General features: G+C 41.7%; 6 protein-coding genes and 3 long non-coding RNA genes across 22 annotated transcripts in view; 5 read left to right on the forward strand and 4 right to left on the reverse strand.

Moving 5' to 3' along the window:
* Positions 1 to 64,299: 64,299 nt before the first annotated feature.
* SUCLG1 (succinate-CoA ligase GDP/ADP-forming subunit alpha) lies at positions 64,300 to 105,059 on the reverse strand. 3 transcript variants are annotated; one of them, XM_047853650.1, is made up of 10 exons: positions 101,481 to 101,513; positions 100,072 to 100,225; positions 94,584 to 94,687; positions 87,156 to 87,272; positions 83,867 to 84,079; positions 83,662 to 83,719; positions 74,651 to 74,734; positions 72,661 to 72,812; positions 66,120 to 66,308; positions 64,300 to 64,546 (listed from the first exon to the last, which is right to left on the reverse strand). In XM_047853650.1, exons 1-10 carry the CDS (start codon positions 101,496 to 101,498, stop codon positions 64,520 to 64,522), a joined length of 1,116 nt encoding a protein of 371 aa, XP_047709606.1. In that variant the 5' UTR covers positions 101,499 to 101,513; the 3' UTR covers positions 64,300 to 64,519. The 3 variants fall into 3 exon arrangements, with proteins under 3 accessions (XP_047709606.1, XP_047709607.1, XP_047709608.1); XM_047853651.1 differs by lacking the exons at positions 100,072 to 100,225; positions 101,481 to 101,513 and adding an exon at positions 104,904 to 105,059; XM_047853652.1 differs by lacking the exons at positions 100,072 to 100,225; positions 101,481 to 101,513 and adding an exon at positions 104,559 to 104,716.
* Positions 105,060 to 105,316: 257 nt separating this feature from the next.
* On the forward strand, positions 105,317 to 112,796 carry LOC125162528 (uncharacterized). The gene is made up of 2 exons (XR_007151072.1): positions 105,317 to 105,556; positions 111,320 to 112,796. It is a non-coding gene; the product is annotated as an uncharacterized LOC125162528 (long non-coding RNA).
* Positions 112,797 to 132,809: 20,013 nt separating this feature from the next.
* On the forward strand, positions 132,810 to 364,637 carry DNAH6 (dynein axonemal heavy chain 6). The gene is made up of 77 exons (XM_047854641.1): positions 132,810 to 132,890; positions 135,090 to 135,322; positions 144,526 to 144,702; positions 148,160 to 148,416; positions 167,236 to 167,503; positions 170,345 to 170,479; positions 170,565 to 170,685; positions 172,040 to 172,157; positions 173,684 to 173,852; positions 176,057 to 176,173; positions 177,902 to 178,102; positions 180,659 to 180,779; positions 183,912 to 184,063; positions 184,877 to 185,029; positions 188,913 to 189,164; positions 192,479 to 192,607; positions 196,947 to 197,060; positions 198,994 to 199,137; positions 205,547 to 205,759; positions 206,586 to 206,678; positions 208,118 to 208,237; positions 210,655 to 210,835; positions 213,092 to 213,188; positions 215,549 to 215,768; positions 217,222 to 217,386; positions 217,472 to 217,585; positions 219,171 to 219,296; positions 219,380 to 219,535; positions 219,820 to 219,981; positions 224,470 to 224,607; positions 225,785 to 225,952; positions 228,914 to 229,062; positions 230,409 to 230,516; positions 234,125 to 234,680; positions 235,729 to 235,851; positions 240,431 to 240,613; positions 241,184 to 241,327; positions 245,662 to 245,883; positions 246,706 to 246,853; positions 248,663 to 248,820; positions 250,450 to 250,581; positions 254,941 to 255,112; positions 256,227 to 256,373; positions 257,184 to 257,257; positions 258,931 to 259,085; positions 268,135 to 268,366; positions 284,699 to 284,851; positions 286,115 to 286,255; positions 287,587 to 287,829; positions 290,519 to 290,686; positions 291,378 to 291,613; positions 292,733 to 292,994; positions 294,103 to 294,226; positions 294,954 to 295,150; positions 296,117 to 296,320; positions 297,054 to 297,179; positions 299,096 to 299,260; positions 301,473 to 301,540; positions 303,721 to 303,901; positions 308,329 to 308,508; positions 310,260 to 310,493; positions 316,381 to 316,516; positions 320,671 to 320,840; positions 328,379 to 328,569; positions 330,574 to 330,734; positions 333,782 to 333,870; positions 334,620 to 334,766; positions 336,209 to 336,347; positions 341,421 to 341,540; positions 342,084 to 342,205; positions 349,357 to 349,486; positions 351,951 to 352,078; positions 355,232 to 355,417; positions 355,947 to 356,019; positions 356,970 to 357,121; positions 359,683 to 359,905; positions 364,367 to 364,637. Exons 2-77 carry the CDS (start codon positions 135,098 to 135,100, stop codon positions 364,468 to 364,470), a joined length of 12,462 nt encoding a protein of 4,153 aa, XP_047710597.1. The 5' UTR covers positions 132,810 to 132,890; positions 135,090 to 135,097; the 3' UTR covers positions 364,471 to 364,637.
* Positions 364,638 to 366,603: 1,966 nt separating this feature from the next.
* Positions 366,604 to 420,936, reverse strand: TRABD2A (TraB domain containing 2A). 5 transcript variants are annotated; one of them, XM_047853876.1, is made up of 8 exons: positions 420,685 to 420,936; positions 410,820 to 411,380; positions 383,226 to 383,372; positions 380,527 to 380,701; positions 375,529 to 375,584; positions 374,828 to 374,861; positions 368,962 to 369,219; positions 366,604 to 367,044 (listed from the first exon to the last, which is right to left on the reverse strand). In XM_047853876.1, the coding sequence occupies exons 1-8, from the start codon at positions 420,790 to 420,792 to the stop codon at positions 366,944 to 366,946; spliced, it is 1,440 nt and encodes a 479-aa protein (XP_047709832.1). In that variant the 5' UTR covers positions 420,793 to 420,936; the 3' UTR covers positions 366,604 to 366,943. The 5 variants fall into 5 exon arrangements, with proteins under 5 accessions (XP_047709832.1, XP_047709829.1, XP_047709830.1 ...); XM_047853873.1 differs by lacking the exon at positions 374,828 to 374,861 and having other exon boundaries at positions 375,494 to 375,584; positions 410,820 to 411,377; XM_047853874.1 differs by lacking the exon at positions 374,828 to 374,861 and having other exon boundaries at positions 375,494 to 375,584; positions 380,527 to 380,665.
* A 16,016-nt stretch (positions 420,937 to 436,952) lies between these two features.
* LOC125162628 (formin-like protein 20) lies at positions 436,953 to 448,920 on the reverse strand. Of its 8 annotated transcripts, none has more exons than XM_047853879.1 (6): positions 448,336 to 448,920; positions 446,996 to 447,101; positions 446,528 to 446,618; positions 441,919 to 442,044; positions 438,821 to 438,868; positions 437,226 to 437,395 (listed from the first exon to the last, which is right to left on the reverse strand). In XM_047853879.1, the coding sequence occupies exons 1-4, from the start codon at positions 448,670 to 448,672 to the stop codon at positions 441,970 to 441,972; spliced, it is 609 nt and encodes a 202-aa protein (XP_047709835.1). In that variant the 5' UTR covers positions 448,673 to 448,920; the 3' UTR covers positions 437,226 to 437,395; positions 438,821 to 438,868; positions 441,919 to 441,969. The 8 variants fall into 8 exon arrangements, 6 of the variants coding, with proteins under 6 accessions (XP_047709836.1, XP_047709835.1, XP_047709837.1 ...); XM_047853883.1 differs by lacking the exon at positions 437,226 to 437,395 and adding an exon at positions 443,332 to 443,405 and having other exon boundaries at positions 437,423 to 438,868; XM_047853882.1 differs by lacking the exon at positions 437,226 to 437,395 and adding an exon at positions 443,332 to 443,405 and having other exon boundaries at positions 437,423 to 438,868; positions 441,919 to 442,048.
* Positions 448,622 to 449,572, forward strand: TMSB10 (thymosin beta 10). Its single transcript, XM_047853886.1, has 3 exons — positions 448,622 to 448,643; positions 448,920 to 449,034; positions 449,291 to 449,572. The coding sequence occupies exons 2-3, from the start codon at positions 448,935 to 448,937 to the stop codon at positions 449,323 to 449,325; spliced, it is 135 nt and encodes a 44-aa protein (XP_047709842.1). The 5' UTR covers positions 448,622 to 448,643; positions 448,920 to 448,934; the 3' UTR covers positions 449,326 to 449,572.
* Positions 449,573 to 450,034: 462 nt separating this feature from the next.
* LOC125162631 (uncharacterized) lies at positions 450,035 to 460,517 on the forward strand. Its single transcript, XR_007151111.1, has 5 exons — positions 450,035 to 450,196; positions 450,484 to 450,612; positions 457,453 to 457,558; positions 459,212 to 459,290; positions 460,435 to 460,517. It is a non-coding gene; the product is annotated as an uncharacterized LOC125162631 (long non-coding RNA).
* An 18,430-nt stretch (positions 460,518 to 478,947) lies between these two features.
* On the reverse strand, positions 478,948 to 496,465 carry LOC125162630 (uncharacterized). The gene is made up of 4 exons (XR_007151110.1): positions 495,903 to 496,465; positions 487,562 to 487,701; positions 487,035 to 487,073; positions 478,948 to 479,515 (listed from the first exon to the last, which is right to left on the reverse strand). It is a non-coding gene; the product is annotated as an uncharacterized LOC125162630 (long non-coding RNA).
* A 3,037-nt stretch (positions 496,466 to 499,502) lies between these two features.
* The window catches only part of KCMF1 (potassium channel modulatory factor 1), an 82,045-nt gene continuing 4,831 nt past the window's right edge, over positions 499,503 to 576,716 (forward strand). Inside the window, exons 1-6 of the mRNA XM_047853878.1 lie at positions 499,503 to 499,864; positions 548,851 to 549,018; positions 554,006 to 554,145; positions 571,123 to 571,224; positions 574,398 to 574,572; positions 576,664 to 576,716. The exon at positions 576,664 to 576,716 is cut by the window's right edge and continues 230 nt beyond it. Coding sequence (XP_047709834.1) covers positions 499,849 to 499,864; positions 548,851 to 549,018; positions 554,006 to 554,145; positions 571,123 to 571,224; positions 574,398 to 574,572; positions 576,664 to 576,716 — 654 coding nt within the window. The 5' untranslated portion in view covers positions 499,503 to 499,848. The remainder of the gene's footprint in view (positions 499,865 to 548,850; positions 549,019 to 554,005; positions 554,146 to 571,122; positions 571,225 to 574,397; positions 574,573 to 576,663) is intronic.

Consider the following 576,716-nt stretch of genomic DNA (forward strand, 5'->3'; position numbering starts at 1 on the left):
CTCCAGAGGGTCTCTTGTCTCTCCACACCTTACCTGATTTAATCCAGCAAGTCCAACAGGCCCCTCATTCACTGACAAGGAGAGGGAGGTACAGAAAATTTCAGAGCCTCCTCTGAGGTAACAAAACCTTTCCGTGGTGGAGTGTGGAGCTGAATACCAAATTTCCATCTACACCTGTGTGATCTCCTCCACACATCACAGCATTCCTAGCTCAAAGCAAGGACTGAGATCTTTGATGAAAGCGGCTATGAGATTTTTATGTTCTCTGCTTTCTACCTGAAGCACCTCCCTGAAGGCAGCCCCCTGCCGTCTCTCCCGGAGACAGAGCTGGGCCAGCCTTCAGAGATCCCACTTTCAGCCTGGCCTCACCTACCACATGGCATGTTACTCTGCCAGTTCCCCTCTTCTGGCCTCAGTTTCCACATAGGTCAAACAAGGGGCAGAATGGACAATTTCTGTAGTCCTCCTTAGCTGCCTTTTGTCTTTGATGGTTGAACCCTTCCTTTCCTTCATGCTCACCTTGACATGGTATTTAGGTCTTGTCTTCATCAGCTCAGACTATCACAACAAAATCCCAAGAGTGGGTGGCTTAAACAACAGACATTTATTTCTCACAGTTCTGGAGGCTGGCAAGTCTGAGATCAGGGTGCTGGTGTGGTCAGGTTCTCCCAGGCTTGCAGATGACTGCCTGTTTGCTGTGTCCTCACATGGAGGAAAAAGGGAGCTCCAGTGTCTCCCCTTCTTATAAGAACCCTAATCTCATCATGTGCTGTACCTTAATGACCTAATCTAAACCTAATTCCCTCCCCACCTGCTAATACCATCACATTAGGGATTAGGGCTTCAACATATTAATTGGGGGTGGGGGTGGGTATAAATATCCAGTCTGGAAGAGGTCTTCAGGCATTAAGCCTTGGCATGTCTGAAGGAGTGGAGAGGAGAGGTAGATTTACCAGATGGTTTCAGCAAAAATACCTCACACACTTGATAAATATTTATCAGCCAAAAAGGTATAAACTTATTCTACTTATATGTCTGATATTTTCACAGTTTGGTTCCTGGAAATTCAAAGCTGACTTCTCAGGGCTGGATTCAGACATCTGGCAGCCGGAGTTCAGAAGAACTGTGTGCTCTCCAGGTGCTCTGGTTGGCCTGGAGGATGGGGATTATGGTGTATTATATGATAAACTAGAGGAAATTTTACTTTATATCATAAACATATTTGTAGTCAGTCTCCGAGACGCAAAGTCAGAGAAGAAAGAAGAATAAAAATAAAGAGGGTTGTGCTGTTAGCAGTTTTTCCTCCCTTCACCTAAAAAAGCAGCTGTCTGGAGGAGGGTGTTTGGCAGGATTTGCTAAACTTGCTCGCTCAAGACCTAACCTCCATCCCTTACCCCTCAAAATACTGAGAAGGAAGGGGGTGCTCAGAACCTGTCCTCTCCACCTTTCTCAATCCCTCCCTGTCAGGTTAACTACCCTGGAACTTCAACAGAGGGGAAATGGAGAGACTAAGCAGAGGGTGTTAGGGAGAGGCTTTGGAGAGGATAAGACTACGAAGCCCTGGTTGATGACCTGGCGTTTAAGAACATCTGGAGCAAAGAATTTAACCTGAGTTTTCTCATCCATCAAATAAGGACAAAAATACCTATCTCACAGAATTATGGTGTTTTCCTTCTTCCTTTTCTTCCACCCCCAAGCAGTGCCTGGCATGGGGAAATGATTTGATACCTGTTTACTGAATAAACTTCACATTTTGCCTAGAACCAGCTCACAGTCTACAGGTAAAATCTCAAGTTATTCTCCCCTACAAGGTCTTTCTCTCAAGCTGAAAGACGAGTCTAGAGTACACAGGTTGGAAGGCTGCGTAGGTCTCTGGCCCCCGTCTCATCCTTTTGCCTTTTGTAGTCCTGGGACCTCCCAGGGGACCCCGTGTTTTCCCAAAACAGAAAAGAGATGAATAGACCCACAGGCAACAATGAGGGCAGACGATGCTCTACCGAGAGATGGGCCTTCCCTCCCACGTGCGAGTCCACAGTCCTGTTACAGATTTGGAGGAGACGTTCCCCATGTACTGTAACTGTGCCACACCTCAGAAGTCTCATCTACACGGGAAACCTGGGATCTCAAGTGTCAGGTTTTACCTAAGGGGAAAAAATGAGAGAGAGAGAAAAATCCTGGCCTCCCCCGTCCTGCCCTAAAGTCACAGGAATCAGCAACTTCTGCCTCTTTCCATTTGATTATAATTGATTTTAAGTCACCACTTAGCAGACACAGTGGAACAACACACACAAACCTTGAACTATCCTTAGCCCTTAATCTGCAGCTGGAAATGAATTTTATTTCATTTTCTCACACTGCAGCCTGAAGCTGGAAACAAGGTCTCCACTTTAAGGAGAGTGCAGGAAAGTGAGGGTGATTCTTCAGAAAGCCCTGTAGTGGGACAACCAGGCAGGGGCAGGGCTCAATTCAACACTAGAATTGGCAGAAGAGCTAATGCTGCTTCTTTGGCAGGACACATCATGAAGCTTCCCATCATCCTCCATTGCTATGTGGTTGCTGGTAATGGAAAAGCAATAGTTCTGATAATCCCCTTTCAACTCAACTGCTTTCCTGGTCACTAAAGCCATAGGGAATTCCCTCCTTTACCTGGAGAACTCCTATTGCCCCTTCATCCTTTCAAAACCTTCCCTCACTCTGTGGTTCTACTACACTCCAGAACCCATATGGAGCACTGGCCAATAAAAGTATAAATGCCAGCCAAGGGGTCATTTTAAATTGTCTAGATGCTGGATTTAAAAAAAAGAGTCAGGTGAACCTAATTACAATAATACATTTTATTTAACCCAATATATCCAAAAGAGTATCAATTCAACATATTATCAATATTTCTAAAATATTGAGATATTTTACATTCTCTTTTTTTTCATTCTAGCTCTTTGGAATAGTGGAATCTTAATTCACACCAGCCACATCTCAAGTGCTCAGTGGCCACATGTGGCTAATTGATGCTGAACTGAACAGTGTAGCCTAACCCTAACTCTTAGCACATTGCAGTGTAATTGTGTGTTTGTGTTCATCTGCCCTGGTAGGGTGTCAGTCTTTAAAAATGGGATTGTCAACCGTGACCAGTTCATAGCACCTGCATAAGAACTCCTTGCAGAATGACTGACTGGATTAATAAATAAATGTCACTGTTGGCCACTAGTAAAAATACACATGTAGAAGGAGAGGAGGAAAGGTGATATGGTTGGAGTTAGGTATTTTGAGTTACAAGCTTCTATGAGACCGTTGGGTTATGATGCTCAGAAATAAGTCACAGAGAGACTGGAGCTCAGGAAGAAGACAGGATGAAAAGTAAATGTGAGGCAGGCATAGTTTGGAGAGGTCTTCTACCCATTTCACATGAAAATGCTGCGGGCCGTTTCTAAGGAAAAATCACAACAGGCATTATAAGGAAATAATTGCAGCATGCATATGCACTGACTACTTCCCTCCTATATTAGTTACTTAGAGCAGGTCCCAGACATCATAGCGATGTGGGTAGGAATAATATGCAAAGTTCTTCCATAAAGTAGACCTCTCCCCTCTGCTGAGTTTCTCTCTCTCTCTCTCTCTCTCCCTCTCCCTCCACACTCCTCCAAATGATCAATACCCTCAAACAGAAGTCTCTGGCAAACTCCCTCATACTAGAACTTGAATGTGCATGTACATCACCTGGGGATCTTGTTAAAATGTGGATTCTGAGTAGGTCTGGGGTGGGGCTTGAGATTCTACTTTTCTAACATGATCCCAGTGATGCTAATGCTACTGCCCCACAGATCACACTTTGAGTAGCAAGGCATTAGGAGTTAGAGACTCGTAACTTGCATTTTGATTTCCACAAGAGAATCCCAGAAAGAAAACACTTAGCCTACAGGAGTACAAGAAGTGATAGAATGTGAGGGATCGGCTGGAGGAAAACACCTCCCCAGAAACCTGTAAACAATACCCCGGAAGTAGCTCTGTTTATAGGTAAGGCCATCGAATTAGTAGGTGGTAGTTGTGATACTGTACAAATCATGCTGGAATCAAGGTTGAATTGGAATCCCATCCATTATACTTACTAGCTATGTGATCTTATGATTTTCACTTCACTTCTATGAGCCTAAGTTTCCTTATCTGTAAAATAGGTATAATATCCCATTACTCCCAGGGGTTCTCCAAATTCAAATGAAATAGCATATGTGACATTATCTGGTAGAGTTCCTGACCAATGCTAGAGGCTCAACAAATGCTTATTAGGTCTCAAAATATTTCTCAGTTACCTCTGCAAAGATAGCACTGGAATAAACCTGGTGGGATGACAAAAAATTTTCTTAAATGAGATACGTCTGCTTTTAGGTTGATTAAGCCTCAGTGGTTAGAGTATTTATCTCGAACTAAATGCATCCCCTTGTATAAAAGCAATGCAAATACATTCCGAGAAAATGCCTTCAGGGAAAGAGTATAATTTCATCTTTACCTATTTTTATATTTCTTTACAGTTGCCATGAGAGCATTTTAATAACCTCCATGGAGTTGAAAGTGAGGCAGGTAATTGCCATAAGTAATTTAAGGGCTATTAAAGCTAACAAACCTCTCCTGTGAAATACCTTGTTAAGCAGTGATCAGCAGAAAACATGTAAAAATCGTGTGCAGTGTAAATTCAAGCTCTTTTTCCAGTTACGCTGAAGTGAAAATGTAATTACATTACACATAAGAGGGGTGTGGATATTAAACCTCCTCCTGTCCCAGCCTTGGGTTGGCTCAAGCTGAAGATACCCTGGTATTTTAATGAGATCCACGTTCCTCCTTCAGAAGAGAGAGCCCCATCGCTGGCATGATTCCCCACTATCTGAACTCGCAGCTAATTTTCCATGCATGCTTCTTAAGGTTATAAATCTGAGCAGTTCTTCATGCAAAGCCCCCAAGGATCTCAGTTCCAGCCTTGGATCAGTCAATCACTAACCACGTGACCTTGAGCAATTCTTTTTACCTCTCTAGGCATGAACTACTATAAAATAAAAAGATTTTATTGTGTGCCCTTAAGATATTCCCCAGCTCTAAAATTCCATGATCCTAAACAATTTCTATATTCAGAAGCCCCTTATCTGACTATTTTAACTATCAAAAATACAACCATGAATCAAAAGTAGGGCAGAAAGAAAGAAAGAACCCATGAAAAGCATAAGTCGATGTTACAAAGCCCATACACTTTATGCCTCCCAGAACCTGGTAGGCCCATGCTCACAATCAATTTATTCTTCCTTCCTACACCAGCCTAGTAACTTGATTGCTCTATTTGCTGGGCTCACAACACATTAGAAGGGGAAAATTAGATGAAACAGGAAAGAACGCTGACAATGATAAGAAGTGAAAGCCCAAAGGGGAGAACAGAAAACTTCAAGAAGTCAGGACTTTATCTGTTTCATTGCTGTATACCCAGTGTCCAGTACATAGTATATGCACAATGAATAGTAAATGAATGAATATTTGGATGGATGAATGAATGATTGAATGAATGAAAGTACTACCTACAAAAAGCAGATACAATTCTTTTAAGTACAGTGGTCAGGGAACACTTAGTACAGGTTCAAATGACCAAACACACCTAAAGAGCCTCTCAAAGACTTGTACACACTGCAGTTAATATCCATGTGGGTGGCCAAGACAGCAAAGGAAATTTAAACTAAGCTCAGTAAGCTCTCATTGAGATAGCAAATGATTACATCTGGTTCAACATGGGAGACTGAACACAGGTGTTATCTCTGCTTCCCTCCCAATACCCAATACCTTAAAATGACAGTGAAGTGATATCTGTGTATGTGATTTCCACAAGGAAAAAGAGAAAGGAAAAGATCCACAGTGGACAAGAGATGTCAGCCAATAATTCTAGGCCAGAAAGTATCAAATGAAATGATTAGAGCTGATAAAGCAGAACAGCAAGGGACCACAGAAGGAAGCCAGTGAGAAGTCAGCCAGGTCAGGCCTCAGATCCCTGAAAAGACTCAAATCAGAGGCACTGGAACAAGGCAGGAAACTGGAGGATTCTTATCTGGGGAAACAGAATGTACCCAGAGAAAAGATCTCTAAATACTGACGCTCAGTATTTACAGATGCTACACTCTCATGTAGGGTTTTCCTAGGAGCAACTGGATCCCCATCCAGCCACATCATAGTTGGCAAGCCTTGCTTCTCCCCCACAAAAGCGACTCATCTGCTCCAATAAAAACAGACCAAATATATTGGAAGTATTATTGGAAGCCTCCAATAAGGAAAACCAAGACCAGGGGTGCCTGGGTGGCTTGGTCAATTGAGCGTCTGACTTCAGCTCAGGTCATGATCTCATGGTTCATGAGTTCAAACCCCACATTGGGCTTGCTGCTGTCAGTGCACAGCCCCCTTTGGATCCTCTGCTCCTCTCTTTCTGCCCCTCCCCCATGTGCCCTCTCTCAAAAATAAACATTAAAAAAGAAAAAGAAAAGCCAAAAGAAACTAACAAAAGGAACTCAGAGGAAATCAAGACAGTGAAGGGAGAAGAAACCTTTGAACATATGTAACCGATATCCTTAGAGAGATAGGAGGAAATATTCTTCATGGAAAAAAAGGACAGAATGCTGTATGTTTTAAGAAATAGAAAACAAATTAGAAGCATTAAAATTTGACAAGATGATAGCTGAAATAAAAGATTCAACAGAAAAAGTTCAATAAAATTTTGGGATGTAAAGTCAAGAGACTTTCTCAGAAAGCTGAACCAAAAGACCGATAAATAATAGGATAATAGAGAGAAATTTGAGTATCAATCATCCCAGGAAGTCTAACCACTGTGTAATAGAGTTCCAGAAAAATAAGACATAGTAAAATAAAAAGAAATTATCAAAATGTTGATGCACAAAATATTCTCATAACTGGGAGAAATAAATATTCAGACTAGAAGAGCCTATGGAATGTATAGCACAATGCATAAAGAAACCACCATGTCAAGTTGCACTGATGTAAAATTTCAGGCCACTGGGGATAAAGAGAAGATACTAAAATCTTCATAAATAAGTAGTTCACATAAATGACTGTAAATATGTCATCTGACTTAACAACACAAAGTGAAACGTCAATGGAGCAACAGCATCAACTCGGAATAAATATTCGCATCCCAGAATTCTACATCCAGTAAACCACCAATTAAGTGTGAAGAGATAATAATACATAAAAACACTTTCAGGGTCTCAGAAGATGTGTCTCATGTGTGCTTTCTCAAGAAATGACTGAAGGATGTGCTCTATTGAAATTAGGGCATATACCAAGCATGAGAAAGAGGTGGGATTTGGGAGACAAGAAACACATCTCAGGAGAGAAGCAACTAGAAGGGCCGGGAGCACATCTGTACAGCGTGTGTGGAGCACAGCTTAGTCAGACAGGAGCAGGAGGACAGAGGACTCCCAGAGGAACATCTCCAAGAACAAAGAAAAGCTGATGCTTTGGGCTGGACAGGAAATGATAGTCATTGGAGCTGGAAAGTCTGAAAATAAATGGTGATAAGAACATAGACAAATAAGTAGGTGGAGAAAATAATTGTTAATTCCAGGAAGCAAAACATTTTGAATAAGAAAGGAAATGTCATCACAAAACACTAGACAGAAAATCAGGCAAACATTGAACATTGCTTTAACTAAAACTTTGATGTAATTATCAAATTATTTTAAAAATATGAGGGAAAGCAAGGATATTGGATCATATAAGGATGCAAAGCCCTCATCTTCATAATAAAAAACCAGTAAAAAGTGTAAAATGATAAAATTTGATAAGTCAAGGACTAGCATGAGTTTAGGGAGGAGTAGAGCAGGGGATTTCTGGGTTGGTTGGTTTGCTGTTTTTCCTTTTTTGTCTGTTTGTTTGTTTATTTATTTTTGAGAGAGAGTGAGTGAGCTGGGAGGGGCAGAGAGAGAGAATTCCAAGCAGGCTCTGCAGGGCTTGAACCCACAAACCATGAGATCATGACCTGACCTGAAAACAAGAGTCGGACGCTTAATCAACTGAGCCACCTAGGTGCCCCTGTTGATTTTCCTTTAAAAACCTTCTAACTCCATGTGATTTTGGTAAAAAAGAAAAAAGAAATTATCTTGATAAAAATTTTAAGTGACTTTAAGAATAAAATCAGATTGTCATAAATAGCCTGATCCAAGCCAGTGGTTTTGCTTGAAGTTTTCACCTAAAGAGTAGAATGACCATAGTGTGAGGATGGAAAACTGACCAGACCTACAAACCCAAGATGACCTGAGCCACCACCAAAGTCCAAGGGGTCATGTCCAATGGGGCAAGGTGAGACACAGTGAAGATACTCTGGGGTGTGTGCTTCTTGACATAAGGTGGAGGCACAAGTCTTTAATTAAGAGACTCAAAACTATCAAGAATATTGAAGCATGGCTCTATCTTGGGTAAAATGGCAGTGGAGAGTACGGGTTGGGCCTCCAGTTCTGCTACACAATAATCAGCCTGTACTTCAGCCTCCATAGTCTCAAATAGATAACTGAGCAGCAGATGCCTACAAAAAACCCTCAATAACATCTGCTGTCCAGGCACATGATGGTGTGAGACTGTGTAGTGACAGCTCAGTGATCATGAAGGCCCTCAGGCTTAAATCTGTCCACATTTCAGTAAGCAAATGGAAGCCCAAATTCAGGTTCCCATTTCCACAGAGGTAGGGACTATCCATGCACACCCAGGTGCATGGTTTCATTGGCCCCAGGCCTGGGCAGGGTTGGCTCTGCAAAAGACAAACAACACCGGGGACAGAGAAGATGGGGCTGGCACAGGAAGTGACCTACAGAACAAAAATATCTAATACAAACCAGAAAGATTCCCTTCAAAATGGCTAAGTTTTATGTTAAACTTTAGTGCTTAATGCTTCAATTACATGAAATATTCACTTATGTAGAACAGCTCATTCCCCAGTAATATGAGATTAATGAGGCATCACTGTACATAAAAACTACCGAACTGGCTCAGATCAATGGTCTGTCCTGTCCAGCAGTCTGCCTTTTAAAGGGCACAAAAGAATATGAAATCCAGAGATAGAAGCATCTGGATGAGGGGCCTATTTTCAACACTCTGAATTATGTGACTTTGGGCAAGCTATTATTTATCTCAATTTACTCATATATAAAATAGTTCTCTGAAGACCTTCTTCTTAGTGGTGGTATAAAGGTTCAATGAGATGACATCCTTAACTGTGCCTTACAGACTGTAATGCTGTCTAAATATGCTCATTAATTTAGCTGAAGATATCTGAAAGCTTAATAGCTACTGTCTACCATAGTTTTCTTCCATATCCTGAAGATTGTTAACTTCTTTTAAGAAATCTAATTATTGACTTTTCTATGAATATATTTTTTTAAATCATGAATCTGCCTAGAATCTTGGTCTGATTTTTGGATGAACTATTTGTATATGCAACTTCAAAAATTTGGTAGAGAAGTTCATAGAATCTTTTTTTTAACCTAGGAAACCATAAAACCTAACATGTTTCTAAACCTTCTCACCCATACCTGAGACCCTCAGACCCTCAGACACCACTCCCCCCCCCCCCCGCCCTGCCCCACCAATGCCCACCATCCCCTGCTCAGTTATACTCTTAGCAAAAACTTCCTGGACTGGGATGTTGTGGGTAAGTCAGAGACTGGAAGGAAGAACTGGGCTAAGTTAAATCGTTAAGCTTTGATAGGCATTCAGTGACACAATTTCTGGAAGCCTGAATAAAGCGGGTGTCTACAGGAGGTCGTCTGTCCCTAAGGACTAAGCTACTGGGTTTAACAGTGGCTTGAGCAGGCTTTGCTACTAGGGTTCACCAGAGGAGGAGGTATATGGAGGTATGGCATAAAAAAAAGAGAGCACTCCATAAAATTTTGACTAACAGTTCAACTTAAATTTTTGGTTTTTTCTACCTCTGTTAGGAGACTCTGGTTGAGTGGAAAGAGCAGTAAGAAGGAAATCAGATGAAGAGCCAGTCCTATATCTTGACTCAGCTACCAGCCATGAGACTAAACAAGAAATTTTTCCTCCATAGGTCTGTTTGTATAAATAAGGGATATGGAGTAGATCAAGGTTTTTAAATATGCTTTGCGGATTCTGGGTTCTCCAGGTACACATTGGGTCACATCCCAAGAGGTGGAGGAGAGAGTGGTAAGGGCCTGGAGGCAAAATGTGTCTGTATCTTTCCCCAGGATCCCACGTAAAAAGAACAGCTTTACCACCACCTCTTTTATCCATTTTATAGTAGGGTTTTTTAAGGCAGTGCTCCCTGACTAAAAAAACATTTGAGAACCACTGGATTGGATGTCCCTTCCAATCCTATGATTCTCTGATAAAATAACACCACATGGCACTGGATACATGAAATAGATCACACTATGAGATGCATTCTGGTCCTAGAGGTACTTCTTGAGACACGTATCCAAAACAGCACACCCAGGGTAGCATTGTTGGCTGAAGCCATTCCATTCATTTCCAAGAAAATAAGTCCTTGCTCAATACCCACTTATTGTTACATAAACGATCACAATGTGTTCATGGAAGTAACAAGACACAGTCTGCCCTTGCAGGACTTACACTATTGAAGAGGTAAGACTGAAATACACATAGAACAATTACAGCTCAACCCCCAAAATGTGCATAATTAAGTGAGACACTATATGGTACAAACTCTGATTGCATCTGTATGCAGCAGTAGGGGAAAGCATAGGAGGAGATGGGTCCAAGAAGTGACAAAAGGCATCATGAAGGAGGCAAAAGTCTGGAGCTAAGCCTTCAAGACAACAGCTAAATCCAAGACCTTTAAAGGTTTCAAACTGCATAAGTTCAGAAATAAAATCAATGTTAACTAATTGTGCTGACCTGAAAAACACTTAGTTTGTGGAAGAACAGTTTCATTATCCCCTTAACTCCCTATCTACTTGAAACTTTATTGCAGAAAGCTTTGAGAAGGGATCTATGGTATAGAGACCTGAGCTCTGTTAGCCTAATAATTCAGTAATTTGTGAAAGTTATGCTATAAAAGATGTAGATATTAGCAAAAAGGAGGTGTGTCTTGTACATTGTTATACCACAGAATCAAAGGACGTGATTTGGGGGCAAGGTGGTACTACGAATCACACAGAACCTTCATCTACCCCCAAAACAATGATCAAGTCTTAACCTCACTCAAAAAATATAAATAGAACAAGGCTTACACTACTGAGAAGGTGAGATTAAAACACACAGAAACCTTACAACCCAATACAAAAACAGCTGCTGCTCTAGGTCTATTGAGCTTGGGCAAGATAACGGTCCCTGAGGATGCTGGGAGACTAAAGCCATGCTCCTGCAGTAAAACAGGCACTGGGGTTGACATCTGCCCCGTCACCTAGAAGGAAGGCAAGAGGAAGCATAGGAAGCTGCCTGTGATCTTAGGAATCCAACCTACAACACCTCTGGAGAAGGAGAGCTCTAAGTCATCAGTATAACTCTGGTTCTGACCTGTGGGTCCTCTGAGGGGAGTAAAGGAAAGTGTACGTGCAAGCACAATGAGAATAAGATGAGACACATAAACACTGCCCCCCATCCTCAGCTCACAGATACTAAAATTCCAAAACAAGTCAGTAAAACTAATGTCAGAAAAGATAGTCACATCAAAAAGACAGGACATAACAGATGTTGGTGAGGACGTGGAGAAAAGGGAACACTTGTGCACTGTGGGTGAGAATGCAAACTGGTGCAGCCACTGTGGAAAACAGTATGGAGGTTCCTCAAAAAATTAAAAATAGAACTACCACATGATCCAGCTGTTCCATTTCTAAATATATATTCAAAGGCAGTAAAAATAGGATCTTGAAGAGATATCTGCACTCATTGCAGCATTATTCACAATAGCCAAGATATGAAAACAACCTAAATGTCTATCAATGGATAAATGGATAAAAATGTTACACACACACACACACACATATATATATAATAGAATATATATATTTAATAGAATATTATTTGTCCATGAGAAAGAATGAAATCCTGCCACTTAAGACAACACAGATGGACATCGAGGGCATCATGCTAGGTGAAATAAATCAGACAGAGAAAGACAAATACTATATTCACTTATATGTAGAATAAAAAAGCCAAACCCATAGAAACGGAGAGTAGAGTGATTAGTACCAGGGCCTAGGGGGTGGGGGAAAAGGGGAAAGGTAAATCAAAGGGTATTCTCAGTTTTAAGATGAAGAAGTTCTGGGGATCTAATATACCTCATTATAGTTAATAATACTGTATTACGTACTTGAAAGTTGCTATGAAAGTAGATCTTAAATGCTCTCACCACACAAAAAAAGGTAATTATATGATGTGATGGAGGTATTAGCTAATGCTATGGTTGTAATCATTTTGCAGTATGTAAGTGTATCGAATCAACATGTTGTACACCATAATACACAGTGTTATATGTCAAGGTATATCTCTATAAAACTGGGGGGGGGGAAGCCAACAAACTGAACAAATGAGAGATTTCCATTTTACAGGATTATTTTTACTTTTATTTATTTATGTTGAGAGAGAGAGAGAGAGTGAGAGAACATGAGTGGGGGAGGGGCAAAGAGAAAGAGGGAGAGAGAGAGAATCCCAAGCAGGCTCTGCACTGTCAGCACAGAACCCAAATATGTGGGGCTCAAACTCACAAAAGGTGAAATCAAGGCCTGAACCAAAATCAAGAGTTGGACACCTTACCAACTGAGCCACCCAGGTGCTTCTCCCTTTTACAGGATTCTAAATAATAATCCAATCCTCTGTAAAAAAAAAAAAAAAAAATTACTTTAAAATAGTATGGTCTAGCTCATGGATTGGAAAAACAAAATTGTTAAGGTGTCCATATTACCCAAAGCAATCCACAGATTTAATGCAATTCTACCAAAATACGAACAACATTTTTCACAGAATTGGAAGAAACAAGCCTAAAATTTGTATGGAACCACACACACACACACACACACACACACACACACAAACCTGAATAACCAAATAAATATTAAAAGGAACAAAACTAGAGATATTATAATCCAAGATTTCAAGATATATTAAAAAGTTGTAGTCATCAAAACAGTATGGTACTGGCATAAAAACAGACACATTGTTCAATAGAACAGAATAGAGAGCCCAGAAACAAATTTATGATGATATGGTCAATTAATCTTTGACAAAGGAGACAAGAATATGCAGTGAGAAAAAGACAATCTCTACAACAAATGGTGCTGGAAAGACTGGATAGCTACATGTAAAAGAAGGAAACTGGACCACTTTCTTCCACATACACAAAAATAAACTCAAAATGGATTAAGGACCTACATGTGAGACCTGAAACCATAAAAATCCTAGAAGAGAGCATAGGCAGTAATCTCTGACATAGGCCACAGCAACATTTTTCTAGATATGTCTCCTGCAGCAAGGGAAACAAAAGCAAAAATAAATTATTGGGACTACATCAAAATAAAAAGCTTCTGTACAGCAAAGGAAACAATCAACAAAACTTAAATACAACCTACTGAATGGGAGAAGATATTTGCAAATGACATATGTGATAAAGAGTTAGTACCCAAAATATATAAAGAACTTATAAAACTCAAAATCAAAAAAACAAATAATCCAATTGAAAAATGGGAAGAAGGCATGAACAGACATTTCTCCAAAGAAGACATACAAATGGCCAACTGACAAATGAAAAAATGCTCAACATCACTCATCATCAAGGAAATGCAAATCAAAACCACAATTAAATATCATGTCACACCTATGAGAATGGCTAAAATCAACAACACAAGAAACAAGTTTTGATGAGGATGTGGTAAAAAAGGAATGCTTGTGCACTATTGGTGGGAATGCAAACAGGTGCAGCCACTGTGGAAAACAGTATGGTGGTTCCTCAAAAGTTAAAAATAGAATCACCATATGATCTAGCAACTCCACTGCTAGGTATTTACCCAAAGAAAACACTAATTCAAAAAAGACATACACCCCTATGCTTATTGAGACATTATTTACAGTAGTCAAATTATGGAAGCAGACCAAGTATCCAGCAATGGATGAATGGATAAAGAAGATGTGAGATATACAAACATACACACAATGGAATATTCCTCAGCCATAAAAAAGAATGAAATCTTGCCATTTGCAACAACATGGATGGAGCTAGAGGGTATAATGCTAAGTAAAATAAGTCAGAGAAAAACAAATACTGTATGATTTCACTCATGTGGAATTTAAGAAACAAAATAAATTTTAAAAGGAGAGAAGAGACAAACAAAAAAAACAGACTCTTAATAATAGAGAGCAAACTGATGGTTATAAGGGAGGGAAGTAGGTGGGGAAATGGGTGAAATGGATAAAAGAGATCAAAAAGTTCACTTACCATGTTGAGCACTGAGTAATGTGTGGAATTGTTAAATCACTATATCATATACTTGAAATTAATATAACACTGTAGGTAAAGTATACTGAAATTAAAATGTTTTTAAATAATAATAAAAAAAAATAGTATGGTCTAAATTCTCAATGAGATATAGTATGGCTAATATCAATATACCCCCCAAAAAATTATGCAGCAAAAACAGGCAATTATGAATCAAGAACAGATGAAGATTTTTTTTAAAAATTGGATTCAAAATACTGAAAATTAAACTCTAATCACAAAAGTAAAATAATCTCAATAAGAAAGAATAATTCAGTGAATGAGAAGCAAATATTAAGAAACTGATTGAGAACACACTGGTGCATAAAATAGATGTTTAAAATGTGAATTGAAAGTTGATATCCATAGAATAGACCATGAACCACCAACACATTCCCAAAAAGTGTCCCAGGAACAGGGAAGAGCAGGGTGGGAAGAAAGATTTTTTAGAGTTAATGATGGCTGCCACTTGAAGAGACCCCTCTACCCCTTTAAAACTCTCCTGATATGACCAGAGATGGGTTTTTAAAGGCTTAACTCCCCAAAATAATGGGAAGAGCAACCAAATGGAAAGAATACATACATTCGTACATACATACATACACATAAAAGCTGAGAAGCAGAGCAGCATGTGTAACTAACTTAGCAGGCCAAAATGCTAAAACCAAGGGAAAGTAAGAAGCAAATTCATTTATACAGGACTCCAAAACGCTCAGGACCTGGTAGCACCCAGTGGATGTGAAAGAGGAGGTAAAGGTGGTGCTGAGAGCAGGAAGCCTGGTTGAATGTTCAGTTAATGTGTAGTCAGTGGCTCCGGTGTAAGAGGAGCTGAAGGTTGGCACTCTGAGAGGGCTAGCTATTGGGATAAGGTGGGCTCCCATGTCCTCAGAGCAACCTAGTGGAGGGAAGGGTTAGCGAAGGAGGGGCCCAGTTTCAGTAGCTCCACTATTATGCCTTCCATCTACTGGGTACCATACAAGATATTGTTTGAAGAAGGGTATCCTCATTGAGGAGGGGTGGAAATGTTCCCTAAATCATCATCTTACACCATCACAGACTGAGGGTATTAGCCTAATAATTTGGCTAAAATATCTTACTGAGTAATTGAGCAAATATGGGAGGGTTCTGGCCTTAATTAAAAACATCAGAAAAGAGTTAAAGTAAGATCATGAGCCTGGGAATGTCGCCCAAAAGATGAAATTTCCCCATTTTGTTCTAGAGTCAAAAACAAGTTAATTTTAGAGACAAATCTACCTAGGGTTATTCTTATAGTGCCCCCTGCTGCAGCTCATTCTGTCACCTAATGACCCTGTTCTGGGGCTTTTGACACAAAAGGGGGTATTTGAAAATGCCTAGAAGGAAGGACAGGATTTAAAGTTTAATTGTAAGCCTGACCTGGGTTTGTTGCCTGTTATTCACATGATTAACAGCCTGGAATCAGACAGCCAGAGTTTGAGCCTCAGAGCTGCCATGTGCTAAGAACCTCCGAGGATTTCCTTGACTATTAAAAAAAAAATGAGAATAATAATACTTACATCAAAGTGTTGAAGTTAGGATTTAATAAGATAGTGAGTAATAAAAAGTTTTTAAAATTCCTTTTAGGTTTATTTATTTATTTAGAGAGAGACAGAGATAGCATGAGCAGGAGATGAGCAGAGAAAGAGGGAGAAGAGAGAAGATCCCAAGCAGGCTCTGCACAGAGCTCTATGAGGGGCTTGAACTCATGAAACCATGAGATCATGACCTGAGACTAAACCAAGAGTCAGATGCTTAACTGACTGAGACACCCAGGCATCCCATGAGTAATAAAAAGGTTTAACTGGTATCTGGGATGTAGCAAAAGCTAGTTGTCTTTATTGCTCAAAGGGCCACAAACTTTAGAAGGAAAATAAGCTATTAGTTAAAGAGCATCAGTGTTTAGTGTTCCTACAGGAATGGCAAGGAAACACTTGGACATATAAGATATAGTTGATTTTTGTCTGTGCTTTAAATGAAATCATCCCAATATCTGCTGTTTTGTCATAAGAAAATCAACAGACCTGTATCTTATGGCTAACTCAACATGATCCAGAAAAAAAAAAAAGAAAGAAAGAAAAGAAGAAAAACCAACATGACTCAACTAGATGTAGGAGGTTGATATTCTGGGAAGGATTGAGTCCCATTTTTTTCTGCTGAGATCAGCTCTTAGGGTCAATGTGGTCCCCTCACTAATCAATAAAATCAGTATTGAACGGCTCCCTGGACTCAGAGTCCACCTTGGGGGCTTTGCTTGCCTTTCCCTGCTGTCATCACAAAGCCCCCAGGGTATCTAAATGTCACCACTCCTGACTCTGTGCTTTTTCTTCCCAAGTGGCCCCCAATATTCTATCCCTTCCTGGTATTACATAAACACTTCCCATGAAGACTAGAGTCAGACCTAACATTAACTAGTGAGTATATTAAGACTGAAAAAGATGAGACTGCTCCACTTCCTCAATAACCAGTAAATAGTGGTTTTCAAAGTGTGGTCCCTGGAACAGTAGCCTGAGCTTCATCTAGGAGCTTGTTGAAAAAGAAAATTCTTGGCCCCACCCAAGACCTACTGAATCAGAATCTCTAGTTATGGAACCCAGCAGTTTGTGGTTTAACAAGTCCTCTAGGTGATTTTGATGCACGCTTACGTTTGACAGCCTCTTAAGTAAAACAAAGATTTTTCATGGCAACTAAGAAGACTTATGTTAGGCAAAGAGAAGCTTTATGTCAGAGAACTAATAGCAATTTGACAGTATTAAAAGCTGAATTGTGAGGAAAACACAAAGCAAGAGCTATTACAGTCAGAAAAGCCTTGTATAATTACTTTCCAACGTTTATCTTCTCCACTCAGCTATAAGCTGCAGCTGCCTTGTTCTTAGTGCAAGGATGTAACAGTCAGTATAAGCTCTGTTATGCTACAGTACCAAAACAACCCTAAATTTCAATGGCTTTAAACAACAAAGTCTTATCTCTCACTAACATTACACATCTATCAAAGATTGCTGGAGCCCTGCCCCATGTCTGACACCAGAATGACAGAGAAGTTACCATGGGAACATTGCCGGTTGTTGTAGTAGAGGGAAAGGGATCATGGCTTTTGAAGGTTCTGTGAGCATTGACAATTGTCACTTCTACTCCCATTTTAGGCCACAGCAAGTCATACAGCCAACCTGAGTTTAGTGGGCAGGGTAGTACAGCCTTCCCATTTACCTGGGAGAGAGAACTAAATATTTGTAAAGCAGGTAACAACTACACAGGAGGCCCTCCAAGGTAGGTGGTGTCATTTTACAGATAAGAAAAGAGACATACACATTGATGGATGAATGGATAAAGAAGATGTGACATATATATACATATATATATATATATATATATATATATATATACACATACACAATGGAGTATTACTTGGCAATCAAAAAGAATGAAATCTTGCCATTTGCAACTACGTGGATGGAACTAGAGGGTATTATGCTAAGCAAAATTAGTCAGAGAAAGACAAATAAATGACTTCACTCATGTGAGGAATTTAAGACACAAAACAGATAAACATAAGGGAAGGGAAGCAAAAATAATATAAAAACGGAGGGGGACAAAACAGAAGAGACTCATAAATATGGAGAACAAACAGAGGGTTACTGGAGGAATTGTGGGAGGGGGGTCGTCTAAATGGGTAAGGAATCTACTCTTGAAATCATTGTTGCACTATATACTAACTAACTTGGATGTAAATTTAAAAAATTAAATAAAAAGAAAAAAGAAAAGTATCCTTTAAAAAAAAAAAAAAAGAGACATACAGAGCTTACATAATATGCCCAAAGTCCCTCAACAGGTCAATATCAGTACTGGATTCCCATTTGTCTGATTCCAAAGTTCATGCTGGAAAACATTGTGCACCCTGTTGGAGATGGAGGCAATGGGAAGGGGAAGTGGTTTTGCAGAAGATGAAGTCAGCTTTAAGTGGTGGTGGGGCTTTGAAGTAGAAAACTCCCAGAGCAACTCAGAATGTGGAACTAGAACAGAGGAGAGACCAGAGAGCTGGACATGCATGAGGATTAGTAACTTAACACAAAGAATAAAGACTCAGGGAAATACTCCTGTGCTTTTTCTCTCAAGGCAGAAGGAAGAGTGGAAAGAAAAAAAAAAACAGTCCTCAGAATATTTGCAGTTTGCAGAAGAGAGAAAAGCTACTAAGAAAGCAATTATGAAAGAAAAAGGAAAACCCAAAAGGAAAGGCCTTCAGGAAGAACACAAGGTCAAGACTATCTGTTACAAAAGGAAGTTGGTTGTTGATAATAAAAAAAAAAAGTTTTTTTGATCCTTTTATATTTGGATAGGAAGAAATCTAGGGTGTCCTCTAAGGAGTAGATTTAATAAAGTAGCAAAATGGCAAACTCCAAATATCAAGGGCAGGAAAGGAAAAGAAAACTGTATATGTGAACCACAAAATTGAAATCTTTAGTATGGTGTAATGAGGGAAAATATATGGGTGGATTAATGTCAGACTGAGGTCTCATATTTTACAAAGGGGAGTGTACAAATGTCTGAGTGAGGGAGGATAGGAGAGACGGAGAATCAGAGTTGGAAGCACACAGAAAGACAAGGATTCAGTAGAGACGAAATGGATGTGGTCCACAGGGCAGGCACAAGGATGCTTCAATAGACACAAGGTCTTTGCTTCCTCTGAGACAGACGAAGTGTGAGAGACAAAAGGGAGGGAACTTGCAGAGGCAGATAAAGTCAAGGGCTCTGAGGGTGCACAATTGATAACTATATCTGTCACAGGCCAACCCAAGATCACAAAACATTGCATCTTTCTGTGTCCAAATGCTCTATTTGCCTGGTGCACAGCAGAGTAAGTATCTCCAGGGATTTTTCCCTCTGTGCACCAGTTTTCTTTTCTTTTTCCCAATTGGAAGATTATACCTTATTTGTACAATTGTGTCTCTCCAGACACAGCTACTGGTCACCCAATATCCATTTTTGTCTTCCTTATTAAATGGTCCAAGTTTTTTCCAAGAGGCAATAACACACATAAGTTCTTGCTTTCCCAACCTCCTTTATATTCCTAGCCAAAGAGACATCAGTGGCAGTAGATTTATTCATTAGTTGGCAAATGGGATGTCCCCTGGGAACTGATGTTGGGATTGGCAACTTTCAGGCAGTGAAAGGTATGATTTCCATATAAAGATGGTCATATCAGGGGGTAATCCTGACTGACTGAGTTAACCTAAACTTGCACCCTTCTATGGACAGCTCTGAGCACAATCTTCCTGGTCACTTGCCTGATCCGGAGGCGACCATTTTGTGACCAGTAGGAAAAGGCCAAGAAAAACAAACATCATCTCCTCTAACCTAATTATTATTTGTGGAATCACAAGGGGATTCATCTACAGGGGATGTAGATGAAACACTGCTCTCAAAGAAGAACCTTCATTCTGGAAACATCTTAAAAGATAATGAATGAATGTTTCTTCAACACCTTGCTTTTCAGTTCTATTATATCCTAACCCCTGCTCTGTTGGTAGATTCTCTGATGTCTGAAAAAATTCTGTACATAAAGAAGAATATTCATTACTATTTCATAATGCCTAATTTGTTAATTGTATTATTTCATTAAAGGCGTATTGTTCTACAGGTGGTAGCTGCACTTGTGGTAAGCATAACATAACATATAGACTTGTGGAATCACTATGTTGCACACTTGAAATGAATGTAACATTATGTGTCAATTATACTTCAGTAAAAAAAAGGTAACATTCTTTTTAAATGCGTATTTATTTTGAGAGACAGAGAGATAGAGAGCAAGTGGGGAAAGGGCCTAGAGAGGGAGACAAGAGAATCCCAAGCAGGCTCCAGGCTGTCAGCACAGAGCCTAATGGGGGGCTCAAACTCATAAACTGTGAGACCACGACTGGAGCTGAAACCAAGAGTCAGACACTTAACTGACTCAGCCACCCAGGCGCCCTAAAGTTAACATTCATTTTAAGGAGTAAACAGCCACTATTCTAAGTTTTCACATGGTATCTTTATAACTAATGTCTGGATTTGGAATCTAACACATTAAATGTCCCCAAACTTATTAATTGGTTATGAACTTATTTAATAAAATATTCTAAATAGTTTGGTTTAAATTATGATTATAATATTTCATATTTTTCTGAAAAATTAAATTACAAAAAAATAAAGTAACGCTTTAAATAACTTTTATTATGCTTTTACTTTAAACCATAACAAATGTGCTCAAATCATGATGGATTTTAATTTCATCATATAGTCTTATGCTGCTTCCTCCCTCAGATTTTTGTTTTTATGTTTTGTCAAAGTTTCTCAGAGCCGAAGTAATTTTACCAGTCACAGGAGAAAAAGAATCCCATCTCAGATCAGCTAAAACGGCAGGTTCTGGAATTTTGCCACTGATCTTGGGTGGCTAAGGGTCCCGACCGTGTTGACTGCTGTCATTTCAACTCAAGCCTTAGGGTATTAGGCAGAGTCCCTTTTTATAATAAAGGTTTACTTGATACATCATGAGATTTTTAAGTGTCTGCCTTTCATATAGGTTTCAAACTTTTGAAATGTATTGCTTTCCCAGAAATGATGTGTTATTTAATGTTTGGATGGATGACATTTCTTAACATTTAGGTACTAAACTTCTGTCTGTGGGTATTAATTGGAAACATGTAATCAATAAAAATTAAATATATTCTATTGTATTTACCTTTTTCATCATAGCTATGTTTTATATACTTGTATTAACCTGTAATTTTGAGTATCTTAATGACCTCATAGCCTTAATGACTGTAATTATCATTCTCTCTCTGATGCTCATATTGTCTCAACTTGGCCAATAGGAAACCGTTTAAGTTGGTTCCTTTATTCTTTTAGCACTGCCTTGAATATTTTTAAGAAAGTGAAAATCATCCCTGTTGACCATAAGCTATGATAAACAATTTCTGACATAATTAAAGCCATAATGTGGTTGGAAGGAAAAGATCTCTGAGTAATTTTTGCTTCCTTACCAATGAGATCACCAACATGGCTTCATTCCTCCTACCTTCTAAACAAAGATTACTGAGAACTGCTCCTAGATTCTTGAAACCATCCAATCTAGAGATGGTCCCTGCTTCCCCAATCTCTCATAAAAATCATTCAGCATAAGCACAAATCTTATAATAAACCTTTCCCAAATCCCTTCTACCCAGACACAAATGGTTCTCCTGGAGTGTGTTCTTCCTTGCTTAGCAAGCTAAATAAGTTTAAATATGTTCCTGATATGCTTTGACTAGTGGGTTGACACCTTAAAAGCATCCTTACTTTCTAGCAACAGCAAGATGTTCTAGACCCATCTGAATTTTCCTGCGAAGACATGGAAATCATCTACTTTTAAAGAAAATCTAGGGGAACCTGGGTGGCTCAGTTGGTTGAGCATCCGACTTTGGCTCAGGCCATGATCTTGCAGGCTGTGAGTTCAAGCCCTGCATCGGGCTCTGTGCTGACATCTCAGAGTCAGCTCAGAGCCTGGAACCTGCTTCGTATCCTGTATCTCCCTCTCTCTGTCTGCCCCTCTCCCACTTGTTCTCTCTCTCTCTCTCTCTCTTTCTCTCTCTCAAAAATAAATAAAAACATTTAAAAAAAAGAAAATGTAGTTCTTTTAGTGGATAAAAACAAAACAGATGAAAATCTGACCCTAGACACATGAGAGTAGCAATAGCAAAATGGCTACTGTTGAAGTTATTATTGCCATGGGCTACTTTTTTAGCTAGACTATCTATTTCCTTATAAAGTTATGGGTTCACATCGATCTTTCCAAATCTGGCATGTTTTCTTACTGTATCCAACTTTGTTTTAGTTCATAGTCTTATTAATTACTAAGACTTTTTCCAATATGGATGTTTGGAGGTTTGGGTCTGGCTGATCATCCACTATCCTCTACTCAAATTCTCATCAGTTGAGAAAAACAGGGACAAAATACAGTATTTACTTTTTTTTTTTTTTTAAAAAGCTATATTATAGAACATATTCTATGGGCAAAAGGGAGCTTTCCTCTCCTCTTCCATTCCTTGAATTGAATCTAATCACATATGTTAAGTAAATGTGAGACTCCATGCTAGATGGGAGGTCCTATTCTGGTGCTCCTAGCATATAGGAAAAGAAAGTGGTGGAAGAGGGGAGAGAAGAGTAAGTGAGCAGGGAAGAAGGAAAAGAGGGGAAATAGTAGAGAAGAAGGAGAGAAAAAACAAGAGACCTATTTCCTGGTATACAAAGAGGAATCTACAATATCTAGGCAATTGTGCTGCCATCGGAATTCAATCAGATGCTGTCCATTAGTGCCAAGCATATGAAAAGGCTCATCATAAATGGCAGCCGGCATGCATGCTTATTGTAGAAAGGTATTGATCATGCCTTTAAACATACTTATACTTTACTCTTTAGGGTCAATGTCCAGAACCGGGGGTTCAGAGCAAAAAAATAAAATTATATAACTTACATTTTTAATATGCATTATCAAACAGCCCTTTAGAAAAACTGTCAATATTTTAAAACTTTTCCAATCTGATAGATGAAAACAACTCACTATTTTTATTGCCACTCTTTTATGAATTTAATCTTTAATTTTATCAAAGTTCCTTATGGAAACAATTTAGAGAGTCAAGTAGTTCTGTGAATTTGTTTCATTTTACAAAAAGAGACCCTTGACTGACCTCTCCCTCCCAACCCCCACCCCACCCCCACCATTTCCTGCTCCTTATAGGCAATAACTTTCAGGGCAAAATACTCCATTGAATATTTTGATTATTTTCCTCCATTTTACTAAGTAATATAATCACATTAGGAATTTTGGAGGCTTCCTTCTCATCACTGTCCATTGATTTCCTATATTGGCTCTCTTTCACACCATTGCCTCTCTATCTACACACACACACACACACACACACACACATACACACATACACACACACACATACTTCCCTACCTGCCCACTAGAGATCTTCATAGTTTTCATTCTATCAACATTCTGTGTTGACATCATTATAACTTTGCAAACATACTTGATGGTTATAGGCTCAGATGAAATTAGTCTGCCTCCCTCCTCTTTACATTGAGCCCCCACACACACACCCTGGGGCCATCTCTACCTCCCCTCACTGTGTACCCTCCACTCCCCTCAGTCATCCTTTCCTCAAAAACATTCAGTTGTGTTCAGTAATCTCTAGGATAAATAGTGCTGCCTTCACAATCCCATCCCATCCCACATACCACACTCCTCCCAAACACTAAAGGAAAAGCTTACTGTATCCACACAAGTCTCCTTATGATCTAGTCCCCAGAAACTCTTAAGGGAGTGTGTAAATAAGTTTTTTGTCTGAAATTCTCTCTACCATCAACTCCTTCCACAACTGTTTACATCTTAATCTGTCTTCCAAAGCTCAAACACACCTCTTTCAACATGTTTTTCCAAATGCATATTTATCCTTTCCTGAGAGGCTATCTCCTTTAGTAGTTATGCGACTTGTACTGACACTTAGTCATGACCTTCTTTGTTGTTTCTGTAAATTCTCAAGGTTAAAGAGTGTATTATTCATCTTTTTCTAGTAACTGGAAGTTATACTTGGATATGTCCAATGCATGGGCTTCATTGTGGGAGGGTCAAGCCAGGCCATATAAGTTATATTTACTAAATTTTTTCAGTGTTAATAAAACTCCCATGGGGGGAAAAACACTTTATTCCTGTCCATGATTAGGGTTCAAAGGTGTACATATATTTATGATTGTCTATAGTGTGAACTGTGTGGCACTTGGAGACAGAGCCCGTTGTGGGTTGAACTGTATCCCTCCCCACAAAAAACTTGCATGTTAAAGTTCTAAACCCCAGAACCTTATTTGGAAATTACAGAGATAATCAAGTTAAAGTTAGGTCATTAGGATGGGCCCTAACTCAGTATGACTGCTGTCACCACCTCACGCTGGTCAGAGTGGCTAAAATGAACAAATCAGGAGACTATAGACGCTGGTGAGGATGTGGAGAAATGGGAACCCTTTTGTACTGTTGGTGGGAATGCAAACTGGTGCGGCCACTCTGGAAAACAGAGTGGCTTCCTCAAAAGTTTCCCCAAACAAAGAGCTTCCTCAAAAAAATAAAAATAGAACTACCCTATGACCCAGCAATAGCACTTCTAAAAATTTACCCAAGGGATACAGGAGTGCTGATGCATAGGGGCTCATGTATCCCAATGTTTATAGCAGTACTTTCAACAATAGCCAAATTATGGAAAGAGCCTAAATGTTCATCAACTGACAAATGGATAAAGAAGATGTGGTTTATACATACAATGGAATACTACTTGGCAATGAGAAAGAATGAAATCTGGCCATTTGCAGCAACGTGGATGGAACTAGAAGGTATTATGCTAAGTAAAATAAGTCAGTCAGAGAGAGACAGATATCATATATTTTTACTCATATGTGGATCTTGAGAAACTTAACAGAAGACCATAGGAGAGAGGAATGGGGGGGGGGGGAGTTACAGAGAGGGAGGGAGGCAAACCATAAGAGACTCTTAGATACTGAGAACAAACTGAGGGTTGATTGGGGGTGGGAGAAAGGGGAAAGTGGGTGGTGGGAATTGAAGAGGGCACTTGTTCGGAGGGGCACTGGGTGTTGTACGGAAACCAATTTGTCAATAAATTATATTTAAAAAAGAAAAAAAGAAAGAAACCCCCCCAAAATATGACTGCTATCCTTATGAAAAGGGGAAATTTGGACACAGACACACATACAGGGAAGAGAGTGTGAAGAGACACAGAGAGAAGACAGCCATCTGCAAGCCAAGGAGAGAGGCCAGAGCAGAGTCATCCCTCACAGCCCTCAGAGGGAACCAACTCTGCCAACATATAGATTTCCAGACTTGTAACCTCTAGAACTGCATGAAAATAAATTTCTGTTCTGTAAGCCACCCAGATTGTGGTTTTTAGAGCAGCCCAAGCAAACTAACATAGACCCAATACCTAAATACTTTACCTATTTGGAGAATCAAACCCTCTTCACTCTGTTACAGATATTTTTTTTCAAATCTCCTTCACTTTATTAATAGACCAAGCAAGAAAATAAAGCAGAAACCAACAACCACCAGGGTAATTGCTGACTGGCATGCTCCAGTGACTTCAACAGTGGCCATTAGGGTAGGTCATGCCTCCTGGACAGGGAGATGCCAACACAATCTGACAATGAGTCTATATTATTTCCCTGGAGCAGCAGCATCTTGCTGAGAGATTATGGATCCAATATGAAGAACTTGGCCCCTCATGGCAGCACTGGTAGAAGTGACATTATTATTACATGAAAGCAGAAAGTATCAGGGAAAATTATTAGAGAAGTGGGGATAGAAACAAGGGCATGTCCAGAGATTATGTAGAACCTCATCAAAGGCTTCCACTGCACAGCAGACTTTAATAGCAGTTTCAGTAGAATTATATAAAAGATTGTGCTTATTGCAGAAGTGAAAATCCATACTGATTCTGCAGTTGTGCATAATCGACAATGCTAAAAGATTTATGGAAAGAAGAGGTACCTCCCTAGGTTGGGCAATAGGGGGAAGAGTTTGGTCCCTTGAGCAAAATATAAGAAGACAAAGGGAAATGCTACAACCTCATCTCAGATGTCTCTGAGAGTCTTGAACCAGACCCATCTAAGAAGAGACGAGATCATAATTTTCAGGTGGGTGACTTGGAGAACCTCATGAGATTTAATCACATGGGTGGTTAACCTGAAGATAATCATGAGATTCTGGGTCTTTTATCAAAAATGAAGAGGCCAGAGTTAGTACTGGTTGAGTGACAGTACTATGACCAAGAGAAAAGAAAACCCACAATTTAAAATGGATTGTGTTTTGGTCAAAGAGAAAGATGATGCTACTGTTTGTTCTGGATTGTCAGTTTCAGTTAAATGTGAAAGAACCTTTGTCACTGAAACACATTATTGTCTCCACTCCCCGCCATACCTGGCCACATAAAGCAAAGGTGTGCATCATGAGGCTGCAAGGCTCGTGGGTCCTAAGGATAGTCTCCAATCAGGATAAAAAGTGTTTCTATCCTGCTGAGATAGAAGTCATTTCTATCCTGCTGAGATAGATGTCATTTCCTAAAATCATAGACAGCTCAGGGCAGGCTTGGCTTTACTATAATTAGTCATCAGAGGGTTTTGCCGCCCTGTGTGCTAGAGAAGCAAGATGAAAGCATCTTATTTGCAGGCTTCTAGGCAGAGAAAGGCTAACACTAGGTCACTAATGTGTTGAACGAGAACAGGGTTTCCAGGAAACCTAATGCAATCTAAATCACTTTTAAGATTTTGGATTTTAGTCTTGGGAAATTCTGGTCTAGGTGAAATGGAAACCTTAATAGGAAGAAAGTCAACAGAAATTACCTGTTGAGATCCATTATTATAAAAAAGAAATTTGTAACAAAATACATCACAAAAATATTTGAGTTGTGGGTTGTATTATGACAGAATACATAGCACAGGCAAGCCTGAGTACCTACTATTTGAAGATCCTATAGGAAAGTGTGTCTTTGACATATTATGGTTGTGTTTTGTTTTTTTTAAGTAGGTTCCATGCCCATGATGGAGCCCAACATGGGGCTTGAACTCACAACCCTGAGATCAAGACCTGAGCTGAGATGAAGAGTCAGATGCTTAATTGAGCCACCCAGGTGCCCCAAGACTTTGGGTTTTTAACTGGCAGAATAGGGTAAGAAAAATATGATTGACTCCAGCTTCAAGCAGTTTCAGATCATTTGGGAGGGGATTGATAAGACTTCTACTGATTTTCACTAGAAGGCAGAGTGAGTCTGACATCATTTATGCCTTGAGGCAAAAAAAAAAAATGTGTGGGAAGATGTAGATGCAAATATTCCTTGATGAGCAGAGGTGCTCAGAGCTTAAGTAAGCTCATACAAAGAATTCCTGCTCAGATATGAGGGGTATCTCACTTTGCAGAAGATCTAAAAGACTGGTGGGAGAAAACAAGCTTAAAAGGAAAATATTTTGGTCAGAGAGGTGTTTTCAGAATGGGATGATATGATGGGAAATTTCCACTGCATTACATACATCAGAAGTTCACAGAATATGGGAGAAATCTTAAGCCCTTAAATTGAAGGATACCTAAGTCTGGTCCCTAAGTCAATAAGGCACTTAAATTCAATGTCATTGGGGGAAGAGAAACAGAGATGATGTTACTATTTCCTGGGCTGGTCTATTGTGAAAGCAAAAAGGAAATGAGTGAAAGTTTTGGGGACAAAAATCAGTATAGGCAGATGACTCTAACTGCTGGGGTTTTTTTTTCAATTAATTTTTCCCATTTGCCAGATATTATCTGGGGCCTCTTTGCCACTACTCCATTGCCATTTTTATCCTTCCTCTAAAGTTTTCCTACCCCTTTACTAGGGGGCTTTAAAGCTTTTGATTGGTAACAGCATCCGTTTAACAAGGGGGATTTCTGTTTTTATAATTTGGCAAGCCAACTTATACTCAACTATGGAGCAAGTTCATTTACTGATTTTTGATTGTCAATGGACACAGATGAATTTATGCTGTTCTTGGACCTTGTGAGCTAAGTTAGTTACAGAGGTAGCTGTGGGAGCAGTACTGGAACAGCATGAAAGTCTACCAAAGAGCTGATCCATGTTTCATAGTCAGCCGTTATCTACCTTCACTTTGCTCATGGTGGGTGGTAAGTTTTGTCAGAAAGTGGGGCAGGACAAAATCCTGGGTGATCCAATCAGCCTTCATAAGGCTCAATAATTTCTGATGCAGCATTACACACAAAAGTTGATAGTATCAGAGCATGTTTAAGATACTAATTATTCTTGGGGCACCTGGGTAGCTCAGTCGGTTAAGCAACTGACTTTGGCTCAGGTCATGATCTCATCGCTTGTGAGTTTGAGCCCCTCATCAGGCTCTCCGCTGACAGTACATAGCCTGCTTGGGATTCAATCTCTCTCCCTCTCTCTCTGCCTTTCCCCCACTCATATTTTCTCTCTCTTTCAAAATAAATAAATAAACTTTAAGAAAAGACTAATTATTCTCGAAATTTCTGAGTTTCTTTCTGGATGTGGATAAATACTAAATTTCTGAGTAAATCTTCTGGGGTCCAGGAGTTCTGCACAGATCCTGTTGTGACTAGATAGGAGTAATGTCTCTTAAAGAAGTCAATCTATCCGAAGTGGAGGGAAAGAATTTGGCCTAAGTTGTAGGTGCTGTTGGAGACATGGAACTTTTGAAGGAGTGGCTGTCTGGTCCAAAAAAGGGAGAAATGTAAGACATCTTTTTGTTGGGGAGGGGAGGAGTGTGGGGGTGAAGGAAAGCTAGTGCTAAAAGCAGATGATAATAACTAGAAGTTCATACCATTGGATCACCTTAATATACTGATACTGTGTTTAGGTACTCTTACCTGAAGTATGAGTCAAGCCTCGAGACTCTAACACAAAGAATCTGGCCACAGGTTGTTGCAAAGTGGGATCACAGACAAAAATTAGACAGACATAGGAAGCTTCTCATCGAAAACCTCAGTAGAAACTTCAGAATGTCTCTTACTTTGTTATCTGGGGCCATTTAATGATGAATGATCTGTCTTTCTGCTCCTGGATGGTGCAGCCATACAGGTCGCAACCACAACTATAAAAGAAAATGGAGCTTGGCATTGCATTTGATTTTGTTTTGCCAGAGAGAGGGTATAGTGTTACATGTAAGCATCTGCAGTGAGAGATTCCTGCTGATATGAAAACCCCATTTGATTCAGAGAATACCACATAACACACAAAGCATTGTGGCTATAGAGTACAGATAACAAAGGCAGAAAATTCCATTCCAATACATTTGAGGAGTCCAAATGCAAATGTGGATCAGTCTGGAGGGGCTTTCTGGAAGAAGATCTCCAGTTGATAGTCACTAAATGCATGAGATACCCTCGAGGGAGGGATTTAGTTTAGGATTATGAGGTCTTTATAATTCAAGTGAGAAGAAAGTGAAATTGGGCCATTAATATAATTTAATTATATACTCAAAAGTTAGTAACATCTGAGGAAGCTTTGGTTTCGTATATTGAGGTGGTAGCAGAATTAGAACTCCAAGGGAGGGCTCCTGACTCCAAGTGTGATATTCTTATTCCTGAGACATGATTTCACTCCAGCTACAGAAGTTGTCAGGCCTTCGTCCTCAGACAAGAATCAGTGATTGACTCTCTGAGTTCTAAAGAACTGATTGTACACTCTAACCAAGCAAGATAGCCCAGATTATGGCAACTTGAAGGCCATACAAATAGTTTATTCTAGCTTATTAGAAAATTCCCCCAGAATAAATTCTTTATTCATCATCAGAAATTCATCCTGAGAGGGGGAAAACATATGGACATAAAGAATGTGGAAGTCTCATTATGTGGAATTTAAGAAACAAAAAAGATGAACATAGGAGAAGAGAAGTAAAACTAAGATAAAAACAGAGAGGGAGACAAACCATAACAGACTCTTAAATATAGAGAACAAACTGAGGGTTGCTGGTGGGGTGTTGGGTGGGGGGATGGACTAAATGGGTGATGGGCATTAAGGAGGTCACTTGTTGGGATGAGCATGGAGTGTTATATGTAAGTGATGAATCACTAAATTCTATTCCTGAAATCATTAGTACACTATATGTTAACTAACTTGGATTAAAAAAAAAAAAAGAATATGGAAGCACATCTATCTTGATATACATTCAAGTAGGAATTGTAAGTGCATGTGTGTCTACATCTATATCTGTAGATACAAATGCGCACAAATACACGTGAAGGTTCATTTGGTAATATTATCACAGGAGAGATTTTTAAATTAATGTTTTACTTTAATGAAGTCATCTGGCATTCAATTAAATTTTTTAAAAAATGAATTTTTAAATGTTGGAGTTTTTATTAATCTGAATTTTCACTTGGGTTTTATTATAATGAACTTGGAGCTGTCTTAGTTTTTCTGTGGAGACTACAAAATGGCATAATGAATCAGACGACCATAAGTCTATGACTATAATGACATCTGACAACACTGATGTTGTGCCACACAACAGTGCATGCTATATGCCTCGCCTAAGCATAATCCTAATGATTCGATACAAAGCTGAATGTTCATGTTGTTTGGAAATCTTAATCTGTGTAGTTTTCTATTCCATCAAGTGTGCTGTTCTATTGTTTTATTACAAATGACTTTTAAAACCCAATTCAAAGGCTTTCCATTTGGTTTGAGTGTCATAATTTGATTTTGAGCTTGAGAATTGTGAATATTTTAATATTGGCTTCTTGAATGATTTTATTGGCATCTTACAATTCTGTTAAAAGAAACTAACAGGAACTTTGATTTTTTTAAATTACACTGTCCAGGTGAATTTTCAAATTTAGTAGTTACAAAAAAGAAGAGGGAAGACATACATGATTGAAATAATTGTGAATTGCTAAGTAGAATTTTGTAAAACAGATAAATCCTCACATGTTATGTGCTTTAAATCAATTCATTGTATGTTATTTTCTTCAAAAAGACATTTTAAATCATAGGTCAATCGGCCAGAAAAATATAAGTAAACATAAGAAATAATATCCCAATATTTAAAATATATCAAATTATTAAAATTTGTAAGCATTTCAAATTATATAATAGAGATCTGCTTCATATCTTTATATCTGAAACCAAAACAATCATGTAATCTCCATGAAGTCTTGTCTATTCCTATCACTCGTGTGTATTCAGTGTTTAACCCAGAGTCTGAAACACAGTATGTGTTTAATAATTGTCTGTCAACTTTATGGATTAGCCATTTTTGAATGATGGATTTATTAGAAAGCCATAAGTAAGTTTAAGCTTTGAAAAATAAGGACAAAAATAGCTTTTATATGTATTTAATTTTGAGCTGAGTTGAAATGCAAATAAAGACCAAATTTTGAATTAACCTGAGATGTTACCTATTAACTGCAGTGACATCAAGGCTTTTGCTGTATTATCTACAAATCGAGGTTGTAGTGTCCAAAAGCATAACCTAATACTTTTTATAACTTTTAAGGAATAAAATTTTTATTTGACCATTCTTTCAAATACTAATCTTTCTTGATGTCTTTGCTCTACTACAAATTATATCCAGTCAAAAATAACTTTGCTTTGTTCCCAAAAGAAAAGAACAGCTTTATATAGTAAAACAAATTAAAAATAATATCATCAATATTGATCAAATCTTTGTATTATTTTTTATTAGAATTAGTGATGAAAATGCACTTCTATTAAATATCTTCTAGTAAATCATATTGATTTATTAGTATTCCACGCATGGCACATGAAATTGTTAATGAGGACTATTTTTTCATTTTGGCAGGCAGCATGAAATAATTTGCCATCTTTGATTAGGAAATTAGTACAAGAAAAATCCTGTGTGTGATGGATGTGGGAAGAGTTGCCAACCAACCCATGCCACCACTCATTTCACCTGGTTTACAGAGCTTTTTATACATCAGAAAATTCACACCAAGAGAAAGCTTTTAAATCTAGACAAAGAGGGAAACCTTCCAGCCAAAAAAAGATAGTTGCTTCTATATCCCATAGCCTATGCAAAACATCGCATCTAAATATTTCAAACATCACATCTAAAATCACACTACAGGATTTACCCCCAAATCTGCTCCTGCCCTGTTAGTAAATGACACCAACATTGCCAAGTTGCTCGGGCTCCCAAACTAAGGGTAATCCTTGACTCCTCTCTTTCCCTTAACCCCACACCTAACCTAACCACAGATCCCATGTGTTCTGCCCTCTAAGTAGATCCAGGATCAATCATTTCCTTTTTCTTCTCTAACTAGTCTAGGCTTATCTCATTTCTCACCTGCCATCACTCAACTGCCCTACGGCACAGCCTCTTGACTCCAGTCTACGCTGATATCTAAGATTCAACATCTCAACCAATTTGAAACTTATTCCTCCACCAGCTTTGGCTTGACTCCATGTCTGTAAGAAAGGAGACATCACCGTTGGCGCCTTGATTAATTCCCACCTTGTTTTTCTGTTTCCCCTCCCACACTCTCTGTGTTGGTCCTGTCACCCCCAGAGCTACTAGCAGTACCAGGGAGAACATGCAAAGAAGCCTTCAAGTGGCTCTTCAAAGGCCAAAAGATTTATCAAAGCAATAATCCATTTCTAGATATAAACACAGAAACAACTGACCTATTTTTCATTCTTTCCCACTGGTCCCTGACTCTTATAAAAATATTGGCCATGGAGATAGATAAAAGAGACAACAGTTCCTGTTTTTAAAAGACTCCTGTATATTTATGGATGGGTAAAAAGCTAAACCTATAAACACAGAAAACTGGCATGATATGGAGTGAGAGGGAATTCAGGACACTGGGAGTTTTCCTGAGATTCAGAGGGAAGGGATTCAGAGCCCTGGTGAAAAGAAACTATAAATGAAGAAGAGAGAAATTACTTTCCCTGACATCAAAGGAAGTGTGGAAAAAGAGAGTTGGGCAGAGTGTTCTGTGGAGGGTCTTGTGCAGAGCAGGGGATTTCTAAACAATATTAATGTCGCCCATCTGTGCCTCAGTTTCCCCCTCTCTCTCATGGAACCTACATGGTAACTACTTCATACAGTAGTTGTGATGATTAAAGGAGTCAATGTGTAAAGAGGCTAAGAACTGTAACTGTGCAAAGTAACCTCTCAGTACATATTTATTACCCAGTTTTGTAGTTTTCCACAACTGCAAAATAATTCTTTCTGTCCTAACAATTAATAGTTAGATGACGCCTTACCGTACACAAATTATGCTAATGAAAATTATCCACCACCCCCCCCCCCCGTTTTTCTCCACAATTCATGCAGACACCAAGCAACACTGTTTTCATATTGTGCAGATGAGGAACATGAGCTGTCAATTTGTCCAGTTCCATAGGACTAGTAAATAGTAGAGTCATGGCCCAAACCTAAGTGTTCTGAACCCAAACTCCATTGTCTTGACACTAAATTCCCATTCTAAACACAGGAGAACTTCTGAACAGATCCTTATACTGCCCCCAAATTTTGACTAAGCTAAGACCACAGATTTTAAAACAACAACTCAGCTTCAATAAATTTGACATTGGATGAATGTGAAATGGCCTAACAGACCTAGAGAAGGAAAGTCAACGCTAAGTTCCTATAGGGTGGAGGGATGAGGAAACTAATGAGACACAGCCAATTTGGCTCCAAGGTGCCCTGGAGAAGTTTAGGAATTACAGGAACCAATCCAGAAGGCATAATGAAGTCAGGAGCTAAAAACAAGTAGATTGAAAGTTTTTGTTAGACTGAACCATATGCAACTGCCTATTGTTATGGGTTGAACTACATTCCCAGAAAATCTGTATGTTGAAGCCCTAACCCAAGTATGTCAGGACATGACCTTATTTGGTAATAGGCTTACTGCAGGTATAATTAATTAAAATGAGGTCATTAGGGTGAGTCTTAATCCAGTATGATTGGTGTCCTTATAAAAAGGGGAAATTCAGACACAGAGACACAGATTCAGGAGAACACCATATGAAGATAAAGCAGAGTTTGGGGTGGTGCAGCTAAAAGCCAAGGAAGGCCAACAATCACCCACAAACTGCTGGAAGCTGGGAGAGTGGCCTGCACAGATTGTCCCTCAAGGCCCTCAAACAGCCCTGCTGACACTTTGATCTTAGACTTCTAGCCTCCAGAACTGTGAAACAATAGCTTTCTATTACTTAAGCCACCCAAATTTGCAGTACTTTGAGACAGCAACCCCAAACAAATACACCTATAGTTGATACATTTTGACCAACCAAAAAAGGCAGGAATTTCATTTGATTCAACCTAAATACAAGAAGTAGACTGTTGAGTTCTCCCTCTCCGCAAGCCCAGCAGAGCCAGATTTTAGTCTCTTGAGAAAAAGATGAGGTTCTTCCAATCTCTTGTATGTCATGCGGATCAAAGATTAACAGGTGCTATTTTAGCAAACAAGGGGCCGTTCAGTGAGCAGGTATCAATATGTTGATAATGGCTGAGAGGCAGGCAGAGGCTGGAGGAGACAGAGGCAAAGTGAAGCTTATAAGATGACACAGCTTAGGGCCAGTAACACTAACCCAGGCCATTGAGTAAAGACAACCGTAGGGCAAGATGATGTCTGTCTCAGGGTCATAATTTTGAACACCACTGTCTTAGTCTCACATGCCTGGACTGTGCTGTAGTGACTTAAGTGGTAAACTTAACAGTCAGCTTCTAGGGGCGCCTGAGTGGCTCAGTCAGTTGAGTGTCCAGCTCTTGATCTCGGCTCAGGTCATGATCTCACAGTTCATGGGATCAAACCCTGCATTAGGCCCCGTGCTGACAGTGCAGAGCCTGCTTGGGATTCTCCCTCTTCTCCGCCCTTTCCCCTCCCCCTCTCACACTCTCGCAAAAATAAAATAAATAAACTTAAAAAAGAAACAAAGAATCAGATTCTATGAAATAACAAGCCACGGTCTATGAGAAAATATTTTCAAATCACATAACTAATAAAGGACTTATATCCAAGAACATATAAAGAACCCTCAAAGCACAATAATAAGAAAACAAAGAGCTCAGTTTTTTAAGACCGGCAAAAGATTTGAATAGCCATCTCACCAAAGATACATGAATTGCAAATAAACACAGGAACAGATATTTGGCATCATTAGTCATTAGGAAATGCAAGTCAAAACCAAAATAAGATATGACTACTTACCTATCACGATGGCTAAAATTTGAAAGACTGATCATACCAATTTTAGGGAGAATGTGGAGCAACGATAACTTTCATACACCACTGACGGGAATGTAAAATGGTACAACCACTTCACAAAACATTTTGGCAGTTTCTAAAATAGGTACATGTGGGGCCCCTGGGTGGCACAGTCAGTTAAGCATCCAACTTTGACTCAGGTCATGATCTCACAGTTTGTGAATTCGAGTCCCACATCGGGCTCTCTGCTGTCAGCACAGAGCCTGCTTCAGATCATCTGTCCCCCCTCTCTCTGCCCCTCTCTGGCTTGCACACAGTCACACTTTCTCTCTCAAAAATAAATAAACATCAAATAATAATAATAAAATAGTTACATGTGCACGTACCAAACATTCTGGCCATTCCACTCCTAGGTATTTACTCCAGATGAATGAAAGCATATGTCCACACAAAGACTTGTTCATGAACGTTCATTGCAGCTGTATGTATGGTAGCTAAAACCTGGAAGTAACCCAAATGTTTATCAGCAGCTGAGTAGAGACAATTAGTTATGTATCTATTCAATGGAATACTACTTAGCAATAAAAATGAATTATTAATGTGTGCAATAAGATTAATGAATCTCAAAATAATTACGCTGAGTGAAAGAATTCAGACAAGAAAAGGAACATAATGTTTGAATCAACTTGTGTGAGACTCTAGAAAAAGCAAACCAATCTATAGTAACAGAAAGCAGATCAGAAGCCGCCTAGGGACAGGGAGAGATGGGGGAGAGATTACAAAGGAACAGGAAGAGACTTGGGGGGGGGGGGGGGGCTGGGTGATGAATATGTTCATTATCTCAATCGTGGTAATGGTTTCAGGAATATATGTTATGTCAAAACTTACCAAATATTGCATTTTAAATATGTGCAGTTTATTATGTATATAATGCCACAATAAAGCTGTTAAAAAAAAAACTAAAAAATCAGATACTATTTAATCAAGATTTTTATATTTTCCCTTTTCTTCTTTTAAAAATATTTTAATGTGGGGGAGCCTGGGTGGCTCATTCGTTTAAGCCTCCAACTCTTGAATTTGGCTTAAGTCATGATCTCAAGGTGAGAGACTAAAGAAAAATTATCAGGTGTACCCACAACCGCGAGGAAAAGACCCCCCCACCCCCTTCTCCACCGGTCCTGGAACCAGCCAGGGCGTGCCCGGTTGTGGTTTGACCTAAAGGCGGGAACCAATCAAGTCCTGCTGAGTGTTCAAATTTAGATGTCAACCAATAACAGCTCTGTAACCTCGAAAAATCCCTAACTTCCCCATAACCTGTTTGTGCCTGTCTATAAAAGTGCTGTAAAAACCTCCCTCGGGGCCTCTTAGCGTCACTGGCAACGAGTGCGCGGAGGTCCGGGTTCGAACCTGCAATAAACGACCCTTGCCGCTTGGCTTTGACTCTGGACTCTGGTGGTTTGTTTTCGGGGGTCTCTCGAATTGGGGCATATCAAAGGTTCGAGAGTTTGAGCCCTGCCCCACCTCACCCCCTGAAAAGAACAGCTTTAAATCCAAATGACAGCCCTGCCTTAGTTTAAAGCTAAAGTTCTCTTTTCTGCTTATTATGGATCTTTGATAAGAAATACAATTGCTGAGAAGTCTGTTTTGCTTGCTGTTTGCTACGAGCATTGTGAGGCCTTTCCTGAATGTAACCCGCTGTGTAGTAGAATGGGTTGTAAACCTTCCTAAATGTGGTCCGATATGTGATGGAATGAGTGATTGTACATAAACTAACCGGCATTTCTCGCTTCTGTAAACCTGCTTGCTTAACACATTCCTCACCTACCCCCTTCCCCCTTCCCCCTTTTTTCCTCCCGCCACAAGTAACGGACAAAGCCTTTCCGCCAAAGGACAAACAAAGGACGCCCAATCAGAGAACAACAAATGTCCTTACTTTAAAATCAACTAGTCAGGCCCCTCATAATTTGAAACCTCCCCTGTGCTATTTGTCACTGTCTATAAAAACGCTGTACCAACCCTGATCGTGGCCTCTTGCGTCACCGACGACGAGTGCGCAGAGGACCAGGTTCGAACCTGCAATAAACGACCCTTGCCGCTTGCCTTTGACTTACGACTCTGGTGGACTTTTGTGGGAGGTTTCGGAACTTCGGGCATTACACCCCCTACCCCTCCCACCCCCACCCCAGGCCCACATAGACAGCATGGAGCCTGCTTGGGATTCTCTCTCTCCCTGTCTCTGCTCCTCCCTCACTCATGCTCCCTCTCTCTCAAAATAAATAAAATAAACATTTAAACAATAAAAACAAAAATATTTTAGTGTGGTTTAAAACCAAAGACTCACATAGAAAAATGTATTAAACCACAGCAAAGCTGTAATGAGAAGGACTCAAAGTTGTTAACACCAGAGGTTATACTTATTGCAAGTAAGCATTGTATTCGGTTTTGAGATTCTTGAAGGCTGAGGAGGAGAGGAGGGCAGGAATTGTAATGGTTTGCAAAGTTCTTATTATCTCAGGAATGGAGGCATACCAGTACTCAAAATAGATTCATTCTTGAATTCCAAAAGGAATTTATCACCTGGGGCCTTATGAGGACCATTGAAGGATTTAATGAGCTATTTCTTTAACAGCAATTCCATAACAATGGCTCAAACCTTCTTATGTGGCTATTTCCTCAATTCAGACAAAGGGCATACTATTAAAATCTAACCATTCCTCAGGGGAGCTAAGCCCATCTGGTCAGGAAGGTAGCATTCTGATTTTCTGTATAGAACAGCATAGTTATAGCTGCATCCTTACTTACACAGATAAACTATACTGAGTCCCCAGGCCTCACCTGCTGGTAGATACACACCTGGAGCTCAAGCAAAGTTTACCTTGTTACCTGCCAGTGTACGGGACCTCGGTGCTCTGACAAATCTGCCATTCTCCCAGGATTTCTGCCAGATGCAGCATCTGCTCCACAGACCCCACGGTGCAGACCTCTCCTGACACCACACTGCCCATTGCAAATGACACAGGGCTCTGCACCACTCTGACTCACTAGGCCCCTTACACCACTGACCTCCAGCCTCGAGGAGGTCTGAGATTTTGCAACCAACACAGGAGGCAGGGGACAGAGTGAAGTGAATATACCCTGAAGCAGAATTGAACTGGCTCCTTCCTCCCTCCGGATGGGTTTTCTCCTCAGAGGCCACTCAGTCCACCTTTAAATACACTTTGGTTGGGTCGTAGGATTTTCTCCATGAATGGCTGGCCACCTCCAAATCCATGTAGTCACTCTGTGGTTCTCAAACTTTCCTGCATGCTAGAATCACCTGGGCATCTTCAAAAAATCAGTGTCCAGGACACTCCCAGACCAGAACAACTTGGGTGGATCCTGGGCATCGGTATTTATAACAGACTCCAGGTGACTCCAGTGTACAGCCAAGTTCGAAGACCTGTGGTCTAGACAGAAACTGAAGCCCATGCTACAAAAGAATCAACAATTCTCTTTTGTCTCGCAAGACAAATGGAATTGAGAGTTAACTTACCTTGGATGGCTGTCTTCTCATCTCTGGTTTTGTGGCTTTTACCATAAATTCAAAGGAAGCTGAGAAACGTTTAGTAGAAAGAGAAATGCAAATTAAAAAGTTAAAACCAGGGGCTGTGAAAAGTCCCAGTACAATCAGGAAAACAAATTTTATGCTCAAGTAAAACACATACCAGGAATCACATACTCCCACCTTTGCTTTCCGCTGTTTGTTTGTTTTGTGCTGAAATGATAAGTTTCGTAAAGAAAGCATATTTCAGACTCAGCCTTCCCAGGAAACCTTCTACATTTTCTATTTAAATGATGGCACTTAGGATGATGTATGAATTTCAAAGAGGCAACGTCCAAGCTCATCTCAGGTTTACTTGGGCATTATTATTCATGAAGCCCTTTCTGAGCTCTATGTGAGGATATCTGAAAGCTGTTTCCAAAGACCAGGGACCCCTACTGTAATAAACAAGTCATTTACATGGGGGAAATGAAAAACCTGCCATGTCTGCCAAATGAAGGCAGACATGCCTGAGCAGAGAAGGATTGATGAAGCGAGATTACAGAAAGCTGAAAGCTGGGTTAAAATACATCAAAACTGCCAAGTGATCGAGTATATACCAACAACCAACAGAAATGGATGTTGGTGCCTAGTTCATGTTGAACAGATTTTTTTTGAGAGAAGTACATGTGAAAGTTCTGACATCTAAGGTTTGGCCATATTACGGCCCGGGATATCAGACACCGCCCACATCCCGATGAAGGCTAAGTGCATTTCTTATTGCCTCCTCTCCGGGATTCAGAGCAGCACAAGTATTAATGCTGCTTAAATATATACAGATTTCCTGTCCTCTGCAGTCATTGGTGGCCCAGTTTTCTCTCTCAGCATCTGGGAGAACAGCAATGGCCTGATAGATGCACAGACAGTGGCCATCAACAGGCAGTGGCAAAGGCCACTCCGGAGGAGGTGTGACTTGTTTCACCCACCTGTTCTGTGTCCCTCTCATAGGGGACTATCCCAGATTATGAAATATTTGGCTCCAAGTTCATTTGTTATATTTAACAATCATTTACAGAGCACTCATCGTGTGCCAGACACTATGCCAAGCACTTCTCAAAATGAGCCCTTCATTTCTAGCAACAACCCTTCCCGTAAGATAGGTACTGCCATGATCTCAGTGTTACAGAGGAGAGATCAGAACCACTGAGAGGCTGAGTGCTCTAGGTCACACAAGGAGTAAACAGTGGAGGCAGGATGTGAACACAAAGCCAACTTCCGGTCTGGTCAGGTCTAATACCTGTTGTACTCTGCCTTTCTGGCTACTAAGTGACCTAATCATGTCTTGCTCTAATACTGTTGTATGACGGCTTAAAAACAGGTATGTGCTGTTTTTAAAGTCTTGTAAGTCTTTAAAATAATCATGAGGGGAAAAAATGGGGGAGGGAGGTATTAATTCCTTTTAGACCCTTAGCTGAAGGTTTAAAGCAGTGGTTCTCAAACTTTGGCATGTATCAGACAGAATCCCCTGGAGAGCTTGTTAAAACACAGAGTGTTGCACCCCTAGAGCTTCTAAGTCAGCCGGTCTGAGTGGGGGCCAAGAATGTCTATCTCTAACAAGTTTCTGGATGATGCTGATACTGATGCTCTGGGGACCACACTTTGACAACCAGCATTCTAAAGCACTACTTTTTAAAATTAATTTTTGAGAGAGAGAGAGCACAAGGAGGAGAGGGGCAGAGAAAGAGGAAGACACAGAATCCAAAGCAGGCTCCAGGCTCTGAACTGTCAGCAGAAAGCCAGAGGCAGGGCTCGAACTCCTGAACCTTAAGATCATGACCTGAGCCAAAGTTGGACACTCAACCAACTGAACCACCCAGGCGCCCCTCTAAAGCACTATTTTTAACTGCTGAGAGACAATAGCCTAATCAACTTTTGGCTATTAAAGGACTTCATCCTAAGTCATTTTTATATCATTAACAAGATAGGCAATCTCTCCTGAAAAGTAAAAGGAAAACCAAAGTGTACTCAGAAGAGTATGTACAGATTAAGAGTGAATATACGTGGCTTTCTTAGCTTTTCTGTTTCTGAGAAGGAAAAAAAAAAAGATTAAAATTAGTGAGTAAACCAGAGGAAGTTTCAAGATCCCCCCAAGATGTCAAAATCTCTCCAGGAGCCTGGGTTACTGGAGATAGGCAGAGACTGACTATGGCACCTGGCAGCCATGTACCATTGGCTCCAATGAAAGGGGGTGGACCTGTCCCTTGGCATTTAAACCTTTTTCCACATGTCCCCATATGTCACCTTATTCAAGTAACTAGTATGTTATTAGTACTAATTGTCATACCTTTATTTTAATAAAAAGGTTTAAATAAAAAGTAAAATATAAATGATCAGAAGGTATGGTACACTTAGTCTCTCACCAATCAAACAATATTTTCTGGGGTTTTGTTATATACTCAACACTGTGTGGTGGTGATACCAAAATATCACCAACCATCTATAAAACACAGCCTCTGCCCATATAAAGTCACAATGTGGCTGGGAAGGCAAGTCATTCTCACTGAAACAGAAAAAAAAGCATACAAACATCAGAAGTGATGGTGACATGATTTACAATTTATAAAGCACATTCTTTTTCTTTATAGTAACATTATATTATTGTTGTATTTGTTTATTCAACAAATACAAATCAGGCCAGTACTGTGCTGGACCCTGGGAATAGAAATAAAGACATGCTTCTTGCCATTAAGAGTTCACAGTCTAGAAAAGACAAGACATTTACACAAGCATTTACCAAACAGATGTGATCAGAACCATAACTAGTGACAGAGACATGCACTGGGTGCTGTTAAAACAGAGAAGATGCAACTAATCTTCCTGGACTCAAAAGTCCTTAAAAGCTTCATGGAGAAGGTGATCCTGAACTGAGGCATGAAAGGTAAGCACACAAGTTTGTCGCTAGAGAGGACACAGCATCCCACTGAGGAGCGATATATGCAGAGGCATGGAGTCCTCATGAGGAGGCTGGATTCCAGGCCATGCAGCCAGAGCAGGTGGCCCATTTGAGGGAGTTGCAGGAGAAGCAGTTACTGGTGAGCATGATAGCCCTTGTCTGCCACGGGAAGGAAATTAGACTTTGATCCAAAACAAAATGGAAGCCATTGGAGAGTTATAAGCAGATGTTGTATTGCAGAGAGTACTCTAGGAGGGAGTAGAGCATGGGGCTGAAAAGGAAAGAATGTTGCAATAATTGACCCATAAGATGATGGGAAGGAGAGGGAGGGGGGCAGGAGGCAAATTTTAGAGTTAATTAAGAATACAGATGGGGCACTTGAGGCATCTTTAAATTTTTTTTTTCAACGTTTATTTATTTTTGGGACAGAGAGAGACAGAGCATGAACGGGGGAGGGGCAGAGAGAGAGGGAGACACAGAATCGGAAACAGGCTCCAGGCACTGAGCTGTCAGCCCAGAGCCCGACGCGGGGCTCGAACTCCCGGACCGCGAGATCGTGACCTAGCTGAAGTCGGATGCTTAACCGACTGCACCACCCAGGCGCCCCGAGGCATCTTTAAACATACCTCATGAAGGAGATGGAGAAATGCAGGATAAAAACATGGAGGGGGGATAAAACTCTGATACAAGTAAAGGAAAAAATAATAAGGAAAACACTTAATTCAAAAGAAAACAGAGGGGGGTAGAATGTGACAAATAAAAAGCAAAAATTAAGATTCACAAAATGAATCCAAATATACCAATAATTATGATAAATATAACTGGATTAAATTCTGAAGTTAAAACAAAAATTTTCAGAAGGGATAAAAAAATCCACCTAAATGTTGTTTACAAAGAAATGCTTAAAAGCACCAGTGCTCAGAAAAATGGAAAACACAGAAATAGAAAATTGTAGTAGGGAAATCAAAACCAAAGAAAGTGAATATAGCAATATTAATATCCGACAAAACAAACATTAGGACAAATAGCATTGTGAGAGATTAAAAAAAAAAGGTCCTTAAAGATTCAACTCATTGGAAAGATACAACCATTCTAAATTCGTGTATCCTTGACAAGAGCCTCAAAATTTGTACAGCAAAATTTAAATACAAGGAAAACCCAGCAAATCCACTATTGAAGTAGCTAAAAACACTCTTAGTAACTGAAACATAAAGCAAACAAAACAATCAGCAAAATTATTAATATCAAAACTAACAGTATTAGTAAAAGAGTGCACCCATCAATTGTTTTTTTTAAAAAAGTCAATCCAATAAAAAAAAAATAAGCAAAAATATACAGACAGGCCATTTACAGAGAGATAGAAAGCATAAATGGCTAATAAACCTAAAAAAAATGTTCAACCTCACTAAAAGTCAAGTGCAAATTAAAATTATAAGATACCTGTCAACACTATTTCTGATGTTGGTGAGTCTGTGCTGCCAGAAGAGGTCCAATGGTGGCAGTTTAATTTGCATCAATTAATTTGCATCAGCTCAAGAAGCTGAACCCACAAACATCCCTTCATCCAGCAGTTTCACGCTAAGAGAGTGTATTAGTCTGCTCCAGCTGCTATAACAAATACCACAGATTGGGTGGTGTCAACAACGGAAAGAAAAGAAAAATTATTTTCTTTTGAATATAAAAGGCACATTTGATTTTTATCCTGGTTGAAGTCAGAGATACGAGTAGGATAAGAACAATATCCTGGCTTACAGATAGCCGCCCTCTTGTGGACTTATCAGTACACCCATCCCCAGTGTTCTCTGTGGGTCCTAGGCCCCTCTTCTTTTTTTTTTTTAATTTTTTTTTAACATTTATTTATTTTTGACACAGAGAGAGACAGAGCATGAACGGGGGAGGGGCAGAGAGAGGGAGACACAGAATCTGAAACAGGCTCCAGGCTCTGAGCTGTCAGCCCAGAGCCCGACGCGGGGCTCGAACTCACTGACCGTGAGATCATGACCTGAGCCAAAGTCGGCCGCTTAACCAACTGAGCCACCCAGGCGCCCCATAGGCCCCTCTTCTTATAAGGGCACCAGTCAAATTGGAATACTTTCCACCCTAACAGCCTCCTTTTAACTTAATCTTTTCTTTGATGACCCTGTCTCTAATTGCAGTCACACTTTGAGATACTGGGTGTCAGGACTTCAACACATGAACTTGGGCAGGCACAATTCAGTCCAGTTTCCTTAGGAGAGACCCCCTCTCATGAGCACAAAGAAACATGCGTAAGCAACTTTATTGCATTTGTTGTAATAACATATAAAAAGACAAAAATATCAGAAATAAACTGAATGCCCATCATTGGGGCAATGATAATAAATTGAGGGATTTGGGAATAACCTACTCCTTTTAAAATGAACTATAGTTACATATATCAACATGGATAAAAATCATAAATACATATTTTTGAATGAAAAAAGCAAGTTGCAAAAAATAACTCATGCAAAAGTACCATCTATGTAAATTTTTTGAATATGCAGAACAATGTATATTATTCAAGGCAAGTTAAATATGTAATCATATGTAAATATGTAAAAGAGATGCATGGCAATAATAAATTCAGGATGATGCTTCTGTGGGGGGAGGGGCATGAAGAATGCATTTGAGAAAAGTACACAAGGGTTTCAATTATGTTGATTATAATTCTTTTTTTAAATTTTTTTAACATTTATTCCTTTTTTTTTTTTTTTTCAACGTTTATTTATTTTTGGGACAGAGAGAGACAGAGCATGAACGGGGGAGGGGCAGAGAGAGAGGGAGACACAGAATCGGAAACAGGCTCCAGGCTCTGAGCCATCAGCCCAGAGCCTGACGCGGGGCTCGAACTCATGGACCGCGAGATCGTGACCTGGCTGAAGTCGGACGCTTAACCGACCGCGCCACCCAGGCGCCCCAACATTTATTCCTTTTTTGAGAGACAGATAGAGCACAAGCGGGGGAGGGGCAGAGAGAGAGGGAGACACAGAATCTGAAGCAGGCTCCAGGCTCTGAACCCGACACAGAGCTTGACAGGGGGCTCAAACTCACAAACTCTGAGTTCATGACCTGAGCCCAAGTTGGCCACTTAATTGACTGAGCCACCCAGGCTCCCCATTCATGTTATACTTCTTAATCTGGGAATCAAGTATCTTGGTATTCAGTGTATTGCCATGTACATCTTTTGAATGTCTGAAATACTTATCATAAATTAAAGCCAAAATTAAACTATTTATAAGAATTATGACTATGTTTTCATTCTCTTGTACAAAGTTATCTATGCCTTTTTGAACTTTCTTTCACTTAAGAAAAGATACATATTTTTAAGGAATTTTTAAAAGGGGCTAACTGTGGAGGAGAACTCTAAGAACCCAGAGAAGAAATATTAATATAACAATGCACAAAAAGTAAAATAGAAGACTCCTCCAAAATGAAATTTTACGTTACCAAGACAGAGAATGATGAAGGAGGAGAAAAACAATTGGAAATGAGAAGAGTCAAATGTTTTAAGATGGCTAAAATTCTGGGATGCCAATAATCAATATGTATAAATCAACCTGCAAGAGCCTAACTCAGAAAAACTGTCACAACACTGAGCGCTGCAATCAACTTGGATATTGTTCTCATCCTATTCACATCTCTGACTTCACCCAGGATAAAAAATCAAATGTGCCTTTTATATTCAAAAGAAAATAATTTTCTTTGCATTTTTAGCTTTTTCCATCACCATCAGCAAGTCATTGCCACAGACTTTTGAGAGTCTAGTTATATTTCTTAAAATGGAATTTAGACACAGGCATCCATGAACAGTTCTCTAAAGAGTTTGAACAGTGGACTCATTAGTTATAGCAGAGAAAAGTGAGGTTATGACCTATCAAATATAAGTAAATAAAATGTATTAGTACTTTATTGTTATCAAAGTTTTAGTAACATGTTAATATTTTATTCACGACAATTCAGATTCACTATACTGGTGTAAGTTATTATGAGTACAACTGGTAAACATATAATCCATGTTTCTCTACAGATTTCTTTGTTCATGGTCAAAGCAGGGCTACTCAGTACTGGCTGGTAATGTGTAACTGGCTCTGTCCCTCAGTTTTCTATGACAGAAATCTCAAGGTCCCATTCCACTACAATAATGCCCCACTATTTCAGGCACTCCCTCAGTCTGGCTCTTTGAGGTCTAAGCAAAGCAATGTGCTGTGGTACATCCTCATCTCCAGGTGACACCCACCCAGTGGCACCCAAACCATCTGCTGTGTCAAGGTCCCTATAAAAGGGAAAGGCCAGTGACCTCTCTGCTACCTCACAGCAGCACTGGGCAGTGGTTAATTGGACCACATGCAGGTATTCAAGACAAACATGTCTGATCAGAGTTCTTCTGTATTGTTCATACTAGAGTTAGAAGAGCTACAAGCTGAGAGGAGTGGAAACCAGGAACTTATGTCTGTCTGTCATTGATTTAGACCTCGGCACATGGTAGGTACTCTCACTGAAGGAAAGAAAGAATAAATAAACTGAGGCACTGTCATGGTGTACCTTCTCAGCCCAACTCCCTCTTCCCTCAGCATGAGCTTCCCCTACAAGATCTCCATTTTTTCACTTCACAGGTGATGCGCACCCTGAAATTATCCAGACATTCTCCCACATAGCTGAATGAAGGTAAGCATAGTTAGGTTTAAAGTGGGACCCTGTTACCTGATAAATTATACCCCGCAATACAACCAGACTGTACACCACTACAACTGTAGTGAGTTCTACAGTGCTCAAAATATTTCCACAGAGACTGGAAAGCCATCTGTTAGAAACAGAGGCACAGCTTCTCCTGCCCTAGAAGGGAGGCTGGGCTCCATGACTTCTAAGGACATTTCAAACTTTAATGTTTTCTTTTCCTAGTGACAGCAGACTAGCCAGTGTCACATTCCTGGGTCTTCTAGACCCCAGTTCTGCTGAGAATCAGGGCTTCTGAAGGCAATACAATATAAGTCTGCTCTTCAGAATCCAACCATATTCCTCCATTCTAAGACATGCCTTTTTTGCACACATTAATACCTCTGAAATAGTGATGTGTCTTACCATCAGCGGCTTACTGTTTAATTGCCAGGGCTTTGCTTTCTTCCTTAGAGGCATATAAAGTAATATCGTGCCTTAAAATTGATGGCATCTTTGCTTCAATTAAATATGTTAGGTCTTCAGCAGCCTCCTCAAAAGCTCTCAAATGGAGAGTCAATCCATTCTTTTTTCTTGTGATTTTCAAATATATATGCTACATCTTCAGCTATATACCCACAGGCTTTGTAGGCAAGCCCTTCTCCCGTTTGACCAGGTCAAGGACTAACATTTTGGTTACTCAACCACTGTAGAAGAGAGACAAGTGGCAAGGAGATATTTCACAGGATTTAGGGATGTCTTTTTGCAGAGCTGCATTAAGCAACTTGTCTGACCCGTCCAGACCCATTGGTTACTAAATGAAGCCACTCTGTGAGAAAAGTCCCACAACCATACACTTCTTTGGAAATCACTGGTAGCCTTCTGTCCCTATTGGGTGCTCTAATTTCTCAGCTTGGAATTTTAAGAATCCAAGGAGCCAAATCCAGTCTACATCTACCCTGCAATTTCTTCTTCATCAGAGAGAAATTAAAATCTGGAGGAACTCACATAGTGTGAATCACTGACCAAACCAAAAATTTCAGACCCTGGAAGTTGCTAAAATGTGTAAGATCAGGGACTTCCTAAATGGAATCTCTGAGCTTCATGATATTTTGATTGCAAAATGGAGGGTGAATCTCATAAAAAGAAATGTTTGAGAAACAAAAGCCAAATCTCTCTGTCCTTGACCATTTCTAATATTCCCTGTGCTGCTGTGGTTAGCACACCCTAGGGTGATCCCAGAGGAGTGACCTTTGTATAAATCCCTCCCCTTGAGTGTGGGCAGGGCCTGTGATTTGCTTCTAACCAATAGAATATGACAAAGGTGATGTCAATCCCATGATGGTATTACATTATTTAAGGCTCCTGGCAGAGTGAAGAGAGACTTTCTCTGTTGGCCTTGAGGAAACAAACAGCCATGTGTGAATTGCCCATGGGAGAACCATGTGGCAGAGGACTGCTGGGCTACCTCTAAAAACAGATAGCCGCCTCCAGCTAATAACCAGAAAACAACTGGGGTCCACAGTTATACTGCAAAGAAATGAATTCTACCAACAACCTGGTAAGCTCAGAAGGACATCTTTTCTCAGATGAGCCTCTAGATAAGAATGGAGCCCAATCAACATTTTGACTGCAGTCTAGTGAGACCCTGAGCAGAGGACTCAGTCAGGCAGTGCCTCCCAGATTCCTCACCCATGTGAACTATGAGATAATAAATGTGTTGTTCTAAGTGACTAAGTTTGTGATAACTTGTTATACCAACACAGACTCCCTTCTGCTCTTCTGCCTCCCCCTTTTCTTCCTATCATTGTGTCTGCAAACATTCATTCACACTTTATATGTACATATAAAGAGAGAAAGGGAGAGAGAGGGAGAGTGACGGAGAGAGAAAAGGAATCTACTCTGTTTAAGGTTCTGGACCAGACTCCTAGGATACAACAAGGATCAAAACAAATTCTTCACCTTCTTAAAGTGTACATTCTAGCAAAGGACCACAGACAATAAGCATATGAATAACTATTCTTTGACAGTGGTAACTAGTTTGAGAAATAAAACTAACAGGAGGATGTTATTTAATCCCCCATTACTTTAGATTTGTTTTTAATTTCTATTCCCCTTTCACCTTTCTTTTTCAATATGGATATCTCCCCCTTGGGTAAAATAACAAAATGCATGCTATCAAGTGGATGAGCCAAAGGACATTAATTTACCAACAGAAAGATGAACTAATAGATGAAAGATAAATTACTGTGAAAATGAAATGTTCCAATGAGGCTGACAAATAACCATGAGCTGGTCCTGGGACTCTTACTGTATAAGAAGGTTTTAATCACAGATGCTTCCTCCACCCCTTTTTGCTTTTTCTTTTCTACATAAAGATTTGTCTCAGCATATTTCACCACACTCAGACAGTGTTAATGGTCCCCATCAAGGCTCACTAACCCTCCTCCTCTTCCCTCCCTTCTCCCCTCCCCTCCCCCCTCCTTCCTTCCCCTCCTCTCCTCTCCTTTCCTCTCCTCTCCTCCTCAACTAGTTGTAGGCAGTGTGGAGGAATCTGGGAACCATATTATAGAGAAAACAGGTAGAGGAATTTGAGTTTTTAGCTTGGACAAGGCTTTTCTTGTGCAAGTGACTAACAGCAAACCCAACCAATGTGCTAACAAGAAACTAAATCAATGGGATCAAGTTACAAATAGACAGATTCCAGACAACTATAAAAAATTTTTTTGATAATTGGAGTTTGTTCAAAATGGAATGAGTTGCCTAAGAAACTTGTCCCTGGAGGCATTCAGGCAGAGCCTATCTGCCTTTTTCCTATGGTTGTTATGGGCCATTTCCACAGTGGCTAGAAAAACTGATGATGAATTGATTTATTACCCCTCTGTATCAGGGTTCCGTTACAAGAGGACAGAATTCACTCTGGCTACTTTAAGCAGAAAGGAATTTATTATCTGTTATTAGGTGGCTGGCAGAAATACCTGGAGAGCAGGCTTGTGGCTAAGATTTTAGGAGCAACTTTCAGAACCATACAGTGGAACTCACCTCCTGAGGGAGCCTCTGCCATTTTAGAAAGAAAGCTGAGGAATCAGAAAGCTGCCACCGTATCTGCTGCCTCCAGGATCACACTGCCTCTGCCATGATTAGCACTACCAGAATGGAGACATCTGCCTTCCAGAATGGAGACTGCCTGCCCAGTCTCATGGGGCTATCTATGTCTGCTAGGCAGAAGCTAGGACATTTGCAGAGCCCAAGATATAAGGAAGTCTGGAAATAGAGGCTTTGGGAACAGAGGAAACTCAGTAGGATTTGGGGGCTCTGGGTTCTCTGACTCATCCAAATCCTCCCAAAGGTGGCCATTTCCAATTTTAAGTTCCTACTTCTTCCCACAGTTGTTCCAACGTTCACATGCAATCTGATGAGGCTAAGAGCTCAACCCGTGTTGTAATTAAGCACTCCCGTGCCCAACCACCAGATTCAGTAGCTGACTTTGATTGTATCAACTGTACAGAAGTAAGAGATAGGAGATTCTTTTAGGGCAGGAGCAACTCACTAGTTTCTGCCCTATTCTTCACTAGTTTTTACAAAGAAACCCTGGCACAATTGAGCTGAGCTTCCAGGGATGATGACCCTCAGAACAAAGCAGAACTTGCTCACCAGGGAACTGCTGCTTCTACCTCGATCAGGAAGCCACCTACTGGCATGACGACCGCTACACCTCCCTCGCAAATGAAATACCATGCTTCTCAATACCCACAAAGCTGAAACCAGACAGTAGGGGCTCTGCTACAGCTGCTGCAGAAAAATGCTAAAGACCTCCACAACTATATTTGCCTCATGATGGTTGCTTTTTCCTTCAAATCTTTCAAGGCTATGTCTGCTTGGACATAGTCATTCTACCATGACTGGGTCATCTGTAGAACCCAAATGGAAGGAACTGTAGTAAATACAGTATTTAGCTTTCCAACCCCTATCGTGCAGTAAGACATGATCCCTGGGCGTCATCCTCAAAAAACCTTCAGCCCGGCAATTGTTTTTTTTTTTTAATGTTTATTTATTTTTAGGGAGAGACAGAGAGAAAAAGAGAGACAGAGAGAGTGTGTGTGTGTGAGCAAGGAAGGGGCAGAGAGAGAGGGAGACAGAGGATCTGAAGCAGGCTCCTCGCAGACAGCACAGAGCCTGTTGCAGGGCTGGAACTCACAAACTGTGAGATCATGACCTCTGCCAAAGTCAGACAATTAACCAACTGAGCCCCACAGCTGGCATTTTTAAAAGTTGGTCAGGTGAAGGGCACCTGGGTGGCTTAGTCAGTTAAGCATCCGACTTTGGCTCAGGTCATGATTTCATGGTTCATGAGTTTGAGTGCCACATGGGGCCCTGTGCTGACAGCTGGGAGCCTGGAGTCTGCTTTGGATTCTGTGTCTCCCTCTCTCTTCCCCCCCACCCCGCCCCCACAATCATGCCCTCTCTCTCTCAAAAATAAATAAGCATTAAAAAATTTTTTTTTAATTTTTTAAAATAAAAGCTGGTCAAGTGATAATTAAAATTAAATTATTCGATTAATTAAATTAATGTTTAAATGTTCAGCTGGAGTAAAAACACTTGCCTCAGCAGATCCCTACTCTGCCCCATTCTTGGCCAGGGACTCAAGAATGAATGAAGTCTTCACAAAGAATCCTAACATCTGTGGGATCAAAACAATCAGGAGAAATTTTTTTTAGTGAATAATATCCAACATGCATCACATTTGGCTTCTATAAGGAAAATTAAGGCATTAAGGCAGGTGTTCTGATTAGAAGATTTGGCTAATTTTATGAAACAGACTGGTTGGATTTACATTATGCCAATCTCTAGGAAGTCCAAATGGCTCATCCAAACAGTCTTTACACCCATTACAAAACAATTGCTGGGACACAATGTGCCTCACTTGCCATGTTAGTGCTATGAGGAATACAAAATAGACAATGGCATCTCTGCCTTGAGAGCTCTGTAAGCCTTTGCCAGTGACACAATTAACAGAAAAATTATGATTAAGTTACTTGTTGTTAAGTAGTCAAAAGCATTTAGGATGCTCAGACACGGGGGTTAGAAAACTATGGTCCAGGGGTCAAATACAGTCCAATTTTATTTATGTAAATATAGTTGTATCGGAACATAGCCACACCCATTTACTTATATGCTGTCTTTGGCTACCTGGGTGCTCTAACAGCAAAAGTCAGTAGTTGCAACACAGACTATAGAACCTGTAAAGCCTACACTGTTTACTAACTGGCCCTTTTAAGAAAACTTTATTGACCCCTGTTCTTGTACAATGACCCTATTGAATGGGCCTCCACCCATGCACACCCCACCTCAGTTTCCCATTTGATGGTACGAGGTAGGGGTGAGATGGAAGCTGACCCAGGAGTATCTCACCCACAGGTGTAGGTAGCCAATCAAATACTCCCTCTCTTGAGAATTGGAACTCAGCATCACAGACTCTAGTCAAATAGTGATAAGTTCTTGAATTAAAGAGTAAATGTTGAGTTAAGACCAGGCTCAGCACCAGAGCAAACAAATAAATAGATGATAGATAGATAGATAGATAGATAGATAGATGATAGATAAATAGGAGTTGAAGTTCTATGGCAGAAGAAATGCCATGAGTAAATGGCATGAGTAAACAGAAGAAGCAGGAGAATGGAACATCTTGTTTTCTAGAGAACTATATGAGATATCGGATGGGAAATACTTTGTAAATCTACTGAAATAAAATGATGGCCCAAAGTATACATCAAGCCCTAGTACTTGCTCCTAGCCTGGTTCCAGGAAGCAACTCTTAAGTTGATGGAGAGGATGAAGAAAGGCCGAGTGAGCAGAGTGGATTGCTGTTTATCTCCCCTCTCATCTGACAAATACATTTCAGTGATGCCTCAGTTGCCTCAAAGTGATCTGTCATTAGGAAACCTAAGACAGCATGATCTTAGGATAATAAACCAACGGTTCTCCAAATGTGATTCCCATACCAAGAACATCTGCATCTGGGAACTTGAGATTTCTCTCTTGAATGCCCTGATACCTCAAATAATCAAGTTTCAAATCCTCTTAGCCCTACTGCAGACATCATAAATCCTGCCTGCCCCACTGACAACAGAAAAAGGATAGGGAATCAAATGAGAATCTCCAGGTCCCAAAGTCCTGTTTTCTTCTGAAGTTTTCCAGGCCACACGGACTCTTTGGGGTTATTTCTTCCATACATCTGTGAGAGAAGAAGTGGACTATAGCCTTGGAGCAAAGCTTCTCTGCTTGTTTGTCACAAAAAAAACTTAGACTGGTTCCAAGTGCATGGCATTGCTACAGTCAAGACTGTATGAAACTCTCTTCAGCAAATGCCACAGCCATGTTTACTCCTCCAGGCCAGTGGTTTGCAGCCCTGGCTGCATAAAAGAATCATTTGGAGGCTTTCTTTCTCCCCAAACTTTATGGAGGTTAAATTGACAAGCAAAATTGGATATATGTAAAGCATATAATGTAATGGCTTCATACATGTATACATTCTGGAATAATTACCACAATCAAGTTAATTCACACATCCATCACCTCACATAGTTACCTCTGTGCTTGAGATCCACTCTTCTAGCAAATTTGTAGCATACAATACAGTATTATTAACCGTAGTCACCATGCTGCACATTAGATCCCCAGAACTCACTTAACTTATAACTGAAAGTTATAAGTTCCCCGTGACCAATATCTCTGCCTCTCCCCCACCTCCCAGCATTGGCTACCACCATTCTACTCTGTTTCTGTGAGGACGACTTTGTTCTTAGCTTCCACAACTAAGAGGTGCCAAGCAGTATTTGTCTTTCTCTCTCACCTGGAAGCTTTTAAAACATCTCCATGTTGGACCCACTGCAAAGACCCCGCCGTAACTGTTCTGGTGTGGGGCCCAGGCATTGGTGCTCTTTCAAATCCTCCCCAGCAAGTTGAGGATCACCAATCCAGTGTTTCAGATGCTCTTTAGACCTGCCGACAGAAGGAATGTGATTTCTCGCCTCCTACTTCTAAAGCCTGTCACCAAGAAGGACGGGCAAGCAGAAAGCAGGCGCAGCATGGGCTCAGAGATTCTCTCCCCAGCTCAGCTACTCCAGCAGAAAACAAACCAATCAGAGCAATGTAGGCTTTAGGTGCCTCAGAGCAAACAGTCAGCAGGATAGCTCACTGTATGTATTCTTCACTAGCACCAGGGAGAACATAAGAGGGTTTTTTTTTCCTAATTGTTATTATGCTTTGAAGCACTTATCTATGGCCTGACACAAAGAATAAAAACGCATGGTCGTCTAAGAACAGGAATGTGCAGTGAAAGAAATAATAATAATAAAGACAAAGGAAATAAACAAATACAAACTAAGCCATAAAGCAATGCGATCCTCACTCGGCAATGTGGAAGCATCTGTTCATTTATTCATTAAATATTCACTGTGCACTGGGGTGCCTGGGCGGCTCAGTCAGTTGAACACCCTACTTCGGCTCAGGTCATGATCTCACGGTTTGTGAGTTCGAGCCCCGCGTCGGGCTCTGTGCTCTCAGTTCAGAACCTGGAGCCTACTTCGGATTCTGTGTCTCCCTTCTCTCTCTGCTCCTCCCCCACTCATGCTCTGTCTCTCAAAAAATGAATAAACGTTAAAAAATTTTAAATATTCACTGTGCACTCACTATATGCCAGGCAGAGTCTGAGATGATAAATGTGGGTGAACAGAATGAGTCATCTCTACTTTCAGCCTTAGAGTCTGCAGGGAGATAGGTATAAAGCAGAGAAGCAGACAAGTAACTGTGAGCTGAGCATGTGTGATGATTTCAAGGGTGGAAACCAGCAGGTGCTACTCTGAAAGAGAATGAACAAGGGCATGGGGGGGCGGGGCTAAAATGTAGGGTCTGAGAAGACAGAGTTGCAGAATGGCTGGGAAGGACTTGTCACGCTAATTGTGGGGGGGGGGGCAGGGGGCACAAAGAGAATAAGATGTCATGTGTCCTACAGGTGGGAAAGAGGTTGGTGACTTACAAAAACCAAAGCAAGGTGAGTGTGGCAGCTGGGAGTGAGGTAGGGGTGGGGATGAGAGAGTGGAAGCTAGAACAGTCTGGGAAATACTCTCACCAGTGAGGTCTTTTAAACTGAGGCTTGAAATACATGTTGACCAAAACAGGTCTTATGGAAATCAAAGAGGGACTCTAAGGAGAAATTCCCAGGACAGGTCTGAGTTTTGGGAGGCCTGAAGCTTATGAAGCTACAAGGAAAAGAATACGAGATGGGGAATACAAAGTTGCCCAGGACCCCTTGCAGAGCCTTGGAAGGGCCGGGGAAAGAGGCTCGAGGCTTGTTTGGTTGGCTCCATGGGAAGTCTGCCCACAATCTCCATTCCAACCCTATACCTCCCACTGCCTGGAGTTGGGGAGCCTCTCCTGGAGGTGCCTCATTAAAACTTACACCCCCTTCTAAACACACTCATTCCCATTCAGGCCAGCATGCCAAAGAAAGCAGTAATGTGGGCAATCAGGATTCTTTCAGTCATCTAACAGATATTTATGTATTTGTTAGGTTGCATCCAAAGTGTATCACTTTTTGTTGAAAACTATCAAGCACTTAATAGGCTTTGAGCATGACCCGAAGAGACATATGTATTTCACATCCGCTTTGTACCAAGTACTATACCAGACTCCAGGGATACAGCTGTGAATTAGATAGATACGCCTGGCCTTATGGATTGCCATCTTGCATTCACCTTAGCAATTTTCAAGTAAGAGAAGGTTTTCGGTCTCCTTTGTAAGTCTCGGCTAGTGACCTGGTCACAGTTAATGACCTCCCAGAAAGTCTTTTACAAAATGGACAATCTCCAAGAGTCTTCTAGAGAGACTGCCTCATGAGAGCAGTGGGTGGGAGTGATCGCCAGCATTCTGCTGCTGATGCATCTTTGCAGGTTCCACACAGAACTGCCCCTCTGTGGAAGGCATTGTAGGTGTACTTAGAAACTCGTTAGTTTCATTTTGTAGATAGAGATAAAGCCTGGTGAGGGAAGAAGGGGCAGAATGTCTACACATGAGTTTCAGGAGTGTGGTAGCTGTCTTTTCCACCAGAGAAGTCTGAGAGCAAGATTTGGCTATGGTGGCGAAGGCTGGATTCCCATGGGCTGCCCTGAAGTAACTGAGGGAATGAAGAACTTCAAGGGAAGGGAGGAAATGTTAGGTCAGCCCTTGTTTAATTAAAAAAAAAAAAATGCTTTTAGAGGGAGACACCTCCCCAGCAACTATTATTGTCTACTTTGCAAAAATAGCGTGGAGGCTATTCTGAGTTCAGGTTGAAGTTTCAACAGATTGACTTTGAATGTCCCTGCAGTGGAGGTGGGGCAAAGTTTATACCTGAGGCACAGAATTTGGAATCTTCAGAATCTGCTGTTTTCCCCCATCCTCTCTTCCCAGAGTATAGCAGCATCTCAAATAATATCTGGTCAATGACCTCCAAATAGTGCTTGTGTCCGAATAATACACCAAAGTTTCAGTCAGAGTATTCCTAATCATTGTCCGAATTGTCCTAACAACATTCAACACACCCCAAATTCCTGTTGCTTCTTTCCAGTGTGAATTTATTTTATGGTGTACAATTACCTGGTATAAGGAAAAAGCCTTTAATAAAATGTCTAGTGTGGTCTGTTTTTGAGATTACTCTGACAGGTTTTGGTATATGACCCTTGGTGACCGGGGGCCCCGTACCCTTATGTGTCACCTCCTATCTATTAGATACAACAGAAATATAAGGTAATTTGGAGTATATTAGGGGCATAAAGAATCTAGGAAACCACACCTTAGAGACATCATCAAAATGAAGAATGCAAAAGGAAGCAATTTTGCTGGGGTTTGGCTTTTTATTTCTGAACTTTGTGCATAAAACAATCCCTTTGAGCCCTTTGGAGTAGGGTCTAAAAAGTACCATTTTTTTTTTCTTGAATATTTATTGAACACCACGTAGGTGTAGGGCATGACTCTATGAGACACATGGAGACATAAAATGCAAGCTCTGCCCTCCCTCCAGAAATATACAGTCTGCTTGGGAGGCATAAGATAGATAGAGAAAAGACAAATAACAGACCCAGCTGAACATCGTGAGGAGCACAGACAGTTTGGGCTACAGAAAGTCAAATACCATGCATAGTCCCTAAGACCTTTGGAGCAAGTGGGAGATTGAAGAACATTGAAGGAAAAGGAGGAGAAAGCATTTAGGTTAAAGTAAAGGACTTGTAAGAAGATGGATTTGGAGCAGGTAGGGTGGTCAGAGTTCTGCAAACACTAACTCACGGGCTAAATTTGGACTGCCATTTTTTCGTAAGGCATGCAAGCTTAGAAAGGGCTATATGTTTTTTGATGGTGGAAAAACAAAGATATATTTTGTGACACATGAAATTTCTATGAAGTTCAAATTTCAGAGTCAACAAATAAGGTGGTTGGTGCTCCTTCATGCAGTATCATCTCTGACTTTCTTAACTGCAACAGCAGAGTTGGGGAGTCACGACAGAAACTGTTGTTGGCAAAGCCTAAAATATTTACTGTGTGGTTCATTATAGAAAAACATTGCCTCCCCCTGGCTTATCTGAGGAGAGATCACTTGAACAGATCCAGGCACAGGGGGACCATTGGGACACAGGTCATGGTGAGTCTCACTAGGCTATGGACTTCCAACTCCACTGTCTTAACAATAAGGATTCATTGAAGGTTGTTAAGCAAGAACAGAGAAGCAGGTGTGAAGATAAAGACAGAAGAGAGATTTGAGTCAGGGAACAATTATGAGCACTTAGTTGAAGTATGATGTGATCAAGACTTGACTGGTTGCCTTTACTATTCTCCTGAAGACAGTTCACATGCTCTCCTTGTTCTTCAAGGCTCCAACAAATCTCCTCCACCCTTTCACTTTCAGCTGATGATCTTGTCTATATTCCATTAAGGTTTTTGTTTTTAACTTTTTTTAATGTTTATTCTTTCTTTCTTTCTTTCTTTCTTTCTTTCTTTCTTCTTTAATGTTATTTATTCTTGAGAGAGAGAGAGAGGGAGGGAGAGAGAGAACAGGGGAGTGGCAGAGAGAGAGGGAGACACAGAATCTGAAACAGGCTGCGGGCTCCGAGCTGTCAGCAAAGAGCTGTACACAGGGCCCGAACTCATGAACCGTGAGATCATGACCTGAGCCAAAGTCGGACACTTAACCAACTAAGCCACCCAGGTGCCCCACATTGAGAGTTTTCTAAAAAGAAGAAGAAACAAACCAACTCTGGTGTCCTCCCACAAGGCACCCAATAAACCCTGAATTTTGTCTCCCTCCAGCCACATGGAAAAAAATATGCCTGATCCCATCCCTGGAGAGCCTCCCTGGAGCTTTCAGAATAAAATGCAAATTCAGACTTTAGCATTCTCTGTGTATTCCCAAATCCAAGTCCCGTTGTGGAAGGAGCAGGAGGCTTGAATGACCAGGCAAACAGCTTTGGGAGGTCTCAGGGACTGCATGCTTGTCCCACTGCCCCCAAAAGATATCTGCATCCTAATTCCAGAAAAAAAGGTCTTTGCTTCATGTAATTAATGAAGGCTTTTGAGATGAAGAGATTATCCTGGATTACCAGGGGAGCCCTAAATCCAGTGAGAACTGTCTTTATAGGAGACACATGGGGAGATGCAAGAGAAGAGGAGAAGGTAACATAGAAATGGAGGCAGAGACTGGAGTGAGATAGCTACAAGCCAAGGAACCCCAAGGAATACCAACAGCTCCCAGACACTGCTGATTGTCCCCCAGAGCCTCTAGAGGGAGTACAGACCTGCTGACATCTTGATTTTGGACTCTGGGATCCAGAACCATGAGAGAATAGATTCCTCTTGTTTAATCGCCCAGTTGATGGTAATTTGTTGTGGCAGTCCTAGGAACTAGCAGAGGGCTATTTATTTTTCTTACTCCTGATGACTTTTTTTTTTAATGTTTATTTTTTATTGTTGACAGAGAGAGAGAGCATGAGCCAGGGAGATGCAGAGAGGGGGAAGGGAAACAGAGGATCCGAAGCAGGCTCTGAGCTGATAGCAAAGAACCTGATGAGGGAGTCAAACTCATGAACCGTGAGTTTATGATCTGAGCCGAAGTTGGTCACTCTACTGAGCCACCCAGGTGCCCCATCTCTGATGACTGTTTTGTTCCCACTAAAAAAATTCAAAATCTTAATACTAATTTAAATCACAAATTGCTTCAGAATTCCAGATTTCCAATTCCAAGTAATAACCAATAATATCCATCCAGCAGTCAGGCTTCTCACCATTTTCCGGGTCACCATCTCCACACCCACTCCCCACCTCCGCCCAGTGGCCAGGAAGTCAGGCACTAGGGACAGGGCACAGTGGCTTCTTTCCTCCCCCTCACCCTTTTCCACACTTGCCAGCCTTTATTTCTCACCCTTCTGGGCTCAGAGTAGGACAGCAGGAAAGTTCTGCGCTGACCAACACTATCATTAACTGGCTCTGCCCTGTTTAGTCTTGGATGGTGTTTGTAGATGACTCTTTCTCCCCCCGTGGTTCTTCCTTGGGTTCATTATCTCCCCATTCCCACCCCATCCCTAGAAACCTGTCACCTGCATCTCTCACACTCTTCTCTGGATCACTGCTTATTCCTTCTCCGGCTGTTAGGGATCACCAAAGACCAACCAGATCACATTGTAGAAGCCTCCGTACCTGCAGTGTCAAAATTAAAGTTCTTGCATATCGAGATGTCATTAATTCAGCCCCTGAAAATGCTTTCCTTCCCATATCAGAATACTAATGAGCAAAAAAAGGTTTTAAAAGATAGAACTTTATTTGAATAAAAGCCATCAGCGCTGACCTTCACTTCGTCAGCTCAACTTTCCCTTGGATCACAGCATACCTTACCCAGCTTTTGATCTTGAGCAATTTCGAATCTCGATTCCAGATCTGACAGGGCTGACACCGGACACCCAGTCCCACAGAACTTCGATGGCATTCTTGATAAAGTGAAATTGATAAGGAATTGCTGTTCCTTTTCCAGCGGCTTATCCTAAAGCTGCCCAGTCCACCTTGAATCATCCACCCCAATTGTCAGTGGTCGGCTCATTAGCAAGAAGAGTCTAGCTCTGTGACCCTGGAACCAAAAACCAGGTTCTCACTCCTGCTCGGTTCTCCAGCTTTACTCCATCTGATGGCCACGGAGCACTGTCCAGCCCTACCCCCTGCCATGGTGAGCCTAACCCACTTCTGGAATATATAAAACTTAAGGGGCACCTGGGTGGCTCAGTTGGTTAAGCATCCGACTCTTGACTTCTGCTTAGGTCACGATCTCTCAGTTCGTGAGTTCGAGCCCCACAGCAGGCTCTGCACTGACAGTGCACAGGGCCTGCTTGGGATTCTGTCTCCCTCTCTCTGCCCCTCCCGTGCTTGCTCTCTATCTCTCTCAGAATAAATAAAAATGAACTTTGGGGAAAAAAGGAAAAAAAAAAAGAATATATAAAACTCAAGGAAGGTGGGCCATAGTCATATTCACACTACTTAAATAACTATTTCTGTATGTTCAAATTCCCTGAACATGCTGTCTATTCTAAGCACCTCCTGTTCTCCCCTAACTGTTTTGTGATGGCCGGCTCTGGTGCCCTCCTCATGCCCTTCTAGTGAGGCACAGGCCAGGAGTCAGGAGGGGCACCAGTTTCAAATTTCAAATGTCAGTCTTGCCACCAACTTGGTTGTGATGTTAGGCCTAACCTCCAAATCAGTTCTCCCACCTGCAAAATGAGGCTAGGTCAATATTTGTCAGATCTTTTCTGTTATGGTGACTCTGTGTCATCCAGGCATCAAGGGACAATGACAAACTGTCTGCAACTCATGTAAAGAGAATTCTTCCCTGGCCAGTGCCACTCGCCTATGAGCCTCAGGTACAAGTCCTGGCCTGCCTGCTGTTCTCTGGGCCAAATGCCCCATGCCAGGTGTCTTCCAGAGAACAGCCCGGGACCAAGGAATTCACAACTGCACAGTTGCTCCAGATTCTGGGAGACTACAGAGCATGAGTCCTGGACTCTCTGAAAACATTGCATTGACCCAGCTTCCTGACCTCTCCCCTCCTGGGTTTCAGGCCCTTCACCTCCTGGGCCCCAAGATGCCCTTCTGCAGCAACCTCACTTCTTAGAACATCCTAAAGCCAGCCTCACTTGTCTCATGGGACACTCACAAAACCTAAGGTCCTTTTATCTTTCAACAGCTCAGAGAGCACGCAATTAACTATTTCTTTCCCCTGGGGAATACTATTCAGTATAGAGTAAAATGCAAAACTCCACTAAAGATTTCCCTGGGGACATCAGGTGTTGCCCCAAATGTGCCCATGCTGGTCTGCCACAGTACCTGATATCTAGTTCCACCCGTTTCTTCCCCAAAGGGACTTGCTGCTGCCCTGGCGAGGGTATTGTCAAGTGTGAAGTCAGGGTGGGTAAAATTGTGATTTTTCCATGTGCCCCTCCGGATCCTTTCTCCACCCTTCTCTGCCCTGTCGAGCCCTGCTCTGTGCACCGCACCCCCCGCCCCGCCCCGGAGGCTGTACTATGCATGGCATCACCTGGACTTGCCCACCTCTGCCTTCCAGGTGGGTCCAGCCAGTCCTCGCACTGGCAGATAAGAGGACAGGAGGGGTGTGAGACCAGGGCATCCATTCCCCTCACCTCTACCATGTCAGATCTTGACTCGGGCAGTGGTTGGGATCCTCTCCTCAGGGCCACAGCACCTGCCAGGACCCTCTCACACAGCTCCTGGTCTCACCTTGGGAAAACAGCTTCCTCTCCTTGCTTGTTCAGGCATAAAGGTGGTAATGGCTTCTCACTCTTCCGGATCCCGGGTGCTTCACTTTAGAGTGTGCCATCTGTCAGCTGCCTACCAGGGACAACCCAGGGTGCGGAGCGCTAAAAGCCAAAGAGATATCAAAGCCAAAATCCACTGAGGGGAACCAAAGTTCAAATACGTGAGAGAACAGGTTCTAATGCCCAGTCCAGGAACAAACCCAGGAACCAAGGTAGGAAATGAAGGGCCAGAAGGTCACAACCCAGAGAAGACAGGACCAAATCAACCAGCCAGGTCAGAAACAAGTAAAAGGGCTTCCATGGGGCTTCCCAATGCTCATCTTTCTAGCCAGCAGGTATGAGCTGCTCGAATAGGATAGAATGACTTCAAGGAGGAAGGGCGCAATGAACTCTGTAATTTCCACGTAAAGTTCCCTTTCCAAGAGCTTAATATTAAAAGACAAATGCCTCAGGGAAGAATTTAAGTTTAGGGCTCTAACATGGCACCCAGGGGATGCGGGATATATATTTCCGGGCAGACTCCATAGCATTCATTGGATTCAACGAGGAATCCGAGGTCATAAACGGTCATCATTTCCAGTTAACTTTATCATCCATTTACCTCTCAGCTTTCTCTTGGAAAAAACAAAAACAAAAAAACAAAAAAAGAAGTCCCATCTGCTTTCTGTTATATCAGTACTGATTTCCACTATTTTCCAAATTCCCCACAAGGCCTTGCTCCCTCACCTCCCTACTTCCAGCCTAGGCCTTGCAATTCAAATATATGACATTTAAGATGAATGCCACTTTGAAAAAAGAGGCAAAGCCTGGTAAATCCTCATACTCCACAGAAAATGTTTCTGTTCCTCCCAAAAGTACAGTTTGGGATCATAAAGCCCTCCTTGGCGTCCCCTTCTATGTCATAGTTGGCATTTGCTCTCCACAGTTTCCAAAGGAAATCTGGCAATTCTCACAAAGATGTGTGAAATGAAGGACTGTTTCATGGGATGATCATAGAGATGCTACTCTGAACTCTGAATAGGAGGATTCAGCATCAAAAAGACCTCCAGTTCATAGCCATGCCCTCTAGAAGGCAGGCTGTACCGTTCTTGGTGTAGCTGGGAGGTTCGAGCTCCGTCTCGGTGTCTGACCTCCAGATGGCATAGCAATGCTCAGAGATTGGACGGCCCAGGCCTTTTCTTCCCTCTCCCTAGATGCTCTAATCATGCCTGTGGCTTCTGTGACTCGTGCACAAAGACAAACCAGGGTGCCCAGACTTCCATTTGCCGTGGCTTCCTTGGCATTGTCACAGGGAGGAAAGCTCAAGTTCAACACTCCGTCTTGAGTTTCCTCCTTTTCTATCAAGCCAGGGCCCAAGCTGTCTCGCTGCTCAAGCTGGAAACTGATGTGCTGTCTCACCTCTCATCCTTACCCCCTAAGTCCGATGACTTACCGGGTACAGTCCAGTTCATTCCTGACAGATCTCTCCAACCTGAACAGCCACCCTCCTCTCCCTCTCCTGCCACCATTCTCGTCCAAGAAACCATCATCCCTCAGCGGCATTAATGCAATAAACTGCTGACTGCTCTCCTGCATGTATGACAGGGAAAAATAGGATAAAATAGAGGGAAAGATTAGGACCTGAGGTCCCTGGCAGGGGAGGAAACACGTATTTTGGAACAATGCTGGGAGGATTTGACCACAGCAAACCCCCTCAGGTGTAAGTTTCCTCTTAAGAATGTTAACAGATACCACCTACTCCCCCTCAGGTTCCCCTCAGGAATTTGACAATCGAGATACCTAAGTAAAATAAGCAAACCACAAAACTTATGTTATATGAGGGACAGTATGAGTATGACCATAGTCTGACTCCTCACACGATGGAATGGAGTCAATCGGGAATAGACAACCCAGCACCTAGAGTTGTCCAGCCAATGAGGGCAGAACCTGAGAAGGAACAAGGGAGAAGGGGAGGGGGTGCCAACCAGAACCTTATAAAACAAGGACCCTTGCCTATAGTCTGCGGGCATTCACTTTCGAATGCCCTCTCTCTGTAAAGAGAGCTTCCATACTGTTCTTACTTTCTAATCTTAAACTCTGAAAACCTTTGCCCGCTGTTCATTTTATTTTGTGTCCACCTCTTCATTCTTCGAAGCGGCAAGACAATGAACCCTGGGTATTGAGATTTAAAAAAAAAATCCTGCTCTTTGTGCCCTCAGCAGCCTGGGCACGGTCATGGGAGTGCCAGAAGCACCTCTGTCTCCCCAGCCCCACAAAATCTTCTCCAGCTCCTCCCAGGGCTCACTGCCCCCAAAGACCAGTGTCCCTTCGCCTCCTCAAGGTGAGCTGTTCCCCTCTCCCTGCCTTTGCCTGGGCGCTAGGCCTGCTGCGTGGCTGGTACCTTCTCAGCCTCCAGGTCCCAACTCTTAGCCCCTCCGCAGGAAGGCCTCCCCACAGTCTTTCTTCAGGGGCTCCTCCCTAATTTTATTTTTGCAGCTCTTGTTTTCCTTCAGGGCAGTTACACAATTTGAGAATATCCACTGGAATTGCTCCTTGTTAACAAGCTCCCCTTTAAACAAAAGTATAGGATGGCTACCCACTGTCCTGGTTCCTTGCAGCAGATGTCTTAATTTGCAAGCAAAGGGAAGTAGGCTCTGGATGGGGAAGGGGAGAGCCCTCTGCAGAACCACAGGAAAACACAGCATTATTGAAGACCTTCCACCTCTCAAGCGAAACAAAGATGGGCTTCTGCCTGTAATCCTGATGATGATGATGACAATGGCACTGACAACAAGTAAGTTGCCTTTATATATGCTCTAGTTCTCAAAACTATCCTGAAAGATAGTAGTACTATATATATACATGAGAAAACTAGGATTCAAAAGAGAACTAAAGTTACTCTGGGTCTAAGATAATTAGACAAATGCCGCACTGAAATTTTTACAGCCTCGTTCTCTCAAAAGTTGGTTACAGTGTTCTCCACAGAGTCCGTTAAAACACACACAATATCCCCCCCCCCCCCACACCTCCCCTTCTCTCACCCTCCCCACCCACCTCATCGGGACAATAAAAAGCTTCAAAACCACATTCAAATCAAATGGTAGCTTTATTGGCTGTCTGCTATACGATGCGATGGAAATCTCTCAATCTAGGACGTTCTGAACCTTGCTCTGGCTTTCTGCTGCACAGACAGACCAGCAATAGGCGCACAGGTTGACAATCAGGGGACAACAGACGCAAAGAGCCACGGGTTCATATTTCCATAATGATTCATTCCATAGGTTTAGGCAACTTCTTGGTTTTCCTTTCATAGCATCTTCCTCTTTTCAAACTCCTTCAGAAACAGAGAGACACAGAAGAGAGAAGGGATAAAAAGATTTAAGATTCAAATCACATTCATGGTCAAAGTGATTCTGAAACCTCTTATCTTTAGAATCCTTTGAACAACCAAAAATTACAGAAGTGAAATGTAGCAGGATGAAGGTGCTTGAACACAATGTAACAGCTTTCAAATTAGGCTGTGTCAGCTTGAATTTCACTAAACTAGATGCAGAGGCTCAACTTTATGTCTCCCAAACACAGAGGCTGAGCAGCTTTGAACTGTACTTATTTTTCTACTGCAGTATTATTATTAAGAGTTGACAAACTCAACTACTTATGCAAACCTTTAATGCCATACATGAACCACACTGGCCTTTTTAATAAGGCAATGGAAACAGGTTTGCTTCGTTTCTCTGAGAAAGAGACTAAATGCAGATTCAGTTAAGGTTTGAACAGAATGTCAAGTGCACCTCAGAAATATCTGAAAAGGAAACAATACAGAAAATCATATTCCTCTAGACTGTAATAATTCGAATAAAACCAATGTGTAGTTGCCTGCTGCCACCTACTGGAGAAAAATGGTAATGCAAATCTCAAAAGTGAATGTAAGCATTTGCTTTTCCCCCTTTTAAATAAACTTCATCTTCACACATTCACTAACCACCCAGGACTGTAGCACAGTGTCTTATTTCAAAAGACAGGATAACACAAAGATTCAACAAAACAAGGAGTCCATTTAATTACCCCTAAGACAAGGGCAGAAAACACTGAGCCAAAACATGGTTCCCTCCTGGGAATACAATTGCTGCCTGTTCTCAACACGTTTAAAATGTTTGGTTTTTGCTTTGCTTTTTTGTCCAGGCTATAACCGTCATAAAAATAAAGAGAAAGAGAGCCTTAAATGATCACTTAAAGAGGCTAAAACTCATTGCAAAGAGATTATGGAAGATAACAAATCATTTAGAACATCTGAAACCAAGATGCTATTTAAAACGATAAAGCAAAGCATATGGTTAAGAGGTACGCCTCCAACCTGCAAACAATGGCATCCCAACACAGCCAGGGCCAGATGCTCAAGATCTGGAAACCCCCACCTCTTCTTTTGATCTCCCTTCCCTGCTCCCCATCAACTCCCTCCTCATCCAGTTTTCATTTCTTGTCACTCAGCCTTCAACCCCTCTCCCTAGAAACAGAAACCTATGAGATCAGGGTAGCCATATCCCAAAGGCCCTCAATGAAAAAAAAGAAATGCAAGGCAATGCCCTGTACTACCCCCAAATGGAATTCATGGCACTTATGGAATCGGAAATACTTTCTTGTAGATCATAGTTTGCCCCTCACAAAAGAACAAATTGCAATGTTTAAAGAAGTTAAATGTCTTAAAATCAGAATCTCTTTCCTGGTCATGCCTAATTAGGACACTGGGGCCTTAACGGAGCCGTTGGTGCCTGTTGAGTTGTACACCAGAAAGAAAGCAACATATAAGACCCAGGGGAAAGGGCCACAGTTTCTGGGCACCCAGTGAGTGTGGCCGCGTGCTAGAAGGCCTGTAACTTCAGAGACCTCAGGTCACTGTCATGGCTCACCTTGTAGATGGTGGTTCCCAGCTGCGCAGGAGACATGCTGACCACAACTCCCGCACTCTGAAGGGCAGAGATCTTCTCTTTGGCTCCACCTTTTCCTCCAGCAATAATCGCCCCTGCATGACCCATTCTCCTGCCAGGAGGAGCAGTTAAACCAGCAATGAAGGACACCACAGGCTTGGCCTTGGGACCCTGGAAAGTGATATTTTAAACACTGTAATGAAGAAGTTGACCAAAACTGGACTTCAAATTCCTGAGTCTGAAAGTAAATGGCAAATGGCTTGGGCAGGGCCCGGCCATCCTCACTAAGAGAAGCAGCACAAACATTAAGCTGTAATTGCAGCCCCTGCATTCTCCTCTGAGAGGACATGACTTTTCACACAATCTCAGGAAGAGAATCCTGAGTAAATGTTTGGTCTGTTTAGGTATTAAACTTCAACTTGGCTGTCCACAAACTATTTTACAAATACATATAAGATTCTTTCATTTGAAAAATAAAAGTACACTAAAAAAAAAATAGAAGTTATGCAATTTGTGATAATGAATTAAGACACTAGATCAGGTTGTTTTATTTCAACCTGATTTTGTATCTTAATTCATTATTAGTTTACCCATAATAAGTTTGCTAGAAAAAAAAAAAAAGATGAGGTGGAAGGTAGATTGGAAAAGATGCAGGACAAGAAGTCACCAGACTCAATTTCCTATTGACTAAAGCTGGTTGACTGTGGACAAGACACATCAGCTCTGTAAACCTCTGATTCCTCATCTATGAAATGAAACAGCTAAACCAGAATGCTGGCCAAGGGCCCTTTGTCCTCTGCAGTTCTACGAAGTCTAAGGAAGATCAGGACTAGTTTTATTTAATAAAAATCCATTCTACTATGCAACCTCTAGATATGTAAAGAACACCATACTAGATTCTGAGGTTAAAAATAAAAATCTACACAGGAATTCTCTAGACTTATACAGTTAAAGAAATAACATAAAATATTATCAATTAGTTAAGAGATACCAAAAAAAAATTTTTTAATATATGGTAAAATTTCACAGTGAATGAAAATATCCTGTTCATAATAGGAGTCCAGATGCAATAAGGTAGCCAGACAGGTCTATAAAAGGCTGAACCTGAACTCAGTGGAATCTGAGTGCCTTCCTTCAGGCACGATCACCTTCCCCTAGGCCAGGAGTTTGCAAATCATTTGGTCTTACAACCACTTACACTCACAAAAATTGACAATCCCAAAAAACTTTTGTTTATGTAAATTATATCCGATATTTCCTGTATTTCAAATTAAAACTAAGAAATTACATCATTTAAAAATAAAAACTTACAGACTTCAAGCTGTATTACAAAGCTGTAATCGTCAAAACAGTATGGTACTGGCACAAAAACAGACACTCAGATCAATGGAACAGAATAGAGAACCTAGAAATGAACCCACAAACATATGGCCAACTGATCTTTGACAAAGCAGGAAAGAATATCCAATGGAATAAAGACAGCCTCTTCAGCAAATGATGCGGGGAAAACTGGACAGCGACATGCAGAAAAATGAACCTGGAACACTTTCTTACACCATACACAAAAATAAACTCAAAATGGATGAAAGACCTCAATGTAAGACAGGAAGCCATCAAAATCCATGAGGAGAAAGCAGGCAACAACCTCTTTGATCTTGGCCGCAGCAACTTCTTACTCAACACGTCTCCAGAGGCAAGGGAAACAAAAGCAAAATGAACTATTGGGACCTCATCAAAATAAAAAGCTTGTGTGCAGTGAAGGAAACAATCAGCAAAACTAAAAGGCAACCAACGGAATGGGAGAAGATATTTGCAAACGACATATCAGATAAAGGGTTAGTATCCAAAATCTATAAAGAACTTATCAAACTCAACACCCAAAAAACAAATTATCCAGTGAAGAAATGGGCAAAAGACATGAATAGACACTTCTCCAGAGAAGACATCCAGATGGCCAACCGACACATGAAAAAATGCTCAACATCACTCATCATCAGGGAAATACAAAACAAAACCACAATGAGATACCACCTCACACCTGTCAATGTAGAATGGCTAACATTAACAACTCAGGCAACAACAGATGTTGGCGAGGATGCGGAGAAAGAGGATCTCTTTTGCACTGCTGGTGGGAATGCAAACTGGTGCAGCCACTCTGGAAAACAGTATGGAGGTTCCCCCAAAATTAAAAATAGAACTACCCTACAACCCAGCAATTGTACTACTAGGTATTTATCCAAGGGATACAAGTATGCTGTTTTGAAGGGGCACCTGCACCCGATGTTTATAGCAGCACTATCAACAATAGCCAAAATATGGAAAGAGCCCAAATGTCCATTGATGGATGAATGGATAAAGAAGATGTGGTATATATATATATACAATGGAGTATTACTCGGCAATCAACAGAATGAAATCTTGCCATTTGCAAGTACGTGGATGAAACTAGAGGGTATTATGCTAAGTGAAATTAGTCAGAGAAAGACAAGTATCATATGACTTCATTCAAAAGAGTACTTTAAGACACAGATCAGATGAACACAAGGGAAGGGAAGGGAAGCAAAAATAATACAAAAACAGGGAGGTGGACAAAAAAAAACTCTTAAATTTTTTTTTTCAACGTTTTTTATTTATTTTTGGGACAGAGAAGACAGAGCATGAACGGGGGAGGGGCAGAGAGAGAGGGAGACACAGAATCGGAAACAGGCTCCAGGCTCTGAGCCATCAGCCCAGAGCCCGACGCGGGGCTCGAACTCACGGACCGCGAGATCGTGACCTGGCTGAAGTCGGACGCTTAACCGACTGCGCCACCCAGGCGCCCCAAGAAACTCTTAAATATGGAGAACAAACAGAGGGTTCCTGGAAGGGTTGTGGGAGGGGGGATGGGCTAAACGGGTAAGGGGCATTAAGGAATCTACTCCTGAAATCACTGTTGCACTATATGCTAACTAATTGGATGTAAATTAAAAAAATAAAATAAAATAAATAAAAATAAAAAATAAAATAAAATAAAATAAAAATAAAAACTTGAAAACAATCTTAAAAAACATTCTCCTCAGAAGTGTGGCATTATTTTACATTTTTGCAATTCCTGAATGTCAAATTTAACAAAAGGCAAATGGATTCTGATATCTGCTTTCACATTCAATTTATCATAATATGTTATTTTGGCTGAAGTAAAAGAAAATCTGAGCTCACATACATACATGGTTGGAAAAGGGGAAGAATTTTAATAGCCTGTCAGATAATTGTGGATATTCTTCTTTGATATTACACAAACCTCTTCAAGTGGTAATTTCTTAAAGGTTAGTTGCAATGTTGGAATCCGAAACCATAGCAATGAACTTTCTGTCCTTTGTTACTTTAAAATCCATTGATCTGTCTTACAGTTTGAATGGATCTTTTACCTATAATGACTTTGTAAGATTCATTGGTCAGATGAAAAGCATAGGTTCACTGAGTTATGTACATTTTCCGGATGCTGATCTATTTCATCATTCAGTATCAACAAACCATATTCATCATTATCAATCTCATTAGAAAAGTCTTTAGTAGGAGGAAGTCATCCAGTTCACGGGCAGAAGCGACTTTTCCAAACTATGAATATTCACTTGAAAGCTCAAATTTTATCACTGTCAACAAATACTACAAATTGTTTTCCTTGACATGGCAGGTTCACTTTGTTCATTTTTGAGAAAAGTTCTGCCAAACACCCCAGTCCACATACCTGCGTGTCTGCCAGGCGTTCTGGAGCGTAAAACTGGTGTTCCATGAAGAAAGCAGCTAGTTCAGCTCACAACTCAACTGGAAAGCTGCTTTACCTCCCACTTCATCACAAAATACTGCCTTATGGGTCAGGATTTAACAAACTTAATAATCTCCACTGCTTCATCAAGGACATTCTTAAATGAAGTCAGTTGTGTTTTGTTTTTTAACTGTGAGTACGAGGCAGTGAACGATTACTAGAAAGGTTGCTTCTTGTGCTAAGGTGCCAGCACGCCAGTGCCTGTGTGGTCTGACCCTGCTTACTCCGGCCTCGTCTCCCACCGCTCCTCCTGCTCTTCACCGTGCAGCAATTCCGGGCTGCTCGGCCTCTGTTCCGCTGCTGAGAATGCTCTCCCCGCTCCTTGGACACCTGGCAAACTTCTACTTAACTTCTGAGACCTGGCTCAAGTCTTCTCTTCTCCCATGAGCCTTTCCGACTCTTCCTCCCACAGTCTCTACAAATGCCCTCATGGTTGATCATCTTCCATTCAGGGACCCTGCTGTGCCCTTAACAAGTCTCCACTGTTACACTAAGTACAGTGGCTGTGACTGACTTCCCATGTGTTCCCTTCCCAAACTATATATTCCCTGAATGCAGGAACTATGTTCTCACTTAGCTCTGTATGCCCAGCATCTACTATAGTACAGAATTAAAAAGAAAAGAGTCTACAGGTCAATTATTCATTCACATGTGGGCTCTGCAATTATATGAGCATCTCATATTTGAGTGGCACTGATTTCTCTTTAATTTTTTTTTAAGGTTTATTCATTTTTCAAAGACAAAGAGAGACAGCGTCAGCAGCAGGGGAGGGGCAGAGAGAGAGGGAGACACAGAATCTGAAGCAGGCTCCAGGGTCCGAGCTGTCAGCACAGAGCCTGACGCGGGGCTCGAACTCACGAACCATGAGATCATGACCCGAGCTGAAGTCGGACGCTTAAGTGACTGAATCACCCAGGCACCGCTGAGTGGCACTAATTTCTACTTGATCCCTCTGTCCCCATACTCACAGAGTGAGAATACTGCACTAGAAAGAAACAAGATTTTGATGAACCTAGAATGTCAGATAAGTTTATAGTCTGTCCTATAAACAAAGAAGAGTCACTTGAAATTTTTTAAGAAGAGAAAAATACAATTAAAAAGACTATGAGGAAGTGTAGTCTGCAAATAGGATACAGAAATAATGAGAAATGTGAAAGCCCCAAAACAGAAAGACCAGTCAGGATGAGGTCAGTGTAGTCTGATCAGAGGCCCGGGGCTGCTGACCCTTGCCCTTAATCCCTGCAATCCAATTCCTGATCCCTCCATGGGATCATGGACACGTCAGGCAGACCTGGGGGGTGAATCCCACCCTTAGCTCATTTGTTGCACACCTACCACTGGCAAGTTATTAACCTTCCTGTGTCAGTTTCCTTACTCATAAAAGGACAAAAACATCTTACTCAAAGGGTCAAGATTAAACAACACCACTTTTACCAGTAACTACTCTCATTGCAATGATGATGATAATACTAAAAACAGTAATGGTGGCAGCAGATAATATGGTTCACTCTGTGCCAGGTACTGTGCTAAGTGTTTTATGTCACCTGTTCAACCTAGAGTACTGAACACAGTAGGTTCTTAATAAAAATTAGCCCCATAAGGACTAGCCAGGAATAAGAAAACATACATGAAATGAAGTAAAATGTATATGCTTAGCTTTTCACACTAAATTCTAAGCTATTCAAGAGATTCAGAGCTGGGTCTAAATACATTCCAAAATTCACTTGAACATGGTAATAATGTCATATTAACCTCTTTCCTAAAGAGAAGTCAGTTTTTCCTTAAATTTCAACTTTACAACTTATTTGAATTTGAGACACTCTAGTAACATTTTACCCCAAACTCCTAACAATCTATTTATTCTCTCCTTATCCACCACTTACTGGTGCCTCATGGGCCAGGGGACTGGGCTGGGCACCAACATGCCGCTCCCTGTTGTCCCTGACATAGACCAGAGTGAGAATCGGATATTAAGCATGCCTTGCGGAGGGAACATGCGAAGGCAAGCGGGAATGAAAACAACTGGCATGTCAGATGGGACATGGAGCTGGAGAAGAGGGTTAGGGAGGTGTGTAGGGACTGGAATAACATGCTAAGTCCACACTTCATCCGATACGGAATGGGAAACTGTAATGGTTCAATAAAACCAGGGGGCATGAGGCTTCGGTGTCTGAGTTTCCGAAGGGCAGATAATTGGGTGGCCATGAGCAGGATGGCCCAGGAGAGAAGGGGAGGGAGTGCTGGCTGAGGAACAGGAGTAGAGATTATCAGGAAGAAACCACAGACACGGTGCAGATGAGGTAAGACGGCAGCTGAAACCAGAGCAAAGGGAGCAATAACAGACGATGCTCTGAATCTCAGTGTATTACTGAGGCCAGATCTTGGTAATAACTGAGTGGAAACAGGTGATGAGATGGAAGTAAAAGATGCTTTTGAGGCTTCTGCCTTGGAAACTGCATGAAGTATGATGTTTATACACACTAGTCATTCGCACTTAAGGAACAGGCACAGAAAGTAAATCCAGGGGAAAATTAAGACGAGAAGAACCAGGAGAAAAACCAAGAGGATAGAGACGAAGGATGAATGGAGGCCGTTAGCAACCTCTGCAAAAGCAAAGTCGGGAAAGTAAGATTCAACAGCAGTGCAGCAGCGACTAGCTCAGGAAGTGTCTACTACGTGCAGGGAGCTATATTTTTCCAAACCCAAACCCAAGCTTACTGAATTATGTTGTTTCAAAAATTCTGCAGCATTTTCTTCTGCGTTACCGCCAATTTCACCAATCAATATGATGCCTTCTGTGGCTGGATCATTCAGAAAGATTTCAAGGCAGTCAATAAAATCTGTGCCATTAAAAGGATCACCTCCAATGCCTGAAAAAGTTGAAGAATATCAACACCAGCAGAAAATTTAAGGACAAACCACAAAAATTAGGCTTAGAAATGTTGTTTCAACTCATTTCTTACTTTGCTTACCCCTCTCACCACTGTTTTAAAATGTATCATCACTCTTGCATTGAACATTAAAAACAATCACAAAGTGCTACATTTATTTGTTTCTAATATTACATGAATGCTAAATGGTGGTTGCCTTTTGATACTCACAAAGACTATCTTCTTTTTGTTTTAGCTCCTTTATCAAGCTTCTTCCCTCCCACAAAATTATTCCCAAATAACTCTTTCAAGCATTTTAAGAAAATGTGTGTTTGTGCTGCAAGCTACAGAAGACAAAAGAATGTCTCTTCTCTGATTAAACCTTTTACAAATTTCTTTGCACAAAGTAACTATTAGATGAGGCACACTGCAGAGAAACTGCATACAAGTTTCAAGACCCAAGTCCCAGTGAGGGATAGAGTTGGGGGTGCACTGACCCCTCTTCCCTTAGATACAGGGTAATGACTACAGCACAAGCATTTAAAGACAACTACTTGAATAGGATTAAAGTAAATGTTCCCAAAGATTGGCTGACACTTTACAAAATTTTTACATTGTAAACTTACTGAAAGCAGGATTGATTTCCTACTTTTCAATGCACCTCTGAAGAGAAGTTGCATTTGAGTGCCAAATGTGTGTCAAGGACTGTGCCTCAGCACACGTTAGAACTGCCATTTCCTAATTCTTCTAACCTCTCTGTGAAATGGGCATTATTATTATTAGCATTTTACAAATTAAAAACAGACACTGGAGAACATGACTTTGGCAACTCTGTTTCAAACCTGTTCTTATTCTCCATCACTTTGTGGCTAAGATTGTGCTTTGTACACAGAGCAGCTCAATTAAGGTTTCCAATAGTGATTTTATGGCTCTCAATCCTAATAATGCTCCAGGGCTATATTGTATAATTTATTATAAAAAGGTATTCTTGAAAGGCTTTTATTTTTTAAATTTTATTTATTTTGACAGAGAGAGAGGCAGAGAGAGAGGGAGAGAATCCCCAAGCAGGCTCCTGCGCTGTCAGCACAGGGCCCTACGTGGGGCTTGATCTCATGAATCATGAGATCACAACCTGAGTTGAAATCAAGAGTCAGAGGCTTAGCTGACTGAGCCACCCAGACGGCCTTTGAAAGGCTTTTAAAAGTTATTCTAAAAATTTGAAGAAATATTTATAAAAATGAGAAAACTGCCTGGCTTTGGCAACAAATACTAAAATTATTTTAAAATGTAAAACCTTGTTACTTTTAAAAGAGGTAGGCAGTATAATGAGATAAAAAAGAGGTTCTGGGAGCTCAGTCATCCTCAACATAGATTTTCTCACCAATAAAGCTCCAATAGTACAACTTTTCAGCTCAGAGGTGCCTCAGAAGGTTGCCTTAAGAATAAGACAACAAACAGCAAAGAATTCCCTAACTGTGAAGCATAAATAACAGTTTACAATGGCAACAAAATGATAATTACAGTAACAAAAGTCCTAATGAAGAACCATTTCTTCACAGCAAGTCAAGTTAGTGGTGTTTTTAGGCACCAAGCCTCTTCCGGAGCTAAATGTCTCACGGTGCTTGTTCCTCAACATGAAAGTCAAACCTTGGACCATGAATCTTGAAAATATATGGTGGTGCTTCACACTTCGGCAAATTAAATTTAAGATCACACCATCTTTTTAATGAAATGGTTATCAAAACTTCTTACAAAAAAATCAAAATAATAATTAGTACTCTACTCTTTCAGTGAAGACACTGTGTTACAGTAAAATGATTTTATCAAAAATCTCTCACCAACGCACAAAGACTGCCCCAGTCCAACTTGTGTTGTTTGGTGAACCGCTTCATAAGTCAGGGTCCCAGATCTGGATACAATACCTTAAAGGAAGAGAATTTAAAAACATTAGGTTATGTTCATATGACAGACTATCATATTACAAATACAAGTATATAAAAAAACCCATTCCACAATTTGCCATCCAAATCAACAATACCTTCAAATGATGAAATAAGAAGAAAAGGTTTAAATTGAAGCAAGGAAGTTTTAAAAGTTAGACCAAGGGGAGAGTACACCATTAGTTAGGATTATTTCACGTCAACAAAGCAGTGTAGGAAAGACCTACATTACCTGCTCTAATAATCTGTATGAAAGGGGTAGTATCAACATGAACTTGCTAAGTACAATCCTGCTTAGAGTGGCAGAAAATAACCGGTTAGATTTATACTTACCCAAACTATTAAGCCACTAAGACATTCAGCCTGCAAACCAGCATTAGTCACACTTAGGAATGCTATATATCTTTCTCACAATTATTTTTCTACTAATTTGCAAGAAATATATAGACTTTAAAAAATCAATATAGAAAACTTTTTAATGTTTATTTATTGAGAGAGAGAGAGAGAGAGAGAGAGAGAGCGAGCGTGGGCAGGGGAGGGGCAGAGACAGGGAGACACAAAATCCAAAGCAGACTCCAGGCTCCAAGCTGTCAGCACAGAGCCTGATGTGGGGCTTGAACTCACAAACCATGAGATCATGACCCAAGCCAAAGTCGGACGCTTAACTGACTGAGCCACCCAGGTCCCCCTCAAATCAATATAAAGATAACTAGGGAATAAGGCCAAGATCCCTCTGAGTTCAAGTCTATCTTACCTAATTCCCTTCATACCATGGGCCTATGAGAAAGTGCCTAAGTTCTCATGTGGACAAGGTATGTACATGTGGGGACGAGGGTGGGGGTACCTAGATGTCCTCTCTACTGTAGTTCACCATACATGGCTGAGCTACAGGGAAGATAATTTCTTTCATGCCACAATCTGTATATAATAGGTGAATCCCTATATATAACAGGTTGAGAATAACTGAGTAACTTCAGTTGTCAGAATATATTATATAAAAAATTTTTTAAATAAAACACAAAACTTTGTATGGGCTAAAAACAGAGGAAGGATTACGGGGTGGTGAATACTTCCAGCATGTCCATGATTTGCTTTCTTTAAACTTCTGCCTTGGAGCACTTCTTAAGAACTCAGAGACTCTTCTAACAATATGATCCTCCTATCAGGGCAAGTAGAATTCTTGTCAGACTGAGACAAAAACCATAACCACAAGCTACTTCAACTTTAGTACAGCATATTTACATTCTTAAGCAAAGTTCTGTGTTATCATCGCTATATACTCATAGTAACACCAGGATGTTATCATTTTTCTAAGGGGCTTTCAACTGATTATAGAAATGATATGTAAATTACATAAATGCAAAATGCATACACAGACAGTAACAAAAGTCATGTTTTTAGGGTAGATTACTCCTATGATCCTTACAGTATATATAGTAAAAGAGGCTATCACTGAAAAATACCTATCACAAGGATACTTCTGCTTCTGAGTAGAAGTACTTTCCTCTGTTCTTCCTGTTAAGTAAAATCCCTGGGCATTATATAGAAAACAAATACAAGAAATCTCTAAGAGACGAAAAAGGCAAGGTGACTAGGGACTTTGAGACTCAAGAAATGATACACCGGTGAGCTCCCTGGGTTTTCTTTTGCCTCATGCATCCTAGATATGGAGTTAAGCAGACAATATTCCAGAAACACATAAGGGTATAGAAAAAAGCATCTTCCCCCAAAGCTTGCTCTCTCTAGCAAAACAGTCAAGGACAGCCTAAGAAAACAGAAAACTCTGAGGCAATAACTATACCATACCAACCAAACACTACAGGAAAAAACTGTGCCTCCACCCTCACTCATATGAGCAAAGGGCCAAAAGGGAATCCTAGACTTCCACATTTAGGAGGCTGCACTGAGGCACCCCAACATACCTTCCAGGTTGGTGAAAGAGAAAGCCAAGTAGGCAGTCAGAACATTCATGTGTGCCAGCTGATAATGAGCCCCACCTCCACCATGTCGGTGGAAACCATGTGGGGAGCCTGCATGTCTATCTTCATCCAGCAGTACTGAGGCTCTTCTCTGGTCTCAGAGAAGGCACTGTGGAGAGTCAGGGCTTTCACCATCACCCAACAATAACAAGGCCATCCCCAGTGAATGTCAGTAGAGACCAAGTAGGGGAGCAGAACCGTCATCCCCAGTAAGGAAGAGCCCACCCACTCCAGTATCAATGGAAGCAAGTAGGGAACTTGGACTTCTACATCTACCTGGTAGTAATGAGATGCCTCCCCCAACAATCTCTGCTGAAGCAGTGTCAATACGGGGTTCAAAGAAGACCCAGAGTCTCATAACATAATACACAAATTATCCACGGTTCAATCAAAAATCATTCAGAATATTAAGAACTAAGGAGATTTCAAACTGAATGAAAAGAGAATCAACAGATGCTAACACCAAGATGAAGAATTATCTAACAAGGATTTAAAGAAGGCATGCTAAAAATGCTTTAAACAATTACGAACATGCTTGAAACCAAATGAGAAAAAAGAAAGCCCTTATCAAAAAAAAAAAAAAATTTGAAGTCTCAGCAAAAAAATAGAAGATATAAAGAGAACCCAAATGTAAATTTCAGAAGTGAAAAATAAAACAACCAAAGCTAAAAGCTCAGTGGATGAGTTCAACGGCATAAAGGAGGGGAGAGAGGAAAGAATCCATGAAATGGAAATTACCCAATTTGAATGACAGAGCGAAAACAGACCAGGGAAAAAAGCAGACAGATCCTCAGGGACCTATGGTACTACATGTGAATTTACAATTATAGGCCCTTTACCCCAAAGGCTGAAGGAAGGCAGCCCTTTAGACCAGGCGGGGAGTTATAAAGGACCTCAGTAACTGCTCCCAGAAAGCACCTGCCCCATGAGGGATAAGGGGAGCAAAACAGGATAAATAATAGCCAATGGAAGAAATGCGACTATTAGGTGACGGTGTTTCAGAGTGATGGTGGGGTGAAGACGTCTTTGGTGCAAAAAGTTTCTGGAGTCCCCGTGTTTCTGGGAGGTGAAGTGGGAGGGAGTGACCCCTTGCACCCCTCAGTCCCCCTACTATGACGCCTCCAAGCCTACAGAGAAACAATGACCGCGTGCATCGCAGTGCATTGCCTCACAGCAGAACGCCACACATTAGGAGCCAGAACGGCTCTGCGGGTTTTGGTTTTTTGCACTGAATGTAGTGCACTGAACGCACTCATCTTCGTGAGCTTGTGTTACCCCAGGATACTGTTAAAGGGCTACTTCAACAAACAAATCAAAGCACACTTGGTGGAGGGTTCAAAACATCACTACAGGTAGGGAGATAAAACAACCAGAGTCACTAACAACAGAGAGCAAGTAACACACTCCAAAAAACACCTCCTCAAGGGCCAGGCCCTAGATAGCTTATGACACCTCTTTAATATAGTGGTGCTCACAGATGCAGGACACATAACAAGCTTTTAAAACACACAGGAGACAGAAAACTAGTCAAAATGATGAAACGGAAGAATTCTCCTCAGAAGAAATTCCAGGAAGGGGCGCCTGGGTGGCGCAGTTGGTTAAGCGTCCGACTTCAGCCAGGTCACGATCTCGCGGTCCGTGAGTTCGAGCCCCGCGTCAGGCTCTGGGCTGATGGCTCGGAGCCTGGAGCCTGTTTCCGATTCTGTGTCTCCCTCTCTCTCTGCCCCTCCCCCGTTCATGCTCTGCCTCTCTCTGTCCCAAAAATAAATAAACGTTGAAAAAAAAAAAAAAAAAAAAAAAAAAAAGAAATTCCAGGAAGAAATGACAGCTAAAGAACTGATCAAAACAGATATAAACAATAAAACTGAACAAGAATTTAGAGTAATAGTCATAAGATTAATCGCTAGGCTTGAAAAAAGTATAGACGATAGCAGAGAATCTATCGCTGCAGAGATCAAGGAACTAAAAAACAGTCATGATGAATTAAAAAATGCTGTAAATGAGGTGCAAAATAAAGTAGAGGCAGTGACAGCGAGGACTGAAGAGGCAGAGGGGAGAATAGGTGAAATAGAAGATACAATTATGGAAAAAGAAAGCTGAAAAAAAGAAAGATAAAAAAAGTCTGGACCACGAGGGGAGAATTAGAGAACTACGTGATTCAATGAAATGTAATAATATCCGCATCATAGGAGTTCCAGAAGAAGAAGACAGAGAGAAAGGGGCAGAAGGTGTACTTGAACAAATCATAGCTGAGAACTTCCCCAATCTGGGAAAGGAAACAGACACTGAAATCCAGGAGGCACAGAGCACTCTCTTCAGACACAACTTGAATTGATCTTCTGCATGACATATCATAGTGAAACTGGCAAAATACAAAGACAAAGAGAGAATTCTGAAAGCAGCTAGGGACAAAAAGGCCTTAACCTACAAGGGTAGACACATAGGGGTAGTAGCAGACCTATCTACTGAAACTTGGCAGGGCAGAAAGGAGTGGCAGGAAATTTTCAATGTGTTGCATAGGAAAAATATGCAGCCAAGAATCCATTATCCAGCAAGCCTGTCATTCAGAATAGAAGGAGAGATAAAGGTTTTCCGAGACAAACAAAAACTGAAGGAATTCATCACCATTAAACCAGCCCTACAAGAGATCCTAAGGGGGACTCTGTGAGTGGAATGTTGCAAAGACTACAAAGGACCAGAGATATCTCTACAAGCATGAGACCTACAGATAACACAATGACTCAAAACCCGTATCTTTCAATAATAACACTGAATGTAAATGGACTAAATGCTCGAATCAAAAGCCATGGGGTATCAGAATGGGTAAAAAAACAAGACTCACCTACTTGCTGTCTACAAAAGACCCATTTTAGACCTGAGGACACCTTCAGATTGAAAGTGAGGGGATAGAGAACCATCTATCATGCTACTGGAAGTCAAAAGAAAGCTGGAGTAGCTATTACTTATATCAGACAAACTAGATTTTAAATGAAAGACTGTAACAAGAGATGAAGAAGGCCATTATATCATAATTGCAGGGTCTAAACATCAAGAAGAGCTAACAATTATAAACGTTTATGCACCCAGTTTGACAGCACCCAAACATACAAAACAATCACAAACGTAAGCAATCTTATCGGTAAGAATGTGGTAAATGCAGGGCACTTTAATATTCCACTTACAACAATGGACAGATCATCTAGACAGAGGGTCAATAAAGAAACAATGGCCCTGAATGATACACTGGACCAGATGGACTTGACAGATATATTCAGAACTTTTCATCCTAAAGCAGTAGAATACACATTCTTCTCGAGTGCACATGGAACATTCTCCAAGATAGATCACATACTGGGTTACAAAACAGCCCTCGATAAATATAAAGAATTGAGATCACACCATGTACATTTTCAGATCACAATGCTATGAAACTTGAAATCAACCACAGGAAAAAGTTTGGAAAACCTCCAAATGCATGCAGGTTAAAGAACATCCTACTAAAGAATAAATGGGTCAACCAGGCAATTAAACAATAAATTAAAAAATACATGGAAACAAATGAAAATGAAAACACAAAAGTTCAAACCCTTTGGGATGCAGCAAAGACAGTCCTAAGGAAAATACATTGCAATCCAGGCCTATCTCAAGAAACAAGAAAAACCCAAATATAAAATCTAACAGTACACCTAAAGGAACTAGAAGCAGAACAACAAAGAAACCCCAAGGCCAGCAGAAGAAGAGAAATAACAAAGATTAAAGCAGAAATAAACAATTAGAATACAAAAAAACTCAGTAGAACAGACCAATGAAACTAAGAACTGATTTTCTGAAAAAATAAAATTGATAAACCCCTAGCCAGACTTCTTGAAAAGAGAGAGGACCCAAATGATAAAATCACCGATGAAAATGGATTTATCACAAACAATCCCTCAGAAATACAAGCAATTATCAGGGGTGCCTGGGTGGTTCAGTTGGTTAAGTGTCTGACTTCAGCTCAGGTCATGATCTTGCCGTTTGTGAGTTCAAGCCCTGCATCGAGCTCTGTGCTGATAGTCCAGAGCCTGGAGCCTACTTCAGAGTTTGTGTCTTCCTCTCTCCCTGCCCCTCCCCTGCTCATGCTCTGTCTCTCTCTCTCTCTCTCAAAAATAAACATTAAAAAAATAAAAATAAAAATAATTCAAGCAATTATCAGAGAATACTATGAAAAATTATATGCCAACAAACTGGACAACCTGGAAGAAATGGACAAATTTCTGGACACCCACACACTACCAAAACTCAAACGGGAAGAAATAGAAAATTTGAACAGACCCATAACTAGTGAAGAAATTGAATCAGTTATCAAAAATCTCCCAACAAATAAGAGTCCTGGGCCAGATGGCTTCCCAGGGGAATTCCACCATTTAAATTTTTTTTTTTCTTAACATTTATTCATTCTTTAAATTTTTTTTTTTTTTTCAACGTTTATTTATTTTTGGGACAGAGACAGAGCATGAACGGGGGAGGGGCAGAGAGAGAGGGAGACACAGAATCGGAAACAGGCTCCAGGCTCTGAGCCATCAGCCCAGAGCCCGACGCGGGGCTCGAACTCACGGACCGCGAGATCGTGACCTGGCTGAAGTCGGACACTTAACCGACTGCGCCACCCAGGCGCCCCATCATTTATTCATTCTTGAGGGGCAGAGCATAAGTGGGGGTGGGGAAGAGAGAGAGAGAGAGAGAGAGAGAGACAGAGACAGAGAGAGAGAGAGAGAGGAAGACACAGAATCTGAAGCAGGCTCCAGGCTCTGAGCTGTGGGGCTCGAACCACAAACCATGGGGCTCGAACCACAAACTGTGAGATCATGACCCAAGCCGAAGTTGGATGCTCAACCGACTGAGCCACCCAGGCACCCCAATTCTACCAGACATTTAAGGCAGAGTTAATACCTATGCTTCTCAAGCTGTTCCAAAAAATAGAAACGAAAGGAAAACTTCTGGACTCATTCTATGAAGCCAGCATTATTACCTTGATTCCCAAACCAGAGACCCCACAAAAAAAGGAAAATTACAGACCAATATCCCTGATGAACATGGATGCAAAAATTCTCAACAAGGTACCAGCAAATCAAATTCAACAGCATATAAAAAGAATTATTCACCATGATCAAGTGGGATTCATTCCTGGGTTGCAGGGCTGGTTCAATATTTGCAAATCAATCAATGTGATACATCACATTAGTAAAAGAAGGGATAAGAACCATATGATCTTGTCAATAGATGCAGAAAAGCATTTGACAAAATACAGCATCCTTTCTTAATAAAAACCCTCAAGAAAGTCAGGATAGAAGGAACATACCTAAACATCATAAAAGCCATATATGAAAAGCCCACAGCTAATATCATCCTCAATGGGGAAAAACTGAGAGCTTTCCCGCTGAGATCAGGAACACAACAGGGATGTCCACTCTCACAACTGTTGTTTTAACATAGTGTTGGAAGTTCTAGCATCAGCAATCAGACAACAAAATGATAAATAAAAGGCATCAAAATTGGCAAAGAAGTCAAACTTTCACTTTTTGCAGATGACATGATACTCTACATGGAAAACCCAAAAGACTCCACCAGAAGGCATTCATTCTTCTGCATATTGCTGTCCAGTTCTCCCAGCACCGTTTGCTAACGAGACTCTCTTTTTTCCACTGGATACTTTTCCCTGCTTTGTGAAAGATTAGTTGGCCATACATTTGTGGGTCCAATTCTGGGTTTTCTATTCTATCCCATTGGTCTATGTGTCTGTTTTTGTGCCAGTACCATACTGTCTTGATGATTACAGCTTTGTAGTGGAGGCTAAAATCTGGGATTGTGATGCCTCCTGCTTTGGTTTTCTTTTTCAAGATTTCTTTGGCTATTTGGGGTCTTTTGTAGTTCCATACAAATTTTAGGATTGTTTGTTCTAGCTTTGAGGAGAATGCCGGTGAAATTTTGATTGGGATTGCACTGAATGTGTAGATTGCTTTGGGTAGTATTGACATTTTAACAACATTTATTCTTCCAATCCATGAGCATGGAATGTTTTTCTATTTCTTTATATCTTCTTCAATTTCCTTCCTAAGCTTTCTATAGTTTTTAGCATACACATCTTTTACATCTTTGGTTAGGTTTATTCTTAGGTATTTTATGGTTCTTGGTGCAATTGTAAATGGGATCAATTTCTTGATTTCTCTTTCTGTTGCTTCATTATTGGTGTATAGAAATGCAACCGATTTCTGTACATTGATTTTGTACCCTGCAACTTTGCTGAATTCATGTATCAGTTCTAGCTGCTCACCCATTTACAAGAGCACCAGTGATGACATGAATCAGGTCCCCACTAAACCTCAGATAGACTATGGAACTCCCTAGAACCTCCTTAATACAAGAATTTGGTTAAGTACCCTACTGGCAGAAGGGCTGACAGGTCTAAGGGATTTTAGTAACAAAGAAAAATCATGACCTTTAACCCAGTCCTATAAACTACTTCACTGACATTCACACAAATATCACTTTATCCTTAGTCATCATGATTCGACCTAGAAACAGCCCAAATGTGCACCAACAGGACAATTTACAAACTGTAGTGTAATCACACAATAGACTACCACTTAGTAGTAAAATGAAATGAGGTCGTGATACATACAAGCACATGAAAGAATCCATAGCATGCTGCCCAGGAAAAGAATCTCTAAAAACTCCAAAAAATATCTTCATTGATTCTGCAGAATTATTATTGACTCTTAAACTCATTCAACTCAGGATAGAGAACTGATTCACTACAAAATCCCTGGTAAATTCCACGACAGTTAAATTAATTAAAATTAATTTGATTTGCCCAGGCACAAATTCTCTTTGTGAATTCTGAGCTTAGCACAAAGAACTTTTTTTTCTTCAATCTGTAAGAAACATACTCACCAACTCTTCCTTTCTTGTGAATATGGCCAGGCATGATGCCAATTTTGCATTCTCCAGGCTGAAGGAAAGGAAATCACAGTTTCAGAAAAGTGAAAACAACAACCTGTAACTAGTAAGTCATACACACAAACACACTTGGACTGACTCAAAGCTAGTTAGCCTTGTGAAAGCCTAAATCCAGGCTTATTTTTGTTTTTACACTTACATTGATGACTCCAGGGCAGTTAGGCCCGATCAGCCTGGTCTTTCCCTGACGCAGCAGTTTGTGCTTGACCCGCACCATGTCCTGCTGTGGGATACCTTCAGTAATGCACACAACCAAGGGCATTTCCGCCTCAACAGCTTCATTGATGGCAGCAGCAGCAAAAGGAGGAGGAACATAAATGACAGAAGCTGTCGCTCCTGTCTGTTCTTTGGCCTGAAACATTAACCACGAAGCACTTTATTATGGGGCAAATTGTAAACACTGTAAAATGAAGTCAATACCATGATTTTAATAATGTCTTGGGATCAGGAAAAGACACCACCAGGCGACACTGGATGTCTTCATTCTTCCCACTAACAAGATCACTATGCTGTCAGAAAAGAGCAGAACCAAGCAGGGCCTCCCCTCTGCCCCATTAGAATGCTGCTCTGAATTGAAAGGTTCTGGGATGACCCATTCTCTCAGGTGACGGCATGTCAGCAAACTTGAAGGTATGCCTCACTTGCGTTTGTGTACCCTCATTCCTGCGGCCATGTTTACTTTTGTTGCTCTACAAGACACCTTATCACCTACTCAGTACCAAACACCCTATACCTCCCCAGGAGCAAAAGAACTAGTAAGCCACTGAGACTCAGAACTCACATCTCCAATGCCTGTTCAAAACATATCATACTTGATAAATGTTATCAAAAGACATTGAAAATGATGTGTTTTTCTACACTCACAATTTTTACTTTAAATGCACATTAATTATAAAATAAACTAAAATACAAATGCATAAATGGCCATAGAATGAGAATGTGGGTCAAATAAGCATTAGGGTCTATTCTACATCACCCCTCACAATACAGAGCACTTAAAGACCATCAGTTTGACCATGGTTCTCTCTATAGTCTTCACATATACGAATACAAATGTCTCCTTCTACCCAACTCTAGGTGTGGCCACATCTCTTCCACTGTAATGGAAGCTCCTTGAAGACAGAGATTGTCGGTGATCTCTGATTCTCCAAGAGAACCTGTTCTGTGAGAAGCCCTGCAAGAGGTCTCAAGACAGGTCTTGTTAAGGCCTCACCACAAGCCTGTATGCTTAGTATTTCCATCTACAAATTAAGATGCTGTGGCAAAGAGACAGTAAATAACTTACACAACAAGGTGGCATAACTAGGAAGTGAGTGGCAGAGCCAAGATTCAGATCTAAGTATCTCTGATTCCAAAGTGTCTGTTCTTTTCAGTTATAGCAGGCTGCCTTCCTAGAAATGTTAAAATATAACTTAATCAAGATATAAAGCAAAACCTTTGGGAAGCCTGTGTCATGGGATTTTACAAATGGAGAAGAATACTAGGCTATAGAACACACAGGTATAGCTCTTAGAAGGGGCAGAAGTAAAAGACAGTATCTTTCAGAATCATCCCTGAAGGATTCCCTATATCCCCAGACACTGAGGAGCTTTCTCTATGGCATCCCTAATAAAAAGTATCTTGACAATGACAGAAGAACAAAGTCAAAGGATGCTGACAGATGATCAACAAATGATGCCAGGGGTTAAAAATAATTTTTTTTTTTTTTTTAAAAACTCGGTTCAAGGTGATCAGAGAAGGGGGTACAAAAAACAAAACAAAACAAAACAAAACAAAAAACTAGGTTGGAACAAAAAGAAGTCAGATCATAGGGATGTACGTATTTTTTGGAAAATATACCCTGCAGTTTTCTACCTCTTAAAGGCCACAAATACCATCAGAAGCTGGACTGTGACAACAGGGTCTGTGCTAACAAGCGATACTGGATGACAGGTATCCATCCTGTTCATTCAGAAAGCTTTTTCTCAGTGCCAAACAGGTAAGAAATACAGTATCTGTCAAAGAACTTACAAAATGTTACAAATGTCATATTTATTTGTATCACAATGAATAATAAATGGGTTGCTTAGCAACAAAAACTTCCTTTAAAAGAAAGCAAAAAAAGGCCCATGAAAAAGTCAAATCTACCTACAGGAATTATGAAAACAGCTCTTCTCTCTATTTTGAGGTCGTGAAGTCAGCCATAAGAGAATTTAAAGCAAAAAGACTTTAAAATTCTTCTATAGAACATATGATTTTAACTATTTTTTTTTTACTCTTTAAAGTACAGTACACTTAAAACATACATATACACATATAGTACAACCTATTTTCAAGTTTAAAGTAAAATGAAAATTCTGAATTTGAATTATGTTTTTTTCTACATTTTAGGATTAAGAATATAAATTCACTTCAATTCGAAGTTGGTATTCTAAAAAGAGGCTAAGTATAAATCTGTACTTTTAAAAAATGTGATACTTGAAAACATGTCTTAAAACTCTTTTAAGAATATGGGGAGGGATGCATCTTTTATCACCAGTACATCGGTCCTAAGTACTAAGTTTATTTCCTAGATTTTTTTATTAAATAGGTGAGAATTTATACCATCGTTTCTTTTATAATACTCTTACTTTCCTATATATTGATGCAAGTGCAGAAAGAAAATGAAAGAATACACACTGACCTGAAATGAGTTCTCGAGAAAGGTAAAATCTGGGATGTGGAAAACACTATAAATTTAACTTTACATGCTTTTATATCATCTGAAGTTTTACAATAAGCAAATATTAATTTTGTAACACGGAATTAAAGTTTACTTCAACATACTTTAAAAATGACTAAGAAAGCAGCAATTTGGGGAAGAGACTAGGGCTCTGTGATTTGTCAGTCTGACTTTAAAGCTCAGTTTTTTCACAGGCACACCAAACTGCTTACCCTGAGCCATGCTAAGTCTACCACTTCTCAGCCACGAACTATGGGCAGGACCCTTAACCTCTCTGCATGTATCCTTGTCTTCAGAATGGGGATGGTGACAGCACCTGCACCTCACCGGGTGGTGGCGAGGCCTGAATGAAGCAATGTATATAAAGCACGTAGCACGGTGCCTGGCAAAGAGCCCTTTCTCGGTAAGTGTTAGGGGGTGAAAGCTGACATGTGTGCTGCTAACATCCTGGAGGAAGAGTAAGGAAAGGATTATAAGCCAAACAGAAGCCAACCTACAGCACTTCTCCCCTTACCAGCTCATATGAATGCCTATAAAGAAAATGACACTGGCTGTCGGGAAGACATCCTGAGTCTGGGTGACTAAATTGAACCTACTGGTTTCTACGTTACTGGATTTTAAAATAGCAAGTGACTCTCCTGAAAGGGACACAATTAAGATCTCTATCCAAAGTGTGCTTGCTCTTCTCCTGCTTTTCTTTATTAGCAAACTCGGTACCATTAATTACCTCCTTCACAGTATTAAAGACTGGTAAGCCCAGATGTGTCTTGCCTCCTTTCCCTGGAGTGGTTCCTCCAACTAGTTGGGTGCCATATTCCAGTGCCTGCTGGCTATGAAAGGTGCCCTGAGGGGAAAAAAAGCGCAAGACTCATGAGAAAAGACAGGCTGGGAAGCCTAAAGGCAATCTTCAGCAACTTAGAAAAGAAAAACAAATAGGTTAACTATTTCCCAGAATGTGATAGTAACATATATCCAGCATTCTCAACAACTTGCTAAACCCAGCTCTGAACCCTGAAACAATCCAGGGCTCTGCAAAGCCAAAACAGGTGTTGTTTGGAGTCTTTAAAAAAATGTTTTTTTAATGTTTATGCATTTTTGAGAGACAGAGTACAAGTGGGGGTGGAGCAGAAAGAGGGAGACACAGAATCTGAAGCAGGCTCCAGGCTCTGACCTGTCAGCACAGAGCCCGATGTGGGGCTCGAACTCACAAACTGTGAGATCATAACCTGAGCTTAACCGATTGAGCCACCCAGGTGCCCGTTGTTTTTTTTTAAAGGGGATCTCCCTTTATTCAATTTTCAAATTCGGCTAATGGTCAGAAACACCTGTGTGTTTACTTAAACTAACACCTCTTTTTCACTGTTCCCCAGCTCCTGACGTCCTCAGATCCCTCATTTATGCAATTTAAAATCCATGGTCAATCATTATAAACACACAACAACCTTGGCTCTCTCTCACTTCAACTTACACATCTAACAAAATCACAATCTTGGTTAAATCCAGTTCCCTACCTACTCTAAAATCATACATGTGCAGTCAACCAGTAGCTGGAGAAAAAAACAGAACCATGCTAACTGATCTCACTTCAAAATACTGATCACTAACCTTAAGGCAAGCTTTTAATGCTGCCCAGCCAACATCCCATAGTTCCCTATCCATTCACTCTCCCTCTTCAACCTCAGCACTACAGACATTTGGGTCCCGTGGATTCGTTATTATAGAAAGTTGCTCTGTGCTTTGCACAATGTTTGGCAGCATCCCTGGCCTCTACTCAGTAGATTCCAGTACCACACCCTCCTCTCCACCCCACTCAGCTGTTGTGACAACCAAAAATGTCTCCATAAATTGAAAGACTATTTTTCACGAGGCTTCTAGGGCTCTACCTCCCCTGGTTGTCCTCTTCTTTCTCTCTCTCCTTAGACCTCTCTTTTGCATCTAAATTTGGCCCCTGAGGATCTCATCCCTTATAATGGCAATAATCCATTTGGCGACTCCTCCCATACACACAGACACACACACAGACAGACACACACACACACACACACACACACACACACACACACACACCCCTCCATACCCAACCCAAACCTTTTCTTTGAGCTCCAAACTCACACTGTCAACTGCCCACCTGACATTTCCACTTGGAGAACTAACTGGCAGGCATCTGAATGTGCTCAAAACCAAATTCCTGCCCACCCCCCACACTCCCCTCCCACTCCCCCCCATCTGGGTGAATGACAATTCCACTCCTAACAGATGCCAGATCAAAAGTACTGAAGTCATCCTTGATTCTCTTTTTCTTCTATCTCACATCAGACACAGTATTGCCCTAACTTCAAAATATACCTGACAGTGTCTCATCCCTTCTACTGCTACCACCATGGTCTAAGTCACCATCAACTCTTGAAAGAATATTGCTCTCGTCTCCCTTTCATCTGTTGTCAACACAGCAGCCAGAATAATCCTGTTAAAACATAAGCAAGATCCTAACACTCCTCTGATCCAAACTCTCCAGTGGTTTTCCACTTCATTCACAGTCAAAACCAAACTCCTTATACGGGCCCGTAAGTCAATACTCAACCTGCATCCTCACATCGGAACTCCTTCACTGCCTGGCCTCATTTACTATTCTCCCACTGCTCATTTCACTCCAGTCACGTTGGCCTTGTGGCTACCACACACAACAGGCACACTCCTGCCTCACGGCCTTGCTGTCCCCTTTGCCTTGAATGCACTTCCCTTGATCCCCATCCACTTGCTTTGCTCTCACATCTCCCTTAGATCTTGACTCAGGTCAGGCTTCCCCTGACCACCTGACGTAAAATCCCCCCTTCCCCAACCTGAACACCACCACAACCCCACACACATACACACACTTCTACCTCTGGCTTATTTTTTCCAGAAAGCATTTATACTCTCTAACGAACCACATAATTTACTCATTGGTTTTGTTGCCATGTTTTTCTCCCTCCCACCACTAAATATAAATTCTAAGAAGGCAGTGATTTTTTACTACTTTGTTCACTGAGAAATGGCACCTAAACCAACACAAAACATACAGTAAGCACTCAATAAGCAATTGCTGAAATTGAATGGATCTATATGGTCATTCTACAGAGACCTAAAAATGCTGACCCAACTACTCAAATTCTATTACAGGCATAATAATTGGGACTTCACAAGGGACTTCAGAAATTTCCTGATTCAACTTCTTCACTTTTCAAAATAGATAACTTAGACCCAAGCATGTTAACTAACTTGTCTAAAGTCAATGATGGAGTTTTGAAAAGAACCACAAGCCAATGCTCTCTCTTTAAGCAGTGCTATTCAAAGTGTAGTTTGTAGACTCTAGCTGGTCTTCAGTGAGATAAGCACAAAAAGAAAAAGAATAAAAAAATTACAAAAAACAAAGGAAAGAAAAATGAAAAAACAAGAAAAAAATAAGTTAAAAAACAAAAATAAAAATGACAGTGTTTGCCAACTTTTATAGCAATATGATATTGTTGTAACTTTTCTTTTGCTAAAAATATTGGTCTGCATTAGATTGAAAACTAAAAGCAAACAAACACCCAAATTGGTCTTTCACTCTAGACAGCTTAAGAAGCACTGTCCTAGATTACTACTCTGTTAAACAAATTCAAATGGACTTATTTTTTAGTCCTAAGTAGGGCTAAAAGCTGTTAGTAAGCTTATTTTCCTTAGTTTCCCCATTATCACCATCCAGGTAAGAATAGAAATAGTTTTAGGAGTTCAAATCCAGTACCAGAAATTCCACCTACTGGAAATGTGCATTGTTGAAATCCACTCTGAAATACAAATACTCCTCATTCATACGTGGAACAATGTATACGCCAAAAAAAGAACGAGACAAAACATAGATTTCCTATGAAGATAAACTCAAAATTTCAGACTTCATTGTTATCTCTATAATAACAATCTTAACTAATATGAGACAAGTAAGGTTCCCAATTACTTAAAAAAAAAAAAAAGTAAATGAGAAACAATGCAATTGCAAGTAACTGAAAGACACTGAAGCCACCTTGGCTTTCAATATTTAGGCAAACCATCACTTAATTCAGGAAGCACAGATAGTTTCAAATATTGCTTATACCATGGACAACTGCTCTTTTAAAAAAAGGTCATAGGATAAGATGTCATAGGATCAAAAAGAGTTTAGTAAACAAACAAAAACATCATATATAATAAACTAATGCAGAGAATTTGGATTAATCAAACATTTGATTATATGCTAACACAATTAATATATAACCAAAAGAGGACTGAAAATGATTTTAATTGGCTGAGGAGTGATAAAATGTACTTCAAATCTTAGGTGAGCATCAGCTTTTTTTTTTTTTTTAATGTTTTTATTTATTTTTTAGACAGAGAGACAGAGCATGAGGAGGGGAGGGGCAGAGAGAAGGGGAGACACAGAAGCTGAAGCAGGCTCCAGGCTCTGAGCTGTCAGCAAAGAGCCCGACACGGGGCTCGAACTCACGAACCGTGAGATCATGACCTGATCCGAAGCTGGATGCTTAACCAACTGAGCCACCCAGGCGCCCCAAGCATGAGCTTTCTTTAGAATACATATACGTGGAAGTTAATACTCATAAAATGTATGGTTATCAGAATAAATAAACCAATTTTACCTAGGAACAAAATTTAAAGGTTTCAGGTGTTCCTTTTTTTTTTTTTTTTTTGATGTGGATTTTTTTTTTAAGATAGTAGAGGAATAGAAGAAAGGTCCAGTTATTTCAAGAAAATAACTCATTTTTGTGCCAATAATTTCAGAAAAAAAGTAAAAAAGCAAAAGGACATTTTGTACCAAAAACCTTCTAACCAAGTTCATTTTTAAAAAAAACCCAGACCTATGGAATTTTAAAGCAATTTGTAAGTACTTTATTTACTTTTATTTTTTTTATAATTTATTTTTTAAATTTACATCCAAGTTTGTTAGCATACAGTGCAACAATGATTTCAGGAGTAGATTCCTTAATACCCCTTACCCATTTAGCCCATCCCCCCTCCCACAATCCCTCCAACAACCCTCTGTTTGTTCTCTAAGGGTCTCTTATATTTTGTCCTCCTCCCTGTTTTTGTATTATTTTTGCTTCCCTTCCCTTATGTTCATCTGTTTTGTATCCTTAATTCTTTAAATGGGTGAAGTCATATATTTGTCTTTCTCTGACTGACTAATTTTACTTAGCATGATACCCTCTAGTTCCATCCATGTAGTTGCAAATGGCAAGATTTCATTCTTTTTGATTGCCAAGTAATATTCCATTGTATATATATACCACATTTTCTTTATCCATTCATCCATTGATGGACATTTGGGCTCTTTCCATACTTTGGCTATTGTCAATAGCAGTGCTATAAACTTCGGAGCCCTTCTGAAACAGCACACCTATATCCCTTGGGTAAATACCTACCAGTGCAATTGCTGGGTCATAGGGTAGTTCTATTTTTAATTCTTTGAGGAACCTCTATACTGTTTTCCAGAGTGGCTGCACCAGTTTGCATCCCCACCACCAGTGCAAAAGAGATCCTCTTTCTCCACATCCTTGCCAACATCTGTTGTTGCCTGAGTTGTTATGTTAGCCATTCTGACAGGTGTGAGGTGGTATCTCATTGTGGTTTTGATTTGTATTTCCCTGATGATGAGCATTTTTTCATGTGTCGGTTGGCCATTTGGATGTCTTCTTTGGAGAAGTGTCTATTCAAGTCTTTTGCCCATTTCTTCACTGGATTATTTGTTTTTTGGGTGTTGAGTTTGGTAAATTCTTTATAGATTTTGGATACTAACCCTTTATCTGATATGTCGTTTGCCAGTATCTTTTCCCATTCCTTTTAGTTTTGCTAATTGTTTCCTTTGCTCTGTGGAAGCTTTTTATTTTGATGAGGTCCCAATAGTTCATTTTTGCTTTTGTTTCCCTTGCCTCCAGAACCATGTTGAGTAATAAGTTGTTACAGCTGAGGTCAAAGAGGTTTTTACCTGTATTCTCCTTGAAGATTTTGATGGCTTCCTGTCTTACGTTTAGGTCTTTCACTCTTTTTGAGTATTTTTGTGTACGGTGTAAGAAAGTGGTCCAGGTTCATTTTTCCGCATGTCGCTGTCCAGTTGTCCCAGCACCTTTTACTGAAGAGACTGTCTTTATTCTGCTGGATATTCTTCCCAGCTTTGTCAAAGATTAGTTGGCCATATGTTTGTGGGTCCATTTCTGGGTTCTCTATTCTGTTCCATTGATCTGAGTGTCTGTTCTTGTGCCAATACCATACTGTCTTGAGGATTACAGCTTTGTAGTATAGCTTGAAGTCTGGGATTGTGATGCCTCCTCCTTTGGTTTTCTTTTTCATGATTGCTTTGGCTATTTGGGGTCTTTTCTGGTTCCATGCGAATTTTAGGATTGTTTGTTCTAGCTCTGTGAAGAATGCTGGTGTTTGTTAGGGATTGCATTGAATATGTAGATTGCTTTGGATAGTGTTGACATTTTAACAATATTTGTTCTTCCTGTCCAGGAGCATGGAATCTTTTTCCATTTTTTTGTGTATTCTTCAATTTCTTTCATAAGCTTTCTATAGTTTTCAGTGTGTTTTAAACTTTTGTTTTTAAACAAAAGTTACAGATACTTGAATATTTAGGTATAATCCTATAGATCAAGGGTTGGAACACTATGGCTTGAAGGTATGGTCTGCCACTAGTTTTAAAACTGTTTTACTGGGGGGCACCTGGGGGGCGCAGTCGGTTAAGCGTCTGACTTCAGCCAGGTCACGATCTCGCGGCCCGTGAGTTCGAGACCTGCGTCAGGCTCTGGGCTGATGGCTCGGAGCCTGGAGCCTGTTTCCGATTCTGTGTCTCCCTCTCTCTCTGCCCCTCCCCCGTTCATGCTCTGTCTCTCTCTGTCCCAAAAATAAATAAACGTTGAAAAAAAAAATTTAAAAAAAAAACTGTTTTACTGGTATACAACCATGCCCATTCATTGACATATTATCTATAGCTGCTTTTGCTGTTATTACAATGTCATTGAGTAGTTGTGAGAGAGACTGTGTGGCCCACTAAGTCTAATGTTTATAATCTGGTCCTTTCCAGAATAAACTTGACAACTCCTACCCTAGATTACCAAAATGCCACAGAATAGACAATTCTTTTAATTACAGAAAAATCATTAACTTTTAAATCACACACAAAAAGTCATTAACTGCTTTTATCTTGCCATATCTTCTTTTAAGAATGAAAGGGATACTACGGGTTAAGACTCATGGCTATCTTCTAATTGATTTGGTAGTATTCCTTTATTTTAAAAACATCTGCATCTATTATGATGGAACTATAAATTTGTATAAATGTTTTAAAGGGTAATTTATCAATAGCTATTAAAATTTTAAATACACAGAATCTTAACACTCAATTTTTCTTTTATGAATCTACTTTATAGACATATAAACGTAGAATATGCATTATAGCATAGAATGATAGGAAGGCAGGAAAGGAGATTCTTATGTTGCATCTTATTGTGGAATCACATTGCACATAGATTTAAAACTTTTGCAAATTCTAGGATGTGAGCAGGGGTAGGGAGAAACAATGAATATAAGTGAATGAGAACAAATTAAAACACTTCAGGCAATTTTGCCTGCTAGCCCCCTTGAAGACCATTTGCCCAGAGAGAATCCAAAATGAGAAAAGTAGGTGTGCTGATTCTTCCGCGTATCTCAGTTCCCAGGAGCCTCTCTGGGCATAAGCATTTCCCCACACTGATCTGTGTTTAACTGTGCATGTTTTTTGCAAAAGGCCTAAACACATGCCATCTACTTTACCTAGTAGTCAATTGAAGAAACAGTAATCTATTCCAGTGCTGGGGGAAAACCAGTGGTGTTAAACTGGCTGAAAGAGAGTATGTGGGTTTCTAACATCATGTGTTCCTGGGGAGGGACTGTCAAGGTAAGTTTAAACAGTTTTCATCTTATAGGCTGACTATAGTACCCAGCCCCACCACCCCCCACCACCAACACCAAGATATAATTCCATTGCTGTACTGTATGCTTTTCTGCAACAATCATATATTATAACTTTTGTGATATTAAAACATAGAAAAGAGTTTAAAATGTTTTTGTATATGTAGTATGCATCTTTATAAAACATCTTGACACGTACCTGCTTACCGGTGAAACCCTGGCAAATAACCTTCGTATTTTTATCAACGTAGAGATGTTTCCGGGAAGCTATATAGGAACAATGCCTAATTCCATTCTGTTGCCCTGAAAAGTAAAGAAAATATGACACATTATAATTTCTCCAAACTATTGGACCATGAATTGAACTTAGTGACACACACACACACACACACACACAAAACAAAAAAACACAACCACCTCAAACCCTCTAATACAGCGGCTATCTTGTGATCATGGAAACTTTAAGTGACACACAAAGACTACAGAAATAGAGAAACAAACAAAAAAGGACACTGTTCTCTTCTCCAGTATCCCCTCTACCAAGAACCACAATCTTGTATCCTTTTCTAAATGTATAAAGAAAAGCTTAAGCTTAGAATTTTCATTCCCCAAAGACAAATGGCTCAAATTAAATCCAGGGACCAGGTATCATTTGTACTAATAATGTTTGCTAAACAGCCACATGCTTTGCCCATTTTACTCAACCTTTTTTTTTTTTTTAAGTTTCCTTATTTTTTTAGTAATCTCTACACCCAGTGTGAGGCTCGAACTCACAACCCCGAGATCAAGAGTCACATGCTCCTCCGACTAAGCCAGGCAGACGCCCCTTCCTTACCCAATCTGTTAAAGCCCAACATCTATAAATAACAGGTAAGTGAAGAGGCACAATTTGTTAGGAGAGCTTGTAAGAACTACTCTGCAAGTCATTCCCCAAAATAACATTAAATATTAACATTAAATGTTAACATTCAATCTTAAGTCAGAGATAAAACTTGTCTAATACACAACCCAAGGTTACTCAATTTGATATCTTCTGATGTAAGACACCAGACCTTACATATAGAAGAAACAGAGAAAATGAAATAAATAAGCAGATGAGAGAAGAACATGTAAAAAAATATCTATTTTCAGCAAACTACCTCAATGAAAACTGATAAATCTCTTTAGTTACTAATACCAGCTCCCGTATTTCACAAGTCAGTAGAAAGCAAAGCACTGATGAAATAAAAGTGTGGGCTACTCTCTGACTACTTTAAAACCTTCATTATAGCCCCAACTTGCTGTCTCTGTGGCCCATCCCTGGCCCTTTTGAAGTGTCAGGCCATCCTCTTACCATTGAATTAACCCATAGAAGCTAACTCTAGAAAAGAACATCTTATGACATATTTGTCCAGAGTCTACTCCATGCTTTCTGTTTTGAATCGCTGCCTCTTGCCCTCCTAAATCCTCTGACCTTAGGTTCCATAACTGATCTGTATCTGGCCCTTTGGGTATCTCTTGAGCAGTCTTCAACTCCTGTGCATACCTCAGTTTCTAACAACTTTGAATTTTGGAATCCCTTGTACCTCTAGGGAAGAGACAGGCCAAGATTCACCCTTCTCAACTGGGAGAGGAGTGTTCTATGTGCACATAGATCTGCTGGGTAACAGAGAGCTGCATTTTTGAACTGGAGTATGCTGAACGAGGGACCATTAGGGGGCACTGAGGGTCAAGTCCTGCCACAGTGGGCACAGCCAAGCACCTGAACCTAGGACAGCAGACCCTACAAAGGGAATTTGCAGCCTCAGGGCTCACCCTAGCCAGTGCTGTCACTTAAGACCCATTCTTGCCAATGGCTCCATTCTCACAGCTGGAGACACACAACCACTATACTTGTGGAAGTATTCCCACTGCTATTCCTGACAGAATCTGCCTCACCAGTCCTTTCTATTCCTGGAATCTTCAATACATGGTCCACCATCAGGAATTTTCAGACAGGGTAACAGATTCGATTACAAGATCAAATTATAAGATCAGGGTATCTGGAGTGCATACTTGCTAAAAGGCAATACTTGCTTTTTGAAGGTAAAGCTGGGCTCTCCACAAGAATTCTTATACTCACTCTTAAGAAAGGAGAAATCAGACAGTTCACCTCTCCATCCACAGGAGCAGGAGTGGCCCTATCACCATGAGAAAAGACAGGTCTGCCTACATCCATAAAGCATGGGCTCAAGAGCAGAACAACTAAGATCACTATCTTCTTCTTCTTCTACTCCAGACCTCCTAGATTTATGGAGCTTAAGACTTCACAACCCAAGATCTCTGGTGCCCACAAAAACTGCATCAGAAAGTGTGATGAAGAGCAGCTGACCTTACAGTTTCCTAGCCCTTTGGTATTGCTCAGCCCTTGACATTCTAAACCTCTGGTGAAGTCAATCTTGGGAGATCTGCCATGCATATGTGTGGGCATGTGTGTGCACGTGTGCATGGGATCTCTCATCTACTGTATGAGCCCACGCTCATATAGATGTAACTGCAGCTAAGCTATAATAGGCTATCATGACCTTTGAGCCAAATCTAAAATATATGTTTGAACACAAGAAATTCCCGATATTTTGCCCTAACAAGAAACCTACATGATGCCAGACAAGGTGTCACCGGTACTGAAATGAGGATGCTAGAATAATCAAGCACATACCCTAGTTCCTGGAGTTGTCATCATTCATTTATTCAGTCAACATTGTGGATCACCTATGCCAAGCCACAATACCAAGTATCAAGGATAAAGTGTTGAATAAGAATCTCAGCCCTCAAGAGACCCACAATTCACCTGAACTGACATAAAGCAGGCCAGAAGTACAGTTGAAAAGTACTGTGGTAGGAATAGGCCTTGGACATCTGAGGTAGATAAACTCTCCTGTCCCAACTCAGTCTGTGTATATTGGGGGGTAGGGGAGGGTTTGGGGCCGGGAGGTCAGAGAGGATAGGGTTAAGGGATGGATTCCTCACTGGGGCTACCTCCAAAATGAGCCCCAGACTACCAGCAGTTCACACCTAAAATCCCTGCTACTTTATTGACTTCCAACCTCCTAAAGAAGTAGAGGGTTGTATGGTTCCCGGCAATGGCTGTAATCTCTCTGCAACTAAAAACTCTCTTCACATCTGCCCTAATTCTAGCCCATGCAACCCCTTGGCCTCAGATCATCTAACCAGACACATGCACCTGCATAGTAAAGATCAACATGTCACAGGAGATCCCAGATAAGGAACCACTGACTACTATATGCCTCTTTTTCCAAAATACTGCTCCAGGACATGTAGGTCAACTGAATGAGAGATGCTAGCAATCAAAAGTCTCTGAAACTCAAAGGAAAACCTGAGGCGCCCCAGCAAGCCATGATAGTGGTACTCCATAATCACCAAAAATGCTCTTTTAATCCCAGAAACTCACCCCACCCCAGAGGAGCCTGCCCTATCTCTGGCCTTTTACACCAAGCACATTCTCCCAGATACCATGGCTGTGAGGAGGACCTAAGTACAGAGGCTGACTGTACTTCATAGTTCTCCTCACCTTCATCTGTGCCTCCTCTACAGCTTCAGGATGGAAATAATGCAAAATATGCTTATATTCCAAGCAAAACTCACCGAATTCTTACTTCTATCATTCTTTTCCTCATCCTTTCCTACTTTATAATATTATGGCCCAGAATCGCAGGCTGGAGGCTCCCCAAGAAAGCAGCCTCTCCTCATCCCCACTCCTGCACCTCTTCCCCTTCCTTCCCACAATCCCACCGATCTCTTTCATTTGGCCTGGCAGAGAGCAAGCGACTAGCTGCTGTAAACATTAAATCTGTCAGACCAGCTCTATGCATGTTCTTTCCCTACTTGATTACCTCTCCACTCAAACCATCAATCAAACGCCCAAAGTAATGAAAAATAGTCTACTCTACTTCTGCTGAAGAAAGCAAAGTGGTTTACAGCACAGATCTTCAATTGTCCGTCCACCACTAAAAGATGCTCAGTCACATTTTGGTTTTAAATGTGAACCTGACCTCTATAAAACTACCAAGTAACTAGAGAAAGTGATTTCGTAAGGTTAAATCAAGAACACAAGGTATACACGAGTGGTCCCACCATCTTGCAAATACCTTTCACCTTTCAATTAAGAGAGTCAATGGTACTCAACTCCCTAAGAATTTCACTTGCATTAATTCATGTAAGTTCACATTTAAATAAAACATTGGACAGTGAGGAATCCTTAAGTCTTCACATGACATTCATGACTTGTGAATATAATGGGGCGTGTTTAGGGGATCTGAGATTAAGAAGAATGGAACCTGCAAACACTTTTATGTGGTATATAATACTTATGCCACACACTATGTACGGATGGGTGCACACAATCTGCTACTTTGTTTACTGCCTTATTTCTCAGAAAAATTATTTAAGTTTAAATTTAGTTCAAGATTATTTCAAGTACCATCTAAATACTTTGGAACTTCTAAATGTAAATGCCATGACTATAAGGCCCGTGTCTTGTATACCATAGTGTCTCCCATATGGTAAAGTGCCTTACAGAGTCGTGGTACAACATATGTTCACTGAATTTCAGGACAAGAGACAGGGTCTATAAAAAACACACCTCTATCAAGCTAAATGTCACAAGTTCCATCTCATTTTTCCTACTTAAGGGGAAAGAAGGGGAGAAAAACCTACATCCATTTTTGTACATGCAAAGATCACAGGTTTCCCTAAAATTCTTCTAAATATTGCACAGAAGTCCAGCCCTAAATGCTGCTAGCAGTCCTCAAAGCTTTTATCTTAATCTGGTACAAATTCCATACTAACCTTTTTTTTTATTAAAGCAAATAGAATCCAGATGCAGTAACGTGATGTAAATAGACTATTTCACAACAGGAAAAAAGAAAGAGCTTAAAGCAAAACATACCATAAGTAGAGATAAGGCAGTGACAGACCAGGAAGTGTTTTCATAACACATTAACAGACAAGGAATTAACTTTAGCAACATGAAGCACCAACAAGGTAGAGACCAAAGCCTAACAGAAAAATGGATAATGGCCATGAACAAGAAACACAACTAAAGACAGACAAATGGTATACCAACAGATGATGAGCTACCTAACTTAACTAATGTTAAGAAAATGAGCATTTTAGGGGCACCTGGGTTGCTCAGTCAGTTGAGGGTCTGGATCTTGATTTCAGCTCAGGTCATGATCTCATGGTTCATGAGATCAAGCCCCAGGCCGGGCTCTGCACTGACACCACAAAGTCTTCTTGGGATTCCCTCTGTCCCTCCCATGCTTACATGTGCACACCTACGCACAGTCTCTCTCTCAGTCTCTGTCTCTCTCTCTCTCAAAATAAATAAATACACATTACCGAAAGAAAGAAAGAAAGAAAGAAAGACAGAAAGAAAGAAAGAAAGAAAATGAGTGATTTAAATTACATATTAGGGCAGCAGGAAGGCCTGAGGTTTGCCACCAGGAAGAATTTCCCAATGGTGAAGGCTGCAGCTGCCACACCTTGGGCCATCTCCAGGGAACGTGGTGGTGATGCCTTCTCTCCAGGTTCTTAGAAATCGGGCAGCCTAACCTTGGGACTGCATCCCAGGAGTGTCTGAAAAGGGCTCTAAGGAAACAGAAAGGCCTAGGCTTGAGTTCATGCTCTGCTGATCACCAGCCACTGACCTGGGACAGATCTTTTGATCTCCCTTAACCTCAGTCTTCCCAACTGTAAATGGAATAACAGCTGCCCACAAGGATTCTGTGATGTTGTTATCAGATGATGCTTGTAAACTGGGTAGCAAAGTGGCCCGTATGCTCCCCAAACTGGGTTAACATCCTACATGAACACAAAGGTAAGTCATATAATTCATATTTTAAAATAAGTCCAATGAGAAATGTTTCATATATGTCCTCATGCATATCCTATATATGTTTATCTGTAAATATACTAATCCATGTCTACAAATATTATGTAGTATATACACATACACTTGTAACTTTTTACCCTATGAAACATTTTTAAAGGTGCAGCCTGTGAGAAAAATGGGGACAGTAATATTATGTGCCTCATAGGCAATATGAGAATTAAATGAGTTCATAATATAAAGAGCACGTAGAATGATGCCTAGGGTACAGCAAGTGCTATTTCACTCTTCACTATCTATATCATTATGATTATCAATGCAGAATGAGAAGACCACACTGCTCTGAGGTGTTCTTTGTGCCAAGCTATCTGCCAGGTACTAGGGATTCAGAAGCCAACAAGATGGGCTCGGGTCCTACCCACAAGAAGAGTCCTACCCTGTAAGACAGCTAAATATTAAACAAAGAAACACAAAACTACACGAGTTGCACTGTAACAAAAGCTATGGAGGAAAGGGGCTGAGTAATGAGAGGGATGTGCCTTCAACAAGGGTGATAAATTTGTATCATCCAGTTAGTCACATGCTGAGTCCTCTTCCCCAAAGAGAGCAACCACATCATTTATGAAATGGCTGTGGGATGCATGATGAACCTATGGCCAGAGAGCGCCTGCCCAGATGGGACTCAAACCATAGCCTTTTTTGACCACTCCCATGCTCCCAACCAATAATCAGAGACTCTGTTCATGAAAATACTCCTCTTCCAAATTACCTCACAAACTGGGTTCCTTGTTACTCATTTATTCATGCATGCACTTATGAATTTAATAAATGGATATTTACCAATGGCATATTATATATATGTATAAAATATATATACTATCGTGGTCCCTGCCTATAGAACTTTATAGCAGAGTAACTTGGCAGCTGCTAACTCCCAAACCCCAAACAATCCACTACTCAAATGCGAAATTATATATTCATTTAATATTTACTTACAAATGAAGCTTAGCTGGCCTAAAGTGCCATATTTCATCAAATCTAAAATACTACTGAAGTACTATTAAGAACTAATAAGAGAGAAAAAAATGCTGCCAATTTATTGTAGATATGCTCAATTATAAGACACATCTCGATTTTAGAAATATTATAATGTAATAAAAGGGGGGGGGGGCTATAGCAACAACACTCCTGTCCTTTGGTAAAACGAGACTGTTTTCCTATACTTACGGAAATTATTTTGAACATCCCCAATTATGCTTCTGTGGAAAAATGAATTTGAGGTCAGAAAATCACATTACTTCCTCATGGCTACGCTGGTACATTTAGATGAAGACCATTTCATATTTCTCAAATAGAGATTTGCTTCTCAGATGCAATGGCAACAGATACTAATATCAGAAACATCACTGCTGAGGGTCCCCTTTCCCCAACTACACTTCTGAATATTTGCCTGATTCCAAAATCAGCTTACACAACTTGGCAAACACATGAAAAAGGCAGGTGGCATCTTTGAGCAGGGTAGTCACCTCAACAAAACAACAAGGCTGCCAAAAATGAAAAAAGAATGAAAATTAAAAAGAAAAAGAGGGGTGCCTGAGTGGCTCAGTTGGTTGAACATCCGACTCATGGTTTCAGCTCAGGTCATGATCCCAGGGTTATGGGATCGAGCCCTGCATCAGGCACTGGCATTGGGCATGGAGACTGCTTAAGATTCTTTCTCTCTGCCCCTCTCCCCAGCTTGAGCTCTCTCTCTTGAAAGAAAGAAAGAAAGAAAGAAAGAAAGAAAGAAAGAAAGAAAGAAAGAAAGAGACAAGAAGAAAAGAAAAAAAGAACACCACAGACCACAGCTTCAGAAGGGAACTATAGTGTCACAAAGCATGTACTAGTAAAAAGAATACTACAGAGTCAGAAAACCTGAGTTCTAATATGCATTCTGATATTGGCCAGGAAACTTTCTGAGTTTATTTCCTCATTTGCCAAATAAAGACATGACACCAGTTGGATTGTAAAGTTCACTTTCTGGCATTAAAATACCATAATTCAGGGGCTAAAAATACTGCCTCCTGTTCCCTATTTATTCTACAAGACCCAACCTACAGGAATCCCTGGCTTGTGTTTAAAATGACCTTGCAGGAGCCCCTGGGTGGCTCAGTTGGTTAAGCGTCCGACTTTGGCTCAGGTCATTATCTCTCGGTCCTTGAGTTTGAGCCCAGCGTCGGGCTCTGTGCTGGCCGCTCAGAGCCTGGAGCCTGTTTCGGATTCTGTGTCTCCCTCTCTCTCTGACCCTCCCCCATTCAAGCTCTGTCTCTGTCTCAAAAATAAATAAACGTTAATAAAAATAAAAATAAAATGACCTTGCATAGCTTTGTGTTTCTTGAAACACTTTACTAACTCCACTTCAAATGTGCTTATAAAATCGTTAAACTGGTTCATGGAAGAAATCTTCCTTATTTTTCATTTTATTTTCTTTCCTCACTTCAACTGGATTCTTTCCCTTTTTTTATAAACTATAAAACTGGTTTGTTCTTGCTTTGTTCTTCGGGTTGTTTGGGTTCAAAAATTTCTAAACATTCCAACAGGGCTCTGGAAGACACCTACAAAGTGTTTGAGTTGGGTTTTTTTTTGTTGTTTTTTTCCTAAAGCAAATCAATATTGCAACACTTGTGACCTTCAGCACAAATGTACCCTTCAGTTGCTACTGAAACTTAAGAGGACAAAGGAAACAAAATTCTCTAGCATCTCTAGTTCTATTACTAACCTCAGAGCATAAATAAGTTGTGACCACGCTAAAAAAAAAAAGTTTGCTAGGTGGAACTGTTGTGGCTGCTGTTTTACTAGTGAAAGTGGAAATGGGTTTAAAAATGTGGCCTGAGTAGATTTGGAGGATTTAGAGGGATTTCTGCACTAAACACCATAGTCTGTAACCCCTCTAATATAGGAGATAAATTAGTTTAGATCTCAGACTCTCAGATTCTTAATAACAGATTGATCACATGACTAGGATAAATGAAGACCATTTGAGCAACAGAAAACTACACTTGATGGTTTTTTAAGGCCCTGTGTAGGAAAAAAGAACTCCCAGTTCTGTGAGCAAAGGGTTACTAAATATTGGTAAGCGTGGATTAAAGATCCTGATTCTTTAGACACTTCTCCTAAGACTCTCCTCCTACTAAGACAGCAGACCTACCTGAGGCTAGGATTTTTCAGAAACTCAGAGGAGCAGGACCCCAGGTGAGAATGACATGGCTATAATTAATCCCTTTTTCTCTTCTGCTTACAATACATTCAACTGTCCTTTAAATTATACACAAGAATCTCCAGAAAACTTTCCCAAATAAACCCAACTTTTTCCTACTTGCCAAAGTTATCTAGCCAGATGTTTGTCCTACCAGATGTGGTCTGGTTAAGGAAGTGTAGCTATTAAGTGCATACTCATCCTCCCACACTTTTGGAATGTAATCTTCTCAAGAAATGAATTAAGTCTTGTCCAATACTCAGTACAAGCCGAATTACGAGGGAAGTGTAAGAAAGGAAGAATAAAACTATCGCTGAGTGTGTATTACATCCCGGGTACCTTATATAAATTGTTTCAATAATTCTGCACAGTGAGCCCAGATTATCCTGTACTTCATCATTTCCAGGATGCACATTTTTTCACTTTTCAAGATGTCTTAAATCTGGATGCATCTGACAACTCATTATGGCATGGCACAATTTTAATTGGCAATCATTTTCTACTGTTAGTAGTAGACAAAATAATGGTGCCCCATACAAGTGATGATGTCTCACATTCATTAAAATATTATTTTCATGGGATTGGAAACAGAAATTGAGAAGCAGATTCAGAAAAGTGCCTAGGGTTACTACACAGACTGTAAGGGACTAACCAGACTTCAAATGTGATATGGTTAATTTCAAAGTCTCTTCCTATACAGTCAACCTAACACAGAGACTTTGAACACAGCAAGAATTTTCAATAGTCAGCATTACTCAAAGACTAGCAACCTTGGGTATTAAATGTTCAGGAACCGAGGAGTCCACACCGCCTGGTGGAGACACTGCAAATAGTTGGTTAAGGTTCCAGCCAAACCTAAACTTCTAGGAGTCTTCTGGGCTATGCTGACTCTGGGGTACAGAACCCAGCTTTCTGCTAAGTCTACAATCTACAGGGAAAAAACAAAAACAAAACCAAAAACAAGCGGCAGCCTTACTCCCTCTCCCCAGTTTGCTACTGAGACATTCTTCCCCCATCTCTCCATCTAGACGCTCAACTCTCCCAGCTGAGTTCATCCTGGACCACCTCACCTCTCACTCCCAAATAGGGGCAGTCTAGATGCCGCCCCCATCCGGCCATTCATCATCGCGGGCGCTAGAGCATGCCCCCAGGTCTGCAGGGCTCCCAGACCCGAATCCGGGTTCGGCCACCCTACTTAGGCCAGCAGCCCAAGTCACGCCCCCCACCCCACAAAGCTCCAGCAAAGCTCCTTCCGCCCCAGGAGGTCCCCGACGTGGGGCCGCACTCTCGCGGCTCCCAGGCCCCCGCTGAGGTCCGGCCCCGGAGGGCCCAGCCACGGCCTGGGCCGGGACGTTGGGCCCGGCGAGGCCAGGAACTCTCGGAGACCTGGAGGAGAGAGTCTCGGCTGGACTCACGGAGGAAGGAGCGCGACAGGAGGCGGGCGGCTGCCAGGCAGCTGCTGCCAGAGGCCATGGTCGCAGTGACAGCGGCAGCGGCAAGAGCTGCGGTCATCCACCAATGACACTCCCAGGCCCCCGGGGACCTGGTAAGGGCCGAGGCTCGAAGAGGAAATGGGTGGCCATGGCAGTCGCCTAAATGAATATTCCGCCGCAGAGACTTCGCCAAACATTGGACACAGTAGGTAGAGGGGAAAAGAGGTCTCTTAACGGAGAAGAGGACATTAACTCGGCTGCTCCCCGGAAATGTGGGGAATGTAATTCAACATTAATTACAACGGCAGCTTAGGAAAAACCTCACGCGAGGCGGGTCGGCGCATAGCATTGTGGGAAATGTAGTTTGGTGGCCTCGACTTTGTGGTTTAGGTGGAGGCTTGCGGGAGGGGAAGCGAGCGGGAAAGGGGATACTCAGACCCAGGAGATGGGGTGGCAAGAGGAATGAAGTGCGAAGAGCAGTGCAGAACTTTCCGTATCCTTAAACCAATCTGGACCTTCATTTATCTCGGTTGGCATACGGAGAGGCCAATATTATTCCTCACCACATACCCTTGTGAACACCTGGAAGAATTACCGATGGTAACAATGTGAGTTCATGCTATTGTCCAGTGAAGGTAAGGAAATGACGAGAAAGACCAAAAACTACCTTACTGACACTTAATTTCTTGGAATATGGATCTTTTGGTCAAACAAGCTACCATACAGCCTTTGACTAGCACTAAGTGAATCCCCTTCCCTGGGGATCCTGGAACATTGAAGTTATAGATCAAATGTGACTGCTCCTTTTTAAACAAACCGGTCATTCCTGTAAGTGGTTTAGAAGGAAACTCAGAGTCCAGGAGTCAAAGAGTAAACAGATAAAGTAATCTCTCTCCCTGCTTCCAAACATGATCTGAGGTTCCTTGTCATTCTCATCAATAGAATTATGATAATTTACTGACGTAGTAATTACAATTTACACTGAGCTATGTGATGTATGAGTAGGATTACCCAACAGAGATTTCCCAATATTTCTTCTATGATCCATATATTGTCAGTCCTGGGTTGGACTTGTCTACTCACAAATCCCTCCCTTATCTAATGTATTATGTTCTTGCGATCATGTATTTAAATAGTATCAGTGGTGGGGTGCCTGGGTGGCTCACCCCACCCAGATTGAGCCAAGGACTCTTGATTTTGACTTAGGTCATGATCCCAGGGTCATGAGTTCAAGTCCCACTCTGGCTCCGCACTGAGCGTGGAGTCTACTTAAGATTCTCTCTCTCCCTCTACCCCTATCCACCTGCCCATCAAATGAAATAAAATAAACAGTGGTTTCCAAATAGGTCCAGTATGAAGACTCATTTTCAAGAGCAAAGTTCTTCCTAAACATTTACATGATGATAGTTATGTTTTTAGTTTTATTTAATTGGTAAAATGCATGATGACAAGAAATAGAATTCTGGTATGATTGTAATGAATTTTTATTCCCACAAGACACGGATTTTAGCTTGTTTTGTACACTGATGTATCCTCAGCATCTAGAACAATGGCTGGCACAAAAAGAGAACTCATTACTTGTTGAGCATTATTTCTTGAATTGACAGATAAGAAATAGCATATACATTTATTTATTGAATCCACACACAAAGTTTGATGGTGTTTCAATCATTCAGAATAACTACACCTCTGCCCTAATTCTATAGCTCATTGATAGGAGACAGTTGCAGTAGGCGCTAACTATACTACCTATTTTTATATGCAGATTGGTTTTGGAGTCAGACAGATCTGGATTCAAATTCCCATACTGTTGTGGGCTGTGTGACCTCTGGTTTTTCTCACTGAGATGGGTATGAAAATCCCTGTCTCATAATAGTGTTGTGAGCAGTTAATGCTCTTTGTACCTTATAAACATTCAGTAAATGGTAGTTATTATCATTAAAGATAAGAACTTTCATCTTCACGTGGCAGGATGATGTTTTGAAGTTCCACCAGATGTGGAATAGGACATTTCCATGTGTGTCCAAACTTTGGCTAAAGCCCCAAAGATGAGGGCAAAAGGCCATAAGTAACTCCACATTCTAAGGAGGGAAGCCTAAGAGATACGTCCCTCAAGATTGTAATAAGAGTAGGACAGAATTGTTTTTGGATTCTCCCACTCACACCCTAGCAACTCAAATAAGCAAAAGACTGGAATTCATTGAATGAGGGAATTCTGAGTCATGAGTTGTCCCCTGAGGTTCCCCTTTCCTCTCACCCCACCAGACAAGTTCGTGGCAAAGGGCTCCTTACTAAAAGGACTGGCATTAAATCAAGGCTAAATCCTTGCATAACTGCAGAAGTTCATGAACCTACCCCAGTGTCCTAAAGTAGATCTAGTCAAAGAACATTCAGGAAAACTTGAGTTTGGATGTCAGACCTAAACATAAAGCCTAATATCTGCTTCCTGTCTGGAGAACTTCAGGCAGGAGGCTGTCTAGAACAACCCTCACTTGGAGGCAGGGCATTGTTTGGTATGGCAAGATGTGTAATAATCCCATGGGTGAAATTGATGCCAGGAAAGAAAGCTGAGCTTCCCCCTAAGGATCTCCTGCTGGGACAAGGAACCATAGCATAAAAAACCATGGAAGATTCCCCCCCTCCCCAGGGGCAGGAGGGGGACAGTGTAGGGGAGAGGTTTACAGGAGGTCAGCCAAAGAGCATATAACTCATCAGGATACTGTGCAGATGGGGTTCCCTAGGCAGGGTGGGAGGAGAGGAGCTACGGAGAAACCCACAGCATTCCAGAGCATAAAGACCAGAGAGAACCTCAGATCACCCCATTTAAGAGATTTTATCCAAACCTCACCCCACCCCTGCAGGAGCCAAAAGCAAGGAAAGAGGAGAAGGAGTAAAAGAAGGAGGAGTAAACAGACCTTGACTCCTTCCCAGCTGCAGGTTGTGGAGCCATAGATCACACCAGACATTGGAGGGGGTAAGGAGCTTTGAATTAGGTATAAGATTTACATTTTTGAATTGGATTTAATGGGACTTAGAATTATTAATTTTTTTTTAATTAAGGCAATTTTCCCCACGAATAAAAATCCAAAAGTTACAAAAAAATTATATAGTGAGAAATCTTTCTTCTGTTTCCCCACTACCCAGTTCTCCCAGGTTAAATCAATATTATCCAATTTCTTGTGTAGACTTCCAGATCTACTTTGCACATATACAAGCATACATATGTATCCATTCTCGTACCCCCCACATCACCCTTCTGTGTTGCCACTAATGTGGGAAGAAAAAGGGCCAAAACAGGACTGGTGGGGGAGTCAGGAGACCAGCAGTCAAGGTGACTACTATCCATGCTGGCAGTCCCACGGCCATGTCTTTTTCTGCTTAATTTATTCTGAAGAACCAAGAATCTTGCAACCAAGAACTTGACAGGTCTGAGCTAAGTAATGAGGTTCAAACTATTGGAACAAAGTCTCTCATTTGCATTATTTTTAAGGAAATAAATCAGCTGTTGACACTGATCTGTATACCCCAATCAGACCAGAAAAGAGAATCTGACCAAGACTCTGGTGGATTCTCTAACTGATAAAGGAAATACGGGTTTGTTTGTTTTTCTTTAATATATAGAAGAGGAGTTCTAGTTCTGTATTTTACCTTGATTTTAATATGAGCCCCCATTCTTCCAGGATTTCAAATCCATCTTCTTTCACCAGAGTTTTGTCTAAATTTCTGGTGGAATGTTGGGGCGAGTTGGATGAGGCAGAAGAAGCATTTGGTCCTTTGTCCATACAGGCAGCCCCTCATGTGCATCCTTCCATCTCATTCTCAGCTAGTGCTGTATCATCCCTTCCTCCTACTTGCAATGCTCCTCTTGGTCTGGCTCTACCAGCTATTTCTGGGCTCTTCTTAGGTGCGTGAGAGCCACTCGACCCCTCTGGTGCTGTGCTGGACCATAGCTAACATCCCTGCTTGCCTAGATGCACCGTTTAGCAGAATCTTGTAACCATTCTGCTTGCTTTCTCTCTCATCTGTCTCTGTCTCTCTCTGTTTCTCTGTCTCTTTCTTTTTTTTAAATTTTTTTTTTAACGTTTATTTATTTTTGAGACAGAGACAGAGCATGAATGGGGGAGGGTCAGAGAGAGAGGGAGACACAGAATCCGAAACAGGCTCCAGGCTCTGAGCTGTCAGCACAGAGCCCGACGCGGGCCGCGAACCCATGGACCATGAGATCATGACCTGAGCCGAAGTCGGACGCTTAACCGACCGAGCCACCCAGGCGCCCCTCTCTGTCTCTTTGGCTAGGGGCCAAATTGTCTCCCCACCCTCCAAATTCATATGTTGAAGTCCTAGCCCCCCTGATGGCTATATTTAGAGTAAAGAAGTAATTAGGGTTAAATTAGGTAAATTAGGGTTAAACACCAATATTATTAGCGTTCTTATAAAAAAAAATACAAGAAGGGTGCCTGGGTGGCTCAGTCAATTGAGCGTCCAGCTTTGGCTCAGGTTATAATCTCACAGTTCATGGGTTCGAGTCTCACATCAGGCTCTGTGCTGACAGCTCAGAGCCTGGAGCCTGCTTCGGTGTTTCCCTTTCTCTGCTCCTGTCCCACTAATGCTCTATCTCTCTCTCAAAAATAAATAAACATTTTAAAAAATCATTAAAAAAAAAAAAAAGAAATACAAGAGAGCTCTCTCTTTCCACCATGTGAGGACACAGCCAGAAGGCAGCCATCGTCAAAGTAGCAAGAGAACTTTCACCAGGAGCCAAATTGGCCAACACCTTGATTTTGGACTTTCAGTCCCCAGAACTGTGAGAAATTTCTGTTGTTTAAGCCACCCAGTCTGTAGTATTTCTTTATGGCAACCTGAACACACAAATACACCCTGCTTCGTGTATCCCTTAACTCATTTTGGTGATTCTTTTGACTACTCGCCTCCCTCCACCTTCAAGCAGGGGGACTTGCGGGGGGGGGGGGGGGGGCGGGGATCAATGCCTAAGCTCTCCTGGCTCCCTGCTCGTTTCCTAGCCTGGGATCCTTTTCTGGTCTTGGAAACATTAACTCACATTTTTGGTCCAAATCTAAGTTGTTTCTGCCATTCTCAGGGACTTTGAGATACACATTCCTTTCCTGGGGGCAATTGAGAGTGCCAGAAATAAATTGGTAAGGGGAAGGAGTAGAAATATTTAGGAGAAGAGGGCCAAAGAAGGAGCTACTGGAAGGAAAAGCATCAGTTAATGTTACAGATTACCTCCCTGCTGCAATCTGGGTGCCCCAAAGCTTTGTGTGTATTCACCTAGGCAGTCTGACTGCCATGTGGAAATGGAACAAAAAGAACCTTGTCTAGTGCCTTAGCTCAAGGTGCTGTAACAAAGTACCACAGACAGGGTAGCTTATAAACAACAGAAATTTATTTCTCGCAGCTCTGGAGGCTGGACATCCAAGATCAGGGTGCCAGCATGGTCAGGTTCTGGTGAGGGTCCTCTTCTGGGCTGGCCCTTCTATAGCCTCACATGGCAGAAAGAGGACAAGACAGTGCTCTGAGTTCCCTTTTATAAGCACACTGATCCCATTCATGGAGTTCCACCCTCATGACCTGATCATCTCCCAAAGGCCCCACCCTCTCATACCATCACATTGGGAAGTAGCTCTCAACATAGAAAGGGGGGTTGGGGGGGGAGCACAAATATTCAGTCCATTGCATCTTGGACTAGTTCTGCCAACTTCTTTATGGGCAGAAAACAAAACAAAACAAAACTGCCAGCCTTCCAAATGGAGAAAATCTTCTTCATCTTCACTGGCACAAGCATACTCGAAGAGAAACATATTGGAGCTGAGAAAGGCTGGGGCCTCTGGGGCTGATGAGCCAGCCTAATCCCTCAGGCTCCACTATAGGTGTGAGTAATTCCTTCATAAAACAAGTGTAGAGTATAGGAGCTTGCATCCTTCGCCCTACTTTATGGAAGATGGCACAACACAAATCAGAAACACTTGACCTCAGACACAGCTCCAGCTTTTGGAAAACTACAAGACATGAGTCACAAAGACTGGGGATTATTTTCATCTCAAGTGCAGCTTCAAAGAGAGGCAGAATCACACAGCACAATTCTAAGAGCCAACTAACACCACTGGCCGATTTGAGCGGAGGCAGACTCTTTCCCTCTCCCCTTATAGGGGAGAGCCAGCTTAGCTGTCTTGAGGACAAAGAACTTTCTGAAATGCACTTGCGGGGTCCTCCTGAAAGCTTATTACAGTTCTTTGAATGATCTATCGACTCAGCACCTGCAAAGGGGAGGTCTCATCTGTGTTAGATCCTCACAAGAATGTCAAGAGCTTCAATCTCTCCTTTAGAGGAAGTGGTTTCCAAACCTAATTTATTTTCCCCATACTTGATCCCTGTTGCAGATTTGGTGCCCTGAAAACCCTGTGCAAGAGTGTGCTGGGGACCACCTCCTACAGAAGGGAAGGGAAGAGAGCAAAGTTGAAAGGAAGGAGAGGTCCAGCTGTGGTGCGGGTCCAATAACAGAGTCTTGGCCAATGCCCTTCAGAATCGCCCTGAATCGGGCAAGATGGACAGGCTTCTATAACCCCACATGGATTGTCACCAAGGTGTGAGTAGGATCGTGGCTGAGGCAGCTGTTTGCATTCAGAAAATTCCTGAAAGGGTTGGGAGAGCTGAGAGACAGCTGAAGAAGACTCTCAACCAATAGCACTCCCAGGTAGGAGGGCGACATGTCCTTCATTGAAGGAGATACGTCCTGCATCTGGGTAGTGCATCACAATACCCACTGGATGCCCCTTTCTGGGAGAAAGTCTGATAAGAAAGCAAGAATCAGTCCTCAGCAAAACCATAAAGAAGACAGCTTGGTTTGAGTGTCCCTCTTAAGATTCCCCTTCTTGTGAAGACTGACTCCTTTCCTTTTCCCTAGAAAGCCAGTGCTTTCATGCTGCCCTGTGCTGGATCCCGCCATTTTCTCACCACCTCTAAGAACTTCTGCAGACATTGTCCTGTTTCTCAGGGATTAAATACACTAGGACTTTGCTTCTGTCTCTCAAATTACAGGTTTCTTGTGCATTTTAACAGAGATCACCTATATCTTCACACAAATTAGTGATTCATGTTGAGAATTTCTGGAATTATAGTCAGGAAAGCTGTTTTTCCACCCACCTCTGATCCTTCTGAGATAACTTTCCTTCTTCATCAAATACATCTTCTAGTTCTGTGTGTGTGTGTGTGTGTGTGTGTGTGTGCTTTTTAATTTTTTGTAGCAGATGAAAATCCAGGATACCAGGACAGAACCAGATTCCATGAGATTCTGGAATGTAGCTGAAAACATTGTGACATGGTTTCCCACCCTACGGTCTAGTAGAGGGGCAAAGAAGAGTCCCAGGAATTAGTACTAAAAAGAGAGAAAAGCCCTGGGGCCCCTGGAAAAGAAAGGAGAGGGATCTTAGGACGCTGGTTGTGGCCTGAAAAAGGACTCCAAGGTGGAAGAGAGGGACCCATGTTCCTAGAAGACAAAGCACTCCACAAAAAACAACTCCAACAGCTACCAAGTGATGGCATCTCTAACTCAGGCTCCCATCCCTCATCTGTGTTCAGCATTTTCATTGCCTGGGGCTATGAAAGCCCCTTTTTCATCGGGGTTTCACATATTTGTGCAGTAAGTGGCTAGTGTTGGGCTTTGAAGTCCAATATGACCTGACAGAATTTGAAAAGATCTGCGTGGACTCAAAACGATGCACACCTTTCAATCCATGGTCTAACATGCCTTCCAAACTGTTATTTCATTCTCTAGAAAGATGAACCTTTATTTAACTTTCTTTCACAGTTAATACAAAAATAGTATACTTATTTATTATAAATTTTGCAGATAATTTCTACTTTGTGATCGATTCTTTTTGATATCATCCAAGTTCTCCAAGGTTAACACATTATTTTTATAACCAGAAAAAGAAATAATTAGCACTTTTGGTTTTTTTTATGAATGAAATGATGTGATTAGGACCCAGACTCTTAACTTACAGACTTCTGTCTGGTAGAGATGTAAATAGTTTCTATTCAGCAGAAAACTCAACCCTAAACTGTATGGTATCATTGCCCCGTTGGATATTTCCCAGTTCTATATGTCTCTTGGAAATCTCTGTGCCTCACATTCCTCCCTTGTAGGTAGGGATAATAGTACTTATCTCATAGGTTTGTTGTGTGCATTAAATGAGACACTCCATATAAAACACTTGGAGAAGAGTCTATAATAGTAAACAATAAGTGCTGTCTGTTATTATTACAAACTCATTTAACTGAAAAATCTAGGGCATATCCTTCAGGTATGGCTCAAGTAAGTCACGAGATCTTGCATCCTCACAACTCCACCCAAATCCACTAAGAGAATGCTTCTGTCTTGGCTCCTCTACCAAGAACATTGGGACTGACTATTTGGAAAGACTCGTGTGCACTTGTCAATGCAGGTGCCAGTGGGGCGGGCAGCAGCAGGCAGCAGGTGCTCCAGGCAGAGGCAAAGACACAAGAGACTCCATTCCCTGGAATCTGGGTCCTGCTATCATGGATTAAGACCCTAAAGTCCTACACAGCCCCAGTAGCCCTGCTTATTTCTACTTCATCATTTTTTTTAACATTTGTTTATTTTTGAGAAAGAAAGAGAGTGCGAGCAGGGGAGGGGCAGAGAGAGAGGGAGACACAGAATCCAAAGCAGGGTCTAGGCTCTGAGCTGTCAGCACAGAGCCTGATGTAGGGCTCAAACTCACAGACCGTGAGATCAGGACCTGAGCCAAAGTTGGACGCCCAACAGACTGAGCCACCCAGGCGCCCCTCTACTTCATGATTTTAGGCTGACTTTCACATGCTTAATAGCAGTTAACATGGTATCTTTCCTTAAAAATGATTCTCTATGCATTAATTTTTTTTTTTAAAGGGGGACATCTGGGTGGCTCCGTTGGTTGAGCAACCAACTTCAGCTCAGGTCGTGATCTCGCAGTTTGTGAGTTCAAGTCCTGAGTCAGGCTCTCTGCTGACAGCTCGGAGCCTGGAGCCTGCTTCGGATTCTGTGTCTCCGCCTCTCTCTGCCCCTCCTCTGCTCATGCTCTGTCTCTGTCTCTCTCTCTCTGTCTCTGTCTCTCTCAATAATAAATAAACGTTAAAAAAAAAAAAGATTCTCTATGAACTTAGTCCAAAGACAGGCAAGATGAAATTGTAAATAGGAAGGAAACAAGATTTAAAATGAAAACAAGTGAAAATACCCTCTACATGTTCACCCAATTCTGGTGAAGGGGACCCAGCTTACAAACATATAGAACGCAATATACATGGGCTTCATCATCAGACAGTCCAGAGCCCAAATCTCTGCCCTGGCACTCACAGCAGTATCACCTTGGAAAAATCACCTAATCTTTCTGAATCTCAGATTCCTCATTTATATGTCATGAAGCTCAAGGAGCAACTCATATGCTCTGCTTTGTTCCCCATATGCAGGAAACAGCAAGATCAGACATCCAGGTCTACCTCCCATTCTGTTCCTCTGAATGTTTTTTTTTTTTTAATGTTTATTTTTTAAGAGATGGAGAGACAAAGTGTGAGTGGGGAAGGGGTAGAGAGAGAGAGGGAGACACAGAATCTGAAGCAGGCTCCAGGCTCTGAGCTGTCAGCACAGAGCCTGATGCAGGGCTCGAACCCACAAACTGTGAGATCATGACCCCAGCTGAAGTCAGACAGTTAGCTGACTGAGTTACCCAGGCACCCCTCCTCTGAATGTTTATGACAGTCTTAAGGGAGCACAGAATGATCCAGATGGCTCTGTTACTCTGACAGAAATAGGTGACAGCAGTCCAGGCTGTGGAAGTCCATGTTCTCAGGCAGCACTGATTGCTAAGCCCCCCTCTCCTACTGAGCAGTGCCACAGTGACCCTGGAGTACTGGTTCAGTACTAGTCCATGTATCAACCACCTTGCAGATCCATCATCCTCTGTTTCTGGTGACCCACACTTCCCAAACAATTGTCCCTCCTTGTAAACCTGCCTGTAAAAGTGGTCACATCCTGTGATCCCAGGTTGGTCCACCCTACCCATCTAAGGTAAGCTGTTTTCAAAGGTTCCCAGGTGATTTCCTGCCTCTGTCGTGACACAGATGGCAATTTGTCTTGCTAAAGAAGAGGAGAACCACCCCCCCACAACGTACACCCACATATACATTCACAAATTTAATTTCTGGAGAGTATCCCTCTTGTATGGCTTCCACAAACCATACATTTTTTTATATTTATATATAAAATACGGATCAGAACACCTACTTCCCAGGGTTATTATAAAGAATAGAAGAAACAATACATACCAAAAGTGCATTGCACACTTCCTGACACATAAAAGCTCCTTGGTGAGTGTTAGTTCACCTTCCCTCTGATCCAATTAGTTACCTTTATGGTGTATTGACAGCCAAAACAAACAAACAAACAAACAAACAAAAACAGAAAAAGCTGACATTTAAGTAATACCTCTGAGGGAAATAGATGACCAAAGTTTTGGATCTTCCTGAAAGTGAAATGAAACCAGATAGGCAGGCACTTAATGTATCAAGCTATTGAATACAATGAACTCATTTTTTAAAAAAGATAGACAAAGAGGGGTGCCTGGCCGGCTCAGTCGTCGGAGAATGTGACTCTTGATTTCAGGGTTGTGAGTTCAAGCCCCATGTTGGGTGTAGAGATTACTTAAAAATAAAATCTTTAAAAAATAATAAAAAGAGAGAGTACAATCTGTTGCCCCCGAGGAAGCTGAAAACAGGTTGTCTTCCTAAAGCCTTAAATCCACCTGGGGGATTTGCCCAGCTCAATTGTCCTCACTCATGATGGGCAGCAACCCCAGATTCACAACTCTGTTTTTTCCAACAACTACTGTCTTGAGGCAGCTCCTTGGGGCAGACTTGAATGTCTCTCATCAGGGTCTAGCAGATGTGGCTCTGGATGGTACTCTAAGCTCTGCAGTCAGTTTGTTCTCATTGTCGGAGGGGATCCCAGTGTTCCAAGAGTGTGGCTTCGGTGTAGGGCTTGGGAGACCTTCCATGCCTCCCTTTCTAACTATCCCTGCAAACGGGACTCAGGTCCCCAGGAGGAAGCAGTTAAAAACGCGGGTGTCAGACAAGGGGGAGGTGGCGAACAAAGCAGTGAGGTCAACAGGTTTTATTTAACTCCATTTTATTCTGAAAGTTAGACCTGGGGAAACAAAACCTCTCTGTCACAAAAGCAATATAGGAACAAGAGTAAAGAGAAAGGACGTGCCCTGCGTCATATATTTAGTGATCAAGGATCAGCACACGCATCTCTTAACCTTGACTCCACCCCCGCCGAGTCAAAGCAACAGCTGGAGCCAATAGCTCCAGCAACAGCTGGAGCCCTGGGGCATTCGCTCAGGGATGCTTCTTCAGGATCTAAGCTCTCAGAATCTCCTAAATGAGGCATCTCAGGAATTTGTATTTTTAAAGAGCTCCCCCGATGATCCTCATGTAGCCCCTGGCATTTGGCAACTCTCTGCTTTCTACCAGTAGTGCTTAGGAGTCCGTACCTGAAGCCTTGATTACACTCCTATGCCTGTTGCATACTACAAGTCAGCAGTGCCAGCAGGTGCTGAGGACAACAGAATGTTGCAAAGAGAGACTGTGTTTCAAAGTATTTACCAATTGGGAAACAATTAGAAATTGGCTCAGTCATGTTGGGTTGGTCAATCTCTCTTTGCTGCCTATCCCCCTGCCCCCGCTGTCCCTTCCCCCAACCATATACAGTCATCTAGCATGATCACGAGAGAAAATGAAGGAGGACAGCAAATTTTTTAGTCTTTTTTTTTTAACTTTTATTTTGAAAGAATTATAGGTTTACAGGAAATGCAATGATAGTTCAGGAGGTGGAGGATACATTGCTACCACTGAATGGTGGTGAAAGTTCCGGCTTCCCACTTAGCCAATTCTGACCCCATCCAGGAAAAGAGGGGGAAGGGGTGCCTCATTACTGCTGGGTGGGGATGGAAGTCTAGCATCCCACATGGCTTTCACTGATACCCTTTTGGGGGAGGAGGAGCTTTATTATTACTGAGTCGGGATGAAAGTACCAGCCCTCCACCAGATCTTCTTGCAGGGGAAGGGGGGGCACCTTGAGATAGTATGGAAGTTTAGGTCACCCACTTGGCCTTCGTTGACGGGTGGGGATGGGCCATCTTTTTTTCCGTGGTGTTTGGCTAGGGTAGAGTGCTGTCTTCATCTGTTCAGAATACTATAGAAGTATACCATAGACTGGGTAGCTTATAAACAAGAGAAATTTATTTCTCACGGTTCTGGAGGCTGGGAAGTCCAAGATCAAGGGGCTGGCAGATTCACTGTCTGATGAGGGCTTACTTCCTGGTCATAGACAGATCTGTGTCTATGTTCAAAAATCTTCACTCACCATAGGATAAATGTTTGTGAGATACTATGTGCTAAAAAAAAAAAAAAAGAAGTGAAAACTGATTTTGCACAGTATCAACTTGGTGAGATAAAGTAGAAAATATTTTCTCTTAACTGCTAGCACTTATCCCTGAGGTCTCTGACTTCACCCCCAAACTCGCTTTTCTGCCTCATTTCCCATTACAGACATTAGCTTATCCTACACACATCTTTACACTACTGCACCTCTCAAACATATCCTAATATTTTCACAATTCTGTGAATTGTAGCCCAATGCCTTGAGAGGTCATCATTGGGAAATAAGCCATAAATGGAACCAAGGTAAATTTGAAATTTAAGGAAAATGTAAGAAGCCATTGAAGTCCCCCCCCACCCCCCGCCCCAGGACCCCAGGAACTTCAATTCCTGAGGCTGCCCTTTTCCAGCTATACTTACCCCTCAGCCTGCAGACTGCCTGTCTGTTACTTACCACACCTCCAGCTTCCTGCTGTTTAATCTGCCGTCACCTAGGTGCAGTTGGGGGAGAGGAGGGAGGGGAAGTGCACACTGTGATTGCCCAAGGCCTTAATCTGCCTTACCACTCTGAGCTGGAAAAAGTATGGAAAGGGCTTCCAAAGGGAGGTACCTAGAGCTTGAAAAGTAGCTAAATTATCTTGTCTGCTGGTTAATAGCTAACTGGCTTGCCTCCTTTATTGCCCATGCAGACTTGGCTATCTTCCAGGTTTGCATGGCTGTTTGCCTTTCCCATGCAAGAAAGGAGTTTTCTTTCATGGCAAATGCAATATAAGAACAAAACATTGAGCAAAGAACAAAGATGCCAAAGGAAACCGGTTCTACAAAACTATCTGGACTCAGTGGTCGAGAAGGAATTTAATGATTAGAAACAATCGATCACTCATTCATTCAACAAATATTTGTTCAGGATCACCTATGTGTCTGGACCGATGCTCAGCAGTGAGTTCAATGGTGAGCAAGGAGGCTTTCTGAAACCCGGAAAGGTGTAGACTCCAGCTGGAGGTGCCAAAGGAGCCAATAACAGCCAGGCCTCAGGTTGAACATTTTTCTTAGCTTCAGACAGGTATTTATTTCTCTTTATTCGCCATGGACAGAAGTGGCAGATAGGGTCTGGGGCTCAGGAGACCTGAGATTTTGGTCCTGGTACTGATTAAGACTCTTAACGGTACAATTTTCTTTAAAAAAATTTTTTAATGTTTATTTTTGAGAGAGAGACAGTGCAAGAGGGGAGGGGCAGAGAGAGAGACAGACACAGAATATGAAGCAGATTCCAGGCTCTCAGCTGTCAGCACAGAGCCGGACGTGGGGATTGAACTCACTAACCACGAGATCAGGACCTGAGCTGAAGTTGGATACTTAACTGACTGAGCCACGCAGGTGCCCCAGAATTTTCTTTATGCATTAAGTCTCACCATCTGGCAAATGGTAACATGCATTTCTGCCCCTCCTATACTGTTCAGCACTATTTTGAGGATCAAATGTGGACAATAGTAGAAGGTGTTGGGGTACCTGGGTGGTTCAGTCAGTTAAGCATCCAATTCTTGATTTCAGCTCAGGTCATGATCTCACAGTGGTAAGATAGAGCCCGCATGAATCTCTGAGCTGGGTGTGGAGCTTGCTTAAGATTCTCTCTCTCTCTCTCTCTCTCTCTCTCTCTCTCTCTCTCCCCCTCTCTCCCTCTCCCCCTCTCCCCCTCCCCCACTTGCACACATGCACACACTCTCTCTCAAAAAATAAAAAATAATAAGTATATGTTTATTTTTTTAAAAAAGAAGATGCTGAATAAATGGATATTATCACATTATCTAAACACCTCAAATTCAGGCACACCAGTTATAAGTGGCACTGCCTCAGCTATATAATGAATGAATGACAAAACCCATCTTATCCCTGCCAGCTTGAGAAACTGCAGTGTTATTCATGCCTCACAGCCACATGGAGTCTGGTTTGTATTGTATCCCTGGATGACAAAAAGCAATTCTTGCAGAGTCAATGAGCCATTGCCTCTGATCCTTGGATGATGCAGACAGAACTCAAATTTATTTCCTGCATTAAAGCTATAGATAACACAGGAAAGATTTGTTGCTAAATCTCAGGCATTAGCAGACACTCAGCAAATGATGCTAATGACGCTGCCTGTGAATTAGGGGCCTGAAGCCTGCCCTTGATGAAATCCTGCTAGACTTTCACAAATGCAATTTAGGTCCATTGAAAGAAGCAGCCAGGGAGCAAGGACAGCCCCCTTTCCCAGGTCAGCAAGGAGAACTGAGGTCAGCCCTGACAGCCTGACACTGAGGTCTTTAGACCTGGTACCAAGTCCTTGTCTATGACGAAAACTAGAGGAAAACATCTCTGGGGGCAAACACCCTACTCTAGGACATCATGACCCTGTGTGATATGTATACGCGTCAAAGCTGTCTTTTTTAAAGCGGTCCTGTCTCTTGTCTTTGTTAACTGTTACACTCTAAAGACTCCAGCCCACTTTTATACTCAGTTGGGGAATATAAATTGGGTATTTTGTTCTTAGACATGAAAAGAAAATTATCCCAAGAAAATAATTCACATGATTATCATTCGTTATTTAAATATTTCTTGAAACCCTGTCTGCCTTCCCCAACTAGTCAGAGGACAGGAGCTACATTTTATAGTTCTTTTGGGTATCTGCCCTCCTACATCTCCCCCTCCCCAGAACCCCCACTCCTACCCCTGTGTTGTGTACATAATAGGCAGTTAATAAATGCTTGTTAATAACTAACTGAATGTGCTATTCTTCCAGACAAAAACTTGAATGTTTATAAGCAACTTTATAATCGCCAAGAAGTGGAGACAACTCAAATGCCAATCAACTGATGAATAGATAAATAAAATGTGGCATAAATCTATACAGTGGAATATTATTCAGCAATAAAAACAAATGAAGTACTGATACGTGCTACATCATGAATGAGTCTTGAAAACATTGTGTAAAGGGAAATAAACCAGTCACTAAAGACCCTATGTTGTATGATCCCTTTTATATGAGATGTCCAGAATATGCCTATCTACAGATATGGAACTAGATTGGTAGTTACCTAGGGCTGGAGGGAATGGGAAGAATAGAAGATGACAGCTAAAGGGCATAGGGTTTCTTTTTGAGGTGTTTGAAAATGTTCTAGAATTGGGGTTCAATGAGTTAAGCATCTGATTCTTGATTGCGGCTCAGGTCATGAGCTCGAGGTTTGTGAGTTCGAGCCCCATGTCAGGCTCTGTGCTGACAGCACGGAGCCTGCTTGGGATTCTCCGTCTCCCTCTCTCTCTGCCCTCTCCTGACCATGCTCTTCCTCTCTCTCTCTCTCTCTCTCTCTCTCAAAAATAAGTAAATAAACATTTAGAAAAAGAAAGTATTCTAGAATTCACCAGTGATTGTTACACAATCCTGTAACTATACTAAAAACCACTGAATTGTACACTTTAAATTGATTGTATATGAATGACGGGTCAATAAAGATGTTACTTTATTTTTTATTTTTTTTTTCAACGTTTATTTATTTTTGGGACAGAGAGAGACAGAGCATGAACGGGGGAGGGGCAGAGAGAGAGGGAGACACAGAATCGGAAACAGGCTCCAGGCTCCGAGCCATCAGCCCAGAGCCTGATGCGGGGCTCGAACTCACGGACCGCGAGATCGTGACCTGGCTGAAGTCGGACGCTTAACCGACTGCGCCACCCAGGCGCCCCTAAAGATGTTACTTTAAAAGAAGACAGGGCAGACATACTTACAAAGATGTGCACAGAAAAATAAGAACTGGTCTGGATGCCCAAAGAGAGGAATACTAGCCGGTAACAAATGACCACAAACTTAGTGGCTTAAAAACAACCCAGATTTATTCTCTTACTGTTCTGGAAGTCAGCAGTCTGAAATCAAGGTGTTGGCAGTGCTGTGTCCCTCGTGGAGGCTGGGAAAGAGAACCCTTTAATTTTCTAGCATCCCCAGGCCACCCCCATTCCTTGGCTCATGACCCTTTCTCTCATCTTCAAAGTGTACCACACCCACCTCTGTTTCCTTACTTCCTTAGCACTTCTCTCTCTAACTCTGACTCTCCTGCCTCCCTCTTGTAAGGACCCCTGTGATTACATTGGGGGTGATCTAGGATACGTTCCTCCATCTCAAGATCCTTAATCACATCTGCAAAGCACATTTAGGCATGTCATGAACCACCAAACTGTTTTTCAAAGTGACTGTACCTTTTGGGTTTCCCACCAGCAAGGTGTGAGAGTTGTAGTTCCAGCCATGTTTTCAGCATCATACTCTGCTCCATTGCTTCCTGTGGTGAGCATACTTTCCCACATGGCATGGTTTGGCCTTTTCTTCCCTGACAGTAGAACTCTAATTTGGGGGGGGGGGGGGACAATATGTCTAGCCTTAGGTAACGGATTATGATAGTTCCAAGCCATTTATGACAATCCTTTCCCTACCTTCTCAGCCTCTCTTTCAGCTATATGTAACCTCTGGACCCTGTTCTGGCCAATGAGACATAAAGATTTTATCTAATATAGAACCTTCTGGGAGAGCTTTTGCTTTTCTACTATAAGGATACATATCTGTCCCTTGACTCTTATTACTTCCTTATTTCTGTCTTGAATGCGAACATGATGGCTGGGACTGTAACTCTATTGCCGTCATAATGAAAAGGCCAAGAGAATCATAGAAACACACAATATCAGTGACCCCCAATGACCCTGTTTAATTAAGCAACTCTTGAGGTGGTGTTCTTTTACCTGCTATTAAACACAACCCTAACTGATACAGCCTCTTCTCACTAATGTGTGGAAGACAAATGCTGTTAGTTAATACACAGAATTTTCCTTTCTTTCCCTTCATCTTTGTTTTGTGGCCAAATATTTGTCTTTCAGATATATTCCTTTAGAATTTATTTTGGGGAGGACCAAATCTCCAATTTGGAAAGGGAGGACCCCATTGTGAGAGATAATGAAAAGTTAGTGTATTCTGGGTCTGCCAAAACCATCCCATGTTCAATGAAATTTCATGTATCTCTACCTTCATGAGTGTGCAATCCTTATTTTAATTATTTTTTTAATGTTTACTTATTTTTGACAGAGACAGAGCTCGAGAGGGGAAGGGCCAGAGAGAGAGGGAGGCATAGAATCCTAAGCAAGCTCCAGGCTGTCAGCACAGAGCCCAATGCAGGGCTCGAACTCATGAACCACAAGATCTGACCTGAGCCAAAGTCGGATGCTTAACCAACTAAGCCACCCAGGTGCCCCTGTGATCCTTATTTTAAACAGGGAAACCAAGATGACTTGGAAACTTTCTGTATGTAGAGTATGGATTAAAAAAGCAGAGATGTGAAAAAAGGCAGTGCCATTCACGAGGCCCACCAGGACAAGTTGGTTGCAAGTGACAGAAAATCTCTTCAAACTTAGGCTTTTTAAAAGCAGTGTTGGACTTTTTATTGACTCATACAACCAAACTTTGGAAAAGCAAAAATAGCCTTAGAAATAATGGATCTTGGCATGAAAAGTCACTGGGTCTCTAGACTTGGAGTCTGTTTTCCATTTCTATGTGGCCAACTGTGGCCTTCCCTTTCCAGAGGGGAATATGGCCTCCAGGAACTCCAGGCTCATATTCTAATAGCACCATGGCTAGAGAAGAAGAGAAGATTCTCTCACTCAGGTCCACTCTTTGAAATCCAAGAGAAAGACTCTGATCATCTCAACTCATATGCTTACCTCTCAATTTGTTTTTCCTATTTGAATGTTTTGGTTTCTGTCTTTTGTGTGAGAGATCTTCCATGAATTGTCTAGCAATCCTGAGCCCTTATTTTTGAAAGGAAGGGTCTAAAAACATGATGGGAGGGGGGGCCTGGGTGGCTCAGTCAGTTAAGCATCTGACTTCTGATTTCAGCTCAGGTCATGATCTCACGGTTTGTGAGTTTGAGCCCTGCATTGGGCTCTGCACTGACAGTGTGAAGTCAGCTTGGGATTCTCTCTCCCTCTGTGTACCTCCCCTGCTTGCTCTCTTTCTCTCAAAATAAATAAACATTTTTTAAAAGTTTGAAATGTCACCTCATTAACCTAACAAAGGAAACCTTTATGGCCCTTATCACTTAGGAAGTTCTAAAGGTTTTAGGAGCTCTGTTCCAGAAACAGTGGATGAAGACCAACTATATTATTTCTGATTATAAATCATAATATCACAACTGTATAGAGACAATATATGTACACAGATTGAAACTATCCATATGGACTACACACCATATGTAATTTTTAGCAAAATTGGATAACACTGTGCATTATATTCTCAAACATTTTTACTTAAGTATTGAGTACATTTGCCCATGTCATGTCAATACATACAGCTCTCCTTTATTGCTTCAGTTGATTATACTGATTAAATGTATACTGTAGTTTGGATATTATATTTTATTTAAATGTAGCTTTTATAAAAATCTGTGTGCCCTTGATCAAATATTTTTTATAGTAGATTTCTAAAAGGAAAATTGTCCCCAAAGGGTATGTATGACTTTAAAAAGTCAACAACTTCTAGGAGCACCTGGGTGGCTCAGTCGGTTAAGCATCTGACTTCGGCTCAGGTCATGATCTTGTGGCCCATGAGTTCGAGCCCCACGTCAGGCTCTGTGCTGACAGCTCAGAGCCTGGAACCTGTTTCAGATTCTGTGTCTCCTTCTCTCTCTGACACTCCTCCATTCATGCTCTGTCTCTCTCTATCTCAAAAATAAATAAACGTTAAAAAAAATTTTTTTTTAAATCAACAACTTCTGTAAATTTTTCTCCAAAACGTTGTGCCAATTTGAACTCCTTGGTCAAGAATCTTGGCCAGGCCTGGGTAATTTAAATTCCTGGAGTTAAGAGTTATAGAGTTAAAGAGTGAGGCACCTGGCTGGCTCAGTTGGTGGAGAGTGGGACTCTTGATTTTTGGGTTGTGATTCAAGCCCCACGTTGGGTATAGAGTTTACTTAAAATCTTAAAAAAAAAAAAAAGGTTAAAGGGTTATCCTTATAGATGCCAGAATATCCAATGACTATGCAAGTGAGACAAGTGGCCTAAGAGGAAGCTGGGATGGATGGCTTTGGTAGACACAACGGCTTCAGGCCTGAAGATAGATAAAGGGGTAGCTTAGTCAGCTCAGGCTGCTGTAGCAAAATAACTTAGTCTTAAACAATAGACAGTTATTTTTCATAGTTCTGGGGGGCAGGAAATTCCAAGATCAAAGTGCTGGCCAATTGTGTTTCTAGTGAGAACTCACTTTCTGGCTTGCAGAGGTCAACATTCTGTCTTTATAGTGGGGTTTGGGGGGGGGTGGGGGTGGGGCATGGGGGGAGATGGAGAGAGAGAGAGAGAAACCAAGCTCTCTGGTGATTCCTGAAACCCACACTTTTATGATCTCATCTTAACCACCTCCTGAAGGCCCCACTTCCAAATACCATCACGTTGGGGGTTAGAGCTTCAACATATGAATTTTATGGGGACACAAACATTCAGTCTATAACAGGGGTGAGGTGCCAAGATTAAATATTCAGAAATAAATAAATAGATAAGTAAATGAATAAATATTCAAAGGAGAACTGATTTGGGACTGAGCCAGGACTGCTGCTTATTCGGGTTTGTTGTTGTTGTTGTTGTTGTTGTTGTTGTTTTTTAAGGACAATAGTCAAGCACTCCCTGCCAGGGCATATGGGCATCTGTCCTGAGGTTAGGCATGGGGAACTAAGGCCACACTGAAAAGGACAGGGAATGGGTGTCATTAAGCTGAGCTTGGAGACAAAGTCAGGAGGACAGTGAACAGGCTGAGATCAGAGGCAGCAGGAAAGGTTTGGTGGGTTCCCTGGTGTTGTGGGATTTTTTACCTTAATACCCAGAGCTTGTTGTCCCCCCGCTCTGACGAATGAAGAGGTGGACACAAAATAAAATAAACAGCAGGCAACAGTTTTTCAGAGTATAAGATTAGAAAGTAAGAACAGTATGGAAGCTCTCTTTAGAGAGAGAGAGGGCATTCGGAAGTGAATGCCCGCAGACTGTAGGCAAGGGTCCTTGTTTTATAAGGTTCTGGTTGGCGCCCCCTTCTGTTCCCCCTTGTTACTTCTCAGGTTCTGCCCTCATTGGCTGGACAACTCTAGGTGCTAGGTTGTCTGTTCCTGATTGGCTTGATAAATGATGTGGTCTAGGGGAAGGGGGTGAGAGGGGCAGGAATCTGACTCCAGTGAAAGCACAGGCCCCAACCCCCTCAGCCTAGGACTCCCATGGTGGTCTCTCTGAGCTCAGGACATCATCAGTGGTCACATGTGAATGACCTGAGGCCCTGGGACCATCAGCATTGATTTGTCTGCTGGATACAGAGTCTCTATTATTCACCATTTAACAAAGATCCTGATTAATAACCTGATTTTCAGGAAGAAAAGAGAGTCATGAATAGAATTTCTAGGTAAAGGAAGGTCATTTTCCTTCTATGTTCATTATGTGCTGCCACATCTAGGATCTCACTGACAGTTCTGAGAGCCATTTTTAGTGTAGAATTACTAGGAGTTCTACAAAAATATCACATATAGATTAAGGGAACTAGAAGGTTGGGAGGGAGGGATTCAAAGAAGGAAGATTAAAGGGAGAACTTTTCTCAAACATTTTAAGAGATCAAATGTTTAAGAGATTATGGGGGCAGTTTGCAAAACCATCAAGAAAGTAGATTTTGTCATCTACTAAAAACGAATTTTCTGACAGTTAGAGCTTTCCAACCATGGCATAGAAGTCATACATTTCCCGTCCCTGGAACTTATGAAAAATGAGAAGCCTACTTTTTGGACACCATTCCTGCCTTGAGTATCCAGTGCATCTATTGGATACCCATTCTGTTCTCTATAATAGCACTGCTCAGGTTTAATATGCAATGAACCACCTGGGAATTATTAAAATGCAGACTGACTCAGGAGGTCTGGGGAAGGACCTGAGATTCTGCATATCTAACCAGCTCCAATGCAGCAATGCTGATACTGCTGGTCTGTGGATCACACCTTGAATTGCAAGGCCTTGTTGGAGGCTCTCAGACTTAGCTGTACATTGGAATCACCTGGGGAAGGGGCACCTGGAAAAAGAGTAGTGATGCCGGAGTCTCTCGCTCAGAGAGTTTAGTTAGCATGGAATGTTGCCTGGACATCAGAATTTTTCAAAGCTCACCTAATGGTCTTGATACACAGCTAAGTTTAAGGACCACTGCTCTTGGCCTTTCAAAATCACTCAACACTGGCTCAGAGATTACTTCTGCAAAGATCTTTGATTGAAATTATCTGGGGTCACTCATGCGTAGTTAACCCAGGATCAACATTTGGGAGGAAAACTGTGTAATAATTATTAATTCCAATAACTTGTGGGACATTAGACCACAGAATGCCTCAAGTCCCTTCTGAATCTAAAGTAAGAAACTATTGCCCAGATTCAAACTCCGTGATTCAAAACCTCCTGTGGCAGTACATTCATTTGGCCACAAGGTGGTGATAAAGTAACAAAATATATCATAACCAACCTCTCAGAAAGCTGGGCTGACTGTGGCCTATGCTTGCCAGCATGTAGTTTCCAACTCTGAGGGGCCTTAGGTCACAGACTCCTTTGAGAATCGAACAGCTATCGACAAATGTTCACCCACAGACATGAATGAATACAGTTTTAAGCAGTTCACAGACCCTGAAATTAAACTTCAGCTGAGGTTAAAGATGAGTTACACCCCTTCCCTCCCCCCTGCTTCACTTCACCTCTCTGAATAAATTTACATGGAGTTTCTACCACTCCCACCTCCATCCATGTCAGCAACTGACTAACCTCCTGCTTCAGAGAGAAAATAGAAGAAATCAGACCCAAATCCATCAATTCACCGAACCCATTCCCACTTTCCTTCCGTCTGCTTGGAATGGGATGCCTTTTCTTTTTACCAAAGGCTAAATCCTCCACGAGGATTCCTCGCCCTGGCCTCTGCCATGTTCATGGATCCTTCACCCTCTGCTCATATTTTCTTGTGCTAATTAAAAAATAACTCCTTTTTCTCAATACAAAAGCAGTATGTAGTTTTTATTTTTAAATATACAGAAAAGCACAGGGCATAACAGAAAATACCCATAAATCTCATAAACCTGTATGTTTTTATTCCATATAGTTGCTGAGTTTTTATACATCCTGTGCTTATAAAAATGTGATCATGTTATACAAACTGTTTTATGAGCTGACGATTTAATGTAATTTAACATCTTTCCATCTTCATACATTTTCACTGGCAGATACAGTTCTTAACCAAACATGCTAATTTGATTCATCTGTAGGGATTTTTAAGCGTATGTTTGTGTGGGGTTTTTTTGATCACTTAACAAATGTCTCTTTATATTTTTATTATTTTTTAAAAATATAATTTATTGTCAAACTGGTTTTCATACAACACCCAATGCTGATCCCAACAAGTGCCCTCCTTAATGCCCATCACCCATTTCCCCCTCTCCCCCTGCCTCAGTTTATTCTCTGTATTTAAGAGTCCCTTGTGGTTTGCCTCCCTCCCTCTCTGTTTGTAACTATTTTTTTCCCCTTCCCTTTCCCTATGGTCTTCTGTTAAGTTTCTCAAGATCCACATATGAGTGAAAACATATATCTGTCCTTCTCTGTCTGACTTATTTCACTCAGCATAATACCTTCCAGTTCCATTCACGTTGCTGCAAATGGCATGATTTCATTCTTTCTCATTGCCAAGTAGTATTCCATTATATATATAAACCACATCTTCTTTATCCATTCATCCGTTGATGGACATTTAGGTTCTTTCCATAATTTGACTATTGTTGAAAGTGCTTTAAGCATATATTTGGATGCCAATTACAAAGATTCTTATTTACCAAGCCTGGTGTGAAGCCTTTAAATCTGTATATTTAGAAAGCCTTGCTTGTGCTTTTGAAGTGTAACACTAGGAATATAATTTTTAATTCAATTTTATTGAGTTATAATTTACATACAATGCACACATTCTAAGATTTACAGTTCAGTGAGTTTTGACAAGCTTATACACCTCTGCAACCACCAAAATAACCAAGATATAAAACATTTCCATCACACCAAAAATTTTCCTTGTTCCCCTTACCAATCTTCCAGACCCCAGTCCTAGCTCCAAGCAACAATGGATCTACTTCCTGTCACTATAGATTAGATTTGTCTTTCCTAGAGATTTAATGTGATTATAATTAGACGATAGGCATTCTTTTGTGTCTGGCTTATTTTGCTCCATATGTTTTTCAGATTCAACCAGTGTTGCGTGCACCAACAGTTTGTTCCTTTCTATTGGTGGGTGGTATTTCAAAGTATGGATGTGCCAAAATTTGCCTACCTACTCAGCTGTTGGTGGACATTTGAGTTGTTTTTTCCAGGCTTTGGCTGTTATAAATAAAGCTACTAGGAACGCTCATGTATAAGCCTTTCATTTCTTTTGGTAAATATCTAGGAATTGAATGCCTGGGGCATGTGGTGACTGTATTCCCGGTTACTTGGCAATGTACTGGCTGTATGCCCTTGGAGAGCAACTTGATTTCTCTGAACCTTAGTTGTAAAATGGGATTATCAACCTGGAATTTTAAGCCCAGGATTCTCTATCACAGGCTATTAGGGAATATTTGGAACAATAAAAACAAGTTGGCAAGCTGGCTTTTTAAAAGCTCAGAAAATTAGGATGATCATCTGTTTTTATGAGTAGACATAACTGTAATTTAGCAGCAAAAGCATTACTGAATAGCTAGAGGTTTGATATTAGGATAAAACTAAGCAGGGAGGGACATGTTAAGGATGATAACATGAGCAAACTAGCTGAATGTGAAATTAGAATTGTGGCCACAGACCCAATGATGATCCTTGGAAAGACACATGGCCTCTGGCTCTCAAACTCTCCCCACCCCTTGTCATGCTGTCCACCTCCTTATAAGAAGGCCTGTCTCTTCCCACGCCAGCAGTTTCTCACTGTGAACTCAAGGCTGTGTTTGCTGTGTACAGCAATGTTCTTCCATACAGACATGTTTGTGTCTAAACTTGCACAGGACCACCAACCAGGTCTTCAAGTGAATAAAACAACTTATCCAGAACTTCTTTTTTTGTTTTAATTTTTTTAAATGTTTATTTATTTTTGAGAGAGAGACAGAGACAGAGACAGAGACAGAGCGCAAGCAGGGGAGGAGCAGAGAGAAGGAGACACAGAATCCGAAGCAGGCTCCAGGCTCCAAGCTGTCGGCACAGAGCCCAGTGTGGGCCTGAACTCAAGGACCATGAGATCACGACCTGAGCTGAAGTCGGATGCCCAACCTACTGAGCCACCCAGGCGCCCCTTTATCCAGAACTTCTATGCTGCGTTCCGCACTCCCCAAAGGTCTCTCAGAAACCAGATACTATATCTGGGATATATCCCTATCTCTCTTGAATCTCTAGGCTGACTTACCAACCAGTCTCATGCCCAGCTCACTAACAAGACTCTCCTTGCTTCTTTGGTACCATCACTTGTTGTCATCTGGTCTTTAGACTTTCAGCCTGGACCTTTCGGAGCTACCTGGCCCCTAACTTACTGCTTATTTGGAAAATCTTCAAAACAGACTTGTTACTGTATATAAAGCACCACCATTTGTCTGAAATTTTTTATATGTGTTTGACCTAAAAATTCTAAATCTAAAAGATAGATTGTTTGGTTTATATAAGAAGTCTGTCTCAAGTTCAGATCTATAGAGAAATTAGTTTTATACTGGGAGATTTTATGAGGTTGTGGAAAACATCCTGACTTTAAAGCCAAAGGCATGTTGCTCCTTGGTAGACTTGGTGAGCAGCGGTTTGAAAGCAAGGGAGATCAAGAGCACTCTGTCCAGATCCAGGGTCCCATCTCAGCACCTGCCTGCTACCCGTGTTCTACTTTTGTTTATTTAAATTACCACGGTCCTCAGTGATGCAGATTGTCTTCTACTTCTGGTTTCATCTCATTGTTGTTTCAACACTGGAGGGTTCCCTTATTTCTGTAATCTCAGCCGTGCAGTTAAAATAATGTGCCTTGGAGTTTTATCCAAATACATAGGTGTTTCGGGAATTTTTCAGAATGTAGTCCTCCGTACACATCCAGCAGCAGAATTCCCTGATTCAGCATTCTTGCTCTAGAATCTTAAAGAAATTTAACTATTTAGGTTGATAGATCTGGATTTGTCTCTCAGCTCTGCCAATTATTACCTCTAGAGTGATTTGGGTAAAACATGTAATCTTTTTAAACCTCAATTTCCCTCTTGGTGGAGTAGGTACAATAATACCTTTAAAATAATATAAAGCTATTCCAATGATTAGTGTAATGGTGATAAGTACTTCACAAAGGGCCCAGCACATAGATCTTAACTGAATGTTCAATAAATTTTAAGCATTTTTATTTTTAGTGTTAAAGATGTGACTTTTTGTATCCTGGGTCGTAAACCTTTCATAGCCTAGTTCTTTAGCTATGAAATGAAAATTTCACGTTTGTTGGAATTATTTGAGAGAACAAATGCAAAGCACCCAATATAGTACCTGGCACATAGAGAGCACCCAATAAAGAGTAACAATTATTATTATTTATACTAACTATGAAAAAATCAACGGGATAAACATAACACTCTTGTCTGCACTACTTTAGTAAATATTTAGTTGATAATGAAGATGATATCTTACCACATTAAAAAATAAGCTTGGAGAGATTTGATAAGTAGCTTCTAATATAGCAATACCTTTATTAAACTCTGTCAATGCCTTCTACCCCTCACTCCCCTTGGCTCTTGGAATGCTCAGTTGCATAAGGCAACATTAGAATACAATCACCTTCATCTGCTTAAAACAACAACAACAACAAAAACCATTCTGGGACTGAAAGCAATGGCCTTTGTCCCCACTATGTAAATTTTGAAGGGAACAGATTAAAATATTCACTGCACATCTGAAGTGAAATTTATTTTATAGATGTGTCTAACACTGGATATTATTCTAATTTTATGTTTCAATGTTTAGGGTTGGCTTTAAATTTCTTTTATTACTAATCTATATAAATTATTATATTTTATTGGCTCTGATTAGCTTTGTGTGTATCTTTTATCTCTGGGGAATTCATATTTATGTCCACATTTGAGGTTTTTTTGAATTCTTTCTAAACTGAAGTTACTCCCTTGTGGTTTCCAGCACCTAATTAGGGATTAGGAGACCGGTATTCTAGTTTTGTCTCTGCCATGACTAGCTGCCTAACCTGGAGTAAATCACTTGCTCTCTCTCTGTGTCTCAGTTCTCTTTTTAATCAATGGGGGGAGCTGGATTAAGTGATCTGTAATCTCCATTCCAGCTCTATGGATATGTGATTCTCTGTCTTGTAGGTGATGTCCTACCTAGCACTTAAAATACCTACCTGAATATGTTAAGACTGAGAAAATGCAGGTCGCACGATATGTCAAGCACTTCATATATAGGCTTGGTATTCAAGGAAAGAAACAAATATCAAGGTAAGAAAGAGGGACCAAAAGGTACAAAAAAGACAACAGGTTCCAGCAGCGATTACGTCATTTTGGAGGGGAGGTTGAAAAGCAACTCTGCCAACTGGATTAACATTTCCTCAAGGCAGATGAAAGGGCTGCTTCTCCTGATCACTAACTGGGATAAGGCATCTTCGGTAAGCAACCTGGATTGGGTTTCAGTGGGGTCGCCTCCACAAAGCATTAGCAGCAATTGTTTGGGGACTTAATTAGGTTGGGTCCAAATGCCAGAACAAGATCCATCCAGAGTTTGCTTTGGTAGATAGAGCACCGGACCAAGTAATACGGACTCGTGCTAGGCCTGACACTAGGTTACGTTCCAGGTGGAAAAGAACAGTTGAGATGGTGGAGTTTGAGGGAAAGAAGTGCTCACATTCCTTGCCTCTTAGAACACTCCCGGGAGGAGGTTGGTGGGTCGGACAGAGTTGGTGGATGGTCGCTACCAAGCTCCCTTTGAGAGCGGGACTTGAACTGTCTATACAACACACCTCCCTCTTTGGAGATTCTTGATTCTTTTAACTAGAGAAAATTAGATTAAAGGACTGTCAAGTCAGTCTCGAGTGCCTCATGAAGGGAAACAGACAAGAGATTCCGGCAAGAGGGAGGGAGCAAACACAGCTAGCCACCTGCTTTGGCTGCCCTGCCTACCCGCCTAGACAGCTGTCAGTTCCGGGTGCGGAGGCGGGACCGCGCTCTCTCCACCGTCGTGTGCGCACTCTCCACCAATCAGCGGCTTAGAAATGTTCCGAAGACATTGATTGGCTCAACTGTTTGGCGCGCTCAGGGACTTAGAGCTGCAGTTGGCTGAGGCGTTGCCGTGGCGACAGTCGCGCACAGGCGCCTTGCACACCGGTATGGCTGCTAAGCAACAGCAAACATTCCGAGGTACTGTCAACTTTCTGCTACCAGACCTGGGTTTGCTGTCTCTGGAGACCCTCGGCGGCGGCGGCTGTGGCTGCTCTAGACTGACTTGGTGAGTCCAGAGGAATCCCGCTGTGGGGCTGGGCTCCGACTTCTAAGCCAGAGACAGCTTGGCTTTCTGAGCACACAAGGAAAGGCTGAGAGAGGCAGAGAAAGTCCGTGGAAAGGCATTTAGTGGTCATTTGCTACCTACCTATCATTTTAGAGGAGTAGAACGTGAGGAATAGAGATATCAGGAGACTTGTCCGAGATCTCACACGGAGTGGTCAAATCCAAATCTGCGCTACTCAATGTGGTAGCCACTAGCCACATTTGGCGAGTCGGAGCTGAGGTCTGCTCTAAATGTGAAGTACACACTGGATTTCGAAGACGTGGTAACAATCAATGAAATAAGACATTGATAAGTTTTATATAGATTACATGTTGAAATGAGAATATTTTGGATACGTTAAAGAAAGCACATTATTAAAATTAATTTCACCCGTTCCTTTTTTGGGTAGTTTGTTTTTTTTAATATGGCTACTTGAAAATTTTAAATTGTGTAGGAGGATTTGATTGGCCAGCACAGATCTAGATTGAAACATAAACCTGCTGACACCTGTTTCAAGACCTTATATGCTATTGATGGTGTTTGAGGGGTGATGGTGGGGTATGGAGCCGATGGCCAAGAAAGAATTCTTGAAGATGTCTCTGGTCCAAAAAGGTGATTTTATTAAAGCATGGGGACAGGACCCATGGGCAAAAGGAGCTGCACTGGGGTTGTGAAGAGTGACTGATTGTATATCTTCAGGCTGAGAGGGGGTTAGGGACAGTGTAAGTCTCTAAGGAATTTTGGAAGCAAGGTTTCCAGGACCTTGAGGGGCTAGCTGTTGTTAGGAAAAAGTCATTTATTACTGTTTAATAAAACCTCAGTCATGAGACCCTTCAGATTTATATCAGGGGCCATATGCTTGGAGTATATTTGCCAACATATACTTGGGGGTTAAAGATAAAGGAGGTTTGCAAAGGATTTTTTATGTGTTTAAGGAAATTCACAGGTTCCTAGTGGGTCAGGATAATGTTAAGCCAAGATTCCCTTTTGCCCCTACCAAAGTGTCATCTTTGAGGCAGCTGAGCTCCTAGTGAAAGGTCACTCTGCCTGTTTTAAGGACTCGTCAATGGGCAGTAAGGGAAATTAATTTATCATTTGCCTTAGTTTCCCACATCACCGTGGCAAGCACTTAAACCCCCTTACATCTTGATGGAGGTGATATTAGGGCTCCAGGAAATGGGATCTAAGGTTTCTGGAGATGGGGCTATGGATAAGATTGCCTTTTTCTTGCAGTTTACTAAGTTATCTGTAAACTGGAGGAGACTCATGTCCTGCATGACTGTGATCTCTATCAGTCAACCATTTGTTTTCTTTCCTTCCCTTTGTTCTCGGGCAGCAAGGAGTGTCCAGGGAATCACATGTATCCCACCTGGGGGAGCAGGGTGCTATTAGCTTGTACTTTGCTCTCAGCTTGTCTTATGCTCCCTCATCACTATGGTATTATTTTGAAGGAAAATATCTGCACCCATCTGGTAGGGTGGGCATGAGTGGTTGTGAGGATGCAAGACCATTACCAAGGGCTCCTAGTTCTAGTGTTCTAGGACCTTTCTACTCAAAGTGTATGGATCAGAATGTGCAGTTTAACCATTTCCTCAGGAGATTCTCATGCATATAAAAGCCCCAGGAGCACTGTTTTAGGATTTAGTCCACAGCTCTTCCCCCCACCCCCACCCCACCCTGTCCCCCCTACCCCCCACCTTTGGTTTTTTTTATTTTGCTTTTTGAGTACCTAGGCTCTATTTCTCGGATTGCCTGCATTAGAGCTACCTGCATTTTGAACAAGCTCCCCAGGAGATATTTTGCATATTCAAGCATGAAAAACATCAATCTCCATACTAATTGCATTTCTTTTCATCCTTCAAAATCTAGACCAGTACAGTCCCCAAATCAGAGACATCTGCAGCAGCAGCATCGCCCAGGAACTTGTTAGAAATGCAAATTCCTGGATCCCACCCCAGCTACAGGGCTTCTGGAAGGCCAGGCATTTTCATTTCTCTGATTCAAGTCCTCAGTTGGGAGGAATGGGTAACTTCGTGGGTTTTCTTTGGGGAGTGAGCAAATTCAGCTCCCCCTGGTTCTTAAGTCACTTCTACTGGACCCACTTCCCCAGTTATTTTGCTCTACTTTTCATTTTTCTTTTCCTGACCCGATTCTTTCCAGGAGTGAGGATGGCATTCCACACCTCAGCGAAAGATGCCAAACTGAAAAATACTGAAAAGCAGGTGGAAAACCCTATCCTTGAAAGACTGAACAATATACAAACAAAGGGAAGACTGAGTTTTATAGTACCCACAGAAAATGAATCTGACACACAATTCCTGACGTTTAGGCACAGTACAAAAGCTCAAGAGAGAACAAGAAAACGACAGCAGCCCATAAAACTAGAGCCTCTGGTAAGTTCGAAAACCAGCGTTTTAGCCACTTTGGCTCCAGAGGACGTTGCAAAATTGCTATGAGGGGATGGAAGTCATTTCTAGACTCTTAATTAACAAGAAAGGAATTAAAGCCTAAAAGTTAAGACTTGTTTGAAGTCATAAACCCTGTAAACATCTATTCAAAAAAAATTAAGTTCCAGGTAACTGTTCAAGGTGAGGGGATACAGTGGTGAACAAAGTTTTGTAGCAGATAAATCCTCTCTAGGATAATGTGCAATACAGATACTTAACTATATAAGTTGCAAGGCTCTTTTAGACATTAGGGTACCATTTAATATTGGTACCTTCAGGAAGAGTAATATACATAGTTATATACATATAGTTATATCATTTTATTACTTGTAAAATAAATGCCTCATATCCTGAAAATTTTTGTGCATGTCTGAAAATACTTAATTTTAAGAATCCATTTATGTCCTTGAATAATTCTAAATCCATGCAAAGGAGCAATGAAAGTACACAGAACAAAAAGTGAAAGTTATCACTCCCACCCTCTGACATTAACTACTTACTGTTGTTAATGGCTGCCCTTCAGGCTGTTTATATGTTTATTTAAATGTGTGTGTTTGTGTGTGTATAAACATATATCTTTAATATAAGATTATACCATACATACTGATCTTCAGAGTGCTTATTTCACTTAAACATACAGAAAATTTTCTATTCCATGCATAATGAGTTATCTTTTCTAAAAGCAGCACTGTATTTTGTTGCACAGATGTGCCATAATATAGTATTCAGTAACTGGTGGATTTAGTATCAAACTTTTTACATTTATTTCTCTATAATATATTTAGTTTCACTTGGCAAAAGTGTATCATTAACCCTTGGTGATTAAAGTTATTCTATTTGTCTTCAGGGCAATTAATTCTTGTACATTAAATGTTTATTATGTACCTATTATGCACCAGGCATTGGGCTATACGCTGGGAATATAGCAATGAACAAAGCAGATAAGATGCCTGTTGACATTCTAGTAACCTTAAATAAATAGACTGAGCAATTTCATGTAATGATAGCTGTTATTAAGAAAATAATACAGGTGGAAACAAAGGGCAGGCTACTTTAGATTGTGTGACTACAAAGGTCTCCTTAAGGAGATGTCATCTGAACAAGTCTATAGCCTGGATCACCTACCAGACATGTGAATGAACAAGCCATTAGATGACTCCAGTCCCCAGACTTTGAGCTGCCTCAGCTGATGCTCTGATGGAGCAAAGGCAAGCTGTATCCAGTGAGTTCTGCCTAAATTGTAGATTTTTGAGCAAAATAAATGGAGGTGTTTCTTAAGTCACTAAGTTTAAAGCTGTTTGTAATGTACTAACATGACTAGAACAATATAACTAATACATGAATATGGTAATTCATACAGTACTAAAAGTAATAAGGAATAAAGTGAAAAATACCTGAATTTCCATCATGCAGGGAGAAAGTAGCTTTGCCTTCAAGTGACTGATTTCATGTGTATGGGTATCTGTAGTTTAGTTTGTTTATATAGAGTTCATACTATGGTTTGTTCTCTTTGTGATTGCTACCCCTTCTCTCCTCCCCCACTTTCCTCCCCTGCCTTTCTCCCTTCCCCCTTGTTTTCCTCTTCTCCTCCCTCTCCCCCTTGCCCCCTTCCTCCTCTCTCTGCCTTCCTCTCTCCTGCCCCCCCCTTCCCTGTTTTACTCTTCTTTCATATCTTTTCCTTACTTGTAATTCTCCAGTCTCCAACCCCATTGTCTATATCTAAGGTTTTCAACAGTCTAGTGTATATCCCTCTTGCCTTTCTTCATGCTCAGTTTTATACAAATGGATGAACACACACAATGTACATATTTAGGCTTTTGGATATTTGTTTTACAACATAAACATCAATGTTGCTACATGTTGCTTTTTGTACCTAAATAGACATTATAGGACTTCCTCAAAGTCAGATGATATTTTTAGAACACATTCTTTTTAATGGTTGCCTATCCTATTAAAGTGTCCAATTGCATGAATATTCCATAATTGATTAAATCATCCTCTTTGGGACATTTATTTGACAAATATTTATACTGGTACAGCAAAATCATTTTATTATCCATCTGTACCGGTGCCTATATTCTTGTGGGATAAAGCTCCATGATTAGTACTGTTGGGTTGAATGGAAAAAATATACGTACTTTTGATTCACACACATTTTACTTGAGGACCAGTTTCTCAAACCAGCACACATGTGCTGCCTAAATTAAATTTCACTTTTACCCTTTCCGAGGTTTTCCGGTAATATCTTCCAGCCTTTTGCTGACTGAATGGGGTGGCTGAAGCTGCACCCTCACACCGGCTGCTGCTAATCCTCTCCGTGGGATTGGTGTTGAGGGTCCTGTTCTTCTTATCTGAATTGCAGCATTCACTTCGAATTGGACTTCATTTTCTCTCCACTGACCACTGCTTTATACTCATATGTTGACAGGCAGCATCTCCCCACATTTTCTTCTTTATTTTTGTAATTTCACATTTAAAACTTTCATTCACATAAACTTTTAAATCTGGTGTGAGGAGGGGCACCTGGGTGGCTCAGTCGGTTAAGCGTCCGACTTCAGCTCGGGTCATGATCTCACAGTCCATGGGTTCGAGCCCCACCTCAAGCTTTCTGCTGATAGCTCAGAGCCTGGAGCCTGTTTCAGATTCTGTGTCTCCCTCTCTCTGACCCTCCCCCATTCATGCTCTGTCTCTCTCTGTCTCAAAAATAAACAAACATTAAAAAAAAAGTAAATCTGGTGTGAGGAAAGGGACTAACATTTTCTTCGAAACGTTTTGCTAGCACCATGTTTTTCCCACCAAATTAAAACACCACCTTTATAGTGTATAAACTTCTCACTATATCACGTATAAAATAGTGAGATCTGTTTACAGATCTTGATTCTTTTCTCTACTGATCTAGCCACATTGTTTTGATTACAATGAGCATGTTTTGGTAAGTGGAAGGCAACTGTTTCCTCGCCATTCTTATTTTTTATATATTCTCTGTTTTAGATGGTTATCCTTCCATATAAACTTTAAAATTCATCCTTCTTAGATAAGTAATTCATTTAAAAGTGTACAGAAGTGGGGCGCCTGGGTGGCTCAGTCAGTTAGGCTTCCGACTTCAGCTTAGGTCATGATCTCACAGTCCGTGGGTTCGAGCCCTGCCGCAAGCTTTCTGCTGACAGCTCAGTGCCTGGAGCCTGCCTTGGATTCTGTGTCTCCCTCTCTCTCTGCCCCTCCCCTGCTCATGCTCTGTCTCTCTCTGTCTCAAAAATAAAAACATTTAAGAAATTTTTTTTAAAAAGTGTACGGAAGTTACACAGTTAAAGTCTGTTTTCTACCACTGTCCCTCATCCATTCAGCTTCCTACTCTAGAGGCAATTAATGGTAAGAGTGTGTATGCTTTCAGAGATGTGTTACGCTGTCTAAGCCTAAAGCTAGCATAATAAACAAACTTTGCTGCCCCTTACTTGCTTCATTTAATACATAACTTGGAGATCATTTCATATCTGTCCCAAAGTTCTTTTATATCAATTTGCTTTATAGCTCATAATGTACCATATGAATGTACCATAGTGTATTTAGTAAGCCCCAAATTTATAGATTAGGTTTTTAAAATAGTATTTTTGTGACAACAGTGTTACAGTGAATAATCTTGTGCATATGCCATCTCCTACACTTGAGATTCCATCTGTAGGCAGACGTCCTAGAAATGGAGTCGCCAACTCAAAACATATGTACGTTTGTAATTTTGGTTAGTAAATGTTGCTTCAGTAATACAAGAAAAATGCTGTCTCAGAGTAGCTTTAATTTAAGTTTCTTCTTGAAAAAGGTTGAATGTCTTTTCATATGTTTAGGAATTATTTTTCTCTCTGTGAATATATGGATCTTCGTGTCTTATTTTCTAATTGGGCAGTTGGTGTTTTTCTCATTGATTTGCCTGAGTTCTTCCTATATTAGGAAATAAGCCCCTTATCTGTGATAAGCATTATAAAAATTTTCAAGTTTTGTTTTAATTCCTAATTTTTATGTAATTGAGTTTCTGTCTTCTGAGTTTTATGTGATACTTAGGCCCTACACTTAGCAAGATTGTAAAAATAAAATTATTTAGTGATGTCTTAGATACTTCTCTTTAAAAATTACTTTAAGATTATTCTTATTTTACATTTAAATCTTTGATCTATTCACAGTTTTTCCCAGTGTAATGAATGAGAGGATCCAACTTTGTCCCTACTAGCTTTACAGTTATTTCATTATTATGTATTGAATAATATTACTTTCCTTAAAGTATCACCTTTGTTATAAACTCAGTTCCCCTTTATATTTTGGGATCTGTTGCTGGATTTTCTATTCTGATCCATTGATCTTTTCATGTGTCCAAAATACAAAGTTTTAATTATTGTAGTTTTATAACATTTTATTTATTTTTTTAAAATGTTTATTTTTGAGAGAGAGAGAAAGAAAGAACATAAGCTGGGGAGGGGCAGAGAGAGAGGGAGACACAGAATCTGAAGCAGGCTCCAGGCTCTGAGCTGTCAGCACAAAGCCTGACTTGGGGCTTGAACCCATGGACTATGAGATCATGTCCTAAGCTGAAGTCGGATGCTTAACCAACTGAGCCACCCAGGTGCCCCTTTAGTTTTATAACATTTTAATATCTGGTAGGGCTGGTCACTCATTTTTTCTCCCCAGGGCTTTTGTGGCTATTCTTTCTAATTATTTTTATGTATTAAATTTAGAATCAGATTTCTAATCTCCAATATATCCTGTCAGGATCATATTAAATTTATAGATTAACTTGATGATTAACTTGATTAACTAGATTAACTTGATATTTTTTAATAATTAATTTTCCAAATCAAGAACAAAATCGAACTTCATTTGTTTGCTTTTTCTTTCACGACTATCATGAGTGTTTTGAAGTTTTCCTCATCTGACTTTTACTTGTTTCTTATTAAGTTTATTAACAGGTTTTATTTCTGGATGTTAATTTTGTGCCAGTTTTTCTGTTTATTCTCTCAAGTGTTTCAGGTAAACAATAAAATCATCTGGCAATAATGACACTTTTGCCACCTTCTTTCCAATTTTTGTATTTATACTGTGTCTTTGAACTACTGTATTGGATAATATGTGTAAAATATTAGAAACAATAGTGTGGACAGTAGACATTTTTGTCTTTCACCTGAGATTAGTAGGAATGTTTCTAAGTGTTCCCTCTTTAAGCATGATATTAGCCATTGAGATTTTTTTTTAATGTTTTATTTTTGAGAGAGAGACAGAGATAGAGCTTGAGTAGGAGAGGAGCAGAGAGAGAGGGAAACACAGAATCTGAAGCAAGCTCCAGGCTTTGAATTGTAGCACAGAGCCTGATGTGAGACTCGAACTCACCAGTGGTGAGATCATGACCTGAGCTGAAGTCAGATGCTTAACCAACTGAGCCACCCAAGCACCCCTAGCCATTGAGATTTTTAAAGAAGTTATCTATCCTTTCTTGATTAATGTTTTTATCAAAAATAGATTTTTATCAAAAAATCATAAATAGGGGCATCTTCCTGTCTCAGTCAGAAGAGCACGTGACTCTTGATCTCAGGGTTGTGAGTTTAAGCCATGTTTTGGGTGTAGCGATTACATAAACAGACTTTACAAAGTCATAAATAGATTTTTATCAAAAATAGTTGAATTTTATCAAATGCCTTTTTGACGTATATGGAGATGAGCATGGCATTTTCCCCATAATTAACATTTGGCATTTCCTCATACTTCTGCAGTTTTTGTTTTAATTCTACATGAGACTTTATAGTTTGCTATAATAAGGTCCTTTTCTTGTTAAATTCTTAAGTATTTCAGTTTTAGGTTTTTTTTTATTGTGATCCAATTTCTGTTTTAGTACAGAAAAAACAAATGTGTTTACTTTGTAACAGAAACCTCACCAATATTGTTTTCAATCCTTACTGTTACTTTAGTAGCTAGGCTTTCATTTTTATTTATTTATTTATCTATTTATTTATTTTAACGTTTATTTATTTTTGAGACAGAGCATGAATGGGGGAGGGTCAGAGAGAGAGAGGGAGACACAAAATCTGAAACAGGCTCCAGGCTCTGAGCTGTCAACACAGAGCCCGATGTGGGGTTCGAACTCACTGACCGTAGATCATGACCTGAGCCAAAGTCAGACGCTTAATCAACTGAGCCACCCAGGTGCCCTTAGGCTTTCATTTTTTTTTTTTTTAATTTGTTTTTTCAACGTTTATTTATTTTTGGGACAGAGAGAGACAGAGCATGAACGGGGGAGGGGCAGAGAGAGAGGGAGACACAGAATCAGAAACAGGCTCCAGGCTCTGAGCCATCATCAGCCCAGAGCCCGACGCGGGGCTCGAACTCCCGGACCGCGAGATCGTGACCTGGCTGAAGTCGGACGCTTAACCGACTGCGCCACCCAGGCACCCCATTTTTAATGTATATAATATCACTGATAGTTAGATAATTTTGCTCTTTTTTCCTAGTGTTTACACCAATTACTTTATTTTTTAGATTAGGGGTCACTGTGGCCCATGGGTCAAATACAGTCCTGTAACCTGTTTTTGTAAATAATGCCATATCCATTTATTTTCATATCATCTAAGGCTGCCTTGGTGCTTCAATAATAGAGTAGTTGTGACAGAGACCATATGGCTCACAAAGCCTAAAATATTTACTGTGTGGTCCCTTACAGAGAAAGTTTACTGACCCCTGTTCTAGATGCTTCAATTTGAGAATTGAAAACTAAAGGTGATAGTGAAAATAGTGACCTTGTTCTTGATTTTCATAATGGCTTTAACTGTTTACTATTTAGGATGATTGAGGTTTGCTTCTGAGTTTGCTAAATAGTTAAGTTTTTCTCTGTTTCTATTTTATTATTATGAAAGTTTCAAATATATAAAATGCTACAAAGAGGGATATAATAAACAAGTGTGTGTATCCCAAATTAATGTTGTTTGCTTAGTTTGATTCAATATCTATTTTTCTTTATTTTGTCTTTTCATTTATTTATTTATTTTGAGAGAGACAGAGATAGAGCAAGTGGGAGAGGGGCAGAGAGAGAGAGAGAGAGAGAATCCCAACAGGTTCCACAGTACCAGTGAAACCGTGACATCAAGACCTGAGCTGAAACCGAGTTGGCTTGATTGAGCCACCTAGGTGGCCCTGATTCAATATCTATTTTTAAAGGAATGTTATAAATACATTTCAAATACCTTTTGTATCCCATTTTAGTCTCAATGCCCTCTTTCCTTTCTTGGAGATTATCACTACTAGGGTTTGTGTGAATCTATCTAACTTTTTGTATTTTTGCCACTTTATTTGAAAAAATCAACGTCTCCCAACATTTTACTATAAAAAGTTCCAAATGCACAGAAAAGTTGAAAGAATAGTAAAACAAATATTTATACACCATCCACCTAGATTCAAAGTTATTAGTGTTTTGCCATATTTGCTTTCTTTCTCTCTGTGTATGCTTGTTACTTTGTTATTTAAAAGTAAATTGTAAGGGACTTCTTTAAGCTGAAGTCAAAGGGTACTAGTTAGTAACAGGAAAATATGACAGTATAAAACTCACTGGTAAAGGTGAATACATAGTAAAATTCAGAATAATGTAAAGGTGGTGGATTAATCTCTTATTTATAAAGCTAGTTGAAGACTAAAAGACAAGAGTAGTAAAAATTACTATAATTGCAATACTTTGTTATGAATGCACAAGATAAAAAGATACAAACTGTGATATTAAGTGTTGATGGGGTTCCCTTTTCTCCACATTCTCGCCAACATTTGTTTATTATCTTTTTGATCATAGCCATTCTGACAAGTGTGAGGTGATATTTCATTGTGGTTTTGATTTGCACTTCTCTAATGATTAGTGATGTTGAACATCTTTTCATATACTTTCTGGCCATCTCCATGTCTTTGGGGAAAAAATGTCTATACAGATCCTCTTTCCACTTTTTAATTGGATTGTTTTGATTTTGCTATTGAGTGGTATGAGTTCTTTATAGATTTTGGTACTTAACCCCCTATCACCATATAATTTGCACATATTTTCTCCCACTTGGTAGATTGCCTTTTCATTTTGTTTATGGTTTCATTTGCTGTGCAGAAGCTTTTCTCCCCTTCTTACCTTGTGATTCTGGTCTGTGTTGATTTTCCACATTGATATAGCTGAGATCCTCCTGCCCCCATCTCTATAGTCTTTTCCTTTCTACAGTGAGTGGCTCAAGAGGGATTTTTAACCAAAACCAAATGTTATTTACACATACCTGAAAATTTAACAGCCGTTTCCTATGCTTACTCTCAAGCTTTTCTTTCTCGCTCCAGTTGTAAGAGATTAGCTATCATGCTAAAGTCATTTTGCTTAGAGCGGCACCTGGGTTGCTCAGTGGGTTGCGCATCCAACTCTTGGTTTCAGCTCAGGCCATAATCTCACAGTTTTGTGGGCTCGAGCCCCATATCGGTTATGTGCTGGCAGCAAGGAGCCTGATTGGGGTATTCTCTTTCTTCCTCTCTTTCTGCCTATCCCCCGCTCACACTCTCTCTCTCATAGTAAATAAATAAACTTTAAAAATAAATCAATATATAAATAACGCTTAGAAGCCTAAAGCCATTATGGTGAATTCCTTGCTTTAGTGTATTATGTTGAATGCTAGATTTTATTGCCTTAATCTGAAATTAGATTAGCCTAATATAATGCCACAATTTCTTTTATTTTTTGCCACAATTTCTTTTAGATCTCCAACCAATTATGGCTATGGGAATTGATTAATGACTTTGGGGTACAGTGCGAGAATTGTACAATCCTTCCCACAATGACTGTTTTAGTGGATGGTGGGATTTGTAATGCACAATTACTGAGTATGCGATCTCATGCCTCTGAGCCTTTCTGTCACAACCTTACCCATAGAAGTATTCATTGGTAATTAAAGGACAGAATTAATAGAAACCAAATAGAAAAGTCTTAGTCTTGTAATAGACCATGGTCAGACCATGGTGAAAGCCACCACAATGATTGTGACTTGGTTAGAAAGTTACTCCAGGAAGATCAATTTCCAACAGGAATAGAGTCCAAAGTTCATGTTGTAAGAATAAGACAAGTTCTCGTTAACACTGAAAAAATTAACATGTCTCTTTATTCCCCAAAGCCAGTGCTAAAAGTCTACCAAGATCATAAGAGGCCAGAATACATATATGAACAGAACCGATTTCAGTTAATCTCTTCTGGAATCATAAAGCTTCCAGGAAGCACTGAAGAAAGAAGTTCTACCAAATTATCTGTTCAGTTTCTTGAGCCTCAGTATACTGTGAGGAAGAAAAAACAGGTATACTGTTAAAGTACTTAATTAATCCTTTCAATTTAGTTTTAGTTTCCTATAACATTGCTAACATGCTTTTAACTCATAAGAACAGTTGCAAAATTTTTCTCTATCAGGTTGCACAATGGATTTGGGAAATACAGTACTTCTCAGTTCTTACTCAAGGAAAATTTGGACAGTAGAGGAAAATCATAAAGGAAAACTTCCAGCATCTATATGGTGTTCCCTAATCTTCTCTTACATATTAAAAGAAGACATAATAGTGTTTTGAATTTTATTTTACCTTTTATGAAATTTTCATCATCATTACCCAAAATGACAATCTTTTGAAGACCTTGGTGAAAGGCAATAAAACAGAAACTGAACCAGCTAGAAAGACAATTTTTGTAATTGGTGAGCTGTAGAGTGGGAAGGTACCTTGCAAGGAGTCCTTGAATAGTAGCTCTGGGAGAAACCACCAGAGCATGGCTTTCTATAAATACCTGCAGATAATTAAACAAAGGAATAGAAGTGGGAAAAAATGTGGACACACTCACAGTAAAAATGCCAACAGACCCGAGAATTCTCTGAGCTTTTTATTGAGAGGATCCTTCTAGACTTGTTGAACATTTCAGTGTCAGTTATGTTTCAGGCTTTGTGCTAGAGTGGTAGAAAGGAAGAGATGAAGACAGGCTTCATCCTCGAGGATTTCAGAATCTTTGGGTGGGTACGTGGACAAGTGAATGCTCCAGCTCAGGGGGTTGTGATAAAAACTCTGGTTGGTCATTTAAGCTACAAAATCCTGGAGAACTGAACAGGAGGGAAAGCTTGCACCTGGTGGTGAGAGGGATGGTCAGTGGAGGAAAAGCTACCATACGGAATGGCACTAATAAGCTTGGAGGAGTGAATGGAAAGTTAGTAAGGCAGAGGAGGTGGGAGAGTGGTGGGCTTGAGAAGCCGGCTGGAAGAGGCTCACTGTGGGTGTGGGTGAGATCACCCTGAAAAAACATCACATGATTAGTTATATAAAATTATAAACCCTCAACTAATTTGGTTTCTGTGAAGTAGGAAAGGAGAACAGGCTATCTTAAGTAGAGCCAAGAAAGAACTGATTGCTCATAAGTTAGCTTATTTGGTACTAAGTGGGCATCATGACCTTGAATTTAAAGAAGAAGAATGAAATTGTGCACATCTGGGACGAAGGGAGGAGGATGAAAGGGAATGTTAAATTGTGTGTTATGCGTGGTTGTAGTGGTAACTAAGTGAAGAATTCAAATAAGAGCCAGGGGTTGAAGGGAAAATATGGAAGAAAGGGAATATTCCATATAAAAGGAGAAGGTATTATTCTGATAAGAGGGTCGTTTTGGTGGTGGTGGGGGGTGGGTATTGATTTCTCAGAAGGAGCTTAGAATGGAAATGCACCAGTGAGGATTCCCTGAGAGATAAAAGAAGGCAGTTGGAGGCGCTGCTTCTAGTAATTAAGGAAGATTGCCTTATCAAATTGGACTAAACATCCATCATAGAGAGCACTACAAGTGTTCTACACTTTATGAATAAATGCTTCTTTTGTTCCCTTTCCCCCACAAAATCTGAACTTATGTGGCTACTTAAATTGAATCACATTTTCGCATTGAGCTACATAATTGGAAATAAGTATGCAGCTGAAAATACATAGGCCTATTGTTGAAGAAATCTTGTACTTAGAAGGCAGTGAAACTTCTTGAAGGAAATAATAAAGAAAATACATGCATTTTCTGTAAAATATTGATACTCCACTCATAAAAATATTAAAGTTGACTATAGCCCTTGTTGAAACATTGGGACAAGGCAATGTGTATTTTCTCTTTGGGCCTTTTTTTGTTGTTGTTAGAGAGAGCGAGAGTGAGAGAGCACATGCATGTGGGAGGGAGAGAGCGAGAGGGAGAGAGCGAGAGGGAGAGAGAATCCCAGGCTCCATGCTCAGAGCAGAGCCCACCATGGGGCTCAATCCCTCAACCCTGGGATCATGACCAGAGCTGAAATCAAGGGTTAAAGCTCAAGGACTGAGCCAGGCAGGTGCCCCTGGCCTATTCTTTTACATAAGAAAACAGTGTGGTTGCTGCTGTCTCTGGCCAATAAGTGAAAGAAGCACATTTTATCTTTTGAATTCAAAGATGTATTTCCTTCAGTTCTAAACTTTCCAGGATTTTCATCTCAAACTCCTATTCAACAGGGTATATTTAATCAAGAGATGGAAAATGATGACACCTGTGAATGCAAACGTTCTGAAGACGTTGTTCCGTAGAGCTTGTGGTAAATCAATCTCTCGGAGAAATGGCAGCCTCTGTTAGTTATGCTAACAGGCAATAAAGATATCATTTATATATTTGCATCGGCTATTCAACAAAGCAGGTCTGCGATGGGGATTCTTGTGTCTTAGTGCCAGTTGCCCCTCCACTGTCAGAGAGACAAGGTGATGACAGTTATCACCCTCCCCCACAGGAGGAGAGGGTGTGTGTGATGCTGCCCCAAGGTTTGTTGAGGAGGAACAAAGGAGTGTGAGTGGCACTGAGAGCACAGACAGGGGAGCTGGGGGTTTAGAGCAAAGCTCAAGTGTGTGAACATGGTGGGGACTTAGCCTTGATGCTCCAGTGGTGGTCCACAGTATCCGCAGGTTAGAAATGCAGGATCACAGGCTCCACCCCAGACTTGACAGAAGCTGCAATTTAACAGGACACCTAGATAATTCACACTCACATTTAAATGTGAGAAACACTGGTCTACAGAACTGGCAATTATGAATTTGTAACATGTATACTTCTCCAAGGGTATTATTACATAGTGATCCCCCAATGCTCAGTGTAACCACCCCTTACATTTACTCAAAAGTATTTTATTATGAGCTATGATGACAGCTGTCTAAGAATTCACACACTGAAAAGCATTAAGGTTGTCAGAACTAGGTGAGGAGGTTAAGGGGAGAGGCCACAGTCAAGATAGACACTAAGCAACTGAGCAGGAAAAGTGGACTCCCAAGAACACCAGAGAAGTAGTGGCATTTTGATGTAATAAACACTTGACTTGAAAGAAGGCAGCAGTGAGAACTGATGTTGGGGGGTTTGGGAAAGGGGATGGACACCTGGATAAGGAGTACTTGGAAGGAATATATCACTCCTTACAATAATTTGAAGTTTTTCAGTTCAAAAATGATTGGGGCGCCTGGGTGGCTTAGCCGGAGTGCCACATCGGCTGAAAGCTGAACATGAAGCCTGCTTAGGATTCTCTCTCTCTCTCCCTCCTTCTGCCCCTCTCCTAAGTGCATGTTCTGTCTCTCAAAATAAAAAAAAAAATTTTTTTTTAATACTTGCCTTTGAGCACTAGACATCTCAGGAACTTCAGTAATTAGTGCTTGAGGTTAATATTTTATCATGTTTTTTTAGTCATGTCTTTTGGTTTTGTTTTGCAAAAACTCATCATTTTAAAAATTGGCTTTGTTTTGATCCAGCAGCCCTCTGCTGAAATGTTCTCTCCCTCTCCTCCTAAACTGTCACGTACCAGTATTGGAAGAAGAGGTCTCTATGGGACCAGTTCCTCAGCGTACCCTAAGTACTTTTTCCATGATCGGGAAGAAGTCGTTAAAGCCAACGTTCGTAATCCTTTGCAAATCATTAAAATAATACGTGAAAATGAACACCTCGGATTTCTTTATATGATCTCTGCAGTGCCAAGGTCTTCCACTGAATATGATACATATAATCTCAAGTGAGTTCTCTTTTATGAAGCAATGTATTCAACAGTAAAAGCTTCAAATAAGATCGCAAATGTTATCCATAATTGATTGGGTATTAATGGTAAATATAAAATATAATTTTGGTTATCATCCAATGACAAATGAATTGTAATCACAATAATTTTATTTTTTCCCTTTAGCTTTCTTTTACTTATAGACAATATTTTATAGAGTAGCACACTTTTGTGCCTCTTCTATGTGTGTATTATGTAATGCCATATATTTTTAATCAGTATTACAAAGATAATTTTGATATCTTGTGATTACTGAGAAAAGAAGAAGGCAATGCGTAAAAAGTAGGTGCATGATTTGTGTTACATGTTCTTTCAACTTTGCTTAGTAGAGTGGGAATAAGGATTTTTTTTTAAATAAAAGGAGCTTTGGGGCGCCTGGGTGGCGCAGTCGGTTGAGCGTCCGACTTCAGCCAGGTCACGATCTCGCGGTCCGTGAGTTCGAGCCCCGTGTCAGGCTCTGGGCTGATGGCTCGGAGCCTGGAGCCTGTTTCCGATTCTGTGTCTCCCTCTCTCTGTGCCCCTACCCCGTTCATGCTCTGTCTCTCTCTGTCCCAAAAATAAATAAAAAAAACATTAAAAAAAATTAAATAAAAGGAGCTTTATAACTTAAGGTATTTATATAGATGAATAACACACATACATTCACATAGACTATTATTTCTAAGCACACATTTGTTGTTAAAATAATTAGACAAATTGTACAAATGTGGGTCTGTGAATTGCTTTAAAGTTCAGCACAACAGGTAGCAGAACTTAAAGGTGATACTGGCTTTCCTCCATCATCGTTTGGTTGAGTTGACAATTGTTGTTGAGACGGTCTTTCCTGGAAGCTGATAGTAGTTTAGCTTTACCACCAAATTCTTGGAGCTACCTTCCCATTCTCTGCTGTGTAGGAAGATGAAAAAAACTCCTAGGAATTATCTTCTTCTCCCTTACTCAGCCCTGTAGTTTTGACTGAGTCGGGTAACACTGAAGACAGCACTCCTTCTAGGATTGAGAGGGAGAGAAGAATAACATTTTTAAATGATAGATTTATTATAAATCCTGAAAGAGCTTAATTAGAATGAGATATAATTTATGGAAAGAACAGATATGCCTATAAAAATCCAATCATTCAACAAAATGTATTCAGCACCCAACTCTATAGCATGAACTGTTCTAGGTGCTAGAGAGATGTTAGTGAGCCACCCAGATCAAAATTGCTGTCCTCGTGGAGCTTGCATCTTAGTAGAGGGAGACAGTAACAAACACAACATCTGAGTAAATTACAGAGAATGCTGGACGGTGATAAGTTTTACAGAAAAAGTAGAGCAGAGCGAAGGAGATTAGGAGTTCTGGGGAAGAAGTTGTGAATTAGCTGGGATGGTCAGGGTAGGCCTCATTGACCAGCGGCTATTTGAATAAGGACTGGAAGGAGAAGGAGTCAATGATGTACTGACAGAGAGAAGAAAGAAGCATTCCAGACTGCAGGAAAGTGAATACAAATGCCCCAAGTCAGGAGCATACCTGGCATGTTCAAGAAGCAAAGACTGTAGGAGAGTGAATGAGAGCTAGAAAACAGACCATGAAGGGCCTTGACAGTCATCCTATGAACATTAAGTTTTACTTTGAGAAAAGTGGAGAACCATGGATAGACTTCAAGCAGAGAAGTGTCATGATCTGAGTTACATTTTGAAAAGGACTGCTCTGATTGCTGTATAGAGAATATTTCTTCTTGCTTCTCAAAAGCAAGAGTTGAAAAGGAAGACCAATTAGAAGGCTGTAATGATTCAGGTGAGAGATGAACCAGGGGGAGGTGATGAGAAGTGGGTCAAATTCTGGAAATAAGTTGAAGGTCAAGCCAACAGGATGTTTTTATGGACTGTATGCAAGGTGGAAAACCAGAGAGGAGTCCTGGATGACTTTAATGATCCAGTTGACTGGGCTCAAGAGGAAGGTTAGAGTTGCTTGTATCTGAGACACAGAAAACGGAATGGAACAGTTTTATTGGGGAAAAAAAAAGAGTTTGGGTTTGGACCTACTAATTTGGGGATGCCAAAGATATGAAAGAAGTGAGGTGATAGATGAAAGGAGAATTGGGGTCTAGTGAGGTTTTTTTTTCTTTTTTAAGATGGGAGAATTAATATAGAATAGAATTTAAAGACCTTTGATGTAAAAGAAAATAATCCCTTTAATAGTATTGTCATTCCCACCACTGCCTTACTACTTCTTTTTAAAAATTTTTAAAAATGTGTATTTATTTTTGAAAACGAGAGACAGAGCACAAGTGGCAGAGGGACAGAAAGAGAGGGAGACACAGAATCTGAAGCAGACTCCAGGCTCTGAGCTCTCAGCACAGAGCCAACATGGGCCTCGAACCCACGAACTGTGAGATCATGACCTGAGCCAAAGTTGGACACTTAACTGACTGAGCCACCCAGGCGCCCCAAGCCTCTAACTCTTGATTTCAGCTCAGGTCATGATCTCACAGTTGGTGACTTCGAGCCCTGTGCAGAGCCTGCTTGGGATTTTCTGTCTTCCTCTCTCTCTGCCCCTCCCCCACTCATGCTCACTCTCTCTCAGAATGAACAAATAAATATTTTTTTAAAAAATCATGTAATTTCCCAGATATCAAGAAGTGCCATTTGTGATATTCATTCCCCACTATGAGAGGAGTCAAAGTTTGCCAAATGTAAAATGATTTTCTATTAAAGATGAATACGGAAACTGTGCTTTTGTCCAATTCAGGAGATAAATTGTATATCTAGACTAATGAGCACTTGTACTTGGGGAATTGAGTTGATATTTTATACTTTTTTGAACTGATAGTAGTGATGCTTGATGATAATATGCAAGTGCTCATTTAAGAAGATAGAGTTTGGGGGGGCGGTAGTGCCTGGGAGGCTCAGTTGGTTAAGTGTCCAGCTTTGGCTCAGGTCATGATCTCATGGTTCGTGGGTTCGAGGCCCATGTGGGGCTCTGTGCTGAGAGCTCAGAGTCTGGAGCCTGCTTCAGATCCTGTGTCTCCCTCTCTCTCTGCCCCTCCCCTGCTCATCCTCTGTCTCCCTCTCTCTCAAAAAATAAATAAGCATTAAAAAAAAGAAGAAGATAGAGTTGGAATCCTGGTTTATTTTATTATATTTTGGGGTTGATGTTAATTTTTCCTCCCTACCCTGAACTCCAGATATTATAAACCTAATGAAAAGATAATCATTTGGGTAGCACAAACTTGGTAGCAGCTAAATTGAAAGTTAAAACTAGTTATAAATACTGGGTCAGTGACATGAGGACATGTTATATACTAAACTCCTTTTAATAGTAATGTGATAAAATATGTCTTTGCATAGTTTTCAAGTGTAGTAAAATACGTCAGATGTGAAGTTCTACAATGATTATCTCTCTACCATGATCCCTCTCGGTGAGAAAATAGTTGTTTATCAAGTTTATTCTAAAATATCAACTTAGTGCTATATGTTAGGTATAATGATTTTGTCAGGAATAAGCTTCAAGGAGATGTCTAAATATGTTGGAATATCAATCTGAATAAGTACACAACTATATGCTGCAGATTATTTTGCCCAGCAAGGGGGCATAGTGGTGACTCTGGTCAGCTCTGGGGCAAGTAAAGAGGAAACTAGGTAAAGAATCAGGAACTAGGGAGATCATGAAGAGCATAGAGAACAGAGAATAGAACTGATCAAGACAAAATAATCCTGTTTTGTTGGGACTGAAGACCTTGAACAAGAGTGATTGTAACTGAAGGGTAGCTATGAGATATGGGGGAGGATTGTTGGCTAGAGAGTTGGATTATATATCCACTTTGTGTGAGAGCACATGAAAGTGAATCATCATATTTTATGTCATAAAAGATCATTAGTGTTCACTTTGTTCTAGGCAAATTATTTATGTATGTCATATCATTTAATCCTCACAAAATACTATACGATAGATACAATTATTATCTCTATTTTACAATGAGTCACAAAATGGTTAAGTAACTGCCCTAGGTCTTACAGTAAGATAGCATAATACTCTCATGGTCCATCCATGTTATTGCAAATGGCAGGATTTTGTTCTTTTTTATGTCTGAGTAGTATTCCACCGTGTATGTGTGTGTGTGTGTGTGTGTGTGTGTGTGTGTGTGTGTGTGTACACAATTGCTGGGTATACACACACACATACACACACACACACCATCTTCTTTATATTTAATGGACACTTGAGGTTGGTTTCATATCTTGGCTATTGCAAATAATGCTGCAGTGAACATAGGGACACATACATCTTTTTGAATTAGTGTTTTTGTTTTCTTTGTATAGATACCAAGTAGTGGAATTGCTGGATCATATGGTAAAATCTATTTTTAATTTTTTGAGGAAACTCCATATTGTTTTCCATGGTCATTGTACCAATTTACATCCCCATCAACAGTCTACAAGGATTCCCTTTTCTCCACATCCTCACCAACATTTGTTATTTCTTGTCTTTTTGATAATGATTCTGACAGATGTAAGGTGATTGATACCTCATTGTGGTTTGGTTTGCATTCCCCTGATGATTAGTGATGTTGGGTATATTTTTATGTACCTGTTGTCCATCTGTATGTCTTCTTTGGAAAAATATCTATGCACATCCTCTGCCCATTTTTTATTTGGATTGTTTGGGGTTTTTATTATTGAGTTGTATGAATTCCTTATATTTTTTGAATATTAATCTCTTACCAGATACATGATGTGCAAATATAGTCTCCTATTCAGTAGGTTCCCTTTTTATTTTGAAGATTTCCTTCACTGTATTGAAGCTTTTTAATTTGATGTAGTCCCGCTTGTTTATTTTAGCTTTTGTTTCCTGTGTTTTTGGTGTCAAATCCAAAAAAATCATCACCAAGACCAATCTCAAGGAGTTTACCACCAATGTTTTCTTCTAGGAGTTTTGTGGTTTCAGGTCTCATGTTCAAGTCTTTAATCTATTTTGATTTAGCTTTTGTGTATGACGTTAGATGGCAGTCCAATTTCATTCTTTTGAATGTGGCTGTCCAGTCTTCCCAGCACCATTTACTGAACATGCTGTCCTTTCCCCATTGTATATTCTTGGCTCTTTTGTCATAAAATAATTGACCATATATTCAGGCTTTTATCTCTAGGTTTCTTATTCTGTTCCGTTAATCTATATGTGTGTTTTTATGCCAATACCATATTGGTTTGATTAGTTTAGCTTCCTAATATTGTTTGAAATCAGGGAACATGATGTCTCCAGCTTTGTTCTGTCTCAGAGTGCTTGGACTATTTGGGTTCTCTTGAGGTTTGTCCTATTTCTGTGAAAAATGTGTTTGGAATTTTAATAGGGATTGTACTGAATCTGTACAATACTTTGAGTGGTATGGACATTTTAATAATATTAAATTTCCCAATCTATGAGCATGGACTCTCTTTCTATTTATTTGTGTCCTCTTTGATAGTGTATTCTTAAAACTAGAATTTTACTAGAGCTATAAGATAAACACAGTGGTCAAAAGGAAAAAGATTAGACTACACTGTATATTAACTAACTTGAATTTAAAACATAAATTTAAATTTAAAACAAGGAAAAAGATTAGAAATTAGGCAACATAATTAAAAACATCTCACACTTGGATTTGTGAATCACAGTAATGTTCCAGTCCTTTGCCTAAATATCTCATTTGTATGGAAATGTTATCAAATGAATCAGTAGTTACAAGCAAGCTATATCAACACCTTACCAAAAGATATCCACCATACCCAGAAAAGGATTTGAAGTTTTTAAGGCATATTGAAGTACAAAATATGAAACCAAATTCTGTTTTTAGATTAATATCTCATCAATAAGCTTAAGAAGCTAGGCATGCAAGAACACACACAATATCTAATGTCAGAATAACTCACTGTGGCAGAATTGCAATTTTACCAACCTGCGTAGAAATTTTTTCATTCTATTTGTTACCAGAAAAACAAAGGAAATCTATCAATAATGCCACTAGTAGATCAACAGATTAGATAAGAGAGATTAACACACTCCAGGACATGATTAAAATTTTACTGCAGAAAAGGAGTTTTATTGAATATTGATGCATCTATAGATATTAGTAGCTTCTAGATAATAATGCACTATTTAGAATCACTGAAGTGAAATATTGGAAGAACTTTGTCATGGGGGGGCAGAATCCTACTGGCAATGAAATATTTAAGGCAAATAAAACATTATGGAAATACTTCTTAAAAACATACATTATATTTAGAGCTTATTCTGAGAATCCTGCATTCAAGTAATACATTGTTTTATTTGCAAAGGAACTCCCATATGTAAATGTTTCCCTGCTGTTATGAATTCCAAACTAAATATTATCAAAACTGTGACTATAATAAAGTCCAAGACATAACAAAAAATGTGTGAGCAGAATACCACTCTTTGCTTTTTAAAAAATTAATTTAATTTATTGGGGTACCTGGGTGGCTCAGTCAGTTAAGCACCGGACCTCAACTCAGGTCACAATCTCATGGTTTGTGGGTTTGAGCCCCGTGTCAGGCTCTGTACTAACAGGTCAGAGTCCGCAGCCTGCTTCAGATTCTGTGTCTCCCTCTCTCTCTCTCTGCCCCTCCCCCACTTGCACTCTGTCCCTCTCTCTCTCAAAAATAAACATTAAAAAAATTAATTAATTAACTTATTTTTAAATTTATATCCAAGCTAGTTAGGATATAGTGCAGCAATGATTTCAGGAATAGATTCCTTAATGCTCCTTACCCATTTAGCCCATCCCCCCTCCCACAACCCCTCCAGCAACCCTGTTTGTTCTCCATTTTTAAGAGTCTCTTATGTTTTCTCCACCTCCTTGTTTTTATATTATTTTTGCTTCCCTTCTCTTATGTTCACCTCTTTTGTATCTTAAAGTCCTCATATGAGTGAAGTCATATATTCGTCCTTCTCTGACTAATTTTGCTTAGCATAATACCCTCTAGTTCCATCTATGTAGTTGCCAATGGCAAGATTTCATTCTTTTTGATTGCCGAGTAATACTCCGTTGTATGTATATACCACATCTTCTTTACCCATTCATCCATCAATGGATATTTGGGCTCTTTCCATACTTTGGCTATTGTTGATAGCTCTGCTATAAACATTGGGGTACATGTGCCCCTTCAAAACAGCATACCTGTATCCCTTGGATAAATACCTAGTAGTGCAATTTCTGGGTTGTAGGGTAGTTCTATTTTTAATTTTGGGGGAACCTCCATTCCAGAGTGGCTGCACCAGCTTGCATTCCCCCAGCAGTGCAAAAGGGATCCTCTTTCTTCACATACTCGCCAACATCTGTTGTTGCCTGAGTTGTTAATGTTAGCCATTCTACATTGACAGGTGTGTGGTGGTATCTCATTGTGGTTTTGATTTGTATTTCCCTGATGATGAGTGATGTTGAGCATTTTTTCATGTGTCTGTTAGCCATCTGGATGTCTTCTTTGGAGAAGTGTCTTTTTTTTTTTTAAATTGATATCCAAGTTAGTTATCATATAGTGCAACAATGATTTCAGGAGTAGATTCCTTAATGCCCCTTACCCATTAGCCCACCCCCCCCCCACCACCCCTCCAGTGGTTACTGTTTGTTCTGTTTGTTCTCTATATTTAAGAGTCTCTTATGTTTTCCCCCCTCCCTGTTTTTATATTGTTTTGCTTCCCTTCCCTTGTGTTCATCTGTTCTGTGTCTTAAAGTCCTCATAGGAGTGAAGACATGCTATTTGTCTTTCTCTGACTAATTTCGCTTAGCATGATACCCTCTAGTTCCATCCATGTAGTTGCAAATGGCAAGATTTCATTCTTTTTGATTGCTGAGTGATACTCCATTGTATATATATACCACATCTTCTTTATCCACTCATCCATCGATGGACATTTGGGCTCTTTCCATACTTTGGCTACTGTTGATAGTGCTGCTATAAACATTGGGGTACATGTGCTCCTTCAAAATAGCATACCTATATCCCTTGGATAAATATCAAGTAGTGCAATTTCTGGGTCATAGGGTAGTTCTATTTTTAATTTTTTGAGGAAGCTCCATACTGTTTTCTGGAGTGGCTGCACTAGTTTTGCATTCCTACCAGCAGTGCAAAAGAGATCGTCTTTCTCCGCATCCTTGCCAACACTTGTTGTTGCCTGAGTTGTTTTTTTTTTTTTAATTTTTTTTTAACATTTATTTATTTTTGAGACAGAGAGAGACACAGCATGAACGGGGGAGGGGCAGAGAGAGAGGGAGACACAGAATTGGAAACAGGCTCCAGGCTCTGAGCCATCAGCCCAGAGCCCGACGCGGGGCTCGAACTCACGGACCGCGAGATCATGACCTGGCTGAAGTCGGACGCTTAACTGACTGCGCCACCCAGGCGCCCCATGAGTTGTTAATGTTAGCCATTATGATAAGTGTGAGGTGGTATCTCATAGCAGTTTTGATTTGTATTTCCCTGATGATGAGTGAAGCTGAGCATTTTTTCATGTGTCGGTTGGCCATCTGGATGTCTTCTTTGGAGAAGCATATATTCATGTCTTTTGCTCATTTCTTCACTGGATTATTGTTTTTTGGGTGTTCAGTTTGATAAGTTCTTTATAGATTTTGGATACTAACCCTTTATCTTATAGGTTGTTTGCAAATATCTTCTCCCATTCTGTTGGTTGCCTTTTAGTTTTGCTAATTGTTTCCTTTGCTCTGCAGAAGGTTTTTATTTTGTTGAGGTCCCAATAGTCCATTTTTGCTTTTGTTTCCCTTGCCTCCAGAGACGTGTTGACTAAGAAGTTGCTGCGGCTGTGGTCAAAGAGGTTTTGCCTCCTTTCTCCTTGAGGATTTTGATGGCTTCCTGTCTTGTTTAAGTCTTTCACTCTTTTTGAGTTTTTTTGTGTGTGTATGATGTAAGAAAGTGTTCCAGGTTCATTTTTCTGCATGTTGCAGTCCAGTTTTCCCAGCACCACTCGAAGATATTCTTTCCCGCTTTGTCAAAGATTAGCTGGCCAAATGTTTGTGGGTCCATTTCTGGGTTCTCTATTCTGTTCCATTGATCTGAGTGTCTGTTTTTGTGCCAGTACCATACTGTCTGGATAACAGCTTTGTGATATGTCTTGAAGTCTGGGATTGTGATGCCTCCAGCTTCGGTTTTCTTTTTCAAGATTCCTTTGGCCATTCAGGGTCTTTTCTGGTTCCATTCAAATTTTAGGATTGTTTGTTCTAGCTCTGTGAAGAATGTGGTGTTATTTTGATAGGGATTGCATTGAATATGTAAATTGCTTTGGGTTGTATCAACATTTTAAATGTTTTTTTTTTTTAACGTTTATTTATTTTTGAGACAGAGAGAGACAGAGCATGAACGGGGGAGGGTCAGAGAGAGAGGGAGACACAGAATTGGAAGCAGGCTCCAGGCTCTGAGCTGTCAGCACAGAGCCTGACACGGGGCTCGAACTCACGGACTGCGAGATCATGACCTGAGCTGAAGTCGGACGCTTAACCGCTTAACCGACTGAGCCACCCAGGCGCCCCGGGTTGTATCAACATTTTAATGATGTTTGTTCTAAGGATCTAAGGTTTAATGATGTTTGTTCCAGGATCATGGAATGTTTTTCTACTTTTTTGTGTCTTCTTCAATTTTTTTCATAAGCTTTCTATAGTTTCAGTGTATAGATTTTTCACCTCGTTGATTAGGTTTATTCGTAGGTATTTTATGATTTTTGGTGCAACTGTAAATGGGATCAATCTTTGATTTTTCTTTCTGTTGCTTCATTATTGGTGTATAGGAATGCAATTGATGTCTGTGTATTGATTTTATATCCTGCAACTTTGCTGAATTCATGGATCAGTTCTAGCAGTTTTTTGGTGGAATCTTTTGGGTTTTCCATATACAGTATCATATCATCTGTGAAGAGTGAAAGATTGACTTCCTCCTGGCCAATTTGGATGCCTTTTATTCCTTTGTGTTGTCTGATTGCTGAGGCTAATTCCAATACTATGTTGAATAACAGTGGCGAGAGTGGACATCCCTGTCGTGTTCCTGATCTTAGGGGGAAATCTCTCAGTTTAGAATACCACTCTTTGAATTCAGCTTTGGGAAAATGATATTGGAAATAGGTCTCTGGTGATTTTTAGTGATTGTAATGGATTTAAACATAAAGAAAAATTCAGTCAGAGTAACATCTGTCTGTGTTTCAGAGAAAGCTTACCATTGTTTCTGAAATACTTGAAATGTTTGGATTTTAAATCAGTTTGCATTTCACAAGAAATTTCAACACTGCATTTATCAAAGGGGAAAAATGGAAAGCTATTAAAAGTGAAGAATGGTGGTACCTTTGGTTCACAATTTCAAGAGAACAAATTATCCAAATTCTGGTTAATGGAAAAGGGAGTTTCCATCCATAAGAGACAAAGCAATAAATCATCTGCTATTTGTTGTCTACTATTTCTATAAACAAAGTTTCTCGGTAGTGGTGGTTGTCAAGAATTTGAACAGACCATTCATCATGTCTTGATTAGAAATGCAGGTGGCTACTTCCAAACAGTTATGGTCACTGCTGTGGCTTATGAGTTAGGCTTTATTTGGAAGTTTTATCAAATTCAGTATTGAATATTTCCCTAAGATACCTTGTGTGTTGTTTTTCTTGTTACAATAGAAAGAAATCAGAATTAATGCCTTCACCAGGGTGCCTTTCAAAATATCACCATTGTATGGATTTGTTAGAACACGAAGTTTAGGAAGCATTGTTCTAGAGGACTGTAGGACAATTTTCTCTGCATGAGAATCTGATCTTGGTTAACTCTGAAACTCTGTTTCCCTGTATCCTGATAAGAGTAGAAGTCAGTTACTTTTAGGCAACATTGCTTATGATAAAAATGACCCCTGATTTGTGAATGATATCTGAACTGGGGGAGACAAAATGAATTCTAAATAACTGATGGGGAGCCATAGCTTTGGACTTACCATGGTGCAGCAACTCTTTTTCTGGGCATGCCTCTATCAGGAAGCCTGAAATCTATGCTTATAGAGTTATTGTAAGACATAATGGCTCATGTGGTAATAAGGCTTTTAAGCCAGGGTGGTTTCCATACCCACCCAGTGTGGATCTCATCTCCTTGCCTCTGAGTTGTCATCTAGGGAGAGGGTAGCTCCTGGGTGGCTGATAGATTCCTACAAGTAGTCCCATGGAAGAGTGAAGTCTGATGTTGCCCTGATGGCGAAAAGTAGTTCCTGCCCTATGCTCTTCCTAAGTAGAAGGGTTCCAAATATAGTTTATGAAAGTTTTATTAACCTGAACATTTAGTTGAAGCTAATAAGATTGCCTGGTGGAGCAATATGTAAGTCTTTCTTTTTCATGCTTATATATAAGGAGCCATTGTTGGTGTTTGACAAATGTGGACTTTTCTCCCATTTCTATAGAACCTCTCATCCCACTTCTATGTGTCCATATTTTGCTATTTTTTTGTTTTGGTCATTGAAACATATATACACTTGATCACCTTGATAAGGATACTTCTATAAAGTCATAGCGGTAACCAGACTTTTACAAAGGTGAATACTGTTACACAATACTACAAACACCAACTCTTAGCATGTGCCAAACACTGTTCCAAGTTCTTCATATGTATTAATTAATTTAATCTTCATAGCAACTCTGTAAGGTAGCCAGTATTAATAGATTCATTTTACAAATGATGAAACTGAGGCAGAGTTGGCCAAGTTTGACCAGCTAGTGTAGTGAACTGTGGGGCTGGAATTCAAACCCAAGTAGTTGGGCTTTAGAACCCAGCCTCTCATACACTGTGCCTAATAAACTCATTCTAATAATGACAACTTTTCCTGTCACTTGTGTCACACATGCTGTGCTAGGCTGAACTGTGTGCTTTCTGTACATTAATATTATTTTGTCCTCAAAAGAACCTCCTTAGAAGGGCATTCTCTATAGTTGAAAGGTGAGGAAATTGAGGTACAGATATATGAAGGACTTTGCTGTTTGATATTGTTTCGTGATTTGCAGATAGAAGTTCAGAATTATATCTGATGTTCCCATCTTTCAATTCTATGATTTCATCCTCTGTGCAATGTCGATTTTCAAACCATTTAGTGAGTGGGTAAATTTAGTGAGTGGATAAATCAGAATGTATGGCAGAGCCCTTCCCAAATACCAAGCATTTTTAGGGTCTATAAAGCCAAGAAAGAAGACACAAAATTTCTTCTACCTAAATGTTGCCTAATGTATATTTCTAGGACCATTATATATAAGTGGTATTATTAATAGGTAGATGGTAAAAAACAATTATTCTGTGATCATATGCAATTAAGATACATTAAATTAAATCACTGGTTCTCAACCTGGGAGATTTTGCCCCCCAGGAGATTTTGGGGGATGTCTGCAGGAATCTTTGGTTGCCATAACTAGAGAGGATGGTGCTGCTGGTGTCAAGTGGGAAGAGTAAGAGTAGCTGCTAAACAGCTGGCAGTGCACAGGACAGGCTCACACAACAGACAGTTACCTGGCCCAACATGTCAGTAGTGCTTAGATTGAGAAACCTCAGGTTAAGTGATGCTAATTACACATTTCTGTCCTGTACGGCCAATCAACTCTTTCTTGAGGGACACATGCTGGGATTGGGACTCTGTGAAACAGAGTTATGTGGCTTGGGCTGTTAGGACCATATAATCATCCATACCAGGCTCAGGCCATATTACTTTCCCAATGATCCAGTTCTTAGATGGTTCCTAAGCCTATTATGTTAAAAGTATTTTTTTAGGGGCACCTGGGTGTCTCAGTCAGTTGAGCATCTGACTTTGGCTCAGGTCGTGATCTCATGGTTCATGAGTTCAAGCCCCACATCAGGCTTGCTTCTTTCAGTGCAGAGCCTGCTTTGGATCCTCTGTCCTGTTTGCACTCTCTCAAAAATAAACATTTTTTAAAAAGTATTTTTTAAGTTTATTTATTAATTTTGAGAGAGAGAGCAAGTGTGTGCACCCAAACAGGGGAGGGGCAGGGAAAGGGGAGAGAGATCCCAAGCAGGCTCCCCGCTGTCAGCAGAAACCCAACATGGGGCTCAATCTCAGGATCCCTGAGATTGTGACTTGAGCCAAAATCAAGAGTTGGAGACTTAACCCCCTGAGCCACCCGAGTGCCCTGTTAAAAGTATTTTTAAAGGAAGCTTTTTAAATTTCAAACTAAAGCTATTCTGTCCTTTTAGTGAGATTACCTGGTTAGTGACCTAGAACAGAAAACACAGATAGATGTTTGGTATTTTCTCAAATTTCAGCATTGTGGTTTCTGTGTGAAGTCATAATTACAAAAAACTTTATAGTGAGGTTATATGTCCTCTGTAATAACAGATCATTTTGAAACCACATTATCAGAAACCTTGCCAAGTTGCCTAACACAATGACCATTTTCTTGGGCTAGTCCATAAAGAAATTTAAATCTAATGAGTCAAATCTCAGCCAGCACATGGAAACATTAAAGGCACCTCATATTTGCACTTGGAATAATAAAAAATACTCAGCTTCATATTTTCTCCCTACCCTCTCTTCAAACACACACACACACACACACACACACACACACACACACACACACACACAAACATGCCCTGGTAGTATTCTGGGGCTGTGACAATTTAATGGGTGATGATTTTATTTCACACAAAAATTTGAGGAAACTAGGGGTGCCTGGGTGGCTCAACTGGTTAAGCGTCTGACTTCGACTCAGGTCATGATCTTGCGGTTCATAGTTCAAAACCTGCATCAGGCTAATCTGCTGTCAGTGCATAGCCTGCTTTGATCCTCTGTCACCCTCTTTCTCTGCCCCTCCCCTGCTTGTGCTCTCTCTCTCTCAAAAATAAATAAACATTAAAATTTTTTTTTGAAGAACCTAGAAGAGTGGTTCTCAGACTTGGCTACTAATGAGAATCAGCCAGGCCCTACTCCAAGACATTATTTAATTGATTTGTGGTGAGCCTGAACAACAGTATTTCTTTAAAACTCACCAGATCATTCCAGTATTTAACTCAATGCTGCACTCCCATGGACTTTGAGCAGCGGTTCTCAAGCAAGCCCTAGAGGACTTATTAAAACAGATGCTTAAACCTCTGGAGTTTCTGATTCACTGGGTTGGGAACGTAGCCTGGGAAATTACAATTCCCATGGGATGCTTGTTGCTGCTGTTCCAGGGACCTTGCGCTGAGAACTACTGGCTCCAGAATACTCTCTTATTACAGAAATTTGGATGTTTCTTCTTAGTTATGCTTTTGTTTAATTTTCTAGGTAAAAAAGAGTTCCTTATCAGATATTATACCCTTTCTGGTTAGTCAAACCAGAAGCAAAGTAAGTCATTTCTCTTCTCCTCTTTAGGTTAGGTCTAAACCCATACAGATTCATGATCTTGACCATCATCAAACAAATTGAGGTTTATAATTACAGAACACAGGAAGTAGCTAATTTCTTTCCAGGCAGTTGCCTATTTACCTTCACCCAATTAATATGCTCAGATTATAACAATTAAAACTGTATAATTATGAAAATAATAAGAGAACTTAGATTTGCATAGGGCCATATGAGCTTATCTAATATACTCCACTACCTTAAAGCAGGTAATTACTTGTTTGCTTGTTGAAATCAGAAACTTGAAGGAGATAGGAAGAGAGAACAGGGTGAACTAAGACATTTGTATGCATTCAAACATGGCCTAAGGTAGATATGATAAGTCAGCCTGACTAAAAAGGGCAATTTGTGGGACAGAGTAGGAACTAACATGAAACAAGAGGAGAGTGCCAAACACCTGGCAAAGTAATTTGGATTTGATGATATAAACAGTAGGAGGCTATTTAAAGTTCTTGAGCAGGAAACAAACCATGTTTCTGCGTTATCAGTCTTACTAGACTGGTTTCAAGATGATCAGAAGCATTTTCAATCTGTGTAACAACAGATAGAGCTGCTGTTTTAAATAACAAATCACACTGAGATATCATCGTTTTGGAAAATCAAGGAATTCTAGGAAAAGAAATTAACATTTTTAGAACCCCTGTAGGCACAATTTGAGTTATAACTTAAATAAACAATAATAAGACAATTTATGACCTACCACAGGGCTGTGTAATTCTCATATGCCATATGATTCTCTCAAATACAACATAACCTTTTGGAGTTAACAGAAGCCTTGGAGTCTAAGTTTAATTTCAGATGGATAGATATAGGTTCTACAGTAAAATAGTTTGACAGAGGACTCCCTGATTCTACATTGAACAGCAAGAAAACACTCCAGATATTTTTTCCCCATTAAAATATAGTAAAATGTAATTTTACCCAAGGTATTCATCTCATCCTAATTAGTTAACTATCCAAGCGCCTGTTTAGTTGATTGAATCATAAAGCCGTTTTGTTTATCAGCAACTTAGGAATTTTATAGCACAGCACTTGAACAAATGAAGTTCTCGTTTTAAACCCTGAAGTAAATTTTTGTATTATTTCCTCAACGAAAGGAAATTTCTTTGATGAAAGAAATATCCGAAGCAACTATCCAAGAAGCAGCGGAAGTTAAGGGTGAATCCTGGATGCCAAGAAAGGCTGAGTAGGCAATTATGAGCATAGATGTGGTGTGGTGGGTCAGCTCCTGAGATAGATGAGCAGTCTGAGGCATAGTGTGTGAAGTACAAAGGCTCAAGGAGTAGATTTGGGTGGTACCCCCCTCAGTAATGAGCTGGAAAGTCTTTTTGTTTGTTCAGAGGCATTTTACTTAGACAACTAAAACAATGAAATGTTCCGAAGCAGTGTACAAGAGAAATCAAACCAATTTATCATGAATTCCCTCTTCTTTACAACTAAACCAAATAAACAAAAAAAGCCTTTCTGCTTTAAGAGAAAAATCAAAAATAGGCCAATGTATTTTTCTTCTCCATAATAACATGAACAGCTACAAGAAATCTAATTGTGATAGGAGAAATTGTATATTGGCTTATACATATTCATTAAAAAGACAAACAGGCCATCATACCACAAGAGCCTAATTCCACCTGCCTTCATCTGATACCTGTGTGTTTTCACATACAGGTAACACCAAGTTATGAACTGGAAAGTCTACGGAGAATAGGATTACAGAGAACTGTGGATAGTCCCTCTTAGTTTTACAGAGCTTTCCTTGACCTTGCTGCCCCATCCATCTACCAAGAGAATCGGGCTTGAAGGAAGTCCCTGCTCATCTTTAATTGAATAATTTTGTTAAAGTTATGAGAAACAAGACCGGTTTTTGGAAACTTTCAAAAGGAATGGATGGGAGAGATATGGCCCACCAATACACACCATTATAAAGGAAGTTTGAGAGAAAGAAGGCAATGTGGGATTTCAAGTTAAATGGGCAGCAGGTGGAGAAAAAGCTTTCTACAAGCTAAAGGGAAACTTTCTGCAAGTTAAAGAGAAGTTTTGCATGTTTTTAGATGCAGAGGAAAAATTGCTAAAAGCCAGGAGGGTTAGAAAAAAGTGAGGTGAAACCTCTTCATCTCTGGAGTAAAATTTGAGATCCACTCAGGATATGGAGTGTAGGCACACAGGTATGATGATTTTCAAGTGAAGGTGTGAGACAGTACTCACTTTATGACCACCTCATTTTTGTTGGTTGCTTTCAAATAAAGTTCAGTGGTTCACAGACATTACTGTGTATCAGAATCATCCAGGGAGCTTGGTAAACTAGAATCTTGAGTCTCATACATAAGGATTCTGATTCTGTGTTGGACCCAGAAATGTGGATCCTTAATAAGCAGCCCAGATGATTTTGATGCTGGTGATCCAGTCTTTGAAAAAGACTAGTGTGTTCATTTGTTCTATGCAGGGTAGAAATGTGTAGAGGATGAAAAGGTTTAGGGGATTGAGAATGAAGATCTTAAATAGTAAACTGCAAATAAAAAAGATTTCTAAGTGGCACCGAGCACCAATAAGTTAGAATTCAACATCATGGACCACACCTGCCACCTTCTAGAAGGGTCTTTAGAAACAGACCAATGAGAGCAAGCTTTCCAGACATACACAAAGACCATAGTGAGCTGCTTGATCTTGTCTTTAGGTTGGTTTGATGGCTGATATTATTGAAACATCTGAAGTTAATTACAGTTTCAGAGACAAGTTAAAATTTCACATTTTGGAGAGAATAACCCCAAGAATGTCCTAATTATATCTTCAGCTTTCGACAAATAAAAAAGGGAAAAAAATATGTTTTTCATACACCTCACCAGCAACATGTAATACCTGGCATTTTCCCAGACAGTTCTGGTGTGAAGTTTTAATTAGAACACAGGCAAACAGATAGTGGAATTAGGTAAAAGCTGAACAGGTTGACATTTCTGTTGTGGCACTGAAGTAGGAGAGTGACCTTCAGACTCCTCTCCATCAGCTCCCCACCATCAGCTCCCAGACCGCCCTTGTGTGCTCCGTGATCAGGTCTTGGCTTGGAGTTTTGGTGTTTTGTTTTTTGTTTGTTTGTTTCCCCATTCTGGTCCTGTATGCCCTAATTTTAAAAAGATTTTTCTAGCTCAGTTTAATTAAACATAAATAGAAATTATTCCAATGGCTTTTGGTTTTTTGATTAACAGACCCACAACATAAGAGAATTTTATTCCAATTTCTTTAAGAGTTATAAATATGTACATCAATTTGTACACAGACAACAATTTCAGGGATTTCACAGACGAACTGAAGGCTATGCTAAAGAGCCATGAACTCCAGGTTCAGAATGCAGAGCTAAGGATCAGGGGAGAACATAGACAAGAGAAACAGTTGATTTTCACTGGAGTGTTCCTATCTAGTCTTTGTCAGTACATATAATTTTTGCATAGTTTTAACACAAAAAAATTTGCAGTTTTATTTTGCAGCTATTCCTTATCTTAATATTCTAGAGTACTGTAGAATATTTATAAATTTTATCTTCCTAAATTTTAAAACATATTCTAATAACTTGCTATATCACAATATGTTTCACAATTGTTGTATTATTGGATATTTAAGTTGCATCCAGTATTTCAATGTTATGGCTAAAATTACCAAAAAAACAAAAACAAAAAACTTTGTGCCTACAGGCAAGTTCTTGTTTTAAGAAACTTTAGAGAATCAGCCTTTTCTATTCTCATTACTTTGCTTCCTTTTGTCCTTACTCCTGTCTTTATCTCACTTGCTTTTCTTCCTTATTTGATCTGTTTCCTGTTAAGCATAAGGGTGAAGAATGCCCTTGATGACAGTTGAAACGGGAATATCTTGAAATAAATAGGTTCTCAGTAATAACTATTTTATTCTGTGATGAACTGGGCATATTTTTTCAATTTAATCTGGGTCTTGATTTGAATCTTATTTAATTCATCTTTTCTTACTTTGATCTTTCTCACAATTCTTTCAATACTGAGTAGTGTAAAACTCTTTTATATTATTATTGAATAGTTTCTAAACAGCTAATAATAAAAACTTATTTTCAGGTAACTTTCATACAGAGCTATTATGTTTTAAATATCTGTTATTGAGTTGTTTTTGTAAAGATCATGTAACTGAAATTATCAAGCATATTACCAAGGTTGTAAAATCTTTAAGACCTAAAATAAGTACAACTATTTTTTAAACAGGAGCTCCTCTTTCTTTTCTTAAGTAATTTATTCAATCTAAAAATAGTTTGTTAGAATTTTTAACAATTTGAAATAATATGTCTTTTCAGAAATGTTTTATCTCTTTAGAAAAAAAATCAATGCAATTGCTTGACTTTGTATTGAATACTTTATTTACTTGCCTCAATTTTATTTGTTCATAGAGTTGTAAGTTATGAGAACATCAATAAAAATGACTACTATACTATTAGCAAAAAAGCCGTAACACACATTTATAATGAGGACATTGAGTATATCGAAATTGATCGATGGGAACAGGAGTATCTATATCACAGAGAACTCACTAAAATTCCCATATTTGCACTTTTCCGGAAATGGAAGGCTTTTAATGTGTGGAAGAAGAATGTCCGTTCCAAGAAAATCAGTGTTTGTCGACAATCTCTACAAAAAAATTTGTTCATTGTTAATCCTGTACGTATTTTTAATTATATTTTAAAGGAATTACAGAAAAACAAAATGTGAATCTATTACAGGTATTGGTATAGACTGTCCTTGAAATAGAATATTTCATCTTTTTAAGAGAATTTTCATACTGTCTTGTCATTTAAGAGTCTGGCAGTCTAGCAGTGTTTTTACATTTTAACTGGGGTTGCAGAATGCAAAAGTATAAGAAAAGAGTTGCACAGGTCCCCTTCAGTTAGAAGCAGCCTCGGAGGTTTGGATTCATGGCCCCCTTTGTTGCTGATCAGGAAAATGATATATCCTCTTGAGCAGAGTAGGCTGGCAACCCTTATTATCTCCTTTTATCTTTGAGTCACTCTGGACTTTATGGTCCAAAATAATTGGGGGACCTGTTTTCATGGGCCAGTGCTTCCCAAGGTATCATACCTATACTTTCCTCTACCATGGATTCAGACCCTAGGGAAATTTTTAATCTTTACTTTGCAGAATGGGGTAATCATGAGAAAAGAACTGTTAAGGAGTATATGGCCATATTTAAAATCTCTACCCATTCACTGAATTTCAACTTGCATTAGAAGTTTTCTACTTGTGGAGTGCCCGTCCAGGTCATGATCGCAGAGTTCGTGGATTTGAACCCCATGTCAGGCTCTATGCTGACAGTGCGTAGCCTGTCCTCTGTCTCCCTCTCTGCCCGTCCCCCACTCATGCTCTGTCTCTGTCTCTCTCTCTCAAAAATAAATAACATTAAAAAAATTAAAAAATAAAGTTTTCTATTTGGCCCTTGGGAATAAACTGGAATCACCGTTACGGTCAGGGTCCTCAGCTGTCTATTTCTATGACACTGAGTCACCACCCTCTCAAATCAGAAGCCTCAAGTTTGCTTTTTTACTGCTCATTTCCTTCACTTTCATATGTTGATCTGAAAGATCATTATCAAGATGTCAGTTACACCAAGGAACATTAAAAAGTCTAGGGCTCACATAGGTATTAGTGCAAAACAAATGTATGAGATGTGCTATTTCAGGTCATCCATCTCATCAAGCATTCTGGGTTGCAGAAAATATTCTAGTCCTTCTTGATAGTAAGCTCAACTCCTAGACCTCTAATTTCATTAAGGATCCATCAATCATTTGAACCTATTTTATTATCTTTTTACCACCTTTTATCTTTTGCCATGTCCTGGGCACTATACATTTCATAAGTTTGTTACTAAGTATATAAAATAGTTCTTCCTGTATTCCTCTCTAAGATCACCTCGATTGATCCTTAAGGCTTGTTCTCTTATGTGCTGACAGTTGTCCTATCTACCATTCATACCAATAGTGCTTTGACCTTGATAATATCTTCTCTTAAATGTAGCCCTGGCAGACTAGAAAGTTCTCATCCATTTAAGCTTAGATTGACCTAAATAACAGACCCATTGTGTTGGTTTAAATGCCTATTAGATACTATAATTATGCAATGCTTATCACTACTCTTACATTTACAATTAGTTAATTAGGAGGACTGATTTGCCTAGACTAGGTTGAAAGAATCAATGTGGAGAATATATTGAAAATATCTGAAATATTTCTTTTCATGATATTTTTTAGTAACAAACCTTATTGGCACCTGTGCCTACATTTCCTCTTAACAACTTTATTGAAATATAATTAACGTAGTGTACAATTCACCCATTTAAGGTATACCGTTTGGTGGTTTTATTACATTCACAGAATTGATTAACCATCACCACAGTCAATTTTAGAACATTTTCATCACTCCAAAAAGAAACCTTGTTTGGGTACCTGGGTGGCTCAGTCGGTTAAGCATCCAGCTCTTGGTTTCAGCTCAGGTCATGATCTCACAGTTTGTGAGTTCGAGCCTTGCATCAGGCTCCACATCGATGGTGCAGAGCCTGCTTGGGATTCCCTCTCTCTCTCTCTCTCTGTCCCTCTCTCTCCCTCTCTCTCTGCCCCTTGACTGCTGTCTCTCTCTCTCTCTCACTCTCTCAAAATAAATGAATAATTTTTTTTAAAAAAACCCTATTATCCATTAGTGGTCATTCTATATTTCTCCCCATCTCCCCCCAATACCCTCCCTGGCTCTAGGCAACCACTAAACCACTTTTTGTCTCTGTTGGATTGCCTATTCTGTACATTTCATGTAAATGGAACCATGTAATATGTGGTTCCTTGTGGCTGGCTTTTTTCACTTAGCTTAATGTTTTCAGCATTCATCTATGTTATAGCATAGCATTTCTTTTTATTGGCAAATAATACGCTGTTGTATGGATATATATATTTTATTTATCCATCCATCTACTTCCATTCATTGTTCCAGTCCACAAATAAATAGGTTCTTAATAGTGACTGAGTTTTCTTTTTCAGCAACTTGTTAAATTTAAAGTTAAAAATTTTAACTTAAAGAAATTTTTAATTCAAAGTTGTCTTGGGATTTTATGTCAAGCCTCTTAGATCAGCAAATGGGCCTCTCCATTACCATGGTGACTGGGCATTGTAGTCCTTAAGATAACACAATGAATCTTTTAGTAGCCATTCATCATACATAGTGAAATTTAAGATATTTCCCAGTCCTCTATTACTTACCCTCAATTTCTTAGCTAAAAGACACATATTCAAGATAAAAAGATAGACATTCAAACAAATTAAGTCTGATAGTTCAAAGAATGCTTTTAGAAAAATTTCAGATGTGTTCCTGTTTAATGTATGCACTTTGGAGTTGTAGCTAGAGTTAACATATAGACCTATGTATTTTCCTTAATAACCATTCTTGCTTTCCAAATATTTTTATTCTTTTAAAAAACAGGTTTTTTTTAACTAAACAATGATAATTTTTATTTTCATTCAGCATTTGCGACCGGCTCTTCTTAAAATAAATGAATTATGCTATAACTTGAGTTTTATCAGACTTTGTTATATTGAAAAATGTCATACTTATACCCTGCAAGAATTTAAGGCCACACAAATCATATGGTTAGAAGAGGTAAGGAATTTTTGTCTATGGTTTTGAGATTTTTTTTTCTATTGTTGCTACTTTGCTATTGCTAATTATATTCATCAATGTCTAGGTGACAACGCGCCTAGAAGAATTTCGAAATGAGGCAAAAGTTGTGGTCAGGAAGGCTTGTCGAATTGCTCTGCATGCCGCAGGATTTATTCCTGATGACTGTCAACATAAACCTGTTGAGGGTATGAAGGGGAAAAAAAACTTTGATAGATCAGAAGTCATGGCTTTCTAAAAAATTAACTCTTTTTTATTCTACTTTTCTTAAGTTCAAATAATGATCCTATTCGTCAGGATACTAGTCACAGAACCTTTATTTCATAAGCACTTTATGGTGGAATCAGGGACTCTTTGCTTAAAGTTATGTCAAGCCTACCAGAACAAACAATAAGTTTGTCAAAATTAAGCAACTGGATGGATCTCAGGTTGGCTCCAATTGACATGAACTGTAAAGAATAACTAAAATTCAGATGGAAAAGGAGGATAAAGCTGTTCCTGGGAAAGAGGTAGCATGGTACACAGATCAAACCCTATTACGGGGAATGTTAATGAACTGTCTGCAGTCTTTCACTGAGTCAAAATCCTTTGATGTGGAATTCTTTTGGATAACTGGGCTATTTTCTAGAGTTTGAAACATCTCATTAACAAAGCATTTTGTTATTTTTGAATTTTACCTATCTTTTTAAAAATTTTTATTTCAATATAGTTAACATACAGTGGTATATCAGTTTCAGGTGTACAATATAGTGATTCAGCAATTCTGTACATTACTCAGTGTTCATCATGATAAATGTACTCTTAATCTCCTTCACCTATTTCCCCCATCCCTCCACTCCACCCCTTCTGGTAACCACCTGTTCTCTATATTTAAGAATCTGTTTTTTGGTCTCTTTTATTCCCTTTCATTTGTTTTATTTCTTAAATTCTACAAATGAGTGAAATCATTTCATATTTGTCTTTCTCTGACTGATTTATTTCACTCAGCATCATCATCAGGGAAATGCAGATCAAAAACAAAATGAGATTATCACCTCACACCTGTCAGAATGGCTGAAATAAAAAACTCAAGAAACAAGAATTATTGGTGAAGATGTGGAGAAAGAGGAACCCTTGTGCACTGTTTGGTGGGAATGCAAACTGATGCATTTTGCCACAGTGGCAAACAGTATGGAGTTTCCTCAAAAAATTAAAAATAGAATTACCCTACAATCCAGTAATTGCACTACTGGGTATTTACCCAAAGAATGTGAAAACACTAATTCAAATGAATATATGCACCCCTATGTTTATTGCCACATTATTTATAATAGCCAAATTATGAAAGCAGCCCAAGTGTCCATCGATAGATGAATGGATAATGAAGATGTGGTGTGTATATACGTATATATATGTGTACATTTGATATGTATATATACACACACACACACAATGGAATGTTATTCAGCTATATAAAAAATTTTACTTATTTTTTAATCCATATTGAAAGAAATGGAATTTTTACACAAGAATTCCTGTTGTTGTGTCTTCTGTTGTTCTTAGATTATTGTAAAATGCCAGATGGTGAAGGTCTCACTGAGTTGCCTGCTTATTCAGACTCTGAGAAAATGACATACACAGAGCAGGCCAGCAAAAGGCATCACTGCATGAGGCTAACATGGTAAATTCTTCTTCTTTTTTTTCTTTCAAGAAATATTAGAGCATCCACCCTTCTCAAATTTCATTAAAAATTAAAGCCTTCATCACAGGATTCACTAATAGTGATGAGGGATTCAGGGGATATGGTAACCTGAATGCATGCCCAGAAGCTCACCCATCTGACTTTCACTCAGCAAAGCAACCACAGGAATGGCAAGCTGGTGGAGGGTGGAAGACATGCCCAAGGCCAAGTGCTTCTCTTTGATCTCTAAAGCTTTGTTTCCTTCGAGCCCAGCTTGGAGCATGAAGTAGGCTGTGGTAAGGAGAAGTCAGGTACATAGAGATTTGTGGGTGTCCTCCAGGGGACCCGGAGAGCCCACTACATCTGTTTGGTCACTAGAGACTACAGGGAGTTCTTTGCATTGCCACACAAAATGCCACCCTCTCCCTGTGGTGGGTTTTGCATCTGGGAGACCAGGGTGGAAAGTCTTCCTTCTAGGGCCTCGGCCAGATCATGACATTGTTCCAGAGTTTGGATTTCACATCATTGTAAAACCTCATCATTACAAATAACTTGCAAACAAGGCAAGTGGCTCAGTCAGTTAAATGTCCGACTTTGGCTCAGGTCATGATCTCACTGTCTGTGAGTTTGAGCCCCGTGTCGAGCTCTGTGCTTACAGCCCAGAGCCTGGAGCCTACTTCACATTCTGTGTCTCTCTCTCTCTGCCCCTCCCCTGCTTAGGCTCTCTCTCTCTCTCTCTCTCTCTCTCTCTCTCTCTCAAAAATAAATAAATAAAAATTTAAAAACATTTACAAATAACTTGCAAACAAAATCCCCAAACATTATCTGAAAAATTTTGTGTGGCATTATAAAACAGATTGTTATTCAGTGCCCACTAACTTAGTCCAAGTTTGACAGCTGTCTGTTTAATAAACCTTAACTGTGTACTAGTTTATATATGAAATAACATGATAGGACAGTCTGTGTCACAACAGAAGTAAATGAAGCAGTCCCTGAGGCCACCATCATAATACAGGTAACAGAGGCCACTTGGGGCTTCACTTCAGTAGAATGAACATTTATTTTAAATGCCTAAGTAAGAAAATAAAAATCTGCATCTCTGGGTTAGCAGTTGCTGTCAAACAACATTTATTCAATAGCAAAAGTTTCACAATTTTACCATTAGAATGTCACAGATGTTGTATATTTTCTGATTTCTTGTTTAAAGCATCTTTCAAAAATCTTACGGCCCTTTTGGCTAGCTGAGGTAGGTGTGTTTTCCATACCAACTGTATTGCTCATTAAATATCCTTTTGAATAGTTAGAACACTCAGCTAAATTGATGCTATATATTTGAATATATTTGTGTTTTAAAATGAAGAATGTCCAAGAAGAACTCTTCTGGACAATAAGTCTCTGTTATTATAATATAAATGGAAATTCAAAGAGAAATTATGATTTTTTAAGTGTGAATATTTGGTTTACTGTCACTTTCAAAAATAATAGTGAATATAGAAAACTGAAGCTGTATTTTTTTTCTTTTCAAGCTTTATCCGTCTAAATGACTATCTAATTGAGAACACAATGCACATCCTAACAGTAAATTCTGTTAACTCTCTTTTGAATTATCTCACTGACAAGCTAAAACGAACACCTTCAGCAGATGTCATTCAGAAATGGATTACTGAAGAGAAGCCTGACGTCACTGATAAAAAGGTATATTCAGACAAAATTAAGAAAATTCACAGGTCAGCATTTATTGAGGAGTGCTTACTATGCATATTAGGCTATTTCCTGTGTACTGGAAGTAGCAGGAATGCTTAGGAGATTTCACAGGATAATAAGAGCTTACCATATGCACTTGAAATGGCAAAATGAAAATCACCGTATGAACAAGTAAGAGAAAGCATCCATTGTGCCAGATGTCTGTCTCATAGAAATTTGCTATAGGCTATTCAGGTGTACATTGGACAAATATTTCTTAAGTACCTACTATGTACTAATCCCTATGCTGGGTGTTGGGTATATAGTGATGAAAAGCATAGAGAGGATGCTTGCCCCCTTTAATAAAGCTTACAGGTTGGGGGTCATTGTGGGCATGAGCTGGCAGACAGAAGCAGGGAAGGTGGTATAAGTGAAAGAGGTAAGCAATGGTTTAGAGGTGAGAAGAAGCAAATCATGGAAGCAAGTCTTTGCGCTTTGAGTAGATAGCCTCTATCTTAGGATGTTGATCTTAGAGACACAGATTAATTTGAGATGTTTGAGATGAAGTGCTACAACTCTTCTGGTGGCTGAGAGAGAAATCATATCATCTAATATCCACGTTTCTCAATAAGCTTTCCCCCAGCTCCATCCCAGATAGTAGCTCCATGCTAGATACCTAAAACATAACAAAACATGCATACCTAGTTTCATCAGTCTTCATACCTGCACTTGTCAACTCCCCCCAACCCCCCACCCCAGGAAACCCAGTTATGAAATTTCAAGGCTGGATGTTCTTTGCCATAGTTTCCCTTTTCTCCAAACACTGAATTTTAGTTGCATATTCTTTTTTTATTACTTTCTCTCCTCCCCTAATCTCAATTCCTCCTTTTTCTAAATATCTTTATATTTTGAAAGTAACATTTATTTTTCTAATTATAAAAATAATATATGCTAAGTGAAAAAAATGGGAAGAACACAGAAATATACAAAGGAAAGCATCCTCTGCTTTCCAAAGATAACTATTTCCAGTGGGAAGAAGGGTATCCTACTTTACTTGCTGCCTTATCACATGCTTTTTCTACCTAGCAATATATTGTGAAAAATCTCCTGAGTCAGTATGTACTTTTCCATATAATATTCTCACACAAAAATGTACCTACTGTACATCTTCTAAATAATTTTCTATTGTTGATCACTTTCTCAGTATTCCAAATAATACTGCAGAGAACATCCTTGTCCATACATTTTTCACACATCTGATTTTTCCCCTTAGAAGAAACTCCTAGATGTGGAATTGTTGGGTCACAAATATGCTTACTTGTTAAGCCTTTTGATACTGATGGATTAACTTGCCAGAAGGTTTTGTGTTAATTTATAACCTTCCCAGCAATGTTTGATAATGAGCCACAGGCACACTAGATATTATCATTCATTTTCATTTTGGTCAATATGATGGATGTAAAGTAGTATATCACTGCTTTTAATTGTTATATTTCTTTAATTGTCACCCCAGTGCAGGGATAAGAGCATAGGTCTGGCACTTAATAACCAGTATGTCCTGGATGAAATGTCTTACCTTCTTCAGATCCTATTTTTCTCATGGGGGTAATAATGATACCTGCTTCATATGGTTGGTGTGGGTACATGAATACTTAGCACTGTCTGGCACACAGTGAATGCTCAATAAATATTGTTACTGAGTTAACTATCAGGAGTACGAGAACAAGGAGGAGAGTGATTGATCACTTGTATATTCCTTTTAAAAAATGTCAGTTCATGCCCTTTGCCATTTTTCTATTTAAGTACATTTCTATTTTAATATATATTTATGTATCAATGGTTATATTGTTAGTATACATTTCTATTGAGTATATCAAGTATATTTCTATTTAAATATTATCAACTTTCTATATTCTGTGTTCACTACTGACATATTTTTCCAGCTTGTTGTTTGCCTTTCCATTTTGTTGATAGTGTTTTTATAAGGAGAAGAGTTTTACACTGTTGAATCGTCTTTCAATGTTTGCCTTAATTTTTTAATTTCTATGGTAATATTCACTGAAAGACATGCCAACATTATGAAATCAATTAATTGTATAAGCTTCAGTTTACATGCCTCTTGTAATACAGAGGTTTTTGTTTTTGTTTTTGTTTTTGTTTTAATCTTCCACCTTGGTTCTTACATCTTTTTAACACTGCAAATGTGCTCATTTCAGGGGGCCTCTGTGGTGGAAAAGCAGGAAGAAGATGAGTCTCTCATCCCTATGTTTCTCACAGAACTGATTTTGACAGTCCAATCATTACTCTTCGAGCCTTCTTTGGAAGACTTCCTGGTGTGTGTTTCTTCAGATAGCATCCATGCATACATAACTTTTTGGAAAATGAAGCAACTGTTTCACTGTCAAATGATTGGCAGGATTGCTGTTGTCACTTTTCCAAAATGATTAGAAGAAAATGAGAAAGTATTGTTCTATGCACAGCGTTACATCTGCATAAAAAAGATCTAAAAGTTTAGCACGTTTTCTTTGAGACAGATTGGGGGCTTGGTAGGGTGTACCATCAAGAGAACATATTCTATACAAAATTTAGCATTGACTATGGTAAGGACAACTTTTGAAATCTTTTTAGGTGTGCCACATCTGTGAAAAGTTTATTTTAGTTATCTATTGCTGTGTAACAAATTACCACAAACGTGACAGCTTAAAACAACAGCCTTGTGTTTTCTCAACTTTCCATGGGTCGGAAGTCTGGGCTCATCCTCTGCTTCAAAGTCTCTCCAGGCTGCCACGCAGGTATTGGCTATGATGAGGTCTCCTTAGAGGCTTGGCTAGAAAAGGCTCTACTTCTAAATTCCCTCAAGTTGTTCGAACAGCTCACCTCTATGCAGGTAGAGGACTGAAGTTCCTGTGTTCTTGAGGGATGTCAGCAGGGGACTACTTTTAGATCCTAGAAATCACCTGCAATTCCTTACCATGTGGCCAACTCTATAAGCAGTTTACCATATGGATGTTTACTTCTTCAACATCAGTTGGAAAATCTCCTTTGGGAAGGGCCCAATCCCTCTTTTAAGGATTTTCACCTGGTTCAGTCAGGTATACCCGGGATATACCTTTTCGATTAACTCAGAGTCAACGGATTTGGGACCTTAATTATATCTGCAAAATTCTTTTAACTTTCTCTTTTTTAAGTGTATTTATTTATTTTGAGAGACAAAGCAAGCAAGCATGTGCGGGGAAGGGGCAGAGTGGGGGAGGAGAGAGAGAGAATCCCAAGCAGGCTCCACACCACCAGCACAGACCTCAATGCGGGGCCTGAACCCATTAACCCTGAGATCGGGACCTGAGCTGAAGTTTGACACTTAACTGACTGAGCCACCCAGGTGCTCCTCCTTTAAGTTTCTATATAATGTAGCCCAGTTGTGGAGAGTGGCATCCCATTGTATCCACAGGCCCTCCATCCCTAAATACTCAAGAGGAAGGGATCATACAGTGCATGTGCACCAGAGGGAGGGAATCTTGGGTGCCATCACGGAATTCGGCCTTCCGCATTTGTCTATACGTATAGATTAGTAGACCTATCAGGATCTGTGTTTCCTGGTATACTGTACCACAATGGCACTAGTAACCAGGATCTCTAGATTCCAGTCTTGACTTAACAGTTAATGGCTATTTGACCTTAGGGAATCCTCTTAACTCTCTAGGGTTCGTTTTATGTATCTGTAAGATGAGAAGGCAGATGAGTTTTAAGGTTGCTTCTAATTCCAGCAGTCCATGATTCTGTGATTTATCAGATAGGTTATTTTAGGATATTTACATGGACAAGCAGACTGCTGAGCTCCCTATGGTTGTGACCTCACTCAGAAGCTCCTGTGGAGACACTGGGTTCTTAGGTCCCTTCTTGGCCAGAAGACTCGTGTCCTTCACATGATTTGTATGTACTCAGAATCAACACAGTATTTGGCATGGTTGAATGAGTTATTTATTTTAGCATTTCAGAAAATTCAAAATTATTCATAAATATAACCATATATGCTTACATTTATGTTTATGTTTTTCTAACAGGCTGGTATTTCAGATGCAATTAATCAATTTCAAAACACTGTGCTATCAGTTCCTAATCTTGTACCTGATACATATTTTGACGCTTTTACCAGACCTTACATTAACAACAAACTTGAAGAAAAAACTTGTGGATTTGGTCCAAGCCTATCAGCAGTATTTGATGATGATAAGAATTTTCACACAATTATCCTTCAAATAAAGGTACATTTACTTTTACTAAAACTAATTTATTATAGTCTCAATTTTTAAGAAATTGAGAAATATAGTTCCTTTCTTATCTTTAAACTGAATGCTACTTAACTTCTAAATAGTAAAGTATTTCTTTTTAAAGCCCTGGTATATCAGAGCACTGACTATAGGAAAGGATTTAGAAGTACAAATTATCTGAGGTGGCTTCACTCCCAGGGGAGAAAATAAGGTTAAGAAGGAAGAAGAGGCGTTATCTAAACATTGGGTGGCATAGGGGAAATGAAACAACTGGTGAAAATTTAAGGTCCTACAAGACAAAAGAGAACCAAAAAAATCAAAGTATACCCAATTTTTCCCCACCACCAAAAAAATTTAAAAATCTGTACATTGCTACACTGACAGAATAGAATACCCTTGAATTATAAATCCTATAAATCACTTCAAATCCACAACCTGAAGAAATGAAGATATATTAAATTCATGTAAAACTACTACAAGAAGAAAACAGAAAGAGAAGATTAAAAGATCTCATGAATGCTCCTTCCTTTCCTTCCCAAAAAACCATGAAACAAAAGCTATGCTACCAACTAAAGTAGATATCCTCAAACAAGCATTTGAATTATGTGTACAATCACATTGAATAAAAAATTCAAAATCAGAAATGGGAAATAAAAAGACAAAATCATCTCAGAAATGAAGCCTAAATTACATGGTGACCAAGGGAGGACAAACTCAAATGAAAATTTAATAATTAGAAGAATAAGAAAAATGAGAATGGAGGAAAGACAGAAAAACAAGGGAATGAAAATAAGCTAGAGATACAAGTAAAAGGGTCAGAGAGAAAATAATTGGAATAGAACAGGCAAAGAAGAAATAATATACATTTAATTGGAGTCTCCAAAGAGGACAAGAAAACATAGGGTAGAGCAAACATTTATAACTGTAGTCCAAGGAAAGAAAACCTGAATCTGTACTGAAAGGGCCTGTAGAGTACCTTGGAAAATTGACCCAGAGCAATCAGTTCTGTCATATATCCTCTTAAAACTATTAGCTTTTAAAGCTCAACACACAAAGGTCAAAGAACTTACAAAGTAAGAGAATTAGACCAGCATCAGACTTCTCAGAAACAGTGTATAAAGCAAGACAATAATAAAACAGCATTTCTTAATGAAACTCAAGGGAAGAAAGTGTGAATCAATAATTTTTATCTATTCAAGATAGTTTTTCAAGTATCAAGGCCATAGAAGGGTCTCCCTGGGACAATTTGGCCATTAAAATAAATACTGATTACAAAAGTATCATAAACCCTTGTGGGCACCTGGGTGTCTCAGTAAGTTAAGTGTCTGACTCACAATTTTGGCTCAGGTCATGATCCCACAGTTCGTAGGTCTGAGCCCTGTGTTGGGATCTGTGCAGACAGTGCAGAGCTTGCTATGGATTCTCTCTCCCTCTGTCTTTGCTCTCTCTCTCTCCCAAAATAAAATAAGTATACTTTAAAAAAAATAAAAGTATCATAAATCCTTGAATAAAATGGAAACACATTAGTCCATATTGTGAATGAAGAAATGAATTGAATGAGAGGGGAAAGCTTTTCCTTAGAGCAGAATGTCAACTAATAAATGTAGAAAGAAAACATAAAGAAAAATCATGATGGCTATCATAGAAACAGTAAGGAATCTCCAATTCATACTAAAATGAGTATGTAAAAGTTCAGTGAGAAACAGTATTTTGTCTCAAAACAGTATTTTGTCTGTATATAAGGTATTTATTGATTTCAGGGAGAAAATAGTAAGTTTGCAGTGATGAAGCCTGACAGACGCCACCTTAACTAACATGTTAACATCTCGGGGACAAATTGATGTTATGTGCCTTCTTCTGTAATGCACTGAGAACATATATCATTTCTGTGGTATTATTACCAAGAATGTATAACTGAAATTATGCATTATAAGATAACACACACACACACACACACACACACACACACACACGAGATACTCTTCAAAATGTAAAGGTCATTTATAAAATGTAAAACCCTTAAAAGACAAGGGTTGAGGGGTGCCTGGGTGGCTCAGTCGGTTAAGCGGCCGACGTCGGCTCAGGTCATGATCTCGCAGTCCATGAGTTCAAGCCCCGTGTCGGGCTCTGTGCTGACAGCTCAGAGCCTGGAGCCTGTTTCGGATTCTGTGTCTCCCTCTCTCTGACCCTCCCCCATTCATGCTCTGTCTCTCTCTGTCTCAAAAATAAATAAACGTTAAAAAATTTTTTTTAAAAAAGACAAGGGTTGAGGAGTTGTTTCAGATTTACAAAATTATAAGTATGCTTCATTTTAATCATAAAGAACAGTTTTCAAAAGTCAGAGTTTAAGATGTGTTTTTTCTTTTACCTCATAAGAGAATCCATTAACTGCTCTTTGACATCAAGGATGGTATCTTCCCTCACTTATGTATCCCTAGGTCAAAGCATATTGTTGGACACAGAGAAGGCATTTGTGTTTATTTTAGTTATATTGAGTTGAATTCTGCTCAGGAAAAAAAATAATTTTATTTGTTTATTTATAACATTTAGGAAACCATACAAGCAGCATTTGAATCTGCCCGATTATATGCAGCTACGTTTGAAAAGTTCCATATATTCTTCAAGGAAAATGAAAGTCTTGATTTACAAGCTCTTAAACTTCAAGAACCTGGTAAGTTTTCCATCTGTCCTTACTAATTATTTTTGAGAGGGATATCAAGGTTTATAGTAGTCTAGTTTCTGTTTATTGGTGTATAGTGACAGAAATGATGACCAAAAAAGTTGGCCTGATAAAAGACAAGTTTATTCATTTCTGGCTTATTTTCTGTAGAATTACTTTTTACCACATCCTCATAGTTGGTATGATTTGATAAATTTACTAAGATTATCTTAAATTTACTAAGATAGATTTAATTTATCCTGGAGAATGTGGCATGTGCACTTGAGAAGAATGTATATTCTGCTGTTGGATGGAATGTTCTATGTATGTCCATTAAGTCCATTTGTTCTAAAATGTGATTCAATTCCATTTCTTTGTTGGTTTTCTGTCTCCATGACCTATTCATTGATGATAGTTAGGTATTAAAGTCCTCTACTATTATTGTATTCTTGTTGATTTCTCTCTTAAGAGCTGATAGTGTTTGCTTAATACATTTCAGTGCTTGGATGTTGGGAGCATATATGTTTATGATTGTTATATCTTCTTGATCTATTGGCCCCTTTATCATTACATAATGGTCTTTGTCTCTTATGATTTTTTACTTCAAGTCTATTTTGTCTGATATCAGTATGGCTGCATCCACTGTCTTTTGGTTACTGCTTGCTTAGAGTATCATCTTCCACCTCTTCACTTTGAGTCTATGTTTTTCACAGCTGAGATGAGTCTTCTGAAAGCAGCATATAATAGGGTCTTATTTTTCAATCCAGCCACCCACTCTGTGCCTTTTTATTGATGAGTTCAATCCATTTACATTTAGGGTGATCATTGATATATGAGGACTTACTACTGCCATTTTATTTTTGTTTTTTTGTTGTTTTGTATCTCTTTCTCTCTCTCTTTTTTTCTTTGTATTTTCTGTTTACCTTTTTAGTTTGGTGGTTTTCTATGATGAATTGGTCTGTTTCTCCCGTGTGTGTGTGTGTGTGTGTGTGTGTGTGTGTGTGTGTGTCTTTGCTTTAGATTTTTGTTTTGTGGCTACTGTGAGGTATTGTATAAAATGTCTCATATAAAATAGTCCTTTTTCTGTTAGTAGTAATTTATCTTCATTTGCCTATACAGGTTCTTTTATTTTCCTCCTCCCCTTCTATATTTATGTTGCAACAATTATCTCTTTATGTTCTGTGAGTTTGTTGCCAAATTATAGTAGCTATAGTTATTTTTAATGCTTTTTTCCTCTAACCTTTATACTATAATTGTTTAACACCCTATTCTAAAATAGAGTTACAGTTTTCTGATTCTATTTATCACCTTACTCAAAGTTTCATGTATTTTTTCATTTCAGGTAGACAAAAGCTCCTTTCAACATTTCTTGTAAGGGAGGTCTAGTAGTGATGAATTCCATTCACTTTTATTTGTCTTAGATCTTTATTTCTTCTTTATATCTGAAGGGTAACTTTGCTAGATAGAGTATTCTTGGCTGGCAATTTTTGTCTTTCAAATACTTGAATACATAATTCTATTCTCTCCCAGCCTGTAGAGTTTCTGCTGAGAACTCTGTTCATAGTCTAATGAATCTAGTAGTTCCTTTGTAGGTTACTTTCTTTTTTTCCCTGGCTGCCTTTAAGATTCTTTATCATTGACTTTTGAAAGTTTTGTAATAATATGTCTTGGAGATGGTCTTTTTGTATTGAGATAGTAAGGTGACCTATTAGCTTCATGAATTTGTATGTCTAGTTCCTACTCCAGGTTTGGGAAGTTCGCAGCCATTATTTCTTTAAATAACCTCTCTACCTCCTCTTTTCTTCTGGTGTACCCATTATTCTGGTGTTGACTCTCCAAATAGAGTCTAACAACACTCATAGGGTTTCTTCATTTTTTAAACGTCTTAGGATTTTAGGAGTTATCTCTCCTTTTCCACCTGAATCAGTTCTAGTCTACTCTGTTTCTAATGCTTGGATCACTATTCTGAACGATAATTACATGATACCATGAAAAAAGACTCTGTGTTCAAATAAGTTTGGAAAATACTAGACCAAGCAACATCATACAGGTTTCCTTACCAGAGGACTTCTCAGATTACTTGATATCTCATTTTGTCAGTTCTCAAAAATACACACATCTAAACCTTCTGAAATGAGTAGGATAGATAATTGTTGACCCTTTTTGTGTTATAAGGAAGCTAAAGCTCAGAAAGATTAAGTGACTTACACAAAGCCAAATATGGGTTAAAGACTTGAGTTTAGGTTTTCTAACACTGCATGTTCTTTATGCTATGTCAAACTTCCCCTTATATTCAGGAGAGGAGTTGACATGAGTAAAGACAAGAATCAACACCCTTTTCTTTTTGGAAAAGGGTTATATAGAGAGAACAGGGAATAGTAAGGAAATCATTCTGACTCAGGTGGAAGAAGCACTTGGATATAAAGTTAGCTAATTTTTTACAGGCTCAGAGCATACAGGATTTTTAAAGACAAGCAAAGTAGTTTAGTATTGCATATGTATTAGAAGGAGCTGTTTTTGACCAACAGTATGATACAATTGTATTCAAAGGTAATCAGGCCTCCAGTGGTTCTAGATAGATTGGAGAAGGGAGAAAATGAAAATGGGAAGATTATCAAACTGCAGCTGTGGCGTATGGCAGATTCACATCAACAAACGCCTCAACCATGAAGTACGAACAGGGTTGGCAGACAGGTGTTGGGAAGAGGAATGGAGATAACTTCAGCTATGCTCAATCTCTTGTATTTTAAACTTTTGTTGTAAATGTCCTCAAAATAGTTTACATGGAGGTGCCATGTGGAAGAACCCTTCCAGTAAGCCCAACTTCAAACCAACTTGACTCAAAAATCCAGTCCATTCCAGACTAGACCCTCTAATGCAGTTACAAATTATTTTTATCTTCCATCTCTTAATAGGAGCCATAAAACATATTTACATTATTGACTATTAGTTTTTTTAGTATAAGATAAGATATAAAGCATTATGAATTAACATTTTGAAGTTATACATGGAATTCTGCATTAGGAAAATAGCATTATAAATATGTATGTAAATTTATTAATGCAATTATTTTTACCATATTCATAATAACCCTTTAAAATTTGATATGATATATTTTATGCCTTATATTATAATTTCATGTAGATGTTAAGTTTTTTGGAGAACAACTGGAAAAATACCACAGACAGCACAAGGACGCAATAGCTCTAAGACCCACCAGAAATGTAGGATTGCTGCTCATTGATACAAAGCTGCTAAAAGAAAAACTAATCCCATCACCTTTGCGATGCTTGGAGGTAATTATGAACTAGGAAACACTTTAATTGTAGTCTGTATAATTATTTTAAAATTTTTCCACCACAAATAGCCTATCTTTATTTTGTAGTATTGCAAATGTTTAAAATTAACATAACCTACTGAGCATCCTTAATATCTAAGAAAAGTCTCTTATTCTCTCTGTCCCAAGCATAGTAGGCTTTCAGATGAGGGAAGGAAGGGCACTTACAGGCCTCAGAGTAGCCTCTTATTCCCCATTCTGTTTTTCTTTGTTGGAGCATTTCAACACTTCCTGCAGAAGAGATATTACTATAACAGCTCAGTGTCCCCATGGGAATGCTGGTTGAGGTCAAGTTTAGGACATCATTTCCTGCTCTGAAACTGTCCCTAAAGATCTGATTATATTTTGGTGAATTGTAGAGGTGAGGAAATTTGTATTGATCCTGAAATAATTTTGATGTCTTCCTTTGGAGCCAGGGTATACCTATAATACTCTCAAATACCTCCAGTGAGACAATGGTAAACCATACCCCACAGGGTAAATCTAGTCCACCATCTGTTTTGTACATACAACCATGACAGTTTGCTTTTGTATTATCTATGGTTGCTTTCTCACTACAAGGGCAGAGTTGAGTAATTGTAACAGAGATGGTATGTCGTACAAATCTAAAATATTTACTATCTGATCCTTACAGAAAGCCTCTGCTGACCCCTAGTGTAAATGACAGAAGACAGAGCCAATATCTGCTAATTTAATTAGAATTTATTTAAAATATTTATTAAAGTGGCAATATTTAAATAGTTATGATTTACATTTTCTTTTTCTTTCCTAGGTGCTAAATTATATGCTTCCTCATCAAAGCAAGAAAAAAGTGGATGCCATTATCTCTGAGGCACAAGATGCAGAGTATAAACTTGAATTTGTTCCAACTACCACCATAGAATATGTTAACAGCTTAGTATTTCTTGATGAAATTCAGGAAAGGGTAGGTTGATTTTTATATGACTCAACATTCCAGACCTTGTGGTAGGTAAGGAAAACAAATAAAAATTGAGGGACTGAAGGTCAACAAACAGCTATCAAAATATTAGAACACTTTCAGACAATATAATTGAATACCCTACATCACAGCAATAATGGCAGCTAACACTGATCAAACTCTCACCACTAGTCAAGAATTGCACTAATGTTTTAAATATATATTACATTTTTAATCCTCACAAAAACTTAAGAAGTGTAGATAATTTTTATTCTCATTCCATAGATGAGGAAACAGACACTAAAAATGGTTATATTGTCCAAGATCACAAAGCTTGTTACATGGTAGAGCTGGGTCTACCCAGCTCTGGGTCTCTGACTGCAAAGTCAGTGCTCTCAATCATGGTTTATTGCAAGTCTTCTTTGTGATCAATGATCATGGAATTGTAATCTATATATTGGTCATAATGGAAGTCTTGACCCTTAACCCATATCTGCATGATAGTCAAGAACCTCACCATTAGGAATAAAACCCAATTCAAACTAGCTTACATAGGGAGGTAGAAGTTGGGAGAGAAGAGTAGATATGGGACTCAAGTGGTGCCGGTGAGAGGGTCGTATCTCTCTCTCTCTCTCTCTCTCTCTCTCTCTCTCTCTCTCTCACACACACACACACACACATACACACACACACACACACACACACACACACACACACTCTTTTGTTGATCAGCTCACTGGCTCTTTCTCTCTCTTTCTCTCTCTCTCTCACACACACACTTAGACCTTTGTCTCCCTTATTTCTTTCTCTCTAGAAATTTGGTTTCCTCCTCACAGGATCTTCCCTGTGACAGGCAACCTAGCATTTAATTTCAGTTGTCATTTTTCATAAGCTTTCATTCATATCAATTGACATTTGAAATAGAGGTAAATTATTTTCTTAAATATCTGGAAATTGAAGATATGTTACAAATAAAAAATGTGCACTGAGTAAGATAAGTCATTAACCACTAGATAGTCTGTTACATATTCTTAACAGTAAAGGCTGTTTCATGGTCCCATAAAAGTAACCATTTTTGACATTTTTGAATTTATTTTTATATTGAAGTAGAGTTGACGCACAATGTTATATTAGTTTCAGGTGTATAACCCAGTGATTCACTAATTTAAATGTAACAATTTTGTGTCTCATTTAAAGAAGCTCATCTTCACAAAAGGGCAGGTATTGTGGCTTTTCCTCAGATGTACATATATATTATCTCAGGAGTCTAGAGATGCCAATTTGTAGTCAATTTGTAGTCATTAAGGTGCTTTGGATAAATAACTAAACCTCAATGAGCTAGCTTAGGCCAAGGGGGCCCTATTTAAGGATTCAGTAGTATGGAACCCTACCCCTTCATCAAAAAGGTAAGTAGGCTTAGGAATTTACCAGAACCAGTAATGAGAAGACTGTAGGAAATCCAGGTAGTTCTTTCTCTCCAGCCTTTCTTTCTGCATCTCTCTAAAGATCTGATCTGCTTCTCTTTCTCTACAGACTTGCTGCTTCTGCTTCTTCATCCCACAGCAGCAAACATGGCTGACAGCAGCTCCCAAGTTACATACTGCAAGTCTAGCCAGCCACCAAGAGAGAGAGAGAATCTCTCTCTCTCTCCCCCCAATATTAATTTTCAATGTCTATTAAATGCATTCAGCTTCCCACCTCCATCCTGTTATATAAGCTATGACAGGAAGTTAGGATCACATTGCAGAGGGTAAATTGCTCTCACTCTGTTGTTCCTGAACAGGAGACTTGATGCGCCATGCAGAAAACCCAGACTGTGTCCTCCCCACCAAGTTGTGTGTGCATTTCTGGGTGTTGTGTTGGGGAGGCAGTTTCCCTTAGGGAGACGTTCTCCATACATGAACAGCTTTTTTTTGGAATTCAGAAAGTGTAGTGAACACCCACTTACAGAGGACAGGGGTTACAACAATGAGTAAATCTGCCTTCAAGGAGCTCAGAGTCTATAATGAAAGCAGATAATTATTATATAATATGTATAGGTACAGGATACTGTTGTAGGACTGGGAGGAGTTGTGGTCATTCTTGGCTATGAATCACAGAAGGCTTTGTGGAAGATGGCATATTCAAGCTATGTCCTAGAATACATCTACTCAAGTAGGATTCCAAGGAGACGGAAACTGTGTGCAAAGACCTGAGGCAGCATGACAAGAGCAGGATGTGGCAATTGGTACACGATGGAAAAAGGGTGCTTGGTAGAGAAAGCTGATAAATTGTAGCTAAAGCTATATTTTTCAAGGATAGGAGAGAAGGAATGGATTCTAGTAAATTTACTTAGTAGAATTGAAAGGACTAAGTGGGCAACTGAACGTGGGGACAGCAAGAGAAGTCTATGACCACTCTTGGATATCTTTCTGCAGGGAACAGGTATCATTAACCAGTATGAGTGTGGTAGGCCACATAATCACTGTCTGACCAGGCCAATTTTGAGAGTGAATGAGGCACTATTAATCATTCTGCCAGGATATTAAGTGTAAACCAAGACGCTCTCAGAGAAACATGGGCATATGTTTATGCCAAGTATAGGAAACATAGGAAGATGAACAGATCTTGGTGTACAGAAACTTAGTTCTATTTATTACTTGTTTAAGATGTTATTAAGACGTTCAACTTTGGGTTGTAAGTAACAAAAACTCACATAGTTAGCTTGGAAAGATGAGAACATTTATTCTAAGTTTGCAGGGTTATCTTCTGGAATCCAAAGGCATGTATAGAGCCTAGCCTTAAAAGAGGATAGGAACTTAGAACTAGAGAAGCATAAATAAACCAGAAAGGCCTTTCTCTTTCCATCTCTCATCTCTGCTTCTCTCTAGAATGCTGGTTCTGGAGGGATGAGCCCAGATCAGCAGCATTAGTATCAGCAGGAAACTCAGAAATGTATATTCTCAGGCTCCACCCTAGATCTTCTGAATCAGAAGCTCAGGGGAAGGGCTCAGCAATCTGTTGAGCAAGGTGATTGTGAATCTCAAGCTAACGGTTGGGAACCATTTCTCTAAAAGCCTCTCTGCAGTTCTCATGTCAACGACATGCTTTGTTTCTACATGGAAACAAATGGCCTCTGCCAACACCTACTGTCTAATTCTTCCCATGTTCAGAGAGAGGGCAGACTCAGCCCAGTTCATGAAGTCCCAGTTTTGTGCTGCTTGGTTCAGCTTGTGGCCAGGAGGTTGGGTCAAGTTGTCCAAACATGGCTGCTCCCTGTATAACCATGTGGCAGAGTGGAAAAGAGAAGGCTTCCCCCAAAACCGGAGAGTCCCTTCCCACAAAATTAGGAAAGGCACTGTCCACTGAAGGTGGGACATCAAAGCGAAGATGTTTAATAGTCAGTTGAAGGTAGCAAAAGTATTTATTAAAGGATAGTGGGGAACACGCGGTCAGAACCATGACCTGTGCACGCCTCAGGAGCTGCTCTGGACAATCCCTGCTCAGCACACATGTCTGGAAGCTCAAATGCTACAACTAAGCACCCTGATGGTACATGCTGTCTCTGAAAACTAAATATTGGCACTGTTTACTGTTTAATGCTTGGCAAGAAAAGAGAGAGAGAGAGAGAGAGAGAGAGAGAGAGAGAAAATAAACATTTATAAGAGTAATACTAACTGTGCTCAGCTCTGAACAACCTACCTCCTGGGCCTGACTACCTGTATTGTAGCAATCACTGTATTTATCACTCAGCAGGGTTCAGCCAGTTTGATCGTAATGTTAAGCATATGCCTCAGGTGCTGGCTATGATGTTCATAGTGCACAGTGGCTATCTCCTATTAGATAAAACTGAAAGGGAATATAGGACTCTGATATATTTAATAAGCAACTAGTGTTTCTGTTTATTTAGATCGAGAGCCTTGAAGATGAAGGGAATGTAGTGATTCAAATGTACAAGCTCATTGAACAGTATCAGGTTCCCACACCTCCTGAAGACTTTGCTGTTTTTGCTACTATGAAGCCATCCATTGTTGCAGTTCGGAATGCCATTGATAAATCTGTGGGTGACAGAGAAACAAGCATTAAGCAGTTTTCTCTGCATTTGGGTAGAGATCTTGAAGACCTAACCAATGAAGTGAATGAAGTAAAGCTACACGCACAGGTAAACTAAAGCAGGATTTAAAAAAAAATAATCTGTGAGGGGTGCCTGGGTGGCTCAGTCGGTTAAGCGTCTGACTTCGGCTCGGGTCATGATCTTGCAGTCCGTGAATTTGAGCCCCACATCGGGCTCTGTGCTGACAGCTCAGAACCTGGAGCCTGCTTCGGATTCTGTCTTCCTCTCTGTCCTTACTCCACTCACATACACTATCTTTCTCTTAACAAATAAATAAGCATTAAAAAAAATTTTTTTAAATAAGTAAAAATAAAAAAATAATCTGTGTAAAATTTGACTATTATATTTTAATTAAACTATTTAAGGATCATATTTCATTTCAATCCAATTTAACTTTTATTTTTTTGTGGTTTCATTTTAACCAAGTAACAATGTCTTTGAGCTGCTATTTAAAATTGAATGTGTTTCTGAACCTCTAAGTGCTGAATTAATTCCAGAACATTGCAAGTAAAGTGTATATATTTTCTTTTTCCTGACTTGTATTTATTATTTTGAAATGAGTGCTTTTATAACTTTTTAACATATTTTGTAGCTATTGTCACAATTTTAAAATTTGCTTTGCTACATATTAGAAAATTCCCATTTAGGAGGAAGCATAGTATATTGATAAATTATAATGAAGAATATTTGGTTAACTTGCAACAATTTTACTACCCAAAAGATACAAGGGGAATTTTTAAGAGATTTCTGGGTGATTCTTACCAGAAGCACGCATGAAAATATAATTTTGTAATGATCTACTATTTTGTTATTAACATACACTAAATCTTATCACAGAAGTATAAACCAGATAAAGTTATAATCAAATAAGAAAAACTGGGAAAATCTCAATGTCCATCAACAGAGGAGGAAGAAAATGTGTTAGGGTACATTTGCTCAAAGAAATACAATGCAGACATTAAAGATTACGATATACACTTATACATATTGACATGGAAACATAAAAGTAGCTAACATTTATTGTGCGCTTACTATGTGTCAGGTATTATTCTAAGGACTTGCTATCATTTTTATTTTTATCTGGAAACAGTCTTGTATTTTTCACTAGAAAAAAAAAAACTGTAATGACTTTACAACTTCATGAATTATCAGAAAATGGAACACACCCAAGTATCCATTACTCATGTCAAGAACCATAATGTTACTGCTACCTTTAGGATGCCCTCTAACCACTAGCCCTTTCTTTCTTTCCAAAGGCAGCCACTACCCTCAACTCTAATGCTATAAATCAAGTTTGCCTGTTTATGAACTTCAATTAAATAGAATCATACAGTATGCCCTTTATTTGATTTTGTTACAGTCCTAAGATTCATCTGTGATGCTGTGACTAGATGTAGTTTATCTACCTTTGTTGCTAAATAGTATTTCAGGGGCGCCTGGGTGGCTCAGTCGGTTAAGCGTCCAACTTCGGCTCAGGTCATGATCTCACGGTTTGTGGGTTCAAGCCCCGCGTCAGGCTCCATGCTGATGGCTCGGGGCCTGGAGCCTGCTTCGGATTCTGTGTCTCCCTCTCTCTCTGCTCCTCCCCACTCGTGCTCTGTGTCTCTCTCAAAAATAAATAAACATTAAAAAAATTAAAAAAAAATAGTATTTCGTTCTATGCCACAATTCAATTATTCCATGGTTGATGGAAATTGGGGTTGTTCACAGTTTTTGACAATAATGAATAATGCCTCTTGGAACATTCTTATATATGTTTCCATGTTTTACTCATTTAATGCTCAGAGCACTTATAAAGTTTTATCATTTACCTTTTATAGAGAAGAAAACAGGGACAGGTTAAGTAACTTACCCAGGGTCACACAAATAACAGAGGGAGAAACCAGGATTCAAGCTTAGACATTCTACTTCCAATGGTTGCTAGTCTGCTGTTAACTATATAAATGCATGTGGATTGCTAGAGAGAGCAAGTGCCAGCAAGTGCTTCTGTGTGATCATGCATGATGCACACACACACAAGTGACAGCAGAGGTTCTCTCAGCAAGTGCTTCTTTCATAGAGGGTTTGGAATGAATTCATTATCACCCTTGAGCAAAGAACTACAACTTTATTATTTTCATGAATGACACCATCTTGCTGTCAAGACCTCTACTCCTGCTGACGGAGGGAGTTGGAGAAAAAAACCTAAGTGTGACAGTTGATGATAACTCAGTTTATTTCAGTTTGAAATGTCCATTTCATTCTAGCTTGGTCTCTTTTTGATAGATTTTAATTCAATTCACAATGCCTCTCAGACATTTCTTCACCCCTGCTATCAGCATCTCCCACCTCTTGCTCCAGAAGTGGGAGTCTGAATTTCCTCCTGGTGGATGGAGGGAAGGGGCATCCAGTTCTCTTCCTACTTTTGGACCACAGGACTTCCAGTGCAGTTTGGCTGGGCTGGGCCCGGTTGTCCCAGGCAGCTGTTAGCTAAGGGTCTTTCTTGGTTCTTTAGGTACCATGTTGACCACTGCTGCTGTAGTCCATCATTTCTACCATAGTCTACAGTCTCAAGTGATCTATCACCTTCTTATCCTGACCTCAGACTGCTTCTGGTCCACCAGTCCTTGTAGCAGTTCCCATCACTAGATTCAAGCACATGAGAACTTCATTATTCACTATGTGCCAGACCAAGCTAGGAGACACCAGAGTGTCAACACAAGGCCCGTCTGCCTGGACACTTCCCTTAGCTGTTTCTAGAACATGTTGCCCTTTTGAGTGCAGTATCATACTGAATCAGAAATTAGCCTCCCAAACTATGGCTATAATAGTTCTCAGATTCTCCCAATTTCTCAGATTCTCCCAAACCTAGTTAGGTGCTTCTTCTTTGCATCTGAACCTTTTCATTCCCATTCACTGGACAGAGTTTCAACCCCAACAGGTCAGGCAGAAAACTTACGTCTGACCACTTATTCTTTATCTTCTCTCTTCCTACCTCTCAGAAATCAAAGGCTTTCTATTTCTGTTATTGTAAAAAGAAAATTTCCCTTAGATCATGTCCTCTTCCTTCTTTCCCCTATTGCGTGCATCTCTCCTTACCTGAAGTCTTGTTGAAGTGTAGGAAATGAAAGTAGAAGAGGGAAAATATACTAGGTCCTATTGAAAAACAATGGTGTCCCCATAACACTTCTTTATACATTTTTATACTTTTCACGATGTACATATATTGTTTTTAAATGCAAGAAAGACAGCCACTTTAACATTTTCTAAAAATCAGAGTGAAAAGAATTAGAAAAAATATTTTTGGAAGTGTTTATGAATTCACTTAATGATCCATATGAAAAAGTAGGAATGACTAATCAAAAATTATCTTAATTTTACAGGATCCACAGATCTTAGATATTACTGCTGACCAAGACAAAATAAAGCTCATGTTGCACGATCTGCAGTTGGTTCTAGATGATCTTCAAAAACGTGCATTTCAATATAAATCCTATCAGAAGAATTTTAAGGTAAGAACAGCTCTACACATCTGTTTTTAAAACATATGCATAGAAATGGCATTCATGCACAAACACCCTCAGCAATATAGTTCTAAACATTCAATGTTGGGATGCCTATGTGCTAGGCACTGTGCTGGAATGGTCTGAAATGCAAATATGAAGTGTTCTCTGAATTTGAAGTGTTTAAAGATTAGTACACATGAGAGATAAAATATCTTTCTTAATATAAAATAATGATGAATTATAGATAAACTCTCAGACCAGGGACTACAGTTTCTATGTTAAAATATGTATGTTCTGGGCACCAGGTGGCTCAGTCAGTTAGGTATCAGACTTCAGCTCAGGTCGTGATCTCATGGTGCATGGGTTCGAGCCCCACATCAGGCTCTGTGCTGACAGCTCAGAGCCTGGAGCCTGCTTCGGATTCTGTGTGTGTGTGTGTGTGTGTCTCTCTCTGCCCCTCCCCTGCTCATGTTCTGTCTCTATCTCTCAAGAATAAATAAACATTAAAAAAATTTTTTTTAATAAAAATAAAAAAATAATATATGTAGGGGCACCTGGGTAGCTCGGTCATTTGAGCGTCTGACTTCAGCTCAGGTCATGATCTCACAGTCTGTGAGTTAGAGCCCCATGTTGGGCTCTGTGCTGTCAGTTCAGAGCCTGGAGCTTGCTTTGGATTCTGTGTCTCCCTCTCTCTCTGCCTCTTCCCCACTCACGCTCTGTCTCTATCAAAACATGAGTAAACGTTTAAAAAAATTTTTTTAAAATATATGTATGTAGATTTTTTTTAAATAAAATTTTTTTTAACGTTTATTTATTTTTGAGACAGAGAAGACAGAGCATGAATGGGGGAGGGTCAGAGAGAGGGAGACACAGAATCTGAAACAGGCTCCAGACTCTGAGCTGTCAGCACAGAGCCCGACGCGGGGCTCGAACTCACGGACCGTGAGATCATGACCTGAGCCGAAGTCGGCCGCCTAACCGACTGAGCCACCCAAGCGCCCCACGTATGTAGATTTTTAATTGTGGTCAGTTAAAACCCTTCTAGTATTTCTTAAGTAATAATCGAGCTTCTTTTACATTCCTGGGTGTGTTATGATTCCATGAATATTTCCTGAATTGCCCTGGTTTGATGTGCCAGTTTAGTGAAACAAGAGACTTTGGCTAAGCCAGGGGATAGGATCCTAAAAAAAAGGGTAGGTTTCAAAGGCTAAATGATATGCCTCAAAAAATGAAGAGAAATGACTAAAAGCTATAAGTGCCAAAGAGACCAAAAAGAAGGGAATGGAAAAGAAAAGATTCCTAGAGTCAAAACCAGGGAACCACCAGCAGTGAGAGAGGTGTTGTTAGTCTCCCCAATAGTCTTGGAGGAATGACTGGACCTCACATGGGAATGTACCTATTTTCCAGAGCCCCAAATGGATGGCCAGCAAGTTTCTGAGGAGCTCTCCACTCCAGAGCCCAGGGCTTGGTGGGGGCAATCTGCAGAATAATGACTGTGGCACTAGACAATGTGACTGGTGCAGTACTTGAGATTTGTACGTTGGAAAACTAGGATTCAAAATTGTTAAGTTAACTAATCTACAAGATAGGACAGTATGCAGTAGGAACTGAGGTACCAAGGAAACACTGCTTCATAAAAAGTTATAACTAACAGGTGGCCACTTCTTGGCTCAGAAGGGATAGCATTGCTTGAGACAGAGCCTGAAATAAAAGTGTGTCCCCCACTTTCCACACTCTGTATCTATACTTGATTAATTCTTCTTTCATGATCAATTCAGGTCTCACCTTCCTTCTGCAGCTCTCAATCATTTGGGAGATAGGAGTGAAGACCTAACTGGCCTAAGAAATTATTTCTAATTCTTATTTAAAACAAGGCTAGATCCCTAATGTCAGGGTGATGTTGGATCCATAAAATGAGTTTGGAAGTATTCCCACCTCTTCAGTTTTCTTTGAAAAGTCTGAGAAGCTAAAGTAGACATCCAGATGGCCAACAGGCATATGAAAAGATGCTCAACGTCGCTCCTCATCAGGGAAATACAAATTAAAACCACACTCAGATATCACCTCATGCCAGTCAGAGTGGTCACAATGAACAAATTAGGAGACTATAGATGCTGGAGAGGATGTGGAGAAACGGGAACCCTCTTGCACTGTTGGTGGGAATGCAAATTGGTGCAGCCACTCTGGAAAACAGTGTGGAGGTTCCTCAGAAAATTAAAAATAGACCTACCCTATGACCCAGCAGTAGCACTGCTAGGAATTTACCCAAGGGATACAGGAGTACTGATGCATAGGGGCACTTGTACCCCAATGTTTATAGCAGCACTCTCAACAATAGCCAAATTATGGAAAGAGCCTAAATGTCCATCTACTGATGAATGGATAAAGAAATTGTGGTTTATATACACAATGGAGTACTACGTGGCAATGAGAAAGAATGAAATATGGCCCTTTGTAGCAATGTGGATGGAACTGGAGAGTGTGATGCTAAGTGAAATAAGCCATACAGAGAAAGACAGATACCATATGTTTTCACTCTTATGTGGATCCTGAGAAACGTAACAGAAACCCATGGAGGAGGGGAAGGAAAAAAAAAAGAGGTTAGAGTGGGAGAGAGCCAAAGCATAAGAGACTCTTAAAAACTGAGAACAGACTGAGGGTTGATGGGGGTGGGAGGGACAGGAGGGTGGGTGATGGGTATTGAGGAGGGCACCTTTTGGGATGAGCACTGGGTGTTGTATGGAAACCAATTTGACAATAAATTTCATATATTGAAAAAAAAAGAAAAAAGAAAAGTCTGAGAAAGACTGGCATTAATTCTTTAAATGTTTGGTAGGATTCACCAGTAAAGCCATCTGCTCCTGGAGCCATCTGCTTTTGGACTTCTCTGTGTTGGGAGGTGTTTGATTATTGGTTCAATCTCCTTATTTGTTTTTGGTCTATTTAGATTTTCTATTTTTTTCTGAATCAGTCTTGGTAGATTATATGTTTCTAGGAATTTGTCCATTTCTTTTAACTGAATTAGTTTGCTGCCATAAAATTGTTCATAGTAGTCCCTTATCATCCTTTGTATTTCTGTGGTATCAGGTATGGTATTTCCTATGATTTTATTTGAGTATAATATCTTTTTTTCTTAGTTTAGTTGGATGCTTGTCAATTTTGTTTATCTTTTTTGAAAAACCAATTCTTAATTTCTTTGATCTTTTCTATTTTTCTAGTCTCTATTTCATTTATTTCTACTCTGATCTTTATTTCCTTCCTTCTACTAATTTTGGGCTTAGTTTGTTCTTCTTTTTCAAGTTCCTTGTTGTGTAAAGTTGTTTAAGATCTTTCCATTTTTTTCAATATACACATGTATCACTATAAACTTACCTCTCAAAACTGCTTTTCCAGTATCCCAGAGGTTTAGACATCCTGTGTTTCCATTTTCATTTGTTTCAAGATTTTTTTTTTTAATTTCTCTTTGGTTTCCCCTTTGACCTACTGGTTGGTCTGGAGTATGTTGTTTATTTTCCAAATGCTTGTAAATTTGCCAGCGTTCCTCTTGTTGATTTCTAGTTTCACACTATTGTGTTTGAGAAAGATACTTGGTATGATTCTAATCTTAAATTTGCTAAGACTTGTTTTGTGGCCTATCATATACTCTGTCCTGGGGAATGTTCCATGTACACTTGAAAAGAATGTGTATTCTGTTGCTGTTGGATGGAATATTCAAAGCCTTAGCTTATCACAGGGCTCAGTTTCTGTGCAAACAACCCCCCCTGGGGGTTTGCCCACTTCTAAGCCAAGTCAGTTTTAATACACTTCTCATGAAAACAGCTTCTTCAGATTTTCTTGCAGTCTTTCTTTATGGGGTTCATATACAGCCCACAGGGTCAGAAGGAAGTAAGAAACCAGACTGTTCTTTCCATCTTAAAGCTCCCCAGCCCCTCCACCAGCTACTTCACAGACATCTCTGTCTTCTGTCATCTAGGGATACATGCCCCAAAGAAAATCAGTACCTCTGAAGACTCATTTGTTTTCCTAAAAAGGCCAGGCATGTATGATCCAACTTGAAAAAGAATGCCCATGGTACTCATAATATTTATGTTTTTGCAGAATATTTAAGTTTTAAGGAAATATAAAACGTCATATTTTTTCACTCAATTGGAAATTTGAACATACATGGGGTGTGTGATTTGTTTTGTTTTTTTCATTTGTTTCTATCTCTCTTTTTCTTTCCCCATTTAGGACCCACCCACATTCTGCTAAGTGTCACTATATCAAGAATTACTAATAGGAGGGTAACATAAGATCTTTATACCTGAAAACTAAATAGTGCATTTTGCCTATTATATTTTTAAAGATAGAAGTATCCAAGTTTGAAGCTTTGGAAGAAGTTAGTGCTGAGTTGAAGCTCAAACAATTGCTCTGGGATTCTTTATCTGAATGGGATCAACTCCAACAAGAATGGTTAAAGGTAAAACACACACACACCACACACACACACACACACACCAAAAAAACCCTCTCAATCCTGAAATCATTTTTTATTAATTAAATTTAAAATCCTAATAATATGAATTATGATTTTTAACAATCTAGAGTAGTCTTAATTAAGTAAAATATACAATGTTATAATTTTATGAGAATCATGATCAGCTCTCCAGTGAAATGTGCAAAGGTCTTTCTGTCACTGTATACCACAGAGCAGAATGCATTCTTGTAAGGTAGGCTTCCTGAGTCCTCCATTTAAGAAGGCTAAATGAAGGAAGCATCAAAAGACCTCACTGCATGAAGCTTAACTGCTTTGTGGCTTCTGAATACAGTGTTGTCATGATACACTCTACCAAAGTGTTCTTGAGGATTGTAAAATTTTATTTGTGATCTACACACTTTAGATTTGTTAGTTTAGGTTTCTGTTCTTCTTTTGACAACAAAGGAAACCATTTTGTTCACTGTGATGGAATAGAATCAGAGTAATGAGTTCCGAGCTCAACAGTAAATTACTTTAATTAGGGGGGCAAGGACCAACAGCCACCATAGAATTTGGTTTCTAGGGTCTACCAAAAATTCAAATCTTGATAAGGGTCAGCCCTCTAGAAGGGAGAATAGATGACCATCTATTCTTTTACATGTGATATAGACATGTTAGAAATACCATCAACTTTACAAATATTGTTTTTACACTTGCTCGTTCAGCCTACTTGTGCTGATACCTATAATTAGAAGTCACATGTCTGGGTTAAACACCAGTGACACAGAAAATGTTTGCCAGACAGCGTTCTAAGTGCTGGGTATACCAGTAGAGAATAAAAAGGACAGAGTCCAAACCTTCACAGAACTTATCTTTTGGTGAGGAAAACAAAAAACAAACAGATATATGCTACAATATCAAAGATTTTAAGTGCTCCTGTATAACTCCTTTATCACTTATCTCGGAGGTAGAAAATGTTCCTGAGGAGTAAAGAAAAACCTTGAGAGTTTTCTCATTACCACCATACTTTAGAACAGAAACTTCAAAAATGGGATGATTTCATCAGAGGAAACACACAAAAAAACCCATTAGGGGACAGAAAGGAAGTATTGAACCTAGAAAGAAAAAAAGAAAAGGAAGGTTTATAAATACATATAACATACTAGTTTCAAATGTATAATCTGTGTATATTGTGAAATGATCACTACAGTAAGTGTAGTTACCATCTATTGCCATATATAATTTTGGCAATTTTTTCCATATGATGAGAACTTTTAAGATCTCTTAGCAACTTTCAAATATGTAATATAGTATTGTTAACTATAGTCACCATGCTCCACATTAAATCTCCGTGACTTATCTGTTTTATAACTAGAAGTTTATATCTTCTTACTCCTTCACCCATTTCACCTACACCCACCTCTACCTCTGGCAACCACCAATCTGTTCTCTATATATGTTTCTTTTCATTTCATTTTGTTTTGTTTCAGATTGCACATGTATGTTAGATCATACAGTATTTGTCTCTCTGTTTATATAACTGAGAAGTATATTTATAGATACATGTATATATGGGGGTACATCTTTTAATCATATATATTAAAAGTGTACATAATCAAATAATAGAAGACTACTGGGTGAGAAATTTCTAGTTAGTAGCTAGTTGTCTTTTTACAAGAGTTAGCTCTCGGGAATAAATTACAGGGATTGTAATACTGCATTTGATGATGTGGGAGACAAGAACATGAAAGGAATAAATAAGCGAGGCCTGATACACTATTGGCAATCTTAATAAGTAAAACCATTTCCAAAAGTATAGAGTTAACTTGGATTAACAATTTACCTACTGGAAAATCTGAGTAAAGTAAAAAATTTTACTGTTTCAAAGTTGCCCTTATCATATGTCTTAACTTTTTTTTTCTTCTAATTTTTATAGTCCAAATTTGACAGCCTGGATCCAGAAGTCCTAAATAGTCAAGTTTCTAAATATGCCAAATTTGTGACTCAATTGGAAAAAGGCTTGCCACCCAACAGTGTAGTTCCGCAGCTAAAATGTAAGGTGGAAAAAATGAAAGAAAAGGTAAGTTTGGTAGAAATTATTTCAAAAACTCCAGGTCAGTCCATTCATTACTACCTGATGCTAATGAGACCAAAGTCCGGAATTCTCCCCTGTTTAAATTAGCTTAGCAGAGAGAAAAGAAAGAACAGACCAATTCAATTTTTTCAGAGACAGACCGCATCCTTATCTTCAATTGGCCAAATCATGAATTGAATACCTTGGTTCTGGGAGGGCATTCAGAGTAAGAGCTTCCCCCCCCCCCCGCCCCCCCCCCCATCCCTTGTGTTAGGGATCTTAGTGCAGGAGGGGATGGGAAGATGCTGACCCACTCAGCCCTTAGACAGCCAGATGAGGCTAGTGCAGTCTGTCCATTTGTACCACCGGGCCAAACACACATGCCATTTTCTAGACATGCCACGATGTGAGGGTTGAGAAGCCCAGCAGTGGGTTTGTGAAGCTGGCTCTTTGAAGCCTAATGCTGCTAAACAAGTACTTGAAATGGGAAAGAAAGGGAGTATGATTTTATCCTTTTAAGCAGTTTTAGATTTTTAAAAAAAAGATGAGAGAAAGGACTAAAAGAAGACATGGTAGGAAAAGTAAGAAAAACTTCAGGCACAACAAGAAGCAGTTTTTCCCCAAGAAGAGCGTGTTTGCAGTTTTTCCCTCTTTCACTTTACAGTATGTAGTAAAAACGCTTTTCCAAAGTTACTTACGTCAGCCTCTTTGTTCTCCATTGCCCTTCGTGTGGTTATATCGTACAATTGTAAACAAATCTATTTGTCACAGTCTTTGTTCCATTTTGCATTCCTTCAAAGGTCTAGTGGATTTTTTTTTAACTTGTATATAATAAAAGTCACTTTTTGTGGTATATAGTTCTGTGGGTTTTTACAAGTGGGTAAAATCATGTACCCAACACAACAGGACTCTACAGAATCATTCCATTACCCCCCAATTTCCCATCTGATGTTCTTTGTCATCAGCCCCTCCTTCCATCCCAGCCTTAGGCAACCACAGACCTGTTTTCTGTCCCTAAAGTTCTTCATTTTATAAATGGAATTTTAAAAGGAATAATACAATATACAGCCTTTTGGGTCTGTCAGTGTTCACTTAGAAAAATGCATTTAAAATGCATCTAGGTACTTATCTTCTGAATATGTAACACACTCTTATAATTCAAAACTAAAAGGAGAAATAACCCTTTAAAATGGGCAAAGGATTTGAATAGACAGGTCCCTGAAGAAGATATATGAAAAGATGCTGAATATCATTAGCCATCAGGGAAATGCAAATCAAAGGTACAATGAGATACCAGTCCATACCCACTAGAATAGCTATCATCGAAAGGATAGATTATATAATAAGTGTTGGTGAGGATCTGGAGCAATTCGAACCCTTACATGTTGCTGGTGGAATTAGAAACTGGTACCGCTTCTTTGGAAAACAGTTTGGCAGTTTCTCAAAAGTAATTCCATTTCTAAGCATGTATCTAAGAGAATTGAAAACATATATTTACACAAACATGTGCACGTGAATGTTCTCAGAGGCATTATTCATCACAGCTAAAAGTGAGAATAACGCAAATGTCTTCAACTAATGATTCAATCCACAAAATGTAATATATCCATACAATGGAATGTTATTCAGTAATAAAAAGGAATGAAGTACTGATACCTGCTACAGTATAGATGACCCTGAAAACATTATACTAAGTGAAAAAAGCCAGTCACAAAAAGACTACATAGCATATGGTGTCATAGATAGGAAATGTTCAGAATAGAGAAATCCATAGATAAGAGAAAGTAGATTCGTGGTTACTGGGCACTGTGGAGAAGCAGAAGTGGGTGGTGAGAGTTAATGGGTATGGGGTTTCCTTTTGGGGTGATAAGATAGTGATAGGTAGTTAATAGTGGTAGTTCTGAAATTAGTGGTGATAGCTGTACAATCTCTGTGAATTAGAATATCTAAAAAAAGGATTCTTTCATGTTGTTACGTGAATCAACAGTTTATTTTTATTGCTGAGTAGTATTATTGCCATTGGTTTATCTATTCACCCATTGAAAGACATGTGGGTTATGACCAGTTTTAAAGTGATTATTAATAAGCTACTATACACAGTGATGTATAGCTTTTTGAGTGGACATGAGGTTTTGCTTCAGTGGGGTAGATAACTAGGAGTGAGATTACTAGGTGGCATGGTAAGTATGTGCATGTATATGTTTATAAGAAATTCCCCCAGTTGTATTTCAAAGGTAATGATTTGCCTTCCCACAAGCAGCGTGTGAGAATTCTAGCTGTTCCTCAGCCTCCCAGCACTTGTTCTCATTGGGGAGGGCTTTGTGTGGTGTGGCTTGGTTTTCATTTTAGTCACTCCGGTAAAGGTATAGAATAGCTCACAGTGGTCACCCTGCATTTTGCTAGTGACTAATAATGTGGAGCATCTTTTTTTTAATGCTTCTCCTCCATCCTTTTATCTTCCTTGCTGAAATATCCGTTTGGCTCTTTGCCCAATTTTTAATTTAGTTGCTTGTTTTGTTATTACTGTGTTTTAAGAGCTCTTTACCTAATCTGGATCAAAGTCCTTTTTCAAATATGTAACTTGAAAATATTTTTTCCCACTCAGCAGCTTGTCTCTTTAGTCCCTTGCCAGTGACTTTCACTTGATCTTAGCCAAAAGGCCGAGAAGCGATGCCAGTGACTTTCAGAGCACAGACTGTGTTAACCTGAATAAAATTCAATTTATATGTTTTGCTTTTACGGATTATCTTTTTAGTATAGTACCTAAAAATGTTTTGCCAAACTTAAGGGTCACACAGATTTTCTCCTGTATTTTCCTCTAGAAGTTTTGTAGTTTTACGCTTTTTTTTACATTAAATTTTATGATTTATTTTGAGTTATATTGCATAAAATATGACATATATGTCAAGGTTTACATTCTTTATATAGCGATATCCATTTGATCCAGGACCATTATTTGAAAAGACCATCCTTTCTCCATTGAACCATCCTTGCACCTTTGCGAAAAGTCAGCTGGCAATATTTTTTAGTCTGTTTCTGGGTTCCATTCTGTTTTGTTGTTCTGAGTCTATTCTTTCTCTGGTACTACACTGTCTTGATGACTATACTTAGTAAGTCTTGAAATCAGGTAGGCATAAGTCCTCCAAATTTGTTCTTTTTTTATAACTGTTTTGTCTATTCTAATTCCTTTACCTTTCCATATAAATCTTAGAATTAGGTTGTTGATATGTATAAAAAATTGTTGGCAAGTTTTGAAGGATTGTGTTGAATCTATAGATCAATTTGAAGAGAACTGACTTCTTAACCAGAGTGAATTTTCCAATCTATTACCAGCGTATCTCTTCATTTAGTTAAGTCTTCTTTTATTTTTTTCATTGAAGTTTTGTAGTTTCAATACATAGATTCTGCATGTATTTTATTAGATTTATAACTAAGTATTAATGTTATCCTGAATAATATTGTTTTTAATTTCAAATTTCAATTGTTCATTGCTGCTATATAGGAATACTATTGACCTTTGTATACTGATCTTATATCCTGTGAACTTACTAAATTCACTTTTTAATTTTAGGAGATTTTTGCACATTAAAATGAATTGGGAAGTGTGTCTTCCTCTTCTGTTTTCTGGAGGAGATGGTGTAGAATTAACATTATTTATTCTTTAAATTTTTAGCACAATTCACCAGGGAAGCCATTGCAGCATTAAATTTTCTTTATTGGGAGGATTTGAACTAGAAATTGAATTCCTTGATACATATTGAATTATTTGGGTTATCTTTTTTTTCTTGCGGAGTTTTATAGTGTATTTTTGTATATATAGACATAGAGTTGATCATGGTATTTCTTTATTATCCTTTAAAAGTATGTGGGATCAGAAGTGATGTCTTTTTCATTGTTGATGTTGGTCATTTGTATCTTCTATATAGATTTGTCTGTTCTCTGTCTGCTTATCTATCTGTCTGCCAACTAATCCATCCATTCATTTAGTTGTTTTTGTGTCAATATGAACTTGTGGATATATATTTTATTAGATTATAATAAATATAATAATATAATAAATATATAATGCAATACTACATTATTTATTGTTTGCTTAAATCATTACCACTTTGGCCATCAAGATTCTCTCAGTTGACTTCTGTGTCCCTTTGCTGTACCCCATCATTTTCATTTTTTTTTGTACTTTTACCTTTACATGTACTGTAAGCATGATATATTGCTGCTAATTTATTTTATATCATAATCTTTCAGGACAATAAAAATAGGAAACAAAATGAAATTTATTTTGCCTCTATTCCACTTCCAGTGTTCTTCATTTCTTTGTATGGATCTAAGATTCTGATTCATAGCATATTCATTCTGTCTGAAGAACTTCCTTTAATATTTCTTATTGAGTAGGTATGCTGACAATGAATTCCCTAAATTTCCATTTTGAAAAAGTCTTTATCCTTTATTTTGAATGATAATTTAACTGGATATATAATTCTAAGTCAACAGGTTTTGTTTTTTCTTTCAGCAATTTAAAAGTGTCCTTTCATTGCTTTCTTGCTTGCATGGTCTGACAAGAAATCTGCTCTAGTTCTTGTCCCCGTTCTTCTGTAGATAATAAGTATTTTTTGGTTGGACTGCCTTCAAGATGATCTCGTTTTCTTAGTTTTTGTCATTATATAATGTGATATGCCCAGGTATGTGTTGTTGTCATTGTTTACAGTTTGCATTTATCCTGCTTAGCATTCTCTGAGTTTCTTGGATCTGTGGTTTGGCGTCTGTCTTTAATTTTGGAAAAAAAAATGCGGCCATTATTTTTTCTTTGGGATTTCTATTGCATATTTTAGACCACTTGATTGCTGTCCTTTAACTCTTGGATGTTCTGTTCCGTCCTGTGGTTTTGGTTTTTGTTTTTGGTTGCTTGGGTTTCTTTTGTTTTCACTATTTTTTCTCATGTGTCAGTTTGGGGAATTTCTACTCACTTATCTTCCAATTCACTGATTCCTTGGCTGTGTCAAGCTCAACAAAGGCATTCTTTGTCTCTCTTGCTGCCTTTTTCAATTCTAACATTTATTTAATTTGTAATTATAGCTTCACCCTTCCTATTGATATTTCCCATCTGATCTTGTGTGTTGCCTACTTTTTCCACTAGAGCCATTAACATATTAATTACAGTTATTTTGAATTCTCTATTAATTTCAACATTGTGTGTATCCTATCTTTCTATTTCCTTTGTCTCTTAAATGTATGTTTATCTTCACTTTTTATACACTTCTTACATTTTTTATTGAAAGGCAAACATCTTATATGGTACAGTAGATACTAGAGTAAATAATTTTTATGTCTTTCCTTCTACTTGGCTTTTTGTATGGCATGCTATCTTAAATATAGTAAGGAGTTGGGCTGGATTTGAGGTTTGATGTTGCTATGGTTACCCTTAGTCTATTACAGCCTTCGAATTATTCTTTTGATAACTTGTGTTTATGGTTTGCCAAAGATTATTTTTTCAACTTTTGTTTCTCTGTGACCTTGGGTCCTCCCTTTTTATTGTCCCCAGAGAAAATCTGTATTTTACAGCTAACCAGTCTGTATTGTACTGTTATTTTTATTCAATATTTGTTAGCCTGATGGGAGAGATGAGGAGGGGCATTCCCTCATGTGCTGATTAAGCCTCTATCTTAGCAAGGCACTAAGTCCCTTGTGCTTAGACTTCTGACCTTCACAGGTGTTCCTGCCCCTCCTCTAGCTGTAGTAATGAGCCTAGAATGTATTTCTTTCTATTCCCCATGAGTAGAGCTTTTATTTTTCCAGTTCTGTTTCTCCAGTTATATACAGAAATCTACAATGGGTTATTACCAGTGTTTAAAATGACAGTGTTTGTTGCTCACTTCCCTGACATTAAGTCTTTTGTTCCATAAAGAAACTAGGAGAAATGGGTTGGTTAGAGTTATAATAGTAGCTGTTATTTTCCTTCCCCAGCCAGTACCATCAGGTAGGCTTTCTTAGGATTCTCCCCACTCTTCCCTGTGAACACCTCTATATTTGTAGCCCCCAGGGACTTCACACTCTCATGCTACCCTACGCTCACTCTTTAGCAATTTATTTGTGAAATTTAGCTGAATCTTCTTACTAGCTTAAATGGCAACCCAAGGCATCTGTCCTTGGTAAGCAAATTCTCAGGTCCTGTTTTTTTGCTGTAGAGAAACCAATCTCTCCCCAAATTTGAGTTTGTTGGTTGCCCTGCAACCTTAATTTTTTGGTGGGCTTGATAGAAGTCATTAATTTTTCATTTGTCCAGATATTTCTTTTTGTAAGAGTGTAAGTAGTGTTCATTCCAATTCTCTACATTCCTGAATTGAAACCAGAAGCCTTGAGCTATGTTTTTAAGATAAAAAGCAAGGTGCCTTTGAGAGTGTTTGCTTTCCAGCTTCCAGTTATCATTGACTTGAGGAATCCAACTTTGAAGCCAAGACATTGGACAGCTATTGAACAAACAGTTGACGCCACCCTAGTGGACCTTGACATTCCATTAACCTTGGAGAAGCTCTCTGAGTTGCATGTTTTCGATTTTGGCCAAGAAATCCAGGACATTTCTGGACAGGCTTCTGGAGAAGCTGCCTTAGAAATAATTCTTAAAAAGGTAAACCTGAAAAATATGTATTCTCAAGATCAGGGAATATAAAGGTTTTCATATTCAGCATGAAGATCACCAACTTTTGATTCATCTAGATGGATTTTTCAACTCTGCAGCTTTCACCCTCTCATTATCAGCCATCTTTCTGTTCTTTCCCTACATTTATTATCATTATCATTATCATCAGCACTTTTATCAATATCCTCTTTCCACTTAGCTTCAAGCCCAATAGGAACTTGTTAACAACGAAGTTTGAAATTGGCATGCTTATTTAAAAAACCACATACCAAGGAAGATCTTTTATAGCAAAATACATTATCTTTCAAACTACTAAAAAAAACAAAACAAAACTGTGAAATGCTACAAAAGACATTGAAGAAACTTCCCTACTTAGGCTACTTACCTCCTTATCCTAAAAATACACACATACCTACAAATCACCTGTGTAAAAAAATATTTTCCTTATAGTTTTTTGATATTTCCCTTATATTAAAGCATAAAGTGGTAAGGATACACATTAAGGTATCACAAGTTATTCTTAGGTATTAATGTTTGTCAATAAAATTTAGCTTATCAGTATGCTTTAACCAAGAAGAAAATATTGAGTTTTAAAGGCAGTCAGGAGGAGAATGGGATAATTATGGATTTTTCACTTATTTCTTTTTTTTATTAAATATATTTATTGTTATATTGGTTTCCATACAACACCCAGTGCTCATCCCAACAGGTGCCCTCCTCAATGCCCATCTTCATTTATTTCATTCTACATACATTTATTGAGTGCTTAAACACAAATGAATTTAGGTATTCTAAGATTTGAATTATTTCTAAGGTGGAAGATTCTTGGAAAACAACTGAATTTATCGTTCTCCCTCACCGTGACTCCAAAGATGTGTTTATCCTGGGTGGCACAGATGACATACAGGTGGGTAACTGAGTTATTGAAAACCTGTGGTAAAGATTTTTTAAGTCAGACCTACCCCTGAATCTTCTGTAGGAGGTTATGATGGAGAAATGAAATATGAGAGTTACTAAATAAGAAAAAATCTATTTGGAAAGGCAAAATATGAATATGAATAAATGACATGAATGCTTGTACATGAAGTATCTAGCAAAGCAATAAATATGGCGCATATATATGTCGTGTGTGTGTGTGTGTGTGTGTGTGTGTGTGTGTGTGTGAATTATGATCCTGCAGTTAACTGTTGAGGAATTTAGAAAAGCCAGGGATAATTTATGGCTGAAGTGATCAGAGAACCCTTCCTAGACCAGCCAAGACATGCTGGACTTGAAGGAGTAAATGGGATTTGACAGACACAGATGAGAATGAAGGGCATTTCAAACCATTTAAATGAGGCAAAAAACAAAACAAAACAAAACAAAACATGAACAAGCATTTCAGATTCATAGCACACTAGGAAACTAGGTTCACTTGAGTTTTTTTGAGATGGGAAATAGATGGCCATACTCTATGAATAACAAAAGAAAATAAATCTAATCCATGTTTTTGGAATATTCTTCGTGACTTAAAATCCAAGGGCACCTTTGTTTAACCAAAGGATCTGTGTCTTATGGCCTAAATATAAAAAGCAAAGCCCTGGCCCATTAGGGTGTACCCAGGTCAGAACTAGGGATGCAATGGCTTTGCTGGGTGTAGGTTGGAAGAGTAAGGCCAGATGTCACTCTGGGCAGTGGATGGCAGAGCAGACCCAAGATGAAAATCAGGCAGGATGAGGCCAAGTGGTGCTAGGTGGTGGCACTTCTGTTCTCAAGAAATTCACAACTTAAATAAAGCAATTAAAATCCTTTAGATTCACAGACACATTTTTTGAATGCACATGTCTTGTGAGGGTTGCTGTAGTGTGAGGTGGGGGGAAGTAGGGGAAGAAGGTAGAGGGAACACTGTTCGTAGTCATTCTGAGCTTCTTGTGAATGAGTTCAGTTTCCCTCTTCCTCAAGATAATTGAGAGAAAGTGATGTTTCATTGGTAGAGGAGACAGCTAATTTTGCAAGTTTTGAGTACTTTGAGAAATAAAAGCCTGCATGACCAAATGGTATAAAGAAGATACCAGATACCTAAAAGTAGGGGAAGTGAGGAAAAGAGTATTGAGCCAAACAGAAACATGTGCCATTAATAATTACAGAAACAGCTAAGATTTGGCAATAAAAAGTTCTCTTCTCGGTGACCTTTGAGAGAATATCATGATAAAGTGGATAAGGAAGGGAAGTGGGTGGGTAGGAAACAGTAGGTGGTACTAAGCTATTTATTCAAAAAGCTTCTAAGTGGACTCTTGGGATTAAATATCTGTATTATCATTGAGAGCACAAACACATGATGTTGCATGTTTTCGTCTTTCTTTAAAGGTCCTTCTTGATGACAGCACCATCAACATTGCAACCATTGCCTCATCACGTTACGTTGGTCCACTGAAAACTCGAGTGGATGACTGGCAGAAACAACTTGCTTTATTTAATCAAACACTGGTAAGTGAGGACAATTTCAATTCATGCACTCAGAAAATTGGAGAGCCACAGAACCTTAGAAGTCATTTCAATCATTTAAATATTATGTAGTTTAGATACAAGATTTAATTGTCAATATTTTATTATGTTCAGAATGTAAGGAAAATGCCAATATACTAAGCTCTTCTTTATATGATTATGCCATCTCCTTGTATTAGTTATTTTTGCCATGAAACAGAATACCACAAACTTGGTGGTATGAAACAGTGTACATTTATTAGCCCACAGTTTCTGTGGGTCAGGAGTTCAGATGTGGCTTAAACCGGGTCTCCTACTTAGGGTCTCAAAGGTTCAATCAATATGTGGGCCAGGACTCAATTCACATCAGAAGTTCAGCTCAGGGAGGGTTCCCTTCCAAGCTCACTCAGGTTGTTAGCAGAAATCATTTCTTTGCAACTCTGGGACTAAGGGCTTCAGTTTCTTGCTGGCTATTAGCTGAAAGTCATCCTCAGCTCCTATATGTTCCCCACATTTTTTGTTTATTTGTAAGTCTATAGCTTCAGTGAAACAAAAACTGACAGTGTGGTATGAAGTTTACATTTAACGTTTTCACAGCAACCTACCACATGCCTGAAAAGACCTTACAATGGAGTTCTAGATGCCGGTCTAGATGGTGTCAAGTACTGATGGAAATCATGATTCAAGATAGCATTTTGGGTATTAGTTAAATCTTAAGATTAAAAAAATTGTGTGTGTGTGTGTGTGTGTGTGTTTTAAAGTGACTACTGCCCCAGTCAAAAGACCCGGGCTTTTGAAATCATTCAGCTCTTAAAATGACTCAATAAGCATGTGTTGTCACATGTGAGAACACAGCATGACTGAATCCTGCCACCAATGGTTTCAGAATTCAAAGTTCAAAAAAACAGAGAGGCTCCAGGAGTTTTTCACTCTAAGAACATGAGCCCTTGTGTTTCCCTACTCTCATTCCCCATGTACCACCCTCTTCCCCTCCCTAAGTACTTCAGCTAGTGGCTTAGATGGACAAGCTGATAATTATAACCTAAATGATTGGAAAGAAAGGGTCTTCGTGTCAATTTGAAGACTTAGCACCTCTAAGACAGAGCAATCTGCCTATGCATATACTCCAATAAAAGATTTTTCCCTCCTCAACCAGTTTCCATCCCAAAATGGCAGGGGGCTTTGGTCACTTATTAACTGGCTTAGACCTTTTCTGGCAACAGAATTAAGCTCAGGCAGGGAGCACCTTGGTTTATAAGCTGCAGGCATTCACAGCTTTTAAACAGCTTCTCACAGTGCTGCAGCAACTTCACATTTACTGGAAAAACATGCACTGTTGCTTGAAGTCTCCTTGGTACCCTTCCTTGTGGTACACCCTTCCCTTTTATTTTATTCTACTTCAGATTATCCCACAGTGAAACAAAAAACCTACTTATACTGATCTTTGTTCCCATCCAATCTCTCTCTTAGACTAAAGATTTTTAGCTTGATTTAATTATGTTTAAGCTTCTATATATTCTAATATGAAAAGTTATCTATGAAATAATACACTAAATAGGAAACGATAATTTGTTCCAATTTTGATTCATAGAGATCTTTTTCAGGAATCCACCCTCTTGGATGAACACTTTACAATCTGACCCCTGTTTGGCCTCTACTGATGGCTGAGCCAAGCCAGAATTAACTGTGTAGAAAGTATGAGACCTGCGATAAATCAGGGAGTGGTTGTGACACTAGGCTTGAGGCATAACCCCCAAATCTGGAGTGACAAGTGAGAAACTCTTTCACAGATGTTGGGCCTATGCATGCAATGGCAGGAGGCATAGGAGACCGTGAGATCTACAGCCCCAACACTGCAGTTCTGGTTTCTTTGATTAACCATGCTTCTCCAAGGGGAGAAGCAATGGGTGATTTTCTTCTTCCTCCAGTCCTCTGGGTTTGCCACATGCTCTGTCACAAGCAGATTTTACTCTTTTGATTGAAGAAAATAAATCCTGTTTCTTTTTTAAAAAGGAAGAGAGGGAAGAATATAGAGACAATTGAGGCAAAAATAAAAAACACCTTTTTTTGGAGAGCTTTGTCTATATTTGGAAATAGTCACTTAATAACACTTCCCAACCCTTCATATTTCTTTTAGCATCTTGCTCCCCCTGAGACTGTCTGCTCTGAGCATTTTAATCCTCTTTCTCTGGGTCCCTTCTGATTACCATACAGTAGATTCCTTATAACTCTACTCAGTAGAAGAGGGGTAGAAATTAGGCTGCAGTGAGTCCTGGACCTTTTAAGGAGGTTCCATCTCAAAGAAACTGTGTGAAGCTCCCCCAGTGAAAGATATAGTGAGTCCCCATGTAATTATTTTTAATGTAACTGTGTTTTTAATTCAGGATTAAAAATTGATAATGCTCTTATTTTTCTCCTAGGAAGAGTGGCTGAACTGTCAGCGAAACTGGCTCTACCTAGAAAGTATTTTTAATGCTCCAGATATTCAGAGGCAATTGCCTGCCGAGGCTAAGATGTTCCTTCAAGTGGATAAGTCATGGAAGGAAATCATGAGGAAGGTGAACCGGTTGCCTAATGCTCTTCGAGCCGCTACTCAACCAGGTATAAAACACAATTTCAAAAACACACAAAAAGACTTTACAGCCATCTAAACTGTTTAACGCCTATAAGGTTCTAACAATATGTGGTATGCTCAATCCTTGATTCTTGTCAGTATTAGTGACCAGGAATATTTGATACTCTTATTGAACGATGTGAATTGAACACTGTTGTTGTTGTTGTTTTTGTTGTTGTTGTTGTTATCATTGTTATTATTACCTCTCAGCTTAGTTCATAGTTTTGGCACCCACGAATCTGATTTTTTTTTGCTGCTTTTATAATTTGGGGATGCTGCCACAGAGTATCAATGATGCTTACATGTCACAATTTGACTACAAGACATATATTCACATTCCGTTGACCCATTCTGCTAAAACTCTCATAGACTTATGACTGGAAAACTTTCCACATCTTATTTTTCATTAATTCATTAAAAATATTTAAAAATTGGGGCACCTGGATGGCTCAGTCAGTTGAGTGTCCAGCTCTTGATTTCGGCTCATTTCTGATCCCAGGGTCATGGGACCAAGTCCGCATCAGGCTCCATGCTGAGAATGGAGCCTGCTTAAGATTCCCTCTCTTCCTCTGCCCCTCTGCCCCACTTGTTCTCTCTGCCTCTAAAATATTTAAATATTACCATGAATTATAATTCTAAATCTCGAGATTGAAATGTTATTTAATAAGGTCTATTTTTAGGAATATGGAATCAAAGCATTAGTGCGTGCACACACATGGTTATTGAACTTTATCAAAGCCTCAGCAAGCTTGCTAGTTGTTCTCCAAATGGCAGCATATGACCTTTCCTGGTGAATACCTCCAGACAGCTTCCCTGTCAAGCAGAGGCAGTCTGCTTGGCTATGCTCTTTGCCCGAAGACTCTTACATAAAACAGAAACAGAAAGGAAAAACTATATGGTGTGATAGAATTGAAAACTTTTAAACTTTGGGTCTCTAAAGATCACCCACGCTCCTTGGCTTTTAGTCACCTTCTTTTTTTTTTTTATTTATTTTTATTTTTTATGAAATTTATTGACAAATTGGTTTCCATACAACACCCAGTGCTCATCCCAAAAGGTGCCCTCCTCAATACCCATCACCCACCCTCTCCTCCCTCCCACCCCCCATCAACCCTCAGTTTGTTCTCAGTTTTTAACAGTCTCTTATGCTTTGGCTCTCTCCCATTCTAACCTCTTTTTTTTTTTTTCTAGTCAGCAACTCTCTCCAACCTCTGCTTCTGTCTTCACTTCTCCTCTGTCTCTGACCCTTCTGCCTCCCTCCTATAAGGACCCCTGTCATTACATTGGGCCCACTAGATGATCCAAGATAATCTCCCTTCCCGTGATCACTGGTCACACCTACCAACTTCCTTTTTCCATATAGACTAATGTATTCTCAGGTTGTGGGGATTAGGACATGGCTATAACTGAGAGACCTTTATTCTTCCTACCACATGCATATTCAAACCTTTTGCTGCAAAATAGTCAAGTGTTTGATAATAGAATGTTGCCCCAGTCTCTACTGGACTTGTTCTATAACAAGTTAAATTAAAATTAAAAAAATTAAATTAAAAAAATTAAAAATTAAATTTAAAAATTAAAAAAAAATTTTAATTAAATTGAAAAAATACATGATTCCAAAATATCTCTGGTCCTAGGGATTTCAGATGAAAAAGTGTGGACCTATATTTGTCATTTCACATGATGATAAAGCTGTGAAGAAAAATTCAGCAGCATAAAGAGGGGGGCTAGAGAATAGCTGGGGGCTGCCGTGTGTGTGTGTGTGTGTGTGTGTGTGTGTGTGTGACATGGAAGACTTTTTTTGATAAAGTGGCTTTTAGGCAGAAAGCAGGAGGTATGAGGGAATGAGACACCTTTGTGACTATGGGAGAGTTGTTAAAGGCAGAGAGAAGAACAAAGGCCAAGTCCCTAAGGTGAGCATGCACTCAGCAGGCACAATGGTTCGTGCACTCCTAGCCCCACCCCCAAGTGGCAGGGGGGTGCCAGCTAAAAAAATGTTTCAGGTTGAATACTTGTTCGTCTGTGGTAAATATTAAGACTAATATTAAATAATGTTATTAAAAGTAATAGCATTCTTAGCCAACCCCCCAAATTTAAATTTTTTTGACCATTTTTATCAAATAAAACCAAAGCTTTAAAGAATGTTAATATCATATTTTACTTCCAATTAAAATTATATTTTCTATTTTTTTAACACAGTTTTACCAGTACCTTTTTCCTTCCCCTCTCCCCCTAATAAACAGGACTTCTGGAGACTTTTCAAAATAATAATGCATTACTTGACCAAATTCAAAAGTGTCTAGAGGCATATTTAGAATCAAAAAGAGTTATCTTTCCAAGGTAAGTTTATAAAGCAACTTATGATAGTTTTAGTAGTGAAGACTATTCATTAATTTAAAAGGACATACTTAAAAACAAATCATAACATCAAAACCAGGTGATGTTCCCATAACATCAGGAAACCAGAGCAAGAAACAAGAAAGATGTGTGATAATGGTGATCCAGCTGGCATGTTGATTGGGGAGTATAAATCTTAAGGATACAGTTTTTGGTAAAGGAGGTAAAGGTGCTGGAGGGATTCTTGGTCTCAGCATTGTTCCATTGTTGGATGCGCATGTATGTGCCTGCCTGTGTGTGCATGTCCACAGATGTGCACGCAAAAAGTCAGAGAACCCTGTGCTGCCTGAGCAGGTTTCTTTGGATTAATCAGTGCCCTAAGAGTGTCACTGGAAAAGCTTTCCAAGAGGTCATTTCACAAACTCCAAATTAAATTGTTTACTCATCTCTTTATTACAAAAGCATACCAAATGTTAAAGAGCTAAAGATACAAAGAAGAAAATGCTGGATCCCTGCCCCAATGGGGCTCATGGTCAACAGGTGAATAGTCCTATAAATAAACTATTATAATATACTTATATAACACCAGAATAAACTACTCGATGGTAGCCAACTTCAGTTATTAGGGCACACTGTACTGTAACACAGAGGACATTGACAAAATGGTTTATCTTTCATGATATTTTCCTGTTAGTTGTTAAGGAAATAGCCATTAAGGTCTGTCCTAGGACAAGTACTATGGCAGCCAAGGCTAGGTGCTTCTCTGGGTTACTTGGTTGAGAGGGTTTGTTGTTGGGTACCAGGACAGAGTATGTGTGTACGTGTGAAATCCAAGATCCAGAAGATCAGTGGTTCCCAACTTGAATCTCCCAAAGCCAGAGGAAGTCCATACACTACATTTGATATCTAAACAAACAAACAAACAAACAAAAACCACAGAAACAAATTTACCTGTGATAATATTGAACACCAAAAAGCATCAGGTTTTATTTGTTCTTTTGCTTATAACTGCATGAACTAGGTCTGCAACATGTATATTATGTCAGAAGGCTCTGTGTGGTGTTGATTTCACCCTGTGGGCCTTAATAAAGACTTACTATGAGCTGCATCCCAAGTAAGGTCCTAGGGACACAAGATGAATACAATACTGTTCCTACTCTCACATGGCTCATGGCCCAATGTTTATAGTTATCATTAGTTGAAAGAAAAGGCATGGGCACAAATTAATTATTACTGTATGGTAAAGAAGGAGAACTGATAAAAGCCCAACCAAAAGCATCTTTATTTCAAACTAATAACTGCCTTTGCATTCCCTGCTGGTGGCTAGTTTCTTCCTGCCCCTGGACAAAGTCTTGAGCAGACCTCATGAATTTTCTAGTCATTCTCAGATAATAATGCAACCAAGCAAACAAAACTTCTTGTTACGAATAAATGATCTTTAATAATAAAACTGTACTTATTTTAAAGTGAAAGCTTCCCCATTCCCTACCCAAAACTGTTGCAGGTCTAAGGCTTTAGTGATGATGAGAATATGTGGTGATCAACCCTCCCACTCCCTATTAGATTTCTGAAGTCTCCAGGTTTGGGACACAGAGGAGAAGAGAGTCAAAGCAGCAGAGAATTCTGAGTGGGCTGGTGAATATCTGGTCTCCTCTTTCCCACATGGTGCCTTCCATGGGCTCTTTTCCATTCCCTCCAATCCCAAGGGATCTCTTATAGGCAGCCTCCTCCACTCCAGAAGTAAAATGTCTTCTCTGGCCAGGCCCTCATTCCTCTCCCTCATCCCTGGGCGTCCAAGTATGCCCCTTCTCCTCCTACAGTCTATTCGTGCCTCTAAATGGTCCTGGTGGGCAAGATTTAAGAAAATCCCATGCAGAATCACACTGGCATGGCCCACATGTGGATGTTCACAGAACTAAATAAAACTCCTATAACCACCCATCCATTTGCCCATCCATCCATCCATCCATCCATCCATCCATCCATTCATCCAACACATTAGGTATTGAAAGCAGGTAGGTGTAAGGCACTAGGCTATATTCTAGGGAAAATGAATAATATATTTTCACTGTAGAACAAATCAGTGTCATAGCAAGAACTAACATTTTTTTATAATTTCATGAAAAATATCTATCTTGTATGTATCAGGCACTGATTCTAGATGTCTGAGATGCATCCACACTAGTCTTCATAACAATTGTATTTAGAGACATGTGGTCTCCCAGAAACCCAGGACCAGTAGGTTTGAGGTTCAGGAAATCAGTAACTGGAGAAGAGATATGGCTAAGGGATTTATCTTTCATGTGTATGTAAGGCTTTCCTTTGACTTCCAAGTTATATTTTAAGTATTTTCTTTAATCCAGATTTTACTTCTTGTCAAATGATGAACTTCTGGAGATTCTGGCCCAGACACGAAATCCCCAAGCTGTGCAGCCACACTTAAGGAAATGCTTTGACTCCATTTCAAAGCTCGAATTTGCTCTCATGCCTCCTACTGAAGGAAAAATTCCTGGTATGGAAGGAGAGCCAGAAAAGATTTACACTAATGATATTTTAGCAATGCTATCACCAGAAGGAGAACGGGTGAGGTGATTTTGTTTATAATTCTTTATAGGGGAATTTTGTTACCCTTCTGGGATTGAGGGTAAAAGTTTACTCTTCAGTCCCTCTAAGCATTCATCAAGTGCCACTGTGTACTCGTACTGTGCAGGCTCAGCAGTTTCAAAGATAACCAAGATGAAATTCTTGCCCGCAAAGAGCTCTAGCGGAGATAGTGTCAAACAAATGATTGAAAAGCACCACAGTAAGTGCAGTAACAGAGGCATGTGCTTTGTTCTTGGGAACAAAGTGGAGATGACTGGAGCCCTGTCTTACTCACCTCTCCAGAAGAGGCAAGAGAGTGTACTGGTTAAGAGTACCTGTTCTACTGCCAGGCCACCTGGACTCAAGTCCCATCCTTTAACCTCACCTATAAAATGAGGAATAGCAATAGTGCCTGATTAATGAGATGCTGAGGATTTTTAATAGTATTATATGTAAATTACTTAGAACTGTACCCAGTGAGTGCTATGAAAGTGTTAGTTGTCATGTCTCTAGGACACCACACAGTGCCTGGCATACAGTAAACACTGAGTAAGTGAATGCATTAACAAACTGTGGAGAAACACATGACTTTACAGAGAAGAATAAATCTCTTTCTCTCCCTCTCTCCCTCTCCCTCTCCTTCTCTGCCTCTCTCTCTCTCTCTCTCTCTCTCTCTCTCTCTCTCTCTCACACACACACACACACACACACACACACACACACACACAGAGGCAGCCAAGGAAGATGGAGAGGAGACATGGGAGGGAGGGCATTCCGTACACAGGAAATGTGCAGTGAAATGCCAAGGTTATCAGTCCAGTTAGAGCAAGAGATGTATCTGTGGGAGTGGCAAGAGCCTATAAACATTTTACTTGTCCTGATTTGACCCTCTTACAAAACAATTTGCTCATCACTAGTGCAGAAGAGGAGAAAGGGGAGGACCAAGGCTAAGATCTAGGGAAAACATGAAATTTAAAGGGAAGGTAGAAGAAGAACCAAGAGACCCAGATAAGCAGGGCAATCAGGTCATTGGAAGTCCAAGAAATAAATATGAGAAGGACTGAAAAGCATCAATTGGACTTGAAAGTTGAAAGAACATTTGTAACCTTAATCACCTTAACAGGTTTAGAGGAATAGTTGGGGCCAAAAATCAAATGGCAGTAAGTAGGAAAAGAAAGTGGAGGAATCCATATAGTCACGTATACTCCTTTTTTCCAAGGATTTGGCTCCAAAGGGAAGCAGGTAAAAAAAAAAAAAAAAAAAAAAAAAAAGAAAGAAAAAAGAAAAAAAAAAGGAGGTGGGTAAAGAGAGATGTAGAGTGGGATATCAATAGAAGGTTCTAGTATTTGCGGTCAGGCTTCAGTGTTTCCGGGTTCTGATATAGAAGTACAGAGGCTGTATAGCTGACAAGTCCCACACTGAACATGTTATCATTGCTCTGATTGTCTTCTAGGTTAGCTTGGGAAAAGGCCTCAAAGCCCGAGGCAACGTGGAGGATTGGCTTGGTAAAGTGGAAGAAGCCATGTTCACATCTCTGCGTCGCCTTTGCAAAGCCGCCATCGCTGACTACCAGGGGAAATCAAGGACAGACTGGGTGATTGCTGGCCACCCTTCTCAAGTAACTTACACCCCTTAAATTTTCCATCTCTGAATCCATTTTTGATGACATGCAACACACATTTAAGAAAGATGTTTCCATGTAGGTGATTCTGACCATTTCTCAAATCATGTGGTGCCGTGATTTGACTGAGTGCTTGGAAAGAGAAGGTGGTAATCATATAGAGGCCCTGGAAGCTTTTGAAGAAGTAAACTTTGAGGTAGGATTTTTTAACAGGGTGACATTGAACATATTGCTGTGCAGGATGGTCTCAGTCGTTTTGTTTTTGTTTTTTTGTTTTTACATGGGTACTGCAAATTCACATATTTCAGAAATTTTAATGCTCTGACATGACTTACAGAGCTTTGGGGGTTCTTACTAAAACCATTTATGTTCAGGTTTTCTTAAGGATACTACCTTAATATTTGTGTAGTATTTATACGAATACTTATAAAATTGGATGAAAGAATTTAAGAGGAAAATCTCAGAATTATGATGGTTTGCAAGATTTAAGGAGACTTTGTGTTTACTAGGCCTTGGATAACTCTCACAGAAACTTTTATTCAATCCAGGAAAACTCAAGGATTTGTGATATTTCCATTCTTAGGCTCAAGATGTGCTTTTCTACTATTCTAGAGAATCCTTAGGCAGCCATCAATAAAACAATAAATAACTGAATCCAAATCCCATTCTACAAGAATTTTTAAGCTATAGTTTGGAAATGCCATTTTACAGCTATGCCTAATCTTTAATTCCAAATTTAGTTCTACTTCCAAACAAGGTGGCTTTTTGTTTAATTACCTTTGAAACAGAAAAGGGAAAAAACAACTTTCTTGAGATGAGAGAACACTATCTCTTGAGGACCTCATAGAATGTCATGCCACACAGCCCCAGAGAAGAGAAAAGACTCTGTATGGAAAGTTCCCTTGACCTCTGTGTAGAGATGGTCCCTGATCAAGGTCAACATGTGAGAAAATTCATCAGAGCAGTACAAGGCCTTCAGAGGCACTACTCTCCTTAGAAAAGATTGAACCATTTATGTGAGAATTAGGAGCACAGTCTGTCCAAAGATGCTCTCATTTAATCAATCATTGGCTTATTTAAAATACTCAGATTTTCTTGGGGCACCTGTGTGGCTCAGCTGGTTAAGCGTCCAACTTTGGCTCAGGTCATGATCTCATGGTTTGTGAGTTTGAGCCCTGCAACGGGCTCTGTGCTGACAGCTCAGAGCCTAGAGCCTGCTTCCAATTCTGTGTCTTCCTCTTTTTCTGCCCTTCCCTGGCTTGCACTCTCTCTCTTTTTCTCTCTCAAAAATAAATAAACAGTAAAAAACATTTTAAATGCTCAGGTTTTCTGCTTACAAAGAAAAAATTACCCCTGAAAATGAGGAGTACTGCCTTAATCATGTTTAATTTTTAGGGAAAACAGTCTTCTCTAGAGACATTATCACATGGTGGTTAAGAGCATAGGCTTTCTGTGAGGCAGATGTCTACTCAAGTCTCATTTTTGCCACCTCATAACTGTGTGGCTGCCATCAAGTTACTTACCCTCTTTGACACTTAGTTTCCTCTAATATAAAATGAGGGTAAAGATAGTATGTACTTCATAGAAGTCATCTAGGAATCTAGGAATTAAGCAAGTTAAACTGTTGTCCTGTTTGGTCATGGAATTATAGATTCTTAAAATTAGTTTTGGCAAATGTCTACTCCAAATTCAATAGTAAAAATATAGAAAAATAGTTTAAAAATAGATATGTAAGCTGATTTTTGAAAATCCATTATGACCATTTTTCTTTTGATTTGTAGAGATTAAATGCCCTGGCAGCAACAGTTCGAGGCAGTCTTCCAAAATTACACAGAAACATCATAACTGCCTTAATTACTATTGATGTACATGCAAGAGACATAGTCACCGAACTTGTTCAAGCCAAGGTAACTTTTATTTAAGTGACAGCATATATTTCTTCCTGAAATTAGTGCATCTAATATATGTATCATTGTTACCACTTACATAGGTAGAGGAAGTGGATTCCTTTGACTGGCAGAGACAACTGCGCTACTATTGGGACATAGATCAGGATAATTGCGTGGCTCGGATGGCGCTCTCTCAGTACACCTATGGCTACGAGTATTTGGGTGCATGCCCAAGACTAGTCATTACTCCTCTCACAGTAAGTTACTGATGACTTAGGTTAACCATGACACAAATGCTTTCTTAAAATAGTCTTGAAACATTTCATCCAACCTTAACTCTTGAAAGGATTCGCCGTGAATACATCTCTGTGAAGCAGAGATCTGCATCATTAATCATGTACCTGGATCTTTGAGTATATCTCAATTGCTGTAAAACCTTTCATGGAAAATAGTGACCCTCCTCCTGTAGAAGGGAAGGGACTTATAAATTTGTGACTTGAGTCAGTTCCCTTCAATAATGACAAAGTATGCATTTCTTCAGGATCGCTGTTACCTTTGCCTCATGGGGGCTTTGCAGCTTGACCTGGGAGGTGCACCAGCTGGTCCTGCTGGCACTGGGAAAACAGAGACAACCAAAGACCTAGCTAAAGCTCTTGCCATCCAGTGTGTGGTCTTCAACTGCTCCGATGGTTTGGACTACAAGGTACAGTCTCAGCACCTTAACACTGACATTAAGTGCTTTATGGGTTTTCTCACTTGCAACATGGCATGACAAAAAAAGGAGAACGGGGGTGATGGCAAGCAAGGGGAAGCTGATAGGGCAAAGGATGGTCAAAGTGGGATAAATAGAGCAAAGGAGAAGAGTCAACACAAGGTGGGCTGAGTGGTCCAGGTGAACCAAGGCCACAAGAGGATCTATCAAATGGTGGTAAAATAAAAAATCTGCTTATGGGGGCATCTGGGTGACTCAGTTGGTTAAGCATCAACTTCAGCTCAGGTCACAATTTCATGGTTCGTGAGTTCAAGTCCTGCATCACGCTCTATGCTGACAGTACAGGGCCTGCTTGGGATTCTCTCTGTCTCTACCTCTCCCTGAGTTGTGCTTTCCCTCTCTCTCAAAATAAATAACAAAATAAACTTTAAAAAAAATCTGTCATGTTACTAAGTGAAAAGAAGTGAGATGAGGTATAAGATATAATAGCAGGGAAATCTAGGAACAAGGAATATGCTTACAGGAAGAGAAGAGCAATGCAGAGAGTTATGTACTAAAAATAAAATATGTAGGAGCACCTGAATGGCTCAGTCGGTAAAGCATGTGACTCTGGATCTCCTGGCCCCGAGTTCAAGCCCCACGTCGGGCATAGAACCTACTCTAATACACAAAATAAGTCCTAAAAATGAAATATGTAGGAGGTGAAAATTCATGGTAAGATCTTTCAGTATAGTATTTCTCAAAGTTTTGGGTCACAGGACCCCTATGCCTTATTCTCCTTCCAGGTTTTCACAACACAAAGTAGTATTTTACCACTTTATGAAGTCCCACAGTCAGGAAATCTGTTTAGCTTTCTTTAATTCAGCAAATCCTAAATATATTTGACCAAAGTGCCTTTTAGTCACTAATACACAGAGCTATTAGTTTCCTTTTTCTGAAAGTTACACAAATACCTGTATGTTGTCCAAATTTAGAATATAATCATTTGAATTATCCAAATAAATTGTACTTCATTCATTTAAAAAAATTTTTTAGGGGCGCCTGAGTGGCTCAGTGGTTAAGCGTCCTACTTCGGCTCAGGTCATGATCTCGCGGTCCGTGAGTTCGAGCCCCGCGTCAGGCTCTGTGCTGATTGCTCAGAGCCTGGAGCCTGTTTCAGATTCTGTGTCTTCCTCTCTCTCTCTGACCCTCCCCCGTTCATGCTCTGTTTCAAAAATAAATAAACGTTAAAAAAATTTAAAAAAAATTTTTTTAATGTTTATTTTATTTATTTATTTATTTATTTATTTTTTCAGAGAGAGAGAGAGAGAGAGAGAGAGAGAGTGAGTCGGGGAGGGGCAGAGAGTGGGAGACACAGAATCTGAAGCAGGCTCCAGGCTCTGACCTGTCAGTGCAGAGCCCAACATGGGGTTTGAACTCACAAACCACAACATCATGACCTGAGGTGAAGTCGGATGCTCAACTGACTGAGCCACCCAGGTGCCCCATAATTCATTCATTTTTACAGAGTAAATCATACTTTTTTTTCAGAAGCATCTTCAGAAAGTAGTGTTTCATAGGATATGTTCTTTAAAAACCCTGCTCCTTTTTTAAAATTTAGGAGAGGAGCGCCTGGGTGGCGCAGTCGGTTAAGCGTCCGACTTCAGCCAGGTCACGATCTTGCGGTCCGTGAGTTCGAGCCCCGCGTCGGGCTCTGGGCTGATGGCTCAGAGCCTGGAGCCTGTTTCCGATTCTGTGTCTCCCTCTCTCTCTGCCCCTCCCCCGTTCATGCTCTGTCTCTCTCTGTCCCAAAAATAAATAAACGTTGAAAAAAAAAATTTAAAAAAAAATTTAGGAGAAAAAAGACGTTGCTGGAAATGTCTTTTTATTCATAAACAACAACAACAACAACAACAACAACAACAACAACGGAAGTCCAATACAGGCAGAAAGTTGTTTCACAGTAGCAGAACAAGAGAGCAACAGGGGACTAAACCTTGGGAGAGGTAATCAGGAAAGGTGACCCCTCTGCCTTCAGAGCAGGGTGACAGAGGGGGCCTCTGGGTACACCAGGAAAGAATATGGGAAACTGCCATCAGTAATCTGTGGAAGAATTTATGCTCCCCAACATCTCCAAGTTATGGGGATCTGTTCCCACTATGTTAAGTGACCTCATTATCTCAGCAGAGATGCATCAGAGATAGTGATGATTTTTTTTTTATTTTGGGCATAATAATTTTGATTGTTTTAGATCTTCTCAATTCAAAATTTGGATTTATACATCCAAGTCCATTTTTCAGTGATTTTTCAGTCATCAGTTAGGCTCAGTCATTCCTGGGAGATGTGCACTCCCAAAGGCATGAGTGTGTGCTATGAGACACTTAAAGCCACAGGATATAAATACATGATTCATTTATCTTAGACTCTAGAGCAGGAGTCAGCAAACTTTCTGGAAAAGACCAAGTGGTAAATACTATGGGCTTGCAACTCGTCAGTTTTTTCTGCCATTGTGGCATGAAAGCAGCCACAGACCATATGCAAATATAATATATCATGAATGAATGTGGCTGTGTTCCTGTAAAACTCCATTCACAAACCAGGTGTCAGGCTAGATACGGCTGTAGTCTGTAGTTTGATGATCCCTGAAGTACGAATTACATCCAATGATAAGAAATTTAAGGGGCGCCTGGGTGGCGCAGTCGGTTAAGCGTCCGACTTCAGCCAGGTCACGATCTCGCGGTCCGTGAGTTCGAGCCCCGCATCAGGCTCTGGGCTGATGGCTCAGAGCCTGGAGCCTGTTTCTGATTCTGTGTCTCCCTCTCTCTCTGCCCCTTCCCCGTTCATGCTCTGTCTCTCTCTGTCCCAAAAATAAATAAACGTTGAAAAAAAAAAAAAAATTTAAATGATAAGAAATTTAAGTATTTATTCTTTTTTTTTTTAAGTTTTATTGATTACGTAATCTCTATACCCCACGTGGGGCTTGAACCATGACCCCAAGATCAAGAATCACATGCTCCTCTGACTGAGCCTGCCAGGCGCCCTTTAAGTATTTATTTATTCTTTTTTATACTCCACCTTGTTCCATAAGGATTTATTAAACTAACATTTTAAAATTAAATATCTACATGTGGAAAAATTGAAACTGAACAGAAGAATCCAAAGTTAAAAATAACAGATTTTGTCCCTAGTCACATCACCCACTTCCACCCTCCAGAGACCAGTTTTCTGATTATATTTGTTTTTACTTCTGGTGATTGCTATTATCTGTAAGAACATGTGTTTATTACTATATTTATATATATCAACTTTGGACATTATCTGCTAACTTATGAAGTCAAGAGTTTATTAGATATGACTTTCCAACTTTCTGTTCCAACTTCACTTTCTGATTTTCATTGGTTTGTATAATTTTGTCTTACCATGTCAAGGTTTATGAAGTTGTGCTATTCTATACCTACAATTATGCCTTCTTTGCTTTGTCGGTGGGGGGGGGGTGAATATAAAAACATAAACCCGTTATATACCACTTGTAGTATCAAGGATGATTCATAATGGAATTAATTTTTTTTAATTTTTTTCCATAATTAAATTTAATGGCATAATCAGGCTCATAGAGAAGGATCAATACATGGGTCATGAAGCCTTTGCCATTCAATGGAACACATTCCAAGACAAATACCATATGATTTCACTCATATGTGTGATTTAAGAAACAAAATAAATAAGCAACAGGGAAAAAAGAGAGAGAGTGAGGCAAACCAAGAAACGGACTCTTAACTGTAGAGAACAAACTCATGTGTCACCAGAGGGGATGTGGGGGGGTGGGTGGAAATGGGTGGAACATGTAATGGGGATTAAGGAGTGTGCGCATTGTGATGAGCACTGGTGTTGTATGTGTTGAATCACTATATTGTACACCCAAAAATATTATTACACTGTATGTCAACTAACTGGAATTTAAATAAAAACTAAAAAAAAAAAAAAGACAAAGGAACACATTCCAAGCATCAGGATTAATGGGTTGTTTTTCAGTTCCTTTTCAACTTTCTTCTAGAACTGTTTTTCACTGTTTTTCTAGAACAGCTTTAATGTGCTGGTGAATCACCTGAAGATCTCATTACAGTGCATATTCTGACTCTGGAGATCAAGGGGAAGGCCTGAGATTTTTGCATTTCTAAAATCCTCCCAGGTGATGTCAACTGATACCAGTTCACTTTGAGAAGCCAAGTTCTAGAGCAGTGGTTCTCAAAGTGTTAACTCTGGACCACCAGCATTATCATCACCAGGCAACTTGTTAGAAATTCCCTACAAGCAGACCAGCTGACTCAGAAACTCTGGACCTCTTACGTAAAGGCACTAACTTCTAACATAGGCCAGGATTCATATAAAAATATTGCTTATTTGCAGATACCACCTCATGTTAATATTCTGCTCAGAATTTAACTTTTGAAGGTGTTCAGCTGTGCAACACAAAGTTGAATGGCATTATCTTGATTTCAGATGATGGGGCGCTTCTTCAGTGGTCTGGCCCAATCAGGGGCCTGGTGCTGCTTTGATGAATTTAATCGAATCGACATAGAAGTTTTGTCGGTCATTGCACAGCAGCTCATTACTATTAGGAATGCCAAAGCTGCAAAGGTAAGTCCTGGGGCAATTGTCCATGGAGGTAGCATTTCTTAAGTCTGTAACTAACTGACAGCATGTTGCCTTTTAGTAAGGACAGTGCTGATTTAACACTGTCTACCCATGTTTCCAGTGTAACTAGTGAGTCCAATGGCAATAAGACTTAGTTTGAGTGAATTAATTCTTCATCCAGGAAACACAGTATGTCAGACACTATGTGGGGACCTACAGATACAGACATGTTGAGACTCAGTCCCTACCCTCGAAGAGCTCTGTTCTTCCCACCCACCACACACACACACACACACACACACACACACACACAGGCAAGCGTGCACCCACACCCTGTCCCTTCCACCTCCTCTTTTCCCCTTCCCATTTCTTGTTCTTGCCTTTGGCATATAAGACTCTTGATTCTCAGGCCTCAGTCTAGCTATGCTTTCCTCATGGAACTTTACCCTTTACCAAAGTGAATCGCTGGTCCTCTCCTGAACACACTATGCTGCTTCTTGTTTCTGCTTCCTTTGACCAGATGGCTGCCCCTGCTTGTCCACATGAAATGCCCTCCTTCATGTCCCAAGCAGGCTACCCTGCTTCTCCTGTTGACTTTGCACACACCTCCAGCATAGCATCTGTTACACTGCCTGGTCACAGTTTCCACATCTGACTCCACACCACAGGCCTGGGAGCTTCTCTAGGGCTCAGGAGTGAGTCTTTGGCTCTCCACCTCCATACCTAACCCCTCGCCTCACCTGCAGCAGATGCTCAACAGGTGTTTGGCCTTGAGTAAATGTGAAGGGGCGGTGCCAGTAGTATCAGTGGGGCCTCAAACACCCAAGGACTAAGATCCCATTAGAGTTTCTGGGGGAATACCAGACAGTAGGGGTGGAGAAGGTTTAAGAGCCATGAAATCTAACCTGAATTGGGAAGTCTCAGCAAAAGAGGAAAGGAAGGACCATTTGGGCAAAGCAAGGACAGGGAGGCAGAAATACTGAGCCCAGAAGAAATTGGGAGAGGGTAGGATAGGATCAGGAGAGAAACATTCCCTCTTGTCCAACAGCAGGATTCCCTGGGCTAGTAGTCTTTGCTTGAATGTCCCATACACAAGTTTTGTACTCAAGTGGTATTTATGTGAAAGAATTTCCAAATGTCTGGAGAAGTATTCACTTATATTTTCTCTTCTCTTTAAAAGCTATCTAGATTCATGTTTGAGGGCCGGGAAATAAAGTTGGTTATGACTTGTGCAGCTTTTATCACAATGAATCCTGGATACGCAGGCAGAACTGAATTGCCAGATAATTTGAAGGCCCTGTTTAGACCCTTTGCAATGATGGTTCCAAATTATGCTTTGATTGCAGAGGTGAGCTTCACATTATAAAGCAGAAAAAAATCAATCATGTTTTATTTGCCCTTTGATTCTATTGAGGTAGAAAGTTTCCTTTATGGTTGCACCCTGGCAAAAGTTACACATTATTGTTTGCTCTGAAATGTAGGTATGATTGTTATCACCTAGTGTGTGTGTGTGTGTGTGTGTGTGTGTGTGTGTGTGTGTGTGTAACTGCTATATCCCACAATGGTATCTGGAATATAGTAGACCCCTAAAACTGGAATGAATCAATGAATTTAACCAGTTCATTGGAGCTTATCAGTTAATGTCTAAGAACTAAAATGTCTGGATTCATTATAAAAATACTATTGTGATATTGTGATTTATAAGAAATGTTTCTTTAGTCATTCAAATGGCTAATATCCATGGTTTCTGGCTCCTGCCAGCTCCTGGCTTCATCCACAGCTCCTATAAGCCTTGGAATTTCCTGTGATAAGGGGTTTTCTAGTATATATATTTTTTTTAATTTTTTTTTCAACATTTATTTATTTTGGGGACAGAGAGAGACAGAGCATGAGCGGGGGAGGGGCAGAGAGAGAGGGAGACACAGAATCGGAAACAGGCTCCAGGCCCGAGCCATCAGCCCAGAGCCTGACGCGGGGATCGAACTCACGGACTGCGAGATCGTGACCTGGCTGAAGTCGGACGCTTAACTGACTGCGCCACCCAGGCGCCCCTCTAGTATATTTTTTTTATGTTAATGAAGTGACTTTTGAAAGCCCTTAGGCAACCTAAGGATGGGGGCTGGTTACCAGGCAACTAACCCTATGATTACAGGGTTGGAACTTCAGGTCCCATGCCCTGCCCTCTGGGGAGGAGAGAGGAGCTGGAGGTTGGATCAGCCAAAGGCCATTGACTTAGTTAATCATGACTATGTAATGAAGCCTCTATAAAGACCCAAAAGGACTGGGTTCACAGAGCTTGTGGGTTGGTGAACACGTGGAGATTGGAAAGAGGGGTGCACCTGGACAGGGCATGGAAACTCTGAGCCCTGACTCCATACCCTACCCTATGCATCTCTCCCATCTGTCTATTGATTCATATCCTTTATCTTGAATAAACTAGTAAATGTTTTCCTGAGTTCTGTGAGCTGCTCTAGCAAATTAAAAGTACCTAAGCAGGAGGTCGTTGGAACCTCCAATCTGTAAACAGTCAATCAGAAGTACAGATAACACCTTGGACTTGAGACTAGCATCTGAAGTGGAGGATGGGAGGCATTCTTATAGGACTGAGCCCTTAACCTGTGGAATCTGATGCAGTCTCTGGCTTTAGAATAGAATTTCTTGGGGTGCCTGGGTGGCTCAGTCTGTTAAGCATCCCACTTCAGCTCAGGTCATAATCTCACAGTTTGTGAGTTCAGGCCTTGCATCAGGCTCTGTGCTGACAGCTCAGAGGCTGGAGCCTGCTTTGGATTCTGTGTCTCCCTTTCTCTCTGACCCTCCCTTGCTCGCACTCTGTCTCTCTCCCTCAAAAATAAATAAACATTAAAAATTTTTTTAATTAAAAAAAAAAGAATGGAATTTCTCACAAAGCACAGATTACTCCTGTGGCTAATAAATTCCTTTACTAACAGCTAGTTTAAAGTATTCTTCTATATGAGGTAAAAGTAATTACCTAAGAATAGAATAGAGCATACCAGACCCTATAACTTTTCCCAGTATAATGCTTACAGAATCTCATGGGTTTTCCAGCACCCCCTGTGGGTATGGTGGGATGGTGGGTAGTTAATGCAGGTGCTATCTTCCCTTTAGACCATGTATAGACAGGGACAATAAATGACTTGCTCGTTGTCCAGAGCTGGCAGGAAGAAAACCAGGTTTAGAACTCAGTCCAAAATTTTGTTCACATCTCATTCTTTGTCCTGTTGTTCTATTACTCAATAATCAACTGGAGAAATTTAAAAATCCAGTCTTCTGAGTGCTATTACTACTGTTGCTACAGATTTTAATGAATCAGGGTATGTCCACAATAAATATTTTTAATATTTTTAATTACCTGCAATGTGCAGAGTACTATGCTAATTTACAGTGATAGAGCAATAAGCAAAACCGACACCAGTAAGAAATGTCTACATCATTTCATGGGGCGACTGGGTGGCTCAGTCGGTTAAGCGTCCGACTTCAGCTCAGGTCATGATCTCATGGTTCATGAGTCCCAGCCTCGAGTCGGGCTCTGCTGACAGCTCAGAGCCTGGAACCTGTTTTGGATTCTGTGTCTTCCTGTCTCTCTGCCCCTCCCCTGCTCATATGCTGTCTCTATCTTTCTCTCAAAAATAAATAAATGTTATAAAAATTAAAAATAAAGAAACAAATGTCTACATCTTTTCAAATCCCGATTCTGAAGCCAACCACAGTGATTTGAGTAGGTTATGGATTGGAGAAAGGGTCCACACTCCCCTAGACTGTCGTCATCCAGTTTCTTTAACCAAGAATGCAGAAACTTGTCAGAAGCAAGGTAGCCTCCTATCACAGAGGAGAGGCTGCAAATCTGCATAGCTTCCCTTGATATTCAGGGAGCCTAAAGGGAGAACACAGCTATCACTGATTCTGTCTACAGGGTAGAGTTCCTGTCAGACCAGAGAAACTCAAGTCTTGCCTTTGTATTCAGGCCTTACAACACCATCCAACCTCCATGATGTGAGCATTTTCAAGCAGTGGGTTCTGCTGCCTCTTGAACCAAATGTCACCAACCACATCTTCATCCATAGAAGGAAAGCAAAATCAGTGCCCCGGCATCCCTGTAGGATTTCCCACCTTCTGCCTTCCTGTAACACAGAAAACCCATTTCCCTTCAATCATCACATTTCTTTGTTAAACGATATAACAACTTGGAGAGGTATAATGCCTAAAGTAGATTTTGAACACATTGGTATTATGCTAATCTACTGCTCTCCACACAATATAAGAAGTATTGCATTGTTCTTTTCTATTCTAGGTAATTCTATATTCTGAAGGATTTGAATCCAGTAAAATATTAGCCAGAAAAATGACTCAGATGTATAAGCTTTGCAGTGAACAGCTCTCTCAGCAGGATCACTACGACTTTGGCATGAGAGCTGTGAAGTCTGTACTGGTCATGGCTGGGTAAGAAACCAAAGTGGTCAAGAGTGAAATTCCAAACCATGTAATCAAAGCATTAAATGACTAATTCACAGACGGCTCTTAAAGCAACGTAGAGAGTGATTGGTAAATGTTAGCAGCCGCTGTCATCATTTTACCTTGACTCCCATGCCACAGTCAAAGGAGGCATCTCCTCATCTCCTGACAGTTCTGGTTGGCCCCACACTGAACCTGAGTCTCGATGAGGCTTCCGCTATCTTTCATTTCCCCTGAACTCATCACATACATTTGTTTTTAGAGTACAGAAGCCTTTACCACTATGAGGTAGGATGACTAGACTTAAAAGGTACCATTTGTTATGCATATACAGTAATTTAAGTTATATGTGTCACCTGACAAAGCCTAAAGCTCTGAGAGGAAGTTTGGTTTCATTTTTCTGCCCTTCTTCCAGGCTTATATCCTACCTAGCCTCTGCCTCTGCCTTTACAGTATGATCCATGACTGAACTTCGTTGTAGTTTCTAGTAAAGCAACTTTCTGGTTTCTTCTTTTCAGGCCCCAGCTTCTCCCTTTATAACCTCTTGAGGCTCCTACCTCTGAAACTCCTACTTTATCCAGAGTCTCTGAGGGAATCTGTCTCTTCTTTTTAGACTCACTGGCTCAGGCTCCACACATCCAGGGCCTTTTCTGCCTGGCCCCTGTATCCCTGGGCTCTACGCACGTCTCCTTGCCCTTCTCTGTTCTTTCTTTCAACCTCCCAGATACAGTATTTCTCCCCTTTACAGGAGTGCCATGTAAAGACCAAGGACACTAAGGAGTTCAGATACTTGTGCACTCCCAAGAATACAACTACAGACCAGTGGGTGAGACAGACACAGGAGCAGTCATCTAGGATACATGAATGGGGCAACCATAGGGCCATGCCCGAGGTTCACTGTGGAGGGTGATGGAGGAACTATCTGGAGGATGAGAGTAACTGGGCTGGGGTTTGAAGGAGAAATAAGGGGTGTCAAAAGAGCAAAGCAGGACCTTCTGGGCTGAGAGAAAAGAAAGTCATAGGGCTGTGAATCATTATGATGCATTCAGGGAACTATAAATTCAGGTTGGATAAAGTCTGGATTGATGGGGGGAAGTTGAAAAAATACCTTCTCATTCTCCAGGCTGTGTAGCCAGTTCCTGACCTGTCCTTGCTCTCTGATGGATGTGGATGCTGGCCATGCAAGGAAAAATGATCCTCTCTTTCCAGCAGGAATCCACAGGGGGGTGCCCTCCACAGCTTTTTGCAAGGGGAATCCCTGACCCACAGGTTTGGAAAATCATGCTCAGTATTAGGTTCCCACAAACATCATCTGAATTATTCCTTTAATTTAGGTCCTTAAAAAGGGAGAATCCACACTTAAGTGAAGATGTGGTATTGATAAGAGCTTTACGAGACTCCAACTTGCCAAAATTCCTAACAGATGATGCTATTCTGTTCAGGTAAGTTTCTAGATGTTACAGGATAAAACATAGCTGCTGTGTAGAGGTAAAGGATAGTCTTCTCTTCAGTTATGTCTGTCTCTAACAAGGTAATAACTTTCTCATCTTTTCTAGAGATACTTATTGCAGTTTAAAAAATACTAATTTAAAATAAAGATAGTAAAGTTTAAGCATCAACCCAATCTTTTTTATTTTTATTTTTTCAAAATACTGGTCACTGGGCTATATGTTATACAAATTAGCATTCGGTTACAAATTCCTGACCTAAGAAAAACTCTTGACCCCAAAACATAAGACTCGGGGCTTAATATAAAATGTGATTGAACTTTTATCTATTTCTACTTTTACTATTAAATTTTATGTTTATCCAAGCCATATGTGTATGTAGTTTTAAAAAGCATCACAGCGGTGCCTGGGGGGTGCAGTCAGTTGAGCACCTGATTCTTGATCTCAGCTCAGGTCATGATCCCATGGTTTGTGTGTTTGAGCCCCACATTGGGCTCTGCTCTGATGGTGCGAACCCTGCTTGGGATTCTGTCTCTCCTCTCTGCCCCTCCCCTGCTTGTGCTCGCTCTCTCTCTCTCTCTCTCTCTCTCTCTCTCCTCTGTTCTCTCTCAAAAAAATAAACATAAAAAGATTTTTAAGCGTCATAAATTAGTCTCATGAGAAACAATAGTTCTGTGCCCTTCACCAACTCCCACTTCCCAAAGGCAATCATTTTTCAATTGTTTTGTTTGTTTGCTTGTTACGTTATTTCCCCATATTTTTTAGTACCGTGTTTATGCTATTTCTTGGTTTTTCAGTTTTAGGTATGATCTATAAAGTTGGTAAATGGGAGATGAGGATATGCGCATGTACCTCTTTCCCTCTACCCATCCTATCCATAGTTATATTGCAGTCTAACTTGAGCTAAATGTCCAGGGTTTCCATAATTAAAAAAAAATTTTTTAGACAGAAAATAGAAGTGGGAGAGGGGCAGAGGGAGAGAGAGAGAATCTTACGCAGGCTCCCTGCTCAGCGTGGAGCCCAACACAGGGCTTGATCCATGACCCTGGGATCATGACCTGAGCCAAAAACAGGAATCAGACACTCAGCCGACTGAGCCACCCAGGCGCCCTCAGGGTTTCGAAAATTAATTATAGCTATATAAATAGTATCCACAGCTGAGCTATGTTTCTCTTGTTTTTTTTTCTTATCCCTGCATTTGTTAATAATTGCCTTAGTTTTTATTTTTTTAATCTTTTACCTACTTTTGTATAAATCTATCAATAATTTATTTTCAAATTCTCCCAGGGTATGTGTAAATCTCCTTAAAAACAAAACAAGGAGCCCCTTCTGGGGCTCCTGGATGGCTCAGTCAGTTAAGCATCCGACATCAGCTCAGGTCATGAGCTCACGGTTCATGGGTTTGAACCCTGCATCGGGCTCTGTGCTGACAGCTCAGAGCCTGGATCCTGCTACAGATTCTGTGTCTTCCTCTCTCTCTGCCCCTTCCCCCTTGTGCCCCCCCTCTCAAAAATAAACATTAAAAAAAATTTTAACAAAAAAATTAAAAAAAAAACCTCTTCAATTATATAAAACATTCTATCAAATGTGTCTCTTTGGAGCCCCTGTCCTCCTGCTCTAATCTGGACTACCTGCCCATTGCCCTGGTGAGCACTGGTCATCCTGGGATGTCTGTTTATGACTATGCTGGAGTTCTCTTGGCTTTTGTCCTCTGTCAGATCTTCTGATTTCCGGAACACATGTCTACTCCCTTTTGACAGAACACAGTGATGAAAATTCCTATGCATTTATCTTTGCACATGTGTGATACTTCTATAAATGAGTTTTAGTAAGTTTCCTAGGTTTTATAGAGCATGGGCATTTTTAATTTAGATAGATTCTATTATGATGTCCAAAGACATTTATATTTATATAAATGATTTTATTTTTTAAAGATTTCTCTCTTGCTTATTTATTTTTTTAAGTTTTATTTATTTGTTTTGAGGGCGAGCACAAGCGAGAGAGCGTCAGAGAGAGAAAGAGAGAGAATCCCAAGCAGTCTTCACGCTGTCAGCACCAAGCCTGATGCGGGGCTTGAACTCACAAACCATGAGATCATGACCTGAGCTGAAATAAATAATAGTTGGACACTTAACTGACCGAGTCACCCAGATGCCCCTTTATATAAATGATTTTATGACTATACCTTTTGCCTCTTAAATGTTCTAGAGAGAGACCAAAAGTTATATCCTCTTTAATATGCATTTCTTTAATTATGAGTGCCATTGAGCATTATTTCTTGTGTTCATTAATCACTTATATTTATTATTTTTAGAGCATATTTCTGTTGTGTCCTTTTTCTTATTGATTTGTAGGAAATCACAAACTTTATCTGGTATAAAAATTGGAAATACTTGTCTATTATTCATTTTTTTGAGAGAGAGAGAGAGAGAGAAAGGCAGAGAGAGAGGGAAAGAGCAAGACAATCCTAAGCAGGCTTCATGCCCAGCGCAGAGCCCAACTTGGGGCTCCATCCCACAACCATGAGATCATGGCCTGAGCCAAAATCAAGAGTTGGACACTTAACTGACTGAGCCACCCAGGCAGCGCTAAGTCTATCATTCTTTAAGTTTATATATATAAAGCCTTTTATCTCACACAAGTTTGTAGGTTTTTGCTTGTTTATTTTTATTTTTTCACCTTACTTTTAAAATAATAGTTGTAGATTTCTTGTCTTCCTTAGAAAGACCTTCTTAACCACAGTATTACAAAACATATCTGTTGTATTTTCATCTAGTATTTTTGTTGTCATTTTATATTAAAGTTTTTACTGTGTCACAAATGTATTTGTGTATATAGTATGAGGTAGGGATTTAGCTTCTTTTTTACCCATAGAAATATCCCATATTAAGTACTTCCCACAGAAACAGTTAATTTTTCTTTTACTCCCCACCCCCCCTTTTTTTTTTACCTACTATTAGTTTTTATTTCTATCTTATTTTTCTGAATATCCATATAGTTATAAGCATGCATAAATGCTTTTGGAAAAAGTTGAGATATTAATATAATTTTTAATTTTTTAAATGTTTATTCTTGAGAAAGAGACAGAGCACGAGTGGGGGGAGGGGCAGAGAGAGAGGGAGACACAGAATCCGAAGCAGACTCCAGGCTCCCAGCTGTCAGCACAGAGCCAGACACAGGGCTTGAACCTATGAACCGTGAGATCATGACCTGAACTGAAGTAAGACGCTTAACCGACTAAGCCGCCCAGGCACCCCTAAATATAATTTTTTTAATAAACTGAAAAATTAATCACTTTGTATATGTTTGGTATTATGCAATGTACTACGAACAATACAAACACATAAGAGATATTCCTTACCTCAAAAGGCTCCCAATATACTTAAGAACATTGATCTATGGTACAAGAAAAAAAAGCATACACAGTATCAGAGAAATGTTAGATTCTGTTATAACATATAGGACAGACTACTACTATGCATGTTCAGAAGAAAAGATCAAGGAGAAAAATAAGACTCATTGTAATCAATGATTGTAATAAATTAATTGTAATAAATATTGGGAAATATCAATTACCAATGATTTTATTTGTGTTTTTTCAGTGGAATTATATCTGACCTTTTTCCTGGAGTCCAAATTCCAGAACATGATTATGGTATATTGCAGTCAACAATTATAGATGTCATGAATAGAAAAAATCTTCAGCCTGAGACATGTATGGTTAAAAAAGTGATACAGTTCTATGAAACTATGCTGGTAAGACACGGTGTTATGTTAGTCGGGCCGACAGGAGGTGGCAAGACCACAGTTTACCAAATACTAGCAGAAACTTTAGGGAATTTGCAAAAACTTGGTTTAGACAATCCCTTTTACCAACCGGTTAAAACATACGTTCTTAATCCTAAATCAATTACAATGGGTGAATTATATGGTGAAGTTAATAACATAACCTTGGAGTGGAAAGATGGTTTGATGGCACTAAGTGTCCGAGCAGCTGTGAATGACACTTCAGAAGACCATAAATGGATCATCAGTGATGGGCCCGTGGATGCTCTTTGGATTGAAAATATGAATACAGTGCTGGATGATAACAAGATGCTTTGCCTGGCTAACAGTGAGAGGATCAAACTCACACCTCAAATCCACATGCTTTTTGAGGTAAATATATATGCCTTAGTGTGGTGCAAAAGCATTCATTAGACTGGTATGCCATCATCAATTTTTTTCTTGCCCATATCTCATTTACTATCTATAAGGCGTCCCATGGTGTTTTGTTCACGTACTAAATTGTTTACATACTTATCAAATTGTCCCTTTATAGTAGAGTGTGCATCCCGAGAACCAAAGTCTCTCAAATATACCTGTTTGTCTATAAATGGAAATGCAATAAATTCTATCTTCCTCAGCACTTGTTTCCTTTCCTTTGGTGGTAGTTAACATATATATTGATGACATTACATGATTTGAAATGCTTTCTAAGTTAAGCAAAAAAAAATAGTTACATTTACTATGAAAAATCACCCCTCTGCCGTGTGAATGTTTAGTGAAGGGATTGGAAAAGGAATCCCATCCCATTGGTATGGACCAAGTACGGCTATAAAATATTCTGAAGATACCACTCCTGCTGTATTCATTCATCAAACATGGGTTGAATGCCTACTATGTCCTATGTTCAGCTAGGTATGAGATACAAGAATGAAAATGGAGAAAAGAGGAAAGCAAAGGAGGAAAAAGAAATACCTATACATTCCCATAAGGATTTGACATTATCCTCTTATATTTGTGTGGGTTTTTTTTTCACCTAATGCTTCACTTAACTTTCCTTCTCCGTTTCTGATTACACTCTCTTTTTTTTTTTTTTTTAATTTTTTTTTTCAATGTTTATTTATTTTTTGGGACAGAGAGAGACAGCATGAACGGGGGAGGGGCAGAGAGAGAGGGAGACACAGAATCGGAAACAGGCTCCAGGCTCCGAGCCATCAGCCCAGAGCCTGACGCGGGGCTCGAACTCCCGGACCGCGAGATCGTGACCTGGCTGAAGTCGGACGCCCAACCGACTGCGCCACCGAGGCGCCCCTGATTACACTCTCTTCTATATAAAGCCTTTCAGTGTTAACTTTAAACATATGACTCATTAACATTGAAAATGGAAAAATAAGGAAGTATTATATTAGCTATTTTTTTATTCAATTCCCTTCAATTTTAGGTGCAAGACCTAAGAGTTGCCTCTCCTGCAACAGTCAGTCGATGTGGAATGGTGTTTGTGGATCCTGAAGAACTGAAATGGATGCCTTATGTTAAAACATGGATGAAGAATATTTCTAAAAAAGTAAGTGCAACCAGATACTCCACAACACATCCATCTGTCAGGATGGAGGCTCTTGCTTGCCCAAATTTCAGTAAGTTAAGAAAGACCTCATGTACTTTGTGGAGAGAATTCCAGCATTGTACCTAGTGCCTCTCCCTAAGAATTCTTGGGATCTTCCAGAAATGTTTATATCCTCCCCAAATCTGTCCCCATTATTTGTAATTATAAGCTCAGCCCACCAGGCTACCTAGCCGCTCCGATTCCTGCCCACTCTGCCTGGATCCTCCCCAGGTTGGTTCCTCTCCAGTACAAGCACAAACTGCTTCCTTGAGTCCCCCAAACACAGAACAGGCTGCCGCATTAAAAAAGATTTTGCAGAAGGCTGGGGATAGTGAGAGGGAATCACAATGAAGAAAAAGAACATTTCGGTCCAGGCTCTGTCATTGTATTTAGATTGTAGAAGACCCTAACACCGCTGAGAGAAAAGAAAACCAGTTTACCTCCCACCCAGTCTTAGGTCTGTGACCCAAGATGTGTTTTAACCTCAGAGGAAACATTCCACCCAAAGTGAGGGAAAGCTTTTACGTTATTATATGGAAGAATTCAATTCTATATCATCTTCTGCACCTTCGCCCTTCTAAAATAGGAGTTTTCTTTGCCTTAGCTTAACAAGGGGTCTTTTGCAGTGTTGTGCCCCATCCCACACCCCCCCCTCCAAGAAAGCCATCTTCTTTCTGCTTCTCCCCTCCAAAAATGAATTAGAAAAATATTGGTTTTTTCATTCTTAGGCATCAACATTTTAACAATGATGTGTTCTAGTTTCAGAGTACATTATTAAAGAAAATAATTTTCAGAATTGAGAATGTTAAGTTTCTCAGGATCCACATAAGAGTGAAACCATATGGTATCTTATGGTTTCACTCTTATGTGGATCCTGAGAAATGTAACAGAAACCCATGGGGGAGGGGAAGGAAAAAAAAAAAAAGAGGTTAGAGTGGAAGAGAGCCAAAGCATAAGAGACTCTTAAAAACTGAGAACAAACTAAGGGTTGATGGGGGTGGGAGGGAGAGGTGGGTGGGTGATGGGTATTGAGGAAGCCACCTTTTGGGATGAGCACTTGGTGTTGTATGGAAACCAATTTGACAATAAACTTCATATATTGAAAAAAAAAAGAATTGAGCATATATCACGTACTACTGTAAGATTTTAAAACTTCCCAAATTTACTTTTCTTTTTAAATTAATAGAATGTAGGGGCGCCTGGGTGGCTCAGTCGGTTGGGCGGCCGACTTCGGCTCAGGTCACGATCTCACGGTCCGTGAGTTCGAGCCCCGCGTCGGGCTCTGGGCTGATGGCTCAGAGCCTGGAGCCTGCTTCCAATTCTGTGTCTCCCTCTCTCTCTGCCCCTCCCCTGTTCATGCTTTGTCTCTCTCTGTCTCAAAAATAAATAAAACGTTAAAAAAAAAATTTAAATTAATAGAATGTATTATTTAGGGTACTTTTAGGTTTATACAAAAGTTTAACAGAAAGTACAGAGAGTCCTGATATATTCCCTCTCCTCCAAACACAGTTTTTCCTGTTAACATCTTGCATTTGTGTGGTACGTTTGTTGAAAGTGATTTGTCAAAACTGATGAAACAATATTGATACATTATTATTAACTAAAGTGCATAGTTCACATTAGGATTCATGTATGAATGTGTTCTACAAATGTGTTGTACAATTGTGTGGGTTTTGATGAATGCGTAATGTCATGTATCCACCCTTATAGTATTATACATAATAGTTCCACTGACTTGAAACCTGTGCTCCACATATTTATCCATCCATACCCCCTCCCTACTGCTCCATATTTTGCCTTTTCCAATGTGATGTCATTGGGATCATATAGTATGTGGTTTTTTCAAATTGGCTTCTTTCACTTAATAATTTGCATTTAAGTTTTTTCCATGTCTTTCTGTGACTTGATAGCTCATTTCTTTTTGGGTCTGAATGGAATGGTTCTGAATGGAATATTTTCCATTATGTGGATTTACCAAGTTTATCCATTCAACTACTGAAGACATTTTGATTGCTTCCAGGTTTTGGCAATTATGAAGAAAGCTCCTGGACACACCCATGTGCAAGTTTTTATATAGACTTAAGTTTTCAACTCATTTGGGTAAAATACCTAGGAGTGTGATTGCTGGATCATATGGTAAAATTTTATTTAGCTTTGTAAGAAACTGCCAGTTTGTCTTCCAAATTGCTGTACCATTTTGCATTCCCACCAGCAATGAATGAGAATTCTTGCTGCACATCCTCACCAGCAGTTAGTGTTGTTGATGTTTTTGATTTTTGCTATTCTAATAAGTATGTCTCCTTGTTTTAACATGCATTAATGTGCATTTCATGTGATCATGAATGCCTTTTCATATGCTTATTTGCCATCTGTATATCTGCTTTGGTAAGGTGCCTGTTCAAATCCTGCTCATTTTTTATTGGGTTGTTTCCTATTTTTGAGTGTCACGAGTTCTTTGTAATTTTTTGGATACAAGTTCTTTGTCAGTTATGTGTTTTGTAAAAATTGTCTCCCAGCTTGGCTTGTCTTTTCTTTTTAAAAAAAAAATTTTTTCAACATTTATTTATTTTTTGGGACAGAGAGAGACAGAGCATGAACGGGGGAGGGGCAGAGAGAGAGGGAGACACAGAATCGGAAGCAGGTTCCAGGCTCTGAGCCATCAGCCCAGAGCCCGACGCAGGGCTCAAACTCACAGACCGTGAGATCGTGACCTGGCTGAAGTCGGACGCTTAACCGACTGCGCCACCCAGGCGCCCCTTGGCTTGTCTTTTCATTCTCTTAATAACCTTTCACAGAACACAAGTTTTTAATTTTAAAATTAACTTAGCAAATTTTCTTTCATTGATTGTGCTTTTGGCATTGAATCTGAAAACCATTTCCAAACCTAAGGTCACCTAGATTTTCTCATCTGTTATCTTCCAGAACTTTTTTTAGTTTTGCTTTTTACATTTAGGTCTGTGATCCATTCTGAGTTAATTTTTGTGAAAGGTGTAATATCAGTGTCTACGTTCATATTTTTTTTTTGCATATGGATGTCCAGTTTTTCCAGTACCATTTGTTGAAAATGAATGAAAATGAAACAGAGATGCACCTTCTCCAATGGATTGCCTTTGTTTCTTTGTCATAGATCAGCTGACTGTATTTGTATGGGTCTATCTCTGGATTCTCTGTTCTGTTTCATTGATCTATGTGTCTATGCTTTTGCCAATACCATGCTGTCTTAATTACTGTAGCTTTATAGTAAGTCTTGAAGTTAGATAGTGTCATTCTTCCAACTTTATTCTTTAACATTTTGCTATTTTGGGTATTTTGCCTCTCCATATAAACTTTATAATCAATTTGTGCATATACACAAATTAACTTGCTGGTATTTTGATTCAAACTACATTGAACCTATAGATCAAGTTAGGGAGTGCTGACATCTAAATAATACTGGATCTTCCTATCCATACACATTGAATATCTTTCCATTTACTTAGATCATCTCTGGTTTCTTTCATCAGAGCCTTGTAGTTTTCCTTATTTAGCTCTTGTACATAGTTTGTTAGAATTATACCTGAGTATTTCATTTTTTGTGCTAATATAAATGGTGTTATATTTTCTATTTCAAATTCTACTCACTTATTGCTGGTATATAGGAAAGCAATTGACTTTCGTATATTAACCCTGTATCCTGCAACCTTGCTATAACAGCTTGTTAGTTCCAGGAGTTTTTGGTCAATTCTTTGGTATTGTCTACATAGACCAGTCATCTGTGAACAAAGACTTTTTTTTTCTTCCTTCTCAATCTGTGTACTCTTTATTCTTTGTATTGTCCTACTGCATTAGCTAAGACTTATAGTACAATGTTGAATAGGAATGGTGAGAGGGATTGCATTCTTTTCAAATCTTTGGGAATTATTCCCTCTCTTTTTGTAGATATTTAAATTGCTGTTTTTTGCTTCTTGTTTTTTATTGTTCCTAATTATAAGGCTGCTTGAAATCTATGTTGGCAATTAGCAAATGACTATAAAATAAACACCTGTGTACTCATTACCAGATCAAGATGTAGGATATTGTCCACTACCCAGAATCTCCCCCATGTCTCTTCCAAATTATAGAAGGTTTTCTTAAAATTTCAATTTGTTTCATATCTTGTTATGTTTATACCCTTTAACCTAAAGTCACAGAATAGGGGTGCCTGGGTAGCTCAGTCAGTTAAGTGTCCAAATCTTGATTTCAGATGGCTCTGATCATGATCTCCTGGTTTGTGAGACTGAGCCCTGCATCAAGCCCCAAGTCAGGCTACCCAGTGACAGCATCGAGCCTGCTTGGGATTCTCTCTCTCCCTCTATCTCTGCCCCTTCCCCACTCACACACTCAATCACAGGCTCATGCTCTCTCTCTCTCTCAAAACAAATAAACTTTTAAAAATAAATAAATAATAAATATTAAAAGTCACAGAATATATTACAATACACAGATTTAAACTAACCCATTTCTAAACTTAATTATATATTTCATCGAGTCTTACTGAAACATTTGTTTTTATGATTTTCAGCTAAATGAAGAAACCCAAGAATACATATTGAACCTTTTCCAACGTTATGTTGATGATGGTTTATATTTTGTCAATAAAAAATGCAGCCAAGCAATCCCACAAGTGGACATCAGCAAAGTTACTACACTCTGTTGCTTATTGGAGTCTTTGATATTTGGGAAAGATGGAGTTAATTTGACAATGGTACGAAAGGTTTCCTCAATGCTATATAGCTATGAAAATGAAATTGTTATATAGATGCTTTGCAAATAAAAAACTCTAAATTTTCTATAAAATGATCATTTGATTTTCAAGTTAATTTTTCAGGCAAGTAATGATTGTGAATAGATTCATAGAATCTCTAAGTTGCAAGGAATATCAAAAAACCTATAGTTAATTCTTCTACTCAATGTTTAAATTCCTTACAGTCTACAACATACTCTACAATGCATTCCTGGTATATGTGTCTGTCTAGCAGCTGTTTAAATACCTTCATGCAGGTGTAAACAAAGTTATAATAGTCAGTTGAAAGACATATTTGAGCTTTTTTCTACATATTCCTTGTCATTCGTGTTTTCATCAGAGTATTTAAATATGAACTACTATAAAACATTGCTCTTTGAACTGTTGAGTCAACTATAAGAAACATATACTATGCCCTTTTTTAAATGCATGAGTCTAACCAAAAGAAAACAATCTTTAGACTTTGCAATTTAAGGATTCTTTTTATGTGAACAAGTAAAATACTAAAATTCTTTCTCTTTATTCTTTCAGGAACAAATAAAACTGAATACAGTACTATGTCAGACTTTTATATTCTGTTATTTATGGTCTTTGGGTGGAAATCTAACTGAAAACTACTGGGATTCCTTTGATACATTTATTAGAACACAATTTGATGATAATCCCGATGCCAGGGTAAGAGCTAAATACATTTAATTTTAAAATAATAACTGAACCATTACAATTAAATTTCAAGACTAGAATTTTAAAAGACTTAGTTCTACTGCAAATATAAAAATCCTTCACTATAAGGGTTTCTAAAATTATTACCTTTTTAAAACCATAGATAGCATTTATTGTATTAAAATTTTTAATAATTCTCTCCCAGCCATATGAAGAAAGTAAGGTATAAAAGTAGGGGCACCTGGGTGGCTCAGTTGTTTAACCACCCGACTCTTGGTGTCAGCTCAGGTCATGATCTCACAGTTCATGGATTTGAGCCCTGCATCAGGTTCTGTGCTGACAGAGCCTGCTTGGGATTCTCTCTCTCCCTCTCTCTCTGCCCCTCTCCCACTCATGCTCTCTCTCTCTGTCTCAAAAAAATTATATAAAAACTCCCTACTATAAACAATATATTGAATTCTAGTTAGTACACTTATTCTTCACAGTGTTATGGTTTGACAATTCAGAAATTGCTTTCTGTACATTCTAAGATTGAGCAAATGAATAAATATATTGAGGATAATGCCAACCAGGTATCTCACTGTTAGAAAGGGATTTACAAATATGGAAGGGGAAAGATTAGAAGGCACCTGTGTTCTTGCAATTCCAAGAATTCCAACTGTGATTGGAAGTAATGGTTTTCATGGAATATATATATATATATATATATATATACATATATATATATATTAATACATATATTCATACATACATAAATTGCCTAGTTCTGTGTGCTAAGAGGAACTAGAAGCAAGGACACCTCAAGAGCAATTAGCATAGGTATGCTAATTTCTAAATACTGCTCTCCATGAAAGGAAACCAAGGCTCCTTAATGAGATAGCTGATTCCAGCCACTGGGACAAAGGATGTACAGAATGAGCCTAGAACATCTTCTTATGTCAGATAGGAAAGACGTTCTCAGAGAATGATGTCAACGCAGGAGCCAGTTCATGAGGGCTACCACTGGCCAAATCTGGGCAGATTTGAGCATCAAAATAAATAATGGTATGGGATTACAAGTCTTTGCACGAAATAAAAACCTGTGAGTCCATACTCAGAATAAAAATATACATGAATAAATAAATAAAGGGGGAGAAGAAAGAGCTCCATCTCACAGAAGAATACCAAGTAATCTGCATAGGAGAAGTGATGGAGTTAGAACATCATAACTTTGCAACTGTCATAGTAATAATTGGTTTAGGCAGGAATCATCAATGGATGCCAAAACTAGTGGGTGAAGGTTTGATGAGAAACAATACTTACATAGTTTCAAATTATCTCCTACTAATCATTTGATTAATTGCAAAGACAGAAATAGTATTGTTACAGTAAAAAAAAAAAAACAAAAAAACAAAAAACAAAAAAAACAAACCTTGCAAACACGACCTTAACTAAGAAATCAATTTAACATCAGTATTAGGACAAAACTGTGCCTGCTGGCATAGTGCACTGAGAAGGACACAACCTCAGTTCTGAAGTATTCCTTTCAAACATGCATGACCTAAATGTAATGATGGGAATACATCTGGAATGCCTAAATGGAGGACCATTCTGTAAAATAAACTGGCCTATATTCTCCAAAAATGTCCATCATGGGAGACAAAGAAAGCTGAGGAAATTTTCCAGATGAAGAGACTAAAGAGATATAACTAAATACAATGCATTATCCTGTATTGGATCCTAGACTGGGGAAAATATAGCTGCAAGTGACATTATTAAAAACACTGGCAGGGGCACCTGGGTGGCTCAGTAGGTTGAGTGTCCAATTCTTGATTTTGGCTTAGGTCATCATCCCAGAGTCATGGGATCAAGCCCTGCATTGGGGTCTGCACTAAGCATGGAACCTGCTTAGGATTCTCTCTGTTTTCTTCTACCCCTCTCTCCGTCAGCATGCTCTCTCTCTCTCTCTGAAAAAAAAAAAAAAAACCACTGGCAATATTTGAGTATGGAATGTAAATTGGATAATAACATATCGCTATTCAATTTCCTGATTTTGATCATTTTACTGTGATTATATAAGACAATATTCTTGTTCTTTAGGAAATACACACTCAGTTATTTAGGATAAGGTGGAATAGTGGATACAATTAACTCTCAAAGAGTAGAAAAATACAATAATAAAGCAAATGAGGCTAAATGTAAACAATTAATATAGATAAAGAAAATATGGAGTCCTTTGCACTATTCTTTTAACTATTCTGTGAGTTTTAAATTATATAAAAGTTAAAAGTTACCAAAAGAAAAAAATCCATAAGAATCTGAGCCCTATGGATTAGGACCTTTTAGTAGATATGAAACCCTCCTGGATCCTCAAGATGATTGTATCATAATTGGATAAGATTATTAAGGACAGCTGGGAATTTGGTACAGACAGACCCCTCTGGGTCAAGGGAAATGATCTGGGATCATCAGAGGGCAGCAGGAGAAGGTGCAAAACAAGCATTCAGTATTCATTTCAACAAATGTTTATTGAAAATCTGTTACATGGTAGGCCCCATTCTGTTTCTGGGGCTAACGCAAGTGATCAAAGAGACTATGGTTTTAGCACAAGGGTAGACAAATAACACCAGACAGGTAGACCAGTGACTTATCTCAGAGGAGGATGAACCAGTGACTTATCTCAGAGGAGGATGGAGGTGTGGCTGGTATTGATGGGGAAGGGGAAGAAAGAAGCTTTCTGAGGTTCTGGATATGTTCTACATCATGATTCAAGGGTAGTTACATTGATATTTACATATCAAGAACACCTTAAACTGGCCTTGTAAAATCAGACAAAATAATACACCTTAAATGTTTTTTAAAAATAGAATAAAATAGAAAATAGAGTAGGGGTACCTGGATGGCTCAGTCAGTTAAGCATCCAGCTCCTGGTTTTAGCTCAGGTCATGATCTCGAGGTTGCTGAGTTTGAGCACCACAGCCAGCTCCTCACTGACAGTGTGGAGCCTGCTTGAAATGTCCTCTCTCTCTCTCTCTCTCTCTCTCTCTCTCTCTCTCTCTCTCTCTCTCTCCCCACCCGTCCCCTGCTCACATGCACACACATGCTGTCCCCAAAGTGAATTGCAGATAGTAGGGGTAAAGTTTATACATATTTGTAGACACATATTTGTGAATGTACTACGTCACCATGTAAAATGGATTTCTTATTAAGAGTTGCTGTCAAATGAGCTTGAAACACAGCTTCTTTGTACAGCTGCCAGAATGAACGTTCTGAAATGCAATCTAATCATGTCAGCCACCTGCTTAGAATCGTTGCCTAAATTCTTGCTCCATGCACTTTGCTTTGAAAAGGGAGGCTTTTCATAACCTGGCCCCTGCCTGTGTTTTCATATTCATCTCTCACTCTACATACTGCTCTTGTATTTCCCAGCATGCATGGCACTTTCCATGCCTTTAGCCTTGTCTTCACCCCCCTTCCCCATCTCATTCCTTCCTTGCCTGTGGGCTCCTGCTTTTCCTTTAAGTCTGAACTATAACATCACCACCCCTTGGAAGCTTTCCTGAATCTCTAGCCACCACCATAACTCCCTGCAAGTAGACATGAGTTGTCCTGCCTTTGTAAGTGTACTAACTCCATTAGAACCCCACTTCTCTGTGATATTAACTGATATGCTTTTGTCCCCCATGTGAATTTCAAGGTCATTGAGGGCAGAGGCTCTCATTCAGCACTCACCTCCATCTCCCCAAGCACATTAGTCAGCAAGGAGTAAGCCCCTGAATGTTGACTTGAATTGAAAGTGCTTTACAATTCTATTTATTTATATATTTATTTAAATATGAAATTTATTGTCAAATTGGTTTCCATACAACACCCAGTGCTCATCCCAATAGGTGCCCTCCTCAATACCCATCACCCACCCCCATCTCCCTCCCACCCCCCATCAACCCTCAGTTTGTTCTCAGTTTTTAAGAGTCTTTTATGGTTTGGCTCCCTCCCTCTCTAACTTTTTTTTTTTCCTTCCCCTCCCCCATGGTCTTCTGTTAAGTTTCTCAGGATCCACATAAGAGTGAAAATATATGGTGTCTATCCTTCTCTGTATGACTTATTTCACTTAGCATAACACTCTCTAGTTCCATACAATTCTAATCTAAGGTTTTAGTATAATCAATCCAACAGATTTTTTTTATGCGTTGTGTTGCATGGTTGTGTTTAAAGTATTTGACTCTGATACCTAAACAACTACTTCTCTACAAAGGGAAAAAAAACCCAAATAGATTCATATTCCATGACTGCCTTTGTTTATATGTGAATTTTTCTATTGCTGCGTATCAATCCTATTGAAAGTGGTACTTAATTTTATGCTCTAGCTTCCCAGTTCTGGTGATCTGTGGAGCATTCATATGGACTTCGACACCAAACGACTGGATCCCTGGGAACGAATCATACCCACCTTTAAGTACAGCCGAGATGTTCCTTTTTTTGAAATGCTAGTCCCCACAACTGACACGGTGCGCTTTGGATATCTAATGGAAAAACTACTGGCAGTCAGGCATTCAGTGCTGTTTACTGGAATAACTGGAGTTGGCAAGGTAGGAAACCTACCTGAAACAAGGTCTGTCCAAAAATGAGGGTGTGGTGGACTTAGAATTGTAAGCCCCAGAAATAACATATTATTTTTCAGAGGAAATTCTTTTGAATTTTGATCATTTTTCAGGAAGAATGTAACTATGCTGAATCTGTATCTATCTTGGGAATTACTCCACGGTCTGCCAGTTTCTGAATAAATCCTTGGTGTAGATAACACATAAACCAGAAGACCCTAAGGACCAATATTGTGGGTTTGGGGGATTTTATGTTGTATCCCTTGGAATTTCTGGGGCTGTCACTACAAAAATTAGGGTGGGAATTGGTGAGAACAGTTGGCATCCTGAGCAGACTATTGATAAAGGTGAGTCTGTCCCCTCCTGCCCATTGACTTCTACCTGGCACAACAATGGGGTTTGGAAAAAGTGGACTCTCGCGGGAAATGTTGATGGTTTGGTCTTTTGGGCTTCAGGGGTGGGTCCACATAAACAGAAATTCACTGGCGACCTTCTAAATTATTTCTAGAAGAAATTTGGGTTCTTCTGTGACTTGTGCAATCAAATTGAGACTTGGATAGGAACGAAGATGGATTCTGGTATAAAAATAAAATTAGAACTGTTGCTAAGATTGCTGATTAAAATATTTCTTCGGCTCTGATAAATATAATTAAATGGAATCTCCAAGAAGAAGAAAGCAGACATTTTGATCTGGCTTTGACCTATCTCCTTTTATCCTGTTTCTTACTCATTGTACTGGATTGTTACTGATGTAGACAATTGAAAGGTATATTGAATATGAAATCAGTTAACGTATTTTTAAATTTAAAGTCTGTCATTGCAAAAGGATTGTTGAATCGAATTCAAGAATCAGCTGCCTTTGTTCCTGTTTATCTAAACTTTTCTGCTCAAACTTCATCTGCAAGAACACAAGAGATCATTGAGTCAAAACTGGAAAGGAAAAGAAAAAATATACTAGGTAAGTGTTAGCCAGTTTTATTTGTCTTACACAAATTATTTATTAAACTAATCACAAAAACAAAATGGGTAATAAAATTACAAATGCATATTTTCTTTGTTTAATGTATTTATAAAGGTGATTCTATTAACGACATTCTTTCCTGTGCCATATATCCATGTATCTTACTGTTTAGTGAGTAAGGAGTTTATTTCTATCATCACCTTCAACTCAGAATACCTTCAGTCTGTGGCTCTCCCTCTCCATGCATGCTCTACTGTCAAACCTGCATGGATTTCCCTTTATTTAAAACAAACCAACAAACAACTACTTTGTATCTAGTGCATTGAGTTACCTGAACTGAGCAAGGAATTGGCATGAAACTGTCTACGTTTCTTCTTTAGCCAGTGCTTTCAGCCAGGCTTTGTGGGATCTCCCTCATGATCCCATATTAACTGCTTAGATAAATAGTATACCTCTCTGGTCAGTTGCAGCTATTTTGAATCAGGTCTCATGTAAAGCTCTGATCCCAAACCCAATTTTAAGCTGTTGCTCTCCTCTGTTGTAGACCTGGTTTGTGGCTCATGGTGCTAGAGGTAGAGAGGGGCATGGGATGCCCTTTTGCCCTTTCTGGCCCTCTCTGTAGGAGGCTCTGGTGTGTTGGGATGGGAGAAGGAGAGGAAAGGACAAGTGTTCTCCCTAACTGGCATTTAGATGAGCCTCTGTGTGGATCGTCCCTACCTCTCTTGCTGGTGCTGAATGACTGTCAGCGCTGTCTGTGTGGCAGGCTTCTAGGAGCAGGCTCTGCGAGGGACTCCCCAACAAGATGTGTACAGGTCAGGGATTGGCCTCCCAATTGGAAAGTCCCCTGATGTTGGCAATCAAGGTCTTAGCCCCCACTCAGTCCCACCCTCCAGCCATATATCTGCAGTCCTTGGTACTGGGTCCACTTGGCTGGCCCACAGCCCTCCTGGGTGGAGTACTAGCCAAGCCCAGCTGCCTTCCACATTGTCTGTTATCTAATGGGCCCTGCTGTGCCAAGCTGTGGGGATACCAGCTGCTTTACTGCCTCTTCTCTATTTCCTTTTTCATACTCTGGTAGGCACAGGGCAACGAATACTAATCTCTGTAGTGGGAGACCATATTTTTGTGAATGATTCTCTTGGAGCCCCTTCCCACTCCTGTCCTGCTTCTTGGCTTCAGGGATCTGGAGGATGGAGTGGGGCACCGAGTTTGCCACGACTCCTTCATTATTGGCAAGTGCTGGATGCCACAGTGGGTGGAGTCACCTCTTCTGCTTAAGTTGTTCTCTTTTCTCAGTCATTACTCCTTTTTTTTTTCCTACCAGTATGTATATCGATTTTCTTTAAGTTAAATATGGCATTCTGAAACTCCACTGTACTGGATTTCCCTTTGATGAGACCATGATGCTTTCCAGCCCCGTTTTTCCTGTAGAGGGTGGTGCAATTAGGTAAGGGAACTTTGGAGCGCTTCTGTTTCCTGCCCTGAAAAGAAAATGACCTTCCTCACCCCATGCCAGGCCACACAGTTGGTGAGGGAAGTGGCAGTGCCTTGTATTGAGAAAGATCCAGTCCTGACTAGAAAGCTGACATCATCCTGCACCTCTGGGAGTGAGGGCAAGGACCCACCTGATAGTGTGGGTGTCCCAGCCCTGTCCATCTCTCCCTGCTGGGGCCCTCCTCATGTAGACAAACTGAGCTCATTATGACCTACAGGGTGTTCATTGGGTCCAAAGCCTTACCTAAGCTTTGTCTTACATTTTCCAATGGCAAATCTTAATTCTTAAATTAAATTCATTTTATTCCCCAGGAGCACCAGGAAACAAACAAGTTGTGATTTTTGTTGATGATTTAAACATGCCCAGACTGGACCGCTATGGCTCTCAGCCTCCAATTGAATTACTTCGGCAGTATCAAGATTTTGGTGGATTTTATGACAGAAACAAACTCTTTTGGAAAGACATACAGGTTGCTTTAGGTTTTAAATTACTTTGTGTGTTTAAAACTTGTTTGCCAGGGCTGCCATACAAAATACCGCAGACTGGGTGACTCAAACAATGGAAATTTATTTTCTCACAGTTCTAAAGGCCAGAAGTCTGAGACCAAGATGTCGACAGGGTTGGTTTCTTCTGAGGCTTCTCTCCTTGGCTTGCAGATGGCTATCTTCTCCTGTGTCTTCTCATGATCTTCCCTCTGTGTCGGTCTGTGTCCAAATGTCCTCTTCTTATAAAGACACTAGTCCTACTGGAGTAGAGCCCACCCTAATGACCTCATTTTAACTTAATTACCTCGTTAAAGACCCTATCTCCAAATATAGTCACATTCTGAGATACCAGAGGCTAGGCCTTCAACATATGATTGGCCAGGGGGAATAGGAGGACACAATTCAGCCTCTAACATATAGACTTGGTGGTTTTTTTTTAAATTTTTTTTTCAAAGTTTATTCATTTTTGGGACAGAGAGAGAGACAGAACATGAACGGGGGAGGGGCAGAGAGAGAGGGAGACACAGAATCGGAAACAGGCTCCAGGCTCTAAGCCATCAGCCCAGAGCCCGACACGGGGCTCGAACTCACAGACCGCGAGATCGTGAAGACTTGGTGTTTTTAATATATGACTCAAGTTATTTAATCTATATTATATTCTTGCCCCTTTATTCAGGAGATTCATGGACAAGTGAGACAGGCCCACCTCCCCGAGGGCTCAGCTTCAGGGGGTAGTTGGACTTGTATTTATAATGCAGGATGATGAGTGGAGGGAGACTGGAGGGAGGCAGGGCTGGGCACTGGGCTGAGGATGAGAGAGGCCTTCCCAGAAGAGGTGATGTTGGAGAAGGGTTTTGCAGTCCGAGCGTGGCAAAGCAAGGAAAGGGAGCATTTTGCATCTCAAAGCAGGGAGTGTAGAACACCATGGTGGTGTGGAATGTGGGCACCAAACTGGCAGGAGATGCAGAGATCAGCCCAGGGGGCCATGCTGCCATGACAAGGAATGTGGATTTATCCTCTAAGAGGTGCTCTGTCTCTAGAGGAAATATTATGGAAAGATTTCCTTGGCTGCAGAGGAGGGGTGGTGTAAGGGGGTCAAGACCAGAGGCAATTACGATATCATGTATTGGCCCATTGAAAATGTTATGACCAAAGGCTCATAACCCTGTTTTTCCCAAAGGAGCCATGGATCAGTATCTTAATTCAGTGTTCCACTGATTTTATCAAACATAACTACCACAAATAATAAGAATAAACTATACTTAATATTTGTCAAATGAATATATTTTAACCCAAGATACAATTCGTTAACAATTTTTTAAGATTAAATTTTTACATAGGTGTGTTTATACAGATAGATGTGATAGCTGAGTGACCTTGAACAACTTAACCACCCAGGGTCTTGATCTTTTTCGTCTGCAAAATGAGGGTGACAGTAGTGATTTCTCGAGGTTGTTGTGAGGATGAAGCCAGATAATGTGTGGGGAAACATAACGTAATCCTATCATATGGTAGGTCCTCAAAAAAGTGTTGGTTCTGAGGCCTCCCATTGGCATGGGCAGATCTCATCTCTTTCTTTGCTGGGTGACCCACGTGGATTTCTTCCCACACAGGATGTAACGATCGTCTCAGCATGTGCACCTCCAGGTGGTGGCCGCAACCCTGTGACTCCCCGTTTTATCCGACACTTCAGCATGCTGTGCCTTCCGACACCCTCAGAGCACAGTCTGAAACAGATTTTTCAGGTAAATATGAATTTATACCTAGGCAAGAGAGAAAAAATATATTTGTTCTAAAACTCCCACAGTCAAAATAGGCTGTTGTGTTTCTGGGGAGCCCACGTGTCCCTTTTCCTGAGCAGAAACCAGGTAAACCCAGAGGCAACTGGGCAGCAGCTGGCAGGCATTTGCATCACTGCCTTCTGTGTCTGTGATCTCAGAGACAGTTTTAGGAATGCAGAAAGATTGTCAAAGCACAGCTCCTTCCTTTAAGGAAGGCTGTATCTTTGGCCCTTGCCTCCCAGCAGTCACCAGATCTTGCCCACTACCCACCCACCCCCCTGCCTCTGTGCTCCTCTCATAGCTGGCCACCAGGTCCCTGTGCCCACTTGCCCATCAGAGTCCCTGATACCCCAAGGAGCTCAAGCATAACACACCTAATCTAGAATTCATCACCTCACTGCCACGACCACCTCCAACAAAAACAATCACCCATATTTCTTCCACCTGTACAAACTTCCCATGGGGCCACTCCTCATCCTTTAAATGGGGGAATATAATCGTACCTGCCCTGTAAGTGCTCAGCAACGTTATTTTGAGTAGGATGATGAGAACACATGAGACGGTATGCCATCACCAACCAGCAAAAGCTCATAGAGAAGATGGTGAGCTGAGTCTTGGGGGACCAGAATTGACAGGGAGGAACAGATCTTGGGAACAGAAGGCTCACGGGTAAATGCAGTCACAGGGGCAAGAAATGGTAATGTGGGCATACAGGTGGGATAAGACTGGTGACTGGTTTGGAGAAGCTGACTTTGGTGGTAAATCACCTGGAAGCCAAAGAGGGGCAGTGACACTGGCTGTAAGTGAGCCACTGCATTCTCCAGCATTGGCCTCTCCTTCCCATGGGACCCTCTTCGAGGAGAAAAAGGACAGAGCCAACATGTACACAACGATTAGTAGATGGAAAGTGGTTTTCATATTGAAACAGCTTACATCCATGGGAAATTGTTTTTAAAAAATTTGAGGTAGTTTCAGTAAGTTGTTTAGGAGCTAATGCCAAAATGACACATAAGAACCCCCACATTTCGAAAAACTTTGTTTTTTTAAACTTTTGTTTGGTAGAATACTTTCAAATATGAAAGGCTGGGAGCTTATCTCCTATGACAAAGTATAGAACAAAACATGAAGTGGGTAACAGGGACCAACACAGGCATTAGAAGAATTTTTTGAATCCCCCCTCTTTTGTTGAAACCCTGTGTGTATATTTTGAAGTTTGAAATGAGTGACTCCCAAACATACTATCCTGACACACTTTGTGATATTAGCAGAGAAGTATGTCCCAGGTAGCCTATGCCTGATGATAAAGTACTGAATTTGCTAATTCTTTCATATTTCAATAAATGAGAGCAAATTCAAGGCTATCCCAACAAAAAATGTCATTCTTAATCATCCTACAATGCTTTCTTGGATGGGAAGGAAAATGTGGAATCTGGCCTCCTGGAAATGAAATGGTTCCCAACCCTCAGCCTCCTCCCTCTCCCTGTAGGATTGTCACGTCCATGGGAAATGTGTCACTCACAGGGACATCATCTGGCAAGTACATCCCAGCTGAAAACAAGCAGGAACTGTTTCCTTTCATTGTAACGTACAGGCGAATATTTAAAACTTGCACTAACTGGGGGCGAAAATGGAAATGAAATGTGGCAAAACTGAGAGATCCCGGAGCCGCTGGGTTGGACTAGATTCAGGTGGGGAAGCCTATACTCCTCACTGTCAGAATAGACAGGATGTTTTACCTGTAGAAGAAAAGAATTTGCTCTAGATCCATGGATCCCAAACTCTACGTTCATCACAACCCATCTAAGCAGTGCCCAAGACCTCATACCCCACCTTCCCTGTCCTTGGTCACTGTATGAGGAAAAAGAACTTGGGGGACCACCAAGAACTGAAGAAAAGCAAATCAATAAAGTAAATATGTCGTTAGCAACATGAATAACTGATTTATTTCCACTGTATGAAAGAAGCCGATGAGTCTACATAGTACATGTATAGTATATTTATAGGATGCACATAATGTTTTCAACCATCTATTATTTGGAAAACAATTAGTAGTTTCACTGTACTTTCTTGGATAGTCTGTTGCAAGTTAGCCAAACAGCACACATATGCAGGGAGCAAACCACTAAGGATGGCTTTGCTGTGATTTGGATTATGTGTGTTTATGAGTGACTGACTCATCCTTGAGCCACATTCATACACATCTTCGTGTTTGCTTACTGGAAATTTATACACAAAAAATGTGCATCACTATATATCCTAAAGGCCAACTAAACAGCACACAACAAATTAGATTGATGATGTAGATGTCATTTCTAATTAGAAAGATGTAACAGCAGTAATCAAAAATGATGAACGGGGTGCCTGAGTGGCTCAGTCGGTTGAGCATTCGACTCTTGATTTCATCTCAGGTTGTGATCTCACCGTGGTGAGATAGAGCCCTGCATGGGCTGGGCTCCATACTGAGTATGGGGCCTGCTTGGCATTCTCTCTCCCTCCCTTTCTCTCCCCCTCCCCCACTCATGCTCATGCTTGCTCGCTCTCCCTCTCTCAAAATAAATAAATAAACTTAAAAAGAAAAAGATCAACTCCATGAAGTACTAACAATGTCCTCAGGCCAAAACGTCCTTCCCCCAAACTGTGGGAATTCTGGCTCGGTCTTGTGTGCATATTCTTAGTAGAAGCTTTTCAAAGTTGCTAGACATGCCATGTAAGGCGAACCATTAAATAGAATACCACGCCCTGGTCCTCAGTAAACTCTATAACGACATGCTAATTGTAATTTATGAATATCAGCTTAGTAGTTCTTAATTTCATTCACTGAACAAATATTTGTTGAGCAGCTCCCATGTGCCGGATGTTGGTATTACATTTTAAACAAATCAGATGCCATCCTTGTGCTCACGGAGCTTCCACAATGGAGCCAGATAATAAACAGACGAATGAACTAATATATATTATATTAATACTATCTATAACTATATAATTTTTGTGATGGAGAATAAACAGACTACAATTTTAATTTTTTAATATATAATTTATATACAATATGTGTAGTAAAATTTTTATTTTATATATGTTGGGATGGTCCTACTCAAAATGTGGGCCATATGGAGCATGTTAAACTCATGTTGGGGTCCCAGAAGGATGGTACCTCAAAAGATAGCCCTCATAAGCTGCTAAAACTAATGTTTAACAAGGAGACTCATTGAAACAAATACTTGGGTTTATTTTAAAATATGTCTTATATGAGCCAAAAGTCTAAAGTCACAAGGACTGACTTACAAGCATTGGTGTGCATTCTGGTGGCTTCTCCCATGAGTAACTCCAAGGTTAATAGTGATGGGAACTTATCTATTTAAAAATCTATGATTGTCCCAAGCACCTGGGGGCAGCAGGCTAGCTAGTAAATAAGAACTTTGAGATTGTGGCAACATATGAGAAGATCAGAGAGCCATAAGAGACACTGACAGGAGGAGTCAGGAAAGGCCTCTCTAAAGAGATGACAAGCAACCGAAAACACAAGAATCAAAAAGTCCCTGCCAGCAGAGAGCCATGCGGCTACAGATGGTGGAAGGGAGACAGATGCGTGGAGACCCTGAGAGAGAAGAGAGCCTGGGTGGTTAGGCCAATGTGGCTGGGTCATGCTGACCAATGGGGAAGAGGGTACAGTGAGCCTGGACTGACAGGGGAGGCAGTGCCTGAAGGGAGACAGGAGCGGAAATGGAGAGGCCAGTGAGAGAAGAAAAGGGTGAAGAAGCCCCCATGAAAGAGTCAGGGCTGGAATGAGCTCATGTCAGGGAAGCAGACATTCAAGAAATGTATTCAAGCTTGACTGGGGGGGGACAGAGAATGGGAAGTGTCAAAGGAGACTTCTGTGTTCCTGATCTAATCACAGGGTGGGGCCATATGCTGGGGACGCCAAAGGGGGGAAGAGGTGCTGTTATGCGTAAGTTGTACTTTAAACATACATGAGGACAAAGTCTATGGAACTCTTAGTAATTCACCCATAAAAATCAGAGAGAGGACTTTTTCCAGATGAGTTTGGGCATTCCACAATGACCCTCTGGACACACAGTAAGCAGAAGTCTAAATTACATGGAGAGTAAGTTTGGTCCGTTCTCTGTTCAGATACAAATGTGGCTCAGGGATCACCAATCTCAGAAGACGGGAGTGCGCCCACTCTAGGGGACATACTCTGAAGTGAATGGAAGAGTTTTATTACCCATATGTCCTTGCATTGGAATCCAACTTTCTAGTTATTATTAGGAAAAGGATCATCATAAAAAAAAATTCTACCCTCTCACATTATGTTTCTTGTTCTAGGCCATCTTAAATGGCTTCCTCAGTGACTTCCCACCAGCTGTAAAGCAAACCGCATCAAACATTGTAGAGGCTGCAGTTGAGATTTATAACAGAATGAGTGTTGATCTTCTACCAACACCAGCCAAGTCCCATTACATCTTTAACTTGAGGGATTTATCCAAATGTGTACAAGGTAATGTATGGAACCCTCATTCTCTGACCTGCACCCTCCCTTCATTTCCATTCACCCCCCAGTCTCTCAGTAGAATTGTATGTACATGAGTGTCTGTGCCACACCCAGAAATCTCATTACATGTTCCCTATTCAGGTCCCCACCAAACCCCACCCCAGACTGACTACTTCACGACTTCCCTCAGACCACCAGCATCCCTTTCCATTTCTTGCTCCCAGCTGATGACCTGTCTTCTTATTTCACTGAAAGCAATAGAAGAAATCAAACCAGACTGCCCCATCTTCCAACTCTCCTAGACAACCTGCATCTGCCTTCCCTCCTACTGCAATGGCTGACGTGTCCCTACTCGGACCACGTGCCAGTACTCTCTCTGACACTGGATCCCATCCTCTCCAGCCTACTCAAGGATTCTGTTCTTTTGTTGTATGACTCATCCTGTCTGCTCTCTACACCTGTGCGTGTAGTAAATGTGCTTCCTGACCCTCTTGGCACTGTGTTGTGGGAAGTGAAGGGTCCCCCATAGAGTGAACACTTGGAGGATTGCTATACATCACTGCTTTTGTTGTAACTTGGTATTATTACAACTATGTTTACAATTACAATTTATATTAATACTTGGAGTAGTCAGAGTAATTTGAGTAGAAGCCAGAAGGACCAAGGGCATTTGGTGAGGACTGAACATTGAGAGAGAATGAGAGAGGGAATTGGTGTTCTGAAAAACAGTGTAAAGGTCAGGGGTCGGGGCAGTGGGGCAGGGGCAGCCTGGATGAATATATATGTATATTAAAGAGCTGTGACAGTTCTCACTTAACATGTTGCAACCCAACGTAATAATGAGATGAACGTTGCCTATACTGTGAAGTCTGACCACTTCACGTGTTCAGTTAAAGAAACATCACAAAACAAGAAAAAGGGGTTTGCCAGGTAATGTGTCCAATTTTGCTTTCAAAAAGTGAAATCACCATTACTCTATGTGTGTATACCCATTGGGGAAGCACCCATTTCTGGTGGTGTGGGGATAAAGTTGGACTTAAGGATTTTCTAGTTAATTAACCTGTTACTAGATATTCCACAAATGTAGAATTTTCCCTCTTCCCTTCTCTTAAACAAACAGGTATCCTCCAATGTGATCCAGGAACAGTAAGAGAAGAAATACAGATATTTAGACTCTTTTGCCATGAATGCCAAAGAGTCTTCCATGACCGTTTGATTAATAATGAAGATAAGCACTATTTCCATGCTATTTTGACAGAAATGGCCAGTAAATATCACTCTTTATGTAGCTGTTCTTTTTCTTTCTTTTGGTGGAGTGGGGTAGGGGGGACTGGAAAAGCCATTTGATTTCCATAAAGAAAATTTAAAATGAGCTTAGATAAGGTAAAGCAAAATGGGTTTCAGTCATTCATGTGTAAAAACGTTTTTCTCTTCAATGATTCAAATATGTAGAAGTATATGAAATATTATAAAAATCCTTTTGTTGAAACTCAGGAAGAGTTAATATTTTAAATTCAGAAAAGGAATTCTAAGTAGAAAAGGGAAAGTTAGGAGAACCAGCATTTTGTCTGGTAAGAAGCTAGGATATTTCTAAAGTACCTCTTATTTATTAAATACATATTTAAAAAATTGTTTAATGTTTATTCATATTTTGAGCTACAGAGTGTGAGTGGGGGAGGGACAGAGAGAGAGAGGGAGACAGAATCCGAAGAAGGCTCCAGGCTCTGAACTGACAGCACAGAGCCCAACGCGGGGCTCGAACTCACAGACTGTGAGATCATTACCTGAGCTGAAGTCGGACGCTTAACTGACTGAGCCACCAAGGCGCCCTATTAAATACATATTTAATATCTATTATTTAATAAAATGTCTATTAACATTAAATATTCTTAATCTTAAATTCAGGAGATTATCAACCAAACTAAAATGTTATGGTGTTAACATGGCTTTCTCTCAGTTTCATTCATACTAGTTAAGCCTTCTAAGTAAAGTAACAGCTGATATTATTCTATATATCTTATTGAAGTATTGCATTCAAGCTTATCATATATTAAAAACTGATTTGTTTTTTGAATAGACAAACATTTTGGAATTGCAATTGGCCTGGAATATTTTTTGACAAAACCCATCATCTTTGGAGACTTTATTAAGGCAAGTATGTTGACTTGACTACATTTGAAGATTATAAAGTATTTACTATTTTACAGTTCAGTTTCATATTCAGCAAGAACTTTGCTACATCTGTGAAGATTAAAGATCAGGACCAAGGGTCAGCAAACTATGGCCCATTGGTCAAATCTATATCCCACTGCCCATTTTTGTAAATAAAATTCTATAGGAACACAGCCACGTCCATTTGTGCACTATATTTTTATGTGGTGGCTTTTGCATCACAAGACAGAGTGCAGTAGTAGCAACAAAGGCTATAATGACCTTCAAAACCTAAAATATTTATTATCTGGCCCTTTAGAGAAACAGATTGTTGACTCGTGATCTAGTCACATTCGTTTTGGCAATAGTTTGAATCAGAGCCCCATCAGGTTTTCGATTTGGAAGGAAGAAGAGAGATTTAGTTTCTTAACTCAGGACTGGAATCCCCCTTACTGTATTCTGTGTAGCTGTTCAGCCTGTGCCTAAATGCTTCCAGCAGAGGAAGCTAATTAGGTTACCAGTGCTGCCCTCTTCATTTCAGGGTAGCTCTCATTAATTGCAAAATTTTTCTTCCTCCTCAGTTTGTACCCCCAATAACATGTACACACCAACCCTCTAGAACCACCTCCAATAAGCCTTCCATCTAACCATCCTACCTGTGTTCATTGATAACCATCTTGTTTTTCCAAGTTGACTCTTGTTGGGTGCAACATCCCTAGTGTCTTCAAGAGGGCAGGGGCCATGTCTGTTTTGTTCACTCTAAATCTCCAGCTTCCTGCATAGAACTAGGTATACAGCAGGCTTTCAAACAAATGAACAACTTGTCTTTCTATTACAAGTATGCAATTACCTCATCACCCTGTAACCCCTGACAAATAAAAAAGATAATTTGTGTGAAACAGATCTATTTAAATGTATTTAAAAACAAAGTCCAAAGTTTGTTTCCAGGTGGTGATTATATTTCCTATGTGTTCCTACTGATCTAATTATCAAATAGGGGAATAAAGCAATAGGAAAAGAGCAGTTGGACCCTTCTTGCATTACCTATGAGTATTTTAATCAATGGCTCCAAATAAAAATGCCCCCAGGGCAGTTGCTACAGCAAAGAAAAGATGTCATCAACAGGTCCAAACAGGACCTCACACAGGAACTCAATTCCTTATAGTTTACACCAAATTTCATTCCCAATGGTTTAATTAATGAGATGACCACTGGTAAAAACTACATGTAGTTCTGGCATGATTTTTTATAACCCTACAGTCTGGCATGCATAATTTTCAGCCCATTTAGCTTTTCTGATATCAACAGGCTGAGAGCAAAAATATGAAGCCACAATAAGGTACAGTGAGAAAGTATGAAAACCTATTTCTGAGCTCCTGTGTGGATTTTATAGCAAAGATTGCTGAAATTCCAATGTGCCATTTGAAGTTAAATGAAATGGATTTTCAGTTATCCATGAAAATCTGAGTTTCTTAGTCCCATTTCCTTGGTTTTGAAGCCTTGCTAATATGTACATTATATAATACAATATATAACACATATTCATATATATGCATGCAGATGATTAAATAGCAACATGGGTGAAAGAATATTACCTCCTAAGATTATGAATGTGTGTATTTCTGTATCATAATTGATCTAACTTGGTCCCTCTCCCATAAATCATCTTATAGTTTGGAGCAGATAAGACTGATCGGATTTACAATGACATGCCTGATATGGAGAAAATCGCAAATGTTCTACAGGACTATCTTGACGATTATAACCTTATAAACCCCAAAGAAGTAAAGTTGGTGTTCTTCCAGGATGCTATAGAACATGTTTCAAGGTATAGTACTATAGGGTGTCCAATAATACATTGTATTAAAAGGTAAGAATTAGGGTGTCTTGGTGGCTCAGTCGGTTGAATGTCCAACTCTTGATTTCAGCTCAGGTCATGATCTCCCAGTTCATGAGTTCAAGCCCAAATGGGGCTCTACACAGACAGTGTGGAGCCTGCTGGGGATTCTCTCTCTCCCTTTCTCTCTCTGCCCCTCCCCCACTTGTGCATGTGCACTCTCCCTCTCTCTCTCTCTCAAAATAAATAAACTTTAAAAAATCTGTAAGAAAAGGTTAAGAAATGGGGTGCCTGGGTGGCTCAATCGGTTGGGTGTACAACTTCAGTTCAGGTCATGATCTCAGGGTTCATGAGTTCAAACCCTGCATTGGGCTCTGTGCTGACAGCTTGGAGCCTGGAGCCTACTTTGGATTCTGTGTCTCCCTCTGCCTCTCCCCCGCTAATGTTCTGTCTCTGTCTCTCAAAAATGAATAAATGTTAAAAAAAATTTTTTTTTGAAAGGTAAGAATTAAGTTGTACAAAAGACTTTAAATAGATTTTCAGATGGACAAAGGCCTATTGGCAAATCTTGCTATAATGTAAAAGTTATTTTTTATATATTTTAAATATAAACCACATGAATTGGAACCCAGGGATTATTTTGATTAAATATTAATAGATTGTTTTTATTTGGTTTAAATGCCCTGTCTCATTATTAAAAAAAAAAAAAAAGGATGTAAGGTAGTTTACAGAGATACATGTACAGTATAAAAAGGCTGATTATGTGTATGCCTAAAGAAATAAGGGGTTCAAGATTATAACAAAATGAGTGGAATCCAAGTATTGTAGACTCCATCTGCTTATAAGCCTGACTTTTACCCATTGCAAGTATCCTTTAAGGGATGCCCATGACAAATAGGTATCCAGCCTGAATATCTTCAGTCCTTGGGGAATACACCCCTTTTTAAAAATTTTAATTCCAGTACAATTAACATACAGTGTTGTATTAGTTTCAAGTGTACAATATAGTGACTCAACAATTCTGTGCATTACTTAGTGCTCACATCACGTTAAGTGTACTCTTAATCCCCTTCACCTATTTCTCCCACTCCCTGGACCCCCCTCTGCTAACCATCAGTTTGTCCTCTATATTTAAGAGTCTGTTTTTTGGTTTGTCTCTTGTTTTTCTTTGTTCATTTGTTTTGTTTCTTAAATTCCACATATGAGGGAAATCCTATGATACACCACTTTTTTAGGTGTTTTTGTATACTGTTGACAATTCTAAGTATTAAAATGACACTTGAAGGATGATACACAATTTGCTGCCTGTGACATCTGCTGTCAGTTCCATCCTGTGGAGCAGTAATAATAATGGCACTCGGTGTGAATATGAAACCATGATATGGAGTATTGCGTTTCACCGTGATAACAGCTCTCTGCGGCCCAGTATCATACTCTACAGATAAGGCTCCGAGAATGTTCCGGTGGTCTGTTGCTATATGATAAGCCACCGTGACCCTTGGTAGCTTCATTATTTCCTGATCTCAGGTTCCCAGGGGTTCTGTCTTGGGTGTCTCAATGCAGTCAAAGTCACACAGCATCTGGAGCACATGGCGCACCTCTGCCTGTGTGTGCACTGATTGTGTCTCTCTAGCACAGCAGCATCAGAGTGCCTGGGCTTCTCCCATGGCTCAGGGCTCCAAAGTCCAGTGCCCTGAGAGTGACAACATAAGCCAAATGCTCTCTCACAACAGCCTCGGAAGTCACATAACATCACTTACACCATACTCCATTAGTCAAAGGAGTCGCACAGGCCTACCCAGTTGACAACAAAGGGTCAGAGACTCTCTTAACAGGATCAAAGAGCAAGTAGGACCAGAAACATTACTGCAGCCATTTTTGGACAGTCCCATGTACCACAGAAAGATTAGGTGAATTGTCCCAAGTCCCCTAGCTGGTGAGTCACAGACTGAGAATCGCATCCAGTCCTTTGGCTCTAACTGTGCTGCGGGTGCCTCCACCCAAAATGGATCCACTTTTTTCATTATAGCCCTCAAATATTTGAAAATTGTGACTAGGCTCCACTTAGCTTTCCCTTCTCTGAGCAGATATAACCCAGATCCTCCACCGTTGCCTTAGAGATTATTTTCAGCCTCCACATACTGAGCACTTGATAATTTCTCCATGTTCCACTTAAAACGTGATGCCCAGATTTGATATAGTATTCTGTGCAATCCGCAGTGTAAAGTGTGTGTGAGGACAGGATTTCCTGCAGTCTGCTACCATAGCAAGATTTTCATGGCTTTGTTTTTTTTTCCCTCATCAACTACATTTTAGTGTTGGATCGTGTTAAGTTGGACAGTTAAATCCTCAGGACTTTTTTTCTATAAACCATAAGCAATCAATTGTTTTACCTTTCCTATACTTCTGCTGTTTAATCAACTCTAATTTGAGAATCTATTTTTGTCACAACTCCAGTGTTATAACAATAGTTTGTCACTGGGTTGTTGAGATACCACTTGCTTCTTATCCTTCCCCCTGCCTACATACCCGCATGCTAGCTCCTAACAACTTTTATCCTATAGCTCACACTGGCCCTAAGCCTGGAAAAAAAATAATAATGGTCTAATAATACTCTGGTCTGAGAAATTTCCTGGAGAAGAGACCAGACTATAGGCAAAGTCTGCTTAATTGTATTTATAATCTTTGTTATTTTTATGAAAGAGAATCAGCAGGCCACTCAAGGATTGCTTAAAATATTACAGGAGGAAATGAAAAGCCATTTGTAGAATGGAGGAGACTTGGTGTTCAGATACACAAAGGGCTGCCATGTGAATTACAGCATAGACGTCTTCCTTTTCTAGGGAGGATCAGAAGGTAGGAATTAGAGTAAACAAATTTCTACTTGTAAGAGCTCTCAAATACCTACTGCTGAAGAGCAACAGAAAGGGCTTCATTATGAACATGAGTTATGGGAGAATTCAGTAATTTAGCAGATACTACATTTCCATTTGTTGGTGACATTTTACATTTTTTTTTATTTTTTTATTTTTTGCATAGGATAAGTAGATAAAAGCCTTCCCAAACCACAAACATTTTTTTTTTCTTTAGAGTCTGTGTTTTCAAAGGGCAGTTTGCACCTGGGTATTTCCACCCATTACATATGCCCAGAGTTGTCACCACAGTACAAAGATGGTAAAACAGATCTCAATGAAAATGTAAGCTACTAATTAGGACAGCCATCTCTTGCCTACTGCAGTAGAGAAAATGTAATGCTGGGGGATTCCTAGTGGAGGGACTTTTCTATCTATTGATATGTAAGTTGGCAGAAAAAATAACACTGGGAAGAGGTGTTATTAAGTTATAAGCTTTTTGTTATTAAGTGCTGTAAGATTTTTTGTTTCCAATAATATCAGATGAAAATAATCAAAATACTGTACTGTACCTGAAACAAGGAAAGAGTAACATATAAAGTGCAAGATTTTTTAACAGTCAATATTTCATCCACTGCGGAACACATGCGCATTATGGAAAAAAGCAGTAAAACATTATTACATATCCCTTTACCTCTCAATATTATACCTACCTAGGTGACTGAAGAGAAATAAACAGATGATGTGATGTGTCTTCTGTCTAGTATGCACTGTGACAGAGACAACCATGGAAATAGTGCCTACATCATCTATTTGCTTACTCAAGGGGAGGAGTTGGCAAAGGATCCTAGAGAAGGACCAATAGGAAATATTTTGGACTCTGTGGGTCATATGGACCCTGTCACAATGACTCATTTCTGCCATTGAAACACAAAAGCAGCCACCTTCAGTAAATGAATGAGTGAGCATGGCTGTGTTCCAATAAAACTTTATTTATGGACACTATTATTAGAATATCATATGATTTTCACATAGCAAAATATTACTCTTCTTTTGATGTTTTTGTTAGCCACTTAAAAACTACAAAAACATTCTTAGCTAATAGGCCATAAAAAAATTTTAAGGGGCTTCTTGGTGGCTTAGTCTGTTAAACATGGGACTCTTGATTTCGGCTCAGGTCACGATCTCACAGTTTGTGAGTTTGAGCCCCGCCTCAGTCTCCACACTGACAGTGCAGAGCCTGCTTGGGATTCTCTCTCTCCCTCTCTCTCTGCCCCTTCCCTGTGCATGTGTGCTCTCTCTCTTTCTCTCTCTCTCTCTCTCTCTCTCTCTCTCCCTCTCTCCCCCTCTCCCTCTCCTCTCCCTCTCCCTCTCCTCATCCCCAAATAAATAAACTTTAAAAACACAGTGAAGGGGCAGGGTTTGGCCCACACACCATTATTTGCTGACCCTGTCCTGGAAAAAGCTGTGTTATCGAGGCAGTCAGGGCAGGGAAAGAGCAGACTGGCCTGAGGGACAGAAGAAGGTATGAAACTGAAGGAGACAAATTTGAAGGTTTAATTCTTATTTTAGAAGATCCCAAATAATGACTTAGAAGTCTACTTCGCCCTGGAGGAGCACTTTTCACTGTAGACTTCCTGTTCTATGTTCATACTACATGCTCCTATCCCCTGCCACCAAAGATAATGGTGCATAGGAGCTGTTTGATCAATGTTTTCTAAGTCATAGTGTTTAAGATCTGGAAGTAGAAGTTGGTTACTTCAATATAGATGATTTGGTAAAAGTGTACTGAATTTCAGAGGGAGATTAAGAAATGACATTTGTTGGGGCGCCTGGGTGGCGCAGTCGGTTGAGCGTCCGACTTCAGCCAGGTCACGATCTCGCGGTCCGGGAGTTCGAGCCCCGCGTCAGGCTCTGGGCTGATGGCTCAGAGCCTGGAGCCTGTTTCCGATTCTGTGTCTCCCTCTCTCTCTGCCCCTCCCCCGTTCATGCTCTGTCTCTCTCTGTCCCAAAAATGAATAAACGTTGAAAAAAAAATTAAAAAAAAGAAATGACATTTGTCTCCCTTTTTCTTAGAAGTGTAATTTTATTTATAAAAATTCATATTACCAAGATCTTTTTGAGGATAGAACTATTGCAGAAAAAAAGGCATCTTTGTATTTCCTACGAGGCAGAACTACATCTACAGTTGTCCTCCCCTTATCCACAGTCTCGCTTTCTGCAGTTTTACTTACCCACAGTCAACCTCAGTGAGGAAGCAGGTGACCCTCCTTCTGATGATTCGTCAGAAGGTCAGTAGTAGCCTAACTCCAAGCCACAATGCCTACCTCATTCACCTCGCTTCATCTCATCACGTAGGCATCTTATCTCACATCATCACAGGAAGTACAGTACAATGAGATACTTTGAGAGAGACCACATTCACATAACTTTTATTATAGCATATTGTTATAATTGTTCTATGTTATTATTATTGTTGTTAATCTCTTACTGTGACTAAATTATAAATTAAAATTTATCAAGTATGTATGTATAGGAAAACTAAGGTTTGATCCTACCCATAGTTTCAGGCATCCACTGGGATCTTAGAGTGTATCCCCCATCACTGAGGGGGGGAACTACTGTACTTTGTGATTATTTTTCTGATCATATGGTAAACATACTCATTATAGAATTTAGAAAAACATTCATAATTTCACCTCCTCACCCAGAGACAACCACTATTAAAATTGTATGGTTCTTTCAAATATATTTGTAAGTATATAGAGATTTTTACAAAGTTGTATTATGGCACATATTATTGAACATCATGCCTTTAACACTTACATTACATTTGCCTCCAAAATCCTATATAGTTAAATACTATTTTAAAACATGGCTTTAATGGCCACATTTATGACATCCTAACGTATTTTCTGTTCCTTTTTAATGCAACTTCTTTCTGTTTCATGGTCTCCCTCTCTCTCACTCTAACGATCTGAAAGGATTCTATTTGCAGCTAGCTTTAAGTTTTGTTTTCTAATATTGTTAGTATGATAGGAAAAACATAAAAGAACTAAATATCCATCACTAGGGAACTGGCTAAATAAGTATGGTATATTTGTTGCTGTATTTACTAGCATGAAAATGTCCATAATACATTATCTAGCAAAACAATCATAAAACAAAATGTAATTAGAGTTTAATCCCATTTTTGTAATACACACACACAAGTCAACATACAAAAATTCACTGAACAAATGCTGATGAAGCCCCTACTATGCTAGGCACCGTTCTCAGAGATCAGAACACCCAGGCCCTTGGGGCACCTGGGTGGCTCAGTCGGTTGAACATCCGACTTCGGCTCAGGTCATGATCTCACGGTCTGTGAGTTCGAGCCCCACGTCGGGCTCTGTGCTGACAGCTCAGAGCCTAGAGCCTGCTTCGGATTCTGTGTCTCCCACTCTCTCTGCCCCTCCCCCGCTCATGCTCTGTCTCTCTCTCTGTCCAAAATAAATAAACATTAAAAAAAATTTTTTTTTTAAAGAACACCCAGGCCCTTGTGATAGAGCTTACAAATGGGGAAGGCTTGGCACTGATTTTCTCCCCTCAGTTACAATGACTGTGTTTTACTTTCATAATTTAAAAAATAATAAAGCCGGGGCGCCTGGGTGGCACAGTCGGTTAAGCGTCCGACTTCAGCCAGGTCACGATCTCGCGGTCCGTGAGTTCGAGCCCCGCGTCAGGCTCTGGGCTGATGGCTCAGAGCCTGGAGCCTGTTTCCGATTCTGTGTCTCCCTCTCTCTCTGCCCCTCCCCCGTTCATGCTCTGTCTCTCTCTGTCCCAAAAATAAATAAACGTTGAAAAAAAAATTAAAAAAAAAATAATAAAGCCATTATCACTTTCAAATATTTGAACCTGGTCTTTTCTAATTATTAGAATTTTGAATAAAATTAAGATAGATACTCAGACACACAGGCAAACTTCCTGTTAAAAGGGAGAGAGAAATTAAACCTACTGTTATAATTCTCCCATGCTTTCCTAGTTTCTGATAACCCAGTCTGAAATTTTAGATAAATCGTGATGTAATTAAAAAAAATTATTTTTACAGTTTGTATCTTCTTTTTAAGAGGAATTTATCGATACTATCATCTTTTTTATCATCTTAACAATAGTATATGGACTCGACTCATACACACTTCTCACTTTACACTGACATCTCTCTCCCTTTCTTGTTTTTTTTTAGTTTTATCTATACTTCTTGGGGCACCTCAGTTATTCAGTTGGTTAAGCGTCTAACTTTGGCTCAGGTCACAATCTCACCATTCATGGGTTTGAGTCCTGCATCAGGCTCTGTCCTTGACAGCTCAGAGCCTGGAGCCTGCTTCGGATTCTGTGTCTCCCTTGCTGTCTGCCCCTCCCCTGTTCATGTTCTCTCCCTCTCTCTAAAATAAATGAACATTAAACAATTTTTTCTTTAGTTATACTTCTTTATATATCTTCAAGAAATCTTTTAGGAAGGTTTAGATGGCTTATGCTCTGAGCAATAACATGACAGCTTTCCCTCTAACCATTGTCTTATGGAATGTCATCTTATAAAATAGTCACCTAAGGCCAGCCTGAAATTATTTGTCCCTTTGGGAGTAATTTGTCTGCCTTTTAGATGCTCACAGTCTCTTCAGTTATGTCTAAAATATAGATTTCTATCTTTCTATTTTATATGTATGCATGCACCCATATTTTATTTTATATTTATGTATCTCCTAGAAAATCTTTAATGTTTTGCCTCTCCTCTCTGGTTTTCTTTCCTGACCCTCAGGGACTTCAAATCTATGGGTTCCGCTCAGGGGTTTCTTCCTACTGTTTCATCAGCTGTCACATCAGTTCTGTCCCCTCCTGTCTCTCCTTCTGCACTTCCATTTGTGTGGCCTCTGGGATCCCACTTGTTTCTCCTACATTTGTCCTCCTTATCTCTATTCTCTTGTCATTGTAATGTCATTATCTTTCTTCTCTGCATTCTGGATAAACTCCTTGAGTTTGTCTTCTACTTCACCTATTGAATTTTCCACCTATTTCAAATTCCCATTTTCTTATTTGCAAGGCCCGTGTTCCGCTGAGGTTTTTTGTTGTTTATTTGTTTTAATATTTATTTATTTTTGAGAGAGAGAGAGAGAGAGAGAGAGAGAATGTGAGCAGGGGAGGGGCAGAGAGAGAGGAAGACAGAGAATCCAAAACAGGCTCCACACTGACAGCTGAGAGCCCGACACGGGGCTCAAACTCAGGAATCTCGAGATCATGACCTGAGCCAAAGTCAGACGCTTAACTGACTGAGCCACCCAGGTGCCCCTCCACTGAGGTTTTCAATTTGGTCATCAGATTTTCCATCTCCAATTTTTGCTAAACTCAGCTTTTCCCCCGAGTGTTCACTCTAGTATCACCATAGCAGTGCTTTTCATATTCTTGTTGTCAACGTGAATCAGAAATTTTCTAAAATGTTGTCAATATCTTAGATTAAATTCATTTCAGGGCATTCCCATTGAGCTCCCCTTCTGAACCGCACTGTCTTTTCCTAGACCCAGCAGTATTTCAGTATTTCTGCTTGCTCCTCCTTATAAATGAAGCCCTGGGCTTGTTAATACAATGGTTATAATATAAGCAGTGGCTTAGATCAGCCAAGGTTCTGACAAAATCCTTCACACTTTAGAGAAAGGAGAAGAGATTTTCTTTTACTCTACATTTGTATGACCAAGGGCAGCAGCCTGTGGGAAATGGGAGAGATGGACACAATGAAAGCTCAGCAGATCTTTCCTCCCAGCCATTGACTTTATTTATTTATTTATTTATTTTGATGTTTATTTATTTTTGAGAAAGAGACAGAGTGTGAGCAGGGTAGGGGCAGAGAGAGAGGGAGACGTAGAATCCGAAGCAGGCTCCAGACTCTGAGCTGTCAGCACAGAGCCCGACACGGGGCTCGAACTCACGGACTGTGAGATCATGACCTGAGCCGAAGTCGGACGCTTAACTGACTGAGCCACCCAGGTGCCCCCCCCCCCACCCCCAGACATGAACTTTAGCTATACCTGCTCTTTCTGATGGCCTTTTGCTCAGGGAGGATTCCCCACTGGCCACTAGCGGTCCATACTGGGTCAGGCCCTCTGACCCACATCTGTACACTTGAAATACATCTTTCTCTGCTTTGTTGCCTGCAGAATTGCCCGCATGATTCGTCAGGAAAGAGGCAATGCGCTGCTCGTTGGAGTAGGAGGCACTGGAAAACAGTCTCTTACAAGACTTGCAGCTCACATATGTGGTTACAAATGTTTGCAAATTGAACTGAGCCGAGGATATAATTATGACAGTTTTCATGAAGACCTGAGGAAGTTGTACAAACTGGCTGGTGTGGATAACAAGAATATGGTCTTCCTCTTCACCGACACCCAGGTACATGTTTAAATAACTAAAGTACAAGTGTTATGATCACAAGTGTTCTTTGAATAGTTTGTATGATACAGTGCAAGGAATTGCTCCCTCAGATAACAGATGTCTTGGACCTTGTAAAAGACTTTTATAATACATTTTCATTTATTTTACCAACCGTTGTGTCACCCTTTAAATTCTAAGTAAATATGATCAAAGGTTAAGGGGGTAAGAGAAGTTTGAACTTTTCTTTGAGAAGGACATAGATAACAAAAAGTAATAAATTGTTTCTATAGCAGTAAGTATAAGGAAATTATACCCTAACTGAAATCAATTAGGGAAATATGCTTTACCCAAGAAAAGGAAAATAACAATAACGATGGCTGTTTTAGTGTTAAATTAACTTTATTTTTTTTATGAAATTTATTGACAAATTGGTTTCCATACAACACCAGTGCTCATCCCAAAAGGTGCCCTCCTCAATACCCATCACTCACCCTCCCCTCCCTCCCACCCCCCATCAACCCTCAGTTTGTTCTCAGTTTTTAACAGTCTCTTATGCTTTGGCTCTCTCCCATTCTAACCTCTTTTTTTTTTTTTCCTTCCCCTCCCCCATGGGTTCCTATTAAGTTTCTCAGGATCCACATAAGAGTGAAACCATATGGTATCTGTCTTTCTCTGTATGGCTTATTTCACTTAGCATCACACTCTCCAGTTCCATCCACGTTGCTACAAAAGGCCATATTTCATTTTTTCTCATTGCCACGTAATATTCCATTGTGTATATAAACCACAATTTCTTTATCCATTCATCAGTTGATGGACATTTAGGCTCTTCCCATACTTTGGCTATTGTTGAGAGTGCTGCTATGAACATTGGGGTACAAGTGGCCCTATGCATCAATACTCCTGTATCCCTTGGATAAATTCCTAGCAGTGCTATTGCTGGGTCATAGGGTAGGTCTATTTTTAATTTTCTGAGGAACCTCCACACTGCTTTCCAGAGCGGCTGCACCAATTTGCATTCCCACCAACAGTGCAAGAGGGTTCCCGTTTCTCCACATCCTCTCCAGCATCTATAGTCTCCTGATTTGTTCATTTTGGCCACTCTGACTGGTGTGAGGTGATACCTGAGTGTGGTTTTGATTTGTATTTCCCTGATAAGGAGCGACGCTGAACATCTTTTCATGTGCCTGTTGGCCATCCGGATGTCTTCTTTAGAGAAGTGTCTATTCATGTTTTCTGCCCATTTCTTCACGGGGTTATTTGTTTTTCGGGTGTGGAGTTTGGTGAGCTCTTTATAGATTTTGGATACTAGCCCTTTGTCCGATATGTCATTTCTGAATATCTTTTCCCATTCCGTTGGTTGCCTTTTAGTTTTGTTGGTTGTTTCCTTTGCTGTGCAGAAGCTTTTTATCTTCATAAGGTCCCAGTAATTCACTTTTGCTTTTAATTCCCTTGCCTTTGGGGATGTGTCGAGTAAGAGATTGCTACGGCTGAGGTCAGAGAGGTCTTTTCCTGCTTTCTCCTCTAAGGTTTTGATGGTTTCCTGTCTCACATTTAGGTCCTTTATCCATTTTGAGTTTATTTTTGTGAATGGTGTGAGAAAGTGGTCTAGTTTCAACCTTCTGCGTGTTGCTGTCCAGTTCTCCCAGCACCATTTGTTAAAGAGGCTGTCTTTTTTCCATTGGATGTTCTTTCCTGCTTTGTCAAAGATGAGTTGGCCATACGTTTGTGGGTCTAGTTCTGGGGTTTCTATTCTATTCCATTGGTCTATGTGTCTGTTTTTGTGCCAATACCATGCTGTCTTGATGATGACAGCTTTGTAGTAGAGGCTAAAGTCTGGGATTGTGATGCCTCCTGCTTTGGTCTTCTTCTTCAAAATTCCTTTGGCTATTCAGGGCCTTTTGTGGTTCCATATGAATTTTAGGATTGCTTGTTCTAGTTTCGAGAAGAATGCTGGTGCAATTTTGCACCAGCATTGAATGTGTAGATAGCTTTGGGTAGTATTGACATTTTGACAATATTTATTTTTATTTTTTTTTTATTTATTTTATTTTATTTTATTTTATTTATTTTATTTTTTTTTTTATATTTATTTTTCCAATCCATGAGCAGGGAATGTCTTTCCATTTCTTTAAATCTTCTTCAATTTCCTTCATAAGCTTTCTATAGTTTTCAGCATACAGATCCTTTACATCTTTGGTTAGATTTATTCCTAGGTATTTTATGCTTCTTGGTGCAATTGTGAATGGGATCAGTTTCTTTATTTGTCTTTCTGTTGCTTCATTGTTAGTGTATAAGAATGCAACTGATTTCTGTACATTGATTTTGTATCCTGCAACTTTGCTGAATTCATGTATCAGTTCTAGCAGATTTTTGGTGGAGTCTATCGGATTTTCCATGTATAATATCATGTCATCTGCAAAAAGCGAAAGCTTGACTTCATCTTTGCCAATTTTGATGCCTTTGATTTCCTTTTGTTGTCTGATTGCTGATGCTAGAACTTCCAGCACTATGTTAAACAGCAGCGGTGAGAGTGGGCATCCTTGTCGTGTTCCTGATCTCAGGGAAAAAGCTCTCAGTTTTTCCCCGTTGAGGATGATGTTAGCTGTGGGCTTTTCATAAATGGCTTTTATGTGTAAAATTAACTTTAAAATTAAAATGGGATTTTATCTATGTCTATAAGAACAAATGTAACTGTTCTTGAATTTGTTCTAAACAAGAAAATTTTCTACATTGACTACACTTAGGCATTTTAACATGAGGGAAAATAAACCTCTATAGAAATCAGCCGAGCAGTAAAAAAGTAATGGATCTGATGCATAAATATTTTAAATTATTTTAAATTAAGTACAATCATAAAATGGGAAAATATTTTTAACATTGGTGACATGCAGTGAATTTATACCTGAATATGTTAACATTTTTTACAAATGAGAAAGGACCCAGAGTCAAATGTATGTACTCCACCAGCTTTGGCCACCAGCAGTGCCTGCCCTGGTCCCTAGCTGCTCAACCTGGAGGCACAGCTGGGGACACCAATAGCCCTTGCAGCCACTGTGACCCCCCCTGCAGCGCTCACCAAGGCACACATACTGTGGATCCCAGCAGCCGGCTCAGCCGAAGAAACATAACACACTCGTAGGCCCAGCACCACTACCCATCCCCACACTTGGTGCCCTGCACCTCTAGACCTGGGGCTACAGCATGCTCCATTGTGCCCCCACCTACACATGAAAGTCTGCCCTTACTGAATTCAGTCCATAAAGTCTGGAAGAGGGAACTCCCTCAAACATGCATACACCTACATAAGGCAACAGATATCATGAAGAACCAAGGAAACATGACCCCACCAAAGAAATACTGTAAGCCTCCAGTAACTGGCCCCAAAGATATGGAGACCCAGGCATTGTCGCACAAAGAACTCTAAACAATTGCTCTAAAGATGTTCAGAGAGCTACAAGAGAACACATGTAAACAATTTAACTATAGCAGGAAAATAATACATGAACAAAATGATGGAGAATGACATCACCAAGATCACAATATAGGTCATTCCTGACATCACTCTCCCTCACACGAACAACCTACAATAGTTATTCATGGACAAGACACCACTGAGGGAACCCTAGGACACAGGGGAGAGGCTGAACCACTCCCTGCACCACAGGGACCAAGACAGACCACATTAGAAGGGTAAGTGGAGCAGCCACAGACTGATCACATTGCCCCTCCCCCAAGCCAGCACACCACCACCCCAAGAGGTCTCCCCTGAGCCTACAGTTCCTCCAGTGGAAAGAGAGAGCCCAGGGGGAACATCCAGCTCCCCTTGCATTGTGGGTCACTTCTTGTGTATTCCGCTCCAGTCTCACATCACAGGGATCTCAGGGAAACCTGCAGGACTTGACCACAGAAAATCAGATTGTGGTGGAGAAGGCAGCGTGGGCTTGCAACCCCCAACACCTGGCTCTTGGCAGTCTGAGTTCCTACCTGCAGTACCCAAACAGTAGTCCCAGCCAGCAGTTTTGTGCAGTATGACCAGGGAACTCAGCAGAATCCAGGGCTTCCTGATTCAAGGTCCTCAAACAAAGAGCCTTGCTGGCCCTGGAGCTCCCCCACCGCACCCAGGCAGAGGAGCTGAGTCCTAGCCCTACACACCACTGGGGTGTAACTCCCACCCCTGCCCAACTGGAAAGCTTGGCCTGAATGCCTGGGAAGTTGTATAGACCAGCAACGATCAAGTGAAAAGTAGAGCAAGCAGAGCTGATCATCCGCAGAGCAAAGCCAGTGGCCCCATACAGAAAGGGGACTTGGGGGCACAGGTTGGCCTGAGTCAAGACCACAAAGAAAGTGCCTTTCTGGCACTGGAGCCAGTTCTCTTGCTCCACCCTGGTGGAGAAACTGATTTGTACCTCCACCCATTGCTGAACACAGCTTTTAGCCCACCTGACCAGGGAACCTGCCTGGCCCATCCAACAGCCCTGTTCCCTGTCTACAAAGCAAAACCAGGGGTTTCATCTGGTCAGTGCACAGCCTTGCTTGAGTTAGGTTCCCAAACAATGAGCCATGCAAGCCTTGGGACCCACTCCGCGGCCCTACCAGGAGAGGAACCTAATTCATAGCCTTACCTGCTGCTGAGTATAGTACACAGTCCCAACCATCTAGGAAGCCAGACCACAGAATCTTGGCAACCACACAGCCCATCCTACAGCCTTGCTTGGGCAGAGAACCAAGTCAGCATCCTATCCAACTCTTCTCACCCAGCAACACCCCACCCCCAACCTCAGAGCTTGGGCAGTGGCCTTGCCCCCAAGTAGACCCTGACAGCAAGTCCCACCGGCTCAAGGATTAGTAGCTGACATGTCCAGAAACCCAAACTAAGCAGAGTGGTGAAGAACTGCCTCTCTCACAGCAAACCTGTAAAGTATCGAAGAGGAGACCACTTACTCAAATGTGCAGATACCAAAGTAAGGAATCAAGGATCATGACACCAAAGAAAATGAATAGAGCCCCACTAACTGACTCTAAATACTAAATAGGGGCGCCTGGGTGGCGCAGTTGGTTAAGCGTCCGACTTCAGCCAGGTCACGATCTCGCGGTCCGGGAGTTCGAGCCCCGCGTCAGGCTCTGGGCTGATGGCTCAGAGCCTGGAGCCTGTTTCCGATTCTGTGTCTCCCTCTCTCTCTGCCCCTCCCCCGTTCATGCTCTGTCTCTCTCTGTCCCAAAAATAAATAAACGTTGAAAAAAAATTAAAAAAAAAATAAATACTAAATAAATGGAGATCTATGAACTGTCAAAGAATTCAGAATAATCCTCTTAAAGAAATTTAGTGAACTATAAGAACACACAGATGACTAAACAAAAATGGGAAAAGCAATGCATGAACAAGGAGGTGAACAAAGAAAAAGAAACCATCAAAAAACCCAAACAAATCCTGAGCGAAAAAATTTAATGGAGAGCTTCAGAAGCAGATTTGATCATGCAGAAGAATCAATCACTTAAAAGACAGGATGTTTGAAATTATCCAGTCAGAGAAGCAAAAGAAAAAAGAATGAAAAAGGTTATAAGACCTTTAGGACATAATGAAAAGAAATAATTTCCCAATCATGGGAATTCCAGAAGAAAAGAAAGAAAAAGGAACAGAAAGTATATTTACAGCAATAATGGCTGAAAACTTTCCAAACCTGGGGAGAGAAATGGACATCCAGATTCAATAGGTTAAATCCAAACAGGGCCACTCTGAGACCCATTGTAAGTAAATATATATAAAGAACTCATACAAATCAATAGCAAAAAAAATCCAATTTAAGAAAATGGGCAGAGGATCTGAATAGACATTTTTCCAAAGAAGACATACACATGGCCAACAGGTACATGAAAAGATACTCCAGGGCGCCTGGGTGGCTCAGTCGGTTAAGCATCAATTTCAGCTCAGGTCATGATCTCACAGTTTGTGGGTTCAAGCCCCTCATCAGTGCTGGCAGCTCAGAGCCTGCAGCCTGCTATGGATTCTGTGTCTCCCTCTCTCTCTGCCCCTTCCCTGCTTGTGTTCTATCTCTGTGTCTCAAAGAATGAATAAACATTTTAAAAAATTAAAAGAAGAGATACTCCACATCAGTAATCATCAGGGAAATATAAATCAAAACCACATTGAGATGTCACCTCACACAATTTATGCCAATAAATTAGATAACCCCAAAGAAATGGGTAAAATCCTAGAAACATACAAAGATAGCTACCATGGCTATCATCAAAAAGACAAGAGAGAACAAGCATTGGCAAGGATGTGGAGAAACGGGAACCCTATGCACTATTGGTGGGAATGTAAATTGGTGCAGCCACTATGGAAAATAATATGGAGGTTCCTCAAACACTTAAAATATGGAGGTTCCAGAACTACCATATGATCCAGCCATCCCACTCCTGGATATATATCCAAAGGAAATGAAAACAGGATCTCATAGAGATATCTGAACTCCTATGTTTATTGCAACATTATTCACAATAGTCAAGATATGGAAACAACTTAAGTGTCCATCAATAGATGAATGGATAAAGAAGATATGGCATATACATACACACACACATAATGGAGTATTACTCAGCCATGAGACAGAAGGAAATCCTGCTGCTTACAACGACATGGATAAACCTTGAGGGCATTATGTTAAATGCAATAGTGGACAGAGAAAGACAAATACTGTATGATATCACTTACATGAGGATCTAAAAAAAGCCAAACTCATGGAAACAGAAAGCATAGTGGTTACCAGGGGCTGGGGGATGCAGAAAATGGTGAGAGGTTGGTCAAAGGGTACAAACTTCCAGTTATAAGATGAATTAAGTTCTAAGGATCTAATGTGCAGCATGGTGACTATAGTTAACAATAACGTGTTATATGGGATGAGCACTGGGTGTTGTATGGAAACCAACTTGACAATAAACTTCATATATTGAAATAAATAAATAAATAAATAAATAAATAAATAAATAAAATAATGTATTATGTACTTTAATGTTGCTAAGAGAGTAAATCTTAAATGTTTGCACCACAAAACAAAGAAATGGTAATTATATGATGTGATGGAAATGTTAACTAACGCTTCTATAGTGGTAATCATGTTGCAATATATAAATATAACAAATCAATACATTGTATGCCTTAAGTTTATACTATGTTATATGTCCATTATATCTCCATAAAGCTGGAAAATAAATACAAATACAGTCTTTTAAAATGAAAAGGAGCCCATCAATAGAAGAAATACAAAAATGTAATAAAATGCAAATAGAAAGTTCCTTTAAAAAAAGAATTCAAGGGCTTTAAAGACCTGAAAAATGTTCAGTCTTCCCAGTAACCAAAGAAATTTAAGTAAAGATAAATGCCAGGGGTTGGCCTTGCACATTGCCAAAGGTTAAAAATCATAATATTCATTGTTGACAAAGATGTCGGAAAACAGGCCTTGCATAGAACGCACCAGTGAATTAGCAAAATCTTCTAGAAGGTAGTAGCAATGTGTAGATAAAGTCCTTAAATTACTCTTACTTATAATTACAGCTGCATACAAAGTTGTATGTGCAAGAATACCTATTGCAGTATTTTAAAATAATGGGGTATCTGGGTGGCCTAGTTGGTCTTTAAGCATCCAGCTCTTGATTTCTGCTCAGGGCATGATCTCACGATTAGTGAAATTGAGTGAGTCATCGGACTCCACACTGACAGCATGGAGCCAACTTAAGGTTTTCTCTCCCTCTCTCTCTGTTCCTCCCCTGCTTGTACATGTGTGTGTGCATGCTTTCTCTCTCTCTCAAAATAAATAAACTTTAAAAATAAAATAAAATAAAATAAAATAAAATAAAATAAAATAAAATAAAATAAAATAACAGTTAATCTGAAATAGCCTTATTATTCACAAGTTATTTGTGGTATAATTACACAATAGAACACTGTAAAAAAATTAAAATTACTTTGTAGAAATATACACATTAATTAACGTGAAAAATGTTTATGATGTGTTGTTACATCATAACACATATACAAATCATCTACCATATAGGTTCTTTGTCTTAATATATATCTAAACAGATATGCCGTATATACAATTTGAAAATGTGTGGGTCATGGGATTGTGAGTTATTGTTTTTTATTTTCTTAGTTGTGTTCATCAGTAGTTTCTTATTACTCTGATATTAAAATATTTTTATTTTTTTTTTTTTTTTTTTTTTTTTTTCTGAAATTTATTGACAAATTGGTTTCCATACAACACCCAGTGCTCATCCCAAAAGGTGCCCTCCTCAATACCCATCACCCACCCTCTCCTCCCTCCCACCCCCCATCAACCCTCAGTTTGTTCTCAGTTTTTAACAGTCTCTTATGCTTTGGCTCTCTCCCTTTCTAACCTCTTTTTTTTTTTTTTTCCTTCCCCTCCCCCATGGGTTCCTGTTAAGTTTCTCAGGATCCACATAAGAGTGAGACCATATGGTATCTGTCTTTCTCTGTATGGCTTATTTCACTTAGCATCACACTCTCCAGTTCCATCCACGTTGCTACAAAAGGCCATATTTCATTTTTTCTCATTGCCACGTAATATTCCATTGTGTATATAAACCACAATTTCTTTATCCATTCATCAGTTGATGGACATTTAGGCTCTTTCCATAATTTGGCTATTGTTGAGAGTGCTGCTATGAACATTGGGGTACAAGTGGCCCTATGCATCAGTGCTCCTGTATCCCTTGGATAAATTCCTAGCAGTGCTATTGCTGGGTCATAGGGTAGGTCTATTTTTAATTTTCTGAGGAACCTCCACACTGCTTTCCAGAGCGGCTGCACCAATTTGCATTCCCACCAACAGTGCAAGAGGGTTCCCGTTTCTCCACATCCTCTCCAGCATCTATAGTCTCCTGATTTGTTCATTTTGGCCACTCTGACTGGCGTGAGGTGATACCTGAGTGTGGTTTTGATTTGTATTTCCCTGATAAGGAGCGACGCTGAACATCTTTTCATGTGTCTGTTGGCCATCCGGATGTCTTCTTTAGAGAAGTGTCTATTCATGTTTTCTGCCCATTTCTTCACTGGGTTATTTGTTTTTCGGGTGTGGAGTTTGGTGAGCTCTTTATAGATTTTGGATACTAGCCCTTTGTCCGATATGTCATTTGCAAATATCTTTTCCCATTCCGTTGGTTGCCTTTTAGTTTTGTTGGTTGTTTCCTTTGCTGTGCAGAAGCTTTTTATCTTCATAAGGTCCCAGTAATTCACTTTTGCTTTTAATTCCCTTGCCTTTGGGGATGTGTCGAGTAAGAGATTGCTACGGCTGAGGTCAGAGAGGTCTTTTCCTGCTTTCTCCTCTAAGGTTTTGATGGTTTCCTGTCTCACATTTAGGTCCTTTATCCATTTTGAGTTTATTTTTGTGAATGGTGTGAGAAAGTGGTCTAGTTTCAACCTTCTGCATGTTGCTGTCCAGTTCTCCCAGCACCATTTGTTAAAGAGGCTGTCTTTTTTCCATTGGATGTTCTTTCCTGCTTTGTCAAAGATGAGTTGGCCATACGTTTGTGGGTCTAGTTCTGGGGTTTCTATTCTATTCCATTGGTCTATGTGTCTGTTTTGGTGCCAATACCATGCTGTCTTGATGATGACAGCTTTGTAGTAGAGGCTAAAGTCTGGGATTGTGATGCCTCCTGCTTTGGTCTTCTTCTTCAAAATTCCTTTGGCTATTCGGGGCCTTTTGTGGTTCCATATGAATTTTAGGATTGCTTGTTCTAGTTTTGAGAAGAATGCTGGTGCAATTTTGATTGGGATTGCGTTGAATGTGTAGATAGCTTTGGGTAGTATTGACATTTTGACAATATTTATTTTTCCAATCCATGAGCAGGGAATGTCTTTCCATTTCTTTAAATCTTCTTCAATTTCCTTCAGAAGCTTTCTATAGTTTTCAGCATACAGATCCTTTACATCTTTGGTTAGATTTATTCCTAGGTATTTTATGCTTCTTGGTGCAATTGTGAATGGGATCAGTTTCTTTATTTGTCTTTCTGTTGCTTCATTGTTAGTGTATAAGAATGCAACTGATTTCTGTACATTGATTTTGTATCCTGCAACTTTGCTGAATTCCTGTATCAGTTCTAGCAGACTTTTGGTGGAGTCTATCGGATTTTCCATGTATAATATCATGTCATCTGCAAAAAGCGAAAGCTTGACTTCATCTTTGCCAATTTTGATGCCTTTGATTTCCTTTTGTTGTCTGATTGCTGATGCTAGAACTTCCAGCACTATGTTAAACAGCAGCGGTGAGAGTGGGCATCCTTGTCGTGTTCCTGATCTCAGGGAAAAAGCTTTCAGTTTTTCCCCGTTGAGGATGATGTTAGCTGTGGGCTTTTCATAAATGGCTTTTATGATCTTTAAGTATGTTCCTTCTATCCCGACTTTCTCAAGGGTTTTTATTAAGAAAGGGTGCTGGATTTTGTCGAAGGCCTTTTCTGCATCGATTGACAGGATCATATGGTTCTTCTCTCTTTTTTTGTTAATGTGATGTATCACGTTGATTGATTTGCGAATGTTGAACCAGCCCTGCATCCCAGGAATGAATCCCACTTGATCATGGTGAATAATTCTTTTTATATGCCGTTGAATTCGATTTGCTAGTATCTTATTGAGAATTTTTGCATCCATATTCATCAGGGATATTGGCCTGTAGTTCTCTTTTTTTACTGGGTCTCTGTCTGGTTTAGGAATCAAAGTAATACTGGCTTCATAGAATGAGTCTGGAAGTTTTCCTTCCCTTTCTATTTCTTGGAATAGCTTGAGAAGGATAGGTATTATCTCTGCTTTAAACGTCTGGTAGAACTCCCCTGGGAAGCCATCTGGTCCTGGACTCTTATTTGTTGGGAGATTTTTGATAACCGATTCAATTTCTTCGCTGGTTATGGGTCTGTTCAAGCTTTCTATTTCCTCCTGATTGAGTTTTGGAAGCGTGTGGGTGTTCAGGAATTCGTCCATTTCTTCCAGGTTGTCCAATTTGTTGGCATATAAGTTTTCATAGTATTCCCTGATAATTGTTTGTATCTCTGAGGGATTGGTTGTAATAGTTCCATTTTCATTCATGATTTTATCTATTTGGGTCATCTCCCTTTTCTTTTTGAGAAGCCTGGCTAGAGGTTTGTCAATTTTGTTTATTTTTTCAAAAAACCAACTCTTGGTTTCGTTGATCTGCTCTACAGTTTTTTTAGTTTCTATATTGTTTATTTCTGCTCTGATCTTTATTATTTCTCTTCTTCTGCTGGGCTTAGGCTGCCTTTGCTGTTCTGCTTCTAGTTCCTTTAGGTGTGCTGTTAGATTTTGTATTTGGGATTTTTCTTGTTTCTTGAGATAGGCCTGGATTGCAATGTATTTTCCTCTCAGGACTGCCTTTGCTGCGTCCCAAAGCGTTTGGATTGTTGTATTTTCATTTTCGTTTGTTTCCATATATTTTTTAATTTCTTCTCTAATTGCCTGGTTGACCCACTCATTCGTTAGTAGGGTGTTCTTTAACCTCCATGCTTTTGGAGGTTTTCCAGACTTTTTCCTGTGGTTGATTTCAAGCTTCATGGCATTGTGGTCTGAAAGTAAGCATGGTATAATTTCAATTCTTGTAAACTTATGAAGGGCTGTTTTGTGACCCAGTATATGATCTATCTTGGAGAATGTTCCATGTGCACTCGAGAAGAAAGTATATTCTGTTGCTTTGGGATGCAGAGTTCTAAATATATCTGTCAAGTCCATCTCATCCAATGTCTCATTCAGGGCCCTTGTTTCTTTATTGACCGTGTGTCTAGTTGATCTATCCATTTCTGTAAGTGGTGTATTAAAGTCCCCTGCAATTACCACATTCTTATCAATAAGGTTGCTTATGTTTATGAGTAATTGTTTTATATATTTGGGGGCTCCGGTATTCGGTGCATAGACATTGATAATTGTTAGCTCTTCCTGATGGATAGACCCTGTAACTATTATATAATGTCCTTCTTCATCTCTTGTTACAGCCTTTAATTTAAAGTCTAGTTTGTCTGATAGAAGTATGGCTACTCCAGCTTTCTTTTGGCTTCCAGTCGCATGATAAATAGTTCTCCATCCCCTCACTCTCAATCTAAAGGTGTCCTCAGGTCTAAAATGAGTCTCTTGTAGACAGCAAATAGATGGGTCTTGTTTTTTTATCCATTCTGATACCCTATGTCTTTTGGTTGGCGCATTTAATCCATTTACATTCAGTGTTATTATAGAAAGATACGGGTTTAGAGTCATTGTGATGTCTGTATGTTTTATGCTTATAGTGATGTCTCTGGGACTTTGTCTCACAGGGTCCCCCTTAGGATCTCTTGTAGGGCTGGTTTAGTGGTGACAAATTCCTTCAGTTTTTGTTTGTTTGGGAAGACCTTTGTCTCTCCTTCTATTCTAAATGACAGACTTGCTGGATAAAGGATTCTTGGCTGCATATTTTTTCTGTCTAGCACCCTGAAAATCTCTTGCCAATTCTTTCTGGCCTGCCAAGTTTCAAAAGAGAGATCAGTCACGAGTCTTATAGGTTTCCCTTTATATGTGAGGGCACGTTTACCCCTTGCTGCTTTCAGAATTTTCTCTTTATCCTTGTATTTTGCCAGTTTCACTATGATATGTCGTGCAGAAGATCGATTCAAGTTACGTCTGAAGGGAGTTCTCTGTGCCTCTTGGATTTCAATGCCTTTTTCCTTCCCCAGTTCAGGGAAGTTCTCAGCTATGATTTCTTCAAGTACCCCTTCAGCACCTTTCCCTCTCTCTTCCTCCTCTGGGATACCAATTATGCGTATATTATTTCTTTTTAGTGTATCACTTAATTCTCTAATTTTCCCCTCATACTCCTGGATTTTTTTATCTCTCTTTTTCTCAGCTTCCTCTTTTTCCATAACTTTATCTTCTAGTTCACCTATTCTCTCCTCTGCCTCTTCAAGCCGAGCTGTGGTGGTTTCCATTTTGTTATGCATTTCGTTTAAAGCGTTTTTCAGCTCCTCGTGACTGTTCCTTAGTCCCTTGATCTCTGTAGCAAGAGATTCTCTGCTGTCCTGTATACTGTTTTCAAGCCCAGCGATTAATTTTATGACTATTATTCTAAATTCACTTTCTGTTATATTATTTAAATCCTTTTTGATCAGCTCATTAGCTGTTGTTATTTCCTGGAGATTCTTCTGAGGGGAGTTCTTCCGCTTGGTCATTTTGGATAGTCCCTGGCGTGGTGAGGACCTGCAGGGCACTTCCCCTGTGCTGTGGTGTATACCTGGAGTTGGTGGGCGGGGCCGCAGTCAGACCTGATGTCTGCCCCCAGCCCACCGCTGGGGCCACAGTCAGACTGGTGTGTGCCTTCTCTTCCCCTCTCCTAGGGGCGGGATTCACTGTGGGGTGGTGTGGCTCGTCTGGGCTACTTGCACCCTGCCAGGCTTGTGATGCTGGGGATCTGGCGTATTAGCTGGGGTGGGTAGGCAAGGTGCTCGGGGGCAGGAGGGGCAGGCTTAGATCGCTTCTCCTTAGGTGATCCACTTCAGGAGGGGCCCTGTGGCAGCGGGAGGGAGTCAGATCCGCTGCCGGAGGTTTGGCTCCGCAGAAGCGCAGAGTTGGGTGTTTGCGCGGAGCGAGCAAGTTCCCTGGCAGGAACCGGTTCCCTTTGGGATTTCGGCTGGGGGATGGGCGGGGGAAATGGCGCTGGCGAGCGCCTTTGTTCCCCACCAAACTGAGCTCTGTTGTCAGGGGGCTCAGCAGCTCTCCCTCCCTTTGTCCTCCAGCCTTCCCGCTTTCCGAGCAGAGCTGTTAATTTCTGACCTCCCAGACGCTAAGTCGCGCTTGCTGTCGGAACACAGTCCGCCCGGCCCCTCCGCTTTTGCAAGCCCGACTCGGGGGCTCTGCTTGGCCGGCGAGCCGCCCCTCCGCCCCGGCTCCCTCCCGCCAGTCCGTGGAGCGCGCACCGCCTCGCCGCCCTTCCTACCCTCTTCCGTGGGCCTCTCGTCTGCGTTTGGCTCCGGCGACTCTGTTCTGCTAATCCTCTGGCGGTTTTCTGGGTTATTTAGGCAGGTGTAGATGGAATCTAAGTGATCAGCAGGACGTGCGGTGAGCCCAGCGTCCTCCTAAGCCGCCATCTTGCCGCAACTCCCAAAATATTTTTATATAAGCTTGATGTTGCTTTTAAAACTCCAAAAATAAGATCAGACTGTCTTGCTCCACTTTAAGCAAACAAAAGGCTATTACACTATTAAAAGTCCCAATCAATCTCAAATGTTCTATGCTAATGGAGAGTAAACATAACCATAATAACTAAAATTAATGTGTGTATATATGCATGTGTGTATATATATATATATATATATATAACTATTATAAATATGAGAAGTTGAGACAAGCAAGATGTTAAAAATAGAGTTTAATTTGCTATTTCTAGCAAATACAAAGTAGAAATAAGTATGTTTAAATAATATGAAGAATATAATTTCTAAGCTGGAATTGATGGCTATATACTATAATTATATTTTACAAAGAAAGTAAATATTTTCTAGTACTACTGAAGGTTTACAAAAATTGGCCATATGTTAGGTTTAAACAGATTTTCAATAAATTCAAAAAAGCATAAACTATGCTGATAACATCCTTTGTCCATGCTCTAATCAAAGGAGAAATTAATGATGTGGCTCAGCACTTTAAAACATTTATATAAAGAATTCCTGAGTCAAGAACATCAGAATTTAAATCTCTATTTTAGAGAACAAGGAAATGAACTTAATATAAATAGAAATCTGTGCGATGCAACCAAACAGTTCTTAGGATTAAATTTATAGATTTGAATAAAAAATTAGCAACTACATAAATTAGGGGCACCCGGGCGGCTCAGTCAGTTAAGCTTCTGACTCTTGATTTCGGCTCAGGTCATGATCTCACAGTTCATGAGATCGAGCCCTCCCCATGTCCAGGCTCTGTCCTGCAGCATGGGGCCTGCTTGGGATTCTCTCTCTCTCCCTCTCTCTTTCTGCTCTTCCCCCACTCGTGTGGCTCATGTGCATATGCACTCTTCCTCTCTCTCTCTCTCAAAATAAATTAATAAACATTAAATAGAAAAAGAAGCTACTTAAATTAGTTGACTTAAAATTTTAGGAAAATAAAGGTCACAAGGAAGAACAAAAATAAAAAAAGCAAATAATAAGATAAAAGCAGAAATAAGTAAATTATGACAAAGAACTAGTGTTTGCTCTTGGGGAAAATTAACAAGACACAATTATTCCAACTTTAAGAAAAAAACAAAAAGTTACAAATAAAGAAAATAAAGTAACAGATACTTTGTCATAGTTAAATAATAGGACCCAAACTTTTTTAAAACTAAAAAGTTAACTAAAACAAAAGGATAAATGATAGATTTTTAATATTTGCATCAATTATTAGAGGCAAAGGTTTATTTTGTAATATGAAAATTACTCATTCAAATTTAAAAGTAAACTCCAATATATAAATGATTACAGTTTGAACCGATCTTGTAAAGTTTATTTATCTATTTTATGAGCGAGACTGAGCTGTCAGTACAGAGCCCAACATGGGGCTTGATCTCACAAATTGTGAGATTATGATCTGAGCCAAAACTAAGAGCCAGACACAACCAACTGAGCCACCCAGACACCCCTGAACATATATTTTAATGGAAAATGGTAAATGTGGAATCACATTTGCCCTTGCTAATAATCAAAGAAATGGAAATTAAATTCTCCCAAAGCAAACATTTATACTCCCTAACCTTGTAAAAATAAATGTTAAAGGTTCATGAAATCATATTTGAGTTGAATGGGAAATTTAAAATCTTTCAATATCCGGAAACTATTCATGCATTTTAATGGCTAGTCTCCCTCCTGGGAGTTTATCCCCAGGAAATAACACAACTGGGGAGGAAAATTATAGTCCTACATATGTTCTTAAAATGTAAACAAAACTGTGGACCATTTAAGTCTATGGGAAAATGTGGCACATCAGCTCTATAGTATGTTGTGCTATACGGTAAGTACTGTACAGAACCATGGATACATATTTATGAGAAAAGTTAGCTGAAAGAGGGCAGAATATAAAATGTTTACACGTATTACTTGAACCATGTAAAAGACGAATGCCTTTCAAGAAACAAAACAGAAAGGAAAAAGGAAAAATCAATTACTTCTATATTAAAATATTAAGATTCTAATTTTTAATATTATTTTCTCTTAAAGATAAAATTAACTCAATGTGGATTTTGATTAAATATTTGCTTTACAATTTACAAGTAATAAATAAAAAATCTAAACTGGTTGAGTGAATTACAACGATCACTCTGCTTTCTTCCACAGATTGTAGTGGAAGAATTCCTAGAAGATATAAATAACATCCTGAACTCCGGGGAGGTGCCCAATTTATTTGAAAAGGATGAACTGGAACAGGTTTTAGCAGCCACCAGACCACGAGCGAAAGAAGTAGGAATTTCCGAGGGGAATAGAGATGAGGTAGGACACAATGGTGATAGGCTTTACTAAAACACAAAGTTGTGTTAGCCTTTTTTTCTTTTTCTTTTAATGATCTACATCTCCCTTTGAGGAGTCCACGGATGGATTTTTGCCCCCAATATAATTGTCTTCCTTTGTAATTCTATGTATTTTACTTCCTACTTTCAAAGCATTGCTACACCAGACTTCCAGAGAGGTCAGTGGGAAGCAGAAAACAGAATCCCTACTGCCCCATGGATGTCAGAGCCTTGTCCAAACAGGACGGTTTGCCTTATCCTTCTTTAAACACAGATGTATTTCACACGTCCTCAGTGCCCTGCCTGAGGAATCCAGTATTTTGGATCCCCTTGCCTATTCGCAAGGTTATAGCACCTAAAACAGAAATGGATGCCCCCACCTCTCCCCAGCCAGCCCCATCTCGGAAACAACCCAGCTCCTGTCCTCTCCCATTTCTCCACCACGGTGCTAGATTCTGTGTACTGCCATCGGTCTACCCTAGTGTTTCCCCTTGCTTCTACACCTTTAATTTTTTTGACCATTCTTTCTTATGTGTTTTCTTCTGTGTCCTTTCGTGAGATCTCTTCTGCTAGGTCAGGGCTTCTAAGTACAGACAGCAGGGTCTACTTCAGCTGACGTAAGCAGAAAGGGCTTTATCTGAGGAACACAGAATCACTGAGAGAGCCCAAGAAAGGGACTCTAGGCTGAATTCCTCAGAATGAACATGAGATGCAATTGGTAGAAGTCAGCAGTCAGGGAAGCTGCTGAAGCAGGAAGCCACTGAACCGATCAGCATGTTGCTGCTTCCGCTGCCAGCTCCAAAGCCACGTGACCCCAGCCAGGTCAGAAAGCAGTGGAAATAAGGAGCCACATCAGAGATAGTTCTCCGGGTCCACGCCCCTTCTGCCAGACTCTGCACCTGCACACATAGTGGCTACCTTGCCCCCTCTCTCTTTCTTCCCGCGCCTTCTACCCCAAAGCAAAAACCTGTATGAATACCTCTCTCCACTTTATTCTAGGAGCCTCCTTAAATACACTGATGAGAAGGACCTACATCACATCCAGAACCCTAGTTGCAATGGAGTCCACAAAATGTCATTTTTAATCTTTCCAGAGGGGTCGGAACGGACATTGAACAAAAGAGTTCACATATCTACTACACTAGCGCCAGTTTTATCTGATATTTGTAGACCCAGAGGCAGTAGCCAACACTTGTTGTCATTGTTACTTCACCCTTATTTTAAATTGAAAAATATCTTTGTTCAGGTGTTTCAGCACTTTATCAGCAGAGTCCGTCAGAAGCTGCACATCGTTCTCTGTATGAGCCCTGTGGGGGAGGCCTTCCGGTCCCGGTGCCGAATGTTCCCATCCCTTGTGAACTGCTGCACTATTGATTGGTTTGTCCAGGTTGGTGACATCCCAGGATACCTCTTTGGGAAGATGGATTCACTTGGTTTTAAAGGGGTAACACATTGTCCAAGAATAACTCAGGTGTACCTGCATTGGCTTTAAAGCCCACTAGGAATTTACTCATATACAAGGTGTAACTATGATAGTCATTGAACAAAGGCTAAACAGAATTTATAAAGGAAGAGGAGACTATTGAATTTAGCAATGTAGAAATTATTAGTCATATTGACAAGAGCGGTTTCAGTGGAGTGATGAGGAGAAGGTTCAAGAGAGAAGAGAGGAGAGGAATCAGGCAGTGAACGTAGGCGACTCTTTCAAGGAGTTTTTCCCTGAGAGAACACCAAGAGATGGCTGGTAGCTACAGGGATACATGAGGTGAAAAGTGTTTTTAAGTGGGAAACACAAATAACACATGTGTGTGCTGCTAGAAACGATCCAGAAAAGAAATCTGTTGATGGAGTAGCAAAGTGTTGTTGTACCAATGCCAATGCGTAGGCAAGAAGAGATGGGATTGAGTCATCAGTGCAGGGGCTGGTCTCCGCAGGGAGTGTGCACAGTGTAGCCAGAGAAGCAGGAAGGAGGGCAGAGTATATGAGCACAGAGACAGGGAGATGGATAGATGTAGGGGTGAGAGTATGCTTAAGTTCTGTTTTCATTGTTTCTGTTTCCTTTGGTGATGTGGGAAGCAAGGTCATCAGCTGGGAATGAAGTGGAAAGAGGAAGTGTTAGCAGTCTGTAGAAGCACTTATGGGCTGCACCAAGAACCCACTCAAGCTAGCTGTCACGAATTTAAAGTGAGGCCAATCGGCATGGTTGTGTGTTTCTCTCTAGCCATGCTCCACTACACAGTCACAGACATGGGGTAACAGAGAGTTGTATTTGACCAAGTTTCAGGTGAGCACAAAGAAACAAGAAAGAAGCAAAGAAGTTGAGGCAAAGAGGAGGGTGATTATAATGATGGACCTGAAGTCCTGCATAATGGACCTGCGTAATAAACAGAGTAAGGACATGAGGTCCTCGTATTGTATGTGATTGTATTCATGGAATTATTCTGAATACACCGAATCATTTATTCATTCAATTAACAAACACTGGTTGAACAACTTCCAAGTGCCAGGCAGTGTGCAGATAGCAAATGCAGACCCAGACCCCTCTCTAGTGAACCCAGCCATTCAGTTCATTAAATATTATAGACATGAGGAGGAGTTAGTTGGGTAAAATGGGGGACAAAGCAAGGAAGAGTTCCAAAGAAATACATTTTCTTACTTGTTAAAATGTACACTGTAGAAATGAGCAACCGATTTTCCAAATTATATCTTTATTTACAGTGGCCTAGAGAAGCACTTCTTTCTGTATCAAAGACATTTTTCTCCAGCGTTGATGCTGGAAAAGAAGAAATGAAAGAAAAGCTTTCCCTCATGTGTGTGAACATTCACTTGAGCGTCTCCAATATGGCAGAACGCTATTACATGGAGCTCCGGAGACGGTACTACACAACGCCCACCTCCTACCTGGAACTCATCAATCTTTTCCTGACTATGCTGAGTGAAAAAAAGAAGCAGTTGGTTTCAGTAAGTTTAATATTATCAAAAAAAAATTTTTTTTTTTGCTTGAAGTCAAAACTTGCCAGAATGAGTGGAAGATCTACACACCATCTTACCTGCTGGAACCTTCTCTATCCTGACATGTGCCCTTAACAACCCACAGCAGACAAAAAAAAGTGTCTCATGCTGTCAGCCCAAAGACCTTCCCCTTCCTTGATATTTATATTTTTTGTACTGTCATTTACATGAGTGTGCCTCAGTAGTAGTGAGCATCAAAGGTAAGCAGTGAATTAGACATCTCTGTAGTATTTAATAAGAACCTTCTGTTAAGCAGTAGAGATGGAGTTTGCTGATCTATCGTGTATCAGTATTTCCCATTAAGAGCAAGGACTTCAGGGGCACCTGGGTGGCTCAGTCGGTTAAGTAACTGACTCTTGGTTTCAGTTCAAGTCATGATCTCACGGTTCGTGGGTTCAAGCCCCACATCAGGTTCCATGCTGACAGTGTGGAGCCTGCTTGGGATTATTTCTCTCTCTCTCTGCCCCTCCCCTGGTCATGCTTGCTGTCTTCTATAGATAGATAGATAGATAGATAGATAGATAGATAGATAGATAGACTGACTTTAAAAAAAAAAAGAGCAAGGACTTCAGTGTCAGCCAGACTATATACAACTTATGTTCTGCCTCTTTCTTGCTACACAACCTTGAGCACATTTTGTAACTTCACTGGGTCTTAGTAGAAAATAAAGATAGAGGGGCGCCTGAGTGGCTCAGTCAGTTGAGCATCCAACTTTGGCTCAGGTCATGATCTCACAGTTCATGAGTTCAAGCCCCACATTGGACTCTATGCTGACAGCTCAGAGCCTGGAGCCTGCTTCGGATTCTGTGTCTCCCTCTCTCTCTCTGCCCTGCCCCTGTTCATGCTCTCTCTCTCTCTCTCTCTCTCTCTCTCTCTCTCTCTCAAGAATAAACATTAAAAAACATTTAAAAAAAGAAAATAAGAAAATAAGGGTAGAACTACCCTATGACCCAGCAATTATACTACTAGATTTACCCAAAGGATACAAAAATGCTGATGCAAAGGGGCACATGCAACCCAATGTTTATAGCAGCACTATCAGCAATAGCCAAAGTATGGAAAGAGCCCAAATATCCATCAACTGATGAATAGATAAAGATGTGGTATATGTATACAATGGAATATTAATCGGTGATCAAGAAGAATGAAATCTTGCCATTTGCAACAACATGGATGGAACTAGAGTGTATTATGCTAAGTGAAATAAGTCAGTCAGAGAAAGATAAATATCATCTCATTTCACTCATATGTGGAATTTAAGAAAGAAATCAGATGAACACAGGGGAAGGGAAGGAAATAAGATAAAAACAGAGAGGGAAGCAAACCATAAGAGACTCTTAAATACAGAGAACAAACTGAGGGTTGCTAGAGGGGTGTTGGGTGGGGAGAGGAGCTAAATGGGTGATGGGCATTAAAGAGGGCACTTGTTGAGATGAGCACTTGGTGTCATGTAAGTGATGAATCACTAAATTTTACTCCTGAAGTCATTATTACACTATATGTTAACTAACTTGGATTTAAATGAAGTAAAATAAAATAAAATAAGAAATATCTATATCCACCCCTTGGATTGTTGTGGAATTTAAATAAAATACTGTTTGCTAAGTACTTGGAATATGATCTGACACACATGAGGTGCTCAGGAAATAGTGGCTGCCATCATCATCACCACTTTCAGGCTATTAACCTGAAACATAAACACTTCAAACAAAATAAAAATAGAAGTATATACCATTAAGATATTTTTAATATTTTTCAGAGGGTTTTTACCTGGTAAATAAATGCATGCTTTGTATAATAACTTGATAAATATTTTGAAACCTGTCAGTTTGAACCAGACTTTCTGACTCACCTTCAAAAACTAGTTATTCCCCATGGGGCGCCTGGGTGGCACAGTCAGTAAAGCGTCTGACTTCAGCCAGGTCACGATCTCGCGGTCCGGGAGTTCAAGCCCCAAGTCAGGCTCTGAGCTGATGGCTCAGAGCCTGGAGCCTGTTTCCGATTCTGTGTCTCCCTCTCTCTCTGCCCCTCCCCCATTCATGCTCTGTATCTCTCTATCCCAAAAATAAAATAAACGTTGAAAAAAAATTAAAAAAAAAAAAACTAGTTATTCCCAGTGTTTCCTCTACCAGGTACCACCCATTGATCCTAGTCAAAAGTTCCTTACCACTGGGAAGTAGGGTTCAGATCCAGCAACCAGAGCTAAGTCCCCAGAACACTGTCTCCCAGAACACTGACAAGTTCTCAGCTGTGTCCACCCATGTTGAGGAAACAGGTTCCTAGATATGTGGCCTCCAGGAATTCCTGTCTGAACTTGTCCCTCGTTCATTCAACATGCTGCCACGCTGCCCAGCTGAGGGGATAAAAATAATACAGTAGGGGCCCTCAGCCAGCCCACAGTCCAGTGACATGCCAACTGCTGTGCCTAGGGGGCATGGATCCAGACTCACCATGGTGACTGTCACACTCATTTCCTAGAGTTCTGTTACCTGAAGATTTCTGTATGTTCACAATTTTAAGCATTACAAACTGATTTACCAATTCTGTAGATGTAAAATTCTAGTACATGTGTAAGGAATGCCAGGAAACTTACAGCTTGTAGTTATAGTTAATAACAGATATTTTTATTGTCATCTAGGCACGTGACCGGGTGAAGAATGGTCTCACCAAGCTATTAGAAACCAATGTACTAGTAGATAACATGAAATTAGAGCTTTCAGCTTTAGAGCCTATCCTTTTTCAAAAATCACAAGATGTTGAAGCCCTGATGGAAAAATTGGCAGTGGATCAAGAAAATGCCGATCAGGTATGCTATGTTAACCGACATTGTGGGCGAGAAGGCTTTGGCCACCAACTTATCACTTATACATCATGCATGAGATTGGAATTTTTTTTTATTTTATATGTAATGAAAATAATTAAGTGATAGATTTAGCAATGCTTTTAAGTTGTAAAAAACCTAGCCTCCATAAATACATTCTCCCTGAGAATGAGAGAACCCAATGAGTGGACAGGGGATGGTGAGAAAAGTACCCCCCCACACAAATAAAAAGGAACAGATTCATCTCCAAAGAAGGAACCGTTTGTTCCAATAACTTCAGCTCAGTTATCCTATCAACATATAAGATGGACAAAGGAGGGCATAAAATGCAACATAGCAAATTCTCTTTCATTATTTGTATAATCCAAAGGGGCAAATATGACTCATTATCATTGGCTTTGTTTTTAAACATTGAAATTCAAATATTGAGGGACTCCTGGGTGGCTCAGTCAGTTAGTCATCCAACTTCGGCTCAAGGAATGATCTTGCAGTTTGTGAGTTTGAACCCGCGTTGGGCTCTGTGCTGACAGCTCAGAGCCTGGAGCCTGCTTCAGATTCTGTGTCTCCCTCTCTCTCTGCCTCTCTCTCTCTCAAGAATAAATAATAACATTTTTTTAAAAAATTAAGAAAAAAACAAATATTGAACCCACCTAAGTAGATGTGTTTCAATGGCTAGGTCCGTAGCATTGTGCAAGAAGATGAAGCGACGGCAAAAGTGAAAGCTGAAGAGACCCAAGCAATAGCTGATGATGCTCAAAGAGACCTTGAAGAAGCTCTACCTGCACTTGAGGCTGCTAATAAAGCACTGGATTCCTTAGATAAAGCAGATATATCTGAGATCAGAGTTTTTACAAAGCCCCCAGATATGGTCATGACTGTTATGGAAGCAATTTCTATTCTCTTGAATGCCAAGTGAGTAATTCAGAGTCACATGTTCCCAGAATGTATGGTGGAATTTCCTTGGTGTTTTTCTACATTGTCATTAATATGTTCTCATTCTCTTTTCCACCTTCTCATGGATGTGGTCAGTCATTCAACAAATGAATTCAACAAGCATTTTTTGGAACATCTGTTTTGTGCTAGATGATGGAAGATCTGAAGCTCTTCTCTCTGAGGCACATATAGTATAGTGGGGAGACAAACATGAAAAATAATAATTTCAAGACATGTGAGATTTGCATAGTAGTAGGAGTTCAAAAAAAAAAGAGTGCTCATGGAGAAGTGTGAGCAGGTTTTTGGGAGAAGATGCTCAGGAGGAGAGTGAGACCATGGGGAGAGCTCAGGGACATTTGATGCTCATGGAATGGACTGAGACAGTGATTGCATCATGCAAGGTCTTGTATTTCAACCTGAAGATAGGTAGTTTTCAAACCTTCTTTACTAATACACATTTTTTCCAATAAAAATTGTAAGAAATATTTCTATGTAAAACCGACCAAGCAAGGGTAGAGGACCCAGAGGACCCCCACCCAGCTTCCCTGCTCACTCTCTGGCCAGCACCTCAGTAGGGCCTGGGAGTTCTTCCAAGCATGGATGAACAGCTCCAACCAGAGGGGACTGAGAATCATTGAATATTTTCGACATGATTGGATTTTCTTGTGAGAAAGACCAACTTGGCAAAAGCTCACAAGGGGCAAGTTTGGCTGAGAGACATAAAACCATTTAGAAGGTGATTGTAGTGTTCTGGCAAGAGATTTTAAGGGTCTAAACTAAGGCAAATGAGGTAAAAAGAATGTGAGTGCCAGGGCATTGTAAAAATAAAACTATTATTTCCATAATGTCTTACATTTCTAAAACTATGATTTGATCATTCTTTTCTCTACCAAAACTGGGTTGTTTGAAACATGAGTCAACCAATTGCTGTCTCACCAGGAATTGTGGTATACTTAACTACCAATTACTGGAATTAGAGTATGGAGATTAAAACTACCCCCTAATTAGGATAATATCTTAGTGTTCTCAGAAGAACACATTTCTTTTGTTCTTAAATCACTTTATTACAGTGCTGTTAACATCATGTCTGTCTTTCAGACCTGATTGGCCAACAGCAAAGCAACTTCTTGGTGACTCTAACTTTCTAAGAAGACTTCTAGAATATGATAAGGAAAATATAAAGCCTCAGATATTGGCAAAACTTCAGAAGTATATTAACAATCCTGATTTTGTGCCTGAAAAAGTAGAGAAAGTGTCCAAAGCATGTAAATCCATGTGCATGTGGGTAAGAGCGATGGATCTATACTCTAGGGTAGTCAAAGAAGTCGAACCGAAGAGACAAAAACTCCGTGCTGCACAGGTATATTATTTGTGTTGTAACATTTAATAGAATTAAAGGCCATAATCATTAATCATTCTAGCTCCTGTGACTTTACACAATATAGACAATAACAGTGCTCTTGAAAATTAGTTTTTGTTGTAAAAAATAGCTGGTGAAGATTATTTTTTCAGGAATGGCCTCTAAAATCAGCCCTTCTGCAGCATAGAAGAAAAATGAGTCCTTAGTATATTCATATCATCAGTCTGATGGTATTTTTGAGGTGCCATTCAGCTCTAGCATCTGATGCTCTGTGTTGCATTTGCTAATACTACCCTCCCCCCAACTCTATGGTGTCATCTGAGGTTCTAAAACCTGCTTAAGCTACAGTTGGATGTGAGGTCCCAAGCAGAACGAAGAATGCTCATTGATGGAGCAGGTTACTGAAAGGACCATGGCTACAGAGCTGGGGCAGCCAATTTTTCTATGAAGATACAGATAGGAGATGTTTTAAGTTTTGTTGCTATGTGGTCTCTGTTGCAATTACTGAACTCTGCAGTTGCAGCACAGAAACAGCCATCAATAACACAGACATGAGTAAGCATGGCTGTGTTCCGATGTCGCTTTATTTGTACACCCAGGAATTGAGTTTATACAGTTATCATCTGTCATGAAATGTTCTTCTTTTAATTTTCCCCCAACCATTTAAAAATGTAAAACCAATCTGAGCTTGCTAACTGTATAAAAACGGGCAGCAGGCTGAATCTGGTTTGCAGACCCAGCTCTAGAGAACTATTCAGGAAAGATTAGTTTTCCCTGTTGTGTGAATATTTCATTCATTTCATCATTTAAAGTTAATCCATTGTATTAACCAGTTAATCTCAAATGCTTGGAGGTTAAAGTACAGCAGTTCATCTGTTTCTCTATTCCTTCGATGATTTATTTTATTGGGTTTTGGTTTGGTTCTGTTTACTTCCACTCATATATTTCGTTTTATATTTGTTTTAACTTTGTATACATATCAAATCTTTTGAGACACGAAAAAGAGAATACAAATCCTATTTTTTTAAGAATCTATTGTAAATGGACAAATTTTACCTTCTTTGGAGACCTTGGATTTTCATTTTAAATATTTACTTAATTTTATTAGGCTGAACTTGATGTCACAATGGCTACTCTGAGAGAAAAGCAAGCCTTGCTAAAAAAAGTGGAAGATCAAATACAGGCCTTACAAGACAAATATGACAAAGGGGTGAACGAGAAAGAAAGTCTGGGTAAGTAACATAAAATTTATGTTGGTCAGGAGATGCCTGCTTTTTTTATTTTTTAAAATATATTTTTTAATGTTTATTTATTTTTGAGAGAGACAGAGGGCAAGTGGGGGAGAGGCAGAGAGAGACGACGACACAGAATCCAAAGCGGGCTCCAGGCTCTGAGCTGTCAGCACAGAGCCCGACGCGGGGCTCGAACCCATGAGCCGCGAGATCACGACCTGAGCCGAAGTCAAGACGCTTAACCAACTGAGCCACCCAGGCGTCCCAGGAAATGCCTGATTTTTAAAAATAGAAGGAGTTTTTGGGTAGTCAGATCTCAGCTTCCACCCAACATAGAGGACGTATTTGCCCTAGATGTACTGCACTGGCCCTTCTAGTGCAAAATTAGAACTGCATGTATTGTATCCGTTCAGCTCCTGTATGGAAGGCTTGTTGAGACATGTTACATTATAACACAAGCAGCATATGAATTTGATCCTGAAGAGAAATACTACGCTGACACAGAGAGAGCCATCTTCAGCCAGAGTAACGGAGTAAGGAAAAGGAGCTCTTTGCTTAGAAGAGGCAAACTTGGACTTGGCCCTGAAATGGAAAATAATTCTGAATTGGTGTGAGGTTTCATAGAGATGTATTGACAATGTCACTATAAACAAAAGCAGGTGAATAAACATCTTATATTTTAGGAAAATACCGAATAACATAAGTTGATTTTCTTAAAATTTTCTAGCAAAAACTATGGCCCTGACAAAAGCACGTCTGATACGTGCAGGAAAGCTCACGGCTGCACTAGAAGATGAGCAAGTTCGATGGGAAGAAAGCATCCAGAAATTCAACGAGGAGATATCAAATATCATTGGGAATGTGTTTATAGCAGCAGCTTGTGTAGCCTATTATGGGGCCTTCACAGCCCAGTATAGGCAGTCGGTGAGTAAACTCCCTTTCTGGGAGGTGAGAAGCAGCTGAAACTGGCAGAGGCAGCATTGGGGGGATCATTTTTCTGATTTTATAGGGGGCCCTCCACTGTGAAGCTTCTCCATGTTGGAAACTTACACACTCCACAGCCCTCCACCTCCCCCATCAGCCAGCAATGGTTTACCCCTAGGATTTCCTGAACACATTCCTTCCTTTCCTTTTCTCCTTAGAAAGTTAGTCATCACTTCCTTAATAGCTCAAGAACCTGGGGGGAAAAGAAAGGGGCAGGGAGACACCTCCCTTCATGGTCAGAAGCAGCATGGAAAGTCAGCCAGGATGAAGTATTCTGAACGGGCACATCTGCTACAATGGGCTAGGCAATGGGAAGGAGCAGGAAACTAAATTATTTGGAGAGATTTTCAGGCCATGTTTATGAAATGCCTTCCTATAAAGGTTTCACCCTTGTCCGTGGGTTCTAAAACCTAATCAGTATAGGACCGTAGATTCCACAGGAGCTCAGGGGTCATCTGGTACCATGTGAGTGGCGCCAATGGTGCTTTTCGACTGTCCCACTCACGGAAGGAGGTAGCATGCTAACAACCCTCTGCCCCATCTTCTAATTGCTAGTAGCATTATGATACTAGCCATTGTGATAACTCCAACTTTTTCACATGCTTTCAGACTCTCCCAAGAGGACAGTACACCCCTGGTTGAAGACTACTGTGACAACATTTGTCGTTTATACCTGAGAAAACTGAGGTTCAGACAAGGGGAGTGACATGCTCAAAGCCACAGCTAGTTTATTGTATAGTTCTAGGCCCCAGGTCTCCTGATTGTTGGTCTTATTGTGTCCTGTGCTTTGATGCCAGGATGCATGTGGAAACCAGTAGAACTTACTTTTAACCGTGACATGTTGTGTGTATCCTCATTTACTGAGTGTTCCTGACTCTATACAAGTAACCTTTCCCCCTCCCACAGCTTATAGAATACTGGATCCAGGACTGTCTGTCTCTAGAGATCCCAATCAATCCTTCCTTCAGTCTCATTAACATTCTTGGTGATCCCTACAAAATACGGCAGTGGAACACTGATGGGCTGCCCCGTGACATGATATCAACAGAAAATGGCATTTTGGTTACTGAAGGGAGACGATGGCCTTTGATGATTGACCCCCAGGATCAGGTGTGTAACAAATGCTTCAGATGAAGAGCAGCCTCCCACCTCCGCTTAATGTTGTGCTGTCTGTCCCAAATTCTAAAAGTGGACTTGAACACTCTTGCAAGATTTTGGGGGTTTAGATCTAGAAGGGAATTTGGAAGTCTTCAAGTCCAAGTTCCTCATCTTGGGTTGGCAGAAGGGGAAGGGGAAGAGTCCAGCTGCTCTGCATACTTGATTTTAATTGGCTTTGTTTAGGGGGTTGGCCATTCGTTTTCTGGTTTCTATGAGAGCAGAAATTCATTCCTATAGAGTCCTTGTTCCTAAGAGGTCTAAAGAATCAGAATGAAGGCAGGGTAGGATAGATTTTACTGCAAGCCTGCCTGGAATTAACAGAATCCCATTATCTGACTCCTAAGTCCATGGATCGTACTGTTCTAAGTGGAGTTTAGGAAAGAGAACTGTTGTCAGAACAAGGAAGACGAGCTTGAATACCTCAGGGATGGGCTTTTCCCCTAGATGTGTCTGTTCTTCATTTGTTCCAAATTTGAATGAAAGGAAGAGTCCAAAACACTGCAGTTTAAAGGGCATTTTTATTTGCAGGGGGCAGGATAGTATTTCTCTTTTCTTTTCTTTTTTTTATCTTTCAAACCTGTTTCCAGGTTGAGCAAAATTTCTAAACTTTAGTCTAAAAACTTCCGCTTTCTAGTCATTTATAAAACTCTAAGTCAAATATCCTGCTCTGTGCTTTCTCATGCAGGCAAACCGTTGGATAAGGAACAAGGAAAGCAAAAGTGGTTTAAAGATCATTAAGCTTACGGATACTAATTTCTTGCGTACACTTGAAAATTCAATCCGACTTGGTTTACCTGTCTTACTGGAAGAGGTTTGCTTTTCACTTTTCTTGGGTTAGTCCCCAACTTATAGACCATATCTGAAATCCTACACAGGCCACACTTGCATTGCCCTAGAGACACCAGTCAGTTCCATTTGCAAATTGGTCAAACCAATTGCTTTGCCTACAAAACCATATACTATCACATGGGGAGCAATCTGTTGACTGAATGATTTTTCTGATTCCAGACAATGTTTTGGTGTTAAGTGGGATGGGCTCTGTTTCCTGACACTGCTGATTCTTTTTTTTTTTAATTTTTTTTTAACATTTATTTTTGAGACAGAGAGAGAGCATGAATGGGGGAGGGTCAGAGAGAGGGAGACACAGAATCTGAAACAGGCTCCAGGCTCTGAGCTGTCAGCACAGAGCCCGACTCGGAGCTCGAACTCACAGACCGTGAAATCATGACCTGAGCCGAAGTCGGCCGCTTAACCAACTGAGCCACCCAGGCGCCCTGACACTGCTGATTCTTAAACCTCACTGCAGCCCTTGATGGTTGACTGCCATGGAAGTGTAACACAGTAATGCCATCAGGCCATCAGGGACTGTCCATCCACACACGCTGATGATGTGAAGCCAACAAGACACTCCAATGGGTGTAAATATCATTTTTTACCCTTCTGGCCTTGGCCAACACAGGAGGGTTCTGTAATGGGTCCTAGGCCCTCACTCAAACCCTGAAGTTACAGGGGAGGGCAAAGTCTCCCAAAATCATTGGTGCAGTTATGTTAGCCCCAAACTGGATTCTTAAACCCCAGTTTACTTGGTAACACAGGAAGCCCTTGGGGAATTTCTTCTCTCATGGCAAGGGACAAAAGACTTTCAATGATGTTCTGCCACGGAACAGCAGAGCCTTGTAACTGTAGCTGAGTGCTTTGGGGAGCAGGGGGTGGGCCCTTGGTCAGCACACCAGCTAGAACAGGATACTCTGACCAGGCCCTTCCTGCTTTCTGTGACTTGGAATCATTAGCCTTATGCACCTAGCTGCTTTCTCCATTTGTAAGGTGGAATATTCCAACTTTGTCTTCACCCCTCCGTGGGTGTGCAATCAGGTTAGCCGATCTCAACCAGCATTTTTTAATGAAATAGGATAGATTTTTAAGAGCATAAAATTATATCATGGGTAGTAAGGGAAATTTTATCTCATAAACTTCTGTTTTAAGAAAATGTACATCCTTGGGCGTCATGTCACAGTATGAAATGGATTTGTTAACTGTGGGTTACAATCAAATTTTGACAGCTCCTAGGCCATGGGCCCCTACCACATACATCCTGACATAAAGATGTTTGTCATGGGGTCTGAGAGCAGTGTCTGCATGCCCAGGTTCTTACCAACCATCAAATCTGCTTTGAGGGAAAGAAAGTAACTATCATACAGAATAGAGGTCCACAAACTTTTTCTGTACAGAGCCAGACATTTTAGTTTTAGGGAGGTGGCCACATACAGTCTCTGTGCAAACATCATTCAAATAGTCTTCTTCGTTTTGGTTTGGTTTTAGAGTTTTGTTCTTATAATCCTCTAACAGGGTGAAAATTTTTAGCTTAAGCGCCATAAAAAAAAAAAAAAAGCCACAGAGGGTGAGATTTGGCCTGCAGGTGGTAGACTGCTATCTCTTGCCTTAGAACAGCCACAAAAGTGAACAGATCATTTGTCTGGGTCCCGTGGAAGACCACCTGCCGAGACCCTCCTTTCTTGGATTCTTCCTTATGGGGATGAATGGCACAGTTAGTCTAAACAGCTGTATTGCCTTCACATGCTCTTACTTTCTTAGGCGAGCATACAGTAAGGAATATCTATCCGGCTTCTGGAAAGTGGCTCATTCAAAGTAGATTTTGAGGCCTAAGGAACTTGGAAAGGTTGATGCCATCCATTTTAATGGCTTGTTTTTCGTGTTTTAACTTTTAAGCTTAGAGAAACCTTGGATCCAGCTCTAGAACCCATTCTTTTGAAGCAGACTTTCATGAGCGGTGGGCGGCTACTCATTCGCCTCGGAGACTCAGACATTGACTACGACAAAAACTTCAGGTTCTACATGACAACCAAACTGCCAAATCCCCACTACCTGCCCGAGGTATGAGCTGCAGGTCTGGAATTCCCAGCCTGAGCAGACTATTATGTGTGATGGTGTCTGACATTTGCTGGGTCCTCCCAGCTCTGTTCTCCCCCTCTGCTCTGCCACTCCCCTTCCTTCCACTGTCCTCCACTCTTGCTTCCCTTCTGAGTCCTGATTCTGATTCCCATTGCCCTTCTGCTCGCCATTCAGCTGGACTCAAGCTCTCCCCACCCGGTCCCTAGGCGCTGCTCCCCTGTCTGCCACCCTGCCCACTTTCCGGTGCGCTGCCCTCTGCACCTCTGCAGCACTGTCACCTTCTCCCTCCCTGACCACAGCTGCTTGCACAACACAGGGCAGCATTGCCTTCTAACCATTCTTCTCCCTCCTTCAGCTCAAGGCCATTCGTGCCCCTCTTGTGGTGGCTCATAAATGAACCAGGGCTTCACTGAGAGTCTGTGGGGAGAGGGGGACATGCCTACATTTACATGTGCAAATACCCTTGGCATACAGCCCCAAATAAAGAAGTTGCCTGCTGGAAACATCTGGTGACTGGCACTTTGGAGAGTCAGGACTCAAACACCCAGGGTGTCTGTACTTAGAGTTCTGGAGCGGGGAGCATCTTGTCCTCCCTCATGCCCTTAGACCTTGAGGGGGTCTGTGTGCACTTCACTTCCATACAAACGTCCCTGAGCCACGACAGGATCCAGAAGTACCCTTACTCTGGTGCTGCAGAGCCCAAGGCAGCTGCAGCAGAAATGAAGACAGCTGGGCCTCCTCTCCCTTCCCACAAGGGGCTCCAAGGGCTCGCTCCACCCCTGCCGTCCCTCAGCGCTGCCACAGCTCCAGGCACAGCCGCACACGCTGCAGGGTCCCCCCCAGCCTGGTGCTTCTCCCCTTCTCCGACAGGGCAGTTAGGGAAGCAGCTTCACAAATGGGAACTTACTCCTTCACCCCGGCCCCTGAACAATAAAATCCTTGCATAAACCCTCCACAGTGCCATGTTCACCTCAGTTACTGAATTTGTCACAGCGGCCTGTCACTGAACACACTCGGGTGACATGAAACTGGCACACTTGTTGAGTAAGAGGAGGGAAATGCCGCCAAAAGCCCAGGTAGGTCTTTCCTTGTCAGCCTTGAGGGGTTTCATTCACACAGCTGCTGCCAGAGCCCGTGTCCCGAGTCCCACTGTAAAGTGCAGAGAAGCGACCACTGTGCCGACATACAGCCTCCGCAGGCATTGAACTTTTGGGAGGGAGCATCGCACACCTTACCCAACACTAGCTCTGCGTCTGTGGGCCAGTGATCCCGTGTTCTGGAGCCCCAAGTGGAGAGAAAGCCTACTTCAGGATTTGCTGAGATTAGATAAGAATAGCATGCAACATACAGGACATTCAAACACTTTTTTTTCTTTAGCTGTTAACTTACTCAAGTAATATTATAGCAATAATTTTTTATTGAAATGTTATGATGACATAAAATGTGTAAAGCTCTAGGGGCGCCTGGGTGTCTCAGTCGGTTAAGCGGCCGACTTCGGCTCAGGTCATGATCTCGCGGTCCGTGGGTTCAAGCCCCACGTCGGGCTCTGTGCTGACAGCTCAGAGCCTGGAGCCTGTTTCAGATTCTGTGTCTCCCTCTTTCTCTGACCCTCCACTGTTCATGCTCTCTCTCTCTCTGTCTCAAAAATAAATAAATGTTAAAAAAAAATTTTTTTAAAAAATGTGTAAAGCTCTATTTAATATCAATAATAGCTTCATTTTAACAAGCACAAACTATGCACAAGTCACTATGACTAAGTGATTTTATTATCTCATTTGGTCTTCGCAGTTACCCTATGACTTGTAACTATTAGCATCCCACTTTTTAAGTATTGGGAACCAAAGCTCAGCATGGATGAGCGGCTTGCCCAACACACATGAAAGGGGCACCTGGAATCAGAACCCAACCTTTCTAACCCTTTGCTGGCTCACCTTTCCTTAAAGCACCATGTAGGATTCTAAGATCTGTGGCCTGTGAGGAACAAGACTGTCACTTACACTGCAGGGAAAACCGTATTAGGATTTTTGTAAGACACGATATGCTTGGTGGGTTTGTGGGTGGGTGGGTATGTTCACAGTTAGACCTGAGATATATCCAGTTGGGTAAAAATGGGCCATTTCCACTAAAGAAAGCACTTCTTATTTTATTTGTATGAATTTAAGCATTTTTATGTAAACCTATGCTTCTCTTCCAGGTGTGCATTAAAGTCACCATCATCAATTTCACTGTAACCAAATCAGGTCTGGAGGATCAGCTGTTAAGGTAAAGAAAAAAACGGGGGTGGGGGGGAAGCAAAGGTTTCCTAATATTTTGTAGAAATTTTGACAAAGAAAACATTTTAATGTGTGGAAGCAGCAGTCATGAGTCCTCAGTCATAAAGAGGGTAGGAAATGGCCAGGTTCTGTATCTCCTGTCACTTTTGTAGCTGCCACGCTTGTCCACAGTCTTCTCAAGGAGGTCAGGGAAGTGCCCCTAATTCTCAGCCACGGTTTGGTCCAGGCCTGCAGCCCAGCCTGGCCTCTTCTCCTCTGCTGGGCTTTCCAGTCCTGGGCAAGTGAATGAAGTCAGTCATCCTGTGGCTCCTAGAGATGCATTGCTCCGCACCTGTGGGGAAGAAGGCTACTCCCAAATAGATCTTTCCTATTTTTACTTGTCTCTAGGTGTTTTCTTAGTGTACAGTTTTACCTGCATTTGTCCACCTCAAAAAAATGAAATACCCTCCTTCAGTGTATACTCTGTAATTCATCTCCATTTCCCAAAAATGAGATTATGAATTATTGATTAATTATCAGAATTAGCCAAGAGGCCTAGGAGACAAAAAACATTTAATATTTATTGAAATAATAATATTTATATTACTTAACAATGAATTTTATATATGTATATGAGGATATATGTGTATATATGTATGTGAGTGTGTGTGCGTATGTATACATACATTAAAGGAAAATATAATTTGACCCATGTTCAAAAAAAATCAAGTCAAATTCATCAAGTCAAGTCAAAATGGAGACAAGCTGGCTGGCTCAGTCGGTTAAGCATCCGACTTTGGCTCAGGTCATGATCTCAAGATTTGTGGGTTCAAGCCCCACATCAAGCTCTGTGCTGACAGCTCAGAGCTCAGAGCCTGGAGCCTGCTTCGGATTCTGTGTCTCCTCTGTCTGCTCCTCCCCTGCTTGCACTCTGTCTGTCTATCTCTCTCTTTCTCTCAAAAATAAACATACATTAAAAAAACTTTTTTAAAAAACGGAGTCAAGATCATCCTGATTGATTACTATTATCACTGAGTTTAAGTCTTGTTTTCCTTGTTTATTTTAAGAATTTATCCTGCCAACTGCTAACTTGCTTAACTTCTGCTAGGCAGACAAAGGGCATTTCACCATAGTTTAAGGACATGTTATAAGGACATGGCTGAACACTCTCATACCAGTGTATTCCCGTGAAAAGTTAAGCTTAGTTGCGTGACCAGCTGTCAGCACATTACTCTGTCTGAGACAAGCGAAGTGCTCAGAGAAGGGAAAATGTTGAGACTTGGTCATGGAGTACAAAATCTCCAGGTTATATTGTATACTCCTCTCTTCTGAAAAAGTTATTTGAACAAATGAATTTGAGATGATTATTTCTTATGGTGTCCATATTGTAATTTTTAAAGTTTCTGAATTCAGTATGTACGTATCAAATGAACAGTGGGTTATTCTATGAGGCAGTTCATCCTAGTGGGTGATAGCATGTGCCCTGGAGTCAGCTAAGCCAGCTACAAGCCCAGCCCTGCCTCTCATACTCACGTGATCTCAGAAAGTGACCCACTAGGGTCTGTTCCCTCATCTGCAAGCTGGGGTAGTAACCACAGTGCCTACCTCAAAGGAGCATTCAAAAGATTAAAAGAGAGAATCCACATAAAACTCTGAGCAGGGGGCCTGGCACATAGTGATGCTTAATGAAGATAAGCTCCTACAAACAGGGGGCTGGGAGCAAATTATGCATGGACAAATAAAGGGAGACATAAGTTCCCATGTCTGGGCAGGGGCAGAGCTGAAGGTAAGGCCCCTTTATTAGACGCCATTAAGACTCGTTTCATGGAGGTGGTGAGATTTCAGCATCTCCCATAAAAAGAATGTTCCAGGCACCATATTCAGCCTGGTACAAGCAAGCATTAGAAACAGAAATTGAATGATTAGAAAGATCATGCACTGAGCAGGTGAGAGAAGATGAGCAGAAGCCATGGGGACTGTGGTAGGGTGTCAGTTTTGAAATACAAGCTAAAGAATCACAACTAACATGTTATTCAGTGAATAGCCACTGTAGAAACCCAACAAAAGAGGGGCCTTGTGCATTAGGACATGGCTAGTAGCATTAGTACTCAGCTAAGTAGCAAAGAAAAAGAGAAGCAACTTTCGGGCAATAATAAAGTCATAACTTAAGCATTCAAACCTTGGTTCCAGTGATGTGGTACGACTTGAGAAACCTGAGTTGGAAGAACAAAGAATCAAGCTCATTGTGAGAATAAACACTGATAAAAACCAGCTGAAAACTATCGAAGAGAAAATCCTGAAAATGCTCTTTACATCTGAAGGAAATATTCTGGACAATGAAGAACTTATTGACACACTCCAGGATTCAAAGGCAAGTAAAATATTTTGAGTATTTATACAAAGTGTCTTGGTTTTTTGGGTGCCTGGATGGCTCTGTCAGTTAAGCATCCGACCTCAGCTCAGGTCATGATCTCGCGGTCCACGAGTTGGAGTCCTGCGTCGGGCTCTGTGCTGACAGCTCAGAGCCTGAACCTGCTTTGGATTCTATGTCTCCCTCTCTCTCTGCTCCTCCCCGGATCACGCTCTGTCTCTCTCTGTCTCTCAAAAATAAATAAAAACATTTAAAAAAATGTGTTGCCGCAAAAGTTACACCTGCAGCTTTTGAGGATTCTGCAAAGTCTTTTCAGCAAGAATGGCAGCCGCACCTGGGCTGCTGGGGTAGCACCAGAGTGTGTCCCACTGGCAGAGTCCCTCACCCCCCAGTGGGAGAGGAGGGAAACTGTACACAATAGCTTCTCTCATCTTGTCTGCATTTTTAAAATAAAGCATGTAAAGAACCGGGACAAGGTGTAAATTGAAAGGAAAAACAATTATATTCACATTAATGTCACCCCTTCAGGAAGCCTCTCTGGTATCCCCAACTGGAATTAATCTCTTCCTCCTTAGAACACCAGTAGCGACTCATCCGACTCTCTTTTATAGCACTTGACACTGTTTACCTTATGTCACCATGATCTAATTACATGTCTCATCTCTCGTGTTAGGCTGTTCAATCTGGTGTCGAATCCACAAACTGTTCAGCTTGATACTCCTTCTCCAAGGGCTCACCGTGGTGCTTCGCGTGTAACTGGTGTTCAGTAAAAATGTCTTGCTAGTAAGATGAAGTTCTACATTAAACGCATAATCTTGCACTGAATTGTTTGGCAGATTCAAACCACAATTTTAAAACTATACTGAGAATACAGCCTGTAAAATGATTTTCATCCATTCGTGAGAAACAGAAAATAATTTACTTTAAAAAACCCTTTGACAGGGAGTACAGAAGGTACGTTCTTTGTCTTTCACTGACATCAGAAATGGTTTACGGCTTTACATCCTACAGTCTCTTTACGATCTCCGTATTCAAACAACAAACAAGTAATTCTGGGGCTCCCGTTTCTTTCCTCTCTTTGTCAGTCTCTTTATCCTCTTGCCATTCATTCTTCCTCGGGTTTTTATCTTCTGGAAGTTGGTGGCTAACCCATTTATTTTTTGCCATCAAAACTTTACACACAAATTGCTTAAAGAATGTGCTATTTGTACAAGGTTTGTGATAGGATTCCCTGCCTTCTTGGTGTGCCCCACCCCCCACCCCCCCACAACTTCCTCCATAAAGACAGCTACATTCATCTCTTTTTTGTTTTGGTTATTTGGGGTTTTACATCTTTTCCTCAAATAATAGACTCATATTGCTACTTCTTGGGTTTTTCTTTTATACATTCAGAGGTTGTCTATACCTCTACCACACCCACACCCCCCACACCCCCTTTCCTCCCATCCCCCAGCCTCCCACCATAGTTCCATCCTGATTATAGTTAAACATCCAATGTTTACATTGCCTAGAAATACAAAGTCTCCTTAGCCCCTGCGAGTATTGCAGGGGCTGAGAGAAGGGCTAGGGCGTCACCCTTCAGTATGTATACACTTACCAAATCTCTGTTTTCATTGCGGAACCAGGCCCTCAATTGTGCCTGGCTTCCTTCCATCAAAAAATCCTCTCTTTTAGGGGCGCCTGGGTGGCTCAGTCAGTTAAGTGTCCGACTTCAGCTCAAGTCATGACCTCACCCTCTATGAGTTCAAGCCCCATGTCGGACTTTGAGCTGTCAGCACAGACAGTCTGCTTCGGATTCTGTGTCGCTCTCTCTGCCCCTCCCCCCCCCCCAAAAATAAATGAACATCAAAAAAAAATTTTGTTAAGCCTCTCTTTTAATTTCCCCAGGGATGAAACCTCTATTTTCCAGTCAGAGTGGGGTTAAGGACAATCCCCTGACTGGTGGTGGGGAGATGACTTGGGAGTCTATCAACCAATGCTTATTTTAGGCCCTTCCCGCTTCCAGTGTTTGGATGCCTCTCAAGCCTCTGAAGGGGATTTGTATTTTACAAATTGAGTGACTTCTTGGCTTTCCCCTTTGCAGCCTAGGAAACTGTTTTCCTGGGTCTGCTAAGTCATTTACCATTCTACTCTGCTTTCTGGTTCTCACATTGTATTGACATTTCCTCTTCCATTCTTCCTATCTTTGTGAGTTTGCACTGTTTTTAAAAATCCCTTTACTATAATTTTGTTGTGGTTTCAGTAGGCAGTAAGGTAGATACATGTGTTCTGACTGCCTTCTTTCTCTGTAAGCTGGTTTCTTTCTGTGTCTGCAGGGAGTTGCCTTACAGATATCCTTTCTACAGGGCAGAGGTAGGATCTATTATTCCTGGGCCACATTTCCTGCCATTTCTTGCCTGTACTTTATACTCCCCTAACCTCCCAAAGCCCTCAATTTATTTCATTTTTTAAAGTTTGTTTATTATTCGTATGTTTTTAGTAATCTCTACACCCAACATGGGGCTCAAACCCATGACCCCAAGATCAAAAGTCACATGCTCCCCCAACTGAGCCAGCCAGGCACCTCCCAGACCCTTCATTTTAAAATATGTATCATATTCCCTGATTACTGCTGAGACCTCAGGTCTCTCGGGCATAATACCTGTAGGTAGTTACTAAACTCAACTGAAATATATACAAACAATTCTAATACTCTCTGGCAAAAAGAAGAAAATAGTCCACTTTGCTTTCTCTTTAGCCCTGGTGGAGTCTTCATTATCAGGGCCTCGAGCTCCCCCCAAAATAAAGAATTGTTTGCAGGTGGGTCTCCTTGATCCAACTGCTTCCATATCAACTTCCTTTTTCCTACTCATATGTAAATGTTCTAGTTGAATCCAGTACTGAGCTTGAGGCTTCCCATGCAGCTCTGCTCTTTCTTGTCCCCTCAGGTTCCTAAGGGGTCAACACAGAGAGAGAGTTTGAGCCTTTGGTTTCTGGAAAAAGCTGAGTCCCTCCCTTCCCTTTCCTGGAGGACAGGGGTGGACAGTCTAGAATTAATTTAGCCACTAGCCACATGTGGATATTGAGCCCCTGAAATGTTGCTAACCCGAATTAAGATGTGTTGTTACATACCAGATTTCGAAGACTTAATCTAAAAAAAAAAAAAAAAAGTAAAAATATCTCGGTAATTTTACATGGATTTTATGCTGCTATAATCAACATACTTTGGGTTATATTGGGCTAAATAAAATTATTGTTAAAATACATTTCACTTGGGGCGCCTGGGTGGCGCAGTCGGTTAAGCGTCCGACTTCAGCCAGGTCACGATCTTGCGGTCCATGAGTTCGAGCCCCGCGTCAGGCTCTGGGCTGATGGCTCAGAGCCTGGAGCCTGTTTCCGATTCTGTGTCTCCCTCTCTCTCTGCCCCTCCCCCGTTCATGCTCTGTCTCTCTCTGTCCCAAAAATAAATAAACGTTGAAAAAAAAATTAAAAAAAAATACATTTCACTTGTTTCTTTTTACTTTTAATAAACTGAGAAAAGACAGAATTATATATGTGGCTCACATTAGGTTTCCTTTGGGCAGTGGGGTCTAGACAGAAAGCCTGTTAGACCCCCTTTTAGCTCTCCTGTCAATAGAGCAAGTACTAAACAGCAGTTCGCATAGTGATTTTTCTAGTCCCTGCCCTAGACTCTTTGACTTTCTAGACACAAACCTCCCAACCCAGGGATATCCACAGCTGAAAAAAATGGGGGTTGAGAGAAGAGGACAAAGACAGATAGCAATATAGAGAGACTGAGGGAGACAGAGAAGGGAATCTTAGAAAACCCATTGGCCAAAAGTCTCCCCAGAACCACTAACCTAAAACAGAACAGCAAAGAACAGCAAAGACCTTGAAAATATCTCCAATTTACTTAGGTTATAACCCTTCACAAACAACAGCTACTATCCCCAGGTTTCCTTATGTTCCTCACACCTGGGAATGCTAGGGAAAGAAAGAATGCTAGTCTTCCTTGTTATTCCAAAATGGGATATGACACCACTTCCTTCCAGCCTCTCTCCACCCCCCTCTTTGGGGCAGTTTCATGGATGCCCCTTCTCCCTTCATACCTTCTTCTGTTATGTGAACCCTGCATCATTTCAGGACTGCTCAGGGGGAAGTCAGGGAGCATCTGGGAGTACTCTGTCAGGTGTCCCTTTCAGAAACACGTCAGATTTGAATCTCAGAGAAGCGCTGCTCTGGTTTTGTCAGCTGTTCCCATTTGCCTACCCCCTTCTCTGGAAGGACAGTGGTTAGCTTGGTCCTGAGATTCAGTCATTCTATTATTGTAATCACTAAGTCACCATATCCTTATTTCTGTCCTAGACCTAATTGGGTATATGCCAAAAATCCCACCATTTTTTTAAAAAAATGGAACCTAAGAACTTGTTTTTGTATCTTTTATTCAGATCACTTCAGGTGCCATTAAAATCAGGCTAAAGGAAGCTGAGTCCACTGAACTGATGATAAATGTTGCTCGTGAGAAGTATCGTCCAGTAGCCACTCAAGGCTCTGTTATGTACTTTGTTATTGCAAGCCTCTCAGAAATAGATCCTATGTATCAGTATTCATTAAAATATTTTAAACAGGTAAGTATGTTGTTTTGTCCATGAAATCTATGTCTTTGGTTTCCCTTTAAACCCCATTGAGTTATGTTTTTGACTCAGACAAATCATGAGTCTATTTATCAGGTAAAACCCTCTAGGAGTTTGGGTTCAGTCTTTTGGTTCAAGAGCAACCCACCTGCCATGTCTTCTCAACACTCAAGTGCCCAGCATGCACAGAAAACTGCAGAGGAAGAAAGGAAAGATTTATTCTTGACCTCCTCGACTAACCCATTTAGACTCTGCTTGTCAGTGGGAAGGGTAGCAAAAAATTTGCACCAGTCTTTTACCGAAAACATTCCCTATGTCTTATTTGGCAGTTCCTCCACATTGCCTTGGGTGGTGGGCTTCTCTCATCTACTGGTCTCTGACCTCCCAGAAGGCAGAAATGAAGCCTCAGCCATCCCTGCCTCCCCACCGTGCTGCTACGTAATTAGTGTTTCATGAATAAAGAGTCTGTTTCCATCCCTCCATAAAAGAGCACTTGAATTTTTATGACATTAGACCGAACTTGGTTTTGCCTCTAAGTGTCTTGTTCAGGTTATAGTTAAGGGTCCAGCAGCAAGAGGAACTGCAGGAGAGAATGGAAATGAATAATTGGAAGAAATGAGAGGCATGTTGTTTAGACGCACCTGGGCTCTCTTCCCACAAGATGTGCATTTGCTTTAGCAGCCTTAAAAACCATTTGTTCTGGGGTCAGATCTCAGCTTCTAAAGACAGGGCTTTGCTGTTCTCATGTCTCTGTTTCCTTCCTTTCGTTGGCAGGTATTAAACTAAGCAAGGTCACAGGATGAGAAAATCCTTGAATTCCACTTAAATGACTTTCATAATGGTTTTGGAGGTTTTGGAATTCATGCTTTTCAAGGTTTTAAAATCTCCTTCAGGAAATAAAAATGAAGATGCTCTGAGAATATCTCAAGCTGACAGAAAAAGGGCTATGGGATGAAATCATCAATGCACTGGGGTTTTTCTGTTTAGGAGGGAAACTAGAGACCCTAAACATATTTGTACGTGACCAAACTGGCCTGGGCATCATCTCCCAAAGCCATTCATAAATGCATGTCATGTTGAAATTATTTAGGGTGTATCAAGATTCACCGTGTTTTATTTTGGCACTAAACATCACATCTCCACTGGATTTTAACTTCTCTGTTTCTCATTAGGTTGTTAAAGAAAGCTCCATCCTCTTTTCTTCTAAGTGTTTTACAGCTACAACTCCATTCCCCTTTGTCGACAAAACTTTGGGGAGAATTAACAAGGGCTTTCCCTTAAATTTCAGAGAAGATTCTAGCACATTCTTCCCACATCCTAACAATTATGTTGGAGAAGTGCCAAGAAGTGCACATGACCTTCCCTTGCCCTTACATCTCTCACCCCAAAATGATTATCAAATTTGAGTTAAGGACATGAAAAAACTGGTTCTGCCAGCTCACCTCCATTTTCCAGTTTTCTGCCTCACATCAAGATGATGCCTTTTTGAATATTGTTAGGTGTTTGGCAGTGGTTCATTGCTGAAAGATGGGGTGGGGGGAACAAAGGAGAATGCAGAAAATAAATATCACTTATCAATTTGGGATGAATTCTGGCTTTTTCATAGTACATTATTCGTCTCCTGTGCTGCTACTGACTCACAAAATACAGGACCAAGAAGGGCAGGAGTGAGGAGCAGGGATTTTTTTTTTCTCTACAGGAATTGAATTAAATCCAAGACATTGATAGAGCTCTCTTTCACACAGTTGTTCAATACAACAATTGAAACATCTGTAAAGTCAGACGATCTAGAGCAGCGCATGGAAATACTCCTGGAACAAACGCTTCTAACCGCTTATGTCAATGTTTCCAGAGGACTCTTTGAGCAACATAAACTCATCTACAGCTTTATGCTGTGTGTAGAGATCATGCATCAGCAAGAAAGCCTAACTGATGCCGAGTGGAATTTCTTTCTCCGAGGTTCTGCAGGATTAGAAAAGGTATGTGTTTCACGTTTGGATTGTAAATGTTATTCTAAATAGAGCCCACAAGCACCTACCAATGCTCTGTAGTGGCTGAAGGTTATACATTTGGTTGTGTGTCCCAGAGATGTGGGCACTGAGGGTCTAATGGGCCAGGCTGTCACTCAGCAATGTCTGTGCAATTTCTATGCAGCAGTGTCCTGGGATGCGGGGAGCAACCAATGAACTAGTAGATGTGATCATGTTTTGAAAAGTTGACCATCTTACAAATATGAAGAGTTAAAATTCAATAATGTTGTAACTCATAGATTTGGAAATACTGTTTGGGCAATCATGACTCTCTCTTCCCTGGACACAGCTTTCATTATAAAGCACAGGACGTAATTTAACTGGACTGTCACCTGCAATACCGTAATACGAGTTCTGCTGCACTTGCCTTCTTTGCATTCATCTTTCTATCGAACTTTCTCCAGCCCCTTCAGCTGGACTATGTCACCTCCATACTACAGACCTGGTCAGCCACAGAAGTGAGCCATGCCCCCACAACTCTTGACTGAAGTTCCATCTTAACCCCACTTTAAATTCTTGGCTCTATCCTCCCAGTCTTGAGCCCCACCCTTGGTCCCTGAAGACATGACATCTGCACCTGTTTGCCAGTGTTTGAGCCTCAGTGTATTGATGAGAGGTTGAACTTCATGCTTTTTTTATTTGACTTTCAGTGCCCTATGCTCCCAGGACAAACCCAGACAAGACCTCTCCATCAGAGGTCCTTCCTCCCCACTCCCCACCCATCTTGCATGCATTCATATTCTATTAATGCTTTCTTAATGCTATCTTTTTTTAAAATTTTTTTTAACATTTATTTATTTTTGAGACAGAGAGAGAGAGCATGAACAGGGGAGGGTCAGAGAGAGAGGGAGACACAGAATCTGAAACAGGCTCCAGGCTCTGAGCTGTCAGCACAGAGCCCAACGCAGGGCTCGAACCCACGGACTGCAAGATCATGACCTGAGCCGAAGTCGGACGCTTAACCGACTGAGCCACCCAGGCGCCCCTCTTAATGCTATCTTAACTTCATAATCACAGTTAATACATACAGAGGGCTTGCTTTGTGTTTTATGTATATCAGCTCATTTATTCCTCTTAGTATTCCTCTTAATGTGAGTTCCTAATTTTGTCTCCAGCCTTCAGATAGACAATTAAGCACAGAGAGATTAATTTGTCATGTTCACATACTTAATAGGATTTGGAACCAACACTGGAACTCTCACAGTCAGTCTGTAGAGCTTGCACTCTTGCCCACTTCACTCTACTGCTATTAGTCACTCAGCCAGGCCTTCCCAGTGCACTATTGTCTTTCTTTCCTCATGGCACTCTGTTAACAGCCTTGTTTACAGTTTTCTCTAGCAGAGGCTTGAAAAAGTTAAAGAACTTTCCAGAATCAGATAACTAATGCATGACAGAGTCTCATTCAAACCTATGTCTAAGTTTCTAAAGCCCATATCCATTCCAGTACCACATGCTACTTCTCATGAACAACATATTTTGAAAAGAAATGTAAAATATGTTTAAATAGCATCAAACACAAAACTTACAATTGGGGGTGCCTGGGTGGCTCAGTCAGTTGAGCATCTGACTCTTGATTTTGGCTCAGGTCATGATCCCAGGATCATGGGATCAAGCCCCACGTCAGGCTCCATGCTCAGCATGGAGCCTGCTTAAGATTCTCTCTCTCTCTTGGGGTGCCTGGGTGGCTCAGTCAGTTGAGCGTCTGACTCTCAGTTTCAGCTCAGGTCATGATCTCATGGTTCTAGGTTCAAGCCCCATGTCAGGCTCAGTGCAGGGCCTGCCTGGGATTCTCTCTCCCTCTCTCTATGCCCCTCCTTTGCTTATGCACTCTCTCTCTCAAATTAAATAAATAAAAATCTTAAAAAAAGATCCTCTCTCTCTCTCTCTCTCTCTCTCTCTGTCTCTCCCTCTCCCTCTGCCCCTCTCCCCCACTCATGCTCTCTCTCTCTAAAGTAAAAGAAAGACAAAAACACAAAACTTAAAATTAGAAATCATCCTAAGAAACTTCTCAAAAGTTTTTTATTAAACTTTCTTTTCCTCTACCACGAGGAAATTAGAATGATTCTTGACTGATTTTTTTTTTTTAGAAATGTGTTTGGAGGACATCTTTTATCTGGTCACTTTATTTAGTTACTCATATTTTAATACTAGTATTTCCCATTTTTATCATAAATGCTATATATCAATAAAATCATTAGAATACAAAAGCAAACTACATGATCATCTTAGTAGACACAGAATAAAGCATTTGACAAAACCCAATATCTTTTTATCATAAAAACACTCAACAAACTATTAATGGAAGAGAACTCCCTCAACTAGGTAAAGGGCATGGACAAAAACCAACACTAACAACATACTTAATGGTGGAAGCCTGGATGCATTCTCCCTAGGATCAGAAACAACACAAGGATATCTGCTCTAACCACTTCTTCTCAACATTGTACTGGTGATTCTTGCCAATTAGGCGAGTAAATGAAATAAAAGGCATCCAGATTAGAAAGGAAGATGTAAAAATATATCTATTTACAGATGACATGATTTTGTATATAGAAAATACTAAGGAACCTGCTTAAAAAAAAACTGAAGTATTAGAATTAATAAATGAGTTCAGGAAGGTTGCAGGATACAAGATCAACATACAAAATAAATTTGTATTTCTTGTATATGCTTGCAATGAACAATATGAAAAAATGAAATTAGGAAAAAAGTCAATTTATAATAGCAGCAGAAAGAATAAAATACTTAGAAATAAACTTAACAAAAGAAGTTCAAACTTATGCTCTGAACTACAAAACATGTTGAAAGACCTTAGAGGACCTAAATAAGTGGGAAAATTCCTACAGTCGTGGATTGGAGACATAATACTGTTAGGATGACAGCATTCCCCAAAATGATCTACAGATTCAGTGCAATCCGCATCAGAATCCCAACTGACTTCTGTGTAAAAATTGACAAGCTTATTGTAAAGCTCATATGGAATTGCAAAGGATCCAGATCCCAAAGCTTACTGCAAAGCAGCAATAACCAAGACCGTATGACACCAGCACAAAGATGGACAAATGGATAAATGAAATCAAATTTGAGAGTCCAGAAATAAAACCATGTGTCTGTAGTCGCTGATTTTTGGCAAGGGTGCCAAGACAATTCATTGGGAAAAGAAGTCTTTTCAACAAATGGTGTGGGCCAACTGGACAGCCACATGCAAAATAGTGAAACTGGACCCTTACATCACATCATATATAACTTGAAACATACCAAAAACCTAAATGTAATAACCAAAACTCTTGTAAGAGGACGTAGGAGTAAATTTTCATAACTGCGTATTTCACAATGGATCCTTAGATCTGATATCAAAAACATGAGCAAAAAAAGAAAAAAATAGGTAAATTGGACTTTATCAAAAATAAACATGCTTTTGTTTCAAAGGACACTATTAGAAAAATGAAAACACTGGGGCACCTGGGTGGCTTAGTTGGTTAAGTGCCAGACTTCAGCTCAAGTCATGATCTCGCGGTTCCTGGGTTCAAGCCCTGTGTTGGGCTCTGCGCTGACAGCTCAGAGTCTGGAGCCTGCTTCAGATTCTGTCTCCCTCTCTCTCTGCCGCTCCCCCACTTATGCTCTGTCTTTCTCTCAAAAATAAATAAACATTAAAAAAATGAAAAAAAATGAAAAGACAACCCCACAGAGTGGGAGAAAATACTTGCAAATCATAGCTGATAAAGGATTTGTATCTAGAATACATAAAGAACTCTTACATCTCCACAATAAAAAGACAAATGACCCAATTTAAAAATAGGCAAAGGACCTGAATAAATATTTCTCCAAGGAAGATATACATAAGCATGTGAAAAGATGTTCAACATCATTATTCATCAGGGAAATGCAAATGAAAACCTTAAGGACATACCATTCATCCACACTAGAATGGCTGGAATCAAAAAGACAGACAATAACAAGTGTCGGTGAGGATGTGGAAAAACCCTCATACACCGCTGCCTGGAGTCAAAACTGGTGCAGCTTCTTTGGAAAACAGTCTGGGAGCTCCTCAGACAAAACATAGAATTAGTGTATAATCCAGCAGTTCAACTCCTGGGTATGTATGAGAAATGAAAACATGTCCACACAAAAAACTTAGACGTGAATATTCATAGCAGCATTATTCATAGTAGCCAAGAAGGTGGAAATAACCCAAATGTCCATCACCTGGTGAGTGAATAAACAAAATGTGGTATATTCATAACAACAGAAAATTACTTGGTCATAAAGAGGAATGAAGTACTGACACAAACCATGACATGAGTAAAACCTTCAAGACACTAAACTAATAAGCAAAAGAAGTCAGTCACAAAATACCACATGTTATAAAATTTGATTTATATGAAGTGTCCAGAACAGGCAAACCCCAGAGACAGAAAGCAGTTTAGTGGTTTTTTAGGCTGGGGCCAGGGGCAGATAGAAGGGTAATAGCTAAAGAATACCTGGGGTTTTTTTTGAAGAGATGAAATGTTGTAAAATTCACTGTGGTGATGGTTGCACCAACCTGTGAATTTACTAAAATACATGGGATTGTATGCTCTAAATGAGTGAATTGTATCTCAATAATGCTACTTAAAAATGTAGTATAGGGGCACCTGGGTGGCTTAGTTGGTTAAACCTCCCAACTGTTGATTTCATCTCAGGTCATGATCTCACGGTTCATGAGTTCAAGCCCCATATTGGGCTCTGTACTGATAGTGCAGAGCCTGCTTGGGATTCTCTCTCTCTCCCTCTCTCTCTCTGCCCCTCCCCTGCTCTCTCGCTCTCTCTCTCAAAAATAAATAAACTTATTTTTTTTTAATTTTTTTTTCAACGTTTATTTATTTTTGGGACAGAGAGAGACAGAGCATGAACGGGGGAGGGGCAGAGAGAGAGGGAGACACAGAATCAGAAACAGGCTCCAGGCTCTGAGCCATCAGCCCAGAGCCCGACACGGGGCTCGAACTCACGGACCGTGAGATCATGACCTGGCTGAAGTCGGACACTTAACCGACTGCGCCACCCAGGCGCCCCTAAATAAACTTATTTTAAAATGCAGTATAGAACCTCAGGCGAATGTTCATGAATTTTCAAAGAATTAGTTTCAGTCTATAATCACAGCTGTTTCTCTCTTTTAAAACTGCTTACCCACCTTCAGGATAAAATTAACTTAAATTAAAGTAAAGTAAAGTAAAATAAAATAAAGTGAAATAAAATAAAATAAAACAAAACAAAATAAAATAAAATAAAATAAAATAAAATAAAATAAAATAAAACTGCTTACCCACCTTCAGGGAATACTTCCAGATGGCATAATACCTTTCCCAGAAGTTTCTAGGGATATAGGAAATAATTGGACATAACATACACTCAGCCCTGCTGAAATGAGATCATCACCTGTCTTGCTACTGATATTGCTATACTACTCAGCTTTCCCCATCTCCTAGAGGTGAGAACATCTGGGAATCAGATCTGAAAACTAGTTTTGAGGGGAATAAAATCATAACATTTGGGGAGTGGGGAGAGACTGGTGCAACATGTTGGGGAACAGGCCAGAAGTCGACTTCATAGATTTAATTTTAACCCTTCACCAGATCAACTGTTTCCTGTAAATGTCAACCTGGAAAGCTTTCCCCAGCTGCACTTCTGGGCAAAGGTGTACAGGTAGAATTGATTCAGCACCTATTAATACTTGGCCTCAGCAAATGGTTATTTTTAACATTCAACTGAAGCTTGCTTTTTCACTTGGACAAGGTGAAAGTATATTTTGTGGTTGTCTTTGTGACTTATTACTCATTTTCATTCTGTCTTCTAATAGGAACGCCCACCTAAGCCTGAAGTTCCCTGGCTGCATAATGCCATGTGGTTCGCATGCTGTGACTTAGAAGAATCATTTCCAGTTTTTAAAGGACTTACACAATACATACTGTTACATCCTATTTCCATACGAATAGGTAATATGTCAAAAAGGATCTGCTATAAAGGGATTGTAAAACAAGCTTGTGAATCTTTTTTTTTTTTTGAGGCATTCTTTAATTTATTTATTTATTTATTTATTTATTTATTTATTTATTTATTTATTTTGAGAGAGTGTAAGAGAGAGCCTGCATGCACAGGGGATGGGCAGAGGGAGTGAATCCCAAGCAGAAGACATGCTGTCAGCCCAGAGCCCAGTGCAAGCTGGAACCCACGAACTGTGAGATCACGACCTGAGTGGAAACCAAGAGTGCGACACTTAAGCTGCTGAGCCACCCAGGCACCCTAGGCTCGTGAATCTTAACTTTGATGTTTCCTTTAATCTCTTCTGCTATATCAATATTTTTCACTAGGAAATTTCTTCATTATTAAGAAATTATGAAGTATTTGCTCTCCCAGTTGAATGTTTGAGTTCAATGCTTGGCGCATGAATTTTCAATATTTTATATTTACTATTATACCCATTTAAAAGGGATATACTTACCTCTAAGAATTGCCTTAGCTGCACCCCATAGGGTTTTTTTTTAACTTTTTATTGAAGGATGACATACATATGGAAAAGTGCACAAATCAAAATTGTACAACTAGATATTATCAAAAATTAACTGTACTTATGAGCCCAAATCAAGAACTAAAATAATACCAGCCTCCCATTATCCTTTCATACTCCCTCACAGGATCCTTTCCCTCTTCCCCAGAAGTAATGCTTGCTCTGAATTATAATATTCTATGTTAATTTTTCTCACAAGTTTTAATATGCAGCCCTTTCAATTTTAAAAGTACACATTTTATGTTAACTAAAATTTAAATAATAAAAAAAGAATAAAAAGGATGATTAGAAAAGCCCTGAAAAAAAGAAAAGTACATTTTTTTAGTTTGAAAGCATTTAGGATTTGAAGGAGCTATCTTTTTATTGTTTATAACGTAATTATGTTATAGAAATTGGGGCGTCTGGGTGGCTCAGTCGTTTGAGCATCTATCTGACTCTTGATTTCACTATGATTCCCAGTTTCTCTTTGAAATTCCAGAATTTTTCCCATCATAGCTTGTGAAACTATGCTGTTCATTATGACTAGGCTTAGGATTATTATCTTCCTAGTAAATTATTCCTTTTTTGAATAATATGCCCTTTACTCTAAATAGTTCTTTTTTGCCTTAAAATATACTTTCTAATGTTAATGTAATTAAAGTGCAATTATCTTGGTTAGGGCTCTGCCTCTATATATTTCTATACTCTTAATTTTAACTCTTTTGTGTCATCATCATGTTTTTGGTGTATCTTAAGTGGAATTTTGTTGTTTTGAGCAGTATGAGAGTCTCTCTTTTTTAACAGGAAAGTTTTAATTCAATGATATTTATTACAATAATTGCTCCATTTCAGGGGCTCTCAACCGGGGAATATTTTGTCTCCCAGAGGACATTTGTCAGTGTCTGGAGGCATTTTGGTTGTCACAACTTGTATGGTGCTACTGGCATCTAGTAGGTAGAAACCAAAAATGTGGCTAAACATTCTGCAATGCTCAGAACAGTCCTTCAGAAGAAGTAACCACTTGCCCCAAAATGTCCATAGTGGTGAGACTGAGAAATCCTGATCTGTTCAGACTTACTTCTATCACCTTTTTTTTTTTAATTTTTTTTTTAACATTTATTTATTTTTGAGACAGAGAGAGACAGAGCATGAATGGGGGAGGGGCAGAGAGAGAGGGAGACACAGAATCGGAAGCAGGCTCCAGGCTCCGAGCCATCAGCCCAGAGCCCGATGCGGGGCTCCAACTCACGGGACGGTGAGATCGTGACCTGAGCCGATGTCGGACGCTCAACCGACCGAGCCACCCAGGCGCCCCTCTATCACCTTATTTTGTGGGGATTTTTTTTTTCTTGGCAGCCTTTTTCTTTGCTTCATTTGTTTTCTTCTTTCTTGCCTTCAGGTGGCTTATCCATTCTTTTATTTACCCCATACTTATTTGAAGTTCTGTGTTCTATTTCTACCCTTTGATAATCACTCTTCTACTTGTAATATGAATATTTATTTAACCAGTAAGTGTAATGATTTAAAATGTACATGGACCAGAACTTCTGGAATCCTAATATACTTGTTTGATTTCTAAATAAAGACTAGAAAAAAATGAAATGCATAAATGCATCAAATAGAAATTATGTTTCTATATTGAGGACCAGTTAAACAAGACACCTAGAGATAGAAGTAGAACACAAAAAGGAAAACACTCACAGGGAAAGGCTAGAGATGGCCAGTTAGGGACAGACCCAAAGCAGAAAGAACTAGATGGAGCCTAATAAACACACAGGCAAAGAAAGAGGGAAGGAGTAGAGGCTAGAAGGCAAAGTAATTCTGGGAACAACTCATCATGTTTGGACAAAAAGCACCATGTGTTATCCCTGTTGATTGGGACTAAAATTTCAGCTACTTAAAACTACTTTCCTGCTTTCATTTGTTAAATTTCAGGGTTTATTCTGGAAATCCTATACAATTGTGAAGGTTTGTACATGTGTGATAGGAGGGCTTATGTTCTAAATGTGAAATTTAGATCTTTGCAGGTGAAGTTTAATAATCAATTCCAATGGCATTCTTACCTTCTAAAGCTTCCTGATTGCTTAATCTTTTGTCTTTGATAGTTTCTAAGTGCTTCCTAATAATTGAGAGTTATTTAAAATATGCTCTTATCCTCTCTTGTTAGCCAGAATCCTAGTGAATATACAATAAATAATGAGAACCTCGAGAAAAACGAAGTCCTTTTGGAATAAATGGTTCTACTATCTGGTCCTCAGAGTAACACAACCACCTTCAACCAAAGTTGTGTGCTGTGCCCTGTGGTCTCATACCATGTCATTGTCTGTATGCCATCTAGAAATTAGAAGTCTTGCAGAGGTGCACACTCCTCCAGAATAGTCTCAAGTGTCACTGAATTGCTGTCACCACATTTTTGCTATTATTAGACCCTCAGAACAGAGCCCCAGCAGACCAGCTGGAGAAAGAGGTTTTCTAGCCTGACATTCAAGCCAACAGTTTTGCCCAAGGTCCAACCAAAGGAACCTGTTTCATTACTAGAGGACAAACTGGCTGTGTTGGCTTGCTGAGAGGCTTACAGCGCACTGTATACCCTGCCTACAGGAATTTCAGTGCTAACTCTTGCCACATGTTAAAACCATTATAAAGGGTGGGGTGTCTGGGTGGCTCAGTCAGTTGAGCGTCTGACTTCGGTTCAGGTCTTGATCTCATGGTTCTTGAGTTTGAGCTCCACATCAAGCTCCACATCAGGCTCACTGCTGTCAGTGTGGAGCCTGCTTTGGATCCTCTGTCGTTCCCCTCTCTCTCTGCCACTCTCCTGCTCTCACACACGCACACACACACACACTCTCTCTCTCTCTCTCAAAAATAAACACTAAATATTTAAAACAATTGTAAAGGCTAACCAGGATCCTAACCCTCATGTGACATTCAAGCCCATTTCCTATAAATATTCCATGGGGAAAGGGGAGCAATATATTCTGTTTATTAGGGCATAAAGTTCTATATATGTCAATTTATCCATATGTTATTTAGATTGTTCAAATTATATATGTCAGAACTTCCAGTCTGCTTCATCTATCACAGACTTGATAATTATGTGTTATTTCCTACCACAATTTTTTTTTTCTGCTTTTTCCTTTACCTCCAGCAGTGATCACTTGATGTACTCTTTCACTATTATCTGACACATAGGTTCATTTTATTGTTTTTATTATATATTTTAATTAATATAACTTGACCTATTTGTTCCATTTAATTATATTTGCCTTGAATTCTAATTTATTCAATGTTACTCTTATCACTTCAATTTTCTTTTTTGCTCACATTTGATTAATGTTTCTGTATGCATCCTTTTATTTTTAACCTCTTTGTTTATTTTGTTTTAGCTTTGCTTTTTGTAAGTGATTTGCTATTGGATTTGTTTTCTGATCCAATTTTAAATTATTTTTAATTAGGTTGGTTGGGTAAGGGGAGATTAATATATTTTCATTTGTTGTAAAAACTGATAGTAAATGTAGACATTTTTAAGTTACCAAATACATTTATTTAATTTCAAAGTCAAACCAACTCTAATTAAAGCATCTTTTTAAATTGTGTTTCTAGGATCCTTTGAGACTTATATCAATCCATATGAATGGGAAGGCTATTCTAAAAGTAAGGAGGAAGAAGAATTCATGACAGAAGAAAAAGAGACCAAAAACCGTAATTCCTGGCATCCAGTATTGAGTTCTTTCCAAAAGCTACTTCTCATTAAATGTTGCAAAGAAGAGAAGGTAGGGTGTTGCTTTTTTTTTTTAATTAGAGGTCTGTGTTACAGTTATTTCTACTAATGGCTCATCGACCAGTTATGATTCATAACTGACTAGATTTATTTATTTAGAGATTAACAATGGCCAAGTTTGGGAGGAGACTGCAAGAAATAGAGACTTTGTGTCATTAATAGACCATAATGTTTTATGCAGAAAATGAAAGAAAAGGCTAGAGAGCCATCCAGGAACCTAGTCATCCTTTCCTAGCATGCACCATTAGGGACTTGTGCTCTCCAGAGAGGACAGCGGTCACCGCAGGGCAGTAGTGGAGAATTGATAGACCTTTCAGATCTTGGCGACAATGGGAAGAAGTCTTTTGAAGATAACAAAACCACAGTCACCAAGACCAGTTTGAAGATTGTTAGACTGGTCTCTGTAAGAAGCTGTAGCAGCCAGAATTGGATAGAGATTGTAGACGGGGTGCCTGGGTGGCTCAATCAGTTAAGCGTCTGACTCTTGATTTTGGCTCAGAGCATGATCTCACGGTTCATGAGTTTGAGCCCTATGTTTGGCTCTGTACTTACAGTGTGGAGCCTGCTTGGCATTCCCTCTCTCCCTCTCTCTCTGGTCCTCCCCCTCCCCTTGCTCTCACAAACATGCACTCTCTCAAAATAAATAAATAAAGTTTTTTTAAAAAAGGACAGGGGCGCCTGGGTGGCGCAGTCAGTTAAGCGTCCGACTTCAGCTCAGGTCACGATCTCACGGTCCATGAGTTCGAGCCCCGCGTCAGGCTCTGGGCTGATGGCTCAGAGCCTGGAGCCAGTTTCCGATTCTGTGTCTCCCTCTCTCTCTGCCCCTCCTCCGTTCATGCTCTGTCTCTCTCTGTCCCAAAAATAAATAAATGTTGAAAAAAATTTAAAAAAAAAAGGATAGAGGTGGGAGATTGAAGAGATAGAGGGGGATGTAGAGATGAGGCAACTGGTATGGCTTCCAGTTTCTGCTTGGGTGCCAGAGGGGATAATGTAACAACAACTGAGCAAATGTGAAAGCAGAAGTATGTCACAGAAAGCTGTCACTGAGTCTGCAGTATCTGCCAGCTATCAGAGTACGTAGCAGCCTGGAGACCAATTAATATGTAGGTAGGAAACTCTATAGAGAGAAGCATAGGCTAGAAATAGAGAGTTGCATATTATCGGCATCAAGCTGGGAAGTATATCAAATGGGAGTTGTTGGAATCAGATAAGAATAATACATAATACAATAAAAGGGCAGGTGGGCAAAGGATGAAACCCTGAGGGGCACCAACTTTAAAGGGAAGAAAGAAAGGATGAGAAGGAATAGTCATAGGGGCAAGAAGAACACCAGGAGAAAAAATTGACATGGAAATTAAGGATGTATAGCGTTTCAATACAGCAAAAGTTATCAGTAGAATAAATGAAGCATCGCAGACAGTTCCAGGACTCTTGCAACATGTCCCAGAAAAGTTCTCCAAATGTGATCAAAGCCACAAATGGTAACAGCCATACCAAATTCACAGAAGATCAATTGAAAATTCTTATTAATACATTGAACCAAAGACCTTCCTTATGTTATACCATCAAATAAAACTTGCTTTACAAATCAACACAGAGGAGTCTGGAATTTGGATTAGGTTTCAGAAATGAAGAGCTAGATATGCACTCCAGAGAGGACAGGGACCTGAATCAGTCAAGACCACCAACAAAATTACCCTGAAGAGAATATCCAAGTATGGCAATATTATACCAGCTACACCTCCTCTCAATCAGATATAGTGACCAAGGCATTTGGGAGCAACCTTTACTCTGGTACTGATTCCAGAGAAAGACTTACTAAGGAAATTTGGGTTCCAGAGTAAAGAATTCATGTTCCAAAGATCTGGATTACCTTCCCAGAGAAAAAGATAATCTGAGGAAGCCTTATAACAGGGACAAGACCAGAGACCAGATTTGTACAATGAGAGACTGCTATTCCCAGGTCTGTTCACAGGCAGAGCCCATTGGGTGTCCAGTGTTTCTACATGGTAGAGTCAATTGCTCCTTTGGGAGAAAGAGGATGTTCCAATACAGTGGCTTGTGTGAGGTACTGCAATCTTGCACAAAATTCAGCGTCCTTCAGAAATAGCATATTTGGACCTAGATGGAACTTCATTTCAAAAAACTCTAAGTAAACCAGGTGATTGAGTCATTAGAACTGCAACAGGAAGTAGAATGCCTATCATTCCAACAATTCTTTCTCTGTCATCAATATTATCAATAGTTCTCAGGACAAGGTTGTTAGCAATTTGAACTAGAAAGAGTAAAAAGAAATTATCAGAGAGGAATAAAGACTGCCAGACAGAGAATAATCTGTGACCACACCAAGGTAAGAAAAGTCCTGTATACCAGTGCTCTCAAATTTTGGCATGTATCAGAATCATCTGAAGAAAAAAAGAATCATCTGGAGAGTTTGGGAAAGCACAGAGACCTGAGGGTACTTCCCAGAGTTTCTGATTCAGCATGTCTGACCAACGGGCTAAAACTCTGCATTTCTACCAACTTCTCAGATGATGCTGATGCTGATCCTGAAGCCATACTTTGTGAACCCCTGATTTAATGTGATTAAACATATATAAGAAGAAACCATTATTCTCAAAGCAGACGAATGAGGACATCAAGACATATGTCGTGACATGCAGCATTGTTAATTTCCAAAGCTAAATCTACTGAGAAACCCAACTTTGACAGTCCTGGTATTTCAATCCATCCTTCCTCTACCTCAGGAAGGTGGCAGGCTCTTTGAGAGCCAGGCTTTCTCTCTATTGAAAGCCACACTGTTGGGGCACCTGGGTGGCTCAGTCGGTTGGGCGTCCGACTTCAGCTCAGGTCATGGTCTTGCGGTCCATGGGTTTGAGCCCCACGTCAGGCTCTGTGCTGACCGCTCGGAGCCTGGAGCCTGTTTCGGATTCTGTGTCTCCCTCTCTCTCTGACCCTCCCCAGTTCATGCTCTGTCTCTCTCTGTCTCAAAAATAAATAAACGTTAAAAAAAAAAAGCCACACTGTAGACAAAGTCACCCAGGATGAAATCTTAGAGCAACAATTGCACGGCTCTTCCGATTTGAGAAACACTAGTTATATGAATGCAATTTTACCACTGAACTGCATACTTTAAACGGTTAAGATCTAAATTTTATGTTATATGCATTTTACCACAACTTTTTAAAAGAAGAATTTAAGCATGATGGAGAAAAGTGTGAGTACTTGTGTTCTAATATAATGCCCAGTTTGACAGCCACCCAGGATCTTTATTCTTCGTCTAACATACTATAGCTGAAATGAGGTTTGGTCACTCAAGAGGGATGAAGAGGGGTCATGATCCCCAAATGTTTAAGCTTACTTTCTCATCACAGTGAAAGGGATGGGCAGGGAATTCTCAAACACAGAGTCTCTCAAGAATGAATTTGTGCACTATTCATCTAAATTCAGCAATTCTCTGTGGATTCTGATAGACAAGATGAACTTAAAAATACACAGAAGGTCTCGGCCAGAGACTATAAAGCCACAGGCCAGGAGAACAGTTCTAAGCAAGACATAATGGAGTCACATATGTCAGAATTGGGAAACTCAACTTAAAAAGCAAGTGAGAGGAGCTCCTAGAAAAGGACTTGGTGATAAAGACGGAAGAGACTGATCCTGCAACCAGACATGGGATTTTCAGAGGATGGTCTTTAAGAAATGCCTAACTCTTGGGGTGCCTGGGTGGCGCAGTCGGTTAAGCGTCCGGCTTCAGCCAGGTCACGATCTCGCGGTCTGTGAGTTCGAGCCCCGCGTCGGGCTCTGGGCTGATGGCTCAGAGCCTGGAGGCTGTTTCCAATTCTGTGTCTCCCTCTCTCTCTGCCCCTCCCCCGTTCATGCTCTGTCTCTCTCTGTCCCAAAAAAAATAAATAAACGTTAAAAAAAAAAAAAAAAGAAAGAAAGAAAGAAATGCCTAACTCTCTAGATCATAGGTATGAGAAATCTGAAGCATTTTCACATCAAATTCTTACCAGGATTGCCATAAAGATCTTGATGAGAATAAAACAGCATAAGTCCAGAAGGGTCACAGAAGTAGATGCATTCCAGCCTGTGTTATGGAAGGAACCTGAGGAGCAAGCAGGTCAGTGGGTCCTATCACCTCAGAACCTACTGGAGCATGGTGCAGGAAGTACATAGAGAAAGACCCCTAAATACCCAGAGTTAAGACCATGAAAAGACTTCCTTGGATGATAAGGACTCTGAAAGGAAGGATATTATAGATACAGAGGGCCCTGAAGCTGGAGCTGAGGAACTGATAAGAAATGCCCAGGCAGGAAGTCCTCTGCACTCCTCCCTGCTCTGCAGGGTCGTCAGCAGAAAGGGCGCACTCTAACCAGGCCGCTCTGCCCCTCTGTCTGCGTTGCATTCAACATCAAGAAGCCAGCTTGGGAGCGCCTGGGTGGCTCAGCCCATTAAGCCTCCGACTCTTGGTTTTGGCTCAGGTCATGACCTCAATCCTCAATCGGGGATTGAGCCCCAAGTCTGGCTCCACGCTGACAACGCTGACAGGAGCCTGCTTGGAGTTTTCTCTCTCTCTCCCCTTCTCTCTCTCTGCCCCTCCCACACCCTCTCTCTCAAAATAAATAAATAACCTTAAACAAAAAAAAGAAGCCAGCCTGGTTCACTCATACTGACTAGAGTAACTAGAATCCAAGCAACCTCTGTGCTAAGTGAATAAAATGGCAGTTGTTAACACTATCTTTTATATGGACGAGATATTTGGAAAGAGCAGAGGACTCCTACCCACTTAGTATGAAAGTGAGGAGAACCATTTAGCAACCGTGTTGAGGCACACATTCCTGGGCTGGCGTGCATACATACCCAGTTCTGTGGTATTACCTCTTCCTCCAGCTGAGAAGCGTGAACCTCATCACCGGAGGGACAAACAGTACTAGGCCAAAGCAAAAAAACGGGAAACTACATGCTAATTCCACAGGAAAGCTCGGCTCTGTAGCTCTAACTGATACGTCACCTTTCTGTATTTTATGTACTTAACCATATTCTTGGATATATGCACTTCTAAGTATATAGTAGGTAGACTGGAGCCTAACCAAGGGTGTATTTTGTGCAGATTTACTTTCTGCATATTTAAACTGTTTCATAGAGAAAATCAGATCGCACACGACAAATTGCACATGTAACCAATAGCTTACGATCTTACATTAATAAAGCCGCTGGAAACCTAGATCTCTATATAATATTCATGGCAGTTTTTCCTATTTACAAGAGAAATATTTCTCCAATGTTTTGACTCTATATAACATTAATGGTAGTTTTTCCTATTTACAAGAGAAATATTTCTCCAATTTTTTAAAAAAATTTTTTTTTCAACGTTTATTTATTTTTGGGACAGAGAGAGACAGAGCATGAACGGGGGAGGGGCAGAGAGAGAGGGAGACACAGAATCAGAAACAGGCTCCAGGCTCTGAGCCATCAGCCCAGAGCCCGACGCGGGGCTCGAACTCACGGGCCGCGAGATCGTGACCTGGCTGAAGTCGGACACTTAACCGACTGTGCCACCCAGGCGCCCCTCCAATTTTTTGAGCTCAAAAACATTTCCTGAGTGTGTTACCACTTTTATATTTACATACCAGCCTCAAGAAATAATTGGTGCTTTCTGTGTTGCTATTCATTATGAACTCTAAGTGCTTTTTGTCAAAGTAAAAAGCAAATAAATCATACTATCACATTAAAAGTGATAATGAAGAAATCAATGTTGAAATTGTATTGTTTTTAATTTTTATTTTTTTGTTTTATTTTTTTTAATGTTTATTTATTTTTGACAGAGAGAGATAGAGAGAAAGAGACAGAGCATGAGTGAGGAGGGGCAGAGAGAGGGAGACACAGAATCTGAAACAGGCTCCAGGCTCTGAGCTGTCAGCACAGAGCCCGACACGGGGCCCAAACTCACAAACCGTGAGGTCATGACCTGAGCCGAAGTCAGATGCTATTTAGTCACACATAGCTAAAACTGAGCTCCAAATCCCCATGGACCTGTTGCAGGACTGTCCCTTTTGGACCACGTCACCTTTACAGTTAGTACCCCTATATAGCCTCACGTAAGTGGGCAAGCATGTAAACATCTTTTCCCAGATTGGCCACAGAAGGGTACAATCGGGGTCATGGCCCTGACGCAGACTGAGATATCCCTTCTCCCGATAACACTAACAAAAAAACATGCAAGGATTGTTTGGACAGGGTGATGTGAATACTTAGTGGAGGGTTAATTTTAAAGAAGGGCTGCTGCTTATAGTTGTGTCAGATGCGCACTGCACAAGCCTTAAGGGAGCCATTTGCCTTGTAAGATATTATAGGTTAGGTTTGTATATTTATCATGACAGCTTTCTGGCACAAATACCTTAGGATCTCACACACAGGCTCCATACAGGCTAGAGAGGGAGAAGGTCTGCAAGAGCAGGAGTAGGGTAAGCAAGCTAGGATAGGATCAGTGAAGGCAACACATTGGTGTAGGAAGTGGTAGGGCAGGGATATGATCATCCAAGCTGAGGCTAATTCCCAAGAAAGGTCAGAAGAGGCTGAAGACTAAAATGAGAACGGAAGGTGGGGAGACAAGATAAGCAGTCAATTCTGAGAAGCTGGCTTATGAAGAGAATCAAAGAGATGAAATCACTGAGAGGGATGTGGTGCCTGGGTGGCTCAGTCAGTCAAGCATCTGACTTCTGCTCAGGTCATGATCTCATAGGTCAAGAGTTCGAGCCCCACATCAGGCTCCACACTGAGAGTGCGGAGTCTACTTGGGATTCTCTCTCTCTGCCTCCCTCTCTCTCAAAATAAATAAATAAACTTTAAAAAATAGCTGGGAAGGGGCAGCAATCAAGGGAAAACTTTTGGTTTTAAGAACTGTGCACAGTAGATCCTAACTGTGCAATAATAAAATCTAGGAGAGAGGAGAGATCACTAGTGCAGAAAGAAACAGTGGAAGGACAGGGTTGCCTGGGTGGCTCAGTGGGTTAAGCGTCGACTTCAGCTCAGGTCACTATCTCGCAGTCTGTGGTTCAAGCCCCACGTGGGGCTCTGTGCTGTCAGAGCCTGGAGCTTTGGATTCTGTGTCTCCCTCTTTTTCTGCCTCTCTCTCTCTTTCAAAAATAAATGTTAAGAAATTTAAAAAAAAAAACAGTGGATAGACTAAAAGTAAAGTCCATGAGAATGTCGAAGGAATGCACAAGGATGGGACAGAAAGAGGCAAGGATGGGGGAGCAGGCTTATAGATGGAGGGAATGACAAGGGACTTTTCCTCTCATCCGGTAGTCATCTTACTCAGGGAAGTCATGAGAACCATGGCTGTTGGCAGTTACGTGGTGCAGAAACCCGTTGTGCACAGACCCAGTAGGAAGAAATATACCTAATCAAGAGAGAATGAGTGTAGAACAGGGCACCACTCTCTGAGAATTTGAAGGGGAGAAATGGGATGGAATTATGAAGGATCTTCAACATATTATTTTTTGAAATATCTTTCTTTTCAACTTTCAGATAGTTTTTGCTCTTACAGACTTTGTAATAGAAAGTCTTGGAAAACGCTTTATAGAGACACCCCCTGTGGACCTGCCCACTCTGTATCAAGACATGTCGTATAACACTCCCCTGGTATTCATCTTAAGCACAGGCTCGGATCCTATGGGGGCATTCCAGAGGTTTGCCCGGGACAGCGGGTATTCAGAACGGTAAGGTCCACGTTGTGTCATTTTTATAATTCATGTGAACAGCTCCTTGTTAAAATTTGCCCCTTTTTCTTTCCTCTGTGGAGTGTGAATTCCTACACTTAGGTATCCCTTACTAAATAATAAGATACATTAATATTTAGCTACGTATGTTGTTAAAATGGGGTCAAAAATAATAAAAGCAGACGTAAACTTCATTTGAACGAATGGAAGATTGTCCAAAATGTATAATAATCTAGTGGAATAGTGATTAAAACGTATTTGTTATTTAAGACATTATTTTAATGTATCTGTAAAAGGTTACTCTATATGAAAAACAGATTGTATTAATGTATATTAAGAACAGGCACTCTCATTTATTGCTGGTGGGAATGCAAATGGTACAGGTGCTTTGGAAGACAACTTGGTGTTTTCTTACAAAATTAACATACTCTTACCATACAAATCTAGGAATCAACTCCGTGGTATTTAGTCAAAGGAGTTGAAAACTTTGTCATGTCCACACAAAAATCTACACACAGATGTTTATAGCAGCTTTATTTGTAATTCCCAAACTTGGAAGCAACCAAGATATCTTTCAATATGTGAATGGGTAAATATACAGTGGTACATCCATAAAATGGAATGGTATTCAGCATTAAAAAGAAATGAGCTGTCAAGCCATGAAAAGACAGTGGAGGAACCTTAAATGCACGCTATTAAGTGAAAGAAGCCAATCTGGAATCTATAATTCCAACTATATGTCATTCTGGAAAAGGCAAAACTATGGAGACAGTAAAAATTTAACAAAGGGTTTACATCCAATATAAAGAACTCTTAGAAATCAATAAAAGGTAGGTAATCCATGGGGGGGGGGGGGGGGTGGGGGAAGGGTGGGAGGGGAGAGAGGAGATATAAATGGGAAAATGGGAACAGCCAGAGGGTCAGTAAATAAACCTATGAAAAGGGGAAACAATTTAAAACTCAGTGAGACACCACTATATATATATATCCACCAGGTGTTAGCAAGTACATGGAAAAATAAATACTCCTGGTAGAAGTGTGGAATGGTGGCATCACTTTGGAAAACAGTTTGAAATTATAATAAAGTTAACATACACATACTGTGTCAAACAGCAGTTCTATTCCTAGGAACATACGTAACAAAATAGGGTGTGTATGTATACCAAAAGACACGCACAAGAATGTTTATTGCAGCATTGTATGTAATAGCCAAGAACCAGAAATAACCCAAACATCCATCAAGAGCAGAATGTATGGATAAATTCTGGTATAATCACACCATAGAATATTATATAGCAGTGAAAATGAATGAACTATAATGACACACAATAATATGAATTAATCTAAAAAATAATGTTAATTGAAACAGACCAAATAAAAACTATATATATATACTATATGATTCCATTTATGTAAAATTACTCTATGGTGTTAGAATTCAAAGTAGTTTTCACCTTTGAGAATGAGGAAGGATATTGATTGGGAGGGTGGTGGTAATACTCTTTTTTTTTTGTCCTGGTGGTGGTACAACTGTACATTGACTTTGGGAGAATTCATTAGGCCATACACTAATAATCACGTTCTTTTTCTGTATGGATGTGAGACTTCAAATTAAAAAAAATTTTTTTTTAATTTAAAAACTGATCTATAGTGTTGGAAATCAGGATAACGTGTACCTTTGGGAAGGAGGAAGGGAAAATGATTGGAATGGAAAGGGGCATGAGACAGATGTCCCTGGGATGTTGGCAAACTTGTGTTCTCAACCACAGGTGTTCATCTGTGATCATTCATAGAGCTATTTATTGTTTTTTGGACTTTTCCATATGTGTTACAGTAGAAAAGTTTTTAAAAACAAGAAAATAAGAGAAAAATATTTGCACATCTACTAGAATGAGGATTTGAAATGTGTGCATATTTTAGGCAAGAATCTACTAAATTTACATTTCTTCATAATCTCATTACCTAAAAATAACATAAAACAACATTTTTTGTTGTTGAATTCAGGGTGCAATCAATTTCACTGGGGCAAGGACAAGGACCCATTGCTGAAAGAATGATCAAAGATGCGATGAAATCAGGAAACTGGGTGTTTTTGCAGAACTGCCATCTTGCTGTATCTTGGATGTTGGCAATGGAAGAACTAATTAAAACCTTCACAGATCCAAGTATGTCGAACACATATCATTTGCATAATAATACTGTTTTTATGTAGTCATCTTTGTTGAATCCAATCTTACAAGAATTTTTTTATTGTAGGCATTGTATTTCCCCATATTAAAGAGGAGAAATTTGAAATCTAGAGAGGTTACTTAAATTACACTGTCCAGATTTGAAAAAAGATCTTCAGACTCCAAGTTGGGGGCATGATCCACTGGACCATTTCTGTTTCATGTTACCTTCTATGGAGGCCGTTTGAGTTCAGAATAGATTCACAGAGGCATGATAAAAGAAATAGAAAAATGGACGTAGGACAAAGAAAGTAAATTAAATCTTTCAGTAAAGAATGAGAGAAGTTAAGGAACAGATTCAAATTGCCACAACCCCCTTAGAGTCGTGTTTTACCATTTATTATTCTCTGTAACTCCTATGCCTACTAACCTTCATGTGTGCCTCCTAGCCATGTTGTCAAAAACCAACCTCCACTTTTGGAGCCAAAATATAACGCAGAAGATAGAGTTTGGGATAAAGAGGAACTTTATTGTTCAGGTCATGATCTCACAGTCATGGGATCGAGCCCCAGGTCAGGCTCCATGCTGACACTGCAGAGCCTGCTTGGGTTTCTCTGTCTCTATCCATCTCTCTCAAAATAAATAAATAAACTTTTTAAAAAATAATAAAAATAACTGAAACCTCAGGAACTGTATGATTGGTAATAAGCAGGATGAGCCCTACTTTACCACTCTGTCAGGAGGCCACCCTATCAACCTAGGATATCCAGAGCACTTTCTCTCTGGTCTTCCTTTGTGCCCAACCACAGAAGCTTTCTGGGAAGCTGTCTGGGAAGGTGACAGCTATGCAGCCAGTCTTATAAGTGACTTTACTTACTGCTGCCTATTAAAGTGAAAAGCTCTTCCTTTAGAGAGTGGCCAGCCTACACAGGATACTACCACAAAGCCAAGACTTAGCAGCTTTCCCCTAAGGACCCCTCACTTCCAGTTCCTGCTCCTTACCTCTGTAGGCTGCCTCCAGCAAGGATAAAGAATCCTGCACATCCACCACTCAGAATATTCACTCTTTTCACCCTTTTGCAATACAAATAAAAGTGGTCTTCACCTTATTTCCATTTAAGTAATTAAAGAAAAATGACCAGAAGGAATTCACCACTGTTCAGGGGTTGCTGGTGATCAGGATTATAATTAAGAAGAAAATGCTAGGTTGTTGATGGGAATGCCAGCTGGGGCAGCCACTCTGGAAAACAGTGTGGAGGTTCCTCAAAAAACTAAAAATAGAACTACCCTATGACCCAGCAATTGCACTGCTAGGCATTTATCCAAGGGATTCAGGTATGCTCTTTCGAAGGGACACATGCACCCCCATGTTTATAACAGCAATAGCAACAATAGTCAAAGTATGGAAAGAGCCCAAATGTCCATCGATGGATGAATGGATAAATAAGATGTGGTATATATACACAATGGAATATTATTTGGCAATCAAAAAGAATGAAATCTTGCTATTTGCAACTACATGGATGGAACTGGAGGGTATTATGCCAAGTGAAATTAGTCAGTCAGAGAAAGGCAAAAATCATATGACTTCACTCATATGAGGACTTTAAGAGAAAAAACAGATGAACATAAGGGAAGGGAAACAAAAATCATATGAAAACAGGGAGGGAGACAAAACAGAAGAGACTCATAAATATGGAGAACAAACTGAGGGTTACTGGAGGGGTTTTGGGAGGGGACATGGGCTAAATGGGTGATAGGTACTAAGGAATCTATATCTGAAATCATTGTTGCACTATATCCTAACTAATTTGGATGCAAATTTTTAAAAAATTAAAAAAAATTAATTCAAAATGAACGTTGGAGACATTAAATAAAATTATAATTATAAAAAAAAGAAAATTTTCTGCATTTCAGAGGGAAAGCCCTTAAAATCTCCAACAAGTATTGAAAATTAATATATCCTTAATTTCTTTACTCAAATGTGCCAGTGTCTAGATTGCCAAACTCTTATGTATTAAGACCTTTCTATATGGCACAAAAACAGACACTCAAATCAATGGAACAGAATAGAGAACCCAGAAACAGACCCACAAATGTATGGCCAAATAATCTTTGACAAAGCAGGAAAGAATATCCAATGGAATAAAGACAGTCTTTTCAGCAAGTGGTGCTGAGAAAACTGGACAGCGACATGCATAAAAATGAACCTGGACCATTTTCTTACACCACACACAAAAATAAACTCAAAATGGATCAAAGATCTAAATGTAAGACAAGAAGCCATCAAAATTCTCGAGGAGAAAGCAGGCAACAACCTCTGTGACCTCAGCTGCAGCAACTGAGCTGCAGCTAGGTATTTATCCAAGGGATACAGGTGTGCTATTTCAAAGGGGCACATGTACCCCAATGTTTATAGCAGCAATAGCAACAATAGTCAAAGTATGGAAAGAGCCCAAATGTCCATCGATGGATGAATGGATAAAGAAAATGTGGTATATATATACAATGGAGTATTACTTGACAATCAAGAAGAATGAAATCATGCCATTCGCAACTACGTGAATGGAACAAGAGGGTATCATGCTAAGCGAAATTAGTCAGAGAAGGACAAATATATGACTTCACTCATATGAGGACTTTAAGATACAAAACAGGTGAACATAAGGGAAGGGAAGCAAAAATAATATAAAAACAGGGAGGGGGACAAAACAGAAGAGACTCTTAAATATAGAGAACAAACAGGGTTGCTGGAGGAGTTGGGGGGGGGTGGGCTAAACGGGTCAGGGGCATTAAGGAATCTACTCCTGAAATCACTGTTGCACTATATGCTAACTAACTTGAATGTAAATTTTAAAAAATAATAATAAATAATTTTTTTTAAAAAGGGTTCTATAAAGATTCCTCCCACCTCCATTTTAGAACATTTTACAACATAAAATACTTAAACTAGTCTTTTTGCCATGATAAGTATTTGTTATATAAAAGTATTATTATAATTTAAGCATTTTCCTTTTTTGTTGTTTTATCTTTGTTTTAAACAGACATTATCATCAAGGACACTTTTCGACTTTTTTTAAGTTCCATGCCTAGTAGTACATTTCCTGTTACAGTTCTCCAAAATTCTGTCAAGGTAATGTATGCACATGGTTGGAACGGCACAAAATGGCCTCAGAGTGTTCCCAAGTGCGTCCAGGGAACCCAGTCCCCATGTGTAGGACCACATCAAAGTCCATGTGGCCAAGGTGGGGAGGAGCAAGTCAGTATCCCTGTACCTGATAGCATGCAGGGAAACGATTTCCCAAGGCACTGCCACCCTTGTGTGCCCTAGTCTGTTGACCATTCAGCTCTATAAGAAAATGTCAAAGATTCAGAATGGTGAGAATGGGTCCCCTCCCAGAGTTAAGAGAATGTTTCAGCATTTGAGAGAAGGAAGGCCTATGGGTAGTATGGCTGCTGGATTTCAGTGCTGGAAGTTTCCAACATATGGGAAGCCTCTGCATATGAATGATCACTCAGGAACAAGAGATGCCTCTTCCTTCCCTGTCCCATGTCATCAAGGACTGCAGTATGTTGAGATGAGTGGAAAATCCAATGCAGAAGGCTGGAGCATACTTTCTGGCCCATATTTAGAAAAATGGACTCCAAATGAAAATAGTATGAGGTTCTGGTGGAGATGTTTTACCCACTGTAGGTCTGAAGACCCCACCAGGCCCTACTTTCCAGAGACTGAGGCTGAGCAAGACACAGAGCAGGAATCCAGGAATGCACCTTGGGCATCAGTTATCTCCATCCTTCCATGGCTTCAGTCTATAAGTATTATTCATAAATAATGTAAATCTATAAAATCACCCTTTGTGCCACATATGTGTCCAAATTCAGGTAACCAATGAACCTCCAAAAGGTTTACGTGCAAATATCAGACGAGCATTTACTGAAATGACACCTTCGTTTTTTGAAGAAAATATACTCGGAAGAAAATGGAGACAAATAATATTTGGCATTTGTTTCTTCCATGCAATTATTCAGGTACACTCAATTTTGCTTTTCAATAGAAACAAGAAAGTGCATTATGTTAATAAATAAATAAGTAAAAAGTAGGAATTACATGAAAGCTAACAGGTGACATTATGAAGTGCTGAGGCCCCGTTCCATGTCTGAACCCAAGTTGTTTTCACTCAGTGGCAGATCTCTGTGCTCCCCTCACCTCAGCCTCTCACAGCTGCACCTCCCAGCTCTACTCTGATCTAAGGGATGCCATCACCTGAGTAGATGCACAAGGTCAAACTCAAAAGCACAAAATTGATCTCCTCAGCTATGCCTCACTCCCAAATCTGCTTCCCCTCCACACTCTCCTCCTGAAATCAGTGGTCCCATCTCTCAGTCGCCTACAATCAAAACTTCACGATTTTTATTATTTCTTCTCTGCACACACATATCATGTCAGTCATTGTTTTTCTTACAGTGGTTTCACTCTCACCTATTCCTGTTTGAGTGGGCTGACCACCCTTACATCTTCCCTATGATCAGAGCCCCAAGTCCCCTGAAAGATGACCTTTAACTCAGTACTGCTTTCTGCTTCCGTCTGCTCATACTTCACTGCTGTGGTCTGGTGTCCATCCGTGACCCTGCACTTAAATTCTGACTCTTCAACTACATATCTCTAAATGGTGTCTTGGTTAGATTGGCTGCCTGGGTTTCAACTGTGTATAGTCTACAGAGAAAGATTCTGTAAAGAAAAAACAAAGATTAAAGATGCAAGATATGAGATAAATAAGTAAACAAGGTCCTAGAGGAGATCCGAGAGGCTGGGACTAGGGGCTCCAGGTGTGAGGTCCTTGTTGTACAAACAAAGACAGCTGAGATGGAGAGGTAGCTTAAGACTTAGGGAAATTTTGAGGTCAAGAGGAGGAAATATGAGACCTCTGGTATAATCAGCAGAGTTAAGAAATTAAGGTGGGATAGGGAGATAACGACCATGTGAAATCATGAAACAAGGATTATGATTCTGTGTACCAGTTTAAAAAAAAAAAATGTCCCTGCAGAGAAGTCAGTATGTAATCAGCACATCGTGACATGACTAAAAGCCTAGGTGAGAGATTCCTTAAAACATCAGGGAGTCACTCTGTCTACCTGATGGATGATTAGTGTATTTTTTTCCCTATTTTGATGGGGAAACATTTTATTTTACCATGAAGGACAAATTTCCTTTTGACAGGTCTATTACATTTCCAGTGATGTCAAATTTTCTTTTGGAAATTTTGGAGAGGAGCCAGGACTAGAGGGATAGATGCCCTCCATGTTTGGTGAAAGCCAAACTGAAAGCCTAGATGAAGTTGAACTGCATAATCTTAACTATTTTTACAGAATGAAAATGCCCAACTGCAATAGAAACCTTTTATTTCTCAATATTTTACACAAAATTAACTTTATCGAATTTTAGGTAAGACCATTTTCATTTTCCGTTCTAGGAGAGAAAAAAGTTTGGCCCTCTTGGTTGGAATATCTGCTATGAATTTAATGACAGTGACAGGGAATGTGCTTTGCTGAACCTCAACCTTTATTGTCAAGAAGGAAATATTCCCTGGGATGCACTGATTTACATTACTGGTCAGTATGCCCACATGGGCAGGGCAGGGCCCATATGAAGATGGTGTCCTTCCCCAGTGGGAGTCGATGGTGGTAATGATGACTTGTGATAGTCCCTTTGTGAAGATAAGACCATGAAAAGAATATCAGGAAGATATTTGCACATGAAAAATGGGCAGATGTTTTCCCAAATAATAATAGCAAAAACATACTCTCTTGATGCATGCCAAGTACTGTGTTAAGCACTTCCCAAGAATTAGTAGATTTAATCCTCACAACAACCCTATGAGGTGAGGACTGTTATATCCCTATTTTATACATGAGGAAATTGAGGCACACAGTTTATAAATGGTGGAGCCAAGATTGAAATCCAGGCAGTCTAGCCTCCAGAGTCTGTGTTCTTAAATTCAAAAAAATCTGAATACTGCTTGACCTGTTGATTCAGGTACACTTGTGAAAAAGGAAAATATATTTCAGGAATTACAATTTTTAGCAGATATTAATTGTGGCCACATGGAACCTTAGTGCCAAGCCTGAGCAATGAAGAAATGATTTGCCCTGGGGAGTGGGGGAAGAAGAGCACTCTGAAAAGGGGCAAAATGGGAATGGGTGGTCTTCACTGGTGAGTAAGGGAAATGGGGAAGGACAGAGAGGTATCAGGTGATCTAGAGCTGGGAAAGGCAAATAAACCTTGGAAATAGAGGGCAGTGAAACAATAGTGAAAATGAATGCAGACCCATCCTCAGAGTGGACCCAAAGGAGTGGTCTTGGAATTAGGGGGCTACTGTATACTCCTGCCTGCAGCATGCCAGCACTCCAGTGGAGCCAACACTGCTTACAAAATGGTGCTAGTTAGTTGACCTTATGTTGATGGCCAGCTTACTTTCAACAAAGGCATCGGGGCAGCTCAATGCAGGAAAGATAATTTGTTCAATAAATGATGCTGGGACTGTTAGGTATCCATCTACAAAAGGATGAATTTGGATCCTTATCTCATATGATACACAATAATTAATTCAAAATGATGGACGTAAGAGCTGAAACCAAAGAGCAAAGCAAATCTTTGTGACTTTGGGTTAGGCAATTACTTATTAGATATGACACAAAAAAATACAAGCAATAAAGAAAATAATAAGAATTTAAAAAAATAAATCCTCTTCATCAATATTTAATACCTTTACACTTTCAACAAACACCGTCAAGAAAGTGAAAAGGCAAGGGGCATCTGTGTGGCTCAGTTAAGCATTTAACTTCAGCTCAGGTCATGATCTCATGGGTCGTGAGTTCAAGCCCTGTGTTGGGCTCTGTGCTGACAGCTCAGAGCCTGGAGCCTGCTTCACATTCTCTCTCTCTGTCTCTCTCTCTCTCTCTCTCTCTCTCAAAAATGAAGAGACATTAAAAACAAAGTTTAAAAAAAATGAAAATGCAAGTCACATACTGAGGGAAACTATTTGCAAATCATGTCTGTTAAGGCACTTGTATACAAAGTATATAAAAGAACACTTACAACTCAACAGTGAAAAGAAAAATCATCCAATATAAAAATGGGAAAAAGACTTGAATACACATTTCACCAGAGAAGATTTCCAAATGCCCAATAAGCATGTGAAATGACAGTCATTAAGGAAAAGAAAATTAAAGCCATAATGAGATACAACTTAACACCTACTAGGATGGCTATAATTTAAAAATGAAACAAACAAAACTAGCAATCATTGGTGACAATGTTGGAGAAATTGGAACCCTCATATGTTGCTGGTGGCAATGTAAAATGGTGCCACTACTTTGGAAAAATTTTTAAATAGAATTACCATATGACCCAGAAATTCTACTCCTAGGTATATGAATGAAAAATGGCCCACACAAAAACTTGTACACAAATGTTTATAGCAGTATTGTTTCATAATAGCCAAAAAGTGGAAACAACTTGAACGTCTATCAACTGGTGAATGGATAAACAATGTGGCATGTCCATACAATGTAACAACCAGCCATAAAAAGGAATAAAGTACTGATACATACTGCAACACAGATAACCCTCAGACACTCTGATAAGTAAAAGAGGTCAGACACAAAAATACTGCATTGTATGATTCCATTTACACGAAATTCCCAGAAAAAACAAATCTATACAGACAGAAAGTAGTTGCATAGAACAGAGGTAAAAGTGGGAGTGACTGAAAAGAGGCACAAGATTTCTTTTGGGGGATGAAACAGATGTTCCAAAATTAGATTGAGGTGACAGTTGCACACAACATTGCAGGTTTACTAAAAATTGCTGAATTATACATGTAAATTTTTATGTGTATTTTATAATTTTTAAATTATAGCTCTTTATTAATTATAGCTGTTTAAAAAAAAAAAACAGAGGCAAAAAGGCAATGCTTTATTCATAGGCTGGTATTTTAGGCAGTCATTTATGCATTCATCCAGGAAATGCTACCTAGTATGACTATGATAGATGCTAAAAATACAAAGATGACATAGACCCTGCCTGTCAAAATCTAACTCATGGCATGGAGGGTGGAAATAATGATAAACCATATGTTAGGATAACTACGAAATCAGCAGAATGTATGTGTAGTGCTGTGGAAACTGCTAAGGAGCAACTAGTAGTACTACCTGCGGGAATCTGGAAAAGTTCCACCAGGGGGCGATGGTTGAGATAAGTGCTTAACAGTTAAACACACTGGGCAAGAGGAAAGTGACATAAAAGCCCAACAAGTTGAGGTGTGGCCTGACTATAGAAACTGTGAGTAATTCAGTTGGGCTGGTGCATAGTATGAAGAGGGGATGTGCATGGAGGGGAGCTCTATCCTCAACAAAGCTACAGAACATAAGGTGGGGGCACATCCCAAAAGGCCTATGTGTGTCATTAATAAGCTTTGGTTCTACTTTGTAATCAATGGTGGTCAATCTTAGCCCTTTGGCTGTAAAGGGATGCAATAATTTATAAAGCTATAATGAAAGTAAAATGAAGGACTGAACAAGAAGATACAGCAACACCAGTGGGGAGACTAAAACAGGAGAGAATAAACAGAAATGCTGAGGACACTTTAAATATGAGAAGGTATTTGGATGTATGGGAGGTCTTAAAATTTTAGAGTGTAAGGTATAGCAATGTCTAAGTCCAAGAGACAGATCTGAGCTCACAATGGACAAGGGGAAAGCCAAACCTAAGGCCTATCCAGTTTGTATCAGGCCATCCCCCAGCCAGCCCATGGGGATAGGAGAGGAAGAAAAGATCCCACACTGGGATCTGCAATGAGACCCTGGGGAACTGTGATGTCAGGGCCAGGACAGGTAGTAGGTATCTATGGTGGACACATTCCCCCAGGTCCCTTTTCTGGGAAGACCAAACCCAGAGGACTCCTCCCTAAAAGTGAGCCTAGAAAGTGGGTCATCTACTGTGAATCAAAATAGTGGAGTTCTGGGGCGCCTGGGTGGCGCAGTCGGTTAGGTGTCCGACTTCAGCCAGGTCACGATCTCGCGGTCCGTGAGTTCGAGCCCCGCGTCGGGCTCTGGGCTGATGGCTCAGAGCCTGGAGCCTGTTTCTGATTCTGTGTCTCCCTCTCTCTCTGCCCCTCCCCCGTTCATGCTCTGTCTCTCTCTGTCCCAAAAAATAAATAAAAAACGTTGAAAAAAAAATTAAAAAAAAAATAGTGGAGTTCCTTTTTTTTATACAGTTTGTTTGATCCAAGAAAAGGATAAAACTCAATCTGGATGGAGAAGCAAAAAGTCTCATGGTATGTATGGAAAATATTTCTGTGCTGCTTCTCAAGATGCAGATTTGTAGTTTGTGACTTAAAAAAAAAAAATACTCTAGGGGAACTCTTTCCTCTCACCACTACTATAGAAGTCTTAGTTTTCCTGGCCATCCTCCTTTTCCAGACCCCACCATGCAATTGGAGAAACTTGAGCTTACATTCCCATCTAGCCCCAAGGGTCCAAGAGGAGCTTCAACTTAGGTCAAGGCTGGACAGACACACTACAAAGATGTAACCAAACTTCGTGTCCCAAGATTTCCTAGAAAGTGACTGAAGAATATACCCAGGAAAATACAGCAGCATCTCTTTCCTCCCTCTTAGAATTGCTAATACAGAGATTTAGCTACTTGACCATCAGCTGTAATACCTACTTCCTCCCCCCTCTCCCTGAGTGGCTGATCCACCAAGACAGACTGAAGTTGCTTCAATGGGAGAGGGAAGATAAGTGCCCCTATAAGACATTGCTGTCTTAGAGGAAATAAATCATTGAGATTCCAAAGACTGAAATAACTTTCTTTCAACCAACCATCTCAGCTTGAAAGATAATAAAAAGATTTCTTCCTGACATAATGGAAGATATGGGGATGAGAAGAGATGAACACTTAGAGGATTCAGAAGCTGACAATGTCAGCAAACTCCTTCCAGGAACACCACAGTGGTGAATAATGCAGCAGTGGATCTGGAATTTTTCGAAGGAATTATATCAGCAGCAGATATCATTCTGATGCATTCCTACTTATAATTTTGGGATGACAGTGGAGCATGCTGAAAGTAGCTTCTCTGTTGAAAGAAAGATGGTATACCAATAAGTTTTAATTCCCCATAAGATCATTTCTGTGAGGCACACTGTCCTTTCACCTTGGATCTATCTTTCCTTCCTAGCTGATAAAGTATGTATACAGTTTGAATGTCTTGTTGTAAATGTTTTGGTTCCATTTATTTACTGGCCTTGAAAAGAAGCGCTATTTCATGGAAAGTGTACATGTTTTAGAATACTATGATCCATGATTGGGTAAGACCCAAAATCAATATTTTAGGGGGAAAAAAAAAAGGAAGAAGGAAGAAATATGTAAATAAAGCTCAGTGACTTTGGTTTTGGTTATTTAGGGAAAGCAAAATAATTAAGCTAGGGTACATATACTAGGTTTTTTTCTGCTTTTTAAAAATCGAATTTTATTCTCTTTTGGGGGAGTAGTGGAAGGAAACTCTGACATGCTTTTTTCACTTTCAGTTCCAAATAAATGTATATATAAGTACACCTGTTAGAATTTGGGTATATGCATATCAATGAAAAATAATATGTTTTAAAATGCAACCTCCTTTTCAGGTGAAATTACATATGGTGGTAGAGTTACAGACACCTGGGATCAAAGATGCCTTCGGACTGTCTTAAAAAGGTTTTTTTCTCCTGAAACATTAGAAGAGGATTATAAATATTCTGAATCAGGTGAATGACTTTTCAATATTATGGAAAGGACCTTTCTAAGAGTCATCAACAGCATCTTTCAGTTTTCCATCTAGGAGCTCTCGGTGTCCAGTCATCACAACCCAGTCCTCACGCCCACCCACCCCATCCCCCTGCTTGACCACCTCCAAAACTGGTTTGGCAGTGAAAGCACAAAAATGTCACTTTGAATTGTTTGTTCTAAAGTGGGTTGTATTTGGTCTAAACGTATTTTCAAAGTTATATAAATTTGGAGCCCTTCATAAGGCGTGGCTTTCAGCAGCACACTCCTGGATTCCCAGATTCTTGAAAGGTTCTGGAGGTCACCCAGAAATGTTAGGACGCTAATCACATGCTCAAGGCCCCAAGAAAAGGGAGAGGACCAGGCACAGTAATGAAAGGAAGGAGGGTGGGAAAAACAATCCCCTTTTCTGTGGAAGGAAGTTGATTATAGCCACCATCTGAACAGGCAGAAAAGGACCAAACTTGGTGGTACAAAGCTTGTCTATTTGAAATAGATTTGCCTTCTGTGTTTTCAATAAACAGGCATCTATTTTGCACCATTGGCTGATACCCTACAAGAGTTTAAAGACTACATTGAAAATCTGCCTTTAATAGATGATCCAGAAATATTTGGAATGCATGAAAATGCCAACCTAGTTTTCCAGGTATGTGGCTTTTAACTTAAAATACGTTTTAATATTGTGTATATAAACTTGAAACATCAGTAATCACCTCACTAGTTCTGTAAATGATAATATCCTTAAATAAACAAAATAAATGTTTCACCCCAATTTCGGCATTCGATTCCAATTTAGCCTGTTCCCTCTGGATCCTTCACAAAATCCTAAGATCATCGTCTTTTCTTCCCTGTTACTGGCCACCTCCCTCATTTCCTGGCCTTCTGCCTACTCCATATCTACCTGCTAGTCCACTTTAACATGGGACTTTGGATGATGATCCAGACAGTCCTTTCTCTTTCGTCTTCTCCCCCCATGCTGAACAAATCTGGATGATATTGCACAAAAGTTTATGGATCCACAGATGATTAAGTTACAAAAGTATAGTAACAAACATCAAAAGCCAATAAAACAGTGTTCTTTAAAAGTATGGTTCATCAAGGTCACAGTACCAGATCCCAACAGTAGGCCCAAAGAGCAAACTGGATAATTTCTCTAAGACCTTATGATGCCCCACCATTACCCCAGGGGTAGTCCAAGTTCCTCAGCATGGCACTCAAGGCTCCCCCATGACCTATGTACTACATACCTTTCCAGTTTATTCACCTTCCATGGTCAGGCATCTGTGGATAAACCAAAGCCATGAACTAAGGTATGTCCCGTACAGCTCTGGAATACTTTATAGGTAGGGGACTAGGTTTGGCTCACAAGGCTGAAGGGAATCATCTTCCTTTTCAACTTAAATTTTGCCCATACAAGTGTTAGAGGGCGAGATCTACCTGGATATCAATGAATCCACACAAAACAACAATGGAACTTCAGAAAAAAACTCCAGGAGGTCAATGCTCTGATACCTTATGTCATGATTTTCTACCATTAAAATTGCTTTGCTACTCAGCAAAGAGTTACGATAATGTCTTGTTTTTCATTGTTATACTTTCAGGAAGGAAAAGAAGTGACCAAACCAAGTGTTAATGTTTACTTATATCTGACTGTTTGCTCTGGAGTGGGTTGGGCCTGGGGCAAGGGGTGAAAGAAGGGAAAGGGGAGTGTGGATATAGTAAGACTTGCTGCATCCTGTGAAAAATATAACACTGTTGGTAGAGGTAACACTCTTGGCAATGTGCACCTAGGGGTATAGTTTTGTGTTTTCCATTGGTTCAGAATGACTGAGAATGAGACAGCAAGCAGGTAGTGAACACCGTGGTATGCTTTTCTGTCTAGCCTCCCTTTCCCCATTTTTCTGATATTATGTGCCTTATTCCCATCTCTTTACTTTGGGACAACAGCCCCTTCCTCATTCCATGAAATTCTGGTAAGACCCCTTACCTTCAGAAGTGGACACGTGACTCAGGTCTGGCCAAAGGCAGCACTCCATCACCTCGTCACTCAAATTGGTCCATGGAGCAGGTACATGGACCATGTTGGGTGAGAGGGAGTTCTTCCCTAAGACATAGTATGTATAGATTCTAGGATGGGGGAAGGCTTTCTCTTTCCTTTGGAATCACTGGCTAGAATACTATATATGTGTAGCTGTCTGTGGCCTTACCGTTGACACCCAACCCATTCCCCCTACCACATGGAAGCAACTCATGTGCCATAAGAAAGAATGAGAGAAACTACAAAGCATGTATAGGAGAGAAAACATTAGGTCCATTCATGCCTGAGGCCCATGTGACTTGTGTTCCCTTCCCAGTATATGAGCCCACAGATTTCTTTTCTTTGATTAGCTGATTTAGGCTAGATAATTCTGCCTGTCATCAACAGAGTCTTTACACAAAAGACAGAAATGATTCCTTCCTCAGTCCAGCAAACTATACTTACATAGATGCTTATTAGAAACTAGTAAAGAAAATTGGACCTTGGCCTGTGCATATCAGTTGGAGATACAAGGCAGAAAGTGCCTCCCAAGAAAATAATAAGCATAAGTCAGGCGCCATCTGTATAGACTGTCTCTGTCTAGGCACAAACATATCTCTGTTATCTCTCTTCTCATTAGAAGCTGAATAAATGGAAAGGAAAAACCAACAGAGGGACAGAGCCACCTGGGTGGCTCAGTGGGTTGAGCTTCCGACTTCAGCTCAGGTCATGATCTCATGGTTCGTGGGTTCGACCCCGCGTAAGGTTCTGTACTAACAGCTCAGAGCCTGAAGCCTGCTTCAGATTCTGTGTCTCCCTCTCTCTGCCTCTCTCTCTCTCTCTCTCTCACTCTGTCTCTCTCTGTCTCTCAAAAACAAATGAACGTTAAAAACCAACAAAGTTTGAGTAAATATGTGGAGGAAAAAAACATACTGAAGGATAGAGGATAGAAAACACCATCCAAAAGATACAGACTTGCCCTCTGCAAATCATCTGCTGTAAAAACAAAAAATATGTAAATAAACAGTGTGTTTTGGCATCTGAGATATGGTGGAAGACCTAAGCTGTATGAAAGAAAAAGCCAGAATCCAAGAACAGGCCAACATGTATATATGAAGGATGCCAGACTGGCTATACTAAATACTTAAGGACTCTTCTAGCCAACCAAGAAGTCAAGAAATAAAATAGAAAAGCCATATTAATGATTAGCACTGAGCAAGGAAACCAAACTATTTAACTATAGCATTAAGTAAATAATTTCATATGTGCTTAGGACCCAATGAATATGTCTATGTCAAAAGTCATATTTGAAAGAATGTCTATCATGTAGCATATAATTTTAACACTCATGATCTAAAATCCCAGGTCCTGAGGCCCCTCTTTCAGGTAAGTGGATGATGAGTGTTATGACGGAGGTTTCAAAGCCAAGGACTAGAGATTGGGGAGGGATAGATTGGGAAGACTTTAGGCAATCCCATGGAACACCCCTCCACACATTCTGGATATGTGCTTGTACACAGGCATCTAAACATGAAGAACTAAAAGAACTGCCCTCACAAGACCTGTGTGAGAGCCATAGAAAGGTTCCAACAAATATACATGAGAAAGATACCATGTTTCTGAATAGAAGAAAAATCTAGGAAAATTGTACATTTAACTAACCTTGGAATAGGAATTTCTATACACTAAATAGCATAGCAACATTACAAACAAACATTAGAAAAAGCCAATAGATATGACTATCTCAAAAATATAAGAAAATTAAGAGTAATGACAAAGCAAGCATTTTTAAAACAACAAAAAAGAAACCTGAAAAGTTAACTGTCCACACGGAAAGACCATATGTTAGAACACAAGGTGAGTATCAATAGGTTTTAGAAGGCATATATCATACAAAGTATGTTCTCCAACCACAATGGGATAAAGGCAGAAGTCAGTATAACTTCTAGCAACCAAAACAGTGTAGTACTGGCATAAAGACAGACATAGAGACCAATAGAATAGAATAAAGAGTCCAGAAATAAACCTTCACATTTGTGATCAAATAATTTTTGACAAGGGTGCCAAGACTATTCAATGGGGAAAGCACAGTCTTTTCAACAAATGGTGCTGGGGAAATAGGATATCCACATGCAAAAGAATGAAGTTGGACCCTTATCTAACACCATATATAAAAACTAACTCAAGGGATAAAAGACCTAAGTGTAAGACCTAAAACAATAAAACTTCAGAAGAAAACAAAGGACAGAAGCTTCAAGACCTTGAATTTGGCAATGATGTCTTAAATATGACACCAAAGGCACAGGTAACAAAAGAAAGAACAGACAAATTGGATTTCATCAAAATTTAAAATTTTATGAGTCAAAAGACACTATCACAAAAAAAAAAAAAAGCAAAAAGGCAACCCGCAGAATAGGAGAAAATATTTGCAAATCATATACCTGATAAGGGGTTAATATCTAGAATATTTAAAGAATTCCTTAAAACTCAACAGCAACAACAAAAAACAAACAACCTGATTCAAAAATGGGCAAAGAATTTAGTAGACATTTCTCCAAAGAAGATACACAAATAGCCAATAAGCACATGAAAAGATGCTCGAGATCACCAATCATAGTTAAACACGAATCAAAACTACAATGAAATAAAACATCATACCCATTAGTATGGCTGCCATCAAAATAACAGAAAACAAGTATTGGAAAGGATGTGGAAAAATTGTGACCCTTGTGTACTGTTGGTGGGAATGTAAAATGGTAGAGCCATTGTGGAAAACAGTAGTGTAGTGATTCCTCAAAAAATTAAAAATAGAATTAATATATGATCCAGCAATTCCACTTCTAGGTATATACCCAAAAGGACTGAATATTTGTACATCATGTTCGTAGAAGCATTATTCACAGTAGCTAAAACTTGGATGCAGCCCAAGTATCCATCGACAGATGATAAGCAAAAAATGGTATATACATACAGTGGAGCATTATTTAGCCTTAAAAAGGAAGGAGACTCTGCAGTATGCTACAACATGGATAGACTTTGAGGACATGATACTAAGTGAATTAAGCCAGTGATATATAGACAAATACTGTATAATTCTATTTATGCGAAGTATTTAGAATAGTCAAAACCACAGAAACAGAAAGTAGAAAGGTGGTTGCCAGGGGCTAGGGAAAGGGAGGAATGAGGAGTTATTGTCTAATGGATAAGGGGTTTCAATTTTATAAGATGAAAAGAATTATGTAGATGTATGGTGGTGATGGTTGCACAACATTATTAATGTATTTACCACTGAACTGTATACTTAAAGATAGCTAAGATGATATTTTTATATTACCTGTATTTTAACACAAAGGAATTGGGGGGAAATGTTAATCTTATCATAGAATTATGTCTGATAAATCAGTCATAAAAACACTAAAAATAAAAAGTGTGAAAAATACAAAAATAATTTATAAAGATGTAATACAGATGACCAATGAATATATTTTTAAAATGCTCAACTCTGATAACCCTCCAAGAAGAGCAAAACAATGAGAAACTTTTTGCTTATTAAATTTGAAGACTTTTTAAGCAACGATATTAGTTCTTGCAAAGATAGATAGGTCCTCTGATACACTATTCTTGGCAGTATAAATTGATACAATGTTTAGAAACCAATCTAGTAATACTCAGTTTAAAAATATTCTTTTGGAAGGAGCACCTGGATGGCTCAGTTGGTTAAGCCTCCAACTCTTGGTTTTAGCTCAGGTCATGATCTCCCAGTTCTTGAGTTCAAGCCCTGCATTGGGCTCCACTCTGGCAGTGTGGAACCTGCTTGCGATTCTCTCTCTGCCTCTCTTTCTCTCAAAAATAAATAAATAATTTTTAAAAATATATTCTTTTGGAAATATATCATTTAAATAATTTCAAATATAGTGGGTGAAATTCATATACAGATATTCTACTCAGCGTTTTATAAAATCTAAAAACTAGAAATGTCAAAAAAAAGTAGATAAACAACTATATTAATTATTATGGCACATTTTATACCAGTCACACAGTCACTTAAAGCATGATTCATGAAGATTTTTCAGTGACACGAAAAAATGTTCATGAAATTGAAAAAGAATGAATCTACATAAATTGTATAGGCTCAATTTTTTTCTTCTTTTTTTATTTAGATTCAAGTTAGTTAACACATAGTGTAGTATTGGTTTCAGGAGTAGAATTTAGTGATTCATCACTTAAATAAATGTAACACCCAGTGCTCATCCAAACAAGTGTCCTCCTTTTTTAAAAATTTTTTTAATGTTTATTCATTTTTGACAGATAAGAAGAAACAGAGTGCAAGTGGGGGAGGGTCAGAGAGAGAGGGAGAATCCCAAGCAGGCTTCAGGTTCTGAAGTGTCAGCACAGAGCCCGACGCAGGGGGCTGGGAGATCATGACCATGAGCCGGGAGATCATGACCTGAGCCGAAGTTGAACACTCAACCTACTGAGCCACCCAGGCACGCCCCCCCCCCCAATCATCCATTAGCCCATCTCCCCACCCAATACCCTCCAGCAACCTTCAGTTTATTCGCTGTATTTAAGAGTCTCCCATGGTTTATTTCCCTCTCTGTTTTTATCTTAGTTTTCCTTCCCTTCCCTTATGTTCATCTGTTTGTATCTTAAGTTTCATATATGAGTGAAATCATATGATATTTCTCCTTCTCTGATTGACTTATTTTGCTTAGCATAATACACTCTAGTAATATCCATGTATGGGCTCAATTTTTTAAACTACAAGCACATATACAGAGAAAATATCCAAGTGGGGGAAACTAAAATTATAAATATCTCCGGAAAGCAGGAGGATCATGAATATTTTTTCTTTATACTTTTCTGTATTTTCTAAATCTTCAGTAATAAACCATAATACCTTTTTTAATGTTTATTTATTTTGAGAGGAGAGAGCGCACATGTGGGGTGAGGGGCAGAGAGAGAGGAGAGAGAGTGCAGAGCCTAACACAGGGCCCCATCTCACGAACCATGAGATCATGACCCGAGCTGAAATCAGGAGTAGGTCACTTGACTGAGCCACCCAGGCACCCCATACTTTTCCTAATTGAAAAAAAATGTTATTTAAATAAAAGTATGTTCCAAAACAGCATCCTCATTATTTCCTCTTCATTTTTAGCTAAAAAATTTTATTCATTTTTTATTGGAGTTAAATGTATATAACATAAAATTCACCATTTTAACCATTTTAAGTATACAGGTAGGTGGCATGAAAAACATTCAGATTCTTTTTCAACCAAAAATGTTTAAATGTACACTGACCACTATGTACAATTGACCCTTAAACATAAACTGCATGGCCCATTTATACACAGATTTTTTTCAATACAGTACAGTACTATAAACATTTTCTCTCGTGATTTTCTTAATAACATTTTCCTCTCTTTAGTTTACTTTAAGAATACAGTACATAATACATATAACATACAAAATATGTTAACTGTTTATGTTATTGGTAAGGCTTCCAGTCAACAGTAGGCTATTATTAGTTATGTTTTTGAAGAATCAAGTTATATGTGGATTTTCAACTAAGTGGCCAGGAGGGGCAATGCCCCTGACCCGCACATCGTTCAAGGGTCATCTGTACTGTGCATTTCGAATGAGTACATTTTACCAATTCTATCTTCAACATAAAATTTTCCTTTTTTTGACAGTTGCCATTATATTTATGTTAAGTAAACTGTGCAGCACATTATTTTTTGAGAATTCCAGTCTTCACTGCTCTCTTTCCTCCATCACAGTACAAAGAGACCAACACTTTAATCAACACCATACTTGAGGTTCAGCCAAGGTCATCTTCTGGTGGAGAGGGAAAAAGCAATGATGAAATTGTCCAAGAACTTGTTGCTTCAGTCCAGACCAGAGTTCCAGGTAACAAATACTCCCTGGCTTCTGCATATCATAGGACTTTTAGGAATAAACTCAGAAAGCTGAGTGATGAGCAGGTGTCCAAACCTGCTTTATTACAAAGACTTTTCTTTATGTAGAGAGCGCTTCTGACATGGAGCTCTCCATTTATAGAGTGGAAACTTTGAGCACCTCAACAACCCAACTTCCAGAAGCATGAGGAGCAAGTTGGTTTCTAGCCCTGTGTAACTTTACCTAGACTCCTTCCTGAACTTCTTCATGTCTCTAGACCTGTGCTTCCCAAGACAGTAGCCACTAGCCACGTGTGGCTACTTAAATAAGTAAAATTTAAAATTAATTTCCTCTGTTGCACTAGCCACATTTTGAGTGCTACTATATTGGACAATGCAGATAAAAAATATTTCCAAATTGTAAAATGTTCCATTCGACAGCCTTGCTCTAGAATCTCTCGTTTTTTTCTCCATTCAAGAGAAATGGCTAAATTAATATCATCTTGTTTTCTGGTGAGTAAAGTTATGTTCCCGAAAGATCACAGAGATGTGCTCTCACACTTTTCTTACAGTGACTGTAGATTTACACTTCTTAAGTCTACTATAAAAGTAAACTGTGTTTCTTCCTACTCACAACACTTTTGACACCAAGTGTGTGGGCTCTTCCCTTACATAAGCAACAGTCCAACTCTCTGGTCACCAACAGGGTATCCGACAATCCAGTTATGACACTAACTAACCAGAGTTAGCACAGACCCCACAGGTTAAGGGCTCAATCCCACAAGACCACCCTCCGCTTCAGATGCCAATCTCAAGTCCCAAGTTGTGACCTATACTTCTGATCAACTGACTATAAATCAGGTGTTCACACAAACCCCTTCTTAGGTTTATAATTTGCTAGAAAGGCTCAGGGAAACACATTTACCAGCTTGTTATAAAGGATATAATAAAGGGTACAGATAAACAACCACATGAAGAGGTACATTAGGGCTAGGTCTAGAAGAGTCCCAAGTGCAGGAGCTTCTGTCCCCATTGATTCAGGGTATGCCACCCTCCTGGCATACAAAAGCTCTCTAAACCCCTTCAGTTAGAGTTTTTATGGAGGCTTCATTATTAGGCATGATTGATTACATCATTAGCTGTTAGTGATGAACTCAACCTCCAGCCCCTCTCCCCTCCCAAGAAGTCAGAGGGAAAAGCTGAAAGTTCCAACCTTCTAATCACATGGTTGGTTCCCCTGACAAGGAGCCCCCACTCTTCAGGGTTTTCCAAAGTCACCTCATTAACACAGAGTCAGGTTTATGTTATGAATAATGAAAGATGCTCTTTTCATTCTTAACACTCAGGAGCTCTTCCAGGAGCTGGGGTCAAAGCCAAATAAATATTATAAAAAATGATGTTCCTATTACTCTTATTACTTAGGAAATTACAAGGGTTTGGAGACTCCAGCCAGGAAGAACCAGGGGCAAAGACAAAAATATATATTTTTATAACATCACAGTTCTAGAGACTGATTCTTGCAAATTCTCTGAAGACCTCCCCCCCCCCAGAAGAAAAAAGCCAGTGCAACCTCAGAAACCAGTTATCTCCTCCCAAAACAGGCCCTCAAAAGAATACCTCCTGAGTAGAGAGTTCTGTTAATGTTGAGGAAAACTGAGTCAGTTATTTTAGGAAGCAATTTTTAACAAATGTAAGATAGAGGACTGGCTGGAAAACGGATGCAGAGACGGATGGCTGGAAGACGGTGTACTTGGTTCATAGAGTGCCCTGACACCTAGGAGATTTTTCTCTCCAAGATTAATAAAACTTACACTTTCACTGAAATAAGCAATGCATCTGCTGAGGCTGAGAGGACAGGGATATGACTGGTTCAATAAGAGAACTGAGGGTTTGGAATAGGAGACTGGGACATGGGATGACCCAAGACTGGACCAACCCACAGTGCTGTGATTTTTCTATAGCAGTGGAAGTGCAAATTCAGAAGGAATTTGGTACATATACTTCAGAGCCACTCACTAACACTACTCAGATATGCAGAGGAAATGCTGGTCCTTCATTTTTTATAGCTTATATGAGCCTCCATTTGCTAGATTATAGGGAAAAGGAAGAGCAAAATTTTTAATCCAGCTTGAACCACGGGCCTAATAACTGAGTCAGTCCCTTTGAGTAATGCTCAGTAACAAGATAAATGCTAGTCTGCCTCATCCTTCGTTCTCCCCCTCCAACCCCCATCTCTCTGAGATGCAATGCGGTGTGCAGAGAAGAGGGGGGCTTATGTACCTGCATGGCAAAGAAAACTCAGGGTCCCTGAACCTCTGGTCTCAGAGATGGCCCTCGCCCACCAGGCAGCCGCTTGTCCACCCAGGCACCCCAGAAGTTGCTTTTTAAAAGTTAAGATAAGTGTGTTACAATAGCAATGTTACAAGGACAGAAATCAATGATAATGGATCTGAGGAATCAGCATGTGTGTGTTTCAGAAACACTAGAAATGGAGAGTGCATCTGAGAGCCTTTTCACCAAGGATTCCCAAGGACGCCTTAACTCTTTGACTACCGTTCTCGGACAAGAAGTGGACCGCTTTAACCAGCTATTGAAGTTAATACATGTATGAGTGCTCCTGCCAGCATTGCTGTTGGGTACCAAAGCTTTGTAGAGAAATTATCATAATAAGAGTTTTCCATTCCCGTTCAACATTTCTGTTTGAATATGCTAATAACTTTTCAAACACAACTTGTCTAAAATTGAACGTACGTACCCTCCTCTAACGAGTCTGTTCCCTTTCTCTAATAATGCCTTCATCAGTATGTGACACTATAGATCCCCAGTCTCATGATCCTAACTCATGCCCTTAGGATTAGCACTGACTCTAGACCTTTGATCAAGGACCTAAGCACTGAATCTCTCTGGATCTCTGAAGAGATCTCACTGGATCTCAGAGAGATTCAGTGCTTGTTCCTAATGTCTAGTTTGCAGGTAGTAACAGTCTTTATGAAGACTCTGAAAACAGAGTTTCTGCAAGTGTGGGCCACAAAATGCCTGAGATAGAATCGGCTGTGCTGCGTGTTCAAAATGTAGATCCCCCGATCCCACTCCAGACCTCCTGAGTTTGAATTCCTTGAGAAGTTCCTGGGGTTATGAATTTCAAGTAAACTCCCCCAGATGACTCACTGCAACTAAAATTTGAGAACAACTATTTGGGCCTTTGCCTTCTGCTCAGGAATACTCTGGATAACCTTGCCTTTATAATGCCAGCTGAAGGCCTCCCTGGTTTCTCTGTGCATTACTTTGATAAGGAAAACACACAACCCATTAGAGACCAAATATTGAGCATTAACCAGAAAAGTTTTGCTGCCAAGCAAGGACCAAATACCTAGCACAAAGTCAAGGCTCAGTGAGAAGATCGGGGAGGACAACTGGGGCAAATCTTTTATTAAAGCCAAAGACTGTCTCCTTATTAGAAAAGCAGTCTCCCAGTGTTGCTCATTGGCTAGCAATAGTTAGGTTGTGGGCTAGGGGGCACTGGGTCAGCTGAATATGCAGAGTCCCCACCTGGGGACTATGCTATCTAGTCAGCTCTATACCAGTGTCATCAGGCCAAGTAGCCAGGTAAGGGGTCAGCACCTCCTATACAGAATGAGCCAGGACAGAGATGAAGCTGCTAGGATGAAGACATCCAAATGCAATGGCCAAAGCAAGATAAAAATTCACTTCCCTCTCTGCTAACAGCCCTGGAGAAGCCCTATAGGGCAGGTATTTAATCTTGCTTTGTGAGCTCATCCAGGGATCCAGCTGGAGGGCTGGCTCTTTCAGCCTCGACAGGGAGCTTGTACCTCTGGGCCCAAGGTGGCTGCTCCTATTGTCCCCTTTTTCCAGCCAGTGGGACAGGGGACAGGAGAAAGAGAGGGCTGACAGAAAGCAGGTTCCTCATAAAACTGTGACCCAGAACTGTGACATCATTTTTTCTTGCACCCCTTTAGCCAAAATGTGGTCACATGGCCATACCTCAGGTGCAAGGGTGGCTGGGAAATACAGTCTCTATATGGGATTGCTAAATCCCTTATGTACCCAGCTAAAACTAAAGAAGTACTGTTGTTCAGAGGACAGACACGAACCTTGCTCATGTCTTGCCTTTTCCACGTCATGACTTTGCACCCACTTGAAGACAGACAAATCCTAATGTCACTTCCTCCAAAAAGTCTTCCTGACACACCAGCCCGTCCCTCCCCCATCAGATAACTTAAGGAACCCTCCTCAGGGCTCCATCATTTCGGGTGTCTGTGTCTATCACTGTCCTCACCAAATTACCTTGTAATTACCCCTCCATGGGGATGGCTCCCCCGTAGGACAATGAACTTCTTAAAGAGAAGAAAACTAGTTAAATTAGTCATCTTTGATCCCCTAGTCCCTGACACATACTAAATCTTCATGAATCTTTGAATGTGCGAGTGAAAGAGTGTGGCTCTGAGGTCTCCTTGTGGTCACGACTTCTGGTCAAACATTACTGTGTACCAATAATGAAGGAATCCACCTACAGGAAGGAGAAAAAGGAGGAATCCTGGAAGAAGCAGCCTGCAAAGCAATCAGGAATCCCAGCCGAGCACTTCTATCTGAGGGAGGGGTGGTGGCCTGCCCCCCCCCCCAATCCTGACCTCTGCCCAGTCCTAGAAGACCCTAGCAGCCTAATCCCTCCCTCTCTGGAACCTTCTGTAAGTCTTCTCTGTAAGTCTTCTGCCACCGTTTTCCATTTTCGGTTTCTAAGGTGGAGTGCTGTTTCAGCCCTGGCTGAGGGCCTCCTTGCTCTACAAGGCTGCAAATGGTTCCTCAGACCCTAACTAAGGGCAATTGAATAACAACTCTTCCTACCACTCATTGCCTCTCATGAACAGAGACGGGGAGGTGGGGAATAACTCTATGAAGGAATGGAAGGCTGACTAACCTTGTTTATCCACATACCGCCTATCTCTAGAACTATGTGCATATGGTCCTGGACCTTATTTTGGTTTTGAATCAACATAAATTTGGCCTCTAACATCCTCCTATAGTATTTTCCCAGTATACTGCAGTGGTTTACACAAAACCAGAACCGTGCAGGCCATACCAATCTATATGCCCCACCTTCGTCTTTAGCCAAGTAACAAATATTACCCTGTACTTCCCCAGGGCTGCTGCCAGCCCAGCATCTCCCGGGACTACTGCCTGCCTCTGTCTTTTGTTGTGGGGAGGGGAGGGTAAGGGTCATGTCTTAAGGAAGTGTTTCTAGAACAAGGGGACTCTGGTACCAGCTGAAAGATTGGTCTCCCCTAAGAATCTCCCCTCTCTGCTGTAACTTCAGAGGCCATGGGAAGCCCCTGGGCAGAAATCGCCAGTGGTAAGAAGCAGTTCCCACTACCAACCCCATGGTTCCCAAATAACTATCAGGCCCATTTTTCCTTCAGCCTGGAGGAGAGCTGCTCGTTGGTATTTCTTGAAGCCACTTCTCTAGGCTTCAAGGGATATTTCTCTTCCTTCTCTCTTTCTACTTCATTGGATTCTGCCATTAACAGTCTGAACCGTCCCCCACGCCCAGGTCTTACACCCCTATGGTCACGTGTTGTAAAAATGGGTGAAAGATTGAAGAGTCTGGCCCAACAGACAGTGTGCAGAGAGGATGGAGCAAGGGGGCCCTTCAGCCCAAGGCAGTACTGCTGACACAAATGAGTGGCACTCTCACTTGATAATTTCATCTGTGAAAGGCACCTACTCATTATTGTTCTTTCAGACTTCTCTGGAGACACTCAACAAAGCTATTGCTGGCCTTGTGGTGATGTCTGAGGAAATGGAGAAGGTGTACAACAGTTTCCTCAACAACCAAGTTCCCTCTCTGTGGTCCACCACAGCCTACCCATCCCTGAAGCCACTAGGATCGTGGGTCAAAGACCTGATCCTGAGGACTGCATTTGTGGATGTAAGAAAATTCACTTCTTTGAGTTTGATGAACACAGTAGGCCTTAAGGTCCTTAGGAAGCCCTAGCTAACTGAAATATTAACAACTGTTGAGGGATCATCTGAGCCCAAAGAAATAGAAACTTCCAGAATGGCATCAATTTGAAAGTCATGTTCATTATAAGGTACTTTGCCCTTGGCCTTTATCCCTGTATCCCACTTTAATTCCAGGCCAACCTTGGAGTTTCAGATCTCATTCATGGGATCCTACTGTGAGGCACAGAACCAATCTGACATGGGTCCAAACTTCTAGGTGTGACCTTGCTGCAGTCTCCTCTCTTCCACACCCCCTATAATAACCAGGTTCTGGATTTACAGTCAGGCTATTGGGTGAGGAGGGGGACAGACAGGTAGGGAGAATGGGGCTGATGACTAACTCAGGCTGGTTAAGATTCTGTCTCCTGAGAGGCCCTCCAAAATATGATTTTGACTTAAATGACAAGCTCCACTTCAGAAAAACAATACATAATGGTGTAATGTTTCTCCTTTAGTTGTGGCTCAAAAGAGGGCAGCCTAAGTCCTTCTGGATCTCCGGTTTCTTCTTTCCTCAAGGATTTCTAACAGGTAACAACCAGTGCTTTCCCAAGAAAAATCCCATGAAAGATCATGCTGGGTTTCTAGGAACTGGGGGAAAGGCAGGGCTGCTAATGACCTGACTATGGATTACTGATTATAGGGCAGTTCAATAAGGCCCTGCTCCTTCTCACTTGCTGGGGAAAAGGATGGCAGGAATAGCAGATGCTCCCCAACAACCTAACCCCTGCCCCTCTTGGGCTGTGCAAGTTCGAGCACTCGATACAACATGAATGCCCACGGCACGCCCCAGTTCCCCACGTGACCCATGCTGGACGGCACCACCTGCTCTCCACCTGCCCCAGCCCCACCTCAGAGCAGCTTCCTTCTTTCTAAAGAACATTCCTTCACTCATATGTGTATCCTGAGAAACTTAACAGAAGACCATGGGGGAGGGGAAGGAAAAAAAAAAGAGAGGGAGGGAGCCAAACCATAAGAGACTCTTAAAAACTGAGAATAAACTGAGGGTTGATGAGGGGTGGGTGATGGGCATTGAGGAGGTCACCTGTTGGGATGACCACTGGGTGTTGTATGGAAACCAATTTGACAATAAATTTCATATTAAAAAAAGAAAAAAAGAACATTCCTGTCAACCTTCCATCGGCCCTCGACTCCAGCTAGAGGACCCAGGCCTAATCTGTCTTCTGAATCCCTCAAATCTCCGGCACTGGCTTGTCTCTCACTCACTGGCAGAGCAGTGCACTAGAGCCATGACCTTCTTCCCTCTCTTCCCAGCTGTGCCATGGCTCCACCCCTCCCAGCATCACCACAGGCTTCCTGTCTAATGAGCTAATTCAGAATAAGGTGTTAATGGCTGGGACTTCTCGAGGGGGAGGAAGCTCTCAAATGCTAGAGCAGCCTGGTTGAGGCAAACAGAGGCCATGTTTGAGAAGCGGCAATGTCGTTTGGAGGACCCAGCTTTCTGGTTTTCATTTTCATAGGAACTCTTCAAAATCATGCTCGGAAACACAATTTGCCTATAGATGAGCTGAGTTTCAAGTACAACATGATTCCTATCTATCGGGATCAAGCTGCAGTTATAGAAGCTGCCAAGACAGTGCAGTTTGGACAAGAACTGCCCATGGACTTGGAGGTACCGTTCCCTGACTAGTTACAGCAGAGCAGCTCTGTCCCACTCACATTTGATATCTCAGCCAACCTCCCCCGCCCCACTCCCCTACTGCCTCCCACATGCAGCAGCGTGAGAGGCAGGATGAGACTCATACCCCTCAGACAAGCTCCCCAGGTCTGCAGTGACTCGACAGGAAGTGCCTAAATTAGTCCGATTTGTAGAGATATTTTTTAAAGCAACACTGTTTATTTCATTAGATACCTACAGCAACTCTCTCTTTCTTATGGAGAATGAGGTTAAATAAGGGCTTTAGCAAGATGTTAAAAACAAGGTTTCAGAATCAGTCAGGGCTGAGTTTAAATTCTGACTTTCCCCTTTGCAGCTGTGTGTGCTAGAATGACTAACATGTCTGCATCTCAGTGTTCTCATCTGTAAAATGGGGCCAATGCCACCAACCTTAGAGCTGTAATGCAGTGTAAATGAACTAGCACATAGTGCTCCCACAATAAATAACTATTATTAAAGGCTGAATGTATTTGCCGTTCACTCAATTGCCTCCTAGTGGAATTGATATACTAACTTCATACATTATATAACCATAAATACATGGCATAACTAATAGGAATGCACTAAGGAAGCAGTTTAAACTCTTTCCTTACATAGTTTCCTCCTTCTAGAGCAGAAGTTCTCAAAATGTGGTTCCAATACCAGGAGCATTGGCATCACCTGGGAACTTACTAGAAATGCAAATTCCAAGGACCCATTCCAGATCTACTGAATCAGAAACTCTGGGCTGAGACCCAGAAATCTGTACTGTAACAAGTCCTACATGGGGCTCTTAGCCCACTAAATTTTGAGAACACTACTCTAGAATATCAGTGATTCTCAACCTTAACTGCAATCACCTGTGGAGCTTTTTAAAAATCCCAATACCCAATGGGGCGTCTGGGTGGCTCAGTCAGTTGAGCATCTGACTCTTGATTTGGGCTCAGATCATGATCCCAGGGTCATGGAATTGAGCTCTGCATTGAGCTCCGCACTGAGTTCCCAAGCTGGGCATGGAGACTGCTTGGGATACTCTCACTCTCTCTCCCTCTCTCCCTCCCCCCTCCTCTCTAAAATAAAAAAAAAAAAAAAAAAAAAAAAATCCCAATGCCCAGACTACATCCCACTTACATCAGAATCAGCCCAATATCATTAGGCATCATTATTTTCCAAAGCTCCCCCGGGTGACTCCAGTGCACCACCAGAGATGAGAACCCCTGCCGCCCATCCGAGCCACCCAACTCCGATGTGCTGAGATGCAATGGGGGAGTGCAGCCCTGCCTCAAAGCGCCCGCCCACACCTTAGAAACATAACTCTACACACAAGCAGGGCCACTGTTAGCCCATTTGCCACCTTTGCACAGCTTAGGAAAAGACACTCCCTCTGGGTAGATGCCCAGATGGCTCCCACACATGGCTTGGCAAGGGGGTAGCAGGATGGTTTCCAGCCTCCACTAAGGCAGACCTGCACAAGTGTGCATAGCAGCCCCCAAAACAGGAAGGCCTGCCCCACCCTTCGTAGTTGAGACAAAGTTCGGGACACCAGAAAGTAAAGACCAGCCAAAAAGAGCTTACTGTCCTTTTATTCACTATAAAAATATACTGCCTGTGTCCATACCGCTTGGCCATCTGCCTGCAGGTGAGCGGCTCCAATTCTCCAAAAGATAATCAGCTCCACAAGTGGCCAAATCCACTGTTTGAGGAAGGATGACACAGAAGCCCACAATTGGCAGAACTTGTATACCAGTGGTGGCCTCTAATCACAGGACACCAAGGGCAAGGTTTTTCTCTGTCTCTCTCTCTCCCCCTTTAATAGAAACAAGAATCTAGCATAATTTCTAAAAACAAAAAGGGAACTTTCCATAGTCTGCAACAGTCCATACTCTGCAGGTATCAAGACGGATGTATAATCTATCTTTAGGAGGCACCCAGGTCCTTGAAAGACCTTGCTAAAAAGAACATGATAATCACAGCCCTCCTATCCTATCTGCTTCCCATGCAAAGGAGCAAGTCATAACACCATATCAGACAGTCTGAAGCCCATAGATGGTATCCCCTATTAAAGATCCTGGTAGAGTATGGAAAGTTTGAGATTTGGTGTCAAACAGAAGCAAGTTATTTTACCTTTCTGAGTCTTGGGTTTTCTCCTCTCTAAAATGTAATAACAGCAGGGCGCCTGGATGGCTCAGTTGATTAAGCATCCAACTTCAGCTCAGGTCATGATCTCATGGTTCGTGAGTTTGCGCCCTACGTTGGGCTCTATGCTGACAGCTCGGAGCCTGGAGCCTGGAGCCTGCTTCGGGTTCCTTGTCTCCCTCTCTCTCTGCCCCTCCCCCACTCATGCTCTGTCTGTCTCTCAAAAATGAACAAACATTAAAGAAATTTTTTTAAATAAAAAATAAAAATAAAATGTAATAACAGCAATCTCTAGAGTGGTTCTTAGAATTAACTGGTGAGGATGTGGGACTCGGGAAATGGCCCACAACAGCTAATCCCCTTCTCCTCTTCTCACCTTTAAACTTCTGGTTATCTTCCAGTTGCCCTCTCCTGAAGATGGTGTTCTTGTTCATGGAATGTTTATGGATGCTTCTCGATGGGACAACACAGAGATGGTGATAGAAGATGCACTGCCAGGACAGATGAATCCAATGCTGCCTGTGGTGCATTTTGAACCTCAACAAAATTACGTGCCAAGCCCAACACTTTACCATTCCCCACTTTATAAAACAGGGGCCCGGGCAGGAACACTCTCAACCACAGGTAAGGATGTGCTAAGATTGGTAAAAAAAAAAAAAAAAATGATGACAAAATGCAAACTTACAAAGTCCAAACACAAAGCCATAATGTGCGAGGGGAGATCTTAAGCCAATTAGCAAGACTTAAAATGAGGCCACTTATAATATACTAATTTATAGATTTTATGTTTTCCTTCTTTTACCACTAAGTATGGGCTGACATTATAAAACAAATGCTTTCTTTCTATTAACCTAATAAGTAGAAAATAGAGCTTATTGAACAGTGACTTCTAATTTCAAAATGATGGACTAGGTAGACCGGAGTCTCTCACCAAAGTCACTGAGACTCATCATAGAAAACAGATTTAAAAATAAACCCAGGGCTCCTGGTTAAACGTCCGACTCTGGCTCAGGTCATGATCTCGCAGTTAATGAGTCCAAGTCCTACATTAGGCTCTATGCTGACAGCTCAGAGCCTGGGGCCTGCTTAGGATTCTGTCTCCCTCTCTCTCTGCCCCTTCCCCACTCATTCTCTCTCTCTCAAAAATAAATAAACATTTTAAAAAATGGCATTAAATAAAATAGCATTAAATAAAAATAGACCCAAGACAGAATGCCGTGTTGCAAAAAGGGAAATCTGAGTGGGTCTGAAACTAAGATGCAGCCCTGACAAAAGGAACCAGGTAGAAAGAAAGCCATATCAACAGGTAAGCTGAATGCACACAGCTAAAGAGTGAGCAGAGAATGAGCTGAGGAGTCAGTTTTTTAAAAAAGTGACATTGTGAAAAAAATTAAAAATAAAATAAAAAATAAAAAAATAAAGTGACATTGTGAAAGGAGCCAAATTTTCCCATATTTATCTAGTAGGCAATCTGGAAGGAGAAAGAGAATGGAAGAGGGATAATATTTGAAAAAATAATGGCTGATAATTCCCAGAACTGAACAAACACTTGAGTCCTCAGATCATAAGATCTCACAAAGTGGCAGGTATGATTTTTTTTAAAGCATACAACAAATAATTAAATTTGCAAAGATATATCAAAGTGATTCTTAACACTATCAGTGATAAAGAAAATCCTCAAAGCAAAGATTTAAAATATATTAATACACTGGGACTAAAATTCCCAAGAATGAGACTCAGATTGACATCAGACATCTCTCTCTTTATCCACACAGTGCATATAAAAAGATAATAGACAAACACCTGCAAAGGCTGTGGGAAAATAACTTTGCACCAGAACTGCAAAAGCAACCAAATTATTAAAAGGAAAGGTGTAATAAAGATCTCTTTGGACATACAATGGCTCTAAATTAATCACCACTGGCCCTCTAAAACACACACACACACTTAAATCTGTAATACTTTGACCATAAAAATGATTTCAATAATAACTTGAAACTAAATTTCCAGATGAGAGAAATATATATAGGAGAGGGGACAGGGTAGAAAGAATTAAATTTTCTCATTTGAATGGAGAATACAGATACTGATAAATATTTTTCTAATAAAATCTTCAATTAAAGTATATTCTCAAAGAGTAACGTACAGAATAGAACTACAATAGACACTTATCATGTCTCGATCTCCCACTCCCATGACAAATCTAAAAACATTTTAAAAGGTATTTTTAAAATTAATGGCATGAACAAGTTTTTATGTGGACATAAGTTTTTATTTATCTCGGATAAATATCTAGGAGTGGAAAGACTAAACATGTGGTAAGTACATGTTTAACTTTTTAAGAAACAGCCAAACTGTTTTAAAAGAGGCCATACCTTTTAACATTCCTACCTGCAGTGCATAAGGGCTCCAGTTCCTCCACTTCCTACCACTTAGGATGATCAGTCCTTTTTGATTTTAGATGACAGCCGGCTAGCTACCTAGATGATAGAATATGTGGTATCTTCTTGTGTTTTTACTTTGCAGTTCTCTAATGACTAATGACATTAGCCATCTTTTCTGGTACTTATTTATATCTTCTTTGATGAACTGTCTGTTCTTTTTCCCATTTTTTAAAAGTCATTTGTCTCATTGCTAGCTAAAATTCCAACAGAAATTATCCTTTTGGCAAGAGGAACCAAGAAAAGGTAGTAATTAAAATGATGTTGTACTGACACAAGACTCAACAGATAGATCAAATGCACTGGAGAGACAGCCCAGAAACACACTGTGTATATGTGGGAACTCAGCATATAATAGCAGTATCATTTTTTTTTTATTATGAAATTTATTGTCAAATTGGTTTCCATACAACACCCAGTGCTCATCCCAAAAGGTGCCCTCCTCAATACCCATCACCCACACACCCCTCCCTCCCATCCCCCATAAACCCTCAGTTTGTTCTCAGTTTTTAGGAGTCTCTTATGTTTTGGCTCCCTCCCTCTCTAACCTCTTTTTTTTTTTTTTCCTTCCCCTCCCCCATGGTCTTCTGGTAAGTTTCTCAGGATCCACATAAGAGTGAAACCATATGGTATCTGTCTTTCTCTGTATGGCTTATTTCACTTAGCATCACACTCTCCAGTTCCATCCATGTTGCTACAAAGGGCCATATTTCATTCTTTCTCATTGCCACGTAGTACTCCATTGTGTATATAAACCACAATTTCTTTATCCATTCGTCAGTTGATGGACATTTAGGCTCTTTCCATAATTTAGCTATTGTTGAGAGTAGCAGCATCATTTAAAATTGGTGAGAGACAAATTATTCCACAAATGGTGCTGACAACCAAACTTAGACCCTATCTCATACTACAGAGAAAAGTAAATCACAGGTGGATTCTTTACACTTAATCATCACTAAACTTTCTTTTTCTTTTTCTTTCTTTCCTTCTTTCTTTTTTTTTTTCTTTCTTTCTTACTTTATATTTGAGAGAGACAGAGAACATGTGCACATACGAGACTTGGGCAGAGGGGCACGGGGACACAGGGGAAGAAAGAGAGAGAATCTTAAGCAGGCTCCATGCTCAGCACAGAGCCCAACATGGGGCTCAATCCCACAACACTGGGATCATGACCTGAGCTGAAACCAACAGTCAGATGTTTGACCAACTAAGCCACCCCGGCACCCCTCATCACCAAACTTTAAAATTATTACTAACCCTAATGAAATAATAGCTCTACGTAATAATTATCAACATCTGCTAACATGCCAAGAAAGACAATCAGACATAAGGTACTTCCTGATGTAAGTACACACCACCTCTTCAAGTATTCTTGCCCAAAAAACTCAAACCTGAATATGATCATGTCTCTAGATCTAACCACCCCCTTTACATGAATAGAGGAACATATTTATTTTTTAAATATTTTTTAATGTTTATTTTTGAGACAGAGAGAGACAGAGCATGAACGGGGGAGGGGCAGAGAGAGAGGGAGACATAGAATCGGAAGCAGGCTCCAGGCTCTGGGCCATCAGCCCAGAGCCCGACGTGGGGCTCGAACTCACGGACCGCGAGATCGTGACCTGAGCTGAAGTCGGACGCTTAACCGACTGAGCCACCCAGGCGCCCCAGAGGAACATATTTAAAATCACCACAGGGATGCTGTCAGCAAAGTCCAGACTCTGGGAAACTTTATAGGACAAACAGCCTTGTTATTTCAACAATTACAAGGGGGTGGCAAAAGGAACAGAGAGGTAACCTACCAACTGAAGGAGATTTAAGAGACACATCACTATTGCAAGACACGGATCTTACTTGAATCCTGAATCAAACTAATGCAATACACATACAGTGTGTGTGTGTGTGTGTGTGTGTGTGTGTGTATACCATTTATATACCATTTATACTAGAAAATGTCATTCAAGTCCCTGCCAGGGCACTGTGGCAGGGCATGGCATACAAAGGTAAGGAAAGGGGAGATATAGACTTTCTCTGCTGGGGACACCACCACCTTTCCCCAACTTCTACACAGACTGTGTTTGCTGTGAATGCAGTGTCATCTTGAGGGCAGAACCCTCTTCTTCTCACACTCATCCTGGCCCCTCATACAGGCCCACAGTAAAAAAAGTGCAAAAGTGACCTCTTATTTCAGATGTCCCAGAGCTGAGGACAAAATATCTGCTATTGCACTTGGTCATTTCAGGAGTACTGGTGCCTAACTGCAGGGTAGAACAGAGGATGGATGGATGGATGGATGGACAGACAGATGGACAAATGAATGGATGCCCAACCTACCAACTGCATCCTGAGTCCCACTAAAAGCTCAGGGCTGAATCTATTCCAATGTTCCATCAGTCAGACTGCGGAGAATTTGAAACATACTTTACAAGGTTATACAAAGTTAGACAGGTCCTAAAGGATCATTTGTTCTAACATCTTCATTCTATAGAGCGTAAAACTGAAATATGTAGAGGACTATTTACCCGTTATCTACAGAGGCTGAGTCAGGTCTGAAGCCCAGGTGTCTTGACTCTCAGTACACTGCTCTTTGCATCAACGGGTTATTCTTTAAGTAACAAGCCTTTGTCCTTGTATCCTTTACTAGGTCATTCCACCAACTTTGTGGTAACTGTGCTCTTACCCTCCAAGCGGTCCAAAGATTACTGGATTGCCAAGGGGTCAGCTTTGCTCTGCCAACTAAATGAGTGAGAAGTTGCCACCTCCTGCTAAAAAAGAACCAGGCCAAAAGTCTTTCCTGATGGGGACAGAGGTCCCTGTAACATATGCAAGCAAAACAGCTACACTTCTGGTCTGACTTAAGGATGGTTAGTGTGGCTTTTCTCTTCTAACCTAAAATAAAGTGTCTGAGTGCTTCATTGAGTTGGTAATTCAAGCTCTGATGCGAAAGCAGTGGGTTCAGCACTCACCTCTTAAACCTGCTCCCCCTCCTCCATACGAGAGTCAGGCAGCTTCCCATCAGTAACTTGGGGGGAGGGAGGGGGGTGCCTGGGCAGAGTCAGAACTCACCAATTCCTTACCCAGATGGGCTTCCTTCCTCTTCACGCTGACATAAAAGGCCCAGTGTACATTTCAGTCACACGGCCCCAGGTGCTTCCATTTCTAGACCAGATTAAGGCTCAGATCCCAACATATGGGAGGCAGATGAGCAAGTGAGCTGGACAACAAGCTCGTGACACCATGGTGCCAGCTCCCCCACTCTACGGGCCTATCCCACCATCCTTAGAAGAGCTTGCTGTGCTTCACAGAAGTAGAGATTGGTCCTGCCCAAGGACAGAATTTCCCCTTCCACTTTAGGATGAACCTGTGTAGAAAGCATCCAAGTCCCACCCAGGCGCACCAGAGCCCCTGCCGCCTCAAAAGCAGAGGTTGTTGGGCCAGTACCGAGATGGAGCAGTCACCTGTGGCAAACCATCTTGTGTCAGCCGTGCCAACAAGGGTCTGTTTATGTCCTCAGCCATAATATGAGTCACGAAACCGGGAACCACCCAGCTAGCATGTGGTCCTCTGGATAAAGACACACCACCCCCTTCCAGAAATTTGGAAGAACTGAATCAGGCCCAGTAATCCCACCTTCCCCTTTTACCTCTGCCTTCATCCCCATAGCTATCAAAGTTAAGAACAGACTGAAGTCGCAGAGTAGCAGCGAACAATTCTTGTACTTAGAGCTCAGAGCAGGAACCGAGACGACTCTTGGCATTCTAAGCAGGAACAGGTGCTTAGTAAGCCACGGGAATGGCTGCAGCCGCATTAGTCAGAGGCTGACATCCGGCACCACAGCAGCTGTAATTCCAGGTCAGAAAGCTGTAGGAAACTGAGCCAACCTCACAACTGTAACACGCTCATGAAGCAGGTGACTGGACAGGGAAACGCACAGCCTGGCCACTGCACAAACTTCTGTCTGCTGGAGCCTACCTGTAACTGCCACCACTACTGAAGAAAAAGGTCTTCTGTTCCCCTTGAACCCTCCAAGTCTCGCATAAGTCTATGCCATTAGGAGAATGTCGGTCATAGCAGCAAGGGAATCTGGGAGAGTTTAGCCCTCCTCCCCCTGCAATACAGAGAGTACAGAATGGAGCGAAGGTGGAGGACATGCATCCTGAGTACCATCGCACCACTCTTTAAGTAGACCCGGAAGACCTTCTGGGCCCTGGAAATGACTGAGATGCACCCCCAAGAAAGTCTAGGAAGGGAAGACCACAGAACTGCAAGCCCAGGCAGTCAAGCTTACCGTAAACCAGATTAGAAACAAACACATCTACTTCCAAGTCCTGGGCAGACCCTCTGGGTTTCTGTGAGCTGCTCGAAGGCCCATAAGGAAACCTTGTCACGGGGTGGGTGTGGTGACCAAACAGGAGGTGGGGTGGGAGGTAGGGCTAAAAGTTCCCATTTGAGACTCAACTGAGACAATTCTACTCTTACTCATTTTATAGAGACTCCCTCATAAGATTTTATTTATAAAAGGCATCAGCATATAAATAAATAAGACAGGAAGGGGGAGCGTTTGAAACCCACTTTCTTACACAGCACCTCTGACAAAGCCTACCATTCATCCAGTCTTCAGCATGTTGGTGAGACACTCACATACATAATTAAAGCACTTGTCAGAGCGCAGGAAACAGAACAAAGCTCCTATGGCCTACTGACTCCCCTGAATCCATAACCAGGAGTAGGAAGAGGAGCAGCAGGAAGGAGAAAAGGGTCAGGATCCAAAGTGGCAGGTAGGACCAGTATGAGTAGGGCCCAGGGGTAAAGCAGTGACAATATTCAGAGGGTGTGAGCAAGAGTTGTTTGCATAACATATACACATTGTGGGGAAAAATCTACAAAGAAAAGACATTTAATTATTTCCATATAATTCATTTACAATTATTTTCATACAAGTCATTATGTTACAAAACTGTACACCTACCCCCAGCACTGCTGGATAACCCAGAGTCGTTCCTTGGAAAGAGAAGAATCAACTTTTATTCTCTCTTTTCCTGGGTTGGGCCTATCAAGGCCAGAACAGGGTGTGGAGTACAGGAATAGCCATCCTTCAAGTCCAAGGGGTCAGGGGCCTGGCCTGGCTCCTCCCGTCATTGCAGGAGGGGTGTCTCTGTTTGGAAAGCCAGCACCAGCACCCAGAACACAGGAGTCCAGAGAGACAGACAGGCACTGCTGGCTACCATCTGGCTGTGGCGGGAATGCCCATGGCGAGGGAGCTGCAGCTCGGCAGAGATGTGCCTATCCAGAACAGGGACCTGGAGCTGTGGGACCTCAGCACTAGGAGGGAAAGAAAAACACAGAAGCTCAGAGCACAGAGCACAGCAGGAGCCACTGGATACTCCAGGGCCCCCAAACGCCCACACAGCTTCTTTGCATCTCCCTTCTTTAAAGACGAGAATGGATCTTAGTATGTTAATAGGCTTCCTGTGTCTCTGTCCCTCGATACTGCCACTACAACAAAACCAAGTAATACAGGTGCTAAGACCAGCACAACAGACAACTCTCCCTTGGCTACATGGTTCTTGGTTCAAAGATTATTAAAACTCTAGGTGTAAGAAGGCCCAACTCAGATTTGCTTATCATTAGCCTTTGGGCAATCTCAGGCAGGGCCCCTCCTCACTGACCACACATAGAGGCACATCCAGGCCATGAGGCGTCCTCCCTGGGTCTCTGGCTCTCTCCCCTACCCCAGCTCACATCCAGAGTGAACACCATGCAGACATCCCAGGTCAAGACAGTATGAGCTGAGGAGCCCAAGATCTCAGGCTCACCCGGACCTTTCAGCTCAGCTCTGGTGTAAAGTGGCCAACTCCAGGCCACCTTAAAAGGAAATGGCCCAAACTGAAAAAGTACTGAACTGGTCAATTTATTCCTCCACCAATGAAGGATGGTTGGAGAGCTACCCTTGGTCATGTGGAACATGGACACCAACAGGATCCCTGTTCTCCGGGTCCAATTTGGCTGCTAGCTTCCATCCGTTAAAAAATGCCAATCCCAGAGCACACCGGACGCCTTCTTCGAACCTTTCAGTGGCTCCTCACTTCCACAGGCATGAGACTCTCTGTCACTCCACTCCATTTCCTGTCTGGACCCACACCACCCCACTTGACTCTTCCCCCCCTTCTCCCCGTCCCCCCCTCCCCCCCAGCTCCAACCATAATTATTTCATCTTGGTTTCTTCAACGTGCTCACTCTCTCCAGGCCTTCACACTGTTCCCTTTGCTTGGAATTCCTTCCCCTCCTTGCTCAGCTATTTATCTATTCAACATTTATTATCAAGCACCTATGCAGGTACTGGATCCCTGAATCTCCTGATCCAGACTCAAAAGTTCTGGTCATTGGGCTTCACTTTGTCAGCCTTCTACTCAGCATCAGCCAAAAGTTACCTTCACTCAGGGAGGCCTTTCCTGACTACTCCCCCAACCCTAAATAGTAACTTCCAACACATACACAAGCACATTCCCACAGCACCCTTTGCAGATATCAAAACTGGGCTTCCTCGCTAGAATGCAAACTCCATGAAGGCAGAGAGCTAATGCCCATCTGGTGTACTTCAAAGCCACAGCACCCGACACAACAGCAGGCACCCAGGAGGAACTCAATGCATTTGCGCTGAACTGAACTGGATCCTGGATCCCAGGCCTCTCTGGTGTAGTTCTTCCAGAAGCCTTATGCCCTGCAGACCAGGCTGAGTCACCACCTTTGACTCCTCCATCCACCTCTGATCTACCTCCTAAGCATCTTCCGAGAGTGCATTCTGTGGTCACCACGCTCTCTGTAAAATGTGGGGGCTGAACAAGCCTGTTCCCTGTTGCTTCCAGCTCTGCAAAACTATGAAATCTTCCCGAAGCTGCAGTGGAGAAAGGGCTCGCAAATCAACGCACACCCATGCATGCCCACCACCACCACCCCCATTCCTCCTTTAACAAAGATAAACAAAGATAACAAAGCCCTTACTCTGGCTTGAAGCAACTGCCTTTAATTACTGGGTTCATCTCAGTGCCCAAGGCTCTAAGCAACAGCAAAGGCTGGTCCACAAGGGGGTTGCTCATCCCCACCAGAGCCTTGAACCTCCCCCTCTCAAGCAGGGTGAGGGATATTCCTGGGCTGCTCCCCACCGGGACTCCGGGTGGGGCGGATGGATGCCGGGGATGGGCTCCTGGCCAGCCAACCCGGCCCAAATCACCGCCTCACCTCTCCTCCAGTCGGACCCACAGATCGCTGAACTGCCGAAGCCGCTGCTTTCGCTGTGGCCGCTGCCGCCTCCGTTTCTTCCGAAACCTCCGCTCCGCTCCGCCTCCCAGGTGGGCACTTCCAGGCAGGGACACGTGGGGAGGCCACAGCGAGCGAACCGCAGACCCAGCTTCCGGTACCCGCGCTTCTGAGGCAGGCACTTCCGGAACAAAGATGGCAGAGGAGGCGGGTCCCGACAAGGGACTTCTACTCGTCTCCCTGTGAACAGGGGTGGAGGGAAGATGGATTTGAAGGACGGTCACACAGCTCTCAGGGCTCAGGGACGCAGAACGGGGGAGGTGGGGGGAGGATAATGTGAAAGTTCAAGCTGGCTAGGGAGCATCCTCCAAGCCACCTCCAGAATTGATCACTTTGATGCCTTAATTTTTCCCTCACATACTGTTGCAGTAGTCATTCCAAATCCCCCAGCCCTGGGGAGGAAATAGAAGATTTCTTTTTAATTGCATATAATTACTGCCCTTCCCTAACAAGGGGTCACAGCTATGTAGAAAGTTACTGAAGATTACAGCATTGAAAGTGACATTAAAAAAAAAAAAAAAAAGTTTAAATGCCATTTACTTAGAACAATTGAAGTAACCCTTAACCATGTTAACCCCTCCTTTACCCTGGTAAGGGCTCTTCTCAGAAAAAGGCTGTGGCAGCCCCAACCCCCCCACATGAATGACTGCTAGTGTTCACAGGGCTGGCTTCTAACCACCTTAACCCAGGTCCTACCATAAACCATCTTTCCCAAAGGCAACATGTTTTTCACAACTGATGAGAAACTGAAACTTGCTTCTAGTTTTCCACTAAAGGTGACTCTAGCCTTCCCCCCTCTCCCGCCCCTCCACCCTGCTCCCCCAAAATATCTTCCAGTGAGGAAATAAGCCATGAGAAGGACCCAGTTTCTTGCTACAACAGGACTTTTGTCAAGAGTTTAGTTGGGGTTGAGGAGGGGGCAGTAAGAGAAGAATCCAGCCACTAGAGGTCAATCCTATTGTCTCCTGACTTAGGCAGGCTCCCATCCACCTGAGGAAAGGAAGCAGTGCCTGTGTTATGTGCATCTTTGACATGTGGGCGCAGCAGACCAGCATATATAAGAACTCCGTCGTTCTGCCCTGATTCAGCCTTGATGAACAGCCCACATGTCAGAAGCAGGGCTCAATTCTGACCCACAATCTGACACAACCTGAGATGTCAATTAATATTCATGGCCCTGTGTGAGGAAGGCAGGAGGTATAAGAGATAGAAAATGAACATGGGAAAGACTCAGGTTGGGCAAAAAAGGTAAAAGAAGGGAATTCCTCAAGCGGCAAAAAGGCCCCTGTTCTGAACCTGAGGCTGGGAACCCCTGCAACATACAGTCACAGTGAAAAGGCCCCTGGAGGACAGGACCTGCCATATTCATCACTGTGTCCAGAGCCCAGCACGATGCCTGACACACAAGTGTGACACCACTTAGATGAATCTCTTTATTATACCAGCAAAGAAACTGGAGCCTAGAGAGGGGAAAGTGCTCCACCTAAGGCTAAGATTCCAGTGGCCTCCTAGAGGATTCGGGATCAGATGGTCAGGCAGCCCCCATGCCCAGGCCCTCTGCCCCAGCAGAGATTATATCTATGTCATCTTTGACCTCCATATAACCCAGCAGGCCCTGGTATACCGCAGGCATTCAAAAAAGTCTGCTGCAAAGAGCATGGACTCAAATTCACTAGGGCTCAGCTCTTATGGCTTCAAGCAGTGGATCCTTACAGTGGGGGCAAATCATAGCTTTGGTTCTGTTCAACTCACAAGAGACACAAGATCTCAGCTCAGTTACTGCAGGTGGGCGAGGCCAGAGCTTGAGAACCAAGTTAATTAGTTAATTACTCTTGGGGGGAGGGGGTCGTTAATCCAGAAGAAATTAATTTTACTTCTCCTGATTTTTATCTTTCTCATATTTCCCAGCTGAGATGTCCTGTAGATTCATAACACCCACTTTATAATTAAGGAAACTGAGGACCAGGGAAATAAATTTCCTTGCCCTAGGTCCCAACAAGGATTCAGTGCCATTTTCAAATAATATACACCAAGATTTTTTTTTTCAGTTTATGAAGCTAACTTATTTTCACCATAGGAAATATGGAGAATATAGAGTAGTGTCACTATTACCTCCAGGGAAAGATCCTATAGACAAATGCTCATGGGCTTAAGGGACCTAGGGCAGTAGAGGTGGCTGCTTCTCTGCCAGGTACAGAAAATCCCAGCTGTTGAACACAGCCTAATTCACCCCAGAGCTTCTGGGCTAGCCTAAGCATCCCATCCCAGGTTGAGGTTCTAGGTTATCCTGTTTCAGTCCATCTGAATTCCCAAAGTTTAGTGAAACCTCTAGTTACTTATGAAACCTAAGTCCATGGTCATTTTGGCCACAATATGGGGCCCTTGTTGTGCTTGAGAGATTGCTAGTCCCCTGCCAGCATTTCACACAATCTACTCACTTTGTGGAAGTCTACGAGAAAGAAACACCCTGGTTGACATGGCCTGTCTCCTGGGCACACACCCACAGAAGGACATGTGGTATCCAGGAAGGAGCCCAGGACTGGAAACTAGAACAAGATAATTATACTTTCTGAGCCTCTTCTGCTTCTATAAAGTTGATCTGTCTCACCTGGTTGCTGCGAGGATTAAAACTACCCATGCACCATGCTTCACACAGGGCTGAGCACCCAGGATGCATTCCATGTGGATGCCCCTTTCTTCCAGTCCCACTGTCTGGGGATGAGTGACAGTGTATGTAGCCCAGCAAGGCTGACCAGGACCCTGGAGCACCCCACTGTGAAGCCAAATGGACATTCACCAGATCCTCATTGGTATTATTCTGCTGTGGTGGGCAGAATACTGACCCTCAGAAATGTCAATGTCCTAATCCCTGGAACCTGTGAATACTATTGTTTGTTACCTTTCCTGATAAAAGGGATTTTGTGGGTGTGATATAGGACCTTGAGATGGGAGATTGCCCCAGGCTACCTGGGTGGACCCAATCTAATCACATGGGTGCTTAAAGCCCGAAAACTTTCTGTGGCCAGTGGGAGATGTGACTACAGAAGAACTTCGGGGAAATGCAGTCACTTGGAAGATGGAAGGAGGGGTCACAAACCAAGAAAGGTGAGCAACCTCTGTAATCTGGAAAAGACAAGTAAACAGGTTCTCCCCTAGAAGCCCTAGAGGAGAATACGGCCCCATTAACGCCTTGATTTGAGCCCATTGAGACCTGTGTCAGACGTCTGATCTACAGAACCATAAAATAAGTGCTTGAGGGCAGAGTTTATAATTTGTTGTGGCAGGAAAAAAAAAATCCACAAAACCCTAATACAGCATCCGTTATCCTGGGAAGAGGTGTGGGATTGGGGAACTGGGTAAACACACTTGGGATCAGCCCAGCAGGACCCCTGTCCCTTCCTCTTCGCTGCCCAGGGAAGCGCAGTTTCACAGCCAGGGCCTTGCCTGTGTATTCCAGCCTGTTGAATACAGGAGGGTAGTGGCTGCCGGTAGCCCTCCCCTCACTGTCCACCTAACTGGGCCACCCCAAGACCCGAGGGGCTGGCAGGCCTAGAGTGAGCTAGGTCACCAGTTAGAAGGCCTCCTGCCCCCACCCACACAGCCTGCCCAAGATCCAAGTCCCTGTATCATCCCTCAGGGATTATCACACAGCTGCCAAGGAGGGGGAAGAAGGAAGCAGGTGTCTCCACAGCCACTGCACTGGCCCTTGCCAACACCTTCAGTGCGGTCGTTTCCCCCACTCTGGGCCCTTATCCCCTCACCCCTTCTTCTCCCTAACCGGAGCTCCATTCCAGACTTCATGCTCCCTCGTGGCCTCCCCTGGAGCACGGCTCACCGCTAAAAACTCATAGACACTATCCTAATGGAGCACATACTGTGTGCCAGATGCCAGGATAGCTACTGCAGAGTACACACCAAACCCCTGGGGATCATGCAAGGGGGTGGCCCCGGGCCGGAGCAGAGAAGAACATGGGGCGTTTGTGCTGGATCTCACAGATTCTGATAGAATTAGGGGCGGGGATGGGGGATGAATGTCTGGCCGAGGAAGCTGCACGAACAAAGACAAAGGATCCAGGAAGTAAAACGTGGGAGAAGAAAGGGCAGAAAGAGAAGGCATGTGTGGGCGGAGGAGCCTGAACTGTACCCTGGCTCTGATTAGCTGTGTGATCTTTCAGTTTCTCCATCAGTAAAGGAGAAGAAACACCCACCCCACAGGCTGGCTTTGAGGATTAACTGACAGTCCGTGTGAACCTGGCTGCCACCTGACAGTCGGTCAATAAATGTTCTTTCCTCCCCTGGGAATGTGAGCAGCCCAGCTGAATGTCAGCACTGGTTCTCAGCCCTCACCGTGCACCAGAATCACAGAGAGATTTTTAAAATACTGATTCCTGACCTCACTTCCTCCCACAGGCAGGTATTAGGGTTAGAGACAGAAGTAGGAAGCCTGAGCATAACCATCAACACACGTGCACGCACACATGCATGTATGTGCACACATGCGCGCATGCGTGTACACACATATACATGCCTGTGCACATACGTGCGCATCCACACACGTACACGCATGCACACGCACACTCCAGGAAGGGTCCTCTCCAGCACCCGCAAGGACTGTGTGCCAAATACCAGCCCAGTCAGCCTGGGGCGGGGGCTGAGAAGGGACAAAGCACCCGCTTTCCAGAAGAACACGGTCCCCCCGAAACAGGCAGAGAACCACTAAGGGCTGGATTCTCCCTCCAGGGCTGAAGGAGAACAGGAGAGAGAGAAGGATCAAGACCTGGGCAGTGAGCAGAGCTGAAGGAGGGGCAGGATTTTTGCTGTCAGGGGGCAGTGGACGGCAGTGACCCAGACAGAAGGTTTTCTGATGCAGGAAGCACACCTGTGCTGGGGTCTGGGCGCCAAGACACCAGCAGGAAGAAACTGGACTTTGGAAGAGAAGAGTCAGAAAGCACCGAAGGTTTCTGAGGAAGGGGCACTTGCAAGATTTAGTCCCACAGAGAGTGAAGAATGGACCAGAGGATGAGAGCCATGAAAAAGGAGAGGAGCAAACCCAAGAGGAGAGGAAGCTAGAGGTGTGATGGAGGTGAGAAATGAGAAGTCTCAGGTAAGGGCCTTTAGAGAGTAGAAGTGCTATTTGAAGAACCATTACTATTGACGCGCTGGGTGTAGGGCGTGAGAGGTGGGGGTAAGACAGCCCAGGACGTACCCACGATTGTCCGCTAGGAGGCAGACTGGGAGAATCCTGGCTCCCGGATGGAAACTGGACCGCTAGGGAGGACCCTCTGGGGTGAGGTGCTGGGGAGAGGCCCTAGCTTGAAACAACATGAGCTGAAGGTGGGCCTTCTGATGAGAAAGAGGGCACCTGGGGAAGGGCAGCCATCAAGCTGACACCACAGCTGACCCCCCTCTCTACCCCTCAGTACAAAGGATGGGCCTTCTCCTCACTACCGCTGGGATCCCTGCCAGGAGGGGGCGCTGGTGAGCGCGGTCGGGAGGGAGTGGGGCGAGGAAAGGCGTGTGTTAGGGGCTGAATTCCTATGTTGGAGCCTCCATAGCCAGTTCCTCAGAATGTGACTGCATTCATAGGCAGTGCCTTTAAAGAGGTTATTAAGATAAAATGAGGTCGTTAGGGTGGGCCCTGGTCCAATCTGACTAGTATCCTTATGAGAGGAAATTTAAACACACAGAGACACTAGGATTGTGTGCACACAGAGGAAGGCCATGTGGGGACAGGGAGAGGGAGGCTACATGCAAGCCGAAGGGAGACCTCAGGGGAAATCAAACCTACCAACACCTTGATTTTGGACTTCTGGCCTCCGGAACTGTAAGAAAATAAATTTCTGCTGTTCGAGTGCCCAGTCTGTGGCATTTTGTTACGGTGGCCCAAGCTGACTAGTTCGGAGGGGAGGGAGGGGTCCACAGAGCCATCAAAATGAGAAACAGACCTGGGGGGAGGAACAGCCCAGGGAAAGAGAAAGGGCTTTGCTCCTGTCCCGAGAAGGGTCTCACAGCCACGCCCTGCGCTTCTAGCCCCTCTGACCCTGTGTTATGACTGATTCCACCATCTGCCTCCCTGAAACTTCCCAAATGCCCACTGGAAAGGCACTAAGCATTAAGTCCAATGACCCCTCCTGGAGCCCCCGGGACCATGGGGTAATCTTCCCTTCTCCTTCTCTGCCCCAAGACCACTGAGGAAAAAAGCCAAAATGGCCTCTGTTGCCCGAAGTGCCCGGCCAGCCAACCCATGTCTGACACAGCCCCAGCCACAACAGGATGCCAGCAGAGCCGGGTGCCAAGTGTCCATTTAGCGGCCAGGCAGGGAAGGTGGTAATAGCCGTGCTGGGGGCCTCTGGAGCCCCTCAGGGTAGAGCCCGCCCTGGTGCCGGGGCAGCCCCGTGGGGGTCTCGGCTCTGCTAGCTGCTCCCCAACCAGGATAGAAGCACAGGAAGGTTACTTGTTGATGGGTCGTCCAGCGGGGGCGTGTTCTACCTCATAGCCTTCGCGCCGCAAGACATCAAGCACTGTATTGTTGCCCATGAAATGACCTGCAGTAAGAAAAATGATCAGAAATACGGCAGCTCCCGTGACCACTAAACATACCCCCAGACACACAGCCCAGAACAAAGAAATAACCGTGCCAGCCCTCCATCCCTTTCTGTCCAGCCCAGTAGAGTTCCTAAGAGCTTCTGTAGTCAGGCCTCCCAACTGCCCTCCAGGCAGGCAGGGAGGGACAAGCAGTGTTTCAGAGATGAGGACACAGAGGATCAGAAGGGTGGGGTGAGCTGCCCAGAGTCACACAGCGAAGGGAGAGCCTAGACACCAAATCCCAACCTTCCAGGTCTCAATGCAGTGTCAACAGTCCCGACCATTCTCATCATTTACACAATCCAACCACCTCTGAGACCCGAGCCCCCTTCTGTCCCACACGTAATTATACATGCGCAGTGAAACACCTGCATCTAGCAGAAGCCACCATAGCTGGAAACCTCAATCTGAATGTTATTTCACTTCCTCCCTTTTCATAAAAAACAAAGATCAGCCAGGTAAGCTTACAATGACATCCTAGACATGTTCAAGGCCAAGAGCAGATCCTGGGATCAACCTCCTTTCCATTCAGGTTTTGATGCTCAGAACTGACATGATCATCCAGGCTCACAACGTCCCTCTCTGTGACAGTATATGGCACTTTAATGTCCTAAATGGCCGATTCAATTGCAGCACTCCATCCTGTGTTTGAGCAGAACCTTAGAGGTATCGTTCTTACCTGCACTTTAAATTGGAAAACTGAGGTAAAATAGGTCCAGGGCTTCACACGCTAAGCAGCCACATAGCAGAATCTAAAAGCCAGGCCATTTGGCTCCAGGGTCTGTACAATCTTGACACGTCAATACTCAATAACCAGAGACCGGGACAGCGAATTAAGGTACGTCCAAGCTGCTGGCCAGGCAACGGGCAGTCTGTGGGTCTCCCTCGTGTCCTGTTCCCACAGGTCTAGAAAGCAGGGTGAACCTGGGTCAGCCTCTGAGAGCCTGGGGAGCCCGAGGGCGGTGACTGGCGGAAGGTACTGGGCTCTACCACATTCTTGGGTTCAACTGTAGAGTCTGTGACCCCAAGATTGCTGAGGGGCAACTGGCTCAGATGAAAGGGACGTTGGCAAGGCCCAGATTAGCCCTGGTGCACAAGTGCAATTAACTCATGCACAGATGTTGCTTGCCTGGACTGGGGGTGAGGGCGGCGGGGGGGGGGGGGGGGGGGCGCTACTGAGCCTACAGAGTGCTGCAGCAACCCTCACTCCCCCAGCCATTACCAAGCCCACACAGCAGGGCGTGATCACAAAAATAAAGTAGCCAACAGTCATTGAGCATTACCAGGCACAATGCTTTACACATCATTTGACAGCCCCCGCCCCCTCCCGCCCCTGCCAACAGCCCTATAAGGTGGGCGTATTACTGTCTCCATTTTACAGGTGAGCAAGAGGCACAGAGAGGTGAAGCAGATGGCATCTCAAACCTAAGTGGTCTGGCTCCAGAGTCCACCCTCTCAAGCAATTCAGAATAAAAACCGTATCTGTCAAGTGAACAAACTGCCCCTATTACCAGTGCTTTCTCAGCACGGAACCAAGCTATTCTGTTTGACCGACTTTTCCTGCCACAAAGGTGAGCTCCATTTCTCATCTCTAAATTTTCTCTCCAGACCCCCACAGTGAAAGTTGTTGTTTGATTTGAAACTCTGTAGCTTTGGGGCGCCTGGGTGGCTCAGTCGGTTAAGCGTCCGACTTCAACTCAGGTCACGATCTAGCCGTCCGTGAGTTCGAGCCCCACGTCGGGCTCTGGGCTGATGGCTCAGAGCCTGGAGCTTGCTTCAGATTCTGTGTCTCCCTCTCTCTCTCTGCCCCTCCCCCGTTCATGCTCTGTCTCTCTCTGTCTCAAAGATAAATAAACGTTAAAAAAAAAATTTAAAGAAACTCTGCAGCTTTTAGTTTTTGGTTACCTTCGCTTTGCAATTAAAAGTTTGCTAACCACAGACTTTAAAATTTTTTAACCAGTAAGGCTAAGTGTCGGGAGCAATTTCTGTGGTTCCCTCTGGTCAACACAGCCTTCAGAAAGAAACGGATTCCTGCGGTGGAGAAAGCAGCACCAGGAAGAGAACTTGGCACTGGTGACTGTCCAGGGCACCCCTGGCCCCCAAAGCACCCAGCTGTGAGGCCTCTGCCCAGCACTGTGGCAATATGATGAGCTGTGCCCGGAGAATCAGGCGAGCCCAGGTGCTACATCTCACCTGGGCCATCGGTCAAGCAGTCGCCATCTGGAGGGCCTGGCCTCCCAGCTGCTCAGATCAACCTGCCATCTGGCCGCCAGCCAACCCGCTGCTCAGCCTCGCGCCACACAGTAGGCCACTGTCATCTCAAAGCGCCCACCCTTCCCCTGCACCCAGTGCCCCGCCATCCCACCACCGGACGTCAGGGAAGCTTTTGAGAGATCAGCTGAGTCTCGCAGGAGTGGAAGGCAAAAGCCCATGCTCAGGGGCTGGTACCTTCCATCCTGGAGGACCCGACAGAGCCGCCGGGACCGAGCCACCAGCTCGGTGTCTTATTTTAGTCTATATGCTGCCGAAGCGAGCACCAGCTCTGTGTTCTAACAGAGGGCCACCATCACCCCTACCAGGTGCCATGGGGGGTTTCTGGTACCTAACCCCTTTCGGGGTGCTGCAGAACCAGAGCTAACAGCTTTGCTGAGACAGGCCAGACATGGGCACTGGGTCACACAGCACTATGCACAACCCAAATATGGAATGTGAGACTTGGAGAAGAGGAAAACCACTCACACAACTCACAGAGGACTGAGCACCAAAGGCAGAAACTGTTCATTTGTGAACAAGATGTAGGAGCCCAACCTCTCATTTTTTCTACAACATAAAAACATCCTTTTTTTAAAGCTTATTATTTTTTTTAATGATCTCTCCACCCAACATGGGGCTCAAACTCACAACCCTGAGATCAAGAGTCATATGTTCTGCAGACTGAGCCAGCCAGGCACCCCTAAAATTCGTCCTTTTCAAGTGCACAATTCAGTGATTTGGGGAATATTCCCAAATTTGTGCCACCATCACCGCTATCTAATTTTAAAGCATTTTCATCAGCTGAGATTTTGATGACCGTTATATTGAATGTCTAGATCAACAGGGGAGAATATTGTCATTTTAACACTGTTCAAGCCTTCCAATTCATGACCATATGTCTTTCCATTTACTTAGGTCTTCTTTAATTCCCTCTGATGATTTTGGTTTTCCGTTGTACGTCTTGATACATCTCGTACTAACTATTTTTTTACGCTTTTAAATGGAACTAGTTTCTTAGTTTCATTTTCAAATTATTCATTGCTAGAGTATGGAAACACAATGGACTTTTGTGTACTGATCTTCTATCTTGCCTCCTTGTACCCTGGGTTTTTAGTTCTAAGAGTTTTTTGGTCGGTTACCTAGGATTTTCTATACACAAGACCATGTCATCTGAGAAAAGAGATAGTTTTACTTCCTCCTTTCCAATATGAATGTCTTTTATTCCTTTTCCTAACTTTCCTGGCTAGAACCTTCACACACTGTTGAAGAGAAGTGGTGAGAGCAGCCATCTTTGTCCTGTTCCTCATCTTAGGGGGAAAGCATTTCATCTTTCGTCATTTAATATGTTAAAGTGACCCTTCAATAGGCTGATGAAGTAAGTTCCCCTGTAGCCTTCGTTTGATGAGTATGTTCACCATGAAAGAATGTTGCACTTTATTGTTTGCTTTTTCTATGTCTGTTGAGAGCATCGTGTGGTGCTTGTCCTTGAGTTCTCCTAATATGGGGGATTATATTAATTGATTTTCAGATGTTGTGGTAATGGTCCCCCAAATACATCTGCATCCTAATCCCTAAAACCTGTGAATGTTATCTGGGGAAAAAAAAGAAAACAAAAGATTTTGCAGATGTAATTAAGCTAAGGATCTTGAGATCGGGTGATTCTACTTGACCTCTCACTCTGCCACTCTGCAAATGCTCTTCTCCAACCCCCACCTCCCATTTTATCAGTAAAAAAACCGAGGGAACTTGTCCACACTTATGAAGCTAGTGGGGAATTGAAAGGAGAAGCCAAGGGCAGCAAATGCTCCTTCTGCACACTACTCAGTCTCTGGCATTTTTCTTTTCTTTTCTTTTCTTTCCTTTCCTTTCCTTTCCTTTCCTTTCCTTTCCTTTTCTTTTTAATGTTTATTTATTGGGAGAGAGAGAGCGCACATGCACACAAGTTGCAAGGGGCAGAGAGAGAGAATCCCAAGCAGGCTCTGTGCTGTCAGCACAGAGCCCGACAAGGGTTTCCATCTCATGAATGTGAGATCATGACCTGAGTCAAAACTCAGAGTCGGATGCTTAACCCACTGAACTACCCAGGTGCCCCAAGCCTGTTGTCATTTCTGTCTTTAATTCTGGAGTGTGCAAAGCTGTGCTAGAATGACTCAAGAAGAGGAGATAATTTATGTCAAAAAGCCCACAAAAGGAAATAATTTTCCCAGTCTGTTTCCATGTACACTGTTAACAGTTGGTAATGGCTGACATATCAGCACCAAGTCTTAGCCTGGGAGGCTCATGGTCAGAGAGGAGACAGAAGACAAGACAAATTTTAGGGGAAGTTAAAAAAGTGAAGGGTACCAGAAAGCCGTTGGGATTAAGTGCCAAATTGGGAAGAGAGAGAAAGGCCTTCCCAGCTTCCAGGGGAGTGTGTTTTGAATACCACGTGGAGAGAGAGCTATGGGGATGTCACAGGTACCAGCCCGCCCAGCAAAGGTTCAACAGTGCTGGATACTCAGGCATCAGCTGGAGCCAGCCACTTTGCAAGTGAAATAAGTCAAAGAAGGTGCCACTCATCTCACCTCCTACCAGCAGCCCACCTCCGGGGTCCCTTCGTGGGAGGAGCAGCGGAGCCCAGCCTCCCAGCAGAGGTAACCTATGTCTCACCAGCTCCAAAGGCAAAGAAAAAGCCTTTGTCCGGGAACTCTTCCAAAAGGGCCTTCACCCGCTTCCCCATTCTCTCATTCCGCTTGTAGATGAGCTCCTGGCGGAAGTAGCTGTCGATCTCCTGGGCGGTGACGCGCTCCTGCGGTGGCAGCGTGGCGTTAATAAAATTGGGAACCTCCGCCGAAAGAAAAAGAAAAAAACAAATCAGGGGCAACGGTGTCACTGACCAAGTTGCTTCATTTGAGCCCCAAATCACCCAGCCAAGAGGGTCAAGCTGGCAGGGAAAGAGCACGCACCACCACGCTTGGGGTCTCCCACCTACTACTTTTTCAAGCTGTGATATCATTCTCTGTAACCCGAGTGAAAACATAGTCGATGAAGTGCACTGAAGAACTCTTGGGCTATCTTAAACAGGACTTCTGTTCTATTCAAATGAGAGTGCTGTTGCCACGTGTTTATATACGGAGACCGTGTCTTTGCCTAACACGGCCATCGTTTTCACTTGTCTGATTCACATATGCCTTCTCTACAAAAATAATTTTACATAATTACATATTTTAGAATCAATAATGATGACTCTACTGCTGAATACATGGCATGTCTATAACCATTCACCTGTCTTTTAAATGCCATACAATTTTAATTGTAATTATCTCTCCACTTCCCGAGTCTCCCTCTTGCTTTCTCCAATGTTCTTTGCCCTCCTGGCAAATATTTCACCTGGTTCTGATGCACACGTGAGCCAAATTCAGTACTTTGGCTAAGAACAGGGGCTGTCGGTGAGGTGATACACCGAGTTCCCTCCCCACCCCTCTGGATTCCCTCCCCCGGGCGCATGCTCTCTCCTCTACCTAGGGATTTAACGAGGTTAACCATTACCTCACTCAAATATAAGACAGAATATCTACCCTGGATGCTTCTCCCACGTGCAGTAGCCTCTCAAAGACCTTCCGGAAGTCCTTACCCTGTAACGTAGCCATCAATTGCCACTTTAGGGACAACAGATCCCCTTTAGCCATTTCCTCGAAATGATACTTTTTTCATTTTCAAATCCAAAGCCCTCATCTTCTCCTTTGTCATCTTTTTTTTTTTTAACGTTTATTTATTTTTGAGACCGAGAGAGACAGAGCATGAACGGGAGAGGGTCAGAGAGAGAGGGAGACACAGAATCCGAAACAGGCTCCAGGCTCTGAGGGGTCAGCAAAGAGCCCAACGCGGGGCTCGAACTCACGGACCACGAGATCACAACCTGAGCCGAAGTCGGACGCTTAACCGACTGAGCCACCCAGGCGCCCCTCCTTTGTCATCTTTTTAAAAATCATGTCCTTTATGTGAGATCCTTCTATCCGTTTCCCTAAGTCCCTTCTCTTCAGCAGAGCGCTTCCTTTGTACCAGCCCCTCCCCACGGGCAAGCAGCCCGTGCAGGGTGACCTCCCACAGCTAAGTGCCAAACATGACCTACAACCCGCACCCCTGTGCCTGACCAGCCTGGCCTTCCTGGCACCATGACAGGCACATTCCCAATACCGCGTACCATGGGCGGGCCCTGTGAGCAGAACAGGTATGAAGGGGCCACAGGAAAGGGTTGCATAAGACATCTGTCCCTGACTGCTACCAGCCTTCCCATTTTCCCATAAAACTCCCAAATCCTCCCACCCATATTAGCTTTTCTCTGCCATTTCAAATTTTAATTTCCCCATCTATCTTGACTTATCTCCCCACTTCCCCCACACCCACCAAGAATTGTCATCACCATCAACTGTACTACTTTTCTTTGGGTATTTCTTGTTTTCCCTTCCTCTTGCTTGCTTTGCCTTCGTTTAACTTCCTCCAGCTCCAGACTCTCTGGAAAGCTCATTGTATCTTCTGACACTTGTGTGGCTGACGCTGGATCCCTACTGTTCCTCTCCCCAGGCTGCCATTCCTTTTTCACCTCTCCCATTCACTCACGGTTCCTTAGGGTCCCCAGATCTAACAGACCCCCGGCATCACTCACAGCCCCCTACCACATGAGGACAGTGGTCCTGGTGGAGGAGACAACACACGCCCCATCTCAGAAGCTCAGCTGGCATTGCCACTGCCATGTGGTCTCAGTGAGGGGAGGGGAGGAAGTCATGGCTTGTCCTCTGGGACTCTCGTTGATAAAAGAATAACCAATATCCCTGCCATAGGGAGGCTGCATTCCTCTGAGCTTCCTTCCCCTTGATGGCCCACAGGTAAAACCTGTCCCGTGTGTCACTCGCTGCACCAGTCCGGCCACGAACACATCCAAACCCATCATGCTCACGTGGTCCCAGAAGCCACTGCAAACTGCAGCCAGAGTTCTGTTCCACCATTTCCCAGAAGTGCTTCCTAAGTCAGCCGGGGGCTTTCAGACTCAGATCCCTTCCCTGCTCGGGAGGCGGCTTCGTGCTGCCTGTTGCCCAGGCCGTGAGGTCTGCCCCTGGATCCCTAGCTCCATCCTTTGCCTGGAATCCTGGAATTAACTCTCATCAACAACCCCTCCGTTCTCACGTATCATAAAGAATGGCTCTGTTAGCTGCAGCATTTCATTCCACATCTAAACCTGCCCAATTTTATTTTTAGAGCCCTTTATGACCTCAATCCTTTGTACACGGAAGATTCTGGTGTCAGCAGGTAATGCCTTTGTTCTCATGTTTAAATCCACACTGAACTGTGCAGAGGACAAGGGCCCTCACCTGGGAGCTGTCATGGCTGAAGATGACGGAGCTGAGGTCCCCACAGTTATAGTGTTTGATGAGATCTTCTGTCGTGTAGGGGATCTGAAGGCTGCCTGCTCGAAGGCTCTCCTGCTGCAGGAGGGTCTGGTTCAAAGCAAAGATGACCTAAGAGGAGAAAACACAAGGCCCTTTTAAGTTCACTGACACAGCAATCGTTAGCCTCCATCTTATATCTTTCGTCCGTGGTTGATAATGACCTCACCTCTGGGTTTGTCGTATAAGGACATGGACGCTGCTGCTAAAAAAGGAAACACAGGGGCGCCTGGGTGGCGCAGTCGGTTAAGCGTCCGACTTCAGCCAGGTCACGATCTCGCGGTCCGTGAGTTCGAGCCCCACGTCAGGCTCTGGGCTGATGGCTCAGAGCCTGGAGCCTGTTTCTGATTCTGTGTCTCCCTCTCTCTCTGTCCCTCGCCCGTTCATGCTCTGTCTCTCTCTGTCCCAAAAATAAAAATAAACGTTGAAAAAAAAATTTTTTTAATAAAAAAATAAAATAAAATTAAAAAATAAAAAAATAAAAAAGGAAACACAAATCCCCAGATGGTGTCCAAAGAAAAGGAGGACAGTCCTGCCCAAGTTAGTCCCCTGTGGGTCACACTGGGGGGAAGTACCTTAAGAGGGACACAGACAACCTGGAGCTATCCCATGAGAGTCACCGAGAAGTAAAGAGACCAGAGAATGGCTGCAGATGAAGGTGTGAAGAAGCTGGGGAGGAAGGTCAGGAAGCAGCCAGGGACACACAAACAGACACCGAAGGCTTCACTCACATGAAGGACTGGACAGGAATATACGCACGACATCTTCTAACCATCAGTGTGGCGTCTGCTGACTAGTGGATTCACTGGGTCGGCAGGATGTTAATAAAGTTATGGTGGAAAAGGGGAGAAACGAGGGCTAGACAAAATCAACCAGTTGGTCTGTACAAGTTTCTCGAGTCTCTGACACGCTAATGTGTGCTGTGGTTCTTCCTGAAGGGAGAGTGTGCCAGGCTTCCCAAATTTATCTGAGGCACGCACCACAAGAGAAGGCTTCACTAGAACACCCTTTGGGAAAATCCGGACTCAAGGAATTTTACAAAACAAGTAGATTCTCCGTGGGCCCAGAGAACTGGGTCAGAGGGGAAGGTGGGATTCTGGCACCGGGTGGGACTGGAGCTGGCCATCCTGCACAAGGCTCCTGACAACACTGAAGATGCTGTGGCATTTTCTCTCACGTTCTCTCCAGGTATGGATACAGACATATCACCTTCCACGGCTGCCCTTCCACGTGCTACCCCAGGAATCCGTGTACAGATACTGCCTTGCCGTTTGCTGGAAGGCAGCAGCAAATTCCCTCGCCATTTGCTGGAAGGCAGACAGACAGGGTCTGCCTGAGCGCTTCGTGAGGTCTTCAGCCGGAACCTTTTGATTCTCCGGAGACAACCTATTACATGTCTCAAGTCAGCAAACGACCCCTTCCTTTCTCCTGTCACACGTTCTCCTCATTCTGAGTGGCAGAGGCTCTTGTTGAGTTGCTTCCCACAGGCCACTGCGGCGCAAGCCTGCTGTATGCCCTCCTCCCATGGCCCTGTCTCCCTTGGTTACTCCAGTATTGGCTGTCCCTGTCCTGAGGCCCTTGGGGGCAGGCCCCTCTTTGAAAAGTCCCCTCCTCCCCTCTTCTCTCAAAACATCCCCCTCCTGTCTGTTGGGCCTGGACCTTCTGGACCATGCCTTGTCTCCAGCCCTCTACTGGTGACATGAGCTGACCAAGAGGCAGATACACCCAGGTGTATGTCCACAAATTATGGTCTAAATGAGGAAATTCAGTCTTCCATGGGGATGAGCCCCTGGATTCTAAAGCCACACAATTAAGACCTGTCCACCGCCACTGGGAATTGCTAAATGACTTCAGATTAGCTGGAGGAACAGATCTTTGGAGAGGAGGGGGAGGGGCAGTATGCCAGGCTCCAGGCCAAGGTCTCACACTTTCTGTCTCAATCCACACGAAGTTCTCAACAAATACATGCTGATGGATTTTGCCCTTCCCCTAAGGGTGTTATAGTGTTTGATTCCAGGACAAGCCCAGGAATCTGTAACTAGCAGACCTTCCTCCAAGAGTTTCCATTGGTTTCAAAATGCTTTTTTTAAGGTGTTCTTGGTATTTGGAGAAGATCAAGCCACGCATTCTAATGGACAGGCGGGTCTGCAAAGTGGAGAAGACCGTGTGGCCCACATAGTGGGCCTTATTCAGTCCCTTCTCAGTGTAGTCAAATGTCATTTACCCTGAAGACATTTCACCTGTTCATGACAGGCTTCCAAAGCCTTGCTAGGATGTTTGTCTTTGCTTCTTATATTTACTTTTGATGATCAAGCTCCATCCAACCAGGGGCAGGGCTATAGAGGCACTGCTGGAGGTGCCTTCTTTGGGGCAAACCAGGGGTGGCCCTCTGTGTCTGCCTTGGCAGCTGGAGGAGGCAACTACCCCCCGGTGCTCTGCAGGAAGTCTCGAGGGCCCCAGAGCAGGAGTCAGGGAACACATGAGGGCTCCACAAAAATAATACAAAGCCCCAAACTCACCTAACTAAAACCACGGTGGTCCAGACTCAGCTTCCTTAGAGACCTACTCTGGCATCTCGGAAGGCCCCACAGTCTGACAAGATTAATGACTGTTGGTCATTCTTATGCAATTTACTCTCCTTGCTGTGCTTGGCAAAGCCTGAGTCAGTCTGACAAATTTGGAGTTTCAGGATGTGACTCACAGATTAATAAATTCCTCAGAAACAACTGTATTTGGTTACAGTGACCACAGAGACACCTTCCAAGAGGTTTATCCTGATGGGGCGTTGTCACTGACCTAGCCTCCTAGGGTTATGGAATCACACCTGGCACTGTTCCTGGACAGCCAACAAGCCCAGGTACAGCGGGCAGCCTGCCCCGATGAGAGCCGAGGCAGACAACCAGGAAGGGAAGGCAAGGCAAAGGAGCAAGTACAGGGGTCTGGCTGAGTGGCCCAGGCTATGCACGCGGCCCCCCTCACCTCCTCCCTAACCAACTCTGTGCCACCCACCGCCTTCTCCTCTCCATCCAATCCCTTTCTTTGGAGCCTCTGCTAACGTTTAGTCACGAGTAGTATTAGATTCCTTGGGCCACCATAACAAAGTACCACAACCTGGGCGGCTTAAACCACAGAAATGTATTGTCTCACAGTTCTGGAGGCCAGAAGTCCAAAATCAAGGTGCTGGCAAGGCCATGTTCCCTCTGAAGGAATTAGGGAAGGATCTATTCCAGATCTCTCTCCTAGCTTCTGATCATTCCTTAGCTGGTGGCCACATAACTCCAACTTCCATATGGCTTACTCCCTACGTATGTCTGTGCCCAAATTTCCCCTTTCTATTTTTTGTTTTCATTATTTGTTATTTTTTACTTTTTTTTATTAAAAAACTTTTTTTAACTTTTATTTATTTTTGAGACAGAGAGAGACAGAGCATGAACAGGGGAGGGGCAGAGAGAGAGGGAGACACAGAATCTGAAACGGGCTCCAGCCTCTGAGCTGTCAGCACAGAGCCCGACGCGGGGCTCGAACTCATGGACCATGAGATTATGACCTGAGCTGAAGTCAGACGCTTAACTGACTGAGCCACCCAGGCGCCCCTGTTATTTTTTACTTTTTAAAGAGTAGCAGTAGCGGTATTTATTTATTTTGAGAGAGAGAGAGTGCATGCAGAAGCAGGGGAGGGCCAGAGAGAGAGGGATACGGAGAATCTTAAGCAGGCTCCACACCCAACATAGAGCCTGATGCGGGGCTTGATCTCATGACCATGAGATCATGACCCAAGCCCAAATCAAGAGTCCAATGCTCCACCAACTGAACAGGTATGCCCAAATTTTCCCTTTGTATAAGGACACAGTCACAGTCATATTGGATTAGTGCCCACCCCAATGACCTCATCCTAAATCATCTGCAAAGACCCCATTTCCAAATAAGGTCACATTCTCAGGTCCTGAGGGTTAGGACTTCAAGGGAAGCGTCTGGAGACACAAGTTAAAACGTGTCAGGCTCAGCTTACCCTTTTTTTAATAGTTCATATGAATATGGTAAAAATTCCAAGCAGTACTAAGAAAAAGAACTCCCTCCTCCTGTTCCTGTACCTGAATCATCCTCCCTAAAAACAATCACTTCCAGTGACTTATGTATCTGTCCATGGACAGTCTCTGTGTGTAAAAGCCGACAGACGACTCATGATACACAGATGTAGAGATATCTCCTCCGCTTTTTTCTTTGTGTTTTTTTGACCTTTAAGGATTCAAATAAATGCCTTTCCATGAATTAATACTAAAGTTATACATTGTAACGTAAGACAAGAGGATTGTGGAATTAAAAGCCAGGGTTTGGCAAACATTGTTTTTGAAGCACAGGCAGCCTGAATCCTCCTCCTTATCCATAAGATAACATTAATGACTACAGCAAGTCATAGAAAAGAAAAAGGGAAATTTGTGACTACAAGAAGGGACAAATGAAGGTTTCCTACAGCCTTGCCAGTGAGAAAGCAAGCTGGATGCAGGAGCCCAGAGGCACCCCAGAGGTGTCCCCACCACCCCCAATCCAAAGCTGTCCTAGTGATGTGGTCTGAAGCATTGGGGTTCAGATTCAGTGGCCAAGAAAGAATTCTTGAGACGTCTTTGGCGATAAAACGGTGGTTTTATCAAAGCAGGGAGACAGGACCCATGGGCAGAAAGAGCTGCACTGGGGTTGTGACAGGTGACTGATTATATACCTTCAGGTTGCAGGGGGTCAGGGATAGTGTAAGTCTCTAAGGGTATTTTGGAAACAAGGTTTCCAGGATCCTGAGGGGGCTAGCTACTTTTAGGAAAAGGTCATTTACTGTCTAATAAAACCTCAGTCATGAGACCCTTCAGATGTACATGAGTGGACCATAAGCTTGGAATATGTTTGCCAACCTATATCCTGGGGTGGGGGGTTGGGGGAAGATAAGGGAAGTTTTCAAAGGAATTTTTATATGTTAAAGTAGACTTACAGGATCCTAAAGGTGGGGATAATGTTAAGCTAAGACTGCTTTTTGCCCTTAGCAAAGTGTCATCACTGAGACAGCTGAGCTCCCAGAGGAATGTCACTCTGCCTGTCTCAGGGACTTGTCAATAGGCTGTAAGTTGTAAGGAAATTGAATCTTTTTTCTTCTGCTTTTTTCCCCCCACATCGCTAGTGTTGCGAGATCCTTGAGCACAATGGCCAAGAAAGAATCCTTGAGACGTTGTACAGTACAACTTAGAGTAGTTAGCTTGCACGGGACAGGACCCTGTGGGCACAGAGAGCTGCATTTTTGCTGTATGAAGCTGGTGGTTATATGCTTAGTGCTCAAGGGGGAAGGGGACGTGCAGGGAGTTTTAAGTCATAAATGTCTTCTTCGAATTCTACTCATAAAACTACTTGCGCAGGTTTCTAAAATGTTTGTCATTCAGCTTGATATTAACTATCGGTGAGATTTACGGCAGTCATGAGACCCTTTATGGATGTAGCAACCGGCCCATAGCTGATCCTTATGAAACTATGCAGGCATAGGTCAACCTTCTGGGCTACAGGTGAACATTTTTCTGCTTCTATCCCTCATCACCAGGACTTCTGCTCTGGGCTCAGGCTGACTCAGGCAGGTCCCAAGGAGAAATCCAGGCAGAATTCTACAGACGATTTCAGACAATCCTACAAAGACTCAGGTTCCTTTCTCCAAGATCTCAGATAAGCCTTCTCCTACCAGACACCCAAATGGCTTGGTTTTTCCATGAACCTCCTAAGCCAATGTCTTCCAAACCACGGATTGCAGCCCAGTATCCACCAATTCACGGCTGACATAAATCTCAGCATGGTCTACCCACTGCTCTGTAGCTTGCTTATTTCCTTTAATCTTGGGTATCAGTCCACACTGCAGCCAGAGCTGCTCCGTGCTTTGTAACAGCTGCACGCAAACCATGCCGAGCCTGTGCCACAGCCCCCTTATGGGCACCTCCCATAAATACATGAACCGCCCCACATTCACCCACAGGTGACGCCAAATGCGGGGCTGGGAGTCACCGAGGGAATTAAGTCAGGGTTAGAGCTTCAAGAACCTGAAGAAATGAAGAGCTAACACAGCCAGCTCTTTCAAATATGTACTGTCTCCAGAGACAGAGCTGCTGGTATGCGCTGCCCTGCAGTCAATCCCTGGCTCGGTTCTCTGACCCCGGATGAATGACATTTCTCGGCACCATTGTTTTTGAAGTCTGACTCATATCCTCACCGGGAAGGATGTGGGCTCTGGGACCAGCATGCTTCTGAAACAAAATTGCTTCTACAGTTCCTCCATGCAGACAAAACTATGTGTGGCCGAACGTAGAAACCACCACCCAAAACATCATTTCGGAAGAAGTCCACATACTACATTCTCAAGTCTAGCTTTTGGAATGCACGGGGAAGTTCCACGGATTATGCCTCCTGTATGGTTACTATCTTGCCAAGCTACTTGTGCTGATGTAGGGCAACCAAGTCTCTTAGAAAATTCCTGAGTGGCAGATGCCTTACATAGATCCCTGTCACTCACCGTCACTCTTTTCACCTGAGGGCAAAGCAAGACACATTAGGGAAAAGAGGACAAAAGGTGGGGATGGTAGAATATTAGAACTCTGAGCACCCAGAGGGGGTCAGCAAAGTCATTAGCATGATGTATTTGCACTATAATTGTAATAATAACAGGAGCCCCTCCCCTCCGCACTCCACTGAGTCAGGCTGCCCTCTGGGAGGTGGAGTTGCATTTGGGGGAAAAGATTCTATCCCTGTCCTAAGGGGGTGGCTGTTGGGAGTGGGACAGAACAAAAGGGTGTTTGATGGCAACAGGTCACAGAGGTCACTCCGGTAGAAACAAACACCCCATGGGAGTTTAGGTGGAGGCAGAAGCTCCAGAAAGGGATGGGCCATCACAGGCACTACCTTGCCCCTGAGCTCCAGTTTTCCCTGCCATTGAAAGCAGTGCCAGGAACAGCAAACTTGGGCGATAGCATTACCTGGCCCACACCAGCCACACAGTGCGCAAGCTCAGCACCTCCTGGGAGGCCTGCAGCAACAAGAATACAAGGAGAGTATGTACTCAAGGGCATAAGGTTGTTTAGAGCAACATCATCCTGATCAGCAAAAGAGAAGTGATTGATGTGCACAACACATCACGAATGGGGACCACGGGCATGGCACTCGTCAGCCCATCCTCCACACCCCAACGCCGTGCTGCTGGCCTGACGAGCCACACGTTATGAAAAGCATGCCACACGTGTCACCAGAGGCCACCAGAGGAAGGAACCAAAGGCCCCCAAGACCTCAGAGCCAACCAGGTTACTTCCCTTGAAACCTGTTAAGATTTTTGTCCTTGACCACGTGAAACAGCAGCTACACTTGAAGCTTGCAACTGGCCATTCCTGCTACCTTCAGGGTGTCCCTTTAGATCCATAGGAACACTTCTCTCCTGTTGGGAAAAACTCGTATATCTCTTGAAGCCATCAGTGGAGGGTCCTGGCAGAACTCAGGCCAACCCTGCTGGGGATACAAAGGACATGCCCGTGTCTATGACAGAGGACAAGCAGAGCCCAGTGGCACCTCCAGTGTGCAAACACACAAAGAGACGGGCTCAGAGTGCTTTGGGACACGTCCTGCAAAACGTTTGCTGTTTCTGGAGACTCACCTGGAAGATGTGTTACATTGGAAGGACTCAGGGCCAAATAAACCACCACTGGTTTTTTGGCAAAGGGATTTACCACCCTGGAGAGGTTCTCAGTGTACCAAGCTCTTCTTTTTGAATGCTTTCTATCTCAAGTCAGGTGCTCTGCTGTGCAACATTTTTAACTATTAGAAAGTCCTTCCCTTTCCGATTCTGTGTCTCCCTCTCTCTCTGCCCCTCCCCCGTTCATGCTCTGTCTCTCTCTGTCCCAAAAATAAATAAAAACGTTGAAAAAAAATTAAAAAAAAAAAAGGGGGCGCCTGGGTGGCGCAGTCGGTTAAGCGTCCGACTTCAGCCAGGTCACGATCTCGCGGTCCGTGAGTTCGAGCCCCGCGTCGGGCTCTGGGCTGATGGCTCAGAGCCTGGAGCCTGTTTCCGATTCTGTGTCTCCCTCTCTCTCTGCCCCTCCCCCGTTCATGCTCTGTCTCTCTCTGTCCCAAAAATAAATAAAAACGTTGAAAAAAAAATTTAAAAAAAGAAAGTCCTTCCTTCTTTTGGAGTTCCATGTCTCTCCATAATTGCCAAGTACTCATTTTTGTATACATCAATACAATGTGTGTTTCCATACACGCACATTTGTTAGCAGTCATCAAAATAGAAAATGTGTGTGTCCTACTCCTAGAGATCTCTCCTACAGAAACACTAGCACGAGTGTGTAATATGTAAGTGTACAAGGATGTGACCTGGGGACTGTAATATCGCTCTCCCTGGCACTGGGACTGTTCAAGTAAAATTGGAATGTCCATAGGAGGGCATTCCTGCATCAAATGGGAGATTGCACATACTGTACTTCCACTTGGAAGCATTTGATTTTCTCCATTCCAGAAAGGAAGGGGAACAGACACTTCTGGTCTCACATCCGGTCTTCTCTCCCTCAATTGTTTCTCCTCCCCTTGGCACAGGCCATGGGGCTCCATGGAGAAGGGAATCAGGTCAGGTGTTCATCAGAAGCCTCCAGATGGTCCCTGTGGTGTCTAAGCCACCTCTCTGGTTATGCTGGGGTGAGGGAATCCAATGTACCTCCAAGAGACCTCTGTTCACGGAAGGGCCAGTGTATCTATCCCAAGCACATACTCTCCTATAGTAATGGAGCCTCCAGGACCTGACAAAGGGGCAACGACAGGAGTGGAAGCAGCCTGGACAGCCACAGGATTGCAGCAAGAGCTGTGAGTGTGGCAGCAACCAAGTCTATAAGCCCAGGACAGACAGATGGAGCATGACAGGAACAGCCAGCAAGGGTCCAGGAAGAGGCACAGTTGGCATGACCAGGGGGTTGTGGGACACAACATGTCCGCAGGGAGTATGAACAAGATGGAGGAGGAGAGTACTGCAAGCTTGTCCCAGGAGGGTGCTTCCAGCATGTCACCAGAAGCCAGTCTCTCCCCAGAGGGCAGCAGGAATGTGGCCACTGCAAAGACAACCAGTAAGCCCAATGTACAAATAGCTAATGTCCAGTGATCATCTCATTTGGGCACAGTGAAGACTCCATGAGTGACTGGGATGGAAGCCAGAGTTTCCCAGGTTCATGCTGAAGCGCAGAAAGAAAGAAGGAAAACAGAGGATAGAGCTCCTGGCAGAAGGAGTTCCCATCACCACACGATAAGCGAAAGCCCCCACAGGTCAGGCAAGAAAAGTCAATCCAAAAGTCACCTCCTTAGCCAGCTATAGATGCAACAGAAAAGGTAAAAAGAGGATGTTGTGGGTTGAATTTTGTTCCCCCAAAAAGACAAGCTCATCCTAATCCCTGTTACCTGTGAATGTGATTCACCTGATTTGGAAATAGGGTCTTTGCAGATGTAATCAAGCTAAGATGAGGTTTTTAGGGTGGGTCCTAATCCGAATGGTATCCTTACACGAAGGGGAAATCTGGACACTGACAAGACATGCACAGAGAGAAGATACCGTGGAGGCACACAGTGAGAAAACAGCCATGTGATGACTGACACAGGTAGAGATTGGAGTGATGCATCCATAAGCCAAGAAATGCCAAAATTGCCAGCAACTACTAGAACCTGGATGAGGCGAGGAAGGATTCTCCTCCAGGCCTTTCAGAGGGAGCACGGCCCTGCTGACACCTTGACTTAAGACCTCTAGTCTCCATAACTATTGAAGAATACATTTCTGTTGGTTTAAGCCACCAGTATGTCATACTTTGTTAGGGTAGCCCTACAAACTAGTAGGGGGCGACAGCCCCAGCTCCTGCCCTCACCACAGCCCCAGAATCTAGGGCATCTTACAAACAGGAGGAGCCAATCTATGGCTAGTTCAGGTTCTCCACATGAGAGACACAGCTGGGTTGGCTCTCAAAGAATTTGAAGAAGCCTGTCCTACTACCAAAAATGGTGGTCTCCTCTCTTGGTAGAAGGGTAGAGCATGTCTAAGACTGTGCTAGGGAGCAGTGAGGGGATCATTGTGGAGCCAGCAGAAGGTGGAAAGTGGCTGGAGATCACGGGTACCTAATTCCTGAGACCAAGGAGACAGTAGCCTTTGAAGTGGGTTAAAGAGGATCAAAGCAGGAAGACCGAGGCTCAGAAAAGTGTCCCTAGAGAGTCATCCCAGCATTCCTGACTACAGTTCAATTAAATAAAAAGGAAAACCATAGCATATGGGAAGGAAGCTCTCACATATGTGTTCTAGGAGACTACTATGATGATGTTTATAGCAAAATAATTTGAAACAGCAAAACCCTGGAAACAGCCCAAATGTCCATCAAGAAGAGAACTAAAAAATTGTGGTAGATGCCACACAACCATGAAAATGAATCATGGCCATACACATTAGTGTGAGTGAATATCACACAATTTTACTTAACCAGCAAGACCCAGAAGAATGTACATAATCCAGTTCCATTATAGAATAATTCGAAAGCAAGACCAAATACTACATTGTTTAGAATACGTATTTGATAAAGAAAAATGGTGACTTCAGATAAGGAATGGGTTTATATGGAGCAGTCACAGGGACAGTGGGAATCAGGATGAACAGAGCCTAAGTTCGTTTAAACCAAAGGGAAACAGACTCTCACACAGCAGAAAGGCCAAAGCAGAGGAGCATGGTAAGTTCAGGGCTCTCCTGATCTATGTAACTGCTTTATTTTTGGACACCCTTATAACTAGAAAACTCAAGCCTACCCAGGGCAAATGAAAACCTCTGTTCTAACCTCTCTCTCTGTCTCTTCCATTGATTTGCACCAACTTAGGACACATGCTCACACCTACACCAATGAGAATAGCCAGAGGAATTCTGCATGCTGATTGGCTTAAAACCAGATCCTGAGACAATCACTGACAAGACTGGCTCCTGAACCAATCACTCCAAGATGGACACTTGGAGTAAAGGCAAGTAAGGTGGCAAACTACTGGATTCAGAAATAAAATTCAGGGGCGCCTGGGTGGCTTGGTCGGTTAAGCCTCCGACTTCGGCTCAGGTCATGATCTCATAGTCCTTGAGTTCGAGCCCCGCATCAGGCTCTGTGCTGACAGCTCAGAGCCTGGAGCCTGTTTCAGATTCTGTGTCTCCCTCTCTCTCTGCCCCTCCCCTGTTCATGCTCTGTCTCTCTCTGTCTCAAAAATAAATAAACGTTAAAAAAAAAAAAAAAAGAAATAAAATTCAACCCCAAGGTTGTCCTGGTTTTTCCTGCTAGTTTGAAAAGAATGCCTAGGAATGAAGAAATGGAGCAAGGCAAGAGGAACCGAGGGTGTAAAGATGTGTCAACAGGGATGGGGTATTAGGGCATATTGAGTAGGTAGTGATAAGCCCAACCACTTAGAGTGGCATGAGCAAAGGTCACCACCAGCTTCCATCAAATGTCTATTATGCACTGGGTCCTTTACAAAGGTTCTTTACAGAGGAGGAAATGGATTCAGAAAGGTTCAGTATCTTGCCCCATGTCAAAAAGAGAAGAAATGAGGGAGCCAGGATTCAAACCCAGATTCATAGCCTCCAAAGTTCATGCTCTTTCCAGTAAGAAGCTGGATAGAACAGCAGGATGGGCAGCAAGACCAGCCTTGACCTCTCCAAGGTGTCTAAAGCCTACTTCTTCCAAAGCAAGGCCCAGCTGATTAGGACCCATGCACCTCTAAGAAAGAACAGTACCCTCCTCTAAGTACTCACTTCTCCTGGATGCCCTATCCTGGTTATAACAGTGCCACTCAGGTAAAAAGATTCAGAGACAGCCTCAAAGTCACCCTCTGTGTCTGTTAATCAATACCCTTCACTCAGAGATCACTATATCGGGTCAATTTCCACCTCAGGAGGAAAACATCCACAAAACCATACTCCCATTTCAGACCCTTCAGACTCTTCTGAAATAGCAGAGAGCTAGGCATACAAGAGATGCCAAAATCACCACGCTCCCTCCTCTCCCAAACCCCTACCCAAAGCCACAGTCCGTGAAGGGACAGCCCTATACAGGACACGCCTATCCACTCCCTCCCAAGCCATTCCCATGACGCCTGGGTGAACATCCGACTCCATGATATAGCCCTGGCTGAACCATCAGGCTTACTTCCAAGGAGTACATCTACCCACAGAATAGGCTCAAAAACCATCCACAAGCAGAACATCTCTAGGCCAAATGCCAAGTGCTTTGTTTTGAATCTTGGTTAAGATTTCAAGAAGAGTAAGAGACAGCAAGAAAGAAAGAACTATTGGAAATTATTACAATTCTAGTAAAACTCCAATTAGCATAGAGTTTCTGACAGTGTACAGAATTAAAAGGACTTTCTTTTCCCCTCTGGAAACATCTGAATGGATGTCTGCTTTCATATTAGGGCTTGCCTTATACTGTCTTTTTTTTTTAAGTGTCAGTTGACCCCCAAAACATGTCTTACTAGCCGAATACTCCTCTCCAACCCTCCAGTGACACATACTCACCCCATCTGCACTGTCTTCGGAAAAGTAACAAGCTTATTACCAGAGAGTTTGCTCCAGTGTTCAAATGCCACCCTTCCTTCCCACCCGCCCCTTCTTCCCCCCAGGTCTACCCGCCCCCCCCCCACATCTCCCCTTCCACTCTCCCCTTGCGTCCCTACAGTTCTTCTCTCTCCTTTCTTTCTGGGCTGTGGAAAGAATCGATTAAGCTCCCTGTCCAACATTTGCAGCATGCTTCTTTCTCTTTCCTGAGACTTCTTCAGCTGTGGGGAGACCCAGGTCCCAGTTGAGGCATTGTTGCGGGAGCCCATGGGCTGAAGGAGCGAGCGAGGGGGTTCGAGTCCGGCAGATGCCTTTATTGTCAAAGACAAAGGCCCCCCATAGAGCCTCTCCACTTTTCAGCACTTTCATCCCCCTCAGATCAAAGGGCTGCTCTGCATATGAAAGGCACCGCCCATTATGCGGCTCACATTAGCCCCGCACCACCCCACCAGCCTCCCAGCTCTGCGAACAAAGGGGCTCGCATCTGTTCAGGCCCAGGCCTCACCTTCTGGGGCGGTGGGTTGTTGTGTCTTTTCTCTTAGCTCACTTTTGAGAGCCATTCAGCTCCTTGAAGTATAGTTGGAGAGCAGTAGGGGAAGGTCTTCCTTGTCCTCAGAACATTCCGCCCCGATATTGTTTCGAGCCCCCTTGAGGATTTCTGGTCCTTGCCTCTCTCACCTCACCTGGGTATGGAGGCAGTGGGGACACCCTCCTCAAGCTCATTTATTTTCTCCCTTCCCAGCCACTCCGTAAAACTCCTCCTTCTTTATCTGAAAGGGGACTATTCCCATGGAATAGACTAGACTGGTCCCTCAAAGGAAGATGGTGAGAAATCCTGCTCCTTTTCCTGTCAATGTTAATAGATGCTGCCTGACGTAGGAGGTAAAGCCTCCACACACTTCTTTGGACATTGAAGTCTGCTTTCCAGGGGGGAAAGTGATTCTAAGAACTTGGATGTGAGCTCTTTGCAGCAAAAGGACTCAAGCATGAGGACAAAAGAAACTGAACTTCAGTGACACTCCAGCCTGAAGAAGCATCCTTTTGTAAATGATGCTGGCTCCTGAATACCAGGAGAGAACATGGAGAGACCTGAAAGAATGCACCAGGCCGACCAGGCCCTCCCTCTCTTCTCTGGCGGCCACCCTCTCAACGTCCTCCACGCCTCTTCCCTCCTCCTATCCTTGGTCAGGTCTCCTGATCGCTCTCTCCTTTCCACCCAGTCCACATCCTGCCCTGACGCCAGATGGCTGACTAAGCAACACGGGCCACCTGTTACAACTGAACCGTGTGACCCACCCACCAACCCCCGAATTCACGTGATGAAGCCCTGACCCCCAATGTGCCTGTATTTGGAGACAGGTCCTCTAAGGAGGTAATTAGGGTTCAGTGAGGCCATTAGGGTAGGACCCTGATCTGATAGGGCTGGAGTCCTTATAAGAACAGGAAGAGACCCCAGAGCAATTCCCCAACCACACCCCACACACCCACCTCCCCACACACAGAAAAGGCCATGTGAGAACACAGCAAGAAGGAGACCATCTGCAAGCTGAGAGGGGCTTCACCGGAAACCAGCTGGGGCAGCACCTTGATTTGGTACGTTGGCCCTCCAGAACTGTGAGAAAATAAATTTCTTCTGTTTAAGTTTCCCTGTGTGTGGTATTCTGAGATGGCAGCCCAAGCCAATTCCTATACCTCCTTCCCCCAAATCCCACACAATGCTGAGGTCACAATAAGAACAAATACCAACCTCTGGTCTCCAAGGCCTAATGAAAGTTACCACCTCTGCTAAGCACTTCCAGACTATCTCAGCCCCGCCCTAGAAATCTCCATTTTTTCACTTCTATTGCCCTGAAAGTTAATTTTCCTTTATGTGTTTTAAAGTTCAGACAAAACAGGGGCACCTGGATGGCTCAGTCGGTTAAGCATCCGACTTCGGCTCAGGTCGTGATCTTGCCGGTCAGAGTTTGAGCCACACATCAGACTGTGCTGACAGCTCAGAGCCTGGAGACTGCTTTGGATTCTGTGTCTCCCTCTCTTCTGCCCCTCCACTACTGGTGCTCTGTCTCTCCAAAATGAATAAACATTAAAAAAAATTTTTTTAAGTTCTGACAAAACAAACAAGCTTCAAGAAGAATCAGATGAAGAACCCAACTAAAAGCATAATAAAGCTAACTGCACCCACTTAACCACACTCAGAACTGTTACTGAGGCTAATTAGGCATAAGTGGTAAGCACTTCATCTAAATGGCTACAGGCCGTATTATTTCTAGAGTCTGGCCTGCTCCTGGACGTTCTCTTATTTTGTATTTTTTCCAGTATCCATTACCAGCTCCATGTCAGTTTTCCCTTGTAGAGCAAACTCTAGTCCATAGAGACCACAGTTCCCAGCCTCACAGTGTCTTCCTCTTGATGGCCCAGGGCCCCGGACCAACACGGCTGAAGCTCTGAGCCAAGAGGCTAATTCTAACACCCCGCAGTAGTGACGGGGGTCGCAGCCCTCTCCAGCCCACACTCAGCTGCCAGATGCGCTGACCTGTGACACTCCTCTTGGTGCTCCCACCTCCTCCTCACAACCCCTCAGTGTACACGGAGGTTTCCCAGCCTCACACGCAAACCCTCTGCGGCCTCGCCTTCCGTCCCACCCCTACACAAATGCGCACGGAGCCCGCCCACCCTGCCACCACCGGGCCAACACAGCCTGCTTTTCCCCAGGTTTGCCTGCACCGTTGGCCCATTTGAAACATCTCCCTTTTTCCGCTGCCTGTCTGAATCCTCGCCTCCCCTTGAAAAATCCAGCTCAATATCAAAGTCGCCTGGATAACATTTAGCAAATAATCAGTCACATCAATCACATTCCTTGGTGACCATTTCACCACAATGGCCCCAGAGAGGGGAGGAGAAAGGCCAGTCTCCTCTAGCCAAGGCCACGTCCAGAAACCACGCCACCTGCAGTGGGCCCACTTCGGCGGCCAGCAACTGAGGGCCGGGAGGGCACCTTCATCTTTAAGCTCTTCAATCTCTACGGTTCTCCCTAAAGTTCAAGACTGGTCTGGAGAGAAGCTATAAAACCTCACCACAGAATTGGAAACCCCTCTTGAAAGGAAGGGGAGGCCCTCTAGGACACCCCACAGCCTAGAAACACACGCCCACGCGGCCCTCATGAGGTGTATTTAACCTGCACTTCTTCTCACTCACTCACGGGGGATCTGGGAGAGGCACACTGGCATTACTATGTGACCAGCATCCCTGCCCAGGTGGCAGGAAGGAAGTTACTCTGGGAGGATGAACAAAGGGGGTAAAGTCAGGGTAAAGATGGAAACAAGCAGCAGAGTTAATGCCAAGGCTCACTTGCTTCAGGCAGTCTGGCCTGCTGGAGTGATGAGAAAACAGCAGCCTTCAAGGAGCAGCCAGTGATTAGCAACTGTCACTGGAAGACGCTGAGCTAGACTCATTTAAAAAAGGTAAGCCGTGGGCACCTGGGTGGCTCAGCCAGTTAAGTGTCCAACTCTTGGTTTCGGTTCAAGTCATGATCTCGTGGTTCGTGAGATCAAGCCCCGTGTCGGGTTCTATGCTAACAGTGCAGATTCTCCTTGGGATTCTCTCTCTCTCCCTCTCTCTGCCCCTCCCCAACTTGTGCTCTCTCAAATCAATCAATAAATATATATTTTAAAAAAGGTAAATCAAGATCCTTGCTCTCTAGGAGTTTCTGTGTGAGTTCAGGACATGAGATAAACACATGGAAAGCTAAATACCACTGTAAAAATTAAATCACCATAAACCTGATCATTCAACAGCTGCCACAAGGTAGCAAATGAGCAATTGCCCAGTTACCTCAGGAGAAAAGGAGTCTTCTGCAACCTGAGGTAACTTCCAGAGGCGATTCAAGAATACAGACCAGAATGGTGACCAAGAACAGAAACGGAGGTTCTCAAACTTGAGTGTGGATCGGAATCGCCTGAAGGGCTGGTTAGACCACAGATTGCTGAGCCTCAGCCCCAGAGTTTCCAGTTCAGGAATCTGGGATGGGGCCCAAAATGTTGCATTACCGACAAGTTCCTAATGATGCCGATGCTACTGGCCCAGGGCCCCACTCTGAGAGCCACTAGTTTGGCCTGAACATGCTACATGAGTAGTAGGAACAGGTAGCCCTAGTGACCTGCCTGCCTCACAGCTAAGTCCTATTTGTACGACACAGTGTGTTCATTTTTTAGGTGGTTACCTACCAAGAGCCAGGACATCTAACAGAAAACAAACTGATGGTTGCCAGAGGAAAGGTGTGAGGGGAAGATGTACAAAATGGGTGAAGGGGAATGGGAGATACAGGCTTCCGATTATGGAATGAATAAGTCATTGGGGATGAAGGGCACAGCATAAGGAATATAGTCAATGATACTCTAATACTTCAAGGGATACTGCAGACTCGTTTCTGCCCCATGCCCCTGCCTCCCTACTCCTTTCCAGGTGAGCCTCTGCTCTTGGCAGGTATGTTGGGTAGGCAAGGTTGCTTATCACTGAAGAGAATACCCTCATGGGGTGCTGCTGACTGACTTCTCAGGGAAGGGACAGCTCTGGGGACACTCTGTGCTGTCTGGGACTTCAGTGGGGCCCCCAACATACCAGGGTACATGCAGAGGACGCAGGGATGGGGTAATGAGACCCCTCAGTTCTCTCGTGTGGTCATCCACATTTTATGATTCCACAGCCTTTGCTGAGGCTGCCACCAAAGCCCCATTCGGTCCCTTTCAAGGCCTGACTGACCATGAATAGAAAGGAAGGGCCTCATGGAAGAGTGTGGGGAGGAAGGACAGCACAAAACGTGGCAGGAGGGATATAGGAAAAGCAGAGAAGTGCCATAGTTTCCAAGGTGTGGCATTACACGATGCCACCAACGTCCACCTCCAGAGTCCAGGGCAGCCTCGCTCCATCGCTGGGTCACAGAGTACCTCATCATACTGAGACTTCGACTGGCTCCTTGGATCGTCCCGGGGAAGAGTTCGTCCAGTTCCACCCAGCTCCTTCCCCTCCTCCTTCCCCCATCTCCTCCAAGCAGGGTAGACTGCCTGACCCAGCCCTGTTGGGAGGTGGACTCTGGAGGAGGGACAGGGTTCACACTCTCTGAGTGGCATGCTGGGGGTCATTCCTAGAGTCTAGGGGTGTCCTGGAGCTGATCCACCACGGAAGAACTTGCTGCTTGGGTGTCAAAGGGGTTCCCTGCTCCCAGGCAGGAGGCAGGGACAGGGGGCCAAAATAAGGCTGCAGCATCCCTTGAAGTGCTTCTCTTAGGACTCCAAAGGCAGCAGAGCAGGGTCAGAGCCGGCTGAGGACAGAACCCCAGGAGCACATGCGGTATCCATGCAAATGTACAAAAATACCTAATTTTTCTAAAGTTCACTTTGGACTTTAGAGAAGCAGCCCAGAGCCGGGGCATGGCAGGATCACCACCAGCTTTGTCTCTGGGTCCCTAAAATAAGAAACACAGTGCCCAACCCACACTGAGTATGCTGAGTGCTGAAAGAAGTGTGTCCCAAATAAAGACTAGCCATAAAAAAAAAAAACAAAAAAAAAAAAGACTCAAATCCTGAGCAGGCCTGCTCCCAGGTGGAAACTGCATCTGGAAGTTCGTGAAAATCACAGCCAGCCATAAGGTACACAGTTGATTCAATTTCCTATTCCTGGTCCAGAAATAAGGAAGTAAAGGGAGACTTTACTAAATGGCCAGTAAATGGCCAAGGTGAAGAAATGCCATGGAAGATCCCCACCCGGGAGAGCTAATGGCCCAGCCTGGACTTCAAATGTTTGAAGACCATGTCCGTCACAATGGCTATGCTGATGCCCTGTGTGCAAGCAGGCACAAGGGTGACTCAGGGACTAGATGTCACAGGCTCCTAGGGCATTTACAGCAACTACAGCACTTTGCCCAGCTATGCATAAGAACATGAAAATATTACAGAGCAGAATTGGGAAAAGAATGTAAAAAAGCAAAAGACTGATTTATCTCACAAGCACAAAAGACTGGACATAATGTGAATTTAACACGCTGGTCTTGACACAGAAAGGCTGTATTTAATTTTTAAAGTAATTAGCATACACTCATGTTGTATCCCATTTTGGCCACGGTATCTACAAGTTCACTGCCTCGCATTGGCCTCACTGACATGTTCAGCAGTAGCCCACCTATTATCCTATAACCACTCATGAGCCCCTCCAACATGCCAGTCCAAGCACATTCCATTTCGATTATGGAAAATGCAGGAAAGTCACCCATCATTATCATGATCAGTTTCAAAGATGAGACCATCTGCTTTTATTGCGGTTTATGACTAGGGAGCAGGAACTCCCTCAGCAAATCAGACCTGTGAATCTGGCAGGTGTTAGCACTCAGCGGAACTGGGTTAGAAAACCGGAGTCTACAGCCATACCACCCTGAAGACACCCGATCTCATCTGATCTCAGAAGCTAAGCAGGGTTGGGCTTGGTTAGTACTTAGGGGGAGAAAACAGGAAACTGGGGAGCCCAGGCCAGCCCTGCCTAGTCTCTACAAGACCCCTGGCCCTACACCAGGTTTATTCCAACAGGAAAGTGACCCCAGCGGGGCCTCTGCTTGCTGATGCACCATGGCACTCTTGCCGTGGCCTCTGGGCACACAGACCTGTGGAGAGGCCTACAAAGTACAAAACAAGGTATCCCCAGGCTTTCCTAGGATTGGGCTATCCTAGCCCTGGCGGGTCCACACCCTCCTAAGGAATGTTGACCCTACATCCTCAGGAGGCTTTCTCAGACCAGGAAGCGCCTCCCCAACTCATACCTCTCCTACATCCACCTGGCCCTTAATAGCCTGAGATGGAGACACATGGATGGCATCTTTCTAGAAATCTGCCCTGCCAGGGGCTGCCTCCATCACTCTGCCCTGCCTGGGACAGAGCCCCATCCTAGAGCCATGGTTTCTTCTATTAGGTAACTGATCCATGTATTTTTTTTTTTTTTGAGAGAGAGAGAGAGAGAGAGAGAGAGAGAGAATCTTAAGCAGGCTCTACACCCAGCACAGAGCCCAATTGGGGGCTCGATCTTACAACTGTGAGATCATGACCTGGGCTGAAATCAAGAGTCAGATGATTAACCAACTGAGCCATCCAGGCACCCTGTAACTGATCCACCTAAAGAGAACTTGCTCCAAAGAAGAAAAATCCCCATCTTCCCAACACCCCAAAACTGTGACTCAAGAAATGCACTTTTTCATAAGACTCGAAAAACCACTGGGCCCAAACCATTGTTTAAGGTTTCACTTTTTTGGGGGGGAGGGGCGGGAGGGAAGAAAGGCTTTTTAGCAAAGCGAGTTGTTAGGGTCCTAGGGGTACAGGGCAAAAACCAGCAGTGACACCTATTGCTGAAAGGGACAGCAGAAGTGACAGGTGAAAAGGCAAATATGAAATATGTTAGTGCCATCTATTGGCAAGAGTAAACAGTAACAGAAATGATTCTGTACAACAGCAATTCAGATCATTAGAATCCTGGTAATTACGCATCATCTGAAGAGCACTCTGGGGTTTACAACAGACTTTTACATCCAACTAACTTCAGTATGTTGGGATACGAAAAGCTCAAAGATGCAGGCTTTACATGTGGAAGCAGAGGGCAAACCCAGACCTACGGGCTTGGCTCATATTAACTCTTGGATTCCGTGACTCAGACCCCAAACACAGATGTGGCCAGGTCCCAAGGGACAGACTCCAATGCTGAGAAGACTGGGGCTGTCCCGAATTCCCACCCCAGTCCACAGTGACATCCAGTCCATCACTGGGAAGTGGGCAGAAGAATCCTGTGGTCAGACAGATTTGTTCTGGTCAGTCCCTCAAAGGAAGCAGACAGACAGCACCCTATGCCTACAGCTTGTGCACAGATGCCTGGTGGTGTGTGGCTGTGGAAATAGGATTTAGAAAGATCATTTCTCTAGGGAATTCTTTAAGTCTCTAATGTGAACCCACCTCTGCAGCTGGGAAGGAAGGGAGAGGACTCACAGGTGAGCCCTGCATCACTAAGCCTCCGGCTGCAAATTCAATTGCTTTCTGCACATAAGGAATGGCAGTGCAGCTGCTAACACCAAGCAGACACAAACTCTGGGTGAACGAGAACAGGCATCGTAACCTGACTCCATACTGAAACGGGAAGCAGGCATCTGCCCTGAGATGGCAAGAGCAAATCCACGGACAGGAAGGAAGCATCCTTTCCCTTATGCCAAATCCAGATCGCTGAAGGGAACAATTAGCTCTCAGGTAGTAAGGGAAAGGTGAAAGGGGAGAAGTAGGAAAAGTAAAAGGATCTAGAACAGAGAGAGGACTTCGTTCATTTTCCACACAGAAGCTTACTAAGCATCTACTAAGGGCAGGCTATGGTGCTAAGTCCTAGGAAAACAGTGATGAATCCTGCCTCGAGAAGCTGATCGCCTGTATCATAAAGACCTCAAGTTCTGGGAAGCAACAACCAGATTACATCTTACTCTTTTTACATGGCACCATGCTCAGCAGGAAATCAATGGATGTGTTGACTAAATGAATATAGGAACAGGTGGCTTAAGAGAATAACTCCTAGTAAACTCACACCCTGGTGTTTGAAGTTTAGGGCCAGCTTGGCAGGGATAAGTCTATAGATAGAGGAACAAAGAAAGCCGTAAGATCAAGACATCACTGAAGGTTGCTAAGAGAACAGATTTTAAAAGTCCTTATCACAAGAAAAAAAGGTTTGTAACTATGTACGATGACAGATGTTAATTAGACTTATTGTGATCATTTCACAGTGCTTACAAACATTGAATCATTATGTCATACATCTGAAACTGTTGTTACATGTCAATTACATCTCAATTTTTTAAAAAATCAGACAAAAAAAAGATCTTAATAAAACTCAAAAACTGCTTCCACTAATAACAAGTGCTTCTGATAAAATTCTAGTAAAACAGAAATCCAAGGACATTTCATTCACATCAGAAAGACTAATCAACTACCAGCATCATATTTAATGGTGAAATAGTAAAGCCATTCTCCTTCAAATCAGAGAAAGAAAGAATGCCCTTTTTTATTACTACTACCTAATGCTGTCCTAGGTATCCTAACCAACACATCACGGCAAGAAAAAGAAACGAGACCAACTACAGAAAGGTGGAGACAAAATAATTATTTATCAATTCTATTTCTGGTCACTATGAAAGCAAGAGGATCAACTACCATTGTTAGAATACATGATTTCAACTCAGTAGTTAAACTGATATAAAACTTAGTAACCAGATAGAAAATATATTGCAAAGAGAGTCTTTACACCAGCAAAATTTTTATTAAACATAATGCATAAACTTATGACTTGAGCAAAATCTAAATCAAGAATTCTACAAAGTAAGAAAAGATTAAAATATAATCAGATAAATGGAAAGGATAGCATGTCCACGGATTAGTTGACTTAACATGAGGAAAAATGTCAGTTCTTCCCATATTGATCTGGAAGTTAAAAAATCATAATCGAAATGATTTTAAAAATCATTAAAGAAAGTGACATCATTATCAAATATTTAAATCCAGTCACTAGGAATGTGTTATTGATACAGAAACAAGCAAACAGATCCATGGAACAAAATAGAAAGTGCAGAAACAGAAGGTACGTGCATATGTGCGTGGGTACGTGTGTACGTATGTGTCTGCATTGATACGCTAAAAACACAGAGCATCACAAGGCAATAGAAAAAAGCTGACCCCAGGCCAGTTACACTAGAAGGGGCAGCCATAGGCATTTAGAAGCTCCCCAGTGTCGAGTCCTGACTAGGTACGCAGGCAAAGGAACAGCCACGGGACCCATCATAGGCAGCATGGCCTCCAAGTGGATCAGCCTCAGACACACTCATCCAGAATCAGTCTGGATCAACGCTGTCCAACAGAAAGATAGTGTGAACCACATATCTAATTTTAAATTTTCCAGCAGCTGCATTAAAAAAGAAATACTTTACATCCAAAGTAGTATCATCTCAGCCTGTAATCAATAGAAAAAGTTATTCATTCTTTAGCCATACTTCGTCTTCAGAATCTGTTACATATCTTCCACTCAACTGACATCTCAATTTGGACACTAAATTTTCATCAAAAACACTTGATCTGTAGTTCATTTTCATAAAATTTATAGTCGAGAAAGGAGATCCACATGCCCAAGTTGTTCCAAACACAATTATTAGAACAATAATTGAATCAATTATCAGTTTTTAAACTTTAATTCACTTCCTCAGTCACAGCCATATTTCAAGTGCTCAAAAGTGAGCCTCATGTGGCCAGTTGTTAATGAGTTAGACAATGGAAGTCCAGAATCCTCCACTGCGACTCCAAACCCCAGAGTCTCACACTGACCACCACACCTGTTGGAGACTCAAAGTCACCGTGACCTTCCACATTTCTGGAATCAAACCCAAATTCCTCCATCTGTTAGCTATGTAATCATGGGCAAGTCTCTTAATCCCACTAAGCTTCAGTTTTCTTTTTCTTTTTTTTTTTTTTTCCAACGTTTATTTATTTTTGGGACAGAGAGAGACAGAGCATGAACGGGGGAGGGGCAGAGAGAGAGGGAGACACAGAATCGGAAACAGACTCCAGGCTCTGAGCCATCAGCCCAGAGCCTGACGCGGGGCTCGAACTCACGGACCGCGAGATCGTGACCTGGCTGAAGTCGGATGCTTAACCGACTGCGCCACCCAGGCGCCCCAAGTTTTCTCATCTATAAAACAAGGATGACACTACCCATCCTGTAAAGTTCTGAAGATTAAATGCAATATTACCAATGAGGCCTGGCTCACAGAAGGCATTGCATGTTGGTTCTCTCCCTCTATATCTGTATAGTGTTTATGATTTTCCAATTTACTGTTTTATTTGCTTCTGACAACGGGATGGGAGGGCAAATATTATTATCCCCATTTAAAGATGAGAAAACAAAGTTCAGAGAAGTTAAGGGGACAGCATAAAGTCACATGCTGGTGATGGTGCAGGAATTCTCACCCCAGCACATCTGGCTCTGGGTTCACTGCTTCTCCCACAGAACAGCGCTCCAGCCTCAGCCATGCCTCAGTCTCCAGCTGCCTCTACCCTACAATCCAAGAGGAGGGTGGGAGCTCTGAAGCCGAGGCCCACAGGGCTCCTCCCAGGCCTCAAGGAAGACCCGCTCTCCTCTGCATCTTCCTGGCAGCTGGTTGGAGAGGTAGCTCAGGAGCCTGCGGGCCTGGTTCTCACCTTGTAGTCAGGCACCAACGTCCTTCTTCAGAGCTACAGAGAACAAGGAGGAAGGAACCAACCACTCCTCAAATGGGGCAGAAGAAATGGAACAAGGGAATGAGTTAGGCTCGTCTTCTATCAAATTGAATGCAGATGATCTTAACTGTTCTCTGGACTTACTGAGAAGGGAGACTCCAGCAGGCTCCACCCCAAAGCCTCTGCTGGAAATCTTCAATTCCACACAGAAGCGAGAATGAACAATGGACAACTAACTACACACCGCAACCAACATGGTGAATCACAAGGGTATTGCTAAGCGAAAGAAGCCAAGCCCTCTAAAGGAAGCATACTGCGTAATTCCATGTATGTGAAATTCTGAAACAGTCAAACTAATTTATGCTCAAGGACTTTCAGAACAATGGTTCTGGGACTGGTTGGGGGTGTGTGGGGGAGGAGTAGACATCAGGGTCAAGGGGCTTCAGGGGAGCCAGTGCTGCTATTTCCCGCCCTGGCCCTGAGTGCTGGGCACGTGACTGTGTTTGTGAAAATCCAGCATGTGCACTTTTCTGTATAGTTATGCTGCAGGAAAAACTTGATACTAACTTTCTGGGGTGATGGAAATGTTCAATAAATCGATCTGAGTAGTGGATATAGGTATATGTCAAGTGTCATTCATCTGTTCACTAAGGTTGTATTTTACTGTTTATAAATGAAACACAGGAAGTTACACACCCCCCAACCAAAAAAAAAAAAAGTTTTAGGAATGTCATAATTTTTCCTCCTAAATTTAAACAACTTTAACCTCACTAGCTTAACCTTAAGTTCTTATAAAAAAATTAGTTTATAAATACTAAATACCTACCTGAACGTTAAGAAGGTGTTATGAAATCAAAATGACTCTAGTATATAACTACAGGCCCTAAAATATCTCTTAAATGTATTATCTTAAGAGATGGTGCTACACACCTTCCCTCAAAGATACCTTTGAGGGTATCTTGAGATATATTATCTGCCAAGCAGATATATATTTACCGCCAAGCCTTTTCCCCTCCCAGTTTGAAGTTTGAAAGAGGGCTTAAGCCCAAGCAAAAATGGTCATAGATTCCAAACTTGTATGGTCAAAATCAATAAGACTTTAGATCAAAGCACTATCCTTTTACAAAACATTGTATTAAGTTCAGACATTGGGCGCCTGGATGGCTTGGTTGGTTAAGCATCCGACTTTTGATATTGGCTCAGGTCATGATCTCACGGTTGGTGAGGTTGACCCCTTGTCTGGCTCTCCACTGACATCATGGAACCTGCTTGGGATTCTCTCTCTCTTTCTTTCTCTCTCTGTCTCTCTCTCTCTCCCTCGCAGTTCTTTGCCCCTCCTCTGCTCACACTCTCCCTCTCTCAAAATGAATAATAGGGCTCCTGGGTGGCTCAGTCAGTTAAGCATCCGACTTCGGCTCAGGTCATGATCTCGCGGTTTGGGAGTTCCAGCCCCACATCAGGCTCTGTGCTGACAGCTTGGAGCCTGGAGCCTGCTTCGGATTCTGTGTCTCCTCTCTCTGCCTCTCCCCCACTTGTGCTCTGTCTCTCTCTATCAAAAATAAATAAATGTAAAAAAATAAATAAATAAATAAATAAACTTTTAAAAAGTTGTTTATTTATTTATTTTGAGGGGAAAGAAAGCATGAGAAGGGGAGTGGCAGAGAGAGAGGAGAAAGTGAGAATCCCAAGCAGGCTTCACACTGTCAGCATGGAGCCCAAGGTGGGGCTCGAACTCACCAACCAGGAGATCATGACCTGAGCTGAATTCTGATGCTTAACCAAGGGAGCCACCCAGGCACCCCCAAACTAAATAAATAAACTTTTAAAATAATAATAAATGCAATCATTGAAAAAGTTAGAATATCAGCTTCTTAGGTTTCCAAAATAATGTGAGAAAACTCCCCCAGGAGATAGATGCAGACAATTACTGGTCCCTTATCTTGTCTATAACTCAGTGTGCCAAACAAATACTATATTTTAGTACCTGAGTATTTTTTAATATATACTCTTAGCAAGGTAAGTTAAATTCCCTACAAATTTTATTATCAATTCAGGAACACTATTTTTAGGCTGTTGAATGTCCTTAAGTTCTTTAAGTAACAACCCAAGTTCAGCATTTCAAGATCTGCTAAGACCTAGATCTGCTAAGTCCTTTTATTCTGAGGACCAACATCCCAAGGCCAACCACTGAGAATATCTGCAAAACAAGAATACTTATTTCAATATGGTCAATAATATTGTAACAACTTTGTATGGTCACATGGTAACCATACTTATTGGGGTGAACATTTAGTAATATATATAATTGTCGAATCACTATGTTGTATACCTGAAACTAATGTAATACTATATGTCAACTATACTTCAATTAAAAATTTTTTAAAGTAAAAAATACTTATTTCATATTGCAAAATTCTCATTTGTCCCCAGAAGTATCTAATCTGCTATAAAACATCAACAACATATTTCACCAAAACGATTAAACAATGGCACTTTAATAAAGTGTTACTTGTCTTATGAGAAATGAAGAACTTCTTGAATATGAACCTAAATTCCAATGTCCTGAGGGAGGGGCTATAAACGACAGAAAACAGGAATATAACTCTGCTTTACAAAAGGAATACCCTGGGGGGAGGGTCCTGAACAGGGACAGCAATGATCTCAAAGGGACCAATGTGACCTAAAACAGCCATGCCCAGTATTATTTTCAAACCAGGCCATACCCTGCGATAGTCAGTCTGACATTCACATTGTCCACATACTCTCAATGCGGCTTCTTTTTAAAAAATAAATAAATAAGGATGGATTTTTAGGGGCACTTGGGTGGCTCGAGCCCCGCATCAGACTCTGCACTGACAATACAGAGCCTGCTTGGGATTCTCTCTCTCTCTCTCTCTCTCTCTCTCTCTCCCTCCCTCTCTCTGTCCCTTTCTCTCCTCTCTCTCTCTCTCTCTCTCTCTCTCTCTCTCTCTCACACACACACACACAATAAAAATAAACTTTAAAAAAAATAGGTTTTTTTTAAGTTTATTTATTTTGAGAGGGGGGAGGGGCAGAGAGAGAGGGAGAGAGACAATCCCAAGTAGGCTCCACACTGTGAGTGCAGAGCCCCATACAGGACTCGAACTCACAAATCACAAGACCATGGCCTGAGCTGAAATTAAGAGTCGGGTGCTTACCCGACTGAGCCACCCAGGTGCCCCTCAAAGCGGCTTCTTTTTTCTTTTTAATAATTTATTGTCAAATTGGCTAGCATACAGTGTATACGGTGTGCTCTTGATTTTGGGGGTAGATTCCCATGATTCGTCGCTTACATACAACACCCAGGGCTCATCCCAACAAGTGCCCTCCTCAATGCCCATCAAAGCAGTTTCTTAATGAATGACCTGAATTAAAACAAGTGACAAAGGTATGTCAATACTTTTGGGGATGACAAGAAAAAAAAACCGTCTTCTCTCTCAGTAACACACACACAAATGATATAACTGGCTCTATGGCTTATTTTTTAATCCTCTGAATAACATTCTTGAGCAAAGACAAGTTTCAGATCAACTGTCCTTCTGAACCATCTCCTACATTATAAGTCAGTGAACTCACACACAATCAAATGCCAAGTCCTTCTTGCAAAGAGAGTCTTACCTGTGAAAAGTTCAGCCCATTCAGTGGATGGCACTGCTCTTCCACCTTTTCCACGGCCCCAGTCTGTTTCCTCAGCCGCTCAGCCTCCTGAGCAAGGTACAGGTCTAAGACAGGCACCCCACGGGACTTAATGTCCACTTCGGTCAGGGAGTTGACCATGAGCATCACCCAGACGGGCCTCTTCCGCTCCCAGTTCCCCGCGATGGCGTTGAAGAGGTAGTCCGCATAGAGCCCCTTGCCACGCTGGTCTGGGGTCATCCACGAGGGCATCATGAGCTTGACGTACTCTAGGTGGCGCTTGAGGCGGCAGTAGATGTCCCTGGGGAGCACGTCCTGGAGGTTCTCGCCCTGCGGCAGCATCTGACAGCTGGTGAGGGCCGAGATAGTGTAGGGGTCCGTGAGGTCCAGCTCAAAGTACACAATGCTGCTCTGCTGAAAAGCCTCCTTGGAGTTGTCCGGGATAAAGTCCCAAACCCGGGTGTATGGAACGTGGATCGTGCCAAAGAAGTAAGATGGCGGATCTCGCTTTATGGTCCACAAGAAGGAATTCAATTCACTCTGCTGAAGGGAAAAGAAAGGCCATTAAGTCATGATATGTAGAGTCAGAAAGCTGAGAGGAGAAAACGAACGGGAGAGACAAGTCACACTGCGAGAGGAAAATGATCAAAGTATGATTTAGACTTTGGAGTCCAGGTAGATTCACCTGCCAGCAGCAGGAGTCCTCGATGCAGCCTTTTCCCTTTGTCCCCCCAGAGTGTTGATTAAAGTCGAAAAAGCAATAGCAGTCTTTACGTTTGCCCTAGCAATGAACGGGGCAGGAGATAAGGCAGGGACTCTCAAGGGATTCTGAGGACACAGCTGGTACCGATGAGGGGACACCTGAGGAGACACTGTTGCCTCCCGGGCAGGCAGACTGATTGTGTCTGCTTCTTCAGATCTCAAATCCAACACTCCCAAAAGCAGTGGCTCTCCACGGCTGCCCATTCTCTCCCAGTGGTTTTCCAGGCTGAGCAGTGGTACACATCCACCCGAGGCCAAGCCATCGTGCCCTTTGCCCCTGAGTAGCTCAGTTTCAACAGCAGGCATTTAGGAAGTGTCTGTTTAGTAACAGACCCTGGACAAAGAAGGGCACAGGGCAGCTCTCGAGGACTTCAAGTCGTAAGGTCAGATATGAAGTGAACCATGAACCAAGCAACCCAGAAATGTGAAACTCCGGGTTTACAGAAAAGAAATGGAATACATTCCCTTTACAAAAGGCTTTAATTTCAGCAGTCTTTTAAGTAAGTGTGATGTTCTCCTGTACTGTGGAGTTTCAGCTCACAATCAGTTTTTGTTATTGTCACTGTTATGTTCTACAAAGTCATCACAAACACTGAAGTACCAAACAATGAAGCACTGCTCCTAGGAGAAATCCAAGGGTTAGGTTCCTACAAGCCTCTGGTCACAAAATGTTCATCAACAGATAAATGCATAACCTTGTTTTGTATGTGCTCTGTTGAAAAACACCTTATTTAATACATGTTGCTGATTCACTGACATTGAACTCACAGCCAACAGCATGACAACTCATGCCTGAACGAAGCTCATCTAACACATACATTTTCTCCCTGAGGCACATCACAGCCTCCTTGTGCTTAGGAACACTCGATACTATCTATGCCTGGTTATTTTAAACAGAGAGATCGCCACAAAAATGCAAAAAAAAAAAAAATGCAGCATTAAGTAGATCACCAAAAGGACACTTACTCACTCGTTACTTGTTTGAGAGCTGAAACAGAGCACTGTATCAATTTATTCCACCTCAGCTGGCAGTGTGTGCATCAGGCACATGGTCTGCCCATGAAAGTGCCACAGGCATTGGGTTTATTGATCAATTTTAGAAAGTAGCTTAATTCACAAATGTGAAATCTGCAAACAATGAGGATCAGGTGTGTTTGCATTTGTATGTTCATTGTTGAAGCTACAGCAACTTGTCTTCAAATGATATGTTACACAGAATCTCAAAATCTAAGACAGATGAGAGCTGGTTGATGCAGGGGCCCCATTCCCCATTCTCACAGACTTCAACCTCTTCTCCTCCCATTCCCCTGCCACCTTCTGACCACCCCAGAAGGCAGAGGTGGACAGGTAAACACAAGGCCTGGGGGTGATATAATGGGCGGGGGGCAGGGAAGATCAGTAGCAAATGAGCTCACAGCTCTGGATAAAGGCGATTGGCTATAAGCAGCCTGAGCCACATGGGAATAGGCCCGGTGCTCCAGAATGGGCTTTTCAAAAGCAACTAGAAATCCCGAGTTTAAATAAAATATTCCAATTGGAAAATGGAACCTCCATTTTCTTATACACCATGCAAGCCAAACAGAACATATCTCACTAGTCCCCAGCCTGTGACCTTGTTTTTTGTTAAGTATTTAAATTGCGGGGTGCCTGGGTGGCTCAGTCGGTTAGGCATCCAACTTTGGCTCTAGTCACGATCTCATGGTTCGTGAGTTCAGGCCCCCCATTGAGCTCTCTGCTGTCAGTGAGGGGCCCACTTTGGATCCTCTGTCTTCCTTTCTCTGCCCCTCCCCTGCTGTGCTGTCTCTCTCTATCTCTCAAAAATAAATAAACATTAACAAGAATTTTTTTAAGTATTTAAGTTACAGTTCTACTCCCACACCCACCTTTTTAAAAACACACAAATGGGTGAAAGAAGCCTAAATTCTGCTTCTATTTCAGCTACCCCACCGAGATATTTAAAAGCCACTTCATTTCTCTGTACCTCAATTTCTTCATCTTTAGGAGTTAGATAACAGTACTTGTCATAGGTTATGGGAATAAACAAACTAGGCAGGTAATTGTTAAATGAATGAAGAAATGAGAGAAAGAATGTATTTCTAATACCTATTAATGATTGAATCAATATTAGGAGAGGAATCGTGTCCAGGGTCTCCAGCCAACCCTCAAGCATCTGCTTATGGAGTAACGAATGTCCCAGGGTTATTTAAGCACATCAAAAAGCCAAATGGAAACTCTACATCTAAAACAATGGCTGCCAAAACTAATTAAGCAGTCCAGGGTCTCACTGTTAGAATTACATCAAACCAGTAGAAAAACACTGGTTAACTAGATGCTAATCAAAAGCCGAGACTGACAGTTATGGCTTTGGTTCATTTAAAATGGGTAACAAAGGGGGCGCCTGGGTGGCTCAGTCGGTTAAGTGTCCGACTTCAGCTCAGGTCATGATCTCACGCTCCATGAGTTCGAGCCCCGCATCGGGCTCTGGGCTGATGGCTCAGAGCCTGGAGCCTGCTTCCGATTCTGTGTCTTCCTCTCTCTCTGCCCCTCCCCCGTTCATGCTCTGTCTCTCTCTGTCTCAAAAATAAATAAACGTTAAAAAAATTTTTAAAAATAATAAAATAAATAAATAAATAAATAAATAAATAAATAAATAAAATGGGTAACAAAGGGCACCTGGGTGGCTCAGTTGGCTGAACATCCAACTCTTGATTTCAGCTCAGGTCACAATCCCAGGGTTGTAGGATCAAGCCCCAAGTCGAGCCCTGTATTGAGCCCCACATTGGGCTATGAGCTGAACGTGAAACCTGCTTCTCCCTCTCTCTCTCCCTCTGCCCCTCTCCCTGGCTTGTGCTCGCTCGCTCTCTCTCTCTCTCTCTCTCAAATAAAAAAACATTGATAACAAAATAATTACCTATAAGTGTAACTGGTTTGGTAGAGGCAGCCTTCCAGGTAGAGGTTTAGTTTGGAGTTTGGTTTATTTGTTCACTTTATTGGGAAGAAACGATAACTGAAGGGCCCTGAATGGTGATATGTCTGGGCACCACAAACCTATACAATGGATCTGCTCACACAAGTTACAGTGCCTCCCAAAGGACGTATACCCACTTTCCAACCAGGAGACACAGTCAAGAGCTAAAATGTTATTATTAAAACCACAGACACCTAACTCATTTTCATCTGCTAGGAGCTTTTGATATTAAATAAATATATTCCCAGGAAAATCCAGTCCATACTGCAAGATCACGGCTGAGATTGGGGGGTAGGCAGAGTGGAAGGCGTGGTTTCATTTTGGTTTGGTTTTGCTTTGTTTTTACCCACTGCCTTTAGTCTCCCTAAAGTCTCATCCTACCTCAAAATACCTACACTTCTCTTTAAACAAAATCTATTCAACTATATGTATCCATTTTTATTTATTTATTTATTTCTGCCTTTTCAATTAGTATTAGTCTAGAAATAGAGTTGCTGTATGATCTTTTTGCTGAAAACAGCTCATATTTAAAAAACAAACAGGGGTGTCTGGGTGGCTCAGTTGGTTAAGCGGCTGACTTTGGCTCAGGTCATGATCTCGCGGTCCGTGAGTTCGAGCCCCGCGTCAGGCTCTGTGTAACAGCTCAGAGCCTGGAGCCTGCTTCCAATTCTGTGCTTCCCTCTCTCTTTTCCCCTCCCATGCTCATGCTCTGTCTCTTTCTGTCTCTCAATAATAAATAAATGTCAAAAAATTTTTTAATAAATAAATAAACATTAAAAAAATTAAAAGCAAACAAACAAGACTCAGGTGCTAGCATCCAGCCATGTAATAACAGTAAGGACACTAAGAACAGCGGCTGTTATCACATATTCACTGTGCGCCAGAGACGATCTAAGCATTGCATATGAATGCTCCTACGACATGCATTCAACGTGCACACGTTCCACAATTCTTTAGGCTGTGCTTATACATGCCAGCCACTGTTGCAGGCATGAGGCACTGGGGCATTCTAGGGCACTAGAAATACAACGGTGAGTGAAAAACAGGTACCCACCTCGGGCATGTCCATGATATCTGTTGTGGAGAACATGAGCAGGGAGTACTGGCGGAGGAGATATTCAGTCTTAAATACGGTGATCAGAAAATCACTGAATGCGGGCACCTGGGCGGCTCAGTCAGTTACGCCTCCAATGCTTGCTTTCAGCTCAGGTCATGGTCTCATGGTTTCGTGAGTTCGAGCCCCACATCGGGCTCTGTGCTAACAGCATGGAGCCTGCTTGGGATTCTCTCTCTCCCTCTTTCTCTGCCCCTCTCGCGCTCATGTGCATGCTTCCTCTCTCTCTCTCTCTCTCTCTCTCTCTCTCTGTCTCTCTCTCTCAATAAATAAACAAAATCACTGAACATCTGGTAGGAGATTTATCTTGCTGTGAAAGAGTTAAGAGTGCAAATCAGGGGGATATCTATCTGAGAGAAGAGCCTTCCCTCCAAGAGGAGGGAACAGCAGTGCAAAGGCCCTGAAGCAGAAAGGTGTTAGCGAGGACATCATCAGAACTGCAGCAGGATGAAGGAAAAGGAAAGCAGGAGGAGAGGTCAGAGTGGTGAGCAAGGCCAGGCCACACCAGAGCTAGGGCAGGTGTTTGTGAGAGGGGCAGTGTGAGCTGATCCTGAACAGGGTCACCCTGGCGACCGTGATGAACAGACTAGAGAGGGATGAGGGCAAATGAAAGAAAGTCAGTCAGGAAGTTACCAAAACAATCCAAGCATGAGAACACAGCGGTTGTGATAGAACTGAGATGTGATCATGTTCTGGATATAGTCTGGAAGCTAGAGCTAATGGGACTTGCTGATGAGTTGGTTAATTCAAAGGACAAAGTTGCCATCAACCAAGATAGAGGAGAGAGCAGATGAAATGGGATCAGAGGGGAAGGTTGGAAGTCTGGCTTGGGCTCTGCTGAGTCGAGACGTGAAGCAGACAACCAAGTGGGGTGGTCGAGCTGGTAGACGGATGCATGAATCTGGACTTTGGGAGAGGCCTGCGCCAGAGGTTAAAAACAAGGTACTGTCACCATTTAGATGTGTTATTTAAAGCCATGGGACTGAATGAGATCTCCAAGGAGCCCAGTGTAATTTAGGAGGGAAAAGGTCTAGAAATAATCTAACCTTGCGAAGTCAAGGGAAAGAAGAGCAGCCAGCAAAAGAGAATGAGAGATGTGGTCATTGAGGTCGCTGGCAAATCAAGAGTAGGAAGCCAACCAAAGACAGTGCTTCAAGGGGACAATGTAAGCAAGGGGTTCAGTGTGGGTGATAAGCCAAATGAGTCAAGGCTTTGAGAACTGGTCTCTGGATGGAACAACACTGAAGACACTGGGGCCGAAGCAAGAACAATTTAGTGGCATGGTGGGGACGAAAGCCTGCCCATTCAGGAGCAAATGGGAAGAAAGGCACTAAGAAGATACTCAACTAATTAAGATGCTAGCCGTTGCCACGTGCAGAAACTAAGCCCTTGAGAGGTTTATGATGATACTCAAGGTCCTGCAGTGGCTAAGTGGATTTGAAGCCAGGCAGACTGGGTCCTGAGCCCTGGGTCTGAAACATCACATTATGTGACCTTAACATGCAATACACTTTACTTGGTCTCCTAGTTTCTTTCTCCATGAATACCCTAGTAGGTGCACAGCTGCACAGGAGTGCTCCCTGACTCGGAATCTACAGAGGCTCTGTCCAGCTCCCCTTCCCTAGCCTCAGGCCCTGCCCAAATAGATCCACACCAACGTTTTTAAATCCTCAGACTGCCACCTTTCCCCATACTGTCTTTTCAAAGTAACATATGGGCGGGGGGCGGGGGGGGGGGAGGGACTTTTCCACTTTTTCAAGCCAGGGGTTTTAAAGTGTTCTGAAGGAAATGCTCCTCGTCTTGTATAGCTCCCTCAACAAATAGAGTTCTGTTCTGACCAAGTAGACACTGTCTCTCCCATTCTGCACCAGCAACCATCCCCGACGACCACTGACAGTGCCCTACCAGGCAGGCCTTGGGTAGAACACAAGCTCAAAGAAAAGACTTCAGGGCTTACGGCCAAGGAGCTCTCACATTGCCTTTGCCCACCAGCCCCCAGGCCGCCGCACCGGTCATATGGGTGCCCCTGCCCTGGTCCCCCTTATACTGACACCCTCAGGGGTAGGGCTGTCTTGTCTCCACAACAGAAAAAGAACAAAATTGTTCCACTACCTCATTTCAACATAATTGTGGCCACCATGTGCTACCAGATGGATGAAGCCATGTGATTTAACACTATGATTCAATAGAATAAAAACACTATCAACATGTCCCTTCTAAACCTAAAAGAAAAAGGCATGGGTGGCCATGGATGACAGACACAAGAAGCTACAAGTTCTGTCCGTTGACTCACTGGAGATTTTTTTTTTAATTTTTTTTAACATTTATTTATTTTTGAGACAGAGAGAGACAGAGCATGAACAGAGGAGGGGCAGAGAGGGAGGGAGACACAGAATCTGAAACAGGCTCCGGGCTCTGAGCTGTCAGCACAGAGCCCGACACGGGGCTCGAACTCATGGACCGCGAGATCATGACCTGAGCCGAGGTCGGCCGCTTAACCGACTGAGCCACCCAGGTGCCCCGAATCACTGGAGATTTTAACACACACATCTGTAATCCATGCAGTGAAACAAAGGAGCACAGTGACAACTTATGTCACGTGGGCTAAGTCCCTTAGGGCTGCACCCCTCAGCTAGCTCCTCCCGTCCCAGCCTCCCGCGACCTGTGGTGATGGCACTTTTCCTAAAGTACACTTCAGCAGACCAGCTAGAATGGATACCAAAGTGAGTCAGTTGGCTCCAGGTGACACTTTTCATCTGAGAAATATTTATTGAGCGTCTACGGTGGCCAGGCACTCTTCTAAGCACTGGGGATGCAGCAGCAAAACAAACAGACAAAAATTCCAACCCCGATGAAGATTACAGGGGCTCGGGGAGCCGCAGCAAACACATTTTTATCAGTTGAGTGCTACAATGAGAAATAAAGCAGGAAAGGCAGGTAAGAGGGCAGGTGGGTCAGGGGTTTGACATAATCATTCATAGATAATCAGGAAGGGTCTCTGTGAAAGAATTTGAGCAAAGATCAGGTGGAAGTATGGGAAGAAGCATGTTACAGGCCAGTGTGGAAGATCTCTCTATAATGATTAACAAAAGTTGAAACCAGCTCTCAGGACACAAAATGCTACCTAGTGGGTTAGAGGCTGGATTCCAGAGCTTTACTCTACAATCTCAAGACCACAACCTCCTGGGGCACCCACCCACAGTGCCCTCTCCAGAGCACAGGTCAAGCATACGGCCCTGCCACTGACTGACCTGACCTTGGCACCGGATAACACTGCTTGCTCCCAGAATAGTTCAGAGATTTTCAAAATGTGGTCCTGGGACCTGTAGGTGTCCGCAAAGCCCTTCAAAGCAGTCTGTAAAGTCAGAACTTTTTAAATCATAATAATAAGGTATTTTCCTCTCTCGCTGTCATTCTCTCACAGGTGTGCACATAGAATTTTCTAGAGGCTACAGGTGTGTCCAACGTCACTGCTGTGACTGTTAATGGCACGTGTGCTTATGTATTCCTGTGTCTCACTGATGTGTCCGTCAACCCACATACATAAAGGGCTCTTTGGAGTCCTTAGTACTTTTTTAAAACGTGGAGGGGTGCTGAGACCAAAAAGTTGGAGAACAGAGAATAAAAAGGCCATGAGGACAAGTTCAAGAGTCAAGAGAAAAAGAGACTTTATCACGACTCACTCGTCACACTACAATTTGGAGTGGATTTTGTAAAAGTGAAAAACGTTTGCTTTCATAGGAAAGGATGGCTTTCTGCTTTGTATAACACGAGCGCCGCTGCCACAACGCAAGAGTTGGAAACTCTCCCTGGTGCCGACGTCCCTCTCCAGCCACCACGCCTCCTGCTTGCCGAGGGAAAGCTGGGAAGGATGGATGCCTTAAGGAAATCAGTGTGGCTCCCCGGTCAGCCCCCTGCACCAGGAAGCCTCAATTAGGTCACCCTCTCCTTTCCTGTGGTTAGGACGATGAATAAAATTACCACTAGCCAGAGGTGACACAGCCCCGGATGCTGCGCAGGTGTCACCGAAGGTGGGGCGACCCTGGTGTCCGAGGGCGCACAGACCACCCAAGGGACGGGTCTAGGATCACCTCCCCGGCTCCGGGGACCCAGCAATCAGACCCACCATTACAAACTCACAAAATTCAACCGCCACGGAGCTCAGAAAAAGAACTTCAGAACGACAGAAAATTTCGAGCATAAGAAAACTGATCAGGAGAAGAAAACCTTGGTCTCGAAAGAGGGCCAGGCTCGCAGACGCTAGACCTGTCCGATTTCTGCTCGGCTTCTGCTCCCATAGGGTGAGGTTGACCGGGGCAGGTCACTGGGACTCCCTCGGCTGGGTTCCGCTCACCTGCAAAACGCCCCTGAGAATGTCTAAGGAAGCGCCCGTGCGTGAACGCGAGGCTGTCAGATGTGGCTACTTCGCGAATGCGCTCTGTGACCTGGGGCACAAATGTCCCTCTCTCAGCCTCAATTTCCCAGATCGGTAAAAACAAGGGGGATGGCTTCAGCTCCCCCCAATCCCTTCTAACTCAGGCACTGACTCTACGAAGGTTAAAGCAAGCAGCTGCAGGGCGCTCTTACCATTTCGGTAAGAGCAGGAGAAATTAAACGCTAAGGATGAGAAGGCAGAACAAACTTGCAAAGTAAATGTGCCAAAGTCCCTCCTGCACCGCTCGGTCTTAGCGGACTCATCCACCCAAGGTCCCCGAACGCCGAACGCCCGCGAAGCAGGCTGGAGAGACCCGGGACACCCCGCCGGGACTCCCTTTGGCTGCACTGACCAATGGCGAGAGCTGGGGACAGGGTCTCACGCGGCCGAGGGACTGCGCCCCCTCCAGAGAGGGGACCCCGCGGTGCGGCGGGACGCGCCAGCAAAAAGGCGCGGACGGGGGAGGTGGCTCGGGATCCGAGGGCTCGGTGCTTCGCAGGCTTGGGAAGGTAACCACCCAGGGGAGGTGCGGGGAAGCCGCCTCGCCCGCGCCCGACGCGCGCCCTACCTGGGGCTTGAGCTCGCAGTTGGCTGAGGCAGGCGCGCCGCGCCGCGGGGCTGCGCCCGTGGGCAGGAGGCAGAGGGTCTGCAGCAGGAACCAGCCCCAGGGACTCATCCTCCCCACGGCGGCTCGGAGGCCCCGCACGCGGAGGGACAGAGTGAGGCAGCGGTGGCCGCCCCGCCCGTTAGCCGGCGGCCGCGGAGTTGCGGACTAGCCGCGCGCCCACCATGGCGCTCGGGGCTCGGGGGACCGGGGGCGCCCGCCGGCAGCCTCGCGCCTCTCGTCTGCTCCGTCTGCAGTTCGCGCGGCCGCCTCCGGGCGGGGCTCCGGGAGCGGGCGGCGGCGGCGGCCACGTGGGGCCGGGCCCTGACCTCCCACCCCCCACCCCGCCGCCCCTCCGCCCCGCGCGGAGACAGCCTCGGGAGCCGGGGCCAGGCTTCTCCCGCCCAAACCCTGGCGGGGCCGCAGGCCACCTCGTGAGCCGGCCAGAACGGGAAAGTGAAGTCCCAGCACTGTCTTCCAACCTCCCCCCAGATCCCATTGGCTCCTACCCTTACCTCTGTATTTATGCTGCCAGTTCTGAGAGTGGCTCTTGATTGCAAGAGACAGACCAAAGAAACAAATGACAGGCTATTTTTCAAAGGAAAGCTCATTTAAACAAAAGAAATCGCCTACAAGTTTTGTCTGTTAAAAGAGGGGAATAGTCTGTGTGTGCATACACTTAAAATCCGGGACCACAAAAGCCAGCACTCCATTAGGTGTCGTCTTAAGGGGGTTGGGGAATAATATTAAGGATGTGAACACCAAACTCAAAGGACTCCTTCAAAGGTTAAGTGAGGACATTTATGGAAAGCATCTTGTTTGGTACACATAGGAGGCCTGCAAAACGGACTTGTTCCCTTTCTGCTCCTAAAGCCTTATTCACAGCATTGAGCCTTCAGGAAGAAAAAATTATCAAATCCACTAGCTCAGCCACTGTACCCAGCCTCTGCCACCTCCCATCCAAGCCCTGAGTGCACTTTACCAACCTTTAGGTACAGCCCAGACTGCGGCGTGATCACTGAGTGGTGTAGCAGGGGTTCTTAATTGTTCAGTCCCTGTCCATTTTGAGACTCCGATGGAAGTTTAGGCTTCACAGACGTTTAGGCTTCGGGTGTTTTTGTGACATCGCTAGATTTTTTCCTGTTCTAAGTTTCAGTGGGGGTATGCTTTCCGGAGTTGACTCTCCTGTCTCCAAACGACACCCGTTCAGCTCGTCAGCGAGCCTTGGCCCACAAGCCGACCAGCAGCGCAACCTGTCCGGGTTTTCAGGTTGCCAATGCTGCCGCCTACTGGCAAAAATGCTCTCTCCAGGTGTGAGATGAAAGCACCCGGAACTCTAAAGGAAGTAATTAACTTACTACTACTTTGTACTCTTTCCCCACTCCAAATGGAGTCTCAATCAGTCGGCTGGGGCCAGAGGAAGAGGGAAGGGAAAATGTGTCACAAAACCAGACTGAAGGGTGCCTAGGTGGTTCAGTCGGTTAAGCATCTGACTTCAGCTCAGGTCATGATCTCACTGTTGGGGAGTTCAAAAGCCCACGTAGGGCTCTGTGCTGACAGCTGGGAGCCGGGAGCCTGCTTTGAATTCTGTGTCTCCCTCTCTCTCTGCCAGTCCCTGCTCGTGCTCTGCCTCTCTCTCTCAAAAATAAACATTTTTTAATTAAAAAAAAAAAATAAAACGAGACTGAGTTTTTCTTTCATCGTTTCTCTTTCCTATTCCACTGATGCTTGCTCTAACCTGTATTATTTCCTTCTACTTACTTTGGATTTATTTTGCTCTTCTTTTTCTGGCTTCTTAAGGTGAGACACTAGGTCATTGACTTTAAGCCTTTCTTTTCTAATATAAGCATGTTAAAGGTATAAATTTTCCTCTAAGCATTGCTTTAGCTGCATTGCCCAGATTTTTGAAAAGCTGTATTTTCATTATCATTCAGTTTGGAATACTTTCTGATTTCTCTGGTGGTTTTGTTTTTTTCTTTGACCATGGATAGTTTAGAAATATATTGCTTAATTTGCAAATTATGGATTTTTCCTAGACATCTTGTTACTGATTTCTGATCTAGCTCCACTGCAATCAGAGAACACAGTCTGTATGACTGCAATCATTTTATATTAATTGGGACTTGTTTTACGGTCCAGGATATGGTCATACACTGGACTTGAAATGTCTAGTGCATGAACAATTTTCTTCAGGTCTAATATTTTTCTAGGTGGAGCTGCCTGCCTTAGACCCATCATTAAGTAGAATTTATTCTGTAAGACACCCAATGTCCAAACATTCAATAAAATCACATCTACTCTCTATACATTGTACAGACATTCTTGAGGCCCCTATCACTTCACAGTGCTACCCCAGACCTGGTGACAGGCAGGCCAGCATGACCTGGTCCTTACCTATCTTCTAGGCTGATGGCTTTCCTGGCTTCCACTTTGTGGTTAAGAGAGAGATGCTGGAGTGCCTAGGTGGTTCACGGCCAACTTTGGCTCGGGTCATGATCTCACGGTTCCTGAGTTCAAGTCCCTCCTCAGGCTCTGTGCTGACAGCTCAGAGCTCAGAGCCTGGAGCCTGTTTTGGATTCTGTGTCTCCCTCTCTCTGCCCCTCCTGGGCCCCCCCTCTCAAAAATAAACATTGAAAAGTTTTAAAATAAATAAATAAACATTAAAAAAAAAAAGGTAAAAAGAAGGAGATGCTAAATGTTCCCCTAGCCTCCTCTCTGCCTTTCGGTATCTAGTTCGGTATCTCACAGTTTTGATATCCAGTTCAACTCCTTCACTTGGGTATTGTTCTTTTAGCCCATTGCCGGAGACCTGGATGTTCCTAAACCTTTCCCTGTTTCTTTCTGTTTCTCTTTCATGTACAGTTGATATCCTGGCAACCTTCCTACATCCACCTATTCTTAGTTCTTCCTTTTGTGCCCCTACAATGGATTCCTGAATGTACACAAATCTGTGAAGCTTGTCCCCTTCATAGCAGTCACCCGAGGAAATCATACCCTGGAGTCCTCTTTGTCCTTTCCCCCAAATCAGATCTTCCCTCAAAAACAAAGTTTTCAGGATGCCCAGAGGATTTGCTGTAGCTTCCACCGCACCTGCCTTGCCTGGCTGGCCGGCCTGACTGACCTGCAGCCATCTAAATCCTGAATCACGTAACACACTGCAGATTTCCCAAAATGATCAGGGCAGCCCCGGGGTGGAGGGTAGATCCCTTGATCCTGCCTCCTGGTATTCACATTTTTGTTTAATTCCCTCCCCAAGTGCGAGCAGGACCTGTGACTTGCTTCTAACCAATGGAAGGTGACAAAGATGATGGGTTGTAGGCGATTACACAGTAGTGTGCTGCCAATCTCGCTAGAGTCTCTACCTTGCCATCTCTGACGAAATGAGCTGTCACGAGTCCTACGGCCAGGAGGAAATGAATTCTGCCAAGCACCTGAGTGACTTCAGAAGTAGATCCTTCCACAGTAGAACCTCCGATAGGAGCCCAGTCCTGGGCAGCACCTTGATTGCAGTCTGGGGTTACCCTAAGCAAAGGACCCAGTTAAGCCTGAACTCCTGACCCAGAGAAAATGTGAGATCATAAACATGTGCTATTCTAACCCACTGAGTTAGTGATTTGTCACACAGCCAACAGAACACTAACACACCAGGGGCGCCTGGGTGGCTCAGTCGGTTGAGCTTACAACTTCGGCTCAGGGCATGATCTCACAGTTCGTGAGCTGGAGCCCCGCATTGGGTTTGCTGCTGTCAGCGTGGAGCCAGCTTCAGATCCTCTGTCCCCCTCCCCCTCCTGGCTGGAGCTCTCTCAAAAATAAACAAAACATTAAAAAAGAAAGCAAGAAAGCAAGAAAGCAAGAAAGCAAGAAAGCAAGAAAGCAAGCAAGCAAGAAAGAAAGAAAGAAAGAAAGAAAGAAAGAAAGAAAGAAAAGAGAGGAGAAAAGAAAACTAACACACCAAGTAAAATAGAGCGCCAAGGAATACTCAGGTATTCCAACAGAGTCTACACCATCAGAGGGTGTGCTCAAAGTGAGCAACAGAAGACCTACTTCCTGCACTTTCACGTCTTCGGGCCCCATACCTGCCCAAAAGGGGACCAGAGTTTTGCCACTCTCTCTTGGTCACCCAGTATTGGCACCAGAATTTCTGGCGGGAAAGGGTAGCAATTACCCCACAGCTGCCTTTGCTTAGCAAGTACACTGTGTGTACCTAGATAACGGGCAAGAAGAAACCTCCCCTGACAGCAGGGAGTGGTCTAGCTCGATGGGTGTCACCTTGGTGTTGTTACAAGCTGACACTATCCACAGCCAGGCCGTGGTGTTCTCCCATTGAACGTAAACAATTTTGTAGTAGATCAACATTGGACAAGGCCACTCTATGACTATAATGAAGACAAAATCCAGATGACTCCATAATCATGTCTCAACACAGACAAAACATGAACCTGGTCCAAACCACAAAAGGGACCAGACATCCTCATATCCTGGCTAATGAGTGACTGCTCCTTCTTCACAAATCCCTACTTTAGCCTTTATTATTTCCCCTACCATATAGACAAGATATTTGAAGATATTTGAATGTATCATTACAGGCTGAATTGTGGCTCCCCCAAAAAATCAGATGTTGAAGCCCATACCCTGGTACCTCAGAATGTGACTGTTTGTTGTTGTTTTTTTCTTAAGGTTTATTCACTTTTGAGAAACAGAGATAGAGGATGAGCAGGGGAGGGGCAGAGAGAGAGGGAGACACGGAATGTGAAGCAGGCTCCAGGTTCTGAGCTGTCAGCACGGAGCCCGACACGGGGCTCAAACCTGCATACCATGAGATCAGGACAGGCTTAACCATCTGAACCACCCAGGCGTCCCATAATGTGACTATATGTGGAGATAGGGTCTTTAAAGAAGTGATTAAGTTAAAAAGAGGCTATTACTATAGGCCCAACTCTGATCTGACTGCTGTCTCTGTAAAAGGAGGAAATTTAGACACACAACAGGGACACCAAGAGCACTGAGGCACGGAGGGACAAACATGTGAGGACACAGCAAGAAGGCAGCCCTCTACCAACCAAGGAAAGAGGCTCAAGAGAAAACACATTCATTGACACCTTGATTTTGAACCTCCAGGCCTCCAGACCTGCGAAAAAATAAATTTCTGTTGTCTAAGCCACCGAGTCTGTGGTATTTTGTTATGGTAACCCGAGCAAGTTAATAGAGATGCCCAATCGGAATGAGACCCAATTCCTCAGAACACCCAACCCAGAGCTAAGCCCTGCTTCCTTGAACCTTCCCCCAAATCATCTAAGGAAACGAGTCAAACTGTAAAACAAGCCCTCCCAGTACCTTCTCACTGAGATGCCCCAAGGTATGAGCTCTTCCTCTCTGCAAAGAGCAGTGAGTCCATCTAATTCACCTTCAGGTGTGTCCCTGGTGGCCTTTGGCTTTTGGCACTGATACCTGTCTGTCTACTTGGGGCGACTTTGGCCAGCCCCCAAGCCATCCCTTCTGTTTCCAATGGTCTTACATCAGACCTTGCATGGAGAGAAGTTCTCCTTATGTTGACACGTTTTTACTCTCTTCGCCTGTGCCTGCTCTCCTGCCCATCCCCCTCCCCACATGCCACATGGGTAAGGCTGCGCTGAGGTGAACGGTACCTTGCTCCTGGGAGCCTGGTGCAAAACCGCTGCCTGTGTGAATGATTCCTGACAGAAAGCACGTAACAGCATGAACTGAGGAGAGTGACGGAGCTAGCCTCTGGTCACTGTTCAGCTGGCTTCTGGCTTCCTCCTGACCCAGATCATGCAAGCAGAGAGAAAAAGCTGAATTGTTGGATGTCCATGAGAATTTGTTTTTTTTCAGAGAAGGAAGAAAGAAGAAGAAACTGGAGACAAGGAAACTGCAGAAGACTCCCGGGCAGAGAAAAGAGAAACACAGCAGAGATGTTGACCGGGGAATTTTTATTGTATTTTACTATTCATAAGTAATGAAAATTTCAAGAAATTTTTCATGAAATTACAATTACACATCAATCTTTCAGAGGTGGGTTTTGGGGCCTCTGATAGTGTAGCATTTGGCTTCAAGGAGGCCTGGGGAAGAGAGACTTCCAAAGGGGAACCAATCACACACGTGACTAAATGTGTAATTTTTACTGTGATTCTAAAGTAAACAAAAGTGTGTGTGCACGTTTTTAAAAATGACCTGAATGATCAGGGAGTTTTTATTTATTTTTATTTTTTTTAAGGTTTGTTTATTTACTTTTGGGGGGTGGGGAGGGGCAGAGAGAGAAGGAGAAAGAGAATCCCAAGCAGGCTCCATTCTGTCAGCTTAGAGCCCGACTTGGGCCTCGATCCCACCAACCACAAGATCACAACTTGAGCCAAAACCAAGAGTCAGAGGCCCAACCAACTGAGATACCTCGGTGCCCCAACTGAGGAGTTTTTCTAGGACAGGTTGCTGATTGTTCTCTGGAAACACTAAAAGCAGTAACTTGCTATCCAATAGACGTTTGGTATGTGTCATTTTTTGTCCTTACTGATTCCTGCATCCCTTCTAGAGAAACTGCTACATTCATTTATTCAACACACTTACTAAGTACCTGAGCCACCCAGGGCCCAGTGAGGAGTTTAGAAAGATGACTACAACAGAGAGGACACCTGGGCCTGTGGAGGTTCCTAGGCGGCCCTGTTCTTACCCCTGGTTGCACACTAGAATCACCTGGGGAACTTTTAAAACAACCGAAGCCCAGGCCCCATTGGTGGTTAGTTAACTTGGAATCTCAGGGGCATGTGGCCCAGCACCAGCATTTTAAAAGCAGCTCTGGTAATTCTTGTATGCAGTCAGGATCAACAGACGGCTGACAAAAAGAATATCACAAGGCGGTAAGATGTGTACAACTGCACAGCCCATAACCGAGCCCATCATTCCAGGGAGGGTTTCCCAGTGGAATGTTGTCTAAACAGAGACGTAAAATCTGAGCATGAGTTAGGGAACAGCATTCCACAGTTCAGAAGAGGAAACAGTATAGGCAAAGTCCCTGAGGCACAAGAGAGAGTTAGCTAAGTTCACAGAATTTAGTCTGATTGACACAGAGACCCAAGCAGAAAAGGGTGGGAAAGGGAGAGATGAGCAGGGGCCAGAAGGTAAAGAATTTGTGAGCTGGGCTGAGGAGTTCGGTGCCTGACTGAGAGGCACTACAGAGCCATCCAAGCATTTTAAAGTTTGTTTATTTTGAGAGAGAGAGAGAGAGAGAGGGAATCCCAAGCAGACCCCACACTGTCAGCAGTGAGCCGTGCAAGCATGTTAAGCAGAGGAGTTACACAATCAAATGTACGTTTCAGCACGGAGGAGAGCTGGAGGGAGCCAGGGTACAAATGGTAAGACCCGTTAGGAGGCACGATGGGACCTGGGCTTGGTTCTGGCAGGGGACAAAGAGAAGTGACACTGAGGAAGTGAAACCCACCCAGTTTGGTGGTTGATTGGACGTGGGAGAGAGGAGGAACAAGAAACTGTGGGGAATTAGTGCCCAGAAAAGACCAGACCACACCCTCTGGCCTTTGCTCTGTAGCCACAGTAATAAGGGGGGACTGAACACGCACGGACCCAAACGCCAGAAGTGTTCTGATGGCCCTTCATGCAGCAAGAACAACAGGGGAAGAGAGGATCCTCTCTCTGGTTTCCTCCATGCTCAGCAACGCCAGCTTCTAGATCCTCCCAGCCTCCCCCTGAAGTCTCCCTGAGATTCCCCGGCCTTCCCAGACACCATCAGAGTCTTAATGCCTCAGGTAGTTTCCCTTTGGCCTGAGACTGTGGAAAAGCAAGACAGAGCCAGCTCATCTCATCCCTGCCACTTATTAGCTATGTCACCTTAGGAAAGTCACATGACCTCTCTAAACTTCAGCTTCTTCATCTGCAAAATGGGAATAATAATACTTATCTTGCAGAGATGTCGTAAAAATTGAAACCAATATAATATATGAGGAGCCAAGCCAGAAATATAAAGCTGAAGATAGATAATACTCATAATACAGGAAAGCTCTTAAGTTTTAAAAAGAAAAAAAAGGACATCAACCTAGTTAGAAAATCTGCAAAGATCATAAAAAGGCAAAAGAAACAAAGGGAAGGGGGGGAAGGAGAAAACAGGACAAGCAAAGAGAAGGAACAGTATACTAGTCCATAAACAAAAAGATCCTCACTAGCTAATCCAATAAAAGCAAATTAATTCTGGAGAAGGATACTGATGTTGGTTGCACAACAGTGTGAATATACTTAATGCCACCGAACTGTACACTTAAAATGATTAAAATGGTAAATGTTAGGTATATTTCACCACAATTTAAAAAATAGAATAAATATCCTTTTAATAAAGGAAACTAAAACAACTAGGTGCAATTTTTACCTCTCAAACTGACAACAATAAAGGCATGGCAATATGCAGTAGGAATGTAAATAAAACCTTTTTGTAACACAGTTTGGCAACATTTAAAATGTGCATGCCCTTTGATCTAGAAATTCCACTGTAGGTATCTGTCCCAAGGAAATATTGACACATATGTGAAAACACACACACACACACACACACACACACACACACACACACACACACCACAGTTTGGGAATCACCAAGCTAGGTTCACTGAAGCACTATCACAGTGAAAAATATCAAACAATCCTTGTAATGTAAAGATACATGCCCAGTTGAAGGAATAAGGCACACTTTTATGTTCTGGAATGGAAGAACACACACCAAACTGACAACTTCTCTAGGGAGAGAGTGGGATTGGTGTGGGTGGGGGAGGGAAGGAAAGAGGGTCTCTAGTTTTTACTCATCATGCTTCTGTGTTGCTGATGTTTTTAATGTTTATTTATTTTTGAGAGAGAGAGAGAGGGAGCACGCAAGCCAGGGAGGCGCAGGGAGAAAGTGGGGCAGGGGATCCCAAGCAGGGGCCCTGCGGGGCTTGAACTCAAGAGCAGTGAGATCATGACCTGAGCTGAAGTCCGATGCTTAATCAACTGAGCCACCCAAGCACCCCCTATTGCTAATTTTTTTAACAAAAATCACAACTTCTATAATGTCTTTAATGTCATGATTTTTTTTTTAACTGAATGCCTCCTGAGGACGTATTCTCTGACTAGCTCAGTTGAGAGTGTGCCTTGCACTCCAAACCCAACAATCTATTCCTTCTTCCTACCAGCTACCCAGCTCTTCAGAGCATGGCCAAATGCCATTTTTTAAAAATGTTTATTTACTTATTTTGAGAGAGAGAGAGGGAGAGGGAGAGGCAGAGAGGGGGGCAGAGTGAGAATCCCAAGCAGGCTCCATGCTGTTAGTGCAGAGCCCCATGCGGGGCTTGATCTCATGAACCGTGAGACCATGACCTGAGCCGAAATCAAGAGTCAGACGCTTAACTGACTAAGTCACCCAGGTGCCCCCCAAATGCCATTTTTTTAATGAACATTCAGAGAATAATGCAGTGAAGAAAATCAGTGCTGACGAAACCATCAGGATTATCATTCTTGTTCTTCCAATCTGTTTGTTAGGAGCAGTGGCCCAGAGTGCTGCTGGCCTGGCCGGTCTCTGAGAGATGCAATGCGCAGCCAGCAGCCCCAGCCACCATCTCTCCGCTGACTGTCTGCTGTGACCCCCATCTGGCCCCTGAAACCCCACCGGCCTTTGGAATGCCGCCCTGGCATCTGGCAACTGATACTTTTATGACCGAGTGGGGAGGCATCTCCGTTTCTGCTTCTTTCATTCCTTGCCAGAGGGCTGTTGTTTTTTGGGATAGTAAGTTCTTTTTGCCACATGAATGGCAATTCATATGGGGCCTGGCCTCACAGACTAACGTCAGTAGCCTCAGTAAGGGAGAATCTCGGCCCAGATCCCCTCCCACCAGCACGCCATAAGCCACCCTGGCCAGAGGGTCAGAGATCTGCTTTCTTTCTTCCTAAGGTCCCTGTGGCACCTCCTTGTGGGCCCAGAAATTCTAGCCCAAGAGCAGCTTTTCACCAAATGTGCATGCACACACTTACTCCAAGAAGATCTAGGCCTACAGAGAAAAATGTATTTTATATTCTCCCAGAAATGAGGCATCACTAAAATTATTTTTTCCAGTTGGTCCTTGTATACATACATGCGCAACTTTTTAAAAATACATTTTGGCTAAAATCAACAACACAAAACAACAGGTGTTGTCAAGGATGTGGAGAAAGGGGAACCCTCTTACACTGTTGATGGGAATGCAAATTGGTGCAGCCACTGGGGAAAACAGTATGGAGGTTCCTCAAAAAGTTAAAAATAGAACTACCCTACGATCTAACAATTATACTGCTAGGTATTTACCCAAAGAATAAAAAAAAAAACACACCAATTCAGGGGCACGTGGGGGGCTTAATCTGTTCAGCATCTGACTCCTGATTTGGGCTCAGGTCATGATCTCATAGTTCATGAGGTCAAGCCCCACATAGGGGCTGTCAGTGCAGAGTCTGCTTGGGATTCTCTGTCTCCCTCTCTCTCTGCCCCTCTCCACTCACTCTCTTTCAAAAATAAATGAACGTTTTTTTAAAAACCACTGATTCAAAGGGATACACACACCCTGATGTTTATAGCAGCATTCTCTGCAATAGCCAAATGATGGAAACAACCCAAGTGTCCATCAACGGATGAGTGGAAAAAGAATATTTGCCATATATATACAATAAGGAATATTACTCGGCCGTATAAAGGAACGAAATCTTACCATTTGCAATGATGTGGATGGAGCTAGAGAGTATAATGCTATGCAAAATCAGTCAGAAAAAGACAAATACCATATGATTTCACTCATATGTGGAGTTTAAGAAGCAAAACAAATGAGCAAAGGGAAAAAAGAGAGAGCGGCAATCAAGAAGCAGACTTCAAGAACAAACAGATAGTTACCAAAGGGGGCTGGGGGTGGGAGAAATGAGTGATGGGAATTAAGGAGCGCACTTGTGATGAGCACCGTGAGATGTGCAGAAGCGTCGAATCGCTATGCTGTACACCCAAAACTAATATTACACTGTATGTTAACTCACTGGAATTTAAATAAAAACTTTCCTTAAAAAAGAAAAATATATGTTGGGCTTCATGCTTGATATTTTCCCATAAAATAACTGCCATGGATATGCCAGACACTCAACGCCCCCAACTATCAGGGGCCAGCCTGCTCACGGCACTTGCTGGGAAATCAGAGCTCAGCCCAGGGAGGCTAAGTCACTTGCCGAGGTCATACGTGCACTAGGGGCTGGATTCAAACTCGCACATTCTAACTTCAGAATCCAGACTTTCACCCACTTCCTTATACCTCCTCCTCTCATTACCAGCTAACATTTTCTTTAAGGAGATAGGCTCATTTACATTTTCTATTAAGGAGATTTCTTTTTCTTTTTAACATACACAAAAGAAGGGAGGACAATGAACCTGCATATAGGTATCACCCAGCTTTTGAAAGACACAATAACATTTCCAGAACCAGCGTTCCAGGGAAGAGTTTGGGAATTACAGTCCTACGTCAACGTGAGTAACTCTTCCAGAACTTCATCAGAAGAACATGCTAAGGGCGGTACAGGTGATGCCCAGGAGAGAGCAGGCCAGACCCACAGAGGAAGCAGACAGTAGATAAGAGGGAAGCACATGTGTCATAAAAGTCAGGGGTGGGGGGTGCGGGGAGTGGAGCAGAAACTCAGACTTCCTGAGGGCTGCTGGCAGTAGTCGACTTCCAGCCCGAAGGTATTCTTACTCTAAATCCCCTGTGATGGACACTGAGAGGCACTGCCCACATCCTCCTTACTGCCCCAGCTGGCTAGGGCACTGTCGACAGACAGGTGCCAGGCCTTCAGTATTGTCTCAGGCTCAGAGAACCACCTTGCCCTTCTGAAGGCCATCTCAGTCCATCTTGGGACAACTATAGTTCCAGAGGCCCCCTAGGGTGTTGGGGTTACTGAGGCTGTCCAAGCTTGACTTCTCGCTCTGCCCATCTTACTTCCTTCCTCCCCCCTCCATAGGAGTTCATCCTAGGGCATTCCTTAATAAATATCCTGCACGTGAAATCAGCTCAGAGTCTGCTTCCCTGGAAACGCAACCCAAAACACCCCCCTTCCTTTAAGGAAGTCCCAGTGACGTGCAATCTAAAAGAGCACAGTTAACACTGTCACCCAAGGGTCACCATATTGAGGCTGTGATGGTTACCATGGCCCATTCACAAAAAATGTACTGACATTGGGACAGAAGAAAGACAAAAAAATGGGACAGACTTCTCCATTGTATGTGTCCAGGGAATATACAACCCCCATGGGGGCAGGGGTACAGCCTTCTCTATTTCTCTGGGAGTACTTGGGCTCCCACTCCAGCACATTAAAGGGAACTTGGTCTCTTCTTGCTCAACGTCTCCCAGGGCCTCATGCAACCCCTCTGGGAGAAACTCTTAGTCTTTGGGGGTTCGTTCTCTTTCCTTCTCTCCCAAGGAGACCCCAGACCCAGAAGCTAACCTGGCCCTGCCCATGAAGCACCGGCTGCTGGTGTAATTCAGGGTCTGTTTTTTGGCTGATCTTCCTGACTTTGCAGATTAACTAAGATCTGACTTCCACTTTCCTTACATCTCTGGCTTGGGCAGCCTTCCCTGGGATCGTCTTCATAGGGCCAGTTCACCCGTACTGTGGTGACACCCTCACCCCTGCAAACTTATCAGCCAACCTCTCAGAAAACTTCTATATTTGTCCTGGGATTCAAGGGAGATTCCTGGACGCCTTAAACTCTGTGAGCAAGTCATAAGGACTGTGTGCTCTCTAAAGCCAAGCTGGTAGGTCTCTGTGATGACTTTTTTGATGTGTCATCTTGGCTAGGCTACAGTGCCCAGCTATTTATTATACTACATAAATATATAGTACATACTGTAAACTATACTATACACACACACACACACACACACACACATATGCCCGGTGGTTTGATAAATGTTATGAAAAAATAATCAAACTGGGTGAGGTTCTGGATACATAGGGAGGAACATTTAGCACAGAGCCTAGCACATAGTGTTAGTTATTTCTGCCAATGTCACAATGTCACCCAAGCCAGCTGGAGACCTCTCTCTGTCACCCACTACATCATATCATCATATCCACCAACTGCTTATTGTCTACGGTGATTAACTCTCAAATTTTTCAGCTTCTTCTCCCCACTGCCACTCTGACTCCGACCCTCATTATCTCTTCTTACCTGGATCATAGTAACAATCTCCTAACTAACCTCCCTGCATCTGTGAAATCCATCAACAATGTGATAAGAGCAAACACATGCCTGGCCTTCGCTACGTGCCGGGTGCTGTTTTAAGCACTTTGCATTCCTAAGACGTGTGTACTATTGTTGTCGTCCCATTTTACAGATAAGGATGCAGAGGCACAGAGGGGCTAAGGCAGGACACCCCCTATTGTCCCTCTTTGCTTCTTCCTTGTTCCTCCCTGCCTTGCTTCTGCTGAGATTTACACCAATGTAGCCTCTAACCCCATCTCTGCCGCTTAGGACCATAAGACCTTGAGCAAGTTCTTTTAGTTCTGTCTTCATCAGCTTGGGCGGCTACAATAAAGCACCACTGACTGGGTGGTTTAAACCATAGACATTTATTTCTCACAATCCTAGAGGCTGGAAAATCCGAGATCAAGGTGCCAGCAGTTTCAGCTTTTGGTGAGGGCCCTCTTCCTGGTTTGTAGACCAGGCTTGGAGCACCTTCTCACTGTGCACTCACATGGCCTTTCCTCATGGCACATGTGGAGAGGAAGTGAGACAGCCCTCCTCTCTCTTCCTCATTTTATAAGAGCGCTAATCCCATCATGACAGTCTCCCCCCCCCCCCATGACATCATCTAAACCTAATTACCTCCTAAAGGCCCCACCTCCTAATACCATCACACTGGGAGTTAGGGCTCTCATATATGTATTTTTCAGGGACACAAACATTCAGTCCATAACAAGGTCCCCAGGCCTTCGTTTCATCGTCAGTAAAATTAAGGCAATAATACTTGCTCCCGGGGTTATAATGGCTCAACAACCCGGCTGTAGTTGTGGTTGAAATTACTATTGTTGAGATAACCCAAGTAAAGCATATAGCACCTAGCCCGCCACGCAGTCAAGATAAAGATCCCATGAATGTCAGCTATTATTCTTCATGGCATTACACACTCAGCTCAAATGTCCACAGCCATGTGGATCACCCTATCCCAAAATTGAATGTGGTGTAGACTTGTCCTGTTATACCCATCACACAGCATCACATCTATTTATGTGTCTATTTCCCCTTACAGACCATAAACAGCTCACGGTCAAGTGTCAGGATGCCCTGGAATCCCTGGCATCTGGCCTGGCACTCAGCACCTGACAGGCACCCAGGAGATGCTTGTTGAATAAACACATGAGCACATGAATGAACGAGCCATGTCAAGTGCAACTCGGACTCCCAGCTGAAAGCTCCCTGGTTCACTCGACTGGTCAAAAGTATTGGTACATGCTTTGGGGACAAGAACGCAATGGGCTAAACTCAGCACCTGTACTGACGTGTGAGTTAAATGTTGATGAGCGTTATGGGCTGAATTGTGTCTCCTCAAGTTTCATATGTCACCAACCCCCATACCTCAGAATATAGTTGTATTTGGAGAAACGGCCTTTAAAGAGATGATTACGTTAAAATCAGGCTCTTAGGGTGGAGACCTATTCCAGTCTGACTGGTGTCCCTTTAAGAAGAGGAAATATGACCACACCGAGAGACAGGATGTGCATGCACCATGTAAGGAGACAGTGAGAAAGCGGCCATCTGCAAGCCAAGGAGAGAGAAGAAAGCAAACCTGCCCATGTCTTGAATTTGCCCAGGTCTGGAACTGCGAGAAAATAAATTTCTGTTGTTTAAGCCACCCAGTCCGTGGTATGCAGCATTTTGTTATGGCAGCCAATAGAGTGGGGAAGTCCCAGTCCCAACTTTCATCTGTGGGAACCTCCCCTAACTTCCTGGCAAACATTTTCCAATCAGTTCCAGACATCATCTGATCTTAATTTCAGAACTGGCATTTTCCTCCATCCGTTATCACCGTCCCTTCAAGATGACCCTGTCCTTCAACATTTCCAGAAATCCTTTTTGAAGCATTAGTATTCAGCTCAGGAGCATTTATTGGGGAGCATGGCATGATAACAATAGAACTAGCTCAGAAAATACTACAGAGAGGTAATTAGCATGGTGCAGGGAAATTATAAAAAGAAACCAAAGTAGTTGAACCACTCCCCTGCACACAATACATCTCACCTACAAAATGCTTTCAGCTACTTGATCTCACAGATCCTCGTGACAGCTCAATTACTATCTCCATTTCTTAGACGAGGAAATTGAAGTTCAGAGAAGCCATGTGACTGTCCAAAGGCCCAGGGCTGGTAGGGAATGGTGCCAGTGCTTGGACCCAGGTCTCCTGACCCTATGTGCCATGTGAGGTGCTTCAGAAAAATGTCTTCACTTTCATTAGAGAAGAGGGGGGTTGCATGAAAGCACACATCCGCCACCATCCTTTCCAGAGGTGCAGTGACAGGAAGTTAAACCTTTCTTTCTACTTGCCGGTTATAAATTATTGCTCCTTCCCCAGTGAGCTTGTAATTGTCTCTTTATAAGGCTTGATTGGGGGAAGCTTAGTAATCTGGCTCCAAGCCAAAGAGCAACACATGGCATAAAGGAGACAGAAAAAGAATATGAATTCTGAAATGAGCAAATTAACCAGAAAGGAAATGGCAATTTTGCATATTCTTGAAAGAGGAAGATAAAAACTGTAGTATGCAAGAAGGGGCCAGTTTTCTGGAAATTATGCAAACTAAAAAGAAGTCAGAAATGAATGAAAATTGGTCAAAAACTACAAAGAAACAGTCAGAATTTATCCCACACAGACACTTGCACAGATTTTGTTTGAATTCATTTGCAGCATTGCTTATAGGTGTCCCTTCCATACACCCAGGCAAGAGGGGCTGGCACTCTAGACGACCCCCCCTGCACACACGAACACCATGCAGACCTGGGCACAGGCTTCCTCTGTATTCTGAAGGCAAAGGGTGACTATACCTCAACGCCAGAGAAGTTTCTAGGCTGTGTTGCTGCCAGCACCAACGATGAGATGCTTCTGAGTTTAGGGATGACTGGGGAGACAGAACCACTTACCTCAGCGCTTCTGTCACTCAAACCTTTTCTCTCACAGATTCTTATAAAACCAGGATTTCCAGTAGTACCAAGCGCCCATTTTCTCACTCCTTTTCCTGTTCCAGTCTGTGGCTCCAAAAGCTAGCGCCGAAATTCCGGTAGCTACAGGAATTACTCACAAATTAGCACAGTGTTCCCAACAAGTGCATTGTATGGCAGCTGAGAAATATTTCACAATTAGTAAATAGCTCATATTATTCTTATACCTGCACATACGTAGATAACATATATGAAGCAATATACAGATTCTCTATATTGTTCACAAGATAGACATTGAAGACACTTTAAATTTTATAAAATTTATTCATCACATTTAACTGCATAGCCAATAGTTTAATTAAATATTTTATTTTTAAATAATGCTGGTTTGGGGCTCCTGTCTTGTTCAGTCAGTAGAGCATCCAACTCTTGATCTCAGGGTCATGAGTTCAAGCCCCACATTGGGCATGGAGCCTACTTAAAATGAAATAAAATTAAAATAAAATAAAATAAAATAAAATAAAATAAAATAAAATAAAATAAAATAAAATAAAATAAAATAAAATAAAAAATAATGCTGGCTTACAATTTTGAAATTCATTAATAATTATTTGTACTTCACTTTCGAATACTAGATAATATTTTAAGAGAAAATATCGTTTAAAATATATATGAACATCTTAACATTTTAAAATTTAACTGATACTTTTAATGAAAACAGCCAATCTTCATTTCTCATGGATTCCCTATTGGAGAATTCACTTACTTGTTAAAATTCATTTGTAACCCCCAAATCAACATCCCGTGTGATAATACATTATCTTTTGTGAAAATAAAAGAATATGTGTGCGCACATATGTAATGCCAGCATCTCTGAAAGAGTGCACAAAAGACCAGTAGCAGGGATTGCTCCCAAGGAAGGAAATGGGAGATTTGGGGCTTGGGGGCGGGGAGAGAGATTTTCACCGTGTGCCCCAGTTTGCTCTACATAACAAATCATCCCCCAAAACTCAGTGGTTTAAAACGACATCCAGGTATGAGAGTCACGATTTCTGTTGGCTAGAAATCCGACAGCGCTTGACAGGGACGGCCGATCCCTGCTCCATGGCGTCCGCAGTCGTTACTCTTACACTGGCTCTATTTGATTCCACCAACATTTTAGGTTTCTTTCAAATCCGTGTCGTCCACTAGACTGTATGATCCTTAGGACAGGAACCACAGCTTACTCGTCTCTATATCACAGATACTCAGCACAGATACTCAGACAAATCTCGATGGACTTAATGAAGAAATAAGAATACATGTTCTTATTTTCTCTGTAATCCTTCTATTCATCATTTCCTAACCCCATGTGTGACCCATACCTCCTCATTATCTAATACCATGCCCTAGAGATGAAAAATTCACAACCTAAGGAACAAAGCCTCATTTGTTCTTAGGTATAATTTTCTCGCATCAGAGTGACTCTTCGAAGAGTTTTATCAACGTGGAACACTGGTGCCATAGGCTGAATGTTTGGGTCCTCATCTCCAAGATGATGGTATTAGGAGGTGGGCCTTTGGGAGGTGATCAGGTCATGAAGGTGGGGCCCTCATGAATGGGATTCATGTCCATATAAAAGAGACCCCAGAGAGCTGCCTTTCCCCTTCTACTAGGTGAGGACACAGTGATAAGATGGCCGTTTAGGAAGCAGGTAACACATCCTGACTAGACACTGAACCTGCCAGCAGCTTGGACTGTCGCACCTCCAGAATAGTGAGAGATAAATTTCTATTGTTTATAAGCTACTCAGTCTATAGCATTCTGTCATGTCAGCCCTCATGACTAAGACAAAAGGTGTAGACAATAAAGGATTGAACACATTAACAAGCACTGGTGCACAGAGCAAACTTCACGCACAGATCGGTGGCAGGCAAAATCCAGGACCTCAAGGCTTTCCACTGAGATCTATACCAAGCAGGGAGGGAAAAGAAAAAAGAAAAAAAAAAAACTTCTTTAGCATTTAAAAGAAAGAAAAACACAGAGGATAGATTATCCTGCCAAAAGAGACAAGTGGTATTATCTTAATAACTAACACCAAAATCCCACTGAGGAAGGAACTATCTTTGGGGAAATATTTCCATCAGTTGCATGGAGTAGAAACGGAGACCCAAAAATTTCCTTTCAGCAACAACCAGGGTAGCAAAGAACAAGTACACTGTTCCACTGGAAAGAAAGAAGGGACTTTGGTATTTCTCAATTGAAAGACTAAAGAGGAAGGAGGGAATCAGAAAATGGAAATGAGGAGACAGTGAGACAGTGTGAGTGACCAGCTAACTAGAAAAAGACCCCAATGTACCAAAAGGGCTTTCAGGATTCAGAATATATCAACAAAGGGGTGCCTAGGTGGCTCATTTGGCTGAGCATCTAACTTTGGCTCAGGTCATGATCCTGCGGTTCAGGGGTTCAAGCTCCGCGTCGGGCCCTGTGTTGACAGCTCAGAGCCTGGAGCCTGCTTTAGATTCTGTGTCTCCCTCTCTCTCTGCCCCTGCCCTGCTTGCTCTCTGTCTCTACCTCTCTCTCTCTTGAAAATAAATAAACATTTATATATATATATATATATATATATATATATATATACCATTTATATATAACATATATATATATACCATTAAAAATATAGGTTCGTCCCTCTCCTTCACCCACAAACCTTTGGTAAAAATTGTACTGCACAGACCAGCCTTATTTTTACAGTTGCTTTGAAGAAAGAAATGAAAGCCAAGGGCTGGCCCTGTTTGGATGGGATCACTGTGGAGACACAAAAATTCAGAGACCAGAAATAACCATAAGAAAATTCAGAGAAACCATGGGAAAGCATCAGACAGGAGTTGGAATCATTCTTATCTAGATCTTTTTCAGACACCAGAAGACATCTAGGTTAAACATAAAATTTCAGGAACATCTGAGAAGGAGATGTTCTAAATTCTCCTTAAATTCTCTCTAAAGGAGAATTTAGAAGTTAAAGAGATGATTTGAGAATAATGGACGCTAAGCCACTGATTGAAATTATCCCCCTACAGCAGAGTTTGAACTGCTGGACACAACCAGTTAGCGGATGATAAAATCAAGTTAGTAGGTCACAGTCATATTTTTAATGAAATAATAAAATAAAAAGGAATAGTTCGACACCAGTGGCCATTAGGGAAATGCAAATTAAAACCTTGATGAGGGGCACCTGGCTGGCTCAATCAGAAGAGCATGCGACTCTTGATCTTGGGGTCATGAGTTTGAGCCCCATGTTGGGTGCAGAGATTGCTTAAATAAATAAAACTTAAAAAGAAAAAACCTTGATGAAATAACTCCATGCCTATTAGAACAGCTAAAATTAAAAATAGTGGCAGTACCAAATACTGGTAAGAATGCTAAGAAACTGAATTTCCTATAAATTGTTAGTGGGAATATAAAATGATATCAGCACTCTGAAAGTTTCTAGGCTATTTCTCTTTCTTTCTTTCTTTCTTTCTTTCTTTCTTTCTTTCCTTAGAGAGAAAGAGAGAGCAGGGGAGAGGGGCTGAGGAAGAGGGGCAGAGGGAGACAGAGAGAGAATCCCAAGCAGGCTTCATCCTCAGCGCAGAGCCCAACACGGGACTTGATTCCACAACCCTGGGATCATGACCTGACCTGAAATCAAGAGTCTGATGCTCAACTGACTGAGCCATGCAGGCGCCTGAGCAATTTCTTACAAAACTAAAATGCACTTACCCTATGACCCAGCAAACACTTCCCTAGACATTATCCAAGAGAAATGAAAACTTATGTCCACACGCACCAAAAAATGTACACAAATGTTCACAGCAGTGTTATTTTTAATAGCTGAAAACTGCAAACAGCCAAATGGCCTTCAGTAAGTGGTACATTCATGCCACGGAATACCACTCAGAAATAATAAGGACTGAACTAGTGGTACATTCCACAACTTGAATGGATCCCAAGGGCCTCGTGCTCAGTGAGAAAAGCCAATCTCAAAAGACAAAATTTTAGAGACAGAGGACAGATTGTGTTTGCCAGGGGCTATGAGTCGGGGAAGAGTGGGGGTAGGTGACCCTATAAAGGTGTAGCACAAGGGATTTCCCTTTGTGGTGATGGAATACGTCTGTATCTGGATTGTAGTGGTTGTACAACTCTGTACGTGTGATAAAATTGCAGAGAAATACACACACACACACACACACTGCACATAATAAACTGGTGAAATCTAGAAAGGTCTGCAGATTGCACCATTGTCAGTTGCCTGGTTTTGATGCTGCACTATAGTCATACACGATGTTACCATTGAATACACAGGGGACCTCAGTTGTACCATCTTTGCAACTTTCCATGAGTCTATAATTATTTCCAAATGAAAATGCTTTAAAAAACGAAAATGAATACAACAGAGAAGCTTAGAATATATCACTCATAGTGAAAGTGAATATTGTTCTAGAGAACTTCTGTTTCATTTGTGTGCGCTCATGTGAATACCATATCACAGTGTGAAATGTACTTAATGCACTTCTTGGGGAGGGAGTCAGTCATCAAGGTCAAAAACAATTTGAAAACCGTTGCTTTATGGCAAGCTTGGAAGACTTAAAGACCTAAAGGGGCCAGGTAGAGCACGTGAGGAAGTAAAATCGGCCTGGCTCATGAAGACTGTCTCATCCTTCCCATATACCATAGTTCTTACTATGGCAGGCTTCCTAATGATATAAATATTCTTTACTTCCACAGACAAATAAGCTCTTTCTTAATTTTTTTAACTACATGGTACTCTTGATCTATCTGTTCTCCCCACTTTTGATAGTGAATGAGTTTGTCTCTTGCTGACTAACAAATTATTCCTAACCCTGGCAGCATAAAACAGCAAACACTTACTATCTCACAGTTTCTGGGAATGGCTTGGCTGGGAGGTTCTGGCTCAGGGTGTCCCAGAAAGTTACAGTCAAATTGTCACCCAGAGCTGCAGCCATCTGAAGACTCACCTGGGGCCAGAGGACTTGCTTCCAAACTCGCTTGTTGATCGCCTCAGCTCCTCACTGGCTGTTGGCCACAGACTGGCACTCCCTCACTTCGTGGTCCTCTCTGTAGAACTGCTCACAACATGGCAGCTGGCTTCCCCCAGAACGAGAGACCCAAGAGAAAGAAAGAGAAAGCCAGGCACCAAAATGGAAATTATAGTCTTTTATAACTCAACTTCAGTCTAACTCATAACTTAACTATCTCCTCTGCCGTATAACATTGGTCACACAGACCCATCCTGGTACAATAGAGGAGAGGACTTTACAAGGGTGGGAACAAAAGGCAGGATCACTGGGGACCATCTTAAAGGCTGACTTCCATAGAGAGAGGCCTGGGAACAAGAAATATTTCTCCACTGGGAGCAAAACACCTGTACAGATAGGATAAACGACAACTGACACTGGTCTCCATTCAGGGAAGACATTAGGGACTGGTAGAGAATCAGTAAAGTGAAGACAACATGCCCCATTTCAAGGGTGCAGCTGTTAATCACAATGCTGCCATGAGAAGATCTACATCTTAAAGTGGAAATCTTCCCATGTGAAATTTAATGCGACCAAACAAAATACATATGCCAGCGGGATCCAGACTGCTGGTTTGCAAACACCGCTGCAAGATCAAGGCAAAAGTGCCATGGGTAAGGGGCGCCTGGGTGGCTCAGTCGGTTAAGCGTCCGACTTCGGCTCAGGTCATGATCTCGCACTCCATGAGTTTGAGCCCCGCATCAGGCTCTGTGCTGACAGCTCAGAGCCTGGAGCCTGTTTCCGATTCTGTGTCTCCCTCTCTCTCTGACCTTCCCCCGTTCATGTTCTGTCTCTCTCTGTCTCAAAAATAAATAAACGTTTAAAAAAAAAAAGAGATTAAAACAAAAAGTGCCATGGGTAAGAGCTCAGGGTTCGGAATCAGCCAGACCTGGGTTCAAATTTCAACAACACTAATTACCTGCTGTGTGACGTTGCCCAAGTCAAAGATCCTCTGCTGTAAAGCAGAAATGATCAAAACAGGATTAAGTGAGATGATACCTGTAAAAGTCCTTAGCACAAGGCTTGGAACACGACAGCCACTCAATAATGTTAGTTGCCATCATCACTGCTATTCTAGCACCAGAAATGAAAACTGGAGCCATACTATTCGCACTTGCACTCTGGCTGTTAGCCACCTGGGTGAGCTAAGCAGCTGTCAAGCTTTATTTAGGGGTTCATCCACACATCTACAGAGCAGAACAATCTACAGAGCTGAACCTCAAAGGCCCACTTTACATTCTTCACAATTTTATCTCAGACAGGCCCTTAAATTCCATGACCTACAAAGAGAAACAGCCTTTTGATGGCATGGAAAATACAGAGATCACCTCCTGATTTCCTTGCTTCCCATACCTCCTTTGTGCGAGACTCGTGCAGCTATTCTCCAGGCTGGCAAAACTGGTACCCAAAAGGAGGATGTTTCACAACTGAAATAACAGCAAGAAAAGGACCAGAAAGGTCATGTAGGGAGAAGTAGATTTGCTTGACTGCGAGCCTACTCCAGCCCAAGGTCTGAACCATCTCTATAATAGTCCACATACTTGGCTAGCCACTTCTCATTGAATGCCTCCAATGACAGGGAACTCATCATCTCACTCAGAATAGCTTATTTCATCTTGATTAAGAATTTTATGTATCGTTCATTGGGGCGTCTGGGTGGCTCAGTCGGTTAAGCGTCCGACTTCGGCTCTAGTCATGATCTCACAGTTCGTGAGTTCCAGCCACCCATCGGGTTCTATGCTGACAGCTCAGAGCCTGGAGCCTGCTTCAGATTCTGTGTCTCCCTCTCTCTCTCTCTCTCTGCCCCTCCCCTGCTCACACTCTGTCTCCCCGTCTCTCTCAAAAATGAATAAACGTTAAAAAAAAATTTAAAAAAAAAAGAATTTTATGTATTGTTCAAAGAACACTGATTGAGCACTTAAGGTGTCAGGGCATTGCATTTGGTGCTGGGGATGCAGTAGTAAACCAGATAGATGAGGTCTTCAATTTCTTAGTATGGGGGAGAGACAACAAACAAAAAAGTGAATATATAACACATTTGGTAGAGATGGATTCTATGAAGAAAGATGAAACAAGGTAAAGGTCAAGAGAATGTCAGGGGTATTACTCTATATGGATGGTCAAGGAAAGTTCTCGGAGAGGAGGACAGTTAAACAACGTTCTAAGTGAAATAAGGTGCACAGTGTGAATACTTAGAGTAAAAACAGCATCTCACATGAGGATCCCAACAAGGGCAAAGGCCCTGAGGCAGAAGTGAATGTCTTCCTTGCAGTCAAGGGAAACCTGGACTGAACTCTTTCTTCTTATTCACACAGCCACAAAATTCACCTTCTTTTGAGAGGTAATCATATTAATCTGTCTGTCTGTATTTGTAGGGTTTGTGGTCAGACCAAGCAGGCCCCGCATCTGCCCCTATCAGGTCTAATCTCATCTTATTTTGTCTATATCTCCACTGGATCCAGCTTGCCTTAGTGTTTTGTTTTGTTTTAATGATCATTTATTTTTGAGAGAGGGGTGTGGAAGGGGAGAGGATGAGTGGGGGAGGGGGCAGAAAGAGAGGGAGACACAGAATCCAAAGCAGGCTCCAGGCTCTGAGTTGTCAGCATAAAGACACTGTGGGGCTCGAACTCGTGAACTATCAGAACATGACCTGAGCAGAAATCAACCGACTGAGCCACCCAGGTGTCCCTTGCCTTAGTGTTTACAGAGCTACATCCTTCCTAATATGATCAGCATTCTATCTATATCCCCATTCAAAGCCCGAATTAAAAAAAAAAAAAATTGTCAAATTGAACAGGCCTGAGGAATGTTGCCCCACAGCAAATCTCCAAAGGCTTTTCTCCACTGCCTTCCCCACCTCCTCACCCCGCAGTTGACAGTCATCAAGACTCCATTAGCTCCCTCTTATTAGCTCGACATTTTCCAAAGCATCCTTCTCAACAAAGAAAATGGAAATGTAATTGGAGTTGAGTGGTTCGGCTCTCTCAATACCATCTGTTAACAGTACACAATCTGTTCCAAGCAGCAGGCTGAAATGTTGTCAGACATAAATGACACCCAAGTCATAAGTAAATGCAAGGCATGAGCATGAGCTTGTTGATTGACTTAGAGCGATTCATTTACTACACTAGACTTGTAACTCAAGAGTCTCATCATCTTTGTATCTTCCACATCCAGAGAACACTGCTAGAAACTTCATGGATATTTGATAAATGACAACTGACTAAGTATATGTGTATTGCAGAAGATACTTAGGAAAAATCCCCAAATGGGACCTGAGACCCTGACACCACTAAGTTATGATTTTTCCATCTCACGGTACTGCTGCATAACAAAACATCCTGAAACTCAGTGATTTAAAACAACTACACATTTATTTTGCTCACAAAACTGTAATAATCTGGCCAGGGACAACTTGTGTTTGTTCCACTCAGCAATGGCTGGGGTAATTTAAAGCTTCAAGGCTCATCTGTTTGCCTGTTTAGTGGTTGATGCTAGCTGATGGCTCAGACCTCAGCTGGGGCTGTAGCTGGAATGCCTACAAGCAGCCTTTCCTTGTAGGTGCTTGGTTTTCTCAGAGTGCAGAGGTATCCTGAGAGAGAGTCGGGCCTTTTATATCTCCATGGACTTTTATGTCTTAGCCATAGAAGTTAAAAAGCATAACCCCTGCTACATTTCACTTGCTAGAAGAAAGTCATAAAGGACAATCTATTCTCAAGAAATGGTGGGAGTGGGGCCCCTGGGTGGCTCAGTCGGTTTTAAACATCTGACTCTCAGTCTCAGCTCAGGTCGTGATCGCACGGTTTGTGAGTCCAAGCCCTGGGTCAGGCTCCACGCTGACAGTGTGGAGCCTGCTTGGGATTCTCTCTCTCTCTCTCTCTCTCTCTCTCTCTCTCTCTCTCTGCCCCTCCCTTGCTTGCTCTCTTTGTCTCTCTCAAAATAAACTTAAAAAGTTTTAATAAAAATTAAAAAATTAAAATAAAAACACTACCCATGGGATTGAATGAAACTAATAGATTTGACGAGTGTTAAGCAACAAATGACAGAGGATACCCATTTTCTTAGAGATGGGCCACAGAGCTGAGAATAAAGAATATCTGCAAGTCCCTGTAGGCTCCTTTGTTTAGGTATCCTGTGTGCTTGATGTGTTTGAAACATGTGTTATAGCTGTATCTAGAAGGAATAGATCCCTTTGTTTTGAAAATAAAAATTGGAATTGGAGTTCACCCTGGGTCCAAACTGGGACAAATGCTCAGACCAAAGATGGGGTCCCATAAGATAACACCTAAATAATGCTCGCCATTGCATCTGAAAAGGAATCAAGTGCCCGTGAGACCCAATGAAGAGTTGATGTCTCAGGATGTCTGCATTTTTTCACGCTCAAGTTTGGCAGATCCTTTAATAGCGTATGCTCCAGGTCTGCCCAAACCTGCCTTCTTTTTCTCCTGGGTGCACAGCTTGACTACATTTCTCAGCCTCTCTTGCTGTTAGGTAAGACCATGTGACTAAGTCCTGCCAATGAGATGAGGGCAGAAATTATGGCAACTACCTCTAAGACTGGTCCATAAAAACTCCAGTGCAGTCTTGTATTTGTTTCCTCTTTTCCTATCTCCTGGATGCACGGAGTAAACTCCCAGGACCTGGAGGAGGGCAGAGTGACAAGAGAGAAGAAGCCTGAGTACCTGAGTCACTACATGGAGGTAAGCTGCCTGACCAGAAACATCAACGTATAGTGTTGCCACATGAGTGCAATATAAATTCTTATTGCTTTAAGCCACTATAGGGGCCATTTGCTACAGTTGTTTGCCTACCCTGACCACGAAGTTGGATTTTTATTCAGGAAATGCCCATGCCCCTCCCTCCCCCACCAAGGGCAGAATATAATTCTCCACTCCATTAACAGTGGGTTTGGCCAATGTGATGTTCACAGACATGAGGTAACATGATATGCTTTTACACGCACTTCTTCACTTCTACACTCTCTTGTGCTACAACCCTCTTGCTGCTCTGCCATCACCTTGAGAAGAATAAGCACCAGCTAGTTCCTGGTCCTGCAGACCTAGATTCAGCTGGCAACCTGCAACCAAGCCCAGCCTGGTCCAAACCAGCAGCAGCTGACTGACCTGTAGATGAACAAGCAAAAATAAATGATTAATATTTTAAGGCACTGGGTTTTGGGGTAGTTTGTTACACAGCATACTCTAGAGCTAGATGACTGATACACTAAGGAAGTATGAGTGTGGCAGTCTCACGGGGCTCCCCTATTAGGCTTCCACTTGATGCCTGTTCTATTAGCTCACTTAGGCTTTATGCTAAAGCTGTTTTCCAGATGAAGAAATGGAGGAGTAGGAAAGACCTGCCCAAGGCCACACAAGGGGTTTGGGATATCAAATTCATAAGCCTAAATGCTCTTCCTTCTCTTCCAAACACACTGAGGGAATGCAAGAAAAGCAGAGAAAATAGGGAAGACGTGGACAGAATTTAGATGTTTCCACCAAATCCCACGTTAACAGAGCTTGCTAATACTCCTTGGCACTTGAAAAAGGAAAGTTCTGCACAAATAAGACAACAACCAGCTTCCCCCCCCCCCCCCCGTGTTGTTAATTTATGGAACTTACTACCTAAACATCTTTAGATAATACCACTGAAAATAACAACTTTTCTAAGAAAGATTTGAACAATCGCATTATACCTCTCCTATAATGGGTTAATATGGAAAATAAGAACGTTTGTAGGGTATCTTCAAGGTTATCTTCAAGGAGGAAAACCACACCCTTGGACACAGTGTTCTTGGAGCCCCGGTGTGAGAAAGAATAGAGAGCCCTCTCGGACTGCCTGCTCTCACCACCGCCCTTCAGACAATGCTTACAAGCCTTTAAGGAACACCCGCCACCACTCCCGCGAGAGCCTCCCAGCTCAGGGAACGCAGACGACGACGAGAGGGCAACCGGCCCCCAATCCGAGCAAAGAGCAGTGGAAACCTGTTTCCCCCGTCTCTTCATCTCTAGGAACCCTCGGCTCAGATTCTTTTAGGGCGAGTCTATGCAAGGGTTCAGCCTCCCCAAGGAGAGGAAGAGGGGAGGTTGGGGGAGGGGGGAGGAGGGCAAAGGCATGAGACGTGGGAACTGCACAGGGACGGGGCGGGGGGGGGGGGGGGATCTCCTGCGAGCCGGGATGACTGCAGAGCCAGCGTGCAACGCTGCACATCCACACCTACAACTACATACTACACACACAACCCCACACACAACCACACACTCCTCCCCCAGCCGGCCCCCACGCCCATTATTTTGGAAGGGAGCAGCAGATTCCTGGGGAGGGGAGCGCAGCCCCGAACGGAAAGCAAGGGCCCAGCACCCGTCCCGGCAGCACCGACAGCTTCCACCGCGGGGTCACCGCGGGCTGGGGGCGCGGGGCGCTGGGGCCCCGGAGCAGGAAGTGCCGCGCCCAGCCCCCAAGGCAGCCCGGGCTGAGGGCGCGGCGGGGAAGCGAGCCGCCCGCGCTGCCCCCGCCCCTCGCCTATCAGCACCGCCCCCGCTGCGGCGGGTGAGGGGCGGGGCGGGGCGCGGCATATATAAGGCGAGGGGCGGGCGCCGCTCTTTTGTCTCTTGCTGCAGCAACGCGAGTGGGAGCACCAGTCGCCGGGCTCGAGGCGGAACTCCACGGTGAGCGCTGCCTTGGGCGGGGGCCCCATCCGGGTGGGGTCGAAGTGGGTGCACCTGGCCCGCGCGCCGCGGCCGCAACAGGCGCCCTTCCCCGACGGGACGCCCGTCCGGCGGACCACGCCCTGGGGCTAGGAGGGGGGTGCGGGCCGCGCCCAGATCCTCGGCCTGGGGCTGCCGGGAACGCCCCGGCAGAGTGCCACGTCGAGAGGCGTCGGCGGAGAGGCGGAGGGGACGCGGGCCCCGACCGCAGGCCAACCGCCTTGCTTTCCCCACTAGGATCGCTTTAAGAAAATGGCAGACAAGCCAGACATGGGGGAAATCGCCAGCTTCGATAAGGCCAAGCTGAAGAAAACGGAGACGCAGGAGAAGAACACCCTGCCGACCAAAGAGAGTGAGTGCACCCCCGCCTCCGGGTCTGAGGGCCCCCAGCCCGTTCCCCCCCCACCCCACCCCGCCCTTCCCGCGAACCCAGCCCCACCCCCACCTGGCCAAGGCGCCGGGTCCCGGCGGCCCCGGCCCCCTTTCTGTTCCACGAAGTGCACGTCTCCCCAGCCCCAAGCCTCTTTCTTAATCCCCAAACCTCGTGGGTACCTCGGCTGGGGGGTTGCAAGGTGTCCTCCGCCAGTGCCGCTTCCTGCTCTCCACAGCCATTGAGCAGGAGAAGCGGAGCGAAATTTCCTAAGAGCCTAAAGGATTCCCCACCCCCGTCATCTTCGAGACACCCTAGTCGTGGAGGAAGAAGAGCCACCTGCAAGATGGACACGAGCGACAAGCTGCACTGTGAACCCGGGCACTCCGTGCCGACGCCACCGGCCTGTGGGTCTCTGAGGGGACCCCCTCCAATCGGACTGCCAAATTCTCCGGTTTGCCCTGGGATATTATAGCAAATTATTTGTATGATTAATGAAAATAAAACACACCTCGTGGCATGGCTGGCGTGGTCTGAGTCTTCGTTGGGAATTTCGTGGGCAGTGTCGCTGCAGCACAGCCCCACGCACAGGAGTTGCTGCCGCAGAGCGGGAGGGGGTCGCAGAACGGGCCGGTTTGGAGGGACCATTTTAAATTTTGACTTTACCTTCTTCAGGGGATTTTGTGCGTTACTGTTAGCTGCTTAGCTCGTGCTTATAATGCAATCCATGTAAAAACTAACCTCACCTTGTCCTTTCTGGAAGCTGAGGAAATGCTTTCTCAGGGGAGCAGGATTTTTGATAAGCTTTTACCGTTCCCCTGTCTCCCTGGCCTCTTCACGGTTCTGATTCACACCCAGAGAGAGAACAGTGATTTAAAGTCTGAGAAGAGAAGGGGTAAGAGACTAAATCTGGAATGTTGGAAATTGGGTGAGGTCACAAACTCTCCAAGAGGCTTTCTTGGAACTTAAAAGAGGAGGCATTGGAAGGAAAACAAAGGCGGGATCCAGGGAAACCACAGCAGGAACATCGGAACTAGAGGAGCCTTAGGGGACAGTCTAGCTTTTTGTCTTTCAACCCTAGCGCTGAACCTTCCACAAAAGCTAGCCATTAGAGGGAGTGCTGGGCTGAGCAGCAGCAGGAAGGGTGGGCATGCTGAGGGAGGGCTGGGGCTGGCAGCAGAGCCCCACAGGGTCACACCCTCTAGACCCACGGGGAAGAGAGGGACCATCCCAGAGTGGGGTGGGGTGGGGGGATGGGGAGGCTGCAGGACATTCTGGAACAGAAGATCCTAGCTGATCATTTCAGGGGTGAAATCTAAAAAGGGAGATGAGGACACTTTAGTGATTTGTCCCACATTTTTGTCTGACCATAAGGGACTGGACACTGGGTGAGGGCAAGTAATCTCAATGAGGTGTGATCCCTGCCCACAGGAACTTAAACTCCTAGCGGGTGAGATGGGCAGCCACAGCAGACAAGGGCAGGAACACCTAGGCTGAGGGAGCTGCTGCCCATTTTGCACAAAGAAGTGACTTCTGACAGTGACACCTATGCTGTGGAGGGTAAGTGGGGGTGGGGGGGTAGGGAGGGTAGATAAGGAAACACCTTAGGAGGCCCCAGTGGGGAGGGGCCTTAGCAGAATATCTGCTGTGAGTCAGGCACTGTTTTCGGATTTTTAGTTCTCAGAAACTATTAAGGCAGTGTGATTATTATTCCATTTTACAGATGGGGAAGCTAAGTTTCAAAGAGACTAGGGATTTGCTAAAGCCACACAGCCAGTGAGTAGTGGAGCCAGAATTTGGGGCCAAAGCTGTGCTTTGGAGATTCTATAACCTAAGGTTCGGGACGTCTGTTGTGTCAAACATTTCATGAGATTTTATGAGCATTTGCTACTTGAGCATAATTGACCCTGTTAGGGTCTACCGCTGGAAGGTTAAAAGGGACCAGAAGAAATGACTACTGCCTTCAAGCAGTGACAGTACGCCTGCTGGTGAGAAGGGCCCTGGAGAAAAGGCAAGCTGGGTAGGGGGGAGAAATGTGCTGGGGCAGGAAAGGGCATGTAAGTGCCACTGCAGTTTTCAACAGGTCAGTCGAGGGAGGCCTCTGGATAAGACAAGTGCTTCCAGGAGGGGGAACACAAATGCAAGAGTGTTGGGTGATCTGAGGAAGAACAAGCTGGAGTGGAGGGAGCAAGCAGCAGGGAGATGAGGTGTGAAAAGGCAGGAGATGGAGGAGGCAGATTTGAAGTTACCTGCAACTGTTACAAGGTTGGTTGCTGAGGAGTTCCTCCTATCCCCAACCCCAAGCACCCTCCACCTCTGCACCTCCCTCCATAGGTGCCTCTCATGGGCATTAGGAATCCTGTCCTGGCAGCCATATCTAAGGCCTCTTTGGCCCCAACCTCCTCTCTGGGATGCAAATCACATGCTCCCTTCCTTTGGATCCCACAGATTCTCTGACCACAGTGAGCTCACCTGGAGAGCAGTTCCTGAGCCCCGTTTCCTGGGGCCCCCTTTCTCTCAGAAGATTCCCATGACTTTCTCACCTCTTCCCTGAGAAATCTATTCTGAGGTTGCAGGGTGCTGATGACAGCCCTGCTCTATCTAAGATTTAAGAAGTCACAAATCAAGGGGAGACTTAAGGCACTTTTGCTTTTCCACCCTCAGATAATGAGCTGATCGGATGTGGCCAGGGCGAAGTGGGGAAAAGAGATTGCGCATAGGGGAGGGGGGGTCTCTTAATCATTTCAGAAGTCTTAAGCACCGCATCAGTTTATAAGGTAAGCCTGCCTTCCACAACCCACTTGAGCCGCACACTGGCACACACATCTAGGTATTCAGAGGCCTGGATGTTAAGACAGACCCCAAAAGCCAAGTACTGGCAGGGAGGCCTAGCTTCCTAGGCCCCGCCTCTCTCGCAGTGATTGGTCCCCTGGGATCACTTGGAAATCACAATGGCCTCGGCGCCAGATCTGGGAGTTGGAGTGTGAAAGAACACTGAAGCACCCACGCCCCCTTCCCCCCTCTTTTCTGTCCCTTGCCACATGGGAATACTGACATCTTGGGAGGATTATAGTCAATTGCTGGTTTATACCCTTTTCCTCCGATCTAAGAATTCAGGGACCAATTACTAGTCCAATCACAAAATGACTGAGGTTTGCCCTGAAGCTAAGATAAAACTGCAACATTTGTTTTTCTTTTTTCTTTCAGAAAGATAACAGGTGTTCCAGGGAGAGGCGCAGAGGGAGAGCAAGAGAGAATAATCTTAAGCAGGCTCCACAGGTGAGGTGGGACTTGATCCCACAACTCTGGAATCATGACTTGAGCTGAAATCAAGAGTCAGATGCTCAACTGACTGAGCCGCTCAGGTACCCCAACAACATTTCTTTTTAAACCTACTTGAATTTCTAGTTTTGTTTTCTTATTTCATTCCTAAGACCAGTTTTAACAATTAGGCCTCAGGGCTTGGGCCTTTTCACTGTCTTAGGGTCAAACCAGACGGCTCAGGGATTCTTGCAAACGTCCCTCCACCTCCTATTCAACATGCATGCGCTGAATGCCTGCTCACCGTGCTGAGAAAACAGATGGAGGACACTTAGGGAGCACCTAGTCTAGATTAGAAGGAGGAGCCAAGCTCTCTTCCTCACACTTGCCAATCCCCCAGATGGCTTTCCCACCCTCTTTCCCCTCAGGCAAACACCTCCTCTCCTCAGACAATATCAGATGCTTCAGGTCCCATGCCTTTCCTCACCTTCTCCTGTCATTTCCCTGGAATAGAAAAAGCACTTCTGGGGCACCTGGGTGGCTCAGTCAGTTAAGCATCTGACTCTTGATTTCCACTCAAGTCATGATCTCACGGCTTGTGAGTTCAAGCCCTGCTTCAGGCTCAGTGCTGACGGTGCAGAGCCTCCTTGGGATTCTCTCTCCCTCTTTCTCTGCCATCCCCCACACCCCCCTCAAAAATAAATAAACTTTAAAAAAATGAGAAAAAACACTTCTGTGTTTCTTCTCTCTACCCTTACTACACTACTCACACCACACATAAAGGAAAAAATCGGTTTCTCCTTTACTACAACACTCTACACAGAGAATACTCTACTTCAGGTCACCAAATGTGTAGGTTTTCCCAATCAAGCAGTACTGTGATTCTCTGGACACTAGGTAGGTGTCCTAAAATTCAATTCATTGTGACACTATCCACCTGAAGTTAGTGCAGACCCTATAGGCGAAGAGCTCAGTCCCACAAGGCTGCCGCCCTACCCCCACTTCAGACACCAATCCCAAGTCCAGCCTGGCAACGTGCACCTACTAAAACTGAACACAAGAAACCCAATGACCCAGCAACTCCATTCCTACTTCTATATCCCGGAGAAATTAGTGCATGTGTCCACCAAAGGACATGTTCCTGGCAGCTTTATTCATATTAACCAAAGAGCAAAAACATTCCATATGTCTCTCAACAGAATGGATAGACAAATTTAATATATTCACACAGTTACTCATTCATTAAGTTACTCAACAATAAAAAGGAACCAAGTATTGATATCTAACAGCTTACAATTCCATTTAGATGAAATTCTAGAAAAGACAAAACTGCTTTCTGATAATATAAGCCAGCCAAACCTACCAGGGTGATGAAAATGTATACCTTGATCAGAGTCATAGTTACATGGGTGTGTACATGTGTAAAAAATCATCAAGATGCAAACTTATGATTAGCACTCATATGCATTTTACTGTATGTATATTTTATTTCAATGAAAAGATTCTTTTAATCCCATGAAGAGCTAAGAATTCCCAGCTTTTAAGGCCACATGCTATTAACTCAGAGGAAAGAGGTGAAGATTGTGTAAACAACCCCCCTTGAATATTTTCCCCACTTTGAGTGATCCTCCATTGGTTTTCTAATTAGTCAAATACTGGCCATGTACAAGGCCCTCCCAACCACCACTCCCTCTGATTAGTCCTCCTACATATCCCCGCCAAAGATGTTCTTTCTCCTCTCACCTCCTGTCCGTACCTCCCTACTGGTATCTGGACACATACATCACCTTCTTGGCTAGGCCAAATAGAGATGGAGTCTTATTAGTTGAAGCCAGCACATAATACACACTAGTTGGCACATAATAACATACTCAATAAACGCTTGTTGAATTGTAACTGAAATATCACCTGCCCTCACCTACTCCATCTTGGCCATGCTAAAGCCAGGCTACTACCAGGCCCCACCGCTGTTGTATTGTTGGTTCTACTGTGCATTGACAGAGCCCAAGCATGAGGGTATGGGAAAGTTACCATGGTTCAGGAAAGCCAAGCATCCTCGTTTTCCTCCCAGAGCCCAGTTCAGGATACAATCCTACTACAGTGAGGGGAAGTGCAGTTAATTCACAACTGAGGCTATTGATGGAAAGCTGTATGTTACCCAGATGGCAACTGTGGGTCTCAACCAGTTAAAAGATTTTAGATGTTGGATTGCTGATTTCTGTGATATGGAGGCTGTGTTCTTGGTCAGTTTAATTCAGCATGCATTTTTGAGTATCCAGTGGGTGCCTATCACTGTACGAAACCTATGGATGCTACAAAAGACATGAGCCAACCAACAATACAAAAGGCAGAATAGGGGCGTCTGGGCGACTCAGTCAGGGGAACATCTGACTCTTGATTTCAGCTCAGGTCATGATCCCAGGGTTGTGGTATCGAGCCCCGTGTCAGGCTCCAAGCTGTGGAGCCTGCTTGGGATTCTCTCTCTCTCCCTCTGCCCCTCTCCCCCACTCACATAAGGCACCCAGGGGTTCAGCATGATAGAAATTTGTGAGCGTGTTTTGTTTCAGTTTGGCTATCATAATGATTAGGGGACCCCACTGACAGTTCATAAACAGGAATCAGGAATACTAGACATCTGTCAATACTAGACAGTTCCACACATCAAAGATTTGTACTGTGCCCTACATGACTCTTTAAAGGGTCTTTATTGTTGTATAACCCAATTATAGAAAAATGCACAGATCATAAGTGTGTTACAGCTTGGTGAATCTCCACAAACTGAACACCCCCTAGTGCTGAGGATAGTCCTATACCTATCCTAACTTCTAACAGCACGTATACATTTTGCATACTTTTGAACTTTACATAAATGGACCCATGGCTTGTAAATGAATCACTACGCATTTGCAGAGCTGAACTATCTCTTCACAATTATGTGACTCCAGCAAAAACTAATTCTGCCCAAATTTATTATACATTGCATATTCCAAGAATGCAGCTAGCATATAACTGTAAATTGAGGGATGCTTTTTTGTTTCGTTTTGTTTTTTAACTCAGAGCTTCACCAAGAGTTCATGGCACCGATAGCGATACTTTTTCCTGGTTTTTGAATTGTTGATACAACACGATTGTGTCAGTGTTCCTCTGAAGCTGCTGGATTCCTGGTAACGCTATGTGTAGGTGCAAACACACATAAAGTGCAGATTGCTTCTTTAGGTGCAGAAATAGCTGCGCCAATATTTATTAGTCAGCTTGTGATAGGTTGTACCGCAGTAACAACCTCCAACAATTTCAGTGGCTCGCAACAACAAGCTGTATTTTTTATTCATATGTACATCAGGTGAAACCCGATGCACATGTCTTTAGTCTGAGTGCCAAAGGAGCAGACCCTGTCTGGAACATGCTCTGCTTATGGCAGAAGGAAAGAACGGCGGAGCCATATGATGGCTTTTCAAGCTCTGCCCGAGTGTGGCACTTCCATTCACATTACACTAGCCAAAGCAAATCATGAAGCAAGCCTGACATCACTTGGGTGAGGTGCTGCAAGCCACATGCTATCAGGTTGGCATGTATAATTCTGTGATGGAGAAGGCAGGAAATAATCAGGAGTCATGATAATACAATGTATCATATATACTGAAATGCATATGCATATTTTTTTGTAAATTATATTTCTTTATTTCACCTTTATATTCCAATAAGGGCTTATATTGCTTTGTTTTTAAAATATATGTGAGAGTAGATTATATTCTCTTTGATTTCCACTTCAGGAGAGAGGAGTGTTATGCTGCAGAAGGAGATGTTGGTTCTAAGGGATTGGGAATTAGTGGTCTGACCCAATCATGGTAATTTTATTACCTTTGCAATGATTGACTTAAGAATAGATACAGGTTGCGATCCTGACCAAGGAGATCCAAGAGGAAGCCTGTGGAGAGGGACTTCTGGGAAGTCCCTTCGGAGAATTCGCTCTTTAAGAAAAACATAAGAAAAAGCTACACACATCATTGTGTATGTTTTTGTGATCACATCATATGTGATATGTTTTTGAACCATGACAGTTATCTTGAACCCATGAAGGGAAAATGCAACACACTGAGAGTGGCAAAGTGGAAAAATAAAAAGAATCTGAGTACTTGAGCTCTTGAGCCACTAAGGTTTCTTGAAAGTGCCTTATCAGAAGCTCCTGTGTAGCTCAGTTGGTTGAGTGTCTGACTCTTGATTTCAGCTCAGGTCCTGATCGTGAGGTCATGAGATCAAGCCTCATGTCGGGCTCTGCTCTGGCAGCCAGGAGCCTGCTTGGGATTCTCTCTCTTTCCCTCCCTCTACCCCTCCCCTGTATGCTTTCTCTCTCTCTTTCAAAATAAATTTAAAAACTTTTTTTAAAAGTGTATTGGGGCACCTGGGTGGCTCAGGTGGTTAAGCATCCGACTCTTGGTTTTGGCTCAGGTCACGATCTCACAGTTTGTGAGTTCCAACCCTGCATCAGGCTCAGGGCCGACAGCGCAGAGCTTGCTTGGGATTCTCTGTCTCACCCTCACTCTGCGCCTCCCCTGCGCACGCGCTCTCTCTCTCAAAATAAATAAGTAAACATTTTTTAAAGTGTCTTATGTTTGAACACCTTGTGTGAAATAATGCATTTTTCTTATATGGAAGAAATCTGTAGTTGACTTTTCTTACTTGCAGCTGAAAGTATTCTACAATGATCATGTGGAATGGGAAGTCTGGGTGCAGAGATACTGGTTAGTAGGATATTGTAACCGTCCAGGCAAGAGGTAATGAGGACTTAAATTAGGGAAAGGTCTGTGTACATCCATGGTGCTATGCTGGTAAATGTTTAACAACCAGCTCTCGGTCAGGGTGGAGGGAGGTACGAGCTGTTTCGTAGCATTTGCTAATTTCTACGGTGTAAATATTGCCAATTTTAAGCTGTCAAGAGTTTGACAACTGGATCTTTGCAAGTTGGTGCCAGTTGGCTCTAGCACACCGCTGGCTGTGGGGTTAGAAAACCAGGGCAGATACAAAAGACTCCGCAGAAGGAGAACTAGTAAGACTTCAGATTATGCGAGCAATACGGAAGTTGTAATCTGACAGGCAAACAGAAATTTTACTTGTCTATGTGACTTCATTTCTGTGTTTCAGATTCCAGAGGGGAAGACCGAAGCATCCCACAACCAGGACACTTCCCAGAAAGTCCCTTAGGAGACACAGCACTGCTTTGGAGAGAGATTCTACAGCCCCCAAAGAAGTATTATAAATTAATTTTATGGCTAACACACTGTACAGAGAGCTCCATAAAATGGAGCTATGATAAAGCGGGTGTCTCTGGCACTGAGCCCAGGAAAAGGCAGGGTGAACATGCAAGACATCACAGTGTCTGAGAGCCCGTATAGGCAAAACCCTGGAGGCTGACGCTGGAGGGAGTCGGGGTGGAAGCACGTGGCAAGGAAAGCAGCGTTGGCCAGAATGAACACGCTAGTTAGGGCCAGCCAAAGTGGAGAAGCCATCGCTATTCATCAATCTATCGCTTTCTCTGCTTATTCAACCACAATTTAGTAACAGTCTGCTAAATACTGGGTCCTAGGCTAGGTAGTTGCTCAGGATACACAAAATGGATTCTCCCAGACCTCAGTTTGTCACAGGTAAGATAAACAGGTAACCTGGATTAACGGCAAAATACAGGATCATGGAATACTGTATTCTGATTTAAAACTAAATGTGCATCAAGCTTAATTTTTATCTCTGCAGTGAAATTCGGAAGACTAAGAGAGGGCCCTGTCGACTCAGCCCTGGCGTTATTCAGCATTTACTCTGAATTTCTGTAGTATTCATGTCTATTGCTGTAATGTTAAATCAATGTGTTTCATAAAAGTCAACAAGATCAGAAAGACTTGGCTATTAATTAGAAGATAAAAAAAACATTGGCCCTGGGGGGACTGGGGGTCTCAGTCAGTTAAGCATCTGACTCTTTTTTTTTTTTAATTTTGTTTTTTTCAACGTTTATTTATTTTTGGGACAGAGAGAGACAGAGCATGAACGGGCAAGGGGCAGAGAGAGAGGGAGACACAGAATCGGAAACAGGCTCCAGGCTCTGAGCCATCAGCCCAGAGCCTGACGCGGGGCTCGAACTCACGGACCTGCGAGATCGTGACCTGGCTGAAGTCGGACGCTTAACCGACTGCACCACCCAGGCGCCCCAAGCATCTGACTCTTGATTTCAGCTCAGGTCATGATCTCACAGTTCGTGAGTTCAAGCCCTGCCTCGGGCTCTGTACTGATGGCACAGAGCCTGCTGGGGATTCTCTTTCTCCTTCTCTTTGCCCCTCCTCTTCTTGTTCTCTCTCTATCTCTCAAAATAAATAGACACACTTAAAAATTTTTTTTAAAAAAATACAAAACACCATTGACCCCATGAATGCTATTTAAGGTTGTCAAGCACCCCCAAGTCATAGCTAAGAATTTTTCTCCATTGTAGAGAGATCCTATTCTCTAGGAAGGCAATTCTGCAGGAAAAAGCTCCCACTTTTGCATCAATGTAGCCCAAGACCTTCATCTCAGGCATGTGTAGCTAAAAAGAACCTGTTCTTTGAGTCACTGTTTTTATCCAAATGTTATCTCATGCCAAGCAGTCCCTTATTTTGTTTCCTGCTACTCAGATGCCAGGTTATTTGATCTGGCTTGTTCTTAGAAAAAAAATCAGTAGCGTATATAATGGTATCATGAACATTCTTCGTTTTTTTTGATTAAAAAAAAAAACTTATCCAACCTGTCTTAAGCAAAAAAAAAAAAAAAAAAAAAAAAGGATACATTTACTTATGTAAATGAGAGATCCAGGAAGTAGGTTTTACTTCAGGTGTGGCTGATGTCACAGGGACCTGGTTTCTCTCTCTCCATCTTTCAGTTCTGCATCTTCCTTCTGAGGCTGGCCTCCCCGCTCATGGTGACAATACAGCTGCTGCAGCTCAATACACTCCTCCCAGGTATGAGAACAGCAGAAAATAGAGACCGTCTATTTCTATTCTATCCAGTTCAAACAAAAAGGCTGGACCTAACTTTCACTAGCCAGAATTAGGTCAGGTGCCCCTCCCTGACCCAGTCACACTGGCCAGGACACAGGCTGGTTTAAACCTAGGTCTAACGCCATCCTTGTTGTTAGCAGATGGGTCAGCCTCACTGGAATCACAGGAACATTGAGTAGAGATGGAGTCTATTTCTTTTTTTTTTAACTGAAGTATAATTGACATATGACATTATATTAGTTTCAAGTGTAAAACAATAATGACTTGATATTTGCATACACTGTGAAATGAACACCACTAGACTTAGTCACCATCTGTCACCACACAAAGTTACAAAATTCGAGTGTATTTGTAAATGCAAATTCAGAACTATTATTAATAACAGGGTAAATGGGTATTAAGCACCAAAATTCATCGTTGTTCACCACTGTCATGTACTAAACTGATGTATAAAAGCTCCATATTAACCTCTTAACCCCTGGGGACTACATGAGTCTTCCCCTGGTGTAGACAGACTTGAACTGGTGGAGAAGACCTGACTTCTTTGTCATCATGGCTCTTATTCCCAATGCTCTTACCAAAATCCAGGGCTGAGGCAAGCGTCCTGAGATTAAAGACACACACACACACACACACACACACACACACACACCCCTACATACATACGTGTATGCACATGTAGAGAGAGAAAGAGATTTTTAAGGAATTGACTCACACAACTGTAGGGGCTAGCAAGACCAAAATCCATACAGCAGGTCAGCAGTCTGGAAACTCAAGCAGTTCTTCCATGTTACAATCTTAAGACAGAATTCCTTCCTATCCAGGAAGCTTCAATTTTGGCTCTTAAGGCCTTCAACTGATTGGGTGAGGCCCACCCATATTATGGATGGAGGGTAACCTCTTTCACTTCAAGTCAGTTGATTGCAAATGTTAATCACATACCAGATACCTTCACAGCAACAGGGTGTGTCTGGGCACCATGGTCTAGCACCATGGTGGGCCAAGTGGGCACCCACCAAACAACTGGGCACCATGGTCTAGCCAAGTTGATACATAAAATTAACCAGCACAGTGCTTCAGGTCGTTTGTGATGTCATCCTCCCAGGTACTTGATTCCAGCAAGCATGGTCTCCAGCAAGGAACACAGAATGCAGGAGTCCAGTTCCCACCCTGACCTACAGCCAGGAAATGACCTGAAAGAGAGAAACTATATGAGAGATGGTGGACCAGAAATCTGGGAGGAGCCTCAGCTCTGAGCATTGACTTCTGAGTCACTATCAGGCTTGGATTGCCTACTTCCAAACTTCTTCATGAGGAAGACGAAAAAACTTCTATAATATTTAAGTCACTGAATTTTAGGGGTGTTTCTGTTATGTGCAGCTGAGCTCAATTCTATATAAGACCAAACAAACAAACAAGCAAACCCTGAGAAAAATAAAGAAAACACAACTCATTTACAAAAACAAAGGATGAAAGAATGAAGCATTACTTTAATGAAAGCATAGTTCAAGATGACAGAAATAAGACTAGAGAGATTTTTTTACTATAAATATAAATGTTTTAAAAATCTTTGTGAAGGGCTCTCAGGTGAGGTCAAAACCATTTTCAATCATATTTTTTCAAGAAAGGCACATTGTTCCCAGAAAGAACTTAGGGTGTGTGAATATCAAGCAAAGTAAAATTCAAGCCAGAAAACAGTAAAGAATTAAAGAGTGTTATTTAATATTGGAAGTCTCTATTTTAAAAACATCCACAAGCTTTTATGCACCGAGTAACATCATACGCATGCATGCATGCGCACGCGTGCGCGCACACACACGCACACACACACACACACACACACAAAGTTCGCACATCGTTATAACTTAGTACAGTGCCAAGCCCAGATGGTTTCACAGATGATTTCTTTCAAAGCTGAAAGAAAGCAATAACTTCAACACCTCAAAATTTGTTTCAGTAGCTAGAAAAGGACATATGTCCCACCAATACATTTTACAAAGCCAAAAAGATCCTGAAAACAAAATGTACTATGAATATTGTTGCAAAATTCTAAATAAAATACATACCAGGAAACTTAATCAGGAAGTACATTAAAATAGTACCACTGCAATGCTGCTAATTAAAGTTTATTACAACAATGCCAGGATATTTCAGTATCAGGAAATCTATTGTCATAATTTAGCAAGTTAATTGGTAAAAGGAAAAAAGTATATATATATCTATCTTGATGTGAGCCCGAAAGTCTGCTTTTATGAATTTCAAAAGCTATATCTGATTTTAAAAGTTCTTGGTAAACTAATAATAGATGAATTATTTCTTAATAGAATATAAAAATATCTGGTTCATACTAGCAGCCAACGTATTATTTAACAGTGAAACAGTAACTCCCACTATAATCTTCATCAACCTCATAAATAAACGCTTATAGGGCCGCCTGGTTGGTTCTGCCAGTTAAGCATGGGACTCTTTATCTTGGCTCAAGTCATGATCTCACCGTTAGTGGGTTCAAATCCGGTGTCAGGCTCTGTGCTGACAGCACAGACCCTGCTTGGGATTCTCTCTCTCCTTCTCTCTCTGACCCTCCCCCCCTCATGTGCACACACTCTCTCTCTCAAAATAAATAAACCTTAAAAAATAAAAAAAATAAAATAAACAATCATAATAACATCCTCAAGTAACTGTTACAAAGAGATCTCTAGAAACTATTGCTGCTTTATTAAACTGCAAAAGCAATGTCCTTACTAGGCACAAAGCAGATCTGTAGGTGCCTCCCTCATTTCCACCCCACAGGCTACCTTCTTCCAACCAGATTGCTCCCCCAGGCCCTTTAAAAAAAATTCCAGAGACCCTAGTAATGATAGAAACAAGGCAGATGAATAGCCCTTTAGCCACGGCTGTTCTCATGGTTAATGCCCAGCTCCTCCTGGAGGTGCCAGAGCGGTAGGTGGGTCTCCCCAGCTTCCCCCTCTTCTGACTACAGGTGCTGAGGGGGCTCTTTCCAGAACCTCTCCTGGAGTCCAGCCCACCCAGACCCCAGGCCTAATCAATGGCCTTCCCAAGCCAGGAGGGTGCACAGACTGATCCAGGGCAGGTCTAGGCAAGTGGGATGCACAGAGCTGTTATTTTACAGCTTAAGCATCATGAGAGGGTCTGATGACTCAGCCAGCAATTTCTTGAGCCAACATCATCCATGTGGTAAGGAACTGAGGCTAAGGGTATTCAGAATTAGCTGTGGGGGCAGAATGGGGTACAAATGCACCTCAAGCCGGCCTCCACTGGGTTCATGAGATCCAAGGGCCATTTGGAACAAAGAAAAGCTTGCGATCCAAAAGTGCCAGAGATGTGTGCATAACCCTCCTCCCCAGTCACCACCCGCCTGTGATATGGAGGCCCCAGAGGACTAGACGGGCGCCATCTGGTGGCGCTCCGTGGAGGTGTGCGCGACCCCAGTAACTTAAATCACGCCGAGTACCGGCTCCCTGCCTGGAGGCGGCAGCGCACAACTCCTAAAACACCAGGGGGAGCCATTCTCAAAGAATCCGAAGTGAAGTCGCCCCTTGGAGTGAAGCGGTGCCGTGGCCCTGACTCTGTCGGCCTTTGAGGTACCCACAACCCAGCGGAGGGGAGGGTCACCCCTGAGCTGGTTCTTGAATGAGGTGAGGAAGGGGAGAAAGGGCCTTCCTGACAAAGGGCATGTGACCGGGACAAATGTTGTAGAGGGGCTTGGCAAGTTCAGTGGCTAGAGTGTAAGTGCCTGGGGGCCAGGTGGGAGATGGGGAGGAAAAGGATGGGAATAGCTGTGAAGGGTCCCCAGCGCCTGGGCGCCTGGCAGGGAGTTTGGACTTTATCCTGGGCCAGGCATTTTAAATCTAAGTAGCATGCTGATGTACATGGTCAGGCCAGCACTGTGTTATAAGAAAGTGTGAATTAGAATGCTGTCAGGACACTGTGCTCTCACCAGACCCCACCGCTCCCTGTCGTCTGCCCCTACCCTCAGCTTCATCGGTATACACCACTTCCCCAGCCCCTGAAGCGTGTGGGTTTATGACCCTGTAAGGTCATGGGGTGCTGGTTCCAGATGGCACACCCAGGAACTGACAGAAAAGAGACATATCTGCCAGTGGCAGGAGGGTGTGTGAGAAATAAGCCCACTGACCCAATCAAAGGAGGGACACAGAGACTTGGAGCACAGTGAAGTGAGGCGTTAAGCAACGTTCTTGCAAGAGCGGGTATCTGATGGACAGGCACACTCGGGGCAGTTACAGCAGACAATTTATCTCCCAACATGCAAGTCCCTCCCCTGATTTCTCACTGGCTGAGTACTACAGAGGTGACAGCCTTACCTGGACATTGTCTATGCCCATGTAAGGCAAAAAGTAGTCTAACTGGAACAAATGTACATTTCCTGAGGTGACTTAAAGACTTTCAGTCCCGGGGCGCCTGGGTGGCTCGGTCGGTTAAGCGTCCAACTTCGGCTCAGGTCATGATCTCACGGTTCGTGAGTTCGAGCCCCTCGTCGGGCTCTGTGCTGACAGCTCAGAGCCTGGAGCCTGTTTCAGATTCTGTGTCTCCCTCTCTCTCTGCCCCTCCCCCATTCATGCTCTGTCTCTCTCTGTCTCAAAAATAAATAAACGTTAAAAAAATAAATAAAAAAAAAAAAGACTTTCAGTCCCTCCTTTGTTCTTTGGCACGTGCTCATTGCAGAGCCCATGAAAATAAGCCTTTGAGATGGAGGGGGAAGAAGAACCAGGAAGTGAAGTGCCTCCGGGTTTGGGACTCCGCTGGGGGGAGAGGGGGAGGCGGTTTCATATATATTTCCAATAGGTTGTAAACCTACTGTTAACTAGACAGCACAGTTTTTGTTTGGAATTTCTGCAAATGAATTATCTCACTCCTCACAGGTGTGACATCAGCCTCTAATCCTTCACACTGGATGATGTGGGGGCGGGGGTCAGGTGCTGCCCGCCCCTCCCCATCATCATCACTATGTAATGACATGAGAGGCCCAGGCTCTCAAGGAAAGGCCGCCCCCTGGCCCCTAGCCAGGCCCTGGACACGAGGCACAGCGGTACTGCCTTCCTGTCCTTGCTTCAGATCAACACTGTCTGGGTCGCCTCTGTTTTAAAGATTGCCTCTTCCTCCCTGGCTCGGGATTTCATTCTCTTTGACTCTGTCCTCCCTCAGGGAAGCACTGGATGTTTTAGAGGGAGACCAGACCTCCCCCCATGAAGGGTCAGAGGTACACCAAGGCACTCAAACCACTAGCCCTCAGGCAGCCATATGCAGGTTCGAGGTACAGAAGGGCCGAGGTGGCAGCCAGTGTGCCTTGGAAGGGGGAAAGAGTGCCATCTGGTGGCCATTTCTGAAACACAGAGGACTGGAATGCATTGTATTTTGTTCTGATTCTGTCCCAAGATCTTGAGCAAAGTAGAAAAAAGCCAGAGAGTAGTGGAGTACCTAAGGGCCACCAGTATCTAAGGGCCAGAGCGGAAACAACAAATTCAAAATATTCCCTCTTCTCTGGCCACAACTGACCTCCCCTCCGTTCCCCTGTCACGCATCCCCCTCCAATGTTATTCCTCTGTCTGAATGCCCCTCTCTCCCTCCAGGCAGGAACATGCTCTTCCTCCGAGACCAGGCTCAAAGGTGATCTCTCCCATGTTCCAGTGTAGCTAATGCCTTCCTCCTGTGCTCTCCTAAACATAGCCAAACCAGTCCTGCACTCCTGGCTGTGCGGGGTCACTCCTTGGCTCTGATACTGTCTCCCACACCGGGCGCAGTATTCTTCCTTGAGGAGTGCTAAGAAGTTTCTCATCCCTCGACTGGTGTCAGAGTGAGTCCTGTGGGTCAAATGCCGCGAGAGGTGTTCAGAGGAGTGAGATCCCAAGTTCTCATTGCTGTTCCCCCCCACCTTTTTTTTTTAATTTTTTAAAAATATTTATTTGTTTTTGAGAGACAGAGAGACATAGTGTGAGCAGGGGAGGGGCAGAGAGAGAGAGAGACAGAATCCAAAGCAGGCTCCAGGCCCTGAGCTGTCATCACAAAGCCTGACAGGCTCGAACTCACAGACCGAACCGTGAGATCATGACCTGAGCTGAAGCTGGACACTTAACTGACAGAGCCACCCAGGTGCCCCTAGAGTTATTGAAAAGTAGACTTTGATTAATTGTAACAAACTCCAGCAAACTCTGGAGTAACCACTAAAGAGAGTTTGGGTGGTGTTTTTTTTTTTTTTAATATTTATTTTTGAGAGACAAAACACAAGCAGGGGAGGGGCAAAGAGAGAGAGAGGGAGGCACAGAGTCTGATGCAGGCTCCAGGCTCTGAGCTGTCAGTACAGAACCCCATACGGGGCTTGAACTCACGAGCTGTGACATCATGACCTGAGCCAAAGTCAGACACTCAACCAACTGAGCCACCCAGGAGCCCCTGGTGTTTTGTTTTGTTTTTTAATGTTTATTTATTTATTTTGAGAGAGGCAGAGATCATGAGCAGGGGAGGGGAAGAGAGAAGTCCCAAGCAGGCTCTGCATGAAATCAGGACTCAGATGCCTGACTCTGGCTGAGCCTCTCATGTGCCCCAAAAAGAGTTTTTTTCAAGAACTATAACTGATATGTTAAGAGGAGAAAAGTAAAATTTTTTAAAATATTCAAAACCAGGAGCAGACCTGGGTGACTCAGTTGGTTAAGCATCTGATTTCGGGCCATGATCTCATAGTCTGTGAGTTTAAGCCCCACATCGGGCTCTCTGCTGTCGGCACAGAATCAGCTTCAGATCCTCTGTCCTCCCTCTCTCTGTGCCCCTCCCCCCCCCCCGCTGTCTCTTTCTCTCTCAAAAATAAATAAACATTAAAAAAATAAAATAAGTTGGGAATGCAAGCTGGTGCAGTCACTCTAGAAAACAGTATGGAGGTTCCTCAAAAAACCAAAAGTAGAACTACCTTACGACCCAGCAATTGCACTACTAGGTATTTATCCAAGGGATACAGGTGTGCTGTTTTGAAGGGACACATGCACCCCCATGTTTATAGCAGCACTATCAACAGTAGCCAAAGTATGGAAAGAGCCCAAATGTCCCTCGATGGATGAATAGATAAAAAAGATGTGATACATATATACAATGGAGTATTACTTGGCAATCAAAAAGGAGGAAATCTTGCCATTTGCAACTACATGGATGGAACTGGAGGGTATTATGCTAAGCGAAATTAGTCAGAGAAAGACAAAAAGCATATGACTTCACTCATACGAGGACTTTAAGAGACAAAACAGATGAACATAAGGGAAGGGAAACAAAAATAATACAAAAACAGGGAGGGGGGAAAAAGCATAATAGACTCTTAAATATAGAGAACAAACAGAGGGTTACTGGAGGGCTTGTGGGAGGGGGGATGGGCTAAATGGGGAAGGGGCACTAAGGAATCTACTCCTGAAATCATTGTTGCACTATATGCTAACTGATTTGGATGTAAATTTTAAAAACTTAAATTAAAAATTAATTAATTAACTAATTAAGTTAATTTAAATACTCAAAACCAGAAAAAGCAGAAAAGACGGGAAAGTTAAGAAAGCAAGAAAAGCAGGGACTCAAACAGGCAACTTGTACACTGACATTCAGAGCAGCATTATTTATGCACAATCACCAAATGCGGTGACAACCTTTACCACACAATAAATGTCCATCAACAGATAAATATATAAACAAAATGTGGTATATCAATGTAATGGACTATTATTCAGCCTTAAAAAGGAATTAAATTCTGATGCAAGCTACATGAATGAAGCTCAAAAATATTATACTTTAGTATAGTATAGGGGCACCTGGCTGGCTTGGTGGAAGATGCAACTCTTGATCACAGGGTTGTAAGTTCAAGCCCCACATTGGGTGTGGAGATTATTTTAAAATAAAATCCTTTTTTTCTAAATCTTTATTTATTTTGAGGAGGGAAGGGACATAGAGAGAGAGGGAGAGAGAGAATCTTAAGTAGGCTCCACACTCAGTGTGGAGCCCAACACAGGGCTTGAACTCACAACCCTGAGATCACGACCCGAGCTGAAATCAAGAGTGGCATGCTTGACTGACTGATTCACCCAGGTACTGCTAAAAATAAAATCTTCAAAAAAGAAAAAAAAAAAAATATATATATATAGCACTATGTGAAATAAACCAGACACAAAAGGACAAATATTATGATACCATTTTTATAAGGTAGGTAGAAGAGGCAAATTGATAGAGACAAAAAGTAGAATAGAGCTTCCCAGAGGCAATGATGAGGGGGAGTGGGGAGTTTTTGTTTACTGGGTACAGATTTTCTTTTGGGATTGTCAAAAGTTCTGGAAATAGATAATGGTGATGGTCATACGACACTGTGAGTTTGCTTAATGCCACTGAACTGTATGCATAAAAATGGTTAAAATGGTAAATTTTATGTATATTTTACCACATAAACAAAGAATAAAGAACAAGTACTATGAATGAAAATGTTACAAACATCGTAGGTATTAATCTAACTATATTTATAATCAATGTAGATGTCAATGGTCTAACTATACCAGTTAAAGGACAGAAACTGTCACAGTGGATTTATTTTTTTTTTAATTTTTTTAAATGTTTTATTTATTTTTGAAACAGAGAGAGACAGAGCATGAACAGGGGAGGGGCAGAGAGAGAGGGAAACACAGAATCCGAAGCAGGCTCCAGGCTCTGAGCTGTCAGCACAGAGCCCGACGCGGGGCTTGAACTCACGAACCGTAAGATCATGACCTGAGCCGAAGTCAGACGCTTTAACCAACTGAGCCACCCAGGCGCCCCTGTCACAGTGGATTTAAAGAGACCCAATTATATGTTGTGTACAAGAAATCCACTTTAAATATGAAGACACGGACAGATTAAAGGTAAAAGGATGGGGGAGTTCCCCTCTACTTGCTAGATGGCATGCTGCCCAATTCATGAATTATTTAATAAAGTTGATGAGATATTTAAAAAAAAGTAAAAGGATAGAGAAAGACACACCACGCTTACACTACTCAAAAGAAAGCTGGAATTGCTACATTAATTCTAGACAAAGCAGACTTCGAACAGGAAGAATCAGAGATAAAGATGTCAATTCTCCAAGAGGATATAACAGTCCTTAAGCCGTATGCACGTAACAACAGAACATTAAAATACAAGAGACAAAAGCTGATGGAACTGAGCTGAGAAATAGACAGTTTCACTGGTATAGACTTCAGCACTCTCTCTCTGTGGTGGACAGATCCATCAGGCAGAAAATCGTAAGGATATATCTGAACTGAACAGCACGATCAATCAGCTGGATCTAATTGACGTTTATGGACTACTTCATCCAACAACAACAGACTATACTTTCTTCTCAAATTCCCATGTAACATTCACCAAGATAGACCATACCTGGGCCATAAAACACGCTTCAGTGGGGCGCCTGGGTGGCTCAGTTGGTTGAGCGTCACTCTTGATTTCAGCTCAGATCATGATCTCAGGGTTTGTGAAATCCAGCCCCGTGTTGGGCTCATGCTGACAATGTATCACCTGCTTGGAATTCTCCCTCCCTCTCTCTCTGACCCTTCCTCTCTCTCAAAATAAATAAATAAACTTAATAAAAAAAAAAGCACTTCACTGGATTTGAAAGAATAGAAATCATACTAAGTCTGCTCTCAGACCACAATGAAATTAAACTAGAAATCAATAACAGAAAAGTAACTGGAAGATCCCCAAATATTTGGACATATTAATATATATTATAACCATTATATGGATGTATTAATATAAAATGTATTAAACAGCATACTTCACAAATAACAAATGGGTCAAAAAAGTCTCAAAATTAAGTCTTAAAACTGTAAAATATTTTTAACTAAATGAAAATGCAATTTAATAGGAATTTGCGAGAGCAGTACCTAAAGGGATTTTATAAAAAATAAAGAAACAGGGGTGCCTGGGTGGCTCAGTCGGTTAATGTGTGACTTCGGCTCAGGTTATGATCTCACAGTTCATGAATTTGAGCCCCACATCGAGTGAGCACAAGCCCCGCTTCTCTCTCTCTCTCCCCCTCTCTCTCTCTGCCCCTTCTCTCTGCCCCTTGCTCACTTGTGCCCTCTCTCTCTCTCTCAAAAAAAATAAAGATAAAAAATAAACAAATTCATAGCACTGAATGTGCATACAGTACTGATACATGCTACAATATAGATGAGCCTTGAAAACATACTAAGGGAAAAAACAGACAGAGTCCATGCATTGCATGATTCCATTTATATGACACGACTGTCATACACAAATCCATAGAGACAAAGTAGATTAATGGCTGCCTGAGGCTGGGGAGCATTTCTCCTGGGGAGTAAATTTGGAGTCACTGCTAGGTGGATTTCTTTTTGGAGTAATGAAACGTTCTAAAATTGGGGGTGGGCGTTTGGCTGGCTCAGTCTGCATATTCAAGAGTATGCAACTCTTGATCTCAGGGTTGTGAGTTCAAGCCCCACTTTGGGTGTAGAGATTACCTAAAAATAAAATCTTAAAAAATAAATAAAGTAAAATAGGGGGCACCTGGCTGGTTCAGGTGATAGAGCATGTGACTCTTGATCTGGGATCATGTGTTCAAGCCCCACATTGGCCATAGAGATTACTAAAAAAAAAAAGAGAGAGAGAAACAAAAGTGTTCTGAAATTGATTGTGGTGGTGGTTGCACAATTCTGAATATACTAAAAGCCATGAATTGTACAAGCTAAATGAGTGAATTGTACAGTATGTGAATTCTGTCTCAATATAGATGTTAACCAAAAACAGTAAATAGGAAAAAAAAAAAAACTCTAAGTAATCTAAAAGGTGTGAGCAATTTTAAATGATTTTGAAATGCTAGATAGTAGAAACAAACTAAATAGCAAAAACAACCAAAACAATTATTTTTTTTTATTTTTTTTTCAACATTTATTTATTTTTGGGACAGAGAGAGACAGAGCATGAACGGGGGAGGGGCAGAGAGAGAGGGAGACACAGAATCGGAAACAGGCTCCAGGCTCTGAGCCATCAGCCCAGAGCCTGACGCGGGGCTCGAACTCACGGACCGTGAGATCGTGACCTGGCTGAAGTCGGACGCTTAACCGACTGCGCCACCCAGGCGCCCCCCAAAACAATTATTAAAACCATTCACATCCAGGACTGACCTCCCCTTGAGTCACCATATTAATCAAACAGCCTTTGGTTCCACAGGGCATGATGGACTTGTGTGGTACGAGATTGCTATGGCCTGAATGTCTGTGTCCCCCAAAATCCATAGGTTGAAATCTTACCCCCATAAGGTGATGAAATTAGGAGGTGGGGCCTTTAGGGGTGATTGGGTCATAAGGGTGGAGTTTGCATGAATGGGATTAGTGCCTTATAAGAGACACCACCGAGCTCCCCAGTGCCTTCCTCCATGTGTGGACACAAAGACAGCTGTCTATGAACCAAGAAGCAGGCCCTCACCAAACACTGAATCTGCCTGCCCCATGAACTTGGACTTCCCAGCTTCCAGCATGGTGGGAGATACATTTCTGTTGTTTATAAACTATTCGGTCAATGCTATTTTGTTATAGCAGACAGAACGGACTATGACAGAGGTCAAGTAGCATGCATGCAGCCATCCTAAGACTGTCCCAACACACTGAAGGCTTCCAACCAAGGGGCACAGGAGAAAACTAGAGGTGCAGCCTTTTTCCTAGGGAAGAGTATGTACACGGGAGGCCTACCCTGGATTGGGACCCTCACCATGTCTTAAAGATGCATGGAATTTCACATCAAAATCCTGCATGCTTCCCCCCCCCTCAGTCAACCACCCCTCCCCCCAATCCCATGTACCAATATGAGCCAGAGCACAGCAGCAGCTGCCTCCTGTATAAGAGCCTGGGTGTCCGGGCTCTTCCAGTGTCCCCACCCCCACTGCTAACCTCACTCCTGGGTGGCCAGTCGAATTTGCTTTACCTGCCTGGCCCCTAAAGTAAACCCCTGTACCCCACTAAAGATCCCTAAGGAAGGGGCGCCTGGGTGGCTCAGTTGGTTAAATGTCCAACTCTTGATTTTGGCTCAGGTCACAATCTCCCATTTGTGAGTTCGGGTCCCAAGTCCAGATCTGCACTCCTGGCATGGAGGCTGCTTGGGATTCTTTCTCTCTGCCTCTCTCTCTGCCTCTTCCTCACTTGCGTTCTCTCTCCCTCCCTCTCTCTCTCTCTCTCTCTCAAAATAAATTAACTTAAAAATTTTTTTAATTAAGAAAAAAACATTTCTAAGGGAAATGCCTGCTCCTTTGGTTTGGAAGAGAAAGAAAGAGGGGACCGATCATCTTTTCGTCTTTAAAAAACGTTCTTCAATTCTTGGCTAAATTTAAAATATGAATCATAAAAGCAAAGGCATGGTGGGGAGGGAGAGACAGGGGACAAAAACCCCTCTCTGGAGGGAAAAAAATCTAGATTTAGAAACTACTAGGTTTAGGAACTGGGTTCCTCAAGCCAGGACATCAGAGAGTATTTAGGGGGTGCTTTGTGGTGACCGTTGGCCGTTATACTTTGGTTTCAGTTTTAAGCACATGGCTTTTAAAGGGACTTTCCCCAGCGGAGCAGGAAGAGCTAACAACTGGAACAGTCGCAGAACAAGGAGCAAACTTAGCTGAAAACAGCTGCTGCCTGCAAGCAATAAAGCGTGAGCGGCTGGAGTGTCGCACAGCTGCCAGCAGCTGGAACCAACCAGGTGACCATCAGGTCAGAGCCTCAGGACTTTACGCACACCGAACCCTGAGGTTTGTGAAAGCACGATGTCTTCCGTAGGGCGGGGAAAAGGAAATGAAAGCTAATATTAGGTTGAGCAGCTACTGGTGACACTAAAAGTTCATGCCAAGTCAACGTGAAGAAAAATGCCCAAAGATGGCCTTTCTGGGGGAAGATAGAGGGATCACTGAGATGAAATCAGTCAGGCCCACCCTCCCCATCCTGAGATACAAATTACCACCCCCTCTTCCTGCCTTCAGTTAAAAATAAGGAAGGGGGTGCTTTTTTTAAAAAGATAGGACATTAAAAAGTAACAGGTGGTCGGGTGCCTGGGTGACTCAGTCGGTTAAGCATCCAACTTCAGCTCAGGACATGATCTCACAGGTTTGTGAGTTTGAGTCCCACATCAGGCTCTCTGCTGTCAGCACAGAGCCCGCTTTGGATCCTCTGCCCCTCTCTCCCCCTGCCCCTCCCCTGCTCATTCTCTCTCTCTCTCTCTCTCTCTCTCTCTCTCTCAAAATAAATAAACATTAAAAAAAGTAAAAGGTGGTAAAAATTTGTCCCCTCAGATGCCCAGGTCCTCTCTCCAAAGAAAATATAAGTTTCTTTTGTTTCCTTCCAGAGCTAGTTTATATATGTACAAGCAAAATATATCATTTTCCTCTTTTTTTTTTTTTTTTTTTTTTGTAAAAAAGGCAGCACATTAGAACACAGTTCAGACACTTGGCTTTTTCACTTCTCAGTATGCCTCAGAGACTGTTCCAGATCCTCACAGACTGAGTTGATTTTCTAGTTTGTATAGTATTCCTTTGTGTGGTTATACCATCTTTTTTTTATTAATGTTGAGCCTCAAGGTTATTTCCAGCCTTTGCAACTACCAACAGCGCTGCAGTGAAAAACCTTGTATGTGTTTAATTTCCTACGTGTGCTCGGAAAGGTATGTTCCCAGAAGAGAAAATGCTGGGAATATTTTGCTAGTTTTTGCCAACTTTACCCTCCCGTTTGCAATACAGGCCGGTGCACCAGGCATGAAGTGAGGCAGTGTCAACCCCACTGTTTTGAGAAACTGCACGGGTGAATGGGACCCAGGGTTGTGGGTTCCAGGCCCCCAAGGAAGGGTTGTGCCTTCCTTCCAAAGCTCTTCCTCTATTCCTTTATTATACAGAATCATCAAGTTCAGGATGGTCATTTTTTCAGTCTCTCTCCCCTGCTCTGTCCTGTGAGCCTCAAGAGCGAAGGCTGGGCCTTATACACCCTTGTACCTCTGACGTCTGGCCCAGAGTAGGTGATCAATAAATGCTTAGCAGATGAGTGAACAAATTAATAAATTGGGTTCCTAGGTTCCACCTAGGAAAAAGAATTGGAAACTACAGAATAGGTACTACGGCTATAACAACCTTAAAAGACTTGATTTCCTGCAATATTTCTGGGGGTATGGCGAGGGTGGGGGTGGGGGTGGGGTGGGTAGTGGCCCTTTTGCCTGTATTTCCCTAGAGAGATTAACAATTAAATATTGAAAATGAAAAGAGCCTGTGCCTTGCAGGTCTCCAGAGTATCTTGACTCAGCCAGCAGGCACCCCCATCCTTTGGGCCCACACTGACCATAAGGCCAGAGTCCCGGGTGGTGGCTTTGTGGCACCACATTTTCATGAAATGCGGGGGTATTTCCAGAGCTGCAAAGTGCCAGGCACTGTGCCCTGTGCGGTCTAAGCTCCACCTTGGTGGGATTTCAGAGTGTTGCCCCCGCTACCCATAGTGAACATTTATTGTTTCTGCTCCTCCCTAGGACCCATCCCTCCTTATCCAGCAGAAGACATTGCTGCTGGCCTTGACCTCAAAGATGAGTTGAGGAGCCACCAAACAACCATACTGGCCTCATTAGAATGACTCTCGGGCTGTTGCAGGCCCCTCTATAGATAAAGGCTTGCTCCTTCTGGCTGAGCTTGGCTGGAGAGGAATGGGCAGGAGCTGCTACAGCCACTTTTTGCCATCCCACAGGGAGAGCTTGCTGAGAATACAGCCTAGAGCCAGGAAGCAAAACTAAATCATCAATGAATCAAGGTCCTGACATTTATATCCAGCCATGGCTAACGTTAGATCCAGCCCATGGAATTTTCACTTATGTGAGCCAATAAATTCCCATTTTTGCTTAAACCAATGCCTGCCAGGCTTCCAGTTATATGCAAGAAAGAGTCCTAAAATGTGGCCCCTCTAAGTATAGAGAACGGATCACATGAGAGACGTTTTTTCACAAGGCTGCCAAAGCCCTGAGCATCTGGGGTCTGGGCATTTAAAAGAGGCCCCTTGCAAAGATTAAGAGAAAGGATTCCTGGAATACGTGGGTGGTACGGAGACGCTAAGGAAAGCCAGTAAGGGGCATTCTACACTACACTGAGACACAACAGATGTAGAAGACACAGAACAGGCCTGACAAAAGCCACGCCTACATCTAGGGCCTGTTAGCCTGGCCCAGGAGTAGGACTGGGGGGTGGTCACTCAACCCCTGCCACAGCGAAACATAATCATAAATGATTGTTATTGGGGTGCCTGGGTGGCTGTCAGTTGAGTGTCCAACTCTTGATTTCAGCTCAGGTCATTATCTAACAGTTTGTGAGTTTGAGCCCTGAGTCAGGCTCTGTGCCAGCAGTGGGAAGCCTGCTTGGGACTCTCTCTCCCTCCCTCCCTCTCTCTCTCTGCCCCTCCCCTGCTCTTGCTCTCTCTCTTTCTCTCTCTCTCACTCAAAATATATAAAATAAACTTACAAAATAAATGATCATTGTTGTTCTGTGTCACTATACAATAGATAACTGCACAATCTTCCTTCTCGTACCTGTTTTTCTTCCCCCATCCCCTGCCTTGGTTTATGCCAGTATCACTTCCTGGGATAAAGATATATTTGAAAAAAAAAAAAAGATATATTTGGTTTTTGTCTTGGATTCCTGGTACACAGCGGCTAGAACCGTTGGAATCTCTAAAGTAATGCGTGTCTTTTGTCTGCTGATGAACTGACTAGGGGCTGGGAGTTCCTAGAATGCTTCAGGATGGGGTTTGGAAATGTTCTGGGTTGGTGAGCACATTGAAGTACTCAGAGAGTGAACACCCAGAGAGGGCAGAGAAGCTCCATGCCACCCCACCCAACCCCCTAAAACCTTGCCCTATGCCCCTCTTCTGTCTGGCTACTCCTGAGTTATATCCTTTATAATAAACTGATAAATCTAAGTAAAGTGTTTCCCTGAGTTCTGTGAGCCATTCCAGCAAATTACTGAACCTGAACAGGGGGTTGTGGAAACCACCAATTTAAAGCCAGTTGGTCAGTCACCATTGGGAACCCGGACTTGGAGTTGGCATCTGATGTGGGAGCATCTTGTGGGACCCAGCCTCCTTACTGCCTCTCTAACTCCAGGTAGAGAGTATCAAAATTGAATTGAAGTGGTTACTGAGAGGAAAAACCCACACACACTGGGTGTCAGAAGTATTGTGAGTAGAAGCAGTTCAGACCTCCCTGACTCCCAAACCAGAAAACCCCTCTCATTGCCCACCTTCCCACTAGCCCTGCTCAATCACTTGACAAGTGTTGTGTATTGGGTATTTTATTTTTATTTTATTTTATTTTATTTTATTTTATTTTATTTTATTTTATTTATTTTTTGAGAGGGGGCCAAAGTGAGTAAGGAGCAGAGAGAGAGAGAGAGAAAGGGAGAGAGAATCTCACAAGGGGAAGAGAGAGAAGCGGGGCTTACCCGAAGTGGGACTCGAGCTCACTCAATGCAGGACTCAAACTCACGAACCATGAGGTCATGACCTGAGCGGAGGTCAGATGCTTAACCCACTGAGCCACCCAGGTACCCTGTATTGGTTTTATTATGACAAAACTGAGGTTGTTTTTAAGAATAAAGCCATTTTGATAGAAGAATAAAGTAAGCTGTGTCAGGAGGTCACCATCTCATCTGTTGTCACTGATAAGCACTCAGTAGGTCAGCTCTTGTGGGGCACCCCTGGGGGCTTATCAAGTAAAAACATACAAAGAAGCAACTATGTCAATGGGACATTTAGACTATAAATACTGTGCATTTGTGAGGACCATCCCAGTGTTTGGTCTGGCCAAAGCAACTCTTTGCTGATCTAAATAGCTCTCTAAAGACCTTGGGGCATAAAAGTGACTCCTTTACCTCTTGCCCAACACCTACACCAGCATTCCCTAGAAACGAGCTCTAGCAACAGGGGACTCTGACTTCCATACTGGCACCCGGATGTCAGCTCTCTGGTTGGCTAAGTCATCTCTCCTATAAAGGTATACCTGAACTAAATTTGGACTTTATTCTTTTCATCCTCCCTTGCCTGGAACAATAGTGCGATTAATCTATAATTGGTTTTTATGCCACTGGCTTGTGAAATTCTCACAGTGAACCTGTGTTAAATAAATTGCTGGCAAATCTGCCTCAAATAAAACAACCTGTTAACCTAATTCAGCTTCCCCAGCATCTCTCATCTCCCCGCTTCACCTTTCATTCATCCTTTTATCTGTTCAGTCACAGGTATTTACTAATCCCTTTCTCTGTGCCAAGAGAGGGCTTACCCGAAGTGGGGCTCGAGTTCACCCGATGCGGGACTCGAACTCATGAACCGTGAGATCACGATCTAAAGATTAATGAAACCTGGCCTCTACCCTAAGAAAATCACAGTCTAGTGGTAAGTCAGAAATCAAAATACAGTCATAAAGCAACGGGATTCACATGGAGACACAGGGATATACAGAGCCTCATAGAGCCCTGAGTTGAGGTCTTTGACCCAGCTGGGAGTGTTAGGATCTAAAATGTCAGTGAACTTTTCTTGGTGGAGGTAATGACTGAGTTTTAAAAAATTTAAAGACTGAAGGAGAACTGGCCATGCCAAGAGGAGGGGAGGGAACATGGCAAGCAGAAGGACAGCTTAGAGAATGGCCCAGAGGTGAGGGCAACATGGTCTAAATGCACTCATCAGCTGAATCCAGGCTCATGTCACTTCCCGCCTGGACAAGAGATGATTGATGGCTCTTCCCCCACTCCCCGTGGCCACCAGAAAATCTTCTAAAGCTCAGATGTGACTTCCTGTCTCCCTTGCCTACAACCCTCTGCTGGTTCCCCTTCCTGACCCACGGTCTCTCAGCCTCTCTGTTCATAAACTTCTTAGGATGACTTTGACAGTATTTCCCATCTCTGAACCTTCATCTCTGCTCTTCAGTCTGCCTGGAATTTCCTGTCTTGCCTTGGCTGATGTGGCAAACTCCTATTCATACTTCAGAGTGACTCAGATGTGACTCAGATGTGACCTATCCCACAAAGAGCCCCTCCCACTTGCACTCCCCCCTGTGGCGCACCCATTCCATAGCCGGACACTTCACCTATTTACTAGTCTGCGTCTTGTTTCACCTGCCAGGGTACAGACCTCCTCCACCCACCACCTTCAGCTCTTGGCTCACACAAAAGTGCATCTAAGGACCTGTAACATTCCTGACACCCTCCACATCTAGAAGGAGCCCGATGGCAGGGGATTGTTGACCAGGGAAGGCCTGCGTTGAGGCTGATGCATCTGTCCCCAACTCTGCCTCAGACCTGGCTCCAGATTCAGCCTCATGCTTCCCAACCAAGGCTCTGAGCTGGCATCTCAACCAAATCTGCCTCCCCTTTGTCCATGGATCCATCTAGACTCCCACTTATAACCTTAAGATTCTGCAGCTCAGACGCAGTGTATTGCTGATTGTGTGGCCATTATGATTGTGAACTTGTTACATTTTATGTAGGATACATGTTATGCACCTTATGAATAAGACCAGTAAAACTCATTTGAATCAAAAAATCTCAATTGAATTTTATTATTTGTTTGTTTGTTTATTTTGAGAGCACAAGCAGGGGGAGGTGCAGAGAGAGACAGACAATCCTAAGCAGGCTCTGTACTGTCAGTGCAGAATCGGATGCAGAACTCCATCTCAGGAACCACAAGATCATCACTTGTGCCGAAATCGAGAGCCAGATGCTTAATCAACTGAGCCACCCAGGCGCCCCAAATTTTTTTAAATTACAAAACCAAGGCTCTTTCCGTGTACAACAGTCAAGTAAGGAAAAGTACCCGTCTGCCCCAAACTCCCCACTTCCTCAATCCTAATCACTCTGTGTGTTACTGTTAACAGGTGGGTGTGTGTCTTTTAAGGCTCTTTTTCGGGCCTGTACAAGTGTGTGTGTAATTTTGCTCTCCTTCTTCCTAAAAATATACATACATATATATATATAAATATTTAAACTTGATGGACATCTTTGTCAATACACATAATTCTATTAGATCCTTTAACAGCCACATGGAAGGAATTCGTTATGTCAGAGGTCAGCAAACCATGGTCTGCAGATCAAAGATGGCCCAACACCTAAATGAAATTTTACTGGAACGCAGCCACGCCCACTTATTTACATATTGTCTATGGCTGCTTTTGCACTAAGACAGCTGAGTTGAATGGTTTCATCAGAGATTCTGTTGCCCACAAAGCCTAAACCGTTACCATCTGGTCCTTTACAGAAAAAGTGTGCCAACCCCTGCAATCTATGGCTGTACCAGGCTTTCTTTTTTTTATTTTTTTATTTATTTTTTTATTTTTATTTTTTTTTTTTATTTTTTTTAAATTTTTTTTTTTTTCAACGTTTATTTATTTTTGGGACAGAGAGAGACAGAGCATGAACAGGGGAGGGGCAGAGAGAGAGGGAGACAAGATCGGAAACAGGCTCCAGGCTCTGAGCCATCAGCCCAGAGCCCGACGCGGGGCTCGAACTCACGGACCGTGAGATCGTGACCTGGCTGAAGTCGGACGCTTAACCGACTGCGCCACCCAGGCGCCCCATGTACCAGGCTTTCTTTAGCAATCCCATATTAATAAAATTTAAATTGTTTCCCTCTGCTCAGTATTACAAACACTTCCACAACTGACACATTTTTTTGGTCAGCATTACACCAGTTGATTACCACTGTTGGTATCAGTGAGTGAGAACACGACCAAATGTGAACCCAATATGTCCACACAAAAGATGACCTTTAAAAAGGGTCTTCAGGGGGTACCTGCCTGGCCCAGTCAGTAAAGCATGTGACCCTTGATCTCAGAGTCATGAGTTCAAGCCCCAGGTTGGGTGTGGAGCCTAATATATACAGACATACAAACATACATACACACATAAAATGAAAAGGGTCTTCAGGTTAACAGACCAGGTGTCTGAAGAGGGGACTCCAGGATTAGGAGCAGTTGCCAAAGTCCTGGAAGCAAATAGCCACACAGAGATATATGATCTTCATGATAAAGAACGAGGACAGCCACCAAAGAGCATCAAAAAACACTCTTGGGTCCAGGGTGAGGTGAAAATAAAATATACATACCAGCAATCAGCGGCCTACTTTTGATGATGGCAGGACATAAAGGAGCTCAACAAAAGAAGGGAAGGAAAGAAATTAATAATTACCAACTGCTTGCCAGACACACGAGCTGGGCACTCAATATGTAGGCATGGTATTCCAAACGTTAAAAAAACATCAAGGCATGGGCATCAGCCAATCGGAACAGATGCAGACCTTAAATAACCAGTACTGCTGATCTGAGCCACTGAATATCCTGCTGCCCATATTTAATACTCAATTTAATCCCCACAGTAATATGCCACCTGACAGCCAAGAAAAGCCCTTTGAGGAAAAACATCAACCCACACAGAATTCCTCTTCCTTTGAGGAAGCCTCAGGAATATTCCTCTTCATTCTAACCACTGATGGCAACTTGAATAAGCAATTATCAGAACTCGTACACAGTCTCAGACTGTACCGGGGAATTTGGTTACGTGTGTATACGGTTAAAATCACATAGTGTTTTAGATAATTTTCCAAAGAAGATATACAAATGGCCAACAAACCTATGAAAAGATGCTCAACATCATTAGTAGAAAAGTACAAATCAAAGCTGCAATGAGGTATAGCTTTACACCCAGTAGGATGGCTACAATAAAAAGATGGACAGGGGCACCTAGGTGGCTCAGTCAGTTGAGCGTCCGACTTCAGCTCAGGTCACAAGCTCATGGTGTGTGGGTTCGAGCCCCACATCGGGCTCTGTGCTGACAGCTCAGAGCCTGGAGCCTGCTTCGGATTCTGTGTCTCCCTCGCTCTCTACCACCCACCCCCGCCCCGGTTGTTCTCTCTCTTTCTCAAAAATAAACATAAAAAAATTTAAAAAGATGGACAATAATCAGTGTTGGCAAGGATGTGTGTGTGTGGACACTGGAGCCCTCAGACATTTATGGCAGGGAGGTAAAATAGTGCGGCCACTGTGGAAACAGTTGAGCAGTTCCCTAAAAAGATAAACATAGAGTTACCTTCCATATGACCCAGCAGCTCTACTCCTATGTGTGTACTCAAAAGGAAGGAAAACATGTCCACACAGAAACCGGACACAAATGTTCATAATAGCATTCATTCAAATCGCCAAAAAGTGAAAATAACACAAATGCCCTTCAAATGATGAAGGGGGAAAAACAAAAGGTGGCATATCCATAAAATGGAATATTATTTAGCCATAAAAAGGAATGAAGCACTGATACATGCTATAATGTGGGGAAGCCTTGGGGTGCCTGGGTGGCTCAGTCAGTTCAGCATTTGACTTCGGCCTAAGTCACGATCTCACAGTTTGTGGGCTCGAGCCCCACGTAGCAGTTTGTGCTGATGGTGCATAGCCTGCTTGGGATTCTCTTTTCCTCTCTCTCTGCCCCTCCCCCACTTGCACTGTCTCTCTCTCTCTCTAAGTGAATAAATAAACCTGAAAAGAAATGGGTAAGCCTTGAAAACATCATGCTAAGTGAAATAACAGACACAAAAGGCCACACACGGAATGTGTGATTCCACTTTTTAAAGTTTTTATTCATTTATTTTTTTAGTAATCTCTACACCCAACATGGGGCTTGAACTCACAACCCCAAGATCAGGATTTGCATGCTCTTCTGACTGAACCAGCTAGGTGCCCCTGTAGGATTGTGTTTTTATAAAATGTCCAGAATAGGCAAATGTAGAGGCTGAAAGTAAATTGGTGGCCAGGGGCTAGGGGAGGGAAAAATGAGAAGTTACTGCTAATAGATACAGGGTGATGAAATGTTCTAGGATCAGATAATGGGGATGGTTACACAACTCTGTGAATATACTGAAAACTGCTGGATTCACCCTGTAGAAGGGTGAATTTTATGATATGGGGATAAAATTCTCTTAACAGTTACACAGTTATACCAGTGAACCGTATTGATCAGTGCTTTGCCTTAACATTTCATCCCAAAGCTGTCTCTGTACAAGAGAGAACATTTGTTTCATTTTGGTGCACCTCACCTAAGCCCTCATTCCAGCTAATCTTGCTAGTTCCTTTCTGAAACCAAGCGTTCTGCTCGGCCCTGTTGCTAAGGGGACTGCTTCAGACTGTGTTCTCCCATAGGTCTTGCAGGCCCCGCACCCCCCTTCAGACCAAGCTCGCTGGTTTTCTTTCTTTTTTAATGTTATTTATTTTTGAGAGAGAGAGACAGAGACAGAGTGTGAGAGGGAGAGGGGCAGAGAGAGAGAGACACAGGATCCAAAGCAAGCTTCTCGCTGAGAGCAGAGAACCCAGTGTGGGGCTCGAACTCACCGAACCATGAGATCATGACCTGAGCCAAAACCAAGAATCAGACACTTAACCGAGTGAGCCGCCCAGGTAACCCTAGCCAATTTTCTTTCTGCACATAGTGTCTTCTGCCACCCTCATGGGGACAAGAGTCAGCACCACTGGATGGGAAGAAAGAGAGAAGAGAGGGAGGGAAGGTAGGAGGTGGGGAAGGAAGGTCCCAGGTCACTGAAAGCCAAATCTTGCTCTTGACTTATTTATTTTATTGGTTTGATAGTGTTATTATTTATTTATTTATTTATTTATTTATTTATTTATTTATTTATTTAAAACATTTTTTTAATGCTTATTTATTTTTGAGAGAGACAGAGAGAGAGAGCAAGCAGGGGAAGGACAGAGAGACAGGGAGACACAGAATCTGAAGCAAGCTCCAGGCTCCAAGCTGTCAGCAGAGCCCAATGTGGGGCTGGAACCCACGAACCATGAGATCATGACCTGAACAAAAGTCGGAGGCTTAACTGACTGAGCCACCCAGGCGCCCCTGGCTTGATAGTGTCTTTTAATTTTTCTTCTCTTTCCTTCCCTCCTTGAATCCATTCATTCATTCTTTTTTTTCTTTTCTTTTCTTTTTTTTTTTTTTTTTTTTTTTACATTTATGGATTTATTTTGAGAGAGAGAGGGAGTGTGAGCAGGGAAGGGGCAGAGAGAGAGAGAGAGAGAGAGAGAGAGAATCCAAGCAGGCTCTGTGCTGTCAGTGCGAGCCCAACAGGGCTTGATCCCAGGAACCATAAGATCAGGACATGAGCTGAAATCCAGAGTTGGGTGTTCAACCAACTGGGCCACCCAGGCACCCACTGTTTTTCATACATTATTCTTAGTGGACCAGGCACAGGACCAGGACCTGAGGAAGCCACATATTTTTTCTTTCAGATTCCTTCTTGCTTTTGGTGAAGCTCCTCTTCCTTTTTCACTATTCACAATTGACATCCCACCTGACTTTCCCCAGTGACCACATAGCCTTGATGGCAGAAGCCCCCTGTTCCTGGAATTTGTGATCAACACCTGTACAGCTCCTGACAACCCGAAACCCACTCCTGTATTTTCCTGTTTCAAAGCCCATGTACACTGGAATCTAATTCCTGACCTAAGAGATGCCCAGTGCCCACAATTCACTCAGAGTGAAAGAAGCCAGTAGGTTCTGGACATTGTCTAAGTTACCAGCTCTTCACACTTCGCTAAGTTATTAGGGAAAGGACAATTAGCAACCCTCAGTCTTCATTCAGGTGAAGGGTCACTTGTAGTGAAGAGTAGGAAAAGTGACTTCATAGGGGCACGAGATTGGATGAAAGGGATAATTGGGTCACAAACTCAGAGTACAGCCACAGGAATAGATCAAGAGGGAGTCCTAGCTCACAAAAGGTCAAGGTAAGTCCTACGTGCTGGTTACAGGGCGCCTGGTTTGAGGCAACATGGCAGGGGCCGGGGTGTCCATTAACCTTTAAAATATGGCTTACTGGGGCACCTGGGTGGCTCAGTTGGTTGAGCGTCTGACTTCGATTAAGGGCATGATCTCGTGGTTCGTGAGTTTGAGCCCAAGTCCGGCTCTCTGCTGTCAGCACAGAGCCCGCTTTGGATCCTCTGTCCCCTCTCTCTCTGCCTCCTCCCCTGCTCATGTGCACTCTCTCTCTCTTAAAAATAAATAAACATTAAAAAAAAAACTTTAAAACTAAAGTATGGCTTATTATTTTTACCTGTTACGTATGCCTTCCTCTTTGAGGAACAAACCTTGCCTGCTTTAATTAGAGGGTGATAACACAACAAATAACACTTAGAAAGGCTTATTGTAGGCCAGACACCAAACTGAGTGCTTTATATAAGTAAATAAACTCTATGGGTGGGGAGAAGCCACTCTTAATACTTGTAGACCAGTGATCCTTGAGGTTTCCCCATAAGAGTTCTGATGGTGGGCAGCAGTGGTGTGAGAGAGCACAGGGCTCCAGGTTCAAAAGAAGCAAAAGAAGACTCAGAAGCCTGGTAGAGGATAGCCTAGGACAGTGTCCAGCAATGGAGGAGCAAGGTCAATCTCAAAATCAGGACCCAGGCTGCAGACTGGGATTGGAAAAGAAGTCAAAGTGGGAGGTAGGTTCCCAAAAGGGGACAGTGTTCAGCACCCCACTGAGAGGCTGGTGCTACAACACCTAATCCCAGTACGGTATGATAAATTTAATCAGGTCTACATCGAGAGTTCTTGGGGGTACCTGGGTGGTTCAGTTGGTTAAGCATCAAACTCTTGATTTCAACTCAGGTCATGATCTCAAGGTTCATGGGTTCAAGCCCTGCATTGGGCCCCACAATGATAGTGTGGAGCCTGCTTGGGATTCCCTCTCTCCGTCTCTCTCTGCCCCTCCTCTGCTCATGTTCTCTTTCTCTCAAAAACAAATAAACTTGGGGCGCCTGGGTGGCGCAGTCGGTTAAGCGTCCGACTTCAGCCAGGTCACGATCTCGCGGTCCGGGAGTTCGGGCCCCGCGTCAGGCTCTGGGCTGATGGCTCAGAGCCTGGAGCCTGTTTCTGATTCTGTGTCTCCCTCTCTCTCTGCCCCTCCCCCGTTCATGCTCTGTCTCTCTCTGTCCCAAAAATAAATAAACGTTGGAAAAAAAAAAAAAAAATTTAAAAACAAATAAACTTAATTAAAAAAAAAAAAGAGTTCTTAGGGCCAGAGGTATGTGTGGGGTAAGGCACAGGATGGCTGTGGAGTTCAGGGATGATGCTGGTATGGATTTCCAAGCCTCGTCTTCCAGTGGGTTCTGAGAGGGCAATACGTGGAAGAACGAGGGCAGGATCCAGTGCTCCAGGTGGTGCTCAGAGTCGATCAGTCAACAGGGAGGGCAAGGAAGAGAGCAAGACACAACAGTAGGACCCCAAACAAATGGCCAAGCCAAGGATGGCTTGACAAGCAATCCTCGCTTGCCAAGGTAGGGGCAAACAATGATTTCAGAAACACGTAGGATTAGTGGGTGTCCCAGGGCCAGAGTATAAAGCAAAGACGTGGAAATGGCAACACAGGAGGTCAGGGATCAGCCCAGGGCTAGCAGAGCGGAGTCTGCTCCCAACATGCTCCCGGAATGAAGGTGGGTAGATGGGCTGCATAACAGGTGCTGATACTCTCCTGAGAGCCAGTCTGAAGGGGCTGGGCAGAAACCAAATATCAGGAGGTGGGACAAGGATAGAGCAAGTGCATTCAGAATAGAGAGAGGAGGCAGTCCTGGAGAAACTTCCTGTGACACCTGGAGCAAATCAAACATGGTTTTATACCCTGCGGGGAAGAAGGCATCAATGAAGGCATCACTCCAGTTCAGACAGAGGCTGGGTCCTCCTTCCCTCCTCACTGCTTCCACACTCCCCGCCTGGGGGACTGGCTCAATAAGTGGACTTATGGAAAGTAGCAGTGGGCAAGCTGTGAGCCAGCATTTACTGAGCTCTTACTGTGGCCAAAAGCAGTTCTAAGCATGACCCTTCAGTTATGGTTCATCTTCTCAGACTTTCCATTCTTTCTTCCTTAAATGAAGTTCTCTTTTTATAACTGTTTATCAATCACAACCTCTACAAGTGCCAAAATGACAAGTTTCAGACAAAATGACAAATATCTGTTAATAAGGTAGTCATTGCATGCATATTACAAAAAAAGGGGGGGTGACTAGGCTGTTTTTTTCCCATTCTTGGGAGGAACAAAAACATCATACGTGCTTGTCGAGCTCTCTGGAAGTGGGGCACCTGTGTATACCTTATTCTTGTTCAACTGATTTGTAGTTTTAAGTCACTGAAATTTGGGGTTGCTTGATATTGCAGTACAATTTACCTTATTGTGATTTATAGGAGTATAGGGGAAGGAGATCAGGACAGACTTCACAGAGAAGCCAGCAGAGAACAGACAAGAGGACATTCCAGAGAAGGGATAGGAGCCACTGACCTGTTCCATGGTCTGCTGTGGCTGGTGTGCAAGACGGAGAGGAGAGGAAGAAGGAAGAGAAGAGGCTGCAGAAGATTGGGGCTACATCATGACAAATCCTAAAAACTTCATTACGGAGTTGCAGAAAATGAGGAGCCAACAAAGGGTTTTGGGGGAGTACAACCTTACTGGATTTATATTTTAGAAAAACCTCTAGAGAGAGCAGAGGCTAAGAGATCAGTTAGGAGGTGATTATTACACATTGGGTGTAATGGAGACCTAAATCAGAGACAAACTTTTTCAGTGAAAGGTCCAATGGTAAATATTTTAGCCTTTGTTTGCCATATGGTCTCTGTCACAGCTACTCAATTCTGCCCTTGTAGCACAAAAGCAGTTATAGACAACATATAATAAAAGCATGTGTCCCGGGGCACCTGGGTGGCTCAGTCTGTTAAGCACCCAACTTCGGCTCAGGTCATGATCTCATGGTTCGTGAGTTCGAGTCCCGTGTTGGTTCTGTGCTGACAGCTCAGAGCCTGGAGCCTGCTTCAGATTCTGTGTCCCCCTCTCTCTCTGCCCCTCCCTGATCACACTGTCTCTCTCTCAAAAAAAAATAAACATTAAAAAAAATAAAAATAAAAAGTGTGTCCCATTAAACTTTAATTTCAAAACAGGTGGTGGGGCCAATTTGGCCCATGGGTTGCAGTTTGCCCACCTTTGACCTAAAGTAATAGTTGGACAAGGGCACCTGGATGGCTCAGTCGGTTGAGCATCCAAGTCTTTAATTTCAGATCAGGTCATGAACTCACACAGTTCATGGGTTTGAGCCCTGCATCCAGGTCCATGCTGGCAGTGCAGAGCCTGCTTGGGATTCTCCTTCTCTCCCTCTCTCTCTGCCTTTCCCCCCGGCTCAGGTGTGCACATGCTTGCTTGCTCACTCACTCTAAATAAATAAATAAATAAATAAATAAATAAATAAATAAATAAGAAGGAAGAAAGAAAGAGAGGGATATACAAGACTCTCAATTCTTAGGACCTGGGAGAATTCACTCATTCATTCACTCATTCTTTCATTCATTCATCCACTCATTCCTTCAACAAATACTTTGCTTGTGCTGTGTGTGAAGTACTGGGGATTCAAGACGAATGACAGGGGAACCTGAGTGGCTCAGTCAGTTAAGCATGCGACTTTGGCTCATGTCATGATCTCACAGTTCATGGGTTCAAGCCCCACATCAGACTCTCTGCTGTGAGCGCAGGGCCTGCTTCATATCCTATTTCCCTCTCTAACTGCCCCTCCCCTGATTGTGCATGCTCTCTCTCTCTCAAAAGTAAACATTAAAAACAAATTAAAAAATTTTTTAAATGATACCTGCCCATGAATAGCTTCGTCCAACATTTAGACCTGTAACTGGGTATGGGGGATGAAGAGAGAATGTGATTAATAACAAGGAGGTAAAACTTTAAAGTTGCTCTCATCCCCGCCTCTTTCTTTCCTTTAAGCATCCTCTGGGATCAGAGACACCCAATACTTTTACCCTCTAGCATGAATGCAAAGATGGGTTACTGTGAAATTACTGAGGCTAAAGCTTCTGGATCCCTTGCTTCCTGAAACAGGGTCTTCTCCTACCCTAATTTTATATTTCTTGCTTAAGTGTTGCCCCTCAGAAATATGTAGGTCTCATTCACCCAAATGTGGACCTACCCTTGAGTAAATGTTTTCCAGAGCCAGATCTCTTAAATGCTGCTTTTAGGAATTACTAGCTAAGGATCCTGGGATCCTGGTTTCAGCTTTCATGGTTTCTCTCAGGGGAGCTAAGAAGCTGGGGACCGTCCTCAAAGTCACAAGTGTAGCCGATCCCACGTCTGTTCCCATTATGTCCACTCTCCTCCACTTACCATCAGCCGCCCCTGCTCCCTCTTCCTTCAAAGTCAGCCCTGGGCTGCAAAGCTTCTTCTGACTCAAGCTCTTTGGAATTTGATGCTCCAAGAATCCCCTCAGCAACCTCTCAGTGGGCCATCAGGGCAGGCAAGGACACCTGCAAGAAATGCAAAATTAGACAGAGTAATAGAAGGCCCTGTTTCAGGAAGCAAGGGATCCAGACATGGGGCTGGTGGGAGGAGCCAAGGCAGTGCAGCAATGGAGAGCCGCTGGAGGCTGGCCACTGCCCGCTGCTGGCCTTCCCAGGGCAGGGCTGTTATATCAAGCTCACCAACGGACTCAGGTTTATAGGCATTTATCCAGAGGAGACCGCACTCTGGGAAATGTTTCACTTTCACCCAAGTCACAGGTGATTCAAAACTGGAATGTTATCAGTGTGTGAACAGGAGGGCTCGCTGGCCAAATAATTGGCTCTGGTCACTTGCTCAGAGTCCTATGCCTTGTCAGGCAAATCCACAAAGCATACCAAATGACAGACTGGGATTTGAGTGACTGGGTGGCAACAATACTGACTCCTTCAGAGCAAGTACTGTGCCTGTTAGCCTACGGTCACATCTCCAGCAGCTAGTAAAGGCCCGTGACCCATGGGAGGTGGTCAGTAAAGTCTCTGATTAAAGAAAGAGGATTTGCTGTTCTTAGGAGATATAATGGTTTCTTATAAGATGAACTGCCATTCTTTTGGACTAGTTCTCTCTACACGAACAGCACTAGCCAATAGTATCAGAGCATCTTTATCCTTGGGTAGTGTGGGAGATACCCTATAATTTCTCCAGACAAGCCACACACAAGCCTTCTGTTAGGACTCATTATCTCCCGAGCATCCACCTTAACTGTTACATTCCAGGGTTCTTTTCCAGAGTATGTTTTAACTCCTTGATAGGTTTCGGGGGAAACTTGGGTGACACTCAGAACAGACACCAGCTGTAGCGGTCTTGTGCATCTGAATTCGTGTTGATTCCACTCACTTAACTTCATGTTGTTGTTGTTAAGATTTTATTTTTGAGTAATCTCTACATCCAGTGTGGGGCTTGAACTCACAACCCTGAGATCAAGAGTTGCACAATCTACCGACTGAGCCAGCCAGGTGCCCTTCTACTCCCTTGACTTCAGGGCACCTCAAGTTTGAAGGAGGACTTAACCTCGTTTTGACCTCAAACTTTCTGATTAAGTTGTTCTTTCCAGCTTGTCTCTTAACTTAGGCAAAAGACCCTGAGGGCAAAGCATCCCTGATGGGAACAAAACGACCCCCTCAAGCAATCAAGACGGCCCTGAGCCAGCAACACCTGCCTGGGATTGACCCCAAGACAATGACGACTTGACCTTCACTGCCCACCTGCCTGTATTGACCAACCTTTGTCCCACATTCTCCTTACATAACCTGGAAGTATTTTCAGCACTTTGGAAACAGTCTTTGAGAAGCTAGTCCACCGTCTTCCTGGTGTTGGCCTCACTGAAATAAAATCCCTTTCTTGTTTCTCCACCACTCATCTCTCTGCCTTTGGATTTTATCAGCGGGGAGTGGCCAAACCCAGCTTGGGACCCCTGGAGCCAGGTGCTCTGGCACCCCTGCTGCGGCCTACACTTTGACTTTCCTTAGAGCAATCAATCCTCCATAAGCCCCATTCTTCCCAGGATCTCTCCATGTGGGTGTGTGAGGTTAAGTTTGCATATGATGTTCAGGCATAGCCAAGCAGGAAATGCTTTCATTAAGAATTCAGAGACCTATGGAGATAACCCATGATGGGGTAGGGAAGTTGTGGGTCAGGGGGGGTCGAGACACCAGGGCTCCAGCTCTGGACATTTCATTCATTTCACAAATAAGAATCCAAGGCCACTCTCCCAGCCTACATAGTGCAGGGCTGTACTTTAAAGCCCAGAAATGAAGAGACACTCCCTCCCAAGAGGAACACGGTGGGGGAGGGAATAGTTTGATTTCAATAATGGAGGGTTGTAAAATGAATTGGGAACACTTAGTGGGGTGGTTCTCCAACTTTATTGGGCCACCTGAATTCCCCATGGCTGTTCTTTCAAATGTAGATCCTGCGTGCCACCGCTCAGAAATTCTAACCTTAAGTCTTAGAGTGTTCAGGGACTCTGAAAGCTTAACTAGCCCCCTTCCTTCCCCCATCCCCCCACCCCACCAAGGTGATTCTAGAAGAAAGGGGTCAGGAAAGGGGTTGCAAAGGCAGAGATCTACACCTCGTTTTTATTTTTGCTTTTTTTCCTAAGTTTTTATTGATTTATTTTGAGAGAAAGAGCACACGGGCACATGCTTGAGTAGGGGAGGGCAGAGAGAAAGGGAGACAGAGAATCCCCAAGCTGGCTCTGTGCTGTTAGGGCAAAGCTCAAAGCAAAGCTGGAACCCACCAACCGTGAGATCACGACCTGAGCCCAAATGAAGAGTCCGAGGTTTAAACAACTGAGCCATTCAGGTGCCCCTACAGCTGATTTTTAAAGGAAGGAGTAGAAACTTACCAGGCACAGAGGCACAAAGTGGTATGACCTTACCTTCCACTTTGGGAAAAGGAAGGCCAAGGGGTAGGACTGCCACAACTTCCTGCCCTACCCAAACTGACAGCTTTATCTCCGTTGACAACCAGCAGAGACTGAAGTGTCCTGCCTCCTGGTGAAAGCAAATCTTATCTGGGCTCCTCCTCACTCCCTCCTCCACCTGCCCCACTGAACACTGACACACAAACACACAGGAACGCAGCTCTTCCCCTCGGCCTCTAAACATGCCGGAGTCTCCTGATTTCAAAAACAATTGGCATCAGAACGGTTCCCTTCACTCGAGGACCTACTCCACTTACCACCTTCTATCTCCCAATTATTTCAATGCCAATCTTTTTTAAACATAAAAAAAAAAGGAAAAAGGGGAGTTCCCCGGGTGGCTCGGTTCATGTGAGCGTCCTACTCTTCATTTTGGCTCAGGTCATGATCCCAGGGTCATGGGATGGGGCTCTGTGTTGGGCTCGGCATTGAGTGTGGAGCCTGCTTGAGATTCATTCTCTCTCTCTCTCTCTCTCTCTCTCTCTCTCTCTCAAAAAAAAAAAAAAAAAAAAAGTTGACGAAGCTAGTCTATGTTTGTTATAGAAAATTTCAAAACTAAGGGGGAAAAGGCCCTTCACATTTGTATCATATGCTCTCAAAATACTCTTGACACTTATCAGAACACCAGTTCAATTCAATTCATTTTGTCACCAGAATGTGAACAACTTGAGAATGGGAATATGGTTTTCTTTCTCATCCTTGTGTCTTTGGTGGACACAGAAGACTCTCAATAAATATGTATACGTTGAACAGGAGCACCTGGGTAGCTTAGTTAAGCGTCCGACTCTTCATTTCATCTCAGGTCATGATCCCAGAGTTATGGGATCAAGCCCCCACTTGGGGTTCTCTCTCCATCTCTCTTTGCCCCTCTTTCTCCCCTGCACACACACTCTCTCTCTCAAAAATAAACATTAAAAAATATGTATTGAACAAAAATGTACATCATTTATATTGCCCCCTCTCATAACCATATTAAGAATCTGGGATCTATCCAGTGAAAGGAAGGAAGGAAGGAAGGAAGGAAGGAAGGAAGGAAGGAAAAGAAAGAAAGAAAAAGAAAGAAAGAAAGAAAAAGAAAGAAAGGAAAGAAAAGAAAGAAAGAAAAGAAAGAAAGAAAAAGAATGGCATTGTGCTGTTTAGAAAAGGCATCATTTAGAAAATGACCAGAATATATTTTGAAACCTGCTTTTTTCACTGAAAATGTACCACAGATATATTTCTAGCTGCTTTGGTTTTATATAAAGCGTAATAACTTTGTCTTCAGTTTTAAATATTGAAAAACAACGTAACAGGGGCACCTGGGTGACTCAGTCGCTTAAGCCTCCAACTTCAGCTCGGGTCATGATCTCAAAGTTCGGGAGTTCCAGACCCACGTCAGGCTCTCTGCTGACAGCTCGGAGCCTGGAGCCTGAAGCCTGCTTCGGATTCTGTGTCTCCCTCTCTTTGCCCCTCCCCTGCTTGACTCTCTCTCTCTCAAAAATAAATAAACATTAAAACACACAAAAACTTTTTTTAATTTTTTTTTTTAACATTTATTTATTTTTGAGACAGAGCATGAACGGGGGAGGGTCAGAGAGAGGGAGACACAGAATCTGAAACAGGCTCCAGGCTCTGAGCTGTCAGCACAGAGCCCGACGCGGGGCTCGAACTCACAGACCGAGAGATCATGACCTGAGCTGAAGTCGGCCACTTAACCGACTGAGCCACCCAGGCGCCCCAAAAACTTTTTTTTAAAAAAAGAACATTATGATAAACATCCTTGTATCTAAAATCTTTACATGTATCATGATTCAGGTAGGCTAAATGTCTTGAAGTGGGACTGCAGTGTCAAAGAATGGGCAAAGCCTACGCATACCTCTTGAAATCCTGTTTTGCAATGGCTTAACAATTCATATGGGTAAATAGTAAGAAACAGGACTTAAAAAAATATCAGGGGGCGCCTGGGTGGCTCAGTTGGTTAAGCGTCTTGACTTTGGCTCAGGTCATGATCTCGCGGTTTGTGAGTTTGAGCCCCGCATCGGGCTCTGTGCTGACAGCTCAGAGCCTGAAGCCTGCGTTGGATTCTGTGTCTCCCCTTCTCTCTGCCCCTCCCACGCTCATGCTCTGCCTGTTTCTCAATAATAAATAAACATTAAAAAACAATCAGTGTGTGTGGGAGGGTCTTAGAATGCTCAGGAAAGGCTTTTCCAAAATGATCTTAAGTTAAGCCTGTCATATGAAGACTCCGGTACAGACATGCCAGAGAAGCAAATGCAAAGGCCCTGAAAGCAGAGAGACCAGACTAAAGCCAGGGCAACCCACTTAACACCGACCACACGGTGCGTAACACTGACCACAGGGCAGAGAGTAGTAGACAAGTTGGATAAACAGAGATAGACCCTATATAGACTTTGGACCTTGGTAGGCATTTCAGTTATCATCTGATCTGTAAGAGATCTGGAACATTGAAAGTGAGCCATTGGGATGCCTAGGTGGCTCAGTTGGCTGGGTGTCTGACTCTTGATTTTGGCTCAGGTCATGAACCCAGAGGCATGGGATCAAGCCCCACATTGGGCTCTGCACTGAGCGTGAAGCCTGCTTGGGATTCTTTCTCTCAAAATACATAAATAAACATTAAAAAAAAAAAAAAAAAGTAAGACATTGAAGGGCTTTAAGCAGTGGAATAGGATCCAGTCTGTGATTTTGAACAACAGCTCTAGGAAGGAAACAGATCAAGATATAACAATATCTGTCTCTGGGTGCTAAGATTATAAGCAACTTTTTTATGCTTTTCTGTATTTTCCAAAATTTTTCTGATGAACATGTATTACTTTTACAGTTGTTGTTTTGAGTAGGTTCCACTCCCAACGTGGGGCTTGAACTCACAACTCTGAGATCAGGAGTCACATGCTGTACCAACAAAGCCAGCCAGAATGCCAGTTTAAAAAATTTAGTCAAGGGGCGCCTGGGTGGCTCAGTCGGTTAGGCCTCCGACTTCGGCTCAGGTCATGATCTCACGATCCGTGAGTTCAAGCCCCACGTCGGGCTCTGTGCTGACAGCTCGGAGCCTGGAGCCTGTTTCAGATTCTGTGTCTCCCTCTCTCTCTGCTCCTCCCCTGTTCATGCTCTGTCTCTCTCTGTCTCAAAAATAAATAAACATTTAAAAAATAAATAAATAAATAAATAAATAAATAAAAATTTAGTAAAAAAAGAGGCATGCCTGGGTGGCTCAGCTGGTGAAGCAACTGACTCTTGATTTTGGCCCAGGTCACATTTCGTGGGCTCAAGCCCCCCATCAGGCTCTGTACTGATAGTCAAAAAGGAAAAAAAAACAGCTAACTGGAAATGGTACAATGGAAGACAGCATGATTGGTAGTAAGGAGTCAAGATCACTCTGAGTCTCAAGCATGGATGATAGTGGCCTGAAATGGTTTGGCTGCCTCGGGAATGGACAAAGGGGTGAACTTGACCAACGTTTCATGGATAAAATTTTCTGGTGACCAACAGGCCATGAGAGGTAAATGGGAGGGAAGTCTAGGATGACTGTTGACTTCATCTTAGGTGTCTGAGTAGGTTGCAACTCTGCTCAACTCTAGGTGATATAGGAAGAGCACAGACATGGTAGGGAATAGGAGTGGCTCACAGCATTAAAAACCAAACAATAAGATTAATCAGGTTATAAAGCTGAGGAAGAGAAGTGAGAATTCTTCCAAGAAGCTTGACTCTGAAGAGAAAGAAACAGGGCAGTACTGGAGGGAGTATAGTATTGGAGTGGGTTTTTTTTATTTTATTAATATTTGAGAGAGAAAGAGACAAAGTATGAGTGGGGGAAGGGGCAGAGAGAGAGAGAGAGAGAGAGAGAGAGAGAGAGAGAGAGAGAGAAAGAGAGACAGAATCCTCAGCAGGCTCCAGGCTCTGAACTGTCAACACAGAGCCCGATGTGGGGCTCAAACTCACGAACTGTGAGATCATGACCTGAGCCAAAGTTGGACGCTTAACCAACTGAGCCACCCAGGCACCCCTAGGGTTGGAGTGTTCTTGAACAATAGAAATGAACCAGTGAGGCTGAGCAGTTGGAAGTACAGATGTTGAGGGGGAGGCTAAGGGAGCATGATCCAAGATGAGATGAAATGGGAGCCTAAGCAGAGGTGGGGATGAACCAAAAGAGGGACATCTCTGTTCTTCTGGGACGGTGGCAAGGACGTGAGGCAGCAGGATACATATGTACAGATTCCCTTGGAGGCTCATAGTGGGAGGGGAAACTCTTGCTTTTTGAACTTTACTTCCTGTGATTAGAAGGTGAGGTTATCTGTTGGGGATGTGGATGCGTAAATAGTTGAAGCCAAGTGAAATTTTCTAGCAATCTGAAAATAGAGGGTACTGATCAAAGACACAAACCGCTGAACAATACTGAGTCCCAACTGCAATTGGACCCACTAGATTCTGTAACAGCTCTCCCCTCCACCCAATCTGTACATTTCCATCATTTTGTGATCTGCTGTGATCTGCACTCCAAGCAGAAATAGAGTCACGCAACGGATTCAGGGCTGGGAGTTTGCAGAGCTGGTGCAGCTTGAAAATGAGGGGGTCTAAAGAGTCAAAGGTTATGAGTAAGAATAGCGAGTGGACCATGGTGGCACCCACTGGGTCAGGAAGAGAATGGGGTTAAAAGGAAAACGAAAGGCCAAGTGGAAAGTTCAAGGTAGTGGGGTCCTAAGTAAGTCAAAGAATACATTTAGTGCTAGATTAAGAAAACTGGACAAATAGGAAGTCGTAACAGGAAGTTGTGTAACCAAGTTCCAGGTATGGTCATGAGGGGAGTGGGTGGCTGAAGTATAGGTGCACATGGTTAGATTGGAAAAAAACCAAGGCATCACAAGGCCAGAGCACTACTTAAATGTTGGCATCATTATCATTTCTCATTTGAACAATGAGGGGGTTGTAAGAGTCTCTAAAGGCAGAGATTCTTTTTTCTTTTTCTAATGTTTATTTTTGAGAGATCACACACAAGTTGGTAAGGGGCAGAGAGAGGGGGGACAGAGGATCCTAAGCAGGTTCCACGCTGACAGTGACCTGGATGTGGGGCCCGAACTCACCAGCAGTGAGATCATGATCTGAGCCGAAGCTGGATGCTCAACCCACTGAGTCACCTAGGTGCCGCTAAAAGCAGGGATTCTTAAACGTTTTGGTCTAACAACCCCTTTACACACTTAAACCCAAATTTTAACAAATTTTTTGTAAGCTTTTTTTTAATGTTTGTTTATTTTTGAGTGTGAGCGGGGGAGGGGCAGAGAATCCCAAGCAGGCTCCACAATGTCAGTGCAGCGCCCCACTTGGGGCTCAAACTCATCAACTGTAAGATCATAACCCGAGCTGAAGTCAGAGGTTTAACCGACTAAGCCACCCAGGCACCCCAGCAACAAATATTTTTAAGAAAAATAACAATTTTCCAAAAGAAAAACATTTGGAGGTGTGACAATGTTTTACAGCTTTGCAAATACCTTTAACATTTGGCTTAATTGAAGACAGCTGGATTCCCTCATCTGCCTCTACATTCAAACTATTGAGATGGGCTGTTCGAAGTATATAAGAAAATCCAAGTAGTGTCACTGCCCCCTGAGAAAGATCTTGAGGACACTGGACTACACCTTCAGAAGTTACTTTAATAAGCATTCTTCCCGTTTTAAATCATTCACTCATTCATTCATTCACTCACTCATTCAACACTACTGGATCCCGGAGATAGAAATGAATCATGTGATTGCCTACCCTGGAGTTTAGCTGAGATGAAAACTAATTAAAAATTACAGCACAGGGGCGCCTGGGTGGCTCAGTCAGTTGAGCATCCGACTCTTGATTTCATCTCAGGTCATGATCCCAGGGTCATGGGATTGAGCCCTACATCAGGCTCTACATGGAACCCACTGAAGATTCTCTCTCTAAAATAAAAAAAAGTAAAATAAAATAAAAATTACAGCACAGCATTAATGAGAACAGAGGAAGGCGCTAGTATGCCTAATAGAGGCAAGGAAGGCTTAACAGAGTACAGGGAATTTGAATTTGGGCCTGAATTTCCTGTGTTCTCTTTAAGCAAAGGGAAGAACATGTGCAAAGGCCCAGCAGCAGGAATCAATATAGTACAAGACAGCACAGGGTACACTGGGAGACAAAGGAAAAATTTGTTGGACCTTATATGAGAAGTTAGGTTTCACCCTTTGGACCATAGGAGGCTGGGGTGACAAGAGCTTGCTTTTCTGTTTTTCAAGTCAGTTTTCAGGTATCATCTATATAAATAAACTTTGGGGCACCTGGGTGGCGCAGTCGGTTAAGTGTCCGACTTCAGCCAGGTCACGATCTCGCGGTCCGGGAGTTCGAGCCCCGCGTCGGGCTCTGGGGCTGATGGCTCAGAGCCTGGAGCCTGTTTCCGATTCTGTGTCTCCCTCTCTCTCTGCCCCTCCCCCGTTCATGCTCTGTCTCTCTCTGTCCCAAAAATAAATAAAAACGTTGGAAAAAAAAATTATATAAATAAACTTTGCCCTTTTTGGGTGTACAGTAAACACTAAGACAATCAAGACTTAGAACATCTTCATTATCTTAAAAAGGTCTCTCTGTAGTCAACGCCCACTGTCCCACCCTCCCTCTGAGGCACGCAATTATTGATGATTTCTGTCTCCATAATTTTTTACTCTGAAATAATGATGCACTCACAGGAAGTTGCAGAGAGGGTCCATGTACACTCACCCAGCTCCCTCCCATGGTAGTAGCATTTTACAAAACTATAGAAAACTATCAAAGCCAGGAAGCTGACATTAGCACAATGCAATTAACTAGGCTACAGACCTTATTCAGATTTGGCCAGTGTTTACACTCATTAGCTTGTTTTACAGAACATAGTTGGGCCACAATATGAAAGATGGGTTAGCGAGGTAAGGACAATGGAAGAACTCAGAGGTACAGGGAAAGGAAAGGACTGGAGGAACCATTTCTGAAGACCAGAAATCATCTGATGGACAATTTGGTATAAGCACCTAATCTTTCTGGAAATGACATCTCCCATACCACAGAACAGCAAGCAGAAGGTTGTTTTAAAGCAAAGGGCCTGACCTCTAACCGAATTGAGGAAATGTTTCCTTCAGCCATGAAAACACCAGATAACTATAATATTCCTTCTCACACTTATACAAAGAAGAAAAATGTTTAGTCATTTTCATTTTCTTACTTTTGACTGATTGCAAACAGTGAAATAACTGTCAAAGATCTGAGATTCTCTTGAGGTTTAGACACTTTTTCTATTTGCTCTCCTTAACAGAATAAGCTAACAACTCCCCAAACTGAAACAAACTAAACCTCTATACTTACTCTTATTCCTTCCTGGAGTCCAGTTATTTTTGTTGCTTCTCTTACCTGCTCCAGCCATGTATACTATTGACAATGCCTTAATGTCTGTACCTTAATATATTTACAGACATCAATTACTCATCACAAAACTGTAGGGTGTGGTTGTCCTCACTTTTATAGCCCAAGACCCAGAAGCTCCTTAGTGTTGGTACCCAGGATCACACACACCAATACTGTAAAGTGCTTAGAAAGGCACACGTTCAATAAGTGTTAGCTCGACTTGTCAGAAGCCGGGTTCTTTCCACTTACCAAACCCCAATGATAGCCTGGATGGACCTCTTTCTTCAACAGCTGTGCTGGACTTAATTTAGGCAAAAGCTCCACGAGTGCAATGGAAATATTTCTAGTGACAAAGTCCCCGTTTAAATCCCGTTTGTTTAAACCTTATTTGGCTGACAGCTAGTTTATCACTAGTTACTACCAAATAGAGTGCTTGGGTAGATCTGAGTGATTCAATACTTATTTCTTGACTTTAAAACAAGCTTTTTAATATGTTTGAAAGTAGATTTAATTAAATATGGTAACACTATCTATACTGTGTCCTGTGCTAGGTATTTTATACACATTTTAGCACTAAATCCTCCAAATTCCAACTGTTATGATCATTATTAGCCATATTACCATCTGTAATCTGGCTGATTTTAAAGATGGGGAAATCAAGGCCTAGGAAAGCTGTCATGCGTTGCCCCAGGTCACAGAGCTAGTAACGGGGTGTACAGGATTAAGAACAGCTTTCGCCTAGGGACAGACTCCTATATGATACACACACAAACCAAAAAGGCCAGAACAATTTCAAATATAAAAGAGTAAATTAAAATAAGCAAAAGCAAACATAGGACAAAGAAACGGAGGCTCAGCAAGGTTAAATAACTGGTCCAAGGTTACAGAGAGACTATCAGAACCAGAATCCAATGGCAGATCTGTCTTGACTCCAAAGCATAGTTCATTTCCACCAAACCACGCTACCACGAACACCTGGTAAGGGGTAGTATAAATATTCATTGAATTAATAAGTCTGAAAACAAAGTTGACAAGGAAGAGGGTTAAAAAAAATGTAAAAGAAATGAAAATGGAAAGGTAGTTCACGGACAAGGGAAAAAAGGAAAATACAAACACACCCTCCAACAGTTTTCCAAGCAGCGCATTCAGGGTGAGGCAAGATGCTGGAACAAACTTTGCTCGGGTCCCGCCGGACACCCAAGCTGGCGGGCGCGGAGTCTTCAAAGAGATGGTTCCGGAGGAGCCTGCCTTGGAGCACAGCAGCGAAGTCCGGCCGCCTCCCGCGCCCACGCCCTCTCCCGACCGCGAGTCACCCGGCCTGGCAACACGCGACGACGACCGGAGGGCTGCCGCCTCTCCCTTCCGAGCTGCTGGTTTAAAAAGAAATACAAACACATGTCCCCAGGCAGCCCGCAGCCTCTCCTCGGGGTCTGGGCCCGAAGCTCGCTTCCCGGGTCGGCCGGACAGAAATGCGCCCGAGGGCCAGAGACCCTCGGGGCTGCAGCTCGTCGCCGGGCAGCTCCCGCCGCCCGCGGTCAGCCCAGCCCAGCCTAGCGGCGGAGGCGCACACAGCCCGGACCCGGGTAGGCCCCAGACGGAGCTGGGGCGGCCAGGCAGGCGGGCGCCCTACAGGCCACGCGGGCCGGCAGTACCGGCGAGCAGCGGGCGCCGGCGGCTGGGCATTTCCTCTTCCTCCCTACGCGCTGCGCGGCGGCGCGGCGGCGGCGGCGGCCAGGCCAGGCCAGGCCAGGCCGAGGCCCGGCTCGGGCGCCCGACCGTGGCCTGCTGGCTAGCGCGGGCAGGCGCCGCGCCGCCCCCGCCACGACCGCCGGCCGCGGGGCCTCGGGGCAGCTGGGCCCGGCGCGGGCAGCGAGAGGCGGGGCCGGCGTGCGGGCGGCGGAAGGAGGCGGAGGAGGAGGAAGAGGAGGAGGAGGCGGCGGCCGGGAGCCGGGGGAGAGGGGCGGGGGGTGGGTCGGGGGAGGGGAGGAGCGGGATTTGCGGAGCGCGGCGCCGCAGCCGGGAGCCGGCGGGCCCGAGAGTGACCGAGTCACGGCGGGCGCCGGCGGAGCCGCGGCGTCGGACCCGCCTCCTGGAGGAGCTCAGCCCCGGCCAGGCCCGGCCCCATTCCCGCCCCGCGCCGCCTCCCCGCCGCCGCCGCCGCCGCCGCGCCGGAGCGCTCCCCTGCCCACCCCGCCCCCGCGGCCGAGCCCGGGAGTCGAGTGGGAGTCGGCCGGCCGGCGCGGGCAGCGCCGGGACCCCGCCGGGGACACTGCAGCCGGAGCCCGGGAGGGGCCGCGCCGCCACCGTCTGAACTAGGATGTCCCGACATGAAGGTGAGAGGAGCCCCCGCCCCCACCCCCACCGCCCGGGCCTCGGCCTACCCCGCCCGGGCCAGGCGCCGCGGAGGGCGGCCGGGAAGCGGAGGAGACTTCGGCCGAGCCCGAGCCGGGCCCGAGGCGCCGGGCCTGGGAGCGAGCGAGCGAGAGCGGAGAGCCACGGCGCCGCCGCCGCCACCACGGCCGCGGCCCTGAGCTGGGCCTGGTGCCGGAGGCGGGGCGGCCGGGCCGGCCGGAGGGTTTGCACTGTCATGGGGCGGGGGAGGGGGAGGGGAGTCGGCGGGGCCCGTTACCGGCGGGAGCCGGGCCCTCGGGACTGATACCGGCCGCCGCGGCCCGCCCGGCCAGCCCCAGAGCCGCGGGCTCCGGCGCGGCCTAGCGCTCCCGCCGCCCCGGAAGGGCTCGGTGCGGCCGCCGAACGGGGCCCCAGGCGGCAGCAGGAGACACAGGAGCCCTCCGTGGACCCAGTAGGCGCGTCCGGTCGCCGGGAGACGACGGCGAGCGCCCCTGCCTGCGGGCGACCGCGGGGCGGGCGGGAAGGCTCTGCGGCCGGGGAACGGGAAGCCCCCGCCACCCGGAGCCCGCCCCGGCCTCGCGGCTAGGCCTCGGCGAGTCCCTGGGCTCGGGTAACCAAGTTCCCGGGGCGGATCCGGCCCGGCCGCGGCGAGTAAACTCCCTGCTCGATCACCCGGTCAGAGCGGGACCCGCTCCCGGCGGGCCGCGGGCCCCTCGCCTGGCGTGCACTACCCTACCTAACCAGGTTTTGGTAAATGACCGTGGTGTAGTCTGTTAGTGGTCAGGGGCGTTTTGGACTTGTTTTTCGGTCTAAAAGCATGATTGGGGTACAGTTGCAGATAAGCAGACAGCTCTAGCCCAGTCCCAGGGCACAAAGAGAAACATGTTTAGGAACGATGTATAGGCATTGAGCCGGTAAAAAAATAAATAAATAAATAAATAAGTTAACTTCAATTTACTGCCATATGGTTTAGAAAAGGGGGAGGGGGTTGTGTTTTCTTTGTTTCGCTACCACAGGTCTTTAAGTAAATAAAAAGTGTTAACATACTTGGCGAAAAGTTTATCCTGGTAAGGTTAATGCAAGATTGTAGAAGTGGCTTTCAAGTATTATGTACTCTTGCTTTTAAAATCCTGTATAGGTGATGTAGGAGTGGAGAAAGTTTAGTGAGTCAGATTAGTGTGTTTCACACCATTGGAAGGGTATTCTTAAGGTAATGCAGGCCTTAGAATTTTGAGGTCGAAAAACTTAGATGGATTAAAATTATATTTAGGGCAAGTTTCAGAATTTGCTCAACTGGGCTGTTGAGATTGACTTAAAGAACATTTTGTGTTCAAGGATTCTGTATTTTAAAAGGCTCAAACCTAATAGGAAATATACCGTCTTTTCTTCACTTATTGTGGGCAAGTGTAGGACATTGTAAGGCAATAAGGGACTTAGGCTCATAGAAACTGTGTCCATTTTCCCAATTTTTCCTACTTAATGGGAATGTGTTCTCTATCTCTGTAATTTAAAAGAAGTTGTTACTAAAGCTACAACTAAATTTTAATTTGGGATGTTAAAGTTTATATTAGATGTAGCTGTGTGTACATTGACCACCTTTAAGACAAAATGAAACGGAGCATGGCCGCAGGCTCTCTTACTCTTAAGAACTGGGAGCGTTAAAACTACGGAATCAGCAATGGAAGAATGGGTTTGAGACCCATTCTCTGCTTCAGGAAAACATCCAGATAGTTCCATTCTAATTGGATGATGTCCTGGGAAGATTCCTTTACCCCCAGTAATCTTTTAAAGTCCCACAGTGTGAACATTCTTGAATATAACACAAATTCTGTAATTTAAGCCCATTTCCCCCTATTTGATCCTGTGGAAAGGCATATGGTTTTGAAACTTACATTACCTTTTACTTTCTTGAATACTACTGAACCTCAGCAAGTTAATAGCACACTTTTTCTGGTAACTTACACAATCCCAGATGTTTCTCAAAATGAAACATTGCTATATATAATCCATTAGTTGAAAACTTATAGTACAATATTTGACAAGTGATTATCTTTTGAGGGGCTAGTTTATGGCCTAAGGCAGGAGTGGCAGTCTCATTAAGAATCACATTTAATTCATTAGATATGTTTTGTAGATTATTAGTTCAGGCTGCCATTATTTTCATCAGTAAAAATTTAATCAACAAATTTAGAGTTTGACACCCTTACTATTATAGTTCTTTTCTCACTTTTCTCTTTTTTGGGCAAGCAAATCTCATTTCTTTTAGCATTTCTTTAGTGGTATGATTTTTGAGTTCTTTTAATCATCTGTCCCACCTCCACATTCTCTGTGGTTCTTGTTTCCTTTTGCACTGTGACCCAGACTGGATGTAGTAGTCTGGTAAAACATATGAAATGTGCTGCCTGTATTGTTGTACTTGGATTGCGCTACCTTTTCAGTGCCTTCCGGATGCATGTAATTTGTTACTTTGTCTTTGTGCCCACCCTAATGAGTTGCATGATATATGTAATGATGTAACTTTGGACAACTCAGCCCCAAGATGGACATATGTCAAGCTGAGTCTCTACCTTGTGAAGCAGTGGACCACGTCTGAGAAAGGAGGTGCAACCAGGAGCATAAAGAAATGTTCTAGCCAGGGGTCAGCATACTTTTTCTGTAAAAGGCCAGGTAGTAAATATTGTAGGCTTTGTTTGCTATAAGGTCTCTGTCATCTCTGCCATTGTAGTGCAAAAGCAGCTATAGACGACACGTAAATGAATAAGCACAGCAGTGTTCCAATGAAAACTTTATTTTTGGATGCTGACATTTGAATTTTGTATAATTTTCATGTGTCGTAAAATATGATTCTTTGGTTTACCACTTAAAAATGTAGAAACCATTCTTAACTTGCAGGCGTACAAACACAGGAGGTGGCTGAATTTGGCCCACTTTGACCTGTGGGGTATAATTTGCCTACTTCTTTTCTCACCTAGAGCTTTAGAGAGTTGATGGAACTCATAAAGGGCCCACTGTGCTTGGTATTCATTCCATCATTTCCTTTGGGTAATGGTAATGGGGAGTAACTGGTTTGGTCCATGGTTTGTACCTCAGTTTCCAGCCACACCGTGGAGATTGGTAGAGAAGTAATTGTTCTTCAGGAGTGAAAAACAGGCTCCCCACCTTCCCAGACCATGTCTGAGTGGAGTCGGCAGTACTCTACATTAAGTCTCCTGCTTGCCCATTATGACTTTTCTAGCCAGAATTCCATTTTTCTGTCTTTTAATTCGCTTTGTAACATTCTTGTCATCTTAACAAACTTTTTACATCAGTGCCCAGTCACTTTATGTTCACCATACCAACGCCATCTAGTTCCATGTTACACAGTGAAATCAGTCATCTTTTTTATTTGTAAGAGTATTTTTTTTAATGATTCACTACACACTTTCTTAAATATAGGTATGTTATTCAGAGCTTAAAATGCATTTGATAGCTTGGCAAATTAAAAACCTCAAATTACTCAGTGCTTATTAGATAAAATGAAATTATGAATGCTCTCGCATGAGTTTGAGCCTAGTTGATTCCCTGGAATTAGGAACACATTTATTGCCTTAAATCAGTCAACCTTTTTTCAGTTGCTACTATGTATAAGGCACTTTTCTAGGAACCAAGGAGTGTGGAGATGAATGAGACATGGCTCCTCACCTTGAGTCCGGTGGGAAGATGCATGTGTATGTACAGCTTCTACAGCACAATGGGAGACCATAGGGAGATAAATGAATTGAGGAGAAAATCATTATCAACTTTATTCCTAATGGATTTTGCCCCACTTCAGAGAGGGAATCTGTTTTTCTTGAGCGCCTTCCTTTTTTGTGGGCTACTCTTGATTTTGGGAAAAAATGAGATTTCAAATAGAGTCCTTATCTTTACCGGATTTATATTTCCCCTAGCTTTTAGAAGACTTTCATATGTAAAAGTGAGAGCAAGTAGGTGAACAGGTAGGTGATCTTATTGTTACGTTTTTCTCAGAAGCATCTAATATTGTTTATTTTCAAACTGTGAAGTATAAAAGTATGTAGGCCATTAATCTAGCTTTTGAAAGTTGTACCATTTTTTGAAATTGTACTGCTCTTGTTAGTAGATTTACATTTCCTCGTCTCTAAAAATATTATCTGACCCTAAAAGCTCACATGCAGATGATCCCAGAGTGAAGTGCAAGAATTTTGTTTTCAGGATTTGGGGACTGCAAAAGCCAGGATTGGTAGTTGGCTTGTGATTGTAAGGTGATGACTTTTGCCTTCCTGTAAGTGAAGTAAATTGACTCCCACTTTAAAGATTTTGATTTTTGCTAACATGTCAGACCATTTATTTTACTTTAACTATGATTCGTTAAAAGATTATGACATTCTTAATTAAGGCTTTTTCAGTTCAATAGGTCATGAATTATATTTACCCTGATTATAAATAAAGGATAGATAAAAATGTAAATATTTTATTCCTGGGGTCTTTGATTTCATTTCATAAAAAGTTGATTTTGAAGCTCGTTTGTCCCATATTTTTGGCATTTGTGTTTAAGTTAAAATGTCATGAAATACAACTTTCTTGTTTTAAATTAGAAATTTAATTTGGAAGAAACTCCTTTCAGTCTTAGAACTTGAAGAAATATTAGCGGCAATCTTGTTTAAAAGAAAAACTTTTTTATAATAGAAACTTAAGAAACTTCTGATGTGAAATGAACAAAACAAATCCCTTCGATTAGGCTTGCAAATCTTAAAAATGAAGAAATCCATGCACTTACGACTCATAATTTTAAAAACATCAGCTTTAGAGAATCTACCATATACATTTGCTGAGGCTTGTTTTTTGTTGTTGTTTTAAACTGGAGGGTCCAAAAGCTGTTTCTAGTGAAGGTTAAGGTGTGGTTGAATTATCCTAGAAATAGTGTGTCTTTTAATTACATTATAAATATTGCTGGGGAGCTATTTTCATGAGCATGAACTCAAAGGAAACATTTCCTACATTTTATGCTTGTAAAAGTTAAAAGTAAAACCCTGTTCATAATTAAAATCTTTTTTATTTTTATTTACTTATTTAAAATGTTTATTGATTTATTTTTGTATGTGAGAGACAAGGGAGAGCATGTGGGAGGGGCAGAAAGAGAGGAAGAGAGAATTCTAAGCAAACTCCGGGCTGTCCGTGCAGAGCCCAACTCAGTGCTCCATCTCACAAACCATGAGATTGTGATGTGAGCCAAAAGCAAGAGTTGGCCACTCTGCTGACTGAGCCACTCAAGCGTCCCTGTTTGGTTTTTTTTTTTTGTTTGCTTGTTTTTGTTTTTGTTTTAGAGAGAGAGTGCAAGTGGAGAAGGAGAGAATCTTAAGCAGGCTCCACTCTTAGGGTGGAGCCTGACCAGGGCAGAGCCTGATGCAGGGCTCGATCCTATGACCCTGGGATCATGACCTGAGCCAAAATCAAGAGTCAGATGCTCAACCAACTGAGCCACCCAGCACCCCTATGATTAAAATCTTTGTTTTTTGTTTTTTAAGTAAGTAATTTTTTTTCTTTTAATGTTTGTTTAATTTTAAGAGGGAGAGACAGAGCACGAGCATGGGAGGGATAGAGAGAGGAAGACAGGATCCAAAGTAGGTGCTGTGCTGACAGCAGAGAGCCTGATGTGGGGCTTGAACTCACAAACTGTGAGATCATGATCTGAGCTGAAGTGAGACTCTTAACTGACTGAGCCACTCAGGTGCCCCCCCCATAATTAAAATCTGTGTGAAAGATTAATTCCATATTAATTTTAGTGTTATGCTAGGAACCATGATGTTTTTCAGGTTTTTTTTTTTTTTAATGATAAGGTATGTTTTTTTCAATTGCTGAAGTTATTTATTAAATTGAGGAAAGAGCCCTTAAGAGGTATACAGATCAGAACTTTTTTAAAATGTGGTAACTTTGGGGCACCTGGGTGGCTGAGTCGGTTAAGCATCCGACTCTTGGTTTTGGCTCAAGTCAGGATCTCACACGGTTTGTGGGTTTGAGCCCTGCCTTGGGCTCTGTGCTGACAGTGCAGAGCCTGCTTGGGATTCTCTGTCTCTACCACTTTCTCTGCTCCTCCCCCCTCAAAATAAATAAATAAACCTTAAAATAAAAAAATTAAAACGTGGTAACTTTTGTATTGGTCAATTGTCCTGATTCGTGTTGGAGTGGGGAAAAGGCAGACAGTTCCCGAAGGGAACATACTACCTAGATTACATAGGAAGGAAGTGAGTGGTCATGAAAAGAGAGGGTGTTCTTGGGATGGTAAGGATAGGAGGACAGGACAGGGCTGTCAGAGGAAAGTTAGGCAAGGTGGACATGAAGCTTGGAAATGATCTGTAGCCACAGGAAGTTAGAGACAGAAGACCACCTTTCATGCTGAGTACCAGGAGGTGAAAATTCATCATCCTGTGAAGCTAGCAATAGATGAATTTCCTTGTTAGGCACCTTCCAGGGTGCCATCCCTACTACCTGTCTCACCACTCTCCCACAGTGTTTGTTAATCGTGCTTTTCGTTGTCTTTCTAAATAGAAAGACAGTTCATGTACATGGGTCTATCCAGTTCATGTACATGGTCCATTTATTTCTTCCACAGCCACAGTGCCAACCAGCAGTCCAGCAGACCTTGCCAATGGCTGTAAGGAGTATCAGGGAGGAAGTATGAATGGATCCCAGCAAGTCCATCACTGCTGTTAGAAAAAAACAACTAAAATCACGAGAGTGGGTCAGTCAAGTCACCTTCAGCTAGGAGGGACAGACAATAAATGGGTGAAGCCTCTTGACATCATGATTAATTAGGTTTAGCATTATGTTCTACTGAGTTGTGTGGGTTTGTCCCCCGCCCCCCCCCCCCCCCCACTGGTTCTCAGTGCTAGTGTCATGAACTTCAGCTTTTTTCTGTTAAGAGGATTTTCATTAGGAGAGTCACTTTAGAGTGCTAACTTGAGGACCTATTAGAACAGTCACAGGCATAATCAGTTATAATTTATTTTTTGTTTTTGACTTTTGTTTCTTTTTGAGACTGTCACCCTCCCCTCCCACCTAGTAAAGTGGAGGGTCCCTCTAGTGGCACCCTTGCCTTATTCTCCAAGCATTTTTTTGTGCTGTAATTGTTTGCTTGTGTGCCTCCCCAACAAGTTACCTGAAAGACAGGTATAGTGTTACACTTACCTTTACACCCTACCACCAAGCACAATGTCTGGACTGTCGGAGGCCAGACATTTGAACACTTGTGGGTGATTGTTAGAGATGTTATTACTTGTCTAAAAAATGGTGAGACTAGAAACTGCTGTCTTCTGCTTTTATCTGGGAAGCTGGTTAAGAAGGAGGGAGATGGTAGGAAAGATTTGGAACTTTCATAAAAGTAAGAGGGGATGAATAAACTACGTAGAGTGAAAACTTAAAGGAAGCTGACTCCTGGGGGAATGACTTGGGATTAGACTCAGGTACTATTTTTTTTGTTCTACTTCTGTCTCTGGTTTTGGATTAACTGGCTATGGGTTCTGAATATTAATTGTACCATGTGTGAGTTTTCTGATTCATTCATTCATTCATTCAGTGGGTATTTATGGACTTCCTACTTGAGTACTACTCAAAATCATCTCGAGAGCTTGCCGCAAGTTGTTGACCCTTGCTGCAGCATTGATAATATTCAGTGGGTTTGAAACACCTTTGGGAATTAAATGCTTTCCTGTTGCACAGGCTGTGGTTCTTTTACAATTTGCTGGAATTAGTCCTTAAAATTTATATCTTATGACAGGGTAATTAAATCATGTAAATACTTTAATGTTTTGACAATATTCATCCACCCCTCCTTTTTGGGAGAGAGCATGTTAGCAGGGGCGAGGGGCAAGGGAGTAAGGGAGAGAGAGAAAGTGAGAATCCTAAACAAGCTCCACACTCAGCACTGAGCCTGACGTGGGGTTCGATGAACCCTGGTTCATGACCTGAGCCAAAATCAAGAGTTGGACACTCAACCAACTGAGCCACCCAGGCGCCCCTCTTTTTAAGCCTACTTTCATTTAAGTTTCTCAATTCTAATTCTGCCCAGCAGTACATTTCTTTCCTTAATATTGTCCTTAGACTGTGAATGTCTCAACACATATCTGCATATGTGAAAGTACGTTCAAGTAGATTATTCCTCATAGGTTTATAAGTATCTTTGATGCTTGGAAAACAGCTCAAGGGATTAAATGTTTAATTTTTGTATTCAGTATAGTTTGTGTGTGAAGGCCTAATGGTTATATAGCAACTGTTGGAGTAACTAGATGGTACTTGTTTTTATTATTTCTCCTCAACCGTTATTCTTCTTTGGTGTCTTCTATGGTTGTAGAGGTTTGGCAGTGCAAGGAAATGAGAATCTTTCTAAATTCGGAGTTAACGGCATCGCAGTAAAACAGGCAGGGATTATTTAAAGGAGTTGTTACAGATGTGTCTCTTCTGTAAGAATGAAATAAATACATACATGCTGAGAGCTGGGGGTGCTTGGGTATTGGGAACCAGGTAGTTTTCTAGTTTTCATAATCTGAGATCTTACATTTATCCTGATTAACACTGCTAGGGACTCTGATACAGTAAATTGCAATTTGAAATTAACGTAAAATGTGCAGAGGAGGGAGTGATCTTCCCTTCCATAGGAAAAATGGTGATTAGCACCTGAAGTGACAGTGAGTAAGCATTTGACCCATGGTTTTCCTGACATTCTCTGTTAGGCATATGATATCGCTTCATGTTCTTTCACTGCTCCATGTCATTTTGTACAAGCTTTTTAGAAGTGCAAGCCACATGTAATTTTATTTTTTTATTTTTATTTTTTTAAGCCACATGTAATTTTTTTTTTTTGAGAGAGAGAGAGAGAGGGAGCCACCGAGCGCAAGTGGGGAGGGGCAGAGGGAGAGAGAGAAAGAGAAGAGAGAATCCTAAGTAGGCTCCATGGCTCATTCTTATGACTGGTGAGATCATGACCTGAGCCAAAATCAAGAGTCAAATGATTACCCAACTGAACCATCCAGGTGCCCCTAGGCACATGTAATTTTAAATTCTCTGGTAGCCACAGTAGCAAACTAAGGAGGTGAAATTAAATTTAAATAGTTTAATACTTTAACCTAGTATATCCAAGTTAACATTAATCAATCAAGATAAAATTATTATATTTTTTTCTTACAAAGTTACAAAATTTTAGTATATATTTTACACTTAGCACACTTTAGTTCGTATCATCTGAGAATCATCTTTAGACTTGTACATTAGGAGTCTGCTAATAGACCATATATAGTCTCTTTCCGTAGGTATGTTTTGATGTAGTATTGCCATCTGCTCAATGGTGAGTTCATTAACATTCTGGATTTTTGCTTCTTGAATTAATTTCCTAAGAACCCAATTTACCTTTTTCACTTAAAAAAATTTTTAACCTACATTAGCAACATTTAACCATTACAATAGAAAACTACTTTATAAGCAGCTATAAATGTATATAAATTATAATCCCTCTGGGCCCTTCAGATTGGAAGAGTAAATAATGGCCTCAGGGTGATTTTAATGTGAGTTTGTGGGGTTATTTTAAGTCCTCCGTGATGACAAACGTAAAATTTATAAAAATTGTTACTAGTCCATTGCAGGTTCTATTATGGTGGAATCCGAAGATTGTTTGGGTTCTATCTGGTGAGGATAGACTTTTCATCATTTGAAGAAAGTGACATCCAGGCTTGGTAATTTATTGTAGGTGTATTTCATTGTAATGAGATTGGGTCTCTAGTATCCATCTGGAAAAGGCCTTTGCCATCTAACAACAGAAAAACAGATGGTTATGACTCTTATTTAAAGCAATTTTAAGAAAATTGGGGCATTTGGCTGGCTCAGTAGAGCATGCAACTCATAATCTCAGGTTGTGAGTTCAAGCCTCACATTGAGCATTTTAAACCTATGTTACTTTAGGGGCGCCTGGGTGGCGCAGTCAGTTAAGCGTCCGACTTCAGCCAGGTCACGCTCTCACGGTCCGTGAGTTCGAGCCCCGCGTCAGGCTCTGGGCTGATGGCTCAGAGCCTGGAGCCTGTTTCCGATTCTGTGTCTCCCTCTCTCTCTGCCCCTCCCCCGTTCATGCTCTGTCTCTCTCTGTCCCAAAAATAAATAAACGTTGAAAAAAAAAATTTTTTTTAACCTATGTTACTTTAAAGAAAAAAAAGAATTTTAAAAAGTAATTTTAAGAAAACGGATTATGGAGCTAATAGCCAGCCCATTGTCAAGGTTAGCCAGCCACTGGTGATTTCTCTTTTTTACCTGTTTGGTGTACTGTTTAGCCAGTTAGAACTAGATTTGCAAATAAAAATGGACTGTTTCAGAGATAGTCTGTTAAAAATTAAAGACCTAGTGTTTTTTTTCCTTCATTTCACTGAAGCAGCAGTTCCACAGAGCAGTGGGTTTTATGGTTCTGTTCTTTTTCAGTCCCCCTACAGCCAGATCTTTGAAACATCAGGAATTTATGGCTTTTTTTTCTTTAATAGTGTAAAAATACTAGTATTGTATGGCTTGGGTGCTCTCACCTAGTGTTTTTCAAAGGGTAATTTAGGACGTGCGCTATTAGCACCACCTGGGAACTTGGACAGAAATGCAGATTCTTGGACGCTGCCCTGGACCCACTGAATCAGAGTTTCTGGAGGTGGTGCCCAGGAGTTTGTGTTTTCATAAGCTTCTACCTGGACCCAGTTATGACCAAAAGCATTTATGTGTGAGATGGTTATCGCTGGTGACAGGGACACACAATGGTTGTGATACAATTTTTTTATGGTATGGTACCAGTCAAATAGAAATTCAATTGCTGACCTTGACTTTATTCTTCTTTTTTTTTTTTTTATTTTTTTTTTTTTTAGTGCTTTTATTTATTTTTGAGACAGAGAGAGACAGAGCATGAGCAGGGGAGGGGCAGAGAGAGAGGGAGACACAGAATCCAAAGCAGGCTCCAGGCTCTAGGCTCTGAGCTGTCAGCACAGAGCCCGTCGCGGGGCTTGAACTCACAGACCATGAGATCATGACCTGAGCTGAAGTCGGATGCTCAACTGACCGACCCACCCAGGTGCCCCTTGACTTCATTCTTCTTGAACACTATGTTACTGTCACCTGAGGAGGTGAGAGAGAAGTGTGGCTCCCCACTCTAGACCAGTACTATAAATTTACTCAACACACATTTATTGAATTTATTGAACATATACTTGAGGCTTCAAGGATACCATAGTGAACAAAACAGAAAAGATTCCTGTCCCTGTTGCACTCACATTCTATTAGAAGGAATATATCAGGGGTATATGGTCTGTGAGCCAAACCTGGCTGGTTGCTTGTTTTTGTTTGTTTGTTTAGGATTTTATTTTTAAGTACTCTCTATACCCAACATGGAGCTCGAACTCACAATCCCAAGATCAGGAGTCACATGTTCTACCAACTGAGCCAACCAGATGCCCCTGTGATTTTTATTTTTTATTTTATTTTATTTTATTTTATTTTATTTTAGTTATTTATATTTATATTTAAATTCAAGTTAACATATAGTGTAGTATTGGTTTCAGGAGTAGAATTTAATTGGCTGCTGGTTTTTATAAAGTTTTATTGGAACATAGCTGCATCTGCTCATTTGCATATTATCTAAGTTCTTTTTATATTGTAAGGGTTGAGTTGAGCAATTGTGACAGAAAAAGTTGAAAATATTTGCTACTTAGCTATTTACAGAAAAAGCTTGTGGGTCCCTGGGGTAGACCATAAAAGAATAAATATGTGATATGTAAGAAAGTGTTAGGAGTTGACAGGTGTTATGAAAAACCATTCAGTGGGTTAAGGGAATAGAGAGTGGGGGCCTACTTTAGATACTGTAGTCAGGGAGGGCCTTCTTGAAGATGGGACATTAAAAGAAAAAATTGAATTAAGTGAAGTATATTTAAAGAAGGAAGGATATGGCTGAGGGCATAGCAAGTGCAGAGGTACTGAAACTTGGAATGTTTTGGGAACAGCGTCAAGGCCACTGTGACTGGAAGACTGTGATTGAGGGGGGAAAGGGATAGGAAAGTGCCATAGCCAGGGCCAGATCCTGAAGACCCTTGTATTGTGGGCTGTAGTAAAGACTGTTTACCTGTGAGTACGTCGAGAACAACATTTGCAGAGCCCTTCTATAGAGAGCGGTCTTTTTGGCTAAACAAATGGCAAAGGCTGGAAATTAAATACCTGGTGTTACAATGCATTCCAACATCTCTAAGAAACATTTCTTTATAAACTTTCCCTTACACTCTTTACTCTTAAGCTTCGTGGTCCTCAGCCCCCATGTATCTATGTATTCTATGTAGCTAATGTTTCTTGTACATTAGAAATAGAGGGGTTTGGTAGAGATCAGATATTTCCATGGTTTGAATGTAAAACCCTTGAGCCTAGAAATTGGGTCATCAATATTAGCAGGTTTCAAACTTTAAAAAAATATAACTCATAGTAAGAAATGTATTTGATATTATCCAATAGTTACATACATATGTAAAGAAATAAGTTTCACAAAACAGTACTTATCTTTACTATGAGAGATGTATTCTGTTTCTGTTATTTCATTAAAAACAAAGATACTAGGGACACCTGGGTGGCTTAGTCAAGCATCTAACTCTTAATCTCAGCGCAGGTCTTGATCTCAGGGTCTTGAGTTCAAGCCCTGTGTTGGGCTCCACACTGGGTGTGAAGCCTGCTTAAAAGAAAAATAGTTGTGACCTCCTAGACTGATTTCCCATTCTATTCATTGTTTGTGACTTGCTATTTGAAAAACACGGCCAATGCTATCTAATCCAAAACTTGGGAGTCCCTTGTGTACAAGGTATTGTGATAGGTACAGAGACAGATGGAAAACAATTTTTCCTCTTGGAGGGGGATATTGGAAGTTCTAAGTATATTAGATAAACTAGCTGTAGTATAACTGGAGCAGTAAGTGTCAAATCAGTTATTACAAGTTCCATGATGTTATTAGCAAGTAGAATAGAATGTTTTTTGGGTGTCAGAGAAGGCATTTCCAAAAGTTTGATATTTAGACTGAAGACTTGAAAAAATACTGTGGGTATTTTAAATGGAAGTATAATTGACATAGAATATTATGTTAGTTTCAGGTATACAACATAGTGATTTGGTATTTGTATACATTATGAAGTGATCACCACAAGTCTGGTTCCCATATGTCAGCATACAAAGTTTTTACAATATTAATGACTATTCTGTATGCTATAGTACTGTATTTTTATAACAAGAGTTGGAAATAGAGCTGTCAACCAAGTGAGAGCATGGTAGAGGGTAAACTACAGAGCTAAGCAAATCTGAGATGTGCTCAAGAGAGGTGGGTGGGACAACACTGAGACCAGGGTTTCTGGAACAGAAGACTCCTGTATGTCTGCTATGGGAGTGAGGTATTAGAATGATTGATTTACCTAGGACGCTTACCTGACTGAGCCACCCAGAGAACCAATTTATTTATATATTTTTAAGATTTTATTTTTAACAATCTTTATATCCAACGTGTGGGGCTTGAACTTGCAACCCTGAAAGCAGGAGTCATATGCTTTACCAACAGAGCCAGCGAGGCACCCTTGCTGACCCCTGCTTTAATCCATTTATTTAATAAATATATCTTGGGGGCCCCTAACGTGGCTCAGTCAGTTAGGTGTCCGACTCTTGATCTCAGCTCAGGTCTTGATCCCAGGGTTGTGAGTTCAAGTCCTGTGTCAGGCTCTGCAGTGAGTGTGGAGACTCCTTAATATTCTCTCCCTCTCTTGCTTTGCTCTTCTCTCCTGCTCACACTATCTCTCTAAAGTAAGAAAAAAAAATTTTTTTTTAATTAAAAAAAACAAAAGATGAGATAGTTGCTGAAGTGAGTGCAAATAGACCTACTTGGTGATTAATTAGACAGGGATTATGGAGGGGTGAAAAGTCTAGGAAAATAGCGTTTTGGTTAGTTGGGCAGCACCATTCATCAAGCTGCATATCTAAGAAACATGCCTTGAGGGAGAAGGTGGAAAGCAGGGGAAAGAAAAGTGGTTTCCATTTTTAGCATGTTGGGTTTGAAGTACATGTGGGAAATCCAGGTAGAGATTTCCAGGGGCAGTTGAACATGTGGGGTCTAGAATTCATGAGTTTGGACGTAATCCATAGTAGTAGAGTTGGTTGCTCAGTGATGGTGAGAACATAGACATCGAGAGGATGAGGAGACTGATCAATAAGCCCTTGGAAACACTTCACATTTAAGAAACAGGAGACTGAATGGGAATAGCCTGGAGAGTAGGAAGAGAACCAGGAGAGAATGTTGGCATTGAAACTTAGAAAGATGATTTTCTGAGAAGGAGGATTCAGTCAGTATTGCTGCAGATGGGTCAAGAAGATAAGAAATGAAGTGTTCATTGGCTGGAGCTCTTGGAGTGAGGAAGGTTGTGAAACTTGATGTGCACTTTCAAAGGAGTGGGCTAGAGGGGCGCCTGGGTGGCGCAGTCGGTTAAGCGGCCGACTTCAGCCAGGTCACGATCTCGCGGTCCGTGAGTTCGAGCCCCGCGTCAGGCTCTGGGCTGATGGCTCAGAGCCTGGAGCCTGTTTCCGATTCTGTGTCTCCCTCTCTCTCTGCCCCTCCCCCGTTCATGCTCTGTCTCTCTCTGTCCCAAAAATAAATAAACGTTGGAGAAAAAAAAAAAAAAAGGAGTGGGCTAGAGCCCAGACTGCAGGGTGTTAAATCCTGAAAGAACACGAGAAGTTAAGAATACTCCTTAAAGATTTAACTGTGAAGGGAAGGAGAGATGTCAACAGTGAAAGGTATCTCTAGCACCTGGAGCAGGTTTTGGCAGATATTAGAGACTGGGAAAATCATTCATTCAATACTGTGCCTACTACTAGTATAGTATTTAAAAGTGGGGTAGAGTAATGAAAGATAAGTTCTCATTAGGGGGGCAAAAAAGAAACGTATCATATAATTTTGGTTCATGATAAATATTCTCAAGAGCATAAAGCAGAGTGAGGGAACAGGGAATAAGGATTAAATGTGATAGAAGGTGAATGAGTGTTCTGTGTAGCTATTTTTAAAAGAATGGTCAGGAGGGCCTTTCAGAGGATGTGCTCCTTTGAAGCAGAGACTTAGTCAAGTATAAAGCCCTGGGGTTAGAGTAAAGTAGGTTTGAGGAACAGAGTAGCTGGAGCTGACCAAATGGGAGGATGAGGAGAGAAGAAGAGGTAGCGATGGACTGACTCCAGATTATATGGGGCACTTAGAGGCTATGATGAGACATTTGAACTTAATTCTTTGAATGTCGAGCTACCAGGACTTGCTGGTGTAGTGTAGGCAAAAGCACGTGGATACGAAGAAGGCCATTTACTGAGACAGGGAAGCCAGGGGGGAAGGAACGTGTTTGGAGGTGGAGGTCAGGAGTTCTGTTTCAGACACACTAGGTTAGAGATGTCTGTTAGATGTTCAGGCAGAGCTGTCTAGGCCATTTGGATGAATGACCTGGAGTTGAACTGGCTGATTGAGTGAATGAAGTCAGGACTTGATGTGACTGTTGCTCTTCTCACCAGTTTACTGGGGCTTGAGTTCCTCAAACCTTTTAGTAGGTAAATGTCTGGAAGCCTATGACCCTTGTCTTTTTTCTCAAAGTAGCAAGAAAGAGGGAGCACAGAGGTAGAAAGCCCTGTGTGTCTCCTGTGGCAGTGCTGTAGTGATACAGTTCCAGACAGGAGAGCTCACTGTGGGAATTAGGCCAGTTTGGCAGCTGGGTAATGAATTAGTTTATTTTCGTTCTTTTCTCGCCAATAAATCAAGAGGAAGATAGAATAATAGACCTTTTAGTCCAGAAGGAAATCAACCTTCTATTTTTTTTCCCAAATTGTGTTCTAGAAAGGCTGAGTCATACTACTTGAGATCATAGTGAGGACTAGAATTCAGATCCCATGACTCTTGTTCCAGCCCATTTTCTACTGTATATGCTGCTGGGATGAGGGCTCAGAGTTTGTTAGTTTGTAGACTAATACTAGAGGCTAGACTTCTGCATTAGATAGAATTTTCCTGTGTACTCAAATTTTTTTCTGAGATGCTGAATAGTAAATTTAAGGATGGGATTTTGGAGCCAGACTGCCTGGGTTCAAACTCTTCCTTAGTCACTTACTCACTGTGACGTCAATAAGTTGTTTACCTCTCTGTGCATCATTTCATGAAATGGGCATAATGCTTACTTAATCTCAGGGTGTTTAGTTGATTGATTATTATATATAAAAATTTAGGCTAGTGACTGGCGTATAATCACTCATTGGGGCACCTGGGTGGTTCAGTCTGTTGAGTATCTTAACTCTTGATATCTGCTGAGGTCATGATCCCAGGGTCTTGGGAGCCCTGTGTCAGTCTCAGTGCTAGTGTGGAGACTGCTTGGGATTCTCTCTCTCCCTCTGCCTTTCTCCCCTGCTTGCACTGTCTCTCCCTCTCTCTCTAAAAGCAAGGGGGAAGGAAGGGGACACCTTGGTGGCTCAGTCGGTTGAGCAGTTGACTCTTAGTTTTGGCTCAGGTTGTCATCTCATGGTTCGTGAGTTCAAGCCCCACATCAGGCTCCATGCTGACAGTGTAGAGCCTGCTTGGGATTCTCCTTCTCTCCCTTCCTCTCTCTCTCTCTCTCTCTCCCTCTCTCCCTCTCTTCCTCTCTCCCTCTCTCCCTCTCCTCCTTATGTGCACATGCTCCCTCCCTCTCTCTCTCAAAATAAGTAAGCTTAAAAAAAATTAAACAAATAAAAAATAAATTAAAAAAATAAAGGGGCACCTGGGTGCCTTAGTTGATTGAGCGTCCGACTTTGGTTTGGGTCATGATCTCAATGGTTCGTGAGTTCAGGCCCCACGTTGGACTCACTGCTACCCACTTTGGATCCTCTGTCCCCCTTGCTCTCTGCCGTTTCCCCACTTGTGCTCTTTCTCTCAAAAATAAATAAAACATTTAAAAAAATTGTTTGAGCCACCTTCATTTGTGTCTTGGATGTAGAAAACAGCTGTTTTTCACACTTCTAAATTCTTCGCATATAATTTGAGCACTAACAATATGCAAATTATATTTCCTTATTTGAGATATAGTCCCTGCACTCAAGGAATTTGTATTCTATTGAAGAAGGAAGGATAAAAATACAGGAGATAACAAAGCTTACCCTTACAGGCCAATGAAAGCTATGGATACTCTCTTCCTTTTCTGATATTCTGTAAATCAAAGTGTCCGATGAAGGCATAGAGACTGAGGAGAAGGGATCTGAGCCATCTTTGTGGAGAAGGGACTTGCTTGGCTAGAGTAAAAGCAGATAGATATTCCAACCAAGGCAGTAGGCAGAAATGAGTACATAACAAGAAGGCTACATAGATATTATTAGATGAGGATGTAAGAGGAGCTTTTCACTGGTTGAGTAGCTCAGAGTGTTGATCCATAAGTTAGTGGCAACCTAAAGGCAGGACTAAGGAGATGATTCTGTATCTTTTTTATGTTCTAGGACTTTTTAAAAAAGTCAACTGAGATTAACACATAATTATTAATATGTTCCCCTGGTCTATTACTTAGTTTTCAACACATTTTGCCATTTTTATATCAGCCGCCTCTCTTTTTTAGGGTTTGAACATTTTACAAATCCCAGACCTGCATATCATTTTACCCACAAATATTTCAGCATTTATCTCTAGCTGATAGGGATGCATTAAACATACATGCTTGCATGTGAAGCCACAGTATCATTATCACACCTGACAGAAAAAACAATAATTCTTGAATATTATCTAATACCCAGTTCATGTTCAGTTTTTCCAGTTGTCTCAAAAGTGTCTTTTTTTTTTTTTTTATGTTTGTTTAATTTTGAAAGAGAGTGCAAGTTGGGGGGGGGGTGGTGTGCAAAGAGAAAGACACAGAATCTGAAGCAGGCTCCAGGCTCTAAGCTGTCCGCGCAGAGCCCAACACGGGGCTCAAACCTATGAAGTGCAAGATCATGACCTGAGCCGAAGTTGGTTAACTGACTCCAGGTGCCCCTCAAAAATGTCTTTTTAAAGTTAGTTTGTTAAAATCAGTATTTAAACAAGGTCTACATATTACATTTGGTTGGTATGTCCTTTAAAATCTGTATTTGTAACAGTCCTCTCCTCTTTTAAAAGTGCTGTTTATTTGTTGAAGAAACTAGATTATTTCTTTAATAGTATGTCTCACATTCTGGCTCACGTTTTTATGATGTCTTTTTAACATATTCTTTCATTTCCCCGTATTTATGTGGTACTTGGTTCTAGAAGCTTGATTCAGATGTTTGTTTTGATAAGACCGTTTCATAGGTGCTAAATATTTCATAATAATTCTTATTATATCACATTGAGAGGCCCATAATGTCTGGTTGTCTCAGTGGGTTCAGATGTCAGCCTGTCCCTCCATTGGCTGTCAGTGATGTAAGTTGCCTAGATCTTTTGCTTCATAGTGGTTACAAGACGTTGATTTTCCAGCTCTTACAATTTCTCCTGTGTTTATTCAATGGAATTTTTCTGTAAAGAACTCTTAGTCATATATGCTTTAAAGAAATCACTGTAATATAAAGGAAAAATAAAAATGAAATGATGTATAATAAAATAATGTGTCTTTCAAGATGTAAATGCTCAGGCATAATTATATTAGAGGAAATAATGAGGAGTTTGTACCAATATATAGAATCACTGCGAATGTGACAGCTTCAAATGCAAATCCTTAACAGACATCTTGGCAGTTCAGATACCTTAAACAATGTTGCCATTGATGCTGTTCCTTTTTGAACAACTCACAGTGTCAAGTTCTACACAATTACATGAACAATTGTGTTACTGGTGATTGCAATGTGTGTAAAAATCATGCAAAAAGTACTTAATATCTATATGTAAAATTGACCTATCTTCTGAGTTCAGGTCATTATAAACAGTTTTTCCATTGAGACATTTTATTTACTTTTTTTTTTTTTAAGTTTATTTATTTATTTTGAGAGACAGCACGAACAGGGGAGGGACAGAGAGAGAGAGGAAGAGAGAGAATCCCTAACAGACTCTGCACTGACAGTACGTAGCCCCACTCGGGGCTTGTACTCATGAATTGTGAGATCATGACCTGAGTCAAGATCAAGAGTCAGATGCTTAACCAACTGAGCCACCAAGGAACTTCTTTTTTTTTTTTTTGAGAGAGAGAGAGCGCAAGTGCAAGTGGAGGAGAGGGGCAGAGAGAGAGTTTTAAGCAGGTTCCACACTCAGTACAGAGCCTGACCTGAGTCCAGTGTGAGTCCATGACCCTGGAATCATGACCTGAGCCAAAATCAAGAGTTGGATGCTCAACCAACTGAGCCACCCAAGCAACCCTACTTTTTTTTTTTTTTTTTTTTTTTTTTTAAGTAAACTCTACACCCAACCTGGGGCTGGAACACAACCCTGACATCAAGAGTCACATGCTCTACTGACTGAGCCAGCCAGGCACCCCTCCATTGGGACATTTTAAAGTCATGGGAAAAGTGGGACAGTTTTTCACTGTGTAATATTGTCCATCACATTACAAGTTTCTAGAATCCCTGGCCATTGACCTCCCACATGTTGAGGTAAATACCCAGTCATTGTGATAACCAAATTTTCAAAATGTCCTCTCAGAAGTAATGTTACCCTCTTTAAGAATCTACATTAAGTGAATATATTAAGGCAGAAAATCAAATAACTACTACAAGTAAACATTTGAAAGTGAGAGATAGGGGCGCTTGGGTGGCTCATTCGGTTAAGCATCTGACTCTTGATTTTGGCTCAGGTCATGATCTCACAGTTCGTGGGATCAAGCCCTGCATCCTGCCCCATGCTGATAACACAGAGCCTGCTTGGGAGTCTCTTCTCCTTTTTCTCTGCCCCTCCCCTGCTCACGCGCTCTCTCTCTCTCTCTGTCTCTCTCAAAAAAAGTAAACATTAAAAAATTTTTTTTATTAAAAAAGAAAAGATAAAATACATTATTTTTGCTAATACTTTATGCCTGGCAAACCTAAGGGACTCTTAAAAATTATTAGAATTAATGAGATAATTTAGTAAGTGTTTATATACCTAGAAGTGAGAATTGCTGGATCATAGGGTATGACTAATTTTCATTTAACATATTCTGTTGCACTTTTTTCCCCTCATTGCTTCTTCCTGATTATTGTCAGTCTTAAAGATATGAAACCTTTTTGATATGATAGGACTTTTTTCCCAGTCACATTGGCCTTGTATATGTGTGGTGCCTTGGCTCCTCCAAAAGATTTTCATTTTTGTTGTAGAAGACATTGCCCTGACTTTTCTTTATGCTTTCTGGATTTCATAAGGCCCAAAAGGTCACTTTTTTTTTTAAGATTTTATTTTTAAGTAATCTCTGCACCCAACAATGGGGCTCAAACTTGCAACCCCAAGATTAAGTCCCTGCTCTACCTACTGAGCAAACCAGGCACCCCAAAGAGATTACTTTTTTTGCCATTTGCCATGCCCATAATTTTCTGTTTATTACCTTGCTTGCTTTTAGACAGAAAAGGTAAAAAATAAATTGAGGGAGTGAGTTAAACACATACATGTGGGAAGTGGGGAAATTCAATGTATGTGCTTTAGAGAGAGGAGGAGGACTTAGAGGTGGGAAATACATCACAGAGTAAGACTGAGAGCCCAGAAGGGGAAGGAGCTTGTAGGAGAATTGTTGACCACTGGCCTGTTTGGTTATTAACTGCAGCTTGCTTATTTGACCCCGAATTTAGCAAGAAATCGATTTTTATAACACCCAGAAAACACATGTGTAATGGAAACACAAGTTTCATGAAACTACCCTATTTGCACTGCACTCTGATAATTTTCTATTGCTTTTTCAAGAAATTGTGCTTATGATCAGTGATTCTCAACCCTATCAGTGCCTCATTTATTTGTATAATAAATATTTTAACAGTTGATTATTCTGAAATAAAGTTCATTGATAAGTCATCAACTACCTTATATGTTAAAGCTAAGTACATTGTTGAGTGCCTACATCTACTTACAGTAAATACTTTTGGACTTACAAGAAATAAGATCAGAAAACATACCATATAAAAAGTATAGGAAAATGAAAGAGTTAAGATCTATGTAGATAGTAGAATAAAAACTGTTAGAATAAATAAAAAGTGAAATAAGAGAAAGAGGGAAATTTTTTAAATAGGGAAAATATAAAGAGAGAAATAATTTTACTTGATATAGGGATAACATAAGACAAATTAGACTATCTTACTGAATAAATAAAAGTATCACTAGGGGCACCGGAGTGGCTCAGTCCGTCAAACGTCCGACTTTTGATACCGGCTCAGGTCATGATCTCATAGTTGAGAGGTGGGTAGCACTGTATACTCACCAATGAGTTTGTCGTTTATGAGTATAGTGTCAAAATAATTCCCTGTGAAATGACTTGGCATGAGACCAGGAAGTTGAAGTCTCCTGGAAAACCTAGTGGAACACCCACCATTAGCAACCTACAATCAGCTTCTAGTCTTCAACCCCCGCCTGGGGAGCAAATTCTTTGGTAAACAATACGGAGTTGAGGCTAGCCTGGAAAAAGAAACAGCGGCTGTGTGGGAGGCTTTGGGAGGCATTATTAGAGTAAAAAAGAAAATAACAGCCCCAGATAAAGTTTAACATTTAATTTTCACAAACATGGATTTCTAATCATTCTGCAACAAAAAGTTAAATATGTATAGGACAACCTTGATGTGAAATATGTTTAATGTTAATACAATTTAGAAAGAACCTTCTATTTCATAAGTCCCTGCTAAATCATGTTTGGAAATAAATGTATTCCGAATAGTCTCTATTACCTATTTGAAAATTATAGCTGCAAAAGCACTGTGGTACAGGTATGCGGTGGTAGAAGCTCCATCATTGCAAACAGCTTCATCGTCAGATTTTCTGAAATGCTAAACAGTCTTTTGTAAAGTTATAAATGAAGCAAAATGGACTTTTCTTAACTTATGGATGGTGGCATACCTGGAAAATCAGTGTTTTTAAAGCTGCAGAAATATTTTGTGTTTATGGGGAAAATGGAGTTTAGTCGTATGATTAGATAATTTTAAAGGTTGTTATTATTATTTTATTTCCTACATGAATGTCTCCTGGGAAATTTGGCCTAGCTTATTGGGATGTTGAACAGTTCTTTACTGCATTTCCAGACACCTAGTATCTTTGGTGCTTTCCCCCCAATAAACTTCAGTAGTAGCCCCGATCATTGTGATGAACAAAAAATACCTCCACAGAGTTCCAGTATGCCCCCTGGGAGTGGTACCTCCAAGGAGAGCTAGTGTGCGTAAACTGATTTCATTGGGTCATGACCTCTAGTTTGAAAAACACAGAAGGCTTTTGCATCTTCCTCAAAACTAGCAGAAGAATCAATTGCAACATTATTGGAAATGTAAGATTACTTCCTAGTGTTGATGGATCTGCTTCAGTTAGCTTTGTTCTTTACATTCTGGCTTTCAGACTCCAAGGTAGATTTTAGTGACCTCCAGTACAAATGATACCAGTGTCCCGTGAAATAGGCAGATATCCTTTCAAAGGCATATTTCAGTTTGTCTAATCTCTGAACATACCCCACGCATGCCTTGTTAGAGCACTTACTACACTATTTGAGGATCATTTGTTGAACCATCTGCCTCCTTGGTTTTTTTTTTTTAATAACCTTTTAATTGTGTAGTAATTTCAGATTTACAGAAAAGTTGCAAAGATAGTATAGAGATTTCCCATTTACCCCTCACTCAGTTTCTGCTAATGTCAACGTGTTACCATGGCATATTTGTCAAGACTACTAACCTGACGTTGGTGCATTTATTACTAAACTGGAGATTTACTTGAATTTTTACCAGTTTTTCCACTAATAGCCTTTTTCTGTTACAGGATCCAGTATAGGGTAGCACATTGCATTTAGTGCTTCCTGGTTTTGACTTCAGTAGCTGCAGAGAACAAGTGCATAAATCCTTTGCCATTCTGTCATTATACTGTATTCGTTTCTCATGTTAAGACACCCAAGGGGCGCCTGGGTTGAGCATTGGACTCTTAGCTCAGGTCATGATGTCACAGTTCGTGGGTTTGAGCTCCTCATTGGGCTCTGTGCTAAGAGCAACAGGAGTCTGCTTGGGATTTTCTCTGCTTCTCTCTCAGCACTTGTCCTGTGTGTGCGTGCATCCATGCTCTCTGTCTCTCTCTCTCTCTCTCAAAATAAATAAAATAAAACTGTGAAAAATAAATAAAACAAGACACCCAGAACTGAATGCAGTTCTTTTAAAATAATAATTATTATTATTATATTAATAATTAATAATATAATTATTATTATTTTAAGTTTCGTTATTTTGTGGGGCACCTGTGGGGCTCTGTTGGTTAAGCATCCGACCTTGGCTCAGGTCATGATCTCGCGGCTTGTGGGTTTGAACCCTGCTTCAGACTCTGTGCTTACAGCTCAGAGCCTGGAGCTTGCTTCAGATTCTCTCCCTCTCTCTTTCTCTCTCTCTCTCTCTCTTACTCTCTCTCACTCTCTCTCACTGTCCCTTCCCCGCTTGTGCTCTCTAAAATTAAAAAAAAAAATTTTTGTAAATAAAAAAATAATAAAGTTTATTTATTTTGAGAGACAGAGACTGTCTCTGTCTGAGTTGGGGAGGGGTAGAGAGAGAGGGAGACAGAGAATCCAAAGCAGGCTCTGCGCTGTCAGCACAGAGCCCAGTGCAAAGCTCGAACTCACAAAATTGTGAGATCGTGCCCTGAGCCGAAACCAAGAGTCAGACACTTAACTGACTGAGCCACCCAGGTGCCCCTAAATGCAGTTCTTCACATACGGTCCAAGAGTAAAACATCTTGGGTATAGTAGTTATGTATCTTATATGTTTGCTACTATGACCTGAGCTTGTTTATTTGCTGGCTTCTTTAGCAACTGCATCTGATTTTAGGCTAATACTGAAGCTGAAGTTCTGCTTAGTTAATTAACTCAGAATTTTTTATCCCATGGATTGCTGTTACATATAAAGGCAAAACCTTATGAGACTCCCTTTAAAAATTCAGCTTATTTTGGCACAACCATTCACTTTTCTTTGAATTGCTGTTCTGTCACCCAGCATTTTAGCTGTTTCTTTCATGCACAAGCTTTATAGGTATATTTTCTGTCATTTTCTAAGTCACTATTAAAAATATTATATAGAATGAGGTCAAGTACAGGACTTTACAGTGGTGCAAGATAAGTGGCAGGTGAAAAGATGTAGCAAGTATGTAACTATGTGAGGAAGCTAAAATGTTAGCAAAGAGTGAAGGTCTTGATTCAGTGTTACTTCTTTGTGGACTGTGGGTGGTGCCTAAGCTAGAACTCTTGCAAAATGAGAGCAGTTGAATTTTTTAGAGGAAGGTCTGGTAGCAGGGGGGGCAGTTTTACCTAAGAATGAAGCCAGTTGTGATTCATAGGATTGATAGCTTACCTTTCATTTTATTGGTCTCACCTGAATCTTCCACTTTAAGATATTCATGAGCCTTACTTCAATTAGGCCTTTTTATGAATGGCATTGAAAATTTTGGAGGACTTTAGATACTTTTTTTATTACCAAGGATGTACTTGAATCACATACTTCCTCTTCAGTAATGCCTGGTCATTTATCATTTCCCATTTTTCTATTTTTTTTTTCCTGTTGGTCTTTTTCTGAATTTTTAAGAGCCTATCGTTGTTTGTTATATTTGCTGCAAATATTTCTCCTCGTCTTATCATTTGACTTTGTTTATGGAATCTTTTGTCACTATTAAAGTTGCATACCTCTCTATTATCAGATTTACAGTGTGCTCCCCCCATTTATGGTTTCAAGTTCCCTGTGTTGCTTAGACAGTCTTAACTCGCCCATTAACAGGTAATAAAAATATCCTCTTACAGTTTTAACTTTCTAGCTCTTCAAAAAAACCTAAACCATATTTATCATTTTTAAGATCTATGGCCAGAGAGTCAGTCCTTTAAAAATGGAATTTTTACAACTTCAGCCAGGTCACGATCTCGCGGTCCGTGAGTTCGAGCCCCGCGTCGGACTCTGGCTGATGACTCAGAGCCTGGAGCCTGTTTCTGATTCTGTGTCTCCCTCTCTCTCTGCCCCTCCCCCATTCATGCTCTGTCTCTCTCTGTCCCAAAAATAAATAAACGTTGAAAAAAAAAATGGAACTTTTACATATGTGTGAAAATGTGTCTTGCATTCAGAAGAGCATACAAAATGTGCGTATTCAGTAGAAAGATAGATCTTTGTTTTCATCACCCATATGACAAAGTAGACCATCTCACACACATCCGTAACCACTGTCGGGACCCTTGTCTTGATTATCCTCTTGCTTTTCTCTATACTTTAACCCTCAATGTATCTATTCCTACCTGAGCAACATATTGTTTAGTTATGAAACATGGAGTAACAACCTCGCTGTGTGAAGAAAGGGCAGTTTGCACTGTTGGGGAAAGCTCTGAGGACAGGAGAAGCTGACCAGTCTGCCTTCAGCCTCACTGAGACTTTCCAGTGAGGAAACTTGGAGAAGTCATCGGGTGAGGTCATGAGAGAACTTTGGAAACTCAGGGCCGCCACAGATGGTGGGATTTGGTTGGGCCCTTGTGTGGACCAGGGTAGATTTCCAGCAGAGGTGTGGTAATAGGATGGGTGCTCACTGTGGCCCACCTCTTGCTCTCATGAGCAGGTCAGAGTAGAACACTTGGGTAAAATGAGGGTCCCCAGCTGAACCTCTGTCCTGGAGGGGAGAATAGGAACTTCAACAGCACACAGCCACGACCAACCAAGTCCAGACAAACAGCTGAGCCTGAGCCACGCTCCCTGGACACCATTCTTTCCTCAGATTAAAAAGAAAATGCACAAAACTATATGAGTGTGTTTGTGTGGTTGATTATTATTACTTGTGGTAGTCCTGTAAAGTTTCCATGAACACTGAATTAGCAAATACTGAGCAATTGCTTCTAGGGGAAATTCAGGGTTAGGTTCCTGTAAGCCTCTGGTCACATTTTCATAAGTAGATCAGTCTTGTTTTATAAGTGATTCTGTTGAAAGGCATCCTACTTAATACATATTGTTGATTTATGAATATAGAACTCAGCCAACAGCACTACAACTCATGCCTGAACAAAGCTTCTCTAATATCTGTTTTCTCTGTAAGACACATCACAGCCTTATGATGCTTAGGAACACTAGACAGCACTACAACACTGCCTTTAGGGGCCATTTTAAACTGTGAAACTACCTATAAACAGTACAAAAAGGTAAGAACCATGGCACCAAATAGGCCATGAAAAGGACACTTATTTAAAATATGAGGGCAGACAAAATGAACAAATCAGGAGACTATAGATGCTGGAGAGGATGTGGAGAAACGGGAACCCTCTTGCACTGTTGGTGGGAATGCAAACTGGTGCAGCCGCTCTGGAAAACAGTGTGGAGGTTCCTCAGAAAATTAAAAATAGACCTACCCTATGACCCAGCAATAGCACTGCTAGGAATTTATCCAAGGGATACAGGAGTACTGATGCATAGGGGCACTTGTACCCCAATGTTCATAGCAGCACTCTCAACAATAGCCAAATTATGGAAAGAGCCTAAATGTCCATCAACTGATGAATGGATAAAGAAATTGTGGCTTATATACACAATGGAATATTACGTGGCAATGAGAAAAAATGAAATATGGCCTTTTGTAGCAACGTGGATGGAACTGGAGAGTGTGATGCTAAGTGAAATAAGCCATACAGAGAAAGACAGATACCATATGGTTTCACTCTTATGTGGATCCTGAGAAACTTAACAGGAACCCATGGGGGAGGGGAAGGAAAAAAAAAAAAAGAGGTTAGAGTGGGAGAGAGCCAAAGCATAAGAGACTGTTAAAAACTGAGAACAAACTGAGGGTTGATGGGGGGTGGGAAGGAGGAGAGGGTGGGTGATGGGTATTGAGGAGGGCACCTTTTGGGATGAGCACTGGGTGTTGTATGGAAACCAATTTGACAATAAATTTCATATATTAAAAAAAAACATGAGGGCAGAAACAAGAAGGGAGAGTGTTGCCTTTTTTTTGTTTGAATATTTTATTTATTTTGAGAGAGAGTGTGTCTGCGAGCAGGAGGAGGGGCAGAGAGCGAGGGAGAGTGAGAATCCCAAGCAGGCTCTGCATTGACAGAGCAGTGCACCCCAAGGTGCATTAAGTTCTTAAGATTACTTCCCCTGCATCCTTTCTCCAGAAAGTATAGAAGTATATGCTACCAAAAGAATGAGAGGAAAACAATGGGAAGATGGAATCTAGGAATCAGAAGACCAATACAAGAGAGAAAGCAGCAACAAAAATCTCCAGGAAGCAGGTGCGCTTGTGTGGCTCTGTCGTTAAGCATCTGACTTTGGCAAAGGTCACGATCTCACGGTTTGTGAGTTCGAGTCCCGCATCTGGTGAGCTCCATCCCTGCTTTGGGTAAGCTCGAACCCTACATGGAGTGAGCTTGAGCCCCATTTCCGGTGAGCACAAGCCCCCCATCGGGTAAAACACGGGTCCCGCTTCGGGTGAGCCCTGCTTCTCTCTCTCTCCCTCTCTCCCCCTCGCCCCCTTTCCCCCTCCCTGGTGGGATTCTCTTTCTCTCTGCCCTTTGCTCACTTGTGGCTCACTCGCGCACACTCTCTCTCTCTCTCTCTCTCTCAAAAAAAAAAAAAAAAATCACCAGGAAGCTAGGTGATAAAGTGGCAACCCCCAGAATCACTAGTCCACGTGAGAGCAGTGACTCACAAAGCCATACATGATAAGTGGCCATCATCCAGATCCTGAGGCCACAGTATTGTTTTACACTGTTTACTGAAGTTTAACACATTCAGACAAGTACACAAATCATAAACACAGCTTGGTTTTCACAAAGTGAACACATCCTGTGCAGCACCTAGATCAAGTAACAGCATATTACCAAAGCCCCAGAAGTCTTCCTCATGCCCCTTCTAGTAACTACCCAAGTGACTATCTTGACTTCTTTTTTTTTTTTCTTAAAATTTTTTTAATGTTTATTAGTTTTTGGGAGAGCGTGAATGGGGGATTGGCAGAGAGAGGGAGGCAGGCTCCAGGCTCCAAGCTGTCAGTACAGAGCCCGATGCGGGGCCCAAACCCTTGAACTGTGAGATCTTGACCTGAGCCAAAGTCGGACACTTAACTGACTGAGCCACCCAGGGCACCCCACTATCTTGACTTCTAACGTTCTAGATTAATTTTCCATTTTGTTCATATATATGTATAAACATACATACATACATATATAGTAATGCTTGCAGCGTTTTCACAGTCATCCGTGCACATTACTAGCTGAGGTTATAAAAGGCAACACATGGGGCTCCTGGGCAGCTCAGTTGGTTGAGTATCTACTGACTCTCGATTGCGGCTCAGGTCACGATCTCACGGTTCATGGGTTCAAGCCCCACGTTGGGCTTGCTTGGGATTCCTCTCTCCCCTGCTCGCTCGCTCTCTCCCCCTACCCCTCTCTCTCAATAAAAACTTAAAAAAAAAAAAAAAAAAAAGGAATCTAATCCACCTTAAAATGCACTTGAACGATAACTTCCCTTGGTGTAGAATTTTAATTTGGAAATTTCTTTGCTTTAGAACTTTGATGACATTAATGCATCACCTTTTACTGTCCCAAGTGTACCTGTTGCAAACATCAGATTCTCTTTATCTTTGTGTGTAACCTCTACTCCCTTCTTCCCACCCCTCTTCTGGAAGCTTGTAGAATTAGAATCTCTTTTTTATGTCTGCTCTTCTGAAATGTGATTGGTCGGTCTCCTTTTATCCACTGTGTTGGGTATTCTATGGGCACTTTCATTCTGGCAATTAATATCCTTTTTTTTTTTCTGAGTTTTCTTCAGTTATTCTGTTGGTTATTGCCTCCCCTCCATTTTCCCACTTTTAGGATACTGAAACTTCCAGACAAGTGTTCCAATTTTCTTCTCTTTATGCTCTATTCTTTCTCTCCCCCACCCTTTCTCTTGGAAGTAATTCAGTTACTTAACTCCAGCTCCTCTGTTTTCAGTAAAAAATGTTCTTTACGTGAGTTCCCTAGGTTCGAATGCCTCTGTTTTACCCTCTTTAATCAATAAACTTTTACTTTTCGCTTGGAGTGTACTGTTGGAGAGACAACTTAGAAATTTAAATGCTTCTTGACTCTTTTAACTGTAAAGAACAAACTGATGGTTACCAGCAAGGAGCTGGGTGGGGGAATGGGTTAAATACGTGATGGGGATCAAGGAGTGTACTTGTGATGAGCACCAAGTGATGTATGGAAGTGTTGAGTCACTGTATTGTCCACCTGAAACTAATATTACACTATGTGTTAACTGGATTTATTTATTTATTTTTTAATTCTTTTTTTTTTTTAATTTTTTTTTCAACGTTTTTTATTTATTTTTGGGACAGAGAGAGACAGAGCATGAATGGGGGAGGGGCAGAGAGAGAGGGAGACACAGAATCGGAAACAGGCTCCAGGCTCCCGGCTCCCAGCCATCAGCCCAGAGCCTGACGCGGGGCTCGAACTCACGGACCGTGAGATCGTGACCTGGCTGAAGTCGGACGCTTAACCGACTGCGCCACCCAGGTGCCCCTGTGTTAACTGGATTTAAATCGAACCTTAAAAAAAAATTTTAACTTTTTCTCAAAGAGCTTTTACATATTACATCTGTCTACAGTTCTCCACCCTGACTTTCGTTCCAGTGGTACCTGATGCTGCCAGTCCTGGACATTTTGTTGTATCCGCACTGTAAATTGGGTTGTTTCTTAGCTTTCCCCTTTACCCATTCTAGGATTCAGCCTCTTCAATTTCCTAAGCCCATTACCACTCATCGGTCTACTTTCCATCTTCCAAATTTTGTTGCTATTGTTTACTCTTACTCTATCATTATGAAATTGTCAATTTTTAAATTCCAATACTAAAGAGTTTCAGAAAAGAACAGCATTAGATTTTACCTTGTTACCTGTTCTATAGAAGACTTCATTTTTACAAAATTATGGCTCAGTCTCAAATGCAGTTGTCAGTACCTTGTTGTCCAGTCTGGTGGCCACTAGCCACATGGGCACTTGAAATGTGGCTAGTGTGGAACTGGATTTCAAATTGTATTTAGTTTTGGGGCGCCTGGGTGGCTCAGTCGGTTGAGCGTCTGACTTCAGCTCAGATCATGATCTCGCATTTCAGGAGTTTGAGCCCCACGTTGGGCTCTGGACTAACAGCTCAGAACCTAGAGCCTGCTTCCGATTCTGTCTCCCCCTCTCGCTGCCCCTCCCCTGATCGCATTTTGTTTTTCTCTCTCAATCAATAAACATTAAAAAAAATTTTTTAAATAACTTATATTTAATTGTAAGCAATTATATTTAGGGGTGCCTGACTGGCTCAGTTGGAAGAGCATGCAATTCTTAATCTCAGGGTGGTGAGTTCAAGCCCCACATTGGTTATAGAGATTACTTAAATAAATAAAAACTTAAAAAGAAATTACATTTGAAAAGTCACATGTGCAGGGAGCCTGGATGGCTCAGTCAGTTAAGCATCCAACTTTAGCTTAGGTCATGGTCTTGTGGTTCGTGAGTTCGAGCCCCATGTCAGACTCAGCACAGAGCCCACTTCAGATCCTCTGTCCCCCCCCCCCCCCGCCCCGCCCCGCTCCTCCTCCACTGGTTCTCTCTCACTCAAAATAAATAAATTTTTAAAAATAAATAAAAATTAGAAAGTCGTATGTGGCTAGTAGCTACCAGACTAGACAGCACAGGTCCAATGCTGATTACGTAAGAATTGGGAGTAAGTTATTTTTTATTTTTTATTTTAGAAAGATAGTGAGCATGCAAGTGGGGGAGAGGGGCAGAGGGAAAGAGAAAGAGAACCTTAAGCAGGCTCCACATTCAGTGCAGAACCCAACACGGGGCTTGATCCCATGACCCTGGGATCATGACCTGAGCTGAAATCAAAAGTTGGATGCTCAACTGACTGAGCCACCCAGGTGCCCCTGGGAGGACTAATCAATATATCTACCATAAGGAAAAAAAATTTCCCTATTTCCTTTACCATAAGGAAATTATTTTTTCCTATTTTCTTCTCCTTTCTTATTTATATCAGTATGAGCACATGGATTCCTATATTCAGTGGGTTATAATCTGGTACTTTTATTATTTATTTTGGTGCTCAAATTATCCTAGATTTGACCAATGGAAACCCCTTCAGAGTTTCTTCTGTATCCTTTTGACATGTATCCATCATTCTTTCTGCATCATTCATTCTAGAACTAGATATTACAGGCTCATGTACTTGCCCTGCCCCAATCCCTGAAATCAACTTTTTCCAGGGAGCTCAGGTTCCTCTTAGTGGAGGATGCTGTTTAGAAACCAAGATCATGGTGCTGTGTGTGCTCATTGCTACCGGAGCATCACTGCTTCTAGACCCCCCTCAGCTGATAAGGTATTTTAATGGCTAGGGGCTGTTGCATTGGACAGTACAGATATAGACATTTCCATCATTACAAAAAGGGAAAAGGTGGGGTTACTAGTTTTCTGAGTGGGATGCAACTGGCTGGCGATGGCAGTGCTGGGGCTGGAGCCCCTCTGCTGCTGGAGGGATGCTTTCTCTCTCCCGCTAGGGCCTCCCGTTGGCAGAATGTAAACCAGAAGCCAGCTGCTGAGACAGTCTGAATAATTGAGTTTGCAGACCCGAGACCATGGTTGCTTAATCTCAGCACCATTAACATTTTGGGCCAGGTGACTATACTGGGCTTTGTAGGATGTTTAGTAACATACTTGGCCTTTACCGGCTTGATGCCGGTATCTCCCTCCCTCCAAACCAAATGTTTCCATACATTGCCCGATATCTCTTGGAGGGCAAAATGGCCCCTGATTGAGAACCACCTCCTGGACCCAGCATTGCAGAGCAAAGTATAGAAGGGTAGGCTTGAAGCTGAGAAATAGTAGTAATAACCAGTACCTTATTCTTGGATTCAGATGTCCTTGATGTCCTTGAAATGTGAAGGAAGGGAAGAGAAGTTAATATGTCTGTGACAGCCCTGCAATATAGAAAGATTATTATATGCTTTTTTTTTTCTTTAATTGATGAAAAAAGCAATCACTTTGCAGTCAGGCAGGATTCAAATCTTTGCCAGTAATTTGTTTACCTGCTCCTAAAGTTTGCTCTAGAATTTTGTACCTTGGAGTTATTACCATACCTTTTTTCAGTGGGTGAAGTGCTCTTTTGAGTGTTGGATTTCAAAGTCATTACTGATATGTTGTCAACCTGGATGCATATTCTGTATGTTGCCCTACTCAGGGTCATACTGCTGAGAATCATGGCTAGAAATGTTCATGTGTAGAGAGAAGAAGAAACATGAATAGTATTTATATCAAAGACAAGGTTTGGGGTGCCTCAGTTAGTTAAGCGTCCTACTCTTGATTTCAGGTAAGGTTGTGATCTCATGGTTCATGAGATTGAGGCTCACATTGGGCTCTGTGCTGACAGCACAAAACCTGCTTTGGATCTCTCTTTCCCCTCTGTCTGCCTCTCTTCCGCTTGTGTTCTCTCTCTCTCTCCCCCTCCCCCACTCCGGTCAAAATAAATAAACATTTTTCTAAAACCAGTACTTTGGGGTGCCTGGGTGGCTTGTCACTTAAACGTCCGACTCATGATCTCATGGTTCGTGAGTTATAAGCCCTGCGTCAAGCTCTGTACTGATGGCGTAGAGCCTGCTTGGGATTCTGTCTCTCCTTCTGTCTGCCCCTCACTTGCTTATGTGTGCACTCGCTCTCTTTCAAAATAAATAAACTTAAAAAAATTAAAAGCCAATGCTTTTATTTTATTTTTAGCTTTAGATATATACTTATATTTGAATGCCAGTTAAGCTGATTTCCTAGAGACTTACTTCAGACTCTATAAGCACTGTTCGTTTTCCTCATTTTGTTCTTTCCTTCTTTCTTGTCCATACTATTGTATATCACTGCCCCTGATACAAAGATATGTCCTCTCTTAAAAGGAATCTCCCAAAGATCAGCCTGTTTACAGTATCTGTCAACTTGTATGTTTCGTTATCATCTCATACACAATGTCTAAAATTAGACTAGTATGCTTCCTAAACCAGACTTACACTATCTCTTTTCTCCTGGTGCTAGAGCATTCTCTGTACTTTGTGTTCATTATTCCTAGTCCCCTCCAGAGTTTTGTGTCTGCTGTAGGTCCCTTTAGTTTAAAATCAGTGAAGGAACTGGAGCTGAATAAAGAAAAATATGTAACAGTTGAAGGTAACATTTTTGAGGACTTGTTAGATTTTAAATTGGTTAGCCTAGACAAGAAGAGGCAGTGACTGAATTCTTGTCTTAAACTATGTAGTGGGTTTCTGAGAATGAGTTTAGAATAACTGTTCTATGTGTGGGTAACATAGAAGAAAGGGACCTGAGGTTGTTTTGAAGAGAGAAGGTACTTCAGGAACTGCTTGGTACCAAGAGTTGTGTCAGAGGGAGGCTAACTGGGTTCTCTTAAACCCCTCCAACCAGAATAGTTCATCTTTTATTGTTTTGTTTTGTTTTGTTTTGTTTTGTTTTGTTTTGTTGCTATATTGGATGCATTTCCATAGTTGTCTGTCCCTCACTCTTCATACTGTAGTTTGCTTGTTTACATATCTTTATTTCCTATTAAATTTTAAGCACTAAATGGGTACTGTAGGTGTTCAGATTTTTTTGTTGATTGAAATAATGTTGTTCAGGTAAGTCAATGCAAAATTAGCTCCTAATATCGATCCAGGCCAAATCTTTTCCACAATAGAAAGAGCTGTCATGTGCCTTGCTTGACTGGGAATTTATCACAACTGCATGCACAGACATTTCTAGCTCGAATATCATTAAATAGGTATCATTAAATCATATGTTTTCTGCTTCCTTCCTGTCCGCCGTATTGTACATTAAGGATTTCCAGTTTTCTTCTCCTTTCCTCAAACAGTTGCAGAAAATTAGTTTCAAAATATTTAAACCGTAGGCCAGGAAGTTCGGGATGCACAAGTTGGGGGGGGGGGTGCACGTGGGAGGTTAATACCATTAAAGTACGTTTAACCCTTTAGTTGTTTGGAATGACACTCTTTTCTTACACACATACAATCCGTCTTTCCAGGCAGTAAGTCCCCTACTGCTATTTGTGCTTATTGGCCAAGGCATCGGGAAGGCATTCTAAACCACTCCTCTGCTCTGTGGTCAGTGTCCACTAGTACGATCTTCACACTGCCTTTGAGTTGTTCAGCATGCCCAGATCACATACTGTGCTTGGGAAAGGTCATTCTTGAATGCTTTAGCTTGAAACTCAGTGACTAATTTATACTCTAGCAGGAATTAACCAGTATGGGACATAGACCCCATCTCTAGGGCCAAAAAAAAAAAAAAGTTTTATTTCATAATTTCACTAGGTCAGCTATTTTTCCCATTTATACTTCTGCACAAAACCAGACATTATGTCACTAAAAGTCCTCTTCCATATCACTTTGTAAGTTGAGATGGCATGGGAAATTTATCTATGTTGGTTTGTTTGTTTATCTTTTAAAGAGAAAATTTTAAACACAGAATTAAGGCTTTGCAGATACAGGTGAATTCCACTTTATATCCTTCCTTGATTCCATTCCATGTCCGTCCTTCTCTCTCTACCTCCCAGAGGCATTACTTTTTGCAGTTGGTATGTATTCTTTCTGTCTGCCTTTCAGTATGCATTCCACATATGTATGTGTCCATAAACGGTCATAGAATATTGTGTTGTGTATCTTATTTATTTACTTATCTATTTATTTATTGAAAGAGGGAGAGGGAGCAAGTGAGCGAGGGGCAGAGAGAGAGAAGCGAGGCTCACCCAAAGCGGGGCTCATGTTTTTGTTTTTTTTTTAACCCGAAGCATGGCACATGCTCACCCCCAATCCGGGACTCAAACTCATGAATCGTGAGATTATAACATAAGCGGAAGTCAGATGCTTAATGACTGAGCCACCCCGGCGCCCCTGTTGTGTATTTTTAAATTTACATAAGTGGTTCAAAATAGTAAGCATGTATCCTTTCACAGTTTGTTTTTCTGTGAGGACTGATGGGAATTGGTGTGTGGAGCTCAGTGTTGTAGTGTTTCATTGTATGATTGTATTGTGTCATAGGCTGTTAATTACCAAGTTTGAAGATGTGTGTATGCCAGATTTCCTTATATGTCTGAAAAGACCAAAAATGAAAAATAAGTTATATATTTGAGAGTCAATCTTGATTATTGTTCTGCGGTGAATTGAAGGAGTGAGGCCAGACATGTTTCCACCTTACTGAGATTTTAAATAAAGGAGATGGTAATGTTTTTAAACCATTTACCAAGATAGGGCATAGGTTTTCAAAAATTAGGAAAATACTACTCGCGAGGGGCTCCTGGGTGACTCATTCAGTTAAGCGTCTGACTTCTGCTCAGGTCATGATCTCACAGTTCTTGAATTCTAACTGCATTGAGCTCTCTGCATCAGCACAGAGCCTGCTTTGAATCCTGTGCCCCCACCCCCCACCCCCTCCCCGTCTGCCTCTTCCCTGCTCACACGCTTTCTCTCTCTCTCTCAAAAATAAGTATTTTTTTAATTAGTCTTAAAAAACAAAATACTAGTCTAGAATAAGAACTTGTAAAATAGTGACTTTAGGTAGAACTGTGTTTGATTGATTATCAACCTCTGTAAATAAATATCTATAGGTACCTGTCTCAGAAGTAATTCCTCAACCTCAGGGTTTCACTTTAGAGAAGTTATATGATTGACAAAATTAGAGTCTCTTAGAAATAGTAAACACGACACTAAATGTATCCCTGTGCCACAGCAAATAAAAAGTACTGAAGACATCCACTTCTGAAACAAACAAGCAAAAACGGATTTATTGTTGTCAGAAGGCATGCCTCAGTGGATGACCCTGCATGGTAATCATTGGCTTGCCACTTAATGACAGTGTGCTTTTGGAACAAGGTACTTAATGCCTGTGTCCTCAGTTTATTCATCTGTAAAAGAACAACAGGTCAGTGACCACACCATTTTCAGCAGGTGCCTGGGGCATCAGGGTCAGTTAAACACTGATTGGTTGTTGAAGGAACATTGCTGGGTAGAGATGAGCCAACGGAGATTCTCCTATGTTGTGTTATGTCCATCTAAGTGTTTTAATTTCTGTAGCCCCTCCAGGTTTGAGATGTAGTGTCTTTTTTACTAGTATTCAGTTTTCCAAAACTCTGGAAAATGCAAGCACTAGATATTTTCATAAAAATGATCACCTTCTCTAAGGACCCTTGTTTTGGGAGGGCTGGAGCACTGTGCCCTGTACCATAGACCTGCCTGGGAAGGATTTTCAAACAGAGGAGTAGTTTCTGTGCAGAAACCGAATTATACACACCTATGAGAATCCTGGGTTTACACATAAAACCATGGCTGACAGTAACCTGTTTCTCCCACCACCGACCCTGCCGTTTGTTACAGCTGCCAACCAAGCTTTCCGGGGCTGATGTGGCTGACTGGTAGTTGGTGCCTAGAAGTATTTGGCACAGCATTTTTACCTAATTCGTTTTCTTTTCTCCTATGGGAAACCAATCCCTATTCTCTTCCTTTCTCTTCCCCCTCAATTTTCATCATTCAGTCATTCTTACGTCAAGAAGTCTATGATAGACACACATTAATCCCTTTTCCCTTCTCTTTTAAATGAGCTCTTATCTCGTTACTCTAGGGAAAATGTCCCCTTCTCTTTCCATTCATTCATCAGATATTCACTGAAATCCTTCTGTACCTCCTCTTCCTTCATCTTATGTGTGAGTCAGAAAACAGCTCTAATCATGGCTGAAGATAATAATAGATTGAGTAATATAGAATCTTCTCTGTTTCCAGATAAGAGTTTCTGAAAGGCTGCTCATCAATGAGCAAGTCCATTGTTACTAAGATGGGTTTCCATTTGCAGGCCAGGGATGTGTTTCTGTGAACTAAGAGCGTAGACTAGTTCTTTAAAACCAAGCAAACCACTCCTTTGTTCCCAAAGGGGCCAACTTCCTCTGCACTGAAAACTTTTAGAGAATTGTAGAGAATTTAACTTCCCTCTTTGACAAAATGAGTAAGGAACTCAGTAATATAACGTCCAGCCCCTGCCTTTCTGTCCGCTTTTTGGGGCAAATTTGAACCGGCTTTGAATCCTCCTTAGCCACAGAAGAAGATTTATCACACTTTGCAAATACGTCATCACTTTGTTGTGAGGATTAATAAAGTAATATAGGTAAGCTTTCTGGCTCACAATAATGATAGAAGTTGCTACCGACACCACTAGAGTATAGCTCTATGTAGCAAAGATTTTTGTTCCTTGCTGTATCTGGCACATATTAGGTACTCAGTAAATAATGAAAGGATACATGGATGCCCCTTATTGTCACATAGGACAGAACTTGTAGAATTCTACCTGAAAACAATAAAGTAAAAAAGCTGAGTCTCGGTAATAAAGGGTTGTTTTAAATTGCCAGGTAAATGTATCAGTTTCAAGCGAGTCTACTAAGTGTGAAGAGCAAGCATGCTGCAAACTCCTCCGTGTTTTCCATACTGCAGTGTTCCTCTCGGTCACTCTGTTCTCTTCCTTCTGAATCTTGCCCCTCCCCTCCCCCGAACTGTGTACCTCTTTCTCATTTCTCTTTCTCTGCCCTTGGACTCTCTTTATAGGTCTTTTCTTGAATGGTATGTGTTTGTATGAGTTTCTCTACTCAGTTTTCTCTTCTCTTGACTTTCTCCCTTCACCATCGTAGAGATTTTTTAAAATAAACATGTATAGAGTTTTGGTGGTGGTGGTTGGTGGTGGTGTGTGGGAAACTCCTGGAGTTACTTCACCTTTGCAAGCATGATTGAATTTCCTCTGTGATTCTTTAATAGACAGAAGGAAAGCTTTTCACTCCTGATCTAAGCTCCCAGATTGTGTGAAGCATTTTAAAATTTGTCTTAAATTCCTTCCTCCTGCAGTTTTGCTTCTGGAAATATCCTTTGACCATCTTCTTTAATTCTGGCTACTTCTGCTTTTCACTGAGTTACAATGAGTGGTTCATTAATTGCTTCCATGTTCATCTGAGATCCTCTTCAAAGGGTTGCATGATTTTTCAACCACTTAATGCAAAGAACCTTTTCTTGGAAATTGTCCTTATCATTATAAAGTTGTTTTAATGACATAGTTCTCTGTGCCATTCTCAACATTAATTGTATTGTATAGCATTTGCAATATAATATACTGGGTTTTTTTGTTTTTTGTTTTTTCTAAGTCACACTTATTGGAAATGCAAGGGCCCTGAAGTGCCTGAGTGGCTCAGTTGGTTGTGCATCTGACTCTTGATTTGGGCTCAGGTCATGATCTCACAGTTTGTGAGTCTAAGCCCTGTGTCAGGTTCTGCGCTGACCGTGTGGAACCTGCTTGGGATTCTCTCTTTCCCTCCCCTGCTTGCACTTGTGTGCACGCTCTCTCTCTCTCTCTCTTTCAAAATAAATAAACATTAAAAAAAAGAAGAAGAAAAGAAACGCAGAGGCCCTAGAGAGATAATACTTAGATATTTTGCTAAAGTAAAAAGAGGGTCTTCTCCCCAATTTACCTGGCACTAGAAGTCAAAATAAATTGTCATTGACAAATACTGTGTTATATAATCCCAGGCCTTCAAATTCCAGGAGGGTTCTTTCCTTTTGTGTTCCTTGTCACTGTATTCCTTGACAGATCACTGCCCTTTATTGACCTTCCCTTCCCATCAGCTCTTCCCTACCTAAAAATTTATTGAAAAAAGAAAAAGCTATATCACCCTTTGGGTTTTTCCTTTTTAAAGATCTGTAAATAGGGGGGCGCCTGGGTGGCTCAGTCGGTTAAGTGTCCGACTGTGGCTCAGGTCACGATCTCACAGTTCGTGGGTTTGAGCCCTGTGTCGGGCTCTGTGCTGACAGCTCAGAGCCTGCAGCCTGCTTCTGATTCTGTGTCTCCCTCTCTCTCTGCTCCTCCCCCGCTCATGCTCTGTCTCTCTCTCTCCTTCAAAAATAAATAAAAACATTAGGGGCGCCTGGGTGGCGCAGTCGGTTAAGCGTCCGACTTCAGCCAGGTCACGATCTCGCGGTCCGGGAGTTCGAGCCCCGCGTCAGGCTCTGGGCTGATGGCTCGGAGCCTGGAGCCTGTTTCCGATTCTGTGTCTCCCTCTCTCTCTGCCCCTCCCCCGTTCATGCTCTGTCTCTCTCTGTCCCCAAAATAAATAAAAAACGTTGAAAAAAAATTAAAAAAAAAAAAACATTAAAAAAATTTTTTTTAAAGATCTGTAAATAGGGGCACCTGTCTGGCTCAGTTGGTAGAGCATGTGACTCGATCTCAGCATTGTAAAGAAGTTTGAGCCCCACATTGGGTGTAGAAATTACTTAAAAATAAAATCTTTAAAGCAAATAAATAAACCATCATAAATAAATATAGCAGCCTCTTTGTTTCATTTTAGAAAATTAAGGGGAGAAAAGACTTTACATATTATGTTAGTGGCTTTTTAAAACTTTATTTTCTGTTCCCACTAGAGGGCATTCTTTCCTCTGATTTTAATTCATAGCTTTTGTATATTTATTTTACAGAACTGCTAAATAAAAAGATAAATGTAGAGGCACCTGGGTGGCTCAGTCAGTTAAGCGTCTGACTTCCACTCAGATCATGATCTCACGGTTCACGAGTTGGAGCCCCACATCGGGCTCTATGCTGACAGTTCATAGCCTGGAGCCTGCTTCATTCAGATCTTGTGTCTGTCTCCCTCTCTCTCTGCCCCTCCCTCGCTTGCATTCTCGCTCTCCAAAATAAATAAAAGTTAAAAAAAATTTTTTTAAATAGATAAATGTTGAGGATATGAATGTGCTCAGATACACCTCTTACAGATAGGAGTTGTCAGAAATACACCATTCTCTTCATTTAAGTTTCATCTGTGCCAATATCAAAACTGATGTCAAACTATATTTCCTAGCATTTTTACCTTGTAAGTGAGCTTGGTTAGATGGGGGATCACAAATATCCCACCATAACTTTATGATGCTGTTTGTGCAGTTTCTGTTTCAGCTTTACAGACCAGTGCTTATCCTAATTTATGTTGCAATATGGCTAAAGCTAGATTATTCAAAGATGAGTTTGCGTATTTTATTATGTGGTTAACTCAGTTTTTGCAAGCTGTATTTAATATAGGGCAAACGAAACCTAAACATATTTTGTTAATCCAGTAGATCTCAGTACTAACACCCAATGGTTTTCCAGCCTTGCCTCTCAAGGCAATATTTTATCTGACAGTATTTGAACTCTTGTTTCTGTTGTGACATCATGCTTTTCTGCAGGAACTTTATCCTTAACATCTAATCAGAGGCAGCTCCATTCTTCTATTAAAGAATTGATAATTTGACATGAGCCACATATATGTTCTGTTCCAGACTTTCCTGAGCCTCCTGGTACCAGGTACGACCACAACTGCTAACCAGGAGGCTGTGCAGCAAAGAGCTAACTTTCTTTCCTCTAGTAGGAGCCGTAGATTGTGTGTAGTTGACACTAAGGGAGCAAATTTTGTTAGTCTGTGTTATTAAAATGAATTCAGACAGGTATACTCAGAAGGGACTCTAAGTGGGAAATCTGGGCTCTTTGTCAAAGCTAAATGAGATTTGGTAACTCAGAGTGGGAGTGGGGGGCGGGGGGAAAGGGAGACTTGGTCGCTATCAGGAAACTGCTGCAGAGCCTGTGTATGCTTCTGTGCTTTTGTTTGCAGATTTAGAGCTACTTGCAAGTAGAAGGTGGTATGGAATCTTCTACAAACTTAAGATACTGACTTAATTAGGTATTGATTTAAGCTTATGTTGACAGATTCGAAGAATTAAATTAGAAGTGTTAAATGGCAGAGCTATTACAATGAGAAGGGCAAGCTGTGTGGAAAACTGATATAAAACATTTTCACCTCCTTGATTTTTTATTCATAGTCCTCTAATCACAGAAATCCTCCATAGCATATTTGACACCATAGATAATTTATAAAGCAACTCTTATGTTTTAAGAGACCCTGCTAAGAACTTACCTATCATAATGTTTGATGGTATGGCTGAACTGTATATTTGTGTTTGAAATAATAACTTTGAATCATAAAAGTTGTGTCTATCGACTTGAAGTTAGGAAACATACATTTTAGAAACGACTCCATGGGGTGCCTGGGTGGCTCAGTCGGTTAAGTGTCCGACTTCAGCTCAGGTCACGATCTCGCGGTCCGTGAGTTCGAGCCCCGCGTCAGGCTCTGGGATGATGGCTCAGAGCCTGGAGCCTGCTTCCCATTCTGTGTCCCCCCCTCTGTCTGCCCCTCCCCTGTTCATGCTCTGTCTCTCTCTGTCTCAAAAATAAATAAATGTAAAAAAAAAAATTAAAAAAAAAAAAAAGAAAAACGACTCCATGAAAAATAGTTAATATTATTTTAAAAACAATAACAACAGCCCTATTTCTTAGGATTTAATTTTTTTACGTAGTCTTTACACCCAACATGGGGCTCGAGCTCACAACCCTGAGATCAAAGGTTGCATGCTCTACTGACTGAGACAGCCAGGCATCCCAACACTGCTGTTTCCTAAAGATCTGACAGTTACTAAACTCCAGCTTGGTTGTAGGTGAAGCCTCCCACCACCTCATACCCTTATCTCTTAGGAGAGCTATGGGCATTTTTTTTTAATTTTTTTAGTTTATTATTAAAAAAAATTTTTTTTAATGTTTGTTTATTTTTGAGAGAGATGGAGACAGAATGGGAATGGGTTAGGGGCAGAGAGAGAAGGAGACACAGAATCTGAAGCAGGCTCCAGGCTCCAAGCTGTCAGCACAAAGCCTGCTGCAGGGCTTGAACTTACAAGCTGTGAGATCATGAGCTGAGCTGAAGTTGGACCCTCAACCTACTGAGCCACCCAGGTGCCCCATTCTTAATTTTTTAAAGTTTATTTACTCAGAGAGAGAAAGAGAGAGAGAGAGAGAGAGGCAGGGAGGGGCAGAGAGAGAGACGAGGAGAGAGAATCTAAGCAGGCTCCGCACTGTCAGCACAGAGCCCGATGTGGGACTTAAGCTCATGAACCATGAGACCATGACCTGAGCCGAAATCAAGAGTTGGCTGCTTAACTCACTGAGCGCCGCAGGCACCTCTAGATCCATGGGCATTTAGATTTAGATAGCCTTGAATTATATCAGAAGAGTAGAACAGGCAAGGGATAAGCACCAGCAGACCTTCCTACTGAACGTGATGGATGCAGAGTTTGGTAGCATCACCATCCAGGGTTGCCGTAGGTTTGTTCACGTTATATTGGTCAGCCAGCATCCCCACTATGGGAAGGAAGGTCAGGCCTACACGGTAACGTCAGATGGGACACACCAGAAAGTTAGTGTTCAAAGCTGGGTTTACCTTTCTGGCATCTTTTTAGCACAGTTCATGCTACATTTGTTTGGCAAAGTTATTGTATCCAGTTAGATTAAACTTCCATTTGTGAATCTAAGCAGTTATTTACTGCTTTTCAAGATTTTTATGTTTTATGTTTATGTTTTATGTTTAAAGCGTTATCATGCCTGGCAGCTGTTTTGAATGAGCAAATTTTGAAGTATTCCATCCTTTTGCTCAAATACCATCTTTTCTGTGAAGCTTTCTTGCCCACACAATTTTTCTGTTTTCTGCTTTATTTTCCTCCATAGCACTTTCTTCTAACTTGCTTTACAGCTTCATGTGTTTTTATACCTGTCTTCACCCACCAAAGTGTTAGCAGCTTCATAGAGGCGGAGCTCTGTCTGTGTTGTTTATTGCTGTCTCCCCACCACCTAGAACATAGTAGGCACTCGATATTTATTGAATTTGTTGGAAAACTACTGGCTTGATGCCATCATTTGGCTTTCAGTGTAACTTGGTGAGATCTCAGTACATCTCTGGAAATCTTAATCGTGAAGGATATTTTGAGGACTGATTTAAGAGGTTGTATATAGAGGTGCCTGGGTGGCTCAGTCAGTTAAGTTTCTGACTCTTGATTTTGGCTCAGGTCATGAGATGGAATCCCTTGACAGGCTCTGCACTGAGCGTGGAGCCTGCTTAAGATTCTCTGTCCGCCCGCTGCCCCTGCCCTATTTGTGTAAGTGTGTGTGTGCACATGTACTCTTTCTCTCTCTCAAAAAATAAAAAATAGAGGCGTCTGGGTGGCTCAGTCGGTTAAGCGTCCGACTTCAGCTCAGGTCACGATCTCACAGTTCGTGAGTTCGAGCCCCGCGTTGGGCTCTGTGCTGACAGCTCAGAGCCTGGAGCCTGCTTCACATTCTGTGTCTCCCTCTCTCTCTCTGCCCCTTCCCTGCTCATGCTGTGTCTCTCTCTGTCTCAAAAAATAAAATAAACATTTAAAAAAAATTTTTTAAATAAAAATAAAAAATAAAATGTTGTTTATACTATTACTGATATCAAATTGTATGCCAGAAAATATGATAACCTAGTCCTACCACATTTGAATAAAATAATGTAAGACCTTCAGGCATGCCTGGCTGGCTCAGTCAGAGGAATGTGTGTGATTCTTGATCTCAAGGTCATGAGTTCAAGACCTCTCGTGTGTAGAGATTACTTAAAAATAAATAAGTATTTGTTTTAAAATTTAAGACCTTCAAGGGCACCTGGGTGGCTCAGCCTGGGTGGCTCAGCCGGTCAAATGTCCAACTTCAGCTCAGGTAATGATCTCATGGTTCATGAGTTTGAGCCCCACATCGAGCTCACTGCTGTCAGTGGAGCTCACTTTGGAGCTCACTAAAAAAAAAAAGAAAAAAATTTTTAATAAAGTAAAATTTAAGACCTTCAAATTTTTCTTCTTATATGATTCTCACAGCAAACTTAATAGATGAAGAAATGTAGTAGAGTACAATAAGTGGTTTGCCTAAGAGCCCATGGTTAATAACAAGAATCCATGTTCTTTTTTAAATAAAAACTTATTCAGTAAACGTTTATTGAGAATCTGTAATCTGCCAAAACTATGCTAGTTTTCCATCTTGAACTGACAGCCCAAGGGTTGTTATAAGCTTTGTTTTTTGTTTGTTTGTTTGTTTTTTATTGAAGGGGGAGGAGACTTGAAGAAAAATTGAGGGATAGTTGAGGACGTTTTTCAAATAAATGTAAAGGAAAAGAGTGGTACTACAGATCCCCTCTGCTAGATGTGAAAGTATTACCTTTCAAGATCGCTGAGTACTCCACTCCCCCCAGAGGAAACCACTGACCAAAATTTTGTCATTCCCTATTTTCCTTTTATAGTTTCACTACATGTTTGATTTCCTAAACTAGATAGTGTTTTTGAACTTTAAACTATATATGTTCTTTGCAGGGCGCCTGGGTGGCTCAGTCGGTTAAGCTTCTGACTCTTTCATGATCTCAAGGTTCGTTAGTTCAAGCCCTGCATTGGGCTTCATACTGACTGGAACCTGCCAGGGATTCTCTCTCTGCCTCCGTCTCTGCCCCTTCCTCGCTCGCTCTCTGTGTCTCTCTCTAAAAATAAATAAATAAATAACTTAAAAAATATATATGTGTTCTTTGAGACTTTCTTTGATACATCTGAGATTCTTGAAGTCTTTACCTATGGCTATGATGCATTTTCTAATTCATTCTGTAGTAGACTGTTGATGGGCCTTTGGGTTGTTAACATCCCCCCTCCCATACCATGTTGCAAAAAGTGCTGTGAACATTCTTCTCCATTCTTCTGGTACACATGGACAAAAGATTTCCCAGGGAATATACGTAAGAGTGAAACCTCAGAGTCATTGGAATTGCACATATTTAACTTGACAAGAATGTGAACAAAATTTTCCAAGTTGTTGTGATGATGTATACTCCCACTAGCAAAGTAGAAGTGTTTCTGTTGTATCTTCACTAGCACTCAAAATCATCAGATTTCTAGGTTTTTGCCAGACTGGTAGGTGTAAAATGATAGCTCCTGAAAATTTTATTTGTACTTCTTTGATGACTGATGAGATTGAGCATCTTTTCATATATTTATCGGTCATTTGTGTTTGTTCTTTATAGTGCCCATTGAAGTCTTTGCCCATTTTTCTCTTTTTTTTTCTTTTTTCTTTTGATATTATTATTATTATTTTGAGAGAGAGAGAGTGGGGTTGGGAGGGAGGTACAGAATCTGAAGCAGGCTCCAGGCTCTGAGCTGTCAGCACAGAGCCCAATGCAGGACTCAAACTCATAAACCATGAGATCATGACCTGAGCCAAAGTTGGACACTCAAACAACGGAGCCACCCAGGCACCCCATTTTGCCCATTTTTCTATTGGATGTCTTCTTACTGATATGCCCGCATTCTTGATGTATTCTGAATACCAAACTGTTGTCTGTCATGTATGTTGCACGTATCACCAGTTTCAGGGCCTTCTTGCTTTCCATCACTCTAGGGCATTAGAAGGTAAAGAAAAAGTCTTAATTTTAATGTGGTTTAATGTCTCTCTTTTTGGTTTCGACCATATGTATGTGTTTTAAGAAATTATTTCCGGGGCGCCTGGGTGGCTCAGTCGGTTAAGCGTCCAACTTCAGCTCAGGTCACGATCTCGCAGTCCGTGAGTTCGAGCCCCGCATCGGGCTCTGGGCTGATGGCTTGGAGCCTGGAGCCTGCTTCCGATTCAGTGTCTCCCTCTCTCTCTGCCCCTGCCCCGTTCATGCTCTGTCTCTCTCTGTCTCAAAAATAAATAAAACATTAAAAAAAAAAATTTTTTTTTTAAAAAAAGAAATTATTTCCTACTCTGAGCTCATATAATTATTTCCCTCTATGGCCTTTGAGGGATTTTTTAAATTAAAAAATATATATTTATATGTATATAAATATATTTATATATTTTAGATATTTTATAAAATATAAATTTTATAAATATAATTATAAATATTTTATAAAATATATTTTATTATATAAATAAATATGCAATATACTTTATTATAATATATTTTAAATATTTTATAAAACATATTATAAATAATACAAATATTATAATTATATATTATAAAGTATATTATAAAATATATATATATTTTTTAGTTTCCTTCAACATTTCTCTGTAAGCCATCCAGAATTGGTGTTTGTGTATGGGATCTGTGGAAGAGATCTGATTTTATTTTCCCCACATATGGATGATCACCTGTTCTACTACTCCCTCCTTTCCCCACTGATCTCTAGGGACTTTGTTGTCATAAAACAGATTTCAACATGGGTGTATCTGTTTTGGGCTTTCAATTCTCTTCTCATTGGTCAAATGATCTGTGTCTGTGCTGATACCATCCTGTCTTAATTTAGCTTTATAATAGCTCTTGATATGTTAAGCAGATCCCTCCATCTTATTCTTCAGGAATGCAATGCCTTGGTTATTTGTGGCCCTTTGTAACTTGCATAAAAATTTGAGTCAGCTTATCATGTTCCACAAAAACTTCTTTTGTGATTTTGATTAGAATTGCACTGAATCCATGAATCAATTTGGGGAGAATTGACATTTCATTTCATTGAACCTTCTCTTCCGTGAACTTGATATTATTATTTTTTTTTAAGTCCTTTAATGTCTTTGAATATACATATACTTTTTTTTTTTAAGATTTTTTTTTTTGAGAGAGTGTGCACATGTATGCATGCACAAGGGAGGGGCAGAGGGAGAGGGAAAGAGAATCTTTTTTTTTTTTTAATTTTTTTTTTAACGTTTATTTATTTTTGAGACAGAGAGACAGAGCATGAACAGGGGAGGGTCAGAGAGAGAGGAAGACACAGAATCTGAAACAGGCTCCAGGCTCTGAGCTGTCAGCACAGAGCCCGACGCGGGGCTCGAACTCACGGACCGTGAGATCATGACCTGAGCCGAAGTCGGACGCTTAACTGACCGAGCCACCCAGGCACCCCAGAGGGAAAGAGAATCTTAAGCAGTCAGTGCCCAATGCAGATCCCAATGTGGGCTTGATCTCATAAGATCGTGACCTGAGCCAAAATCAAGAGTCAGACACTTACTGACTGAGTCACCCAGGTGCCCCAAGATTTTTTTTTAAAGTAATCTCTGCACCCAGTGTAGGGTTTGAACCCACAACCATGAGATCTAGAGTCACATGCTCCACCAACTGAGCCAGCCAGGCATCCCTGAATATATTTTTACTGATTAGCTTTATAAAGGGCCATCTTTGGTTAAAGTTTTTTATATTTATTTTGAGAGAGAGAGAAAGCACCCGTGGGGAAGGGACAGAGAAAGAAGGAGAGAGAGAGAGAGAGAGAGAATCCCAAGCAGGCTCTGCACTGTCAGTGAGATCTAGGAGATCATGACCTGAGCCAAAGTCAGACACTTAACCGACTGAGCCACCCATGCATCCCAATTCATAGGTATTTTTTTTAATGCTGTTACAAATGTCATATTTTTTATTGTGGTAAAACATAAAATCTATCATTTTAACCATTTTTTTGTACGTACAACTCATTGGCTTTAAGTATATTCATATTGTTGCACAACCAACTCCAGAATTTTTCCACCATCCCAAACTGAAATTCTGTACCCATTTAACAACCCTACCCAGTCCCTGGTAACCACTTACCTACTTTTTCTCTGAATTTTACGAATCCTAAGTACCTCATGTGAGTACAATCTTAAATGACATGTTTTTAATAATAAATTTTTCTTTTTTGGAGTTGTGAAATACAACCGATACTTTATTAAATTAGTTTTTATATTTATCAACCTTGCTTAAAATAACTATAATAATTTAGCTGTATTGGGTTTTTGCATAACCAAGCATATTACTTGTGAATAAGAGGCTTTTCCTACTATTATGCCTGCCCATCAAGTTTTAAATTCTAATTAATTTTTTTATATTTATATGTTGTTTGCTTCATTTTCAAATCTGTTGGTTGCCTCTTCTTTTCAAACTTCTCTTTTATTTACTTTAACCTATTAACTATTACCTCATATCCAATTCTGATATAAACTCTTTCCCAGTCTGATTCGGCTGTTTCTGCTACTTCTTTCTCATGGTGCTGTGTTTGTGTGTGTGTGTGTGTGTATTTTGTGTATGGATTCATACTGTGGAAGTTTATTTCTGCCAGAGGCTTGGTGGTAGTGTTTGCTCCCTTAGGACCACTTTGTTTGTTTGTTTGTTTGTTTATATTTTGTTTTTAAGTGATTTCAACACCCATCATGGGGCTCAAACTCACAGCCCTGAGATCAAGAGCTGCACGCTCCACCAAATGAGCCAGCCAGGCACCCCAGACCACTTTAAAATAAACTCTTCACCTGAGAACCACTTGGAACCATTTGTTAGTTTAAATTTGGACTCTTCACTCATTACAGGGCTGGGCTGGTTTGTGGTTATGATTTTTCAGGGCTTTTTGTTGTTGTTTTGTGCCAATCGGGTGAGGGAATTTCACTAGGGCAAGTTTTGTAATCCCCTAGGGAGGATTTCTGGCTTGCCCATGCACTGAGAGTATATTAGGGTCTCAGCCTTACAAGGAATTGCTTGTTAGACACTCCACCTTTGGCAGACTTTGGTATTCACTTCCTGTGCTTTGTCCTGCAACGCTGTGAAAATCCAAGCTCAGATTTTTACCTGCTTTGGTAAATGAATGCTTGCCCCCTTTAGTGATTCTAGTTACCAGTTCCTCTTTCACTTGGTTTTTATCCGCCTGCTAGCTTATCAAGGCATTTTAAAAGTTGATTTTACATTTTTATCAAATATTTTAAGTTATTTTCATGAGGAATGTAAATCAGAGTAACAAATCCACCACAGTGTCAGCTATTCCTGTATCATCTGACTATGTTGTTTCTGGTCATTTGGAAAAGGAAATTTGGGGTTAAATCTGTACTTAAAAAATGTTATAAAAATGAGATGGAGTGGGGCCTATTACAGCTGCTAATTAATGATATTTCTTTTTTTTTTAATAGGTGTCAGCTGTGATGCATGTTTAAAAGGAAATTTTCGAGGTCGCAGATATAAGTGTTTAATTTGCTACGATTACGATCTTTGTGCATCTTGTTATGAAAGTGGTGCAACAACCACAAGGCATACAACTGACCACCCAATGCAGTGCATATTAACAAGGGTAGATTTTGGTACGTATTTATTTCTCATTCTAATGGGTTGTCATTTAGAATTTTGTGTGCATGTGCGTGAAGAAGTTTAAAGGCAAGATGTTCTAAAACTATTCCCGACAGCATACATTAAAAATAACATGACTCTTACTTTTGTATTCTAAAGAATTCTCATAATCATAGCTCAACTGTTCATAAAAGCTATTCAGATATCTATCTAGAAAACTGACACGGTATGAGATGGAAGGAGCGCCTCAGTAAAATAAATGAACTGTTCGTGCTAGCAGTACACGAGTACTCTTGCTCTGGCTGCCAGAAAGCACAGTTTCTGTTTCTGCAGTTGATTAGAAGCCCTTGTTAGTCCATAAGAAAGGCTATAAATGTTTCATGCTATAATTTCTTACCTAGTCGGCACTTGGGGTTTTTTTGTTTTGAGAGCGAGAGAGACGCACGCATGAGGGAAGAAGAGAGAATCTCAGGCAGGCTCCACACTCAGCACAGAGCTTTTCTGTCTCCAGCCATCATAGTGGGTGTGAGGTGGTATCTCATATGGTTTTGATTTGCATTTCTCTGATGGCTAATAATAGTAACCATCTTTTCTTGTGCTTACTGGCCATTTGTATATCTACTTTGGAGAAATGTCTATTCAGATCCTTTGTCCATTTTTTTAATTGGGTAATATGTCTTTTTATTTTTGAGTTTTAATAGTTCCTTATATACTCTTTATACAAGTTTCTTATCAGGTGGATGATTTGCAGAAATCTCCCATTTCATGGGTTGTCATTTCACTTTTTTGATGGTGTGTTTTGAAGCACAAAGATTTTCATTTGTTGTTGTTGTTGTTTATTTATTTTGAGAGAGAGAGAGTGAGTGGGGGAGGGGCAGAGAGAGGGGGGAGAGAATCCCAAGCAGGCTCTGTGCTTGTCAGTGCAGAGCCTCATGCGGGGCTCAGACTCCCAAACCGTGAGATTATGACCTGAATCAAAATCCAGAGTCGGATGCTTAACTGAACTGAGCCACCCAGGCGCCCCTACAAAAGTTTTAATTTTGATGACATCCAGTTTATCTTTTTATTTTCTTTTGTTTTGCTTTTGGTGTCATATCTAAGAAACCATTACCCGGTCTAAGATCATGAAGATTTACATTTTTGTTTCCTTATAAGAGTTTTATTGTTTTCGCTTTTACTTTTTTTTTTTTTTTAGTTATTTAAGTAATCTCTACATGCAGTGTAGGGCTCGAACTCACAGCCCCGAGATCAAGAGTAACATACTCTTTCTACTGAGCCAGTTAGGCACCCCTTAGCTTTTACATTTAGATCTTTGCTCCATGTTGCATTAATTTTTGTATATGGAATGATGAGATAGATCATTCTTTTGCGTATGGATATCCAGTTGTCCCAGCATCATTTATTGAAAAAGACTATTCTTTACACAGTGAATTGTCTTGGCATTCTTGTTGAAAATCAGTTGACCTGAGGTGGGAGGGGTAGGGGATTGGTGTAATATTGGTCACATGGTACAAAGTTTCATTATGCAAGATGAATAAGCTCTGGGGAGCTAATGTACAGTAAGGTGACCATAGTTAACAATATTATATTGTATACTTGAAATTTTTGGAGAGGACAGATCTTACATTTTTTCAACACACACACAGGTAACTATGTAGACATGGTGATCTTTTCACAGTGCATACTGCATCGGAACATCAAGTTGTATATCATAAATATACATAATTTTATACGTCTGAAATATCTCAATAAATCTATTAGGAAAGTTGGTTGACCATAAATGTGTCTTTCCTTAGAGTCTCCGTCTGTTTCATTGATTTATATATCTGTCTATATGCTAGTACCACAGTCTTAACTACTGTAAACTTCTAGTAAGCTTTGAAATTGACAAGTATGAGTCTTCCAGCTTTGTTTTGTTTTTTGTTTTTTCAAGATTGTTTTGAGTATTCTAGATACCTTGAGTTTCTATGAAAGAATTTTAGGATCAGCTCATCACATTTCTGCAAAGAAGCCAACTGGGATTTTGATGGGGATTGTTTTAAGTCTGTAGATCAGTTTGGAGAGCAACGGTATTAAGTCTGCCAGTTGGTGAACATGAGATGTTTTTCCATTTGTTTAGTTTGTCTTTAATATTTTTCAACAAAGTTTTGTAATTACCAGAGGTTAAGTTTTATACTTCCTTCTTTAAATGTGTTACTAAGTATTTTATTCTTCTTGTTATTGTAAGTGTATTTGTAAAATTTTATTTTTGGATTGTTCACTGCATGTGTATAGAAAAATAATTGGTTTTTGTATGGATCTTATATCCTATGATGTTGTTCATTAGTTCTAATAGGATCTAATTGGATTTTTTTTTTTAATTTTTTTTTCAACGTTTATTTATTTTTTGGGACAGAGAGAGACAGAGCATGAATGGGGGAGGGGCAGAGAGAGAGGGAGACACAGAATTGGAAACAGGCTCCAGGCTCCGAGCCATCAGCCCAGAGCCTGGCGCGGGGCTCGAACTCACGGACCGCGAGATCGTGACCTGGCTGAAGTCGGACGCTTAACCGACTGCGCCACCCAGACGCCCCTCTAATTGGATTTTTTAGGATTTTCTATATGCAAGGTCATGTCATCTGCTGATTACAAATGGTTCCACTTCTTCCTTTCCCTCTAGCTGCTTTTCCTTTCATTTTCTTGCCTAATTACTAGACCATCCAGTAAAATAATGAATAGAAATGGCTAAAGCAGACACTCTTGTCTTGTTCCAGGTCTTAGGGGGGAAAACATCCAGTCTTTCACCAATAAGTGTGATGTTAGCTATAGTTTTTTTGTAGATGTCTTTTATCAAGTGAAGAAGTTTTATTGATTTTTATATATTTATCCCCACCTATCCCAAATATACCTGGCAAGTCTTATACATATAATAATGTGTGTGTGAGTGTGAGTGTGTGTGCACAAGTGTGTATGGGCAAATACTTTTAAGATAGCCTAAATCTGGGGCACCTGGGTGGCTCAGTCGGTTAAGCGGCCGACTTCGGCTCAGGTCACGATCTCGCGGTCTGTGAGTTCGAGCCCCGCGTCGGGCTCTGTGCTGACAGCTCAGAGTCTGGAGCCTGTTTCGGATTCTGTGTCTCCCTCTCTCTCTGCCCCTCCCCCGTTCATGCTGTGTCTCTCTCTGTCTCAAAAATAAATAAAAACGTTAAAAAAAAAATTTTTTTTTTAAAAAAAAGATAGCCTAAATCTTCCTAAAAATGTGAACAAATCTCTCACATAGCAAATGTTCTCTCTTATAAAATTTTCTCTTATAATGTGCTATTTTTAAAAAAATTCTTATGTTTATTTTTGAGAGAGAGAGAGACAAGAGCACAAGCAGGGGAGGGGCTGAGAGGGAGACACAGAATCTGAAGCAGGCTCCAGGCTCCGAGCTGTCAGCACAGAGCCTGATGCAGAGCTCAAACTCCTGAACCGCGAGATCATGACATGAGCCGAAGTCGGATACCCAACTGATTGAACCACCCAGGCGCCCCCTCATATCCTATTAAATTAAGCATTTGTTTCATGTTAAGTATAGTTCTTTGGAATGAAGTGACATAACATACTAAATATACTTTCAAATGCATTTCCTTTTGTGTTACTAATGGAGAAAAATAAACTTATTTTTTGAGATGTACTAATGAGGCAAACAGATTATTCCCATAGAATATCACTAATTCATCAGTTCTTCAGTAACCAACATGGACAGAGTCTGTTGTGGTAGTACTCCATTCAAGTTAGCATTTTTGCTCAGGGTCCTTCCTGCTGTAAGAATGGTGTGTGCTTTAGACAGATAGCTGCGTCTGGGGTTTGGCATATTGATCACATTTGCCTATTCCGAGCACTTGTGTTCTTGTATTATGATATGCCCTGCTGATTCTTTTTTTTTTTTTTTTAAGATTTTATTTTAAGTAATCTCTGTACCAAATGTAGAGAACTAAACTCACAACTCCAAGATCAGGAGTCACACACTCTGCCGACTGAGCCAGTTGGGCACCTCTCCGTCTGCTGATTTCTTTGTGTTGACACTGGCTTTGGTACAGTAGCCACAGAGATAAAGAAAAAATAAATTACAGTAAAATTAGAACTAGATGTGAAATGAGAGATGTTTCAGAATTAAATGAAGGGAGGGGGCCTGGCTGGCTCAGTCAGAAGAGCATGTAACTCTTGATCCCAAGGTCGTGGGTTCAAGCCCCACATTGGGTATAGAGGCTACTTAAAAATATCTTAAAAAAAAAATTCAAAGTTAAATGAAAGGATAAAAAGTTGTTTGTTTTTCTCTCTTTTTAAAAATTTTTTAATGTATATTTGTTTTTGAGAGAGAGATGGGGCACCTGGGTGGCTCAGTCAAACATCTGACTTCAGCTTCAGTCATGATCTCACAGTTTGTGGGTTTGAGCCCCCACATTGGGCTCTGTGCTGACAGCTCAGAACCTGGAGCCTGCTTCCAATTCTGTGTCTCCCTCTCTCTCTGCCCCTCCCCTGCTCATGCTCTGTCTCTGTCTCTCTAAAACGAACAAACATTAAAAAAATTTTTTCTTTATTTTTGAGAGAGAGACAGAGCATGAGCAGGGGAGGGGCAGAGAGAGGGAGACACAGAATCCAAAGCAGGCTCCAGGCTCTGAGCTGTCAGCACAGAGCCAGATGCGGGGCTTGAACTCACGAACTGTGATGTGAGATAATGACCTGAGCTGAAGTTGGATGCTCAACCGACTGAGCCACCCAGGTGGCCCTGTTTGTTTTTCTCTTAAGGAAATAATAGCTATGTGGGTGAAAAAGGAATTTTGGAGGGGTGGCATGGAGTCCCAGGCAAAATAAGGATGTTGCACATATGAGGTACCTAAGCACTCTTTGACAGGGTGAGGTTTTTGGAGATTTCAGGGACACTGTTGTTTTACATTATTGTACCTACCATATGTTTACATTTTCATGTGATAAAACAATAATTATTATTTCTCACTGCAGTTCCATTTTATTTTTCAGATTTGTACTATGGTGGGGAAGCTTTCTCTGTAGAGCAGCCACAGTCTTTTACTTGTCCCTATTGTGGAAAAATGGGCTATACGGAGACATCTCTCCAAGAACATGTTACTTCTGAGCATGCAGAAACATCAACAGAAGTGGTAAGTGAAGAAACCTTGTATCTAAAGTGATGTGTTAACGTACATCATTTCTAACAAAAGTAAAGCCAGGTCACTATCCTCTGTCTCCTACTAAGTGTACTGATACTGTTTGTATAATAATTATTAAAATGCTCTTTTAACAGCAACTTTTACACATCCTAGGAGGTTGCATGTGTGCAAGATAACACGCTTCATTTATTCACACTAGCCGTTCTCGCCCTGTTTTAAAAGCACAGTGTGGAATCTTGACCAAATTCAGGAGCCCTTAGCAAATGTACTGTGAACAGGTTAAAAGCACCCCACCCTGAAGCACAGCTCTTTCTAAAAAGCAGGTATTCTTGCTACCTGCTTAATTTTTCTTCTACAAGAATGCCTTCATAATGAAATTTTAAAATTTTAAGTCATAAGTAATAATCCATTGTCACATCTCATTGTAACATATCGCTTACTTTGTTTTTATTAGGTCAGATCTCTTGGTTCATTGGTCGGAGCTCTAAGGTCCCTACAAGTTCCTTCTACTCTAATCTTTCCCAACTGGCTAAGAGCCAAAGACCTGGAATAATGCACAAAGGAAATCTTGCCTTGAAAGCTTTTTGGGTATTTAACTTGACATCTGAGTCAGCATATATTCAACTTTTAAGAAACGATAAAGTACACCCAAAAGAGCACCCTTCCCCCCCTTTACTATTGGTAATAATAGATAAAGTGAGAGATGAGAAATGGAACTGTAGGTCTGGGATTTGGAGAATTTTGGCACAAGCAATTGCACATTGCATCAACTAATAAGTCCCTAAATGTATTCAAAACAAATTAGCTGAAACTCCAGAAATAGGGTGTCCGAGGACGTACAGCTGCTGAGGGGCAGAGCCTGGTGTTTGACGTCAGCCAGAGTCCCTCTGGGTTGTAGAGTCCCTACTTAACCATTGTCCTGTTTTATCTCTGCTATAGCCCTGCTGTTACAGCTGTGAGTACTACAGGTTCACTTTTATTCCCATTCACACTGCTTAGTTGGATGCTTAAAGTTGCTTATAAGGTGTGTAGTTCAACCATTTGGTAAATTGACATTATGTAGTCCCAAAGCCAAATTTTCGTATCTAACAGCTCAGAACTGCTCTCATCTGGAGCCTCAGAACACTGTCGACACGTTTTACTACTGTTCTTAATTTGTTGTTCTTATTTTGTAAAGGTGACTTTGCTTCCTTTTGGTTCAGTCCCAGATACCAGTATGAGGAATGTGGACTTGATCGCATCTCATCCTCTTTGTTGTGGGAAATTTGGAATAATTTCTTTTTGACTTAATTTCTGTTACTGGATACAACAGAGAGGGGTTTCTCTTACTGAACCAGGCATTCTTAAAATCTTTACTAGCCAGTAGGCCCTGGGATAGTACTTCATCACTCCACTGGGGCAGGACAGCTACTCAGTTTTCCACACCCCAAATTGGAGAATCCAGCAGAAAGTTAAGTCCTTCCGTGAGCGAAAAGCTAGTCTTTTGAAATAAGAATGAGTAGTTCTGCCTCAGCAGCTTTGCCTTGATTTTTTTTTCCTGTAAGTAAATACTCATAATTTGTTTACACTCCTCTACACCTGATTCACAGTTTGAAAATTAAATATTTACCATCTACAAATGGTTTAGTGGTCTGTCTCTTATAAGGCATGTTCAGTATGTGCCTTTGTTAAGTTCCCAAGCTTTTGGTACATAGTTTAAGACAGTGGCCATACTGTTTTTAAATTGGTTTTTGTGGAGTATTTTAAGGATTGCTCCCTCCTCATCAGCCCTTAGTCTGCATGAACACCACATCTGCCCTCTGTTTCCACCCAGGCGTTTCAAAGTGAAAAATGGCAAGCAAACAAGAATCTTTGATATGAAGGTACAGGGTTTTTTCTTCCTCAAATCTTGTGAGTCCTGTCCTCTTCAGTCCAGGGCTGGCACCACATATGGCTTACTGACTAGTGTCCGTTCTGAAGGATTGGTGCCTATGCCACCAGTTATTAAGTATTTTGAGTGCCTCTCTGCATGCGTGTGAAGCATTTATAAATGTCCAGGTGATGTTACTAGGTGTCCCTCTCACCCCACCGCCCTCCCCAGTGTTTTGCCAAGGTCATGGTTAGTCAAACGTGGAAAACTTCTGGAGTTCAAGAGTGACTCGTGTTATTTTGGTGGGGGACTCGTGTACCCCATTTTCTATTCCTATCTACATTTTTCTTTCATTTTTTTTCTTTTTTTTCTTCTTTGTTTTTTTGTTTTTAGAGAGAGAGAAGACACAAGTGAATGAGGGGCAGAGAGAGAGAGAATCACAGGAGTGGGAGAGAATCACAGGAGAATCACAGGCAGAGACAGAGAGAGAGAGAAGCGAGGCTTACCTCAAGTGGGGCTTGAACTCACAAACTGTAAAATCATGACCTGAGCTGAAGTCAGATGCTTTAACAACTGAGCCACCGTGGTGCCCCACCTACGTTTTTCTTTCTAAATGCTTAATGTGCTATCTTGCTTTGCTCCTGTGTTTCTTCCATGTGTCGGCTAGGCCACCGGTTTGTAACTTCATGGGACTTAAGGATCTCACTCCTCTAACCAGCATCCATTTGGAACATTTAGGGGTAAAAGAATGTCACTGTAGGTATTATTGTCACCACTAGTAAGCATTTACTGATACCTGACATAGCTGGTAAGAAAGTCTACTGAAGGTTAATGTTTAAAACAATTTTGTAGGGGCGCCAGGGTGGCTCAGTCAGTTAAGTGTGTGACTTTGGCTCAGGTTAGGATCTCATAGTTCATGAGTTTAAGCCCTGCATCGGGCTCTGCACTGCGGAGGCTGCTTGGGATTCTCTCTCTCCCCTCTCTCTACCCTGCCCCCACTCTCTCTCTGTCTTTCTCAAAATAAATAAATAAACATTTTTAAAAAAGAAAAAAATACAACAACTTTGTAGACAACTTTATAACCTTGTCTATATGTCTCTGTTTTCTTTTTCAAATAGGGACTCTAAAGGCCCCATATAAGATTTGCCCCCCTTCTTAAGATTAATTTGGGATTACTCAAGAGACTTTGATTTTGAGGGTATGGCGGACCCTTCAAAACCAGATACTATGAAAAATAACATCTGACATAGAATGAGTGAGGGTGATTACTAGTTAAAAATTTAAGAAGTGGATTGGGCATAGCCTCAGGAGTCTTTTTTTTTTTTTTCTAAGCTTTTATTTGTTTATTTTGAGAGAGAGCAGGCGAGCAAGCACGAGCAGGGTAGGAGCAGAGAGAGAATCCCTCACTGTCAGTAGAGAGCCCGATGCAGGGCTTGAACCCACAAACCATGAGATCCTGACCTGAACTGAAACCAAGCGTTGGATGCTTAACCAACTGAGCCACCCAGGCAGCCCTCAGGAGTCTTTATGTAAACACTAAACATGGTAAACAATGTGATCTTGAGATTAAGCACAAGTTCTTAAAATCCCGTATAGTTACCACGAGATTTGGTAGATTGGGTAGATTGGGTAATGGAAAGAATTAAGAGGGGAAGTGTAGTACAGTATGTAATTTTAAAATCCATCAATCTAGTAGCAGAAGTGAGCAGTAGTGGTCAAATGGGATTGCAGATACGAAGGATTATTGAGGAAGTGTGAGGATGGTGGAAGAAACATGGTAGGTAGAAAAACTTTTCTTCGGACATAAAAGAAGTGACTCCTGAATTTTTTCTTAAATCCTATGTATTTGAGCTTGCACTGTAGCTAGTTTGAAAGCCGTCAGAGATTTTGTTTTTAGATGAAATGTTCTGCTACATTTCATTAATGACATATAGTTAGCTTGCTCTCAGTTGTTGAAGTAAATCTCTTGTAATTTATCTGAAGAATATTATGCTTAAAAGATAAAAGCACTTTTTGGTTTACCAACATTTTCTTCCCTCTTCCAGAAATGTATGTATTAATGTATTATTTTGTTCATAATAACAGCAGTCGTCTAATAGGTCATTGCTGGGAACTTCTTGCTTTCTATTTTTCATTTGATTTACTCATTTTTATTACTTTCCAGAAAAGGGGTTAGGGTAGTGTCCAGCTTTTAGGTGCTCTTCATTTATGTTACTGATAACATTACCCCCACCCCTTTTTAATGTTTATATATTTTTGAGAGACAGAGTGCAAGCGAGGGAGGGGCAGAGAGGGAGACACAGAATCCGAAGCAGGCTCCAGGCTCCGAGCTGTCAGCACAGAGCCCAACACAAGGTTTGAACCCACGAACTGTGAGATCATGACCTGAGCCGAAGTCAGACAGACGCTCAACTGACTGAGCCACCCAAGCATCCCTCCAACCCCCCCCCTCTTTTTAAAGTTTATTTATGGGGCCCCTGGGTGGCTCAGTCGGTTGGGTGTCTGACTTCGGCTCAGGTCGTGATCTCGCCATTCGTGAGTTCGAGCCCCGTGTCAGTCTCTGTGCTGACAGCTCAGAGCCTGGATCCTGCTTGGGATTCTGTGTCTCCTTCTCTCTCTGCCACTTCCCCGCTTGTGCTCTGTCTCTCAAAAGTAAATAAATGTTAAAAAAAAGTTTTAGGGGCGCCTGCATGGCTCAGTCGGTTAAGCGTCTGACTTCAGCCCGGGTCATGATCTCGCAGTCTGTGAGTTCGAGCCCCGCGTCGGGCTCTGTGCTGACAGCTCAGAGCCTGGAGCCTGCTTCTGATTCTGTGTCTCCCTCTCTTTCTGCCCCTCCCCTACTCATGCTCTGTCTCAGAAATAAATAAACATTAAAAAAAAAAAAAAATTAAAAAATAAATAAAAAATTAAAAAAGTTTAAAAAAAATTTTAAAAAAATAAAGTTTATTTATTTATTTTAAGAGAGAGAGCGAGCAGGGGAGGGACAGAGAGAGAGGAAGAATCCCAAGCAGGCTCTGCACTGTCAGCATGGAGCCCTATGAGGGGCTGAAACTAACCAATCTGTGAGATCATGACCTGGGCCGATCAAGAGTCAGATGCTTCATCAACTGAGCCACCCACACATGCCCCCATTTCCTCCCCTTTTTAATGAAGACTTAGGTGTGTTCTTAACAAAAGGAGTTTAGTTTTGAAATAGTACGGTTGTACTGTTTTATTTATAAGAACTAAAAATCACAGAGAAAGAATGATTTTGGAAATTTCCCATAGTCTGACTTTAGACAATTTTATTTTGAGTAATAATTCTTGGGGCACCTGGCTGGCTCAGTCAGAAGAGCATGAGACTCTTGGTCTCAGGGTTGTGAGTTTGAGCCCCACGTTGGGTGTAGAGATTACATGCATACATACATACATACACTTTATTTATTTTTTTTTAACGTTTATTTATTTTTGAGACAGAGAGAGACAGAGCATGAATGGGGGAGGGTCAGAGAGAGGGAGACACAGAATCCGAAACAGGCTCCAGGCTCCGAGCTGTCAGCACAGAGCCCGATGCGGGGCTTTAACTCACGGACCGTGAGATCATGACCTGAGCCGAAGTCGGCCGCTCAACCGACTGTGCCACCCAGGCGCCCCACATACATACACTTTAAAAACTAATGACAACAGTTCTTACAGAGAAAAACGATGGCATAAAAGGACCTTTGAATTTTTTTTCATGATTCAGAATAATCGGTTTTAGCTGGTAACTTACTTAATATTTAAACAGTTGTTTGAATGTCATAGAGCACAGAATAGTTTATCTATTGGCAATTTGTACTAAACAATTTGTGGCATTTGTACTAAACAATTAGATGCATTTGATCTCTAAATTAAGCAAGCAAGAAAGTATTAGATCAAATATTCCAGCCAAATTAACATGATAGATATGATTTATTCATGAAGGCGATGAGAAGTGACATCTGTTTTAAACTGTCTTATAGGACTTTTAGATCCTGATCATCAATCTATCTGTATTTCATTGAGAGACTGTTTTAATATGTCGATATGTAGAGCTAACTTCCGCACTTACTTCCTTATTAGGGGCAACAGTGGAGTGAACCACAGTTTGTACATATCTTTTAATCTAATTTTATACACTTTCTTAAACATTGTAACTACCTTCTTACCCTTTTAATCAGATAATCAGGAAAGGTAAGCATTTAAAAGCCAAACTCACATTAAAAGAAAAAAATACGTTTTGACTCTTACTGCTTGCATTCTTTATCAGAGAATGCAGTTGGATGCTATCTGCTTTTCTATTGAACTCACAAGGGTATTTTATCTAATAATGCTGTAGAAATAAATACATAGGATTTGAAAAATACAGTTGCTGCAGGGAAACCATATTGCCACTGCTCAGCTGCATTTAGCTGGAGAGATTGTAGAAGGTTAGGATTTGGTATTTTTACAATTTGTGCTTTTCATTACTTTTGACTCCAAACACTTTCTATTTTATAAATCAGTTTTTCCTGTCCTTAGTGTTTGGCTGTCTTTGCATATTTTTAAATAATAGTTACTTTGAACACATTTACTTGTTTAAAATCAGATCGTGGTACTTTTTTTTTAACATTTATTTTTGAGAGAAAGACAGAGTGCAAGCAGGGGAGGGGCAGAGAGAGAGGGAGACACAGAATCTGAAGCAGGCTCCAGGCTCTGAGCTGTCCACACAGACATGGGGCTCGAATCCACGAACTGTGGGATCATGACCTGAGCCAAAATTGGACATTTGAACGACTGAACCACCCAGGCACCCCAAGATCATAGTACTTTTGATTTTAAGAGTGATATAGCTATTAGTACCCCGGCAGATTTTTTGGAGTTGTGAGCAGGGAAGGAAATGATAGGAGATATTTTGGGGATTCCAGATTTGTTCTGGGATAATCCTATATACATGTGTCATGACATTTTTAAAATCTATTTCTGTAAGAAATAAGTTCCTTAAATGCCTGCTACTTGAGAGTATGTTGTTTTTCCTGGGTAGGGTTTTCATTGCTTTCTACTTTCTTCTATGTTGAAGTTGAATTAAAATCCTGTAAGGGAAGGAAAACAGGCAGTTTTCTGAATGGGAAGGGGAGCACTGGGTAAAATAGCGGGTGTTACACACATTCATTTTGAATTTTTTTTTCTTTAGCCACTAGTCTGGTTTCTTCTTTGTCCTATAAAATACTGGTTTGTCTAGTTCAGTGTCCAGACAGCTAATTTTAAGTCAAAGAAATGTTCTGCAGGGTTTGTAGAAAGATTTGTAGGAAGGATGGTGTAAAGATGGGAGCTCTTCGACAACTGTTGGCAAATTACAGGGTGACTCAGAAGTTCTTTAAATGCTTTTCAGTCTTGTCTCTTCTTTTCCGGACCTGCCCCTCAGATTAAAAAAAAAAAAAAAAAACTGGTAAAATTATTTGAAGATGCCAGTCTTGATGCTCATAGCTGAGGTCATCTTTTTCTAGGAAGCTCTGGCAAACTCAGTCTTACTTGACAAACTGGTTATGCCCTTGAGAAGGGGAACATGCAGAAAGCTTCAGTCCTCATCAGACTCTAACTTAAACTCACTGTAAACCACACAGACCCACTAACTAAGGTAGAGTTTATTTCTGATTCTTCACTAAAATTGCTTCTTGCTCTCAGGCACTGCCTCCCTGCCCCTGTCTCCCTGCATCTTTCAGGCTCTTCTTGATACCACTAAGAGGTAAGAGGTTCCCATGTCCTTTCTCAAAGTCTACAGGTAATAAATATAGCTTGCACCGGGTTAGATTAAGAAAGTGGAGCTGACATTGGGGTTTTTCTTCTAGGTGAGCATGGGTGCTCATATCTAGAGTGAATTGTGGGCAGGATAAAGAAAAAAGACAGTTCTGAATCCTTTGGAGTTATTTTTTACTGTTGCTAAATTATTTTTTTTTATGTTTTTAAAATGTTTTTTTTTTTTTTGTTTTTTTTTTTCAACGTTTATTTATTTTTGGGACAGAGAGAGACAGAGCATGAACGGGGGAGGGGCAGAGAGAGAGGGAGACACAGAATCGGAAACAGGCTCCAGGCTCTGAGCCATCAGCCCAGAGCCTGACGCGGGGCTCGAACTCACGGACCGCAAGATCGTGACCTGGCTGAAGTCGGACGCTTAACTGACTGCGCCACCCAGGCGCCCCTTTATTTTTATTTTTGAGAGAGAGACAGAGCACGAGCCGGGAGGGGCAGAGAGAGAGAGGGAGAGACAGAATCTGAAGCAGGCTTCTGGCTCTGAGCTGTCAGCACAGAGCCCAACAGCACAAGGCTTGAACCCATGAACTGTGAGATCATGACCTGAGCCGAAGTCAGACACTTAACCAACTGAGCCACCCGGGAGCCCCATCAATGTACACATATAATTTAAATTTCTGCCCAAAAAACATATTTAAGGAGATGCCTGGCTGACTCAGTCGGTAGAGGGTATGACCCCTGTTCTCGAGGTTGTGGGTTTGAACCCCATGTTGGGTGTAGAGATTACTTAAAAGTGAAAAATCAAGGGGTACTTGGGTGGCTCAGTCAGTTAAGCATTCAGCTTTTTCTTATTTTTACGATTTAAATTTATGTATTTATTTTGAGAGAGAGAGCACACATGGAGCAGGGAGGTGGTGGCAGAGAAAGAATCCCATGCAGACTCCACACTCAGTGCAGAGCCCGATGCGGGCTCGATCCCACATACCTGACATCATGACTGAGCCAAAAGCATCACTTAACCAGCTGAGCCACGCAGGTGCCCCAAGCATCCAATTCTTGATCTCAACTCAGATCTTGATCACAGGGTCAGTTCAAGCCCCACCTTGGGCTCCGTGCTGGGCATGAAGCCCTACTTAAGAAAAAAAAAATCTTTAAGTAAGTAAGTAAAATAACATTTAAAACCAAAACTTAGTTATTTAGGACTTTTAAATCATGTATAAAAATGTAAGGAAGGGGCTTCTGGGTGGCTCGTTGGTTGAGTGTCCAACTTTGGCTCAGATCATGATTTCACAGCTTGTGCGTTCGAGCCCTGTGGTGGGCTCTGTGCTGACAGCTCAGAGCCTGGAGCCTGCTTCAGATTCTGTGTCTCCCTCTCTTTCTGCCCCTCCCTCCCTCCCTCTTTGTCTCCCCCCCCCCCCCCCCCCGTCTCTCTCTCTCAAAAATAAATAAACATTTTTTTACATGAAAAAATTGAAAAAAATGTAAGGAAAATTAAAACTTTTGTATATAGCAAACACTCCTAAAATTCTAAATGCTACTCTTTAGAAGCATGTGACACTTCCAACCTAAGTATTAAAATGGGGAGAATGGAACTGAGGAGAAAAATAAACTCAATATGAAGTAACTCCTACTTCATTATAAGTTAATTTCAGTGTTGCGCTGTAACAATAGAAAATTAGATTGTAATCCAGTTGAATGGTGTGCTCACTCAAATCTTGAAAGGACCTATGTCTATATTGGCAAACTGGATGGTTAAGGTGCAAGTGGCTACAACTTAGATAGTTCTAGGCCCAAAAGATGTTCCACTAGTGCTTTATGTATCTCTTCAAAGCAAAACTCCAGCATTCAGTCTTATATTTATTATAGCTACAGATTTTATAAGATGAACCACTTTTAATTGGGTAGGAGATCAAAAACCTGACATCACCAATAAACCTCAGCAATAGTTAGCTTGGTAGATTATCAACTTTATGTTTGTTTAACTCTAAGGATTCAAATGCATTTGAAGGCTTTTTTATGTGTCTTGGCTTTAAATTCTAATAGCTCTTTTTGGATCATCACTTTTCAGTAAAAGAAACTCTGTTAAAAACATCCCATTATATTGCAAGTGATCAGAAAATTTTGCCTAACAGAACAAGCGTGGGGTATATCTAGAGGTGAGTTTAAGAGCCCTTCGAAAGAAGAGACATGAATTGTAATCTGGTTTGAATAAATAATGAAAAATACATCCCAATTTATAAGAGGAGATGAAACTAAAAAAAAAAAAAATGGAATTTGTGTGAACTTGAATGGTGGCAGGATCACCATGTTCACTGTCTTCATTTCTTAATATTTTTATAACCCAGGATATTAAGTGAACACTGATTTGGTCCTCAGTAAATACTTAATGAATTAGTTAATCCATAGTAACAAAATTATACAATATAACAAATTTGACTGGTGAGAACTTTCATTAACTTTCATTAACTAGCCCACCTGGACTTCTTGGCATAGATCCTTTAACTAGAAAACTGACGCAGTTGTAAACAGTAGCACAAGAGAAACCGTATTTATTGCGGTCCCAGAAGGTGCCCCGTATCTGAAACAGTGTTCACAAGGCTTTGTTACATGTTTTCATTTAAATTTATATAACCTACACATATGAGAAGAAAGGAAGAAGAAAACACCAACTTTTTTTTTTTTAATATATGAAATTTATTGTCAAATTGGTTTCCATACATCACCCAGTGCTCATCCCAAAAGGTGCCCTCCTCAATACCCATCACCCACCCTCCCCTCCTTCCCACCCCCCATCAACCCTCAGTTTGTTCTCAGTTTTTAACAGTCTCTTATGCTTTGGCTGTCTCCCACTCTAACCTCTTTTTTTTTTTTTTTCCTTCCCCTCCCCCATGGGTTCCTGTTAAGTTTCTCAGGATCCACATAAGAGTGAAATCATATGGTATCTGTCTTTCTCTGTATGGCTTATTTCACTTAGCATCACACTCTCCAGTTCCATCCACGTTGCTACGGAAGGCCAGATTTCATTCTTTCTCATTGCCACGTAGTATTCCATTGTGTATATAAACCACAATTTCTTTATCCATTCATCAGTTGATGGACATTTAGGCTCTTTCCATAATTTGGCTATTGTTGAGAGTGCTGCTATGAACATTGGGGTACAAGTGGCCCTATGCATCCGTACTCCTGTATCCCTTGGATAAATTCCTAGCAGTGCTATTGCTGGGTCATAGGGTAGGTCTATTTTTAATTTTCTGAGGAACCTCCACACTGTTTTCCAGAGTGGCTGCACCAGTTTGCATTCCCACCAACAGTGCAAGAGGGTTCCCGTTTCTCCACATCCTCTCCAGCATCTATAGTCTCCTGATTTGTTCATTTTGGCCACTCTGACTGGCGTGAGGTGATACCTGAGTGTGGTTTTGATTTGTATTTCCCTGATGAGGAGCGACGTTGAGCATCTTTTCATGTGCCTGTTGGCCATCCGGATGTCTTCTTTAGAGAAGTGTCTATTCATGTTTTCTGCCCATTACTTCACTGGGCTATTTGTTTTTTGGGTGTGGAGTTTGATGAACTCTTTATAGATTTTGGATACTAGCCCTTTGTCCGATATGTCATTTGCAAATATCTTTTCCCATTCCATTGGTTGCCTTTTAGTTTTGTTGGTTGTTTCCTTTGCTGTGCAGAAGCTTTTTATCTTCATAAGGTCCCAGTAATTCACTTTTGCTTTTAATTCCCTTGCCTTTGGGGATGTGTCGAGTAAGAGATTGCTACGGCTGAGGTCAGAGAGGTCTTTTCCTGCTTTCTCCTCTAAGGTTTTGATGGTTTCCTGTCTCACATTTAGGTCCTTTATCCATTTTGAGTTTATTTTTGTGAATGGTGTGAGAAAGTGGTCTAGTTTCAACCTTCTGCATGTTGCTGTCCAGTTCTCCCAGCACCATTTGTTAAAGAGGCTGTCTTTTTTCCATTGGATGTTCTTTCCTGCTTTGTCAAAGATGAGTTGGCCATACATTTGTGGGTCTAGTTCTGGGGTTTCTATTCTATTCCATTGGTCTATGTGTCTGTTTTTGTGCCAAGAAAACACCAACTTAAAAAGAAGCTATTTTTGTAAATGTCCTTTGAACACCTAGCTTGAAACTCAGAGCACAATAAATAAGTATGAGGTTGGCAGAACACATCATGTGGTGAATTTTGATTTCGAAGCTAGCTTAGGAAAAGCCTATGTAATCTTGTATTAGAAAGTTAGTAGAGGGGCGCCTGGGTGGCTCAGTCAGTTAAGTGTCTGACTCTGGATTTCAGCTCAGGTCATAATCTCACAGTTCGTGGGATTGGGGCCCACGTCGGAGTCTGCACTGTCAGCACAGAGCCTGATTGGGATTCTCTCTCTTCCTCTCTCTGTCCCTCTCCCACTCACACTCTCTCTTTCTCTCAAAATAAATAAACATTAAAAAAAAAAGAAAAAAGAACTTTCTCTCCTCCCCATTTATTAAAAAAAGAAAGAAAGAAAGTTGGTATAATATTAACAAAGGAAAATTATTTGACTTGGAATTGTGTTTTTATCGTTGTTGTGCTTATGATGTGGGGGGTGCACAAACTCACCGAACACAAGTAAATAAGCAGCTTTTCTGAAGGCAGTAGAGCTGTGGCAGTTATTCTTCACTGCATTGTGATTTTGCTCCAGAACCTGTAACTCCTCAGATACAAGAGTAATACCTTTAATCTTCTTAACCGTGATTCACTTCATAACTTGACCCACAGCTGTAGTAGAAAAAAGGAACAAGGAGAAGGAATGTTCATGTAATGACTGGACAGAAAGCAAAGTAACAGGAAGGTGGGGGGCTGCAGAACGGCTTTATGTGAGAAAATGTGTGGGTGCCTGAGAGAAATTGAGTCGTTAGTTATAAATAGGAAGAGGGTGAGGGGAACACAACATTCACTTTACCTTCCCTTCTTTGCCCTCAGAGGATAATGTCAGAAGATTCTCTGTTCCAGATCATTCCTGGGTCAATTATTAAGGACAAGTTGGAAAGGGAGATTTTAGTGGCCTTTCTCTAGATAAATGTTCGTGACTTCTGAACGTATCTCCCCAAGTATTAACCAAGAACATTACGTTTAGTACGTAAAGTGTGAAGTGCTTTGTGAGGCCTCTGAATTCTTGGAGTAAGGCACAGTGGCTCTCAGCATAACAACTGTAAAACATGTGGCCTCAACCCACACAGACTTTGTGGCCCATCTGAAGAGCAAACTAGCTTATTTGACACAATTGGAGAATAACACAGGAAGGAGTCAGAGGGCTTTGGGACTTCATGTAGGCCTTGAAAAAATGGGTATGATTTCAAAAAGTGGACAGAATGGGAAGGTAAAGGCATTATTCAGAGGGAAGAGACAACATGAACTAAGATGTGGTATTGAGAAAGAAACATAGTAGGTAGAAGGGATGGTAAGGTATTGATTGTTGTGGGAAATAATGGGAAATAAAATGGAATCAGGTGAGTATGGCCAGATACTAGAGAACCATTAAAACGAGAACATTTGTCCACTTGGTTTGGTGGATAATAAAGAGGTTTGACATTTGTACAGAGGAATAATGTTACTTTCTCCACCATCATGCCACCCGGGCTTTTACTTGGGAATGGAAGGATGGTAGGATTTGAGTGATTCTGTAGTCCTTTTGTGACACGATGAACCTAATCATAATGATTATGTGGATGAAAATGAATCTTTTTTAAAAAGGGTCCAAAAAATGAACTACAAAGAAGCTGTGCTGCCTGCCAGACAAACGACGCATCAAACATTTGGTGTGTTACTAGAAAGTAACAATAGAAGATGATATAGGGAAATCACAGCTTTTGAGCAGTTACTCAAAAGGAACATATTTCTCAGAGATCTAAAATTAATCAGATAAATGAAATAAATGAGTTTATCAAGTTTCAGAAACCTAGTCAAGAAATACCAATTGCCAAACCTGTTATTTCACTTAAAGTGTTTGCTGCTACAGGGCGCCTGGGTGGCTCAGTCAGTTAAGCATCTGACTCTTGATCTCAGCTCAGGTCATGATCTCACAATTCGTGGCGTTGAGCCCCAGGTCGGGCTCTGCACCGATGAGCCTGCTTGGGAGTCTCTCTCCCTCCCTCTCAACAACCCCCCCCCCCCGCTCATTCTCTGTGTTTCTCTCTCAGTAAATAAATAAACTTCAAAAAAAGTGTTTGCTGTTAACAAGAAGCTTAGTGTCCCAGAATCTGAGTTCAAGGGCAGTTTCAAGTGGTCTGAGAGGATGACGCTCCAAAGTGGGTCAGCCTCATGGTAAAGAACCAGCCTAGCTCTCAGCATCTGCTGAATGATTTTGGTGCAAGACCGATCTCTCTGTAGTGCTGTGGTCTAGTAGCTTCAGTTCAAGCCAGGTTATATACTAGATCAGATAGACAGTTTTTTAAAATGCATTTTCTGGAACAGTGAACAAAATGGCCAAGAAACTTGTAATGAAGCCTATCCAAAAAAAAAAAAAAAAAAAAAATGGAGAAGAGCTCACTACATCATGAGAACTTAACCCCTCTGTGGTTGTTTTTGTGTCTCCCTCTCTCTCTGCACCTCCCCCACTTGTGCTCTGTCTCTCTCTCAAAAATAAAAACACTAAAAAAAAAAAAAAAAGAAAGAAAGAAAGAATTTGAGCCAGGGGATAGTAAATACAACATTTCATGTTTCATTCCTCAGGATATTTATTATTTTTAAATACCGTTGTATATTTAAGCTGTATTTACCAAACTTACCTAATTATAAGATAATTGGGACCCTTGTAAAAAATGTAGATTTTCAAATCTCCTAGAATCAGTTTCCAGGCAGGGGCCTAGAGAACTGTGTTTTTACCAAATATTCTGGATGAATTATATCCTCAGCCAATTTCAGGAAACACTGACTTATGCCAGTTCAATATGCCTGAACGCTGGCAAGTTGTCATTGCGTTAAGATAATGTGTTACATGGAATTTGCTTGTTCAAGTAATAGATGTTACTATATCATGTGGCAGTCGAAGCATGATAAATATTAATGTTGACAGACTCGTAAGTTTAGGGTTAACAGCGTATCTTTTGTGTGGAATTTTTCTGTCCTCTGCAAGATACTGGGTGTGTGGAAGTAAAGACACACTCAAAACTAAGCACTAGTCTACATCCCCATCTCGAAGGTGCTTTTCTAGGGTATAGGAGGTTGTCGGTCCTGTTAGGGCATTCTTAGTACATTTGATATCTGTACTTTCCCATTTTGTCTTCCTTCCGGGAATGCATATTCTCAAGGATACTTCTCTCATCTAAGAACATTGGCGTGTGTCCTCAAAGTACTGAAACTTCTACAGTTATCTTTTGTGCAGTTCGAGTTGTGCATAGACCTTAGCCAAAGGCCAGTCTAAAGCAAATATCTTAGAAGGAAGGTGCCTTTTCCTCTTACTGGTTATTTTTTCTGTGGATAAAAATCTTAACACTTGTAATCTTGTCGCATTGTAATAAAGCTCTGCATTGTCCAGCACCTGTTAAATTGTTGCAAAATTGAGGGACTCAAAAATATCTAAGCTGGCTTGTTTGTTTGATTTGTTAAACTGGAGGTTGTTTCTGCTTCTCCAAACCTGTTGGTCTTTTTGTTTTAAGCAAGTCTGGTCACGGTTCCCAAACAACAACCAAATCACACTGCCTTGCATTTCTCAAAACCGTTGACAATCTAGCTAGGCAAGACAGAAGCACACAAAAAGTGAAATAAGTACAGCGGACACTGCCTGGCAGTATCATAGTACAGGAATGACACAGACAGTAGAACCCAAATTCCTGGGAAAGAGAGTTGATAATCTAAATTTATGAACAGATACAATTGCTCTTCTCTCTGACAGAGGAAAAAATGTCTGAACACCTCTGTGGCATCTTCTAAGAAAGGCATGCACATGTGTATCCAGTGCTTTCTTGATTTCTTTGCAGGCACGTTCCTATGTGACCTCCCTTCTTTTGCACACTGTCCTGCTTAAGTGTTATTTCTCATGAGCATCTTTAGGGTTTCTTAAGGATGTTTCTCAGACTCCTGAAGCAGATATAATCAGAACAGCTGAATGGGCATAAGAGGAACTGGAATCAAATCAGACTTTCAGGGGACTTGTGCTTTCTAGTCCTGAGAAGATGGTGATTTGCGTTGGCATAGGCTCTAGGGATCAGATAGTTTGTTTTCCGGTCTGTATCCCAGTATTGGCCTTCCAGGTCTCGCCTTGCGCCTGCCTCTTCATCTCTTTTACACCACCACAGGCAGGCAGCAAGGTCAACCGAGTGCCTGAATTTTACTCCAGGTGAAAGAATTCAGAGATACAACACGTGTATTGGCAACGTAAATCACATATCCTAGCCTCAGTTCTTTTCTCCCTAGAGAGACACAAGCCTAAAGCTTTGTACACTTCCTGGGGCTCCCTTGGGCTGTGCCCCTTTGCATCAGACCTTTCTGTTTGGTTCTGTTCTTTAGCTCTCAAGTTCTTTACACCTCAAGGCTTGGCTTCCACTCCTAGACCATCATTTACCCATTTGGATTTCTGGAAGAGAAGGGGCCTTTCCTCTCAAAGTTCCTTTCTCTTGATCCTACCCCTCTTCTTCCTGTGTCACCACTCCTCTCTAACCTACCGCTTCAGAAACCACATTTCCAGCCTCTGAAGGCTCCCCTGAGCTCTGCGTGTGCACACACACTTTATTCCTTTCTCCTGTCCCTTGCCCTAAGGTGCACAAGAAGTTGGTCTTCTACTCCTTGACCTTAACCTGAACAAGCTTTTGTTCTGCCTCCCATTCCTCTGAAAGATAGAGTTCTAAAAATGGGCTCCCATCCCCGTTTTCCCTTGGAAGTCCTATTCATGAATTTATAGAGCATATTTGCACATTACCAGTAATCACTGTCTTAATATATGAGCTTGTATAGTTGTATTTTAATAAGAGCTTTGCTGTCGTATTTGGAGATTGGCCCTCAAATCTAGCTTACTTTGGGGAGGCTTATGTCTCCGTCTTTACCATTCAAGACCAAACTTAGTCAGATGTGAATGTGCACTAATTAAATAGCACATCTTTAAACAAATTTTTTTTTATGGAAAGTGTTCTGTCAGACCATGCAAATGAATCGGCCAGGCTGTTAGAAGGCTTTACCAGAGCTCAAGTTTGAGCTGTTTGTCTAGAACTGTTGTGTCTGACCCTGAGAGGTTATCTGTCGGAGTTGTAAGTAACAGCGTGGATGTGCCGTAGTTCATATTCAGGCCTCCGTTGCTGTTCACTAGTTCAGGATCTCTACTGTGTTGTTGCCTGGTTAAAACTCAGTTATAGTAAAATATTCATCCAACAAGATGTCTGATCAATATCCATCTATTAAATCTGCTTTCTTTACTTTCATTTCAGATTTGTCCAATATGTGCAGCATTACCTGGAGGCGATCCTAATCATGTCACGGATGACTTTGCAGCTCATCTTACACTTGAACACAGAGCCCCTAGAGATTTAATATCCTTTTAAGAGGCAAGAAGGGATAGAGTTGTTTGTAATGTTTGTCATTTTGATTATTTTTAAGGACAATATACCCAAAGAGATAAACTAACTTCCAAATTATTTGAGTTTATTTGACCTTTCCTAAAAGTGACTTGGTGTTGAGATGCAATTTATTTCTCTTGTTACATGCTGTGCCCGTCACATGAACAACACTCACTGAAAGCCGCCTTGCTCGTCATCTTCACTTCGTTTCGGTCAGATTCCCTTAAGACCGTTTGCCCAGGTGATAAGTCTTCAGCAGGGTGTTTTCATACAAAAGAGGAAAACACTAATCCGAATTAAAATCTAGTTGAGTACAAGGAGAATTTATGTGCTTCCCCTCTGTGTCCTCTGTTGCCGTACCCCATTCTAGTGGGGGATGATGAGCAGGAGTGCATGCCGGGGCTCCTCTCCCTTGGGAGCCCCTTTCTCCAGAGACTGCCATTCCCCGCCCAGTCTCTGAGTAGGATCGCATCAGTTCACGGCCAGCTCCGAAGTCCTTTCCCGCTTTCCTTTCTGCTTCCCCTTCGCAAGTCTGTCTCTCAGCAGTTGCTGGTGATGTTCCCTGTGATCTTCAAGAGATGAACGGCCCGCCGGAGTAATTAATTTTGTGCGCTGTGTGCTTCTCGTCTCAAGTTATGAATTGTTTTTCGAAAACTGTCACCTATTAACTCAGGGGTCCATTTTCATGTAAAGGTTTCAGTATTCATTGCAGTTTGAAGTGGTTCAAGAGCTAATCACGACTTTCCTCTTTGCCAGACTTTATTCTGATTTCTTTGATTGCCTCCCGGCAACCATAATCCAGCCATAGTCCTACTGAGGAAGAAACTGGCTTGACGGTTTTCTTGTCCCCCAGCTCCCATCCCTTGCTCACAGTTCCCAATGTTCTAATTGGCAGCATGGCCCTTCGGAGTTAGGGGAATAAAAGAAAACGAAAGCGAATACAAAGATATGGAGCCAACCTAAGAAATGAGAATGTCAGCCAGACCTGAGCCAGTCAAGGACAGAGGAACAGATGACACCACTTTTCCTCTCTCCTAAGTGCTGAGGACATGAAAGCATAATGAAGAAAGTTGTGATTTTTTTTGTTTTTTTCTTGAAGAGAATAAGAAAACCTGAATGGGCCAAGAATACTTAAGTCTTTGAGTCACTTCACATTTTATATGAAAGAATCTTACAACAATACGGAGCAATACAGTTATGCTTGATCCCTGTTCTGCACCATCTTCATGGAGAAGCTAGGCAAGTAATCGCAAGCCAGGCTGTTATCCTGAATCCTGAACTTTTTCAGCAAGTTCGGGGTCCTGTAATGAAATTAGTATCCATTCAGTAGAATGTCCCGTGTCACCTACATCCATTTTTGTGAGATTTTTATAAGTCCCTGGTTATCAAGAGAACATTAAATTATGCAAAATAAAAATAGGAGAAGGCATATGTTACATTTTAGATTCCTAACCAGTATTGCCATTAAGCTCTGGAAAACAAAATGTTGACATTGCAGTTATCCTGGAAATATACTGATTTTTCAGGTACTTCAAGTGATTCTGTGTGGTGACTTTGTCATGAGGGAAGAGCTTCTCTCCGAACCTCATAGGCACCAGAATTTTTTTTTTTCGGTTTAGATGGAACCTTCCTAAAGTGTACTTTTTACACCTAGATGCTTTTTTAAAAACAAAATATGGTGATCATAACATTACTTCCTGTAAAACCTAAGCCATTATCATGAATACCATGATGAAACAGTACACATTGTAATGGCACCTGAGGGCTTCAGTAATCACTCATCCTATCCTTAAATCACTCCAAAATCATCGGCTGAAAACTGGGAAGCCAGCAAAGTTATTCTGCACCAGGGCGCCTGGGTGGCTTAGTCGGTTAGGTGTCCTGACTTTGGATCAGGTCATGATGTCACGATTCATGAGTCTGAGCCCCACATCAGGCTTTCTGCTGTCAGCATAGAGCCCACTTGAGATCCTCTGTCCCCCACTCCCTCTCTGCCTCTCACCTTCTTGCGCTCTCCCTCTGGCTCTCTCAAAAATATTTTCAATAAACATTTTTTTAAAAAAGTCATTCTGTACCATATAGCTGTTCCGTGTACTGCTTTGAAAGAAAAGTCTCTTTGGCTGTGCTTTACCCATACATTTGCCTGTGTGGAAACACAAGGTTGTCTTCATGAGTTTGGGCGGCTATTTGCTGTTCAGGACCTTCTTTACTTTGAGTCAGCTGTAGAAGGTGGGTTAGGCTGCTAGCTTTGACTTTTGTTTTGTTTTGTTTTGTTTTTTTTTAAGTAATTTCTTCTGACAGCCAGCCAGGCACCCCTCGGAATTTGACCTCTTGATAAATGTGGTGTTACTCTCTCTCTGTCCACTGCTATTAAAAAATTCAAATCTAGTTTTCAGTTTAGCAGCAGCATTAAAAAACAACTTGAAGACAGATTAAAACTAATAACCAAAAGGAGTCTTTTATTCCTGAATTTAAATTATTCACGCAGGGGGCACCTGGCTGGCTCAGTCAGAGAGCATGCAACTCTTGATCTCAGGTTGGTGAGTTCGAGCCCCATGTTAGGTGTAGAGATTACTTAAATAAATAAAACCTAAAAAACTGTAAAAATGTAAATAAAACTGCTCATACTGTTCTTTTCTATTCCAGATGATAATTGAGACTTGATTAGCATAGCTCCCCTCAGATAAAAAAAATTGATGCTTATTAATTTTGGTTACTTCAGTATGAACATATATGAAATTCAGCCCTGAGGTCAGGGTAAGGCGATGCCTTATCTTGGGAGTCTGACCCAATGGTGCCCTTTACCCCACCCGGTTATTGTCGCTGGAGGCTAGGAAGAAATTTGTTCCTATCTGGAAAAACATTTTTCCCTTTGAAAACACACACACACACACACACACACACACACACACACACACACTCACTCACTCATTCACTCACATGTTGCTTTATATTTGAGTGTCTTTTTTTTAGCGTTAATAGCCCTTGTAGATATAGTTGTGATGTTTGCATTCTAAATGAAATGTGCTATTTTTAAATGCTTACAATTTAGGAAATCTGCATGTCTGTCTAACAGGGGCTCGGGTGATTTTTTTTTTTTTTCTTTCTGTGAAATACTTGGGTTCTTTTCTTAACTTTGGAGTTACGATGAATCGAGTGGTGTTCGACATGTACGTAGAATGTTTCACCCTGGCCGGGGACTAGGAGGTCCTCGTGCTCGTAGATCAAACATGCACTTTACTAGCAGTTCTACTGGTGGACTTTCTTCCTCTCAGAGTTCATATTCTCCAAGCAATAGGGAGGCCATGGATCCTATAGCTGGTAAGTTAGTTTCCCATTAATAAAGGAAATGGCCAGGGAGGGGGCCTTCCTTTAAAATGTTTTGGTGGAATTTGTGGTTTTAGTCTCTCATCATGCTCCTACATTCCTTCACAGAACTTCCCCGAATTTTATTAGTATGAAATATTTTAAAAGTGGGCAACATAAAGTAGTTCATATCATTCTGACATTTCTTTAAGCACTTAGAGCAGAAAATACTAAGAAATGGCTCTGGGTTCTATTTGTGGCCTGTATTGAAACCCAAGAAAATGATCAAAGATTTCAGAGTCGGAAGACTTTCAGAGTTCCATGGTTCAACCCCCCAAACACACAGATAATAAAACTAATTGACAAGACTAGAGAATTAAGCTCTTCTCATAGAAGAAAGTAAAGTAGGAGTTTCTCTGTTCTTGCCTTGATTTGAGAACTATACTCTTAGGGAACATACTGGAAAGTATGTGTTTCGGTAGCTTGAGAAAATCTTATTTAAAAAATGACAACATTTGAATATGTAGTTCATAGCCAAGTCCTCTGGGCTTAGTACATGACCAACCTGGGAAGCCAGCAGCAGAGCAAAGAGGTTGGAGGTGAAAATACAATGTCAGAAATCACAGTAGCCTGAGACTGTAAGATGCACGAAACACAGACAGGCTAAGGTAAGACTCTGGGAAGCCTGTACAAGTTCTGAAATGTGTGCGCATGGTGAATATGTGCCTGAAAATCGTGATGCACCTTGCAGAACACCCTGGGACGCTGGTAAGTGTGGATCTGTGGTACAAACTAGGAACAGTTTTACTCATACAATGTTCTTTAAAATGTACAGACCTACAGATATAACCTCTAAATTCCAAATGTGCTTTGGGCATTTGGATGTGCAATAAACCCTGTGAACTGAGTTTTGGGGATTTTAAAAAGTACTTCTTCATCCAAAGGGAATATTAACCTACTGTCTTTGTTAGTAGGCTGTAAAAGTTCATTTCTGGAAACAAAATTCAAAAGTGAGAAATTCTTTCCAATTTTTTCTGCCGATGGAAATTATTTTACTTGTAGGCTATATGAAAGAATGGTGTAAGAACCTGTGGGATAAAACAACAGTGAGCTAGAAAACAGAAACACCCGTTAAAGAATTTTAACGACGAAGAGTATTTGCTAGTAAGGCAGACAATTCCACGTAATTCCACATAAGCTAGGTGGAACTCTCCCATGTGGGACAAGGTGCTTCCTGCACCCTACTTAGATGAGGACTCAGGGACAAAGGTCCACATTGCTCTTGATGAGTTCAACCTTATCGAAAGAAGAGAGTCTGGATTGTAACAGGCCACTAACTAGGCTGTACAGTCAGGAGCCAGTCAGCCTTACTGAACCATCACCAGTGATAGTCCAGTGGTACTCCAGGACTCTCAAATGACAGTACCAGAAAGTACCAGAGACAAGGCAAAGGTGAGTGGTGCAAGGGTCACAGATAGAAATGATCTGGGCCTCTTGGATGTAATTTGGATCATCATTCAATCATTGAGTAAATGTTTGAGGCCTACTATGCGCCAGGCACTGTTCTAGGAGCTGGAATAGTATAAATGGTAGACTTGACCCCTCCTTTCATGGAGCTTGTATGGAGAAGGTTTATATTATGATTGGGCCAGCAGATGATCCACTTTAATTTACTACAATATTAAGAGAAAGTATAACTAAATTAGTCCATTAAGCAGCAATCTGTTATGTTCTGCTTAAAAATAATTGTATGTGGGTTAATATTCATGGATTTGCATTCTCCATGCCCAACAGCCGCTACCTCCAGGAGGCATTCTAAAAGGTACCGAGGGGCAGCGCCTGGCTGACTCAGTCAGTAGAGCATGCGACTCCTGGTCTTGGGATTGTTAAATTCAAGACCCACGTCGAGCGTAGAGATTACGACCTACAAATAAAATCTTTAATAAAAGGAAAGGTGCTGAGCTCCCAGCTGAACTTTATGTTGCCATGGATACCCACCTGCCTGTTGGCCATCGTTTTTAATGCTCCTCTAAAAGCGCGACCTTCAACCTTTTGTTTCCCCGCAGCATCTAACGAGACATTAACCCCCTTCGTTTCCGTTGGCAGAGCTGCTGTCTCAGCTGTCAGGAGTGAGGCGGTCCGCGGGAGGACAGCTTAAC

Source organism: Prionailurus viverrinus, chromosome A3 (genome assembly GCF_022837055.1).
Source record: "Prionailurus viverrinus isolate Anna chromosome A3, UM_Priviv_1.0, whole genome shotgun sequence".
NCBI classification, from domain to species: domain Eukaryota; kingdom Metazoa; phylum Chordata; class Mammalia; order Carnivora; family Felidae; genus Prionailurus; species Prionailurus viverrinus.

Excerpts from the sequence above, each read along its gene's own strand:
- SUCLG1 (XM_047853650.1), bottom strand. Across the intron at positions 94,688-100,071 it reads GATCAAAAGATCTGTCCCAG|GGCAACAGAATGGAATTAGG; the intron begins GTCAGTGGCTGG and ends TTTACTTTTCAG. Across the intron at positions 72,813-74,650 it reads GGGGCAGTCTTTGTGCGTTG|GCATTGGAGGTGATCCTTTT; the intron begins GTGAGAGATTTT and ends CAACTTTTTCAG.
- DNAH6 (XM_047854641.1), top strand. The coding sequence starts at position 135,098 with ATGGCATTCCACACCTCAGCGAAAGATGCCAAACTGAAAAATACTGAA. Across the intron at positions 259,086-268,134 it reads GCTATAGAACATGTTTCAAG|AATTGCCCGCATGATTCGTC; the intron begins GTATAGTACTAT and ends TGTTGCCTGCAG. Across the intron at positions 268,367-284,698 it reads TCCTCTTCACCGACACCCAG|ATTGTAGTGGAAGAATTCCT; the intron begins GTACATGTTTAA and ends TTTCTTCCACAG.
- TRABD2A (XM_047853872.1), bottom strand. The coding sequence starts at position 420,792 with ATGAGTCCCTGGGGCTGGTTCCTGCTGCAGACCCTCTGCCTCCTGCCC. Across the intron at positions 380,702-383,225 it reads TCAGCCATGACAGCTCCCAG|GTTCCCAATTTTATTAACGC; the intron begins GTGAGGGCCCTT and ends CTTTCGGCGGAG. Across the intron at positions 369,220-375,493 it reads GCTGGACGACCCATCAACAA|GGAGACGAGTAGAAGTCCCT; the intron begins GTAACCTTCCTG and ends CCCTGTTCACAG.
- LOC125162628 (XM_047853880.1), bottom strand. The coding sequence starts at position 448,672 with ATGGGGCCCCCGCCCAAGGCAGCGCTCACCGTGGAGTTCCGCCTCGAG. Across the intron at positions 446,619-446,995 it reads TGGTGCTTATTCTTCTCAAG|GTCCTGGGAGTTTACTCCGT; the intron begins GTGATGGCAGAG and ends GCCCTCCTCCAG. Across the intron at positions 442,045-446,527 it reads TTTATGGACCAGTCTTAGAG|CTGCCATGTTGTGAGCAGTT; the intron begins GTAGTTGCCATA and ends GGGGGAAGCCAG.
- TMSB10 (XM_047853886.1), top strand. The coding sequence starts at position 448,935 with ATGGCAGACAAGCCAGACATGGGGGAAATCGCCAGCTTCGATAAGGCC. Across the intron at positions 449,035-449,290 it reads CACCCTGCCGACCAAAGAGA|CCATTGAGCAGGAGAAGCGG; the intron begins GTGAGTGCACCC and ends TGCTCTCCACAG.